Raw genomic sequence first — 531,744 nt, 5'->3', positions numbered from 1 at the left:
GATTACTTAGTTGAAATATGAAAGAACTACGAAGGCTTGGAATGCAACATGTTTTAAAGATGCATTTCCTTGATTCCTATTTACATATACATATTTTGTGCAATGAAATATTTTCAATACTTTTCTTTTTATACTTATGGATGTAAGATATAAGAAACGTGTAATCCAACCAACGGGAAAATCCGTGTTGACCAGTAGGTACTACAAATTCCGTGATCAGGACCCGATTTATGATCAGAACCAATCAGCTGATTTCAAGTTTCGAATTAAATCACGTGGGCCGTGAAACATTGTTTGGAGTCATTTCGTACGGGTAATGAACAGCAAATATTTCTCGACCATCCAGCTTCAAACGGCAGATTCGATACCCTACCTAGTGATCAATCTATCAAAATTTGAACAAGCTGTTTCATCACAATTTTCTACTATCGCAATGGCAAGGCAACTGTGTATTATAGCTTGCGGCGGAGGTAAAGGTATGCACAAAGTAACGTTGCTAAATAACAACAAACATAATACATGTGTTTGCCCACATCTAAGAGAGCTGTAGGTCCGTGGGTGGTAGAGGTCCATGGAAAAACACATGACATCATATTTTTAGCGTTAAATCACTGATCTCTACTGCACACGTGTTGAGTTGAGTCACGGGTGAACTTTGTTCGCAAGTGATTTGTATCGAGAAATCTGATCGACGGAAAAGTGTCGGGCTCGGAGAAATCTTGATTCCCTTGTCACGTGTCTCTTGTCACTCCGTGGCACTCTTTTTATGCGACACACTTCGAGGTATTGGCTCTTCGGACATTCGTATTGTCCTTCATTCTATGAAGTTTTGGTAGCCGAGGTATTATCGAGTCCATTGTGTTCCTTAGCTCGATGAGAAGATGAAAACGCCGTAACCCTCTTGACTGGCGGCTTAGCTTGGAAAAATAGGTAATTTCGACTTTCTTTCGTATCGCCACTTTATATCTTCAGAGAACCAGCTGACGAGCTAATCTTCTTGAAGAATATTAATACCGATCCAAAGGAACCTAGCAACCCCCTCAAACCGCCAACCTCAAAACCCGGTTTTTCACATTTCATCACCGCGACAGAAAAAGGAAAAAAAAATCATTGTGCAGCTTGGTTTCTTGGAGATATTTTGCAGGTGTTACCGTAATGTGTGCAACAAGTGTTCCGCTCATCTGATAAAAGCATTTATGTTGAGTAATTCGGCAGGCGATTTTTTTAACTTGTGTATTTTTCGATATTATTATGCATGTTTTTTGCGTTCAACTTGTGTCAATTTTCAAATATACTACGTGGCTAAATGTTCCAGTTCCGTCGGCAAAACTCTTAAGTCACAGGTCACTTTGAGCATAATTATTGCCCCCCTTATCGAATCTCCTGAGAGTTTGGAATTTGTAAAATTCAACTCGATGCTAGTTTTATCAAGATCCTCTCGTTGTATCAGAAAATCGTTCGTGTCATGAAAGAAAAAAGAACGCAAAGGAATAAGCAGCATATTTTTAATAACATTAAACATTATTACATTAAATCGTATTCTGCATTCATGTAAGCGCCCTCGTGCCCAATGTCAAAAAAACAAAAAACAAGTTCGGCATAAATTTATTAATACATTTTTGCGTTCTCAATTTTTATTTTTCTATACAAGACAAATTTTCTTCCTCATGGTCTTTCTACGTCTTTAACTGTCGGTAATTTGACTCTCCAAATCTCGTCCCGTCGAATTTTTTATCTTTCGCATTTTTGTATCCCACCCACGGTACGTAATGATACCGAAATACCTCCGCCTACTTAGGCTTTCCTATAATGTTTTCGTGGTATTGAGAATACTAACCCACAGCACACGAGCAGTTATAATCACTTCTTTGAAACGTGACAAAACACACACGCGTGCCGAAGATAATAAATCGCCATAAGAACTCGTGCTTTACGGCGATTAATGCTTAAGTTTTGCCCATTAAACGATCGCCTCAGCGGTTGGACTGCGCTTCGCGTTAAAATAACGAAGTACCTGCGTAGAAGAAATTTACTCGAAGGGGTCACTGGATCGTGAATCAGCCACGCCCCCCGCAGATATTGGGGATGAAACCAATCGATACAGAGAGTTTGAACTTTAATCATTCCAGGCAAACAATAACATGCCGTATGTTTGTTCGAAAACAATCACTCGACCATTACTGCTGAATTTATGTACGTTGCAGAGTATTGCAAGACTTTGTTGGCGCCAAACGGAACGCCGATTGACGTCATTCGACGTTTCGCGCGAAGCTTATAGGTCGAAAAAACGTTCAATTGTTGACGGAAGCATCGAAATTAGCAGGTTCGATGCGAAACGAACGACGAAGCTTTTCCTCGTCTCCTCGTACGTCTTTGACAAAAAGGCCGCAATCTGTACGACAATCAGTCTTAGACACGCACATCACAATCCTAAGTGCTAAGTCCAAACTCCAATTTTTTAGTAAACTTAGGTACGTTTCCGAACATAAAGCAATAATTAACACGCGATATGACTCGTTTAGTCAGTGTGGTCGTTTGTGCCAGCCACGATACTATCGATGTCTTAAAACTCATGATTATAAGTCAATTATTAATTAAATACGCGAGCCTCTGTGATCGGGTCGAATACTCCGTACAGGTATCAAAGTTCCTTTGGACTTGACGTTTTTTCAAACTGTGCTGTAGGAAGAATCATTGTACACATCGTCGACGTAGAAGCTGATAAAGGTCATATTCAAAATATGTGATTGATTCTTGTCGAATCTCCTCCAGTCTCCGAGCCGATTTACAACAGTTGACTTTCGTGAACTTTTGCCAATATGTTTCGCAATGTCGCACATGGTGCGGGGAGTCGAAGCGTAGGAGTCTAAGATTTCGTGATATGTAACTAATCACCTTGAACGAACAAGCAACTCGAAGTGGAGTCCACCGCCGGATTTAATAGTAATTTGCAACAGTCTCTGAGTAGGATTTTATAAGGTATGTAAGTGCTAAAGTAAGCTACGTGCGTACGTACCCTCCGTTAGTGTACGCGTTGCTTTCGTTTTTACGAACGCGGTGTTTACAAATAATTTCAATTGTAACAATATCCAGTTATTGTTACAGCGAAATTACTATACACGAAGCAGAACAAGGCCGTGGAGTATCCAAATTCTTACTACGATAGGATTACTCTTCCACCACAGAATCAAGTTGCAAGTTACGTAACGTGCATTTTTATACAAGATCTAATGGGGCACTACCGAAATTATTGCGGAGTGTGGTGGATGCAATTTTGTGTCAAAATGGCAGCCAGTATCGTTAATATTTTCACGGTCGTTAATGGTCGAGTAATTCAGCATCTCTTACCGGTAGGCTAGAACTGCACTAGATTCAGAGAAATCGTTTTATTGCTAGGATTTTGCCTTTGCACGGATCTAAAATTTGCAAGAATCGATGGATTATACGCTGACGCGAATGAGAATGTCCGCGCAGGTATTTCCGATATTCACGCGCTAGGAATTCAAATAAATATAATTGATATACTTTCAATAGACCGGGAAATTTATGTAAGAAACGGGTTATCGGAACGCATATTTATCTCCCAGTTCACAGGTATGTACACATTACTCCATGCCACGTACAAACTCGAGTTACTGGGATCTTGCAACGCACGAAACGCGATGACGAAGGAGTTTAGAAAAAAAAGAGGCACACGGTAAATATATATCGTATTTCATATTCGAGCCTGAAGGAACTGGATGACTTGCCGAAAAGACTATTCTATATAATAAGCATGACAATTAATTCGTATCTGCATGTCAAACAACTTTTTGTCGACGCATGATATTAGGAGGATATACCGCATGGTAATAGTTTCGCGATCCGTTCTTGGGAATGGTTTTTCCCCGCGTGTTTTTTTTTTTTTTTTTTGTTCCACCGTAACTATAATTGCGAGAGATCTCCAGAGTATCGCACGAACCACATGCAAAGTGAACGTTGTCACAGGTGATCGAAAAACAATGATTCGGAAAATCGTATCGGGCATTAAAATCAGTCCGACTGTCGATACGGCATGCAAAGTCACGCTCTAATGAGTCGTAGTCGGTAAACACATCTCACAATCCTCCGGGATGTTCTAATTGGAACAATGTAACTATTGCTTTTCATCCGTTTACCGAATTCATGTAACGGTGCTTTAGAATGACTCATCGTCAACCGAAAATGCAATAAAATTTTCAATCTCGTGACGTGCTTGCGCGTCGCAATGACTAAATTCCAATTACTGCAGTGGCTCAAATCTGTCACAGAGAAAATCTCGCGAGAAATTTTTTACCCCAGATTTTCCTCGAAGTCTCAATTAACCGGCTAGACGGCTGAGGATCAGTGATCTCGGTGAAAAACCAACCTCCACAAATATTACCCAGTATCGGAGCTCGAAGAATTTCTCTTCCTCTGTACCTTGGCGCGGTGTCAAACTATAAATTCACATTCTGTGGCGTATTCCCTAATTTTTTTCGCCGAGCGATCGCGTTTCTATTAGCTTTAATTTACTGATGAAACAATCTTCGGTTTTTGTGTCGAACTTCGTGTTATTAATCTCAAAATTGGTATATACATTTTTATCGTCACAAATTGCAGCGGGTATTCGAATCTTGCTTGCATGAGTATCGTTGAAATAACAAGGTTCTTCATTTCCTCAGTGAAAAAAAATAAATAAAACTCCAAAAAGAAAATAGCTTGTCGTTAGTCATTATTAGTTGTGTACCTTGAAATTTCTATTCGCGTGTCAGCGTCGTTAATGAACACTCGGTATAGCTTCTCTTGAATTTCATGAGAATTTCTATGGAAGTATTCTATGCCAGTTACGACAGTGTTATTACACTGATGATGGAATGAGAGGTCAAAAATACAAGCCCAAAAATGAAGCGGCAGGTTATATTTAGACATCACGTTCCCTAATAAATTTGCACTCGGTCGTTGAAGGTACGCCGAAACCTATTTTGTATCCCCTGACAATCTGAGCACATCCAATAATTAACGTAACAAGCTCAGGATTCTCCAATCGGCAATTATAAAACGAAAATCGTAACCCATTTTTAGCATTTTCGTCGGCGAAAAAATACTGTCTCATTATACTTCAAAATATGATCTAATTTTAACCGCTCTAAATCCGCTCTGCATTATCTGTCGTTGTTCCCAAAACTTTACGGGCCAAATCCCTGGTAAATTCGCAACCCTTATAATCGACGATTTGAACCCGAGATTTCCCTTAATCCGTGTGATGAATTTGATCCAAACATGAACCCCGGTCCCTCGACTCGTTATTCGAGGTCTAATCGTAAATCGCATGTGGGTATAGTGTTCTCGATCGATCGGCTCCGATCGATTCAGCTCCGTGAAAATAACGAGCGCGAATCAACTGCCGGAGCTTTTCCTCCGCACGACGTGTCTCCTCTCCAGTCACGATACGCTGCTTTTGGACATCCGTGTGTGTCGCACAACCCATTTACTACTAGTTTACTTGTCAGAGGTTAAAACAAAAATGGCTAATATTGACGTAATATTTATGCGAGGATGGCTCCTCCGATCGCTTGATTGATACGAGCATGCAAATTCAGACCCGATCAGCGACGAGTATTGAATAGGCATCGACACGTCTGCACGGGAAACGCTTCAATATCCATGGACTGTCAATCGATGCGATTGACGTCAGACACGCCGCTTACAATCACGACATTTTTGCAATTGAAACGACAAGGCCCTGCGCTTATGTTTCGATTTTTCTACCCACACCGGGTCACGTTTCAATTCCCTCGTGTTCGCCGTTTAAAATATCAGTCAATTACCTGTTTAGATCCGCTCGTTAATTCGTAGCAGGCGTGTTTCTTCGAGAAGTTTTCGGTGCGGCATTTCGGTTGGTCCTCAGCCGGGAATTGTGGAATAGACGGTTTCGATCGGCGGATATAAGCATATAATTAGTAAATTGGTACGTAGGTATTTATATAAACGTATAACGTAGTCATCAGACAGGCGCCTTTTCATTTTGTTCCGGGTTGACTTCGAGCCCGCATCTCGTACATGCTTTGCTCGCATTACCTGTGTTTGTAGGCTTTGATTTTTACTGTGGCTTGTATTGTTGTCTCGCTATGTTTTTCTTTTCTTCTTTGTTCTATCGATGATCTGTACGGTCGGTATCGCGGTGGTTTATTTATTCTTCGGAAATAGCCGTGGGCAGCACTTGAAATGCGAGCAATCGTAGGAAAAAAAAAGAAAAACTAAAAGAATCGTATAACCGCGATTCATTAGTCCAGAGAGCCCTTTAATTTCTACTTACGTGTCAGACGGTTCACAATCAAAATACGAGAGAAACCATCCTGTCTAGAAACTTCCGTTTAAATTAATGAAACGGTAAGCGTGAGCAAAACGCATTATGTCGTAAGCGGGTTAAATAAACAATTTTATTATTTGTAAAAACAAACTCCAGCAACTGTTTTCAGGAATTTACATTACTTGAGTCAACGATGTTTTAATTTTAAATTCCCAGAATATGCGGGAAATGCACGATTGTGAAAAAACGTGAAATGAATGTATCAATTTTACATATTTAATTTCACCTCAGAGCTCGCAATCGGCATGCATTGTTAAAAGCAATTCGAAACTTGTGACACGTAATAATATACGCGCATTCTCGTACAGCGTACCTATCGATATTGCGATTGCACCAATTCTCTAAAGCTAGCATGAATTACCCGATTCTAACACAGTTGTTTGAAATATGAGGACCGCAGCATCTGAGTCTATCATATTTTATCCGACTAGGGCGCTGAAAGGCGTTCGGTAAATTTGTATAAATTGTAAAAACAACAAGTTTTCATCATCCTGATGTAACACCTGTGAGTCAATTTTCTAATCCGCCTTCCGACGGCGGAATAATAATAATTCAAGAGACGTAATCCTGAAATATCCTTTGTAGAATGAATTTACAAGCGTGTGCAAGAATCGTGATGTTATACAAGCGTTGACCGAGGTAACTTTGTTTATTTATCGTTTGATATACTTGAATCGGCTGGCGCCATCCGGTGCGTCGCATCTTCAAAATCTCAATACATACATACAAAGAACCTCGTGAAATATTCAAGACACGAACCATCAAATGGTTGAGTTGGTGTGAGAATAGACTCGGGAATCAATATCGATCGATGCCGCTTTTTTATCTCAGTCATCAATCATATTTACACAACTATCGTGTCGGTTATGGGCAAATCCCGATTGATGCTTCATGCATGTTTCAAGATTTCTGCGTACGTACGCAGAGTGACATTTAGGGGTTGGTTGTAGAAATGTGGTATTTTCCTTTTCCCCAGACGCGATTTCGCCATCTACCTGCAATTTCCGGGAGTGACAAATTGCCGGAAATTCTGGTGTGAAGCACTCACGACCCTCATGAGGGTGTTAAAAATTCATTACCACTCGAATCGAAGAATCGTGCCATTTCCCCTGATGCGTTGGCGTGTACCTAATAGGCTAATTCGTAAATATAACGACGAGCAGGGATTTGCGAATTTCGATACTTTTGTAAGTACTGCTGGGAGATCTGTGAAAGAGATAACACGATTCACGTTGTAACACCTCCCCTCAGAACTTACGTTTACTCGAATGCTACAACGAACTTTAATTAAAGCCAGTTTCACCGTTCGTTACCTCTAGTCAATGAACAGAATCCACTCGCGTAAAAGTGCCTGCCACTCACAATCAGCAGAAGTGGAGTTTATACACTCGGCCAATTTCGTTGTCTTCTTTTTCTTTGCGTCGTGTGCAAACCGTGCGTACTTTTACATTCTGCATGCGGGGCATAATTTTTGGAATCGTCAAAGTCGCAGATGTATACATAAAAATGTATAGAAATTCCATTTTTTCACAATCACCAACATGTCAAAAGTTTTTTCAATATCTGATCTCTCTTTCGAGTTATATATTTATTTGAAGAGTCGAAGAATGAAATCATTCGAAAATTTATAACTCAAGAACGATGAGAGCTGAAGCTTCCGCGAAAAAAATTCGAATGGTCTCCACGATAGGTGGGGAAAAAATGAGATTAGTTAAAAAAATGAACATTAAAATATTATCTGATTTCATAAATAATTTCTCATACACGTTTGAATCGGTGGGTGTCGATGACAGCTTTGTTCTCTTTCTTTTTCTTTCTTCCGAATGTTTACGCGTCGTTTTTCGCTTCGGTTTCACCTGCTTCGGCAGTCAGAATCAGTCGACCCTGGTAGCACTTTGTTCCCCGCATTATCGACCGCTTCCTTGACGAAATAATTAATTTGCGATAGATGCCTTGTATAACGGCATCATACAATATCATTTTGGTAAACCTGTGACTCATAATCAGTGTTTAGTTTCTCTGGGAGATTTTCGATACAGGTAACGTCGCTGTCTTATATTTCCGGAAACGCAATCTCAGGGGCGCTGAAATAATATGGATCGAGTGGATTAAAAACGATCGAAACTTGTGAAGTTTATTTGGCTCGATCTCTTCGAAAAGAGTTAAAAAAAAAAAAAAAAAATTCGCTAATTGCCGTCGTTTTGTCAATTTTCGAACTAGTTTAAATATTTATCTTTAATGTTTGTTCAATTGAAAGCCAATCGAGAGCGCAAATATTTGGAGCAAGTAATTAACTGAATATTTTTGCACACTCTTGTCCGTGGCAAAGAACGTCTGCGAAAAGACTTGGATACTTGTTGTGAGCTTGTAACCCGACCAAAGCAAGTTCATGGGCGTTAAAACGTTAGGCTGTATATTTTTTCTCCTTATTATCAATTGACAATCTTGTCCCAAATGGATGCAGTTCGAGGCTTCGGACCTCCCGTTCAAAATTCATCAATTTTCGTCGAATTCGGATCTGCGTAATACGACGTGACAGATATACCAACGACAAGTCGTAAGTATACGAATCGCAGATTTTGATAGGGCGTTGCTTAATCGCTTCGACGAAGCGGAAAAACTGATCTCCGCAATCCCTGCAGAGATACAACGGCTGTTGTTCTAGTTGATGGCCAGCATTGCTGATTGTCAGAGCTGACCCACGCGTGACCTCGGCTTAGATTCTACACTATGCGCTAAACATCGCGGGCGATATTTGCCGTTGATTAAGGCAGGTATGGGTAATTGAATTGATTTCCTCTCGCCTGCAGGACTTCAAGGTAGCGACGTGCGTCCGTATTATCATAATATGCCCGCGTGGCGTTCGTCTGCCGATGCAGAAACGCGTGACGTTATTTATTGATCGTTAGTTACAGCCAAGATGGCAAATGCGTTGGACATCGAATATGCTAATTTCCCAGCCTCCTTTGCAGCCTCGCAAGTTACACATCCGACGGATCCTCGCCGTAGACGTGGTGACGGACGAGGATGACGTTCGACGAGGAAGAAACAAGCTCCGCGACACAGAAGAGGAACAATCGTTATTATTGCATGTCACCGAGGTATAAACGAGCCGCAGTAAAATCACTCTGCTTTTCGACACTTCAGGGTTCACTTTCCAGGAATTGAAGGTATCCGGGTAGTTTACCTTCTTTTTTCAAGGATACATACAGCAGGAACTTGTTCCTTTTGTCCAATTTTCATATTTCCACACACTTACCGCGATAGTCTCACGAAATTGAACACGGCAATGCGCATGCGCATGAGAAAAATTGTGTGCTTGCATTGGTATAGATTCGACTATAATTTGCGCTGATTTTTTCGTCTGCTTGACTCAGGTTTGCCAACTCATTCGCCGTCAGACGTTGTCTATCAAAATTCGCAGGCGTCTCGAGGTTGTGTTGCGTCGACAATTTGACGCAGCCAAAATCAACATAACCTCGAAACGAATACGCGTATCGACGGTTCACGTCGGGGCCCAACAAGACAGAGTTGGCCAGCCTGTTTAAACAAATGAAAAACTTGGCGCATGCACACTCGGGTGTTTAGTTTCTTGAGTAGTCTTCAATGTTCGAACCAAGGAATATTTACGGCTGAGCTGAAGTAGCGAGCGTGAGAGCTTTGGGCTGAAAATTGGTTGGCACTCGTGTGTGTTCGAAATCTCGGGGTCACAACCGATGTCAACGACTCGCGATTGCAACGGATGGCTGCACCAGTCAAATCTCTTCTCAGCGTATGAATTAAGAGGGCGTCAGCCTTCTTACGACAGTTGAGAGGGTGGCTCAATTAAACCGTATTCATGAGAACATTGCCGAGTTCCAAGAGCGCCGTCTACCTCCTTAGAAGCGACGCAAGCTCATTCCATTTTACAACCAGGCGGTGCAGAAGCTCAAATCGTCAGTTATATTATACCGTCGCGTCGGTGTGAAACGCTATCAAAACTGATGTCGGGAACCGACAGCCAGCCAGCAGCGTCGCAAAAGCAAGAGGTATCGAAGATGTATATCGGTGGCAGCAAAAACGGAAATTGTTCTTAGCAGGCTTGCTCGTTTATGTACTTTGTGCAACAAACTTTCCACCGGAGTGTTTCAACGCTCGTTCAATTGGAATCCTCGCTCGTTTCAGGAATCCATTATTCTGCTTCGAGATTGGTTTTAGCCGAGGTCAGTAGATTGTCTGAACGTTGTGTATTATTTTCAGAAAACTATACACCATGCATTCATAGGACATGTAGTATTTATGCTGTAATATACAATTGCGTAAATTACAGTAATTTCATCTATTTTTAAACAGTGTTTGCGAATTTTCATTCTTTGAATAGGTCCGTTCTTTGACGGTGACGCTCTTTGTGACGACATTTGAATCTTTCTGCTCACCAATTATTGAAACACGCTCCTTTTGTGCCGGAAATTGAAGCGACTTCGGGCTTTGCTACGTACAGCGATAATTGCAAGAGTATTTGAATTTTAGTTGTAACGTTGTAACGCTCTAACAACAATTTCCAACTTATGTAGGTACTCGTTATTTCACTGGCAGTGAGTTGTCGATGAATTACTTTGCCGATACAACAACTAACCATCTCATTTCTGCAATTAGCATAAATCGAACGAAGTTACAGACCTTTGTTTAACCGATACAAGGAAGACAATCAGGTTTCCAATTCTCTGCGTTGTTCTTGTCGCGTGGTATCCATAATCAGAGTCAATAAGAATATTGGAAGATGTTAATTCGTTGGTAAATATGTACACGATACACCAATCACGTGCACGTTTGCCAAGTAAATATTAACCGATTTTCTTAGAATCTCGATACTCCGCGGTGCCGCATTGACGTTTGTCCGTTCTTAGCCACGATGGACATTGTTTACTGGCAGTAATAAATCTATACGTAACGATGAGGACAAATTGGCAATTTTGCGATGTACAAAGTTCACCTCTCAGCCTCGTTGAGACCAGTCGATCATTTACCGCCGCAGACAAAAAGTCCCCCAACATATTCACTTACGTCCCTTCTATTGAAGATAATTATGGTCGAATATGTAATTTACTAACTTGTAATTAAAATCATGGACCGAAAGACGCGCGGGTTCTTAATTGCGAGACGAAGGTAATTCTCGGATTAAATTAGCCGAGGGATTCTCGAGCAGCTGCAAAACTTATAATTTAATGCGCCTTTTGCTATTCGATTGAAAAACGGACAATTGTTGTAATTCACGTGCTAATTTCATTACTGTAGCTTCACCCCCCAATACGTCAGGTTTAATTAAATTCCTCTGGTGAAAATATCAGCTCTCGTCAGTCCGAGGTTGCATCCACTTTACAGGGCCATCCGTTTCTCATTCTTAGTTAGCCCAATTTAAAAATACTAGAAACTTTTACGCTGTGATAATGCCGGCTGTCGTCTCATTCTACGCGTTCTAATTTAAATTGTCAAAGTTTTTGAATAAACAATGCCCGTGGAATTGATCGACGAGCGAATTGACCTGCTTGGTCAATGTCGCGTTTTAGATGTTGCTCAATATATTGACAAGAATATTTATTCGAATTTGTCTTCAAGGAACAATGATATTTGACTCTATAAACGTTTATCCTCAAACAGTTTTAACTATGATTTTGTATCGTGACCGATTATGTCTGAAGTCTATACATCTGTATATAAGTGAAAAAAATTGACCAAAGTCATGGTCATAAAAACGAATGAAATTATTTCGACAATTTTAACGTCTACCATCATTATGTTGAGTGAGATAAACATTATACAACTGCAATTAAAAATGACCTCTAAAATAATTTCACCGTCGACAAGAAGAAAAAAAAGAAAAACACGATTTGGGTAATAAAATACGTGAGAATCTAGAATTACATTTTTTTATGATCAGATATTTCTGCTATTTATACGTGTATGAGTTATTGTTACTTTTTTATCCCGTGGCTGGATATTTTTAAGCGCACATCATACATGCGAAAGTAGTATTCGTCACCTCGAAATTGGCCCGTGAAGATGTCTGTTGCGCTCAATCCTCACATTGTGATACGAATTATTCAATGTAATTACGCGCTGATGCAACTGACTCGGCCTTGAGAAACACGAAGATCGAGGCGAACTGAGCTTATCGGTAAGCGAAATGTCGTCATCGTCATCGTCATCATCATTATCATCGACTTTTCTTTACCGTTTCCGGCTCTTTTGTAAAATTATGGATATTCAGCAGTGATCGTAAAAGTCTTGTATACCTGAAACTCTTCCGCGTGTGTGTTCAATACTTGTTTTGTCACATTCCCACATTAAACACTCTGCATTCCTCAAATATAACCTTTCTATGTATGCAGTGTTACTAGCTGCACATGCACAAGTAACACACGCATTATAATTTCCTGATCGGGAAAACTTTTCCTGCTTTGCATGAGTTGAATTTTTCGTAATCGTTTAAAAACATTCTCAGAAGTGATATTAATACGAGGCAAACATACGCATACCAAACGCATGTTCACGCGTAAAAGGACACGAATTTCGAACGCTGTATCAATCCTGTTTTGCATTCAGTTTGTTACAACTACTGGCTTTGAAACACTCATTCCGGTTTAATGTGCATTGCGTCTGTTACGTTTAATCTCATGGCGGCAGGTTCGTAGAATCGAAGCAAGTAGGTATACCTAATGTGATATTGCGAACAGCTTGAAAAGCATTTCACGTTGTCCGAAGCGTGTTACAAAGTAATTGCGCGAAATTACGCTGCTGTTTCAGTATCGCATATCTCGGGTATATCTGTTGAAGACCTCGCTGCCCGATGATAATTTATTTCAACTCTGTTGCGATTGAGGCAGGTATAAAATAAAGCGGAGTCTTTCTCGTGACAAGGCCGTGCGCATGCCATCGCTTTGACATATTTATGATATTTTAATTGATTGATTCTATTCGCACTTGGAGTAATTAATTGCTCTTGCGAAATTGCTCGATCGAGTATCACGGTTATGCAAATGCGTATCGATAACGGAAAGAGACATGGTGGGTATTACAATAAATGTCGATATATCCGTCTCCAATAATGCTCGAGATTTTTAATCTGCGGCTTGGTTGAACACAATTTCTACCACATGCCGGATCGTAACTTTGCTCTCGCTGTTTTACAGCTATTGTGTACAGTTCGGGATGACAAACAGGATCCAAGTAGAGTCAGAATCCATGCAGCTTGAATAACCCGCAAGACTCTGTGACATCAGCCTGCTCACTGACCAAATATGATTACTGGCAAACGACTATTCGTAGATATAAATTATTGGGTCTGCTCTTAGTCGCTGGACTCCGCTTAGCAGCACAGGAGTTGTAGACCTCTGTCTGTTTCAGGGTTCAGTTCATTTTATGTACTGTATATCGGCCAGAAGTAGTTCAATGAGGAGAAAAAAGTCCCGTAGGTTTACTTCAAGTAAAACGAAAAAAGAAGTATCGTAAAAATTTCGCTTACTCTATCGCCGAGTATTGTGAATTTTTACGGAGAATGGAGGCTTCATAATCTGAGTAAATTTCTCTATCAAAGTGAAAATGTTTGCAATTGCAAATCGCATCATTATCATCGCCATTGTCGTTCACCTCCGCATCGACATGATCGGTCGGCTCGAAGAATATATTCCGCAATAAGAGATAATCGTAATTCTGGAATACTTATCCTTTTATCGCTGCTGCAGCTTTGCTCGATCGTGGTTTTATCGCCAGTCATTTTACTTCATTCGAATGCTATTCTTCCCTCTACAGGGGAAAGTTTATTTATGTGACGTAACGTTTATCTGGCCACATCCAGGCAAGATGGGATCAGTAAAAAGATCGTCCCACCTTGGATATTGCCGAATCCAGGTATACAGTTTGATTGGAATTGCGACGAAAATTTATTGGAACGAATTTTTGACAAGCATGGACTATCGGTATTTATACATGGGAAATTAATGTGGAACATGATTATTACCGATTTTCAAAATCGTGTAAATCCAACATCTCAATGCTAGGCTGGAGATTTGTTGGCCAATTGTAAGACGAACGCGAAAATTCATGAGAATCATCTTGACAAATTCGTGTGTCGAGCCAAAAACGGACGGAATGTTTCGGATGTTTCGGAATTCTTGGAATGCGATTGTAATCGAATGGGCGATCAAAAATGCCCGAAGCTTGTCTTATGGAAACGCAACAGCTCGTCAACGTCTCCACCTCTGTTTCCGTTTGCTTCACTCCATTTGAAAGATAGAAATGAAGAAAGAAAAAAACGTCAGCATTGAGCAGACACGGTTTAACAATCTCGTTTTACTGCCTTCTTGTGTGTGATTTGGCATTTACAAAATGGTGATACATTTTTTTTATCAGTTACCAGCGTACAGTTTATTTTGCACTCAGTGTTTCCGTGACGGTATTTTTCAAATTCCTACTGCAACAATACGTACGTTCGCTAATCGGGTAAGTGGAAAGCTACACCAGGCATATAATTAACGACTGTTATATAGCTTTATATCTCACGTCGCGATTCACCCATACACAGGCCGTATTTTCCCAACACCTAGAATCTGGTGGTTTTAGATCGGCTGCCTGGGCCTCGGGGAAGCATAATTATAAGAACTGTGGAACATTTGTGGAACCAATGACCTGAAAAACATTGCTACACAGTAATTCTAGAATTTTTCGTAGTCGTGTAGGTTCGTTCTGAGCAGTGTCGGATCGTAAACCTTTCGGAAACGTATGAATTCGAATCGAGGGCAGATTGTTCGAAAAATTATTAACGCTCTGAATCTCGTCACGTATCTTGAAGCAGAGGAAATTTCTCGAACAACATCGAAAGGTTGAGTGGAATATATGTGTGGAAATGTAATTAAAGAATTGTCAGAATCACTGTAATAAAAAAGGGGCTGTCGATTTACAAATATTTATATACCCACATCTGCCTCTGAAGTATGTGTAACGTGTGATATGTCGTCGGTGTTTTTTTCCTCGTGTAATTAATTTGAACTGATACAACGAGGTCAAGTGCCACAAGATTAATTGTCAGGGCGATAAATATGTGATATTACACTAAGAATCGATTATTCGGTACTAGGAAGCGAGTGAATGGGATGTTGGTAAGGGTTTAGAAACGGGTGTTGTTGAATTGCTTTTATCACTAGCGATCTTCCCGTGAAAACAGATTAACAACGGGTCTTGAATTACTCTCTTGTATCAAATCACGACCGTAGTATCAAAGTGGCACGTGTATATGACACCGGACCAATTGTGTGGCAATTTTATGAATAATTCTGTCTGTGTAGGCCGAAAGGTCTTGCAATTTATAAGGCGGTGCCGTCTGACGATAAGAATCCGACGGGATTGAGATATCGTTCCCCGACTCGAGTCTTTTCTGAATTAGGATCACAAGCCACGTAGTAAATGTAGTTCTCTTTTTCTGAATTATCGACGTCACCGTGCAGAAGAATGGGGGAATTGTATCTGAAGTTCAAGTGATGAATTAGTTTTTTTTCCCTCTACCCAATGAGTTGAAATAATTGATGCAAATTTTGATCGATTGGCCCTGATATCGAAGTATATTTTAGTGTTGAAGTCTATTAGAACGTGGAATGTATACTTTTTGAATTCATGCATATCGCTGAACAATAGATGAACTTATCGTTAGCAGCCAGGATTCCGTGCGTCATTGCAATGCGGAGTCCATTCAAGCTATGCTTCTCGAGTGATTTATATTCAGTTAACACATACGTGAAATGGAATTTGTTTATCGAGCTTGTTTGAAGAACGCACTTTATTGATGTTTTTAGTTAGCGACGTAATTGGGCTGCTTTGAAATTCACACGTACGGTATCGAGTTCTCCGGTTGACCGAAGCAGGTGGGTTGAATGAATGGGCCAATGTCAAACCGATCTGTATTCCTATCCATCAGAATCAAAGATATTCAAATCGACTATTTTCAATACTCAAGTTAATTAAGAATAGACGGTGACGAGTTCTACCAGTTATGCCATTTTTACCAAATTCACATGCTACGTGATTATTCGTTTCCGTAAAATCGTACTCTCGTAGAGTCAGCTTATTTACCACGATTTGTCGCTTGAAACTCACTTGAAATTCCTCGGGATGATGAGCGAGTATATTTATTCTTTGCGCTTTGCTTGTCGGTTATATACAATCGGTTGATGTCATTGACGCCGTTTACGCCCAAGAGACGTTCAGTGTTTCCTCAACAATCAATAAATTAAGTGCTTGAAGATTGATGAATCTCCGTTGAAAAAAAAATAACCCGTCCGTTTCCGTTATGATCCTCGAAATGTAATTGTGCAAATTCTTATAGGACACTTTCGCGCACAATCAGTCAATTAATGTGGACCCCGTTTCTTAGAGGATGTCGTCATCCGTAAGATTTGGGAATCGGTAGGTAGGAAAGGCTTCTTTCTCTGCTAAAACATCTCATTATTATACACTTGAATTTATCCTACGTCTGTCTTGTTTAATTTCATTTCTGCCGATGACTCTGCAGGTGAGAATCACTCTACGCACGATCGCGAAATCGCGAAAGGTGTGCGTGAGTCTGGACACACTTTAGTATTCAGGCAATACGCATAACCTAGTGGCCTAAAAATTTGGACACATATATAGATATGCATAAGCGTTACTCGCACATTCGTTTGGATTAGTTTGGTTCAAGTTCCGCAACAACGTTATGGCAGGGTTGCGAAAATTTGGTGTATTTTACCTTTGAATAAATTTTTAATAATAACGAAGCGCAACAAACGGCTGCCGCATGTAGGACAAGAAAATCTCACGATCGAATGCCAGCACGCGCTGTTTGTACGTAAAACTTTCACGCTATGCCCAAAACGCGTTAAAACCTATTCAAACTAACGCAGTTTATGCGTAATCTGGCCAAGCCGAAACGTGAAACCTGACTTTTTCTATTCATAGTCACGGTTATGTTATAAAATTATCCAAGGCTCGTAAAGTTTAATAGAATTGTAACGTTCGGGACGAGGAAATTTTCGAATGTAATTTTAATTTCAACTCCCGACTAATTATACCAAGATGCAAGGATTCTGTTTGTACTCAAGCGAGCGGTTTTATATTCCTTCTTCACTCTGAATCAAGTTCCCCTGTATAAGGAGTTGTCCGCTTCAGGATTCCGCCTCAAAGACTCGCGCGCGAGATAATCTGAAATTAAGTCGAACTGTTTAATCGAATATTACCATCGCGAGCGTTTCACTCCGGGCGATATCAGCTTCGATCAGTGAATGCATAATTCCGAAGAATCTTTATCTTCGTTTAATTTTCTTTCTCTATACAGCTCTCGACGTTGTGCTTCTGGTCGTCCCGCGTGGGCCGTAATCCGAGAGCTTCGTGTCCTTAGTTAATGAAGGCGATAAAGAAAACAAAAAATTCTCATACAGTAATATCAAGTAATTTTAACGAGTACCCGTCGAGCGATAGCTCGATTAATTCATGCCATAAAGAATAATTAGGTATAAAAGAAAAAGACGTATCGAGTCTGTAATCAACCTTCGTCCCTGCCCCGATGCAACTGATTCAAACGATCTTTAGCAGCTTCGACTTAAACTTCAACTTGATGATAAAACCCTGACCAAATTAGAGCAGTGCGTGCAACCGTGTGAGCGGTTTCGAAAAGGAAAGTGATTAGGAAAGAGAAATCGCAAATGTTCATCCGTTCGTGTTTACGGAGGATGCAGACTCCCCTCAAAGCGCCTCGAGCCTTCCACACTTTCGATCACTTCCAGTTCTCACAGTCTCGCTCCGGGACATCGACCATCCTCGAGTTCTTTGTCTCTGAGCCGGTTTTCGACCCCCAAACGTATAGGATTCTGGACCGCTGTTCAGATTTCCCTCGTCCTGTTCCGTGCATTGTCATTTTCTTTAGGGGCAGGCCAAGTTCAGTCCGCTTGGCTTGACCCTCGTGAGAACCGACACCAACCTTTTCAGTGCAATCGGACAATGATCAGAATTCTCGTGGGACGACAGGCTGCTTTTAGAGCGATCGATCGATGTTTCGACGGTCAAATACTGGGTGATTATTGCTGATTATTGCGCAGTCGCCGTACTTGTTTTCCAAAATCGAAGGACTTGATCGATTTCGTAATCACTGTGTAATGTTCAGACCCAACGTAATGTCGGTCTACGATGACATTGGTGATAAACCGAATAAGGGATCACAACCTTAAAGCTTTGTACGGAACTAGGTTAAATGCATACTGCGGTGATACGAATACACACTGCGGAACGGATCTTGAAATAAAAAAGTGTCCGTTCTACCTGCCCACTGGACTTTCGGAGGGACTGGCTAGATGGAATGTGGGCAAGTCTGCTCTATGGTTACACGCGTGCATGTTCTTTTATTTATTTCAATTTTTATCCAACGGACTGAACTTCAAAACCCAGTGGTAATTGTGAATTGAGAGCAGCGATGCGCTGCGCGAACCTCGGGAGGGATATTTATAGAGCTTGGCTGGTGTAATAAGCGTTGCCTATAGAGTGGAATGAGCTCTATATTCGGTAAAACTAGTCTGACAATACTTAGCCGTTTTATTCGTAGCGTATGGTATGATAATTTACAACGGCTAATTATTTTCTCTTCTTTTCCTCTCCTTCCTTTCCTTCTTTCAAGGCTTTTGTAGTTATACGTATAATATACAGCTTGACTAATTATTCTTTGAACGATTGAAATTTAACAGAGCACGCGATTCTCTATATTTGTACAAATTAATTCAACGCGATGATCATTACATAAATCCTATGTCGTCTTACAGACTTAAGATCGTGAGCTATTTTACATAACTTATTATCAACACCCGCAACGATAGTCGCTTTGCTAAGTAATTACCGGTGCAACTATTTTTATGCAAAATGAATCTATTAATATCTTGAATTCCGTCTGTAAAACTGTAGAAAAAAAAAAAAAGAAACTTTCGTGTTAAAACCAAGATTATGATATTCCAATTTAAGCGATAAAACAAAACAAAGGTAATTGGTAATTGTAATCTTGTCTGAACTTGATTAATTGTCGATGAAATAATCGATCGAGCAGCGTAATCACGGCACTCCTAATCACCGGCGATTTCAGCGAGTCCGATTTTGTGAAATTACAATTTTCGCAATGGAAAGAATATCAATCAGACCCCGAACTCGTGGATTGGCTCGAGGTGTGTTCAATGGCGCGTTATTGATCGCACCTCCAAATAAGGTTTATGTTTATGGCGAGTACAAAGACGTAGGTACGTGGAACTGACTGTATGGAAGAGATACGTTTAATCGAGTGGAACGTATTTAAGTACAGATGGACATGGCACACGGCTCGAGAGGTTTGACAAGCAAGCTTACTTTACACTCACTCGCCAAGAATTTGTCGACCGTTTCGTCGGCGGCGGCTTGATTCCGTTCCTGACAACGACAATTGATGCTTAATCATCTGGACGTATGTTGCCGGAATTAGTTTGTTAAGAGTGATTAACGTCGTTTTTTTCTTCACAGCCGAGATAACGTCAGCGTGGATGTAATTCCTGGAAATCATTCCATTATCTGCCCAAACGTTGATCGCGGTGATTCCGTCATGTCATTGTTCACTCTTATCTCCCGTTTCGGCGTTCCTGGACATCAATCAGGTACTACCAAAGATTCTCAGAATTCATCTTTCACCGTTCCTCCGCACTCACATTAACAATATTTTTTCCGTCTTTGGCGGACGGTGTTTATGGTCAACGATGGTCAGCTACTGGTTCTTTCCTCTCTCCTCGAAACCTCAAGGCTGGACCGTTTGGGGTAGGGACATGGCAGCGCCAAGACGAGGAGTCAAAGTGTGACCGAATGTACACAAGACCGTAAATTTCGTCGCTTCTGGAGCACCGGCGACGTTCGAGCAAACATCGGACTCACCGGAGAAGAAAGACTAGACTGTATATTTAAGGGTCAAAGAAAGGTGACCCAAGGTCTCTCTGCACCTTACACGTCTTTCCACCCGACAGCTCGAGACTAACTAACCAACCGACTAACTAAGTAAATCTAAACTGTCTGCACAGTGTTCACCACTGTTATCTAAGGGGGTAGTTTTTCGACGAGACTGAATTTGCTACACCTGATTTATCAAGCTGAAAATCTATCGAGACGTCTACCATCTCATCCGAGGTAGAGAAAAAATAATAAAAAATTGGGCTGCATAAAAAACACGTCGATATTTCTTGTTACTGTACTGACAATGAATTTCGTCCCGTCCGCGTCGCCGACTTGACGAAGGAATTAACACGCAAAGTCCCAGCCGGTATATCGATAAATATCAACCCGCGGTACCTAAGGGTGTTCATCCTGATGGTGAATCGCGACAAGCATTTTTCCCAATGGTACGAAAAACGAGAGGATGTACTTCATTGGCAGAGACCGTCAAATTAATTGCTGGACAACGTGGTTGGTGCCTATAAAGCAAGCCCAGGGTAACGCCAAGATTCTTCTTTCGTTATTACCAACTGGAATAGAAATTTTTATACGGCTTTGCGGTGCCGCACGTCGTGTCTACTTTATTCCTACTAGGCTTCTGAAGCGCGAGCGATGGATTTACGAACAGATCTTGATTTTTTCTCGCAAATTTGCGGGTGATCGTGATTCAGGAGAATTTTTCCTCGGGTCACAGGCGTATGTAAGAGCGCTTCACTGCAGTGCAGTCCGAACCTCGGACAGTCGAATAATTCATTCTAATCCAGTATTACCGCTTAATCTTCTTCTCGTATCATACCGGATGGGAATTACTCTCACGCGACTCGGCCTATCGGCATGAATACATTTTACTTGGTTGCGGAGAACCGTGTCGAACATCGCCAAATCCGTTTTATAAATATTCAATACGAAGTTTAATCAACGCTCCACCGTCCTGGGAAATACGGACGGAACGTGCAACGTCAATGTACGTGGAAATTGCTTCGAAAGCTCGTGGAATATGTATTAGATAGTTGTTACATGTGGTTTTCTCTGTATTCGTTTACTCAGAGAAAAAAAATAATGAAAATAGGTAAAAATAAGGAACAATAGGAAAATAGAAACGAGCTTTAAGAATAGCATCGACCTGGATTGTTATTTCCAAAAGTTTCGAAACTGTGTTTGCAAACCGGCGTGACATCGGTGGACAATTATCATAAAGGGACTATTTGTAGCCGGCCATTTATAGTGCACGGGATTGTTAACACCTGTACTCTCTAACAGATGTTAATCGTCTATTACAGTTTGAATAACGTCACTGCGAGTCGCCGCTGCAACTTTACTAGCGTAAACAAGCCAGAGGTGAATTTTCTGCGGGAAAACAAATTCGCAAGTCAATTATTTTATCCCCGGTAAAACTGAACCATTCGATAATAACAATGCGTGTAATTAGTCAAACCGGAACGTTCCATTTTTCGTCATTAATCGATTAACGGGACCGAGAAGCAGAAGACTGAAAAACACGAGATCACTGTGATCAGGAACGAATTCGTCCTCGAAAAATAGACGAGAATTATGAGATCCGAACAATGGTGTTGACAATAACGAAGAGAAAACAAAGAACGAAACTGGCCAAGTACGTAAAACGATTAAAGAAGTGTTCGTCGACTGGTTTCACTGTGAATCCCAGGGATACCGTGTCATTTATTGTTCCCAAGATTTTGTCTTGAGGTCAAATCTGTTAGTCGACAAACAATACACGAGGTCCAGCCTGCGGAAATTAAGCCGATCCAGGGCAAATTGAGCGAGAAATAATCACGAACGTGTACGCATGTTACGTACTTACGAAAACGCCGTACGTACGGCCTGTGGATGCAGTAATAAGCTATGTTTAGATCTTCCGTAAGCATAATAGAGAAAGGCTGTTGGAAAGATGTGAGTACAAATTAACCGATCTTAGTATGCGTTATGGTATTTATATACCCATGAATATAAGTTGGGTTCATTTTTCGCGAGGGTTCGTTATCGATCGTCAGAGTAAATGGTTGCAAAAATGGTTTCTTAAGGCGAGAAGCTGACGTTGGCTAGAGAATTTTCATTTATTTATTTTTTATTAAAGCAGATACTACACGATCATGAATAGCTTACGAAAATAGTGACAAGTTTAATTTGTTTCTTTGTTTTTTGTTGATTAACGTATGTACGGGCTCTTGTGGAATAAAAAAAAATCGCAAAACGACGAATGAGACACGAAGGTCAGTTTAATGTTCAAGTTGCGCACGATATCAAGACTGCGTAAATAAGTAATCAAAATGAAGAATAACAATGACAATGGGTAGAAGCGGCTTGATTTTAGTTCGCAGAAAACCTGTTACATGCGTGTTCCTTTTCGCTTCCTGCAACAAATACTTGGTCAGTCTTACCTCGTAACTTGCCGTATTCGCATTCCGGTTTATACATCTTCTCTCACTGCCAGTGCTACGACTTACCGCAATATAATCCAGATTCAAACACGTCGGAGATGCGGAAAATTTTCTATCTGCACGTTTATAGTTTCGTGACGCCAAATTGTCGATAAAAGAAAAAGAAAAAAAAGAAAAGAAAGAAAGAAAATATCCCGATCCATGGCTAAAGTTGATACATATGTTGATCAGGTATCCAACCGTATCACCGAGTCCAGAAAGTTCCTCGAAAGTTATACATATACCCACGGAAACAATACCAGTGAGAACATTGCCCCTCACCTGTGCTGATTTAACTTTAAATTAATCAATGAGAATCAGTGAGTTACACGAGCTATGCATCAGAAATTGTACCATACGTATGTGTAGTTGCATAAGAAATCCTTATGCCGAATGAGGGTCGAAGCTGTTGAATGATTGGAAAGGTTTAATAAATGGGAGCAATGCTTGTAATACGACGCATTAAACATTGCCCAACTTTGGCGACTCGGCGTAGTGAATTTACTTGGAATTTGTATTTATTGTTAACATTGAAGAAAGTTGTCGAACTTTGCTCGCTGAAATGAAAAGCATCGCTCGATCGGGCGTTGATACTTGACAGGATTAGACGGCCACCTTGGGATCTGGCGGATCGCTTCAATTCGTTGCGTTGTTGCAAAACGAGTCAGGTCCTCATTTGTCGTTCGATTATACATATGCATTGAAATTTATCGGGAAGATTCTGACCTATATTGTACACGCGATATCGGTACAAAAAGTGTGGCAAGACATTTTACGATATCGTTGACCCCGTTGCATCAGCGAACGACTTCATGTTCCAAACATATATCTCATGAGAATGAGGGTATCGTATATGTAGTGTACGCGCATGTGTATTTTACATTGTTTACGACTATATCCGTATTTGTATGTCACACGCATACGCAGCCTACAACGTCAAACGGTCAATGTTTGCTCCTATCGTGATTAAATGGGCATTTGTCAATCTCCACTATTGATATCAGAATTTTTCATGACTTGGGTAAACTGTCGATGCGGTTATCTCTGATCTCGGACGCGTTTTTACTTTATCTATCTACCTACGTAAATTCTCCAGGAACGAGTCGCCGAAAGAGAAAGATTTCCGTTTCACCAAGATCGTGATAACTGAACTCGCGATCGGTTTATGGGATCAGTTTTTGAACTGATGTTTTAATATTTGTCTCGATTGTTTTTCGTTTTTTTTTTCGTGTGATTCAAGACCGCGTACAGCGATATTTACGTAAACCAGTGTCAAGTGACGTTAATCCGTTATTTTCTTTCCATAACAGAACGATTATAGACCGATACTGAAAGAAACAGTCTCCATGTAGAAACGTTTGGTACAACTTCAACAAGTAATTGATTTGAATTAAGTATATATGAAGAAAAAAAATTCGATACCACTACGAAATATTTTTAACTGGCCTACATAACTTGCAAGACTTCTCAGCATGTGCTTTCACTGATACATGTATGATTGATCTTCTCTAACAAAGATTTCGCCATTCCAATGACGTATGGTGCCGATCGTGTTGGTTTGATAGAAAAAATGACGAAACATTTAATTCACAGATGTTATTGTTAAATGGAGCAAATCTTATTTATCTGCACTTTGCGAAAACTATATCGGCCCATTCTCGGTAGACGAACATGATGTTTATTGGGTATATGGATAAGCGGTCAATTACGGACAAAATTTTAACCGCGAATTAATAATATTGATACAATGTTGCGGGACGTTGTATTTGTTCGTTATATTTCAATAATAGTATAACAAATATTGGGAGTAGAGGCAGAACCGTATGAAATTCCGGTGAGTTGACACTGCAAATATTCATTTGAAAAACTTCCTCGCTCAGGAAACACGTGATTCGCGTATGATTTTGAATACATTAAATCCTTCCTGCAGCATATTATATATATATATACGAGTCGAGAGTGTCAATTTGCGGAATATTCGATGCATAGAATATTCATTGAAAATTGAAGAATTTCTTTGACTGTGGAACACGTGACGTGATTTCTTTCAGTTTCTACTTTTTCACTTTATTCGGTTACCGAGTGCGATTTGTTGATTTTTTTTTCCTCCCTCTTTTCGCACACGATGGCGTAACTGCTCTGACACGTTAGAGTTCAACGTCCCTGAACCGCGAGACCCTTCCACAGCCGATATTTTTCTTATTTGTAACTTTCGCACGATTTCACACCTAACGAGATGATGAAGAGACGGCGGCCAATTTCCCGAGACGTCTCATACCGAACGATAAATCCTGAGAGATTTTTCCAGGCTTAGTCGCGAGCCGAGGATGCTATCGATCGAACAGAGTCGATGACCTTCGCGGCAGGCTCCCGCAATCACCGAAAACCCACGTTTCGATGGGGTTCAAGGTCCCCTAGGATACCTAACGCGCGGCTTGGAGATATATGAAGTCTGGTTCCGAAACCGGAAATTGTTTTCTACTCGATTACAAGGGTAATGTGAAAAAAAAAAAAAACTCGATTCCTCCGCAGGTTTTGGCCGCCGTGCGAATCACGGAATAGGAAGAATCATTTCGACGTGACGATGCGTGGCCAGTCGAATAACGAGATGTTGATTCCTTGATAGTCCGAATCATCTCTCACAGAAGGTGGTCAAATGTTATGTGTGCGAAATTCATCTTACAAGTCATGATTCCCTTAAACGAACAGTGTTCTGATTGACTTGACACGTGCTGTACATCGTTGTTCGAACATGAATGGATTTTTATGCTTCGTAGCCTCCAATTTTCTGAATTTAATACAACGCCGTGTGAAGATCGTTTTTTTTTTCTTATTCCATCGGTCGTTGGCGGTACAAATTGGAAGACTCGTCCATGTGTAGAAAAGTATAATAATACAATGTAAGGCGTTGCCCTAGGCGCCGTCTCTCCGCAAAATTGAATTACGCCCTTTCACCACTACGGTCCTTAACTATAGCTTTGTACGTTTTAATACCATTACTTGACGTGGTTGAAAAAGCACGAAATCAACAAGTTGACGATGTCTTGAATCAGCCTTGCTAGAGGAAAGAATAAAATCAATTTTTAGGCATCCAGTTGGGATTCTCTTCTGTGCGCTATTCGACGTCGACGGATCAGCTGTTGCGTACAATATCTAATAATAAACCAATCACGAATAAGTTTCACCGAATTGCAGGCCAGAGCGAATTGTACTTACAAACATGGCTATTGTTTGCCAAGATGTCGAAAATAGTTGGTCTTTCTTGGGTCTGTGTACCTTAACACTTACCGAAATGAATGACTGTTTTCAGGGACGTGGCTGACTGACAAAGAGATACAATTTGTGGTATTTGATGAGCTGCGTACACATTTTCTGTACATATATGTGTGCATGTGTACGTTTTCTGCAGGTATATGCTATATAAGGTAATACAGCGGCTTGCGCATGAGAATGAGATTTGCAAAAGAAGATTAAGTCGTTGTTACTTGTCAAGTGATTAGTACGACTTCTGACGCATTGTAAGTAAAGCCTCGTGTTTGTCACAAGACCGTATCGTTGTAACTAGACTCACGTGCCTCGATCTCGGCTCACATGACCAACGGTTTGCTAACATTTGTATTGAGTGGTGTTATTTTCACACAAAACACGGCATCTCGGGTTACGATCCGTTCCTTTTCTCGTACCGGCTCTCCCAGAATCGAGAAATCGATGCCTTCTTTGACACGCAAGTGGCAAATAGCCGATGAATGGAACCGCCTTTACCGAACCTCTATTAGCACCCACCTTCCAATCGGAAGAGTAATTTGCCCCCCAAGGAGCGACGAACGTTTCCTTTCCACACAAGCTTCTCGTTTCTACGCACTTACGCTCAATTTATACGAACGCAGAGCTGATTCTTGGAAATCTTGACTCTGGATAAAATCACCGAGGACTGTCGTGTGCTTTTCCCTGATCGTACCCTGCACGGATCGGAAGGTTCGTTCTGCGCTTCGTTAGCTGCGGTACGCCGACGCCAATTCGAAAAGATTTCCGATAGTTCTCTGTCGAGAGTAAGACTTGATGGTACAAGGTAATATAATCAAAGTGTAGGGAAACCCAGAGAGCTTTCTCCGAAGGAGAACTCACTCTTGAAACTGACCTCTTGCTAATTCTGCAAATTAACCGTTTGCCTCGAGTAGGTATAATATCCGAGACGATCTCGTGGAATAAATTTAATGTTCATGATGAACTCCCATTAATTAAAACTGAAATACCGAGATCTGAAACTGTAACTGATTACTCCGGGTGTAAAACCAATCGGTAACTTTAGTCGTCCGTTAATAAATAAATATGCAACGTTCTCTATGGATATTTTTAAAGAATATTAAACGACCGAATTATGCCGCTTAATCACTGCGTGCATTATTGCACCTTGGACGGTTACGCCGCCGTCCTTAATCGATTTTACCGATAAAATCACAGCAAATATTCCGATTACAGAGCTCGAGGAAAACTACCGCATTCTGTGTGGGATGGGAAAAACCTCGCGGCATGTCAACTGGCACAAAGTCATGGGAACTATGGTCATTTTACCGATGAGTCTCTGCCCGCGGAGTAAATGTTTACTACGATATTAGTATTTAAACGAAATCAAGGTTGTCTGGGTCTAAAAGTGGGGAAGGATCGATGCTGCATAGTTTCTCATAGGAACTTTCAAGTTTCTCTCTACGCATATGTAGACGCATATGCATGTTATTATACGGTTCGCAGGATAGGTCGATGACGTAATCATGTCACTAAACGTTCGCAGCCGATGATTGAATATCGAACGAGCAGAATTCATTCGCACGGAGTGAACTTGCTGAACCCAAACACTGCCGCTTTCGAATTACATATAGAAGCATCTGTGTCACGGGATTCTGACGTTTTCGTCGATCATTCTGGTGATTTTCCATCCCGTGAACAGATTTTACGGATTCATTAGCGCGAAAGTTGCAACAGCTATGAATTAGTAACTTGCCGAATCGAAAAAAAAATAAAAATTATTCTCAACCGAATATGTAGATACTCTTACGTTCGTGACACAAGGGGAACTTTGAAATTTCGAATTCATAGGGTTAGACCAAATGCAAATGAACCGGGTTAGTTGAGGCATTGTTGATTTATTAGTACCCAAGTTTGAATTCAGTATCTTTTTTTACTTTTAAGACCACTTTTGATAATACTGTCAAAGTTGTTAAGCCAAGCAGATGTTTTAAAGGCATTAATTTCATAAAAATATGAATATGCCGGGTTTCATTCGACGATAAAATTAAACTCAAATTTTGTTACATTGTTTCGGCACATTGTTAGTACGAACTTGAATGTAAACATGTAATGTCAAAATGTAGTTAGGTTGTTCTAGGTATGTTATATTCCACGCCAACGCGACAAATGATTTTTCCTCGCCATTTTTGATTGTGCCCATAATTTTTTATACGATTGTCCCAACTCTAATTGAAAATAGCACTCCTGAATTATACCAGATTTTTCTATTTATGAATTGTTTTTCTATAATTAGTCGAATAAATATTTAAAAAAAAGTATTTTCAGTTTCCGATTCAGCCTAAAATAATCCTCTCTGATCGTAGAATTTTTAAGAATTTTTTTCGAAAATTTCACAAATGGCGTTCCGTTACGACTGCAAACAATTATTAAAAAATAAAAGTTTGAGATAAAACTGTGAAATAATTCAGGAGTATTATTTAGAGCTGGGACAATCGTATAAAAAATTATGATCAAAATGAAAAACGGTGAGGGGCAATAATTCGTCGAGTTGCCGTGGAATACTTCAAATGTATATATAGTAAAAGTGTACGTACGTACATAAGATTATCAAAAACGCCAAAATCTATATTACAGTATTCCAAAGTATACAGGATGGTCAATGTTTATCCTTTTTTTGCACGGTATTCTCCTTAACTCCGACTTCCCGTACTTTGAGATTCCATGAAACTGACATACGCGTCTTGAAAATTTCCATTCTCCGGCCTTAGTAGATTTTTTTGCGAACCTCCGTCGGCGAGGGGGGAGGGAGGACGTCGCGTGGACGAGTCCCATTGAGAATATTATCGCCTATGAAAAGACGGCGAAGAGGAGGATGCGAGATAAATGTAATAGGCACACGGCGTGCATCGAGGTCTTCTGCTCTCGGCGGCGGGTTGCGGAGAAGGGGGAATCCCGAGCCGGCTCGCCGAGTCGAGTCTCCCAAGTCGAATTCAGTTCCCAGAGAGACGCGAACCGAGTAGCTCGACGGAGCGTCGATCAGTCGCTGCAGTGTACACGCTTATAGGCAGCAGAGGGTGAGCGAGACGCGGTGACAAAAAGCGCTGGAATATATATCCGCAGGAATAAATTTTAAGCGAATATTGTCACTCGCCGGTGGTTAACGGTCGACGAGATAAGTGTCGTAGAATTTTTATCGCAAGGGCGGAACTATGGGAGAATACATCGTTGCGAGTGCGACGATTCGGACGATAATTGGAGAATATTTATATCCGGGTAATTGAATAATAATCCGTTAGTCTCGTCTTCGGAGCGAGAAACTAAGCCCACGCTTAACGCAAGAGGGAAATAGAGACAGAAAAAGAGAGTTTAGTGATTCCGTGGCTGGCAGCGCCGACGGTCCTCGAAAAGACAAGAGAGCATCGCCTTTCGTTCGTTGGTAGTTTCACAGGATACGCGGAGGCGCGCAATTATTACCATTTTAGGCGAAATGTCGGGTGTACTTGATTCGCCAGTTTCGATATAGTGGGTGCTTGATCGATCCACGCTGTGGTTCAGCGGTTCCTGGGAATACCTGTGACGGTGAGTTGAACAAACTGCATACAAACGTTTCTTTCTTTCAGCTGAGGCTTAGAGCCACCGTCGGCGATCGTATCTTGTTTCCGTGTTGCGCCTGCAAACGCGCAATCCGATCGACGACAGGGACTCGGCACAGCTGATCGCGATACACGGTAATACGGTACATTCGAACTTGCGACTGAAATTGATTTTCAAGTCACCGGAGCAACGTTGGCTCACTTTTTTTTTTTTTTTTAACGACGATCGTTAACGTTGGTACTAATGATATCCACCTCGTTCAGCTTCACGACGGTTTTTTGTTTTTTGCTGTTTACCGTTTGCCGGGTGCATCATGGGAATGAGGAAACAGGTACGCCCTGAAGTTGGGAACGGTACCAGTAAAAGAACCGCGGGCGCTAAGTGGCGCTCACTAATTGCCTTTTAGACTTGGGCGTGAACTGTGATTACATAGTACACGAGTACATATATATGCTTGGGAAATTTAGAGACCTGCGGGAGTCTGGTGCATGGGTGGCTTTATTCAACGCAAATAATACCGAGTGGTGTGTTTACTCGGAGGGAAAATATACACACTGTAATATACGAACGGTATATGCGTGTCTGCATAACAGAGCACCAATGGACGTATATTAATTGCATCTGCCGCGCGTGCCGTGGTGTAAAAACTTTTCGGAGAGAGTAGATGCAATTTATCCTGCTGCACGTGCATGTTGATGCACGAGTAATTTTTATTTGTGTGTGTGATTTTGTAACAGAGAAGGAGGAGGAGGAGGAAGAACCCGGTTACACACGTTAAATACGTTACACGAATATTTACATCTTCGGTACGTCGGTACAGTTGATAGAACACAGCGTAACCAAAGCGACGAAGCGGCGCATCGTCGTAAATATTTTATTCTCTTCCTTCTCTTTATCTCGCTTTCCCTTCCATTACCGCTGCACATGCACGAGTTATTTCGACGACGGTAATTCAGCTCCTTCACGTTGCTGCCCCTGATCTATCCGTCAACGTTAACGCGGTTCCCTCCCACAGCGAGACGGACCTGCAGCTGGGGTTCAAAACTCCGGGATGCACGCCATCCGACGATCTTTCCGCTCCGAGTTGTTTCGAACCAAAACTCGTCGCATAGCTCATTGCCAGTCGCTATGTCATTACAAGAAAGAACACCTGAAATTGAAGTTGTTAGGAAGCCCAATTTTCTTTTTCGAGTCCTTGGGAGGGGATTTTCGATTAGGTTTAGGAAAATATCGAGCGTAGTCAAAAAATTGTCACAATCAAAGTTGCAGAGTGTTAAATTTCCTACAAGTTTAGTAATTCCCGTTCTTAGTCAAATGTTGAAAATACCAGAGTTATTTGACAGAAACAAATTCTCCTATAAATTCAAGATGGCGGCCGAAGCTACTGTGGGATACTGGTTGAAATTCTAAATTTAAATTACCGATGACCCCCCTCCTGGATTACAAAAATTAAATAACTGTATCGAAAAATTGAAATTTCAAGTATACATTTCGGCTGGACTAGGATAATCGCGTCTCATATTCATTCTTGTCTTGGCAGGTCTTTGCTATTTCGTAATATGTACGTACCTACATACGTATAACTTTCCTCGTCGCTCGACGGGCTAACTATGTTATACGGGGTTTACTTTCGGTTTGGGTTCTTGGCTAGGTTGATGAAATGGAAGCCTGGTGGGTGGAAATTTTTCAATAATTTCTCGTTGCGTTTCTTCCCTTCTCTTCTCTTCGCTTCTTTTCCTCGCTTCTCTTTCTTTTCGTTCTGTTTTTCACTCCACTGGTGTTGGATGTAGGTATGTATTCTTTCCGTACATGCACGGGGATTGGGTGAAAGCAGCGGCGTTGCGTGCGTGTGCAGTAACGCTAAACCAAACGTGACACGAATAATTATCAATGATATAATATTATACCGTTGAATCGATATGGACATCCACTGTATACATGTAGCAGTTGATTGCGATTTACGAGACTTTTTTTTTAGCGCGAAATATGCTGAAACAAGCGCTGTTCTTTGTCAAATTTTAGAAAACCTAATCCAGTACATCCCGAAAAACTGATGAGATTTATCGCCTTGGCACAATTTTTTTTTGGGGGAATAAAAGATTCTTTGAAGGAATTTGAAATTGTTATTCATGATAACAATTATCGGTTTGAGGGGGGAAAAAACCCGTTACAGCAACTTGAGGAATTAGAAAATTCATTGTTAGTATAGTATCGTATATAGGTATAAAAGTATAGTATAAAAATATACCTTGACGGTGAGCAAAACAAAGGTGAAATAATCGCTCGATAAATGCATTGTTCTTTACGGTCGAGCGTGCTAAAAAATTCGCAGACATATTTATTATTAGCACTCGTAATCCGCGGCGACTAGGAGTTTGAGTTTGACTGTTAACTTCGTGTCATCTAGACGATAAGACCGGAAAGCGAAGAAGCTGATTTTTATTACTCACGGTGGGTGCGTGTATCGTAAAAACGTGAAAATAGCGGCTATAATAATATCTTGCACTTTTTTATTTTTATTTTTTTAATCCTGTTTATAAGGTAAAATAATAACAATAATAACACACAATCTCGGGTAGATCCACGTAGATATTATCTGATACATAAATGTCTATTTTGTTCGTATCTAATAACTCCACTAGAAATATATCTCAGTTTTATATACTCGAATCTGCCTATTTGAATAACAAATATGTAGATAAGTGGTTGTAAAAAAAACTTTTGGATTCGGCAAGAAGAGAAGCAGCAGCAGCGGTACCAGACATGAAGTAGACGAATGAATGAATGAATGAATGATGAATGAGTGATCCACGCGGGCGCGAAGCGTTCGAATAAGCGCGCAATTCACTGTGAAAAAGATTGTTCGACGTCGTCTGCATGCCGCGCGAAATTGTGTCCAGACCGCTCGAAAATATTTACTTACGAACATTATTTACCTACCAAAACGTGCTTTATTTTTTTTTTTTCTCTCATTTATAATTATTCTCTTTTTCGTCTCGTACACGTTATTTCGGCTCAATAGATTTTTTATTTTTTTTTTTTTGCAATCAAACGAACATGAATTATGCGGTAACGGTCGTTAACTCATTACAGATTACGCACACATCGTAGGGATAATATCAACATCTGTTCTCTTCTTCTCTACATGTATAAAAATCAATGTCCTTCTGCCCGTCTAGACGCGTCTGTCCGTAAGTTCGCTTATAAATCCAAAACTACCGAACCGATTTTTTTTTTTTTTTCTGTGAATACTCCAAGGTCTGGCCAGATCTTAGGTTATATTTCGTTACAACCAGATTAATGGATTTGGCGTCATACCGCACTTCTCCGAACAGATAGAGGAAAGTTACGTCGAAGACTTTTCAAGCTCTCGACGAGTTCTACGAAAAAAGTTCTTTAATGCATACGGCTATGTCTAATACTCTTGCCAGAATCATATCATGCATATTGAGAAACGTGAAACAAATTCCCTTCAGCTGGATGAAAATGAAAAAGCACATGTCTAATTAATTAACGGCCTGGTTTGGCTTTGCGTAATTCAATTCCCGCGACTCATTAACTTAAATATTCTACAGACTACCCTGTGTAATATTACAATTTACAACAGCGAATGCCTTCTGCATACGCGACGAACCGTTTATTCCACTGATGTGAATTACGTAGAGAGAGCTACGCGGTTCGTAGCTATAACAATATAATATATACGGGTTAAGCGGAAAGTCAACTAACCCAGATTATACACCACCATGGCGGTGATGCTGATGCTGCAGCATTACGTCCGTATAATAATAGGAGAGGGGCGTCTCTGGTCGTCGTTCCTGGCACATGCCCTGCGGTGACAGGAAAATTTCGTTTCCTCTATTCGAACGGTGCTCTTTATATCTATACCGGGAAAAGAGATCTCTCCGGTTATCTCATCTTATCGCAAATATTGTTTTGAAGAGTTAATGATGTGTTGCGTACGTACGTTTTTAGTAATAAATATGGTTCTCGGCCGCGACTGTCACGAGCGCGTCAATTTCGTTGGATCATGTATCGCGCCACTCGTGCAGTCAATTTGTTTACTTTTTTAAACATACGTTATCATATGTTTTCGACAAAAGTGTTTTCATCGAATTATACCTGTACGCATGTATGTACGCGTGCCATGTACAAATGAAGTTATTTTATTCAAGATTTTTGCATTGTATTTTTTTTTGTCCGGGATATTTCGTGGATGTTAATAAGTGAGTGTATGTAAGTTTGAAATGATTTGTCTTAGCCCATTTTACCGCGTGGAAAAAATCACTCCTGTATAGTTTTGTACAGGCTACCGTCCGTTAAATTATTTATTGCCGCCACGACGCTCGAGTCGTGACATCGCGGTACAAGCGATGCTTTCTACACCTATGCAGACCAAGAGTGTGAAAAGATAGCTTCTATATTAGGCTCAGACAGGTCAAGTTTTCGCTCAAGAAGCTGATCCTCAGTCGCGTGGGTGGATATCGCGGGTAAAAAAAAACCGAAAAAAGTACGGAGGGAACAGAAACGAAGAGCAAGAAAACAAAAATAACCGGTTTAGAGATCTTGAGCTTGATAGTTTACGTAATTTCTTGGATGAAAATCAGGGTCAATGATTCGTGCGTATATTTATCATACCTGCAAAGCTTAATATCGACCTGTGCACCTCATCGTCAATTACTTTATATATTTTACTCTACAGAGGTTTTTTTTCTCCTCTTGGATCGAAAGGGTTTCTTCACTTTCCAATACACAAAATGCTTTTGTTCGGAATTCATTTTTAAGGGTGAAAGAATTTGGCGATAGTACCGCGTTATTATTACACTCAAGTATACGGATAATACGCGACATTAGTGCGAGACAAAGAATCAACGATGGCTCCCTTTTGCATCCTACTATCAATGTAATAAGAATATACGGTAACGTCTGCCAGGAATGGCGTATAGTCACATCCGGAATACCGAAAAGGGGTCATTTTCTTGACCCCTTGAACGTCGCGGCGCTCTCTGACAATGAACGCAGACACAGTTTTGAAATTCCACGCTCTAAATGTACAGTGTAAGTGCCTGCTCGAAGCGCCGCCGGCAGGAAACGAGATACCCATTCCTTTTAACGTGCGATGCGATAACGGTAAAGGGTATTTTACTCTGGATTTCAGTCTAACCTATCTGAAATATTTTTCTATTTTATCGGAATTGTGTTATGCCCACATGTACAACCTAGTGTTTTACAGGGGAAAGTAGTCGGAGTTGCAAAAAGCGTACAACATACGTTTGCTTGTAATCGAACGGTAAAATCGTGCAACTTGTATCTAGCAAGCAATTTTCAGTTATTCAATCAGGTACCTACGGTAGATTGTAAAAGTGCCGAAGTCGTCTATAATGAATGAGCTACATATAATCGAAACTCGACTTAATTTTCAACGAGTTATATTCTCCGAGAAATGAAACGAGTTTGAAGATGTTTTTCCACTTGACTTCCGCTTTGAAGAAACTCAGTTCCTAGATCGGAGAAACAAAGTGTGATCGACGCCAGAAAAAATATACACCAATTTGTAAAAATAATACGTTTACACACGGTAGAGATTTTGACGGTTCATTTATTCGTACCGGGATATAATTTCATTGCAAGTAGTTTTTAACCGTATTGCAAGTCATTTTCTTCCCGCTTCTTGTGGTTCGCATATCCTCGATTTCATCGGCATATTTTATCTCTACGACGTATACCTACGTACCGCTGTAGTTGAAAGTGAAAGGAGTCGACTTATGAAATGTTTAGAAGTTATACCCGGTACGTATATTGTGGCGGCGTGTAATCGAGGTGGGGTAAATTAAATTGTCGTGTTTGTTTCAGTAAACAATTTTCCAGTAGTGACTACTTCTCGTTCATTTTCTCCGTGTAACTAATTACGAGTCAATTATGTCACATGTGTGAGTAGTTGAAAACAATCGTGAATCAGAAAGTATATCGTGTTGTTCGGAAATGTCCACGAACACCTCCGCGGATCGATTGTATCTGAAAATCTTTGTTACGCTTTGTGGATTTTCTTCCGAGTCATTCATAAACGGAACGGTCAAACAACGAGATAGGAAAATGATCGAGGAACGTTGTTTATCGATGACGAGTTCTCGATTATACTTACCGTGTTTATTTATGCTTTAGAAGGCAAAGGTCGCGATGAATTTTCAACTCGAGTAAATTCCGTAGTCTCGATATCACGTGTGTTGCAGCTGTAGGTATCTAGTGATTTATAACCCCGAGATCGTGTCGATGATTCGAGTTTAGAGTTGAAATAATGATGATTTATTGCGTGGAATATTATCGACGCGTTATATTTGATATCACGCTTGCCTTACTTCCATGATACCGTGTACTTTTTCGTTCTATTAGAGTCGACGAAGTGTATATACGATATACATGTGTATAAAGAAGCTACGAAAAATTTGAATTATAATCGAGAAACTGCAGCGCCTACGAATTGTATTTATAAGTCGCTAACGTGTGCAGCATGCTCGATGCAAGTTGAGCTGAATCACGACACAACTTACTATTTATTGATATAATTATACACACGCAGGTAGAAACAGTATGCAAATATTACGCCACGCGCAGATAAGAATCTCGCACGAATTTGTCGCAAATTAAATGGGTAAACGTGCCGGTTTGAACGCGAATTGAAAATTTGTTGTTGTGATGTTTTATTTGTAATGTAAATGTTGCGGTGTTTGATGATCGCCCGTGGGTTAATAATTCGTACAACAGATTTTTTATGCCTATTTTAAGCCGAGCTTGTGTAATCCCGTACGTCTGGGGAAATTGTTACTCCTTGGTAAATTCCGTTATGTTAACAAGAGAATCGGAAATACAATATAAATATATCTATACACGTATCTTCCACATATGTTCGAGCTTGATGTACGGTTAAGATGACACGAGTAAGTACGAGTGTGTGTCAGATATATCAGTTTTTTTTTCTTGTTTTTTTTTTATAACACAGTTAAGATAACGACGAGAATAGAAAATGGATTGCACATTCAAGGGGGGTCTTGATACGAGTTCAAATAAACAAAAAATTACGGCGATAAGTGGCACAGAGAGCTGGAGGAAGGGGAAGAAGAAGATGAAATAAAAAACATTTTCTCTCGCGCAACATTCGCTCGAATGCCATAATATTATTAACCTCTGACCCGCGGCTGACGGTCATATTATATTTCTGCAATAATTTCTGCCAATTCTCTCTTATCCGTTGTTGTTTTTCCCACTATTTATTTATTCATTTAAATGCATTTATTTGTTGATTCGTTTCGAAGCAACGAGATGATATTTGTCTTTTTCGCAGTCATAATTTTGTATAATAACATTTATTTACTTCTGCGTTTACCTTACAATACTTTTTTAAATATACTCGGCGTGTCACGCCTCTCACTTTATTACATGCTTATTAATTTATACAAAAGGCATGGTACGGTAAAACGCGGTCTGCATATAATGCAAATAACACATGAACGTATGTAAAATAAGTGAAATGTTATCAGAGAAGTGAACTTTTAAACTGGCGCCAGTGTATATTAGTGACTGGCGCGACTTGACATTAGATCTCGCATTATATCTGTCCATACAATACAACATCTGAGTACACAATTATATGATGATACTGTATTGTATTAAAAAAGAAATAAATTGGCCAGGTTAAATAATACAATTCTCGTTTTCGCACCGCTGCGGCGATTAAAGTATGTGTATTTGGCACAAATTCGTGCAGTATTTAAAACGTGACGACGATAAATTTTTATAACCCTAAGGAGGCCGCGACCGTGATGATGATGATGATGATGATCTTGCGTTTATTCTCAGTGTCATCGTTCCTCGATATTATACGAAATGTATCGATTCGCTCGAAAGCATGGCACAGCCGATTAATCACCCTTCACCCACCTTGCTATGATCGATCGCAAATTACAGGCATCAATTTATTATTACATTTAATTATCAACTGTCGATATATGCTGCTATAATCATCATCGCGGTAAACGAACGGTGTTGTAACTGCAGTTATCAATATTTATCGCGAATTATCCTTTACAATTGAACGGGCAGATCGAACGAGGTGAGTAAAAATCGTACCCCGAGAATCACGTATCTTTGTAAATTTTTACAAACCGTTGTTATTACGTAGATAAAAAAAATTGAATCCGATTTTGTCTTAATTCTTCGGTCCAGCAGAAAGTAAATCACCGTGAATAAACTGAATTCTCAATCACTTCCTTCTAAATCCTAATTTTAAATTACTGCTGACGAAGTAGAGGAATTGTTGCAAAAAACAATATGCAACAATCGTTGGGTAGCGATTAAAAAACCTTGTTCTACCGCACCCTGTTATCCAGTGGACATTGACGTTGCTCATTACACATGCGGTATTCTTCCGTCAAAGTTGCTAAATTTGCCAAGTTGACTTGTTTTCCACGTCGATCATCCGCAGGTCGTGTTCCGTGACGTGAATGTAAGTTGGCGCATTAAAAAACGCTGGAAAGTGCATTATAATACATAGTTGACGCATGTGTGTATAAATAAAGCGTATTATATAAACATTCATTCATGCGCATCGGGTTGAAAAACTTCCTGCACAAATTTTCGGCTGTAATATAAACCTTGAAAACTGTTCGGTCGGAAAGTAGAGAGAGATTTATACTCGGACGAAATTTTACAACCTCATTTCATATTACGGTAACAATTTATCACTGAATGAAACTCGGGAAAAATTCATGTAACACGACGTTTATGCCCTCTGTGCATATTTATTTAAACATCAACGTTTGGCGCGCAGCGCGTGCATTTATTTGTAACACATTGCCCAATTTTAGAAGGAACGTAACGTCGTCTATTGGCTCACGTGAACTGAAAATATTTTGTCGTTTAAATCACGTTATTTTCTTTTTTCAATCTACGGAGGAGGAACGGGAGTCTAAATCCTGCAGTAGCTTCGGCCGGAATCCTGAATCTAAGTTGGAATTTATTTCGTCAAATAACTCGGCGACTTTCAAATTTTTACCAAAAATGGTCATACAAATAAACTCCTAGGAAATTCAATTCTCTACGACTTTGGTCACGACAATTTTGGCACGCAACGACTGAGCCGAGCCGCATTGTCCGGATATCCCGCTTTGCAGCAGCTCGAAAAGCTGCAAGGATTAGGCGTGCTTCTCCGGCACCATAGCGCGTTTTCACTCGCTCGTCGTTCGGCCCATCAACCGTCTATTTTTAACGACACCAGTTCTCCGCCCCTCCACCCCACACCGATAACCCCATCAACCAAGTTTACGCGCTTGTGGGGCCCATGGTTACAATTGTCCCCGCTTTTAATACGCTCGTGTTCGTTTCCCGAGGGCGAAATCGAGTCGACTTCACCGCGACGTCGTAAAGCCGCTGATTGCGAGTGTCTTGATCTCTGCACGCCTCGGGACTCGATTGATTCGGGCTGTCTACGGTAGCAGGCAGACCTCGGTTTTCCTCTGCACGTGCGTAATGATCTGAGGTCGCGCCCACTGAGAATAAGGTAAAAATAATCGATGCGTCCGAAAAAACTATCGAACACGACTCGATTGAATCGGTAAAAATTAATCGGTTCTTCGATTATTTCGTATCTATTTTTTATTTTAAAATTTCGTAAATTTCAGTATCTACTTTTAACGGTGGACATTTTTTTTGATCATAGACAGTTTCAGTCAAGATATTTTTCAATTTCAGGTGAAAATATTCATTTATCTTTCGCTTATTATATGAAATAGGTACTTAGCGAGTAAGATACTTTAATCACATAAATTGTTATTGCATTGCGTTGTTCATGGGATTAAAAACAAATAACGATTACGGAGGAAAAATAATCGATTCAATCGAAAATCAATTTTTTCTTGGTCATTCTTAAACGTTAACGTAACATAATTAAAAAAAATAATTATTGCGCAATTTTCGAATGGACTTGAAGGAGTTGGCTTTTCCAAATAAGAGTATGTCTTGTTTAAATCATTGTTTACCAAACTTCAGACATCGCTAAAGGTGCGAAGTAACGACTTTTCCAAATCATGCATCGTTACAGTAACGAATTACCAACTTCATCCTCGTGCGCGATGTGTGTCGTCATATGCCGAGGAAAGTTTTCATCGACTTTATATTTTTACGCTTGTCGCTGAAAATACTGATGTAGCTGTACATGGTTGTACATGTTCGTATCGTAACCCCCCGCTGCTTATCTACATTCTCAACGGGCAATAAACCTGCGCGATCGTATTATCTTTTTTCAATTCCAGTCAAAAGTCCGAGAGATATGACGGTGATGGTATATGTTACATATATTCAAGCTGTCGCGGAAAACATGTATAATGCCATCCACTTCAGTTTACGTTTTACGATATATCTGCAGATTGGAAATTGACACTTCGATCCAGATAACGCGTTATTTTTTTTTACAAATTCTGTCTCGGTTCTTTCATATTTTTTACTTTTCTTCGTTTTCCCTGTTTTTTTTTTTTTTTTTTTTCCAATTGGCGTTTTTACAGCCCGTTCGTCAGCGCAGGTTTTGTGCTGTTTTTTTCTTCTATCCTCCATGTCCATTTTTGGTACTATCATACGGAGCGTGAATTTATTACACCGGTTATTTTATAGTTTAAAGGTCGGAGAAGAAGAGACGTAAATACTGCCGCTACATCTAAGTATATTACCTAACAATCGAAATGTGGATTCTATTACACAACGATCGTACTGTTCTTGGAATTTATCGGTCTATAAAGAATCCCACCAAAACCGACTTTGTTTTGTGCCTTTCGATTAGTGAAAAAACACTGCGCATGTATTGTTTAAAAGTTTACTTTGCTCTGCGGGGGCCTTTTTTTATACACGTACGTTCGACGGCCGTCAGAAGTTTCCGTATTGCGTATCATACGTATAGGCTAACTATATACGTACACAAGTATATTATATATGTATAAATGGAAAAATAGCTCACCAGAATAAGATATTTAAACGGTCATTAACAGACTAGGTGTAGTTTACTGAAAGAGTAATGCCTCGAGGTGGTGTTCACATTAAATTGAATGATCCCAAGTAATGGATGAACAATGGTTCTTTTCACCGTTATTTTTCCTTCAATTCCTTAAATTTCAAAATTTCAAAATCAGTCAAAAAAAAAGCACTCATTCTCGTTTTTATTACAGAGTAAAATCGTTCGCATTCCCGGAAATTTGTAGTCTACGAATGATGGTCGAAAAGGATGTTAAAAACTGGATTTGATCCTTGCGGTTAATTAATTAACATCTTGGAGTTTGCATCCGGAATTATTTTCTTGCTCTTGAACGGCTCGATCAACTATTTCTATTATTTATGCAACATCAAGTTCCTCGTAAGAGACAAGGACGTTGCATAATAATGTATTCCAAATTCCAGATCGAGGATTTAATGGACTCAATCAAGACCGTGAGCTGCTCATTGATTTGTAACAAGAAATTTTCCAAATCACAAGTTCGTAATGATCTTAGTTATCTGTGTTACTAATGTGCGTAATATAGGTGAAAAGGATTTTTCCGATGTATTATTGTCTTTCTTTTTTATCATCGGTTCCGGGTATTCCTCGAACATCGATATTTTGTTACATGATCGAAGAATTACGCGTTTCTGCATTAGAGGAAAATCCGGTTCGGTCAAATTCTTGAAAACCATTTTCCTCGGCTCTCTTAGTTAATATAAAAAAATTGATCCAAACGCATCACTCGATCAATGCGTGTCCGTTAAGCTAGTGATAAATTTTTAATTAATTACCCAACAGTGCGGTATTCAATCCTCGGTATGAATACTTGCTGGTCTAATTACAAGGAAATTACTGCATCAAATGGAGGGCACATCGACGAGTTGTACATACTATACCGTATACAGCTGTATATATCGGCCCGAAAACGTTTTCGGATAAAATTTATAGCCGCGATCGCGTCGTTCGTATAAATTAAACCCAAATGTTTACAGTATTCATGAAACATCGGCGATGTACGAATATTATATAATATACGATATACGAATACCGGCGAACCAGTCTCGACGAATTTTATGCACAAGTCGTACGTGGATTACGAAATTATACGTCTGTTGACGGTACTAAAAATTATGTAATTAGAAATCTGCTGGACTTCCTCGTCTGACGTCTGTCCGCAGAATCGCGTGCTGGTAATCCAGATTCTCACTGTATCTCGAACCAGAAACCGGGATGTCTTCGACTCTGGATAGCGATCGGATAAGATAAGGCAAAGATTAGCCAGGACCCGGGATCAAGATAAAATCTCAATCCGCCTTTCGAAGGTATCGCTTGATCCTGGAGCAAGCAAGCAACCCCGGCAAACGGTCGTTGGTTTTTTCTCTCTCACGATCAGTGGAACGAAATCGCCGTTTCCCCGACGATTTTCCAGGCCTGAAAGGCAGTGTGACTAGTCAGTCAAGGCCACGTGGTCCTGCAAGGGACACTGTATCGATTTTCCCGCTGCACCAGCCCGGATTCCCACAGGACGCAGGGTGCATTCAATAACGCTTGCGTACAGTATGGTTAAAAATCTGCGAAACGGGCTCTGAAAATTAAGTTCGTCTCCGCACCGTCGCACCGTTAACGGCTCTGCAGTGAGTTCTGTCTTCTAAATTTCCAACCATCTTGGATTATACCTGAGCCGTAACGCGTCTACCTGAGATCTTGGGGCTCGAAGATCTTTTCACGAGTCGAGATGCAGTTGCGATCAGGACGAGGTTGAGATCTTACAAGTTATTGTAACTATCCGGTTTTGAAAAGAAAGAAAAAAAAAAAAAACTTCGCAATTCGCAACTTGAAAATTGTACGAAACTTACGAACTGATAAAATTATCTTGTAGAAATTGAGCTCGGTAATAATTACATCGAAGCTTAACGATGCACCGTGTGTGATCAACTTTATAAAACATACCGTGGATCTGTTGATCCGACTTTTAAATCTTCTAAATTAACTCGATTCGCGAATAAAATTCGACGCTGAGCGAGTATCGCAGGCTGGCAGTTTTCTGTGCTTGTTACGCACTTTATCGCTCGAAAAGTAGTCTTCGCACAGGTCAAAGCACCTTTGCACTTACCACTTGTGGCCTTAACCTCAGATTACTCGGAACGAATACGATCTGCACAACTCGTATGTACATTTACACGTGTGCTAAGGTGATCAGAACCGATAAATCTGTCCCACAGTGCAATTTTTGTATCAACTCTTCGACACGACTGAACGCCGCAACTTCGCTTCAATGCACCGACGGTGATCTTTCAGCTTGAATTCGTGCAACGGGTATCGGGAGTTCCCGTATATTGCATCAGGTATACGTAGAGAGCATGCGCCTTTCGGAGCGTGTTCCCAAAGTCCGAGGACATCGCGGAGTGATCCGAATTTGAGAATTGATATCGATCGAGTCGGCGGGTGGCAGGCGAAAATGTACGACGATACAGGCGGTGGATATTTCTGGGCTTCTCTCTGTTCAGGTCGTTGCCTCTCCGTATACTTAATCCCGGCGCTGCTGCAACGGAGAGCCAGACTCAGACTGCATTCCTAACCCGGCACAACAACCTGCTGCACGATCATCATTCGCGCACGCCGACGATCTTTGGAAATCTCTCCGCGGCTATTCGGGGAAATTTTGCGACTTTCGGCGGGCGATGTCTGGATGGATGGAAGGAAGGATCAAACGGACTATCCCCGATTTATCGGATACACATCTCGACGTTCCCTCGGGATTTACGAGCGATGAGAATGGGACTCGTTTTCGAACCCTTGAGGTCTCGTCTCGCCTTCCTGCAATCGATAACGCTATCTGACCTCCCCGCCCCGAGTATCCATTGTCCGGTTATGATTCGAGGGGGTCAAAGACACAGTCGATAATGCAGGGAATTACGTTTCAATATATCTTCTTTTTTCACGCGTACAAGCCGGATCTTCCTCCCACGTTGTTCAACGGTGAGTCACTCGAGGTGCATCGCTGTTTCTACCTATGTGCATGAGTCGTGTTGTTTCTTTGTATTCAAAATATCACACAGTGGCGGTCTGCACATCCTGTTGATGGAAAAATATTTGACGATAGTCCCAGACCAGATACCCGTGACTCACTCTATCTTCGTGGCCTAGGTCTCCGATTTTTTTTTTTTTTTCTTTTTCATCGTCATTTTATATCTCAAGTCGAAAAGCGTGCAATCCTCATTTTTATATGATTACTGCGGTATGTTTTCCGTTATATTATTCCTTACGCGGCAATCAATCTTCAGAAAACGATGTATTGGGTATGCTTGTTCGATCTTGTGCGCTTATTTACACTCTACGGTATATACCGTATAGGTTTGTTCAGTGCTTTTATTTTTACACCGTACTGTACGCGATTGTAACGGTGATATTCACTCGGGAGATTTAGCGAAATATTTTCACGACGATAGAAATTTCGACAAATTATTATTTCAAACTATAACTTGAAGCTGCGCAGTTGTAATTTCAGTAATTTTGCGGCATTGAATACTCTGTAAAATCGATATGTATAACTGTGTGTTATACGTATTCTTTCGCATGTTTTCAAACCACATTTCAGTGGCCAGAAATCCCTCGTGTGTATCTTACCATTGAAATTGATTTGTTTTTACCATTTCAAATAACTTCCAAGATTTTGACGAACTATTTTCTTTCCTCTTCATTTCTTATTTTCAAATCATCACGTTACAAATCGTCGTTTTCTTCTGGAATCAAGGTTTTGAGATGTTTTGTAACAGCCCGAACGAAGCGGCGACGGATGAAGGGTGCGATGCGAAATGAAAAGATAACCAAGACCGATTTCTATATTCAGAACATTCGAGACGAACATACGTATGAATTCTAATATCGATGTATTCCCTGAATAGCAAGGCGCTGACAGAAGCCCGTTACTTTGTACGCCGCAACATACGTAATACAGCAACTTCGGAAGACTTGAGAAGGTTATGATCTCTGGAATCTAGAGAAATAAACTGTGAGAATCGGAATATCAAATTATCGAAGAGAATAGCACGAAGGTTGTTTGGCAAAATCTGTAACAGGGTCGAATGGGGCGAGAGGTCGCGATGAGTCACGATACGAATTTCGGCGAGGCTTCGTTAAAATCGTATGAATCGTAAGACGTAGTACCAACAACTACGAGTAAATGGATCTAATAAATGACGATGATTTTTTTCATCTCTCGAAACATTCGCAAGTGTCTCGTATAATAATGTAATCTGGTCTATGGACCGTTCGCAGCTGCACAAAAGTGTGATCGAGAAGTGCTCGAGTACCGAAGTATTATTTTACGCCACTCGTTCTTCGATGTAACGCGAGACGGAGTTCGAGCACGTGGTCAGGATCTTCGAAGACTTTGGTACCTGCCTATACCGGAAGTAGAAATCTCTGCCTCGAACGGTTGTGTAGTGTTACAGGCTCTTGTAATGCGGCCGTTAGAAGGCGCTGCGGTATATCTTTGACCGTGAACACTTTACGTGTCGACTTCTCCGGTTTCACGATAAGCGTCATGCACCTGCCTTTTGGCTCTGGCTGTTCAAGAGAACGATACAAAAAATAATAATATTAGATTAAAAACAACGGAGAATAAATGGAGAATGACCGATTGATAGAAGGACCCAAATATCGAAATCTCGAAGACGATAAAATCTAATTCGTATAATTATTAAAATGTAGAAAGTTCAAGTATAGAAAGTCGAAATACTGAACGTAGAACGTCAAAATTCGAGGCAAAATCTAAAATCTGTACACGACTTCGTGTTATCGAAACGAATTCTGACGATTTCAAATTTTGAAATGCTGTATTCTGAACTTTCTGTTTTTCTAATTCTCCATACTTCGACTTTTCCCATTTTTAAATTCAATAAGTTAAGTTTTAAAAATTCTTTAAAAATTCGATATTGTGGCCCTTCTGTTTTTTGATTTCTCTACACTTTGATCCTCATTCGAATAAATCAAGTTCATCGGAATGTGTAAAGGAAACTTTGTCAACTGATTTTTATCGTTGATTACAACGTAGGATAGTATTTTAGGTCGAGCTTTGTCATCAAAACAACTAGAAAAAACCGTAAAGAACAATAAGAAAGGAATTGGGTATAATACGCGATACATCGTCACGACAACAATCTATTACTGGTCAATATTTACCCAAGAGTTACGATGATATCCCCATGGAAATAACCAGCCTGGAAAGCAACTTGTACGGGTTTCGATTTTGTTTATTTTATCGTCGTTCATTCTTTCGTTTCTCTCTTTTTCGGAGTGTTTCCAGTACGAAGCATAAAGAGACGTTTGAGTCGAAGAGCCGCTCTCGATACCTAATCTGGTCGGGAATGAGATATCGTTTCAATAAGTTACGAGTACAACGCGTTGGGATACAAACAAAGGTGTTGAATGAAACCAGAAATAGACATCTTGACCGATTAATTTCATGCGATAAAAAAAACCTGTTAATCAGCCGAACTTCAGGCGCACATGAGTATATATCTTTAAAGATATTAAAGATATTAAAGATACGGAAAACAATGCGAGCGTGAAATGCCGCCCACTCTGTATAACATCAGCGGGAATATTGCACCGCACGGCTGCGTGTTAAAAAGGCGTAGGCTTGAATTTTGAAACTTAGCTGCCTACGGGAGTCCTTGAGTTTAAATTCGGTATCCCGCTATAAATAAACGTGGTTTTACAGGCAGGCTCATTAGTATACCGTGATGAAAAATAAATCAGACTCGCGATAAATTTACCATCATTATTAATCTTCGGACCATACTTATTACCGATAATATAATCCATTTTATAATGCTCCGTATACGTGCCGAATAGATATAGACTGCAAACCGGAAATCGAACAGGGTATGGAATCGGCTTGATCGCGTGTCGAAGTAACGTAACTCGGAGAGTACCTGCCTAATTAAAATTTAAAAACACTGTACGGGTTGGAATGTTAAACAAGAAATGGACGCTACCGCGACTCTTGAGATTGTCGATCTAATCAATTCTCTGCGTTCCACTCTCACGATAAAAAAAATTTTAATTCAATTAAATTATTGCGGAGAATATCTTTGATTAAATCTGTTCCTCGGTACTGGTATTGTTTTATCTTTATATTGGTAAAACTAGGTGAAACTTTATCAGCAACGGTGACCAACAATAAGAGTTCGTTTGATTTCCTTTTCTTTTTTCTTTCTTCTCTCTCTCTCTCTCTGTTACTTTCGTCTTCGTTTGCATTATACATAAAGCAAATTATCGCGAGGGCGTTCCGAGCCACCAAGGCTAATCTCATGGCTGAGGTCTATTCCATTCGTACTCTGTATACAGGTATACCTGTGTCAAAATGCGATCTAAGTATGTAGTATTGTACGTACAGCGGCTTTGCCTCGCGCAGAAAATTTATAATCGTATTCCGTATAAAATTTGCGCCGCGCTGAACGACGATAGATCCGAAAATGTGATTAGATTTTCTAAACTCGACCGAGCGGTCGCTTCAAGCAGCGACGCATAGGCTAAGTATCTATCTAGTTTTATATTGTCATTATTTTGGCTCGCACGTCTCGCGAATTCGTTTCGTTTGCCAAAAATAATTTCATAGTTTCTTTTCTGTTATTTTATTTTATTATTATTTTTTTTTCATCCTTTTTTCAAGTAAGCTGCTCGGATTTTCGTAGACGGTTGTGGATATCGTTACTTATTTGTACGCGCTGTGAATGGAAACTAGAATAAAACCTTAGCGAAGCTTTAAATATATGATAAACATACAGATATTCGGTTTGAAACAGGTATATTAGTTGTTCGGTATTTAACCGCATGAAAATTGACACAGGTGTCAAGTGTGAATTTTTCTTCATTTTCGATAATTTACATATACACGTTTTTTGCGAGCGAAAGATCGGGCGTAACATGCCTGTGTGTGCGTGTGTGTGTAAACACCAAAACACCTTGTGGAAGAGAGGCTAACAATAAGCTGCTAAGTTTGGAAAGCCTGAATTTCTAATTCTCACGAAAAGGTGATCCCGCAACGATTGTCTAAAGAACCAAATTAATGAAAAAAAATGAATAAATAAAAAACAGAGAAGAGCGAATTCGCGTTCTTCGCTGACGCGTCTTTCACTCCTCTTCGTTCTGTTCATTCTTATCCGGGATGAGGATTTTTTTTGCACTTGGTACGTATAACTGTGATGAAGAAGAGGAGTGTTTTATGCTCCGATTGATCGATCTTAGATTCGACGCGTAGAATAGAAGGTATAATATCGTTTCTGCTGCAGGCTTTACGACCGGCAGGAATATATACATACATTAAGCAAACATTATAGGTGGACGAATGGCTCTCACTTGAAGGGTATAATGATTGGTATAGATATGTATTGTAAAGTAAAATTTTCCAAGGTGTTCCCCGCGATCAACGAATGGAAAATTTATAACCCCAAGTTCGCGCAGTCAGATCGCAATCAGTTGAAACGATAAATTTACCTCGCGTTTTTATATTCTTCTTACACGAAAGATTATTTTTATTTTTAACAACACTACTTGTCTACGGTTCGAATTGTGTGTGTAGCGCAGAGCAATTCCAAATATAACTATGAGATATCTGGCGGTGATTTTGGTATCAAGGAAAACAAAGTGGCGGTAAAATTGAACAGGAATAAGCAAATAAGCATTATTTGGGGCTGATTGTTTATGCATTATATATTGTGCGGAATATTTTTAGACAAAGTTGGGAATCTAACGCCAGATGAAACTTCTCACGTGATGTTCAGAGAGAATAAACGAAGAAATAAATTCTATAAAACGTAACATTTTCATAATCATTTTATTTTTACCGTAAATGTAACCTTTTTTTTGAAGCTACGACATTAATTACTTATATTATATTTTTGTACAATTCATACGGTATAAATTATGAATGTATGAGCTGATTTATCTGCGTTACGATTGTGAAAAAAATTTATCAAACAAATTGTTAATTACTTATCGATCGCATAAGGAGGAAAAATTTTTTACTTTCGGCCGGGTTCGAATGTAAGTAGGTTTGAAATAAATACTGAAAGACTCGAGATTTCTTGGTAAATAATACACGTGCGTTGAACGTGTTCGATGCGATGCGCAAAACCATTAGAGAAACCACACCATATATAGTACAAATGTATAATCAAGGCGACTTCGTACTTTTGCGTCGTTTTTCAAGCCCTTTTCGTGTGCCAAGCTTTAATCGCGCAGTTCTTGTTTACACGAATTACCTAATTCGTCCAAAAAAAAAAAAAAAAACCGGGAAAAGTTCCCTAGTGTTATTCCGTCTCATTCGGTTTAGTGTTTTGAACGGCTGCAATTATGGAGGAACTTTATTATACCCATTGCAGTAGGGTTTTCAGACATTTAGATCACAGGCGGCAGATTGTTTTCGTCAAATGTCCATATGCTACACGATATTTTTAACGACATGTTTTCAAGCAATCCGGATTTTCCTTTTCCTACTTAAATATGTATAATTATACGTATAATATTATCATAGTTATAGCTATGTATGTATGTATGGGTGTATATATATATATATAAATATACCTATATATATATACCTACGACTTTGACTCGTAGCTTCTCATATATATGCCAAGCGTGGCGGTAACCTTATTGTGTCAGTCTTTCTGTTTCTTCCTCTTTCTCTTTTTAAGATTGTTTTTCGTATGCCTTATACATGGATTATACGTGTGTCTGTTTTTATCGAATATTTTTATCATTCTTTTACGGTATAATATTGCTTTCGCTACAGTCGGTTGATCCTCGATATGCCCGCTTGTAAAAGGTTTCATACGGAGAAAGACGTTCCGAGCACATTTTATCGTAACGCAATTGTCTGATTGATGACTAATTCGTGTTTTTATTCGCATACCTTGCAGCCAACCTTCATCCAGGTATGAAATATGCGGCTTGAATTATACAGTCTGATGAAAAATTTATTCATTCATTTTTTTCTATCTTTTTATTGAAATTTTGTATTGAAATTTGTTATAATTACAACAATGGCTAGACTTCCCTCGTTGCAGAGGTGAAATAGTTCGACGAACGAAACACTTGTTTCAACGACAATTTAATATTCATACACACACCATCTATTCGACTTTTTTTTCTTTCTCATAATTAATTTTATCAATTTGTTAGTGAGAACTTCGATACCTAGTATACGTACATACTCGAGCAAATTTCATTGAGACAGTATTGTGTTGCAATTCGTAACGCGTGATATTGTTCGTTTAAAAAAATCATTTCTGAACAGAGATTGAGCAACTTGAACCCTATCGGAATGTGACAGTGTTCAAGTTTAAGAGACAAAATTCAAGTACAATATATCGTGTATCATACAGAGATTTATTCAGATTTATTGGCACAAGGAAACGTTACACTTTAAACCGAAAAATACACGAATATTGCTGTCGCATTTTTTTTTTTTTGTTTTTTTTTTTTTATTCTCCATTTTCGTCTAAACGAATTTCGAGGCCCACCGAGGAAGGAGGAGGTCTTGGGATATGTGGTCGTGGCATTTTGCCACCAATGCCACCTATTAGAGGTAAATTACGCCACTGTACCGTCAGCGTCGTCCCGACGATATGGCAAAAGCATATTCATTTTTGTTATTTCGAAGCGAACGTTGCGCGGAATATAACCTACGAGCGCTTCTTTGCCCTGATGTAATTAACCGACCATACCTACCCGTTGGAGTTTCGATCTCTTATACTTTTTGTTTTCTCCCTGTCTTTTGTTTCATCTTTTCGCAATAAAAATACGACATCGAAGCCAAAATTGCTTCGGAATTACGTGATCACGTATTCTGAATATACATTATTTTTATTTTTTTTCTGTTCTGTTTTGTATTTACATTTCCATGTTCTGAGAATTAACAACGCGGTTTTGCGCGTGTTGCTTTTGAGCGTTGAATCAATCTCGATGGTGAAAGGGAGAAAATCAAAAAAAAAAAAGGATAAAAAACTGTCCCCCAATTATTATCGTCCAGCGAAGTGTGTTGGCTTCGTCAATGCTTTTGTATAACATGTCGGCACATTGTACACGTGTGTGCGGGGGAGAGAAAATTGTTCAATCAAGTGTATATTGTTATACCTGTATAACGTATACCGGAAAGGGTTGTAAAGCCGTTGCTTTTCTCATGCATTGTAAACAATACAGCATAAACGTGATAATCGAAGGTCAAATATTTCGTTCATCTTTTTGATAAACCATGCGTTAAAAAAGAAAGAAAAAAAAAAAAATTGACATAAAATTCCTTTTGAGCAGTCACTCTTTTTTCATGGGTGGGGGGGGGAGTTTGTTTGCCAATTTTTTTTTTTAGAGAAATCCGGTTCGTATTATAATACTTTTCGTAACGTAGATTTTGTTGTTTATTTTTCGTTTTTTTTTTTTCCACCCACTGGATGACACGCCGAGTTTCCCCGCGACAAATATTATAACCGGTTGTTTCACAATCAATGTTTCGGGGCGTTGGGTATAATCGATGAGCTATAAAAAACGCGATAAATTTGAAAGATAACTAAATACAGCTGAACGTTATGTCGTGTGTCATTTGTTTCGAATTATTTATAATATACGTACGTAGTAGCGTAATTTTACCGTATATAAGTTTTAAATATACAAACCTGTGAAGAAATTTCTGTGAAAGTACAAAAAAAAAGTTGCAGAGTTCAATTACGAACTTTCGTTAATGCTTTTGAAATACAATTAACACCGATGAGAAGTTTACCGATTTCATTAAGGTCGAGCGAAGAATAATCCATTTTGTACAACAAACGGGGCTCGATCATGATCCATTAACTCGGTATCAGATCTACTTTATTTATACGCTTAGGTTAAAATTCGCCTCGCCAAAGTCATGGTTAAGCCGTGAAAGTTCAGCTTATATCTTCCGACGTGTGCGTATAATATAGGCGAGTGGAAAATTTTCTAGTCTACCTATACGATCAGACGGTAATGACCATTTTTACGCCCTATCGATCAGGAAAATTGGACCATTTCTCCACGGCAATTAGCCGTGTAGTTATAAGCTCGCATGCCTTGGAGTGAATCATTGTATTATGTATACCGTATACACTTACCTTGCGTGTGTGTAATATCAAGGTGCGTAGTGTGCCAGGAATCCAACTGCGTGCAGGCATATTGCATACTTGCCAATGGACAGAAACAACTGTTAGAATATCTCCCATTTTCTTCACTTACAATCTCAGACAAAGCTTTTTCTTATATATGTATACTTATTGGGTATGCTTTTACAAAAATCATCCATCTTATACAAGTGTTATGATATCAGATTTATGCAACGAACAGAAAATAGGCGTGCGTATAATTAATCGGTTCATTTTTCGATTTGTATAAAAACTGTTTATGGCTGTATAATAACAGCGATGAAATTGAAGGTTTTATCATTGTATATTTTGTCATGTTGATTTGTTTAGTAATTGCTTCAATTTGGGGTTTTGTTCGATCCTTCGCCACGAAAAATTACTTGACTGTTTTTAGAAAATTTCAATGTAGAAGATTAAAAAGTTGACGCTACGGGACGGAATATATCGTTTACTGTGTCGGAGTCGTTTCGCGGTTCCGCATCATTCGATATCTGGCTCGTTTACAACCCGACTAGTCGGTCATTATATGTATACTTCTAGCTGTAACTACCGGGTCTGCGATAAAATTTATATACGACCTTTACAAAAAAAATTGACACAAAATATTTCACCGTGAAATGTGGATAATCAGGCGAGGTGCCGGTGTACAATCAAGGATTTATCCGGAATGAAAAACTGATTATATATAACGTGTTAAACGAACTAAGACATGTAATTATATAACGAATCGAGGAATTCCCGCATCTTAATTATGCGTAATTTTTTGATTGAGCAGCTATTCGCTCGGAATATCGTCGTGTTTACGAAATTATTGTAGGTACTACGTACGATACGTGGGTAATTTTGTTATTTAGTTTTTAAGCTTAATTAACTCGATGTAGGATTTTACTTGCTGTACTTCCTACATTTATAAATTATTCGATATCAACGAATTTCAAATTTCAAACAAAAATCATCCCTAAATTTGAGTGGTCGATTGGAACAAGCGAAATATTACGCATTTGCCAGACCCTCTTAATCGATACCCGGAAGTTGACTCTGCGGAGTGAGTGCCTTTCGTTTAGGGTTCTGTGTACTTACCTAAGCCTCGAGGCCACCGAGATAACTATTATTGGAATAATATATGGATTTTACGATAATCCGTAATTCGAACGGATCGGGCTCGTTGCGAAAGATTTTTTTGCTCCTAAATTTACGGATTTCTTTTTTTATCGATTCAGGAGAGAGGAAAAATGTAATTGAACGATCGGACATTAAATTTCTATGGACACATGGAAATAAAAAATGATAAAGTGTCGAACGAAGTTGTCACCGAAAATTATTCTAACCGTACAAATGTGTAAGCAGGTGCGCGGATTCTTTGATCAATATTTTGTTAGTAATTAATTCGTTTCATCGTTGATTCGTAGCCACGATCACCGTCGCGCATCTGCAGCGATTTTTTCGCTTCGACTTGGCGATTCCTCACCGATCGTTATATGCATGTGTTGTATTATACGTAGAGTCAAAATTGTGAAAACATGTCGAATAACGAGCACAGAAAAAATAACAAACAGTTCAAAGTGTGATTTTCAAATACACGTCAATCGACCGTTTCTCAAATAAATTCTGCAGGCTGTTTAAAGAACTGAGACAACGAAACGCCTGTTGGCATACCTAATATATACATATATCTGTATATATTTATGTGACTGAATCTTAAAATCGCGTGGTTGTTACAGTAAAACTAGAAACCTGCACAGATGTATTCGATTTGAGAAAGAGGGTTAAGTGAACTATTTTGAAATTCGAAAAGTGATTGACTCCTGACAACGAAATTGAGAAGCTCTAAATTTTGAAATTTATCAAGTCATTTTTTTTCTCTCATTCTACGCACGTTTTATGTACCAATATATCGAGTTCGTTTCATAATTTCAATCACGATTTTTCTTCTATACGATTGTTTTGACTTTCGAACGCACTCGGGTTTTTTTTTTTTTATTTATTTGTTTTTATAAAATAGAGCGAAAAATACAAGAAAGAAACGTCGATCCACCCAGGCTCAAATTTTGAAAATTTTTATACGTGACGTAGGATTTTTCAGAATTATTTCAGTCTTTTCAGTTGCGTCGATCAATATGTTCGTTTTCAGAAATTTTACGTAATTCACATCGATTCAAAAAATTACGTTAAAAAAAAGTCCGGGTGCCTTCGAGAGTGAGAACAATCATATGAAAAATCGCGTGCCAAATCGAAGAGGTCAAGGGTCGGACCCAGGTTGAGTTGGCACGTAATGCCCCATATAAATATGTAAATTATGCACGATAAATTGGCGGCACGCGTGGGTGCAATCCGCACGTGTCGCTAGGTATAAGTATCAATTTGAATGAATTTCGCTCCTATCTCGCATTGCGAGATATTCACGGATTTGCGAGTATTACTCTGTAATAATTTGCTCCTCGCTCCCTGGGAGTGAACAAATTCCACCTTTCTTTTCTCACAATTAGCCACCATTACATTGTATTACATGTTGTGTGTAAGACGTTTATTTTACGTATCTACGGGGCGGGCTTGAAGTTTCGAATTTAAAGTGTTCAGAATTTTTTGGTGACGTAACTTAAAGAAATCAAACTTTGACGAAACATTAAAGTCTCGAAAGTGCGAAAATGGGAAACTTTAAAAATCTGAAATATCGAAATTCCGAATGATCGAAGATCTCGAGTTCCGTGAATTTCTGGCTTGGTGAAATTTCACCACCATGATCTTTCTTTGTTTCGGATTTTCAATGTTCTTACGTTCGGCATTCTGGTCATTCTGATTTTCGGTTTTTTCCTGATTTTTCACGCTCGCTCGTGGAGTAAACTACGCTGTGTGAGTATATTTTAATTTTCGGAATTTTACTCTATCGAAAATTGATTTTTCGGAACTTTGCTCTATCGCAGCTTGAATTTTCCTAATCTTGGATTTCGGCACATCGAGTCGTCGGGCTTTCGACCGTTCGAAACTTTATCGTTTCGTAAGAGTTTGATTTCTTTGCCTCAATTTCTTCGCCGACAATAGTTCGTAATTTGGCGTTTTCGAACTTGTCAAGTTCGGAACTTCAACCCCGCCTCGTACTTACGTACCTACGCCACCTTCGAACGACTCGGTTTACAACGACGTACCTAATCCTTCTCGACGTTATTGTGCAGCGCTCGCCGCAGCCGATCGTAACGTTATCGTACCGACCGGAAATTCTTGGTGATTAAGGTACCAACGAATGGAGATCAGCCACCCCGCGATCTCTGCAGTTAAGTTATAAACGATTTTGACCTCATTCAGTGTGCCAATTTCATAATTTTTATTTCTATTTCTATCCATTTTTATAGCGCGGTTCTCGATATGCGCCGTGCTTTTTTCACACGACTGCAGGGAGTGCAATCGTCACTGTAAACTTTTTTTTTCTATTATTTTCACCGAAAGGTTTTTCCTAAACCACTAAACGATGTTGAAATCATAACGATCTTCTGCATAATATCATTCAAATTGGGTTGTACTTATGAATTCCTCAAGTACAAAGTCCGTAAAGACTTTTCTTAACATAATTCATCCTATCATTCGCAATTCGAAATTGAATAATTTATTTTATTGTTTTGCGATGCCCATTGTGCGAATCGACGGAAAATAAACGTAGCGATTATCTTAAATTTCATTTTGTTATAACATACCTACACACTTCCTTCTTTCACGCGTGACTTATAAGTGGAAACTTTCCTTCGACATTTGGAACATACATCTTGGAGCGACTCTGTAAAACGAAATTTAGTAGCATGTGTAACGAACAGGTTTCTATACACAGCAATGTAAATTATGCACGTGATGTGGATCAGCTGTTGCTTATTAAATGTAAACAATTTACTTACACAAGTTGCGGACAATGATCAGTGAGACGTGTTTAACACCGTATCTGTAGAAAATCTGCAGGTGTTATTTATTCGACAATTGTATGATACGTAGAATATATGAGTAATCAATGAGAGCCGAGAATACGGAACAGAAAAGGAAATACGAAAAAGGAAAAAAAAAAAAACAATCGGAGACGAATACAGAACAAATCGTCGCAGTCTGCAGATTCAGATCAAAGTGTTTTCTTTTACATGTTTCCGCGAAAACTTGTATTATATACATGTACGTACGTAGTTTGAGCTGAAAAAATAAAAGACTTCGGAATCGCGAAGAGACTTATTATGTAAATGTCTGCGAGGGTCTTACAAAAGAAGAAGTAAAAGAAAAAACCGAAGAAAGAAACAAAACAAAGCATCAAGCATCAGAAATGAAAGGAAAATTATTTTTGCGCACAAGGAGCGAGTGTTATTTTCTGATTACGTATTGCAAGCACATGCTTCGTGAGTTGGAAATATTTAACTTTCTATAATCAGTCCCTGGCACAAATTCTTCGGTTGTGAATGGCCATTGAAGGATCTCGTATCTTCATCGATTTTAACCATCGCTATGCGTTGTATACGAATTTAAATTTGGCGCCCATCTGCTCGTCAATGGAATACAGAGGTAGGCTGTTTACACTTGAAGAAATCAAAGCCAATGCCTTTTTACAGTTTCATCTCTCATGCATAGAGCAGTATTTAATCGAAGCGTTTTATTATAGCAATACTTGTATAAAAGTGTTCAGTCTTTTATTTCTGTTTTTCGTTTTATAGACATTATACTATTTGTTTGATCATTTTTGCACAAAGTATATCTTGCATTATACGATCTCTATGCAAACATGTATCGGGTGGTCCGCTATTTTTGTTAAACAAATTGAGAAACCAATATTAATTGAACTAAACTCGGAACAGTTTCACTTATTGAATGTATAATATTATGCGTAACGTAATTTTCACCCACTTCCACTCTCGCCGCATTGCGTCGAAGCTTTTTAGGTCATGTTGTTAAAAATTGTGACGTAGGTATATATATATATATATATATATATATTTTTTTTTAATGTGCGAATATTCAGAATTTGCGAAAGTGTGACACGACACGTAGAAGATTTTTATACTGATTTTTGGATAATGTAATCATTTTTCGGCTACAGTCGGGGATTCTACAGATAAGAAAAGCGATTTCAGTGATTCGACTTTTTTTCCCCCCTCATTATATAGCTGACAGATGAACGAGGTTTCTGACATTCTGCCAATCGCAGGATCGTCCTTTCCGTCTTAAAGAATTTTCTTCAATGCTTACTGACGAGCATTATGCATACGAAGCATATTTAGACGGACGCATTATCTGAACGATACGCGTAACGGGAAACTCAATGTGAATTTTTTATTTTTTTTTTCGAGAAAACATTAGAACGCGGTAGCAAACAAAGCGGTACGTTAGGCGAGGAATGTGAATTAACGATCGTTAGTATAAGCCAGATTGCCACTAATAATTCAAGGTTTTGAACACTGATTATTCAGATTCGAAGAAGGTTCGATATGGAAACAAAACTACGACATATGCCTGTTAAGGATCTTATTCGCGAACCACGCGTCTTAACGAACCGAACCTTGAGTTTTTACTACAGTTCGCATGTTAATTCTAGAATCAGGTTGATTTGTTACAAAACTGGATTCGGTTTCGGAACGGTTACAGTAGATTCTAATCGCGGAGCCCGAAACTTCAGAGTTGAATCGGAGAGATTGGAGGTGTATCATCACACCTATTACGTTTAGTTTGCGTTTCTTTCTAAGTCGTTGCCTTTTTCTTTTTCTCATTTTTGTCCTTCTCGTGTTTCCGCATTTTTCCGATTTCTCGCACTGTTAACGCAAGTACGAGATTCATTTTTGAAAGAATTGTTTCCGTTTTTTTAAGAAACTACTCGTTTATTTTTTCACAAATACCGAATCGTGTCGATTACTTTTCACCAATTCTTCGTTACTTTTCATATTTATTTCCCGTATAATTTTTCAAACCCTTTGGCAATATTCCAGCACTAGAATATATATAGCCTGCGTTGAAGAATTGTCTAGTGCATATGTTAAGTACGGAGAAAGGCTTTTCAAACGGCGTTTATACTTCAATCGATTTTACGATCTAACCTTCTCTCGCTTCACTTCCAGCCTATGCCTTATACTGTATAATATCACGTATAATATATTAGGCCTCGCATGCAAGATTGTCCATTCCGCAAGTGTAATAGACCCGGTAGTAAAATTTTGCCTCTGCAATAAAACGCCGAGTTTAGCAATTTTTTTTCTCTCCTCCACATACACGTGCCTCTGTACGGATCAGATTATTCTACACACATTTACAGGTGTGGCAAAGGTATATTGAAATGTAACGGATACATTTTATCCGATTGCGGAAGACGTTACGTTGCCGAAGAAAACAGCAACTACTAAGAGTCAGCTTATCGCTAACGTAACTTGGATTAAATTTTGATAATACAGAGCCCGGTAAAAATAGGTAAGAAAATTTCGTTTCATTGTTACCTTATATTTTTCCTGGGATAAATCTTTACCCATTTCACCAAACAATATAATTTCTTCATTCTGCAAAAATCCGATCATACCGTGCAGCGTTTTGTGGGAAAGAAACGTCATAAACTCGTGACGTGTTACGATGGGAAAATGGGAAAATGCGAAGACGAATAAGAAGAAGAAGAAGAAGAAGAAGAAGAAGAAGAAGAAGAAGAAGCTGCAGTTGCATAAATCTAACGCGATTAGCACGTGAGAAAGGAAGGAGTGAAGGGGGAGAGGAAGTAAATGGGTCGAGAAGATTTAGGCCAGTGGGATAATTTTCGCGGTCATGCGGCTCTCATCCCATATTTTCCACTAAATTTAGCTCCAATTACTTCCTTTGGTCTTCTCGCCTTCGCGTATGTATGTATGTACCTATAAATATAATTTCTTAGATATACATGCGCGGAGATAAAGAGACGACGATGATGATGATTCTGCCCACCTTTTATGCGCCGCTGGATATTTTCCACGCGATCCATCGAGACACGTGGACGTCTCTAAATCATGCCTAGCTATATATCCGTACATAAAGTATATATATATATAGATAATATATATCTATTATACATGTATTCACATACTTATGCCACGTGGAAGAATTTCAACGCAGTTTCAATGGATATGCAGGCGTAATTCTTGTTGTCATCGTCTCAGTTGAATTCATTTTGAGACTAACTTGCTGCATATACCTATATGTATAATATACTACGTGTATATTTATACAGATACGTCTGTTGCACTTATGGACCGAACAACTTCTGAAAAAAAGGTGATATTATAAATGATAGTTTTCATAGATTTTTTTTTAACCGAGATCACTATCTGTTAATAACGTAGCTGTAACATTCGGGTTTTTTAATCTCGTTTCTTTTTTTATTTTTTTTTTGTTTTTTATTTTCATTACGAATGAGTTTGGCATTGCCAAAACGAGGCCTTGGTGTTAATTTTTGTCGAAAAACTAGATCTAGGGAACGAATTGTCAATTGAAATCATAACGGAGTTCAAATAATGCAGCTTATAGAATTTAGGCAACATTTAGAGTTTTATTCGAAATTTTTTAGCATATTCCGTCATTAAACACGATAGTTATGATTTAGTGCCTTGGAAAATCCAGAAACTCGTCTTTCTTCCTGATTAAAAAAGCGAACGAAAAAACGCCTGGCATGATCAAATTGAATTAAATGAGATTGTGCTAAGGACAATTTTTTTTCCACACGTACACTTTTAGAGCGCGATTTTAGTGATTTTATTCCAACTTTGATATTCACGATGGTCTGTCATTTGGCTATTGGTACCTGGGCGTAACACGTACCGGAATAATTTTTGTTGAAAATAACTTGTTTAAATTCTTCAATTGCCATACTGCACACCGTGCATATAATCAGATTATGCCTACATTGTAATACCGGTGCAGAAATTTAACCTCGGGGCTTAAACCAGAAGCGTGTTAAAAATACTGAGTCACGAAATTTGACACACAATGCGGCATTTATACACAGACACCTGAGCTATTGTCGATTTATAATATTCTTGTGCCCAATAGAATGCACGGTAATACTTGATCAACAATATCCATTGATTTCCGCTAATTGCACGGAATATTTTTGTGCCTACGTCGTTTCCCAGTTTTATTAATCGTGCCTTTAGATCTTATTTTTCCACTTATTTTCTTTCATTCTCATATTCCGCTACGATTATATGTATATTCGAGCCCAAAAAAATTGGACAAAACCCAGCGAAAGAAATCTCGCATTTGATTTTTCGATCTTGAGACGCGGTTTGCGGTCGCAATGGATAATAAACAAATTGGTTTCTTTCGCATTAAAAATGAACGTTGCGTCAGTTGATTTACAGTGAGTAGGATAATAAAATTGTAAAACTGAGAAGAAGAAGAAGAAGAAGAAGAAGAAGAAGAAGGAGAGAAAGAAAAAAGAAACCTACAGAAAGTTTAAAAGTATTTTATAATTATTGCCAAAGTTGTTGTTTGCAAGAAATTGTGAATCGCGCGACTGCGGCAGGCTGACACCCGTTTTGCGCGGTATAAAAATCGTTTAAAAGGTTTTTGACAGACTCATTTTGAATAGAAAAATTTATTTTCAAAAACATGTTTTCCATGCCGAGCGTTCCTGCGTATTGAATATATCATTGTCGAGCTATTTCGTCACATCGTTTGACGGGTGATGCAGATCTGCGCAATAATTTCGAACACGTGATGCATCTGCCCAACATCTTGCGCATAGCGTGAGAATCATCGAAGCGTTTCGAATCAATGCCGGTCACTGACACATCGCGACCTTTATATGATCGTAATAGAACGCAATGCATACGTCGATGTGTATTATTGCATGTTAAACTCAGCAAATAGTTGGGTATTGTCGATTGACAAAGGAAATAATAATAATAATAATAATAATAATAATGATAATGATAATAATAATAACAATAGTTTATTGTTGCGTGCATAATGGTTTTATATTTTAATCCAAAAATCTTGCAATTGCCGTAAAAAATATGTTTTTCACAAAATTTCGTATTGCTACGAAAGTTAAAGTTCATTCGCGTTCGTTACAACGCTCCTCTTCTTTACGCTCTCTCTACAGCAATAATAATGGACGTCTACTATAATTGTACATATATCTTTACATATATTCCATGTCCCTTGTTCGACTCGAGTGGCTTCTTATTCTTATTCTTAACCAATTTTGAACGCTATGACGTAAATCATTCGGCTGTTTTTTGCGATACTCGTTCGTTATGGTTGTTGCAGGTACTCGGATTTTGTATTCAGCTGATATTATAACGAACGAACGTTAAACTTCTTGGCTTTGTTGTGTTAGCGGTTAGCTATCCAAGCGACCCAATTTTTCACCTGTGACCGGATTTACGTGCGCGAAGTGTAGGTATCATAACACGACCTTCTTGTCGAACGAGTGAAGTTGTTACAGTAATTTCAACGTCTCTTAAACTCCCGCGAATAATCGAGCCGCGATTTTCATGATTAACCGGCATGGAAAACAGCCGCGGAAATTTTTCTTGCCTGCCATCGTAGGGAAAAAATTCTTCTTACTTTCGAGTAAGCATTGTAGGTACCTAATTATATCGCAGACGCAGCTTATGCACATAAGTATTTAGTACCGTGCAGATAATAATTCGATATACTCCGACTTACATAAGACACTAATTATAATCGATCCTTGGCTCTCTATTTCTTTGTGCAACTAAAGCGATGCCGCTGCACAATTTAAAGACACGGTTGCGGTGTAATAAACTTTATAGTCGTCGTTCCAGTGTGTAATTTTCCCGGAACTATCGATCGGTTTTTCTCACAGTATCCTCTCTGTTTTCTAATTCTCTCTAATTATTGTTTCCTTCGCGATTTATTCACCGCTGGCATGCAGTGATCCGAATAAGGTCGAAGCTCGGTGTTACGTGACAGAAACGGAATTGGCTCGAGTTGTTATACCTTGACAAAATAGAGAAGAGAAAAAAAAAAAAAAATCCTAACGTACGGCAATTTTCACCGTGCCGGTCTGTTGGCCAGCCGATGAAAGAATAAACGAACAGGTAACAAGAAATCAAATAAACTGTTGAAGCTCACGCTTTGCAGTATAATCGTTTACGTATCTCGTTATACTATATTTAAATTTTACAACTGTCCGTCAATTTTCCCGTGTTTTTATCACCTTAAATCGTACACACAGGTTCGATATGTGACTCTTATAAAAAATGTTCGCCGTTTCATTCCGATGAGACATTTTAGTCTCACAGTTCGCAAAAAAATCATCCATACATTTCGAATTATTGCGCACCAATGTCGGTCAGATGTAACAAAAGGTTTTTCCTTAATGCGGTGAACAAAAACAGTGCAGCCGATTGTTTTCAGGCAGAACAGTCAAGGCTTGTCCCCGCGTGACGACATCCGACTATAGATATTTGTTCTGACCTTCCGGTTGGTTGTACGGTGTGACGGAAGTGAATAGCTCTTGAAATGACTCCGTAGTACCAAAAATACCACGAAAACCTACGATAACAATAACGGTGACTAATAGATCGACTATTTTTCAACGATGAATCGAAACTCTGGTCTTCGCGTGCAGCATTGATAGTATGGTTTTACAGACTTTGGTAGATACGGTGTTTATGGCGCAACTTCACAATCAGCCTAGGTTCGAACGGTTTGGGAAATCATTCGATTTTTGATGCCAAACAAGGAAATCGACGTAAATTGAAATAATAATCGGTATGTTCGTCGATTAGGATACCAATATAACTTCGTCGTTCTTATTTTTCTCCACTCTTATAGACTGTATTTGGAATTATATACTTTTACTTCATTGCGGTTGCTGATACTTAAAATACACCGATTACTGTCTAAAAATATTTGTTGTCTCAGAAATTTCAAAATATATTATAATGGAATGAGGCGATGATTCGTAGGTGGAAAAATACCGCCAACCGGTTCATAAATCGTCACGACGAATTGCCTCTTTAAACCGACATATTCAATATGACAGTATAAAGTTTCCATCTAGTTCTGTTTTTTGCTTCAACTTGTTATTTCTTCGTGGCAAACGAAAAAAAAAAAGAAAAAATCGTCGCTGAATTCTCGAATCCCAAGTTATCGTGCGATATATTTTGGGTGCATGGTATAGGAGATGATTTAAGTTAATTTTTTCAGCAAATTCTATGCGTATAATAGTATCGCTTTAAATTCGTTAGAACACAGAGTACGTGGAATATTTCCGCTGCTGTCTCAGCCTTTCGTCTAAATATTCCATAACGCGGCATCGAGTTAGTTGAATTTAAAAGAAAAAAAAAAACTGTTGAACTTCGATCAGTGCGGAATGACGGAGCGGTTACGATATTCTACAATTTCTCCCATTATGCGGCGGAGTTTGAAGTAATAATTAAAATATCGTATGATCGATTAATCTTATCAATCATTATTCCACCGAGTTCGTTATTTATCGTTTTAAAGGAGTAGATTAACCGGCGCGTTATTGCAAAATGGATTCCTACCCGTGCGTGGTGAATAAAAGTTTAACGTACAACTTTCGCGGCGAGTATTACACATGTTATATAATATTACAGCTTTGAATACCCGTGTAAACAATAAAAATTTCACCCGTGGAAATTTACCTATTAAGTAATATTATTTGGCCAGTGACCTGCGGCCGCGTTTCACAATTCGTCATATTTGTTGCTATACAAATGTCGTATTCCGCAACAACATTTATACATCTATTATACTTATATTCACGTGAACCATACGTATACTCATATATCCCACCACGCATCATCGTACAGCCAACAGCCGCCAACCCGCAGCAGTTGTTTTTATAACCTTGTTCTCCGCTCTTCCGTTGGGTTAAAAATTACCTTTACCACCACGTACTTACGTTGTACGTAAAGTCGTGCATGTGAAATATTACACACATCCCAACTATAACTGATGCCGAACACGTAAAGAGCACGTGAAATGCGAGTGGCTCTTTACAATGGCCCCAAAATATCGGAAGCATAAACCCGTTCACTTTTTGAACGTTGAGAAAAAAAGTGCTCTTTGCGATTGCGCGACGATGCAGCGGTAAGATGCGAATGATTGCCGTACACCGCATTAGGTACGCGTCGGTCATTCGTAACGCGACGATTGTGTAAGAAGAAGAAAAAAAAAATTCTCACACCTACGAGTGAAATATTGGCTGAGGTCGGGTGAACGGCACCGTTGATTTGCTGAGGCGAGTGGGACGACGAGACCATTGGAAGACACTTGAAGTCGTTGGAGGTATTGATGAGAGAGAGATTGCAGACAATCTGGAGCCGCCGGCCGCCGTCGCCGGGATTTAATGAACAACCGGCACACGTACAAGTCGCGACGTCGATCATGGAAAAGGCTTCACCGGATGCGTAGGCGCGCTTTGAATGGTACCCTACCTTCGTGCCTGGGACCATCGTTTGCATCATCGTTTCCACTCGAATCGATTTCAACTTGTTTTGAATAACGGATATATGCCTGTATTTCTCTAAATGTCGGAGCTTCCGCAGTGATTTTTTCTCAACCGCATACTCAAGTTGGAAGTTATCCTCCGCGGACGAGAGGCTGATTTATTATACAGCTGCATTAACCATTCGGTTCAATTATTGTTGCAACGGCGGTGATGAGGAGAATCGTGGTTCATTAAATAAGAAATTCCATTAGGTCCGTGGGATGAAACGTCGAAAAATAAATGATGCGTATCTTTTCTTTTTTCCAATTTAACGTTTTGTTAACAAAGATATATAACGGTTTGAAATTGACGAGTGATGTCACAATCCGCGTAGATATAGTTATACTACGATACGAACGTTATGAAGTCACGCAAATTCAACTCGCTATATCTTTGTTAACAAACATTGAATTGAGAAGGTAAAAAATACGGGTCAATTAATTTTCTTCATACTATCTGACTGATCTAATGAAATTTTTCAGAACATTTCACTCTACGATCTAACGGCCGTCATTGTCAGTACATCGGTTATATTTATTAACTTGCGCGTACCTAGTTTTGTGTAAAACCGTGAATTTGCGAATTTTGCGAAGATTTTCATGTTAATTCTTGTGAACAGTCAAGTTCATTCGAGGAATTTCATCTTTCTGAAACTTGAATAGAAACGCAGGATTCTGACCCACCGGAGCGATTTGTTTAATTACCGAAATTCTAAGTACTAAAATCCGCTTACAAAATTTGCCGCAGTGTCGTCTTGGAAATGGTTGAAATCTAGTTTGTCTTCTCGTTCAACTCCACTCTTACGAAACGAGCCGGCGATTTAATGAATGAGGCAGAATTCGATCAGGGCAGCGGTTTGTTATTACAAATAGGCGAAGAGCGAACCGCTCGAGACATTTCCACTCGTCATCCGGTTCGAAGGAGCGATCGTGATGTGTTACAACACGGAAACCGGACTGACTTGGGTACGGCTCATTCGTAAAAATAAATTGGATGGGAAAATAAGTATTCCGCTAGATGGTCCAGGACTCGTTACGCCTCCAACGGATCAGCGAATAACGAGACGGCGTAGCGACGCCGGGTAAAGACGCCTATACCTACATCGTTATTATATTTGGCTCATTGACAGACGTTTGTTCAACCCGGTGTTCTTCGAACAACCGAAACTGATCAGAAGGCTTCCGCGTGGGCCAGACTTTCGAGCTTTTTCGCGCGTGTAACAACGCCGAGAGTCCTACGGCGCTCCTAGGAGCAGATTTATTTATTGTTAGATCAACTCCTTGCTGTGACAACGTTTAAAAATACGATCCACTGGTCTCTCTGGTATCGCGGTTATTCGGATTTATTAAACTCCCACCGATTCAAAGGACAACTTTACTCCGTAGCGAGGCCTTCTTTGGTGGATTTAAATCGTTTATTTATTTATATTTATTTCTTGGTATAATGTCCGCTGCTGCCCACTGTGGTGTACAATTCGCGTCCCCAGATTTCCTGAACGTAACGGAACCGATATTTGAATATAAAATATCCACTTAGGCGGCAGTTGTAACGCTGGCATGTTTCTTATTTGTTGATGGGATTGAAAATTTGAAGAAAAATTGTTATTTTATTCAAACGAGGACGCACCTTTTTCTCTCTTACTTACAGGCTATATTCTAAATATAATAATTAGGTAAGGTACTCTCGGTTTAACTCAAATCTCAGTCTTCTTTCATACTTCCACTCTAACAGCCGCGAAAAAAAATCGTCGCGAATGACTTTATTTTCAGGATCCCGCCAAACAAAATTTCCCTTCTGTCCCACTGTAGCCCAATCGATGTCTCGACCTTTGAAATCGTCCGAGTCGAAACTTCCGCCTTGCAGCATGTCAGAGGTTCGATAATGCGACAAGTATAAATCGTGACGAGCTAACAGATTTGATTTATTTGCGATTTCAAATAAGGTCGTTTGTATTTTTCAGCTGAAATTCGAGTGTATTCCAACAAGAGTTACTCCAAACTTTATAATTTTTCATTTTTTTTTCTGCACTCACGGGTGTAAGCATGTCATTGATATTTTCATCAATTAGAAACTAACGCGATTAGTGTATTCATCTATCGAGTGAATTCGTCTAGTCATAGACAAAAAAAAAAGTGCGTTTTTTTTCAACCTGGCTTCATGTGTGCAACACTTATCATCTCTCGTGAAGAATCTAGTTTACGCAAACTAGTAAAATTAGTCTCCCAGGTCTAATAACTGCGACCAGCGACCGGTAATAATTTTTAGAACCGAAATGTGACATCGTGCGGAAATATGAATTATAATGAAAAATATCATTGGACAGGTGTCAGAAGCGATAAATCGAATCCACCATGGCTGCGAGTTCGTAAAATTAAAATCTCATTCGCTCGATACATTTTCATTTCTGGAATCGAAGACTACATCCAGTATCGAGTTTATGTTTCGCAGCGACAGTTTGCCAACGCGAACTGTGGTTTTTTGTTTTTCATCACGTGATAGTCACGAAAATGGAAAGTCATTTTTCGTTTGGTTTATCTCACAGAATAGAAAAAAAAGAAAATTTAGAAGTTGGACATTTGCCAGACTTTTGCGTAGGTGCAGAAGTCGCATAAGTAGTATAAGAAATTTTCTTCGTCGATTAGTCGTAGAGGATTAATCGCTCGGTTCATAAATCAATGATCGACTATCCCATATTTAATTGTTTGATTCTTTGTCCCGGTTGCTATTAGATGCTTTACATTTTTCATAACTTTGTCTTACCACATATTTCACTTTTCCTTGGATGTTCTAATCGATGGAAAAACACCGTCATCGATTTCGTCTTATAAAGATTGTTGAAAAACGAAGTCTCGCGTTGTTTCGATTCCAATTGTAACCGTTGAATCTTGACCCGCGTTGCGTTTAATTGTCAAATTCATTCAAGAATTACTAATTCAGATTTACATTTATCAAATTCGAGGACACGTCAAACTGACGCGTACGCGTAATCATGCATGAGTTTCCATATATGCGAAGCCGTGCCAATCGGCACCGGAAATTCGCTGGAATTTGTGCAAAATATTGACGATTGCCACGGCTATATACCGGATGCACTGGAAATTGGTCGGTTATATATATTCGACCTACCGATTCCATCCCGCGATGTTGAAAATGAGTCCGGATTCCGAAACCATATCCCTATAAATTTTGCACCGCCGTTGTAGCACTCGTGCAAATCGAAATTAACCGGGTTCCAACGTAAATTGCGACATGGTTTCCGGTGACGCATAAACGAATCACATTCCAGCCTTTTCTTTTTTCTACTAAAATAAATGCTTTGAAAGAAAAAGCACACGAAATACACTTTTTTATTTTTGCTCCCAGATTGACGTGTTCCTTCCACTTGTCGTAATATCCTTATACATAGTTTCTCTGCCACATCGACTGTAACTACAATCAATGTTATCTTTTTCCAATTTCAGGCTTGGACAATTATTTATGAATGGATGGAGGTGCGCCGGAGAGTTCCGAAGGTGGAGGATGGTGGATCACGATGGTGCTTTGGACGATAGTCCTCTTCGGGTCTTTCCTCCTCAACGGGACCCTCCTCTTCGCCTTCCTCAAGCGACCCGGCCTACGCACGATATCGAACAGGTGAGACCCACTGGTCGTCTACTTAATCATACGAAGAAGCACTTTATCTTTTTCAATTTTTATGCTTTTGTATTATTATTATTATTATTTCCGTCGAGAGGATAAAATGCGCTGGATCGTAAAATCGAAGGTCACGTAATCCCCTCTCCCCCTCCTGCCCTCCCCCCTCGCATATTATATGTCGTAATAAATTCAAGCGATACTATACCTGCTGCACGTTGAAAGGAAACGTATATGCGTGCAAATATTTGCTTATATTCTAATTTTACGAATTACTTCTAGACTCATTTTTTTTCTATCCATAGCTTATTCACATCTTTCTGTTTTTCCGTTTCTCGAGACAACAAATCTTGTGAAGCGGTTTCATCCACCCGTGTGGCAATTCATATCTCGTAAGTAAATTGAGGTGCACTCTGAACATTGTGTCAAAATTTGTTCAACTCCCACGTTGCTTTTCCTTTAATTTTTTTTTTTTTTTCTCCGTATCATTATTTTTCGTCAAGATTTATTTTCTTTCCATTCAATTCATTCGTTTCTGTCGTAAATTTTCGTTGTTGTATCTCATCTGTCGTTGGAGAATAATATCGTATAGTAAGCTGGACAGTGCGTTGTGCACGGGAAAATTTGTGATATTTTCGGATAGGAGAGAAGTTTTGCTTTCGCAGCCAACCACTTCCGGAAAGTTTGTAAGATTGGCGAAGTGTTGCAATTCTTGGCGCGCGGCTGAGGCGGTAAAATTTGTGCTCTCACATTGTCACGCCTATATAATGCACTTTTCTCAGTAAGCTCGCCGTTCAGCGGTTTAAAATTATTACAAACCAAGTGGCCGGCCTCTTTGCTACTTACGATTCGTCGGATAATCAAACGATTTAATAGCCAATTAGGAGAACAGATACTTATGATTTAATAGCCAATCAGGAGCAGATTATGAAAAGCTTCTATTGCTACTTGGGAAATTAAAAATTTCCAAAATTAAATTTTCGCCAAATTAAATTGCAGTTACTCTTGCCGTTATTTTACTTGGCGTGAAATACTGCTTGGTACCTATATACAGAGTGACGCAAATGACTCAGGGCAAAAGAAAATGACAAGTGTCTCAAATCTAGCCATGTTGATTTTGCGCCAGGTTTTAAATTCGTGTACGTCAAATATCTAATTTTTCCTCACTTTCATCTCTAGTCGGAAATTTCCCAGCAATATTTAAGGTTAAATGTTTTTAAATATCAGGGTTAATTCTTATAATAAAAATTCTAAATATATCCAATAATCATTGATTGAAAATTGAGGAGGAAATTTCCATGCGATTAAAATTATTAAAATGTATGAAATAAAATTTCAGGAATCTTGTATTTGTTTTCACGCGGGAATTTAAAAAAAACATTAGGCACATGCAGTTCGGTCATCTTGACACTTGCAAACTTTTTCTTCCGTCTTTCCTCTCCGAAATTTTACCGAATGACGAACGTTATAAGTTTTTCTAACTTTCGTACCGTTTATTTTCACCACCTGTTTTTTTTTTTTTCTACCAATACTGCTTTTCAAACGACGCGGTTACAGGCGTGTATTTTCGAAAATCGATATTTCTCTTCGACTCTCTCGTTATATCATCTAGATAAATGGCCGTTTAAAAATACCGCGAACATTGATGTGGGTAGGTAAATTCTCTCAATATTTCCATTCCAATTCCAATGAAAACTACGCAGAAGCGAACGAATTAAATGGAAAGAAAGTAAAAATATTTGAGATTGGAATCCATAATTTAAACAAATAATTATGCATAACATTGTTAAAAACGCAAATATATACACATGCAGGTCACGTTATAATAAAGTGCACCGAAGAATTTATCAGAGGTTCTCTGCCGTTGGAAAAATATATGTCAATGTATCACGTTTTCGTTAAGATTATAGTTGTTGATACTCGTCAGGAAGAATAAAGACAGCATGGCGTTGAAAAATGTGAATGACGTCAGAGACAAGAATAATTTATTCGATTTCTATGTATCGCCCACGTTAACGAAAAACTAAGAATATGCCTACGTACGTTCGTCAAGTGGTCAAATTCAAGACTGCATGTTTAACTCGACGACTCGGTCGATTATACGCCTGCCACTCCTCCAAAGACCGACACAATATAAAAGCATGTTTTTCACCCGTCATCGCGTCTTAGGCTCAACAATCGATAAACGTGTCTCGTTGAAATGTTTCACAAAGTTAAAAACTTCCATTCGCTGCTATTATTCACTGTCGGAACAACGTATAACTTGGGTATCCACGTGTAATGTAATATTTTTCTTTCTCATTTCCCCGCGTACTTTCAGTAGATGGTAATAGCGAAACAAATTGTAGATTTCAACTAGTCAAAATCATTCATTTCTACCACGGGGGTCGTTACAGTTTGTTATTGATGTTACCAATAGTCGACACGTGAATATAAACTTGTATCGTGCGGTAAAGAGCTGTGGGAATGCACGACAGGTACAAGTAGTTGCATTAATATTCTAGTCCGAAATAAGCAATATGTTACATACTCATGCCGCCTCATCGATTCATTCGTGACAAAATGTCAAAAAACCTCGGTGTTCATTAACGCACATGAAACAACTCGATAATCATTCGACCTACAAACCTTACCGCATCATCATAGTACAAACTGGTTAATGGACTGCGGAGAATGAATTGAAATTCGCGCATAGTGCAAATCCAAGAGTACAATTAGAAATTTCTTTTGTACATGAAATTGTGGATTCTTACCGATGAATCCATCTAACCAATCGATCGTCCGCAAGATTTTTCAGTAATCCCATCACATTTTGGGTCAGACTAAGCATTAGGAATTAAGGTTGAGGTCGTTCGCTTTTACGCAGATTTTGTAGTATACGAAAAAGCAGAAGTTGAGGTGACGAAAATATGGACACATGTTTATTGTAGGGAACGAGTTCGCACCCCTGGCTTACTAAACTCGTTAGCACAGCTGGAATCGGTCAAGAGACTGCCGGCCGGATATTGCGTCGATCCACCATAAATACGCTAGTCGTCCTCGACTGCAAGTAGATGCAGGTACGCTCAGCGTTCGATGTGAGCTTTCGGTTACTCGTCCTCGTACAATATTGCATTATATCGAGTTATACTCGCGTCTCTGGAGTCAGGGTGTACGTAAAATAATAAACTCGACCACCGACTATCTTACGTTATTATTGGGAGAATTAAGCGCAAGCTCATCTGCCGCGCATTGCCAAGCTCAACATTCAACCCTGTCAGAGAGATGCAGGTCACGTGTTACATTCGCTGACATCTCTCGGTACTTTATAACCGATCGTTTTGATCCCTTGGTTAAATACAATTAGATCAGTGTTTATACACAAACTAAGATCGGTATGCCGTTTCAAACATATCGGCCATAACTCTTTCTCCTGGGCAGTTTTATCCCGGGGTTTAATTTTGCAACCGTCGTAAACGCGGCCGTGCAGGTTATACATCTACCATTGCTGTTGTTCCTGCAATGCATTTAAACGGATCTGCAGAAAGGTTGCTATTTATATCTTCATGGAAGAATGGCAGTGTTTATTTGAGTACCGGATTGGGCTAGGTCAGATGAAACCATAAAAAGATTTCGGCTCATAAAACTTGCGGTAGTGATGATCATAATCTATAAACTCACATAAAAATCGAGGAACGAGGCCAAACACACCGTAACAAATCTTCTTTCATCCGTTCTGTTCGAATACAATTATACGACGAAAAACGAAAAGGAAAACTCGCCTCACCTTAATAACGTTGAAAATATCGCTCACACTGAAATAGCAGTGGCAGCCAGACACCATTTTTTTGACCGTATTCTTTTCTTTTTCCCCAGATTCGTGATGAACTTGATCGCGTCGAATCTGTTGACGTGCGTGATCCTGACTCCTCTTCTGATGTTGGACACCCCGCCGACAGACTCGTTTGGATCCAGCCTCTGCTCCGTCTCGGAAGGTGCCGGGGCTTTTGTGACGGCATCGTCGATACTCTCGGTTCTTCTGATCGCGATTGATCAGTACTTTGCGGTCGTCGATCCCCTTCGATATCGTACGCGAATCGACAAGCTGAAGTGCGGCGTGCTCATCGTTTCTGTATGGCTGGTTTCCGTGCTCCTGGCCCTTCTCGCAGCTTTCAATCCCCATCCTCACAGCCTCTGGTTAGCCTGTTTAAGCGATCATCGACTCGTCGTGGAACCCAGACTGGACATGAGCCTTGCTTCGACAATTTCCATCGGCAATGGGACGGAGAAATATGACTTCAAGAGTGAGGTGAAGGTCACGGAAAGTAACGGCAGCTCCGTCATTGAGGAGAACGTGCGGCTCACTGAGAACTCTACAATGTTTCTTGATGAAACGTTTCGAGAGAGTTTCGAGGACACTAATAACACGATGCTGGGAAACGAAACGCTCGATTATGTTACCTACGGCTTGGCTTACGCCACTTTTTACACCCTCTTCGTTTACCTAATGCCGTTCGTTGGTGTTTGTTGGATGTACGTAAGCATTTATTCGGCAGCTCATAAAAATTCGGAACGTGCCAGACGCACCGGATCCGGACCGATGTTGTCCTCGCCAAGTTTCTGCGAGGAATATGGGAACGTCAGGCATGACTTTTCCACCGATGATTTTCGTAGGATCCCAAAGATATCGAGTCTGTCGTCGATCGACGAAAGCATCGAAACGAGCCCTAGTCACATACTGCGGGGAAGATCCGAGATGATGCTTTGCTCGTCGGCAATTGCAGAAGAACCATCGAGTGGCGTTGTCTTCACCGTTGGTTTGCAGAAAGTTGACGTGTCGCCGAAAAAGCCGGCCAAGACAATGGACGCTACCAAAGAAATCTCCAAAGTTCCTATATCCGCGCTAAGGGCGGAATTCCTTACTAAAAAAGAAGACAATCGTCTTGCGGACGACAACATTGTACGGAGCAAGTTCCGCGATCGTCCCGATAACAGACGTAAATCTTCTCACGATATCCTCTGTCAGGAAATTCTGAGAAAGAACCTCGATCGGTTGAAAATACCGGAGGACTCGAGCGGCGAAAGCAGCGCCAATGAGGAGGAGGACCAGGACGAAGAGGAGATGCTGAAGTTTTCGAAAAACCGACGACTCGAGGACATAGAAGTTGCCGAGTGCCACAACACGTTTGAGGATCGATCGGAATCCAATCGAATACCTCTCATCTTGGACACAGAACTCTCAACGGCCAGCAATCGACCAAACAAATTCAAAGAATTTGGCGATTCCGATCGTGTTGAGCCGGACATTTCGGTGTCAACGAGTCAGCAGCAACAGCAGCTGCAGCTATCCGAGGTCCTGGCCAGTCCGGATATTCACTCCAACGTAAATGCTGCATCATCAAAAATGATGGACACAGTACAAAGTAGTAGTAGTAGTGATAGTAAAATGACATGTAGTGGTATCTTGTCGCGTGCAGCCCTCGAAATTCACAACGCCAAGTCAAGATTGCAGAATAGTCTTCACACCAACGGCAAATCGGCAATAAACGCTCGCTACTTAAACGGCGGGTATCATCGGCCGGACGGCGCAATGGACCAGCCGGAAGATATTCTCCACAAAAGCTTGTCTGGTCACAATTTCCTCGAAGCTGAGTCTTCTCTATTGGGCAGTTCAGCTAATGGGGGCGCAGCGCCAACGGTGACGATTACGCCGCCTCATAAAATACCTCTTCATCGTGTTTCCAGCGTGAAAAGTACCTCGAGTTACATAAACTCGTTGAAGTACAGAATCAGCAATGCTTCGGTGTTTAGATATCGCGAAGAAACGCGGGCGGCTAGAATTAGTGCGCTCGTTATAGTGATGGGTCTGATATGCTGGACGCCGTACGTAGTTCTATTAATTGTCAGGAACATCGAGCCGCTGCGTCTTACCGGGGCTGACCAAATTCCGCACAATTACGACGTGATGGCGCTCAGCTTTTTGATACTGGCGGCATACGTTAGCCCTCTGCTTTTCGGGTACAGATCACGCCGCGTCAAGAGGGAGCTGAGAAAAGTTTTCTGCCCCAAACGGGAACTCTCGTACAAGAACAACAGAAGTTTGATGGCAAAAAAGGTACTGAAACGAAGGCCCAGCAGCAATCTTAGCCATGTGGAAATGGACACGAAATATAATATTTTTAGCTGCGTTTACGGAAGGAATCGCTGGCCGAAAGACAAAGTGCAGTTCATGCAAGTGCCAGAAACCGCGTTTGCCGTTGAAACTTGCAGAAGCAGCTTTTCCAGTGGTGCTAGTACTCAAATCTCAACAACATCCACCGAAGAATCCTGAGTGTGCTGTTCTTCTCGGTTCAAAGATGAGAAAGGACAATTTTCACGTCCAGTACTTGATCTTTATTGGAGATAAATAGTTGGGAGGAGGTATACGATAGTCTGAATTCTCGAAATGAAAGCGCCGATATTCCTGGGGCAACTAAATTACCAGACCTTACAGCTGTAAGGAATTGTAAGATGAACCGTGAGTTCAGTTTATCGGTGTAAGATAACTAATAGAGCGTATGTCCAAGTACTACATTTTTATTGATTAAGCGATTACTTCGTGTATAATTGAACAAAAAAGAAAGAAAAAATAAACTACCCGAGTCATTGAATGTATAGGAGTAAGTAAACCTTGGTACTGATTATTGACGTGATATACGAACACGTTTCTATTTCACGAGTAGCTGAATGTGAGTTGAAATGTAAAATTACTGCTGTGTGTGTTTATATATATATAATATATATGTAATTTGTGCGAGTATGAATGTGCTGTCTGTATAAAGTGAAAGAAAAGTAGTATAAATATGAAAATAAAAGTCATTTCCTACTCTGTCTGAGCATATCTACTTCCTAGCAGAGTAATTACAATACAATTAATTAATATCAAATAGGTATACGTACATTACATTGTATATATTGTACAGCATTTCATGACACGTTGTGACCTAAGTAAAAAAAAAAAATACCTTGTATAATTTTCTGATTATTTTGTACATTACAAATGGTTCCGTTTATTTATATTAAATAATTTGTACATAAACTTGACAACTAATACTTATTAAGTAGATCTTCACAGATTTAGGGTATTTAGTATCATAAAACATTGAATATTATATTTTGTACTCATAGCCTTTATGTATGTGCAGCGCGAGGAAGAGTCTAACTTGTGATAACTGAAAATCAACCAACTATCAGTCCTAATCTTAATAAATATTTAACTTATGAAAATTCAATAATAAAAATCACTTTGAACACCAGATAATTGTGTCCTTCCTTTCTGGAACTTTTCAATCCTTTTTTGTTCACATATGTAGACACAAACTGATGCTGTGATCAGAACGTGCAATATACGCAAGATTCGTTTGCCGTTTTTTTTTTTCTTGGGGCTTCGATAACTATATCGTAGATTCGCATTCACACCAGTCACTTCATTCATCGTAAACATGAGCTTTTTGTAATTTGAAATAAACACTCACTTTCGGCGATGATAAGTTTATTCCAACACTGATAAAATTTGTTTTTTAAATAGGTGAACTTATGTAAGTGACAGGAGCAGTACCTTTCTGGTTCCTGGCGACTACAATTTTCCTTCGAAGTGGTTCTACATTTTACTGAACATTTCATTCATTACTGAATGAAAATTATAATTCCAATATTTCTGTTGTGTACCGTATACATCCACCTCAAGGGTGGGCGTATCTTCCAGTTCTACAACTTGAGCCTCACCGTATCACAGGGCGTAGCAAATCAATCATCTTGATTTGATTCACACGAAGACATTGGAATTGAACAGCGTAATATGACGGAATGCTTTCATTTTTCTACGAAGGCTTGAAAATACTCTAATATTTAGAAATTGCGTAGTCATGGACCTGAGAATCATGAGTAGTATACGTATGGGCATTGTCAGGTTGGTAGAAAAGTTTCTCGTCTTCTGCGTACTTGAGCGTGGTAACCTCTGATGCAACCGTAAAAATTATCATTAGGTAAGTAGGTAAAATAGCAGTAAACCATGCAACTTATCGTACTACTGAAAAACGGAGAATAGTAATTGTAAGTAACACTTTGATTTTACTGGAATATTGATCGAACCTTAACGTCTTACGATCTCAATCAGCACAACGATCAGTTGGCCGGAAATTGTACATGAAATTATCGAACGCGATTTCATGAAGCGTCCGATCGTTTTCATGCAGTCGTACGATTTTAATCGATGTACTGAGATAATGCATTATATCTACGTAATTTTGAGAAAGTAATCAATGAAGGGAAGTCGAAATACGCTGCGAGAGAAGGAACAAGACTTGGAGACAAAAAACGGACGACTTCCCATCGTCATTTTTCTGCTGCCGGTGTTTCCTTCATAATTGCTCTACTGTCGGTCTCACGCTCTTTTTGGTGCGTTTTCTCAGTTTCTTGGGGTTCAATCAGTCTGGAAATGGTCATAGAAATCGAATCTGAGATAAAAAGTTTTTTGCCCAAACTAAAAGTAAGGCTAATCCCTTTGAGGTTATTGGTGAAAGTTTTCGCTGTTTGACAAGTGCTGGAATGAATTCTTTGTGGTACTATATCGTTGACGGAAGAATATAAAGACAGTTGCCGTAATGGACTTTGGTGTTACAACCGAACATCGTCGTGCGCTTGCGCCCCCTGAGATGTTACAACGGTAGAGTTGAGAACTTATTGCAGAACATCAGAGAGTTGCAGATTTCGACATAATGCTGGCTGCATTCGCCTTCCGAGTAACATAGTCTTGGCAATGGTAATTCCAAGTCAGTACTCAGCCTGTGTGTACTTACGGACTTGTCGGCGATACAAGAAATTATTAATGAGAATAAATTTCTTCCAATATCGTACCAGAACAGTAATTTAATTAAAGTATAGGTACCCGAGAGAAGAATGTATGCATAGATCATGAAAAATAACAGATCAGATGAGATAATGATGCAGAGACCAAAAAGTATACATGCATATGCGGTCCATGTACGATATCGATATATATATTCCATTTGCGATTAATATGTGATGCATGCTATAAATTTTATAACTTTCTAGGAGACGAGCTAGATCATCTACAAAAATCGGCTATAATATGAAAATAGAAGAATTATTCATTTCGAAATGGGATTTTATTCGACGCGCGCTCGATGTATTCCATAACATTAGTATTCATAATTATTCCAACAACTTTTCATTTGCTCTCTCGATCTTGAATTTTCATAGGCATAGAATCGAAACGTTGTTTTAGCTGGTCGCAAGTGAAGTATCTGCGTTGGGTGGAGGAGCAGAATTGTTTTTCGAAAAGTATTCGGATGGAAAAAAATTCAGAGTAACTGTAACACATCACGGATGCGCTAATTTTGATCGAGATGAAACGGATGCTTCGTATATGAGACGGTATTTAACGCTGCGTAGTGATTTAAAGACCTAGAAAGGTGATAGGGAGAGAAAGAACGACGCTTCTTAACACTTCGAGTGCATTTTAACACACATTTGAAAGATACGAGCGAAATTTTTCATCATCCAACTGTCGCAGAACGGCAGCGTTATTAGCCGACCCGTTCACTGAAGAATATATCTTCAGTCAACGGCTGACCATCGAAGGGCCTGGCCGTTTGAGTCTGGAATCGGCAGGAGAGATAAAGCGTGTATTTCTTGTATGAAATGTGAAACCTAAAATCATTGTACATCATATCATATCATCATGCATCATACATCGTACATCATACATCGTACATCATACATCATCATACATAGTATTAAAGGTCGAAACCAAAGTTTGGATGTCGGATGTTCAGAAAGTGACGTCACCAATTCAAAATCAGCTAGCCGAATTCCTCAGTCTGGAAACAACCGCGCAGTAGAGCGGACGCATGAGAGTCGCGCTCCGCAAATTTCGAGTACCGGGTTCTCAACCTCCCGGATCCCGCGCTTCGGGTCCGCTACGCGGTGAAACTCGACTTCCAGGATAAGCGCTCCGTGGTTCCTGGTTCATGTTTACAATAAATTATTTCAATTCGTTTTTCGCGCAACCCCAAATTCGGTAGCTGTCAGTCCGCTAATAAAATTTCTCGACTTCCAGGATAAGCGCTCCGTGGTTCCTGGTTCATGTTTACAATAAATTATTTCAATTCGTTTTTCGCGCAACCCCAAATTCGGTAGCTGTCGGTCCGCTGATAAAATTTCTCGACTTCCAGGATAAGCGCTCCGTGGTTTCTGGTTCATGTTTACAATAAATTATTTCAATTCGTTTTTCGCGCAACCCCAAATTCGGTAGCTGTCGGTCCGCTGATAAAATTTCTCGACTTCCAGGATAAGCGCTCCGTGGTTTCTGGTTCATGTTTACAATAAATTATTTCAATTCGTTTTTCGCGCAACCCCAAATTCGGTAGCTGTCGGTCCGCTGATAAAATTTCTCGACTTCCAGGATAAGCGCTCCGTGGTTTCTGGTTCATGTTTACAATAAATTATTTCAATTCGTTTTTCGCGCAACCCCAAATTCGGTAGCTGTCGGTCCGCTGATAAAATTTCTCGACTTCCAGGATAAGCGCTCCGTGGTTTCTGGTTCATGTTTACAATAAATTATTTCAATTCGTTTTTCGCGCAACCCCAAATTCGGTAGCTGTCGGTCCGCTGATAAAATTTCTCGACTTCCAGGATAAGCGCTCCGTGGTTTCTGGTTCATGTTTACAATAAATTATTTCAATTCGTTTTTCGCGCAACCCCAAATTCGGTAGCTGTCGGTCCGCTGATAAAATTTCTCGACTTCCAGGATAAGCGCTCCGTGGTTTCTGGTTCATGTTTACAATAAATTATTTCAATTCGTTTTTCGCGCAACCCCAAATTCGGTAGCTGTCGGTCCGCTGATAAAATTTCTCGACTTCCAGGATAAGCGCTCCGTGGTTTCTGGTTCATGTTTACAATAAATTATTTCAATTCGTTTTTCGCGCAACCCCAAATTCGGTAGCTGTCGGTCCGCTGATAAAATTTCTCGACTTCCAGGATAAGCGCTCCGTGGTTTCTGGTTCATGTTTACAATAAATTATTTCAATTCGTTTTTCGCGCAACCCCAAATTCGGTAGCTGTCGGTCCGCTGATAAAATTTCTCGACTTCCAGGATAAGCGCTCCGTGGTTTCTGGTTCATGTTTACAATAAATTATTTCAATTCGTTTTTCGCGCAACCCCAAATTCGGTAGCTGTCGGTCCGCTGATAAAATTTCTCGACTTCCAGGATAAGCGCTCCGTGGTTTCTGGTTCATGTTTACAATAAATTATTTCAATTCGTTTTTCGCGCAACCCCAAATTCGGTAGCTGTCGGTCCGCTGATAAAATTTCTCGACTTCCAGGATAAGCGCTCCGTGGTTCCTGGTTCATGTTTACAATAAATTATTTCAATTCGTTTTTCGCGCAACCCCAAATTCGGTAGCTGTCGGTCCGCTGATAAAATTTCTCGACTTCCAGGATAAGCGCTCCGTGGTTTCTGGTTCATGTTTACAATAAATTATTTCAATTCGTTTTTCGCGCAACCCCAAATTCGGTAGCTGTCGGTCCGCTGATAAAATTTCTCGACTTCCAGGATAAGCGCTCCGTGGTTTCTGGTTCATGTTTACAATAAATTATTTCAATTCGTTTTTCGCGCAAGCACAAATTCAGTAGCTATGAATAAGCTTATACAATTTATTATATTATTAATTAATTAATTACTCAATTACTCAATTATATTGATCGTTACACAATATTTTCGATGTGTTCTTATACTGAAAATATTTATTACTATTCAAGGTATAACCTGAGGTGGTTGAAGGTGGTCGGAGGTGGACGAGGAGGAGGACGAGGAGGACGAGGATTTGTGCTGGGTGAGTAAAACACTTTTATAATATTTGATGGCAATTGTAATTATATTTCATCTGAAATATTACAAACTTGTCACGTTTACAATAAATTATTTCAATTCATTTTTCGTGCAAGCACATATTCAGTAGCTATGAATAATCTTATACAATTTATTATATTATTAATTAATTAATTAATATTCTTATAATATTTGATGGCAATTGTAATTATATTTCATTTGAAATATTACAAACTTAGCACGTTTACAATAAATTATTTCAATTCATTTTTCGTGCAAGCACATATTCAGTAGCTATGAATAATCTTATACAATTTATTACATTATTAATTAATTGATTAATTTAATTAATCCTTACACAATATTTTTGATGTGTTCCTATACTAAAAATATTCATTACTATTCCAGGTATTACCCGAGGTGGTCGGAGGTGGACGAGGAGGAGGACCAGGTGGACGAGGAGGAGGACGAGGTGGACGAGGAGCAGGCGGGGTGGGTCGTGGGAGAGGACCTCTCCTCTCCTCAGAGGAGAGGAGGGGGAGGGGCAGGGAAGGGGGAGGGGTGGGCGGGGAGCGGGAAGGGCAGGGAAGGGAAGGGAAGGGAAGGGGAGGGGCGGGGAGGGGTGGGTGGCGGGGAGGGGAAGGGTGGGAGGGAGGGCGGGAGGGTGGGAGGGAGGGAGGGAGGGAGGGAGGGAGGGAGGGCGGGAGGGAGGGAGGGTGGGAGGGCGGGCGGGCGCGGCGGGGGGGGGGTGTGTTCTGCTCTATTAACTCTAACGGGCTCGCATCGACATCCGTCCTCCACTCTCTCCCCCCCGCCGCGCCCTCCCTCCCGCCCTCCCGCCCTCCCTCCCTCCCTCCCTCCCGCCCTCCCGCCCTCCCGCCCTCCCGCCCTCCCGCCCTTCCCCTTCCCGCCACCCACCCCTCCCCTCCCCGCCCCTCCCCTTCCCTTCCCTTCCCTTCCCTTCCCTACCCTGCCCTTCCCGCTCCCCGCCCGCCCGTCCCCCTTCCCTGCCCCTCCCCCTCCCCTCCTCTGAGGAGAGGAGAGGTCCTCTCCCACGACCCACCCCGCCTGCTCCTCGTCCACCTCGTCCTCCTCCTCGTCCACCTGGTCCTCCTCCTCGTCCACCTCCGACCACCTCGGGTAATACCTGGAATAGTAATGAATATTTTTAGTACAGGAACACATCAAAAATATTGTGTAAGGATTAATTAAATTAATCAATTAATTAATAATGTAATAAATTGTATAAGATTATTCATAGCTACTGAATATGTGCTTGCACGAAAAATGAATTGAAATAATTTATTGTAAACGTGCTAAGTTTGTAATATTTCAAATGAAATATAATTACAATTGCCATCAAATATTATAAGAATATTAATTAATTAATTAATAATATAATAAATTGTATAAGATTATTCATAGCTACTGAATATGTGCTTGCACGAAAAATGAATTGAAATAATTTATTGTAAACGTGACAAGTTTGTAATATTTCAGATGAAATATAATTACAATTGCCATCAAATATTATAAAAGTGTTTTACTCACCCAGCACAAATCCTCGTCCTCCTCGTCCTCCTCCTCGTCCACCTCCGACCACCTTCAACCACCTCAGGTTATACCTTGAATAGTAATAAATATTTTCAGTATAAGAACACATCGAAAATATTGTGTAACGATCAATATAATTGAGTAATTGAGTAATTAATTAATTAATAATATAATAAATTGTATAAGCTTATTCATAGCTACTGAATTTGTGCTTGCGCGAAAAACGAATTGAAATAATTTATTGTAAACATGAACCAGAAACCACGGAGCGCTTATCCTGGAAGTCGAGAAATTTTATCAGCGGACCGACAGCTACCGAATTTGGGGTTGCGCGAAAAACGAATTGAAATAATTTATTGTAAACATGAACCAGAAACCACGGAGCGCTTATCCTGGAAGTCGAGAAATTTTATCAGCGGACCGACAGCTACCGAATTTGGGGTTGCGCGAAAAACGAATTGAAATAATTTATTGTAAACATGAACCAGAAACCACGGAGCGCTTATCCTGGAAGTCGAGAAATTTTATCAGCGGACCGACAGCTACCGAATTTGGGGTTGCGCGAAAAACGAATTGAAATAATTTATTGTAAACATGAACCAGAAACCACGGAGCGCTTATCCTGGAAGTCGAGAAATTTTATCAGCGGACCGACAGCTACCGAATTTGGGGTTGCGCGAAAAACGAATTGAAATAATTTATTGTAAACATGAACCAGGAACCACGGAGCGCTTATCCTGGAAGTCGAGAAATTTTATTAGCGGACTGACAGCTACCGAATTTGGGGTTGCGCGAAAAACGAATTGAAATAATTTATTGTAAACATGAACCAGGAACCACGGAGCGCTTATCCTGGAAGTCGAGTTTCACCGCGTAGCGGACCCGAAGCGCGGGATCCGGGAGGTTGAGAACCCGGTACTCGAAATTTGCGGAGCGCGACTCTCATGCGTCCGCTCTACTGCGCGGTTGTTTCCAGACTGAGGAATTCGGCTAGCTGATTTTGAATTGGTGACGTCACTTTCTGAACATCCGACATCCAAACTTTGGTTTCGACCTTTAATACTATGTATGATGATGTATGATGTACGATGTATGATGTACGATGTATGATGCATGATGATATGATATGATGTACAATGATTTTAGGTTTCACATTTCATACAAGAAATACACGCTTTATCTCTCCTGCCGATTCCAGACTCAAACGGCCAGGCCCTTCGATGGTCAGCCGTTGACTGAAGATATATTCTTCAGTGAACGGGTCGGCTAATAACGCTGCCGTTCTGCGACAGTTGGATGATGAAAAATTTCGCTCGTATCTTTCAAATGTGTGTTAAAATGCACTCGAAGTGTTAAGAAGCGTCGTTCTTTCTCTCCCTATCACCTTTCTAGGTCTTTAAATCACTACGCAGCGTTAAATACCGTCTCATATACGAAGCATCCGTTTCATCTCGATCAAAATTAGCGCATCCGTGATGTGTTACAGTTACTCTGAATTTTTTTCCATCCGAATACTTTTCGAAAAACAATTCTGCTCCTCCACCCAACGCAGATACTTCACTTGCGACCAGCTAAAACAACGTTTCGATTCTATGCCTATGAAAATTTAAGATCGAGAGAGCAAATGAAAAGTTGTTGGAATAATTATGAATACTAATGTTATGGAATACATCGAGCGCGCGTCGAATAAAATCCCATTTCGAAATGAATAATTCTTCTCTTTTCATATCATAGCTAATCTAGTAATATAGGTAAATAGGATGGTTGGAGGTGTTCGGAAATGGTAGGACATTTCAAAAGTTAAAGTCGACGATGATCCGGTGCATCAATTTTACCGTTACAGATTTTCTTTTCCCATGAGGCATAGAGTATTCAACAACGATAATGCAGTCCTTAAAATTCATCATTCATCTCTGTCTGGAAAGCTAATTCGCAAGGCGTGGTATTCTATTCTATTTGCATTATTAGAAAAATACCCGTACTCTACATACACTGTTTCTAATCTTTTGCTACATTTGGTTTAATCCCCATGCTTCCACAGCACGAATAGTCGGAAATGTTTTTGATTATCCATAATAAAATAAAAGATGTAACAAAGCTTAAATTTATTGTTAAAGCTCTAATGAATACATCAAACTGCGGTCGAATCAATTCATTTATTATTTGCACATGACCTCTGTATATTTGATAAATTATTCCTAAATACATTGAAACATACGTATTTATAATGAAATATCATGCAATGGGCTGTGTAAACTATAAAATATAATTTCTATCGAATAGCTGCTTTTATGTCAACAGGGCTTTGAGACTCAGTTCCGTTCGTCCTCCTCCTCGTCCACCTCCGACCACCTCCAACAATCGCCAACCACCTCGAACAACCACCGATAACCACCTCGGGTTGTACCTGGAACAGCAATAAATATTTTCAGTATAAGAACACATCAAAAACATTACGTAAGGATTCATATAATCACAGGTTTTGTTTTTTGGCTGTAACTTTCGATGCGTTGATCGCAGCGTATTGGAACTGCGCTCATTCGATTTCTCTCGCAAAATTACGTCGGAATAGTGCCACAATTAATTTATTCCGGCACTTTTGAAAATCGCCAAAATTTCCGCCAAAAATGCGAAGGGGTTAGCCTTACTTTTTCTTCATTTTTCGACCGAAAATTTCAGGTCTCAGATTCGATTTGTACGACCCTTACCTAACTAATTGGACCCCCAGGAACTCAAAAAACGCAGCAAACGGAGCGTGGGATCAACAGGAGAGAAGATACGAGGGAAAAAGCACCTGCTGAAAAATGTCGAAAACACAGGATCTCGTTTTTTGGCTGTCACTTTTGATGCGTTGATCGCAGCGTATTGGGACTGCGCCCAATCGACTTCTGTCGCAAAATTACGTCGGAATAGTGCATAAAAGAATTTATTCCTGCACTTTTCAAAATCGCGAAAATTTTCGCCAAAAATGCAATGTGGTTAGCCTTACCATTGGACAAATAATATAAAGACAGTTGCCCTTATGAGCTTAGATGTGACAACCGAAAACTGCTTCGTGAGATTTTCCAACGGTAGAGTTGAGAACTTACCGTAGAATATCAGAGAGTTGCAGATTTCGACATGATACTGGCTGCATTCACCTTCTGAGCAACACAGTCTTCGCAATGGTCAGCCCAAATCAGTACTTGGCCTGAGTGTACTTACCGACTTGTCGGCGATACAAGAAATTAATAATTAGAATAAATATCTCTCAAAGTTCGTAGCAAAACAGTGATCCAATTAAAGTACAGGTACCCGAGAGAAGAATGTATACATAGATCATGAATAAGAATAGATCATGTGTAATGATCATGCAGAGACCAAAAAGTATAAATGTTTATGCGGTGCATGTTACGACATTGATATATATGATTCATTTATGATTAATACGTGATGCAAACTATAAAATTTATAATTTTCTAGGAAACATAGTAGATTATCTACCATAATCGGCTATAACATGACGATAAAAGAATTGTTCGTTGCGAAATGGGATTCAATTCGACACGTAGTCTATATATCCCATAACATTAATATTCAGAATTAGGAGTAGGAATAGGAGTGGGATCAGGAGTAGGAGCAGGAATAGAAGTAGGGTCAAGAGTAGGTTCAAGAGTGAGAGTAGGAATAGGAGTAGGGTCAGGAGTAGGAGTAGGAGTATAGGAGGAGGGTAGGGTAGGGTAGCGTAGGGTAGGGGTTAGGGTAAGCCAGGGTAGGGTACGGCATAGGCTAGGGTAGGGTAGGATAGGGTCCTCCTAGTCCTACTCCTTCTCCTACTCCTACTTCTACTCCTACTCGCAGAAACCTTCAACGCAGAAACTACAGAGCGCTTTTCCTGGAAGTCGAGTTTCACTAGGTAGCGTACATGCTCCGCAGAAACTACGGAGCGCTTGTCCAGGACGTCGAGTTTCTGCGGTTAGTCGACCTTCAGCGCAGAAACTACAGAGCGCTTTTTCCGTATGTCAAAATCTACCAGGTGGAGGACCTGGACAGCCAGAACTAAGGAAAATTACACCTGAAGGTCAAAAGTCACCAGGTCAAGGACCTAGAGCGCAGGAACCACGGAGCGCTTGTCGTGGAACTCGAGTTCTTGCAGGTAGTGGATCTTGAGCGCAGAAACTACAAAGCGCTTTTTCCGGATGTCAAAATCCACCAGATGGAGGACCTGGACAGCTAGAACTACAGAAAATTAGTCTGAAGGTCAAAAGTTACTAGGCGGCGTACCTGCTCTGTAGGAATCACGGAGCGCTTGTCCTGGAAGTCGAATTGCACCAGGAAGCGAAACCGGAGCGCAGAATCCAGGAGGTAAAGAACCCGGTACTCGAAATCTGCGGAGCGGGATTCTCATACGTCTTCTCAGCTGCGCGGTTGTTTCCGGACTGAGGAATTCGACTCACTGATTTTCGTCTACATAGATCGGTGACGTGAAGAGAAAAAAAATTTTGGGTGACGTCACTTTCTGAACATTCGAACATCCAACCTTTGGTTTCAAACTTCAGTACTATGTGTGATGTATGGTGTGCGATGTATTCTGTGTGATGTATGATGATATGATATGACGTATAATGATCTTAGTTTTTACATTTCATACAATAAATACGCACCTTATCTCTCCTCCCGAATCCAGACTCAAGCGGCTAGGCCCTTCGGTGGTCAGCCTTCGACCAAAGATATATTCTTCAGTCAACGGGTCAGCTTATATCGCTACCGTTCTGCGACAGTTGGATGATAAAAATTTTTGCTCGTACTTTTCAAACGTGTGTTAAAATACACTCGAAGTTTCAAGAAGCTTCGTTCTTTCTCTCCCTATAAAAAAATAAATCGCCGATAATCACCTTTTTAGGCTTTAAATCAGGACACTGCGTAAATACTGTCTCATATACGGAGCATCCATTCAATCTCGATCAAAATTAGCGCATCCGTGACGTATTACCGTTTCTCTGATACAATATTAAAATTATATAATATATAATACGTCAATTTGCCAAAAACATGTTCGAATTCACATCTCTATAATTATAACAAGAACGGTAACAAATAATCTTCATGTCCGTCACAATCATGCTTGCAATACCGGAAGGTAGAGTAGAGTACAGCGGGGGGTTTGCAGTGGTAGTACATAACGTAAGAAATCCGATTACTATAAGAAGAAAAACCAGTGCAATATGCGCTATCTTACGCAGAATATGAGAAACGTTAAATTAGGTATTCAGTGTCGTAGTTTTTAAGTGTAGATTTAGTTTTGGTCTGCATAAAGGTACCACACACTTTTGCATGATCTATATGTTATGTACGATATCGTAATGTTATTATTTCATGTATCTTGGATGAAAATAAATAAGTATCTAAGTAAATAAGTTTCAATGAATATCCTTATATTTTCTTCGTATTTTCTCAGCTGTTTGTCGTACGATGTTCTCAATGTTTCTTTGCAATTCTCTAGGTCCAATCAGTCTAGAAAGGGTCACTTCAATCGAATCTGAAACCATGAGTTCTTGACTCTCAAAGTCAGAATGAAAAGGAAGGATAACGCCGATGGAATTGTCCGATCAAAATTTGCCAGACTTTGAATAACGCTGGAACTTATTTCTTGATACACTTTAATTTCGTCAATTTGGGAGAGAAATCGATTGCGTGGAGTCTGCAGTTACTGCGAGCAAGAAATCAGGCCTGACTGTCGAAAAACGTAAAAATCTCACCGTGTATTTTCAACCGCTAGTCTTACGCTACTTTAAATACCTTGTCCATATTTTTGAGAGTCCAGCTAGTCTAGGAATAGTCGTACAAATGGAATCTGAGACGAAAAGTTTTCGAGTTCTAAATATTCCATAAAAGAAGTAAGAAGAGCTTTTTGCAATTTTCTTTTAGATTAATTTTGGCTGATTTTAAAAACCACTAGAATTAATCAGTTGGGAAACTATTCCGGCGTATTTATTGCAGAGAAATCGATAGCGCATGATCCAAAGACGGTAGGAGGAATTGATTAAAAGTGACAGCCGAAAAATTACGATGTTGAATTGATCATTTATGGATTCTTGAGGTTCCAATTAGTTCAGGGATAAAGGCCCCACCACTCGAATTCTAAACCAAAAGTCTTGGGCTCCAAAAATCGCTAGAAAAGAAGGCTTTTCTTTCGAAGTTCTTACCCCGAATTGAGGAAGTTTTAAAAAAATGCTATATTTCGTTCTTTCGAACCCTGCATGAAGATAATTTTGTGAAATCACACGATCGTGCGTGGTCCACAGTTGCTATGATCAGTGGATCAAAAGATACTGTCGAAAGACGATAAAAATTCATGTCCTCTTATCTGTGAAACCTATCGTGTTTTTGTTGTATTTTTGATTTGCTTAGCGTCGCGTGAATTAGAACAGAGCTACATTTTCGAAGGTGAATAATCAAATTTTATAAAAATGCAACGTCTGAGGGTTAGCTGGGTTGTACAAACACATCATTCCAATTCTTTTATATTTGTTCAAGACATTAACAGGTCTTATGAAAATTATATAAATCAAGTAATATAATTGCAGAAGTTTTCGCACGTCATAATATAACGATTCCTTAGCTCGTTGGAGCTCGACGGCGGAGGTTATTGAACGTCTTTCTTGTCCAACGTAGGTACAACAATGTTCGGGTATTAGGCATCTTATTTAAAACGTTTTTCAACTGACTTGCCGACTGATTTTTCTCTGCTGCAGTAGCGATACTACAAGCAGTTTGCAGTTCGAGAAGGATGGTAATTTTTTGCTTGAGAGACAGTTGATGACTTGAGTGATTCGTACTGCGTATTTGGTACATTCCTATTACACATATACGCAATATTATGAATAAAAATAATAAACAGAATATTCAGAATACTCGATAAACCAGAGGCCCAGACCCAGTCTAGAAGCCCGATATCGAGTTGGCGCCTTACCAAAGACCCTCCCTGAGAAAAAGAAAAAACAAAACAACTATCCAACGATATACACATACGAACACGTGGCGGTTGACTCGAGTTCTTCTGGCATCGTGCCACATCGGAGAACTTTGCTGCAGTGACTTAAGCGGGCAAAGACTCGAGCGTTCCACATTTTAACGTACGCAGCTAGGGGAGGCCATCAGGCAAAACAACGAAGGAGGGAAATTACCTTTAGGAATAGGTTGATGCTATTTCTAGATGGAATCGGGCCGCTCTTCGTTCGCTGTTGGGTTCTCTTTCTTCCGAATTGTTCGTAATGTAAATTCTTGAAGTAATCCTCTAAGTACCCGTCTTCCTAATCCTTTTCTTTTTAACCAATTTTTTTCATCAACACAGGCACTCATGGTACTGGAATAAAGCCTGGAATTATCTCGACGAAAAACGAAATGCTACAGGCTATTCTTGGCGACGTTTCGACCTGCACTTGTCTTCGATGACCTCGGAAGTGTTGTGAACAATTGCAGGCACGCCGGTTGTGTGGCAATGACAGTGAGAATAAGAGGTGGAGATGTTTGGAGTGCCGGGCGATTTCACCAAGAAGCAGCCCTCGAAGTCTTTCCGCGAGTTGAAAGTAAGAACTCGCTACGAGAAATAGAGAATCATTGATCAGAACAGTTGAAATATGTAAACGGAATAACGACTCGCCGTCATTGAGTAACGGTAGTCGTAAAAAACGGAAAGTACCCAATGTTTCGCGTCTGGATTACACCACTTTCGGTTGGCTGCATATGGCTGCATTTGAGCACGCGTTTCTTCCAACTACTTTTTTTGTCTTAGACAGTCAAAACGGGTCGACTTTTTATATTAGCATGAGTTGCACGGGGTTGAACACCTAGAGAAGGAAGTGTTTCTGGACTATCGTCTTATGGTAGTACCGTAAATAGAGGAACAACTTGAAATACCCCTGCTCTACTTAATTAGGCCAGTATTCACATCATCAGTCTTAAGAAAGACTGTACACCAATCAAGACAAGTCTAAGCAGAGCTATCTCGACACAGTCTTGAAAACGAGAACTGATTCTAAATACTCGCCTGAGACTTGACGTTACAGTAAAATAAATATAATTTATTGGATATTTTCGAGAGCTATTAAAGCTTCTGTGAATGACAGAAAAATATGCGATAACACGCAGAAAAGAAATGGTATTCGCTGGTTGAGGTTTGCGTAACAGCAATCGATGAAAACGGTGCAGCGGTGATGAGTGCTCTGTTTTCTTTTAAATCCCGAGATCGCGAAATTACGCAACGTCCCTCCTTGTCGAGTTTCAAAAAATATCGAGAGGGGCGTTGACGCAGTTTTCTTAGCTGCGGCTAAGCTTTGCTCAAACCTTAGCTTCGCTTTATTTTTCTTCGCTTCGTTTATGGTCACCCTACGCGATCGGGGAAACGTGTGAAAAATAAGCTTTTGATCGCAGCTGTCTCTAGACTTCGGTGGTGTAAAAATACAACGAGTACATTGTATATTATTACGTAACTGGAGGGGGGGGGGGGGGGGGGGGGGGGGGCTGTCAGCGTTTTGTTATGAATATTAACTTTGGCACAATTTCAGGAACCACGAACTTTTCATTGTCGCGATAAGATGTCAACATATAGCCAAGAATGCTATCTGAAAAGTTGCAAAAAAAGATGCGGAAAAACTGTGAGAACCGCCAAAACATTCAGAACCACGGCGACCTTCGCGTATTCAGAAACTTGAGTCTTACATCATATTTTTTTTAAGCACCTTGATCATGTAACGATACAGGAAAATTGTCTTTCCGGCAGTTTACTTTTAGCCTCCTCTTGTCTCCGTCCTCTAAAAATTGTGATACATTCATCAGAATACGCAGGTTCTTACCAAAAGTCTGAAATCAATTCCCTACCGCGATTACCATTATAATATGATCCATGAATCAAAATCCAGCAAAGGTATAACTGTGTAACTCTTCAGAAACGTTGGAATGTCGTAGAAGATAACAGCGTGGTTTTAGCTTGATTTCCAAAGGACAAAAGGTCGTAATATGTTGAAAATAAAAAATAAAAATAAAAAATAGGCAATCTCACATTACGTTATTTTCGTATCACAAATTCGAATAAGAGAGAACACGAGATGGTTACGGGATTGAGTTAAATTATGGTGTAGTCATACTTGTTGTAAATAATCTTCAGTAAAGGTAACGTGATCTGTTCCTTTATCCGAAATTAAACAGTAATGGTGAATCTTGCACACGAGCTGTTCTATTTGGTTTGGGTTCATCGTATTTTTAACGTAGGCAGGTAAGATAGAGAGTCTGGCAAATCTCTTTATTATTTGATTAGTATTTTCATCCGCATAAAATAGTCAGTTGATCGAAAGTTCAAACTGCTTCGAGGATTCGAGGCCCAAACCGAGCTGAGGTTCTGGACATTCAAAAGCATTTCGCTCGTGAGATGAATACTAAGAAGCTAACAGAGCAGGTTGAAATGGGTGTGAGAATATTTTCAGTGTTACCGTAAAGCTGCAGCATAACTTCCGTGCAATATACACTATTTTACATTCATTCAGTAACGGTCAAAAGGATAATATTTGCTTTGGCGCATTTAAGTACCACTATCTTAATTCACTCTGATTTTGATGATCGCTTTCGACGCCGAATATCGCTATCCTTTCAACCGAAGTATCCGCCGTAGTGCAAATAACGTCTCTTTGCCATCTGATACTGCCGAATATGCTTACGCAAAGACCCGAACTTCATTCCGTATGAAAGCAACACGGTGAACTGATCAGTTTACTTTGCCGGGAAAAATGGGTCTGCTTGAGAACCGGACAAGTGTAACTCTGCGAACGGTTTCGTACTGTGGCTACTATGCTCGCTGGTCGTGAACTTTTAAATGGTTTACGTCAAGGATTATTGACACCTGCAAGTGCACGTAATGTGCCCCGAGCATTAGGTAAACAAAAGATTTGCCCAACTTCAAGAATCGGACTATACGCAGTGAAGATACGTATAATTTACAATTTATTGTCATACAGAAACCTAACTTAACGTATAATCTAAGCTTTCAATAATATATAGTATAATAAATTTGAAATAACACGTATTATATGTACAGGTCAGTCACAGTGGGCTTCAATTATCACAAAAACTAATAGGCTCTGCGAGTCTAACATTTTAAAGTGTAACATGTAGAAAGACTATAGAAAGAACTAATACCTCTATCCCGTGCGTCGCGTTACTATACTATAGAAACGTGATTGATCCGCTATGCGCGGATCTGCCGATGCGATAACGGAATTCAACAATACGAGGACAATATCACGAGATTGTAACAACCTGGTGGTAGCGTCCATGTCAAAGGATGTGTTCTACCTGCGAGAAAACCTTGATATCTAGTGCCATTTGCGTCGGTTTGACGAATGCTCGTCTAGACTGTCAGTAACAGAGCCTTGGCCTGTGCTGGATAAATACAATTCATGTTTTTTTTTTTAACGAACTTGCCGCGATCGACGATCGCCGATCTTGATTTTACCCTGCTTCTATTGAAAATATTCAATTCTGTCGTTGGGAAGAACTAGGCTAAAAATAAAACTCAAATATCCCGTTATACTGACGATTTCAAGAAGCAGAAGCAGCTTCAGATACTAAATCTCACCGGCTTGCGCAGCTCATCGCATGCTCAACCGCGCATTTGGGGTACACTAGATATCCACTACAATTATTTCTTAAAGTTTGTACATTAATTCGGTAGCTCGTTATCGCACCGATTTATAATCTAGAGTTCTCGTGGCTATGAGGCCTGGCCGGAAGTCTCGGAAGTTCCAAAGTCGAGAGGCGTCCATCGTCGTTGGTGAAGGTGGTGTTGTCGACGCCGTTTTCGCTTATATCTTTTTCTCCCTTAGCAGTGGGTCCACCCATCACAAGCGTTGTCAAGAGGAACATAATGGAGCCTGTAATTGAAACACATTGCTTCAGGTTCTAGACAGTTTCATTTGGATGTATGCATCTCATATGAAATATGGGTCTGTGATAGCAGCACAGGCAGCCCTGTGGTTGACACTCGAACGTGGTGAACTGATTCTAGAATCACACTCGACGCGACGAATGCTACGGTTTATTTGAATTCCTGCAGAGCAGCTCGGTGTTAGATGAACTCGAAGAATTTAGGTCATTCGTGTTGCCAAGGGATTTTACTTGCGAGATAAGAAATACTGTCATAGATGGAATGTTAATTGTCTAGCACTCGTTTCTGCTCTCTTTCTCAAGTGAATGACACGTCACCTTTCGCTTGTCAGAATGCTGGATAATACTTGGCTCAAACTTTGGCGCTTTTCAAATTACAGTTCCCAGCTCTCCGTGACCAAGTGAAAGGATCGCTATAAGTACACGCAGAGGTGTAATTCGTTTTGACAGTAACTTTGATATACGTCTATTTTATAATCAAACGATTCTGACTCACTCGAGGATTATTCATTATTGTGAACATAATATTTCTGCTGCACGAAATTCCCCGTTGCGCTTTAGTTACTCATACTCGAGCAGTCAATTCTATTCCGGTCTCATTCAAATAAACGAACTCTCAACGTGGTGAAAAAATTCGAGAAATGTGGTTCAAGGTGCATACAAAGCGAGGCGTGAAGCTGAACACGTTGCGTTGGTTTTATCCCAATGAATTCTACTCGGTCATGTACCGTGTCTTGCTTTCAGAGCGTAAACTTAACAAGCTACCCGTCTCGTACCCTCTCGACAACTTGACGCAACAAGAACTGTAATGTATGTAATTATCAAAGGCTCGTCGAGGCAGCTGCCACTTACTTATCCCGTAAAATCCAGCGTACAAAATGTACAGCGATTCTCGGAAGCCGATCATTTTTCGCAGCGGTTCGACCAGTATGGGCAAATTTCCGCCAATGTTGTTCATCACGAAGAGGAATATTCCAACGGTGGTGGACCTCAAGCTCAAGGGTACGATCTCGACGAGGATGGCGAACACGATGCCGAACCACATCTCGGCTGGAAAAATGATGATAGTTTTATGCCACACATCGCGTAACAGCCGAGGTAATAAAGCGAGTCATAACTGTCACGCGGGCTTACCGAAGAAGTAAGATATTCCAAGGGTTATTATAGCCCACAGTGGGTCGAAGTACACCGATCCAAAGGCGAACGGCGTTGCCACGAGTTGACTGATCGCCAGGACGGCCACACGAGATCTGATTCCCATCTTAGCGACGAACTTGTCGCTGACGACACCTCCGACAACGACACCGATACTTCCGACAACGATCGTCACGGCGAACAACCACCAGCCAAGATCGTAGTCCGGGAAGTAGTCCCTGTAGTACAGGTCGCAATTGTAGGCGAAGCACATGCCACCTGAAATTCGAACACGTCGTTTGGTTTTGGGAAATCACGTTCTACAGTGCAGAAAATTTGTTGGTGTGACGGCGGGAGTAAACATCGAATGAATAACTTGACTGGCAATAGTCTCAGGGTCGTTGGTTTTGAAATGCGATATTATTTACCGCAGTGCCGTATACTCGCGGCTAGACACAGGAGAACGATTCTCGGCTGCAGAATGACCTTCCATAAAGACACTTTCTTCCCTGACGCTGCGCTCTCCTCTCCGATCGCCGTTCGCTCCGGCTCCTTGAGGGTGAATCCCGTCAGAATGGCTATTATCACTCCGACGATACCGGCCCCGTAGTAGCACACTCGCCAACCCTAAACAAATTGTGAAGAATTGGGTCGTAGTTGCATGATTATCAAGACGGTTCGCTTGCGTTAGCGGGAAGAAAGAACACCGTCTCAACTGATAATCCGTCTGGTTAACGTGTAACCACAGAATCGGACTCCGAGGACATTCCGTTGTACGTGTCGCGTAACGACGCCAGCAATTCACAAATTTCGAGTGTACGAGACAACGCCGCGAATGTAACGTACGTAAGTATGACGCGGGTGGCTATTCGTACGAAAATAGTACGCTTACTATATTCAGCGACAGAAGCTTTCTTTGTTTATCATTTCGGCTGTGAAAAATTTTCCCCTCTCTGACTATAACTGCAGTTGGATCCTGTTCTAGTGATTATTTTCACAGTAAAAATACCGCCGATATTCGCCTTGTAAATCATTTTGGTATAGAAGAATTCGATGAGTACATTTTTCGCCCCTTTATCCACGTTTTCACTCGTTTTATTACCACCGCAATCTTAACGGCAAAGTAACTTGCGGCGATTTTTCAACTTTGTTGAAATGACCAACGCTGATCAGTGCAAAATGTGACTGTATTAAATAAAAAACTGAAGGAGAAATAAGGAGCAAAAATCTGCTCAAATAAATTGGAGAATCTGTAAGATGACATTGAAAAAGTCGTAAAATTAATCCAGCTGTTTGCTTACCTCCCAAATAAAATTTTTACTCGACATATTTTTTTCGCCCATTTCAAAACAAGGTGTAGGTATTAGAAACGGCGTTTAGTACCCAGCGTTCTGGTTTCAGCTCGCGCCAGGCTATTTTGTGGTGTGAATTTGAGTGATTTGAGGTGGCAATATTCGAGGGAATATTAAGTCGTAAATTGAAATAGATTACGTGCAATAGATCGACGAAATGAGCTCAGATCTGTTGATTTTCAGCCAGCGTATCGCAGATGTCGTGATATTATTTTATTTGAATCGAAGTTTGGCTGAGCGTCAATTTTCTCGTGCCTGAGCCAGACTGAATATCCGTAATTTTTTCGTCCTCTAGACACATACGGGTGTATGATGATAAATGGTGAATCAGCGCAGACAACGGTCGACGTATTACGCTCGATTAAAATATCTACAGAGTATTGTTGAAAGAAATTGATTCAGTCCGAAAACAACGGTGTCCGGCTTAGTTTGAAACCGACATAATTTGGGAAGCAAAGTTTGTTTGCTTGTAAAAACAACTTCGATCGAGAGCGAAAAAAAGAAAAAAGCTAATGTTCTAAATTTATAGCCGAAGTAAATGGACATTACGTGGAAAAAGAAGAGCACCGCAGCTTTAAAGTAAACACAATTTGGCATAAAGTGATTTTAAAGCAAAGCCGTTCAATTCCTGACATCTTTGGTCTGCAAAAAATTGAACACAAATTCAAACAAAGACGACTCTCCAAAAGCCAAGCCTCAGAGTGACGGATGCAAGCCCTTTGACAGATCTTCTGAAATACACTCACATCCCGCCGCAACAAATAAACGTCAGCTGGTTTTTCCTTGCTGAGGAATCCTTCACCTGTGATTTAAGTCGCGTATAGCTATATCGTCCTCGCCCAGTTATAAGTATTAAGCTGTGCTTGTCAGACCTTGGGCGGTATTTGGTCAGGGATGTTTTCACCCTACGCGTATTATCCCAGCGTACAAATTACTTGTCTTGTAATCCAGGAAATCCCCGGACGAGCTTCGTTTCCGGGAGACAAGTGTCAGGGACAAGGGCTGGTAGGGAATCAGGGAGGACAAGGTCGCGGTATCATGGAGAAAAAACATAATAAAAGCGGTGCTCTGCTGGCGAAAGGAAAGGGGGAGAAAGGCTCACCAAGTCCCAGGCATTCATTTCAGGCACATATCGACCAATGGGAAAGGCAATTCCGTAACCTCCGTAGATTCCCCAATTGAAGACCGACATAACCAGACCACGCTGGTCTTCGTCGAACCAATCCGATAGTAATCCCGTTGCCATTGGGTTGCATGCGGCCTCTCTGCAAAATTTAAGCGAATTAAGATCTGTACGATAACCACAACAGCGATAATCAGGTTTAAAAATTTATACAATCCTGTCGGTTCGTTCTATTTCTTATTTTACGACGGTGTATTCGTTCGTTTTTTACAAATTAGCTGCACTTGTCTGTACTCGAAGTTCATATACTATGATGGATACGGATTAACGAAGAACGACTTTGAAGGAATTGCACGTAGAATGTCTTAAACGAATTTTTTAATAACGGCACTTTCTTACGTAAGTTTACCCTCTTTTAAATCTGCTATAATCGGTGTAATTACGCGTCTTCAAGACGTTGGATCCCAAGCTTAGCTGCAATCTCTGAGCTAATTATTTACTGCGAAATACTGATAAGCTATTGTACAAAGAATTTGCGATAAAAAAAGATTCTCTAAGCCCTCAGAAATTTCGTCATCTTTCAAGTTCTTCTGCTCAAGGTGTACAGAGCCCTCGAGCAAACTCACAATCAGTAGTAATCAGCGGGTACTTTTTTCATATTAATAATTTTCACGTGTATTCCGTTTGGTGAACGTTTAATATTCTTTTCTCGAGCTATCTAATGTTATCTGTTTGAGTGCATATTGATGCCGAGCACTGGTTTTATTTTTATCCATAATTTTCTGCAATTTTCCACTGGCATTCAATAAGGGACGATGTTTTGCGTTCGCACTGTAATAGTACTTCGAATTATTGGAGAATCCAAATCTCGATAAATTCTAGTTATACTCTGACGGTGACTCATAGTCAATTTCAGACGTTGTACGTACAACTGGATCCGACTTATCTTCGTAAAGAAAAAAATAATTCAATTATTTGTGCAGTGAATTGAGAGTGACAGAACTCAACTTCAATGGGTATAAATTCCGTCCAAATATATTACGTTTCATTAATTCCGTTCATTGTAATGCTCATACTGACTTCACACCTTTCATTTGCTCGCTTTTTTTTAAACTGGCTTTCGATTGTCAACTTCTCGTCAATGATATCGCGGCTGATAATAAGAAGCAATCTCTTTCGCCGGAACAGAAATATTTCATTGTGTGGGACATTCGATCCGATCAAGGTCGTCGGTCGGACTATCTTTGTAACAAGATAAACACCTTTAAGTTGTTATAAGTATCAAGGGTCATGCTTACCCTGCGGCGAGAACCATTCGCAGAAGTACTAGCTGCCAGTACTCTTTGACTGCTCCCATCAAGATGATCGCTACGCTGAATATCAACGTACATATGGCTAACATCTTGATTCTGAAAAATAAATGTTCCTTAGATTACGAACGTTTCAAACAAGTTCGTAAGTAGCATGTAGTCCTTTGAAAAGTTCTCGTATAAAATAATATAAACTACAGAAGTTTCCTCTTAGATCTTAAAAAATCAAAATATTCCATCGCATTCAACAAATGTTCATTACCACACTTCCTAGCACACTTCTTAAGCGTGCAGAATTATTTTTACTTTGTATAAAACAGAAATTAATCAAAGCGCCTTATAAACTGCAACCGACTGTCCGAAACGCGCTTTGGTTGCCGAGTTTCAGGCGCGCAGTGATAAAAGTTCGTTACGCTAAGACAGACGACAAACACACATTCGGACAATGAATTTGACTACTGCGGATTTCTTTTAATAATACTCGTAGAAAAACATTATGTGAACTAAGTCGAGTTTTAATGAAAAAGATTGTTCGTATTGCGAAGCACTTTCGAATCGTTGCTATACTTGTCGTGCAATCACTTAACGTATCTTAAGTGGACTCGTTTCCAAATGCTTTTATCGGAAAGTAAATATTTTAATATCAACTCTACACACCTTCAATTTAAATTATTATTGTCGATAAGAATTAATCAGATTTCTTGTGGGGAAGGATTCTTTTGTAAGAATAATTCTATTGTCCTCGTAATTACCTGTTGAATCTGTCGGCCGCTACCCCCAGAATTACACCGACAACGGTGAATACAGCGATGAAGCTTGGTCCAGCCAATATTTGGTAATCCAAACCCAATCCATTGTAATTCCACTCGCAGTAATTGGTGCCATTCAGATCGAGTGACAGGCAGCTGTGTAAAGCAAATGATCATCGTTTCGGATTAATTGTACCACCGACATAACGTGTAGGGTTGGAGGAGACGGGTTTTTGATTGTTATTGCTTTGAAATCGCTTCGGTTGAAGTTCGTGTTATTCTATAATTTATGGAAATTTGCTGCTAGGTAATTGAACACGACGCTACATTGTGAGCTTGAATAAATAATGATATAATAATTAACGGTAATTGAAGAACACGTGAACTGCTTGGTTGAATAATTCTTGAGTTGATACGCACACCGTTCTCACAATCCTTGAACCGGCTAATTCTTCAATTCTATCATGTAATTAGTGAGCCGTGCCGAGCAAGTGAAAAAACGCCGTATAATAGTCATTGATAGTGATGAGAAAACTGAGTACTAGTAGCTTGCATAACACTTAGTTAATAGTTGTTCTCCGCCTGTTGCGACTCTCGCTACCTTAGAATTGTCACACTCCACCGGCTCAAGAAAGAAGTCCAATTACGATCCACTGTCCGCTTCGAGTATTCAACTACGCATATGTTTATACGTTTCACTATACGTGAACTACTTCGGAGCCCACCTTTAAATTAGTGCCTCCCGGCGGCAAGTAAAGTCATCCGCTTCCTGGATTTTAATTTTATAAATAGAAATGATACGTATACATTTTTTGGTGGGAATGGAGCACTTGGAAAAATAATACAAACATAATACGTATACATATATATGCATGTACAGCACTTACTATTCAGTATTGTTTGCGGATTCACATTGAACGGGTAAATCGGTCAATGAATATTCAGTGGAGTTTAATTGACACGAGATGTCACCATAGTGTAGATCTATCGCAGTCGCTTTGCTAGTCACACCTGAAATGAATTTAAAAAATCCGAGGTCAGTAGCTTTCAGTGCTGGTATATGTATATTATAACGTAATAAGGCATATCATGCATGCGCACTCGTTATATTATCCTGCAAATAACAGTAGTGGGCATGATATGAAAACTGTTGAAAGAAAAAGCCTCCGTAGACATCCAGCGACTCCTTACCTCTGAATAACTCAGCCAGTATAACAAGTTCATCAACTTTTACCTATCATATAATGTCCCAGCTCCCCAAGAACGTAGCCAAGTGAGACTATCGCAAGAGCGTACGGTTTGTAGAGAAATTTGAATTTCTGGAGAACGGTGCTGAACATCGTGGCCTGAAACAGAGAACGGACATACAAATTAATTATCCGTGAATCCGAAACATTGGAACTCATCTTCGCGGCTTATTTCAGCGTCTTCAAATCTATGAGGGTTAACGCGATCAGCGTACACCAAATTAATGCTCGAATGTATTCACGTTTAACCTATCCTTGCCAAGGTCTCGGCACACCTTGGCAGGATCGAGAGAAGGACCTTGAATATATATATACACTGGTTCTTTCTTCCTGCTTTGCAACGGCTCGTTTAAACGATCGCGAATTCTTGGTTCGTATAGAACCGGTTATTCGATCGGATCAATCGTGTCGTCATCGCGGTGTACATTTTGTGGCCCGAGGAATGATGTATGGATCCGGAAATTGGAGGAGCCCTTGCGATAAGAGGCAGCATAACAGCAGACTCATGGTACTTGAGAAACGACCTTTTATCGCTTGTGTTTATCCGTGTGTCATCAGTTTGAGAGAGTAGAGAAATAAACCGGGCAAGGGTGGCTCTACAGCTATTCACGGATGATTGACCAGATTCCTTCCGTATTTCTGTTTACTTTACAACCAACAGCAGCTCCGAAGCAACGCTGCAGTCGGAGAGGCGTAAAATTAGTAAATTGTATACCGATTTGACTCACAAACGAGGAAGGTAATTTATTGTACATAATTATACACTGCAGCAGTCGTTTAAAACATCCAGTAGTAAGGAACACGGGAATGCCGGATCGTGTGCCGTGCCTCCCTCGATTCGCGCAACGAGTTGACATCAGGATTCGTCTATCTGATTACATGAATTACACATCGATCCCTCAAGGACTTACCAATTTGCATAATGTTGAATGCATTGGATAATCTGCGCATTTCCGTTGATTTGATCATTAGCGAACAAACGTGACGCTACCGTGTTTCTGGTACATATATAACATTTCGAGTCAAGTATGACGTGATAATACCGTATTGAGAATTGAGACGGAACTGCAGGCAACATTCGCAAGTCAAACAGCGGGAATCTAGTGGTTGGTCTGACTTCAGTTACGGCGAAAACCATGCGAATTTTTTCTCCATAAAACGTTACGTTTACTTTCTCCTTGTGTGGCTTAACCCAACTACTTTTCGGGCAAAACACACAATTAACATGGCTCTTTGCAGCTTTACGTGGCTGGTTGTTAAGAGTTCTTTGCACCACGCAAACGTGTAATAATAACACCTGCAAAATGAGATCCGGGGAATGGCGGAAATCAAAGGGCAGTCCAGTCGACAGGGAAGGAAAGATTTGATCAATCTTTTTAGAACGGTATAATAAATCACTGCGAATTTCCAACTGGATTATATGGCAAAACAGGATCTGATTACGAGACCAACTTCATTACCCGCATTACCAGCTGTATATCAACAACACGAATCGCAATCCCAGCTCCAGAGTTGGCGTTCAGATTGACGACTAGGGTCGCCCACCTTGAGCCCAAAGCGCTCAGGCGGAACTGAACGTGTGTGTGTATGTGTGTGATATCAACGATTATAATAACAGCATATGGTAATGACAATTATAATTAATAGCACCAGCCGCGTATCATCGACAATTACCTCACCTTATGCCTCCGAGAAAGCGTTGAGGCAAGTGCCTAAAATCAATACATAGTCTTGCGTATTGTCTGCTTGGAGAAAGAGATTGCGAAATACACACAGGCGTAGATCGTCTAGCAGCAGTTGCGTGATCAACCTACGTTTGCAGAAGACGCCACGCAGTGATGGAAACGAAAGGGACAGTGTGGTCCGCATCACTGCAGAAGAGGGACGGACTTGACCTATTTGCAGACTGGTTTGCCGAGCCATAACCAGGTGCGTGTCGTCTTCTTGACGTTAGATCACACGTTCCTCTTCTTCTTCTTCAAAATATATGTATTTTTTTTTTTTATCGTCCGTACAACCTTGTCGGTTGTTGTAATCACGGGTCCTAAGATTGCATCGAATAATCACAAATGTGTGTGTAAATATTACGCGTGCGACGGTCAGTTTCAGTGTTAATTTCTCGAATCTCATTCATTTTTTAACGCCTACCTCGAGTTACCGGCACAGAAAAGATTCTGTCCAACTTTTACTGTAATAAATTTTCACACAGATATGATCGCTTCGACGCCGCGTGACCTCCGAAATAATTAACGAATTATACCTTCTGACGCATCTAGAACTCCAAACTCGATTATACCGCACGTTCAACACCTTGGCTAAACGTACATTCTTCCGGTGATGCTCATCAAATTTTACGCAACAAATGTTGATAATATTATCAACGATTCGGAGGAATACTGAAAACTGCGGCTGCAAACTTCCCACCAATTAATTGATACGATACCGATTTTTTTCGAAATATAATTTGTCCCGTAAGATGTTTATACGTCTGCGAAAAAATGAAACAAAATTGAGCTTTACATGGCTGAGCTGGCCACTGCATGGAACCGTGACTGTAAAATATTGTACTGTTGTATCCGTGCGTGCACGATTTCATGGTTGATTCGTTCCTTCAACAACGGGCGTCGATCCCGGACGAGGCCAAGTCGGCAAAAAAAAGACAAAGATACAAATCGGCAACTCACTGCAACAGCAGCAGCAGCAGACGTGAACTTGACAGTGAAAAAATTGATGTAAAAAGCGACAATGCGAGTAGCAGGTGTAGGTACCCGTAACCAATACACAAACACGAGTTGCCGTATCACTTGAGAAATATAAAGCAAGTAACTATAATTTAATAGCCGAAACGGTTGCCCGCTAACACTTAGCGGGAATCTGTTCAAACAAAGACTTCGCCTGGTTTTATTTATCGGTACGATAGACAGTTCTCTTTGCGTTGCTATTTCCTCCTGACATGTATCCTCGTTGATTTTCACCCTTCGTCATTCCCGTTCTATGCATATGCGTGCGTGTAAAATCTTTATTTAAATCGGACTAAGGACATGTTTCACAACTGTGAGAGGTACGCGTGTTGCGTGTATTATGCACACAATTTTTAAAAAATTGGAGACACGAACCACTTCCCGGAATCTGCACAAGATATCGCTCGCTGCAAGGCCGAGATAAGGAGCTTTTTTAGCTTCACCGCGGGTGTCGTTGGCCTCGTTCAAAATGGGACGAAAAACACGCTTTTCCGTTGACGCAGATTGTGCATACCGGAAATTGTTAAATCGCCCCCCAAGAAGTTCATATAAGATCTAATTGTGTGTCGGAAGTTGTTAACAGGTGTTTATCCGATACCTTGAAGACCCTGCCGCTATAGCGATACAAGATATATGACGCATTCCTTCGCAAATATAGAGCGTGTATAATAAACCGCGTTGATTAGAATTGTATAATTTTCTCTCGATATGCAGGCGGCACCTTTCCGCCACCCGAGACCGATCGGCTTTATCACCTTGGCAGCCTTCGATTTTTTACACGCACATGTTGGTATCCCGCAGTTATTGTGCCTTTCGCATGCATCGTCTATACCACGGATTGAATCACAACCGCATTGCTTCTCGAAATAACGTGCACTAATGAGACCAATTTATAACGTCACTACACCTTGTACATACGTAGAACCTGGAATATAAGTCCCGAAGCGACGTGATTCCTGATAAAGGAAGCGGCTGCAGTTACTCGGTAAAATAAAAGGCACCAAGGTGATCTTCCTTTATACCTTATACTCAGAAATACGTGAGCTGACAAATTGAGTCGGCAAAAAAATTAAAATTAAAATTAAATAAAAAATGAAGAAGAAAGCAAATAAGCAAAGTAGAAAGAGGCGCGTGCCGTTAACAATTACCCGAGTATTTTTATGTCATCGGAGAAATTGCAGTGGCGTGTTATATCGTATACTATTTATTATTTAAAAATGTCTATGAATAAATTGCTGGTCATTAAGATCTGTTAAATAATGTAGTAACACCGATCTGTATGCCTAGCAGATATCCTTGAGTTTGCTGAAGTACCGGCCGGACATATTTATCCGACCAGAACAGCAGTAGAAGTTTTCACGTTATACGATTGCTGGTGGATTCAATAATCTTCTACGCGTGCAGTGCAAAATCCTTTGCTATTTATGTAAAGTCTCGTTCTTGCCACATCTGAGATTCGAACGCTTCAGTGAGAGTGAATAAGCGTAATTGACTTCTCGAATGTTTGGGTACAATATTGTTTTGACGTTCTAATTTCATTTTAGTGGACATGCCCAAGTGGGTGGTCCGTACTTAATAAAGATTAATTAGTCCGCCAGCCTACTTGTCAGCAGGTTTCTTTTGACCTGTGAAAAAAAGAAGTGGTAAAAAACGCCGCTGTTTCAACCGAATCACATTTGGAGGCCACTACTGTATATTTGAATTTCCAAAGAAATCGACAAGATTTGCATACGTTCGCGCACATTCGATTATAAGACATCAAATGACAACGAATCCCGTAATTTCAGGCTAATTCACCTGGAAAAATTCATATCCAAGGAATTGTTAAGTTCGATCCTTGAGAATCGTTCTCAAATTTTTCAAATGTTGATTCGTAGACGGTACGTACAGACTAGACGGTATCTTTTATCGGATTCCACGAAGTCTCATCCGTTTCAACACCGAAGAATGATTAGTCTTCCCTTGCGCGCGTTACGACAAAATTTATCCATCCGTAACTAAAATAAATCTCGAGTTATTCACACATTCGCGGTGTGCATATTTTTGTCCCGAGGCATTACGTACTCTCATATATCATTTGACGGTGCCGGCAAGCTCTGAAAATGACCTAGACATAATTTTACAGGGTTTTTCATCTACGTATCGAGAAAGCGTTTTGTTCTTAGTAAAAAAGAAATAGGAAAAAAAGAAAAAAAAAACAACACACGCAATATCTTGAGCAAATTTTTCTCACATAGTATTGGAGGTGATAAAAGAAATCGTCTTTTCAAAAAATATCACGACCTTGTAAACAATCGTATACCTACGTGAAACAACTCGACTATAAAGAAATATGTGGTTAGATAAGATTTCACATCGGAATAACTCGGCAAATGTGGTACCAGTTTTTGGGAAAACTTTACTGCAACAGAACAGCACAACATACGTGTCGTGATATATTCTTTTCTGAGATGAATTTAATTTAACTTTTATTTTATTTTCGAAAGCACTCGAAGATGACCGGCGTTATTTCTATACGTTGGACAAGCCTCGCGAGTATACTCACCCTCTCGAGTGATTTTTCTCGTTATTTGGATAGGCCATTTCTTGCGCTGAGAAGAAGCAAAACCGAGCTTTTTGACGTACTCGTACCATAAAACCTACATAAGAGAACGCGGTTATCGAAGATCAAAGATCTGATTTATGCACTTGCGGGATAACATCGGTGGACAATCATAAATAACAATAACAATAATTCTGGTGTATATACAATCTGCCCGAAAGATCGATCGAACTCTCAAGTGTGCCAGAGTCATATACCCGAGACAGTTTTCCCATTGTACCATTGTTATTATGGGATTTAACGATGACCATATCAGGGCGTTTTGCGGATGAGTTATAAGAGAAGGAGAGGCCGGGATTTGGGCATATTTGGGAAGGTGCGTGAACCGAGAAAAAGTCCACATAGCCAGCAACGTGACATTGGTCGTGTATCAGCCGAACATTCATTTATAACACGCATAGGCGTAACGAAGTGGACGCGACGAGCAAAAAATAATCGGTCGGATTGGAAAAAAATGGATGAAGAAAAAAAATTGACATCCTGGTTTTCTGCGTGCAGCATTTACATTGCTTCTGACACAGCCACTGCACAAATAGGCCATACCAGCTATAGCACACGGATCGAGTAAAAGCCAGACCACACCCACGCTGGCCTAGCCTATATACTCCGATATATCAAATGCCATTTGCGTTTATTCTCATTCCATCTTATTATTATATCCTTTATATCCTTTGTTTCTTTGGTACAGATGGCTTCCGTACCGATTTCTTTGCTCCAGTCAAGTTTTGTCTCAAGATGGACTTTCGAACGTCGGTCAAATATGTATAATATATGTAAAACAAAATTCGCAGAGTAATAAAGTAATTTTCGAAGCTTTACTATGTGAAATCATTGTTACCAAAGCAAGAATTTTTTTATGACGAATTTGGATCAGAATTGGACGCAAGTATACAAGTATAAAATATTGTGTAAATATATATATATATATATATATCTGAAATAAAGGTGCACCGATCCGAGCTTTTGGCACTCATGAATATTCATTCGCGATTATTTATTAACTACCAAAAGTGAAAATATATGTACGAAACAAGTCCTGACCGCGAATCTTGAATGAATCTATTATTAACCTGCAAGTCTCGTCGGCATGTGTCGATTCCCACCGACATACCGGTGTTATTCACCTTTACGATATACATGCTACGGTAATATCTTCACGTCCGAACGTTTTATGCGAATTTGTTTTTGTTACGATGGAAGAGGGGGACAAAAAAATGTTGGACAACTTCGCTAGAAGTGTCGCTATTTATACCTTTGATCGTTTTGTTAGGAATCGATCCGATGATCATGAGGTTTACCGCAGAAAATCGCGTGAGAATTCACGTGATAAAAAACAACCGTTTATCCGACTATGTAATCACGCGTATGGTGTGTAGAACTGTAACGACCGTACGTATATAAATAAACACGTTCACCAGTTCCATTGAAATATCGAACTACTTTTTCAATCTTATATCAACGCATGCGAACAATACAGCTGAATCGTACTTACAGATATATGTTGCACGATCCGTGCGAACCGCAACTGTGTCGAAATTGTCGATAACCGATAAACAACTTATTCTTAACCTGGCAGAGGAGTGAGAATAAAAAAAAAAAAACAATAATCAACCCAAAATCGTTACAAGGCACATTTCCCGAGCACACAATCACTACTGAATCCGATACTGCAGAGGCGCGGTTGCAGATGGACAATGTTGAAAAGGCCCCGCCGAGATCGGGGGTGCGAAATTAAATGGGATCTACCGAGTGGCAGCCTCTACTTATAACAAATTTCGAAGCAAGTCCTTCACTGGGAAAAAGAAGGGGGCTCGCCGTATGGTGCTCGAGCCTTAATTAAAGTCCCGGGAACGTGTCTTGTCTCGTGTTTGATCGTGGTGGGGACGATGGACCCAGAGCTGACACCACCTACTCTCGATCTCCGCATTGCCGGCTCTCTTACGGTCCTCCGTTCTCAAGGTCACGTCCTATCCGCCCCCACGCTGGACCACCGAGTCACGACCCCCAAGGTTTTCTCGGCTAATTGACCGACGATCGTTCCTGGACTGGGAGCCAAGTCCCATACACGATTACGAACCCGCTGTACAAGCGGGTAATAAACGGCCGTAAGATTACACTTTACAACCATCGCGCATTCCTTTCTCGCGTCTTCAATTACCGCTTTCAAATTATTGAACAACGTAACGAAACTGTAGAGATGGTACAACATCGAGTGAGCTGGTGATTCAAGTTATCACGGCGAAGGTGATCAGCAATTGTCAGACGATAAGAGTAAGGTCAAAGGCTACAAAAAGTAGGCTTAACGTTGACGTGAAATATTTTTACTCACGCATTTCTGTGCTAAGGTCACCAATTACCGATTACCAATAATCGCAAATGAGTTTCGTAACGCTACAATCTGCATTCGCGTGGCTAAAACTCGTTTTATCAGTTGACAAAATCACGCTCATCTTGAAATAATTTCGTGTTTTCGGTACAAGTCTAGTTTAACCGATAAACCGGTCCCCGTAATCTTTCTGTGCCATCGTTGGTAAGCTTGTAAAAAAGGCATACATCGTCTTTTTCATTGATCGTTGCTGATATTGGCCGTGTATACAGACCTGAAACGCATTGCCGTCGGTTGCAGAAGAGGAGCCGTTAAACCATTTCGTTTCATACTTCACGGTCGAACGAACCTCTTTCACGGCGGCTGTCAGGGCTTGCGTATGATTCGATGCGTGCGGCGAAACGCCAAGTCTGTTAATTCGAGGTCGTCCGTATGTTGAACCCGGGGTCGAAAAGTCTTTTTCTGCGGCGTCGTGAACTCCGATCCCGCGGCAGGGAATAGCTGTCTTTTTCTCAAGAGAGTCCGCCGGTTCCAGATTATTTTCCACGCTTTCAAACCTCGCCGGTACCGACGTTTCTATATTCTGGATCAGAGATTTGAATCCCTTGGCGTGCTGATACCCAACGCTTTTTCTACTCAATCAGCAAAGAGTACTACAAAAATCTCGCAAAGAATAACAATGTTTGTTCGGTAATATAAGGTTTAAGGTTCTTTTTTTTTCACCCAGATGAAGATGCTTCTTTTCACTCGTCATTAAAACCGCTCCTCTTAACTTTCCAGACATTCGTACTATGTACTAAGATTTTGTAAAGTTTACACCAGACACGCTACTGACACTCATTAAATTCCAACTCGAATTGAACGTTAAAATGATAGTCATTGTTATTAGCCAATCAATTTACTCGTCGGAATAGAAATTCACTGCGTTTGGCTAAATAGAAAATCTTGAAATATCGTTAGTGCTCCGTAAGTATGCTTTCTCCTCAAATTTTATGGCTGCACAGAAATCACTTTTACAATGAGAAATTAAAAAAAAAAAAACGAAGAAAAATAAACTTTGTTATTATTATATAATTACCAGCTGCCACTCGGAATCACGTGTATTTAATTTCGGCTGTTAAATTCTTCTCTTCATTAATTATATAAACGTAATAACTGATGTATGCCACTAACTTTCGCACTTCTCCAACTCTGGTTCTGTACCTCTCTCTACAGAAACAAGTTATAATTCATTACGATAAAATATGCATTACAACCCTGAAGTAAGCGAAGGATTCAAATTTCTTAGGTATGTTCTTGGAAATTCAAGTTTCAGCCAGTCCGTATATTAATTGTTGGTTGGATGCTCATTCAAAATAACGTTGCTCCAATTTTTGCACGGCTCGATAACGAAGCTTAACATTAAGAACGCTCATCGAACAAATAGTGATTTTATGGACAAGAAATGCCGTGTAACCGCAAGATTTCTTCATCGCGACGAAAGAAAAATGACCTTCCTCTATATTTTTACATAATTTACCTACGTAAGGTAGTAAAAAAAAATAACAATTTCTTAGATGCAAACCTTCCATAGTGATTCTATGAAAAGTGTTGATGAGAAATAAATTTAGCATAAGCTTTTTTCCGTTGAAACAATTTCGAATTATACATATTGTACTTTCACTGAGGATGAAAGAAAAGAAAGAAAATACACAGGATACAAATGAATACTCTCACATTATTTAAATCGTTCAAATTTTTTGTCATTCTATTGATTCAAAAGTAGTCGGTAGTATTACGTAAATTTCATTACCCAAGTAACTGATTCACGGTAAAAAATTTCATAACTATTGCGTCAGCTTTGGCAAACCTAATGGCCCACATCAATCGGTGTTGGAGTATTTAAAGATTTGTGTAAATCCTCATCTCCATAAGCCGTGCAATTCATACGCATGAACAAGTTAGTGGCAGATCAGGTTTAAATTGGGTCATCCGAAGGTATTACACGTGATATGTACGCATACGCTCAAGTGGCGATATCGATGAAATACTTTTGTGCAAAGAAGCCAGACTCTTAGGTATTCGTAGGTATAATATGCTGTTACGCAGTTCCTAGACTGCGTGGAATGCTTGCCAGATGATGGCATTGATTTCACATCATCATCGTTGTGAATGATAACCCCGATGAGTGCTTCGGCTTGAAAATATAATTTAAATTTTGTTCCACTTTACCTGACTATTCGGCGATGGCTTCGATAAAAATGTCACTAAGCTTGAATCCACGAACGAAGCACATCGATGAAAGGTAAATTCTCGTCTTCAGGATTTTACAGCATCAAATTTTCTGAAATAATCAAAAAATAACATAAGTAATTCTAAAACACAGGTGCAGGACTTCGCCTCATCCAGATCGGTATATATGACTATATCCTTACTAAAGGATGTCAAAAGCACTGTGCCAGTTTTATTATGCTTGTAAATCTTGCGACTACTGCGTATCAAGTCTATATCGATTCACTCGCTGTAGGATTCCGCATTTCAAATTTTGATGACATTGTTATGGGAAATTTGTGAACAGCGATTCGCAGTATAACAAGTGTGCAAATTCTTCTGGGGCATATGACACTAATGGGCTGTGAAGGAATGAATTAACGTGTGTAGATATTCAGCAAGCTGTTGACTCTGGTCAGTGACGTAAATTTGGTACGAAATATATCTCTTCACGGTCCAGCGAACTAACCCCTTTGCTAAGAGACAGCGTGTTACGTAGTGCAAGCTGCCGAGGCGAGCTTTAATGCGCATGAGTAGGAATGCTTAATCCGCCACAGCAGCCTGTAGTCTGCCTGGCCTCGATTGTATTCTCGCTTAGGAGCGATAGTCGATGGAAATCTGATCGGTATAACGGAGTTTCAGACGAAGGTTAAATCGATTTGGTAAATAATTTGAAATTGACATTCATGCTGCCACCTACATCCTATATTCCACCTCTAATTATGTCACGTGCGTATACAAAATACGTAGTAAAGATGTCAAACGCGAAGGACTCCAAAGTGATAGTAGGCAAACGGTCCTAGAGTAAACAATATGTATACATATACATATGTATAGGTGTTGAGAAATTTCTACTCAAGACACACGACTTGCGGAAGACGCGCAACTTGCTGCAATAATTTCGATGTGGGAAGATGACTCGGATAACATATTCAAAGGACTATATTTTCTTTACCGATTATACTGTCAGCGAAACTATAGCTGCACGTCATCTGAACCCCAATTATTGTCAGAGTCCCAATCTGCGTTACAGGTAATCACCAGTCAAGGATCTCGTGTAATACTCGTTCCATTATCCTCCAGAAATTTTCATCAACTGCAATGCAAACTTCATGGCAAAAATCTTCAAGCTGCGTTCCTATTGTAGATATAATGTGGTCAATTTATTGTCGGGGCTGAACAATTTCCGTAATCAAACGACCGCACCATCGGACCATGGAAAAGTATGAGACGTATTCACGTTATATAAATTCAAAGGTAAGGATCAATTATTTACGAAAGATTCTTTGCCAAAGTCCTGCAGAGCGAAGGCATGCGGTTCCGAATCACGCTGACGGCCGGGAATGAGTTTCCTTTGATATTAAAAATGCCTTTTCAACGACACACGCGAATGCGCATCGAGGCACGCAAATCAGATATATGATGAATTCGAAACGGGTTCGGATAAACGTTCTTAGGTCAGGTTTAATCGCAGTGCTAAGCTCCGGGGGTGAGATTGGATTACGTGATTTAATCTCCACCGTGCTCGTTTGACTTTGACGGTAATTCAATTGTTGGGAAATGCTCTAGCCAACTCCGTACCGAGACACCGAAACAACATTAATCCTACAACTCTTGGTTAACATTTTTTCAATAAACTCCCGCGACAATATGCTTACCGAAATAACTCAGCGCTCGTATAAAGTCCATTATTATCGTCATGCGGGCGCAGTTTCTCATACAATACGAGTAATAATCCGTTGATATTTCATTATAAGCTTGAAAAAGTCTTTCACGTCTGCAGAGCTGGCGATAAATTTATAAATAGTACCCTTGGATTAAACCACGATAGAATCTTTCTTACCTTTGGTTCCGAAATGATCATTCGTCCTGGTAACTTAACGCATCTCATACGAGGTCAGGTTTGGCGAAAACTTCGATGGAATCAACATGGCTGCCAGTCACCACCTGCAATTTTATTTCGACTGTAAAACAATTTCCATCACTCATCATTTGGCAAATGATATTTGAGGCCAAGCACATCGATGGCAAGAATAGATTGTTCATCACTTTACCCTCGATAAAATGTTAAAAGCTGAGAATTCACTCCGTGAAATTGATTACGCTCATTGCCTCTTTAATGCTATCGTTTATCTTTCTCCCTCCAGAGACTCTTTTTTACGATTTCGCAACAGACTTTTGAGAAACTCACATCACCGACGCTGTCACGCATACGACGCGATCACGCGTCGCAAGAAGTCAAACCATTTTTTCGGAAAGACTGTTTATTGTATAATATACATATCTATTCCGTACTGTTTCCATGGCAACGTGAAAACGGAAGTCAAGGATCATCGAAAAGTTGGTGCAACGAATACAGGATGGAAGATCCAAGAGCGGCGAGTAAACACACGTACCTATATTTACTATTCATTACTCGAAGTTCGCTGGGCCCGCTTTTAAACGTATAACGATCTGCGACGAGCCGTAGAGCCACAAAGAGCCGATCTCTCGGCCTCAATAAAACAAGAGTCAACCAAGCGAAAGAGGATACTCTGCAAACCCTTCGCTAACGAATCGGCAACTTTGTGCCACTGTTGTGCGGCTCACGAGGGCTCAAACTTTCCGTTAACAAAATCAGCTGTCGCCGAAAAAATTCTGCTCCAAAGTTACCCGTCCGGCACCCGCAACTTCACTTCCCAAGCAGCTTTGTTTCGTTCACTTTGAAATGTCGAAACATGCCAAATGCCAATTACGAAAAGTTACCTTGCGCAGAAAATTCACCTTTCCAGGCGCTTTTTCTTCCGTCGCTTCAATATCGACGACTCTCGACGAAGAGACCACTGCCGCGCTAATTTTCTGATGCTTTTAGGTTCTTGCAGTTTTTTAAATTGATCTATTTGACAAAAAGCGACCCCCGCTCTTGCACCGAAGACAGGGAACAAATGCAGGTGCTTACGACGTTGCAAATTTTTGCCATTTTGTGTACTTTTCACTTTTACGCATAAACCTTGTTGCCGCGGAACAAAAAACCTTACGTGAAAAAATTCATTTCTTTAATTTATTAGTCTCGGCTCTAAACGCGGTGGTGAAAAATGTACAATTTTTTCAAACAAATATTGTCTTCAGGTACACAGCACCTTGAGCGGCTGAATAATTATGGTACTCGTTCTTTTTCGTGCTTTGCGACAAAGTTGCAGATTCTTCAGTTTCTTGGTACTTTATGGTCGAGCTGCGAATTCCGTTAAAGTATTTCGAGAAATTCTTCTAAGGGGGAGAAGATATAATTTATTTAGTGAATCTTGTCGTGGAACATGTCCCTCATGCCTATAATATATCACCGACGTCAAATTTTATCGCTTTCATTGCCAGAAACTAATCAAATATGCAGAAACCAATTCGGCTGCTTGTCCGAATAACTACGATAAACGAACTCAAGATATCCAGGAGACAGTTTCAAAATCCATCAGGCTGTAAGTTTCGCAGCGAGCGGGTACCTATATACGTTTTGAAGTTTTCAATTCATTGGATTTTTTTTTGCAAATATCGTTCAAGCATAGCCGAATGAAAAATTCTGCGATCGATGAAACTTACAAGTTTTTTTCACGATCAAATGTATACCAGCAGTTACAAGTTTGAGAACTTGGAAACACCGAACGAAAAAATTTCGGAGATTATTGCTGTTTGAAAATCGAATAAAACTGAAAACATAAATTTCAAAAGGAGTTTAAAAAATACTCTGTCCTTGCAAATATATTGTAAATTTATAGTATGTGGACAACAACAATTGCATGGCATTGTTTTTTACGTCCCACCAACGTTTACGGTCTATACTATTATGATATCGGTCTAGATTAAGGAGCTTAAGAAGTTCGCGCGACGGAAAATGTAGCTTGCACGGATCATAATTCACACCATTGACGAATAATCTTGCGGGGCATGTTTCTGCGGTGTTTCCTCGGTGATTGATTATCAACGATGTTTGTACACACTACAGTTGCTACGATCTTCGATTTTTATACATGTTCAAATCCATGACGCGACCCACAATTAATATCGTCCAATTAATCGTACGACCACATAGTCGCTGTAAAGGACACCGCAGAATACTTATGGAAATTTGCTCCCCGTTAAATTAGCTGCATTTTCAGTATGTTATAGTCCATATCCTTCCGATCAAAAGTTTTCACTAACATAAGTCCCAAAAATCAGTAGTTTCCGAGATATTGGCTTCGGATGGGGGGGTGTATGGATTTTATAATATCTATGGATTGTGCGATTTTTGTAAATTACAAAGCTTCAAAGGGGACTCGAAGTCCAATATATTACTCAAAAACTGGACAGCTGGTTCACAGAGATTCGGCACACGCGTAAAAAACAGGACAAGTCGAACATTCGTTTGAAATCCGAGGGTCTCGTTCTTCACGCGAAATTTGACGTTGCACTTCCTTCTGATAAACCAGCGAGATCATGGATGGAATAAATGCATCGATGGAATCAATCAGAGCTTCCTGCCCATCTTCGAGAATCAGCCGTGCAGTTTTTCGAGTGACTAGTTTGATTTCAAGTCCCCTTAGAGTTTTATAATCTATGAGAATCACGAAATCCATCGATATCAAAAAATCTGGACTCCTTTCTTTCAAAGCCCGTACCTCGGAAACTACTGATTTTACTGACTACTTTTCTCCATGAGAACTTTCGATCGGAATGTACTATAACATACTGAAAATTCAGCCAATTCGACAGGGAGCCAATTTCCATAAGGATTCTGCGGGGTCGTTTCTTTAAAAAGTTCGGCTTACCCTGTCGTCCTTTGCTAATTTTCCGCACGCACGTTACAAAGCCGACAGGCTTTGCACGCGCGAATATCGGGGCGAAAATATCAAAATGTCGGATTAGCCGCAGCATAGGCGCATCGCAATTCATTGGATCTCACCGTTTCTGGGAAACAGAATATGCTCCTATGTACCCGGACGGCTCGATTTCATTGAGCGCGACAGAGCCTTAAGGATCGGGACGGGAGTACGCACTCTCGTCGATATCGACCCGGGGGAGGGATGCTGGGGGTGGGGGTTGCGGAGGTGGAGGGGGAGGAAGGCAGGCACAGTAGGAGAAGCCGGGAGGCGGCAAAGAGGGGAGGTCGGGGGATGCCGAACGAACCCAACAACCACCCGCAGCCTCCCTTACCCGCCCCCGGGCCAGCTGGCCTTCAGCCCTCTCTTCCTCTTCTGTTTGGAAACTACCCTCACCCGGTTAACACGCGGATTCTCGGTCTGCACTCCGGGCTGTTCGCTCTCGTCGCGGTCGCGGGCAAACTGGTCTTGTTTCGGCACCGCGAGTGCTGGTGAGACCTCCGTTATACGCGGGTAATTCCGAGCACGTCGTCGGTGCGTTGAGATTAATCTCTATCAGAGTCCCAACTTTATTTTATTCGAGTCCGCGGGGGCTCGATGTTTTGGTCCTTACTCTTCGGCGTGCCGAGGTGAAGATTTCGAAATTCGAATACCTTCTTGCGTGACAGGTATTTTTTTTTTTTTTAATTATTTTTTAATCTTTCCGTTTTTCTCGACATAAATTTGCAGAGTTCGAAACATCGACGGTGAACGTGAAACTGTACTGATTTACCTTGAGGCGAACAACAGACTTACGTAAAGCAAGTATTTCCGCAAAAATTGTTCAGAAGAAATTCAGCCTTGTGCCTCGTTGTGATATTTTTCCTACAAACTTTGAACCACCTGCTAAGTCATGTGTCGAATCAATTATTTTATCGTTTCTCTTCAGGATAACCGAAGTTTCTTATAAAACGGTAGCTCGCTTTTCGTAATAATCAAAACGGATATACGCGGGGGGGCCACTTTTTCATCCTCGAAACACGCACTCGAACTGATCGAAACGGATAACGTTTAGTGGACATTTATCGCGGACCGGAAAAAGTTGCAAAAATTTACCTACGTCGAGTTAACGCCACTCTAATCGAGCGTAAATCTGATCGCCGAGGTGTCGAAGAAGGGTTAAAAGACAGCGCCGAGCGGTTTCTGCGATGAAATGTTCATCCCAGTTTTATAACCATAAATCTCGCAACTCTTCCGAAGTTTGACAGAAGCCGAGTGGTTTGAAAGTTTGAAGACAGCGTAGGATCAGAGTGAGTTATAAAAGGCAGCATTATTACACCATGTAAAATTTTCTTTTCACCGTTCCAGCATGCAATTCCATGGCTTTTAACCCGCTTGATTGCACGGCTGCAATTCTATTGCAATTAATATCCTACCGAACATCTACCACAGCATGGTTCGTTCGTTAGTTAATTTTTCCTCCACCTTTTTCCTCTATCAATGTCCGATCTACCTTCAATGGATTTGCATAAGTCAACATGCTTGTTCGCCGAAAAGCCGTATCGATAATGTCTGCAGTTAATTAGGTAATTGGGTTGCCCCGCGTCAGTTGCGTCATCGAACGAACGGACGTTTATGCAGTATTATGCATCCTCTGTCGAATACTCACACCACGTGACTAGTTGTACGTCAGAGACAGTTTTGCATGCAGTTGATTTAAATCGATCCCACCAGTGAAGGATAGTCGGTAAATTGTCTTTAAATTTCTACAACATTGCAGGTAACAACTGCGACAAGAAATTAGCGACATGGTGTATTTGTGATATTATTATAACAAATAATGAAAATAAATACCGCGGCAAAAACGATATCTGAAATATTTCTGGAATAACAAAAGGAACAACAGTCAACTTGAGGCATTTCGTACCGATGAAAAAAATAAAATAAAAACAAAAAGGACACATCGAATCTTTTCGAGAAGCGAAATAGTAAATCATGGAAAATTTGTAGCGCACGTTCGGCACGACGATGATATTTAATCATTCACTTTCAGGGCGTAATCATTAACTACACTCGGAGTCGCCTGGACCACGATAGTCCGTATTTACAAGGACGAGCAAGGAGCAGGACACACCTGTAGACGCAATCGATAGGCAAACCTCGCTTCGATGTACCGTCTATATTTCACCTTTGCTTCTACAGCAGTTGTGTATTGGCGCCAGGACCTTTTTACCGCGTAGTATTGGTGCGACGGTGAGATTGGATTAACGAAATTGCTCGTGAAAATCCTTGACCCAGCCTCTACGAAAGCAGGCGATCCTTCAACTCAGAAACAGATTATTTACAATTACTAGGCTGGACGGAACGAGGCTCGTTGGTAAAATCGACCCATTTCGGTGATCCGATGTTTCTCATTCCTAAAACCTGATCGTTCCATTTCCGGGCTTCGTGAAATTTTACATACTCGTGAATCGCCAAACGACACATCCTGAAGTTCAGCTTTTAAACCGAATCCCAATTAGTGATTCCGCGTGCTGGAATTAGGTATGATCCTAATTGCGCGAAGAGTCCTTCGAAGGTAACCAAATTTCTTTCTTTCTTGAGAATTCAACAGGTCCTTGAGATACTTTCCAATTATAAAGAGATTAACGAGGTTGACAGAAGTCGAGTATGCACTCACTCGAAGTATGCAATGCAAATGCGTGTTCGCTCCATCGGTAACTAGTGTCGTATAGATACGCAAAATTTAATTGGCTTAATTGGCCGAAGTCGCGTAACCTGCAGTGATTGCAGTTGATTCGAAGAATACTTGACGCGCAAAGTGGATCGGTTCGATTCAAATTTCGGGCAAACCGGCTTCGGATTCCAATTAAATGTGGATTTTATAGTCGCGATGTTATACGTGGGCAATAGATTTTTCTTTCATACTCGCTGCTGAGCTTCAGCTGCACGATTTACCCATGCATGGTTTTTTTTTGCACTATAGAGCGAATATAGGATAGTGCTGGCTAATGGAGCGTTCAGCGGACGAACGACGGAGCTTGAATTACGACAATATCTTTACCCCGCATTTATCGTTGTTGACGATCAACAGTTTCGTATTTCGATCCCATGAAGGTTTAAATCAAAATGAAAGCAATCGCATGCCATTAAATATTCTGCCATTCCTCCGGAGTTCGTATCAAAATTCTCAAAAGATTCGGAAATCTAGTTTTATTCGACTTTAAGAATGGTGGGTATAAAAAAATCGATCTTCGACGAAATGCGGAAAGCTCAGAATTCGTTTGAAAATTTATAAATATTCAAATCACAGTATTTCTGACGAAGTGAATCGCCCTCGCGGGTTGAGTTAATTCCAGAACAACAATCCTCGAGGGTTTTTTCTCTGAATTATTTGGCATATTATTATTACAGCTGAATAGAAATTATTATACAGGCTTTAAGATAAAATTCATCCTGAAATACGTTCACTCGATCGTTCAAGTAGCGGCAGGACCAAGGCGAAATATATCCAGCTTTCATTTTAGTTCCCTTTTTCGAGTGAACAATTTCCGGTATCATATTCGCGGCCTCGTCCGCTTCGCCCTCCAGGCAACTACGGACAGCTTTTTAATAAAGAATTGTCATCGTACAACGCGGGCTTACGTTAAGCTGCGCCTCGTCTTCCAGGAATTCATACAACGGAGTGAAAATTTATATAATACCCATCACAACTCGCCTTGCGTATAATGGAAAATAATCTGGGTGTGACAACCGCGGATGTGCGTTTGACGAGGAATTATTATTGTCCTTGCACGCTGCCGGCGATCAATTCGAAATTACTTTTACTCAACAAAGTCGATGAAATCTCAAACGCAGAAACGGTCCATTAATACATCGACGCTTCACACAATTAATCAACATCCTCAAACTGAGATAAATTATGTTTAAGGATTACAAAGACTCTGCCATTTTCTGCACATTCATTACGATTAACAATACTCAATTCTGTTCTTCCTCTTTGAGATTCTCTTTTTTTTTCTTCTACAAGACAGAATTTACAAGAGAAAATATTAAAACTATACGTAGAAGTGCGGTAAACAAAAAATCCCGTTGGGCGGAATTGTATTTTCGTTGGCCTTATTTTCACAAAAAGTTTATTTTATCAAATAAAAAAACGCTGATAAACGAACGATTGAAAATGATTAGTTTGCAAATTCTGCAGAAGTATCGAGAATCGCGAATTGACAAGATTAATTATAACGGAGTCAAACAAATTTCCGTGTTCTAAACTCGACAGTCAAATTTTCCGCCACAATTCACCAGTCAATGTTCAATAATTAACTCTAGCAGCCATTGATCGCCTGAACATTTTTATCACGTATAACTGGGAGAGGTTGAACATTCAAAAAGTTCTATGATCAAATAATCGTACTCCCTACAATGCTTTGATGTACAAACATTTCCTCGTGGTTTTACAGTAGCGCTCTGTAGACTAACAAAACGGTTTTTGGTGTACCTACCACAGTAATTTTTTTTTTTTTTTTGGATTTCATTTTATGTTTCCATAAAAAAGTTTGCAAAGCAGAACGATCATTGGGTGGGAAAGGTGTTTAGTTTAAGGCTGGCAGAACATAACGAGAACATAAGCAGCTAATCCAGTTAAGCCGACAAACTTTGACGCTCCGCACAACAAAGTTTCATCTAAAAAGTTATTAATTAGTTTTGTTTTTTCTCTTAGTTTCGTATAAAAAGCTGCGGATATTAAGGAAGTCCATCATGCGGCACAGAATCCGCGTTATCTCTGGCATTAATTTACCGGTTCTCAATTTTGCTGATTCACTATCGAACTAATATGAAATTTACTTCCTCCCCTTAACTATAGTTATATTACACGCGGAAGGAAATCATTCAACAGTCCAGTTCACGAGCGAGAGACAATGAGCGAAGGTTCGTCGCCTGAATCTACGTTATAATCACTCGTGATTGATCCGTTCGATCGTCGTTTTCCCTTTCCGCAAAACGTCCTATCCGGGATCCCGTCGCGGTGGCTGAACGCAAATATCGCACCTGTAATGCGCGGAAACGGTCACGGACTCTGCTCATTTCTTTCACTATTATGTTATTCCAAGATAGGATTTTTTCCCCCTGACTTGCATTGTTGATGTTTACACGAAAACGGTCAGAAGATTAGGTACAGGTACAGGTATAGTTGTGCATGATAATTAAAAAAAAAAAAAAATCGGAAACTGGTAAACGACGCGACTCGAATTGTCACGTGGTCGCCGGTCCGAGGCCGCGGCTTCGTGACCTTGTTAACCATAAATTAAATCATCCGTGATGTAAGTAATTTTTACTACATATTTCCAGACAGTAGCGATTGGTTACATCGACGCGAAGCACGCGGTGTTGAAAGTTGAGCAATTCGTAGCGAGCCTCGTGAAATCACCGCATTATTTAAATATCAAGGCAGATCCCATCTCAGGTCTTATTTGCATATATCGATGCATCGTGTATAATATGAACCGCGAATTAGGTATGCGATTAACGTCGCTTGTAATTATCCGATTAGAAATGTCTGTAGGCGAGATTTTAATACAGATATTTAGGCTTTCAAGGGTGCGGATGAATTTTTAGAACTGAATTAATAGAATCAGTTTTTTTTTTAAAGGCGTAATAATGCCGCGGTGGAGAGCACACTGTTTCAATTATCACATCGCTTTAAGGTAAAAAAAATTTGGCAACAAGATTAAAAACCAAATGAGGCTCAGTCCATTAATTATGGACTCTGGATATGATGAATTATTACACGCAGCGTGGTTAAAACCGCCAACAAACAAGTAACACCGAATGAAAATATTCGGTGTTTGTGTTTAAGGTCTCTCGTGAAAAGAATCATTAGCATAGATCGACTGATTTGCAAATGTAATATTGCCCACTTGATGAGAGAAAATATTCATTGAAATGGACAGCGATTTTATACGTATAAAATAAGGTGCAGGGATTATTGTCGTAAGATACCGTGAAAATTTTAAGGCCTAATGTATATTATACATATAGCCACTGATCCCGCAGAGGTGCGCGAAAACACGTTTTGGACGAAATTTGTTCCATGTAATTCGAGGAGATTATACCTAATCTTGATGCGTCGAGTGAGCTTATATTGAAGTATAAAAATGTAACCTGAATCTCTGTCAATTTTTACAACGCGAGGACTTAATTTTTAGCCCACGCTTAGAGGGTAGAAAAGTGATATTGTTATTACATTAATTATACTTTTTAGCCGACCCTAGATACATTTAATCTTTATACTATTCGATCCACTGCGTAAGGATAAGAATTTAATGATTGCATGTAGTTGGAAATATTCGGTGATCAACCAATGTTGGCACCGACTTTGTTTGCAATCGTCGTTTTTTTTAAAAATTTTAGCTACCTCTGCCGGTAACTTCAGTTTTTTAAAAATAACGAAATGCTTCTACGATTGCTTGTTATTTTTGTTTCTACCGAAAGTTCACTTCAGAATTGCGGATCTTAATCGAACCGTTTATCTCGAGGAGAATCGTCGCTGGCATTGGAAATAGAATGAAATTGCGATGGCTAGAATCTCGTGAAATATTGAGTATTGGTATTGAAAAAAATTGTTCGTCCTGAATCAAGATCAAGCATGTTGAACGCAGCGTTCAGTTCTGTTTATTCCGAGTGAAGAAATACGGATTGATAAGGATGGGATTCGCCGAAACGTTTGATTAACGCAGAGGTAAATGGATGCGTTTTCATGTCGAATTAAAATTCCGCTCGCGATTGCCGGATGCCGATGCATCTAACAAATACGAAGTTAAACGTATTTCTCACCGGGATAAAAAAAAAACAACCGCTCCGGAATGAATGACTTTTTCAACAAAGTTATTGACCGCGTCACAGCCGACGCAACTTTCGGCTTGTCCTAATAAAATACGCGATCTTGCAGACATCACTCGAGTGTTACGAATACTTGAAACGACAGAACGAGTAAAAGGCGTTGGGTATCCGGTCTGATCGAACCTTCGAGGATATTGAATAATTTCCGATTGGAAGAACAAATTTCCCCTTCAACGCGCGAGGGCTAAAAAAATTTATAAGTATTAATTATTCCTGACGTTGCAATCACAACTGCTTGTACATTGCGAACAAGATATTAAATTCCCTAATGAACTGCAAATAATCTGTCAAATTTGCGAAAGTTGTAATTGCTTTGTTATTGCGCGTGGAAAAATTGGTAAATATTTTACACATTCTCACCCTGTATCCGCAGACTCTTCAATTTTTATTGGATATAACGGTCCTGTTTGTCTTCTGCATACTTCGGCTGACACTGAGCTGCCTGACTCATTCGTAAACTAGCTTTTCGTTAATGGCGAACATCGACGATCTTAGCGATGAGGATTGAGTGGTCAATATAAGGGTAGAAATAAGACTGGGAGAAATGCATTAGCCCAACCACCTCCACCAGTCTCGGCATAATGGCTCCATTGCGGGGCGTGGATATTCAAGTCAGTGCTTAATGACATTGTTTCTTCTCGATCGTTCGCACTTGATGCAAACAAACATTTTCTATCTAATCCTAGACGTTGCTCATCGACGGATAGCCTTCGCCAACACGTATCTGTTGGTACAGTAAACTATACGATTGTCTGATCATGCATGACAATGATTTTACGGCCGCTACGCGATCGTCCAACTCATGAATCAATCAAGATTTACGCACGTTAACACCGCAGCTTTATGATCGTAAACTACTTATACATCGCACGTTACGACGAGGGAGTAAAACGATTAGTCCTTACATATTTATTTTAGTTTTCACGCAACGATCATTACTCACACGACCTCTCGTCGATTACAGAGACGGTGAAATAATCGCGATATTGCGCTACTGGAAATATTGAGATACAAACGGTTTGTAATCACGTTCGTTAATTAATTCGTTGTTTCTTCACATTAGCTTGATTATACAGCAACGGTGAATGTATGTATAATTAATAAGGCGGTACAGCAGGTCTTTCTGCTCGTTACTGAAACTGAAAGCTTCTGTTGGTATTCAGTTTTATCCGTCGGCTGGGAGTTGGGTAAGATGCGGGTAGTCGGAGATAAAATGTGATTCTGTAAAAGCAGGGGAAGTCCTATATCACGGGGTCATCGCGTGTCTTGAATCGTCAGTGAAACATTGCTGTCGTAACAGCAGCTTCCTTTTTCATCTGTGCACCGTGACACCGGTCATCTGAAAGAAAAATTCCTGTAGGTCCGTTAAATTATGATGCTAGACAAAGAAGAATTTTCCAACAGAAATTACACCCAGTAAACCAGGCTCCTCTTGGTCCGTTCAAGTTTCGCCATCTCCAGAAAACTTAGCGACGACTCGACCACCCGACTTCCAGAGCAAAGCTTGGTAAATAATTTTACGCTGTTTCTAGACTCACTTGTAGTTTCTGGAAATTCTACAGACCATGGCGGGTGGTTCCCAATAAATTCCAAGCAACAATTTGCGGAAGACATCTCCAGGATTTAGTGCACCGTCCGCACCTTAAGTGGGCAAATTGAGAACTGACCAGGATTCGTACCAGAGCAACGGCACCTCCTTTATCTCGATATAAAGCTGGGACCCATGGACGAATCGTGCGCAGTATTGTTTAATAGCCCGAGGCTATTCCGGCGGTGGGTTGTTAGCACTTCCGTTACTGCTACGCGTACTACAATCAATGTCCGCCACATTCCATCACGGATAAACCCGTGGTCCACTCAATGTCTCCTTCTGAAAATGAAAACTGGTCCACCTTGGATCCGCTGCACCCACAACAGCGGAGTCCTATCAGTGGGTCGCTGTTTCATTCTCTGTAAATACACCAGCCTCGAATTTCCGGACGTAATATCGGAGGTTTACTACCTGATTAATTGGGATTAGTTTTGTTCTTTTCTCTTGACATTTGAAGCCCGGAACAGCGGTGCAGGCAATCACGTCATTAGCTGGCCCTCCGAAGTTGACGATAAGTCTGCTATTTATTGATTAGCACTCTCAGGATAGCGGCTCGTGATTTGTAAACAAAATTTGAACATTATTACGTCAAATTACTCTATTACATTTTATCGAATGAATTTTTACCTGGGATATGTATTTTATTCGCTTCGCATTGTCACTAAGTCCTCGACAATTACAAGCAGTTGGTACTTTTGCTTATGAAGTAGCGGCTTTATCCTGAGCAAGAAAGAGGGGAAAAATTTATGAAAATGAACAAAATTTGCGCACGAAATTAACGCGTCGTACTTAGAGGCATAGCACAATTTGTATACCACCCACAGCTCGCTCGCTCTGAACCACATTCATTGCGCGAACAACCTCGCAGCCTCCTTTACGAGTAAAATCTCATGGCTGGGTGAGCCTCTCGTTATCACAAGATACCGCTGAGGTGCTTCGCGTAGATATACGAGCGAAGTAACCAGCTGTGAGCCAGAATGTAATAGGGTTACATTGCCTTAGTCTGAGAAGAGAAAAAAAGTGTTACTCTTAATGAACATTTCGACTCTCTGCAAAACAACAGCGTTATAATAAGAGAGAGCATTGTTCGGTCAATAAGCGTATGATAAGAGACGAAGTCATACAGTTAATACGAGACACACTGAGTATCGTGTACTTTCTCTAGACGGGCGAAAAGATGATATCAAAAATTGAATCTTTCCAGAAAAGACGAAGAAAAATCGACTCGGACTGTTTCGTTAGATTTAGTCAGTATTTAAACGGAGTTTTGGGCAAGACTTGGGCGTTGCCGAATCACCTACAATTTATCACGCAATTCACAATGAGATGGCGGAGCTCCAGTCACATGAGAATTGCACGCGAGAAATACCGAGGCGGCCATGAACTGTTGAATTGTGAGATAAAAATGAAATTACAGAGAATGAAAATGGAGCGAGTGAAATTGTCGTGCGACTTCAAAGAGGCTTTGCGACAGGAATGTGAGCTCTTTTCCATCAGTTCGTACATGCAATAAACCTTGAATGTCGTTCAATTTCAGACGGATGCGAGTCACGAAGATATACCTAAAAACGGCCGATGAAAGAAATTGAAGTAAATTGCAGTAAATTGAGACGGGTAACTTTGTTGACTCCTTGAATGAGGTGGCAAAATTGAGTTTAGCATGCTTTGAAAATAGGGCAACCTCAGGGATCATTCAATGATGCATTGTCTTATTTCCTGCGTTTCTTTGCGTTCCACTTTCAAAGTTTGTCGACATATTACGACTGGCACTTATTCTCTTTCGATCTACAGTGACAAAATTTTACGAACTTATCTCTTACAGCCATGGTCATTCTAAGTTATCGTAACAATACATCGACCGGACGATGGCTGCTCAAGGTGTACTTTTCGAAAGCAAGTGATTATAATTAGAATTTAAAATACAGCCGAAGCTCGAACAAACAAGGTTTGATACTTCCCTTGTAAACCGACAAAGTAAATTTTCTCTAGCCGCACGCGAATTTCACGCTTCATTATACTGAGAATTAATTATACAGAGTTCCGTTGCCGCCTTGTTGCGCTATGCGGAAAGATCAAGATTTCTCGAGCAAAAGTATTACGCGGTACATTTATTATATTATGTACTATTGCGGCGACTGTTATACTCAGGCATTGCTCGTTCATATTTCAGCTGTGCGTTAACAGTACGTGGAACAATAGCGGTGTGTACCTGAGGCGAAATGTCAAGCCAGCGTCGATGCTAATCAAAAAGAAAAATCCGTTCGAGGTTGTATCAAATTGTCTGAGACGTCAACACAAGTGAGAACTGCCAATTTGCTCGTGTGACTTTGTCAGCAATCGATTTGCACTTGATTCTTGTTTCTGTCTCGTCGGTAAAATGACGAATAAAAATTCTCGTGCAGATATTTCCTCAGTTATAATGAATCAAGCAGCTACACGAGAGCTTTGCACCATTAATTGTATCGAAGAAGATGTCGCTTCGGTAATCGGATTAAAGTCTGCAAAATAGACGTCGTGTAGTCTACGCGATCACCTAAAAAGTTCCAAGGCAATTATCAAGACGCCGTTTGTCAAACTGTCTACACGGTTCTTGCACCGAGGAATAAAACACGCCTAAAGAATTTTTTTTCAAACCTTACGGTACGTCATACTCTTCATCGTATAGTTTAAAATAAAATTGACAGTGTACCTACGTCTATAATCGTGATTTTTAATGAGCTTATTCTACTCCGAAAAGGGGCGATAAATCCCGCGTCTAAATTCGCATCGTTAGTTTGTTTAAAAGAAATGATATATGAAGTATGTCTGACGTTTCGCGCCAAACCGATCTCAACAAACAATTTTACTGTGGAAGAAAAATCTGGTCATTACCCTGTACAAAAATATATCGTGAAATTCAATAATTTACAATTCAACAGAAAATTGCCCCACGCGTGATGCAATACCATGCGATAATTGTTGCCGATCGAATACTCGTCAATAAATTCGACCCTATCGCATTATCCTACGCAACAGGCAGTATGTTACTAGATTACGTTGTAAAATATCGACAAAGGGGATATCAAGGCAAATTACCACCTTGGTGCGTGTCAGAAAAGATGCTCTACGCTTTCATGAGAGCAAACCGTTTGATTATAGGGAGACGCGTCTGCCCACGCCCTCTTTAAATATTCCGGAGTCACCCTCTCTTATATCTGCTAAGTATAAAGAAAAAGCTAGGCTGATGGCAAAAGTACTTGTATTAGGTTTCCTTTGCCCCCGCGATGAGCGAGGGTAGAACGAAGAACAAATTACCTACCTAGAAACTTGACGCTCGTTTCACCCCCTAATCGATATACATATACCTCGAAGGTCCTCGAAGATTCAGAGGTCTTCGAAACGCTCCCTAAGGGGATGAATCGAGCCCGCCATCCACCTCGAAGTGTATTAAATTGCTCGGGAATCCCGAGAATCTTTACGACGTGCAGGTCATGATTTTCACAGAGGGTGTACAACGACTGGTGGTGGATTCCGTGGCGATATTAATACCGACTTTACGGAATAAGACCAATTACGAATTGCTCGCTCCGCTGCGTAAGTCGCTCGTATCGACTGTTACGTCGATGATGAGAGCGGAACAAAAACGTCGAAAAGGTGTTACGGATTTATAATTATCCCGTATAACACAACGCCGTGTTGTTTCAAGCTACACGTTGTACCGCTTCAATTATCGCGATAACCGGAGTTCACCTTTTGTTTATATTAATTATCGGATGACAATGCAATACTTTTTTTTTTCTAATTACGACCTTGGTATTTGCAGCTACTACGGTCGCTGGATTGAAATAACACAGCGGCTATCGAGCCTCGAACGACGGATCGAACCGTCGCTCCAGTTCGGGATGTGCTTTGTTTGAAAACAACGCAAATTTGATTAATCAACAAGGATTATAACGAACGTCACGGTAGATTCCCACAACCGGTGGCACGATGACGACAAAAGGCTGACTCTCAGGTCCCAAAAGCTGGCCTGGTGATAGTGCGATGAATTGGTTATATCAATTCAGCTGCCGCAGCGGTTCGTAAAGAAACGCCAATCAGCCGGAATTTTTATTGAAAGTTCTGAAAAGCGTCGAACCTATCGCTCTCGGAAGAGCGGCTTCAGACCCTCGGTCGAACGAAACTACAGGCACTCTCGGCCTTCGAACATCCTCGAAAACTGCCGGATCGCTTGATGAGCCGGAAAGGGCGAATAAAGCGCTTCGCCATTCTCATTCACCTAATAAGAGCACTTCAATGAACTCGATTCAAATCGGGGGATCCTGATTGGCCGGGAGCCGAAGCAAAATCCCGAACACGAGGTGTTGCGCAACCACGGCGACGATCAGCTCCAGCTCCTGCACGTGCCTTTGCTCCAAGTCGACGGCGGCTTCGGGCCTTTTATTTCACGCCTGTCACCCGGTAGTCCACGTTCAAGGTCGCTCGATCCGAGTCGTGTTCGTCGTTAGGAGATACGTGTAACAGCCGGAGGCAAGAAACTCATTCGGAACCGGAATCGGCGGAGCAATTTTTAATTGGGAACAAACCGTTTTGCTCTTCATCCGAAAGATCCTACGAGTCGCAAAATACGTGTTTAAATTACGCGGTTCGTTACTCCCTTAATTGGAAGAGGGCTCTATCTTATGAGGGCAGTCCGTCATTCTCGTCTGGCAATGACATCCTTGATCTTTCGTTGGGTATTATGCCTCGCATTGCGCCAATGTGTATAAAAAATTCCAAGTTGATATAGCTTCCGCCAGTTACGCATAAGAGAGTGAAACTCACCCTTACGGAATACACCAGTTTCCTTTTGTGAAGCATATCTTCAAACACTGTCAAAATTGTTCAAGGTTCACTTTTGATCACGATGGGATAATCTTTCGTTAAAGTGATCCGAACACTTGTCACGTACACGGAAAGTGACATTGAAAGGCAATTACACCTGCGAATCGAAATCTTACTGTCAGTCGATCACGAGCTTTTGACAGATATTTTGAAAAAGCTTCTACCTCTGTCCATGGTCCATATTTTTTAGAGGTTCAATCGCAACCTGGAAGCATCACGTACGTCCGTGAGAGGTGAAAAACGAGACAAAAGGAAGCCGACAAGTTTCCTCGCACGCGGATAGCGCTGTACCCGCAGGTCCCTTTAGAGGGTGCTTTTCAAGCGGGACGTGAGGGTGATATTTTCACAGTAAAGGACGTTGCGTGGGCCCTGCGTAATGTTTGCTCGGTTCTAAATCAGAATCAATGTGGGTGCGGCTTGTTCCCGGGAATCGGTCGTACCACGAACAGAGGTACCCGGGAGTTTTCTGTGAAACTCACGGCTCAGCGCCAGCAGACGGACAACCAAAGTTACGTGTCACGTCTGCACTGTACTGCCACTTTCGAAAAGATATTCTCATATTTGACCAACGTGTATATCTTTGTACAACAAGAATCAACATTCAGCTCTATTGCCTTACCGATCCTGGTAGGCAGTGGCTCAAGTAACGTACGTAATAAGTCCAGGGGTAGGGAATTAATATCGAGCTTAAATTTTCCCCGGGCAACGTTGCGTGACTAAAGCGTGGATTGGCACGTTCCCGTGACCAGCTCGGTTGCGAGTCAAGGTCGCGTTGTCACGAGGTGGGATATCGATTGGTGATTTACTGCGGTTATTTTTCGCCAAGGTGTAATCGTTCCTTTTGCACCGCCGTGTATTTTGCGCTCGCATCACCGATGATTTATAATACAAACATGTAATTAACGATCTCGCGATGATCTTTACTGGCGCACGCAGTCACGGAAATTAGTCAATCGAAACTTCGGTAGTCGAACCTATTTTTTATTCACATACTCATGTATTACGAATCAATTTATGAAAAGGTTATAACATTCTCGCCAAACTAATTTCATTGCTGAATATTATTCATCGCGAAATATGGTCCGTTTCGAACAAACAAATGTTTCTTTCCTATCGCATAATATTTGTAAGTTGATCGGACAGTATTTAATGAGATCATAACGTGTCGTCCAGCTGTAACAGATCAGTTATGCATCCTGTTCCTGGCTCAGTGATAGGGTGTACAAGTTTTTGAGGCAAGGCGTTGAAACCATTTCACTTGTCCTCGACGATACGATTTTGATGAGAGATGAGAAATATGACAGACAAGTGGGGGTGTAATATAATGCTTCGCATTGAATGTCATGGTTGTTCTTCGCTCAATTTTGCTTTACCGTAACGAAAGGCTCGAGAAGATATTTTAATATCGCTGTTTTATAACTCCTGTTCACCGGTATTTCAAAATTTAATCAGGATTGGAAGTACGTCGCGGCTCGTACGGATTGAATAAAACCGAGCACAGAGATAGGAATCTGATTTTATTCCGTAGAGAAGAAATGAAAGTCTGTATTGAAATATGTAGGGTGGTTACCGGCATATGTTCTGGATAATAAAGCTTCGCAAATCACTTTCGTCAAAGTGAGTTCAAAAAACGCTGGTATACTATTAATTCTGGCATACATGTACAGCTCTCAATTTGATAACCGAACTTCCATTGTTCGAACAAGACTACAGCATGCCAAATAAAAGCGAATTGCAGATGAAGAAACCCTTTCAAACTCACCGGTCGCTCAAAAACGCCCCTGAATATGGTTGGAATAATAATTAATTAATACATCAAGTTGAAAAAATGTCAGTCTACACGGTAGCTACCTTAACCGGTGCGCGCCCCGAGTTATAAATTTTGCATACCTCACCGCAGTCTGGCTTCAGGCAAAGCAATCGCCTATGAAATTGTTTGATGCTGTCAGCCAGTAGCTCTCCTCATTTCCCACGCGTCCGTATGGTCTGCTAGATGCTTTTTATACCGGCTTACTGTACGCAAAAACTTTTGAAAACGTGCTCGTTGTTCTCTGGTTTGCGTTGTTCTCTGGTTTGCGTTGTTCTGGTCAACAGCCTGTAACAGGTATCAATAATTTGTTGAATCCGACTAATGCGCGTAAGCTGGTTCAGAGAATGGTGAAAAAGGTGAGGCCTGTGCGTCTTTTAATTTTCATTTGCTTTCAATTGTGCGGTGCTATCGTTACCTCGTCACAGACAAGTCGTGCGACTGACCATTTTTATCCCACACCTCGTGAAATCTCGAGAATCGATACATGGGATGTGAAGTTGAATGCGGTTTGATCGCTCCAATCCCTGCGACGATGTACCACCCCTAACGGCCTGGGGATTACGTTTCGTATTAATCGTTGAACAGGCAATTCTTTTGCTACACACACTAAACCGCAATTTATACCGATTGCCGAGCATCGAAACTGTCAACTACCGCAGATTTATATCGCACAGTTGCAAATGATCGAGGCTAGTAGTGCTGCTAATGTTTAAAAGCAAGGCTATCCGCAGTTTTCCATTCGCTGTGAGATGTTTAACAGCTTCTGATAATTGCCCGACATTACGCCTGCAACGATCGGCCCAACAACAAGTTCTCTGTCAAGGTTCTCATCCGCGTGATCTGATTTATCGCTGTAGCAGGTATACTCCGTTGCATTTATTTATTGGGTTCGTGTATTTCCTGCACGTTACGTCGAGAAAACCCGATTCGAACATGTTATATTACGAAGGGTTTCCCGGAGAGTGGCAATTTTTAAGGCATGATGGCACCCACGTTTTAGACCAGAAGTCTGATTGATCAATATTGAATCAACCGTTTGCAGTATAAGGTATCCCGTTTTCTAAGAGCACCAGAACTGCATCGATTGCGTAAAAGGATTGGTGAACTGATAACCTTTGAGTGAGTTTTTATACGTTTTTTCTATCATACAAGAAAGACAAATTTGTGGGTTTTTGTTATGAAAAATATTTTTCTTTGTCTCTTGGGCCAATTAATTCCTCTTCAGCCCTGATTTTCATGTCGGCGTGAAACTGATTTGTATGCCGATCGAACGAGTATCCGCTCAACCACGTTCCACGCCCTTTTCATCAATATGACTGATTGAATTGCTGGAGTTCCCGTGACCCACGCTGGGCACATATATGTATACCTATACAGCGTTTGCTTTGTTACAGACACACATATTTTTCTCCTGCAATAATAAATGCATGACACTAAATTGGCCAGCTGGAATAACATCCGGCGCTTGGAATCGGGCCAATTTTTCGAATCACTCGAGTCAATCAAATACGTTTGTCCGTATTTCTGTACGTTTCAGGTCCGACAATGCCGAGCCGCGATGATGCTCGGATTGGTGAAACTACTTTCCTCGACGATCCAGTCTGATCGCGATGCTTCCGGGACCGTTAGGAAAATAACAATCTAATCGAATCGCGCCATGGGGTCACTGCCGAATCTTCACGAGCTGTCAAGGGAGAAGCTGGAGAGCCCCGTACATCGGCCAGCCCCCATCGGAGGCCTCGGCCCCATAAGGCTTCCCCCGCAACCGCCACCCTTAATGCATACCCACCGACGGGCGAGGAGCAGCGGTCATCATCACAACGCGTTGTGGGACAACGACGCGATGCTAGAGGTGCGATTCTCGCCGCAAGTAATTACAAGGGTTTCTCACCCGCTTTCATCGACCCATTCGCGTTTATTGTTGTATCGCCACGTGTTGTTGCGACAACGCCGAGTAACAAGCAACGTGAAACGAGGGTGTGTTTTTTTTTTTCTTCGTGTCTTTTGCCTCTTCGCGAAGAAATTTCCTTTGGTTTCTACTTAACGTATATTATAATTACCCACTTGGAAATAAATTACTTTCACAAGTATACCCAGAGGTTTTTTCGAAAGGAGATGCTCGACTTTGTGGTTAAAGTTGAATATGCGTGGCACAGAAATTGCTGAAAACCACATTCGTGATGAATGAGAGTTTCGAATAATCGGTTTTAAACGAAGCAAAGCCTTCGTCGTCGATTCGTCATTGGGTAAATATTTTGCCAGAACCCAGGTTAAGCTGCAACGCGTAAAGGGGTTAAATCCTGTACAGAAACAGAAGGTTTGTAATTTGTAGAGTAGAGGCGAGAATCGATTGTTCCCTGAGCTTCTTAGGACGAAAAAATCACGTTCCAGGGATGTTTTTTTTTGCCTGAACGGTGCGCTTCGGGGGCTGAAAGCCAACATTGTTAACGGTTAAAATTGCGTATCCGTTTCCCGAGTGACAAGCCGTGAGAACGTTACTACATCCGTAATCGTACGACGAACAAAATCCCTTTCAGCAGCACATGGCGACGTACTCACCGATCTCTTGCCGCTCGGCAAGGACTTCCGGCCTGGCTTGGCGTCGTCGAGAGTCGATGAGCTCTTCCGCCGGAGCGTCTTCGGTCCGGAGGCTGATAGCCGCTGTCCGCTCGGCCCCCGCTGGTCCACGACCCCCGAGGAAGGCGGTCCTCAGACACTGCGCCGCACTTCTCCTCGGTCACGCAGCCGCGTCAGCGGCGATGCTGCCGATGTTCCCCCTGCAGGCCGGCCTGGGAGCGTTCAACTCTCACCTTGGTCCGGTCCTGCTGGCGCTCCTCTTCGCGACGGCGACCTTGACGTCCTGTTTCGCCCCGATAATCGTCCAGCGAGTGAACACGAACCTGACGCTGTGCGTGGGGCACCTGGTGACGAGCATCTTCGTCGGGGTGCACCTCTACCCCGAGTGGTACCTCCTGGTACCGGGCTACGTGCTGCTCGGCGCCTGGGTGAGCCCCTGTTTCCTGGCGCGAACTTCTCAGGTGAACATATCAGCGGCGAGACTGAGTCTTGTCAGTTCGGACCCCGAGGACCCGGACGAGACGAGGCGCGAATGTCTTCTTCGACGGCTCAGCCGAAGCCTGAGACTTGCCGAGGACATGGGCCTCGCCGTAGGTCGGTGCAGGGGTTTCATCCCCTTCTGCGATCCAATTTCCGTTACGTTCTTTTTACCGCCTTGAACCATATCGTTACTGTTTTCCAACAGGCTGCCTGCTCGCTGCTGTCCTCGTAAAGATCACCGACCCAACGCCTCCCGCGGAGAGCGACGGCAAGATAGAAGACTTCTGCGGGGCGGAATACTGCCCCGAGGAGAATTACTTCTACAACGAGAGCCTGATGCTCGTTCCCACCGTGCCGCATGGCACTTCCACCATAATGCTTAGCGTCTGGCTTGGCCTCAGTGTACTCGCCTTGGCCATCTCTTGCGGGCTGTTAGACTCGCGGATGAAGGAACCACAGACCGTCAGCGAACGCTCGAGTACCGAACACTGGTTCCGGGCGATCAAATCCGCCTTCCAGGACCCCCGGCTCCAGTTGGCCACCCCTCTGGCGCTTTTTATCGGCCTGGAACAAGGCTTCATGTTCGCTGACTTTATGGAAGTGAGTATGCTTGTGTTCTTTATAACCCAGGACCTTGAGTACCACCGATGCTACCACAACTGGGACTGAAAGAAAAATACAGGCCAAATATCACAGGATAAAACGGCGAGAAAATACTTGAAGATTTTTTTTTTACATTCGTTAAATCCGTTTGTTTTTCACCAACAGGCGTACGTCGTTTGCGCCCTGGGAGGAGCTGGGACGGTCACTCTCAGTTTTTTGAGTCTCGCCCTGCTGCAGGCGATTGCTGGGGTCACACTCTCGATGCTGCTCAGACACATCAGAAGATACTTTGTCGTCGGTACGTACGGTGTGCCAATAAGTGTTCATCGCTTTGCTTGAAGTCTAATTGATAATTATGTGGTACGATAACAAAACATGTCTGGCTTATCGAGGATATAATTTACGCTTGTTATTAAACTGATTTTCACGCACCTTCTGAAGCTAGTCACGAATTTGAGTGCAATCGAACAATACGTTGCTCAGTTATTTTCTACCAGTGATATGTAATACTCCTGGTGAAATGGAGTTGCCTTGACCGATTCACAAGTTTCAACTGCAGATATAATATTTATTTCATGCATTTTGAAACAGACTCTTCCTTCGTGGCGGCGCCGAAGCTCTTGAACATTTTTTACAGAGTTAATTTCTGCAGAGCTTGTGGTGTATTGTGCGGAACAATTCAAATACTTACATCTAACAATGAGAGCGATGAAATATTCCGACCAAAAGACAATGACTTGGCGCTTTGTGACAAAATATCTGCGGCTTTCAAACCGTTGGTGTATTGTCTTGAAACTCCGGTATACTTTTAATTCCATCACTGAAAACGAGTTCTCCAGTAAGTAAAATTCGCTGAAATGTGAAAGCAATACGTTAATACCGTGTATTAATTTTTCGTTAAGAAACAAAAAGCTCTTCGGCCTTGTTACTAACCTGCCATCAACGTGAAACCCCTTTTCAATTCTTTCATTGCTTGCCTTTTTCTATTTTTATTTCTTTATATAAACTCAGGTATAATCCAGCCAGAAGATTCTTTCATTGACGTGAAACGCGTAAATCTTCGTTCTTGAAAGATCACTGGTAGGAAAAGTAACCGTGTCGATGATGGAAATATCCTCATTGATTGAATTTGTGAGGCTCCGTAACAGTATTAATTAATGATGTTGATCTGTGGATAATGATAAATCGTAATTATTTGCCATTCTTGCGGCAATTCCTGAAAAGTCTGAGGGATCCAAGAAAAATTAGATTCTGTAATCGTGGTACAAAATTCCCTTCAGGAAAGGTAATTTCCGTTTGGGAAAATGAGCGATTAATAGTATCAGGCTTCATTAAACGGGCTGGGTAAGATCCGGCACAAAAATTTCATCCGCGCAGGTAAATCGCGATAATCATCCTCCACTGATTTGCCTCCGGGTTCCCAGTTTACTTACTTCCATTTCCCATTACAGTGGTCGGATTAGCATTTCATGCTTGCCTGCTTCTCGTCCTCGTGGCTTGGAGACCTGCCGGTGACGATCCGGCTCTTTTTCACGTTATTTCCGCCGCCTGGGGCGTCTGCAATGCGATTTGGGAAACCTTGATTTACAGTAAGTGGCTACACATGCTATAAAGTGCAGCATAATAATCTACAGAGATCGTAAAATCGGGCCAAAATTTCTTCAAGTCGTGGTTACTTTACATTTCACAATTCTACGGGGTAGAAAATGAATATTAGGTTTGCAGCTGTAATGAGAAAATCAAAAAGTATGTGTCACTGACTAATCTTAACTTTTGGATCGTGGCCACTCGTACCACAATATTGTTATAATTTGAAGCTGGCGTTGATTCAACGATTCAGAGATTCAATGCTGTAATAAGCGGAAAATATGTCGCATTTTCGTGTAATTTCAGCAAAAAATTTCATCCGTTATCGCAACGACGTGAATTTTACTGAATTTTTATGATAACTATAAAAAATGAAATTTACCTCAACTTTTGTCGCTTTCAGCTCTACTGCAAGGACTTTATCCCAGCACGTGGCAAGCCCCTCTCTCGACTTCGCTGTTCTGGCGATGGCTGGGTTTGGCTCTGGCGCTTGGGTTGCACGGACTTGTCTGCACGCGGATCCGCATTCTCGGCTTAGCATCGATGCTGGTGTTATCGGTAACCCCGTATACTTGGTTGGAAATCCGACTAGCCAAGAGAGGCAAAAGCTTGGCACCATTGTGACCGCGCAGAATGGGATCCGAATTATTCAGGGGTAAGCATTCGCACAGTGGCTGAGACGGGCTCGGTTCATCCGGCTGTAGAGCGAGAAGACGTTTGACAAACATCAGAGACACGGCGAGAAACGTCAATAACATTTTCATCTGCCATACACGCTCACCTGAGAGTTCCATTCAGCATCCTGGAAATTCGGCAATTTCTCCCAATGCGTAACTCGAAGCTGCACTCCTGGAAATCCACTTCTTTCAGAAGCATCTGAAATCGGAAAGGCGATTACTTGTATCTGTATAGGTGTATGTGTGTGTATGGAGAAACTTGAAATGCCGGATGGACCGAGACCGAAGAAATTTGTATCGTGTAAAAAGTCTTTAGAAAATCGAAGTCACATAACCACCTACGTGAACCGTATAAAAAGTAATGATATTGATGAACTTCTTTCACGTAGAACTCATTTGTACGATTTTTGTAGTACATCACGCCATATATGTTACATGGTATTGCTAATCTTAAGTTCCAATCGTATTTGCATACGCAGTAAAGATGTATCTATAATGTTGTTAATGAGAACTCGGTTAATGGCTGAAAAATTGACATTCGATTCAACCAGCCTTGACTCTCTGTTTCTTTGCAGCCTTGCACAGTGGCTGAAAAGAGGAATTAATAAAAATGATGATAATTAATGTAAATTCGAATTGAGTACAGTTTGCAATTGTATCAAACTCTCTGATTAATTTTCCAAATTCTTGTTCAAATGGTTTATATTCACCCATGTAAGCAGATATATTTCTTGTAAGAAGAGTCGTCCAAAGACGCGAAGCATTTTCGAAGAATACATTTGCAAAGATATAATTCAGATGTACTTACACACAGAGCCGTTGTAGCCAAAGTAGCTACGCCCTCATGAATGTATACTTATTAGGTCGGTCGGTAAATTCCAACATATATTTCTCACCCCCGGAATCGATAGATAATGACAAGAAAACAGTTTGTGAATTATTTAAGTTTTTAGCTTGATTAGAAAGGGTGCCGAAATCGCTTTGAAAATGAAAAAAGTAATCATTATCCGAGTTTAAAAAAACGTGAGCTATTGTTCAATTCGTTTTATTTGATTAAAGATAACCGGAAAATATCGAGAATAACAAAGAAACGAAATAATTTGAGCAAAAACAGCTATTTCATGGTGTTCTTATCACATTACAAAGCTATACAGACTGTATTTGTTTCACATAAAATGCGCGTCTACGGTCTATAAGCGTTAAAATATATGCGTCATTGATACATTAAAAATAGTTGCGGCAAGAAAAAAAATAAAAATCCAGCATGGCGGGCTCTAAAACGCTTTTCACTTGTTAAATTGATTTCGACACACTTTCCAAGGGTGAGAAGTACATATATTGGAAATTAGGGATCACGCTAATACTTGTACACGATCGAAACTCTAGTCAATAAGGAGAAGATGGAATTGAATATAGTATTTTATTAACAGAACCGAACGTCACGAATTGTAAATCAAATATTTAATAGGTATACACATCATGTAATTATATGCTTCTTCTCAATAACGATGAAAGTTTACCGTAGCACGAAATCATGTGGAATAGACTTCGTATTAGAATAGACAAAATACGACAGTGCCTCAATGAAAGATAATTAAAAAAAAAGAGATCAACAATTATTTTTATCTTTTTTCCAATCTATAATATCATTCGAACATGGACTTGAGATGGCAGAGGAACTAATGCATCAATACAGCTGATCCATAAATTATATCCTGTAAATAACCGCTTTAGTTGTAGGATATTGGATGTATAAAGCTGAACCTTGGCGATTGGCAAAACCGCTGAAATATGGACACGTGATTACGTACAATGCATGGTCAAATATCCGTTTCCGTATTGCCCCTAATCCTTTTAATTCATACATCTTCAAGGCTTCGGAATATTTAAATACGTACTACATGTAAACGGTGTTTGGAATATTCAGAAGATTTAAGGTCAGAATGATTTATAATATTAACATTTTCGGATTTTATCTCATTTTTTATGTGTATCATCAACAATCTTACTCGTAATTTTCTTCGATAAATTCGTCCATTTCTCTGAAGTTTTCTGATAAAAAATCGAATTTAGGAACAGACTATTTTTAATTGACTCTTATTTTCTGCAGGTACATAGCAGAGTGTAAATAATCGCTAATTGAAAATGAGAAAATAAAGCACATAAAACTTCTTATAAAATTTAGCAGAGTGTCATTAAAACGTTCTTGAGCTCGGGTACTGCGGTGATTGTAGTTAAATCGTTATCGGATTATCCAGACGCTGTTTCGCTGCTATAATCGAAATACTAACAGAACTGTGATATTATTATTAAATCAAAAAGTCAAAACCCAAGATAAATAAAAAATGAAATCATCGCTTGATTTATAGACTCAGTAGCAATCGTTAACTCTTGAGAAGAGTATCGCTCGGTGTTAGAAAACATTTTGATATACATGACTCTATATTTAATCCGATCAATAATTCTAACGCCTTTATTTGCATTCTGTCATTTACCAATTTTCGGAACGCTGTGTTATTATAGCCTTCGATCTTTCTGCGACATTTCCCAGTAAACCAAAATGAAATGAGACGATTTAAAAATTCTAGATTCCAGGGAATCCCGTTCCTCTATTCGGATACGGGAATTACTACAGGAAGCCAGAGTTTAATAAAAATAAAAGTTAATCAATCATTATTCATAATAATTCCAATAATCCAGTATCCAAATTAGTCCAGTAAAATTTACCTGAACTTATCGTGAATGAAAAATGGCAAGTGTAACATTCGATAAACAATATCCATAGAATCGAAATAAAAAAAAAAAAGTGAGTAGAACTCAGTCATTCGTAGTTCGAGTATCCAGCAGAACGGGATCGGAATATTTCGTGATGAATCATTTTTAATTCGTTTTGGTTTACTGGTTTCACTTCCCCGTTTTCAATTAGTTTTGGTTTACTGGGTTCGCTTCCCCGTTTCCAATTCAATTACTTGCAATCCACGTCCACGATCAACATTACATAATAGAACCAAACAACTCTGACAAACCCTCAAACTAGTACATCGAATTGCTTGTTAGCGTATAAACAAAGAACGGAGAAAAATTTTTGGGACAATCTCTTAGATACGTATACACACATAATATATAATATAGACTGTAGTATACCTTATATATACATATGTACACCTACATTTCGCAAGTTGAAACAAGTTTATTACCAACACTTTAAATACCTTGTGTTTATGTAGCTCTAGAAATTATTACGTAATTATAATAACTAGTGCAAATCACAAACCGGTACCTCAGACATCTGTTGTCATTTGCGTGGGTACAAAGCCTTGGCATTGATGACTTTTTGCGCCGAACGTCATAGTCGCTCGCACATTCTGTTTCTCGGACTTTTTCAGATTGCGGATTGCAACATGATTGTAAAAAACATCATTAACATATATATATATATATATATGCATGTACCGGTAATTATTCTTGTATTAATTGAATGTTTCTGCGTATATATATTATTATACCAATGGACCGTAAATGTATGTGTAATAATTGTCGCTAACTTGTGTCGGATCGGAGAAATATTATACCAGGTATAAAATATTCGTGCAATGATTGTAGGCTGATCAAACGCCCAATACGTAAATTTTTTTTCGAGTTACTTGGTATGTACTTCGGAATACACAAGATGCGTGGAATAAAAATTGAAACTGATTGGATCCTGATCGAGAGAACGCGACGTGGAATATCTCTGTTAAATAACGTGTATAATAGAGGGCTTAGATATATCGAATATATTTTTTGCACGATAAAAAAAATTTTGATCCGTAATAATCGATACATCGGTAATTGTCAACCTGGCCTGCAATTAAAACTGCCATAGTTAAGATTACGATGAAAAATGAAATATCTTCAACAAGACGAAATAATATTTCCATATTATCACCGTGACTATACGTTATAAATCACATATCAGTGATATTGTTGTAAAATATGTATAATGTATCTAAGTGTACCATTGTATCAATAATCAGCGATAAATTGTATGATGTTGAAATTGATAATGGTTGTGTTGAATGAAACGTTATTACAAACAGCCCCAATCCCATATTTAAGAACCTAATCCTAGACCTTCGTCGCTGTTGCAAGGTGAACGTAAATGATTTTTCAGCCGCAGAACGTTAAAAGTTGAAATAACTTTTTTGAAACACCTGTTTCGTTTATTTCGAATTCAAATTCGTTATATCTAATCGAAACAAATAGCGTAATATGTCACAACGTAAATCACGCAGCAGAAATAATCGTATAATATATTTACCTTTCATGTCCGGATCTGCATATGAAAAGCCTCAATTGTATAACACTCATCGAATATTTATGCACTTGCAGCAATCGCGCACTAATGGAGGTGCCGCACACTTTGCTAAGAAATAAAATGTCAAGTTAATTAAATTCATTTTCAAACTCTACCAATTTCAAAGTGCTCAAATCTATTGTAAAATGTGTACTAACTAATAGATTATTTTTACCCAAAAGTGACTTTACTATTATCGATCTCACAACCGAGAAGATTCAACTTCACACTTTGCTCACTGTCATCTTTTTAACATTCATTCATGTTTTAGTATGTACAGTTATCACTTTAGATATGCGGATCTAGTTTAGCGCCAATTTTTCTGAATACTAGGAACCCGATTTCAAGGTAAAAAAATCCACGTCAATTTTCTTCTGATCATCGCAGGTTGATCAATGAAGTGGCGTTCTATTACGTCACAATTGTTCGGTTTTCTCAATCGAAAAGTTTGTGGCATAGAATGGCAACCCAAATCTGAAATAAAATCAGCAAAATAATTATGAACAATCGTAATTTTTTCTTTTCGTTGCGCCTGATTAATACTTCAGATAGAAATAATATGTTTGTGTTCGAGCGACAAGGTAAAGGGTTGTAAGATATCATTGGAAGAGCATATATATATTAACTATATTTTTCTAATAAATAATAACTTATTTTATATCTAAGGACCTTCAATTAGTCGACTTTCATTCGTTTCGTAACTTATATTTTTGTTTCTTTGTTTAATTTGTTAATATTAATTCTAATAGATTTTCTACCTAAACATCAATCCATAGTAAGAAGCATACAATTTTGACGAAGCAAGAAGACTAGAAAAAAAAGGAAATTTCTAAATATCTCGTTAACCTCGGTTTGAAAATCTTTTCAAAGATTTTGTGTGGTGCGTGCAAATAAAAACTGAGTGTACTAATTTTAAGCTCAAACAGCATCATAACTTCGTAAATTTCAAATGAGTATTGGAGATGAAAAATTTTCATACAACAGAATCGTTCAGCAAGAAGAAATGCAGGAGCAAATTGATACTACGCTGAGAACACAAATACAAAGTAAATAAAGTAAATCAAGTCATTGACAAATGATGAAAGATAGAAAAAATATCAGCCTTGAATCTGTGCAACATCGAAGGAAAATTTTAACGCAATCAATTCATCCAAATCTCTTGAAAGTACACGAAATTGATAAAATCATAGGGCGATATTTAATTTACAATGCATTCTTCAAATTCTCCATTTACGAAATATGTTTGCTTCTTTCTAGGTATTTCATTTTATTTTTACGATTTAATTCGGATGATATTACTAACCGCATATTCATCCGTTTATTTGATAATCTTACAACTTGTTGTTAAGGTAAGGATATGGCTTAAATTTGTAATTATATTGAATATAATACACGTCTGTGATTAAACATCTTATTGTCATCATCACCATCGTCACGTAACGAGCTACTAATAAATTATACTGACATGTATGCTTTATGACATATTATAAATGAATAACGTAATCCCTGCGTAGTCCTCAGCATTTACTCAGTCACGTTTATACAGACAGCAGACAGACAAACGGACAAAAACACCGAGCTACAGCCTGCAATAACTTCAACAACGGCCCTTTATTCAACCATCAGGTCATTTTTATGTACCAAAAATTGTTTAATAGCACAGTTTCAACGTTATATATCTATATACACATATATGTATATGTATGTATACATACGTATGTATACTATATATATATATACATATATATTAGCCACTTTCTGTAACAAATTTGAAATTACGTGTACGTATACGTTTGTCAAGAAATCAATTGAGTTACATGTCATAGCTGGTAAGTTTCACAATATGAATATGCGTTTCTACCAACGTTTGTACATATTTGGATGATAAAACTGTTTTACACGAATGTTTTAAAACCAAAGCGGGCTCTAAATATATTTTAAATAACACATAAGTATAGATAATTCGTGTTTTAATTCTCTATAAGAAACTTTCCTTGGAAACTTGAAAATTTGACATGAAACGCTGAAAGGTGACCAAAATCATCTTTCAGCATTTGAAACAGTCGTTGTAAAATAAATAGATCGTAGTCGTTGCAGCGAATGATCTTTACACTTTCTATAAACGATTGGGAAAAAACCTAAATTTCTCTGTAATCTCTATCCGTGTAGTCTGCATTCAGAATATGTGAAAATTACTCGAGCGTTTGACTTCACGAGTTATCCTACTCCGAAAAGATTCAAATTTGAATTCGCATTCTAAAACTTTGATCACAGATCATCGTTTTATGGCGGAACTTTCATTTGCTGTAGATACTGCCCAGGTAAAAATTACAGACAATTCTAATCCGTGGTACTAGATCCTTTGCAAAGAATTGATTGAAATGCCTAGATGCATGGTGTAATCGTTACATGAAATAATTCCGAGTATTAGCACATAATACGAATGCTGAATCAATAATCAACTTTAGCATATGAAATTAAATGTATAAATCAGGGGTGAGTACGTCTTGTTCACTGAATAGCACTTTTCATTAATCGGATTTTAATTTGTTTTATTGTTCCATCGACATGCTAGAATAAACACGGTAAAATAAACGAATATATTGTAAGGGTTTTGACGAAATTTTATGTATCCAATTTCCAAAGATTTTTTTCGATTAAGCTCATGGTTGTTGTCTTTTTCAACTCAAAGTTATTTATGTCTTCCGTTATTTTAGTTTTTGTACCACAAACCGCATGGTCATCTTTCTTTATCATGATACGTTTATAATATTATACGCATTAAAGAGGGATGATTTTTAACCCAAGATAGGTTGCGAGAATTGATATAATTAAACCTAACATTTTAAAATAAATATTACAATATCAATAATTCTAACGACTTTCACAACAAGTCATTAATTACACTTAAAATACAATCAACAACAGCATACATGATCTTGTAACGGCTTGTAATCCATTAACAGTCCGGCACAAACTTAAAATTGGCGACAATATTGAAAAGGTACAACTGAATTTGATACGCATAAAAATGTAGGTAAACAAAGAGCAACCACTTTTGGATTAAAAATCATAATTTACACCATTGACGTACAAAATATATTACACATCTCAATCGAGATTGAAAAATATCATAGTAATGGAAACATATTACAAATAATAATCAAGACTCATCGTTCCTCCAATAATAATCAAATGATGTAAATTGTTTTCTCTACGTAAATAATACCACATGTTATGTCTTCGAAATCTAATTATAAGTGTCAATTTGCAAATTCAATAAATTCGTATTAAATTTTATCTCTCTTTGTATAAGTATATACACATATATATCATATATGTATATTTATGTTCATAATATTCTATATACATGTCGGAATTAATTTCTCACTATGGCACCACTCCAATTTTGTAAATAACTTATTTCTTGTGTTTATTATATTCTTCTATATGCAGCCAATACATGATGCCTAATAGTAGATGTGTCTCAAACACAACTTTCCCAACATCTTACAACGTAACAACTCTCAGTGACCTGGAATCTGTTAGGTACTACATACACTTAGACAAAATTACCATTCGCCAAACTCTGCCGCCACAATTGTCACTGTGACACTATCTGTTACATGAATTTATTTTCACTCAGAATATGAACTTCGTGAAGGAGCTTGTTGTGTAAATATCTATTGCAATCAACTGCTAAAGATGATGTAAAACTTGTCCACCGCCATGAAAAAATAAATTCTAATCAAGTCGTCGATATGCTTTTTTGCAATTGTGATGACAAAGATAGAAACGATTTCACGCAAGAATTGAAAACAATAAATAGTTATACCATTTAGGATTACAGATGTATATAGTACGTAAGATGTTTGTAGTTCGGTAAAAGTAATCATCAAAACAACTGTGTACTCGCGAAATTGGTTAATGGCAAAAACAGTTGAGCCACTCTACATTGTCTTTATATTGGATAATCGTTCCGTCGCAACTGATATTGAATTAATAATTACGATTACACCTCGGAGGGTGAAATAAATCGAGGATAACGTCTGATTAAGGAACATGGAGAAGTCGTGTGCATTTCTCGATGCAGCGATAGTAACGTATAATTTCAAACTGAGGCAGTGTTTGACGATTGGTTTGAATGACTGCACTGTCGGGCAATCGTTTTGTTAATTAGACAAGAAACTCATCATACAGATAACCTACCATACCGATTTTCACACTCACATATTCTCAAACGTCACAAATCCACCAGTTGGTTTTTTATTAATGTAATAGCTGTAGTCTCGTAGCATGTGAGAAGGATCAACAACGTACAATCACTACGTCAAGTTCGTACTTGAAATGAATTTGGGCGATGCTTGAGACGACAGTGACTCAAACAGGGGTGTAGTTTCCTTTGGGTTTGTAAAACAATTGTCCACGTAACAAGCGCCTACGAATCTCGATTGCTAGAAGACGCTTCTCCTTCTTTATTTTAGTCAGCACCCCTTTATTCTCCTGGGCTCGCCGGGACAAGTATGGCAGCACTTCCTTCACAGGTCCGTAAGGGATATATTTGTACACTGAGTAGCCGGATTGACCTGCGCCGACATTCGTTAACATTAGATTTAGGAAAAGAATCGATGTTAAAGAAATACGATCAATTAAAATTTAAGGATCAATCCTACGTTTTGAATGTCAGAAACGGTTGCTCGTAATTCAAATCGGATATTAGTGAATGATAATATTAGTCTTGTACAAGATGTATAATAAATTGTCGTACCAAGAGGGAAAGTTAAGTAATCGCACATTCCAAGTAGCTGTCCAAAGCAAATGACTTTGTCCTCAGGTGATATCCCAATTTCCTTCATTCTACAAAGTGAAAATATTATTGATTTCCCACTGATGCCACAAAGAGTTGGTAAAGATCAATTGAACCAACATTTAAACACTCACTTTTCGATGGCAAATCGCACAGTATTCTCGTTGTGGGAAGCGACCATGATACCGATTTTTTTAGGATCTTCACCTTTGTCTTTATATTGTTTCATTCTCCGTAAGCATTCCATGAACGTCTTGTGGTAAGATTCGGTTGTAGCTTCAAATGATGGATTTGTCGGGTCTGGGTAACCCATCGCAGCTGCTCTGGCTCGTTCCTGAAATTTTTTTAAACAGTTAACCCATGATTTTGAGAAATTACTAAAAATTATTAATATTTTATAATTAATATTGTTCATGTCACTCACCTGCTCAATATAAGCTCCTCGCACGAGCTTAGCGCCGAAATAGAAATTTTGCCGTTCTGCTTGTTCAAGATCAGTCTTGACTTCGTTAAAGGCATCTTGCAGATATGTCTGGTATGTGTTGAACACCACGGCCTAGGAGGTAGACCAGATTGAGATTGAATGCGCATTCATTGAAACCTCTGTAATGACACAAACTTAATACACTCACTCTCTTATAACTAGATTACCTTTTTCGTATTGTACTTGCGCATCATTTCCAGAGTGAGCCGAGATATCGCCGGCTGGAAGTAAGTCTGTTCAGCGTCAATCATTATGCGAACGTCCAGCTTTTCGGCAACCTGTGTCAAATTATAATTCAATGAATGAACGTTTCAACTGTTCCGATTTTTATAAGTAAAGTTGATAGTTACCTCATGCATTGATCGAATATAATACGGTATTGATGATACCTACTGAAACGATATTGTTGAGTCTCCGAACCATGTTCCTGAACATCTCTTCTTCCTTAGGAGTGAGCTGAGTCATTAACTTGACCATTTTTCCAGTCTTTATGTCTGGAACCTGGAAAGTCTCGCTCAGTTCGTAGTTCTCATCTAAAATACCGCTCCATGGGAATAAGTGAATGACACTGTAATAAAAATGATTGATATTATTATTGTCATTTTACTTCAATCAATCCTCACACCGTGCATGTATATTACTTTTAGTGTCAACTCCACTCAAATACCCCAATTCAGTAGTACAAAAGCATCATAATTAGTTTTATCTCATAGTTCAAACGGAAATAATAAGGAGAAAGGGAGGATATCCCAAAGATTTCACAACACCATGATAGAAACCGATTGTAGGTATTATTAGAGTTGATCAATCCTTGACCGTGAGAATTTGATGCAGCGCCTATGTATGTTTATTGCATCAAAATAAATATTTCTTCAAGATTTTGCTCACGTGCCTAATATGTCAGAGTTCCACGTAGTGTATTCTCATTATACAATAATCAGAATAAAGTTCAGAGGTTGTTGAAGAATCATTAAAATCAAATTAACTCAATTCAAGTCAACAAGCATAAATTTGTTAGAGCAATACGAATAGCCCAAATCTTAGTCCCAAATCCGTAAGTTCTAAATTAACACAGTGGAAAAGTTGAACATTTTGATAGAAGCATTATTCACATGCATCCAACTAACACCTAATACGAGTATATTTTTATTCCTTACTTTCTGGATGTCCAAAGCGTGGCCGGAAACAAAAAAAAAATAATGTCAAATTAGACTTGTTACATAACTCTAATCAACCAATTATCTGTAACGTATACTTTGAATCGCTTATGAGGATAAAATCTTGCATAAGTATCAATATGAAAGAAATCTTGTTATGTCACAAGATTTAGCACATTCCAGTGGATATTTGTGGAAAAATATTACAACATCGTTTCCTTGTTTGGCTTTAGACTGATTAAGGAAAATTACAAGCCAATTTGTAGAACCATAACATAATACGAATTTCAACTGATGATATAGCATACCCTTCCTTATCTGCTTGAATTTTTTCAAGAAACTTTTGTACGGGTGCTTCGTCTCTAATATGCGCCTCCTCAAATTTCCTCTTGAAGTCGTCAGGTTTGGCGTGATGTGCCAAGACAGCACCTTCACCTCCGACAACATCAGTCATATATTGACGCGCCCGCATTATCACCTCAGAAAGTTGGAGCTGTGAAAAAACATTAATTAATAATCGACGATGAAAAGATAATCATCATTACTAATGTTATTATTAACATCATTCCAAATAATAGCTTGGTCGTTACATCAGCATACTAACCAGAAGTTGTGGGCGACCAAGAGCCGTCAATTTCACAGCTGTGATGCCAACTCCCATCGAGGCACCTACGAAAATTACAGTATATTACGTTGTGCGTTTTACTTTTCATAGGAAATTGTTTCAGAAGAATTGTACGCAGGCAAATGCAAGGATAGGATTAGGGAGCGTTAAGATTCGGCTTACCAGGATTGGGATTGACTTCAGAGTTGAGGGTGAACTTATTATTGGGATATTTCAACTTCAATGTCTTTACTTCGTCGGCTGGAAAAAATACCGCATGGCTGTGCAATGATCGATACGACATCGTATCTCTCATGAGATATCACTTCTTCAACCCACGCTTGAACTTTGAGATTCTAGTATGGATTAGTGCGAAAATAAACAAACAAAGGAAAAAAAAAAATTCAGCAAATAATGAAACTGTGGCTTCATCGCGCGCTTATATACATTGAATGCCGATGTGGTAAGATACCAGGTGAAAATTTTGCACCGATGACCGTGACTAAAGGAAAACTCAAGTTGGCACCAGTGTGCAGTAAAGGAACAAAAGCTCCGGTTTATAAATAAGCAAATGCAACTAGGTCTCTGGCTCTCTGTCACTCGACCAAAAATGTGACATAACACTCATGAGATAATGATTGAAAATTCATCCTATACAATGTGCAATGTGTTTTTAATCGTACTTATGCACATACGTATAAGAAGCTAAACAGCTACTAGTAAATAGGAGGGCGTTCACCTAAGGCCATTATAATAAAATCATTTTAATGTTATTCAAAGAAATGCTAATGACCGTAACTGATTGTTTTATGAAACTTATTAACCCGCAACTAATAGTGTTATTATTAATTTCAATTTGTTACACAATTTTTTATCCCTATTGCATCATGTCCTTAGTTAAACGATGCGTGTATTCAACTCATGGAAAAACACAGTCATAGTTATACAATTAGAGGCAAATAACAAGCTATCGAAATGAACTTTGAGATTGAAATGGAAAAGGAGTGATGGACGTAATAGATGTATAATAAGATTTGGGGACGAATTGATGATTTATTTTTACGGTAAGAAGTGAATGTAAAAAAGTTCACTTCCTTAATTCGATAAGTATTATACATTTTATATATTAAATTTCGTAATTTAGTGTGAATATAAAATTGATTTAAAAGCAGATATTGTTATTGCAATGGTCGTGAAGAAAAAAAAATACTATCTAAATTTCACGACCATTGAGAGACGGGATTCTTTTTGAAAATCCTATAAATTGATATCACGAAATGTGGCGAATGGTGATGACTGTGCAGTTATTGAATCATCAGAATATGTCTCTCTTCCTGAAATTGCAACACCGATTTTTCACTGCGTCAATTACTCACCAGCAACAGCCTCCAAGCATCTAACAAAGACATCCATGTTCCGTTCGCAAGAGGCTTCATTTAGGTAAAAGTAAGTCCTCGCAGAGGCGACTTTGTAACGCCGATCAGCAAAGGATTTCTCCACATGATACTTCTTGATCGTACCTTCCTGTTTCTCGTCTCCCGCCTCGGATACCGAAGCCCTGAATAAAGACTCTAGAATAAGTATCTATCTTACAAGCTTTATTTATACATCACAAGTTGCACATCCCTTACAACGATCGATGAATTATTTTAAATTCACTCTCGTTACTCCCGGGAAAATTTTATACTTTGGAAAACGAACGCAGAGTTTTGCATCGACTGATTAAATTATTTGAAACAGCTTGTAATTTCTGTAAGTGCATATTGTACGTAATATGAAAGATATCTTACTGAACTTCACGCCGTTCGGCTTCCTCCTGAGAAAGATCCTCTTCTACGGAATAGTCGAGAATTGGTTTGACACCAAACTGTCTCAATCTGTCCAGAACTGGACGGATTTTTTGTTCATCTTCTCCAGCCACAAAGTGACCATAAAAGGTAGCCTTCATCAACGCTGCAAATAACTTGTCACCCAGCACTGCATTGGCAACTTTCATCAACTGAAACAAATAAATAACAAACGTTCTCCCTTCAATAAGTCTGATATTTCATTTCAACATAAATATATATATAACAGTCCTCAAAATTGTCACGTCATGAATTTTTATGGCAATATCTCTATCGTTACATCGTCTCTTTTGATTTCACCTTAATTATACCGCCAACAAAATATTCACAAAGGAACAAGTCGAAGCTTGCATAAGCCTTGATTAATAAATTAATTTACCTCAGGCGAAACGATTGTAAACATATTTCACCTAAAAATTTGCAGCTTCGGTAAAAATGCTCTTTTCTGTCCCAAAAAAAAAAAAAAAAGACCGAGTGAGAAGAAAAAATAAAAGAAGCTCCTCCCCGACTTACTGAAATGAATTTTAAACTGGGTTACACGCAGTATCATACACGCCACTGTAAAAATAGTCTGTTGTATAGATTCGTGCGTGTATAATCCAGCTCATTCCTAGATAAATCGCAGCGCACAGAATGCGTATAATAACAATATGAAACGGCAAATATGATATAGAAAAAATATTTTTACTAAGGAGCTTGAATTTGCATCGTATGTAAGAGTCCTCAGTCTGTACGTATATACGTATATATGTCCATATATATATATAACACAACACGACGAGTGTCTCCTTGTGTTGAAATATTTATTTCACATGCATATACTTTTAATGCATGGCGCTCTCGCAACGAAACGTTGGGTCATAAATCAGAGTTAGGTACGTATGGATGTGTCCGATCTGTGGTATTGCATATAGGTTTTGCAGAAAAGCTCGCCAACCCCGTGTGGTATTTGGGTCTGGTGGATGACGGCTCGCCGCGTGCTTCTCTTGGCCTTCCGGACCGTTAGCGTTCGTCCGTTCCTAGATCATTGGCACATGGATTGGCCTTCTTTAAACGAGAATGGATTTTCCCTCCGCATCGAGAGATCAAGGCGATTGCCATGGGCACACACCGCTTGCCTTGCCTTGCCTTGCCATGACATGCGGCGGGGATTGCGCTCTGTTTATGAATCGAGAACATTTCAACAAAGTGATGCTGTTTCCAGGAAAAAATTAATAGCGCACCGTTCTCGTTGCATACAATTTGAACGTTTGCACAGAGACCCTTTTTACAGGAAGTTGAATCGATCAGACTTGGAACTCACGATCAATTGTAGCAATTCTTCCATCTATAAAATTTGTTTTTTTTATTTTCTGATCGGTTATTCGATTGACGGTCGGTTGTTGTTGCACAAAACTAACGATCAACATACGTTTCATTATCGTTTATCAACTAACTTTCAACATAGCTTGAGATTGTGTGTACCTAACAGCGAGTATAGAGAAAAGAAACACTTTTGAAAACAGCTTCCCATCTTTTATTAGGCATATATTACGTATAGATGTAAAGTGCATCCGTGCAGAAATCTGTATGTAGTCACGAATCTGGCAGGATGAATAAAAATATCGCCAGGAGGCCAACAACTGATCTGTGAGAATCAATATCTAGGCTGCAAGTAAAATTAAATCACCATACCTGTTTCATATATTCGAATCAATGTCACCTCGATACGAAACCTATTTTCAGATTTGACCTGCAGTTATAATATACTTATACAGCTGACGATGAGCTTGCGATTTTGCGTAACTATCTCGATAAAGCAGAGGTTTAATTTTAGATTTCATTGCAGTGTCGGTTATACTGAAGATGAATGAAAGAAGGAGCCTCGAATTCGGCGCCAAAGAAGTATGCTGAATAAAATTTCTAAACTCTGTGTACTGTTGCAATATTAGGATAAAGTTAGTAACGTTACTGTAACGATGTGTGGTTAAGAAGAATCGCCACTTTGCATCTTTAAGAATATCCGAGGTTTCGTAAGTCATTACAAACAAAATATACTTTAATTTTGAAAGGCAACTCCTTGAAGGTCAATTTCAAACTGTCCAATAATGTCCAGCGGGTATTTAGCCTGAGGTTTCCTTACGTTAACATTACCAACTTCAGCCTGATGTTACAATCTCTCTCTGATAGGGGAAAGCAGCAAAGGCGAGCGAACGCCGCAGGCTTTCAGAGTTGCGCAATGACAACAAAAATAGTTGTAAGAAAAAAAAAAACCGACGAATAGAACCGCAACAGCTTATAATCTTGCGCACGCGCTGCTTGCACAGGTACAGCGTTCTACTTTTACTCGACATCATTGTAGTCGAAAGCTGGGAGTAAAAATATTTCACACACATCCAATAAAATCGTTACACGTAATACAGTTGAAAAAAAATAAAAATATATTGAACAGAATAACCTGGGTTGAAGTGTTAAGAGCAATTTATTCGATCTGAATTTAATTGCAAACGTTTCAATTAGTAAAATATTTTATCATAAAATTCATTCGATCCAACAAACGTGTCATCCAAGTGTGTAACAATGAAAGGTAAAAAAAATAGTCGAGTGAAATTTTTCATCAACAGCTGATGACGGATACAAAATAAAAAAAAAAAAAAAAATAAAAAAAAATAAAAAAAGTGGACATCAAAGAAAGAAACCACTGCGGTAGTAGTTTGCTATGTTTACATGTATACATAAGATGTCGTGACACACGCCATCCTCTCGACAAAATACAAAATTGTTCGGTATAAAAGTACCTACATACATTATACATACGGCGACGTAATAAATTTTGCGGGATCAGTACTGTTTGTATGACTGTTGTAGGTATGCGTTATCGGCTATGAGTACGTATGCATGTATCGTACGTGCATTAACGTAATTACAGAGACGTAGCGAGTAATTGAGTAAGAACCGAATTGAATGAAGGTTTACAACACGTTGCGTAAAACCAATTTCGTTACTGTACGTAAAGAACAGGGGCGGCGCGATCGAATCGAAGAGTGGAGAAGACAAAATTTTTCTAACATTATAGGGATGCTGACTGATTGGTTAGCCGACTAATGGAAGCCTGAAATAAGCGGAGGTGTTCGGGAATATAATTGAAACACGAATGGTTCAACGAACTCATTTCAAAGGATTCACTCGACGTCATAGTTCGTCCTTTCCATCGATCGGTCAACTTTCAATTATACGTTATACCAACTGTGTAACAACTGCAGTTACAATTAAAAATTATACGTGAACGGGGGGAGGGGGAATAAGAATGTTCAAACGGAGATAGACGGTTAGCAGAAGACTGAAAAACTAGGGTAGAAGCATGTTGTACGTCGCGAACAATCTTCGACGAACAAAAAACGAACAACAAATAAGAGCGATCAGTCGATCTACTCGATTTCTGTAAAATTCCACGACACTTTTTTCGTCAAACGAAGGTCACATCATACTTGTGAATTAAGAATAAAGCCTTCACCGTCGATTGAACAAGTTTAAAAAGCTCAAGACAAAATTGTCTCGAATAAAATACCAATTTCCTGGCTACTTTCGAATCGATTCCGAAGTCGCGTAATGAGTTTGCGAAGTAATTTGTTACGGGAGACTCAATGAAGTCGATTAAAAAATTGATGAACGTAAAATTAAACCCATTTTCCGTGCGATTCGCTCAGTTTCCAGTGTAATAACTGTCATGTCGAAAGAAGCGTGCCGATCAATAGCAGAGTATTTTTCTACGTTATTGTCTTTACTTTTATTCGGAGTGGAAATGTGAATACTGAATTTTTTATAATACGGTCAAACAAGTTTCGATGAAGTATACAATTTCATGTAAAAAAAAAAGTAGTGCTACGGAAAGTAATATGCGAAATTTCACCGACGCATCGGGAACATGGTTTGATATTTCGAAGTAAGTGAAAAACTTCGTTACAAGGTTGAGTTTCGGGGTGAAATAAATTAACGGGACAGATTTCGTTGTCAAATATACACGTAGCAGATTAGAAATTAGATTATCCTCCTCGTTTACATTTACCACACGTGACGTTTGCCCTTGTAAGTCAATTACAACCACTGTAGTAATATATCTACCAGACATCTAAATTTAATACCATTTGTTAAGTTAGCATAACCATTTACGAATATCTAAGCAAAACCTTTTCGATAATCAATCGTTGGCTAAGTCGCTAATCAACAGTGGAAAAATTTATCTTGATGCGTATCAAATTTTCAAAAATAGTAAAACCACTAATGGAATAAATACGAAGAGTTGGTGATCGGAAATTTTGAAACTGTAATTTACCGATAATTATCAGTCGTATTTTTCATTCAGTTGACCGTACTTGAAAAAAAAAAAAATAACTTGAGGTTATACCTACTTCACATTAAGATGGCATATCTGTACGAAAAATAATAACTGCTAGCGATTGGTTGCAAAGAATTTTGAAAAAACATAATAAATTTCCTAAAATTAGCCGCTTACGATCCATGAAATTTTGAAACTTGCTTCGACGCAATAACAAAAAGCTTCAATTCGATGTTTAAAAGTGGGTATGCTAATGTAACAAACCTAAATTTGCGTTATACTCGATTATAATCTACGGTCAACATTTGATTATTCGAAATATTTACGAACGTACCTCTCGAGTTAAAATTAGGTCAATATGGCAAGTGCCTTGTGTAACCAAAATACAATAATAACTTTGACGACACGTTTAGGTTTTGTCCGACAAAGCTATTTTATATTTGCGAGTTCAGACAGCGCCACGGTTTTGTATCGAAAGTTTCACATCACTTCCAGATTGAAAAAACAATTTCAATTTTTCCGAGGACAGAATTAGTCAGGGAAGACGTAAAAACAGTTGAAAATTAAATTGTAAATCACAGGATCTCATGAATTACTGAAATATTTTTTTCTCGGTGGACCGAGAAAATCAATCGAGACATAACATAATTGAAATCATTGCGATAGATAACGTTTAAGAAACCGCGCAGCAAGCGTCGGAAATCATATAAATCGCGGTGTAAGTCTTGCAATAAACACGAAAATCGGTTTCAATTCATCAACATTCTAGAGAGTTCAATTTTATCCTACACCTTCGTTGATTTCCACTTAACCAAGTTTTAGGTAATTTTTATTGATACGTTCTGATTTCTTGTGATTCCATCCAATCCGGTAATCACTGAAAAATTATTTGATTTGATTATTTGACACCGAACCATAAATATAAGAAAAAAAAACTTGGCCTCACGCGCAATTCTCGAAAAATTATTAATCCCTGGAACCGATCAGAAATATTACTCAAAATCAGAATTCGGGTGGATGGAGATTTTAATCCATCCACTTCGTGCAATGGACAATCGATAAACGCGGTACGGTGATAAATTAATTTATGACAGAGAAAAAACTGACCAGTCATCTTATCCTTTGTACAGCTGTTGGAATCGACAAATGCGTCTGCACAGCTGCTTATCATCGTTTATCGTTGCAAAAACTCGACGCAACGTACTACTCGAGAGATAATTATGACGTAAACAGTTCTTCGCGTGGTACACGTGAATACGATAATATACAGTGTACGTATTATACACGTCACGTATCGCACGTCATCGTTCACAAGCTTTGACCGATAAGAACTTATCTCTGTATGAGCTAACTGACCAAGTGATTCTGACATAACGGTAAACACATCGAGGGATATCGACCCTGCACACGTGGTGCAGTGCATGCTTTTAGATAAATGTAACGTAAACATAATGCCTGCGACGATTAGTTAATATTTGTGAACGAAAGCCAGAGAGAAGCGATTTGTTTGGCGTGAATAAATTATAGTTGTAACGAATAAATAATGACATAGAGATGCAAGAATTTGTATTTCTTTCAAATACAAATTATGTGAGTATGCTCGCTGTCAATTCGATGAGAAATAGATCGGTTACTAATTTATTCGTAAGCAGATCAATCGAGATCAAATTTTAAATTAGGTATTATAATCGCTTATTAATTATGAATGGAAACGATTTTCTTTCTACATTTTGCGTGTTCTCCAAAATACGTGACCTTCGTTTTGCTTTACAATCAAATATCAAACTGTTCGTATCCTTTCGTTTCCCGGAATGTGTTTCAGACGGCAAAAACTTTGGTTGAGCTTTTTTCCTGACCATCAGTTTTTTCACAAGTATGAACATGCGTGAATAATCAAAGAAAATAAAGTATATCTTTCGGAAAAGAATTTTAAAAAAGGTTCACCCACGTGTTTTTTTTTTATACACAATTACAAACGTTAACTAAGATTGTATAATATATGCAATCACGTCAGAGTCAAGGGCAGTCAGGACTTGAACGAAAAGGACGAATACTATTATGTCAAGGTAGTGAAAAGTAGGTAGGTAGCATATCGTTCCAGTTATAAAGCCTCGGGGGGATAAGAATTGCAAAAAGAGAGGCGTCGTTTTTTTTCACCTTTCATTTGCCACATTATACATGATCTAACAAACAATATCGCAACGATGTTCTCTGAGGTATTGAAAATACTTCGAACAGCGATGCAAGGAAAATTCTCCTCACATAGTAACTTTTCTTTCATTGTTATACGTTCGTATCACATACGTACAAGCTTTCATAAAATTGCAGTACTATAAAATCTTCAATGTTCCTGCGTGTCATAATATAACGTGGCAAGGTTGGGGTGGGAGTAAAAAAAAAAAAAAGCAACCATACAACCTACAATTCGTGATAACGCAATGAAGTTTCAAATCTCCGAGTAAATAAGTCGATAGTCGATATATTTACTGCAGTCCTGCGGAATACGTGAAACTTTGAAGAATTACAGCAAAATTTTCACGACATGTGAATCGCAGAACTTGGCGAATGCCACGAAGAGAACGATGATCTTTGTCGGTTATATTTATTTTACGGGTACATTTGACAGTAATTCATTGATTGCAGCAACGTTCATCGTACCTTAAAACCCCAATAATAATATCTAGAGTATCTTTTAACACTGTTCGGCCTTTCCTGTTACAATGCAGCAACTGCCAGCATGTTGCAAGAAGGTTACGATTCATATGATGGATAAAGTAGAACACAGAAAAAAAAGAGCAAAGGCAGGCAAATTTCAAGGACATCACATTTTGTTCGAGCAACGCATTTATACTTCAGCTATGCCTGTACGACGTATGTATGGATCCTCGCACCGGATTACCTAATCGTAAGTCTTGCTCTGGGCGCGCCAGGGTCGAAGCGATTATAAGAGGATGCAAATACTTGCAAGAGATTCGCAAGACTTTGCATTGTAGAGGCGACATATTTCGGCACCTATTTAAGTAACGCGATTGTGAAACGATGATATCCTCAAGGACGATCGGTCCTGATCCGGACCCTGCTTAACACGCTGCATGTCGGAACTGCGAACCGGCTTTTCCTTGGTGCCAAATTCTAACTGACGCGTACAATGCTTACAACACCAACAACGATATCTATGAAGGCTTGAAAATTAGATGATTTACGTATCTTTTAGTGTACACTAGACTGTATCAAAAGATTCGACTATTTTTTTGCAAAATTCAAGTTGAAAATAATGTATCAGATGACGAAAGAAGATGCTGTGCTAGTTTCGGCTCTTAATATTAATATTCAAAGGTGCGTCATCGCGATTTTCTATTTCCCATTTAAATAACATGGGAACATTTTTGTTTTTAAACTTACAATTCTATAACTCGTCAACGCATTAGTGTACTGATAAAACCGGAACGTAGTTTTCTAGGGAATTGAATGCTCTACAATAAAGGTCTCTTATCATTTTATTATAAATCTATTCTTTCAAAAGTTGTTTAAGGTCTTTAAGTAATTTTTGACCTCAAATATGTTTTGAAAGAGTAGATTTATCATAAAATGACAAGAGACCTTTTTTGTAGAGCGTTCAATTACCTAGAAAAATACGTTCAGGTTTTATCGGTACACTAATGCGTTGACGAGTTATAAAATTACAAGGTTTAAAGTAAGAGTTTTCCCATATTATTTAAGGGGTTATATACAGTTAGAAGGCCGAAAAAAAGCGAATTTTCCAGATTTTTTTCTGAGAAAACTTTTAAATTTATTCATCTAAAAATTTGTACACATATTATGGTATCTTTTAACTGTATTGTAAGACTTAGTATTGGTAAAAATATTTATTTGGAAAGGAGCTACAGCTGATCTCCGGGAGCTCCTCTCAAAAAAGACGTTTTGCGGTGACCACTATATCTTTGAACTGGATCCTCAGAAATTAAAAAACCAAACAGATTTCGTTAAAGTAATGTTAAATCTAGTAATTAATCGAAGGAATAAGCAAAATAAATTTTTTTGACAATGTGGCGGTTTTTCAAAAAAAGAAATCGATTTTTGACCAAAATTTCGGCCCTAAATTGTTTATAAAAAGAAAATATTTATCGGTGAGAAAAAATCTTCGATTGATTACTAAAAAAAATATTTATTAAATATTTGAGATCAATCGGTTTAGCCGTTTTCGAGTAATGTTGGTCACCGACTTTGTAAACACCATTTTGAGAAAAACGCGTTTAAAGTTTGGGGAGAGAAAAATAAAAATTTACCTTTCAGGTATAAAAAAAAACAATAACACACTGCTGCTTTACGCATCTAAATATATTAGAAGGGAACATTTACGATAGGCAGGTGCATAAAAGGGACAGCGTTCCAGGTAAGCCCTTCCGCTCCGGCCTTGCACTTTCAAACACTCTGAAACGCCTTTTCAAATTTGTGTGTAACTTCGAAAATATTCTCCGGAACGATAAGAAATTTTCTGTGTGTATTCTTAAATATATGTAGATTAAGAAAATAAAATAAAAAAAAAAAAAAATCGATTTTTTGAAAATTCTAACTGTATATGTATAACCCCTTAAATGGGAGATAGAAAATCGCGATGATGCACCTCTAAATATTAATCTTAAGAGCTGAAACATGGACAGCATCGTTTATTCGTGATTTGAAACAATATTTACAACTTGAATTTTGGAAAAAAAAAGTTTATTATTTTAATACGTTCACACTATAGTACATTAAAATTGTAGCCTAAGCGCAATTCTCACCCTAAAAAGCTATACATAACATCAGTGCTGCGAAAAAGTCTCTGAATGATTATTGCTACAAATTATTCTGGATTTCTCTCGCAGTATGTCGCCACCCTATGATGAATATTGTCGTAAAACCGCAACACGAAAGCTAATCGGAAGAATAAGAAACCATCATCAATCTTTTACATGTAACCACTAATTCATGCGGATAAAGGTACGCGTAGTTTATTCGGAATACCGTCGCAAGAAAACCACGTTTCAGCTGAACTACGATATATGTTAATTATTAATTGTACCTAGCAAGAACGTATTGTATAAAAATAACTCGATTATAATTTTTTTATTCGTGGGAAAATTAGCTTCCAATATTTTGGACATTTTTCAACCAATTCGGAAGTCGAACTGAAACATACGATAAAACAACGCAGCAAAAACCGTCTATACAAGGTGTGAAATGCAAGAGGAAAGATTCCTCAAAAAATCCGCAACTTGAGAACTGTTTGAAATTCTATAAACCTGTTAATATTTTAGTCAAATTTATGGTCCATGAGTTGCTGCAGAGAAATAGCTGTACATGGTGCATTCCATACCAAATCACCCAGTCTGTGGCATTGATCATTTTACCTTGTTTCCGTACAAGTTATTCAAAACGTACGTCAAAAGCAACATTATTTTATATATTTTTTTTTTAAATGTATACATGTTTTATGATAGAAAGCGACGATTCTAAGACGAAAATGAGAGTGAAATTTCGGTTTTTCCATTTCTTGTACAAAGAGTTTTCAATATTTAATCTCAATAACTGCAACATCCATGAAAAAATAACGTTGGGAGAGTTTACGAGAAATCGCTCTGCTCTACAGTTAACGTATCATGATTAACGGTACGGAAAATTTACCGAAAAAATTTACTCTGAAATTATCAAGAAAAAAAAACAAAAATTAGAAACAACCGTAATCCCATTTCCACTTTGGTTTTAATACCATGATTTTCCGTCGTAGAAGGCGTATTGTAAGTTACTTCGAGAACGGAACAAAAATGGCCTTTTTCACATATAATTCGTATAATTTCTTGATGGTTTTTCGAACGACAACTGCGGATAAAAAAAACCAAAGTGTACGGATAAAAGAAATGGTGATAATCAGAGGTTGAGTCACTTGCCACGGAATACACGGTACATATATGTATATAAGTGGTAAAAGAAAAAAATAAATAAATAAATCAATAACAAGGGAAAAAAATAAATGTGTAAAAACGCGTCCGAGTAACGGTAAGACGAGTGGATGGCATATATATGACGTATAAGTGACTAATTGTAAGAATAAAAAGAAATATACGCAGTTATACCTACTTATGTGGGATATGCTAAATCTTCTTCAAAGGCGCACAATTCACGGAGGCATTTCTTATGCGGGGCAAATAACGCGGTAAGACGAAAAAAACCACATGCCAGACGAACGGCTGCTGCTTGTGCGAGAGTAAATTCGAACTCTACGGAGTCCGTGTAGTTATTCTCGTAAGAGACTGCTAGCTGAACAGACGAAGCTGCATGCAGCATACAGTCTATTTTAGATGGTTGCTAGCAGCTTCGGAGTAGATGATACTGACTTTTGGTCGAATAAGGTCCACACCTACGAGAACGATTCTTGACCATGCGCATCTGTGTCTCAATCAGTTTTTAAAACTCCTTATTATTTGTATGTGAAAATGATTTTTTTTTTTTTTAAATTGAATTTACTTTTCTCTTCTTTTTTATATTACTTGAGTTGATTTAAAATTTTTTAAATTAAAAATATTGATCATATCTAGACTGACAGCGAATCGATTGATTGTTTATTAGCTTCATTCGATGTTTTCTATTTGTTTTCGTTTTTCTTTGTTTATATTCTTTGACACACGTGAAATATTTGCAGCAAGTACAAGAATTAGCGAATGGAGAGTTTACAGTTCATTAAGTATAGAGGCTACACTTGTGCAAACATGCGCGTGTGTGTTTGTATTATCGTCTGTGGTTCTGAGCCTCGATTCTTGTAGCTTCGCGAATAATCTGTGAAGAAAATTGATAATTCGTAAGATTCGGGAATATAATTTCACGTTCTAAGATATGCTAATTAACTGTCCTTATATATATGTATTATATTGATTGAATGATTGAAGATTTGTTCTTGGCTTAAGAACTAGAAACAAAAGAGTAAAAGAAGAAAAAAAAATAAAGTTAAATGTACGATTTTTTTTCTCTTTATATTAAACAGTAACACAGAGTTGTTGATAGATAATTTCGATGAAGGATTGGAAACGTTTTTGGTCTAAAATCTGTGGTATTCTTGTACTACACATCAAACTCAGGTCTGTTATATTGCGCATAACTTGAGTATAATATTGCGTTAACTGCGAGCGTTATTCAAAGCTCGTAAAGTTCTACTTGCCTACTCACAGACAATTGAAACTGCGGCTGAAATTTACAGGAGATTTTTAATATTTTATACTTGGTTGCCAATGCCTAAAGTGGTTGTACCTTCCACATTCTATGGCGTTGGAAAATTTTCCCAAGGCGAATCTAATCTGCACTACTTACAGCAAATTGACAGGTAACGAATTCGCGACAGAGCGATAACATGTGTAAATTTGTACGCCTACCTATTAATTTAATACATGTACGAACAGAAAAGATACAGTTTTGAAAATGTGAGAATTAGCCAGAGAAGAAAATCGCGATTGAAAATAAATTACGCAATACGATGAATAATTTAATTTTTAACGTTTATAATTTACCAAGTTGAAAAAAACTGTAGAATACACACGATTTCATACTGTTGGATTTTTTAAAAACTAATGTAACGCGAATTTTCAAATTGCTGTAATAGCAAAGTTTGCATCATTTTTTCCAGACTTGTACACCTTGAAATTACGCGTCTGTGATACCTAAGTTTTTTCCTGTGATATAAATAGCCAAGCATTTTTTGACGCGGACATAATTGGAATCCAAAATCGTTTGTAGACGGCAGAGAACCCGCAACATCGGCGTTCCGTAATCGCAGGATGATATTCGCGAGTCCAAACACGAGTTTCACGCGTATTTTAATTAATTCCGTGACCAGGGGGATAAAAGCATGCAGCGCTGTTCTTCTATCTCTGTTTAGCCATATGCAGATAATTCGACACGCGTAACACGAGACGCGGATTACAATATGGCGACTATATCCGCACCGAGAATCATTGTTATGAATAGTGATGTATACATGTAAAACTTGATTATACCTCCAACCGTGACGGTTGAATGCCGGATTTAAATCAAACCTCGAAATCTCGATTTCACAGGATGGCCAAAAATTCATTATCAGGCTGAAGTAAATAACCGAATAAATAACGTCGAGAAAGTTAATTGGCTGAAATTATCGATACTTTCCATTAATTTTATCACGAGATTATTCTATATTAAGTATTTATAGAATTATTACGTTCTTAACCCACGAAGATTTCTTCAAAAATATAAAAACAGAAAATAATGGATCTAGAAACGGAAGTTTACGGTTAGATATAATACCAATGCTCCGTTTCAAATCGCTTGAAAATGCTTGAAAATCTATAAACTATAGCTTGGGTCGATTTCACTCTGTGACGGCTGATTTTATTCACAAGAATATTACAGCATAGAAAAAAAAAAAAAGAATACACGTAGAAATACGTTACACATGAGGGGAATTATTTTACGTGTAGTGTAAAAAAGTCAAAAATTGTCTTTCTAAAATTCGTATAAAAAATTTTCCCCATTTTGACTTTTCTGTGATATATACATATATACACTATACATTTAAAAATTCTAGAACATTGATTTCCGCGTATTAGAAAATTCGACCCTACGACTCTTCTATCGTCTAACAATCTCTGTAAATTTTTATCCCCAACCAAAGGAGAGAAAACGAAAATATGCCTATATTTTAAAAAGTGTAGCCAGAAATTTTATTGTAAAAAATTCCATGACATTTCCAGGTTTCCCAGGACCAAAAACCTACTTTTCACCGTCGTATTCCCAGTTCCAGTAACTTACTAAAACCTAAATCGCTCATCTTGTTAACTCTGTATTCGGTCGAAAATCAAATCGAATTGAAGAAAAAATGTTATGTAAAAAGAATCAGTTTAAGCCAATTTGTTTTATCGACCAGAAAAAGCAAACTTGTTACGTCAAAAAATTATTTCTAATTCCCACGATAGAAAGCTGGATGATTTTAGTTTTTTCCTTAAGCAAATAAAAAAATCCCCCGTCAATTCCAGGTTTTTCAGGTTTTCCAGATGTGTGGCGACCCTGAATTCGCCGCGTGCGTACTTCGAGCATTTTTTGCGATTCGGTATCGGTTATTACAATCAGAATGGCCCGTTCTACTGGGACTCGGATAATCAATAGGTTTACATCCACGACGGCAGTGCTTATAAGCGTATCCGCTACAGTCAGTCCAATGACCAATAAGTATTGCTCTCCGTCTCCGAGCGGCAGCCGTATAATAATAAGAAAAATCCGGCACTAACAATCAGTCACAATGCACGTGACGCATGCAACCCCGCTCATTAATATCGCGATCGGTGTGTTCGTGGTTTCTGGTATAATCTGCGATGTTTGGCTCGTTTCCCCTCCTTCGCCATAGCAACATCTGATCGATTTTTACAATAATTATTCTGCTACGTAGGTACGAATAATACGTGACCTGACGCGGCAGAAATGAGTGGGTAGAAAAGACAATGTTACTGTCAAACTAAACTGCATGCGTAATTTCGGGCGGCGAAATCAGCTGTTATCGATCAAAGATTGGTTCGAGAGACTTCTGGAATTACTGAAATCGCATACATTACGACACAGATCGATAGGTGTCTAATACTTGCACGGTATTGTATCGTTACGATACAGTAATGTATCAACCGATGACTTATGCTGAGAGAAAAATGCTAGGCAGTACGAAGAACAAGAAAATAGTTCGGCAATGAACTATTTATGTCGGTAAGACTTGTCATTATGCTCGTTGAGAGAAAATGTATAACTGGTAATAACGTTAAATCCGTTAAATGCGCAAAATCTTTTGAGCGAAGAGCAATTTGCTATGCAAGATATTGCAGGGTTCCAAACTGAAACGGTGTTTTTGGAGAACTGGAAAAATGAAAATTAAGTAAGGAATAATTACAATTTGATTCGAATCGAATGAATTGCACAACAAAGCACAAGAAATGGCAGCATGCTGCAATCACAAGGATGAAAATGTTTTTGTGCAGACTACAATTTAGCAACCATGTGATTAAGTTTAACCGATCTAAACTCGATCATTCATTATATTTCCATCGACAATAAATTATTCCCCCTGATTTTAGATGATTTCCCTGCAGCTCATTTTGTTGCAATGAAGTTTTTTTACTCCTCTAGTCATTTTTAAACCCTGTTTTATTATCTTTTCAAATAACCTCTCAAATATTTGAGGAAAAAATTAGGCACAAAAAACTTTGACCCTAACTCGACCTACATCAAAATTTCGATTATAAACTGTTTTTATGCTATCCGATCCAATCCAATAAGTGTGGGTGTACCCATTTTCGAAAGTAAATATCAATTATGCTTAAAACAATATTCGTCAGTGAAATGCGGATATACATTATACATGAAGTATAATTGCCCTGCAGAAGGGTTGAAGCCTGTATTTAACAGCGTGGTGTGATCCGACCAACGGGAATTGACAATTAGGTCCCATGGGATCAATGCTCTGCACGATGAGGTAAAGTTTCAGCCTCCGTTTTCCTTCCGTTACAAGTATTATAAATTTAATAAATTTATGTAAAATTAATAAATCGACGAAGGTAAATTTAGGAAAAAGTATAACTACATATAATTACTGAATTCGTGATGACAAATTCGTGATTAGTCTTTCGACGTTAAAAAAAAATAAAAATATAAAAAAATTAAAAAAAATAAAAAATAAAAGAATCCATTTCCTACAGGTCCTACTGTTAATTCTCCGTCGCGAATAATTTTAATCATATAAAAAACGATAATAGGCGAAGCCGACTACGTATGACGCGTACTTAGCGGAGGAGGCGGGAAGTTGAGATGCAGTTAACAAGAATCGATAAACTGCGGCAGAGGCCGTCCACCGCTACGGAAGTATGTAGAAGCTAGGGTAGGTATACGGTCTATGTGTGACACGCCTCGCTGCATCACTGCAGCCCGACGTACATAGTAAAGTACCAAGTGTACGTCACTGCGCAGCTTAAAGAATGCCAGTGCAGACGGACAGACAGCCTATCGCCAACGGTGATTCAACCCCGATTTCATGACGACGCAATCTGGCCCTTTTCCAATTTCTTTCCATCGCCAGCCCCCCGAATTCTGCATCCTTATACAGAGTGTTTCTTAGTCGAACCATAATCACGGATTATCAAAATATTCCGTAAAACCGTAGCTTGAAACTTGGAACATGGACAATATTTTGCGCACAATTTCGATTGACAACGAGATAAAATATGTTACATCAATTATGGGTTTAGAAAAGTTTATAGTTCGATCAGATATTTAGCATCGTTTGCACAACGAAGAAGCGTACAACTTTTACTGTGCCACCCTTGTTCTTTTTCTACAGTCATAAAATTCTCGCGACTGCATGTGCCGCCCAGACGATCTACCGTAGCGTTTTTCGTCAACCTAGTTGCAAAATGTTGTCCGTAATTCAGTTGTGACAGGCGTAACTTACCGCAAGTACAAGCATTACGTAAGAAGTTGGCACAATGCATCAGCCGAAATTGGTCCGCCTCATCAGCGTGTGGAAAAAGGTTTCTATTTGTGTTTACTATGTAACATATATATACGAAGGACAACGAATCCCTCATGCACGAGGGGTAAATGAATGACGAAATTTTGTCACAACATCTTCATTGACTAAAAATTACCACATGTTTATTTCTAGCATTGCCTCGCGCAATATCTTTGAATTTTCAAATTCTCTTATTATTTTCAAAAGTCTCTATAGAAATCTTGAAAAAAGGTGTAAATTTTTTTGCGATAATTTTCCTGGACTTTCTCCCATCGTCCCCGCAAACATCTCCTAATATTACCTGCTATTGTACACAAAATCTCCCTTGTGATAATCGCAGGAATAAATTGTTTGGTTAACTTGAATGGAGAAGAAGAAAAAGAGAATGTGAAAAGAGGGTGTATCGTCGAATCAGTGTCTAACCGCTGACGAAGCCGGCGTGCAACAGCCGAGTCTGGATTAAATCCTGCACGCAGCATCTACGATGACCGCATACGCATGGTGAGACATTTCCGAAACTTAAGACGGTAGATTCTATATATGTATAAAACAAAACAGCGAGTAGAATAAACTCGATACGTTGCAGCGGTCGAAACGGAATGGAACGGAATGGAACGGAAGTAACGACGAAGGTAAAAGGCTAGAATAGCCGATTCACAGAAAAGAGCAAAATAACGATATTGCAAAGAGGCGAAAATCTAATTTGTAGACTTGAAAAAAAATCTAGTAAATCCGAGTGTGGAAAATTGAAAATATAGTAGGGTCGAAACAGACAATAGCAAAATCTATAACCTGTACACCATTCTACATTATCGAGACGAATTCCGACGATTCTACATCACGCCTTTCCACATTCAGACTTTTCTATTTTTCTACTTGTCCACACTTTGATTTTTTTGATTTTTTGCATTTTTTAGGGGTGCCCTAGTCGATTTCAACGGGGTCGTATATATCTCCAAATATCCAAGTCCACGCATCGCGGAAAAGGGCTTAACGGCTCCGTTGTGTACACAGTTCTGCATAAAAAATAAAAATAAAAAGACTGCAATACATTTTCATTTAAAGCAGAAGTAAGGAAATTGCATGAATTCTATGAATTTACTATTGCGATTTCGGAGAATCCGTGCAATTTCTCTGTTTCTGCGTCAAATGAAAACGTATCGGAGTGATTTTGTTCAAAACTGTGAATGGAACGTGGCCGTTAAGCCCTTTTCCGCGTTTGAGATGCGTGGACTTAAATATTTGGAGATACATACGACCACGCCGAAATCGATCAGGGCGCTCCAAAAATTCGATATTGTGGCCGTTCGATTTTTTCATCTCTCTATATTTTTACCCCAACCCGGAACATAAGAGTCTGCAAACAGTCGGCGGGTAAATTTTCCGGATTAGATTGGAGTTGGAAGTGGAAATAGGCGAAAATTAGTGGTATATTCGCAAACAAGATCTGTATCAAGAGGTATAAATTTATGAAAAACCAATGTAACGGGACGCCTGCGATTCTATACGCGTTGGATGCACGTCGAGTCGTCAAATGCAGGCGAGACTGCATGCAATGCACGGCGGAACTTTAACCCAGCGTTATTGATTTCAGCCGCACAGCGGGATCCAACTTCGTCGTCGTCGACGTCGTCGCCGTGGCTGCTCTGTGCCAAGCAGGAATTCCTCCTCCCCGAAGAATCTGACGCCGCGTGGAACTTTATTCGTGAAATACCCATACCAGCTGAGCTCTATGACTTACGTAACAGTTGCGATTTTTCATTCGCCGTGCAAAATTACCCGAATTATTCGATCGCGAATGCCGATTTGTGGGAATGCAATTGGTACGATTTATGCACTCACGTACATAGCTATATGCGTGATAAAATGCTTGTGTACAATTAATTCGTCGCAACAAAAGACGTTCATAAAAATTTATCAAATTTTTATCCTAAGAACTGGACGCCGGATCGACGCGTTCATTCGTTGTTTCACAAACCGTAAACGAAGTCGGCGAAATTATAAAGAGAAATCTTTAAATTCTCTCGAAACACATCACGCGTCCGCTTGCGAATCAGTTATTTATGTTAGTGCCGCACGATTCGCCTCCAGGCGTGTATGTATAACGTAGGTGATAATGCTGGGGATACCCGTCCGAATTCCCTGACCTTCGTAACTATGCGATCTTCATATTCAAACAGCTACGCAATATCAGATGCCGCGGATAGTGCGAGTATAATCGGTCAAAGGGTAAATTACTTGAAAACAAATGTGAAATTCAAGAAGGCGTTTCAAAAGTACCGTCTGCACGTTACAGCGTACAGGTGCCACAAACTTGTTCTCTGCCAAAAAGAACAGTTTCTCAAACTGTATATAATACGCATAGTAACGCATAAATCGTACATACGTATCCTTTACTCGTTGTAACGAAAATCGTTCATCAAAAGCAAATAGAATCAAGGTTCTAAGATCGTAACTGCAGTTGAGTACAATATAGTCTCACACGAAATTTTTATATGATAATGAATTTAAAATGATCTGCAATCTTATATCTTATCGTACTAGTTAAATAACAGAATACCTAACACTGTTCAAATAACGTGTTGAAATTTTTTTTTGATCGAATTCTGTGTTATTAAATTCGATAAATTTTCGAACGAAACCATGAGGCTAAGAAGCGAAGTGCGGGCATTTATTATTACTAATAAGCAGAGCGAGTTACAAGCACTCAAATTTCGGTAAAATCTTCAACAACGACAAATAAGTTATAACACAATACCTAAGAAAAAATACGGATGAATCATTGTAACGTCATTAATACAAGTAGAGCTTGTTATCGCAGCAATGAAAGAAAAAAAAGGTAAACAAGAATTTCCAGGAAAGTTATGCAATAATTACAGGGGTCTAGCGGTCTGAAACGCGAGCTAGAGGAAAAAAGTAATAAATGAAGAGGAGGGTAATAAACGGTCGGAGAAGTGCTCGATTCTTTGATTCGATGAGAAGGAAAAAATTTTAATTATCCACAACTGTCGAATAAACTATCTCCACCACGCATAAATAATATTTTCGTGATCTCTCTTCAGAGACACCATAGCGGAGAAGAAATAATTGCGTCGGAGAATTTTCCCGAATGTTTCTGCACTGCACGTGCATCGGAAAAATAACCGTGGAGAGGATAAAAAGCGTACGACGCGTGGTCGGTTTTAAGATACGAACAACGTGCGATTTGAAAGGAAGAAGAAAGTGAAAAAAGGGCCGACAGTATTGTATCTATTATGCAGCGCGTGCAGCGAATCATTCGTGCGTGTTCCGAAACGCGTCGAAACGCGTCGAAACCCGCACGGGTGATGAAAGAAAATTCATTTTGACCAAGTTCTTGAACCGCGTGGATCTAAAAGTATTACTACCTCAGGTGATAAAATGCCGTAGCAAAAACATGAGACAAATTAATCGCTGGATGCGTACGCATGTAGTAAATTCCTACATACATAGATACTTATCATCAGGCAGCAATTAGCCGGTTATGAAGAGTGGTGGGACGGGGGAGGGGGTAGGGGGGAGGGCAGACTGGATGCAGGTACTAGCACAAATACAGTCGCGACGACTTTGCTTACCTTCATGTTATTGTCGACGATGAATTCCATTGTACATAGCTGGTAGACGATGTAGGCCCTGACTAATTCGCCGGTGGTTTTGCTCTTGAACGAGGCGATGGGGTCGTTGAATTTTAAATCAAGGGGATCAATTTGCCTCGGAACAGGTTTCGCCGTCGAATCACCGCCTCCGCCGCCACCGCCGCCCGTCGCCGAGGAGCCAGCTCCTGAAGTCCTCGCGGCAGCAGCGCCGTCATAATCGCTCTTTCCGGCTACCTGAGAAAACTGTACAGCTGCAGCGGCAGCGGCAGGACGGGTTACATTTTCTAAAATGGTCACAGGGAGGAGCGGCAGTTTCCTCCCGAACTTTGATTTAGCACAACACCTCGGCACCGATCTCAGAAACGCCATTACTCGATTGATCGATCGATTATTATTACTTCGAAATATGTGTATGGATTTATTTTTATGTACGCGTTGCTTTTACAGGGGGAAAGAAATTCTCTCTCTTTCTCTGGTGTGTGTATGTCTGTCCGTGTGTTGCGGATCCGGTCGACGAGCGGAGAATACGGATCTGTGTTCCCCGGTTTAATAAGATTTATTGCACTCTTTTTTCACGTGGGAATTCTCGCTCCGGCGAGGGTTGCTCCTCTCGTTGATGTTCGACCTCCTCTACCCTTATTTCGACAGTCGCGTTCCGTGTCACGAGTGATTTTAAACCCAGCGTATTCGCTTATCGACGGACGGGGGTGAACCAACCTGTCGCGACCGAGATCGGAGGCCCCAATAGCGGCGAGCCGCAATAACCCAGCAAGATCGTCGCGTCGGATGGGTTGCGTCGCGCACACTGACGCATTAGTCAAGCGCGCTCGGCGCAGATCCCAAATCGAATTGTACGCCGGGCGGCCGGGTCTGGAGTCCGATAATTTTATTATTCTCATTTCCGATTTAGACGGCGTACTATTCATAGTTTTGTGTTATAACGTTCGCGAAATACAGATTTCAATTGTCCCACGTTGCTCCGATTAATCCCTCGAACCGAACCGTTTGCCGAGCGTCTCCCATTGGCTGATACCGGAGGCGTGTCGCCTTCGGCGGCCTCCGATTGGCTCCCCCCCCTTTTTATAGTTCTGTCACGCGCCATTCGGCCGCGTGTCGCCTCGCTTCGCGACTTCGGCTCGTAGATATATGCTCTAAGCTGCTCTAAGCCTGCGGCAAATGCAATGACCATTGGCGATATTAGGTACGGTTTGCCGTGTCATTCATATCTGTCAATTCGCATCGGTATCTCATTAACGAATTATTCATCTGCTCGGACTTTTCTCTACGTTACGATGTGAATGTTTTTCGGGACACTAGTTCCGTACACGAACCCTACATAACCTGTCATTCCATTCTTTACTGTTTGTGGAATATAAATCACGTCCGAAAATCTAACGTAACTAGTGTCGGTTTGGTTTTGTTTGGCATTACCAATAATCGTCACCTTACATCTCAAATCACTATTGAGGCGGTTATTTTTTCTTCACTCTTTACATTCCACTTGGTACTTAACCTGCAAAACTTGCTGCTCAATACATTCGTTCCGAATATAAAAAAAAACTTCAACTCCTGCGTACTTGACGATAAATTATTTCAATCGTACTAATGTTATAGGCCAGTGTTTGAATATGGAAGGTTCGGAAATTCGTATAATTGTTTATGCGAATAATAATATTTTTGACAATTTAATCGTTGCTCCGAGTCATATTAGCAGTTGTAGCAAAGATTATGCAAGGCCAGACAGCGCAAACAACGAACTGAAATATGTATGTTTTAAACTAAATCAACGTGGTTTAAATTCATATCTAGTATCAAAGTATGTTTACACAATGAAAAGATCAAGTTATTATCGTCAATCGTCACTGAATATGTGGCGAGAATACTACAAATTTAAAGTACATGAAAATTCACTCGTTATTTATATTAAACTACGGATGCCTAAAGTACAGTATCTTGACTACAAATGGCAAGTATTTACAAATGCCTCCTAATAAATTTACGAGTTTAACCATAGTGATTGAATTGAATTTAGGAATGAGAGAATTACCCAAATGGCCTTGGAACGAAGAGAACTTGACCATGCTATGTCCTGGTTGTCGACTCTTGGAGGAGGATTTTCTGCACTAGGAGAAACATTTGAACATTGTGTAAGATGAAGTTAGATTTTAATGTATGATGATGGGCGAGGCCTGTGCAAGGATTTACTTTAAATCTACCACAATCCATAAATATTACATCGAAAACTTAAAATTTTGTAAATTTTCAAAGTTTTGTATCAGCAAATTAGATTGTATGTATGTACATATATCCTTGGCATAAGAGAGTCAGACCCAATTTTGTGTATTAATTTGATGTTTCTTATTTACCACCTATATTTGATATTATATACAATTTTCAGGCTGAGATGGCTGGAAAAATATCTGTTAGGCAACTACAGTTGGCGCTGCGTTTAGGAGATGCGCTATTAGTAGCCAGATGCAAATTGTGGGCTGCATTGAGTTTGTTGCAACGTGGATATCTCAGGGTTTCAAAGAACATAGTTCGAGAAACTTATCGATTGAGTATAGATAAAAAAGACATACGTTTACAAAACATGTGCAAAGGAGTCTGGGCGAAACTTCAATATACTTATAAAGTTAAACGACAATTAAGAAAACCTTAGCACACGTTGGTAGATGTTGGACTTTGGTTCCAACCATTAACTTTGTATATTTGTAAATAAACTACTCATGAAAAATAACAGGCAGATTTTAATTATCATTTCAGTCAGTTTTTCAATTATCCTTGTGAGCTCTGATACTGAAAAAGTTGGATGAACCCATAATTTGCAAGTCGGAAATCAAGTCGCATATTTTTTTCATTTCATCATCTTTACCATACAGAGATCTGAAATGAGTAGATATTCAGTCATATTTTTGGGACTACTTAAAATTGTTTCTGTATTTTTCATTCAAGATATTATATGACTGATGGAGAATTTATTGGGGGAAAAAATAATTTTACAAACTGATTCATTATAATTAATAAACACAACACAACACTTATTGTTAGATGATGTATGTACATAAGGTTTGGTAGATATTTTTATTCGTTTTTATTATTAAATTACTAACTTGTGTCTGTCTTTTAGAAATCCTATAATTCCCCAATTGACAATTACTGCTGAAATTCGAATCGTACATTAAATTTCGCAAATCATATTTTGCTGTGTAGTTCTGATTCTAATGTAGGTTAATTTTCTTATACAAGAATAAGATTTATAATGTTCCTTCATCTATTTGAAATATTCTTGTCATAGTGTAAATAATGTTTTATCATAGTACATATTATATTATTTGGTTCGTGCCAATGTATTTGAATTTTTGTTCAGTTTCACCTAATCCCATGTTGCATACACATAAAATATAGTAGCGCAAGAAAGGTTTAATTGATTTGACAAATATCTGTCCACGAATTCATCAACGTAATCCATCAATTGGTCAAACAGAAACAATGTAGTTATGATTAGATGTGATTATTTTTGGTAATTTTGTGTGCAATCGGTCGCGGTTTCAATATTGGGCATACTTTGACAATCTATCTTTGGTCAATGACTAGCAACATGACTTCACTTAACAAGCCTAGCTACTCACCAAAGGTGTACACAAATGGCTACGTATATTTGTTTCATATTTTATACATGTTTTCTTAAATCTCTAAGAATAAACGGTGAGCAATTGTTATAAAAAATTGACTTGCTGAGACATTACTCTTGATGACACCATCACGTGCAGTTCATTTATGCACTTATCAAGGGACATAAAGACTTGGATCAGCAGAAAATTCGATTCATTTTCCACATGAATAGAGCAGAAGGTAGGAGGCAGTAAAATCTGATCTATTAGAAAATTATTTGCACCTTTCATGAAATGTGAGCGTCCAAATTATAAAGTACGTCTAGATTTTTTCAAGTTGATATTTTTGCCACCTATTGTCTAGTACTGTTACGGAATTTAAATATAAAAAGTATTTGCCAGGGTTTATTTACGCTTTTTCATCACTCCAGCTTTGTAATCAAACGTGAAATTTTTTGCTAGTAAAGGAGTGTCTGTCCCTCAGGCAGGGATGGAGTCGATGTTAGATTATACATAAAAATTCTGCCCTATCAAGGAGATTCTGAAAGAGTAATAGGTGTTCAGTGATTTTAATATGCGAGTGATGAGTTGAAAGCACGATGTGAAAACACGAGCTAAGTGCTTACAGCATATGCAAGTTTTTACCAATCTTCTGAAAGAGAAAAAGTATTCTTAGGATTAAAATTAGTTTGAAGCTTTACAATATATGTACTATACTGAGATACTGGGATATTATTTTATGTGTGTGAATGTGTGTTGAAATCGACTCCAGAACAGCCCTAATATTGAACTTTATCTCATCTATAAGAATAAATTGTTTCTGGTACTTATTGAAAAGCGCTTATCATTGTGCAAGAGTCCCCATAGGATCCCATGCCGGTAGAACAGTGGGCTCTTGTTGAAACACAGCCATAACGTCATCGGGCACATATTTTTTATCCACAACTACTTCAAACACAAATTCTGAAAACCAGTCCGCAGATAACACGTGATAACCTTTCTCACCACGTTCATCTCCCCACGAATTTTCAACTCGGAATTTCTTGATCTTTCCGTTTGCCTGAAATAATAATAAACTGATTTACATGACGATCGTGTTTTCAGCAAAGTTGATACAATTATCGACTTTGCAGATATCTTCGAACATAATGACAACGGTGATAGTAACACGTTACAGTTGAAAAATTTTGAACTCATAATAAAAAATAGTATGAGAGTGCAGGTAAAGGGATCGAATTAGTTGAAAGGTTGTTGCAGCACAATGTGATACGAAATGATATAAATCAATTTTCTTAAAATGACACTATGCAAATGATATGCTTCATTATATGCATAGTGCATATACATTGCAGTTATAAATAAAATTAGGTTTAAAAGCCATCTATATGGTAAACGTTGGCTATTCTGCATAACTCGGAATCATGTTACTATTTCATGTCGCAGTGTACCAGAATAAAAATACCCACTGAGATAAGTGACAATTTTTATCTCCTCGTGGCATGTGTTAAATAAACAGTAAGGAATGAACAAATAGGGAGTGCTTTGGCGAGACGCATTTTAACAACTGACTGCAGAAATTGACGAAACGAATCGAGACTTACATCGGTAGAGACTGCAGTAAATGCCATCGCGTGAGTCATCATAGAATCTCCGTATAGTAATCTGTCCGCCTTTGTTAGACCAATTTGAACATCTGTCCCGAATACTAGTTTGAAATCGTGCGCCTCCAGATCTTGAATGCCTTGTTTCATAGCAAACCGTTTGCCGACCTCACAGCCAAACCATACTGGTTCGTTCTGCTTTATGCTTTCGGCGCAGAGATTCATCAGTAACTCGACAGGTTGATTGTTGTATATTGTTGATCGTCCACCGACAACATTTCCCAAGTAATCAACCGTGTAGAGTTTGCCATACGGATTTGTTGGCCGGGGATCAGTTACTAAGCAGACTTTGTCGTCGACATTGAAGCTTGGCTTGACATATTTTTCATAAAACTCAACCGGTGTTATCGGTCCAATGCAATTGTAATTTTTTGTCTTGTCGTAGTATTCCCACGTAAATTTCTCTGAGGGAATACCTAGACAGATACCAATGATTCTATATATCACTGTCATTTGCTCAATGATCTGACTCTCTAAATCGGCATCTGACGCTCCGCTAGCAATCATGTCTCGCAAAGCTTTTCCAAATTCTCTGAGCTTACTTTTCAGTAGGCTGTTCATACGCATGGTAGACTCACAGCTAAATGATTCTGGAAACAGCTTTTTTGGAACAAGACCGTGTCTGTTTATGAGATTCACAATCATGTCCCATTGACCACCGTCGCATGTTGGGTCGTGTAGAAGCCATGACACTAGCCGGCCATTCACTGATTCTCCTGACCTAGCTGCCTTCACCATGTTGTGTAGGAAGTAATTGCATCGTTCGAGCTGAAATTAAGTTATATTCTTGTATGTATCAACCAACAGCTTTCATCCAATGCTTTCACTACTTTGGTACAACGTTTTTAATGGGAAATGTTTGGATTAAAATTGTTGACCCCATTCTTAAAACAAAACTTAAAACTTTCTGCAAACTGTACCTTATCCCAGAAAAATAAGTATCCCTGACTAAATTCAAATTCCTCCAAGTTGTGCTGTTGCATAAACGGAATTCGCATAACATTCAGAGTGGCAAAAATCCAGCAACGTCCAGAGTTCTTCTGATTTGTAATTGGCTTTCCTTCCAACTCGACTTTGTGGTTGAAGACATGTTGAGCCTCTTCGATGTACTTACGAGACATGCATGCCTCGAGAGGATCGATTTTGGTGCATACGTTTTGAGCCAAAACATTTTTCTCATTCTCGTAAAACTTGTTGCGCAGTTCGTTGATTATGTCCGGAGTGAGAGCCCTTGCTGCTTGAAGAAGATGGTACTTGATTACTTGAGCTCAATAAGATTAAACATGAGATCAACATGTATCTGTTCATAGTTCCAAATCCTCTATTATCATCAAACCAAAAGTCACTTGCTTAAATTGAAAGAACGTGATTATACTTGTAGAAAACTGTTTATCCTATTGCTGTGCATTTCACATAGATGGATATAAGCTGCATCATACTAACTGCAAGCTTGTTATTAAATACGATTCAAGTTACGAATAATTGTACAGATTGACCAACTGAGCTCGTTTCCAAGGTGTGGCTGGGGAATTTGATTAGTTTAATTTTTTGGTTCGCGATATGGCTTACCAACTAAATATAATTGGAAACATTGTAAAGGTACTCAATTCAATTATCGTGATACGCAATTAATTTATAAATATATCAATTTAGTTAGTATTAATGCAGGGTGAAATGATACAAGCGTATGTATATTGATATACAAACTGAACAAGTATGTTTAAAGGCGAAGCCACTTTCTCTTATGTATTTTTACTGATCACCACAGCTGCTCTGGCACATTTCTAATAGAAAACCATACTATAAATGTAGGCAGACCTTGATTCATTTCAGTCAATGCATACAAAGAGGTACTGTATTCAGTTACCGATGATTGAGTAGTTTTATAAGGTTAACTTTGCAAAGCATTTTCAATAAAAATCGTTACTATGTGACTTCAGGATTGCCCCAAATTCAGTGAACTGTAATAAAGTAAAAACAAAATTGATATTTCGAAAATTTAACTTCATCGCTGACTCAATAGTTGCAAAACAGTGATTCATGTTTAGTGTTTCGCTGTGTCAGCATTCTATTAATTGACTAATATTATGCCGTTTCTTCATTTCTGCGACAGATGGCAATGTATTGGAGTGTTTATGGTCAGAATTGCATACAAAATCGCGCGTTTAAGCCCTTTTTCACATTTGCGATACGTGGACATAAAAATTTAGAGATATATGCGTCAAAGTTGAGGTCGACCAGGGCACTCCCTTGCGCTTGCCCTGTTGTTGCGAAAAGAAAATTCTCAATAACAGTATCTAAGAAAAGAGTTTTGTCTTTATAAGCAATAGCAGTAGAGAAAACAAAAGATAGCGTACATTTTGATCCATATGTATAAATAAAAAGCGGGCTATATTAGGTGCAACGAAGTAGAAATATTTGGTATAACAGTGTAAACGAATCGTCAAGAGTATCGCGGGTACATCCAACGATAAGTCGAATAATATTATGAATTTGAGGAATGACATCAGCAAGATAGGAGCGTGTCCTCTGCGTCGAAAGTCCGGGCAGCTGTCAAAACACTTTGTTCCCACCCCGCCCCGACCCGTCTACCTCAATTCTTCCCTCATACCGCCCGATTGGTCAAACTGACAGCTCTCCAGCTGAGCCCAGAGTTGACCTATTTAGCTACGTCATATACTAACCTCTATTAAAATTGCATTTACAACGTTTGATGAGATACGAGTCGCAAATAAACGTCTGGGTCTGTTTCAAAGTATTTTATGGTGTTCAATTGACATTTTTTTCACGGGGAATTTCATAGAACATTGCCTGTAAAATGACTCAGCAAAAAAAAAAAAAAAAACCACCCACTCGTGTTGTCGCCTCTTACAGTATAGCGATATGAAATCCCTCGTAACTACAAGTACCGCTATTGTTACAAGAAGTTTGAATACAAATGCAGTTTGTATCAGATTGTTGGCTAAATGAATTTAGTGGAAAAACTGTACGCGTACGCAAGTATCTAGGTTAAATAATATATTTTCGAGTTGAGGTAGAGGTTTACTTACAGGCAACCATCGTTCGGCAATTATGAGTTGATTTCTTCGACGCCCGAGAAACAGTGGCAGCTAAAACGAAACGCGCCGGAGTATCGTATAGTCCAGCTGATTGTTGAAAGGCGATGGCGACGCGGCGCGAGACGAGACTACCGCCTCTGGTGACCGGGCGAGGAACTAGATCGAGATTCTATCGATGGTTTCGCCGAGTTGAGGTAAAGTATCATATCAGTGTAAAGTATGCGTGGCCTTTGACCTCATTCTTTGGTCGGAATAAATTTTAATGATTTCTACTACTGGTATTAACAGAGATTGCAGAGGAAAGCGAAAATTATAAATCTAAATCATTGTAATCGTCTATTCTAGGATATATATACCTATGTAGAGACCTTGGTTTCAGAAGGAACGCGAATGTCACACGATGCGCAAATTTCAAACGCACAGATTTAATGTACTACGAAAATGTGCTAATTACACTCATCATTGACTGATGGTACAGTACAGGTAGCAGGATGTCTCAGGATATTGCTCCATATGCTACCAATGTATTTCTCATGAAAATCTGTGAATTACAACAGTTTGCAATTGGCCAATCCGGTAGTATTTGAGCGCTAGAACCAATTCAGCACAGCTCCCGAGCGTATGACGATCCGCCAGTTGAGTTCTGAGTCATCGGATGCTACCGGATTGGTCAATTTCAAACGGCTGTGATGCGCAGACAACAAATTAGACATAAAAAGTAGAAAAAGTTTCAGTCGAAACTGCGTCACCCTAATATAATCTTTCGTCAACTTCAGTTGACTGATGAGGTTGAAATCCTTTCATAATGAACGATGATAGGTAATTTGTATACATTTAATCTACATCAATGACTCAAGTCTTATTAATTTTATTGAGATACCAGTACTGATGACATGTTACAATTGTTATGCCACTAAAAATGAGATTTAAAAAATTTAGTTTTTACGAATATTGTTGTATTCATACTGAATTGTTAGACAGTGTGTCGTATTGGTGGGTATTGTGGACAAAATTTTGTGATGTATGATTTGAGTTATGAGCTTCATGTTAGTTTTTTCTCAATCTTCAATCACTGGTTAAGAATAAAGAATATTGATTCATTTTCATCTCTTAAATACAATAATATATACAAATAATATTCACAGGGGGGTGTGATTCACAGAACTTCAATTAACTACCCAATATGGGAGCCATTATGCGGAATTTGTCATGCTCTAAGCAGCAAACATCAACATTTATTTTCGAGTTCGATTTTTTTTTTATAGTCATGTACCTAGTATGGGTAACCGTTGTTGCTTACGAGTCAGCATTCGGAGTTGGTGGTTCTTCACTCTTAGATTCTAAAGAGAACGGAGGTATTCGGCAGTCAAACGCGTAACCGTCTTCCCGTTCCATTCTAAACGTACCCCTAAATTGGAATATCGAAAAAATTACGACCTTAGGTTCGAAAAATGTGGAAAATAAAATATCATAGAAAATTTTTCGATAGTATGAAAGTATAGAATATCATTCAGACACACTTGCAACGGTCAGGAATAAGATACATATATTCACACGTGTCGTCGACTTACCACATGTGGCCACTGGGAGCCTGCAGACTAACATGACTGCTGTACTGGAAAGCTGGTAAGGTTTTTGACAAAACCGGTTCTTGACCCACAACTCCTCTCCCTCTCACAGTTTCTAGAGTTCCTGACAAACTGAATATTCTCCAATGTCGTTCTCGAAGTTGCACGCTCATGTCCCCCAAATTTTCCAAGCGAATACAATATCGCCACTGAATCAACCAGAGTAAGCATTTTGTTGCATGATAAATATGATCATTCAATTTTTATTTCAAGAATTTTCTTACTTGGCCTGATTATCAAAGTTCAGTATCTCAGTATATCTGAGATGGAAGTAAAAATGGATCCTATGACTATGAAACCAGACAAAATTCTACTGAGTTTGTCAAACTTTTTTTTGATGCTTTGGGATCTTTTTCTATCTACGGTAATCAACTGCAGCTATCGAACTTTCCAATTTTTACAGTATTAGTTATCACTTACCCAATATACAGCGGTTGTTTGGCTCTCTCTGCATCCCATATAAAAGGGTATTACTGTGACTCTGATATTTTCTGTGGTCTCTTTGTGAACGTCGGATAACTCTAACCAGGGATGATTCTTCTTCTGCCATGCCCTTAGTGTCTCCTGTGCTATAAATGGTGGGTCTCTATCTTGGTGGTAGACTAAAAATTTGTCAAACAACTCGTGCTGCAATGCTGCTTTCTCGTTTGTAGAGTATGGCAATATATCTTCATGTGCAACATAGTCCAACCCAGGAATTGCGTACAGACTACGACTACTTTCGTGATTTCCCAAAAATGTGACCGCCTCTGTTTGTGCTCTCTTGGAGAAATAGATTGTGTCACATGTTAGATTATTCAATTTCAAAAGCAGTTTAAAAGAGAAATAATTTGAGTTAGCAACTTACGATGTAAGGACAATCCCTCTGGTCGATTAGGACTTGATAGAAAGTATGCATTCTCCCTTTAACTTCTTTGCTCACACTGGTAAACTTTCCATCGTCAGATCTGCAATAAAAGTAAGAAATGAGGCTGAAATTGAGAATTAACGAACCTTCAAAATTAAAGTCAATGTTTTGTATCTCCAAAACATTTTTTAAGAAGTTGAATTTGGAAAATAGAACTTCGTTAATGCTGTACTGGTTAATACTGATACTGTAATGGTTTACTAAATTTCAGACGATTCTGAAGTTGTGAAATAACAAGTTGTTCTGAAAATGCATCATTATGGTAATGTTTGAACTGCAATTGCATAATATGATTTTCTTAACAACGGAAACAGGGATTGTCGTTACCCTTCTTTCTTGCTAGGCACATCCCTGTCGTAAACTCGCGCGAGCCAAGGAAACAAAACTACACCACGGTACCCGAATACTCGATGAAAAATGAGTTGTCCCGTTTCATATTTCCCTTGCAATTTAGGTGTTTCTAATTTTCCAACCTCCGAGAGCCTGAAACGAATTGAAAATATTTCAGCACAAGGTTAACTACTGTTCATACATAAACATCGGTGCGTACAGGTCTATTTAAAAAAAATTATAAACGGATCAATGCCGATTTGAGCTGTAAATCATAACGAGCTGCAGCAGATTTTCACGTGGTACGGAATGATTCTGAGTTCAGAGTTTTTGGTAAATCGGTAAAGATAACCACAAAATCTATTTTATAGGTTAGGGGATATTTTCATTTACGTAACTCTATTGCGGACCTGATGTATGAGGCATTTGGAAGGACGATAATTTTTGATGATACTTCTAGTAGTGAATTACGAAAATTTCTGCTCAAAATATTATGTACAAACTTCATACTGGACAAAAAATACTCTGATATCGAAAAAAAGCAGAACGCGACCGGAACACTTTCAATTGTTTAGACGATTTAGCACGCGTGAGTGGAAAGTTGCGGGAAATCAGACGACTATTTTTGACAGTTCAAAAGGCAGTCACCCTTGCCGGTTGTCCGAGAGTGATTATGTGATATCTTTTCAAGGTTTTCCACACTGGTGTTCAAACTATTCTCAATTCGGTCGCTCTATAAATCTGTGCTTTGTGCTTTGCATTTGGGAAATCCTGGGCTTTATTACCCGTAAAGGCATTAACGTTTTACGTCTGTAGGGATCTGATGTTTTATTTGGTGTTGCCAGCCATCAGGCGCAGTGCAACGTACTAAACCAGCGCTCCAAGTAGCGCTATTGGAACAACAAACTTCCTATCAGAGTGTGGTCCACTTTTGTAACGCGGACACATGTCTCCTCCCAAATATTACATCCAGGGCAAAACCTGTAGTTCAGTGGCACGGACTTAAAGACAGGTCTGGCCACTCCGGCTGTAAAACCGTTCTCAAAAATGAAGCTGATGTTGTGAATTTTCGCCGCTAGCGCTAGTGAGGGAGAGGCCTACTTAGTACGCACACACCGCCCTTGGAGATTGCAGCGCTCTGGTCTTTGGTGCACAAATTGAGAAACACAGGCTTCAAGCAGTCACGCTGCGTTATAGGTATAGGAAGGGGCTTGGAGTGCCCAGACTTGTCTATAAGACCGTGTTCAGTGGCGAAACCAGCGAAAGCTTTAAAAATGGCGTCCAGCAAACAGCATTTTTGGATATTCAGCTGATCGATAGCTCGATATAACCATGCGATGATTAACTTCTTCGCAATATCTCCCTGGGCAAGCGGTGCTAATTTATCGGTGAACAATTCGTATTTTTCAACTTCGTCCGTTCGAAGACTTCGGACATCATCGAATACCTTCTTCTTTTCTCAATAACCGGTAAGTTTGGATCAATATTCTATTCGTAGCTTTCTATCCCCGTGACGGTTTAATAATATCTATTTTTAGTGTCGATATTTGCAGCGTTTTGTTGCAATGATATCATTCAAACCGTTTGTTTTTCTTAGAGAAAGCGAACATTTGATAATTACTTACTAGGTTATCTCATTCAACTTTGCTGTCAGCTAAGTAAGGTAGTTTCATTCGGTTTTTGTTCTTCCATTTAACAAACAACAATAATGTTCGAAATATTGTTACAATTCGCTATCCAAACTTTCGTGCAATCTTTCGACGAAAAAATTGAGGAAACAAAGGAAAAAAAACTGATAAACATCGTTTAGCAACCGAAATTTGAGTACTACGTGATAATGTTGACATATCTTGAAATGTGCACTCATAGGTGATTGAGAATGTTCAATTTGATACGTACGTGAGTAACGGTGTAGATAAGCAAAGTGAATAAATAGAAACCTTGGTGCTTTGGAAGATATTTGTAAATTTATTTTCATAGTTAAAATGTATTTCCGCTCAATGACACAATCTCCGAAAATAGTTAAGATTTTCATTTCTACTTATATGTCAATATTTGCCGTATTCCATAATATTAGGTACAGTATTTTGTTTTAAATTTATGACATGGGACAGCGATTAAAATACATTAAGCAGTACTCAAGTGATTTTGATCCCGAGTAATGTTATATAAGCTTGTTAGATTGGCTATCCACTATCAACTGTTAATGAATATGCCATCATGAGCACGTAGTCGAGTGTGTACTTCATAATAAAACTTTAATCTATATCATGCTAGATAACATGATTTATGCAGATCACAGATCCATTCAGAATAAAAGAAAACAATGTGTTACAGATTTTTGCTGTCTCGACACTTTTATAACAACAGTATTTGTTTTATTTTGAAATTTTATCATGAATTTCCTTTCATTGTTTGTGGGAAAAAACTTGTGACTAACAGACCCTGTCTAGATAAAAATTTTGAACAGTTTCGTGACTATTCAATGTTTGATTTCATTTACAGTTTCAATTTATTCAGACTCAGGGAAAATCTTACGGAAAGTTTGCAGCCAGACTTCCCATTTATCAGTTGATTTCGGTTTTGTTGTGCTATGAATTTCAGATCATTTTGCTCCCATTTTCCGTTTCAGTCATTGATTGGTGCTCCAATACCTGAAAAATTGGAATTAATTAATTTCGATAACTAAGGGCTGTTTTAACTTTGCAACAGGAATGACTGAACACTTGGAGCTTCAACATTTGGTAGACGGCGACAGCGACTGCGAGACTACGAATCGTCGGAGAAACTTTTCAGTCTCCAGATGCCGGTCTTGTCCATACCTTGGCTTGATGTTGGCGGCGCTGTCGTCGTTATTCTTCTCACTATGCAGTGTGATAGTAAAGGGCCTTGTGGACGTGAATCCAATGGAACTAGCAGCGTTCAGATTTGTAGGTGTGCTGCTACCAGCAATACCTATTGTAATATATAAAGGGGAGCATCCTTTTCCAAAAGGTCGTAGGATAATGTTGCTGCTGAGAAGTTTTGTCGGGACAACGGGACTTATGCTAAGTTTTTATGCTTTTCGACACATGCCTTTAGCAGATGCTTCCGTCATCGTATTTTCTGTTCCAGTATTTGTAGCTATATCTGCCAGAATTTTTTTGAAAGAGCCTTGCGGCATATTTAATGTTATAACAATTTGCCTAACTTTAATTGGCGTTGTCCTGATAACGCGACCTCCGCTAATTTTTGGACACACTGTCGAATCTCTGACGGATAATCACGTAGAAACTGAAAATGCTGAACTTTGGGGCGCTGTCGCCGCCTTTTCAGCCACATTATTTGGCGCGAATGCCTATGTACTGTTGCGCGCATTGAAGGGGCTTCATTTTTCAGTGATTATGACAAACTTTGGCTCATTCGCACTGATTCAAACGATCGTTGTTACTTGGGCAATAGGCGCGCTATGTTTGCCACGCTGCGGGACAGACAGGCTACTAGTGGTTGCATTAGCCTTATTCAGCTTCGGCGGACAAATCTTATTAACGTTAGCTTTACAAATGGAACAGGCAGGGCCTGTAGCAATTGCAAGATCGGCAGACATAGTATTTGCATTCTTCTGGCAGGTGCTATTTTTTAACGAAATACCGAATAGATATTCAGTCGGAGGAGCTATTTTAGTTACCAGTTCTGTCTTGCTCACGGGGTTGAGAAAGTGGGCTCTCTCGTTGCCTGAAACTTCCAACATGAAAAAATCACTCGGCATTCTAGCCGTTTGAAGTTCTATTCATTTAAAATAATCTATACCAAAGTATCGAGGCGAAATGATTTTTGAAAGTAATACAAGTATTATTATATTTTTTGTTCTTTTTCTTTTGAAACTAAGGAGGTGTACCAATTTATGATATCGATAATTTGAGTTTCCTTTCATATTCAAATCGTACATATATGACTAATATGCTTTGCTTCTTTTATTAAATTCTCAAAAGCTTACTTACAGTACACTGTGATTGGGTCGATATACTTACTATTCTTTAGATTTTCTTGTGCTGTAACTTAATGTAGTATAAAAATAAGTGGTGCATTTTTGACACGTAATTCGAGCAATTTTTTCAAGTACTAATGCTGGGTCGATATATTGACGTAAAAGATTTTTGTCTCAAAAACGTACTACAGCTTCTTTATATGTTACCCAATACGAACTTGGGGAAAAACGAAAAAGAAACAAAAAAAAAAAAGAAAACGAACAAATAAGACACAAAGTGATTAGTACACTGACAATGAGAAAAAAGTTGTCGAAGAAGATTGTTTTCTGTCGTCCTGAGCAAACAATTATTTATAGTGACACCTTATTTATTTTTGCGTCAAACAACTTTGTATTCAAGTTTATGATAGAAAAATTTGAGTAATTTTTTAATACTCGTTTAGTCAGAGTATTGAATACGTTGGTTTATTAGTATGATATCCTCAGCAAAGAGATCTATGCCTCATTGTGAAAACGTAGAAAATTTTTTAGTCAATGCGTATTTAATTCTAGAAACCAAACTTAAATTACAACGACGAACTTGCTATTTAAATTGAATAATCCAATAATATATTACGTTATATGTGGTTACTAAAATCACACGAATCCAAATTTATCAACTGCGAAGGCCGCTGAGGTATAAACATGTTTGAAGTTACTTTGAATGAATTATCATTATGGTTAATTAACACGAAACACATGTATCGAAAAATCAGAAGACTATCAAAACGACCAAGATTTTTTTCCAGAGAAATAATATACATTTTGTAAAGCCAAATACCAGTTTGTTGCGGATATGTGTAACATACAATCGCTAGCTTTCGAAGTTGGCTTCAAGACTTTATTTTCGATTTTTAACGACACAACTTTCCTTCAAAACAATAAAACGCATATTTAATTCTGTTTATCCGTTACTCGAATGAAATGTGCGGTATCGCATAATGTAACCCATTGTTCTTGAGTTGACTGAAATTCATGTTCAGCTGATCAAAGAAGGAATTTTTCTTAGTAGTTATAGTGCAATATCATAGAAAATGAAAAATTGTTTTGATTTTTACTAAAATCAGTATAAATTTCTTCTATTCAAATAATTATTGATTTCGTCTGACGATTATCACATTAAATCGAAGACATAATTTTTTACAGGTGAAACTGAGTTGCTTCATTCAACCAAACTTCACGCATAAAGAGTATTAGCTCAATCCGATGAAAAAATATTCATTTCCTCGAAATGCATATAACTGGAAAATGTACAACATCCGAATTGATGCATAAATACTATTGTTTTAACTGAGGGGTGGTCACTTGAATCGCAAAGTTATCTGATTCTATCGAATCAAGTCAAAGAAATTATTTTTAGGCTTAATAAATTTTTTTTCTCAGTGCAAGAATGCGCTACAGTCACGTTGGCTGATTTTTGTACGTAAAAATGATGATCAATATTTAGAAATTATATTTCGTATGCTTTACTGAATTGATACTATTAGTGATTAACGAATAATAATGCACGAACAATAATGCATATAGATGTGTAATTTCTCTGTTGTAAGAATGGAGCGGATTATAATTACAACTAGTTTACCAAATGATAAAATAGAGATATCAAGCTGCATGTATGTATAACACCGAGTGTGAGCAGATCTATTAAAAGATTGATTATATATTTTTTATTAACAAAGATGTGCAAACAGTAGGTTTTCTATTTATATAATAAATTCACTTACGTGCCCGAATTTGTTTTTCCAGCTTCCGCTTATTATCGCTTCCATAAATCATGAAGATGTAAATACGCGATAAAAAATTATCTACCTTTTTTTCAATGTAGTTTATGTACTTGAAGTGCAATTTCATATATATTCATACTATATTTAAAGTCGAGCATAGATTATTTTACGAAAATGTTCAGTTATGCGATTTCATAACGGCTTAAAAACTCATTTATTCATATTTTTATGGTCACAACTGATCAATCGCATAACTCTTCTTTTTTTTTTGTGTACTGTCGAATAACTTGTATTAAGTCTGTCTAGTCGACATTTTTCCTAAATAATACTAAAGCATAGACATATTGTGAAATGGCGCAACCAAAAAGTGCGATGGAGAAAAATAAGAAAAAATTCTAATAGATAAGATAACACCTACTTAGGCTTCCTAATTTTTCACCAAAGATGCTGATTATTATAGATATGTGTACAAAATTATAAACGAAAGAAAACTTGATTAATGTAATATTAGATAAATTTTTGTATAGACAATGTCGAAATTTTCGACCTTACATTACGAGCAGATCATACAATGTTTGGAATTAATAGTTTTCGAGTGAAGTTGTTGATTAATTTTACTGATCCTTACAATTGCCGTGCAATCTTAAGCATGGCACCACCACGCTGATTATAATGTTAAAGACTCTGTGATTATATGTATAAAATCACGAGGCTACAATGACTTGAACATTTGTAAAGATTCTGTAATTATTCTTTCGATCATGTTGTTCAATTCGATATTCATTCTTTTCTGCTATTTCGAGTGTAATGCAGTTAAACACGGCAAAAATTGCATTATTTTTATTTATTCATTCAATTATCCATCGTACGGAAAAGGTACGTAGCTAGTGATTATTGTACCTACACAATAAATGACATTTCTCGATTCGAAACATACGTGTGTCATTTTTCTCCTCACGCCAATACCCCAATACCTACGTGAAATTGTTACGATTTACGCAAATTGTAGCGAATTTGGTTCCAAACCAAAGATAAATAATGGAATTCAATCTTACTTCATTCATGTATTGATTTATGTCATTGAAATGGCCATATGAAGAATTTGAAAAACGTGACACAAGCAGTTGAACCCGTTGGAATATTCAGTAAATTTTGTTGATCATTTAAAAATCGATGAATAAAAAACACGTTACTGTTTCCTGTGAAAATGGGAAGATCTGTGTTTTGACATTTCGATGTTTTCGATTTTTTATATTTACATGTCTTTCAAAATTCAATAATTTGGTTCTTCTATCAATCGGTCATTTTAGTTGCTTTACCCCCGCCCAAGTATTGTGACGCGTAAAAGTTGCGTTCAATCAATCGTTTTGTGCTCAAAAGCACTCCGATTTTAAGAATAAATGAGTAATGTACGACAGTGTGCGAAGTTATTCTATTCACCTCATGATTTTCTCATTCGTAAATATGAACCCGTGGAGTTCAGATGGTTTCTACTTGCATACCATTATAGCTCAATCTTTTAAGAATATTTTCGCGCAAAGCCGATATCGAATTTCCACAAATTGTGAAAGTTATGCTAGTGCTTCGACGCTATGACCGGATGTAATCCCTTAAGGGGGTGCCCTGGTAGATTTCGACGTTGACGTGTATATATCCAAATATCGAAGTCCACGTATCTCAAACACGAAAAAGGGCTTCATAGCCTCATTGTATATGCAATATTGAACAAAAAAATTTCGCCAATTCTCAAATATAACCACAAAATCATTACCCACCTCTGTTTCACAATCACTTTTAGCTGCTTTATGGACGTAGAATCAGTTATAATAACTCGAAATGAGATTATTTATCAATGGAGTTGACGAAAATACGTAAAATCGAATTACACGAATGCCGTAAATGTTCGGTGGTAAAAAATACTCTTCGAAGTTTCAACGTATATTTCCCATAATAGACCGTTCATTATGATTGAAATTATGAATGAACGACAATAAATTTCGTCAAAAAATACCACAGAACAATCAACCAAGTGCTAACAGATTTGAAACACAACGCATAGCAATTTTAGCTATAGTTGAACGTTATTGTCATTTGTTCCTATGTATACTATGCCAACTATTCACGAATTGCAATTTATTGATCCTGGTCGTTCGGTTTTGTTTTTCAGTTTCCAAATGTTATCTGAAGGATGCATATTGGTTTGATAGTACAAAACGTGACGTTTTCAATAGTCAAACTTGAAAAGTTGAAAATGAGTCCGGAAGGTCAAAAGTCACCAGGTCAATGACCTGGAGCGCAGGAACCACGGATCGCTTGTCCCCGAAGTCGAGTTTCAACAGGTAGTGGACCTGGAGCGTAGGAACCACGCAGCGCTTGTCTAGGAAGTCGAGTTTCACCGGGAAGTGGACCTAGATCGCAGAAACTATGGAGCGCTTGTCCATGAACTCGAGTTTCACCAGGTAGCATACCTGGATCGCAGAAATCACGGAGCGCTTGTCCTTGAAGTCGAGTTTCCCCAGGTCCCGTATTTGGAACGCAGGAACCATGGAGCGCTTGACCTGGAACTCGAGATTCACCAGGAAGCGGACCTGGAGCACAGAAACTACGCAGCGCTTGGTCAATAGTTACCAGGTCACGAACCTGGACAGCCAGAACTAGGGAAAATTAGTCCTGAAGGTCAAAAGTCACCAGGTCAAGGACCTGGACAGCCAGAACTACGGAGCGCTTTTCCTGGATGTCAAAATCCACCAGGTCAAGAACCTGGACAGCCAGAACTACGAAAAATTATTCCTGAAGGTCAAAAGTCACCAGGTCAACCAGAACTACGGAGCGCTTGTCTTGGTAGTCGAGTTTTACCAGGTAGCTTACCTGGAGCATAGAAACTACGGAGCGCTTGTCCTGGAACTCGAATTGTACCAGGAAGCTGACCGGAAACGCAGGATCCAGGAGGTAGAGAACCCGGTATTCGAAATCTGCGGAGCGTGATTCTCATACGTCCGCTCTACCGCGCGGTTGTTTCCAAACTGAGGAACTCAGCTGATTTTCGTCGTCGACGATTACAATAGATCGATGACGTCAAAAGAAAAAAAATTTGGGTGACGTCACTGTCTGAACATCCGCACATCCAAACTTTGGTTTTGAACTTTAATACTATGTATGATGTATGATGTACGATGATTGAAATCAACTGCGTGTAATTGATACTACAAAATAACTACATAACTTGATGATATTTAATCTTTGTGTTGCAGTTTCCCCGACGAGAATCAACTTTTAGTTTATAATCTTGGGATTTATTACGTAATTAAAGTTGATATTACAGAGTGTGAAGATTCTAGTGCCGCGTCACTTTTTCCTGTACATGATTTGATTTTACCGATTTATTGTTAGGGTACGAGGATAGTGCGAGCGTAGGTTCTTCCGTACGGATCTTACGATATACAATATGTGTGGGATGCTACAACGATACATCTAATTGGTCGCATATACATATTATGATTGTTAATGATTACAATGCTTGTCTTCTGTTATTAAACTTACGCGATAACATATACGTCATTTCTTTCTCCAGTGAATCGTAAATAGAAAAATATTCGAAACAATCAAGGGTACAATTTCAGTTTTTTACCTTTTTATCATGTTTCAACTAACAAAGTAAAACGAACCTTAACCATCGACGTAGTTCTTTTTCATCTACTTCTTCATTTTCCCGGCGCCGATTTCTCAGGGAACCAAAGTATGCGATAACCACGTCTTTATTGAATAAATTACAATCGTTACTCAAAATTGTATATCTCATAAGAATCCCAAAAACACAATATACGATTCCATAGGTGGAAAAAGCCAACCCGATCAATCATGTATATATGTATATATATATATATGTGTGTGTGTGTGTATATATATACCTACATATTCATGTATACACGTAAATGTAAATGGTACCATTACGAATACTAATACTATGATATATCGGTTGTTTCGTTAAATGTTATTATAATAATAATAAGTACAATATGGTTGTGCATTGCAGTTTCATCATATAAAACTTGACGTTACCGCGTGTCGATGCAGAGCATAAAACGTGCGAAACGCAACGCGCGACAAAATAACGTCACAAAATCACGCGTCGTTTTGAGTTGGATCATTGATTGATTCGCCATCTCGACAATGATTAATTGTTCCTCTGATGAATAATATTACAAGTTATTCAGTTGTTAAATCGTAACTAATTGTCAGGATGCATCGAGTATCCCGTTTTTGCATTGAGTTACTTTTTTTTTTAGTCCTGAATTCGGTGTTTCTCGTCTCTCCGTCGGAATCTGCCTGTTTCCCCTCAACTTTCCGATTCCGCATTCGCACTTTCTTACAGTTTTTTGTACCAGAAGAGGTAATGGTCGCCCTCGCTGATCTGCAGGTCGTCGACACCTGCGAAATGACGTCGACGATGGTAACTTTAACGTGCTTATAAATATCGCGAAACTCGAGTCGTTAGAAAATTAAAAATACCGGTACCTCCTGGTGCGACCAGCTGATTTCCGGGTGGAGACCCAGCTTCCGGTGGCGTCGGCAGTCTGTACAGCAGCCAATAATGATACGACATCGGCTCCTCCTTGTATCCGGCCAGCGTATGAACGTAATGACCGTTCGGCCATTCGGAGGCCGCAAACTGGAAGTGGGGCGACATTTCAGCGGCGGTGATCATCACCTCGTAGAAGGTTTCGTTCCTCGGGGCTGTTATCGTCAGGTTGTACGTCTCGTTCACGTTACTTCCAACCCAGAGGGTGTAGCTGATGTTAACCATGGTGGGAGCCTGGGTGCCGGCGGGTTCCGTTGGATTGGTCACGTTGGATCCGGTAGGCGAGAGGAGGATCACCTCGCTGTGATTGTCCGCCAACGCGATCTCTGAAATACCCCGTTTCCATAATCAAGGTTACAATACTCACATTTTCGTGGGTCGGCTGCAGGAGCCTGTTTTTACAATCGAATTTCAATTGTTACAAGGAAAGTACTCGTCGAGGTTTTCTTCCGTCTATGATTTTTTATATAATGCATCAAAGAACTTTAGATACGTTATTTTTTTGTATCGCGTACCGATTTCAACGATCGCGGATTAAAACCACCCCTGAAATTTAACACCAAACACATATAATTGAAGATTTCTCGGTAATGACGTAACATATGTTTTTACGAAACCAACTGGACGTTGTCACTATGAACAGCTGGAGAATAATACGAGCAATGATTTTACGGTTAGCTGATGAATCCCTTATTCTTTAAGCGTATATTTCAGAAGTCGTATTGACCCGCTTGAACGGCTGAATCAGGTCGTAAGAAAGGTACGTGCCTAATGTCTCTGATGCGTACTACAACATATCATAAAGTGAAGAAAATCCCTGAGGTATACGCTTCGGGTTTTTTTCCTCGTTCATTTCGAAGCTTCGGTGTTACCCTAATCTTCTATTTCCATTTAAGATGCTGGAAGCAAAGTGAAAAATTACAGGTTTGAATCAAACGAAAGGAAGCATGCATATCTGCTTAACGACGAAATTTCTTTCTCTTCACAAAAGGTTGAAAAGTATCCTAATTCTATTCCACCGCGCATTGGAGTGAAAATCAACGCTTGGCAAGACCGCGACATTGGATAAGCTCATTGTCAACCTTTCGCGCCACGTAAAAGCATTTTATCAGCCGAGGAGTTTTGAAGTTTCAAAATCTCCGGCGTCCCATTCAGCGGAAGCCGAAGGTCGCTCAACCACAGGCGTTAATAGCTGACGACCGCTGCTCCCTTAGCGTCAGTCGTTAGTGGGTCGTCAAGTTTGTATCTGTGAGAATTGCTTCTACACAGCTATTCGCCAACTTCATGATATTGCATGTGCCGCGTTAAATCGGCCATGATGTGGGAACCGCAATTTTCGGGATGCGTGCAACGAACCCGTGAACTCGAACACCCGCGGTGTTCGTTCCGAAAGAACTTCCGCCACCTCAGGCGACCTTTAATACGACCGTCGACGTACCGTTTGGATTGGTCAGCCGAGGTGGGAGGACATCGGCGACGCCTTGGCCGCAATCGAGAGCCCGAATGTTGGCCAGCCCCTTGGCCGAAAGTCCCAAAATTGCCTCGGCGGTCGTTTTAACGTCGTTATCGAAGCTGCCGTCGGATCGTTGTCGAGCTGCTAGCCAAGTGACGGCAGCCGACCGATTCCAATTCTCAGCCGGCTCGTTTTCCGCTTCTTCAAGTGCCTGCATGACCAAAGCGGTCGTGTGCAGGTTACCGAAGCTCCCGTCGTGTTGCTGCTGATGGGCGAGACCCAGCGATGGCTTTCTCACGAAGTGGTGAAGATTCCGGTGTCGATGATCCTGGACTATGCAACGCAGCGCGAGGATCACCATTGCCACCGTGTCTGATGAGGGATCGGATAGTATTAGTCAGGGGTGTACGTGGTATCGTGTCGACAACTCGTCGTTCTTCTTACATGGCCTTGGGTCGAGGTCACGTAAATTAAGAGCCAAAGAGGAGAGACAATTCTGCACGAATGTTAAAGGCTGCTTACCGATGTTGTGATCCTGCGCGGCGTTGGCTATGTCGAGGAGTCTTCGGATTTGCCGCTTCCTCACGTGAGCTTGTGCGCTGCAAGCGGCCAGGGTTGAGAAAGCGAATTCGTAGTCGAGTTGGGGTTCGTGGTGCTGCAGCGTGCCGATCAGGTCGTGACCGTGAAACTGTCTCGGGTCCATGCAGAGGGCGTTCAACGCCAGGGTGTACTGAGCCAAACGCATCGGAGCATACGGAATCTCGTGGTGTCTGAAACGAGATAAACTCTTGAATTATTCAAGTTCCGGTTCCGGTATTGATCCGGTTGTTCGTGTCTAGTTTTACCGGCGAACGTGTCACTGCGAGAAATCGACCCGCTATTCACATTCGGGCAAGCGTTTACCAGATTTACACTCAATCCGAGTTCCATCGGTTTTGCCGTCGCCTCGATACAACGGATTACTTCGGTAAACGGTTTTATATACCTAGTACAACCTATATGTCGAGTTCGTTTTTTATTTTCTATCAGACTTATTAAGATCTATTCACAAATTGTTCTCCACTTCACTTATTGCTCATGAACAACAAATTTTCAGCCTTGAATGGTTCTGAAAATCGAATAATTTTGCAATAAAGTAGGTTAAATCCTTTCAAAGCGACGTGCAACAGTGAATACGCTACTCTAACTAAACCGCATCGTCTTTTTTTTCAATACCTGGTTCATTCGAAAATTACTTTATCTCAGATAGGTTCATGTGCTGTATTTGTGCTCCAACTTATTACAGAATTTATTTTTATGAAAATATAGCTATTTCTCCCCCTCTCGTACCAAATTAACGCAGTGATAATGAATCGTAATTAAACACTTGGGAAATGTTTGGAATAGTCGAATCACTGTCCTCCGAAATTTCGAACGTCCGTGGAGCTCGTCACTTTCTCCGTCACCCGTGAAATTGCGATTTTGCAATTAAACCGTATTCGTACTTTCCATTCGTCCTCGTTGTAAACGAAATACTGTTGGAATTAAAAAACTCACAACACTGTATCTCTGGAACAATTCGCCTATAGTTCACTGTCTAAAGTTCATCAATAAAAAGAAAGTTTACACCGCTGGGAATAAAATGTGAGTGATTTAAGCGTGTTTGTTAGATCGTTAGATCGTATTCTCTTTACAAGAAGCACGAAAAATGAGATCGTTAAACATCGAAGCAGAATTGCCACTTGTGGAATAAACATGGCCGAACAGAGGTCGCGGAATTTGTTAAAAGGACTACAGCGACACTAAAATTCGTTAAAATTCGTTGATGAATTTCCATTTTCAGAGTTCCCTGACCGAATTCCAAACATTCCCCCGTATGAAGTACTCCCACCACCAATGCCCGGCGGAGAATCGAAAATTTAGAGAGACCCGCGGGTCCCCTGAGACTTTACAAAATTCTCAAAGAAATAGGAAATAGCGATGTTGTAAACTATACGAAAGGATGGACCACCTGTCCTGAGTACTGTAATAGTGAGCATTTCTTTCGCGATTGGATATCGCAAGAATTATTTATTCTTATACCTACCGGCATACGATGTGGATCATGGAATGGGACGAGCGATGCTAAAAGAGGATCCGCGGGCGTGGATCGTATATCGAAAGCTATCGTATATCCTACAGGATCTGATCTTTCCATCCCGAAAAAGCCCCGGCACGGCATCGGTTTCACGATGACTTACGGTAAAGAATTGACTATCTAGACGCTTTTTTTGAAAGTATTTTAACAATGTTAAAAGCAAACGATTTCTTTTTTTTGGCGAATGTCGATCAGCGTTGAAATTTTGCGTTTCTTTTTTAGTAACTTGTCAGAGCTGAACACTGCGCGCTTAATGAAAATGCGACGATTTTTTTAAAATTTTTAACTTGAAAAAGAGAACGTCTCTTCGGTGACTTCCATGCTCATGCCGCTGCAGGTAAATGATGTTGCAAGAAGTGTATACAAACTGATTTGAATATTAAACACGACCGCGATGAACACGTGTGTCCAGATATAAGACGTATAGAAATGCTTTTTCCCTTCATTGAGATTCGAGACATGCAGAATCTCGGGACTCTGTATTCTACAGTCAGAGCAGTGATAAAGTCGGCAACGCCCCTTGGACTAGACGTATTGAAGACAATTTAACTTTGGCAGTAGCAATATGAACGCGTATACATTTATACACGCATACATGTATGTATGTGTATGCACACACACAATAATGTATAGGCATGTCGAGTTTTGGTTTACGCGCCATCTACTTTCCGTTTGACCCACGTATGAGCGCCAAGAAAGTTGCCGGTGAACTTCGATACTTCTCTCTTCAAGCCGTCGACAAACGACCGTGTCTGCAGGTATACGTGCATTATATATATATATATATATATATATATATATATATATATATATTCGCTTAGTTTTCTCGTTTCGCAAAACAATCTGACGTGCAATATCTTAAGGCAATCGTGATTTTCGCCGATAAAAAATATCTGCAAAGTTGCATTGCATATATGTATCACCGAAGTAAAAGTAAAACATTTTGGTATTTATATCAACACATAAACAAGATTTTTATTTAACACGAGCTAGATTTTTGTTCCGCGATATAAACCGTAAGTAGAGTACATGTAACTTGAATTGAGATATTGTTGTATTCTATTTATCAACTGAAATAAAGTTCGAAGGGTTCGTGAAAAATTAGGAATGATATATATTTCAAGAAATAGTGGAAGAAAAATGGCGATTGTCGTAACAGGATGACATCTGAACAGAATCGATTACTTGTAAGTCTGGAGGACTTTCATTTCCTTGGGGATTGTGTATTTCAACGAGGAAAAAGGCGAAAAGCTTTTTTTCGTCGGATATAACCATCGATCTGATCTAAAAGGAATGATTTTCCCAAGGTCATAATCGAGCCATCTTTACCTGGTGATAACATTCGAATTGCATTGAGAATTTGCGATTAAAGTAAAAAGCATTTTCATCTTTGATTCCACCCTCCTTCAAGAGGTTCGAAGATCATCGCGGTAGGTATTCAAAATTCCAAATTCAGGGTCGAGCAAATTAACGCAGGAAACAAGGGGCTCGGGGGCTCGATGAATGTAATTGAGGTAGTCGCGGAGCGGTGATCAAATCGACGAAGACTCACCGCCATAGTAGAAGAACGATTTCCAGTTCCATTTGCTTCCCGCTAAGCTGCAGTTCCAGCGATGGTTGCGGCGGGACCTCGTCCTCCTGGGACAAGTTGGCCAACCGAAGGGCAAGAAGGACTCGCTGAGTCTCGTTACCCCAACCGGCATCCTTGTCTCGTTTTCCCCAAAGCCACGCAACGGCCTTGTCGAGGACCGCCTCAGTCTCTGCAGAAACATCCGTCGCACCTAATGAATCGTAAAGTGTAATTACGAATGATTGCCGGACGCATTGTGCGCTAAGAAACTTTGCGGAAATGTTTCTTTCCGCCTTGAGGAGCCATGAACAAGACTGAATTATGCTTACCCAAATGAAAAGATAGCTCACCAAGATAGCAGAGTTATAGGAATTTACTGTATAACCGGTATTATGCTAATTATATCGTTATGTAAACGAGATAAAACAGCAGCGAATCACACTGTATAATTATATAACGTGGGTGAATTTGGTGGGATAAATACCGGTTTTCAGCCATGGAGAGACGTAGGAACGCGCATTGGTCGGTTAAGGTGGCATATGGTTTGTCCAATGAGTTCAGGAAGATAGCGTTCTCCTCATTCCCTAAAAGCTAGCTCGAACTTATGCGGGGGAAACTAGATTACGATCTTAGCAAGGCGGGCGGCATGACGCCTGTTATCAAAGTTGAACGACGTCTCGTGGTCTAGTTATAGATAGCTACGTATTGTATGAGAATTAGTTACGGACTGCCGTGAAATTCTGCTCCATGAACCGCTCTAGGCTGTATTTACAACGGAGAAAGTCACTTCGGCTTTATCGATCGATTTCTGTTTGAAAATTTCGCTTCAAGATCGATCCGACAATCGTTCGGGTGTCGGGATGATTGCGAGGGCGGATTGAAGGGGCAAAAGATTCGCCTGGAACCGGTAGAGGGAGGGATTCTCTCCTTTTTTTCCTCCATTACTTATCCATCCCGCTCACCTCCGGGAGTCTCTGAATCCCGCAGGATTGCCGACTCGGCTGGCATTTCAATGAAAGCCCGATCAAATGAACGCTTTTCTATTCTCCGCTGTCCGCGCGCCGACAACTCGTAGAGAATCCGAGTTCCGAAACTCTGCCGAAAACCTTTTTCACCTTCGGACAACCGATACGCGAGTCAATTTACTAAATTAAACATTCCTAGACGGTATTGTGCTCTGTTCCTCGATGGGAGAAAAAACCTGTACCGGTGTAGAGCCTGCATAATTTTGTTGACGGTATTTCGTTTTTTTCTTACCAATTACTTCGATTTCCTGATTATTACTGCTATTCCAAATTGTATGATAATAATAATAGAATTAAAATCAAATTTCCAATCACTGTCTTGGTTGGACAGGCAAAGTTCATTCGTACAATGGAGGAGTAGGAATGAAATAATTATGAGTATCACGGAGTTATAGTTACTGATCCAATTATATCTAGTTACATGCAGGGTTCAGTATTCCCGGTAAATATTTGACGACGGAGTTGAAGTGAGGCGTAATGCGAACTATAAGATCGATGGTTGGAAAGTGAAAACCCGTAAAATGTTTCGGAAAAAAGTTTTGTTTCACTGCGAAAGTATATCCGAGACGGATTGCTAATATATCCGCACGTAGAATCCTCTGTTGGAAAATCAAATGGCCTCGTCAAATGCTCAACGAAACTTTCATTACGCAGTGTCGGTAATTACCGCAGTGACTTATTCAGGGAATGAATCAGGTGAGAATTTTGATTTTACTCTTGCTAAGCTGGATTGATTGGTCCTCGTGTGCGAATTACACCCAGTAGGCTTGGGTCGTCACCGAATTGACAAAATCGGCGTATCGACTAAGCAGTTGGGGTTTTCATTCCGAGTAAAATGCGATTCCGGGCATCGGAATGAGCACGAGGAAAATTCAAGGCTGCAAATTGCTTCAAGTAATGGTTATTCACATACCAACGGCGGGAGAACATCGCGAGAGTCAGTCAACTCGGAATGCGGAGAACCTGCAAGTAGAGGAAGAATTTACAACATTGCACTGAGACGCCCAGACGTTTAATAACAGTTAGCTGACACTCTGCGGGGGAGTGTGAAAAATTAATTGCTTATATTTCGGGGCTGAAACTTTTCCGAACTCGTTATTCTCATTAACTCGTGTAACTCACACGCTGCCGAAACGCTGTTGAGCTGGCGTAACGACCTGCCTGAACGGAGTCAACCGGGGTGAAAAAGAATTTCAAAACTGCTCGGACTGAGCTAGGAATCGTTGCGAATTGCCGAGTTTTCAAACCCTAGGGTGCAGGGGAAGAGTGATCGCGGAGTTTTGCCTTGGAATTGTACCGAATTCGAAAAAAGCCTCATCTTAGATCACTGTATACGCATATCGCACGCATGCTTTATATAATATTAAGACATGCCCGTTGAAAGTTCGACGTTACATTCAAAGTTTTAGAAAAGATTTGCCTGGAACTTGAACACGTTCGATCGATGTCGCGTACAACTCTTGAATAATTTCACACGACCTTTGAACTTTTGTTTATTCACCCATTACAGACAGTATCCACACGTTTGGTCGTCCCGAGTGAATAGAAACCCGTCGAAATATTACATAGTTACAGTTTGCTCGTGACAATTTTTTTTCTTCCGTTAACCTCGGGAGTTTTGAATTATTTCCCCTCCGGTCAGTGCTTTGAGCTTGAAAAATTCCATTTACCCGGTAGCTCGATTCTCTTTATTATCTACAGGTAATAATAGTACATTGTGTATCAAGAGTGGAAAGGAGGCGATTTTAAAGAGCGCGAAGCTAGCCGCTCGAGCGATTCAGGGCGACGATCACACGAGTCAAGTCGCTTTTCGCCCTTGGTGCACACCATACTTTTTGTCCGACCCTTTTGAAACGCGTCATTTCATGCATGTTCGCCCGCTTCCGAATGGGTCCGAATCGCGTTACTTCGCGCCTGATTTACATGCATGAAATGACGGGTTTTCAAAGGGGTCGGACGAAAATAAATATGTAGGAGCTTTCGCAGAAATGGTTCAAATATGCGACTCGTGGTGTCGGGAAGTATCGCAACGTGCAACGAGGGGAGAATAACGAACTGAAACTTTTTCTAATTTTAACGTGATCTTGATCGTTATCGTCGTCAAACTTTAACCGTGAAGTAATTTCCATGGGAATTTCCAGCGATGATCTGTAAGACGGGAGGATTATTCGTGCCTGCATGAATATTCACATAATCACCGTTCGCGTGGATTACATATAAAAAATGTTTTTCAAAGTTAATGAAAGTACACCCCATAACGTGGTCATTGCTTTGAAAGCCGTGCATCGCGCGGTCGACGCACGGCTACAAATAACGATACTATAATTTAAACACAGCTCAGCCGTGTTGTTTGGGCGTGTTTTCACGTGGAGAGCAAACATTAAAATGCTGTTGTATACAACCGGAACAAATAAAGCAATCAGCGCGATATTCATGCGGAATAATTGTTGTTTTTCTATTCAACGGCCAACCTGCGACTGGGTTATACGATATATACATATATGCGTATAGACTGTACATATATGCATATACCATAATGAAATTGCTATCGAATCACGCAAAATAAAAATAATGAAAAATAATGGAGGAGAAAGAAGATATTTTAAACAAATGAAAACGAGTATTTGAATCGTTACATTCAATTATAAATGCGATCAAATTCCTGCGTTGATTTGTCAACCTGCCCTGCTGTTGGGAACTGATTGGAAAAGGTATTGAATTTATTATTCGTTACTCCGCTACCCACTTTTAATCAAGTTTTTTTACACACGCAGATGCCCAGCGGTCAGCAGCAAAAGAGCAATTTTCACCGTCCCTACATCACTCGATCTTTACATTGGCTTCGTTAAAATTTGAATTGACAATATCACGACGAATCTTTTATGGATAGTTAAAACATCTCGTGTTTCGTTCAAGCGAACGTAAACAAAATGAGGTACAATTTTCCCGCACGAAGTATAAACGACAAGGCGAGATCGAACGAGGCTTTGCAAAATTAGCAGTCATTAATTCGCCAGAGTTTAAATACCGCCTCGCACCAACTGCGTCACTATTGCCTCACAACCGTTTCAGTAGGTGCGAAAAGGGCGAAGTAATTAGGCGCACAGATGTAAGTAGTTTGGACGTTTAACGAGAAGTCAAAAGCCGTCGGGCTATTCACTCTTAACGAGTAATTAATATTTACAGCCCCGGCAGGCTGTCTCGCAAATTCGCAGCCCTCCGTCGTTTTCGCGTTCTCGAAAGCTGCAGATACCGAGTGGCTGAAATCCGCATCGCCAAATTATAACCGTGCGAAATCGCGTTACATCGTTGCACCTACTTCATTTGGCACGGTATCCGGTTAAATGATTAATTTACTTTAATGCCCACCGTCGTTGATTCGGCAAACTTCTGCCCGTTTAACTGCGTACAGTTATACGATCGGAGCTGCTGCTGGCAAAATTCGCGAAGGGAAGTTTATGAGCAGTGGCAGCGCGTAGTCAACATTTAATTCATCCCCGTTAGGCAGTGCTCGGAGATAAATTATTACTGTTAATTTTGGAAACTGTTCAGCTTAGATATTCGAGTCCATGATTCTGGTAACTCGTGATCCACTCGTGGAAGACATGAATCGTTATTAAGAGCTGGGAACCGGATCAAATCTACTATACTCACTATATTTACTCTTCCTGTCCTGAATAAATTTCTACGCTGCTGAGGCTGGTTGCCAAATCCGGTCCGCGGTTTCCGCGCCGCTGTTTGAATACGCAATATATACTCGTGATCGTAATTCGATCAACTCCATACTCTGCGCCCTGATCTTTGATTGTCAACTTTCAGGCAATGAAATTTGCTCGCGGGACTCGGATAAGAAAGAACGCAGCAATTAAAGGTACCATTCGCGATTATTTTAATCGATTCACGACGATATGAATTTTCCTAAATTTCCTCAATTCCGACCCGATATTCGAACGATTCTTGGATATACCGCAGGGTAAACTACACGGTGACCTTCGTGATTCTCCGGAACGAGGGTAAGCGGTATCTGTCTCTTCGGAGCTTAGATATTGCCGGGTAAACAAAGTTCCCGATGGATAAAAGTCCCCGTCGAAATAGCCCAAGTTTCGAAACTCAACTCGCGTCCGAGAGTTTGGACGTCGGAAAAATGAAGCAGAACTTCGTTCCAGCAGAAATTCGGCCATTTTTTTGACGATAAAAACCCAAGGTGAGACCAGAGTGGAGAGGTTCGTCTCTTTCGATCCGCGGATTACACTTACGAAGGAATCGCGAAGCGGCGAGAGTGTCGACGCTTAACCGTTAACCGGATTTCGATTATTTCCGCTGCCGTAGTCTTATCTATTTCGCAAGCTCTCGCCTTCCGGCAGGCTGCAGCCCGCGGCTTCATTGTTCACCGTGAGCTGAGAAGTGTAAAGTGGAAAAGCGGGAAGTGGAAGCCATCATCCGTTGCTGCTCCAATTCGTCGAGAGCCCATTCGCATCGTGGACTTTGCTCCCCGCAACATCCGGTTCCCGCATGAAAGCATCGGAAGTATCTCCCGGATCCCCGCCACGTGTCGGTCTGTCGTTACTCGCCTTTTCCTCACTTCCGCTCCATCTATTTCCGCCCGCGGTTCATCTCTTTCCCCCGACTCTCCTTCCAGCCATCCTCCGTCTTCGATTCCTCGCCTCGCCTCCCGTCGAGACCTCGTAATCTCTTAGTCTCTGATCTTGAGACACGGCGATCGAAATGATCGGAGATAGACTCGACTACCCCGGGCTAACATCTCGCTGCTCCGAACAAGTCGAACGATTTTGTGCCGCGCGATCCGATGGATGGACAGGTAATACTGCGTCTCTCGATACGCTTCGAGCCCATACATCAGGAATCGTTCGCAAGCTCTGTTCGAGGATAAATTCCTCGTCAGTTAAGAGGATCCGAGAGCTTCTCGATACCCGCCGCGTTTTTCGGAACCTCGCAGCATCCTTCCAGCTATGATCGAAGCTCCCTTGGTTTCAAGGATGTCTTGCTATCGGTTGTTTCGCCGTATATAATGCCCCTTGCACCGCGAGTCAGTCTGCAGATCCTTCCACGTGATCCGATTGATTGCCCTATATTTTTTATAAGCACCTCTTATGTTATCTAATCCCGTGCACTTGGCCGGCGGAAGCCGTACCTCGCTTCGAGTATAAAACGTATTCAGGAAACTCGACGAGGAGACAAGCGCTTTGTCCTCGTTTTCACGATAAAGTGTGGCTTTTTTTCTTTTTTTTTTTTTTTTTTTTTTTTCGTATAACAAAGGCGGAGCGGGTACTTATTACACACACGATGAAAATTAATAAGCTGAAATTGAATTCCAGCCGAGGCACTATCCGGCAAAACGTTCGCCAATTAGTACTCTCCTCTGAATGGAAGAAAAAAGTGCGGCAAATTTTCCCGTCACGTGACCAGCTCGATTGGTCCTTAACCGAATTCGATTTTCCGAAAAATCTCACTCCTTTATGCCGGATTCTCTCAACCAGACTCTTAAATTTTTCGACTCCATTCCGACGTCCAGGGTAATAATGCGAACCGTCTTTCAGTTTTGGCGGCTTAATGGCACGCCATCGAAAGAGAAGAAGTGTTATCAGTCTTTTTTCCAGGGTTGATATTACCGCGCAAAGTGCAACCGTCTCAATCTCCCGGGCCTCGCCCACTTCATAAACGCGACGACCGCCTTCTCTCCGCGGTTTCCCCTTTTTCGTCCTTCCCTTCCGGTACTTTGGAAGGAAATGGCTTTTATAGGGGTTACGAAAGCGTCCGGAGGCACAGGCCACACATGAAGCGATAGGCGGGGTACAGATGGCCATTTTCAAAGCTGCCAGGTCGCCTTATTTTCGACGAATGTCCGCTTGACGCTGAAAATTAATTCCTGTAGAAACTCCGCCGCCTGTAATTCGCATTATGGCTCAAATTTTATCGGACGTTAATTGGCGAGCGGAGAAGATCATCGAATTTCTCTGTAAAAATTTTAACACTATTTCTCATCAAACGGGTGATTTTTCTTCTTCGACTTTTGACAGTAAAGCACGCTTCTGAGCGAAAAGTTGTACCTACAGGGTTAATTGCCGCCCGTAATCTGCCTGAGGGATCTCAACCGTCCGAAAGGTCCTCCTCTTGACCGCTGGCCGACTTTTCAACGCAAGTACAACGAAGGGGCTTTACGTGGGACAAAAGCGTAGGTATTAAATTGCTCTTTCCTTCGCGGAAATTAATAGCGTCAGTTCGTTTGGTGAACTGGTAGTTCATTTTGAGACACACCTAGCTTCGCTCTCTTCATCTTTCACTAGGTATACAATATGTACAATTAGAGAAATATAAACAGATGGTTGAATTTACTGTAAAATTAACACTTTGGGTACTTAGTCTGGTTCATTGAAACTTATCCGTTATCGATCAGAAAACGAAGAACATTTTTTAACGGACGCATAGTTATTGAATTTCTTGACTTTCAAGCTCCTGGAATAAAATGTTAATTCTCGGGTCCGAATTTAATGATACTAATTATTTGCCGCAGTCTCCTTGATTCGTCGATCAGTATTCATTCGTTGAAACAACCCCCTTGAAGTGATCAAATTTTTGGTGTGATTCGACGGTAAGAATTACCGTTGGGATTTGACAAAGTGGATTCTTTGATCCTGAATTAAATCTGTTGCACCGGTCGTACAGACTTTGCAGAAAATGCTGGATGATCATCGAAGCGATTCCCGGTTGAAAGGCGACGTCGATCAGCGTCAACGTTCCGAGTTTCAACGCGCCACGGGTGTATAATAAAGTCAACGTCCGTCACGAGTAAAATTTCCCCCGAGGTGAAAGTATAATACGAAGTTAATCGGCTAGAAAGTAAGCAGGGTGGCAGATGGCGGCGAGCTTGTCTAACGGAGTATAAAAACCGAAGTACATACGTTTCGAGGGAAAATTTTAAATTTAAATTCGGATAAGCTAGTGCCGCATCGAGTCCTGCATACGTAGAAAAAAAAGAAACAAGCATCAACATAAACTACCCTTAAGCCCTGACCTGTGTACCTGGGTTGTAATTCACAATAGCCCGCAATGCCTTGTTTATGTATTTTCCAGCACGCTCGCAGAGCTTTTGTCTGTCGTTTTTCACGACTCTCTGCGAGATCGCGGGCGCAGCGTTTGTTTTATCTCTGCATGTGCTTACAACAAGCGTTGGGTTAGTAGGAAGCAGAATCCCGGCCATATTAGCTTCGTGTCGAACAGATCGGCGGACCAAATCAGGCTCAGGTTCTTTATGTCCTTGTCTGGTCATGCTCGTTTTTTACGATTTTTCTTTTCTTTGTATCCGTATGTTGCTGAACTCGTTTCTCTGCGAGCTTTAACGCGAAAGATATCAATTGTGATGTTCTTCTGATTTTCGATCTCTTACGTTTATACTTATAATGATACATGAGATCTGAATCACATTCTGAATCATCAGTCGGGAAAAAAAAAAAACAAGAAAATGTCGATGAACACGACGGAAACAATATTCCTATCATGTAATCAATTCAAAATATGGATCTTATTCGTCTTTAACTGTCTTTGAAAACTACCATCAGCAGCTAAACCTAAAACGTCATTATTTTGGAGTCAAATGGAACCTGTCCGAAATTTATTAAATTCCAATTACGTACAGTACACATAAATTTCCATAACTTCTTCAACCACCGTATCACCATTCGCGTGAAAATTGAAGGGAGAGCACGAACCTTCAGGTCGTAAGTACTTCTTCATATGTTTCGGCGTGGGGTAAAAATTGAAAATAAGAATGTAAAAATAAGAAAAATGCAAAAACCACCCGACAATAGATCATGGCACATCCCTGCAGGGGGCAGGTTAGCCGGAGGTAGTTTGTTCGGCGCAAACAGCAATTCCCACTTTGGCATGGGGCCAGTCAGACCAGGGAGAGCAAGAAACGGTGAATAGCTATATCTACGCAGTATCAACGTTGCTCGAAGCAACTACATACACACACACACACACACACACAGATGTATTATATATATATAGGTATAAATAGTCTGCAAGCTATCCTTAGATTTCTCCCTCTCTCTTTTTCTCATTCGTTGTTTTTTCGCATATATTTTTTTCCCCATTTCTCTTCGGAACAACAGCAGCAGGGAGGCGGGGCGAGTGGATGTTCCATCGTCTGATGGTAATGAATGTTTTTTTAATGTGGCTGCACAGACGGCTTGGATTGTTTTGGGTCGCGGGGGTGGAATCGATCGATGCACCTGCAGCAGGTCTGGGATTTTCAGTTTGTGGCCGCGTCTGGTCTGCTGTGTAGTGTAGTGGATATGCAGCCGGCGACGAATGGGACGAGCCTTTTTTTTTCCCGGCGGGAAATCTAGATATAATCAAAGTGCAGAGAACCGCGTCTGCATGCTATATCGTCGTTTACCTAAGCAGCGGGGAAATCAGCCGATATATATCTCTGTAATTCAACAACTATACCCAAGTTGGGAGAATTATTTTATATTCAGGTGTGCGCAAAATTGTATCCATTTTTATAAATTCTTTGTACTCTATAATTTCTATTGTCCAGTTTTTATTATTCACCTCGCAAAGTTTCCAACAAATTTTCACACTGCTCGTGCAGCAGCTGGCTGGTTACTTTTTTTAAACATTAAATACTTCGCGACGCGTATATATAACAAAGAGAAACTTTTCCGCAGGCTATAGGTACAACTACATTTGTTCCCTTATAAAACTTTGTTCGGCAGTCAGTTTTAATACACTCACGGCTGTAGGATAAGTTGAGATTAGCTTTTCTCCCGACTCAGAATTAGCTTGTCGATGATAAGATTGCTCCAACTTTTAAACGCCTGGTTCAACTTGGCGCGAACACAGTGAATACCAAGTCATGAACGAGATTCTGAATCATCGAATGGAAAACGAAGAAAAATTCAACGTTTGGAACTGAAGATTTTGATGCTTCGCTTTTTCGTCGAAAGCTTGTTGCCGAAATTCTTGATCCGTTGAAATTGTAATGCACAATTTTTGTACCTCAAAAAAAAAAAAAAAAACGTAATAATCAATACGTGATATACGACCTTATAAGGTTCATGCTGGTGTTAATTATATACCCGATATTTTTCAAATACGATTGATTCGGAAAAATAATTTATTCCACCTACCTACCGGCGCTGAGAATTCTACAAATACTCGGCCTTCCTTGTTACATATAATTACGAATCAAGGAGTGAACGCTTCTGGGATTTCATTGCCCAATCAAGAAGACGGATGAAACGGTTATTCGAACCCAAACGAGAAAATCGCCCGGTCGTCGGTCGAATCTCGTTGGCAGTGATTCGTAAGTAGTGGGAATAGGCGTTCGGTCAGACGCATTGTTAGGAACGTGCGTAAGCAGCTCGTGATCATTTCGGGTGAAGGGGGCCGAATTCCCATGTGTTTTGTGGGCAAATATTTTTTTTTTAAAGAGATTCCTCTCGATCAAATAAAATAATCAACGTAAATCTGGTCACGACCGATTTTTTGTGAGGCATATTACGCTTGATTATTTTTAGAAAATAAGCATTTTAATATCGTGAGGACAAAAATAAAGGCAGCTTACGCTAAAGGCGGACGGAATACTGCGACCTGATCGTATCAGGAATTGTGGAAATTGTTTCAGAGTGAAGTTTACCTCGTGTAAAGCGTGATTTTTCTTCAACGAAGCTCTACAAGTTGTTTATTCGGTTGCGATTTATTCAACGTAGAGATAAACGCGAAATTGAGCTTTACTCAAGAGAGAAACAGAGAGAAAATTTATTTTCTAACGATAAATATTTGTCCGCTGAAAGGATATCAAGTTATACCTGATCCACTCCGAGATTCAAACTCCCTAATTATGCAAATCGAAATGAACACGGCGGTTAAAGGGGAAGTTCGTAATCGGGGAAATTCATAGATACTGTATATGGCACCACCATTTTGAATCTGTATTGATTTTACCCGCATTGAAATACCTGTGATTTTCGCATTATCACAAAGAGTTGTTGGCTGTTGAAGGAGACGATTAAACGTAATGTTATAAGACATACAACGGATCAGTGATAGAACTCAATGTTAAATCAGACGAGGCTTAGCCCGGCAAATAAATAATACCGACTGATTGTTTCGTCTCTGCGAAACCTGAAGAAGAAAAGATGAAAATTTACGCCTGATGCGAAGAAATCCTTTTAGATTGAAGTTTACCGAGTGTATTTAGACAAGCGTTATTGTTCGATACGCAGAAGCGAAAAAGGGGAGGATAAAAGTTTCTAATTTTCCTCGAAGGGAAAATAAAACGAGCAAGAATTACAGACGTGTAGCGTTACTTTCTCAACGAGTTCTGTCTCGAACAAATATAGATACAAGTTATCGATTCGATACCGTTGATTTGCTCCGCGGTTCATGTTTTTCTTCAAAAATCTAAACATCTTCGTGATTAATGAATTATTTCGACGGTGCGTGAATTCGTTAATAAACGATCGGAGAAGCTCGACAGCGGAGGAAGAGAAATTACTTTGAAAATGGCTGATCGACGGTAGGTTCCGAGCGAAAAGAGATTGATAAAATAAATTAGATCAGTTTTTCCCTGCGTTCGTTAGAACCTCTATAAATAATTAAGCCTTAAAAGTTTCCTACCGATAATTAAAAATAAGAATAATTAATTTAAAAAGGACAAAGAAAAAACGACCTGAAAGAAAAAAGGAAAGCAGATTATTACTCCGGTGCCTTCGCTGCTGTCCTCGTCCCACCCTTGCAACAACAATAATTTTCATCTATTCATTTTCCACGTCGGGAGATAAAAATTTACGCCCCTTTGCAGGCAGTTCATTGATCGAGGAAAGCCTTTCGAGACAGCAGAGGGTCTTTTGTTTCTATTATAAGTCGTAATGTAATTATCAGCATTAAGCCTGATGAGACACAGAAGTTGAAGAAACAAACCGTCTCCTCGTCACGAAGGAAAAATAAATTCTATCACTTTATCGCAGCGACGCGGATCTCGATATTTTGCCACATTATTTAATGTCCGCCCGAAAGCTGCTTCCCGCGAATTAGCTCCCTGCAGGTCAAAATGACAGTCTTTCACTAATTAAGCTAATTTAGAGATAATCTGGTGCACGGCACCGACCGACTCACTGTACAACTTTTGCTCCGAGCTGAAACCCAGCCGAGACTCACGTTACCTCTAATTGCTTTCGGCTATTTGTCAGTTTAGGGACCCCGCAGACCTAATTACCGCGCACTTAATTAATTGATACCGTCAAGTCAAGTATACCCAACTATCAACTCGGTATGTGGAACCTCTAAACGTGAGTAATTACACGGTCTAGTTTATGTTTTTTAGCTTCGCGTATATTTGTGCGAGCAGTCAAATTGCACCCATATAACGGATTAAAAAAATCGCGTAGTCGTTATTTCCATACTTCAGATGAATGGGCAAAGAAAATAGATACTACTTGAAGAATTATTGGCTTTTTCAGATTATTTTATGCACATGTAACGGTATTTCTATATACTTCGTATACTTACGTGCAAGTATATTAGTATATAAATGTAGCGCAAGTGCATTTATTCCCTCTGTTTCGTACCTGCATGGATGGTTAAATAAAAAAAAAAAAGCGACCGACAAGTTGTTCTGTCGTGCGAATCAATCTTGTCGTTCCTTAGCTTCGTGACTTTAGAAAAAATCTACTATCAACCCAAGAATCTTTCCAGACGAGAGCAGCTGCCATCTTTTGGCAGATCGACCATTAAAACCGAATTCCGAATATTAGAATATGACGCATGAGTTGACGCTAATTAACGTCGGCAAGAAAAACGTGCTTCACTGCAAAAGTTTAACGGTGATTTGAGTACGTATGATTTATCCTCTTTTTCATCACTGCAAATTGACAGAACATCCCTCGGCGTTTAGAAGGGTGGAGAAAAGGCGGTGCGAAAAAAAAACCGTGTGAATTTTCGATTCCATTTTATTCGTACTGCGGAAGTGAAATACCGAGGAATGGATGGATCCCGCTGACACGTGCTGTCGATGCAAGAAAACAGCAGACGTTGTAACACGACGGATAAAAGGGTGACAGTTAAACGCGCTGAATGCGTGAACTCGAAAAGCTCGAGGAGTTTTATTCGGCGTTTAAAATTCGTAGCTTGAATCAAGACTTGGTGAATTAAAAAATTCGGCAATCGTTTAGCGCAGGATAAGAAAATTTATTGCAAGCCGCCGCCGAAAACGGAATAAAATCGTGTGTCAATACGAAATTTACATCTGTTAAACAGAGGTATATAAAATTGGAATTTTCAAACCTTGCGAGAGAATTTCGCTTGAAATATATTCACTCTGCGGAAGTATAAGTCAATATTTTTTCATCGCGTGGTGAATAACGCCGAGTTCTTCTCGAATCTACCCTACGTTCGAAATAAAACCAGAGGAGACAGAGAAAACAGAATGACAAAGGAAATTTTGTTTCAAGACGGGACGGCGATTTATTCGAGGCTTTCACTTCAAAAGTGCAATTCTTCCCTCGAAACTGGGAATATAGGTACGGAGGTGGAAAATCGAACGTCTGCGTGGGCTCGAGTACCTAAAGCGAAACAACGCGGCGCGGTTTCGATTCCAGACATCTCAGCAGCCAACCAATTTCGGTACATTCCACCGCATGTCCTGTTTTTCTTCAGGGATGAGTTTACGCAATTTCAACATCCCAGCGATAGCGCTCGTGACATCCGCGCTTTAGAATCACGCCGGCTTTCCCTTACTCACGGAAATAAAATCCTCCCGAGCGTAACAGCGACTTTAAGGATCGGGCGCAACATATTTCTCTGGAGATCTGGATCGTAGGTTTATCCCATACCCGCCGCCATCGCTCTTTCTGCCTTCTCGAAGTCACACACGGCAAAAAATTTGTCGCGTTTACCGAATACGCCAGAAAAAAAATGATGCATCGATTATAAATGCGATTACGCTCAATAAGCTAATTTATTGTTTTGATAGCTTTTTTTAAATCAATTTTGATACATTTTTCGCGTCACGTTTTTGGTAACATCAAATAATTCTTTCTTTATATGCCAGTTCAATAAAAGTTCTGTTCCGATGTCGTGTGAAAAACAAATCATCGATTCTTATACAGTTATTTAAGAGTCGGTCGAATAACTAACGCAAAATAAACAAGGCGTTTTCTTTTCGTGTTTTAACACCTGTTCTCGACATTGGGAGAGACGTTGGTAGAAAAAGGTGCGGAAATAAAGAGTCTGGCTGTTTTCTTTCGTCCTCTGCTTTTTCGTATTAAGGACCATCTTGACACAGGTCGAAGGCCCTGCATACCCGTAAAATTCCCGAAAGCCTAACGAATAGAGGCGATACATCACTGCTCGAGGAAAAAGGGGGAGAATGAAATGCTGCGTGTTCACACTAATGATAAATTGGGGTACATGAATCCGTGTGTGGAGGCAACACGAGGCGGAGTAAATTGTAATTGAACGACCGAATTGTGCGACCCGATGTTTATCTGCACAGTGTGGTAAAATATACAGGGTATTCCGTGCCAACTTGTAGACCAACGCTTTTCAACCCAGACAAAATTTATGTTGACTAAATTATTTGTATTAGCTATCATTCTAAAGCAACCTTTTCATTGAATTGGCTATCAATTTGTTTTTTTTTCTTTTTTTCTCAAAACCGAGGCTTGGACGAAATTTTGAAATTGAAAGTCTTACCCCGCGTAAAATTTCAACGCCCTCTTCTCTAAGCATGCAAGCAGCTACCTCGGAAACAATTCTCAAACTCGAATCAAGTTCTACTTGAACTTTGTTTGCCCCCCGGGGTTCTACGGGCTGTTCCTCCCCGGGAACTTTTCACAAGAGTTGTGAAATATACTGTATACACTACATACGTATATAACATGTATACTGCAGGCTGTATTCACGTGTACTGCTATTATTCACGGGGTCGAAAGTCGAACGCCTACGGCGAAACCTCCGCTGTATCTCACGGAAACTGATTAATTACCAGCGGATGCGAATATTGACTTTTCTTCAGTGTTTTATAAATCCCCGAATACACGCTCGATACGCGCTGTTCAAATATCAAAAACCACATGCTACGTGATCGATTCGTGAAAGCACATATAGGTCCCTTTATCAGTAAAACCAGTTGGTATTCGTAAAGTTTAAGGTACACTTCATGGTCCAAATTTTCTTCACAAGGCACCGTTCTTCTTCGAAAACAAACAACTTTCACTACAGTGGAGGAAATCGCGATAAAAATTTTTATACAGTTAATATTATCGTCTATATTTGCCATAATAGGAAGAAAATTTTGAAACTCAGCCAAAAATGACAAGCAAAAAAATCATCGTGTCTTCGGATGATGAAGATTTTTGGTCTCTCGTAAGTTTGGAAAGAAAATCGCACACGTATCTCACGAATTCCAATCAAGCAAAAGTACATCGTTGGATTGTTTCAGGAGCAGCAGCCGTACCTTTTAAAGCAGGAAAGTTTAGATTATGCTTGAGAGGTGAAACCGAATCGTGATCCCAGGAAATTAAATCACGACTGCGCTCAGGAAAAAGCTTTTTACACTTTTTACTGCACTTGTTTCGCGATCCAATCAAGAGGTTCGTTGGTATAGATCTACGCATTGCGCCAGTGAGCGAGAGGAAAATTGCGGAGGGTAAATTACCGCTAGAAATAATTAACAAGATTTAAAGTTCTCACACGGCAAGTCCGCACTCTGCATAATATTATGTCAAAAACTTTGCGAGTCGAGACTCGGGCGAATCTTTTGACGCTTATATTTAAGCGATTTCTCCAACGGCGGAACTGACGCTGCTACAAGAAAGCAAAAACTCCTCCGATGACGCGACGTTGGGCTCAATTTCATTTAATATTTATAACCGTTTCGAACATCCGATTTAAACAAATTTACAGTCACAAAAGCCACGGGTGCAGTATTATAAGTTCAAAATAACCAGTTAATGCACAATCTATTCAAAAATATTGCTTTGCTCTCTCTCTCATTGAATATCATAAATATTCGGTAATCGAATTATATGTATATACACGCATTCTGCCGGTTAACGATTTCGCAACCGATATTCTCAGCTGATGATATCTAAGGGAAAACAATAGTTAGCGCACCAATGAAGCAACCGATCGGAAATCACCAGACAGACTTTCAACCAGCTTGTTTTTTCTCGGATAAAAGGGGCTTTTTGTTTTGCAATTCTCATATTCCAAATTAACCTTCCTACGTACCGTGCGAATTTCACGGTCTCGAAAGAGTTTTCCAATTTCAAGAAATTCCTGAGCCTAATCACCGGAGGGAAGAACCGAAAAGGCGAGGAACAGTTGTGGTCGAAAGTTCGAGGACTGAAATTTTTGCGTTAATTAAAGAGAAACCTCACTGAAATTGTGTAAAAGCTGACTAGAAACTTGATAATATTATGAGATGTAAAAATAAAAAAGATCAGTCCCCTACAATTTTCAGGTTCAAGTGCCAGGCTTTGGAGAAAAAAATATTACGCCCAACAAACTTTTCGAAGATTTATCTCTTACACTGAAATAAATTGTAACATTCTTCACGCGTGATTTTTTATCGCAGAACTTTGTTCCTCGGGAAATCTTGTATAGTATCATCCATTGAAAATTTTAGGACTCGTTTCGTAACGCACCAAATTTCACTAATGAATTTTCCTTCACAATGCCTTGAAAGTTTTCCACAACACTTGATACACTTTTGATATTGAATAGAACGAAAAGCTCTTCCCTGATGAGGCTCAAGTTACCAAGATTAATGTGACGAGAAATCAGGGGACAAAAAATAATATTGTCCAATTCTATAATAACTGTCAAGGAGTTTAAAGTACGAGAAAACATCTATGGGCAAGGATTCGACTTATTTCCTCATCACTGCAGGCACTAAATTCTCATTTTCAAGAGGAAAAGGATTTTAAATCTGATTACCGCGCATCGGATTTCCTTGCCTCTCGTCGCGATATTCAATATTGAAATTGAATTTCTCGATAATTTTATACACAGACATATTTGTACCGTACGCGGGATGCCTGTACGTGAAAATGCTAGGTTATACAAGCGAGCAAGTTCTCCAGAGTGTAAACGACGCGGTGCAGAGACGAAGTTCTGATTGCGAGGGCCGCGCTTCGCTTCTTCCTTCTTTTTCTCATTCATCAGACGATGCGATACTCGCTATTTCGCAGAGGAGACTCTGTCTGGCTCGAATGAATACCAGCTGCTCGTTTCTTTTATCTCAAAGGAGAAAGAAATTCGTCGTGTCTGTTCGGCAGAAGAATTCAAGAATTTCAGCGAGAACACCAGAATATTTTCAGAAGATATACCGACACTGAGACTCAAAGACGAAATATCGCCATTATTAAAAAGTAAATTATACCTTTGCAGCGTCTCGTTACAATTATTCTTATTTCCGTTGTTATTTCCAAGAAAAAACTTTGTCCAGGGACAAACATGCCGTATTTCAACCATCGATCGAGGCTCGCTTTCACCATTTCTACCACCTTTTGCACATATCATAAAGAACCAACAGACTCGTATATGCCTTCGACACGCGGAAGTGAAACAATCACCCCGGAACACGTGACGTAATTATCTTGGCGAAATTTCCTCGTCACGTTCTGTAGTGAATTAACATGACACTATATCAGGGGTGAAAATAAAGTGATCCTGGACGCGGTCGGATCATCGGCTCATCCGCTCAGCGGGATTGTTCGTGAAGCTTTTTAATAACGTGGAAAAAGCTTGCGCGAGTACAAGTTGCATTTGGAGTCTCGAAACGTTTGCCCGGAAAATAGGATCTGAGTGGTACATAAGACGCGTTTGTGAATCGCGTCACGTTCGCAAATTTAGCTAGCACATCCTTTCGGCGACATGTTGTGTTCTCTCGTGAGGAAAAGTCTTTCGTGCCCAATTTGGCGAGTATCCGAGTCACAATTCCTGAAAAGGATAACTATCTCTATGATTGACGGTTTGCCGCTTATTTTTCGTATATTTCGCCAATTTCGATGCACACATACATGTGTACAGATATATATATACATATATATATACGTATATAAAACGGGTCAATCAATCTTGCGCGCCGAAATAGACCAGGATATACGAAAGATAATGGTGGCCTTTTCGGAATAGCAGGAAATTCAATTTGCACACGTGAAAATTTGCTCCACGTCAGACTCGGATCAAGGGCTTGTCGATCACTTTTTGGACGGGAAATCAATCCGTTTTAATTGGACAAAAAAAGCCACAATACAAGGAAAAAAATCACCCCATTCTATGATCGTTGTGCCACTTACCTTCCGCATTAGCAATGGCGCAGAGGACGACCAAGAACAGGACGACGACTCCCATGTTTGCTCGGCCCCACATATTCCTGAAAAAGATAAGAAAGATTATACAGAAACAGAAGTTTGATGGAATGGAATAATTTTTTACGCCTGCTGTGACGATGTTAGCAAGCAATACAGGAAGCGAATACATTTTGAAATAAATGTACATTATTTTCACTTGCTTGAGGCAGAGACTAGGTGCCAAAAATTTGAGGCGAGATGCGCGTAAGACGTTGACTCTTGTGGCAAAATAATTCCAGAGGAAAAAAAGTTGGCGAACTTGTGCGAATAGCGCGAGCTGATTAAAGCTTGCATATTTTATATTGCAGCCCGGTGGAAATTCTTTTGGAAATTGATGCAGCTCAGGATTAATTAAGTAGGTTGGTTGGCTGAAAATTGAAACTTTTTATTAATCTTATTACAAGTTGTATTTGTACGTCGAGTATTCGTAAAATTATTATACATTTACATAAGCTGTGAAGATCTCTTTAAAAATTTTGGCTATCGATGGTTCTTTTCAGATTGCGTCAAAATGATTAACAATTTTATAGATTCGTTCGATTTCACTTTACGATGGCTCATTTAATTTAATATACTATATTTTCTACAAGTTCAAACATAATTTTCTTTTTTTTTTATTACGTTGACATTGTTAAATACTCAATTTTTTAACTCGATATTAATTAAGATGAAAAAAAAATCGCAGTATTGAATTGACGGCAGAAGACAAAGAAATTTGCTATGGTCACTTTGTAGAAAATAAATTATATTTTTTACCGTTTTCAACCGATTCGAAACTAAGCTTCGGTATCGAAACTTTAATTTATATTTTCAGTGCTTCCCACTTTCGAATTTTTCAAGAGAAATTTGTGACACAGAAAACATATATCGGATGTGCGAACTGTTGACGAATTTAATAAAAAGGCTCGTTTTTCGGCCGACCAGCCTCCTTTAAATATGAGATTGAGTCGCGTGACTAATTTTTACTCCGGGAAAGTTGGCAAAAGTTTGCTCGGAAGAAACTGAGCAGATTGTCAATATGAATGAGCGCCGCAACGGGTGCAGCGTGATTACGCGTTAACCTAAATATCATTATCATTATCATTATAATCATTATTACCGGCCAAGATATTACGTTGGTAATTGGGTTGAAAATATTCGAATGGAGCAGCGAAGAGGTCTCGTGAAATAGAAAAGAATATAAGAAAAAGTGCCGAAGCCTTCGGCAGTACTTAAAGACATCTGGCGAGGTCGTTTTCCCCGACGCCTGATCTTCCAATTTCAGCCCACATTTTTATTATCAAGAATCAAAGAAGCTGCCGGTGGTTGGTGATAAAACGGTCGGCACTCTGGGAAATTAGACTGGGTAAGGAAAATGGCAGGGTGGCATATAATCGAAGCCATGATAATATCGGCGAAATAAATTACAACGTCAGTTCACCTCAAATTCCTCACTGGCTTCTCTTCCAGGCTCTCGCACAACACCTCGCTCTTCCTCTTTTTCCCTCTTACTACGCTCCGATTCTCGCCGAGTTATAAAAATACACCCCCTCGTGTTATTGCGATCCGATAATTCGGAGAAAGATAATGAAAATTTGAAACATTGTGAGATTATCTCCTTTCTACCAGCCAATAAGTGGCTCGATTTTTATTTTTCTGCCCGGTAATGAAACCTCGAATATGTACAACAGCTGTTCCTTTTCCCTTGGATATGTTAACCGACTGGTTCCCTTTACGCTGTATTATAATTGATTTCCTACACGATACCATTATATATGTTATTCGTTAAATTGATTTTCCGTGGGTATGCGAGATTCGGAATAGGCGTTTAGCTGAACGTCTAATCATCCGCATTATAGAGGCACGTGAATCAACGAAGACCCTGAAATTCCCTCGTTTCTCTTTGACGTCCGTTGTACAAACAAGTTTAGTACGCAAGTTCATCCCTTAGGCTATAAATATTCCCGTTATTTGAAGTCTAATGCCACATTTCGCTACCCATGTAAGCCTTTGAAACTGAGCATGAAGCGGATCGAGATTGTCTGAAGCCCTCAACATTTTTTTGATTACTTTTTATATCACATAAAACAAAAATAAATTATCCTGGTCGATCCTTACTGCACCGGCAATTGCAAGAGATATTTACTGTACCTTCATCAACGTGAGGATTTTTTTTCTTTTTTTTTAGATTTCATTTACGCAGGTTCGGTCAAAACAACGCGTGGTAAAATTAGTAGGAAGTGCAGATTGCATGAGAAAGTTTCCTTCATCGTGCGGAACCGAATGAAAACCCTTTCGGTTCAGGTTTTCATTCATTACTTATACTCCTGTAAAAAAAAACCAATTAGGAGAAGCTGTCGATATTTTCCTATATCAATCTTCGGCTCACACTTAGTATTCTAGCAGAGTATATATTATAGGTATAGCGATGCAGTGTGCAGTCGGAGAAAACTGGAGAGAAAAAGGGTTATAATAGTGACGATAATAGGGTTGTAGTCATTTTCTGACATTCGTTTTATTCATTTTATCTGCGGTTTCATTCGAATCGATTTCCCACCTGTACGGGCATATTCGTATAAACATAAGAAAGAGTGGCTGAAGAACTCCTAGTTCGAATCCTCGTCCTTGAACTTTTGCCAATTTATTGTTCAACCACTTTTCGAACACGACGACACCCTTAAATAGATACAGAACCCCGAATTCCTATGTGGATCTAGGTTTGAAGTGAAATTTCTCGTCTTTCCACGAAAGAAGAAAAATAATTTTTTCGCTGAAGAAAATTTTCAACCCAATCAATATCTTCTTCCGTTTAAAATTAATTACCGAAGAACATTTTTGAACAAAATATTCCCGGACTAAGTAGAAACATTTATAAAAATATTTTGATATGTCGGCAAAAATTTTGCACAGTTTCATCCAAATTCTTCGTTAGTATTGGAATATTTTCAATCTGCAAGCTATTTGCTAATGGATGAAACAACGATGCGTTGGACGGGTAGTAGTAATAAATAATTTTCATAAGTTGCACGTTATTAGAAAACTCATTCAAGATGTTTGCAGGAGTGTTGATGTATTGATCCGAATGATCGAGTAGCTGTGGACGACGATGATGTAAATGCGGTAACAATCAACGTCAAATATTGGCAGGCTTGTTCTTGCGAGGGTTTGTTTGTCTGAGCGGTCTGTTTAGAACGTTGCAAACCTAAGCAAACATCGGCGAGTTGCTGTTTTCCATACACCGGGTAGCCGTGTAGGATTGCATCAACCTGAAGCGAAACATTAATTCGAGGAACGCGAACCTCAGTGCAAACGTTCTGGGATTCAGGACTAGCCCACGGGGATTACCCGTAATGCAACATAAGCTCCGAGCTTAAATTCGCAAAGGGCTTTCTCCCGGCGCATAAGATTACAATAATATAAGGGATGGAAGTGCGGCTAGACTCGAGCTGTATTAACTTACACCCGGAGACGTTTTGTTCATCGTTTCGAAGTTTTACGGTCCGCTTAGTGAACACGCGTAACGTAAATTGTGAATACACGAGGCTGTTTGCCGGAACGATGTCCGAAATCACGCGCCTGCACCTGCTCATGTCAAAAATCCATATCCCGAAATTGTTTTCCCGATTCACCGGCAGTGGGTTGAAAAAAAAGTGTTCCGAAAAAAGCTGCGAGAAAAACGTGGTATTAAAAACGTCAACTCGGTCAGTACGCGCGGTACGTTACATCCGGTTTTATTCCATCCCGTATTCACCGGTATTCGCACAGGAAGTATGAGCTTTATTTCAAAATACTTTTATTATCCGCGATTCTCGCGAACCGTCTGGATTTTCAGATTCTAACTTTCCAAAGCACGCCCCAATATCGCACAACCGCGCACAGAAGAAACGTAAAACATTCTTTTTTCTACCCTCGTTTTTTTTGCCTCCACACATTATTATCGTTATTTTTATTTCCGCGGCCCCTGGTTGTCAGATCAATTTCATGCCTCGAAAGCTCTCGCATTCGCAGGAAAAAGAGTCCTCTTTGAAACCAAGTTCGAAGTACACAAAATTCCGATTTAAAATTCATGCCGTGTCAGCAAACTCCAACAAGCTAAACGCGTTACATATCTGTAGAATAATTTATACGTACGTATAAAGAAACTCCTACTCTCTGCACAGCGATACAGCTAAACCGAAGACGCGAAAATCCTTCACCGCTGCGATATAATATTGCATTCGCGTTCAGGGAATACGTGAAAAACGCTTCATTTTCAGCGAAAGATTTTTATCTTCAACCGAAAACTCGCCACGTTCTGTCGTCGGGGGTGAATTATACCGCTCTGTAAATTGAACTGGTTTTTTTTTCCGCACGGCAGGTGAACTTAATTCGGTTCGGTCTAACAAGCCACGTCGCACACCTGCTCGAGTAAATTACAGCGCGGAGCACCCGATAGAGGCACGTGTGTATGGGCAACACGTGATCCGAATATCAAGCGAAATAGCGCCTCGTACTCACGCATATTACGTTCTAATACCTCGATCAAACCCCATCGCGGCGTTTCCTTTAACCGACACTCAAGATCCGAGTAGTTTTAGAGTTGATCCCCAAATTTCCATACACCGCATTCCGCACGAAGTTCCGAAACTGCGTTCCATGATACGTAATTTAGGGGTGTGTAAAATATAAAATCATCATCGCGCTACCGACCATCGATATAATTGTACAGAATTCGATAAAGAAATCTGATGAAAATTTACCCTTTCGTCCGGACCATGCATCGATCGTTAACTCGCTGCTCACCGTATGACAGAGTTTATTTGTTCACCGGCGTTTAATGGACAGTTTTGTTAGTTTCTCACGATATTATTTAGCGTACCTACTCGTCTAACGTTTGATCACTCGATGTTGCCGGAAAATCGTTAGCAAGGCACCATCGGCAGGTCGAGCGTTTCCCGTCCCCTTCTTTTAGTGCAGTCCGTAGTGCCGCTGATCACGCAAAATCGGGGGAACCCTGCTTTTCCAGGCGAACAGACCCTTCGCGTCTAAAAATAACCCATCCGTATATCACTACCCTTCTATTTCGGGGTTTGACATCGGCGGCGACGTCCCTGCCATAGTCCACCGGAGCAGATGACACTTTACGTACGAACTAGTGGAAATTCACGATTTCCAAGGGGAAGATTCACCGGAATTCACAATTTCGACACTGTTAGTTACGGCGAACCGCGGAATGATCCGCTGTAGGACACGGTAGATTTACATAACAGGATTACAGAACGTGACGAGTTGCATGGACAAGATTCGAAGGAGGACAGCGAGTAGATGATTAACCAAAGTTCCATTACATTTGAAGACGATTCTCCATCTTTAATCGAAACATGTCTCAGATTCGGATTCGTGAATTCCTCGATGATGAAGAACATTTAAAATACCTCGTTCTGGTGTGTCACAGATTTTCTTCTTATCTATAAACAGTATAACGTGTATCGCCTGTACTTAATAATACTTAATTAACTACGCCGATCAGAGAAAGTATCTCTTCAAATAATCTTTCGCTCGATCCACGTATGCAGTTCACCCTTTGATTTTCTCTCAATAGCAAACTCGAAGCAAGAGTGTGTAATACGAAGATCGAGAGAGATTCGCAGCAAATGGTTCACTTCAAATCCCGGGAAGATGAGTTCTCCTACCAATCCTCAAAGGGTACCCACCTACAGTATACTAGGTATGTGAACTTCCTAGACGGTGCTAACTTGTATCGAGTTGACAACTAACTAACTAACTAACTGCTCGCTGAAACGAGAGTTTGGTCGATCAACCGCCACCAAAGGCCATTTATGATAATCATCTTCCCGCGACTACGACCACGGCATAATGCAACGGAATATGGTACGTGCGGAACGGAACGTATCGCATGATTATGCCAAACGGCTTTTAGCGGAAATTCATGCCACAACTTTAAACCGTGTCAACCGATCGTTATGAAGAGTTTGACTAATTTATGACCGAGCTTTTTCATACATGTAACGAACAAAATTACGCAATACATTTTTATGAACTGGAAGAGTACAAGTGTGGGAATTTCAAGCGTTTCCTTCACGCCTTGAAATTCCAACAAGAAAATAGTCCCGAGGCTAGATCGTTGTTCCTGGACGTTGTTCACCATGTTTGCGTCGATTTCTGCACCATTGAGCAACTCCATGAGCAGGGTTCTTTACATGAAACCGGTCATCATGGTCTCAGCGTGTTACGCACTACAAAAACTCGATGTCTGTGTTGGAAAGAAATTGTCTATATGTTGACATCCGCATTGTATGGAACAGACCGAATCCAAGAAACCTGTAAGCCAGCCGTTCGCCAAGGTAAACACAATCTCCAAGCGACGATCGATGGTCCCGAGTTATTGACCTTTGGGACCTTGACCACTCAATGAATCGAACCATTCCAAATAGCTTCGTGGGGTTACACGACGGCCAGGACGAAGTTCTGTCGACGTTCATTCGGGTCCTCGTCCTCGACCTGATCCAGAATGCGTGCCCGATGATCCCGGGGCTGTTAACCTCCTTTCTCAATACAAGGATATCGAGCAAACTCGGCTCGGAGGGGCGTAGCACCCGCCAATTTCATCGCGATATGGCGCTCATTGTACTAACTCGAGGGACTGGCGCGGGCGGCTATTAAGAGCGGATATTGAGGCCGCACCGGATCTCCGACAAATGGCGCAGACCGTGCCTGGCCCACCCCCGAGCCTATGCATACCTCCGCCTATTTCACTGAAACGTAGCCAATTAACCCCGACTATCCTCGCGGTCTTCGTCATCTGGCGAAAACGCGGACCACGCGACATCTGTAAGAGTCCCGGGCTCTTCTACAGCCATCGTACTCGCTCACTCTGCGTCTATGCTTCGACTATCCCATGTATATTCGATGAAGGGACGACATAGCAGCGATTAGTAGCATGCAACGTGCTTCTGGATGTTCCTCTGGCCGTAATGACGCCTAGGCCGTTGCTCAAAATTAACTGTTGGAACTTCGTCGTATGCAGTTCACAGTGTCTTCAACCGACGAGTCTAACTTCTCAGTCGTTTCTTTCGTGTGTTTGACAATTCATTGCGTTCACAGTCACAGCATGGCTGTAACTCGTTAAATCTACAGCAAAACATATGTCGATAAATCGATAAGTTAGTAATTATCCGCTGAAACAAGTTGAATTGTTCGAACGGTTTGTCACGTTTACAAAACGAAAGTTTGGAACATGAACTATTAAAATGGTCTCCAAGGGTTTTTCATTAAAGTTCTTCTTTCCCTGGAATTCATTCCACAAGTATCGGAGTGCGGTAATCAAATGGAAATCCTGGAGGTCAATACCCTACATCATGTGTCATGTTTAGACGGAGTGAAGGCAGTACTGCATGCAAGTTGGAAAACTGTGCCACGTGTATTAGTAGCGAGTTTGTGCAGCGTGAATTGACCCTTGGCTTTTTACCGCATACGTACAGAGCGGCAGCAAAAAGAGGAGTGTTTAAGTGGTCGTGACATTCGGCTGTCGGAAGGTAGCACGCAGATTATAAAGTAGCTCCAGTTCCAGCTCTCAAGTACGCGATGACTGTTTACTTCATGGAAAGAGCAAGCGAACGTGTTATTTTTACGATAGTCACCTACACACCGGTATTTACAGGTTATTCTATGCAAATATGTAATTACATCGATAATGGGAAAATGGTACGGAAGTATCATATATAATATACTTGTGTAGGGAAGTGGTACTCTATTTCAAATTACCGTGATCCTAATGCATAAGGATGTCTAACGAACTTTAAAACCCTCTGAAAAGTAAAACAGCATCATACGTTCATCGACATAAGGATTAGTGGTTTTAAAAATGTCGTACGGTGAAAAAAAATCAGTGATTCAACGATCGAATTGTTGATTCTGATATTTAATATTATTAGGAGTCGTTTGCTGCTTTTAAAAGCTCGGAGAACGCAAGAATAACCACTCAAACATCCCAGTACGAAACCGTTGATCTTTACGTTGTAAACTCTTAGTTGAACGAACTCATCAAGGTTTGCAAAAATTTTTGAAAAGAACCAAATTGTTCCGGTGGTAGGTTACGTATTACCGAAGAACATATATACTTGTAACCGCTGCATCGAGAATAATTTCATAAAACGTAGCTAGTTTTTTTTTTCATTTAACACGACGAAAGTCAATTACTGGATCGTTACTCGCATCAGTGTAGCGGGTGTCTCGCTTCGGCAAGTTTATTATCCAATTACTCCGTAAATAGCCAAATATTTTTATTCCAAGTTACGAGCTGTCGCTATAATTAGTTTCAAGTCTAAAGACGAAAGTACACTTCTAGAAAAATTGAACTAAACGTAATGTCCCAGCAGGTCCACTTCATATTTGAGCTATTTGTTACATTTCTGTTAGTAAATGTGACACAAATTATTGTAATTTTAACATTAAAATTGTCGTATCAACATTTAATTTGTACGTTTTGCTTGGTAATACATCGAAAAATGGTCAAACCAACCCAAAAATTTTAGTGGACTTGCCGGGACATTTTTTTTCTAACCGTGGATGCTCCAAATTTCGTCAATCAAACAAACATGGCTTTTACCACTGACTCCGTTTCACTTTAGACAGTTTCTCGTGACTCCGCATGCCTTCGAGTGACTTCACATGAATTCGCGTAATTCCGACTACGTAAGTTCGAGTAACTTTGCACAACCTCGGGTGAATTTGAATGACTGATTGACGCGGCTCGAAACGAGTAAGACGGACATGTCACCTTCCACGTGAAACGATGCAAATTTCTTTCGAAGCCCCTCGAGTCTCGTCTTCAATGCAGATCGTCGTAACAAGAGTCGGGCCGTAAATTGAGTCTGCAATTTTATGAACCTTATACCTCGAATGCACAGCCACCACCCTTCTCCCAACCGTGGTCGGGATTAAACCGCGTGAAGACCGCGGGCGACGGACTTAAGCATGAAAATTACGTATAGCGCACCTTATAGATTGTACGTGTACCGTTAACGGGATACCTAGAGGCTAGCTGGCGCCATGATATCGATCCCACGCAATATCACGCGCGCCGCCTCGACGCCCGGCGTCCCTAGCGTCCGACTTGTGCTACCAAGGGTTCAAATGATGAACATTATTTTTCGCTTTTTATCCCTTTTCCGCAGGTTGGCCGGCCGGCGACGGACGCGGCTTTGGGCTGATTAAAAAGGGGTCAAATGTATACCTGTAAGCTTCACAGATGTTCATCGCTCGTCGGACTAATACGATCATGATCAGAAACCTAATTGATTCGCGTGATCCGGATGCGGTAATGAACAAGCAATTTAATTTTCATCATCCGTTTTCACCGGAAAATCGTTGAGGAATCAAATATTTGGATAAAGGAATTGCGAGCAAACGTGGCTTATTAAATTATCAGGATTCGAGTTTGCTTGCAATCTCTGGCAGGAAATTAATTCTAATTTTCACCGCATCGTTGCCCGTGTTGGAGAAAAACTTGCCGACAAACGGTCGGGATTATTTGCGAACCTCAGAATATCTACATCGTCACTCGGAGCTTTATCACGATTTATATTTCTGCGGCTAGATTTTTATATACATAAGTACGTAAACACGCTCCTCGGGGCGAATAATTCAATCGCAAATTGGCGTACGTTTTTATGATTTTCAGAACCAGTTCTTTCTCCAAACACTAAGCTGCACTCTGATATTACGGAGATCATCTGGTTTGATTTGTTTTCAATTTTTTCTCCACTTCCAAGATTGGATTACCAAAACCGCAAGTTATCCTAACGCTTATCATCTTAAGTCTGTGGTTTAAAACCAACCAACTTGGTAAAATCAATCACTTGCAGGGCGAGCCTGGGATCCGCAATCGAGGTGAACGTCTTACAAAAAGCTTTAAGCGAGTCAATTGAGGCGCAGTTAAGCTATAAATTTAGGGTTGTTGAGCTCCAGAGGCGTCCTCATTTCGTGGCTTAACCGCGTCATTGCATTACCGGCATCCATCTTAACCACTTAACAGATACGAAAAATTTCACTTGTTTCCCTCGATTCACGGAGCTTTATCGCACAAAATTGCAGAAACGTTGAAAATTTAGCTATCATTCAATATCGACGTTGAACTTATGATAACCTCTGCCTCGTCATGATTCAGGCATTCATCGTCATCGGAGTTTGGTGTCATCCACCGTCGAGTAACTACCGCTTTCAAATCATGAGAATCAGAATTTAATCCGAATACAGTATCGAGGGGTCTGCAACATTTTGGGGATGAATGAGTGATGAGACCGCGCGAAGCTTTCCCATATGTATTCATGCACAACGAAGGAATAAACGCCTAATAGATGGCCGTCCCGATTACCGGGCACATTAAACAGTTCGGTCAGCCAACACCTAACAAAGTGATGGGTCAGCCCTGCCATCCATAATTAACATCAATTTACTCCCGTTACCCGTTCATTAGGAATTAACGTTGCTGCAGAATCAAGCTGCTGAGCAATTCGGTCCGATGAATATGCGTCGACCACTCAAATTGGAATTTCAAGTAGTCCAGTATTTCAAGTCGAAGCGTAGCAGTGAAAATCCTTGGCAATTTCGTAGATGTGTTTTTTTTTTCCTTTCCTGTTTTTTGCATTTTTCAAAATTCAGCGTCTCCAAAATCAAATCACCTCCCGTTATCGAAAAGTATTTTTAAAAAGTCTAGGATTTGAAATTCGAAATCGTCGGCTGGATTTGGATCTTTCGTCCGGATCGAATATTGATATTCATTGCGCGCTTCTCTTCTGACAAATTACAGTCCCCCCGATTAATAGACGCCTGAGCTTCGGTTGCTACGCTGTCCCAGTTTTTGTCGCCAAGTAGATTCGCGATCCACTTAAAGGGTGCTTGGCAATTATACAGCGGAATCCGAGTCGAGTTTAATTGAAATTGCCAACCGGGTGTGGAGAACGTGAGATATCCCACTGTAAATACAAGCTCGGCGGCGTGATTTACGACTATATACGAAAGCAACTCACCAGCGGTTACCGCAAGGGTTCAGAGATACGTTACACGCTTTTCTCCAGCATGATATACAGTAGCTTTGAACGTGTCTGAAAAAATACCGGCCATAATTTTTATCCCGCATCAAAACAAGAATTTTTAGCGCCTCGGTTATTTTTCAAATCCTGTCATTCTCGTAGTTTTCACTCAAGACGTTTCTAATAAATTTCGCGTCTCTTTTGAACACTTATGGTAATTTTCTCACACATTCTCAGCATCTTGCTTTGAAGTATCGAGTAACATTTTGGTCAGGATAGTACGGTATTTTTAAATTTCTCTCCTGTCATTTATATTCCGTCGGGAAAAAAAAATCACTGCAAATTGCAATCATCAGACTTTACAATAAACATCAAAACCAGATCTCGGATTGAGGGAATTCCTCGCAGTGGAACCGTGTACGACCAAAGTAAACCACGAAACCATGAGAATCGCTATAAAGCAAATTACTGGCCTCGTGTCGTCGGAGGGATGCTCGAGGGATTCTGAGGGATTCGAGGAGAGCGTCCGGTAAAGTTGGGAAAACGGGAAGACTGACGAGGGAATTCCCGAGTTTGACTGCGCGGAAAGTGCATCGCGCGTCACGGAATTCTCTGGGATAATCACGGATCCGATTAATTTTCAAGTGGGGAAATTGATCCGATTCCAGGGGCCGCTGGTGACTGTTGTCACAGGTGTAGATAGAAAGCCTCGAACATGGTCGAGACAATTATCGACGTGTCGGTTCTACGCCGCGCGTCTGTCTCCGCATCGTCCCGTCCTCTCGACGGAATTGCACACGCGTATGACTAATTCAACCGGCAGTCGAAGCCCGCGGGGTGACTCGGAGCTTTAATCAATCCGCTAGCGATCATCCTCGAACCGTCGCCAAAACTAATCGAGACGATTCTACTCGGAAAGTTTACGATCCTCTCGCTTCGTAGCGGAACTCGTGTTAACTTTATTTCCGACCCAGGAGATAACGAGAGGTCACGTATATAACGGTTGACTGGGAAATCAACTTTGTCTGCAGCTATCTAACTTCCACTGCTGATGCGTATCGCGTTACGGACAAACTTTTTCACACCGCAAAGGTAAAGAGTCACCAGCCGTGTAATAAATCGGAAATATTCGGGGCTGAACTGGCTTCTTCCATTTTTGATGAAACGTATCTTTTCGTTCGACGGAACGCTGCTTTGAAATTTAGATCTCATACTACGCGCACGGTATTTTTCAAGAATACCATAAAAATAAAAAATTGACAAACCTGAAACGAATGTCGTAAAATTTATTGAAAGAAGGTTTGAGAATAACTTTACGCCAGGTTTACTGGCCAGATGCTGTTTTGAAGTAAACAATTCGAGTCTCGGTATTTCCAAAAAAGAAATAGGTTACACGTCAGAATTGAATCTATGAACTGAAATCGTTAATCGACAGATTTCGTAATTATGTCTGCCGAGTTTTCTTTCTTTTTCATACGTTTATCACAGAGCTTACACAGAGAAATTCAGCAATTTGCGAAAAAAATTTGCATGATTGTTCAACACACGGAAGCCGGGTGACCAGGTACGATATCGATCGAGCCCAAACGGTGATCCTTATCTGGATCGTTGTCCACGACACAGATACCTATGTGTCATATACACGGTATATATACACGTGTAAGCCTCACCGCGTGTAACAAGGGGAAATCGGGATATCCTATCCGCGTGACAAGTCAGTATAATATAAATAATTGCGCGTTTATCAGGGGCATCGGATGTTATATGGTACGATGGAATCGTGCTTGGCCTAATGCCATTTGCAAGTCGATTTCGAACCACCGCAAGTAAACCTTTAGAGTTTGGCATTTTGTACAAGGCATGTACAGTCTGTACATATTTATTGTAGTCGTCATCGTTAGTGTGTAAACTATTTTGCATTTTATTACAACGCTTTTATTCTTCCCCCGAATCGAATGCCGGCTTACCTTCGATCTTTTCTCAAACTACGTCAATCCATCGATTTCGAACCGTTCGTACACGCTTGTGGTACAAGAAAAAAACGCCGCACGTGATGGCTTGACAGATATTCTGATATTGAACGTGAATTGAACACGTTAAAACAGAAAAAAAAGTATTAAAATTGAGTTTGTTGAATTTCTTTCCACACGCCGAATTGCTCACTTTATATTATAAGAAGCGTACTCTATCATTTCTGGAGTACAATTCATATTCGTGCAATTATTTTTCCTCTCACACACTTCTTTTCGGTATTTTTATTGTGAAATTTATCACCCAGCGGGTGAAATGAAAATGTGATAAATGTGATAGTAACAAAGTTAATACCTTTGTATATCGCTGTCAAGGGTGGACAGTTTGCTTTGTAAAGTGCAGAAAAGGATTGTTTCACGTTTCGCCACTTGCGAAATCATAAATTGATATAAATGGCGCTTTTGCGAGCCTTCGCTAGCAGAGGGCCACCTTGACTCAAATCACGTTACACATAGTTACGAAAAGAAATCGGTGACACCGACAGAGAAAACTTTTGCAAATCCGAGTATCATACACTCGCTAATTAGTCGCTAATTCACGTTTGTGTTATAGATTTATGCTTGTCAACATGAAATTTTAATTTTATTTAATTGGTGATAAAAACACGCGCTTACTCTTTTTCTACTCAGAAACACCGAAAGAAATTATCACTGGTAGATCTCATGTCCACGTTTATTGAAGCTTCAGGTGCGAGAAACGCAGTACGTGTCGAAGTTAATGCCTTCGCGTGATCGATATTGCGCCTGTATTTAATAAACAGTTTTTACTGCGCGTGAATGAGCAGTTCTAAAATAGTAAAATGTCTATAAAAGCCGAGTTGAATAACCGCGGTTGAAACTGACACCGCGATCCCGGTAAAACACGCAGGTTTATTAATATTTATAGGAAAGGAAAAGAAGCGTGAGGTAATAAGTTTATGCATTCAACTGCAGATAACCTAATTTTCAAATCCACGTTCATATTATGTACGCGTAGGATCGTAAGTTTCAATTTATGAGTACAAGACATCACACCACGCCGTGAAAATTTGTTACCCGTGCAGCTGCAGTTTACGTCTTGATTTTCCTGCATAAAATAGGTTCACAAAGTGAACGTTAGTCGGTATGCAGTATAGGTAGGTTACTATATACGCATGCAAGCGATAAATGGAAGGTGACCATTTGTTTTCCGCTCGTACATGTCTACGTCCAGTGTTAAGGGTGCGAGGAGGGACAATGGGCCGCATGGCCTATAGAGGGCGATGAGGGGTTGGCCAAGCTGGCAACTTGATGGAGTATAATGGAATTCAATGGAATTAAATTGAATTTAAGGAAAAGTCGTAACAATGGCTTTTTCCTACGTATAGACGGGAGTATAAATCCAAGCAACATTCGGAACACGAAAAGAAAAAAGAAAAGCGAAAGCGGGCGAAAAGGAGGAGAAAGTCGGCAAGAAATGGGACGAGAGAAAAGAAGAAATCGAGGAGAGGATACAACGGAGCGAAGGAAAAAAAGAAAGTATCCGCGTAGCGTCGAGAAACGAAGAGAAAATTGAGGGGTGGGTGTCTTCTGCGCGTAATAGAAATCACTTCTTTAAAAGTGAATCGAAACTCTTAATAATGCGTCGCTCTCAACTCGTCCTCTTGCAATCGGTCGGTCAGCTTCCCTTGGAATAGGCGAAAACCCGTAAGCCACGTGTTATGTTACACGTGTACATACATATATACACGAAAGTAGAAAGATATGAAATTAGATCTTTTGCGCAGTAAATTCTGACAGTCTAACCGTTGAAACCGTCGAAAGAGATTAATGTGTCACGAATCGTCTGCAACCCAATTTAGTTTATCCGTCACGAGCAAGAATCGGGAATATGTTGTATACTGGTGTAAATTTTCAGGGTCCCTGGAAATTATTCGAAAAGAAGCTTTCATCTGTTGTTTGATCAGCGAAAATTACATCGTTCACCGACATCACGGAATAATTTCGTTAATGTAAAAAATGAACTTTCTAGCACACGTGCATCCAATTCGACTGTGTTTTTATTTTACCCATTTGTCCAAATTAACCCACGCCCGATCCCCTTTAATAAGCGATTCAATTCCGTGATGTGAGCTCTAGTATATATTCCATCACTCGTTTAAAGCCTAACTGCGTGTATCGGCTGAATGAATATTTCAAATAGCGAGTGGCACGAAAAATAATTTGGGCTGAGACTGTAATCCGAGGGTGAATCGTGAATGAGCTTTATAGTACAGCCGTTAAACTAGCCTGCGATAAATCGCTGATTTTTATGGCCGCCTCCTTATCCCCGAATCAGTACTTCGCATCGTCTCGTATTACCTTGTACAGTTCACAGTACCGAATGGCGCATATTCTGCTCCCAGCTAATAAACGCACCATCAATTCGGTTCGTCGAAGCTGCAGGACATTCGTGCCTTTTGTTACACGCGCGGTATAAAAGAGTACGCCTTGCGGGTAAGTACTTGCTTTTTTATTTATGCCCTCATTATTGAGACGGATCGCTTCGACGAAGAAACGAAATATCGCAGATAACCAACCGGCCTCGTGATATGGCAAATCCCTGCTCCCATCTCGGAACAATAGCGCATTAGAAGACAGGGCGGACCTTAATTGAACCATTCTCGAGGCTCGGCTGTATCTGGATGTCTGAAAACGCATAATGACGTCGTGATTACAACCGTCGGTTCAACACCGTTCCGTGTTTGGAAAGGCAGAGGGTCTATTCATCATCGTGGAAACCATACGAGCATCATCCGTGCTCAAAGACCTCGCATGTGTCTCTGAAATTTCGTCGCCCATGGCTTTACTCATCTCGCGTCTCCCTATCCGGAAGAAAATCCTTTTTGTGAAAAATTCAAAAACGGTTGCGGTTCACACGCGGCTTAAGTTTAAGCCGGAAAAGATATCCTATAACGCGTTTCCTCAGGCCGTTGTAACGATAAAAAATCTCCTCCTTCAAAACAGGATAGGAAATATGGAAAATTTCGTTAATGCGAACGAAGAAAAATTTCAATCAATTTCAAATTTAACAATTTGGATAAATTTTGTCTGACGTATGGACCAACCAATTTATTAAGTCTTCGATAAGTATATCTATTTATTCCAAGTCTGTGTGTCCGACTATTCCAACTGGAGTAAACTTGTGATGGAAAAATTAACGATTGGGTATAGTTAGATTTTTCCTCGTACACGAATTTGATAAATTTGCAAACGGCTTTTGGACATTATACGAAAGATTGAAATTGGCGGGGCTGGAAAACTCCAACGAGGAATAAATGAACTGCCAGGGAACGTCAGTGGCAAGGATGGAAAATTGGGTGAACACAAGGGGCTTCCGAATTCGTTGATAAATTTTCGATCTCAAATATCAGATGAACCGTAATCGTAACCAAAGGGAAACGCAGGCGACCCAACTGCCGGATCGTTGGATCGAGGTTATATTGCGCACAGGCGGTGAGTCCCGATGAAGCATTACATTTCGCAACCGGGCGAACGCTTGCAGAAAGACGATAACAGAAGCGAGGGGAATTTCTCGAGCCAGGGCCGAGGGGTTATCCCTGAGTAAACCTAACCGCGTCAAATCACCGTAAAATTTGGTCTACCGAGCTTAAAGGCGGAAGCGGTATTAAGAAAACCCATTTTATCCCCAGGGCGTCTTTCGCAAATTGATACTATTACTCCTTACATATTGATACTTATCATCGGCACGTGCGAGACCAGCTGTAATGTCGTAAATTATGCTCTCTCATTGGCCCGTCAAATTCCACCCTCCACCCATGGATTTTAACATATTTTCCCAACTTTGAGAAAAATTGTTGGAACAATCGGTTGGTTCAGAGTTTTTGCGAGAAATAGGGCTCAAGCAAGAGTGTCGAGTAAGTGTTTCGGTATTTTTCGGTTATCCTTTATTTTTATTTTTTTTTCCAGTGTATTGGATTTTATCGTAAACCGCCTGCTTTCACAGACTTTTCGATCAGCTCTGTCTCTCGACTTTTCTCAGGTCTATCACGTTATCCCAAGAGCCAAGTACGTGAATTGACTTCTTCGCCAATATACAGTATACGCGACATAAAAATGTGTCTCACTTTTTTCATTGCTCAGGGATTGCCTCCGGGAAATTATACGAACGAAAGGGTAACAAATTCGCGCCAGATTTTTTTCACCCCAATTCTATTCATCTGTCCGCGATTCGTTTTCGCGTTTCTCTGTCGCGTAATTTAACATTCGGTGAATACCAAATCGCTAATCGAATCGCTTTTGCACACGATTATGAGGCACAATCAGGTCCTCACATGAACGAACGTCGACTCCTCCCTCCCATCCTGATCGCAGATTGGCAATGATTGATCGCGAAAATGTGACAACGGTATCAGCACAAGTACACACTAAGCGAAAACTTTTTTTACAGTTTATCTTATAAGTGAGAATGATTGAAGACCGCCGTAAAAATATAACCGAAAGGTAAATTTTTGTCTGTGAAGTAGTTCGTCGTCAAGTTTTCTAAAATCTCTTTCCAAGTTTTTCATTGTTTGTTGAACTTTGGGAGTATCCCGCTCTCGCCAAATATCTACAAACTGTTTCGTCTCTTTTGAAATCCGTGATTGAAAAACAATTCGCACACGCTGCTGATGGCCGATTTCCAGTCTTGGTAATACGATTCAAAAGATCACTACTTACCAGTTGTTAATTAAAATTCTAATGTTGTCGTTAAGAGATGCCAGTTTTTTCCTCTATTTCTCACCCTGTTATTCCACTCTCTCATTCGAATTCTTTTCGTGTCTTTTGGCATTCCAGACACGGTTGACATTTGCTCGTTTGAAATGACTTGATGAAAATTTGGTTTAAACCTGCACACTTACTGAACGCAATGACTCGGAAGAAAGTCTGCCATGTTTTCGTCTTCCAGTGCGACGGAAACGAAAACAAACGCTCGCACGGCAAAACTGGCGCCTCAGAAAATAGTGCATGTAGGGTTCGAATCATCCTCCAGGGAAATGAAGCAGACGTCTCAAACTAAAATCGGGCTTCGGCATTCAGAAGACTTGAACCATTGACGCGATCCGATTTGGAGGGGTTGAAAAATGGAAATTCGCCATTTTCAATAAAATCATTACAAACTTCCGCAAATATTGTCTGTTCCTTTTCGCAGCGGTGATTTTGTTTAATTTCAAGAGTTCAGTTTTACCACGCACTAAGTAAGTTGCATTAATTTTCAAAAGATTTAGTGGAAAGAAATATTTCGTAGAGAAAATACGGTGATCTCAGTTCAACTGAACTGAAAACTCGTGGCGAACAATCTTTCGCGTTTATAGTTATATTTTCGAAATTGCAATCTCTTAAGAAGAGGAAACGTATAATCAACGTTGATCCAATTTAGTCCAATGGATTTATACATTCAGCGATTTCGATCACAATATTTTCTCCATAAAGAATGACGGAATTTCACGATTACTCGCACACCTGCGACAAAATGTATGAGGGTGAAACTGTGTGTAACGCTCCACGAAATCTTAATATGCCCGTGAAAAATATATCTCGCCTACTTTTGCAATATCGACAGTCAGTATTTCGATACACCAACACCTGCATCATGCTTCACTGGCATACGAATGGCTTTACGTACCATGAAGTATGTATATGTGGGTGTTCGTCGGTGCTTTATATCCGCATCCTGCAGAAACGCTCGCGGCGAAAGACAAATGGGCTTCTTCTCAGACGAACCCGTCAGGGGATTTTCACTTTTACCTATATGCCCTAAAGCTTTCAAGTTGCAATCCTATTACTTTTCCGCGAGTTATGAGAAGCCCGGTTTTTCCTTGATATTTCCGGCATCGAGGACCCTTCGAAATTTCGAAAATTTACAACCGTATATGTCTGGTCCACGAAGTGAAAGAACAATCACGATCTGTGTATAAGATGGGTAAAAATTTTATGAACGTCAGCAGTGCGTACGGATAAAAAAGTGAAAATAAATTAGAAAACGAGTTTGAGATAATTTGTTCAAAAGTAATTTCGACGAAAGTCTTTTGTAAATTAGAGCCTTCAACAGTTTCGATTTTAATCATTCCCGCCAAAGCTTGATCGGGTACGATTATCGGAACAATGAACGAACGCTTTTTGATGAGTATGATTAATGGAGAAACCGAGGTGCGTGAAAAGCTGTAAAACTGACACGTGAAACAACGCGCAAAGTTGAAAAAATTAAATTTTGACGGACAGCTGACGGTTCGCTGGTCCGGCTTGGTTTTCTTCTATACCCAGGACCAAATGTCCCGCGAATATTTGATACGAGTTTTCTTTGCAAGCGGGTACAGCGAGGTGAGGTGAATTTTTTTTCATTTTATTCTCTTCTTTTCTTTATTTTTCAGCAAGTCGATTTAATCCTCGCGAAGTTGACGGAGATAGATGAGGCTTCGTTCACGGCTCGGTTTATAACTTTCTTCTATTATATAAAATATACCTGTATATGTATATGTATACATATACAAGTTATATATAGGTATACGGATACACGGAGGCACGCAGATAGTCAAGTCGAATTGACGCCTAGCGGCGACGCTTGACAACCGAAAACGTTACGACATTTTGCTGGGTGAATTTACTCTGCTGCATCGCACATCAAATATTATAATTGCATGAAGTTGAATTAAAAAATTAGAAGCCTCGCACGGGGTGTTAAAATTCATTTGACATATGAATAAATCATCACCCATCCCTGTATTCCCAAGTGTGTGGTAATTACATTTTTATGGTGGCAAAGCATGCAGCTTTCTTCGGTTTGGGTACAATTCCAGTCAACTACTTTTTTAGTCAAACTGAAAAACTGGATTACGAGGTGCTAACTTTATACATTAACAATCGCGTCAACAGCGTCTGGCTTAAATATACAATCAGTTAGGATTTTGCCTAATTGTCTACCACATAAAGCACCCGATGGTCTGCCGAAAATACCAGTGCAGAATGAACAATTAAAGCAGATCGAAATCCCATTTGACGTATAATCTATACTTTCGGTGAAATGACAATAGAATCGGAGTGTAAATTGACCGGCGGTGTTTATTCACTGCTGATGCATTCGACCCAACGTATATATTATTAAATTCACGACGGAACAACAAGGTCAGAAATTCGGTATGTATAGATAAGTTTAATGAGCATCGTGGAAGTTGTGGTATATTTTCGGTTAGCAATTATCGTATGCAATATTATATTTCATCCGTCGAAAGATTTCTACGATCGTGTACTTGAGATAATGAATACGGCAATGTAAGACATTTTTTGAAGGATAAAAGAGGCGAGGATTCAACGAGCAATGTAACATTTAATTTACTCTATTTTTGGTGACCAAAATCGTGAATCCGAAAATTCTTGTATTGTCACAGTAAGAAGAACGAAACGAATTTTAAGAAGCTGAGTGGAACAAATATCGATACATTGCGAGGTAGCCGTACACTAACCAATTAATCAAATTATTGAGTTAGTAATTTATAAAGATCTGTTTAAATTCAAAAGAATAGTAAGTATCGGAATTAATAACAAAAGTTGACATATCGATGCTTCGTATCAAACGGCTTGAAAACAGTTAAAAATGTCGAAAATAATTTTTTGATCGAGAAAAATATTTTCGACGTCGTTAAATATTCGATCTTACACCATTGCACCGATATTGGTTATCATTAACAATAATGAAAATATCGAATTCACTACTAAAAAAAATGAAAATCCGTTTCCGTGACTTTGCACCGATTCCAACAGTTTTTGTAACGATATTGAAGCGACTTGAAACGAAGCATCGATATCCAAGCTTCTCTTTACAATTTTACTATTTTCTATTTTTCCGTTGTCGCATAAATATTCGTACCTAACGGAAACAATAATTTTATTATTCATTTCAATATTTCTAAAAAAAAAAGGAGTCGAAAAAAAACGAAACAACGGACGGGGAACTGAAAGAAGGCTCTGACTCACATTCGCCTGCACAGGTTGTCGGTCGTTCGACGGTGTTTATCACGCAGCAGCAGCGGCAAGTAGTAACGGACGGCGTTGGTCTGGCGTTAGCGGCGTTTGTGGCAGCGTCGTTCCAGCGACGCGTTCGAGGGGTGAATGCGCAATGCAGACTGAAACCCGAACACGCAAAGCTTTCCTCCGACGTCGCCTCCCCCTCCCCTCGCTCCCCCTCCCTTACAAGCGACCGTCAACGCCGTTTTCACAAATCGCGCCTGCGCCCTCTTCCATAATATTGTCATATTCAAGTTTCATTTCGATCTAACGATGAAATGTTACCCGCGAATTATCCTGGGCTGTATAAGCTCTGCTTAAATCCTCCGCGCGCGAATTTCGCGAGCGCGTAGCTCGATGCTTATTTTGCGCCTTTACGCTTTTGTAGGCGTCAAAAATAATTCGGAATGAATTTTTTTTAATACACGTTGTGCTCATGGATTTTCATTTATTCCTCACTTTCTTTGATGTTTACGCTTTCACAGGGTATGTAGATGTATGTCGATATCGCAAAGGGCTTGGTTCAAATTTTCTGGATATCTAATCTCTGGATCTTAATCTTGAACCGGAATATCGGTTTGTAGCAGAGCTCTTTGACGCGTTAAATGAAACACGTGAAACTTTCTTCGATTTTTGACACGTGAAGCCAGGTTTTGAATCATGCAGCTTCCGATTTCACCTTGTCAATTACAGGGTATTTGTTAATTAACACTTTTGTAACTTGTCTTGAAATTTGGTAGAGTGTACATTTTATTCTCAGCAAATCTACATCGCGAAACTCCTGTTACATTTAATTTTCAAATTACACTGAAATTCGGGAAGACTTGACACAACGAAGTTCCCTCTGGGAGATATTCTAGTTTGCATAAATTCGTTGAATCATCAGACGATGATACCGCCTTACAGATTGAATCAATTCTAAACCTCAGACGAAATTCTCACACCTGTGCGATATATTCGAAACAATTTGATCTCGGTTGGGGCAATTTCATTTGAAAAATCATCGCGCAAATGGTGAAAAATGAACAACATATTTCACACACGAAACACGGTTCTTTTTATTATGAATGTGAAACCTTATTCTTAATTAGACAAAAAGTGGAAAGGCTTTCTCCCCACAGGATTATCACGTAACAAAACCTGCAGAAACTAGAACATTTCTTCATGTTACACAGCAAGCAGTCTGCGGAGTTTGAGTTTAATTTGTGTGATGGGATACGGTACGCTGAAGGTGCGTCAGTTGCCGGGGTGGCGGAACAAGCAGAGTCGAAGTAGACGTAGGGAACGCGATGAATAGTCACGTCACTTGAGACATATCCGACACGCTGACAAGCACACCTCGGCACAAACTCGGGAAGATTGGGCTTTCATCAGTCAATTATAAACAGCGGTACCCCTTTGGATCTGTGGGGCGTTATATGCATACGGTGCACCGTGAAAGCAGGAACGGTACGATCGGTATGATCGATTCCCGTCGAGACAAAGAACAGGCGAAAACGAGGAACTCGAGGTAGACAGATAAATTCAAACTGTGATTGAAATTTCTCCTGATTAGTATAGCGTTAAGAAAAATTTAAACGACAGAGGCAAAAATAACTCACGGGAATAAAAAGAAGGCGGAAAAGATCATGGGATCACAGGCCTAGGGTTAAACGAGACGTAACATTTTTTAATTTTTTCCTCAGAACGACGAGTCATCCCCTCGTTGACACTAGGAAACTCTAAATTTCCAAATAAATATTGTAAGATTCCGTACAGCGGTATTGATTCCGAGTTTAAAGAGCTTTGCTCTCTCTCTCTCTCTCTCTTGTTTTCTATCCTGTTCTGCAGTATTTCCGCAATCTCCCTCGCAGCGGCCTTTTTCTAGGAAGTATCAAACCGGCGAGCTTTCGTATTAGTCACGCGCTTTTAGTGAGCGCCCTTTGCTCGGCGACCGAGAAGCGAGTCATGCCTAGCCGCAGGAGTGAGGAGGAAAAACCCTGCGGTCTATATTAACGGGGAAAATTTTGCTGCAAGGGGAAACGCGAGTCATCGGTCCTCCCGGCGTCGCGGCGTCCCTCGCACTCGCAGACCGAACGAATGAATCACCTGCTGAATTATTACCGGCCAAAGTGGAGGTGCTCGGTTCTTTACAGATACCTACGATCGCTCCCGACTTATACGTACGTGTAAGTTACAAGTGTGTATGTATTTAGGTACCTGATGGCGGAAGTAATGGCTCCGCGTTAAGCAACGTGTGACGTAAATTACCACCCAGTCTTCACTAATTACGCCGGTAACTTCCGTTCATTTCGCAGTTGTATAAAGCCTCTAATATACGTTTCGGGATTCTGTATCCTGCAATTATCAGCAAGTCGTTCCTCACCATGGAATTTACGATTGAACGGTGCGATCGAATAAAGGAAATAACTTGTGTATTTTTGGCGTACGTACTCAACGGAGGAACGCTAATCGACACATTTTTTTATCTCATTGAAAGACGACTTGAGCCCAATAAGTTAGATGAGAAGATTCGTCGAGTGCAGTGCCGATTGAGGTACTTCAGCCGCCTGATAAGCTGACCTTTGCATAAAATGATCTTTGCATTTAATGTATGCGCCGACACTGCGGTCGAAATAGGAATGTCGAAGTAGAACGAAGCGACAGATTTTACGAGGACGAATCATAATTAGAATAACGTGTAGGCTCGCCGTTTTTCAGGTGCCGAAAGAAAGCTACTTGGAACAAATGGCTTTTTTTCCCAGAAACAAAGTGGCGGAACAAGCATATATTTTCCAATACAATACTAAAATAAGATGTATATACATCGGGGCTGTGACCCTCGCTCCAGGTTATAATGAAAATCAATGATCCTCAGCAGTGCTAGAGAGAAGAAGAAGGGACAAAAAAAAAAGTGAAAGAAACGTAACGGATGACTTTATCCTTAAAAATATAGTGTATTTACCGTAAATTTCTTTCGAGCCGGTCGTCTTGAAAAATCTTGTTTACACGCGGAAGTGAATCACGGCCGATGATGTATGTTTGCTTGTCGTTTCTGTCACTGTTCTACCTTTCCCTTCAGCCTTGTCTTCCGGACTGCAAGACAAATCCTGTTGGAGCACAGTTAAGCTCCGCGTACGGTTGTAAATTTTCAACTTGGGCCACCGAGAAATAAAATTGAAGAAAGAGTTATCACGTGGATCAATGGAGTCACGCCATCGTTTCTACGAAAGATGAATAAACCGTTGAACATTGTTTTCCCTGACGTAATTCTTTTGATCAGGATTTTGCAGGATCGATTTTAATTACAGTCAATATATTCGCGTGATATTTAACTTTTCAGCGATAATTTGGCCTCAGATTGCTAATGAAGTGATCAAACGCAGTCGAATTAGCGCAGTTGTGCAAATATCCCGAGACGATAGACACGCGATTAGTTTCAGGCGCGTATAATTTCTTACCGGTGAGGTTTTAAAGGCCCTGCAGGAAGGAAAAAATAGCGGGAGACATCGGACTGATTAATTGCCGTTGGATCACAGTCCGTCGAGGACGTGACTAAATCTGGGGGATTCAATGTCTCAGTTTTCGAAATTTACGGGAAAATAAAGGATGCCTGGAAGCCCGGAGGGCGAGGCGACCCCGCGAGGGTAATAAATCAGATTTCTAGTATATTACGGAGAACGTGACGGGGATACAGTATCTCGAGTATCTACGCTCTCGGACGGCTAGGATATTCGGATTGGCCGCATGTAAGCTCAGCGAGGTTATTAGTGACGAGTTTTCTCCGCTCTGCGAACCGAACAAGAAGCTTTTATCGCCGCGCGTAATTCGTTGCCAATCGAAGCAGTCCCAATCACCGAAAATTCATGAGCACCGATATTTCGCTGCTTTCGGTTCGAACGTTTCACAACGCAGAGTGCAAACTGCTTCGCGATTGAGATAAATTTTCCCCAAATTAGCTCAGCAAGCTTTCACCCATTTATAAATCGCGGAACCTTCCAATTTACCGCTAAATTTTTGCATCGCACGTTACACGATTTGTACTTCCTTCCTTTATGGCGTTTAATTAACATCTGAGCTGAAAAGGTTGTCACTTATTTCCTGAAGATGGTCGACGAGGCCCGGCCGAAACGTTGATTTTACATGTTGTAAATAAATTAAATTGTTTGACCTTCATTCAAAAAATTTTTTTCATTCTACAAAACCACCTGGTCACCAATAATTTCCAAACACGAATTGCTGTGATATTTTCGTAAATTTCCCAACGGAATCAGGGTGGACAAAAGAGAGAAAAAAAGGAATCAAACTTCTCACATGCCACTTTCAGTGGCCTGAGTTTGTAGAATTAACATGCATTTACAGTAGCCACCGTCATGGTCTTGCGATCGGAATTCAAGCCGAAAATTCGCGTTGTGTTATAGAATCTGAGAATTTCTAAATAATATCGGTATATGCGAAACGTGGCGGGTGGTCTGTCAGTATTTTGAGGTCGAGGAATTAGCAGAGAGAAATCTCAGTTCGAGAATTCCTTCAACCATGAAGCGCCGAGTAAAACAACAACGATGCCACACGGCGGTATTTCAAGCTTGAGATCATCCGTTCGAGGTGATATGCACCGTTCAGAGGGCATGGAATACAGAAATGTGCTTTCGCAATGACCGATGTGGCCGATAATCTCAATTGACGTTTGCTAAATTTTCGACCACCAGATATTTTCTAATGGCAGCTAGGATGGAAAAGTCATTATAATGTTAAATAAGTTGATTTCGAATGGAGCTAAGGCTCGATAAATCCATCGTGAGGACTTGAAGAATAAACGACAGGAAAGAAATATAGTATAAAAATAAATTGATCTCCAAAGTTATACAATGACAAATTCAAAGCGACGGATATGTAAGCCTCTTACAATTTCACCAGTCCAAACAATGGGATTTGTTCATAATGTCGGAAATAGGAAGTTTTTTTTCTGTAAAAACGACTGCCATCTGAAGACGCTTCCTCGTCACGATTCGGTGAATCAGTGTCAGACAAATAAACCTATACGGAAAATATTATTGCCAATACCGTATTTACTGTCAAAAATTTTCGTGTAACACAATCCATTATTTCAGGTTGATTCACGTCCAAGTGTAGAGCATTAGAATAAAATAATAAGAAAGTAAACTCATGTGGACTCGAAAACTATACATTTGGATATATTTGATCAATTTAAAAATCCATGCAACTAAGACCTAAGAAATGAGCTTGCGCTGTTTGCAATCACAGGTTTAGCTCCTCGAAGGATTCGCGACACTCTGAGACGTGAAACTGGTGCGAATGAACAGTTCACGGTAGTTTGTCACAGCGGAAATAGCTTTCCAGGCGTGTCTCAAGACAGGACGGGGAGTCGATGGCTGAACAAAACCCAATTCACCGATGAACAGAGCTTTTGACACTCGACTAGAGGCTTCTTTCTAAGAGGCCCTCTTCTCGTAAGAATGGAAGAGCGAAGAGGGTGCGGAGAGCACTGAAATACGTTCATTGAAATACGACGCACGCCGCGATCGAGATGAAAAGGTCCTGCAGGTGGCTGCCGGGCACTTTGTGGCGTCGCGGCGTCGATGTGACTCGACCAAACCACGGAAAGAAATGCGTACATCATTTTTTCCAGCTGCTTGCTGCTCAATCGGAGTCTCTGAAGCGGCTCATCCTGATTAGCGTCGCGACGCCTGGACTGAAATTGGAAGGCGGACAATCAGGGCTGCTGCCAGTAATTACTGGTGCCCGGTGTCGTGGCAGCCGCCGCTCAAACGACGCTTGATTCATCCTCAAAGCTTGGGGCTGATCAGTGAGCTTCTTTAATATTGAGAAACTGCGCGACCTCAACGCCGGTGCAACAGAATTAGTACTTGGGATTTGATTGATCGGATAACAAGATAAGCCAGTGTCGGATCAGTCATTTGTTGGCTGTAAAATAAAAGAGGCTTTTACTTACGGTGGTATTAGATTTTCCATCATAACTGCGACCTGCTTTTTATTCGGATATATTGGTGTTGTATGTGATACGGTAGTTCAATTTCTCTGGATATTCGAAGTTGGCAATTTCGATGACAAGATTTTACCAGTACCAATCGTTAATTCGAGGAATTTCATGTACAGCAGCTAGCGGTAGATCAAAGCTACGATATTAATCGAATTCACATTTTATCCTTGGTGTTTCCCACGGTTCTATTGCAGCGATATTCCAATTTCAAAGTTGTGTCTATTAAGCTTTCAGCGTTTAATATAATCGATGGAATTCAACCAGGTGCAGCATTGTCTGCATTCGGTGAATAGTTTCATAGTTGTCTTTGCCAACTTTGTATATCTCGAAATATTCTTTATTAATCCTGCAACTATCGATATTCAATCAATACATATTATATTTGAAACGTTATTCATACCAACCCTGGTGCATCCGGTATTCAACGAATTCTTGTTACTCTCGTTATAGCGACCATACTTTATAGGGATTTCTAGAAGCTAAAGCAAAAAGCCGCGTGAGAAAAAGTAAATCTCCGAATACATACATTTGTGTAATCTTTCCGCCGAACTCTATAAATCCGGAAAATAAACATAGATATCCATTTTTTTGGGGACTACAAAATAGAGCGAAATAAGAAATGGCACAAACGTTACTCTGCATTACACTGATATTGAAAAAGTTTGTTCGGAAAAATCACTTCGCCCTTCACGGCCATCCGCCATTCTGTCCCTCGTTGTTACTTGCCTTGACGTATCCGGTCCCAATATAGATATTATCCTTTGTCAAGGAGAGTGACATAAGATTCCGAAAAGTGATTCGAAGGCCGCCATACTTTTCACCTTTCCTCGAATCCGGCCAGATTTGTCGCGTTCGTTATTTTTCGTGAATATGAATCTTTTTATCATGAATGCACGTATCTAGTTCATCGCTTTGAAACGTCGAGATATGAGCACTCGCAAATGCGTATACCTGGTTATTGCGAAGGTGGAATTTCGAGGCCCGATTGTCCAAAGACAAGGCAAATCACGGGCTCGAGTTTCATATGCAAGTTTTTATACTCTACGTGCGGATATATTAATATTTCACTTTTTCTCCTCTCTCTCTCTCTCTCTCTCTATCGCAGAAAGTACTAAATGCAGGAAATATTACATTCGAAACACGACTCGAGGTACGCCTGGTTCACAGTCGCATTACGAGAGTCCTCGTCTTCCTGCGAAACCCCCCGTGCCGCAGTGACATGTATTATGTTATATTAAACTTGTACGAAACTCCTAATTACAACCGTGAGGGAATCCGAATTTGAGGGATTAAAGTTGCTTTGCCGTTGCGTTGTGGAGTGTCGTTGCGTTCCTCAACAGCATCGTCGCGTTCTTCAGGATTGTATTCGTCTCTTTGGTGTCATCGTCCTTTTGGAACTGTATCAGAATGACGAGGTAAGTGGTCACCGCTCCTGCGATCTGAAATGTAGAGAAAAACATCGCTCAATGTGTATTTGATAAATTAAAATACCGAAATTTGCCTTATTGCCGAAGCATAGTTATTTGTCGGACATCTGCCGAAAGACTCTCGTGAACATTGAAAACCGAATAAATCCCAGTAAGCACAGATAGATTTTGTCCACGTGTATTATTCTTTATCATTACCATTAATTACAGCGAAACAACAAAATGTAACCTCTCGAGTGATCGGCTTGTGTAAAGCCACACTGAATTGACCGTATTTTATTAATCTCCCAGGGCTTCATTGGAATGATATTTAATCAGGATAATCTTTCGTTGGTTTCTCTTAATTATCGATTATTTTATACTCTTGTACAATCTCAGTTTCTTCGGAATTCAGTGCAAGTCAAGAACTTAATTCAAGAGAATCGACCGAAGATGTCATGCTGTTATCATTGTTTCCCGAGGTTATAGAGATCATCATTGAATTTCATTGTATAATTTTGGGATCCGGATGGATCGTGATCGCTCAAGACACAAACGGGGTGGCACGAAAAAATACCCCAAGTATTGAAAGCGGCTGGTTCACTTGTTCGTTCGTTCATGTATTTGTTTGCCTATCGCGTTGCTGTTCCTCTGTAGTGGCGGACTTTGAAAGACGACAGATGTTGAGGGTCCTGCAGGGACAATAATACGGAAGCTCAGGTCGAGCTTACAAGTAGAGTACAGTTGTTTTTTCCGCAGAGTAATACCTGAAGGAGACTTGGCAGTGTTCTTACAACGAAGCTTACCGAAGTCACGAGCGATCTGTCCAGGGAACAAAGTCCGCAAGCCGAGAACTCCAACGGCCTGTGTAATAGTTGGAGAGAGAATATTTCTAATTGCTTCCGAACGTCTGGCTCCCAATTAACGGACAGCAGCTGACTCACGAGAACCGCCGTTCCCTTCGCCTGTAACCAGACAGAAACCACTTTCTAAAAATGACCAGTATCGCTATTTTGCTGGCCAGGCGTGGACCTCGCGGTATTTCATCGAACGACGTTTCATTCGCGAGGCAATGAAGCTGCGACACAAGTGAAAAACATCTACATTGATGATACGTGAGCAGATCCTTGAGTGGCGAAATTCTCGGGCAACAAAATACGGTTATTGTGATGTGTTGGTGTTGCAAGTACACGGATCCTTACAGCGTCGAAGCTCGAGCTTAGACGCTCGTAAATTCCTGACGCTTAACAATGGCTCAAGCGAAAAGGTTACAACATTCTAATGCCCGGTTGAACGGGGGCATCCGATCGATCTGAAATGGCTTCTTTCCTAGGTAAATCAACGCCGGAAGTTGACAAATTTATGGGTGTAATATCTGCATTGGAGTAAACAGAGGCAATGCATATGTATGGGCTTGGATGATACTTTCAACAAGATTTCGTCGGAATTGTACGTTATACTGTTGTGGAGGTAGGATTCAGCTAATGTCTTTCATGCTACTAGCAGAAAGTAGCGATACTTGAATGTTTGTTGCGAGCCGCTTGGGGATAAGAGAGGCGCTCTTGAAAGTTTAGCAGACGTAGAATGCTTGGGTTCGAACGATGTACCTGAACGGAGGCTGCGTAGCACGGCTGGACTACTATCAATAATCTGCCTACATGCCCGATGCACCACATCAACTGAACGACGAGGAACATTTCGTTATGGTCCCCATTGGCTTCAAGTATCAGAAAGTAGGGGGTGATAATTAGGTGGAGGAGGCAGGTGAGCACCGCGACGAGAGCTGGCAGGCCGAAGACGCTGTTGATCACGAGCACCGTGTCTGACAATGAGGAATGGACTGTTACTAGGTCGTATATCATCTCCGCGGAGTTGTTGCTGCCTGAAAAACAATCAAGTTTTCACTTGCTCGGTTAAAAGTTCGGCGGAAAAAATTCATATCTGCAACTCGGAACACAGATTTGGTTTCGGTTTGACTGTAAACTTTGTCCGAAGGAAAAAAATCGTATTCAGATCGTGTCGAGTTCACATATTATATAAGATAACAAGAAGATTTCATAGAAACTTGGTATTAATTGTAAGAGAGATATGCAAACTTGAAGGGAAGATCTCGTGCCGCACTTACCGCTTCTGATAAGCTCTATGTCAGATATTTTCCGTATTCGAAACAAGGGTTCCCCTCTGAGATCCCCTCTAATAACAGCTCTGAATTGGCCGTGTTCGTTGAAGTCACCTGAGGAGAGTTTGTAACAAATTATTAAACTTGTCACTCATAACCACGTCGAGGATAAAATAATTAGAGGATGAACGAACCCCAACAATCTTGACCCGGGGTTTGAGCTAAATTATCGATTTGATCTAATCAAATTCCTCTGCCATGGACGACAAGAGGCAATTCTCATCATCAAAGACTCGACATTACAAAAGCGAAACGGTAGCTATACCTATAGTCACTGACTTCTTTGATCTCTGGAGAAGGAAACGCTGAAGTAGACTCTCAAGATCGTATCGCGTGACGTGACGCAAACTCTCTAAAGATGGGTAAATTAATAACATTGGATGAAAAAGTTTTGAGGAAATATTCACCTGGGATAAGATCGTTCGAAAAGAAGTTTGCAAAACGCTCGGTCTTCAACATGTTTCCCAAACATTTGTTCAACCGAGCGAATCTTTGGCCCAAATTGTACGCTGCCAGTGCTATTTGGATCTCCATCATCAATACAGGGACGTACAAAAAGTAAAGGGGCACGTAATTAATCGCTCCCTTGTCCTTTATCTTGTTCACTTTCTTCGCTTGCACATCCCAGACGTAATAGTCGATTATGGAAAGCGCGTTGAAGTAGATCAACGTCACGGACATAATGATTATACAGAATCTTCGAGTCTTTTTAGGTGATACGATGGTAAGCTTCTCGTCCACCTGAAATAACGACAAGCAACAGTTGGAGATCGTTAGATTTCAATGTCCTCTCAATTCAAGTCTCGACGTCCGATAAGTCATCTTCACGTTTTTCAATATGTTTCATCAGCAGGCATTAAAGTCTGTCCAAGTTATACTTGTAAAAAACCCATTAGGGTCGGTGATTTATTTTCCCAGCTTCTACAAAACTGTCGAACGTAGAAGATACGGCTGTATTCTACCTCACGCATGAGAATTTCTTAAAACGATAACGCACCCTCGTTCTTATAGTTTTGTACTGAATTTCCGAAATGCATCGAAAGTTTAGAAGCTTTTCAACATTCCGACGTGAAATGGAGTGAAAGTACTGAGTCGTTAAAAAGTGGCAAGCTTTACCTCGACGAGTCGATCCATGATGTTCTGTATCTTGCTCCATCTGAGAGGCATGCCTAAAATGGAAATTGCCGCGAGTCCAGCGATCGCCATAATGTCGCTACAAGTGACCACCACAGCCGTTTTCGATTTCATCCTCGTACTGTTTTCCCAACCGTGATGAAGCTCTCTCCAGAGGCCCCAGAATTCGGCGCATATCAGGAGCAACAGCAGTCCCACGCTACGGTCACAATACCAAATTACAGTCGGCTTGCAGGGATGCGGTAAAAAATTGCGGATTTGATTCAACATTATCCTGAGGAGATCAGCTCTGCATGGCTTTCGTTATTTCCATCGGGATAAAAGGTGAACTCTGCAGATTCACTCGGCGCTCGTGTCACATTATCTTTAACGATCTCAAGAAAACGGATTCAGATCTTGGATTTCTTATTCCAAGTTGGCGATTATATAAACACACCTACACACCTACTAATAAAGTTATCCTTGACTCGATATTGGACATAATCATTACCTGTACGTAACTTCGAGGTAATTCAACCGTCCGCAATATCTTCCGGAGTTTAATTTTGTGAAACTGACAGGAAGGAGACCACATACTTTGCTGAAATGGTAGGCCGGGAAGAGAGCCTGATAGAGGTCAGATTTCACTATATTCTGGACGATTTCCGGCTTGCGTCGGTTCTGGTGTTTTACCGGCTTCGGTTGTTCTGCAATGATAATATTTCTGAGGCATCTGTTCAAATCTATGGCATTTTCTCCTTTCGTTTGTAAGATCTCCTATTTCGAACCGCTGTAAACACCAGTATCAGTGATCCCCTCATTTTGGGAGGGATCACGGTTGACACCCATTTTGGAAATGGAGTGGGGAAGCCGGCGCCCCACTCCAAACTCAAAATCGAGATCCAGTGGTGGAGAAGTTAACCCGATCTCGCTCTCTTAACCCCGGGACGTCAACTCAACCGGTTGAAGGAAAATACTCCAGCGAGGCCCTGGAGGACTGACAACCCGAAACGAGACGATCATCGACTCGGCGGACTCCCGTCATCGCTAGAAACCTCCGGTCCCGGGGAGAGAGCCACCGAGGGACTGACCATACCGACGATTAATACGATAAGTCGAATCCAATCCAAAAATAGCTGAATTTTTAACATATTTTGTGACGTCTCGTCAAAGTTGAGAAAAATCGACCGCCAATTCTTTACAATCTGTTTTGAGATGATACGAATGGATGGGATGTGTGTGTATGTGTGTATGTGTGGTATTTATTGTTAATCCATGAGAAATTTCCAAAAAAGTAAAATTCTACAAATTAGTATAGTCGCTTGTTATATGATACGAATGGATGAATGTGTGTGCGTATGTGTGGCAGTTATTGTTAATAACTGAAATGGAAAGAAAGTAAAATTCTACAAATTGGTATTAATTGTTAATAAATAAAAAGAAAGAAAATAAAGTCCTACAAATGGCGCCCAACAAAGAGGCCTGAATTCCATATTTTTTACAGAATGACGGTTAACAACTATTCAGAAAATTGAATCAATAATTTATATTATCGTATATTGAGAATCGGTAAAGGTTATGTGGTTTGAATGATTTATATTTGACGAGTGACGATAAACTTGCGAAATTTGTTGAAATTGTCACAACTGACTAGTAGAATTCTCTAGGAAATATTTTAGTTAATGGGAGATAAAAACGAGCAAACGTACGTTACGAAATCGGGTCGTCCGGTAAAACAGAAATTTGAAAGTTTAAATTTTACAGTAAATAAAAAGATGGTGCTCACTCGAGAGGACGAACGTGAGAAAGAGAGCAATACGTCGCGAGCGAGTCAAATAGAGGCAGAGTGGCAGAGATTAAACCAAGAGAGAATAAGACTGGAACAGCTAAAAGCGAGTCTCGAAGCCCAGGAAAAACGATTACAACCATCGACACGTGTTGTAAATGAAAATGCAGACCTGGAAAATGCACGGAACATCACGGAGGGCCTCACCGCGATTGTGAGTAACGTAAATGGTATTAAATTTGACATATCAATTCCAAAATTTAGCAATGAGGTTGAAACTCATCCCATTAAATTCGTGGAGGAGGTGGAAAAGTTTTTTAAGATTAAGAATGTCCCGGAAGAGAAAAAATTAATAGTAATCGAACACGCTCTCGAAGGGAAGGCGAATTCATGGTTTAAATTAAGAGGAAATATAGAAAATTTTCAACAATTCAAAAATCAGTTCGTAGAGGAATTTTATTCAATACCCATTCGCGTTCGATATAAAAAGAATTGGTCAGAAAAGCGATGTGAGAGCGGCGTAAAATCACTGCAAGCTTATTTTTATGAGCAACTGGCCGAAGCTCGTTATTTTATACCCACACTCTCGGAATTCGAAATCAATTACAACATTATTCAACAATATTCTCCGTGGGTAAAAGAAACTCTTTCAACGTTAAACTTTGCGGATACAGATCTAATCGTACAAACATTGGGCAACCTTGACGTTATTAGACTAGAGCGCGAGAAACAAAATAAAAAATCAGGCAACAGTTATTATCCCAGAAATAACGGAGTCAAAGTAAATAGCATGAGTTCAAATCATCACGCTAACGGGTTACCAGAGAGGACAACAAAGCAAGAAAGGCTTAATCGTCGAGGCCGTAAACAGACAAGTTATCAGAACAATACGGGGAGATTAGGCCAGCAATATCATAGCGGACACAGGTTCGCGATGCCCGACACTCGCTTTCCCCCACCGTTACAAGATGTCAATAATCAACCTTGGGAAACTGCTAATTCAAATAATTCAAATCATTTAAACTGAACATGGGCGCGTTGTATTCCGGTCCGACATCGTGCCAACAACATTATGATTTTATAGAAGAATTAGATGATGGAATTGAGAAAGGAATAGAACATGCGTGTAGAAAGGGAACTCGTATCGCCAAAAGCCCACATGCCCGTACGAAAATATTAGAAATGGATGTGATTGTTATGTTTGATACAGGGAGCCAAATTTCCGCGATTTCCGAACGGTTGTACAATCGGTTAATAAAAAAACATAAAGTTGAAGAATTGCCCGTTTCAAATATTGTAGTGTCCACGGCGATTCGGAAAAAGGCAACAGTCATAAAGCGACAAATTTTCGTTCCAATAAAAATAGAGAATATAGTAATTGGAACGCTGCTTTTGGTAATCCCCTTTTTAACCTCAGACGTTATACTCGGTCATGATTGGATGTCGCGGAACGAAACCGTTATCAATTACAGAACGATAGCAATCGAGGTTCAAGGAATTTGCCTGTCGGAATCAACTGCGATATTTGACAGGGGGGCGCCAGAGGCCTTAGTGTGTTCGCGAGAAAAGGAAAGAACGCATATTTATATAATTAGCGTCGAAGAATCGAGTTATAATGAAAATTCTTTAACGAATAAAAGTGCCCAAGTAAATAATCCAGAAAAAAGGTACGAACGCAGCGTCGTTCCCGTGAACATCCCCGATGCTTCTGTCACCCCCCTCTCATGCGCGTGTAAACTTTTATCGCTAGGGGATAGTGATAGGCGGAATCTCGCGAATCTTTTACAGAGATATAGCTTATTATTTTCGGACAAACCGGGTTGTGCTCGTGGGTATGAGCATGAAATTCGATTGAACTGCGAGGACCCGAAAATTCGCTTCACGTATCCAATTCCTCATCAATTACGTCCTGCGGTAGCTCAAGAAATCGAACAAATGTTGAAAAATAATGTGATTGAAAGGACCGTTAGTAAATTTTGTAATCCGCTTAGAATAGTAAGAAAAGAAAATGGCTCCGTAAGATTGTGTCTAGACGCGAGACATTTGAACCAAGTCATTGACGATGATCAAGAGTCTCCACCTCTTGTGTCGGATTTACTCCAAAAGTTTCATGGAGCCAAATATTTCTCGAAAATTGATTTGACACACGGGTATTGGCAAGTACCCTTGCGCAAAGAATCTCGCCCGTACACTGCATTTTTATTTGAGTCAAATTTGTACCAATTTCGTCGTATTCCTTTCGGCTTGAAGACCGCGGGTAGCGGCTTTATTAGGTCATTAAGTTTCGCCATAGGGAAGGATTTGGACAAATTTATCTCGTGCTATATAGATGACATATTAATCGGAACAAAAAATACGGAGGAACATATTTATGTATTGGAAGAAATTTTTCGACGTCTCTTGCAATTTAATTTTACCTTAAAAATATCAAAATGTTTGTTCTTTCAAGAGTCGATTCCCTTCTTAGGGTTTATGCTATCTGAGCGTGGAGTTGTGCCTGACCCATCGCGCTTGTCAGTTATTATTCAGTTTTCGGAGCCGAACGATAAGCGTCAATTGCAACAATTCTTAGGCGTATGCAACTATTATCGACAGTTTAATCCTCGCCATAGCGAATCCTTGGCCCCGTTGAGGGAACTGTTGAGAAAGGATGCAGTTTGGGAATGGACTCCCGTACACGCGAGAGCATTCGCGAATTTGAAACAAGATTTCGTAAAATGTATTTCTTTGAAACATATCATTCCTAATGCGCCTTATCGAGTGCAGACCGATGCGAGCGATCGAGGAATAAGCGGTATTCTTTATCAAATGACGGAGACGGGAGACCATAACGTTGTGGGTGTGGTTTCACGTTGCTTAACCAAATGCGAGGTGAACTACACTACAACAGAGAAGGAACTCCTGGCCATCGTCTATTCGGTGAAAAAATTCCGTGTTTATCTCGTAGGAACGCATTTTGAAATAATCACCGATCATAAATGTTTAACTTTTTTGAATTCAATTTCTTTCGGTAATTCTCGCATAGCTCGGTGGTGTCTCTTTCTTCAGCAGTTCTCCTTTTCTGTTTCTCATTGTCGCGGCGCGGATAATTTAGTTGCCGATTTTTTTAGCCGAAACCCGGATAATCGTTTTCACGAGGATGATGAACGGCGGTTAATGGTTGCAACGCTGTCTCAAAATCTATTGCCAGAGAAGAGCAAAGAGCTCCCATCGTTAATTACAGTCGCCATGCTTGATTACGATGCGAGCCTCCTTCGTATCTTTAAGAAAATGGGCGAATGGCAGGTCCAGGACCAAGCCCTTGCAAAGATTATTGAGAATTGTTCTTCAACCAATCCTCCGAATGATTTTTTCATGCATAATCAGGTTCTTTTTCATCGTGAAAAGGCTTCGTTGTCATGGAAAGTCGTGATTCCCAAAGAGGTGCAACGTCTCCTTATCGAAGACATTCATGTTAAATTAGGACATCCTGGAGTTTTTAAGACGGTATCATATCTAAAGCAATTTTACTACTGGAAAAAGATGGGCGTTCAGGTAAAGAAATTTGTTCTTGAATGCGATATTTGTCAGCGTGTAAAATACCTAACTTTTTCCATGGAAGGAGCGCATAAACCCGTAATCTCGAAGGGCGTGCTCGATTTGATTAGCGTGGATCTTTATGGCCCCCTTCCCATTGGACGAGGGGGTTTACAATATGTTTTTGTGGCTCTTGACGTTTTCTCCAAATATGTCCGACTTTACCCCATCCGAAAGGCAACTGCGAGAGCCTGTGTTAACAAGATTCTCAAGGACTTCGTCCCAAGTCTCGGTACTCCAAAACGCATTTTAGCAGATCATGGGACACAATTTACGTCGGAAATTTGGCGGAGAGAACTTGAACAAGCAGGAATTCAAACTTTATACAGTTCGATACGTCATCCCCAGTCTAACCCCACTGAGAGAGTGATGAGGGAGTTAGGCAGGCTATTTCGCACTTGGTGCTCGGACCGGCACACAAAGTGGGTTCAAGTTATCCCGAAAATGGAGGAAATTCTTAATATAACGGTGCATCAAAGTACGGGAGTTTCTCCTCACGAATTGCATTTTGGTAAATCGATTCAGGATAAGATTTTGAAAGTCCTGAATTTTCCGGAACCTCAAGGGCGCTCTCACGATTACCTAATTACGCTCGCCCGTGAGAATATGACGCGGTCGTTTAAGAATAGGCTTAAACAACAGGGCCAAGTTTCGGTCATAAAACTTGACATCGGAGATCTTGTTTTGCTCCGAGTTCGACATCTGTCTAACGCATTGGATAGAGTAACGAAAAAATTTTTCCACCTCTACGAGGGTCCCTATAAAATAGTGCGTAAAATTGGCGACAACGCCTTCATTTTGGCTGATCCAAACAGGAATTATGACGAAGTAGGGACTTATAATCGATGGAATTTACGAAAGTACCATGAACGTTCCTCATAGTTTCCGGTGACGGAAATCAAACTCGCGAATATATGTGCTTGTTATGAAATGTATTAATCTTTATGTATTTTCTTTTGTTACATGTCTTATTCTGCCTTGGTAAATTGTTTATCGAGAAGGGCCTTGGTGTCCATTGTTGAAAATATTGTATATGCATCTAAGTAAGACTGATGATTGTCTGATGCGTGTTCTGAAGGGATAGAAAGAAGAATCACCCTTTGAACTTTGCTGATTCTGTGCACGAATATGTTTTTATATGTCAAGAATGTTTTATATGAATCTACCTTTGATTCGCCATGTTGTGCTTATTATATTGTTCTCCAATATGTCGGAAAATGTCCTTGCGAATGAATTTGAGTGAATGGTATGATAGTGTGTGTAGGGATGTATGAAAGAACCACGAAAGGCAATGGCCGATTTAAAAAGAATTGTGATGTTTGGAGTTTTAATGCATCGAGTTTTTCCCGATCGTTGGTCTCCCTCACTCTCGTGAAAAGGGGGGAAATTGTAAGATCTCCTATTTCGAACCGCTGTAAACACCAGTATCAGTGATCCCCTCATTTTGGGAGGGATCACGGTTGACACCCATTTTGGAAATGGAGTGGGGAAGCCGGCGCCCCACTCCAAACTCAAAATCGAGATCCAGTGGTGGAGAAGTTAACCCGATCTCGCTCTCTTAACCCCGGGACGTCAACTCAACCGGTTGAAGGAAAATACTCCAGCGAGGCCCTGGAGGACTGACAACCCGAAACGAGACGATCATCGACTCGGCGGACTCCCGTCATCGCTAGAAACCTCCGGTCCCGGGGAGAGAGCCACCGAGGGACTGACCATACCGACGATTAATACGATAAGTCGAATCCAATCCAAAAATAGCTGAATTTTTAACATATTTTGTGACGTCTCGTCAAAGTTGAGAAAAATCGACCGCCAATTCTTTACAATCTGTTTTGAGATGATACGAATGGATGGGATGTGTGTGTATGTGTGTATGTGTGGTATTTATTGTTAATCCATGAGAAATTTCCAAAAAAGTAAAATTCTACAAATTAGTATAGTCGCTTGTTATATGATACGAATGGATGAATGTGTGTGCGTATGTGTGGCAGTTATTGTTAATAACTGAAATGGAAAGAAAGTAAAATTCTACAAATTGGTATTAATTGTTAATAAATAAAAAGAAAGAAAATAAAGTCCTACACGTTTTTGGGTATACGTGTGATTTTGAGGAAGGAGATATTTTCCCTTCCATTATATATCAGGTCTGAGCACTACCTTATATATATTATGGTATAAAAAATTGACGGACAGATTGCGGATGCTCAGTTTGGAAAGTGGCTCCTTTGACGGAAGAACCTTCTCGTGTTTCACAGAGTATTCAAGCCTGACGTAAGAACGGGAAGTTGAGATCTGGGAGCCGGCTATGATCACCGATATAGGTATGTATAAACCGCCAATCTTCTAAAAGTATCCAATATCCTGGCGATTCTTCTACTTCAAACTGAACACGAGATTTAACTTCAGCACCGAAACCTCTGTTTGCACTTTCTACATATTGTTGATACCGTGCAACGAGATGTCCGCATCGACTTGTGAGCTTGCGGATTACGTTCAATTATTGTCTTTGGATCTTTTTCCACGTATTTCGGATAATTCAACTTATCAACCATCATTTATACTACATATGAAAAATATGTTATTTCAGGTTTTTTCAGTTTCTTAACCTGGTTCGTAAAAATCAACCAGTCGCACGATTTGAATGGAAATTCAGAAAAGAACGCAAATTCATTTTTAATAAAAATGACTGCCACGTGATGTAGTTTATTCACTTCAGATTACGTTGGATAATAATTGTTATTGAAGTCGATTACTGATGAGATATTTATCTGACGACGTATAGCATAGGTGCTGTTTTGCATACAGTCACGTGTTATTTTTGTTCCGTACCATCACTGGGTTGTTTATTTCGCCGCAGGATTATTGCCGATCTATTATCTATCGGGCTTGAATTGCACGAACCTATATCGACTAACTTGAGTCGAGTTCATCGGTCTTTTTAACTGTGGAAAATAGTTCTCGTCTTCGTTTCGTGTTGAATTTATTGGACATGTGAGATAATTTTTTTTCTATTTCAAAAAAAGATCCGTATGCTGCAGGGGACAAAACGCGGCACATGTTTTATGTCACTTCATTCGAAGCAGAGTAAACTAGCAAACATGTCGTGCTGAACGACATTCATCGTTCAGACTTGTAAACAAGCAAGTGTTCGTCCGTCAAAACGTCCATTCATGCATATCCTGCATTATTATATGCATTCGGAAAACCTGCACACGCTTTTGTCTGTAACGCATGAAATATTCGATTGATAGGTAGACGCAAGCCGATCAGCGATTATACATGATCAACAACAACGGACTCTGACATTATATGGCGTATAATATGCTGTGAACTGCTTAATTGAGTCTACCAGGTTCGTGTCCCTGTGTCACTGTTTGCAGGATTATGATCTTCCGTACATGAATATGACCGTCGCTCAATACAGTACAGAAAAACTCCTTCTGTCGCGAGATCAAGGTATTTATTATGAGGTCATTTTTTGTTAAATAACAGTGACTCGTGAGAATATCATATGTATCGTAGTGATAACAGATAATACTTTGAAATTTGCCAATTCAGTAGTGAATAGAGCAGTGGCAATTTTCCAAACATGCTGCAAAGGCGTCCAGTTGATTTTTTCGTAAACTTGAACGATCGGAGATCTTTCAAAGATTTAACATCTTTCAGTGCTCTTTAATTCTTCATCATTATTATTCTACTTGAATTAAATATGCCGGTGTTTGTACCAAGTATATTGCTAAACGCGCGAATTGAAAAGAATTGATCAGAATTGAAACAAATTTCAAAGATTAAGAAGTTTGGTGGGTTTTGTTTTTCGATAAAGATTAAATTGTAATAGTAACAGTGCCGCAAACTATGTGATAATATTTTTTCTGACGATTCAAAAAGTTTCAATTCCTTTGCAAGGTACTTGCACGGGAGGATTCGTTATAATTAGTATTTGAAAGAACTTTTCGTACGTGCTAAATAAAACTTCATCCCGTTACTTTGGAGGCTTGAAATATTAAAAGCTCTGTGAATTTTCTGCAGCGCTTATAGCGAAGACAGAGCTTAGAAACTTGGTAAACCTCATCTGAAAAAGGCACATAATTTTGAACACTCACGCAGAATGTAATCAGCGTTAAATTCAAAACCATCTGCACTCTTGCGGCCGGTCTTTCGTGCAGCGATATTTACGAATATCCTTTTCACTTGCAAATTGCGTTGAACGCAAGTGCATCTAGACTTCACATACAATTCGTTTTCATCCACGGTATTTCACATCTATTATCGGCAATTATAATATAGATAAAATAATCGCATTTTAAATATCTCGAACCGAGTGTATGAAACGTCAAAACGAAATACAAAGAATAAAAAGTAAAAAGTGATTGTATACATGATGCGCGATAAATAAGTATAAATAAATAAACAAATAAAGCTTGCGTATTGCGACGATGACGACGTCCCGTACGTATTTTGTATGGAAATTGCAACACGCGTGAAATCGTCCAGAAATTGTAGACAAAATTGCATCCAAATAAACCAATCATACTTCCCTAACCACGTATTTAATATTTCCGTAACGATATCGACTTGTGATCATCGACTTACTTCAAATTTCGTGCCATTGTCGTATGATTGAATATTACAAATTTTACATACTGTCAACGTCATCTCTCGCCGTGATTTGCATCAGGATGCCGTTTTTTCATTCACAAATACGTCAGGACAATCGGAATAAATAGTTATGAAGCCCCGAGTGGAGAAGCAGCCAAGCGACGAATCGCGTGGTCTGACCACTCGCTAGTTACTCTACTAGTAAGCTACGCTAACCGAGTGAAAGAAGACACCTTCGATCAGGTAGGGGTGAGCCGCTAAGCCGCATGCCATCAGATAAGTGTAGGCGTTTATTACATCCCACCACCCCTAGCGAAAAGCTCAATCACTCGTGTGTGCTTAGCACTCACAACGTCGCCGAACGTACACTGCGGATTGGAGAAAACCTCTACGTAAGTGCCGAACACGGCAATTGAGGGACTGACAACCTCTCGAAATTTCCGAAGCCTGTGTCACCGAGACCGATGACAAATGAGAAATGAACAGATGTCGAAGTTTGGTGTTAGATACCTTTGACCGTTCTCGAAGGCGATACCGGTAAGACTGCTGGAATTAATGCTCGGCGATTGATTTACGATAAAACTAACAGCGCTGCTTCCGTGTCACTTGTTTGTCTGCGGCTCTGCTGGCTTCGTATTGTTTATTATGAGCGATTCAGTTTACTGGGAAGTTAAAAAAAGATCCGATAATAAAATTTTCTCGCATTTCTGGTTAGAGCTCGTGAGCCGTTCTATGGCGGGCAGTTTAGAGTTTCACATCTTATTGAACAGAATTTTTCAGTCTTCAAAGTAAAAAACTTACATATTCTCAAAGTTTGATACTTTTTGTAGCGGTCAGGTTCACTGGCATGTTCAACTAAACTTTCTGTCTGCGAATCATCCACGAAATATTTGAACTAGTGATATTTCAGCAATCACTAAACGCGAGTTGCAATTGAGCGACTGTTCAATACTTTGGCCTACTCGGTCTGATCATACCGTGTTGTTACTACTGCGGTATATTTCCTGTAATAAACTCTTACCGCAACGAAAGTGCCAGACCGCGCAACTTTAATCATTGCGGAAAAATGACTTAGCTAAAGATCTACATTAGCGCAAGAAATTAATGACCAGTTATATGGCAGTAATAAAAGTACGGTTATTGCTCTAGGCGTGGGAAAATGCATCTTGCGGAAAACAAGCTTTTATCGCATCGAGTGATACCGTCTCAACATTAACTGCATGTTTCACAGGCGCTGCATATAATATAAAAATTCATTCGTCTTGTTAGAAGTGTTAGATATTAACCCCTGAAGAATATCGATAGTTGGATCTCATGTTTTCATCTAAATTATTCACGAGGGAGGGAAATTCTTTTCAGTTGCGATTCAATGAACACAAGTATATGACGTGTCCGTAATACGTATGGAAGACATATACATATCCCGTGAAAAATAAGCTTGGTAACGACTTGCGTGCTGCAAAGTATAATATGCAAGAACCTTCACGTTTGTAAACCTATATTTCTTGGTTCTCTATTGGTCGATCGATTGATCGCTTAAAATTGCCTCTGTTGACGAACTTAGATTAATCCTTGTCAAACGAACGATTAACTTATTTGGCAGATGATCTACCGCTCCGATATATGTTATCTATATGTATACCAGTTACTTCTGGGTTTGACCGCTACATGGATGTACTATATATTCAGTCTTACTTATGCCACCTGATACGTTCAAGGACTATTCTCTCAAATCCGAAATCGCAACGAGGTGTTCTATTAACCTTATCAAGGAACTTCCTAGATTCAACGATAATGACGTTTAAAGCCTATAATCCTTTGAAATTGCAAGTGGATATTCAGTCGATTAATAAATATTTAAAAGATTTGAGGGTGAGAGAAAAAGCATGCACCAAAAACGTAGAAACCAGTAACGTTTATGGAATTGCCCTAATTTTAGTGTCAGTAAAGTCGATGTTATGTGGTTGGTAGCATACTGAAACAGCTGGACGCAAACGTCGGGTAAAACTTTGCCCAGAACGATTTTTTCTTCATTTTTCTGGATGTTTCACCCTTGTGGTTTCCTGTACTCTAGAATGGATAGATTTTGAGGAGAAAAAAGTGGACTTCGTGTCTCTGTTTACGAGCGGTCAAGAAAAGCTACCATAGGCAGTGCCTTGGCTACCCGAAATTACAGGCACTGCCACTTTTTACACCTCTTGTAAATGGAGGCATAAAATCCAGTATTCCTTTCTAGAAATCGATCATTTGTTCGTCGAGTGGCACGGCGCTAATAAACCGGGATGTCAGGCGAAATCGGTTCATTGAAATGCAGCCACCCTTGCAGATATTTTACGTTTTAAAGAAGTTCGAACGAATGTAATCAGATGAAAACACTGTAACTGCTGTACTTGGACGATCGTTAAATGAAATTCACGCTCTAATTGAAACGTTCGACTACACTTCTACGATTATTTACTGACCACAAAACAAAAGATACGATGAATTACCGATTTTACATGAAAACATCAGGGACATCAGGTATAACGATCAAAACAACAGTAAACTTGTTTGTTTGTGGAAAACGATATTCTGGTACGTATTTTTCTGCAACTAATAGCAGGTGACGGAAGTGTTATTGGCAGTCCTGTTCACGTCTCTGGAATTGAAATTGACTCGTCACTAGTGGTTTGTTGGATCATCAACTGTGCAGCGTACGCCTTGAATAACACTGATGATTTCTTATCGCATTGGTTGGTCAAATTTGAGCTTCAGACATCGCGTGTGAAGCATGTACGAGTTCCGAGTCGGTATAAAACAAAAACAACTGTAGCCCATTAATCATGATGCTGTAGCAATCCGCGCAACATCGAAAAATGATGGTGTTTACTCACCGTTTCTTTGGCCGTGATATCTGTCACACTCACGGTAGATGTCTGGTTTTCACTTTCCATCCGACACACTATGGGTGATATGAAGTATTCATTGTAATGGCTTCTGAAAATATGCGCATGTGTCTACCGCAAAGGGTATAATAGGTACGTCTGTGTACTGACACTCAAATTTCCCTGCATTTTTATGTGCCATTTTTACATTAGTTGTATGTCCCGCACAGCCGTCGCAGTGTTCAGCATAAGATGAATTATTCACGTTCGAAACACTCTGCAAAGGGCAGATCTCGTAACATTTGCTTCACGTCGTTGGTACGTAATATACCATCGATGTAAACATACTCGGTTCACGGAAAGAATGAAAAGAGTAGACTTTACTCAAAACTGCAGGAAGAAAGTGCCACATCAAGGTTTTTGGTAATTAATAGCCATGACAACTGCAATTTTTACTACAAATTTAGCAGATTTTAGACGGCACACATTAGTTTTCACTGGTTTTAAAGTCCCTCTTTTCCTACAGTTTTAAGTAAAATCTGCTCTTTCATTCGCTTCGTGTGTGTATTAGAATTTTGAGAGGCGTGACATCGCTATCGTTCTACTCTCTCAATCTCGTAATAACAATACATTAAAATGATACCGCATATACATTGCCATTAGCTAATGTTCGAGAATCGAGGTATGTATAACAGTTCAGACCTTATTTTATAAAAGTATTTTTATATAAATAAAGCATCCATACACTTACACATTCGTAATAAAATTTAACCGTAGTTTGATAGTATATGAAAGATGTAAAAACTAATTGTATAACAAATAATTTTAAACAGCTGTCAGCAAGTGAAATGATGTCGGATAGACGCAGGGATCATTTATGTTGCCCGCATCACGCATGATACTAAATCCCAGAGAATCGGTATAATTTTCGAATAGGTACGGGAAAGTTACGTCTTTTCTTCAGTTCTTCTATTCAATTGTCATCGAGTTGAGGCTGCAGCAACGAGACCAGTCCCTCCGCGATAATGATAGATCTAGTATTCAATGGTGATGGTCTTAGTCTTGAGATATTCATTGAGAGCTTCCTGTCCGAGGTCCTTGCCAAACCCGGACTGTTTGAAGCCGCCGAAGGGCGCAGCGACGTCAGTTTTGTTGTAGGTATTAACGAAGACTGTGCCGGCGTCGATCTTTTCGGCGAACCTGAGCGCCCTGCTGACGTCCTTGGTCAAAACCCCGGAAGCGAGACCGTACTCGGTGCTGTTCGCTCTCTTGATCATGTCGTCCATGTCTTTCGCGTGGAATTTGGAAATGACCATGATGGGTCCGAAGGACTCCTCCTTGGCGATGAACATGTGGTCCTCGACGTTGCTGAATATCGTTGGCTGGAAATACCAGCCAGGAGTGTCGAGACGTTTTCCACCGTACTCGAGTTTGGCACCATCTTCGACACCCTTTTGGACGAATTCGATAAGTTTGTCCATGTGCGCCTTGTGATTTTGGGGCCCGTGAGAGGTCCGCCTGTTCAGCGGATCTCCGATCACGATTTTCTTTGCCTCCTCGACGACCCGACGAACGAACTCGTCGTGGATCGTCGCCTCGACGAAGATCCGTCCAGCCGCTATGCAGTTCTCTCCTTTGTTAAAGAACACGCTGTTCATTCCGGTTCTCACCGCGTGCTGAATATCCGCGTCATCGAATATGACCAAAGGACTCTTGCCGCCCAACTCGAGGGACACCTTCTTCAGGTTGCTCTCGGCGCAGGACCTCATGATCACCTGTCCGATCTCGGTTGATCCGGTGAATCCCAGTTTCCTGACGAGTGGGTGAGTGGCGATCGCGGTTCCGGTGATGGAACCTGATCCCGGAACGATGTTGATCACTCCGGGTGGAATACCGGCCAAAGCTGACAACTCGGCGAACTTCAGAGCGGTGAGAGGAGACACTTGGGCCGGTTTCATCACCACCGTGTTACCGGCGGCCAGACAAGCCGCCATCTTCCAAGACAGCATCATCAGGGGATAGTTCCATGGTGTCACAAGACCGCAAACACCGATCGGCTCTTTTCTCGTTATCGTCAGATTACGGTTAGGCCGCGCGTGCGAAATCGGTATCGTCGATCCTTGAATCTTGTCGCACCAACCGGCGAAGTATCGCCAAGTGTCTATGGACATTCCGACGTGCGTTTTGAGCGCCAGAGTGTAAACCGCGCCTGAATCTATGCTCTCGATCGTCGCCAATTCCTCTTTGTGCTGCTCCATCAAGTCCGCCAATCTGAAATTAAATACAGCACTTTTTACTCAACCCGAACATGACGTGACTTCGTTTGCGTTACACCGATTGAAGCAGAAAACTAAATCGCTCGAAATTCTCCAAGAGGATAATGTTGAAAAAAACACCGAATCAAGCATAGAACAATGTAAACATCGCTGATTTACTTGAAGAGTAGCGTAGCTCGTTCCCTGGCGCTGATCTTGCCCCATTCACCATCGTCGAAGGCAGCTTTAGCGGCCTTAACGGCTCTGTCCACGTCGTTGGCGGATGAACTCTCTACGGTGCAGATAACGGTCTCGTCGTGCGGGTTTACGGTGTTCAGAGGTTTGCCTTCACCGTTGACGAATTCCCCGTTTATGAAGAGTTGTCTCGGGAACTTGACGTCCATGTTGTTAACGTGTAAGGTGACAGCGTCGTACTTGATTTCCTTCGAAGCGGAGGCACCTCGGCCAGCCAAGGCGACAACGACGGCGAAATCTTGAAAAGTAGGCGCCATGAAGACGTCCGTGTTTTGCAGAGTAACGCCAAAGTTGTCTTTGATCTCTTCGACGAGCCTGACGACGTCCATGCTCCCGGCACCGGATGCAAAGAAGTCGGTACTGTCTTCGACGTCGATGTTCAGTATGCTTCGCCACATGGCCCGTATCGCCTCCGTGTTCTTCATCTCCTCCTCCGTGAATTCGATCGACTGAACCTCGTCCGCTGCCTTTCCAAACTTACTCGCAGGCAACATTTTTGTCCCGATCTTCAACCGTTCGATGTTCACGAGCTTTCCGTCCGCCGCCTTCACCAGGAGACCAGCCCCGTGGACGATACCTTCTTGCCCGCCAACATCCACCACGTCACCTTCGGGCTTGGATGCTGTCCATATGGAGGAGCCGAACAAACGAACTTCTTCGCCGTTGATCAATGTCCAGGCACCTGGAGTACTGTCCAAGGCTCTGATAAAGTTGTGCACACCCTCGGCCGACTTTTTCCAGTCCACCTATCGACACGACATGATATTGTAGGATGTAAGTTGGGCTTAGAGTCGTAACGAGGCTATATGGTACAACTGCGACACGGAATCGGAACCTCACCTGCTGCAATTCCTTCTTGTTAAGCATCGGGTCGTACGTGGCACCTTTTTCAGTTTGCTTGATTTTCGGCGCGATTCCTTTGGCAACGAGATTCACAGCCTCGCCCATCGCGGTGACACCTTCCGGATAGAGGAATCTGTTGTATATAGTGTCGAGGGTATCGTCTGGCTCCAATCGGCAAGAACGCTGAAGTAAAATTGGCCCCGTGTCTAGACCATCGTCAGCCCAGAAGATCGAGAATCCAGCTTCTTTGTCACCTTCGATGAGTGTCCTGGAATACCGGAAAAGCTCACATCTTCACCAGTTCATCCCTTACCTCATACATTCCGTATAACTGTAGAATTTCTGATCGCAATCATTTTTCTATTCATATAAACCATTCAAACGGACACTACAAAATGCGGTGGTAAGAAAAATCCTGCATACAAGCTTATTTTTTACTAAACAAAATCCCAATGCGATGACGATTGTAATCGCAGATGTAGGAGCAATTTAGAATAAAAGGATAAAAGAATTATTACTACGAAACGTTTCTGCGAGTTCGTGTACCATAATTGACGCGATACAAAACTAAATAATAATTATACAATTCGTAAACATTCAACGATATCGACTGCGAGGTTAACGTCAAAGCTTTTTAATCGATTGCACAACGTCTGTAAAGATTGCATGCGTAAAAATGAACAAGGTCTTATGCCTTCCGTCTTACGCTTCGTAACCCAACGGATTTTATATCGGACAAATACCTATGTGAGTACTTATTTACGCTCCTGACATATTTTCATATCTTTATTGTGTAAAGTTAACTCAATTGTCAAAAATTAAGAATAAAAAAATTGTACAACATTCGTTCGGAATTGACCGCCCCGCTATCAAATGTTACAAAATCGTCTGGCTTTCAAGAGATTAGCAGATAGAGCAAAACGAATGAAAAGTAAACGGAAAAATGGCGTACCATCACGCTTGAATAGCTACTTACATAATAATCAAATTTAATAATAACAAGATAAGAAGTAGATAATGTATATGATGATGGTAAGTAAAAAAGTCAACCGAGTCACAAAGCTGTGTTGTGAAGTGACACAACGCGACTTGTTACGATTTTTGAACTCTTGATATGATTTTCAAGAACAAATAACGATAACTAGCCTCGTGTGTTTAAATTTTAGAAAAAACGCAAAGAATTAGTTAACCTTGAAGTTGACCGATAATATTGTATCGCAGGTTCGGGAAAACATTTTTATATATTGTTACGTAATGATTAATGTGAATGACGAATGAGTGCGGAAGCATTCGGAAAATTTTCCATTTGGTGTGACTTATAAAAAGCTGTGAATTCTCCTTACACAATATCTACGATCATTGTACGTGGTCGCTAGCATTTTTTATGTCGGAGCATTGTGTCAAAATTAGCTAGAGCAGTACCACAATGCTCATGAAAGCTCTGGGCCAACTTTGTGAAAAATGTACTGCAAATATTGTATACACGATACGAGAAGCATGCCATTGAAGATAAACGGCGATCACTGGATCAGCACATGATCCAAGCGAAAACCGGCTACTGTGATCTTACTGAAAAAGGAAAGATGTAGTGCAACAGCTGTTTAAATTGTGGTGACGTGTCTGCGTGGGCGATTTCGATACCTCTTTCAAGATGCGTACATTTTTTTAACCGTTTCCTCTGCACAAAGTCCAACAACATACAATTCTGAGAGTCTGTTTCTCTTAGCCTACATGTTGGCATAATTCTACGCAAAACCGGTTAGAACCACTTCGACGTCGCCGCACTCGTGCTACGGGTCGGGATCGAGCAATGAACGAGGAAATGCGAATGCACCCGTAATTTTCTACCGCGATTATATTCACAGTTTACCTTTTACAAATGCTGGTTCCCGGGATTCTAACCGACTGCATACCTTTCACTTCTGCAGTGACCACGACCAGACTACCGATATCTGACTATCTGATACGAACCGAGCTTTTGCCAGACGCAAAAATGGTCACTCCATTGGGAAGTTTGTTAGATAAATGGACCATAAAAGTCAAAAATTGGATACAAAGGTTGCGAATAAAGACACTGCATGGTGGGTGAAATACTCGGCCGACGATTTGGGTAAAAAAAAAAACCTACCAGCTGATAGCGCTCGCTCCGCGATGACGAGGCAATATAGATGGATGGTAGCAGATACTCTGGTAGCGTGGATGGTTTATAACTTCCATGGGTATGAATTGACTGCAGAATGGCAGAACGTTCAGGTCGATGTCGAGCCCTTTGTAGATGTCCAGCACCTCGGGAAGGGGGACGCCCTTGCTTCGCCATGCTTTGATCTTGAAGACGGGAGTGTTGTCAGCTTTTGCAATTGCGGCTGAAAATAGGGAATCGAACGATGAGCGACTTTCGACAATGTCATGACGGAGCGGTGAACATTTGCAGCTGATTCAACAGAGACGATGGAAGCTCGTTTCTTCGTCGTGTCTTAAAATGCACTCGAAATTTATGCACGGTAATCGTCAGGCGGTGGCGTTATCGCTGTTCTTCGTGCAGTTAAATGGCAGTTTAATATCATGGAGCCATTTGAATATTGAAGCGTTCGTGAGAGTGATGAATTAAACGCTGATTCACTTGAGTCGAATAAACGAACCACGATTACGAAGTAGGGTCAACCACGTTTCACGACTGCATTCTAATTACGTAAAACGTACATAGACTTTTAAGATTCAAATGACGACTCAATGAAATATGCTTTGTTTTTCTCCAGCTCGATGATCCCGAACACTATTGCAGTAATCATAGATACAGTTCGAACAGGCGCGAGTTCACTCACCTAACGGATCCTCGCGATTTCCCTTGTCAGGTATCGTAAACACGCCGCTGATGTGATGCCCATCTTGTCGGAGGAGTTTGTAGACGTCGGCAGCAAAATTACTCTGGCCAATGATCGCTATTTTCAACTGCGCCATTACCGCCTATATCAATTTATTATTACAGTTATTTTTAGAAAAGAAGACAAGTTCTACCTACCAACTTGCCGGTAAATGAATGCCAATGAGACTATAAAATAGTGACAATAACTAATACGAAAATACGTTTTCAAGAAGGATGAAAATTTCATTCGAAAAAACAGAAAACGATGGGTTCGTTGTCACATGATATCCAGGAATTGTGCAGTATAGAGGAATCGTTCAGAAGAAGGAGACCTGAATGAAGGTAAAGTAGCAATATTGAGTCGGAAATAAACGATGTCATGGTGTATGAACAAGTGAAAATATTGAAAATTTTTAATTAGAATTAAAAAATAGCTGATACTCTAATCCTTCATAAAATGCATCCACGTAGAATTGATAAATAAAATGTAAAAGTGAAATTCTATAAATATGAAGATACTGCAATCGCCAAAGTTGCACATTTGTGTATACTGGAAAAGAATTGAATCAATACCGTCTGTGTGTGCTTAGAAAACCGTCTGGCGTGATGAGAAAGTAAAAATAAAAAAAATATGAGGAAAGTCAATCGTACAACCAAAGGCGTGTAAATACCGCAAAGTTAAAAATATGAAGCAATGGCATGAAAATACCGGTTAGCGCTGGATAAACGTCAACGTATTCACAGTGCTTGCTATTAGTCGGCAGCTATTTACGCAAGTATTATGTGTTTGAGAGAGCCACAGTTACATTCGATTAACAGGAGCGTTTTTCGCTGATTGATTTTTTCAAGTTCTATTTATTTTAACTAAACTATGTTAATTATATGCAGTTTTCTTAACTCATCACATAACCGTTGCGGACGACCGATATAGTCTAATAGAAAGCACTGGTAATCGGTCAATATGTCAATACATACCCAATTAAAATAAAGAAGAAGCAACCAAAAACAACACTAGGACCCTAGAAAGACTGTAAAGAAATAGACAAAACTATTAGTAATTACGACAAATTATAGAAGAAAACACCGTTAATGCAAATTTTGTAATCTAATTTATCATTTCAAGTACGGACGATAAAACAACAACTAAATATAAAGAGGTGCATAATTTATCACTGCAGTGCAGAAGACATAATAAAAAAAAAAAAAAGAACATCACGAAAGTGCTGCTAAGCAAGTCATAGTGTACAGTAATTATAATTGTTACTCCCAACTCCCAATCGAAAGTTAGGTAAATAAGTTCACTTAATTTATCTTCACTGACTCTGTATGTATATATACATACGTCGAACTTAAACTAGACTATTTCGACTTATCGTTTCGTAAATATTGGAAAACTTGTACCATTACATATTGTACCCAGATGACAAAAAGTGTTTACACCGTGTTCACTTAACTGCCAAAACCAAATAAGCGTTTTGCTAGAGAATTAGGTTACCAGTGTAAATACAGATTATTATCCGGTCGTATACCAAAGTAAACCTGATACCGCAAAGCAAATTAATCAAATTGCCTGTTTCGAAGCAATAAGAGAACCATTTTGACCTGTGAAGAGTATTGCAGTACGCAATATATATGCATCAGATGCCGGAACCGAAATATTGAGTATCTAATTACGAATTTCGTTAATTACCGCTAATTTGAAAACTCCATTGCAAATCTACGCAAGAGAAAAACAATTTCCGATCAATTGTTACACCGTTTATAAAATTATCCGTATTAAAATTTACATAGTCCAGAGTCTGGTACGAATTCGTGTAATCACTTACAGCAGCAGCAGTAGCGAACGTACGCCTCGTTGAGTAAAATATTCTTGTGCCCAGCATCAGGTCTATAACACAAACAGTTTAAATCCCCTCGACGTCGTTCCCTCGAAACAATTTTAATTTGCCGTACAAATTGACACGACCGATTGCGAGTGTGGCCGGCGTTCCCTCTGTCGAACTTTAGCTACGCGTAAGGTTGACTGAACTACAACTGTGCAACGACCGCGGCTTATATAACCGTCTACTATCTAGAGGCCAAGACCTTGGTCCCCCATATCCCCGCTACTTTCTCACGAGTAGGTGATGCCAATTTATTTGCGATCGTAATTCGAATTCGCTAATTTTCTCCCCATTGTGTCTGCTATAGTGGAGAGCTAATCGCCAAAGTTGTGTTCAGGTGACTGTCGAGTGTAATGATCGTGAACCGCGGATGCAGTGATTGTCGAAAATAACCGAAAGTATTTGCGAAAATTGACACCCTTTCAGATACAGAATGATCAGATGATTCGATAATTCTGCAAGAGCACTAGAACCGTTATAAAAATAAATAAAAAAATTGCTTTTGTTTTAACCCAGTCGCTTTTTTGTACACTACAGTGTACGATCTTGATTTTCGTTTTTTGCGATGTTTTCGAAATATACTGCAAATTAAATATTGTTAAGCTTATGAAATAGGGGTAAAATTTTAGGACAAATCAATTGCCGCTATTCATTTTGTACAATTATTCTCACATTGCAAGAAAATCACAAATTTTGAGTAATAATTCTGATTTTGAAACATGTTCAAAATATCTCCAAATTATTCAAAAAGTTGTTTTTTTTCTCAAATAAATGCATTTTGAGGCAATAGTTTCATTTTAAAATGAATGCCGTCAACAGTTTTGAGCGTATCAACTCCTCTCTTTATTTATAAAATTCTACTTCATAAAATCTCTAAATGCTTATCAGGATTCCTTTTTCGCGTTAACTCTGCACCGTGTAATCATCTTCTCAATTAATGAAAGTAGTTCAACGATATCTCGAGTGTTTGAGTGCCCAGCTCCACGTGCCACATTTCAATTTGACAACGAGAACGTCACTCGCGATTCGTCAGAAAATGTGCCGCCAGTCCGCAACTAGTCAAATCGGCGGTTTCTGCCAATATTAACTCTCGACGAAAATGATAAGTATCGACAACACACATTCACGCTTACCCCTGTTTATCCTGTATATATCCTGTAAAATAAAACCTCCCAGCAGAAACGAATGCCTTTTAATCACTACACGCTACTTAAGGCACTGATGGGAGTCGTGGTTGTAACGAAAAAGGACGCCGTTTTACGGACATGCACGGTGAAAACCACGCGCAGCCTTTTCCGCGCATTTGATGAATCGATACGGACTCAAGGAGCAGAATCTGCAGGGTGCGAAGGTACCCTAAGGATTCAATCCTGAAGGGGTTCACGATTACCACCGTGAGGAAAATTCAAGAACTTCCGGTAATCTATGGCAATTAAAAAAGTTAAGAACATACTTCAACCACTCCATCGTTAACTGTTTATAACTTTTGATTACAGAATTGGAACATGACAGTGCGAAAGCGACTATGTTTGCGTCATTGAGTAGGTCCCTTTAAATTTTTAATCATTTGGGTAATCTACTCGTAGACAGCTTATCGCAAAAATTATATAATTATATTGTAATATTCCATTCAGTATTCTCGATTTTAAGTGTCAAATCGCAGTGACAAGAAATACGTGCAAAAAATGTTCGCATTTTTCGAGTTATCTGACCTTCCTTGTCTCTTTCTCTCTGAATGCTGGATATATTAATTCGTGGCATTTGATTTGATTTTCACACGATGATGAAACCTTGCACAGTAATATAACTATCTGATATTAAATTGTGAACAAAATAAACAAAATTAAATGAAGTACGAATTGCTATTTTCATTACAAAAAAAAAACAATTTTTCGACTTGTCTACCGAACGGTTTATTAATATGTATATATTCAAATTTAATTAAGTCAAACTTACGATAGCAAAAATAGTACTACGGCATTTAGTTTCGTCGCCAATTTATAATTTATTGATTAGTTAGGAAGCAATTTGAGTTTATTATGAGGTCGTCTAACTATTGCGAGTCGAGAAAACATGTAGAACATCTAGTTATTGACACAAGATGAAGCTGGTGAGATCCAGCTCGTGTTGAATGGTTATCGGTATCAGAGCTCAGAGAGCATTGATAAGGTGTTTATCATTCAACGTATTCCGGTTAAACCAGTTTTAATATTTCCAACAAAATGCAATCGCTGGGACCCCAACCGATCACTAGAACTGGGTGAAATCTTGTGCAATAACGGTGAAGGTGGAGAGGCGGAGGGTGGGGGGGGGGGGGGGGGGAGCTATGAACACGAGTTAAATTAAAGATAGTCCGATAGTCGTTAATGAGAGCGAAAAAAAGAACCTTGGAATAATCCCTAAGTGAACTAGATCTGCGGAACGACGCAAATTCAGTAGCGACGGGCTTGCGAACGTCGCAATGCAAATTTCCAAAAGGATATTGACCGATGGAAAGTGTGTGGACCTTAGGTAAACTACGTTAAAGCTTTTGTAAATTCTTTAAAGTGTCTGCAAACATATTGATTGAATTTTTAGATGACTATGAAACTCTTGTATACACTTTCATAGTTACTTTCAAAGTTAACATAATATCGTTAAGGTTTTACGATATAATTGGTCGTTCAACTTGTCAAATTTAATGAATTTTCTTAGGACGCCTTTAGTTAAAATAGACTCGAACCAAAGCAACAGCAACGGGGTGTTAAAATTCGACAAGATTTTTAGTTACTCCACGACCAGTGAGGAAGCCAGTCAGCAGGTCGATTGATTACAGCCGGTGAAAATTCTTTTGAAAAAAAAAAAATAAAAAATGAATCGTGCGTACAACGTACCGAGACGAAGTCAACTCACAGTTTCTCAAGAATTTGCGCCGATAACTTTAATCAGCCGAGCAATCGGTAGTTTTCCGCTTCAAATCAAAAACGTTTCGGGTGTTCAGGTACTCCTCCTCCAAACTAACATACGAGTACATTTGCAATTTGAATCACATATCGTTGAGGTAGCATTCCGATTGATACAACATGCGTCCCAGATCACTACGAGGCTTCAACTTACAGGTGTTCGTACCGTCGGGTTGTTCGATGATCTACTCGATCGTTTTACTCGGATTAACTTTCGTTAACATGATATACGTACCTCAGATGACATTGACTGTGGGTCAGTTTATGAACCACGGTAAGAACAGCACTCAGAGCAACACGTTCCTGAACAAAGAACTGCGATTGGTGGATCCGCCTCTATTTATCAGGTTAATGAATACCATGGTGATGAATTTGATGGGAATATCGAGCCGGATAAATGCTCTCTTTTACTTAAGACGTCACTTGCCGACGGCGTTTGCTGCGTTGAATGCGATCGACGGTTTTCTGGATCCGGAGCTGAAGCAGCGTCGAAGGAACGTTCGCACAATTTGGGCAATTTTCGCAGCTAGTATTCTCGTTGGAATACCGAGCCAGATTTACTCGGCGATATTTGTTTACGTGGGAGATTCCTGTGTCATTGGAATCTACGTATTTATGAACAATCTGAACAACTTCACTGCTGTTCTGGCGGAAGCTCAATTTTTGGCATTGTGCCACCTGCTTAAATCAAGATTCGAGAGTATAAATCGCAGATTTTTCGAACTTTCTACGCACTTGAATCTTCCACCAAACGATGATTCCCACGGAAATATGGCCGGGAAGATTATCTTGACGCGGGCAAAGGTTCCCTCGAAGATAAAATGCGTGACCGATTTAAAAAAGGAATTTATTGCGAACAAGGAACCTCGTTTCAAACCCGAAGAGAACTTGCCGCTTCACGTACCGACTTATAACACCATTGAAACCTTGCGATTAGGGCATCAACGCCTGTGCGACGTTCTCGACCAAGCTAATCACATGTTTCAGGTAAGCGTGTGTGTCGGCCTCTCCTAATTTCCATCCACGCAAATGCGTTAACTCACTTTATGAAACCTTTCTTCAGATGCAGCTCTTCTTCTCACTTAGTGGTTGCTTTCTCAATCTGCTGTTTAACATGTACTCGTTCTTCTCTGGTGGCGCCTGGCTTCGACGGGATAACTTCACTCCCACCGGCTCGAACGCTGCCGCAAATAAAGCGTTGAATAATCCGCTTATTAACTTGTCGTGGGGGCTTTATTACTTGATTAGATTCACGTCTATGACTGCCATGGCATCGAAGACTACCAAAGCCGCCAAACGCACGCTTGTTCACATCTTGAACGTCAGGAGATGCGGAATAGATTTTGCTACGAAAGAGGAGGTGCGTTATGAGAGAATATTACTAATTATACGGTATATTGGTGAAGGGCATCATAAATTGAGAATTCAAGAGTATTGTTCAAGAAGATATTTTTTGACAAAAAATCATGGGTTCGTTACTGAAGCATTGATTTTTGAGTTAATTTACAGAATTCATAGGCACAATTATTGTATCAAGTTTGTATAGCAAGCCGTCACACGATGAGCATACGGTTTTAACTGCATTTGAGATAAACTTTTTACGCGTGAGGGTAAATATAGTTCCACGCATATGCAGGGACGTGTAATATAATGAGAGAACGTGAAGATCTTGCATCATTTATCAGCCACATTGCATAGATCTATGGCTTGACTGTAATCTGACAATGATTTACATCATGTGACTGTTTGTCGGTAAATAAAATTATTATCTCTGAGATTGTGCTTAAAATTGACTAATACTTGTGTTGAACATTAACAATAATCCGTAGACTGGGCACAAGGGTAAATTGAAACCCAAAAACATTAACATTTGATGACTTTAAATGTCACCTTTGTGAAAATTAGTTTCAAATTTTCAGTTATTGATGCACACGTTCCCCTAAATGTATGTGTGAGAATTCCGATACTATACAGTACAAATGATGAATACCGCTTCATTTTTTAGCTAAGCTTCTTCTACGATCACGTCGTAGGAAGAAAAGTTGAATTTTCTGCAGCAGGTTTCTTCAATTTGGATATTAAACTAATATCTTCGGCAAGTGATCATTTTATCCGACGATGATAAGTTACGTTAGGTCTTTCTCTTAAAAAGCAATATCAGAGGGCCCGAGTGTTGGCAACTAAGGTTACTTCTTGTGATGGAGTTTCATTCACGGAGCATGCTTTTACTCGGTGGTTTAATCGCAGCAGAAACAGCCCAAAACTAAACTACGGTTGTTCAACTAAATCGGCAACCAAAATTGAAAACTGATTTTCGTTCATGCATCGTACGATTTGTGAAATAAGGCGTAAATAGTCGTTGTAAGTTTAGTTCATTTTCGAGAAAAAAGAAATCATTTTTATTAACGATATACGAAAAATTACAGCTTGTCGTGAATTCTCAATTTTGCATTCACGACAGATAAATTTTCATTACTGTATTTTACGGTACATGTTGAATGACGGAGGCTGGCTTTTTCCTTATAAATCCATACAAATTTCTGTAAAACGTAATGTAAGCACCTTTTGTAGCACGAACTATATTTATTTACTTGAAAGCAACAAGTAAATTCTGATGAACTGACGAAGCGCAAAATCGAACGACGGTAAATTCGATTTAATACCGGCATTGGTTAAAAACTTCACTCGTTGGCAGTTTTAAAAAACTGCATTCCGGACAAGTCACTTGAGGACATTATTATCGACTGATGATGATTTTCAACCAGCGCAGTGTAACACAAGTTGTCGACACACAGGCGAACCAACTCTAGTGCGCATTCAATTTTCCCATCCTTATGACGGGTTTCAATTTCGAACGCAATTAAGAACGTTACTGTGAAAGTTTCTAATATTTTTTCCGCATTTCAGGTTATAGCTACAACATCTACTTATCTTGTAATCATGGTACAGTTCCAGTAATCTTATAACGTCGCCTAACATCAGCTTATCTAACATCAATCAGCTCAGAATGGAAACCACGAAATGTTGGCAAAAACCGAGTTCATCAATCGTCGTTTTGAATACCTACACAGAGGCGATTCTCAACTCACAGGGAATATAAAGTAATTGAATTAGGCCAAGATGTCATTAGTCTTAAACATGAAGCACAAAGGTCGAACCAATGAATTATCTATGCTTTGGTTTTACTCCTAACAGATGCTGACGATGTTCCAAATGAAGATGCAGAGCTGCTGTTAATAGGCGAAAGTTGGCTCATTTACCACTATCGACTAATTTACCGTTCAAGTGCAAGATCCAATTCAGTAGTTTCTCCGACGACTGCTTCATGCAACTTACGTTACGTTCAAGTGATACAAGAACTATACGTTTAGGCGTTCAAGGAAATCAAGTTTCGACTATACATGTCGACCGTAAACTGAATTCACCAAGTATTCCATCTTTTATTAAATTTTACTCAATAGTAAGTTGTAACATATAAGTTTTTGGAGATAGAAAATGTTACTGAGTAAAGTGTAATATGATTGACATTGAATTGATTTAATATATTACGTAGAAAAAAAAGAGTTATAAATTATTAGTCAAGTAAAACTTCTACGCCTATAACAGCTGTTCATTACCAACACAACCTCGGACTAGTTACGTACCTATCATACAAAACTTGGTATTTTTAAACGTTTTGAGCAAAATGACTGTCCGTTTGCAACTACTTTTAGCCAGACAACTTCGATCATTGAGAATCTCATTAGCGCCATGTGAAAAAAACGCAAACATGATTGAAAGCGTAATTGTAGGCTCTTTCGATGCTAATTGAGTGTCAACGAGGCGTCATTCGGTATCAGAGCACTGACAAGAAGTACCGAAACAACGAGGATTTCAAGAGTAAATCAAGACAGAAATTGAGCGGTTTTTATATGCTAACCGGTTATCGCATGCCCGTATTGACAATTATCATGCACTAGATCGCTCTCCGCCTCTTCCCTTTGAGTTTTACGATGTCAGCTAGTCTCGATTCGACAAGACGGCACACTTACGATTAAAAGATACAGACAAAAACACAAAGAATCGTCATATTCACTTGGGGCTCACACATCAATTCATGGAAAACGCCAAAAATAAAGAATATCGAAGAATTGGCGTTGAGAAATAATCATATAATCATTACACGCATTGTTATCCCGAAAACCGCTAAATATGTGAGCCTGTTAATTGCAGTGATAAAAATATTTTCATGACGGCGATTTAGGAGTAATTTAGAACGAAGGTAAAACTGCATGTGTGTAACGTAATCTGAAAGATTTGAAATCACGATTAAATAACATAATTGAAATTCCTTTTAAAGTGTAAACAAGTGCAGACAATTAAAACTTGTTAATAACTCCTCATTTACACTAGCTAAAAAGCACCTAATTTTAGCGTTTATTTATTTCTCAAATTATCGCCTTGATCAATCAGTATCTGAGAGTGCTTGCGCCGGCAGAACAAGGTAAAAAATTACTGTACATGTCGGCATCGAAAAATCTAGTGTTTAAAAGTAAAGCTTTATTGAAGATTATTTTGAATGGATGATTGTAATGTAGTATTTCTGGGACCTAATCTTCCCAGAATTGTTCTGCCAAATAAGATTGTAAAAGGATATCTAGGAATAGGCATAGCTTTGAATATTGGTCACCTAATTTAATGGTCATCACAGGAAATGTTTGCTTCCAAACTCGATAGCGAAACTACCTTATCGGATTAGTATAAAAGAATCACAACATGTTTTGTTTCAGCGGATATAATTAAAAAAAAAAAAATATCCAGTAGTATCTAATTTACTGTAGGTATATTTCACATACTGTTATGGATGTGCGTAACTTGGCACGTAATAATCATTCTATATTTCAGTAAGTACGTAACATTCGACCCGAACAAACATTACATATATGACATAAATACATTTGTCAATAAAAATATGAGGAACAACTTAACGGGACATCGAGTATTATAGAATGTTTACCGTATAAGGATAAACAGGATAAACAGAAAATTAATTATAAGGAAAAAATTATTTCAGGAATTGCACAGAGGAAAATAACCATCATTGTTTGATAATACACGATATTTTATCAGTATCACTACCACACGTACCCAATATTTAGAAGGAATTCGGATCACTTGAGTTGCTGAGAGAATGCAATTAGAGAATTAGCTTGAAATTGACCAAGTTCCTGAATTTGAAAATAAATACCAGGATATGTGGTAATCAAAGTCTGAAAATTATGTATCAGAGCTACCAAAACTGATGATTATAGGTTTAGGATTGACCAGATGATTGAATGTTTGAATCTACATTATCCTGTATCGATATATCACGTAAATCTCAAGTTGCGTTATGTTAGAACTACAATATATGCAATTCATGGGGATTTAAATATAATAACTATTCCAAAAAATGAACCCATTCTCAAGCATCATGGTGAAAAGTTACAAATAGTTCGTATGCGTCGTTAAATTATTATAAACTCGTGTTTTTTTCGCATCTTCGATCAACGTTTCCGGCCCAATTGGCGCGATCCGCACGCGTTTTACAGCAAGAATCGATATTTCAACATCTTCTTCGTTTCACTTTTGAAATTCATATTTTATCAAGTATTTGTTTGAAAAAATTTTTATCCTGACTGTACGTGACATGCATTCTCGAGCATTGTCGGGAGCAATTGTGCTGGTGACTGTATTGGCAAGACGCAAGCTTCGTATCGTCACGAATGCGGTGTTACGGTGTTGATGAAATGGCGTGTCGCTTTACCTTTGGTTCAAGTCGTCTTTGTATCAAACGCAAACTAGACTTTGCACAGTGACTGTATCTGTAAATGAGGTAATCCAACTACGATTATAATAATAAAAAGTTAAATCAACGTATGACAATTCAACTGAACTGCTCCAAATTCCAATGATTATTGATTATTCTGCACGGTCCGTAGAACGGCGTGATACATCAAGCAGATAAGTATAATGCTGTTGACCTCATGCTCGCGGTTTATCTCAGCCGGTTGGCGGCCGTAAAACTAGAATAGTGTAGTACGTTCTTTTTTTACAAATGATAAGAAAAACAAATTGAATCTAGTTACTGCATACAAAGGTGTGGTTTTTTTTATCGCGGTTAATATACACCGGTAAGATCACGCGGCAACAATTCATTGTAGGAGTGTCGAAGTCAAGTTTAAAAACCATCAACAACCACAATGGAAACGATACGTTGATTGAGATTACGTGCAGTTTGAAACCCAGAGTTATTTTCAGAGGCGGACAACCAACACTTTTGCATCAGTTGGACTTTGCAAAATGAATAGTTTGCTGTAAGCCGTCTCTGTATTATGTATATAAGTATATAAGCATGTATTATATATGTAGACTTGTTGTTTTTCTACATGCCTCATTTATATTGTTACGCAGATCTTTGGGGTAATTCCCAAGGCATGGGTACTCGTGGAATTCATTGACCAAGGATGAAAATACACCAAGCTAACACACTCGATATACTTTGTTTATTGGCAGTTAATCTTGTAGGTGATTATAATAACCCTAACAAATTATAACATATTTCTTATTTATTGACGCTTGACCTGAGCGTAACCTATGCAATTTGGAAATACCCACAGGGAAAACTATGTATAATCAACATTGAACGAACGTCACTCAAGAATCGTCGATTACAAGTTTAAACAAATTCTGAGGAAATGTCATTTGCAGATTCATCAATCATTCACCGATCGTATTTATCGATTAGTCCGAAAATTGCATGACATATGTGCAATTTAGATATATACCGACGTATGGAGGAAATGATTCATCGCGCAAGCATGTGTGCGTCTTACTAACATGGGTATAGGTATTGCGCATTCGCACAGTCATACGTTATACGTGCAGGTAATTCGTAAATACACATTGTACCATAAAACGTGATGGTAAATGATAAGTCGATAATATAAAACCACTCCTTTCCCGAGTTTTAGCTTCAGTCCACCGTCAACGATCCGTTTCAATTAATTGTAAGTTTAAAATCGTCGAATCCCGTTCGCTCGTAACTATTGGATCGTACCTGTACGTGATTTCTATTACCATCGATTCGTTCCTCCGTAATTGTTCGATAAGTGAGAACCGGCATAAACGCCGCCCCGATAATTATTCGCTAGACTTCAAAGACGTCGGTCTTGACTGCAGTTATCAGATTGGCCGCGGGAGGTATTCATCTTCAGTTACCGAAAACATTTGCCTTTCATCATACTGCAAATACTTGTAAATACAAGTGCTTGCCGACGCCTTGCTAGCCCACCCATCGTTGCAATACCTGTTCGACAACTATCGCATACATTTTTATATCGCCAATTCAAGCCACACGAAAGTGTTGCAGCAATTCAGTAGGCCAACGCTGTTGGGTGCAGATCTGATGCTCAGTCTGCCGTATGATTGCCTCGCAAATAGGACAAGTCATACGCATATCGCTATATGTATATTGCTAAAGTGACACGTCAGTTGAGAAAGTGACTGCGATTGTGGAGAACGATTGTCCAGGGATACGCCTTCAAGACTTTACCGTTCGTACCGAGTAGTCATTTTTAAGTATTCCGCATAGTTCGGGTAAAATTTTAAATCATCATCGAGTGAAATGTTCGAGTCAAAAAATTTCATGTATCAATACGTAAACCATAGATTTATCACATGTAAATCGTTGCAAATACTAATTTTGTAACTCTGACATTGAAGTTACTGGATAGAATCATCGTAATGAAATACATGTTGTTGGTGCAAGAATAATTGCGATGAGTGCATGTCTAAAATCAATGCCGCGCTAGAAGTAATTAATTAAATATTTATGCTCGAAGTCTTTACTCTGTATACCACGCCATCTGATTCTCTCACCTCATTTTACGTCATCAGTCATTGTGACTTGCTTACTTATCGTTAGTCTCTCGTCGCCAAACATGCGACTTCTTTTCAGTGAATTCAGCTTCCGAGAATTAATTTCATGTAATTTTTCGAACGAAATTTTTATCCCCTTGTGTGAGAAAGGACTTTATCCTCAGGTTTAGTCACATGTAATGGAAATCGTCTCGGAATCTCCGCCGTAAACGATGACGCGATCTGCAGAGCAGGAAAAAATTCTCAATCTGGACAGATTCGTAACAATACACGGATTTTTATTTCCAGATAAAGAATCATGCGGTCTCTGAGCTTATCGATTGCCGTTCTGGGGCTGACGGTTTTGGCCCAATTGACATTCGAGGTGCGTATCAATCAGCTGCAGACTGGCTGATTCACAAAGTCGTATCTTTCGGGAATGACGATAACAGATTTTACATTAAAAAAGTCAACAGTTTGATCACGCATAGCTAATTGTTGTTTTCTATATGCTCCGCAGGTCTCCGCTGCAGATACAATTTCTTACATAGGTGCCGTCGCCGAATATTACCCGGTAACAAATGGAACTAACGGAACAACGATCGCGACAGCCAATGCCAACAACTACGTTACAATCATCAAAACCGCCTGGGGTTACGTGAGTATTTTTAAACGGCAACTGTGCAGACCTCGAAAGATTCTGCGAACAATTTTGATGTAGTAACCTTGGCGTGGAATGAATCTGAATTATAACAGATTAAATTTCAGCAGTAAACAATGCAGGGGTATCGTGTTTCAAGTTTATTGATAATCCTCTCGCAGAACTGACCTGCGGTTGTTTGTTTGAGATGCCATTATTAACTGCGGATAAACGAAACCGCCTAGTCATTACCGATGAAAGTAATAAACTCGTTACGTGCCTGATGTCACATACATTTTGCGATGAACACTTTCAGAACGCGGACATCCTTGTATTCCCGGAGGACTCATTAACGACTGGTATGACCTACTCCGACACGAATAGAACTTTGTATCCTTCATTCGGTTCCGTAGTACCAGATGCCGGATTGGATATTCCCTGCGATAACGCTTCGACGGTCGTAATAGAGGTTCGTATCTCAGTTTTGTACACCCACCGTAGTTACAGGCGAGTTACGATGTTCGAATTGCTGGCCATAATTGGGGCGGAATTTTGCAATCGTGCCTAAAAGTAACCTTCGTCAGTACAGACGTAGATATTCGAAATGCTGAATTGATATTTGTCCAGGCTTTGAAGTTGATATCGTGCGCTGCGAAGCAGTACTCGATTTACGTTGTCGTGAACGTGATCGAGAAGGAGAATTGCACCAGCACGGGAACAACGTCTCGGCCTTGTCCCAGCGACGGTTACTTCTTCTACAACACGAACGTGGTGTTCAACCGAACCGGAGGCATTGTCTCGAGGTACAGGAAGTTCAACCTGTTCGCCGAACCTGGCATAAATGTAACGTCGAGTCCGGAAAACGTGACGTTCACCACGGACTTCAACGTCACGTTCGGATTGATAATTTGTAACGACATCCTCTACAAGACCCCGGCTCTATCGCTCGTCGACGACCATAACGTCACCGACATCATTTTCCCCGCACGGTGGTTCTCAGAATTACCTTACCTAACTTCGATTCAGACCCAGTCAGCTTGGTCTTACGCCAACAACGTGAACCTCCTGGCGTCGGGCTACAACAATCCAACAACCAGCAACGGGGGCAGTGGGATTCACGCTGGAACCAGCGGTAAATTGGTCACCCTTTTGTCGGAGAGCGCGAAGAACGCTCTTTTAGTGGCAAGGGTGCCAAAGGTGATCGACGGAGTCCGAAGCAACGTCGTCTCCACGACTTATCCGCTGACCTACGAGTTCAGCAGCACGGAAATTACGACTCTGGCGAACATCACGACCGTTTCCCAGAACGCCTTTTACCAGGATACCTTGGCGCCTTACGCAACGAGCGTTTTGCCGCTGACCAACGGCACGACGACCACTTGGCTCGAACTCTGCGACCGAGAGCTTTGCTGTTCCTTCTATGTGAACAGAACTTTCAGCGCGTCTAGTGTCAATTCAAGCGTCAATTATTACAGGTATAGAACCGCCGTTTTCAACGGAGTTAGATCCTTCGCTGGTACCACCACCGCCGGAATACAGACCTGCAGTGTCATCGCTTGCACTAACGACACCCTGGCCAGTTGCGGGCTGAGGTTCAACGCGACGGAAACCGTCGTGCAGCCAACCGTCTTCAACAGCGTCTTTGTGTCCGGAAACTTTTCCAAAAACTCCACCACCATGCAAATGCCCAACTCGTTGACCACGGATATTCTTCCTCTAAATGCCAGCGACTTCACATATAATAGAGTCAATATTTCAGGATCTTCTTTAACCAATATCACCTACAATCTAACGATACAGTCAAGCAACTTGTACACTTTTGCTATTTACGGTAGAAACTTCTCCGCTGATGAGCTGGCCGTTAGTTCTGCCAACGTTGCTTCGTCTGCGGTCCAACTTTTGCGATTCTCTTTCACGACGAGCGTATTTTTGGCAGTAATTGAAACTTTATTCGTTAGGAGCTATCTGTAAACACCAACAGGAAAGCAAGTTCTTTGGAAAAAAACGACCGAATATCTGCGGTTAGTATACAAGTATATATAGCTGCATAAATCCGTGTTCGGCAAAGTCATGCTAAAGGTTACTTTTTCGTTAAAGCAAATCATTCAAATGTTACGTAACGCGAAGGAGGAAGATTCTGAGAACATTCACAGATATTCGTTATCCAATCAAAGATTTAATTATTTATAAGCACCAATTTCGTAAACACGTATTCACTTGAACAGCTTATAAAAGTTTAGTTTGCAGCACTTACAATTAGTTACTTGCGTGAGACCATGCCAGTATTTAAATCGTCAGTCGGTGCGTCGTATCGTTCGTAGTATTATAGTTAAATGAAAAACGAACCCCGTTCAGAATACGTATTAAAGGTAATAACCGTTCATTCGTATTATGAAAATTATGATATTCTCATAACAGCAGCGTATTTCTAAAATTATTCTGCATTCATACCTCACATAATCAGTGACAGACGTGTCGAACGTTGTTGAAATCGAGTGAGTGGCACCTCTAGATGGGAAAACATTTTGTAACACTTTTCTTTTACATGTTGTTATTCACATAATTTATCTAGTATTTTTTTAAGAGTATGATAATAAACGTGATGTTGATGAGGTTTCCTGTGAACTTTTCAACGTATATATGACTTAAAACCACGAAGGCGGAAAATTTCGACTTCGAATTTAGATGTAAATAATTTTAAGGCCGTCTTCTTGAAAATTTGATCGGATCATTGCAAGATGCGTCTGTTACCAATATTCAAAAGAAGCATGTTAGGAATTTAAAATTACGTTAATAAGGAGCTTTACAGATAACACGTGAGGAGATACCGTCATTCCAGGGTCGTTTTACAAAAAGAGATTGCTACTTTGTTATTAAATAGAATGATTATTTTATTATAAAAGACATATGTCAGGAGGACCTGTGTCTTAAATATTTGAAACTGAAAAACATATCAATTATTGAGTATATTTCAACTCTATAGCAAAGACTAGTCATATCTAACATAAAAATACGGATTTCCAGCAGAACAATTCATTATATATATATATATTCAATAGTTAATTACTCTTATGTGCAACGAAATGACCATATAATTATAATTTTTCAACATGTTTGGTAAGAAAATCTATTATTTTCGATCAATAATTCGTTCCTGGCTGCGTTCCCGTATATGATCGGGCATTTACGAAATATTCATGTTCCCGAAATGACGAAACATATGCAGTCATGGATTTATCGAAGTAATAAACGCGCGTGTATAGATAAAAAAATTTATCAAACTTCAACTTAAATCAACTTCTCGAGTTCTACAGAACAAACCAACGTTTTCACTTATTGAGTAGATACTTACGACAAGTTCTTATATTTTATCTTATAATTATACCGGTAGTACACAGCCATGTACAAATAACGTTTTAATGGTGCGTTTTTACTTCCAATGAAAATGGAACAAAAATGTATAAACAAAACTAAGTAATAAGTTTAATGAATGTACGCCGAACACGTGTCATGTCAGGGAATGTTTCCGAAATGACCGTTCCCGAAATGATGTTTACTCCAAAGTATCTCACATGGTTGCCCACTAGCGCTATTTGTTACGTTTCGTCGAAAACTAATTAAATCGAGTATGGCTGCGTTCACTGAAATGATGCATAAAGTTGCAGCAAAACTATGAAATAAATTAGTAATGGCAACAATACTGTGTTGCCAAGAAAAATTGAAGGTGTCATTTAATATCCTCCGGATTCAGTTTACAAAAGGTTTTTAAAACGTTCAATACTACTTTGCCTTATATTATAGCTATTGTTGTTAATAGATTGAGAACTTAAGGACGATTCTTAGGTTCTCTGTGAAAAAAATATATTACATAACTTAATTTCAACGTACATTGTTGTTGTAATGTTATAACTAAGTAATATAAATAATTCGAACTCAATCATTTTAATACAAGTGAGAAATTCAACAATATAACGACAACGGTGGCAAATCCGTTACTTTCGTGATTTTATGCCATGCAGGATACTTGAAAAGAAACAAAGATGAATTGCGGGCGGGTAAAACTTCAAAATGACGAAGACATAACAAGTAACTTAACCGAGTTTCCTTATTGGGGAATGTATTCGGAGTTTCCACGCGTTTTGACCGATAATTCTACCGACGCAGTGCTACGGTAAAAGTACGTTTCCGCCTGTCAGCCCGCGATAGGAGATGAGTTGCAACACCGAACACGTTTTTCAATGAGGAAACTCTTGCTAGGATCACATATTCCAAAGAGAAATTATAGCTAATTCACGTGTCATAATATGCCTGATTCGGAATGAACTTTGATGGTTACTGCTTTCACTGCAAAAAGTATACCTGTATATAAGACATTCTAGTTTGCGGCCAAAATAACATATTTTCCAATCAATAACTGTTATTCGTTTAGAAAACTTATATCCTTAAACTTTGACTTTTTTCTAGGATTTAGATACTTCACATAAAAATGTGTGACGAGTGAAAAAACAACAATAGCTCAAATATTTCATGCTTAACTTAAGGTAAATCATAGCTAAATAAACTACGACGCGATCCTCGTGTTGAGTCCTAGTTCTTGTACTCGCGGTATAACAGCAGAGTCGGCAACCATTTGCAGTTCGGTACTATTATTATACGTATATATTAGACCTGTCCTTAAGAAGCGCAAAATCGAATTTTAATGGTCTCAACTCCTAAATTGGTTCGTAATAATTCAAAAAAAAATTCAGAATTTTTAAAAAATTTTCCCTCCATATTTACCCATCGCTAGGAAGCCTTACTTTTTCCCATAAGAAAAGCATTGATTTTTCGTGATTTTTCATCTTTTTTTTACCGCTGCCCTAATTATCAGCTAAAAAATCGTAAATTCTCAGAAAATGTTGACAGTTACGTTACCTTTTTGCTGAATTTTTTGGAATTCGATTCAAGCATTTTTGGGCTGGATCAATCACATTTTTACTCTCAGCCGGGTTCTTGAAATTGGTTTTTGTGGGGATACGACGCGCCCGAACAGCAAGTAAAGCAGGAAAAACAGAAAAATTTTAAATCATAGCAGAATCGATTTGGCTGCAGGGGTGGCCTCGAATTTTGTTTACGTGATTAATTATTTTGTACAAAGAATTCCGTATGTTTTAAGACTACTCCGATTGAATTCTTCCGATATTTAACTCTCCAAATCACGTTTTTCGACTTGTTTCCGCGTTTTTCGCAACATATAGAGAATAAAGATGTGATTGATCTAGCCCAAAAATGCTTGTATCGAATTCCAACAAATTCGAATCGAAACGAATTGAAGCGAGTTTCTTGCACGACCGTGAAATTTATTAGTTAAAAATGACTGACCAAATTGTTATACAGACTTCATTCGTGGTTAGGTTTGATTACTTCAACGATTTATTATTTATTTAAGAATTTATTGAAAACGGTTGCATTTGCACCCGCGTTTTCGTTTCGAGTTGACACATAATGTCTCGTAATGTGCTTCGACGTATAAATTAAATCGCTGGTCCAGGAATTTTAGTGTTTTTAGTGAAACAGGTATTTTAACTTGAATACACTTTGGTACATGAAATCAAAATTAAAAACGCTGCTTATCAATAAGAAGCTGGAGTAGGAAAATCGTATCGGTACAATTGTTTTCGGTGTGATTTGTACGGAATATTGGGAATTTCCTTCCTTTATCACAGATGCGAAAACGCTTCTCCCTGATTGGTGAGTAACCGGTTGACCACTGCTGCTGATCCAATCAAATTTCTGGGCCAGTCCGGCAAATCAAAAAAAGCAGAAAAACAGCGAGCCCTGAAGATTAACTTCCTTCTACGATTGGAGGAAATATTATTCCACGCTCCTGTTCGAAATATTATTCCGCGTAGTCGGTTTAGTGTTAGTGAGAAACTTGATAAACTTAATACTTCTCTAGGTGGGGACACTATAAAGGCTACGAAACGAACGTCGAAAATCCACTCAGTCGCGACTAAACCTGTAACTTCGGTAGTGTGCGTAGACTTTCCAGGGTAATTCAAGTTGCGAAGTTACATGGTTGGCTTTTCTCAGCAAGATTTCTGCGACGCGTTCTTCATTTTACGAATAATTTTATTTTTCACTCCGTACACGCGTCAACCGGCGCATCCGAAAAGTAACGCAGGCGATGTGAATTGGCAACAAGCACACATTACCGAGATTTTTCTCTGCTAGTATTTACATATTTTCTTTACAGAAATATTCGTATAACGTCTTTCACCGATAATCTATCGACCGTTAACTTACGATTTATTTTTGCTCGACCCTTGCTCGCGTGTTTTCGATCCTCGAACATTTTTCACGATTCCGTATCGCTGAATCTTGAGGAAATAGAATTCTTAATCAGGTTACACAAATGCATATACTTTCCCGAATCGCGACACTTGCAATGTCCGTACGTAAATCACTGAAAATACTGAACTTGTTGTTATCCGAGTAACTCGTGCTAAAGGTTCTAATTGCCACCTCGATATCATGTCACAGATAATCTGATAAATGGAGCGATCTCCCGCCAATATTCAGCGGCAGCGAACAACTCGTCTTCTTCATCGTCGCACGTGACACGTACAATGCAATCCTGAGATTCTTGTCGAAATGTGCGGCCTCAAAATTATTGTATTCACCCTTTGCATTTGGCACGTTTCTGCCGTGCTAATGAAAGATCAATGTCAGCGGGAATACGTACGTATGAACAACTTGTAAAAATTGAAACACGGCTCACGTCGCACCCACTTAAAACCGCGAAGATGCGCCAATTTCACACAGATTAGCCCCACGCAATATTTTACCCCGCAATCCGGATTTTCTCTTTGCAAGACATGCCATGGGATCAAAATTTTAGACTAACGAATAAGTTCGGGAATAAAAAATTTTGAGCGACTGGTACTTGGCGGATATAATTTCGTGTGAAATGAGGTAGAATTTCAAGTGTTTTTATGTGATTGCGGTCTAACTGAGCCAATGCATGTATTTCATTGTAAGATTAATCGTAGTACTCGTACTTTGCTTTCAATTTGCATTTTTGAAAGCGTTCGTTATATTTGTGAAAGAAACATCACTTGCGGGAGAATTTGCGATGTAGATAAACTCTCGTCCGGAGTCTGAGACCAGCCACAAACTATATGTGTACGAAGCGGAAATGATAACAACCACATTGGCCTGTAAGACGAAAGATTCCATAACGATGAAATTTATGTTGGAAGTTCTTGCTTCGGTACGCACATAGCCTTATACGGTGACTTGTCACCATTTTTTTTCAGTTATCAACAGAGCACATCCCGAACTTATAGATTCGTGTTGTAATTTAACAAGAAAAATTATAAGATCCCATTTCGTATCGAGGATTACATTTTTTCGTCGACATCTGTGTTAATAATTTATTTAAATAAACACAAACGATCCACATTTGATATTGTTTTCCTTATTTTCATAAATGATTGAGTCACCAACATATCGTCAGAGGCCTTTAGTCGTTCAAAGAAAGCATATCTGTATGTTTATTGCCCAGACCTTTATTTACGATGTACACGAAATCATTTCTCGATAGTGATTTGACGTCAAACGCCGGAAAATATTTCGTGGAACTTGCTTCGCGAGGCAAAAGCAGACGAGCGAAATGTATCGTTTTTAATTTTGCAACAACTTTTCAAGGTACTGAGTTCTGCTATCTATTGTGAACCCAGAGCGCAAAGCTCAGCAGGACTATTTTAGATCAGAGTCTAAAATTCCAGACAGTAAGAAGGTATCCATCCGTAACTCGACATAAAACATTAACATACACTAAAACTATTTCTCCGCAGGTTGTTAAACATAACGGAGCTTTCGTTCATTGGTGGAGCAGTTCGCGAATTGAAGAAAAAAATATACACTTTAAATACTCTTTACGATTTCCAGGAGTTCCCTGCACAGTGGAAATCGACAGAAAATGACACTCTAGGACCTGGCAAGATGAAAGTAGTTTATGACAAAGACGCAAACGGTGAGATTCTTAGGAATAAAATTGCTCGAAATTTATCTGGTTGATCTAAGTAAGTCAAGATCAATCGATCTTCATTAAAAACGTTCGGTTCGTTCGGTGATATGACGTGTTCTGGCATACTTTGTTTCAAAGAGGTTCGTGCGACGTTCGTTAATGGACCGAAAGATGTTTGGATAACAGCACTTATCAAACCGACTGACAACCCCAACTGTCCTAAGACCCTCGAAGATGCTGAGAATCTTTTTCTATATAATCAAAATTATAATCACCGATCCAATACTGCACACAAAGCGTCAAAGGTAATTAACTTCCGACCACGTGACAGAGAGTCAAATTTTAGTAAACTTTCGCAGGTTGACTGTAAGACAGAAAGCTTCGTATACACCATATTTCGACAAATGTATGTAAGATCAAGCAATCGTAAACTTAGTAATTCTGTCAAATTCAGGGCTATTTTCAATTCTTCGTTTTATGGGGGTAGTCGGGCGGAATTTTGATCGTACTGAGTTTTTCGTTCTTAAAACGACTAGAAAAGATCAGATGAAAAATTTCTTTCAACCGGGTTAAAATGATGATAGTATGTGTTCTGAAACAAAAATTCAATCTTCTGTGACAAAGTGTATGCGCTAAGAATTTTTTCTAGAGGTACGCAAAAAATTTCCTGCCAATAATTCCTCTATAACTTCCACGATGCAGACTTTCTGAATAAACATCATAGATCAGTTACGTTGTTATGTCTTAAGTCAGCATAAAGTCAAATTATTTACAATTTCAAAAATCGACACATGTGTCATATTCCGACCAAGCATTATACAGATGCGTTGTTGTTTTCAGAATGCCGAAAAGCTAATGACCATCCCAAAACCAATTACTGGTTGTTATTATTTCAATATAACGGATGAAAACGGCACCAATTGGTTATACGGCGGTCAATTTTACAATACGTCCAATCCTCACATCGATCCTCACCCGAAATGCAAACTAGAGTACTATCCCCCTGGTGACACGACGTGAGTTCCTAACGTACAATTTCATTCCATAACTCGACCATATTAAGTATCTGCTGTGAAAATTGGCGCATGGCTGAATCAGCTATAACAAGGCAGTTTTTTCATTACTGTTTTCAGGAAAGAACGTGTAAACATTCGTGTGACAGTACCGACATTGTGCCGCACGCTAGCATTATGCGTGATAAGCCATAACGGAAGCAGAACCGGAAAGGAATGCGACTCGCCTCAAACGGAGGAACAGTTTGAAAGGGTAATACAGCATTAGACTTACTTTATTTGCGAATATTCGATTAATACGATACATTCTATATCTTGTTTTGTTTCAATGGCCCACGGTTATTTCCAATTGGCAACTATACATACATGATTGCACTTCCACGTTATCATTTTCTTGCTCTGTCAATATTGATGCTAAAAACACTTTTTTTAAAGATTCAATTTATGTAGGTATACGTAGGTAGAATATTTTGTATGCGCTACCTCCGTCAACACGCGACTGCCTTAAAGCTTTTACGGAAGATAGAATTTGTGGCATGTGCGCAAATAGGGACTTTTTGACTCGTGTGAGGTACTTTGCACTCGTCAAGAAATCTCTATTTCATGCGCGCGTGCTACGGAAATAACTATATTGCGATCTAACGGGTCTCTGAACTGATGTTTTCTCAATTCTTTTCAGGACACGTGGGACTACTGTGAAGATACAGTTTTGGGAGACGTAAGTGTTGCTTGACATTTAAATTTTCTATATTGATACAATTAATTCTGAACATAAAAATTAAAAGTGACAAAATTACGGCTTCGATACCCTTAAATTCAACTGTACTGTGTACAACACTACAGTCGAACCTTGATCGATGGAAAGGGCTTTGAGGTACCGCCAGCATCGGTTCTGCGGGAACCTCGATTCTGCGGAATCCGGTTCAAAGCTGTCCGGACAATCGAAGTCCGACTGTATAGGGCACTGTTTGTCAGTATGTAATTTGGCCAATTTTACTTAATTTTTTTTTTAATCCGATAAATGATCTTGTACAAGACAATACAAGATATTGAAGCAAAGATTTATTGTGTTTCAGGAATGGAGTAACTGTACGCTTCGTGAGCAGTCCTCGAAACTTCAAGCGGTAAGCTTTGCGTTTTTCTGAAATTCGATCATAGTATCGGAAAACTCAAATTTGAGTCCAAATCCAAACGAACTCATAAGTTCGCTAGGTTTGTTTAATTGTACAAAGGCTATGAAATACGTTTTGGAAGCAGCAAGGAAAACTAATCTCGATTGCTTGTGTGAAATAATAATGATCAAAAATCAAAACTTGATCTTTGTTGTGCTGAAACAATAAGCCCGTTGAATTTTCGACCTTAAGATCAAGAAAATGTTTGCATCAAGTATCTAAGAGAGAGATTAACGGTGAGCCTTGGCCGATTCTGAGCGCAGTTGCCTCTGCTCTCCCTAAAGGTTCACTGTACAATATTTTCTTCTAATCATTCGCGGCGAAACCATGATATTAGGTGTGGAGCACTCCACACCTCGAATTTTAGTAGGTGTGAATTCCTCAACTCACATATTTGCACTTTCGAAAAATTAAATTTGGTTTCGATTACTAGAATATCAACGATGCTGCAAGATTAGTTGGACGATGCAGCTATAATATCCACATCCACCAAAATATAGGTGAAGAATTGAATCTTGACCTTCTGAGATAAACGAATTCATCAATCTTAACAAGTGCGGAAAAGCAACTTCCGGTATATCTAAGTGAAATGAAAGTGTACTTTGTATAAAATAGACCGAAACTCAGTTCCACACCTTGGAAATATACGTACCGCACAACCTGTTTCTAATTACATAAATCTTCTTGTTATAGAAACAAAATATACGTCTGAATCATTCAGAATGGATAGTGGATGTTACACGGGAAGAAGAAAGCGAATGCAATTCTAATCGTAGTTATTACGTGTCGATTTACACGGTCATTGGTCAATGCACATTTCAAAATGAAACAGTGGAGTATTATCGTTGGCAACCTTTTATCTCTGACGAAGTGTTCCGCTTCAGTGCGTAATTCAAATGTGCTAACTTTTTATAATAAAACGAATCAATTAATGAATTTACATGATTTATTTGCAGCTCCTCCACGTGCCTGCAATTACCAGCCCACAGAAGATAGCCCCTATTCCCTCGAACTTGTTGCGACTATTCTTCCCCACGTCGCACTGGGTGCCATTTTAGTAGGAATACTACTTCATTGGATTAGGAAGTACAACTATTTGATAGCTGTAGATAAGCTCAAAAACGAAAAGTCGCAAAGAGCTCCGGAACAGAGTGATGACAGAGCATCGAAGGGAATTTTGTTGGTTTATACCAAGGGTTCGCTGTCATTCATGGATAAAATGGAAAATTTTCGAAATTGTTTGAAGCTTGCTTGTCGCTGCAGGGTAAGATTATTTGTAAACCTAAAGACCAGTCGTCGTACATTCTTCACGTGTTGTCCGAAGTACAGAGAGGATCTCGCGAAGAGGGCTTTTCTCTCACTCGAGAAAGACCCAACGAAAAACGGTCGAAGCAAGGCAAAGAGTCACCTCGGTTACCTTGAATGGTTCCCATTCGGGAAATCCTCTCATTGTCAAGGGAGGATATTAAATTAAAGTCAAGCACTTCGCGTTGTTGGCGACCAAGTATCCGGATGTCGAATGCACAAGTTATGCGGCATCGCGTCAACCTCTTTAAACGCTTTGTCTCTGATTCTAGGTTTACGACTTGCAGTCGCAGGAAGACGAGGATGACGTTGCAACATACGGAGCTACAGAATGGATTGGCAAGTTGTTACTGAATGGCAGCAAAGTAATTTTCGTTGACACCCCGGAGTTCCGTTCTATGGTCAATGGAATCGAATCTGACACAGCGGAAGAACGTGAACCGGTTGTTGACTCGCGTGATCTTGCGTTGCGATACGCTGTTGAGTCAGCTAAGAACGTCCAAGATCCCTCGACTCAATATTGCCAGCACTTTGTTGTTCGGTTAGTGACTGTGGAGAGAAATCGCGTTTCTTTCAATAAGCCGTGGTACAATATTCCAGTTCTCATTTCTAACCATACATTCCTCGATTCGCAGATGGGACGAAATAAAAACTACCGACGACTGGAATGACCCATTATCGTTGATCGCACCTCACATTCGTTTCAATCTTCCGGAGAATTTCGATACTTTGTGCAAGTACATGTGAGTTATATTTCTTTACTTTTCAATCTACGGAGTATGTTGAATGTTAGCGAAATATGGTGCAGCGCCGAACTCGGAAATCGGATTCTCTCTTTGACGTCATAATTATTTTTTTATATCTCGTTCGACGGTTGTAATAGATACTTAGAACGGAGACTTATTAGAATTCGAGTCATTAGAGTGATATTTCGGAAGGACCCAGAATGAGAACCGTCTGACTTGCAAAAACTATCGAGTGACAAGAATATTGTTCACGGTACAAAATATCTATCGTGCACACATCATTTCATTACATGTATACTGATTTCTAATATTTTTGACATCATTTCACCTGATTCGCCATTGGTTCAGTGTCGTAACTCGATTCACTGCACCAAAGACCATAGAACTTCGACCGTCACAAAACCAAGCCGAATTACCTGGTCGATATATTTTAAAGCTTGCGTGAGTTTAAAATTCAGCCGTAATCGATTTGTCTGTTGCAGCCGCAACTCAATGGGTACAAAATTCAACTACCATGTAGTTGACGTCCCAAATGCTGCTGAAGCTTCATACGAGCAAAGTATCTCACAGGATTGTCCACGAGCGCTATTGGTTCCGTTTCGTCAAAAATACTACTAACTGTAATAAGTAAATCGATTATGATTGTGCTCACTGAAATGATGCATAAGGTTGCAGAAAAACTTTGAAATAAATTAGTAATGGCAATGATACTGTGTTGCCAAGAAAATGTGAAGGTATTATTTAATCGGCTATGGATTAGGTTTACAAAAAGTTTTGAAGTGCTCAATATTACTTTGCTTTATGTTATAGCCGTTGTTCTCAGTGGATTAATACTTCAGGACGTTTCTTCGGTTCTTCGTGAAAAAAATGTATCACATATCGTAATTTCAACGTACATTCTTGATGTAATGTTAAAACTAAGTAATATAGATAATTTGTACTCAATCATTTTAATTAAAATGATAATTTCAACAATATAACGGCGACGATAGCAAATTTGTCACCTTCGCGATTTTGTGCCATGTATGATACTTGAAAAGAAACAAAGACGAATTGCGGGTGGGTAAAACTTCAAAATGACGAAGACATAACAAGTAACTTAACCGAGTTTCCGTATTGAGAAATGTATTCGGTGTTTCAATTCGTTTTGACTGATGAACTTACGGACACAGTGCTGAAATAAAAAACCGTTTCCGTCAGCTAGCCCGCGATAAGAGTTGAGTTGCCACACCGAATACATTTCTCAGTAACTAAACTCCTACTAGGATTACATATTCCAAGGTAAATTATGGCTAATTCACGTATCAAAATATGCCTGATTCGGAATGAACTTCGATGTTTACTGCTTTCACTGCAAAAAGTACACCTGTATACAAGGCATTCTAGTTTTGCGGCCAAAATAACATATTTTCCAATCAATAATTGTTATTCGTTTATAAAACTCATATACTTAAGATTCGAATATCCTCTACAATATGTATTGATTTCAAACAAAAATGCCTGACGAGTGAAACTCTACAATAGCTCAATTATTTCACGTCGAACTTGAGGTAAATCATTGTTACATAAGCCACGACGCGATCCTCGTGTTGGGTCGTAGTTGTTGTACCAGTAGTATAAGAGCAGAGTCGGCAATCATTTGGAGTCCGGCTGTAAGCCTTCGTTACTGTAAAGCTGTTCTTATATACCGACCGAGTAACATTCTGTCGAGAAGTGGCTAACAGGCCAAAACATATCGTAGTCAGTCGTTTAGTTATTGTTAGTGATTAACCAGCAGTGGTCGAGTATTGTGTGTTTGCTGGGTCGATACCGTCGATATTTTCATGCGAAAGTGAATCGAAGCGAGTTCCTAGCACGAGCGTGAAATTTATTAGTTAAAAATGGCTGACCAAATTGTTATACAGACTTCATTCGTGGTTAGGTTTGATTACTTCAACAATTTATTATTTATTTAAGAATTTATTGAAAATGGTTCTATTTGCATCCGCGGTTTCGTTTCAAGGTGACGCATAATATCTCGTAATGCTTCGAAGTATAAAATGATTCGCCGGTCCAGGAATTTTAGTGGTTATAGCAAAACAGGTATTTTCACTTCAATACACTTTTGTACATGATATCAAAATTAGAAACGCTGATTGTCAATAAGAGGCTGGAGTAGGAAAATCGTATCGGTAGAATTGTTTTCGTTGTAATTTTTACGGAATACCAATGTAAGCACGGTGGCAGAAAACACGATAATCATAAATATGTATGTAGAAATGACAAAGTCACGTGTTTACGGTCGCTGACGATGATGATGGTGATTGGGTCATGCGTGCACACGCGCAGCAACGCGACCGCATTTATTTGATTCTGAAATCAAGAGTATCCAATTTATCAGGCCTGCAATTTATTATCAGGTGGTTGTAACATTTGGCCGGGAGAGCAAAATTACATGATTGGGTCCGTTACTGTTAGTCCAGTCGGAATGTACAGAAATACTACCGACTTCCATCTAGAAAGAACGCATTTGTGTAACTTTTTGTACAGGTAAATTGGATGACCAGAAGGTATCCTCAAGTTTTCTATAAAAGTTAGGACCGGGTTGAGGCGCTAAAAATCATTAAATATAAAAGAAGCGGTAAGTCAGCGATATTTTTCTTTCTTCAGGGTTCAGAGAATAGTGTTTCCCACAAAAGATGTACGCTGTGTTGTCCTCTACAGCATAAGTCCTTTACAAATATCACGTAGAATTGTTAGTTTAACCGTGAATTGCTAGTGAACAAAAGAAACGATTGTTTTCTTCATTGCAAGTCATTCGGTCATTGAATAACGCAGTGTCCTGAAACTTATTCGGAGCGTAGAACAATCTCTCAACGAAAAACCCATTCACTGTTTAACCAACTACAACATATAGTTCAGCATCTATAATCGATCTGCGAAAATCCGCCCTTCCTCGATCACTACTGATCTGTAAGTCCCACACGCTGCCAAAAAATCACGCTAATAGTTTTTAGAACCCACTTTCAGAATATGTTGAAAAAAATTTTTTCCATCCAAACCCTACGTTTTCAGAGGAAACAAAATTTCGGCTTATAAAGAAATGGAAATATCCTCGTCAATTTTCAAGTTACAGGAACTATTCTTGAAGGAACTGATAGGTCATTTTAAGACGAATTTTGCGGAAAAAAAAATCATCCCTTAATAATCACTAGAATCGAAGATACAAGTGGCTTGACCTTTTATTTATTTATTGTTTTCCTATTCAACATTTTCGGTCAAATCACAATCGCGAACGTTCTGTAAGCCTTCCGGCATCATTCCGATTATGTGTCATATTTCTTGGAACGTTGGTGACACTACCCCTACTCTCTCGCCCCTCACCGACGCACCGCTTAGTTAACAATAAATCTCCGTTGATATTTGTCCTATAGAAGAATTCTTTTTTCTAAACTAGGATATTTTTTTCTCACCAATCCGAATACGCCGGCGAAAAACGGTATTTTAAAATATTTAACTCACCAACTATCGGTTTCAGCTCAACTGAGTACTGAGAGCCGCTACAAGGTAACTCAACAATTAATAATGTGTTGGTATGAAATCCTTTTAATATTGTTGGCGTGAATTCAGTACGAAGTATTAAAATTCCTTACATAAATTTATTACGGACATTCTTGTTGGTGGGTTGATTTTAATCGGTGGGGATCTTGTTGCATCGCGATGCAAGTCATGTACATCTGACTGGACTATGCATCACAGGTGCAAAAACGCTTCTCCTTGATACGTCCGTAACGGGTTGACCGCTTCTGTTGTGGGAGATTCAATCAGGTTTCTAAGTCAGTCTGGGAACCGACGATTAATTAATTAATTAACTGCAGACGCAAATGAACTTCCTACGATTGGAGGAAATACTGTTCGAAATATTATCCCGCATAGTCGGTTTAGTGTTAGTGAGAAACTTGATAAACTTAATACTTCTCTAGGAGGGGGCACTTTCAAGGCTACGAAACGAACGTAAAAAATCTACTCAGTCGCGACTAAACCTATGACTTCGGTAGTGTGCGTAGACTTTCCAGGGTAATTCAAGTTTCAAAGTTACATGGTTGGCTTTTCTCCGCAAGATTTCTGCGACGCGTTCTTCATTTCACGAATAATTTTATTTTTCACTCCGTACACGCGTCAACCGGCGCATCCGAAAAGTAACGCAGGCGATGTGAATTGGCAATAAGCACGCATTACCGAGGTTTTTCTCTGCTAGTATTTACATATTTTCTTTACAGAAATGTTCGTATAACGTCTTTCACCGATAATCTATCGACCGTTAACTTACGATTCATTTTTGCTCGACCCTTGCTCGCGTGTTTTCGATCCTCGTACATTTTTCACGATTCCGTATCGCTGAATCTTGAGGAAATAGAATTCTTAATCACGTTACACAAATGCATATACTTTCCCGAATCGCGACACTTGCAATGTCCGTACGTAAATCACTGAAAATACTGAACTTGTTGTTATCCGAGTAACTCGTGCTAAAGGTTCTAATTGCCACCTCGATATCATGTCACAGATAATCTGATAAATGGAGCGATCTCCCGCCAATATTCAGCGGCAGCGAACAACTCGTCTTCTTCATCGTCGCACGTGACACGTACAATGCAATCCTGAGATTCTTGTCGAAATGTGCGGCCTCAAAATTATTGTATTCACCCTTTGCATTTGGCACGTTTCTGCCGTGCTAATGAAAGATCAATGTCAGCGGGAATACGTACGTATGAACAACTTGTAAAAATTGAAACACGGCTCACGTCGCACCCACTTAAAACCGCGAAGATGCGCCAATTTCACACAGATTAGCCCCACGTAATATTTTACCCCGCAATCCGGATTTTCTCTTTGCAAAACATGCCATGGGATCAAAATTTTAGACTAACGAATAAGTTCGGGAATAAAAAATTTTGAGCGACTGGTACTTGGCGGATATAATTTCGTGTGAAATGAGGTAGAATTTCAAGTGTTTTTATGTGATTGCGGTCTAACTGAGCCAATGCATGTATTTCATTGTAAGATTAATCGTTGTACTCGTACTTTGCTTTTAATTTGCATTTTTGAAAGCGTTCGTTATATTTGTGAAAGCAACATCACTTGCGGGAGAATTTGCGATGTAGATAAACTCTCGTCCGGAGTCTGAGACCAGCCACAAACTATATGTGTACGAAGCGGAAATGATAACAACCACATTGGCCTGTAAGACGAAAGATTCCATAACGATGAAATTTATGTTGGAAGTTCTTGCTTCGGTACGCACATAGCCTTATACGGTGACTTGTCACCATTTTTTTCAGTTATCAACAGAGCACATCCCGAACTTATAGATTCGTGTTGTAATTTAATAATAAAAATTATAAGATCCTATTTCGTATCGAGGATTACATTTTTTCGCCAACATCTGTGTTAATGATTTATTCAAGTAATCACAAACGATCCACATTTGATATTGTTTTCCTTATTTTCATAAATGATTGAGTCACCAACATATCGTCAGAGGCCTTTCGTCGTTCGAAGAAAGCATATCTGTATGTTTATCGTCCAGACCTTTATTTACGATCCATAAAATCCGACGACTCTTGGAGACACGAAATCATTTCTCAATAGTGATTTGACGTCAAACGCCGGAAAGTATTTCATGAAACTTGCTTCGCGAGGTAAAAGCAGACGAGCGAAATGTATCGTTTTTAATTTTGCAACAACTTTTCAAGGTACTGAGTTAAGTATATCCCAATTTCTATGATATCGAGACAGCTCTGATTCTCAATTTGGAAAGAGAATATGGCACAACAATTGCATTTGTTTATAATTGAAAGATCAACTTTACCAAACTGCCGAAACGTGATTCTGGTGGAGAATGAAAATTCAGTCACTAGGGTGACAAGCAAATTTCGAAATCAGCAAAATGTCACCTGCGACTTTAACTGACGATTCAGTCCAAAGCGTTGAAATTATTGTACCATCGCCTTTTCGACAATTAGTTTGAATTTCTGACCTAGATAACGGAAATGCTTTTACAGTTAACAAATAGATTCCAACAATTATCAGGGTTGCTATCAGAGGTGATCTTCTGCTATCTATTGTGAACCCAGAGCGCAAAGCTCAGCAGGACTATTTTAGATCAGAGTCTAAAATTCCAGACAGTAAGAAGGTATCCATCCGTAACTCGACATAAAACATCAACATACACTAAAACTATTTCTCCGCAGGTTGTTAAACATAACGGAGCTTTCATTCATTGGTGGAGCAGTTCGCGAATTAAAGAAAAAAATATACACTTTAAATACTCTTTACGATTTCCAGGAGTTCCCTGCAGAGTGGAAATCGACAGAAAATGACACTCTAGGACCTGGCAAGATGAAAGTAGTTTATGACAAAGACGCAAACGGTGAGATTCTTAGGAATAAAATTGCTCGAAATTTATCTGGTTGATCTAAGTAAGTCAAGATCAATCGATCTTCATTAAAAACGTTCGGTTCGTTCGGTGATATGACGTGTTCTGGCATACTTTGTTTCACAGAGATTCGTGCGACGTTCGTTAATGGACCGAAAGATGTTTGGATAACAGCACTTATCAAACCGACTGACAACGCCAACTGTCCTAAGACCCTCGAAGATGCTGAGAATCTTTTTCTATATAATCAAAATTATACTAAACGATCCAGTACTGCATACAAAGCGTCAAAGGTAATTAACTTCCGACCACGTGTCAGAGAGCCAAATTTTAGTTAACTTCCGTAGGTTGACTGTAAGACAGAAAGCTTCGTATACACCATATTTCGACAAATGTATGCAAGATCAAGCAATCGTAAACTTAGTAATTCTATCAAATTCAGGGCTATTTTCAATTCTTCGTTTTATGGGGGTAGTCGGGCGGAATTTTGATCGTACTGAGTTTTTGTTCTTAAAACGACTAGAAAAGATCAGATGAAAAATGTCTTTCAACCGGATTAAAATGATGATAGTGTGTATTCTGAAACAAAAATTCAATCTTCTGTGACAAAGTGTATGCGCTAAGAATTTTTTGCAGCGGCACGCAAAAAATTTCCTGCCAATAATTCCTCTATATCCTCTACGATGCAGACTTTCTGAATAAACATCATGAAGCGCAGTACATTTTTGGATTGAGATTAGATCAGTTACGTTGTTATGTCTTAAGTCAGCATAAAGTCAAATTATTTACAATTTCGAAAATCGACACATGTGTCATATTCCGACCAAGCATTATACAGATGCGTTGTTGTTTTCAGAATGCCGAAAAGCTAATGACCATCCCAAAACCAATTACTGGTTGTTATTATTTCAATGTAACGGATGAAAACGGCACCAATTGGTTATACGGCGGTCAATTTTACAATACGTCCAATCCTCACATCGATCCTCACCAGAAATGCAAACTAGAGTACTATCCCCCTGGTGACACGACGTGAGTTCCTAACGTACAATTTCATTCCATAACTCGACCATATTAAGTATCTGCTGTGAAAACTTGCGCATGGCTGAATCAGCCGATAACAAGGCAGTTCTTGCATTACTGTTTTCAGGAAAGAAAGTGTAAACATTCGTGTGACAGTACCGACACTGTGCCGCACGCTAGCATTATGCGTGATAAGCCATAACGGAAGCAGAACCGGAAAGGAATGCGTCCCGTCTCACATGGAGGAACAGTTTGAAAGGGTAATACAGCATTAGACTTACTTTATTTGCGAATATTCGATCAACACGATATATTCTAAATCTTATTTTGTTTCAATGGCCCACGGTTATTACCAATTGGCAATTACACATACATGATTGCACTTCCACGTTATAATTTTCTTGCTCCGTCAATATTGATGCTAAAAACACTTTTTTAAAGATTCAATTTATGTAGGTATACGTAGGTAGAATATTTTTCAAGCGCTACCTCCGTCAACACTCGATTACCTTAGAGTTTTTCTACGGGAGGTAGCACGGAAAATAGAATTTACGGCATGTGCGCAAATAGGGACTTTTCGACTCGTGTGAGGTACTTTGCACTGGTCGAGAAATCCCTATTTTATGCGCACTCGCCACGAAAATAACTATTGCGATGGAGGAGGAGATCTCTGAGCTGAAGTTTTCTCAATGCTTTTCAGGACACCGAGCACAGCTGTAAAAATCCAATCCCGCACAATGTGAGTGTTTTCTTGACATTTAAATTTTTTACATTGATGCAATTAATCCTGAACATAAAAATTGAAAATGACAGAATTTCCGTTTCGATGCCCTTAAATCCACCCTTGCATTTACCGGCGCTGTGTGAAACGGTATGGGGCGCTGTTTGTCAGTATGTGATTTGGCTGTTTTTACTTTTTTTTTACTTTGATACATGATTTTGTACAAGACAATACGAGATATTAAGGGTGAAAAAAAGACACTTTTTCTAAACATTTTTTTACAAGATACAGGCAATGCATTTTAAATTAACTGATTACAATATTGTAGAGTATCATTTCAAGAATATTTTCTGAAAATTTCAGTGGAAAATATAAAAAACTAAACCGTTGGCAGCAAATCTCCGGAGACGTCTCGAAAAACAGTTATTTTGCGGTGGCGGTTGTAACTCATCACTGGGTCACCTGAAATCAAAAAATCAAATTCATTTTATTAGTTTATGAGTTTTTCTAGGTAACGCTGTCAATTTTTTTTTTTTTTTTTTTACATTGTTGTTATTTTTCATTTTACAATAACAAATTTGCCGATTTTTGTTTACCGAAAATCGCGTTTTTAACTTTCCAGTGTTACCAAAAGTTGAAAGATCAAAAAAAAAAACTTGACAGCGTTATCTGGAGAAACTCATAAAGTAATAAAATCAATTTGACTTTTTGATTTCAGATGACCCAGTGATGAGTTACAACCGTCATCGTGAAACAACTTTTTTTCGAGACGTCTCCGGAGATTAGCTACCAATGGCTTAGTTTTTAATATTTTCCACTGAAATTTTCAGAAAATATTCTTGAAATGTTACTCTACAATACTGTAACCAGTTAATTTAAAATACATTGGCTGTATATTGTAAACAAATGTTCAAAAAAGTGTCTTTTTTCCACCGAATTAACGATACCCCCCCCCCCTTTAAGCAGAGGTTTATTGTTTTTCAGGAATGGGAAATCTGTACGTTTAGTCGGTTGCGCGCGAATCTTCTAGTGGTAAGTCTTGCGTTTCATTGAAATTCGAACGTAGTGCAGGAAGACTCAAATTTGAGTTCCAATTCATACGAACTCATAAGTTCCTTAGGTTTGTTTAATTATACAAAGTGTGTAGGATACGTTGTGGAAGCAACAGAGAAATCCAATTTGAATTATTTGTGTGAATAATAATGAATAAAAATCAAAACTTGATCTTTGTTGTACTGAAATAATAAGCCCGTTGAATTTTCGACTTCAAGATCAAGAAAATGTTTGCACCAAGTATGTAAGGGAAAGATTAGCAGTGAGCCTTGGCCGATTCCAATCACAGTCGCCTCTGTTTTCCCCTAAGGTTTGCTGCACAATATTTTCTTTTAATTAAATAAATCTCTTTGTTGTAGAAAACAAAAAAAAGTCTAAAGCATTCAAAATGGATAGTGGATGTTACACGGGAAGAAGAACGCGAATGCAATTCTAATCGTAGTTATTACGTGTCGATTTACACGATCGTTGGTACATGCGAATTATTTCAAAATGAAACAGTGGAGTATTATCGTTGGCAACCTTTTATCTCTGACGAAGTGTTCCGCTTCAGTACGTAATTCAAATGTACTAACTTTTTATAATAAAACGAACCAATTAATGAATTTACATGATTTATTTGTAGCTCCTCCACCTGCCAGCAATTACCAGCCCAAAGACGATAGCCCCTATTCCCTCGAACTTGTTGCGACTATTCTTTCCTACGTCGCAGTAGGTGCCATTTCAGCAGGAATACTACTTTATTGGATCAGGCAGTACAACTATTTGATAGCTGTAGATAAGCTCAATAAAGAAAGACACAACGGAAAGTCGCAAAGAGCTCCGGAACAGAGTGATGACGGAGCATCGAAGGGAATTTTGTTGGTTTATACCAAGGGTTCGCTGTCGTTCATGGATAAAATGGAAAATTTTCGAAATTATTTGAGGCTTGCTTGTGGCTGCAGGGTAAGATTATTTGTAAACCTAAAGACCAGTCGTCGTACATACTTCACGTGTTGTCCGAAGTACAGAGAGGATCTCGCGAAGAGGGCGAGAAGGGTCTCACTCGAGAAAGACCCAACCAAAAACGGTCGAAGCAAGGCAAAGAGTCACCTCGGTTACCTTGAATGGTTCCCATTCGGGAAATCCTCTCATTGTCAAGGGAGGATATTAAATTAAAGTCAAGCACTTCGCGTTGTTGGCGACCAAGTATCCGGATGTCGAATGCACAAGTTATGCGGCATCGCGTCAACCTCTTTAAACGCTTTGTCTCTGATTCTAGGTTTACGACTTGCAGTCGCAGGAAGACGAGGATGACGTTGCAACATACGGAGCTACAGAATGGATTGGCAAGTTGTTACTGAATGGCAGCAAAGTAATTTTCGTTGACACCCCGGAGTTCCGTTCTATGGTCAATGGAATCGAATCTGACACAGCGGAAGAACGTGAACCGGTTGTTGACTCGCGTGATCTTGCGTTGCGATACGCTGTTGAGTCAGCTAAGAACGTCCAAGATCCCTCGACTCAATATTGCCAGCACTTTGTTGTTCGGTTAGTAACTGTGGAGAGAAATCGCGTTTCTTTCAATAAGCCGTGGTACAATATTCCAGTTCTCATTTCTAACCATACATTCCTCGATTCGCAGATGGGACGAAATAAAAACTACCGACGACTGGAATGACCCATTATCGTTGATCGCACCTCACATTCGTTTCAATCTTCCGGAGAATTTCGATACTTTGTGCAAGTACATGTGAGTTATATTTCTTTACTTTTCAATCTACGGATTATGTTGAATGTTAGCGAAATATGGTGCAGCGCCGGACTCGGAAATCGGATTCTATCTTTGACGCCATAATTATTTTTTTATATCTCGTTCGACGGTTGTAATAGATACTTAGAACGGAGACTTATTAGAATTCGAGTCATTAGAGTGATATTTCGGAAGGACCCAGAATGAGAACCGTCTGACTTGCAAAAACTATCGAGTGACAAGAATATTGTTCACGGTACAAAATATCTATCGTGCACACATCACTTCATTACATGTATACTGATTTCTAATATTTTTGACATCATTTCACCTGATTCGCCATTGGTTCAGTGTCGTAACTCGATTCACTGCACCAAAGACCATAGAACTTCGACCGTCACAAAACCAAGCCGAATTACCTGGTCGATATATTTTAAAGCTTGCGTGAGTTTAAAATTCAGCCGTAATCGATTTGTCTGTTGCAGCCGCAACTCAATGGGTACAAAATTCAACTACCATGTAGTTGACGTCCCAAATGTCGCTGAAGCTAATACTATATAATAATACAAGCCAAGCATTTAGGATCACAATAACCTGTGAACACCATTATACTGTAAATTATTTTTTAAATCTCACTCCACGATAAGATCAAGTAGAAAATAAGATGTACTATGAACTGCAATTCAAAAAGATCTGTCGGATAGTTTCCAAAATGTGGGGATATAAAGTTCTGAAGGATGAAATCTTTTACGTACATTCAGCGGCTCAGCAAAAAACGTGAGTGTTCTGAAATCAAACTTATTATTTATACGCATTTTTTAATTATTATGATGGAAATAATTGTTATCACCTCAATTCTCCGTATTGTTTAAGGAGTTATATACAGTTAGAATTTTCAAAAAATCGATTTTTTTTTAAATTTTATTTTCTTAATGTACATATATTTAAGAATACACACAGCAAATTTCTTATCGTTCCGGTGAATATTTTTGAAGTTACACGCAAATTCGAAAAGGCGTTTCAGAATGCTTGAAAGTGCAAGGCCGGAGCGGAAGGGCTGACCTGGAACGCTGTCCCTTTTATGCACCTGCCCATCGTAAATGTTCCCTTCTAATATATTTAGATGCTTGAAGCAGCAGTGTGTTATTGTTTTTTTTATCCCTGAAAGGTAAATTTTTACTTTTCTCTCCCCAAACTTTAAACGCGTTTTTCTCAAAATGGTGTTTACAAAGTCGGTGACCAACATTACTCGAAAACGGCTGAACCGATTGATCTCAAATTTTAACACGAGCTTCTTAAATATTTTTTTTAGTAATTAATCGAAGATTTTTGCTCACCGATAAATATTTTTTTTTTATAAGCAATTTAAAACCGAAACTTTGGTCAAAAATCGATTTTTTTTTTGAAAAACCGCCATTTTGTCAAAAAAATTTATTTCGCTTATTCCTTCGATTGATTACTAGATTTAACATTACTTTAACGAAATCTGTTGGGTTTTTCAATTTCTGAGGATCCAGTTCAAAGATATAGTGATCACCGTAAAACGTCTTTTTTGAGCGCACTCTGATAACGATCGACCGCTCATCCGTCGTCTATAGCTTACACTTCTCGATTGATTGATCACACATATATCATATAACCGCTTAGGTGAAGGCCCCCCCCCCCTCCCTCTGCGGAACTACCTATTACTGAGTCCCGTAGTCACTGCTTTGGCAGCTTTTTGAAACTGTTACAACCTTTAAAAGTGAGAACAATCATAGAAAAAATCGCATGCCAAATCTAAGAGGTCAAGGGTAAAAGCCAGGTCGAATTAGCGTGGAATGCCCCATATACACTATTTATTTGTGGGTTAGTGAAATAAAATGATAATGTGATAAGTCGATTTTACATAAGATTTCACTGTTTCAATTTTACGTCTACTCGACCGTCAACAATCGGCTGTGAATGTAAATTGAAATTTACCGTTAGTCAAATTCTTCATGTTCTTAATTTGAGTAATGAAATTGGACGATTCTTTAGTAATCACTTTGCGAAGCAACTGCAGAAATTTATTTCATACGACGATGCAAACAAATTCAAATATTTTTGTCTGTCAAATGCAACGCAACTGCGCAGTTTTCTATCGTCAATAACATTCGCATGTCTCAGACGCAGTTTACAGAACGATTGCGGAGCAGAACTGACGTTGCGTACAACGTAGTGTGTCTACCTACTTATTAAACTCGCCTAGGTATGTAAAAGCGGTTGTGAAAGTTGAAAATTAAAGTACATTCCGTGACTGTGGAGTTGAAAAAATAACAGGTGTGTTGCGCTAGTTACGCGATTTGATTGAAAAAAAAAAACTGACATCGTATTTCGAAAATACCGCGTAAATTTTCATATTGTTATTTTTTATGACAATGCCGGTATAAGTTTTCACGAATAGTCAGTGATATATGAAATTCGGTAAGTACGCCGAATGACTCGACATTATTGTAAGTCAGGTTTATAAGCGCAACACTTCGCCGTCCGGTAAAAATTGAAAATTCTGATTACGCCTATGAAACAATTCATTATGCTTTTTGCTGCACTGAAATAGTGAATAAGTGAAAAACCCATTACTATACAAATATCTAGTCACGATAATTGAATACGCTTAACCCAGGTTGCGATAACAGTTAGCTGTATTGCTGTTATCGAAGAGAATCGCTGTTTATTTTAGATAACAATATCTAAGGGGAACCTGGTTTATATAAGTAAAAATTATATTACAGCTGTCTTCATATTGATAACCATGCGTCTCTCGAAACTATTAATCGTTGCTGTCGCGTTGGCGATTTCTATTCAACTGACCTCCGAGGTATGTATCAACTCACATATTGAAATACGAGCCATCTTTTGGTCGAACACTACGAGACTCTATTGCACTACCGCATGCCGCGTTCACTTCGAATTTACTTATCAATTGAAAAGAATATGATAACGCCAGATGCAATTCGTATATGAGATCGGCGTGACTTCACTTTACCGCGGTGCAATCGGGCCTGTATGTGAATTAAATAATTTATGTAACAAAACCGTTCAAAAACACTATTGAGAAAGAAATTTACTAGCTGGTAACTTAACGAATGTAGCATCCATAAGTAGTAGAATAATCTATCGATAATTCATGTTGAATCTATTATGTCGGTAATTTGAAAAAATACCAACTACATTCAATAATTAGTCATTTATCCATAATTTGATTATCGATCGTTCGCCTAATACCCTTCTATTCGTCATGTACAGGTTTTGGCCGCAGACACAACTTCTTACATAGGTGCAGTTGTCGAATACTACCCGGTTACAAATGGAACAAACGGGACGACAATCGCTAACGCTAATGCTCAAAATTATGTTACAATTATTAAGAGAGCTGCAAATTACGTGAGTAGATTTAAATAAAAGAAAAACTTTTTGTCTCTCATCGAAAAATCAAATAGCAGTGGTAAAATTTCTAACGTTCTTCGAGTTCAGAATTCTTTGTAAAAGAGTATATTTCTATAACGCTTGAAAAATATGTTTACCCAAATGAATTCCTTATATTCATTGAATTCTTTCAGAGCACGGACATCGTCGTATTTCCAGAAAGCTCTTTGACAATGGGACTCAATTCCTCCGACACGGACAGAACTTTATATCCTTCACACAGCTCTTTTGTACCAGACCCAGGAACAGACATACCCTGTGATAATTCGTCGACTGTCGTAATGGAGGTTTGTAAAGAGAACGATTGGATTCATCGGCAATACAAAGAATGTCAGACATCTTTAAACATACTACAATACAGGTGTTAGTCAGTATACCTAATGTCGGAATTTTCTTCCTAGGCTTTACGTTTGATCTCATGCGCTGCCAAGAATAACTCAATTTACGTCGTGGTGAACTTGAGCGAGAAAGAGAACTGCACCACGACAGGAACGTCGTCTCGTCCCTGTCCCAGCGACGGTTACTTCTACTACAACACAAACGTAGCGTTTGACCGAACAGGAGCAATCGTATCAAGATACAGAAAGTACAACCTCTTCGGCGAGCTGGGATTCAACATAACTTCGACCCCAGACATCGCGACATTTACCACGGATTTCAACGTTACATTTGGACAAATAATCTGTTTCGACATCCTCTTCAGAACGCCAACTCTGACTCTGATCAACGACTATAACGTCACCGACATCATTTTCTCGGTACACTGGTTCTCCGAGATGCCGTATCTGACCGCCATTCAGACCCAAACGGCCTGGTCCTACACGAACAACGTCAACCTTCTGGCGTCAGGGTTCAACATGCCAGCTACCGGCAGTGGAGGCAGTGGAATATACGCTGGAACCAACGGAAAATTGGTCGCCCTTTTCTCGGAGAGTGCGAAGAACGCTCTTTTGGTGGCAAGAGTACCAAAGGTGATCGACGGGGCCCGAAACAACGTCACCTCCACGACCTATCCGCTGATCTACGAGTTCAGTAACACCGAAATCACGACTCTGGTCGGTATAACGACGGTCCCTCAGCAAGCGGTGATCCAGGATATTCTGACGGCTTACACGACGAGCGTTTTGTCCTTGAGCAACGGCACGACCGCCAGTTGGCTCGAAATATGCGATCGGCAGCTTTGCTGTTCCTTTTACGTCAACGGGACGTTCGATGCGGAGAGCGTCAATTCGAGTGCAAATTATTACAGATACCGCATCGCAGTATTCAACGGTGTGAGAACACATTCGGGCGTGGCTACCACCGGTGTGCAAATCTGCAGTATTATTTCTTGTAGAAATGATACGGCGAGCAGCTGCGGGCTGAGATTTGCCGCTACGGACACCGTCTTGCAGCCGACTGTCTTTAACGAAATCGTCGTATCCGGTAATTTTTCTACCACCTCAGACACGATGCAGATGCCAGACTCATTGACCACGGATATGCTTCCATTAAACATCAGCGATTTCACCTACAGGAAAACTACCGTATCTGGTTCTACTTTAGCGAATGTCACCCACGTTTTGACCACTAAAACAAGCAGTTTGTTAACTTTTGCTATTTATGGTAGAAATTTCTCGGCCGATGGCCTGGCATTCACCGAAAGCGTTGTATCATCCGCGATTCCATTCTCACGCTTTTCAGTGGTCCTGACTACGGTTTTTGCAGTCTTAATTACCTTGCACATTTTAACTAAGTATTGAGAAGAGTAACTTTTTGTATCCGGAAAGTTGCGACGGGTATTATGTATGTAAATAATTACCTCGCAGAAATATCCAATAATATTAAGTATATATGTATATTTTTAATATGCATAGCGTGTATGATAAGTTCGTGACTTATGATCTAATCAAAATTAAAGATAGTTTGTACTATTTCACTGTTTTTACCTTATGTCTCTATATGCTTCACGTATAAAAAAAAATTCTATCATCGTCTGTCTGCTAGTTAATGATGTCACTAAATGACTCAGTTACTGAAATTACTTGACTACAATAAGATAGATTCTATGCGATAGAAGATTCAATGGAAAATTCGCAACTCGCGAGACAAAGAGCAATTACCGTTGGAGCCGTATATTCCATATTTTATTTTAAGATATTACATAAGCTTACTATGTAACTAGTAATTACGACCTGTATTTGTTAATCATGCAATGAATTTAGTGATTTAAATGTCTATTTCGATAAAAGTCTATGGCTAGCTCAATAGCAAAGTTTCCTTTCAAACACCTCGCCTCGCATTCTGTTACCCCCTTCGAGTCGAGAAATACTGTGAACCAGATAAAATTTCCTTATAACTATATGCAGTTCATATTTAAGTGTTAAATATATCACTTCCAACTGTTCAACTCTGCGTCAATAAATCACACTCTGCGCAAGTACAATATTTTATTTCACCTTGTTAAGATAATTCACTATTTTTTACGAACACTATCTAACATTAATTGTCACTGAACTCATTGCTGAGGTCAGACATCAGATAACGGAGAATAGGCAAGCCTGGCCATTTCGTGTACATATTTGTTTTGCCACATCCAGCAAAGTTATCTTAGATGACGATATAAGAATTCAGTAAAAATCGGAAAAGTATAAAATGATCTGTGGACGAGAACGTGGATAAAGTTGAGCCCTACAGAATCAATCCTGAGAAATCTATTTTTGAACGATTCTTGTCACAATTTATCGTCTTATTGACATTGAACCTAAATTCCAAATTGTAAATCATATTTTGCAAATTTTTTCTTGGTCTTCCAATTCTCTGATAAGCCAGATAAAAATACCTTCAATGATTTTCGTCATGATGAATAGTACGAGTAGCAAGAATGTAAAAATTGAGTTGACTGACCTAGCGGTGGCAATAACTTTCCCCCTCGGTTAAACTTGCGTATCCTGAATCGATATCTCATCTATTCAATATCTTGGGACTTTGAACTCTGGCACTGCTTCCGATCCTCCTGTTGGTTTTCTCTTATTCATGATGTTCTGTATTTTCTGCCATTCTCTGTCCAACTCTGCTTTCTCATTCTTCTCCTTATTATACTTCCTAGTTCTTCTTCCATCTGCCATTTTTACTCCATACTGGAAGGCAGCCTTGGGCAAAGCCTCCTTGTTGTTCATGTACTCGCTGTATTCCTCGGGAGTGTCAAAATCCCACCGTCCAATTGGCCCTTTCTTGTTTCCCAGGTCCATTTTAGTGTAGTCCACTTCGTCGTCGGAATCGTCAATAGCATCCTGCATCTCGTCAAGTCCTGGATAACACTCGGCATAGCCTTCAGGTTCGGCAGCAAGTTTATTCAACAGCATACCCTTCTTAGGTGCATTTTCAATGCTCTGTGCTATTACTGGCGGTAGCTGTGGAGCGTTAGCTGCATCGTCTGTCGACGTCTCAACTGGTTTGTCAAAATATGAACCCTTTTTCTTGTCCTTTGAATGAACAGCCTCCTTTCTGCTTGACGAAGGAACGTAGTCGCCGATATCTCCATAAATGCTGTCGTCTTGAGGCCTCTGTGCTGTATCAATTTCGTTGAGTTCCTCTACACGTGATTTGCCTTCACGGTTCTTCTTTCCTTTCTTATTATGTCGACTGCCCTGACGCAAGTAGGACAAAATCTGGGCTAGTTTATTTATGACAATATCGTTGGTCGTCAAAGTTGGCGTTGTGTCTATCGTCGGGACGTCGGCCTTGCTCCTGATCAGCGTCGTTGGTATGTCACCATCCGCATTTTCATCATCTAGCTCAATGACGTATGCCATTCGACCAGGGCAATACAATTCGTTGCGTTCAACATGTTTGGATCGCATAATAGCCAATGTTTTGTGTATATTACGTCCTATCTTTGTCTTGAATTGCATTTCCTCCTCTTTTTTTTCCACCTCTTTCTTGTCCTTCTCTTTATCTTTCTTTGGCTTCACCAGCTTTTCCATTTCAATTTCCTGCTCTTGTTCCTTGGCCTCTATCTCACTCCTTACCTTCTGCAGCAACGCGTAATCCAACCCTTTCACCAAATGAGTGTGCTCCATATCTCCACCCAAGAACTTCGACTGTTGTATCATCTGCCTCCTTCTTTCTGCTGCATCCATACCAGATTTAACATCTGGCGCTACGGCTCGGTAGGCACTCGCTGTATTCATTGGATCTTCGGACTGATAATCAGCATTAGTTCCATCTCGTCTCTCCCTCGCTCTGTCTCTGTACTTCTCAGCTAGTTCTGCCATTTTATCCTCCTCCTGTTTCTTAAGCTTGGCATAAAAACTCTTCTTTTTTCGCCTCAACTCTGCTCGACTTCCTCCCGCTATTACGGGAGTTTGTGCCGTCTTAGCTGCGGTGTCTCGCATTGTTCCAGGAACCGACGCCGGAGTTGACGACGGCACCGAAGCCCTCGGCGTCATTAAGAGACGCCTAAAATCATCATTGGTCAATCTCACCGAAAGCCCCATATCCTCCTCCATTGTGTCCGGCATTTTTGTCAATAGAAATGCGCAGGAAATAGATTATTCTTGAGTTAGATACTCGCCAGCAGCTCCGCTTGGTAGTCTACTCATCAGCAACTGTAATAAATGATTGAACCCCATTAACGCAGTCAAAAATTTTTAAAACCACTTTTGATAATTTAATTAATGATCATCAGCAAAACAATCTATCTAGTAGTTTGTTGTTGACTTTGAGGTTAATTATATAATTCGATTTTACAAAATTACCTGCATTTGCTAGCAACTGAAAATACAAGAGAGCAAATGTTCGCACAACTGCAAATTGTAAAATTTACTGATGCAAATTGCTATTGATACGTAACAAATATGTAAGTCAATTTATCAGTGCATTTACATACGCCCTTACGTCTCACAAGCAGCCGGAGTAACAAACAATCGACTTATTCCTCTCGTTTTAAGGTTATGTCGGTCGCTGTTCTGACACGTACGCCTCTGTGCAACGTATACGATTTGAAATTAATGAGTAACAGATTTTATAACCTGTAGGATTCACTGGTCCAAATTTTTTCACACCAAAATAATAAACGCTTCGATGATTTCGAATACAGTTCAACGTTTGCGAAGTTCAAGTGCACGGACTCAAACGAAACCGTGTCGCGTAACTGGCGCCATGACACTTTAGCCCAACCTAACTTCACACCCGTCAAACGTCAAACTCGCAATTTTATCATCCCTATTGAGAAGGAATTTGTAGCGTCACTCATTTTAATTATTGAATGAGATATTCTCGTCCATCGCGGACACCTGCAACGCGTTGTGAGTATGAGAGAAGACATTAAACGATATTCAGTAACAGCTTACAAATTCATTCTTCTTATACATACGCTTCCAACCCATTTGTAAAGTCACATGACTGATTGTAAATTTTCTGTATATACTTTACCTAGCGTACTGCCTGTTCATTCTAGGCAGTAAACGGTGCTGAAAACAATTCATTATTGGTTTGCTTGGCTTCAATTGATATATTTATATTTCCTTACAGCTGACATATCGACAACAACATGAACGTCGATTAAAATACATACTGATCAAAAAAGCCAAGATGATTTCAGCTTGCCACAGAGATTCTTACGATTACGAAAGCTTGTCTTCTAATGAATAGATTGAGGATGATTCGAAAGGGAATAGTGTCCACAAATCTGAACAAGATCCTTTTCGTCGTGAATCCATGCGTTACATCACGAGTACAGAGGGAGAACACGTCTGTTCTATGTGCAACAACATGTTCGAGAATGAAAAAGAACTTGCTGATTATGAGTTGCCATCAGATGGTTCAATGTACGGAAATTCAACAGATAACGAAGAACAGACGAAAGTCAATCAACATGGAAAGAGCAAGGTTTTGACTGTCGATTTGATCAGACCGTTCAAATGTGATTTATGTGATTTGGTATTTGACAGAATGTCACAGTTGGACAAACACAAAAGAAATGTGCATAGCCAGGAAAGATCTCAAGTATGTCAGATATGTGGAAAAGGATTTTTCAGGTCAACAGATTTGAAAACCCACTTAAACATTCATTTAGGTACTAATAGATGCATTTGCGAAGTTTGCGGAAGAGAATTCAATCATGTTTCCAATTTAATTAGGCATGGCAGAACTCACTCAGGTAAAAACGGAACTTTATCTCACTTTAGACTTTTTTTCACAACTGGATTGAGAAACTATCGCAGTAAAAGGCTAAGACGTCGTTTTGCTTCTTTTTGGATACTTTTACTATTTTTTATCGCAATGTTGCGTCAAACTGAAAAGACCGTTTTTGGCGCAGTTTATATGAAAAGAAAACATTTTAATTAACATGATACTCCTGCTAAACATGACAGGGTTCTAAAACAATTGACATAAATATATGTAAAATTAAATAATAATTAGAACCAATGGATTATAGGAGTGAAGCCGTACCCGTGCACCATTTGTGGCAAGCGATTTACACAGATCAATACATTAACCAGACACAAAGCTATTCACAAAAGAGGAGATGACAGTATGGACTGTTGTTTTTGTGACAAACAGTATAAAACTAGAAATGGTCTTAAACTACACATGAAGAAATCGCACGGAGTAAGTATCGCCCTGCTTCACAATTTAGAATCATGCACACGCTGCAACTATTTCTTAGATCAATATGCCAAATTATTAATCATACGTCTTATTAAGCGCAAATATGAATGAAAAATTTTTTTATTTACAGTTTACTGGAAGTTGTCAGCAGGATCATGGAAAAATTGTTAAACGCAAACATTACTGTACAATTTGTGGGGACAGTTTTCAATTCGTTGAGCTATTAAAAGTTCACGAGAGTATGCATCAAGGCATAAATATATTGGAGTGCAAAAGTTGTAATCAGGTGAGAGAATTTGCAATTCTACACGGCTTGTTTCTTTGGCCAATTTTGGATACTTAATTCTTTCTGTCATTTGCAATGTGTCTTTGAAATATCGACAAAAATCATTATGTAAACATTTTTTCGTATTAACTACTTCTCAGTCCCAATTCAATATATATATATTTATATTTTAGGTATTTCAAAAGATGGACGAAATCAAAGAACACAGATGTGATAAACCAAAATTATCTGGTGCAAATGAAATGATATCTGAGAAAATTGTGTCTGATAAAGAATTCTCTGAGAAGGCCAGAAACCAAGAAAAAATTATATCAAATTTATCTACAGAGGAACAAAGTTTTGTTACAAAACTTGAGGTTGTTGACCAAGGTTCGAGAGATTCTTGTTCGGAAAGAATTCCTAGAGCCAAGGGTATCTCGAAAATGAATACGATACAGAATTCAAGTAACCATGAACCTGATTACAAATTCAAACCGACTATTCTTACATGTCCCAGCAACCGGGAAGAGGATAAGCGAACTAAAGAAACAATCGTTTATGTTACTACTGAACAGGTATAAACATATACGTAATTACAATTACTTTTGTTACACTATATTTTGCTATCTTACTTACATTAAACCTTAACAAACTCATATCAAATCTAATTGTTTACAGCTGGCAAACATGAATACGGAACAAGTAGTAGATACAGCAAACCATTTTTTGCATGAACACTTGATGCAACTAGCGGCCGAAAGTGCTTTGCAAACTGATAATATAAGATCTCGAGACTGTGACAATGAAGCCGCTGTATCTGAGATGATAAGTAATTGTTGGAAAGAAATTGAGATACCTGATGTGAATGAACCTGAACTAGCCGAAAAGCAAGATGCGTCATCAAAAAATACTACCCAAAATATAATTTATGTACACACGTTAAAAAAGGACGGTCTAGCATTTTTGAATAAAAGTGGAGATCTCGGGAATATTGGTACTGAAATAATGCCAGAAAAATTACAAAATATTAAACATGACTTAGAGGCGATCGAAAATTCTACTTTGCATGCCGAGCTTCAAGAGACACATACTTTGAAGCTTAGAGAAAGTGAATGCGTACAGAAGCATCATCTGGTTGGAAATAAAAATTGTAGTAAAAAAATTTCTGGAGTTAAACGAAATCCAAATAAATTGTTAGATTCTGTGTTATTTGAAAATATAAATTTAAACTGTTCAGAACCAAGTCATAGACAAGAATTAGACACAAGTTCGGTTACAAAAGGAATGAAAGTACTAGAAATTCAAGACTCTGTGCTGTACTTGAATGAAGAAAACTCTGATAAAGGACAACGCGAAGATGGTAATTTACAAACCACTTTACATGCACAGAATATGTTTGAAGACTTATTCAAAAATCATATGGATAACGTTAATACGGTAATCACTAAATCCTCTGACAATCAAGAACCAACTTTGAGATTGGTGAAAACAGACAACGAAGAACAATTCTATGAGCTACTGATCACAAATTGCTCAGAAAATGTGGTAGAATCTTGCGAAATAGGAAAAATTTCAGAGGAGAGTATCCACGAAAATTCAAAAATAACACCAAACGAGCCTATATCAGATTCACTGTTGAAATTAGTCCAATTAGAGAATGGTCAACGTATCTTGGAGTTAACGGAAAACACGCTATCAGAGGGATCTGATATTCCCGAAATGATTGGAAAGCGGACAGGAACGGAGGATATTGAAGAGGAAGTACAAAATTTATCGAAAAATGTTAATCACGATAAAAGTGGCGAAAAAAGTTTTGTGCATAACAGGGGGGAGAAAATCTTTTACCTGGCACAAAGTAACAAAGATAATTTGATTGACTTTTTTGAAATAGAAACACTTGGGACGCAAGACCAGAACTGTGATTTTGTCTCGGACGAAACTATACAGAATCTATCAATACAAACAAATTTTGACGATTTGGGAACTCTGAACAAAAATGAAAATTTGGAAATTGAGAATCCGCCAATGGGTAATGAAAGTTGTGAAGAAATCTTTGGATTAATTCAGAATAATCTTCCGAAATACAATGAGAAAATTAAAAGCGAGTCCAAGAAAACTGTAAGGGAAGATGGACCCATGGTAAGACTTGTACAGAACGAAGATGGGGCGCAATTTTTCGAACTAATTCGAGGAGATTCAGAATTTGATGAAACGCAAGACTTTGAGTTGATTCAAACCTATGATACAGATGAAGGGCAAAGCACCCAATTTGTAAATAATATCAAACACGCTGAAAACGTGCATACAGAAACAAGTTACACGATGAATGGTACCGACGAGAAAAGTAAACTAGAATCTGAAGTATCTCAGAAGAAAAAGCCGAAAAGTAATGTGAAAAAGTATAACTGTGACGTTTGTAAAAAATCATTTTCAAAAGGTTACAATTACAGACAACACATAGGAACACATTTTGCTGATCAACAAAAATTCAAATGCAAGGAATGTGGGACATTATTTGCCTGGAAGTCTACTCTCAATAAACACATGGCTAGTCATAGAGCTGGAGGGCAACAGAAATTCGTCTGTGAAATTTGTCCAAAAGTCTACACAACTTTGTCTCAAGTAAACGTGGGTATTGCACTTTTTTTTACTTATATGCGCTGCTACCGATGTGAGTTGTTGTTTTAATGCAATATTAATATTTTATACAGGAACACGTTAAGAGAGATCACCTCAAGGAGCGTAATCACAAGTGTACACATTGTTCGAAGACATTCTTCAAAAAGTTTGACCTCAAAACACATACCCGTACCCACACAAAAGAACGACCGTACGAGTGTCGCATTTGTTACAAGAGTTTCCATTATCAGAGTCACATTATTCGCCACGAGCGTATTCACTCAGGAGAGCGACCATACGCTTGTAATATTTGTGAAAAAGCATTCACGCAATTGGGGTCATTGAAGAATCACAGGCAGAGGCATCAAGAATTGAAAATAGATATTTTAGATTATCAAATGGATGAAGACGATCCTTTACCGCGATCAACATTGTAGGTTTGGACATATTTTTACATACAATAACTCTCAGATTAATATACTTCTGTAGTCAGAGTTTCACAGAGAATTGGTATAATAGTAATCATGTTTATGTGCAAGGTTGGTTTATAATATACATATATTGAAGTTACATATTTTTCCGTGTACTATGTATATACATATGTTATAGGTATCCACTCAAGTCGTGAAGTTAGTCCATAAAATTTTATTAAAAAGACCCGAAGTTAACTTGTAAAAAACAGTTGTAACCCTGACATTGTTATTCCTAGCATATTCCCAATAAAATTTTTGGCCCCTTGCAATCTCGCTACAATCCATTCTCAACTAAGGAATCATCTCCGATAATGGTATTTTGGCGATACAATGTGTACGAAGTACATTTAAAAGTGTATGAGATCGCCGAAAAGGAAGAAGATTGTTTTAAATATTGGGAAATTGTGTGTAACATGTCGTGTATAGGTATAATATATACCAATAAAAGGGATGCAAAAAAACTGCGGCTTGTGAGAGCGCAACACTCGTTTTACAATGTTAATTTGTTTTTCCTAAAGTTAAAGAGAGAATAAAATATGCGAGGTTGAATATTGAATGAATCAATTCACTACAGAGATAACATTTTATTTTTCAATAATATCGTTAATATTTAAAAAGGTACAGATCTTTAGCTTCGTTTAACGAACGTTAAACGTACATACGTTGAAATGTTGAGCAATTACGTGTCGTAATGTAATGGTGTAAATGAGAGCTATCAGAATTAGGTACTTCAATACTGTTACTTGCTGTTGTTATGAATGAATATTTTATGAAAATAACATATAATACTTCCTTGATGTAGTTGATGATTCAAGCAAACATTACTTTTCAAATTAGGTTCAATTACCAATATGTAATTATATTAAAAATACTGGATTAATCACAATTATTTCCTGTTACAAATTTTAAGGGATTTGATTGTGAATGGCGACGAGATAAATGTGGAAAACACAGTTTTACATATCACCCAAAATTGCTTCCAGAGATAAAAGCATGGTTTTAAGTTTCTTATCCGAACTAATCAGATTCCTAGTATTGTAGGATTTTTTTAGAATTGTATACGAAATTTGATCAAACCCTGTAATTTTCAAGCAAAGTATAGATTGAAATACCTAACCGAAGTTAACAAGTTTCGTGTTTATCATTCAGAGTGAGATTGGAAAGTGAAAGAAATTTAAAAAAACTATATTGTGCAAAAACTCTGCTGTTGTAAATCGCTAATGAGAAGTTCCCATATCGAATTCGTGCTTTGTACTGGATACATATTCATAATATCCATTGAAAAGTAATAAATTATAAAGTATCTATACTGTATAATTATGAAGAAATTGCACAATAAAAATAGAATTAGAATTGTCCAAGTTCATAGTTATTAGTAAAGATGTTGGATACACCAAAGGCTACTATGTGATATGTAGACTAGCCTAACGCAGATTTTTTAAATCTACTTACTGTATACACAAAACATTATTCTAATTGACCAAAATTCTTTGGCACATTCTGAATGTGTTGCAGACCATCCTTTACTTATAATTAGTGTATAATTTCTTTTTCATTTCTCTTTAGTTTTTATTTTATCATTAGCAGGGTAGATGAAAGAGAAATTATTTTGAGTAGTGAATATAGTATACAAATAAATAAATATTACAGAAATGCGTAGATATTGGTTAGGGGACACCTTATCGCGGCTACGGAAAGAATAAGAGTGTGACTCAAACTATACTTATAATCTAGAGATTTTCGTCAAGTTTTAGACAATCGGTGTGAAATCTTGCATCGATATGCATCAATTTGAAAGTCATATAATACAAGAACCTTTCACTCATATCAATTCTGAATTGTGGCAGAATTTAAAAAATACCAAAACAATAGTTTACTTGTACATCAATTGTTGCAACCTGAACTAGTCCATAATAAAACTTAAAACCAATTCTACCCACGATTAACCTTTAGAGGGCCAGTATTTTTCCCTTGAAATTCGATATTTTTTATAGGTATGATTTATGTATATAAATAGTCAACACATGGAGAAATGGAGTTTCCATGTTATCTGCTGACTCCTAAAAAAGCCAAGCTGGTCCTATGAAGGTTAAATGTTTATTTTTTTTTTTTTTTTGTCTCAGAATGTAAATAATGAGCATCGATAGTTTGTATAATGAATTACGAAACACTCAACTATCATTTTTGAATATGGCTTTCTTCTCATCCATTTCCTCAATGGATAATCGTCACCTATGATTATCTAAATTTACGACATCATAAAGTGAAAAACGAAAATCTAACTAAACCTTTGAAACTACCTTCACATTTTCATCTATACTAACAATAATTAAAACTAACAAAATGTAATACTAACTGCCAATTAAGTCTGAGCAGAGGAAAAGCTAATGCTTAATGCCCGTAAATTTTACTCTCGTCAACTATTTCTACTTCCTTCAGGAAGACCTTCATCTATATGGTAATATAAACATGGTAATCAAAAAGTAAGTACTACGAGTATTACGCTCGAAAATAATTTACGTACGCTACATCCTTATCAGAGTAATAGATAACTGGAATTCGGTACATAAGTGTAATAGGTAATTGTAAAACATAGTACGCACAGCCTATTCAATGGGTAACCATGTATTAAGGCAATATTCGTTTCATAATTAATTACTCTTTGTAATCTAACTTCACCATTTCGGCACAAAGGAGCTGTATTTGCTTCTGCAACTTGGCACTGAGATATTTTCAAGAGTAAAAGGAGCTGTATTTGCTTCTGCAACTTGGCACTGAGATATTTTCAAGTTATATGTTTTGAAACAAAGACATACTTCTCTTAGAATCATGTGATCGAGATACATTTCATTGAATTACAGAACCTACAAGAAAATTCGTATTAAAATACTTGATATTCAATAGTTGAAATACTGTGCTGAGAGTAGAGTTGGTGTCTTAAAAGTTGAAATGTTCTATAAATATCTTGATGTTGAATTAAAAACTTTTCATGAGATCAGACCAAAAATCGTGATATTAATAGTTCTGTCTGTACAGATTTTGACCATTCCGTTTAAAACCCATTATCCAATGTCTGACACCACTTTTCGTTATTGTACTTTCGAGACTTACAAATCGCATTCAAATACCAAGAATATGTGGCAATGCCAATTGGTTTATAGATCCAATATTTAAATCTTACTGATTTCGTTCCACCATAATTCATTAAATAAAAACTCATGTTCTCTGATTGGCCCCAACACCATAAATAAAAACATACATACCGAATGAATTATTCATCAAATATTCCACTTGTTCCCAAGCGGGTGAAACCAAACCAGTAAAATTTTTAATAATTTATGATCGATAAAACACGTAAGTGTTGTTGTCAGACAGATCATTTTATCATTTCTGAAAAATTAAGTCTAGTTTGTGAATAAAAATTATCTCACAATGTGTGACTATTAGCACCTGTAAAAATAATGGGTAGAAATCACTTCTATTACATATTAAATAAACTAAAGCAATCAATAATAGCGATCTCGGTTCTCATTTCATTTCATTTCACTTCTACTTTAGCTGCGGAGTTGGTTTTTGTCCAACTATTTTATTGCGTAGAATGTTGAAATGGCCTTGAACCTGAGAAAGCTGAGTTTTTAGAGAGTCGGAAAGTTGCTTCTGGAGTTGTTGAACCTCGAGGATGTCACGGCGTAACGTTTGATATTCTTCTTTCACTTGGGTTACTGAACGCAAGAGTCTGAGCACAGATATCTGCATAAAATATATTTACGAACACATCATCGCAGTTGCAAGAGGGTCACGGATACTGGTTAAAAGTAAAAAAAAATTTCGCCACTGTCTCAACTACATGCACGCACATTTTGTGACATCGTTACGAATTCAGTCGATCTCCAAATCCAACGTAGTATGGAAAATTAATTACATCGATAGAACGCGCAAAACTTCTTCCGAATCTTTTACTCAGACACGATCAAGTGTTCGTGGTTCTCAATAATCTTTTACTTATATTTTTAGATACTGCTAAAAATTAGGGTAGGTACAAGTGGAAGCGAAACATGGAATGGCGTCAATCAATAGAACATTGCAGCCTGTTTCACTTGTTAACGCTATTCCTAGCACCGTGCAATCTTGTGCATCCAAACCAACCCTTGATGCTTCGTACATTCAAAATCGCTTCACATATCCAAGTGTTACAAAAATTGTGGTAAAGTCTTTGTATTTAGTTATGTGTTAACAAAATGCAAAAGAAAAATAACAAGTCGAAATCTTTCTAATAAAATTACGAATCCTGTGTTAAGAGTCCTAAGCCGATTATTATCTAATTTTTGTCTTATGTACTGCATCAATATCTACGTAGTTAAACTTGGTGGCAACAAAGAATTTTACCATCGTACGAGAATTGTTTTGTCAAATAAAATGCCAAACGATATCTTACAGGATACGGGTGTTTTATACCTGAGATAGAAAAAACATCAACAAAACTCTGAAGCCCATCCCACTTTGACCTTATAAAGACTGGCGTTAGCGGAACGTGAAAACTTGTGCATTACCTCGTTGTCCGGGTCCTGAAATTCTTTTTCAAACGCGTCGATTTGCCAGGTGATCATGTCCAGCTTGCCATCGGCTTCGCGTACCTGAAAATTACGATATATTATTCGTCGAGTGTTCCGCGTTGACGTTCTGAGGTTAACCGGTAGTCATATTTCAGAAATAAAAGCTTACGCTCTGCTCCAGATGTACAATTGCGGAATTCATTCTGCCCCTGTACTTTATTCACAACAAGGTATTCAAGGGTTTTGTGTTTACTTGTGTAGTTTCTATTTATCGTATTCGCCGTATGAATGCCTCAGTGACGTTATTTCAAATTATTTATTTCACGTCTGTTCATTGATTGCGAAAGGAGCCGTTGATATGTGCCGCTTTTGAAAAGAAACTGTGGCACGATCTACCAGGTGGCAGTACTGAATAAGTCTTTAGACTGGACTGGAATCGAGTGGACTAGGTGGACTTGCTTATAGAGCTTGCTACGTTTCAAGGTTTTAAGACTCGGGTTCTAAACAACCGCGAAACGATCCATCCGCTTTATTTTCAATTCAAATGTCTTACCCGGCATTCTACTTATGATCTTTAAATACGTATAAGCAACCTATTTGAACGTATTTTACGACGTAAGAGATAGAGGGAAATAGCAACCTGCACTTAATTGCGATGCATGGTATTGAAAAAAAAAATGAGAAAATCGTAAAACTATACCTTGAGAATTTATACGTTTATAGTAGGTAATTACGATGGCTCGACGATGCGTGTGTGTTGAGTTAAACTGCACCCATGAATTAAGTTTGTAATATGTGAGCTGTCACAAACAAGTAATTATATTAACATGTAAGATTGCAGAAAAGGTGAAAAAAAAAATAAATAAATAAATGCGAAACTCTTAATTTTTTTCTCGTCTTATCCTTTATAAAAAATATCGCAAGCTCAGCTGAGCTATAGGATTGCAAATTAACAACCGGTAACTAAATGGTATGACATGGATATTTCAATAGCTGCGTGACGCCTGTCACGACAGGGTTCAGTTTAAAAATTACAAAACGGAACGTTTACACCGACTTTACACAGCCCAAGTCACATTATGCACGTATGAATAGCAAAGGTCGGTCAAGGCTCAAGGCAATTCACATACAGCGTAACTATACCACGGTATTCGAAATACTGCGTCTACTCGTTCCAGTAGGCAATACTGCAGTGAAAAAAATTATACATTGGTGTATCTGCTGACGTATTGTTGTAAAAATCACTGTGATTTTGTCATACGTCATGAGGAATTCGAAAAAGTGACTGTGCACTTTTTATCACATGATTTGAAAATCTTATCCCATATACTTTAAGTAACTCTTTCGTGCGTACATTTTTCCTTACATAGGATTCGCTTGAAACTATGCATACATGAGCTTTTAGGAACGTTGATTACGAATCTGAACTCGAAATTAAAAATTTAAAATGGTGCATCCAATATGGTAAACAAACACAAACGACAAGTTCAAAAATTCGGAAAAATTCTGTAAAATTTTTTGGTGTGTATTGAGTTTGTGTTAAAATTGGCATCTGGATTTTCATCGTAGATTAGCTGAAAATGCTTATGTTCGTGGAAAAGTATGAATTTAGACCATATTTTCGCTATAAATAAATAAATAAATTTTATTTTTTTACACTTAGAAATGTTTCAGGGGCCATGTAAAACGGAAGCAAAAAACGCGGCAGTTATTACCAAAAAAGTAGCTTAAGAAATAAAAAGGTTTGACGCTGAGCGTCCCAGCATGATATAAAAGGCGTGAAAAAAGTTTGATTCGAATTATTTCATCATTATGCAACAACGGCTTGTCTTGTCGACGAAAAAAGCTGCGGTCAAAATTTGTTGCGTCAGTTATGAAAAAATTAAGAAACAAATTTCCAGTATTTTGAGAATAAAGTTTTTCTAGAGCTGAAAAGTTGAGGGGAAAAACTTAAGTATGTATTTATTGAGCGGACCAATAAAACTGTCGTCAATAAGGTCAAGAAATAAAAGAAATTTTCGTTGCATAAGCTTGACGCTTTAGAGATTGAGATAAGTTGCACGGCAAAACTGCCAATGTGTTTTAGAAACTATCATTCGCCACTATATTAATAAGGTATAATCTGTCCGGCAGTAGGTAATTTAAAATCTAAGTACCAGGCGATCACGCATACCTGGAAACAATTACACGCTAATAACAGAACTTGCAAAGCCGTCAGACTTCCTGTCGGAAAGGTGGCAGTATTTTCTGAAATCTCGTGCCTGGCGGCTGTGGAAAAAATCGTTCCTTTGAGCGCATTGATTCAGCTTATAATATCATTGAGTGTTACAAGAGGAAACTGTTTCAACACACAAATTTCGGTGCTTCAGCTCTGCTTATATTCTTTTGTCGCGCTTTCTGGTAAGTACGAAACATTCATTTCTAATCAGTACAAAGCGCACTAACACTTGTTAAACCGTTTTCATACGGTGATACTATAGAAAAGTTGAAAATACCTTCTGTTTTTAATTGATTAATAATTATAACGAGCAGCAACTACCAAGAATAAGTCAAGAATATTGAGAGCTAGAATCAGTTTCAGGACAACATGGCCCTGATCAAGCTTCCCACCGTTGAAGAGCAGATGGCAAAGGATTCGGAATTGAAAGAATCCGATTTACAAACGCTGAGAGATTGGTGCAAAAAGCAGCCTCATCTACCAGAGATATCAGACTATGAACTGATACTGTTCCTACACAGCAACTATTACCGACTCGAGCCAACGAAAACAACGATAGATGCATTTTTCACCGTCAAGACTCACGTGCCCGAATTCTTCAGAAATCGCGATCCATTGGGATGCAAGGAATTGCGTGAAATATCGAAAGTTGTGTAAGTTGTCGCTCTTTACTCATTTCAGAAGTGATCTTGAGACGCACAGAGCATAAAAATTGGAATGGCTCGCTAGATTATTTGCAGCATTACAGTGAATTACACTCTTTTTACCTCGATATTCAGTATGGAAATATCCAATGTAAATTATCATATGAGAAGTGCGAAAGGGGAACTGGCTCCAAGCAATTTGCTACAATTTTTTTGGATCAAGGCTGTTAGTACCGATTCATCTCACGTGTTAATTATTGAAAAAGTACTCAACAATTATTTTTATCAAAGCAAACCTTAATTTGAAGTTCAAAAATGGAAGTATAAAATATAAAATTACTGTGTAGTGATCTAGTGGAAATTTATTGTGACAGATGCTACATACCTCTTCGCGGAACAACCCCAGACGGTTACAAAGTGATTCTAGCAAAAATCCACGATTACGAACCGTCCCATTACGTGTTTGTCGATGCTGTAAAGCTGTTTTGCATGGTCATGGAACTGTGGATATACACTTCAGGTGTTAGCTCGGGGCACATCATCGTCGTTGACATGGAAGGTGCAGTTTTCGGTCACGTTGCTCGCCTGAGTCCCATGACAATGAAAAAGTACTTTTACTATCTGCAAGAAGCTCTGCCGGTTCGACTTAAGGCTTTTCATTTTGTGAACACGGTGCCCTTCATGGACCTTATCTTAAACATGATGAAACCTTTCATGAAGAAAGAGCTCCTTGACATGGTTAGTCGGCGCGAGTCCTGATCGTTGAATGTGGAAATATGAAGTCAGCCAGTGATCGTCGGACAATTAATCGATTTCAAATTTGTTCTATCGTTTTGCAGCTTTTCCTGCACACTAATGTAGAATCACTGAGCAAGAAAATTCCCATTGATCTCCTGACAAACGATCTAGGAGGCAAAATTGGCTCCGAGAAAGATCTGTGGGCTGCCGAGTTGCAAAAACTCGAGGAACACCGTGCCTGGTTCCAGGAGGACGAGACGCGCAGGGTCAACGAATCCCTTCGCCCTGGCAAGGCGAAGAACGTCACCGACATCTTTGGCGTCGAAGGGAGCTTCAAAAAGCTGGACATCGATTAGCGTCAACCGCGAAATATGTTAGCGTTCTATTTTTTATGTACGTAACTTCGATGGAACTTTTGTAGCACAAATCCTGTACGACACGTTGATGAAAGAGAATAACATGCCAATTCCTTTTACTTGCACGTAACTGCACAGCAAATAGTTTTTCCTACTCTTTTGCAAAGCTTTGCAATGTATTCATACTTGTTGGCTTGTTTATTGGATCATTGATCGCGACATACGTGAACATCGAACATTATGATTTACTTAGACCTTTGCAATAAACTGTTGAATAATATACAGCCAACTCACGTCTTTGATTCTACGTTGATTTCGTAACGACGGATAAAGGCGTGTTTAATGATAATGCATCTGCATTTCAACAATAAAGGTCTATAAAAATATGTCTATATGAAAAATGATATTTATAAGAACATCCTAGGGGCAGTTGCTAATGGCTTCTGACACCTCTCCAGCATCCGTGTTTCGGAGAAATGATTCGAACATCATACGCGTATCTGCCTTATGTCGTTCGGATGAGATTGGTTAAATCCGAAGTGATTCCTAGAAAACAGTGCAGTCTTCCAGTAGTTTAATTCCACGTATAACGCCAAAGCATTACAGCTGCTTATCGAGTAGCCCATTATTCTTCGTATTCCGTTGTAGTGAATGAAAAACTTGAAACAGAAGCTTCTCAATTTAAATGTCGAACTATTCGCATACTGAGGTATTTCGGAATAAAAGGTGACGTTACTTCGACAGTGTTTAGTTTTCCCCATTGCACCCTACCGTAAGTATATTATGTATCTACAGCAACATATTTTATTTTATCAGATGCCCACAATTCCTTCAAATTGTTCAATCATTATTTCTTAGTTTCGCTATTTCTCGATTTTATGATATGTAACATACTAGATTTATGAAGCTTCAGGTTAGCAAAGTGAATTCCGACACACTGACAATAATTTCCTAAAGTACGGTAGAAAACGAGTCGTAATTGCCAAATTATACTGAACTTCGGTATCGAGGAAGCTCTCTATACATCATATCCATTAGGGTGGCCGCTACTTCGGCATTTAAAAATTTCTTTTGCACCCCGCTTCAAAATATAATCAAGATGTACGAAAAAAATGTGTGTAATGTTTGAAGACGCTTGAATAATTTTCACTTATGTCACCGAGTGATTGTAATTTTAAACGGAAAATACATATATTTTTTCGGTAGTAATACTTAAATATTTATTATACACATAATATCGATCGAAAGAATGTGAAATTTGACAGGTTCATTTTACATATTGAGAAGTACGAAATACAATTTTCACAGATTTGTTCAATAATAATGAAACTCAAACTCGTAACGTTGTGTAAAGTAGTAGCAAAGTAACGATAGTTAATCGGTGAAACAGTTGAAGTGAGGTGCTTTTATTTTTGTTCGGATTATTTTTTTTTTTTTTTGGAAAATCAGCCACAACGTAAAGAACAAATTGTTTTTGATTGATATTATGTGTGTAATGAATATTCAAGAATTGGTATCGAAAAAAACATGTATTTTCCATTTAAAATTTCAATCGCTCGGTAACACGGGTTAACATTATCCCAGAGTCTTTAAGCTTTACAGGCATTAGTTTTGCAGAATTTGATTATAATTTCCGCGAGGGAATGAAAAAATGTTTCCAAAGCCGATGTAACGGCTACCCTAATACCTATGTTAGTAGAATATCCGTAGTTCATATCACGTAAAACCTTGAACAGCTGAACTTTCTCTATTTCGGTCCCAACGTGCAAATAAACACTCGCCACAAGGATTAAAAAAAAAAAAAATCTAATATAACAGTGAACTCGTTTTCGACTGGAATCAAAGTATTCGAAACTATTGACCGAGTAAGAACTGAGGCTAATCCCCGGACACCATGGCGTTAATAAAAGTGCACACAGTGGAAGAGGAAATGAAGAGAAATTCGGAGCTGAAGAAATCCGATTTGCAAGCGCTGAGAGATTGGTGTAAAAAGCAGCCTCACCTACCAGAGGTGTCTGACTATGAACTGATACTGTTCCTACACAGCAACTATTACCGACTCGAGCCAACGAAAACAACGATAGATGCATTTTTCACCGTTAAGACTCACGTGCCCGAATTCTTCACAAATCGGGATCCATTGGGATCGAGGGGACTGCGTGAAATCTCGAAAGTTGTGTGAGTTGTCACTCTTTGCTTATTTCATAAGCGATCTTGATACACACAGAATTTAAATATTGAAACAGAGCGTTATTTTTCTTCATTATTACAGTCAATTACATATTTTATCCTTGATATTTATTATGTAAATATCCATCGCAAATTATCATATCAAAACTGTGGAACCAAAACTGGTTTATACTTTGATTTAACCAGTTTTTAATGCGATGTAACGTAATACCTGTTTTCCAGGTGATTCATCGTTCAGACCTTATTGCAATACGTACGCGGTGATTACGAAATAGTAAAATCAGAAAATCTGAGAGTATATAAGTTGTATATCGTAAATTCTATTCCTCAAATGATTTGAATCTTGTAATCAGACACACAAAATTATCCAATAATATATTATCATCAATTGCAAACAGAAGAAAACTTAATAAAAACTGTGAAATAGTCTACTGTAAAATGTTATGCGTCATCATCGAATCAATGTCCACGATTTTTCGTTAATTTAACCTTATAACCGTATAGAACCGTGGAAAAAATTAACGGGCGCCTCCGTTTTTGACAGAAAAAAGGCCGAACTTTGAAACGCTGTAATTTCAATTTACATTTTTCAGATTTAGTCAATACGCATATTTGTTCGAATAATCCTATCTTTAAGTTACTCGTCTCATATTTGTAAAGTAAACCTTCAACTTCGCACGGTCGAAAAAAATTTGTAGCTACGAAATCGTTTTGAAATCAATTTTCTGCTTACAATTTACGCAAAGTTACAACGTTTCAAAACTGGACTTCTTTCCGGCCGAAAACGGGGCGGCCCGTTAATTTTTTCCATGAGTGTATATTACCTGTATACTACACATCACACAGTTTTACGCAAGTGTTAATTCAGCCGAAATCGTAGAACAAAATTACTGTGTAGTGATCTAGTGGAAATTTATTGTGACAGATGCTACATACCTTTTCCCGGAACAACACCAGACGGTTTCAAAGTGATTCTAGCAAAACTCCACGATTATGAACCGTCCCATTACGTGTTTGTCGATGGTGTAAAGCTGTTTTGCATGATCATGGAACTGTGGATATACACTTCAGGTGTTAGCTCGGGGCACATCATCGTCGTTGATATGGAAGGTTTAGCTTTCGGTCACGTTGCTCGCCTGAGTCCCATGATATTGAAAAAGTATTTTTACTATCTGCAAGAAGCTCTGCCGGTTCGACTTAAGGCTTTTCATTTTGTGAACACGGTGCCCTTCATGGACCTTATATTAAACATGATAAAACCTTTTATGAAGAAAGAGCTCCTTGACATGGTTAGTCGGCGCGAGTCCTGATCGTTGAATGTGGAAATATGAAGTCAGGCAGTGATCGTCGGACAATTAATCGATTTCAAATTTGTTCTATCGTTTTGCAGATTTTCCTGCACACTAATGTAGAATCACTGAGCAAGAAAATTCCCATTGATCTCCTGACAAACGATCTAGGAGGCAAAATTGGCTCCGAGAAAGATCTGTGGGCTGCCGAGTTGCAAAAACTCGAGGAACACCGTGCCTGGTTCCAGGAGGACGAGACGCGCAGGGTCAACGAATCCCTTCGCCCTGGCAAGGCGAAGAACGTCACCGACATCTTTGGCGTCGAAGGGAGCTTCAAAAAGCTGGATATCGATTAGCGTCAACCGCGAAATATGTTAGCGTTCTATTTTTTATGTACGTTACTGCGATGGAACTCTTGCTGCACAAATCCTGTACGTCACGATAATGGAAGAGAATATGTCAATTCCTTTCACTCGCACGTAACTGCACAGTAAATAGTTTTACCCACTCTTCCGCAAGGCTTCATAGTGGATTGCTGTTTGTTGGCTAGATAATTGGATCATTAATCTCGACGTATCTGAGTATGAAACATTCATTTAAACGTTTGCAATAAACTGTTGAATAATATACAGCGTAACGATGGATTAAGGCAATTTTTGTGATTATACTATATACGTTTTTCGATAATGCAGTTCTATGACAATTAACATGTGTCTAATACATTCACTTAGAACATCCTAAGGGCATTTGCTAATCGCGTCTGACTTGTCTCCAACATCCGTGTTTTGGAAGAATGAATAAAATATCGTACGCGTAAGTAACTTATATCTTTGTGGTGAAATTGATCGAAGTCGAAGTGAGTCCGGTAGCTTCATTCCACGCGTAACGATTGAGTGTAACAGATGCTTATCAAGCAGCGGATTATTCTTCGTATTCAGCTGTAACGGATGACAAACTTGGAGCAGAGAAAGTATTACTCAATTCAAATATCGAGGTACTCCAGAATAGCAGACGTTATTTGAACACCGTTTAGTTTCCTGCGTTGCACCCTCTCGTAAGTATACTATATTTACACATCAATGGCAAATTGTTTAGCAAAGCAAGGAGGCAAAGTAGGTTCTTTTACGCCGACGGATATTGCAAATACGCGTAACGAAAATCACGATTTTTCGTGTAACAAAAGTGTGGTTTACAAGTTTTTTTTATAGCGGAGTAAAGAAAAGAGTATTTTTTAATACCAGGACATAAAAGTGCACTTTTCTGTACTCCGATGTTCTTTTTTCTACTGCTGCAGTAACAATTACTTTACTTGCGAAACGCAGGCAAAAAATAAGACACGTAAACAATACTGCGTTGCATTAAATATTTTATTTCATCGGATGCGTACAATTTCGTCAAATTGTTCACTTGTTATTTCGTAATTTCGCTATTTCTTAATTTGACGACACTTAACGCTCCACGTTTATGAAGGTACAACTTAACAGAATGGATTGTGACACAGTGATATTAATTTTTCAAAATACGGTCGACAACGAGTCGTGATTGCTAAATTACACGCAACTTGGATATTGAGGAAACCTCATATGTATAGTGGAGTAAGCTATAATTCACATCGTGTAAGACCTTGAACAAGCGAACTTTCTCTATTTTGTTCCCAAGGTTCAAATTAATACACGTCGTCAAAATTGTTTTAAAAAATTCGATTATACCAGCGCACTCGGTTGGGACTGGATTCAAAGTGTTCGAAACCATTGACCGACTGAGAACTGAGGCTGATCCCGGGACACCATGGCGTTAATAAAAGTGCAGACAGTGGAAGAGGAGATGAAGAGAAATTCGGAGCTGAAGAAATCCGATTTACAAATGCTGAGAGATTGGTGCAAAAAGCAGCCTCACTTGCCAGCAGTCTCGGACACTGATCTGACATTGTTCTTACACAGCAACTATTACCGACTCGAAAGTACAAAACTAACGATCGACGCATTCTACTCCGTTAGGACCCACATACCGGAATTGTTTTCCAATCGTGATCCACTCGGCGAGAAGGGACTTCGAGAAATAATGAAAGTCGTGTGAGTCGTAATTTTCCACTGAAATATATCAAATCGATACGGGCTCGATATGAAAAGAACTCAAACTCAAATGTAAAATAAAGTTTCACCAAAGTCAATGTATACTATACTACAATTTGTTTTTTCGTAAAATATTGTCCGAAGTGTTTCATTTTCAATCGCAATTTGAACGAAACCGTTTAAAAGATCTCCAACAATATTATTTGCGTCAATGTTATCGAATATGTATGAAACAGCATCTCTTCTGTGTGTGATATAGAAATGAAGTAGAACAAATTCGAATAACACAAGCTAACATATCAACTATTGTCGAAAATGTTTTGTAATTAGAACGTTCAGAATTATGGAATACTCCGGCGTTTTCGTTTGATTCTGTTGTTGCTGGACTGAATTTCCTCGCTGACCAAATATCTGCAAATCGACTAGGAAAATTTTGACAAATCATACAATATATAGGCCATTCCATTCGAAGTGTATGAACTCATGACCCTGACCTTGTCGAATTTTGCTCATTATATTTACTACGATTGCATTTGGTCTAAAAGGCACCCTCCATTTTTTTCACATTTTTTCAAACGGCCCTTGTGTAAAAAAAAGTTTCGTCATAACAAAAACGCAATTTTTTTTCGATATGAAAAATTTCAAAAATTCGTTATTATGTGTAAAATATTTTGAGCTATCATCCATAGTGGACAGATTTTTTCGCCCTGCTTTACACGCTTTTAATACTTAGGCAATTCCTAATCATTCAAGAAAGGCTTACTTTGGGCATATTCTAAACATTGTTAAAAAAATTTATTTTGTTCACCAAAGTGTTTCAGTCATTTCCAAAGCAAGCTCGCGATGTTCTCGAATTTTTCCGAATTTTTTCAACCTTGAAAGCGTATAAATCATAGGGAATAAGAATCTGCCCACCGTAGGTGATAGCTTAAAATGTTCTACACATAATCATAGATGCTTAGGAATTTTTTCATATTTAAGAAAAATGGGGATTTTTTTTCATAAGAAATTTGTTTTTTTTTTCTCAAACAAGAGCTGTTTGAAAAAATCTAAAAAAATTCGAAGGCGTCTTTTAGATTCAATGCAATTATGGGAAAAATAATGAGAAAAATCCGAATCAGTCAAAATCACGTGTTCATATACTTGGAATAGAATGCCCCATATACGATCTATAATTAGAACGAGCAAATTTGATTGTTGACGAATCTGTGTGTAACGTACTTACATGCATACCTATTTTTATCCGCTCCGCACTAGAATTTAATGATTTTTAATTGGATTGTTGAGTATCATTCGTGTTTTCGAACGGTTTCATATCCAAGCACGGCTTAATTTATAGAGATAGATCCTGAATGTCGAGGTATAACAGGTACGATAAATCCCTTGATCACACTTTCCCATAAAAATGTTGTAACGTTGACGTATGAAACATTTCTAGCATAAATAAATCGACGATTACTCATTACAACAGGTGCTGCATATTCCTACCAGGAACTACACCGGAAGGCTACAGAGTGATACTAGCGAAAACCATAGATCCTGATCCTTCCCGTTACGTCTTAGCGGATGTTATAAAGCTCGCTTCCATGGTCATGGAATTACGGCTCTATACTACGGGAACTAGTTCAGGATACGTAATCATTCTCGATATGGACGGTACCGTATTCGGTCACGTGGCTCGCATGAATCCCATGGTCGTTAAGAAGCATCTTTATTACGTGCAGGAAGCACTTCCCATCCGACTGAAGAGTGTTCACATCATAAATACGGCACCATTCGTGGAGATACTCATGAATATAGCAAAGCCTTTTATGAAAAAAGAGCTCATGAACATGGTCAGTACATTCAGTTACTTTCTCGCCTGAGATAAGGTTAATCGAGCAAACAGCGAATGGGCAAACATTACTAATCTGAATTTCATCACCATTGACTACTATATTTTCAGATTTTTCTGCACTCAAGTGTAGATACTTTGAACAAACGGATCCCCGTTGATCTCTTGCCGAACGATCAGGGTGGCAAAGCTGGTCCTTTGAAGGACTTGTGGGCCGCTGAGTTGAAGAACCTGGAGGAACACCGTGCCTGGTTTCTCGAAGAGGACATGCGCAAGGTTGACGAATCCCTTCGTCCTGACAAGGCAAAAAACATCACGGACATTTTCGGGATCGAAGGAAGCTTTAAGAAACTAGACATTGATTAATATTGACTCCGATGGTTAAATTCGAATTACACAATGTTTTCGTTAGCGTTGAAGAATTATTGATGTGAAAGTTAATTATATAATTATAAAATTATTGGCAAGTTAGTTAATTATTAAATCTTCTCTCTACACAGTAATTTATAATTACTTGAAACTTTTTCTTCGGCCATATTATTTATTTCTCTTGCCACAGTAATCGCTCAACATTTTTTATTAATGCATTAATCGTGCATCGGCAGGTCTGCATCACAATATTATTAAAACCCGGGTAGAAAGGACTTCAGTTAAAATATTTAGGCAAATTGTTGTATTGGATGTATGCATGAATCTGACTAAGCTCAATACACATACCTATTATGTATATATACTGCAGTGTACAGCTAGCAATAAAACAATATATTGTTAATTTATCATTACGTCTTGCACTCTTGTAGAGCCTGTTATACAAATACGTATTCGTGATTTTACCTGTAATTTTCATTTCAGTTCTCCTTCTCGTTGCGGAAGATCAATGAAGTACAAATTGTACCGTACCAAGTAAACTTCTATCTATTTTTATTTCAACCATCATGTTAATTTGAAACTTGAAATTTCGAGGCACAAATTGCAAGTCCTAATTGCAATGGGGAAAATTTTACAATTTGCGTGTTCAAATAGCTCATAGGACAAAGTCGCACAAGTTAAGAAAACAGGTGTGAATTTTGGTAAGCGAGGTACAGGTTTGAGCGGTAGGATCTCTGTTCGATGAAGTCAGTAAAAAAAAAAAAAAAAAAAAATTAATAGCCACGAGAACCGGAATCTCCAGGATCACACACGTAAGTCGCAGTTGGGCTATCTGACACAGCAGAATTGCTGCTGCTATACCGTGGCTTGTTTTCATGTTGATTTCTGGTAAGTAGATAATATTTTTATACCAAATAAATCGAATTGTTTTTAGTTTACGAATTCGTTTCATAGTCACCTGGTCAGAAAATTATGTAACAAAAAATCTAAATCTTTACGAAAATATGAAGATGTATCCGATATGATAATACGAAATGTAACGTATACTTAAAGTACCGTATATTGCTCCATGATTGTTCTGACTTATGTAACGAAGTTGTGTAAAAACGGAACTACGATTTGTGGACTAAAAAATGTAAGTCAAATTTTATGGTATCATAGGGAGCTAATCGAGTAGTACGAGCTCAAGCTAATCGATAACATCATGGTGTTGATGAAAATGAAGACCATGGAAGAGGAAATGAAAAAGAATTCAGAATTGAAGGAATCTGATCTGGATATACTGAGAGACTGGTCGAAGAAACAACCTCATCTGCCTCATCCAATATCAGACGGCGAACTGATACTGTTTCTTCACCGTAATTATTACCAAATAGAGCCGACGAAACCAACGATCGACGCATTCCACACAGTCAGAACCCATGCTCCCGATTTCTGCTCGAACCGTGATCCGTTGAACTCAAAGAATCTTCGAGAAATCATGAAAGTCTTGTGAGTTATATTTGGAATCAGTAATTTGGCCGATCCGGTAAAATTCAGTCAAACCAACCTTACTCTTAACGATGATACCGTCAAAATATTTATGATATCTTATTTATTTTCTATGACAGGGGTTGCGTGCCGCTGCCAGGAGCCACGCCTGAAGGCTGGAAAATGATGCTAGTGACACTCTTAGACCACGATCCTTCCCGTTACGCCTATGTTGACGCTATAAAGCTTCTTTGCATGGTCCTGGAACTGTGGCTCTTCACTGAAGGCACTGTTCCAGGCCATGTAGTCATATTTGATATGACCGGCGTCACGATGGGACATTTGGTCCGCATCAGTCTTACGGTAATGAAAAAATTCCTCTACTACATGCAAGAAGCACTTCCCATGCGGCTGAAACACGTACACTTTATAAATACGTCGCCTATCGCTGATGTAGTGCTGAACATGATGAAGCCGTTCACAAAAAGTGAACTCCTCAATCAGGTTAGTACGAATTGGTACTTCCTATGCATCGGGATATCAAGCTTACAGAGTATACAAGATTGAGAGTAAACACGAATCTAATTAGCGATGCATTTCATTACTTTGCAGTTCTCCCTGCACACCGATTTGGAATCTTTTAGCAAAAAGATCCCGACTGATGTCTTACCAAACGAACACGGCGGCAAAGCTGGTCCCCTGAAAAATCTTTGGGCGGATGAACTGAGGAAAGTCGAGGAACATCGTGCCTGGTTTTTGGAAGAAGACAAACGCAAGGTGAACGAAAATCTTCGCCCTGGCAAGGCGAAAAATGCGACAGACCTATTTGGGGTTGAAGGGAGCTTTAAGAAGCTGGACATCGATTAGCTTGTGCATGTGAAATTGTACGCCACGTTTGTCTGTACAAATAAAATAAGTACCCCGTTCTAAAACTTTTCAATGAGTGGAAACCTTTTCAATCACACATGGCTGTATGAACAAAGATAACGAATTGCAACGACGGATACGTTCGAATACTCCACAAGTATAAAACTGTAAAAACAGTGACATACCATGAGCATTGCGAGCATATTTCATTCGCCTGAGGAGAACATCTCGCAGCCTTGAACTTTCAGAAACTCATCAGTATTCAACACTCTCCGGCAGTTATTATAGCACAGTAGACCAATATACGCAATAATGTGATGTAGATATGTATGATAAGTGAAGATCGCATGTTCGAAGGTGAGCACCTTGGGACTTTAGGTGACGAATTTGAGAAAAGTATCACCGTTTACTGATACGACCCAAACAACCAAACTTTATCGGCTGGATCTGGCTCACGTTAAGTCGGAATTAGTTTCGACTGTTCGAAATTGACTGGAGCAAATAAATCCGCCATAGGTATAAGCGCCAGGATCGACCGACAGTGAGCCATCGAATATAAACGAACAGTCCAGCTCTGTATTAGCCGGGCAATTTTACTTTCCGTTCCATTCTTCGGCGTGGTATTTGGTGTGAATGCAGCCAGAGGACTCGGCCATACCTCCACCTTCTCATCGAAGTTTCTCACTTCGCTTTCACTGAGAGAATATACCGCCACGGTGACACAGTGCGCCAGTGATTACGAAAACGTAAAGATCGATCGAGTCTTGAGAAACAATGAGAGGTGTCGTCGTGAGTATTAAATTTCTATTTTAGGTATCTTTAATTTGTCGAGATACGTACTGTGCGTGTAAATAAATTTGAGTATATCCGCGTCTAAAAGTTTTCAAAACCATATCTTGACCGCTGTCAAATTTTATTAGCCTATTAGGACCATAAATCGTTTTTTCAAATTTATTACCTAGGTATTATAAAATCGAAACGAAGTTGACTTTGCTGAAGACATAGATGAGAAACTTGGTTCGATTACAAAATTTCAGACTCGTATTTTAATCATTCAGCACATTTCTTGTGGAGCGTTCCATTCCTTCAAGTATAAACTCATACACTCAGCCATCTTTTTTATTACATTTAACATACGAAGGTACATTCGTAGATAAAATTCGTGTTTCATGCCTAGTTGTTTGGGCTGGTTTTTTATTGTGTCTCTGATTGAGACTTGTACCTGCCATAATTATTGATACCGCGTACACAGATCCAAGGTGACTCTACGAAGAATAATTTAACGGGAACAGTACGTCCGCTTTCTTGCATATTTTAGCAAAATATATGTATGTAACATTCGCACGCTTATACCATCTTCAATCTCGATTAATACCAACAAACCGTCGGTCTCTTTTTTTATTCTTCTCATTTATATGTCATACTAATTTTATACATTACGCAAACTGAGAGAATAGGATGAATCTTGTAGCAAAAAATAGGAATTTCTCAGCGCTGTTTATATTATATTCATCGTTGGATGCATCGTGCATTTCTATCACCACATGTCGCAATGTCAATTACAAAATACAATGATATTAATACCTGATATTACACTCATATTGGAACGAAATTACATCTACCAATTTCAGAAACCTGTATTTATATTACATGCATCAAGTTTTAAGTACGACATAATAACGCCTGGTGATGCTATCCTGATTACCATTACTGCAGTACATACGCGGCGTAGAGCATAAAACCCCCAAATCTTTGTTCGCAATCATAAACTCTATTTATTTATATAATGCTCGCTATAAACGTGGAAATTCTCACCGTATTTTCATGTGTAATTGGTTGAGTGCATGAGATTTTTACAGGAGTAAATAATATCGTCCAAAAAAATTCGGGAAATTAAGAACAGTCCTTCACTCATGAATCATTTAGGTATAGAGTCAGGTCAAGTTGTTTCTACAGTTTTTCCATTTTGTGACACAGTATCACGATTGTTAGTATCTAACGCACAAAAAAACAGAATATTTGTAGAATCGTCACTCTCATTATTCATTAATAATTCACGTACTCTGCAGGCGAATGAAAAAATTAAATTTATTACTTCATGCGTTACCGCAAACTTTCCAATTAATCTCGTAAACTGAAACATTAATTCGTATCATTTTTATCACGTATATGCATTAATCATCGGAAATATTTTTATTGCTGATTCTGATGAAATTATTCTCGCCGGTATAAACATCGCAGACAGTACAAAACTTAAAGCCGTCAAAAAGAAGCGTGAAGGACGCGTCATGCGCCATTTTCTAACGCCTAAAAGATACATATCTGAATTTGGACTTCATGTCCAAAGGATGTCCTCGGGGCCTTACAGACGTTAGAAAATAGCGTATAAAACGTCCTTCACACACCTTTTTGACGACTTTAAGTTTTGTGCTGTCTAGGCATTGATGCCCAGTAATGAAATAAAGGAAATGCTATCTTTTTCCATCTGCAGATCACGCTTGTTGCCCTGTTGGGTGTCAGCCTTGCCGATGTATCTCACATCGTCCCCCACAACAGCGGCATCACTGAAACGACTTCGCCGTCACCTCCGTCACCCTACAGCTTCCAATACGCCGCAGGCAGATATCCGGGTCACATTGACCGCGTTCACCAAGAGGCTGGAGATGACGTTGGCACTATTCACGGTAAAAAAAGAAACGACAAAGTCTTTTCAATATATTATTAGCAATAACGTTCGTATGACCCGCCGTCTGCAACTTGTAAATAACTCTTTATTTTCATGCGAGTGGTAACAATTATGATACGGTATTGATAATGATGGAACTACAGTATATTAACGTTCAATAATTAATTTTCTATAATAAACACCGTATCTTGTGAACGCTTAAAGGTTAAAAGTTAACGTATGCACTCGGAGTCTTTAAAGGAATACGGAGGCAAGGAGGTTTTCGAATATTTTTTTCATTACAGCTAAAATATGTATACTTTGAGTGAAGATAGAAACAAACGTCTGTTATTTCATCTGTTCTGCAAAGTAAGAGCAGAACACTCTTGGCCAGACTTCGTTCTCACTGCTAAAAATGCCAGACTGCGGAATTGATAAATTCATATTAGAATCGTCAAAGATCAGGGTTCAGTACCGTATAGGAAATCCGGTATTTGAATCCACATACCTAATACGAATTTATCAGTCTCTTTACGGAATATTTTACCTCACTCCTTACGGCCTTTATTTTGACGAGGGTTCAAGTCTTACTGCATCTTTTCAGGAATGTACTCCTACGTCGATCCGAAATTCAAAGTACGGACCGTCGAGTACATCGCGGATAAAACCGGCTTTCATCCTCACCTGACGAACTTTGAGGATACTCAGACCGTTCCGGTCGACTCCGAAGCCGTTCAACTTGCCAAGCAAAAACACCAGGCTCTCTACGAGCACATTGCTAATGCACACGCTCAAGGGGTTCCAGCAAATGCACCGGCGGTTAGTTCGGAGCTGATGCATGCCGGGAGTTTTCTGTGAAACTCTCCCCTCGGCGCCAGCAAATAGGCAACCGACGCCACACATTTTAGAGCTGTTACTTACGCTGAAATACTTGAAAAAAAACAAGTCCGCGTCAGATGCGGTCAAATATTTTCAGAAATGACAGTACAGACTTCAGATGTAACTTGGGCTGATAATTTATCTATTTTCTGATAATGAGCAGCGATCAGTTTCACAGGAAAAATCCCGGTACATATATAATATATATCCGTGCTGTCTAATGGATTTTGTAGTGTTTATTCTGACGTAAATCGACGCCTTACGTAACCGAGATCAGGATTTACGTAACAATCGTGTCATTTACTATATGATATACATATATATATGTATGCTTTGTTATGCACCGACAGGAATCAGCCAGCGTTCTGCGAGCGAAGGAACGACATTTACGACTGTATTCCAAGATTGCCGATCAGCATGCCGCCATTGCTGCAGAAAGAGAAGCCGAACGTCTCGCGTTTGAAGCCACGTCTGTGGCTAACGATGTCGAGGAGCGACAAATCTACTAATAATCATCTTTCGTTGCGACGATTCTCGATCTTGACGCCAAGGATGAATAAACAACCCGATTAGCTGTATACACTATTCCAGATTTATATAGCTACTAGCGGTGAAATTAAGCTATAATTAACGGTCAATTTAACTCACTGGATGATGTTGCATCGATTTCTATAATAGTATCACAAGTACGTCGCAACTTCATTGAACTCTTTGAAAAATTGCCCTATATCAGATAATTAATAATGTAATAAATCAAATATGTTATACATTATTCGTACAGATTTAGTAAACGTTTATGTTTTATGCGAATCCAATTTATGTGTATACGAATTATATTACCCAATTTGTTAGTTTCGAACGTCAGGTGATATTCTAAAAAGCACGCGACAGTGATTATAATACTACACCAGTAACAGCATCCGGTGTTGCAAAACTTGTCAATCTTCGCGCATGTATATTTAATTATTCGTCTTTTTTACCGATCGTGATACCTTTCCGGATCGAAATCTTCTTTGAACGCGTGTCAACTGCAGATTATAATTAGTGCATTTATACGGAAACCGGAAGCTTTAGGGAGGTAGCACAATTCGCTGCGCAATAGTAATCATTCGCCGATCAGATAAACTGTACAAAGGTGTCACTCCTTTATAAAAATCCCGAATGACAAAGTGAAGTTCATCAGTACTCGTTCATCATGCTCCAAACGAAGGTCCTTGCTGTTGGGTTTTTCCTTGCGCTATTTCTTAGTGCAGTTACGGTGAGTTCTCGACTGATCTTCCGGCAGTAAATAATTACAACTCCATCGGAGTTTCATATTTAGAACTGTTGTGATTTTAACTGTTGTAGTAAAAAGTCCTAAAGTACTCTACGGTGCTGATTATGCACACGATTCATTCGACAGTTTTGTTTTTTTTTTTTTTTTTTATCATCAAAGCCTTATAACGAGATGGAACAACTTACAGGCTTGCAAGAATTAATTTTTTCTTATAGGCGTTCATAATTTGTTGCAATTTTTAATTCGCATCTATTTCCAACAGTTAGCAATGCCTTCAAACGAACGGAATTCTCACATTGCTGGTTTCAACTCCGAGCAATTCGGCAGTTCATCCTGCCGTGGTTCGCATGGTCGTGGTCGTGGACGCGGTTCACAGACTTCTGAACCAGCACTATCTGAGGATGGAGGTGATACGGTTTCAGGTGCGGTACAGAGTGATATGATTCAATCAAATTAAACTATGTAACAGAGAATTTCATGGTATCTAGCCGAAATTTGAATCTCACGAATGTTCTTTTACAATGTTTGGATCAAGTGTTTGAATAGGATACTCTGCAGTGTATTAATATTTTTTGACCTCAACTCTGAGTTTATATTACTTGATCAGTTGGCAGTCTTTTTGTTAACGATCGCACCTTGGCATTGATACCGTATTTTATGCTAGGCGTAGCGCCGTTTTCGCACAAATTGTAACTGGATTTCGGAGCTCTGGTTTGGCCGACGGTCATTTAATTAATATGAATTTGAAATGTGAAAGGATTTGTATCAGCGTTTAATTTTTGTGTCAAGGCTGCAGTTATAATTTTTATTCTTTGATTTACGTAATTACCGTTTTCGGCGTTCACCACTACATAAACGCTTCAAGTATCAGCACATGTTATTATTATCGGTATGAAGAAGATGAGAGTTGACGTATTTTGACTTTCAGATACAACCGCTGACTCATCTTGAAACAACACCAGCCGTACAAAAGGAACAATAGTGGTTTGTAGATAACTGGGTATAGATTACAATTTTTTGCTTTTAATTGTGTATAACAGAAAGTGCAACTGACGCTTACAGTATGAGTGTTAGAAGAAAATAATTTGCATATCCCGTACACGAAACGTAGGCTTTTATTTTCTTTAAAACAATAGGAAGAAATTTCAGGATAAAAATGTGATTACAAATGATGTATATATGTATCTTAATAATACCGTATCATATTGAGCAGTCACTGTTTGTCGTGGAGTATCGGTAAATGTAACACAATTTCCTGGTACAATTGACAATATAAGTTACACTATAAATTAATATATATTAATATCTTTAATGTTTATAATATAAATTAAGTTATATTTTCTGCCTCACAAAACATATTCATCTATAAATGAATCGCCTGTCATTTTAGATAATATTAATGCCTAATCTTGACACATCTATCAATCAGAGATGATACATGATCGTCATTGTTTCTCATTTCATGTAACGAGTTTCGCAGATTAGCTTCCCTTATTGCTTATTTTATATCGAAATGCATAGACGGTATATTTTTTGGGATAAGCCGCATTTTGATGGAAAAGATTCATAAAACTGAGATGGTATTCCTCGGAAGCATTGCCGTAAAAATATTATATATGCAGGAAATTCACCACCATTTGGGTATATCCAGGAAATGGTTTTACCCCTACTTTTACTCTTGCTAACAGTAACAAAGACAACAACATCTGAAATCATCTCGAATAACCAACAAAGTTATTCGGAACGCCCCGTATAAAATTACATTTACACCAACCTACATGTTTGAGTTTTAAAAAGCTCGAATTTACTCTGGTTCTGTTTACATATACGATCACGTACCCGAAGTGTAACGTTTATTAGAAATCAGAGATGGAACATATACTTTAATTTCAGTGACTTCTGTAAAAAGGGGGTGTATTAATGCTTGTTCGTTATAAAATTCACTATGCAAGTATTTGGTTTGTAATATATAATAATACATAATATTTCGTTATGAATGTGTTATACAATAATCTACTATTATCATAATATTACGACTACCTCAAAACCACCACATTGCTACTCGAGATTATCTGGATCCAGTTTCAGCAATCCACAGTGATTAAGTGTTTCATTGCAATAAATGATAGAACTTCAGCAATAGCGAGAAAAAGGCTCTGTTTTTATTACAGAGACCTGATAAAAAACATCCACTAATTGATCAACACAATTTCGACTGTTGAATCAATTAAGAAGTTACGATTGTTTATTGCACACCGCTGATTTACTTTTTCAGCAAACGTGTAATGTCTTTATTCTGCCTATCAATTGTAATATCTGCCTTTTCCGTTTTATCCATAACACTATCAATCAAATCATTCTGAGAATCAATTTCTTCCGTTAATCCAACAGCCAAGCCCTTTAATCTTGCTAAAGAACCGCTCATTTCATCTAGATTCTTTTCTAAAATAGCACTGACATTGTCGCTGGGACGAGGCAGTTCTTCTTCATCTAAAAGTCCTCGAATGCGCAAAGCTGGATGGTTATTGGAAAGATTGGTCTGCACGCGATCCAGAGGTTCAGATAACGGTGACGGCGATAATGACCTAGGGCTGGCAGACTCAGAAAGTTTCAAAGTATTGCTAGAAGGAGGGGGACCGTCAATCGACTTTCCACTAAGATAATTTTTAAGGCTACCGAAAACACTTTTTATTCCTTGGATGTGTTTCTGACTGAAACGCAACGTACTGTTGATATCGTCTAATCGTTTCTCCGTTTTTTCCAGCTGTTCCCGTTGTCTCATCAGTTCCTAAAATAAACACAATAACATGACAATGAAGCGATGAATAATCACTATTAATTTAGATCGGAAAATCTAGTGATAAATTGTTCGATCAAACGAACTAATCTACGTAAAGGTTAAATACAGTTATATTCAAGTCTTGGTCACTGGAATTATAGAACAACTTCAGGATTTCATTATTCCAGAGAAATGTTTTTAAGGAGAATGCCAGTTACAGCTGGGAAAAATACAAAATCTTCCTTCGCCTGAAGAAATACTTTGTTTCCCATATAAGGAGCAGGACAAAAGTTTCTTTTTTTTTTTTAAATGGAATTGTTGGTCAGATGGATGTAACAAGTGAATGATAAAAATTTTACCTCTGCTGTAGCAGCCCCGATTTGTTCCGAATCCCTCAAAAGAGATATAGATCTTTTGGATGATTGGAGAGTTCGTTGTTCAATGGCATTTTTGCGTTCCATCAGCTGATCCCTTTGTTGTTCAAGATCATTATTGTAATTGGTGTAACTATTGTACGTCGCAAAACTTGAAGACGGTTGCGATCTCGGTGGGGCACTTCGTAAAAACGTTTCATCGTCCACGTCATCTTCCAGTGCGAAGAAAGGATTTTTCGAATCACTCAAATAATTTTGACCAGCCATTTGAGTGTTGTCTACTTTTAACTCACCAAGGCCACTGCCCAGCAGCTCTCTATTCAACAACTTACTGACAGCGATTAGTCTATCACGGATAACCTCAAATACACCTAGCGATACGAATGCTGTCACTGACTGTCACAATGCGTGGTGGGCACACATCACTGATACACGTATGCATGCATGGAAGACACGCACACTGTCGATGCGCAGCGTATTTGTTTGTCGCCTGCCTTCTACGGGCCAATCAGAACGCTTGGAACGTTTACTCCGTGGTTTGTTATGTTATACGATGTTAAGATTGTGGAATTCGCAAGACTGGACTTGCGAACTCTGTTTTGATCAATCACCAGTGAAGTTGTAAAAAGATTAGCTTTGAATCAAAGGTAGCTTACTCTTTGCCGTAATTATTACGTCTCATCAATTCATCGTAGCGATCTAGCGGAAGACAGCGGTTGGTTGGTGAAAAAGTGATGTGAAAAGTTACGGGAAGAAGGCTGAGAAAATTCATTCATTCGGCGGTCTCGGCTTATACGTAGTCATTCTTTCAGTGCGATAGTGAGAATTGAAACTAATTTTTCTCACAATATTTATCCGAAAAGTAAACCTTACTATCGTCGAAATGTGGAATTAAACAAACGGGAGTTTTAAATTTTATAATTGTTTGTAAGATCTTGTGTGACGCAGTGATGAAATGTGGAAATATTTTCGAACGTTGCCGAACGTTCGCGAAGCAGTGGCCATCTTGGCTCACCGGACAAAAATTGGAAGCTGCGGTCGGTAAGTCAGACTCAGTACGCGTTCGTTAGTCCTCGTTAGTGGATCGTGGGTTAGTTTTGTGTAGTTTCGTGGCAACAAAGTTTCAGATTTTAGATCTGTGGAGCCGGATAATATTAATAGTCCTTTTAAGTGATGTACAGTTTTTGTTATGAGTGTGTATAGATATACGATTTTGTCGTTGAATACGGTGCATTCAGAAACGTTTACACGTCGTAAACAGTGAAGAGTGTGACAAAGTAAAATGACTCGCGATTGGTTCGCTCTCTCATCCAATGCCATGTAAAGAATATGGTGAGTGACTTTATTACTATATTAATTTACTTGCTTCAATTGTACTATAAGCGATATGTGGTCTGATAATAGTTACATTTCGAGGTTATCGGAACTTTCATTGAACGTACAATTGATTCACTACCTCAACGTCGGAGTTTTCGCACGCTAAAAAGTTGTTAAAATTCAGAAATATTAAACGTGTTGTCATATACATACTTCTTTTTCCTTCACTACTGGTAAATTTATCGTTACCACCTGTGGAAAAGTGAATTGCAACGCCTGATTTTTCAAGTATTTTATTGCAACAAAATTTACTATAATACTGATTATTGAAAAATTTATCATCGGTATGAAATTACAATTGCGTAACAAATGACAGCTACATTTAATGTTCAACCAACTATGTAGCATAAATGGGTGAATACTCTTTGTTATTTGTTGTGAAAAAATGATACGTACATGACTACGGACATTGAAATTGTCAGACCAAAAGAGTGTAGTGTGAAAAAGTGCAAAGCTCATGATTAGCTGTTGACTAGAGCCTGATTCGGCGGTGACTCCAGTGCAGCGAGGATCAGCTGATAGGTAAGCTGCACGTGCAGTTTTTGACTCAATGCCATGCTCGTTACCGAAGTGGTTTAACGCTGGCACAGTAATGGTCCATTTCTTTTTTCTCTACTGAATGACATGATGGCATTAAAGAAACGATAATGTCATTTGCCAGAATTTTACCATTTCTATTGAAACATAGATGAAATGATAGACTTATGTAACCGTCAACACTTTTCATTCGATTATGCTGTCTATTGAAAATACTGGGGATGTTAAATGTTCTGGCAATTTACTCGTTAACTTCAATTTGTGAATTAGAACAGGTCTGGTACTTGTTGCAATGTAGGATTGCCCCGACCTTTCCCCGCGCCAATACCAACAATAAGTTGGGGCTAAAGCCCTCAAATCAGTGATTAAGGAGAAATAATTATATTGGCAATGGTAATGACTAAAGCAATTGAATGACGGGAAACAGTTTGAAACCCCTAAGTTTCACGTTTCTGTAAAATAGCTGCCATTACACGAATGAGGACCATATACTGTTGACTCTGCAATTTCATGAAGTATTGAGACACTCTGCAGTGTTCTGGAAGATATTGCTCTCAAGAGAACTCAGAAAAGAATACATAAAGTGCATGATACTTACCTATCTTTCTTTCTCACGTAGACTAGAGGCATGTAAGGACCGCTAACCTTTATAGGATCAGGGTATGGCAGCGTTGTACAAAAATTTGACTTAACTTACGTTCCTGAGCTGTCTGTCGATATTTTATACACATTTGGATAGCAAAAATAGAAAACCATACTTGAACGTACAAGATCATATAAATTTTCAGTAAAATGCTGACGCTTAAATAGCGTCTCCTATATATCTTATCGAAGTCTATATGAAATTTTCAGCACTGTTATAATTCCATCGAAATGATTCTGTAAGCGGAGAAATTGTGCATTATGTGTGAACTTTTTGGGTGTTCATAGCTGAATACATTATACAAATTTTTTTTACTGTTGTGGCTATATCATAATTTATGTTGATATAGTTATAAATTCATCAATCGATGGTCATATAGTGTACATACATTTACTCCAAGATATATACAGCTCTCAGATAACTAGCCAGTTAATTACTTGGCAATCCAACATACCGTTTGTGTATTTCATTTTTCGTTTATGGATTGGTTTTTTTATTAGCAATTGTCGTGAATTTTTAAATGATCGAAGACCTTTTTATTTTGAATTTAATAAACATTTAACATGTATTACCAAAATTTTATCGCACTTTTTGCGCGTGGACTTGATGCTTGATTGTTCTTAGTTGAAGACGAGCGTTACAGTTTTGCGCCTCGTATACGTTCTCAAACCCACGCACTCCGCGACCAATTGTCCCGATTTGCGTTCCGAAATCTGCGGTATGCGTGCGCAACTTTCCCGCCAACTTAACGCGTGCGCGTGGCTCTCGAAGCATCAGACCTTGCATCAGACTTCGCATGGCGTCATGAAACCGCTGCGAGTTTGTTGATCTTCGGAGTTACTTTGAGGATCGTATTGTTTATCAAAGTTGGAATAAGTGAGTGCCTAGTCATCAAGAGACGAAAAATATTCGAACATCAAGAATTCGTGTAATATGAATCGCTTGGACGATCTCCCAGGCCTAACTAAGGGAAGGAAAACATCTTACATCGGGATGAACGGTAGGTAGATTGAAAAATATGTAAATAAAAATGACAGACGATACGATTTTGACGTTTATTGAAGATAAAAATATCCCGCGACAAGTGATCGTATTAGCAAGGTATTCATCGGTTCGTGATTAAGCGTAAATTCTCACATAGCTATAGATCAAAAAAATTATTACGAATAACATAAACATAGTACCTTTATCGTCTAACCTCATTCGAGTGTTTTTATTTATCTCAGGTGGGCCAGAAACCGATGACCAACAGCGACTTCGCTTTCAGGTTGAGTTGGAATTTGTCCAATGTCTCGCTAATCCAAACTATCTAAATTGTAAGTTTTTAACTTCGTATCTCCATTGTACTTTTCAGCTGTTGACCTTAGGTCATTGACATTACTCCCCAGTTGTAAATATGTATGTTGATGATGGAAAAATTAATGATATACTAAGAATGTGTTAGAAGGAGTTATCGTTAGGTAAATATTTTATTTTAGATCCTCGTTTTATGTTAAACTTGAAGTCATCGTCGATTCAACGGAACTCCTAGTTACATAAATTCAATCGATACTGACGTCATTCTGGAAATACTTTGAATTATTAAATCAATATTCGTTTCATGTTCTTCAACTATTTGCATCAATACGCACCACATATTTCCAAAATTCAAAGTTCATCTTCCTCGTAACTCAAATTGATCCAAGTCGCAAAAGATTCACAATTTAGAACACAGCCAGATCCTTTAGTAAAGGAAAGTTGCCTAACGTGGGCAGGGTTCTTTATTTAGAATGACTTGTTACCTGGGCAATTAAGTAGGTCATGCTATTGTTGATTAGTGCAACTACGCGACACTCAGTGCTGAATATCAGTGCTATGTCAATGATTGTTAGTAAGCAGAACTTCAATGATAATTTAACGTTTTGTCCTGAAATATCTGTCCCACTTTTGATTAGTGTATACCTGTAATTCATATAATGGGCGGGGTTTGTTTTTCATCATCAAAAGTCCGCACTTAAACACCATCGTTCGTTTTGAAAATCATTTATTAATTTTGACAGAAGATACAAATTGTACTGGTAAAATAGAAATCGCCTAGATATTACCAGTCAGATGTTAATTTCGAAAATAAAATGGTTGGGTAGTGGAAAAGTCTCGTTACACCGAAATGTAAGCGAATTTTTTGATCTGAGGAAACGTGTATCGCAAGTGTAGGATATAATAACTACGTAAAACATTCTATGGCAATTTGACGATTTAATTTAAAATTTATCAATTCTTTTTATAAGCGCATTATACAGAAGAAGAGAGTTGTTTGTGAATTTTCCCAGAAGTTTTAGCAAGTTGAAGAGGTGAAATCGATCTGTAATTTCTTGTGATAGAGAAATGAGAACAAGACTATCTACTGAAGTTCTGCCTAGTACTGGCCGACTCTTCAATGGAACTGCTATACCAGTGCCGAAGTTCTCACCTTTCTTCAGGATCCCATATTCAATTGGGCAACTTCCTACACATCATAAAATTGCTATAGAACGTTTTATTTATTTGTAGTAGTTATTTATCACAGGTCTGCTCCTATCATTCCATCTTCAAAAATGGGTAGCGTAGCTTTTCACTGGATTCTGTCTGTCAGCGCTGTATCATAATTCACGTTATGAATTATTTAGTTCTGAAATTCAATCTCTCTGCAAGATTCAATTAATCTGGCACAAAGATTCCAAGTGATTGAGGAGGAAAATCATCTGATAAACTGAAACAATCAAATTATTTTATTCATATCCGTCGGTTGTATAGTTTTCTGAAATTGATGTGGTGTTTTTTTGTAACACCAAAATTTCTACTCCTATTAGAATACTCTTCTCTAGTATTTAAGAAACTAGATTCAAAACGAACAATTCGTGAAAGATGCAGTTTTTGAGAAATTAGCCTTATCACAGAAAATATCTGGAAACTAGAGACTGAGTAGCTGTTGGAATGTGTTGGATGCGAAATTGGACAGTAACGGAACACTGAAAAATATTCATAAAGGATTAGCGGAGACAACAGACTTGAAGACATCTACTTTCAAGATGTATAAACCCTTCGCTGTATACTTTGATTATAATTCATTACTGTTTTGGCACAGTTCTGGGCCAGCGAGGATATTTCAAAGATTCCACCTTCATCAATTACCTGAAGTATCTACTTTACTGGAAGGAGCCAGAATATGCTAAATACTTGAAGTACCCGATGTGCCTCTATTTTCTGGACTTACTGCAGTATGAGCATTTCCGACGTGAAGTCGTAAACGCTCAGTGCACAAAATTCATCGATGATCAGCAAATATTGCTATGGCAGCATTACACCAGACGCAGAACAAGGTTACTGCAAACAGCAGCAGAGCAAACACAGCCCAATAATGCGCAAAACAACGGTATGGTGCAGCCAAAAGTACCGTAGAGACTGTAAAAAAACTTGTTAATAATCTTAGGTGTTAAAACACATTGTTAATAATATTTAACAACTTCAACTGTACATTTTGTTCCTTTCTTTTCATCCGTATTATTCGTAATGTAATGAATACTTGTTTAAATTTAAATAAAGACTTCTTTTATACTTGTCTCGAGGATTATATCTTCATTCATAATCAGAATTCTACCAATGAACTAGCTAATCAGGCTAGCTTTTGATCAACAGAGAATTTAAGTACTTCCATTGCTCAAGGCTTACATTAAAGAATGCTTAGAAAAAAAAGGTTGCCACACAAATATCAAATTTTATGAGGCTCTTTAGTTCGTCATTTCATAAAACCTTGAATGATTGGCGGTAGCTGAATAGTTTTCCTATGCATTTGTTAAAAAGTGTAATTTCACAAATTTTTCACATCCTTCTAGCTTGACACACGTCCGCTTTATTTCGAACAGTTTTTCAGATGTATATATACACAACAACGTTTTTTCAAAACATGAAACCCTGCTGAATTGTGGAACAGAGTAATAAATTTTGCAAAGTACTTTTGGATTATAAAAAGTACATTTACGCTGAAAATTGTCCACACAAATACTCCACTTCTGCATTAATCTTACACGGTGTAAATATGATGCACTTCGAAAAAAGATACCTATACTACTCGATTACGTGACGATAATTTACCTACAATTATTAAATAGCGCTAAATACTTTGGTATATCTTAGCCTCTATAATTTATTTATCATACGCATATACTGTTGGTATTATTATTATTATTAATATTATTATATTTACAAAACTTATCGTCAACTCAAAATTTATTCCCGCGATCAAAAGTGCGCTTCGTCATTCCGGATTTTCACTCTGTATTCTTTCCGTCAGAAAAATTGACAATAATTCCATTTCCGGCTTCTACCCATGTTTTTCCATCGTTATCGTCGTTAAATAATTTCTCCCGCAGTATGTCACGTTCGTTTTGTTCGTCGAGTACCGTGCGCCGTTTGTTGTTCGTTTTTTTCACCGATCCCTCTTCGGTGCTTCGGACGCGATTTCTCTTAAATAAATCTTCCGATTGCTCAATAGTGTCGGGCAGGCGATTGTTGAGCGTTTCCGGAAGAGCCAGACTCAAGATTCCCGACACAACGCACAGCGTTCCCATTATCGATATCGGTACTGCGGCCCATGTTTTTGTACCCTAAAATAACACGAACCGTACCGTCAACAATTTTCCATTTACTCATCACTATCGATGCAGCGAGACAATTAGCAAAGACTTACCAGTACTGTGAAGTGCGGTGCTATCAAAGTGCCAATCTTGCCAAAAATTTCGCAGTATCCTAAACACGTACCTCGCAAAACTGTCGGAAATAATTCAACCGTGTACAAGTATGTAACTGCAAAGGAACTCACGATTGCTCCTTTTCCTATCAGAATCAGCGTTAATTTTGTCGGTCCTGAAACAGTTTGAACAATTGACTAAATCCCCAGTGAAGTGCAATTTTTTTTGTTCTATCTCTATTTTTCGGTAAAATTTCCGGTTTACAGAACTGATTGATTTACCCGTCCAGGTCGAATTTTCATGCATTGGCATGCTGATAGCAGCGATAACGATGCAAGTAGCTCCGCTCAGTATCAGATAAATACCGAGAGGTATACGCCGTCCACATTTTATCAGCACGAAGTGGGTGAGCGAGTATGCGATCAGGTCCAGACAACCGCCGATTGCAAAGTTTACGTGTCGATCGCCGCTTATGTCTGGCAATTGAAACACGAAACCGCAATGGGACAGAGAAACGCTGAACCTGTAAAATAAGGCACTTCAATTTCTGATTCGTGAAAAAAAAGAAAGTTGTTCTTAGTAAAATGGATGAGAGGGTGATTTATAAGAGAGCAGATATTTTGGCTAACGATTTATTCGGCGTTACGCGTGTAAATTCCGCCAAGTAATCGATCCCTTCTTCTAAACTCAGCTAAACGCAATTCATTCGATGTTGTCACACTCACCATACGAATATCAGAATCATGCAATTCCTCCGAAGCCCTGGCCGTCTTAGTAGTTGTAGGAAGGTCTGGTTATTTGCTACTTCACTTTTGTTTTCAACGTCTTCTTTATTTTTTTCTAACGACTCGTTCGTGTCCTCTTCTTCCTTCTGCGGCACCGCTTCCGCTGTTCTAAGCTCCACTATTTCCTCCGGTATTATTGTCGAGACTTCTTGGTTATCGTCGGAACCATTACTGGATTGAGAGTCCTTGCCATTTGGAGTTAGAGGAGCGGGTGGCGGTGGCGTGGGGTCTCTTTCCTCCATTCCTTCATCCCCAACAGTCATCTCAAACTTCATCTGCATCTCTAAATTTGATGCCCTTCGCTCCAGGCTTTCCGACGGTGTAAGCACATTATTCTCTGTTGAATGAAACAAAGGATTAAAAAATTGTCATTGGTTACCAATACTGATGCGAATGGAAGGGTTTTGTGATTCGAACCTTCTTTGACGTTGACGAATTTACGGCCCACTATTATTCTGCCATCGGAAAGCTCCGGAGTTGTTAAAAGATCTGATGACTCCTCGGTGAGAGAATCGTTCGTTTTAGTTTCGTTCGGGTCAACGTTAGACACCCGAGACTTTCGCTTTGGTTTCACTGGCGTTACGGTCTCGGTGATAGTTGTGGTATTTCCTTCCTCCATTTCGGCCTCCACCTTGACCTCGCGCTTCCTGCAGCAGGTGTTGTATTTTGCGATTTTTTCCAACGCCATGTGAGCCTCCGTCAGGTTTCCTTTGGCCAGCAACCATCGTGGTGACTCTGGTATGATCCTTGAACATATTTTTGAAAAAATTTCCTAATGTAGAACATTTGCTAAAACAACGCACTTAGGGATTTTCTCGATCCTGAATTTGGATCCGAACGTAAGGTCAGAAATAGACGTGTGAATATTCAAGTGACATCACGTCACTTGCAAATTGGGGCTCACAAGTAGGCAAGTAAAAAAAGCAAACCGAGTAACAAAATGAAGACAGCAATAGCACAAGCTGAGACGTATGCACGGCGTTATGGCGATTATCCTACCAGATGTAGAGGACGGTGACCGCCGTGGGAACCGATGTGGCTAACTGAAGGACCCTCCAGTCTGCAACAGCGTAACTGAGCCCTGCCAGAAGCAGGAGCCCTATGGCCCAACCAAATTGCAAGGTCATGCTCACCAAAGTTCTTGATCTGACTGGAAATAGCTCCAAGAGTAATGTGTATGTAGAGATTTGTAGCCCTTGCACAAATACCCCTTGCAGTGCTCGAACAACCAAAAAGGCGCGGTAGTCCTGAAGACAATATAACATTCGAAATTTATTTCGCTATTACTCACTACCATCACTTCCTGTTGCGTACTAAATCATTCAATAGTTACAAAGTGGAAACCTACTATAACAAACGGTTTTATTATAAATGAGTGAATTGTTGATGTCCACATGATTGTGTTGACCATTTTAGCTTGCTTTAGAAAGATATGTAGGCAAAATTTGGACTGGTTCATGGCTTGCATCGTTACGCAATATAATAGTAACTTTGATGAAGCCATTCAAAGCAACATGCGAAACGGGTTGCTAATTCGACTTGGTTTGTTTTACTTGTTCGAAATGTTTTCATCCAACTGTCGTATTCACCTGAATAATGTAAAGGGCAACCGCTAAAGTACCCTGCGTGTAGAGGCACATCGCCAAAACAGGAAGACGCCCAACGCGGTCGGTCAGGACTCCAGCGATCCAGGCGCCGATTACAACTCCGTATAAATAGAGCATCGTGCTAAGAGGGAGAAGATATCTTCTCTCGCATATCAGGCCCCATTCCGTAACTATCGTAGTTTCGCCTCTCACGGAATCGAAACGGTAGCCAGTTTCGCAGGACGAATATTCGGCGTTCTTCTCCGAAATCGAACCCGTCATGTTCACCGTTGATTTTTCTAGGGACGTCACGCACGCGTTGGTCGAATTAACGGAGCCCTTTACCTATGGGAGAATGAAATGAATGGAATAGGCATCTCCTCGTTAGTCTTCCAGCATCATTTGGCCTCCCAAGTTGAAATTAATACGGCTTGAAAAAGTGGAACGAACGAGAAACAGACGAACTCAGTTCCCGCTGGTTACGAACTATTTTAGCCACCTTTAACCACCCACAGATGAGTTTAGTAGTGAGAAATAGTTTTACGCGAGCGGGACTGCGATCAGTTTGGTGACGAGAAAGCCCCAAGCTCTTCGGGCAGAAGTCGTTAGTCTTTCCAAATTTCAGAATTGGATTATTTTCGAAATTGAGAAACATAAATTTACTTTTCCAGAGGTCTGCTTACCTTGCAGTAAAAATTTGGCGTATGACTGTGAAAGTTTGGCAGCGCGTGGTTCATCGATACTATGACGTAATTTATCCCTAAAAGAAATAGTAGAACTACTTGGAACGATCCCACCTTCGCATCTTCGGCTCTCATTCTGTGACCTTTTTTCTTCTCGAAACACTGCAAGCTCATTTGTCTATTTGACAACTATCTTCTTTCAAGCGAGTCTCATTGCTCGAATAGTAATCTTTCGTAGTCACTCTCTTCTTTATTACAAATAACTCTCAGATTTATTGCGAACGTTCTCCGATTAACCTTTTGTGTAAACTTTGAAACTACTTCCACTGTGCTTACTGAAATCTTACTTATATGCTTCGCTGCTGTTCCTCATTCAGGAGATATTTTTCTTCAATCATTAACTAACGAGCTGAAGTCTCGAAGATCAAAATTTGAAAATATTTTTGACCGGAACGCAGGAACACCAAAGTTCAAATCACACAATCTCTGTTTACTTTCCCATTAACTGAGAATCCTTGTCTGCACTTGTTTGAGCTTAAGAACCGCCACGAGGTACCGGTTTACTCACTCAGCGATTCAGAGTGTGTTCACCGCGAGAGCAACCGACGTACTGATCAGAGAAGAGAACTATGGAGAAGGAACTCCGGAGGACGACGCCGGATGACAAACTGGAGAGAGATGGATGCAGTTGCATTGTATTGTTTATACGTTGCCCACGTTATGCACGTACACCTACACCCACGCACAGCTCTTCGTGGTCGTTTACAAAACGTACTGTATCCATTGATTATTCATACCTCGATTGAAGGAACTAATGAATTATCACTACCTAATGAATGACGTTGGTGGTCGTTGCCACTTCCTGTCGAACACTCTTTATAGGAGAAAGGACATTGAACAATAATATCCTACTGTGTCTTTGATTTTTCACTTTGGCCGGGTAAATCGGATTGGTTTTGAACCTGATCGATCGAACGTCACAAGTTCAATATCCTGCTGCTCTGGTGACGTGATCTTAAGTACTGATAACGCATGGAATCCGTACACTTCATACTCGTGAATGATTGCAATGTTGCAGAGTTTTTTTTTATTTCTGCAACACTTTTGGACTTTTGTACAAAGGGTGTAAAAAAATCTCATATTAGAGAAGCTGCGTTTTATCAATTTAGTAAATGACGGCACCCGCGGTAGTTTTTATTCGTCGAATATGTTGGGGAAAAAGTGACTGAAACCGGTTGCGTGAGTGAATAAATGAATAACTTGTATTATGTCAGATTCTAGTGAAAACGGAAGAAGTTATATCCACTGCTTGGATGGTGGAGAGAAACGCGGATAGGCAATGCAGCATGCAGAGCCTATAGAAATCCGATGAAACGTGGAGAGAAATTTAATACAGTTGGATGCTGACAAGTTTTGTTGTTGGATGTTACATCAGTTTGTATAATGGCTAGATAGGAACACGTCTGGGTCTACGAACTCCGGAGGAAGCGTGCAGTATTTGTTCCCTGACACATTTAGAGAAAGTCTACGCGCAGTTGTGCTTCATTGCAATTGATTACACCCGACTCAACCTGCCTACTTCTCTATAACCCAGACTACTCGTCCTACGAACCAAGTTTATTTACTTCGTGTATCCGACGTCGGAGTTTTCGTCATTTGTCGTTTTGACACGAAACTTCACATTCGTATCATCATCTCCTTATTCTTCTTCTCATCGTATTTCAATTTCGTTACTCTAAGTAATTTGACGCAAAACGATTATACCCTTTGACATTTGGAAGTATAAGGAGTGCAGAGATTATACTAGAGTTTTTGATGGCACAGGCTTATGACCCGAGGTAATGCCACCACGGCATCGAGGCTTTCATAAATAATACCGTTGGGTTCTCCCTGACGTATCGATTGAGCCATCTTGCACATAATAAAGCAGGCGAACTACATGGTGGGTACCAATGTCTTATTATATCATTGACGAAAATTCGAGTTTAGTTGTTTGTTGACGAAAGAATATTGTGGAAGTTATAATCTCGTAGTCAACTAATTCAAGCTATTCAATTGTATATTGTCGACGCATAACGCAAGGAATCGTCGCCATGCGGTGAGCAATGACTGGTCATCGGCGGAGGGGTATTTCCTTCGTTTCTAGAACTGATCAAATATGCACGGTGGGTCGTATCCGGTCCTTCCTTCGCATCCTGTCTTTCATGTATTCCTTTAGGCACTGCTATACGGCTGCGGTTAACCGGGTCCCCATGGTGCTGCCGCCTTGACAACCTGAGTATAGGTACGATATCGCATTGTTTATTACACCTAATACCCATACTGCATATTATCGTCAGTTGCCGACATATCAGGAGTCGCTGAAACTTGTCTTATTGTCGAAGACGTCAAGAAACGATGCGCATTGCATCTCCATTGAATCGCGTGACGTCTTTTTTTCTTATCGATGTTATTCTTTTTCGTTTTATAACGCCTCGTTTGTTCTCTCATCGCCCACGACGTCGGTCTTTGACACAATGTGTTCATTACCCGAGAGCGAAGAGAACAGAATAGTCAAAGAGAATGTGCAAGCAGAATATGATAATGCGGCAGGTGTTACGCCGTTTTTGTAACCACTTCGTAGTCATTCTTCTGCCTATTTGTCCACCCATTAGAGTGCGTAAGGAAATTTTTTTTTTTTAATCCAAGTGCTTGATCGACGCTCGTGTAACAAAAAAATGTTAATAGCACTTCCGGCTATATGATATGAATTCGATCAATTTATACTACGCAAATATTAGATCTTAGAGATTGCGTATATGTTATACTGATTTTATAATGCAGGGTAGAAATTCAAAAAAAGAAATGGGGTTGTAATTAATAAAATTATTCGTAGGAGCAAGGAGGCTCTGCTTGAATTCTTCTGCGCAACGAAGAAAGCCAAAGTGGAGTTTAGAGCTAGTAGATACTAGATAGCTAGGAATGAGCTACAAAAATTCTTATAACAAACTGGCTACTAGTCCACAACAATCTAAAAATACTGGAAATGTCAGGCAGGTTGAAAAATCGTTAGGAAAGCCAGGAGAAGGTCAGAAGAAGGAAATTTTGTAGTATGGTTAGGGAAATATATTGGGAGTACGGGACGGGATGAAATAGACATTCACCATTATCAACTAGATTCGAAATAAGTGTTTTAATACCGAGTAATCAGTTATTCGTGTGAGCAATGTTATCTTGAATTTCAGTCAGGATAAAATTTTAAGAGAAATTTAGGAAATTTTTTTCGCTGTTACTGTTTAGTGGTTGATTTTATATTAAACACAGCTAATTTGTGGGTGCTAACGAAGATCTGTTAAAATAGAAATAAAGGGACTCGGAACTACGAGGGTGAATTATGAAAGCAGTCTGAATTGTTATCTGAGAAAAAAAAAATGAAAATATGAGAAAGAAATAAAACATGTTGCAACCGGAAACGTCGAGATTCCTGGCCTGACTGCGACACTCGTGTAGACTCGCAGATGGACAAAGATCCTGCTGCATATATTAAATATATTAAGTCAAGCAGCGCTCTTTTCCACCGAGTCTCGGAAGTTACGCTGAACAATCGGCAACTCCACTGGGAGATAACAACTCTGTGCAAAACTGACTTACCGCCTATCTTATAGATGAATTATATGAGGCATTCCACGTCAAACCGACCTACGTACGACACACATCGTCGGCGATTTAAAAAAAATTTTAAGTATGGTGTAGTGTATAACGAAAACAAAAACATCTATTAATATTATTAATCTATTGACTATTAACTATTATATAAAAAAGTGAGAAAAATCATGTAAAATATAAATTTGTATTTTTGAAATTTATATTCAATTTGATTTTCCCCACTTTTTAATAACTTGTTCTGTCTGTAGCTTCTAAACCAAAATCTTTCCCACTTTCATCTTGCTTTAAAAATTTTCGGGTTTTAACAAAGAATTCACGAGAACAATTTAATGCCAATCGATTACGGCTATTCATTCGAAAATTCGGCTTTCCGTGTTTTTGGGAGCAGTAAAAATACTCACAATCAGTGAAGGATAACTTCTTTGTACACTCTACAACGTATTTAAAATTACACAAAATCGTCTGTGGTGAGGGTCTGACGTAAGTCGGTTTGGGGTGGAATGCCTCATATACACTACATACACGCAGCTAGCTACACGGGAGGAATTGCGAGAGATTTGCACGTTAGTACCACCTGATATAACGCGGTCTGGCTGTATGCACCTGCAGTGATCTTCGTTCGATTTACCCCGCATATATACTACATGTGTATATGTTATATATGTATAGTATGCGGGTGGTTTGTGTGCGCTAATTACCTAGATTTTCTCGCTTAGATCCGCACCATTAATCTGTAATGAGATCGTGCACTACCGAAATGAGCACATTGCCCTCCTAGCACGATTCTTAAAGAATTAATCGTGACTTTGTACAGCGAATGGCCATGCATAAGCGATGTGTTCATTATCTACTTACTTTTACCGTATGCATATTTAAATACTATATTGTAACCCAGCAATGCTGCTGCACTGTCTCATCGTTTATGCAGGAGACAAAACGTTGCCAGATATTACACCGGGTAATGACAGCTATCAAGGTACATCAGCAACCTGCCTGTAACCTTAAGAATCACATGTTTTATGCTCTATGCTTTATGCTTGTTATACTTAATTCCGTTGTAGAAGAAAAAAAAAAGATTACGTTCTCAGAGAAGGAAGGCTTCGCACAGAGAGTATAATAATACAACGTTATACGGTACTTGCAAAATGAGGCGTCTCTTTTTGGCCCTGAGATAAAATGAGAAAATCTCATTTGTTCTACGGCATGGCTCAATGCAGTGGGAACCAACATCTTGTGTCGGTTACTGCGCGTGAAAAATGGAGAAAATTGACAGAATTCAATTGAAACAACTTCGGCGGGTAGTTGAGAAGCAAATTACTGGAGTCAATCATACTCATTGCCAATGAGAATCCACGGTGACCATTGCAAACTGCAATGCTGCATAGATTACACAGTGGGAATGATAATTGGGATGATTCGACGACGTGATACCATCACCGTCGTGATACCGCAACAACAACTTGGTTACCGGGTCTAAAAGTAATATCAAATTACGGAAGCTTTGGTTCACATTTATTACGCTCATAATCTGTGTATGCACGCCTTGGAATAGTCGACAACATCAACACCTTGGCTAGTTACGATAACGTAACTGTCATCTTTAAGCCTTGGTCGAATTGTTATTTCACGTTGAATGCCGGACGATTGATACAGCGAGAAATATTACGTATTCATACTCTCACACTCATACTCTCTTTACGGTATGACCAGCCGTTCATTATGTTTTCAGTTTTTGTTCCTTATTACCTCTCATTTATTTCTTTATTCTGTTCTTCTTTCTTTTTTCACGCCGCTTGCATTTAAAGCGAAGTATACTTGTCGTAACTGGAAATTCCATTGATAAGACGCAATTTAGAAGCTGCTTTCGAATATCCAAGGTAAAATTTTTGTAGATCAAAATCATTCTTTATCTATTGATCTAATTTCAGTATTGGAAATTTATTGTTACTCTCAGGCATACCGTTAAAAAATTATAATTTTCTCATTATGTAAGACGAGCTTTATATATATACGCGACTTTGGGCATTATTGAAGTTTATTATTATATCAAACTTTAGATACAGTTAGATGACATTGAATTTGTTCTGATCGGTGCCAAAGTCAATGTCAAAGTATTTCAACAACTTTATTAAAATTTGTACGCCCCGAGACTGGGGCTTTAAGAACATTTAGACGGATCATGAATCGCATTGTGAATCATTCATATTCATAATTAGTGATTTATTATCAAGCGCACAGGTTGACACTGACTGAATAAGAAAAAAAGAATAAACGATATAAAAGATAGCGTAGTATAATAAATACATTCGTCTCTGCATATTAATCATTTAGCTAATTGTATGCGTGAATGTGACGTGTGCAAACGTATATAAAACCATGAACTCTTTCCGCGTACAATTCTATTCCATTCGCTTATATGTACGAACAATGTATTCCTTGCGCTAAAGAATTGCATGCGTTAAAGATATTACGTGTAAATGGGTCGATTGATTAATTTTTGTAAGTACTCAAGTCCGACTTTGCGTGCATGTCTAACGTGGGTATTAGGGTGATTCAAAAAAAAACAAAATTTTTTTTTTTTCTCGCAAACAGGCTTAAAAGTTTCCTTTTGGCGTAAAAAAGTGCCAGTTAAAATTTGAGCCCTTAATATTAATATTAAAGTTGTCCTCATCGCGCTTTTCTATTTCCCATAAGAATAACATGGGAAAAATTTTTTTTGCACCTTCTGATTTTTGTTGCTAGCCTATCGTGTGTCATAAAAAAAAAACCATCACTTAATCTTGTAGAAAATTGAACGCTCTACAAAAAAGGTCTCTTATGATTTGTTGCGGAAACTAATAGTTCAAAAGTTATTCGAGGTCAAAATCCAAGTTATCGCAAATTTTACCGTTTTTAATGCATTACAGCAATTTTCATGGTTTGATTAAAAAAATTTAACAGAAAATTTGTGTTTATCTTGAACTTAGTCTTAAGGAAAAATAAGTTTGTCAATAGTTTTTTGGTATAGTGAGGCCAGTGATACTCGTTAAGAAAATTTTTAGCGTCAGTGAGCCTTAAAATCATAGTTTGTTTCCTTTTTGTTTAATCTAAGTGCAATAAATTTTCTTTCAGTCATTTAAAATACTTACATGAGGTATAAATTTAGTGACGATTGGTTTTGTTAAGAAAAGAAATTTATTTATTTTACTTGTACTTATAAATTATTGCAAAAAATTGTTGACAAACTTATGTCTTCTAAAGACTAAGTTCAAGATAAACACAAATTTTCTGATAAATTTTTTTAATCAAGCCATGAAATTCGCTGTAATGCATTAAAAACGGTAAAATTTGCGATAACTTGAACTTTGACCTCGAATAACTTTTGAACTATTAGTTTCCGCAACAAATCATAAGAGACCTTTTTTGTAGAGCGTTCAATTTTCTACAAGATTAAGTGATGGTTTTTTTTTTATGACACACGATAGGCTAGCACCAAAAATCAGAAGGTGCAAAAAAAAATTTTCCCATGTTATTCTTATGGGAAATAGAAAAGCGCGATGAGGACAACTTTAATATTAATATTAAGGGCTCAAATTTTAACTGGCACTTTTTTAAGCCAAAAGGAAACTTTTAAGCCTGTTTGCGAGAAAAAAAAAAATTTTTGTTTTTTTTTGAATCACCCTAGTGGGTATACAATTTAATTTGTTGATTCGGAATGTACCGTTGAAAAAAATATTACATCTCGGTCGTAAAGCTCTTTGAAAAGATCTTTCTTGTGGGCTGACTTTTCTTTATTCCAGCAGCAATAACAACTTTTCCGAGTTCTCAATAACGAAAAATCTACTTTCAAGATAACAGATAATTGCACTATAACGAAGCGTCAATACGAAGAATTAAACACAGCTATGAGAAAGTGGTCTAAACGAAATGTGTTTTTATTTACAAAAATTCACAACTGCGAAGAAAAAAGTCTTTCAAATCTAACGTAGGTAGAACAACAGGGTTCGTACGCACAGGGAAAACCTGGAAAACCGAGAAAACTCAGGGAGTTTCTTACAGCAGGGAAAAGTCAGGGTAAAGTCAGGGAATTTCGAAAATAAGACTGGAATTTTAATTTTGTTGAAGAAATAAACTCGTTCTTATACGTACATTACTTGATATCAAACCTCCTTTCGTTTTTATCTTACTGAAAATCGCTGGCTGTTGTTTGTAAATTAGTAGTCGAACAGTAAATTAATTACTGGGTAATATTGAAGGTATTGGTATTAACATGCAAAAAAATTGTCATTAATCAGCGGCATATTTCTTGGAAGGTTACTGGAAAAAAACCCTATTCTCAGGCTGGAGCACCTGGAAAAGTCAGGGAATTTCAGGTTCCAAAAAGCGTAAGAACCCTGAAAAAAATCATTAGAATATCTTGAGACACGATCGGTAGGTTTGCAAATGGCACCCCGAAAGCCCCACGTTGTTGTCACGACGTCGTTCATCACGTGCTTTGGTTCGGCCTGAATGTCTCCTTCGTTCTTTCTTTTTTTTATTAGTGGATCCCGTTAGCGAGCCTCAGCCTTCTCTCGTATACGATCATAGTCAGTCGGTTCATTCTGTACGGAGTGTGCAGCCAATCAGCGTTTTGGTTACTCCTTGCTCAAAGCTTCACACCGCGATATATTCCGTTGACGTTTAAATCTGATCAATTTTACTCGAGCCTCGGTGGTGCGTGAACGAATAGTCGACTTTCCTCGCTTTCCTCGACCAGAACAACCAGCAATAAAAACCGGCGGAAACTGCAGTTCCTGGTCTCATATATTTCGACTGACAATCAATTCTCATCGATACTCGCTCATTGCGGAGCTTTAGATCAGCAAACATGAAGATCAGATCATCGCTTTTGGTTCTTCTGTTCGTTTTACTAACGGTGAGCACGCATACTAATTGTTATTTATTCATCAATGGTTCGATCATATTCTGTAGTTGGGGTTGGAAGTTTCAAGGCAAAAGTTTCAACTCGGTTTAATTTCAACAAACTATTTTTCATATTGACTCTGATATTATTTTCTAGAAACATTTTCACGACACTTTAATAAGTCAGCCGCTTCAATACTTGTAGACCATTTTTATCCATTGATTGTAGCAAACCAGTTTAATTTGCATGTAGAGTGTGAAATTCAATGAAACCTATACTCGTACCTCAATCTTGGAAAATAAGTCGATTCGAACGTGTTCAGGGTATAAAGAAGATAATTTTGCTCGGCAGTAAAAATACGTATAAATTTGTTCGATTTTGAAAGTCAATTATCTGGTTAGATCGAACTTGGGGAGGGAAAAACGAAGAAGAAGACGAAGCAGCTCGCCCTCCAGACCAGGGAGACAAACGTGGTGAACTTTGTTCGACTTGTGGTGATGCGGTTTGTATTCGGAGTGGCCTCAGCGATGGGAATGGGAGAGAATCTTTCCGGGTTCCTGGGAGGAATATTCGTTCCTCCAGGCGCAGACTATTACGACGATTATGGCGGAGACGACGACTACACGGGGGGACTTTTGTAGAATTTGAAATCAGAGAGAAGCCTGAACACCGAGAGCAAAGTGCAAATAACGGTCACCCACGCTTCGGAGTTTCAAATCCATTGATGTCATTTTATTCAAACAGCCGTGTGCACGTCGACGAGTAAATTAGCGACGTTTTTGACCCGTTTATACCGCATTCTAATTGGATAGATACTTGATCGCTGAATATTGGGTGATCGTTTAGCTGTAATTTATACGTGCCAAATATGCCTTTATGCATAATATGTAAGTGATGCTTGTATTTCCTTTAATTTCGCGAAATTTATCGCCATTCGGTTTAGACGCGCGGTTTATCAATTGCAGTATATCATATATTTTGGGAAAATATTGCGAAAGGGTCATTTTGAGGGAGAAAAATCCTTAAGCTATAAATCAAAAGTAGCTAAATAATTTGTAAACAGAATGAGACGCGGCATAGCGATCGATATTTTTATACGGTAAGTGGATCACTTTCCTCGCTCACTACAGTCGTTTCCTGACCCACCCGATCAACTTGGCGTACTAATCACCCACTACAAAAATGACGAGGTGCACTATCTGTGTCAAATGTGGTTTGAGATGCGTAATTTCCTCTTGGATGATGCCTGATAATTGGTATGCGCAACTGCAGTACACCTGAATTATTTACACCTCTACACTCTGGTGTACCTACAATTACAGATATAAAAGAGAACAAGGGTCCTACTTTGAATGTTCAATCCCACGTTGAATGATTAATTACCCTAGTTTTCTCTGTGGGACATTGAAAATGGGTACAGTTACTTACACTTACTCGTTTTATTTGTTCGAAGTGTTAGCATGTTCCGTTTGAGATAATTCGAGGGTCGCGATCGCGGTGTGCTTTACACTTCTGCAAATATGTATAGAAACTTGAGGGGGGGGGGGCAAGGTTCTGTCATTGTAAAGACGACATTCTTGTGTTAGAAAGTATTTCCGAGAACATATATGAAGAACTACAGTTAGAGGAAAAAAAAACGGTTAACGTTAGGTGAACCAAAAAATTGGTCAATGAAATGTACAAATATTTTGTCATATGTACGTATACATGGATGCCAGGCATAGGTGCCTCGGGCGAAATGCCTTTTTCGGGAAAATTCAATTTCAAAATCGATAACACAGGTCGAAATGTGTACAAGCATTGAATTTGTAAATACGACAAGTTAGTTTGGCATTTAGTTTTAAACGCTACTATTTATACGTATCATTTATTTATTTATTCATTTATTTATCTATTTATTTATTCATTTACTCCTATAACTTATTTAAATAATTATTTACAATAAACTGCATTCATCAATCTAGCTTGCTCGCATTTAATTTTTTATTTATCATTCACACTTATTCTAGTTAATATTGCGTGAACATTTTTGTGATCTGGCTAGAATATTTACAAATTACTGATTATGCGGATTTACTAAATCAAATGTAGAGGCTAAGCTTCGTGATAAGTATCTGATTTCAAATTTATAAGGTTTGGCAAAATTTTCTCGATATTTGATACAGAGATCTATTTTCGAAAAATGTTGGCACTTGGAGAGAAATGTCGAGCCTGATTTTACTCCACGCTTTCTTGAAAATCACTTTCTTTCATACTTTGATCTGAATGACTTGCAGAAAAATGCATGAAACCGTCATGAAAGATAATTCAAAATTCAAAAGGTATATTGAAACAATCATTCGCTGATGATGAATTTACCTGAGTGGGACCCCCTCGAAACTTGAAGTTATGTAAGTAAAGTTAGGATTAATCAGTTAGTCGAGAGGATGTCTTATAGTCGATTAAAGATCTGTTCAATGTAAAGTCACGAGTTTGTGTATTTTTTAAGATTAATTAAAACTACGGTTCTACCTATATTACAGTATAATATATACAAATTCCTTATGAAAATATGTGTGAAATTGTATCAGAATAGAAACAATGAAATTTTTCTCACGAATGCACGGGTACTATTTTGATATTAACAATTCTTCAAAATATCATTAATCGGCGACTATTCTCTTCGCACGAAAGTCCTTGGCTCGTTGAACGTATCGAAAGTATAAATAATAAGCGAAATATTTAACGTGCAGGAAATCAACCGAGGGTGAGAAGATTATACTTATGTCTAATTACGTGTCAAAAATCACTGATATCGGAATCACTTTCGGCGTTTGCCGCCTCGGCCAAGTCTTGGTAGCAGCCTTTCATCTTCCTAATCAAATCCCCCCATAGAATATTGATCCGGCAGGCAGGACACGTTCCTTCTACCGGTAAAATCATCCCGTCGTTCCTGAACCTCTTCGCCAGACAAACCAAGTGACTCACCAGCGTGCACGTCGGGTTAACGCAAGTCAGCTTTTCGTTTGGCTCCAACAGGTTCTTGCAGAGCGAACAAAGCAGCCCCCCTGCACTTCCGGAAGCATCCGTGTCCTCAGGGAAAGCATCTTTATTCCTGTTCTTTGTTCCGCCCTCGCCTCGCTGCACCTTCTTCGGGATCACTTTGCCGTATACCAAAGGCATGTGCATCGGGGGGCATCGCTCGGCTGGGAAATCCTTCGCGAAATGGGGCGCCAGCCAACGAACGGTCAGCGGTAGTCGAGACCAAGGTCCGACTCTCAGCATTTCTCCCAGCACCATCAAGTGGTAATCGAAACTATTCTGACCTGACTTTTTACGCGGGACGTGCTTCAATCGTCGACTGATATCCGGATGCTGCCAAGCCCACTCGAACTGCATGAATATCATATTTATTTAAAGGTTCTTGCGACGTTACAGCGGCAATGTGGACTATTTTCAATGCACGTCGTTGTTTGCTTACCCGGAGAGCTGAAATGTCGTTGGGAAATCCGTGGATAATCATCACCATCGTCCTGAATAAAAATTAGAAGATATTAGATTGTCACCGTTGAAGATTAGAGTTGTATTATACAGAGTTAACAATCTTTTACAAAGCTGCAGAAATATCGTGCGATTTTTATTTGTACTAATACTTATAGTTATTCCAGCAACTCCGTACGAGGTACACGCCGATTTGTGTTGAAAAAGAGGAAAATGTCTGGGAGTTCTAGCAAATGTTTGTTATTTTTATTGAAAATTTCTCGAAATACGGTGTTCAACAATGCATTCTTTGCAACTAATTCTAATTATCTGAAATACATGTTATCAATTCGTAGATGATAACGATAATATTGCAATAAGAATGTGAATCCGCTATATGCTATAACTTCGTATCTACAAATACAATTATCTGCTTTCTATATTAAAGAAATTGTTCAATTCTAACGTGTTTAAAATGTTGAAGTTTTGAAAATCTGTTAACTCCAAACAAGCACGTTCGTTTTTCTCCGTTGGTAAGATCGAGCGCGTTTCTCGATTCTTCATTTCTTCAGTTAAATCTCAATTGCGTTGCGTTCGCTTTGCCGCTCACTGTTCAAACCAAACATAAAAACTTTGCATGCATCAGTCTACCGCTCTATATCTCTGGAAAAAGTTGCTACGGATGGGAGATGAGTAAAAGCGTTCAAAGTGAGGTTAGGTTTACCATGGTCCCTTATTGCTGGTCCGCCAAGCTCCGCCGAACTGTTTTCCCGCGTTATGCTGTTTGATCCGGCGGTTCGGATCCACGGTGTAACCGATATAGATTCTGCCCTTGTACTTCGGGTTGGTGCAGTAGAGAAGGTAAACGCCGTAGAAATGCTCGACCACGTCCGGATTTTCCATTTCGGGTTTGCCTCGAGCATCGGAGATGCCTAGATTGACGAAGTAACTAACGCACGCTGTTAATCGTTGTCAGAACGATCCACTTTGGGCCATGGTTTACACGATTCGATTTATTCGCCCGTCCTACACCGTCAATTTTGCTACACATCGCCGCCGGCAACCTTCTTCCATGTATGAATCCAGATTCCCGTTGCTCACGGCAGTTACTGCCATCGTGTTATACCGAGTGTATGTATGCGTCTGCATTGTATGGAAGGAGAGACTGTTTGTGAGATGGAGATGCAGAGAGAGAAGGCTAGGAAGGATGCGGTGTAGTGGGATTCGAACATTTCAAACTGTTGATTCTTTTCTCGGCGAGCCGTAAATACTCAAGACAGAAATCCGAAATTTTTACTGTACCAGCTGTTTAAGAATTGTAAGGGCATAAACTTCCAGATGAAAAAGAGACTGTGTTGGTATGAAACCGGTTTTTTTGGTTTACTCCCCTTTATTAGACGCATCAGCTTCGTATAGCCAGTAAGCGCGTGGGGTCTAATGAGACCCCAATTTCTTAATGCAATATTTTCATCTGGAATATAATTGAATGATGTGTACTAAAAATTGTGTTTGTCTATGCATCTGGCAATATGGATTTACGGGTTGCACGGTTCAAATTCATTACTTGTAAATAAATAATATTTCATCTCAGAAGTCGAAAAGCCTGAAAATTTCTCCACTATGGACGATATTCCAACGGAAAAAACAAACTATTTCTTCGTATGAAAATTTTTCTTTTTGAGCCTAGTTGCTAACAATAACACGAAGATATAAACAAAGAAAATAATCCATGGCGCAAAGTTTTTTTAATAAATGAATACAGTTTTTAATGACTTTAGCGAAAGCATATTTTTCAAATAACGAAAAAGTATATGTAACGAGAAGAACGAGCTGTATTAATATCTATCAGTTCCCACTTTTAGATCATTATTATGATCTTCAATGAGTATTTTTGGTGAACTAAAAGCTTTCGTTGATACAAGCAAATGCGTGTATCAGAATTAATTGACTGAATATTATTATGTATCATTATATTGCCTGAATGGTTAGTTAGCGTTTTCTGGATTTTTATTTCACGTATTCCGATAGAATATTACTATTTCTACCGTCATCCGTTATGTTCCATAATTCAATGCAATGTTTTTTCACAATTCGTATTCAGTACTAATTTTTTAACGATTCGGGCAAAGAGTAAAGAGTAAAATGTGAATCCCTTTTAATGTGCATATGTATGTACATATACGTAACACGTAAATAGTCGAATAATTAAGCTCGTGACTGTGTCGAATGCGAAGGAGCAGAGGAAAGATGAGAAAAAGAAAATTTACCTGTTAAAATGAAGTGTCAGACTATTAGCACTGCGTAAAAATGTTGAATAAATTTCAAGTTCACCGTTCCCTTCGGGAGTTCCCAGAGGCTCCTGACGTCGACGAAATGGGAGGAACCCAAACGAATTACATGTCGTACGGACTAATTAATTATTTATATTTGGGAGCGTCGCGTGTTACGCGGACATCAATTAACGCGAGTATAATGGGTGTAACGAAAACGTATAAAAATAACGAACATGAACGGTTGCCGCGAGGTGTTATGAAAAGAAAGTATACGGGGCAATTTAAACAGCGTTTTTCTGTTGTTTTTTGGTGTTTTTTTTTCAGTTTTTTTAAACCCTCCACAGTGTATTTGGTGACCTAGATTACAATGACAATATCAGATAACATCGATATATGCGAGATACTTTAAATATTATATATTACTTATAATCAGAATATTTATGTAGTGTGACGTAATAGTTAGATTATAATGTATCATGTAATATAATATAATTCGTCGGCTAACAAACAACATTTATAAGTTTTCAGTATTATTGTTATTATTATTTTTTTTACACGTAGAATACAGTAACAACATTGACAATATATACGTTTTGCTTCAAATTTAAATAACTTAACACATCAATGAATTGCTATTGTATGTAATGCATTAATGGGAATTAATATATTGAGATATATCTCGCTGAAGCGGAGCTATTAAAATACGCTTCATAATTTGTTTCAACGAATCCCTTCAGTTTCTTCATTTATTTAAATAATTCTCATTGATTTTGTTGTTGTTACTGTGTTTTTGTTGTTGGTTTTTTTTTTTTTTTTTGTCTCTGTTATCACACGAAACTATTACATTCATTAACACATCGTATCGTGTGCATATAATACGTATATATCATTTTATAACTGCGTCAACGGTAGCGTAGAACTTTGGAATAGTTATTGACGTGCGATCAAGCGCTGCGCATGACGACCAGATGACATTCAAGCTTTATAATAATCATACATGACATACATCGCAACTTTTCCTATTCTTTATATTCTCCTTCAACTCCAAGTACATTTACTTGTTTTATTTTTCTCTTGTTATTATAAACCATCGATGTTTCCGTTTTTTCTCACATTTCGTCGTTTGTTCTCATGCAGATGTTTCTATATTTTTAACGTAATAAATTACTTCCTTTTCCGCGGATGTCGTGGCGATGATTGCGCGAGGTAATATTCATCAACTGTGTTCTTGATAGCGTTTATAAATTAGTACGCATGATTGGCTACGAAAAGACCAGCGTCACCCGCTACTCCAGTTACTCCACCGGCGTATTTTCCTTGAGCTGCGTCGCTGTTGGCCTGTTTGAAAATTATTTTATTATTAAACTTTGATTCGTGATTGTTGTAATATTTGATATATATTACAAATTTTTCAACTGCGGCATATAGAAATAATCTTCTACGGAGTAAAGCTATTCACTACAATTACATCAAATCTACATGTATAATGCTAAAAGCGTGTGAAACTGAAACTACAAACCACACATATGGGGTATCCATAAGCATTTCCAACAATTCGAAATATGTTTTAACAATTTGTGAAATATTTGAAAGAAAACTGGATTTTCCATCGAACGCGAAATATTGTTGAGAAAGTGGATTTTTTTTTTTTTTTTTTTTTATACCAAACTTGACAGACTTTCGGGTTTAACTTATGTTGCGAACTGTTGAAGATGCAAGAAAGATAAAATTTGTATTCTCCGTGGCAGGGTTTCACAATCGATCCTGAAATATTGTTCAAATACAATTTAGCATAGCTATTTACTTGCCTGCTTGTGATATACAGTTACGGTGCGGAACGGAAGGACTTGTCGCAAAAATTAGTAGGCGTGTGATTTGACGAAGAGCGAGGAACCTGCAGCTTTACTCGAAATACTGCCCGCAACGTATTTGCCTTGACAAGCTGCGCCGTTCGCCTATATACAGCGTGTCAGTCACACAGAAAAGTAATAAAACCATGCGACATGCTATTAAGTAAATGCTAGTAAAATATAGTCGTCAATCGTATTACTACGATCATTAATCTGGAGGGTTTCTTTTTTAATATTGAGATAAGCAGAAAAAATCAGTAAATAAGAATTAAAAAAGATCTGAAGAGAAAAAATCACTTGTATACATCGAATTATTTCACACAAGCTTGTTGATTATTTACAAAGCTATTTCTGCTTTCACCGTGTGGGTGATTAAAAAGGCTGCTGGTTATCCAACATACTATGTAAGATACAAATGAACGTACAAATGTTTGATAAATTCATCGTACGAACGTATATTAGTTTCGTTAGTTTTTGTCGTTTAATTTATGGGAGAAAATTTTGACGTTCGGAAATTATCGAAAATCGCAAAACTGAGCTGAGATCTTTTTTTTTTTTTTTTTTTGCCAAATATTTGAATTTCGAACGAGTTTGTTTTAATTGAGAGAACGATTTTCAAAACCGTGCAGTGAAAATTCAGTTCAGAAGTACAGCGAACCAACACGTAAAATTGTGCGACAAGTTGCGAATTGCAATTCTCACTAATATACATCATTATAACGAGTAGAGAGAGAAAGCGTTTTCTGCAAAGCTTCTACAGCATTCAAGCGTATTTACAAAAAATGTTTTCACAGCTTTAAGTAAATTCTGTACGCTATTGTGATATCAGCAAAGTGAATTTTCTGAGCGGGAAAGTAATTGCGTTTGAATGTACAACGTGGCAGATTAGCAACCTGAATTGAAGCTAGACGAAAAGCAATTCCGTACCTTGGCTCTCTTGATCAGTTCCTGTTGTCCGGCCGCGATTTGTTCCGGTTTGCCGGCCCACGCGCGGAGGACGGAAGCCTGAAGGGCACGTCCGTAGCTGAAGGTCAGAGCCCAGGGTTTCTTTCCGGGGAACTTGTTGATCGCGTCAAGATTAACCGAAGCCTCCTCCTCCGACTGTCCACCGCTCAAGAAGGTGACACCAGTGACTGCTGGTGGCACGGTGCGCTGGAGGGCCGTTACAGTCGCGGCCGCGATTTCCTGGGGCGAAGCTTTCTTCGGGCAGCTTTGACCGGGAGTGACCATGTTGGGTTTCAAAAGTGTTCCCTCGAGGTAAACGTGGTGGTCGGAGAGGGCCTGTTGAACGAAAAAAAGGATAAGGATTTGCCGGGAATTCCGCTTATTGTTAGTTGCTCTTCTACGTATCCAGGTACAGGAGATCTTGCAGCTCAGTGTTTTTGAGCTCAGTTTTTGCTACCGTAGGTTCGGAGAATGTGTACTCTATTCGATAAAATCTGATTCAAACTCTGACTGATTGCGAGGCGAACTATTCACGTAGAAGATTGCTAAGGATAGGGTCAAGTAACAGTTTTGACGAGCTGGAAGATTGCTCAAATCGGTAGTTTGTCTCGTATATGCAATAGTGCAGACAGATAGGATCGCCTGTGATGGAAATTCGGAAATCCAACATCGGATAGGGTAAGACCGAGACTTAACAACAATCTATAAAAGACCCCGCCAGATTTTTGTTGCGGTAACAAGATTTCATCGCGGTGTAAAAGGCATCGAGTTTGAAATACCCTTCGAATAGCCCGGCTCGTGTCTCTCTTTTACAACAGCCCATATAACTGACCTTGTATACGGCGGCGAGTACCTCCTCAGTGACCTGTTGGCAACGGGCAAGATCGTGGTCACCGTCGGGAAGGATTTCCGGCTCGACGATGGGAACGATGCGGGCGCTCTGGCAGATGCTGGCGTAGCGTGCGAGGACGTTGGCGTTCTCCAGGATGGCGAGTTTGCTGGGTGTGTCCTTGGTGATCTTGAGGACGCAGCGCCACTTGGCGAAGTCGCATCCGTCCTTTTTGTACTGGATGCAGCGTGCCTGGAGGTCGTCGAGACCCTGGGTGGTGCATTCGTCCTTGGTACCGAATAGGGGAACGACGCCCTTGTCGACCTTGATACCGGGGATGATGTTGCGCTGACGCAGAAGCTCTACGAACGGGGTACCGTCGTCGGCCTTCTGGTAGAGAGTCTCGTGGAAGAGGATCACGCCCGAAACGTGCTGACTGATCACCTCCTGCGTTAAATTCGATAGAATCAGCCTCTGACCTACTTGCCGTTATATCATTCCGCATGCAGTCGCTAAATTGCCACAGGATACTGCCCAATCGATCGAAGAATTTATTTATGACGTCACGTCGCAAGCTCGAGTCACAGGGCCGAGTGAGCAGACTCGTTTTTGGTACCTCTATGTAGGTATAATATAGGTATACACACGTTACGAGGAGTATTATAGAGGCGCATATTTTTAATTCGATTTGTGTACTTTCCTAACATGATTGTATCGATCCAAAGGAGATTCATGGCGAACACGAGAGAGTTGGCGGTGTGCACTCTTGCGAAAATTCAGTCGAGTCGGTAATAATCGTGAAAAGAAAATTGCGGCTTATATTAGGGTTCAAAGGCGCACGACTACGAGCTCATATTTCAAAAAAGATGAATAAAAATGAATAATCCAATCTACTTTATCGCAGACTAAATTGCTGCCTTGCGTCCGCTCCGAGTGGAGTCGGCATTCCGTCACCGTGACCGATTGTCTGGAGTAGTAATAATAATAATAATACAACCATGTAAGATTCTTTCGTAAAGGTCAATTCGACCGACGTCTCGTGCAATGGATATACAACTGTATAAAATGACTTTACGCGAATCATTAAATCCGAACATAGGTACGTAGAAATTAAAGACTCGTTCGATTTCCGGTTTATTATGTATTACGCTAGTCAGCGCGACGTGCTGATATTGTACCGTCCTAGATACGTCAAGTCCGTAAGAAATCACAATCATCGTCCTCAAATTCGCAAGTTCTCGTCAACTTGGCTTTAAATCAGACAATAAGGGCGGATTGTTTATTGCAAATCGAGTAAATTATTTGAGAATTGAGTATTAATCGCTGCAGTATTCATTTTGCAATACCATTTTCCTTACATCGATAATACGCAATTAAATTGATTTTTTACACCTGTGTTTAAATTCTGATTTTTGGCACGTACCTTATCGGTCGTGAAAAGCAACTGGCGGTAAGCCTTGCGATTTGCTTCGTTGTTTTCAACGTTGATGTCCTGAAGACGCTTGCCGATGGTGGCGGTCGACTCATCTGCGGCCAAGATACCCTTGCCGATTGAAACAATTTTCTCGGCGATCCCCTTGAGCTCCTGCTTGAGCTCGGGCTCAGCGCTGGCGTATTTTTCAGCAACCATTCTGTAATTTGAGGAAAGGCAGCAGGTTACATCTGCACGAATTACAATAAGGTGTAGAAATTATCTGTCACTTTTCACAAATTACATTTATGTATAAAGAAATTTTATTTATTTCCTGTCAAGACTCGTCTCTGTTGTTTTGTGTACACAAATGCACCAACTGCAGATCGATATCAAAGACACGCAATTTAAACGTGTACGCATCGTCGTTGTTGAAATAAAAAAAGAGGATTGATAAGCTCGAAGGGATTTTACAGTTTGATAATACTTGGACGTGTGATGGATTTGAAATCAAAGGATTTTTCGCATTTGCCGATTGGCAATGTTCTGGATATATTGATATACTGCACAATTTTTAGTGTAAAACAAATCGGACGAACGTTCAATCACCGTCGTAAAAACGGTTCAATTAAATCGTATATCGAAGCCGATGCAGCGACGATTGCTTTCGCGGTTGACGCGTAATTGTCGCCAAATGAGAATACAATGCACGTGTATTCACTCGGGTTTTCCATTTGTTGGGTGAATTAGCACTGCATCCGATGGCCGGAAAGTCAATTCTATGGTAGCGCACGGGGGTTTGAGTGAAAAAATGAAGCTACGATAAAATGGAATTGAGAATATGTCTTTAAATAAGAAATCAAATTTTGAAAATTTGTTGGTTCTTTGTTTTGCATTATGCAGATAAATTATGAGATCAGGGTACATGCGAGGATGTTTTAAGAATTAGAATTTTCACTTTCATCGTACTCTATGCAGCAACTGATTTTATGATTATCCTAACGACGAGTTACGGAGACAGACTTACGTGAATTTGATTGGAATTATGTCGATCAGCTGATGAAACTGGATTTCAAAGGGCTTCGGTCGTATCTTCGAAGCTGGTTCGATTATTTCAACGGTTTTTAGAACACAGAAACGCGAGCGTGTTACGGACAACGAAGAACGTGAGTGAAAAAAGACGTGCAATTACCTTTTTCTCGTGTCAAAAACTTGGGAATTCGATGAAAAATTTACAACCGCGTAAACTCCTCGGGAAAAATGATGGTGCAGATGTACACGTATAACAAATACATCACGGTCTCAAGTATATTACGAATATACGTATAATATAATTCATCCCATTTCAAGATATTATACCAAAGGCGTGATAGCAATTGATGCAACAATTATACGATCAGACACTTGGGAATATTCATTACACACGATAAAACGAATACAACGATACATTTAAATACATCGATAATACATCGTGACGAGATTCGAGGTGACAACAACGGACAATGGCGAGAGGCGCTGCTCGCTGCTTCGAGCAGAACCCGAGGCGCGTTTCGGCTACATTTTTAAGCCGTTTTTCCCTGCTGCTCCAGAAACTGCTCGCTTCCTCGAGGAGCGCACCCTCTGGACTGGTGCAGTGCCGTGGCAACCGGCGTAGATTTTCCAGAGGGGAGGGAGGGTCGCCGCAATGCAGTACGCGCAGACGTCCTACGACCCCCAGGAAAATAACCCGCCGGCCACCCTCGGGGACTCTAACTCAAGTCACGCCTCCCGCTGGTCTAGACCGTGTAAATTCTACTAGACCACAGGTTCCTGGAACAGACGGAATTCCAGGCGATCCCGCGCTCCCCTTAACGCCGTTTTTGCCGTTTCCCCTTTCTCCATAAGCGGGGGCGAACCTTCGACCGACGGTTCTTATTTCGGGGATTACATACGGGGATTTTTAGTGATTCGGGGATTATAGATTTCTGGATATTATTGTAGTTATGACTCGAAATTATTTTTCAGAATCAACTTGTTTCGAATATCAACTCGATTTGTCATATCAAACGATTAACGTGAATCATTACCTATCGTACTGATTATTTTAAATTGATTCTAGAGAGGGAATATATATCTACATGTGTGTGAAAATCTAATCACGATAATTGCGTGACATCCTCATCTTCATTCACAAGTCTAGCAATCGATTGACGTTAGTGATTATCAGAGACAAAATTAGACTGGTTTATATATCGATATACTTTGCTTTTCAAGAATACACGGGAATAAATGGTATATTTTTTGAATAAGTGATATCTGGTTGAGGGCGCAGAATGAATTTTAATCGGTATTCAGAGCTCTTTGTTGTATACATTTCATTTGTATACCGGACTATTTAATTAGTGGATCTATATTCAAATATGGATAGGTCAAATTCTTAGGAAAATACGCAAAACAAGTTTTTTAAAAAACATTTTTTTTTTTAACGAGTGTTTCAAGTACTATATTAATTGCAAATTGGATAATTCCTGATTGACCAATCAGGAAGGTAGCACCTATGTGGCTGAGACGTGATCAGCGACTCAAGAGAATATGCAATTAGCAATTCCCATGTTTCTCTTCGACTACTCGGTTCTATAATTCTATACATCTCGATAATTATATCGGCTTTCCTGGGTTCTCGTATATACGTATATACGTATAATGCAGGGTAAATCTACCCTCCAACTTTGAACAATTCAATTGAAATTTTATAGGTACCGTATAACGTACACTTCCCACGTTGCAGAAACAGCTGCTCGGCTTTACCCTGTGCCCTGCTTTTAGTGTCGCAGTGACTCAAGCTTTTCTTACAATAGTTGAGTTTTGAGTACAACACGAGTATGCATAGGTATGTATTAGTGCACGGCTCGAGGGATATATTCAGTGCTGTTGCGTCGCAGTGATTGCACAATTCGTAGTCATTAGATAGGTATATGCGAGCGTTGCATCTCGAGACGCAATCCTTCGATCTGATCAAAGTCTTCGCGTGATAATTGTACAGATATACTTATTATAAGCCCTAATGCATCGCGATTACCCCATTTGGGAAATTATCTCAGATCGCGCTGATCAACGCAAGTTCTGAAATACCAGAATAAAGCTCTATTTGTTACCGCGGTAAGTCTCGATTTATATTCGTGTTTTCAAGAAGTCAACTCTTATCTCTCTCACGACTCGTGTTGATGTATTTTATGTGTAAACGTAAATGGAAAGACGCATTTCGATAACGTTTATAATGCGTATATGTAGAAAGTTTCGTAATAAACCGAGTTCAACTTATTTGAAAAACAAGGAGCGCGTGTGTCTTGCAACATCCTTATTAGACCGTCGGAATCTGTTTTCAATGTTACAGAACAGGAGTTAAAAGCTTGAACTATAGTGAGAGGAAACGGGCGACGGTGCCGCGACGGCAACGCGGAATTAATTTAAATTAATAATTTGGTAGCGTAGTACAGGGCAAACTATTCAAACTATACTTGGAGCGTGCTGTATGTATGTAGGAGAAAACTGGTCTACATTGTTTACACACACGTTGCAAGGAACTTTCGTCGTTACGACTCGCTGGAAGCGAGAGCTTTACAGCTTAATTATCGAAGTAATAACGAGAGCTGGACGAATTTCACGCGAGAGGAAATTTGGCGAACCTGTGATCGAACCCCGAGCCGCGTCGTCTGTCTCGAATAATTTTTAGTACCTTCTTCGCTCCAGTCTCTCGTTTCTAAATTTAGCACCCGAGATTTTTTACGTAGCGACAAAATTCGCCGCACGTATATTATAATATATTCACCGCGTTTCCTTCATACCTATACATATAGCATGGAATAAATTTATTCGGGACAAGATACGGAGAACAGGGAATCCGTGTTTGCTACTCCCTGTTTCCAATCGATACACAGCTGCGAACCGAACAGGAGTAGCTAAATTGCTTAGAATCGGTGAAGCTACATTTCAACAAAACGCTGTTACAGGAGATACACGTTTTATCTAATTACCTCTTTCAGACAATTGTATTTACCGATGAACAGTCGGCATTCGAGTGTGTCGAGTGTCTTTATACGCCTCCCTAACAACGAATCCCGAATGCCCTAGAAGATAATGATAATGATAATATAGTTCATGGCGTGAGCTAATCGTAAGAACAAATGTAGGTACCTTAGGAAGGAAACTTAATTTTCTGTCAAAACTAATTAAGTATCAGGTATACGCCGTAATTAAGTTTCGTTCCCGCTTTTCACTCTTTGAGAAGCGAATTGATCCGGAAGGCCGGAAGCCCTGGGCAAACTGGATGATCCCCCGCAGTGGGTTTTATAGCCTTGAAAAAAGATCCCCCCGCACGGTTTGAAGCGTGGGAGTTATTTAATTAGTTTTTACCTTGGACCTCCGTATCTGTCTATAATGTTTATCTACGTAAGGACGATTCTGGACGTCCAGGCGAACGGAAAAACCGAGACAAAAAAAAAAAAGCTTCGCGGTCGTATAACAAAGTGGTGATAAAGCCGGGCTGTTATAAGTATATGTAACGCACCTTACAAAGCGAGACATTTTTTTTATCAGAAACTTATGCCGTAAATCACAAATACTTTTTATCTGTCTCAGTAGACCGCGCGCATGGATACCTTCAACTATTTATGACCACTAAACTTTTTCCTCCTGTATATTTTCCTCTTACGGTACGATTGCTATGCTTACAAGCATTACATATCATTCGGATTTCCTTTCGAAAGCCCCTGATACGCTGAGGTGTGATAATCGGAGTTGCGTCACGTTTCTCAACATGGCACGGACCCAGAATTTTTGACGGTCAATACGGTGCCGAATTCACACAGTTCTGCGCAGCCGGTGAATGCGCTTGCGTGAACTTTGACCAATGGCATTCAAAGGGTCAAACCGCTCTATCGCTCGGTCATATTCCTGATCTGTCCTCGAAGGATGGTCAACGATTTAGCCACCGCATTTTGATCCGTTTAAAAACGTCAGTAATCAACGGGTGCATAAGTATTCGCTATTTCTTTTGGAATCCAAAGAGGGGATGAACAGGGTGCGATATTTACGAGCACCGTCGGTACAGTAGGGACCGAACTTGTCGTTTGCGACTCGGATAAATTCGGGTCACATCGAGTACCTACTTCTTGCCGGTGTGTTTCGAACAGACTTTCACACGTCCATACGTGGACTTGCGCCGTTATTATAGCTTTCGTTGGACGTGAGCTTAGCGTGTCAATGACAGATGTCCCAAGGTCATTCTTGTTAAGCATTATTTCTCTAGCTTTAGACTTTGCTAAGGTACTTGATATGAGAGTTGATCTCACTTATCTTGTTCGACATTTATTTGACGCGTGACGGATAATACATGTTACAAAGTTACCAATCGTACGTCGGATTCGAGTAGCGTTGAGTACTAGGTTATGAACGGAAATTTTGAGGTTATGTAGAAAAGAATTTTCACTGTACGCAGCATCGCTTTATGTAATATTGAATAACAAGAATTGGGAAAAAAACAGACGGATGCGATCTGTGATCTTTATCATGATGCAACCGCATCAATTAATAACGTAAAACTCTGATGAATTTTATGGCTTGTGATTACAACAATATATGACGCAAGTATCAAGCGGGGTGTCGAACTGTCAGACTCATTGTTAGCACAATTAGAGAAATTATCTTCAACGTGGCATAATTTTAATACGTACAATAATCATCGTAACATTGGCTTTTTAAAAAAGAGTAAAATAGAAACATGTCAACATGATTAGCATCTATGTAATCTTGCTATCGAAGAAATTTTGTCGATTTTTTTCGCACAACGATTTGCGAACATATCAATAGTTGCATCGGTGACATTGAAACACGAGCGATGGTTTTATTGCAGAATGAATGTAAAATGAATGGATGCATTACAAAGAGCGCAAGTTTTACACGTCAAGATCGATAGACATAGGTATACCATACATTATGTAACTTCTCTGTCACCAAGTTCCTTTAAAAATGATTTTCGTTACCGAGTTGCATAAACGGATTCGGGATGGAAGCTACGACCGAAAATTAAACTTACAATTAATTCAAGTCAAAGATTGAAATGAAAAAACATCCTTCAAGCCTTGGTGTGATGAATTTTTGAAAAAATGAACATGCACGTGAAAGCAAATCTCTTAACGATGAAAATTCACTGAAATCTAATGCGATTAGTAATCGCGAGGGTCAACGTAACGCAATGCAAGTTCACCATTCCCATCTCGCCGATTCGTATGACACTTAGAAGTCAGTCAAGGTCGTTGCGCGGCTAGGAAGGTCCCCTGCGAGTTTCACCTCTGACTCTAGCACAATTCGATCGCTTTTTCCCCTACAATTTATCACTATATCGAACGATCCCGTCTTTCACTGCATACACCCGATTTATGCTTACGCAATTTTTTCCCAAAATTATCCTTGCAGCCCTAGCGACTCGACCGGTAATGTCTATCGATCATTTTTGCGTGCAGGAATATCACTGTGTAACACTTACTTACTTGTTTGTGGCTTGGATTCGGATCAAGTGCTGTGAAGGAAGCTGCGGAAAGTAGAGTGACGAACCGCTGTGTGCGTAGAGGGTAACAGTGCGACTGGCCGACAGAAAACTCCGGAGTACACATCGGCGTCGGCGCATAGAACGTATCGGCAGTGGCTCTCTATTTCTGTCTTTAACTCGTGATACGCGCTGCGATCGACAGTGAAGTGCTTATAGTTTGAGTCGCCCCTTTCCAGAGGTGACGATATAGCGCGTAATTTAGTTTTAATAAAATTATCTTTAGAGATATGCTGTTGTTTTAATGGTCAAACAACTTGTTTCTTTAAAGTGATATGCGGCGATATTGCTTCGGACTCTGGTACGAATATTTCCCAATAATTCGTTGAATTGAATTTTCAATTCTTGTAAAAAAGTGCGATAGGTATAATTTAGATTTATTTGCATTGATTATCACTTTAGGGACAAAGCTATCATATGTCAATTTTTGTAAAATTGACAAAAAGTCTTGAATAACGAATATTTATGTCTCATGTGGAATGCACTTTGTAATGCACTTTGGCGGAAAGCCGTTGAGAAGCCATTTCATATCACGATGATATTCGGTGCTTGATTGTTCGGTGATACCATTGATTGCTGTCCTCGGAATATCTCGTATTTGTTAGGTATGCTTTTAAAAATTAGTGAAAAGTAGGAAAACCCAACGAGAGGAAGGGGAAGGTGATGCGAAGCGTTAACAGGGTCTAATTAAAGAAAGAGAAAGAGACCAACGGGATTGAGCACTAAACTTACTTGAGAAAATCTTTTTCGAGGATTTCAATAGTATCTCAAATTGTATTTTACTTGAAATTCCTAGGGGTAAGAGAATCGCTAGAGACGTCTCTGCCCGTTTCTGGTTAACGCTTCATTCATTGGAAGGGGGCTGCGAGCAGATGACGAAACATCGACCAGTGAATGTGCAACTTCCAACGGAAAGTCGGTAACGGTTAGAAGGCGTGGTTCCGAGATCCGTTCAATGAGAGTCGTCGGATTGGAGGTCGTCCAAGGGCACCTTCTGTGACATTCGGAAAAATCATTGAGCTGTACCGCATTCAATGTGGCAGAAGAACAACCCGCAGCCGGTCGTTTATCCGAATTCGGAGTGTGGATCACGACTGGAAAAATTATTACCTATTTTTATCAATCCGATTTTTCCAGTTGCAGCGGCGGAGCGTTCGAAAATATTTGAACTCGAGACGGCCAGAATCTCGACGAGTTGATAATATATTTGAGCTATTCTTACGTACATACAACATACGTGCCTACGAACACGCTAAACGTTATGTTACAGGAAAAAAGTTGTTGTACTCGGTTTCATCAGCATCAGCGGACGCCCATTCTAATTTCGCTTTCATTTATCAGCTCTCCGTTACGATGTACATGTGTTTTTACACCGGCGTTTCTCAGCGAAGAGACGTACTCGCTCTTTTAGCCTGTTTTGCAAAATTTCCCGCTGATTTTATCACGTGCCGATTGAATGGCCGTTGCTTGTATTTATTTTATTACGTGAACTAGAACCTGAAACTTCTTTAGGCATCACACGTCGGCTAACTTTAGAATATCACGTTCTGACATGCATCTGTTTTGTTGGGAACTTTCCAAACGTTAAATTCTTCGATCAACATCAATCGTATTATAATATATCTATATAGAAATGTTAGCGACGGTTTCTTGCCCTTAACTAAAAGAATAAAGCGGCCCTCTTTTTTTAGAAGTTAACATGATCCATCAATGCTCACTTGACTTGTGTCATCAATATAGCGATGATATTACTTTTTGTTTCCATCTGCAAAGAATTCCCGCTTTCTATGCATATAATTCGTCATAGGTAATGTGGCAGATTGACATAATTTTTAAATGTAAAACCGAGTATTTAGAAATTAAATTCTCTATACTCAAGCGATCTTCTTTTCTTAACTCCACTACTTTTCAGTACAATGTTTACTGGGCTGCTGTAAACATGTATGGTGTAATCGAAAAAGCGTTAAAGATAACGGAACTCTAAATTATCACAGTTGAGAAAATAGACGATAGCTTGTGTCGTATTGCTTCTTTTTTTTAAAAAAACCATACATTCTGAATCATTATCGTGGTGTTGTTTGAAAAACGCTTGAACATTGACCTGTGAAAGTGATAATCCTACGAACAAAAATAGTTCCTCCACATCGTTATAATGATATCGTCTCCGCAGGAGGACACCAGTTCAGCACTGACAACAGTAATAAAACACATTTCTCATACGAGTAAATATCATCTACACAATTGTTTCATATCTGAATGTACCTAATGTAAATTTGCCAGCGTCTTAGTCAAAGAGTTTTTATTTATTTTACCAAATCTCAAACATCATGGTTTCACGATGAAGTTGCATTTTATGTCTACTTATAAATAGTACGCGTGTCTACACGTGTTCCTTTCGCCTTATCGGTCATAGTTTCGGATTTTCCACGCAGTTAATCATTTTTACTTACCGGGCGGCTTGATCCAGAAATTCTTTTCACTGGCGCGTTGCACATAATAATTATCGCGTCATTGATGTTGCATATATTAGACCAAAGATTGATACGGGATTGTATTCCTACGGTAGAAATTCTTCTCGTATTCTCCTAGAGCAATCATTGAATTTGCCTTCGATCTTCCCGGAAACGTAATTTGAGCTTTCGCAGCTTGCAAGGATTCTGACCATATACCAGATGTAGACTATATACTTCATTCGTGCATCGCTGATATGGCTAGTTTGTACTACGATATACTGTACTTAATTAAATAAACTAGAATTTAATTCTTCGATCAAAACTTATTTATTCAGAGTTATTTACAGTAAAGATTATTCACAAAGCATTGCGTGACGTTCGTGGTTTTCTTCTTTTACTTCTGATTAGTTTGGTTTTTCTTTCTCTTCAATCACCGCGGTTTTCATTGTTGCCACATTTCTGACAATCAGGCACAACACTTCGAAACTTGTTGTTTGGAACGAAGTAGCTACTTACTGTGCTTTTCAGAAGTGGGAGAAGTGCACAATACTTAATACACACGACCTTCGATAAAGTTCGATGCTCTGGCAGCCTCGCTAGAAACACTACCAGCAAGGTACTTGCCTTGACAAGCCGCACCGTTTGCCTGTAAACGCATCAATCGCACAGAATAATACTAATAAATCATCAACAACCCCGTAAGGTCCACTTGTAAAATTATTCAACAAAAGAGGAAACAACAGGAAACAGAAAAGAAACAGAGAAGTTGAGAAAAAAGAAAAGAGGACGAGTATCGTACCTTGACTCTCTTCACGAGTTCCTCCTGTCCAGCCGCGATCTGATTGGGATCGCCACTCCAAGCACTACGGGCGGAAGCTTGAAGAGCACGTCCATAGCTGAAGGTCAGAGTCCAGGGTTTTTTACCAGGGTACTTGTTTATGGCGTCAAGGTTCACCGAAGCATCCTCCTCGGATTGTCCGCCGCTGAGGAATGCGATGCCGGGAACTGCTACCGGTACTGTACGCTGAAAAGCTGTTACAGTCGCCGCAGCGATCTCCTGGGGCGAAGCTTTCTTCGGGCAGCTTTGCCCTGGGGTTACCATGTTAGGTTTTAGAAGTGTTCCCTCAAGGTAAACGTGGTGGTCTGAGAGGGCCTGACAATTAAAACAAAGTATTTGCTAGTCAACAAGAATTGGTTATTGTATATACACCTATAATGGGCAGCGAAAAATTGCTGATGCATGAACAACCCAGTTTCGAAAGCAATTTTTAGGTATCGTAAAGTTTCGGCACGGAACGTTCTGCGACAAATAACATGATCATTGTATGAAAATTAGAGGGTAGCATCAGCATATATAATATGAGCGTTGAATTCCAACTCGTGGCTTCTTTTCCGATAGTCTACTAGACTGACCTTGTACACAGCGGCTAGTACTTCTTCCGTGACCTGTTGACATCGGGTGAGATCGTGGTCGCCGTCGGAAAGGATATCCGGCTCGACAATGGGAACGATACGTGCGCTCTGGCAGATGCTCGCGTAGCGTGCGAGTACGTTCGCGTTCTCCAGAATTGATAGTTTGCTGGGGGTGTCCTTTGTGATCTTGAACGCGCAACGCCACTTGGCAAAGTCGCATCCGTCCTTCTTGTACTGGATGCAGCGTGCCTGGAGGTCGTCAAGGCCTTGGGCCGTGTGTTCGCCTGTGGTGCCGAACAGGGGAACGAGGCCCGTGTCGACCTTGATGCCGGGGATGATGTTGCGCTGACGAAGAAGCTCTACGAACGGGGTACCGTCGTCGGCATTTTGATAGAGTGTCTCGTGGTAGAGAATCACCCCCGAGATGTGCTGGCTAATTACGTCCTGCGTCAAGTTTGGCAGAACCGCATTAAAGTTCGACCTATTTGCCAAATTTTCTACATAGTACAGTATTGTAAAGGTGATAGTCATTTAATCCCAGGAAATATTGCACGAACGGCTAATACGAGAAATTATTTCTGATGTAAGGTCACTGGCAGATGTACCGCGACGCATTTTTTGTATGAGAACTTTGACTCGTGAGACTGACTAAACAAGCGGTCTTAGGCCAAGCCAAAAAGTAGAATTTTGAAAAGTCCGTGCATAACGCGTTATTGATTATTATGGAGAACCTTTTATGTGAAATGGATTTTTTATTTTTTGTGTAAAGCGTTCGACGTGCGTACCTTATTGGCGGTGAAAAGGAGCTGGCGCCAAGCTCTGCGATTTTCTTCGGTGTTTTCAACATTCACATCTCGTAGACGTTCGCCCATATCGTTAGGCGATTCATCCACGGCCAGTATACCCTTGCCGGTGGAAACGATTTTTTCCGCAATCGCCTTCAACTCCTGCTTGAGCTCGGGCTCAGCGTTGGCGTATTTTTCAACAACCATCCTTTAAGAGACAAGAGTTTATTGGTTCATAAAAAATTTGTAAATCACATATTAAGATTTATTTCCGAAACGAAGTTCATTTCAGCGATATGTTCTTTTCAATTCTCAAACATTTGTATCAATTGCCCCATGCGATAAGACAGATCAATATCACAGGCATTCATGATGCAAACAGATCGCAATTAAAAGACATTCAGTGATAAGATAAGTAGAGCGTATGGAAAAAATAGTATCTTTTTTAATAGCATGGTTGTCAAACTATTTGATTTGACACTTTGTTCGTTGAATCTCGAACGAGTTGATTGTACTGCTACTACTTTTTCGGTTAGTTTGACTATTTGAATAATTATAGAGCTGTAAATAAATCTCACTATGCAGGGCATATGGTGCTTTTTCCCATTAAACATAAATTATTCTGTTGAATGGACGGATGATGGTTCGTATAAACCGTTACATCGCAGTATGAAAATTTCCCACTTTGATCAAAGCTTACATGATACTACGTGTTAACGCTCACTGCAGTATAATTATGACACCGGCTTCGAGTTCATCTCAGATAGCTGATAAATACAAGTTCAAATACAGCGTTAAGCTCGATTTATTACTGCGGTAATCCTGGACTTGTATTATCTTTTGCTATAGTTTCATCCGTCGCATGATCCATGTTTATACGTGCCAGTCAATCTTTAGAAGAATAAAAAACTTGTTCTGGAGATCGGTTTCCTTCATCGATTCGAACACAAAAATTTACCAGACTGAAGCACAGATGCAAAATTGAAATTGGAATGTTAATTTAAATCAAACGTGCATTGCAAACGCACAAATTGTATGCTACACACGTGTGATTGTCATGTGACACAATATTCCTGAAAGATTATCTCGATTAATGAGATCATTAATTTTCAAAAAGTATTGATTCATGTTCATGCAAATAGTGTACCCGGTTTAAACGGCAATCAAACACTATGTGATTAAAAAAAACGCATTTCTCAAAGTAAGGCAATTAAATTTGATTCTATGACACTTGGAAGTCATTCAAGGTCATCGAATATGTGAGATACAGTTCTAATTGTACGTCTACGGAATTTCGTTATTCTAATTTCGTATAAACCAAATATCGTCCAGAGCTTGTTTTTCATGCATACTTGACGCATACGCTGATAATTTCTAAAAAAAAAATTGCCAGCTGATCGCTTAGGTTTGATGATTTTTATCAATTAATTGTATCATGTATACTATCACCTTAGCACTTACTTGAATCTTGACTTCGGATTTTATGTCACCCAGGGAGTCGATAAAAGTGGAATGTCGCACCCCTGCGAAATGCGTATGGAGAGCAATGTAGTGACTGTTTCACTCAAAAGCACCGACTTCTATCTACTGATCCAGATCTCCGGCTTGCGGGATCAGAGCTTGGCCAGGGATGACGTATGATGGGCGTTATCACCGAAGATGGTGCCATGTCTCTATAGATATGCGGTGAAGATTTTGAACTTTTTGTACAAAACTGACGCTTCATTTAAATACTTTATCTTTACCAACCCTCGAACTGCACACGGGAAATAACTGCGGAATGGATTCGTTGAAATATAGAAAACCAAGTTCTTTTGATTCCAAATTTGATTTTTTCATGATTATATGATTGGGTTGACATCGTCATCGCGCTTAGTTGGTCAATCAATAGGATATTGACATGCAGCTGTTTCGCCGCAGTCAACGTTCTCTTTGTATTCTCCTAAAGCAGCTTCGGAGCACGCTTTTGCTCTTTCCAAAAATTTAGCTTGAGCTTTCTCAACTAGCCAAGGCTGTCCATTCCACACTTTCATAGCTAACACCTTAGTTTCGGGTGTGAGAAAATAGCACGTATTGAAAACATGAATTTAAAAGTCGATGAAAGCGTGAATAGGAAATCAAAAAGTTTTGTTTTTTAAAATACTAAAAAGCATCGTACCTGAAGAGCGCGCCCGTAACAGAACGTCAAAGTCCATGGTTTATTCGTAGTCTTAAGAGAGTTTATCGCATTCAGGTTAACCGTTGATGCATCGTCGCTTTGGCCACCACTGAGAAACGTGATAGCCGGCACGGCGCTCGGCACAGTTCTGGTTAAGGCTGTCAATGTGGCTTCTGCTATGAGCTGCACGATTGAATCATCGAAACCAGTTAGCAAGAAGCGTGACGGGGTTTACCAAAAAAAAAAAGTTTACGTCACGATAAAACCGGAAAAAAATGTGGAATACATCATTCCGTTTTCAACGTCATTGAACTGTGAGAATATTCGTGATAGTACCGTATGCTTTGTGACTATTACCTCTGGACTACAAATGTCTCCATTGTCGACTCCTGGGGTGACCATTGACGTCTTTAGAATAGTTCCTTCGAGGTAGACTTGGTGCATGATCAATGTGCGGTACAAAAGCGACAAAATATTCTCATGGACTTGCTGACTCCTCGCTAGACTGTGACCCCCGATGATAAGTACTTCCGGTTCGAGCATAGGAACTAGTCTTGCACTTTGACAAATGCTGGCGTATCTGTGGTTAGAATCTTGGATTATTAAGAAACTTACAAAAAACGAAAGCTTTTTCATCATCGAAACCTCTATTGTCATCGACGATTTTTTTTTTTTGTTTCAATTTGACAAAGGCATTCACCTGGCCAAAAGATGAGCGTTCGCCTCGATGGCCTGCTGACTGGGCAGTGTGTCTGTGACCCGATAGGTTGATCTCCATTTCGCAAAGTGACAGCCTTTTTTCTTATAATCAATGCACCTCTCCAGCAAATCGTCCAATCCTTGCGTCGTGGTTTCACCGTCTGATCCGAACATTTCTACGAGACCTTTATCAACCTTGATCCCAGTGATGAGGTTCCGTTGACGTAGAAATTCCGTGAAATCAACACCGTCCGGTGTATCTTGGTGGAGTGTCTCATGGTGGAGAAGAACGCCGCTGATGTACTTGGATATTTGATCCTGTTGAAAAGCAATATGCAATTGAGAGTGCGGAGATGTTCGCCGGATGATACTTTGAATGTCTCAGAAGCAAGTGAAACGGTAATCGGGTGGGATTCGTCAATCACTTTCTCAACATCAAGACAAGATGAATTGACTCTTTTTGCGGGATATCGTTGAAAAGACCTTATCCGCCGAAAACAGCATGAGCCTAAAATCTCTTCTGATTGTTTCCGTATTATCCAAGTTCATTTCTCTGAATGTCTCGGTGAGAGAATCCGGGGACTCATCCGCTGCGAGGATCCCCTTTCCAGGAACCGTCAATGCTTGCGCAATCCTTTTTAATTCGTCACGTAAAGCAGCATCTGGTTTTGTGTAAACCGCAGCTACTGCGATCTGAACATTCAATATATCAATTTTGAATTGTCGATTTTATAGGAACGAAAAATCAGAGAAATGCGATCCCAAAACAACATTACTGATACTTCTATTATCATCGATCATTTTCATTTTGAATATTATGAGCTTACGAATAAGTTCGTCTTTTATATTGCTATCGAAATTTAAATACGAATGTTAATCACTTTTCATTTTTGCCTGTGTAATGTAAATGCGTCAGTTATAGATTGTATAAAGGTACTGATCACTGCCAGTCAGTCAAAACGTGATATACGCAGTTACAATACGTATGAATAGACAACAATTTTGACCCAGAAATCATTATGCGTATCTTTTATCTAAATAAATTTCAAATTATTTAGTAACATGTATATATATGTATGGTATACGCGTGCATTTAGTAATATATTATAAATAATTACTGCACGCATGTACAAATACTGTTAAAAGAATAGTATTTCTTAAATCATTCATACATGCAACCGAATGTATAATTTGCTTCTGATTAATTGCAATGTAAGTTTTTCTTCCAGATTTTATTCGATTTTGATTGACATACGTGTCTCGAATATCTACTTGTTCATTAATCGAAACATAGTGTTCTATGATTTTTGAAACCGCGATAGTTGACGGTTTGACAGATTATACTACACCGCAATATGTGGGGATGCGTACCTTATTTTTACAGCAACACTTTCCCCCCATACGAGCCATTAGCATTAAAATTATTATGGTAATTTCACCTCGAAAAATTAGAAAGTTTGGAAGTACAATACAATGTTGTTCATTTTATCGGTTGAATGCGTAATAAGTTTGGAATTTTGAATCTTTTTCATGCCAAATAAGTCGAAACTGTTAAAACAAAACAGCGTCGCGGCCACATTTTCACTTTTTTAGATCACAAGTTGGGAATCAGCCTCATGTCATGTAGAAAACCGAAGTTATGTTAGGGATTTCAAACTAAGAACATTCAGGTTGAAAATGATAGTCCAATAACTAGAATTTTGAGATCAATAGTTATACATCGCATATTGTACATATAATATTCACAATTTGAAATCACCCATGGTTTCTAGTAATTTCAACAGCCACCGTATTGCTTAAACCAAATAGACCGACTTCAATCTCGTATTTATTATATTATCTATAATTATGCGCATTTGCATAATGCACTTTTGCAACGACGCAATATAATTGAGGTTGGATTAACGTCAAAAAATTACTTTTAAAAATGACCGCGACTGCTCGTCCGATTGTTCCGCATCCGGCGTTCTACAATCGTTTTCAAAATTTTGCCGGTTCCGGTAGCGTTGCATACGTATCGTCGGTATCGTTGTAAACAAAGTATCTATCTCGTTTTCTTTTATTAATTTGATTTTAATAGTTGGAGTACGTCGGTGAGCCTAATAGCCTTGAATTAAAGATTAAAAATAAGCTGTTCGTCATGTGACGTTATGAAAATTACGAATTTTTTTTGCTGAAAGTATATCCTACACCGTTGAATACAAGTCTGTAAAGAACCATAATTTAGGTTAGGTTAGGTTATATCTAGAACGGATACGGAAAAACCAAGGAGTGTCGTCAGTACCTGAAAATTACATTATTTTCGATACTTTACTGAGGACGGGAACGAAAATAAAATATTCAAATCCATCGAATCCGAGTTCACAAAAGATCGACTGATTTGTGATGGCAGGTTCAGCAAAACACAAGTCGCGATCGACAGAACGTTCTAGGTCGGGAACGCGAATTAACAAAAAAAAAAAGTCTGGAAAAAGGAATGCCTCTTCGAGTACCAGCAGCAGCTCTAGCGGTTCTGATGTTTCGGTAAAACGAAAAACTCAATGTTCTAAAGACAAAAGAAAGAAATCCAGGTGCTATAGCAGCAGTTCGTCAAATAGTAGTTCAAGCTCATCAAGCCGCTCAAGTTCTGTACGTCGTAAGGAGAAACGGGTGAAGAATAGTAAGCGGGACGAGAATGAGGATAAGGCCTCGGAAAAGCATGACAGTAAGCATGTTCGGAATCAAGACACTAAGAGCGACAGAAATCGACACAGGAGCCGTAGCTGCAGTGGTAGCAGATTTGCCAAAAAGAATGACAATCGGCGATTCAATAAAGATGTACAGAGTTATAGCGCAGAAAGATTCAATAATCACCAAAGAAATAATTATTATCACAGAGATAAGCGCCATGATCGATTTGGCGGCAATGACCAACGTTGGAACTATAATCGGTCAGGATATCGTTCTAGGTATAATCATGACTCGCGTAACAACACGGGCTTCAATAGAAATGAAAACTTTGCGGAACGCAGCTATAGAGATATGAAACCAGATCACAGAAGATCGAATCGTAGTTCGGGATTTGAAAACCGGAGTGAACGGGAAGACTTGAGGAGCAGCGGAGATCACAAGTTCCCTGTTTCCAATGCTTTGGAAAAAACCAGCGAAGCTGCGACATGTGGGCATCATGAAGATGCAAAACAAGTAGAAAAGGATATCATATTACAAAGCGATAAAGTGGCAAAAAAGAAAGCTCGCAGCCTTTCCTCTAGCAAGAATTCTAAGAAATCAAAAAAACGTAGTTCTTCGAGCAGTAGTAGCAGCAGCAGTAGTGATAGCGACAGCGATAGTAGTAGCAGCAGCAGCAGCAGTTCTGGTAGCAGCAGCGACGAATCGCGTGCTGAAAAGAAACGTAAGAAACGCAAAAAGGCAACTAAAAAGCTCCAGAAAGTAGAAAAAAAACGCAGGAAGAAGGAAAAGAAATTGAAGAAAAAATTGAAGAAAAAGAAGGCAAAGTCTGCGACCAAGGAGAAAACTTCTTCTCAAATAGAAAATTTAACTACTGACAGACTGCTCAAAGATATACCGGTGGAAGTGATCGAGAAGGCAAAAGCAATGGCTCCGATGACCAAAGAGCAATGGGAGAAAAAACAGAGCGTCATCAGAAAGGTCTATGATGAAGAAACGGGACGTCATAGGTTGCTATAATAATGAATTAAATTTATTGCCAGTAGACAGAAATTGCATTCAATTGTCGTTATGAAATCTTTCATGCACCCACTTACATTTTTATTGAGCCGATTCGTCGGTTTCATCCAATGGCACCTTACAGGTAGTTAAACCGAAATATTTTGACGTGCTACACAAAAGTTCAAAAATTATCTTTCTTTAAAGCAAGCATGGGAGACAAGATTGTAAAATCATAATTCGTTCAATTTCAATTTAAAAAACTAGAGAATGACATAAAAATATAATCGCATTTGTTGAGTATCTTTTTACAGACTTTTCGTACGGTTAATAGTCATTGAAATGAATACTAAAATAAACCCATATATCGTTTTCTTGGCTAAACAGGTTGATTAAAGGGGATGGTGAAGTACTAGAAGAGATAGTTAGCCGCAACCGTCATAGAGAGATAAATAAACAAGCAACACGTGGCGATGGGGAATTCTTCCAATCCCAGCTGAGACTGGCTAAGTGACTATGCTCAATAAGTAAATATTTATTTTAATATGTAAATTTTTTCAAAGTTACGAAATAAAAACAGTAATATTAAATACTTGTAACATTCAATGGTTATTGTCTTGTTTGATTTTGGTTTTATTAATTTTTTTTTCTTGATGATCTGTTATAGATGTGAGAATGACAACGCAATATTCAGTGTAACAGACATAATACTATATTTGAAGAACATGGATTGTTGATAGTGTCAGTTTGATGACTGTTGACAGTATAACTATGCATCGGTTTAAAAAATATATAGATAAATATGAATACAATACCCATTGAAAAATCATAATATGGTTACATAATCTATTTAAATTCGTGTTGAATAATCGCATATTATGAGTAAAGATATGGTACCATTTTGCATCGATCGCCTGTATTCAATCAGTAGTAAGTGATTGAGCTTTTTGATAATGAAAAGATGATGTAAACAAATGATTTAGAATCTTAACAACTAATACTATTCCATGAAACGAGCATTAAAATAGTTTAGTTTCTTTTCATTATTAATACGGTTAAAATCTTTCTTTTTATGTATATACAAGATATTTTACAAGATCATAATCCTCCGTGTCAAACCTCAAATTTAATTTAATTTTTAACTTTTTCATTTGAACTCTGAATGCTTTTAATGCACAATAAAGCAAAGCACGAGAGGCATTTAGACACATAGATCAAACTTTTCGGTCATCCCGCCACCAGTGCAAAACACTTGAAGTCAATCTAGCTGCAATTCATACGAACCGCATTTTGTTTTCTGTACAAAGTTGGACCAACACTTGCACTACCTTTTTATTTATCAATCTTACTAACAATTCAAACTCTAATATATTAGCTGGTTATTTCAATTTTCCGACACCTGAAGTTTACTTTCGGTAAAATTGAACATATATTTTTTTTATCTCGAAAACATTCAACATTTTCGACTAAGTGCACCAATCTTGGAATCTTAGGTAGTAGTAGTCCATGACGCAAGAACTCAATGCTATTTAATTTTTGTTCCCGAGTTTGTTACTGCTTGAATAATATCTAGAACACTTCAGTGTTCAGAAAAACTTCATACAAATAACTTTACTTAAATATTAGACAAGAAGTTAATATAACTGAATGAAAGATGTGGTATGGCCGTCGCGGTAAACTGGGTCGTCTGTGATTGGTGCACGACACAATGGACAGGTAGACTCTCGATCCAGCCAAGTTGACACGCATGTTTCACAAAAAATATGCTTGCAACGTAATCTGACAGGTGTTGCGTACTCTTCATGACAAATGGCGCATATCCCCCCAGCTGCAGTTAGCTGTTCCTTCGACGGTGACACACCTATGTTCTGTAGATGGAAAAACTTTCACTTGAAAAGCTGCCTTGCTGATATTTGAGAATGAAAACGCTATTTGGATGTTTGATCTCATTCACTTGATAGAGAAGCACATAAAAAAAATACTATAGGAAAAATTCAATGTAACATTCTTAGAATCGAATATATTTCTATATTGTGGTGCGAATAAACTTTATTTGCTATCACACTTACTACGTTTTGAAGCAACTTCCATGCAGCTGTGCGAAACAGTTTACCTCGCGATACCAGATCACTCCCTTTGCTAACCATATATGCCGCTGATAAAAATACTCCCAAAACCTTTTCCGGGCCTTGGTATGCTTCTAGCAAATAATATAACCAAGGTTGAATGGTCGCAATAGATCGATACAACTGCGAAGTGGCTTCTATCATCAGATAGTATTTACCCTGGAAAATACAAATTATGTGTAACAGGCACTTTCGAGTAGAACTGGATCGATCACTGTTTTCAAATTCGATGCAAAGGTCACGCATTAAATATGATTATAGTAGATTTAACGAACTTTGCAGGCATGTTATAGAGTCAAATATACTCACTCGCTTCTGAAATGCAAGTATCCTGACTGGCAGACAAGTCAAAATAGCTTTGAAGACAATAGTAATCAGTTTCAATATGTAATCTGTAATTGCGAGAGACCATAGTAACTCCCAGAGTGTAATAGGTTGCGTATAAGACGGTATTAAAACTAAGCTCAAATACAATTTATGTTCTTCGGACATATAATCGATAAAAACGATACAACCAAGTATATAAAATAGAACAACTAACAATACCATACGACTTCTATTTTCTTGTTTGGCTATTTCGAGTTTTAGATTATTATTGGTATGAATAAATGTTACTAGTAAAGCTAAAAAATGTAATATCCCAGCTCGGTGATCATAAATGCATTTTGCAAGGAGTATCAACACAAATGGAACATATTGTTGTAAAATTTCTAACAAAGCTCTTGTTTCAGGACTAATATGCCGGGCATCCGTTGCCCCTTCTTCGGCATTATTATTGTTATTCTGACTTTCTGCATTTGCCGCTTCTCTTATGTTGTTCAAAAAATTGTCTGTCGCAGTTCTGTGATGATGATGATGATGATCATGGGTGGATTGGTGGTGTGACGATCCTATGTTGCTAGTCGATGGCTGATCATTTAGGTTTATCACATAACTGTCTGCCGCAGATGGCGGGGTCTCTTGTTGCGTTTGGCCATTCAACCATGACGTTAGGACAATTCCATGTGGCTGTAACAAAAAACATACAATCTTAGGTTCGCCTAACATGGTTTTGAACTTATTGTTACATACTGCAGTAACTAAATGTAGATAAGATTGCAGAATCGTGAAAAACATCAACACCTCAAAGCCTGTGAGATTAATCACAGAGACAGCATCTACCAAGCTTATCTGCCAAAACGATTTGAGAATAATCATTCATCCTCTGAAATGCCATGTTATGCGATTGGAGCACAAAACAACGAAGATTTAAGCGTTAAGCAATTATAGGTAAGCGCAATAAACTCATTTACTCATTCAGGATATTGTCTGATTTGAAATTAAAATTCGAAAGATTTCAAACATCGTAGTTTGAGAGGTTTGTTATTGAAATTTGCCTTGTTTTTTTTTCGAATTTAGCACATAGTACACGCAATTGTTTCGAATGATTTTCAATTTACTAAAGTCATTATCTGAGATGTAAACAATAAGCCGCTATTGCAATCTTTTGGCTTTGCATTCCAGTACATTAATTTATTGGGAAATCATAATATGATCGAAGTAGAAAGTAAGATCAATTTTTGTCATGTTTGAGAGGTGACCCTGAATTTTAGAGAATATTGTTAATCGCATTATACGATAAATTAAAATGAAATCTATTTGGGACGATAATAAGAAATATTGTGCTTCTGCAAATACCTAAAGTGTGAAATTATTCTAGAAAGCAGGTCATTAAAGACCGGTAGAAGCAAGAAATGTCGACAGAAATGAGGATATACCATATTTTGAAATACCGTGAAAGATACGAACAAAATTGGGTAGAGAGTGCTAATGAGGGAAACAATTTACGTAACAGTTGAGTCATTATGTCAAAACTATGAAAGACCTAAATTTATCTACAAGTTTTCTGCATGTTCTCTCTAACAATGATATAAAAGAAATTGTATACCGCTCTGGCTTGTTCTAGGAGTGGTCGAATTTCTTGAAATGCGGTCGAAATGTTGTCTGCAAAAATTCTTGACTGTTCCGCGGTACGCCCGCTAAAATTGAGACCTCCTATGCTCACTGACGGTGTGGGTGATAGTTCAGTGTGCCCGGTAGTGTGAGTCATCAACAAACTGGACGGCTGTCTCACGGTATTGATGCTGATTCTATGCGGCATCGCTGCAGTCGTTTGTGCAGGATTTGCAATCTCGTCATTCAATTGAGCATCTGCCATCGCCAATCTGCGATACATTATTTCATCTAGTCCATCGCTACTGTACATTTGCGGCGTTAGTGAGTACGCAAGAATTATGCTTGTGAAACTTGTCCAGCCAAACTTAACAGACTTTATATAAAGGAAAGCGAATAGTGACAGCATAAATGAGCAGCTAACAGTAAGTGCGATGCTCAAAAATTTGAAAAATATCCAGAAATTTACTTTCACTTGATTCAAATTTAACAACCAAGATTCACGATTCGAGGCTACTAGTAATGATTGATTCTGAACCACTTTGGCTTGTTTGTTGTTGTTTGTTTACTGACAACGTAGGTAAACCGTACTTTGTGATACTTTTTTCTACGACAGGATAGCTTCGTCATAGAACGTGCGATAGATTTGTAAACTGACAAGGGGAGTGTCAAACTTGGGAATCACAGATTTCCATCACTTTTATATATATTGTAGGGCAGGGTCCCCTCAATAAATATATAAAGCGGCAAGACGCCATTCGTTTTTGTTATTGAGAAATTTCAACTCAAAGTTCTATATGTAACTTAAGTAGAAAGAACCTTTTTACCGGTTGCAGCAATAGTTCCGTGGCGTAGCGGTAACGCTCTTGCTTACTGAGGGACCGAACGGCTGTTCAAGTTCCGTTAGAGTTACTTTTTTTTTTTTTTTTATAAATTATTTAATACAAAAATAAATAATTAATAATTAATATTTCTATAAATTATTTTTTTATTTTTAAGTTAGGAAAAAATACAAAAAATGATAAAAATAGGATTTGTAATAATTATAATAACAAAGTAATCAATATTATCAAAAATAAAGTCGCTCAGTAAGCAAGAGCGTTACCGCTACGCCACGGAACTATTGCTGCAACCGGTAAAAAGGTTCCTTCTACTTAATTTACATATAGAACTTTGAGTTGAAATTTCTCAATAACAAAAACGAATGGCGTCTTGCCGCTTTATATATTTATTGAGGGGACCCTGCCCTACAATATATATAAAAGTGATGGAAATCTGTGATTCCCAAGTTTGACACTCCCCTTGTGAGATCGAGGAGATTTGAGCTCGGAGTCGAGTTGGTGCGAAGCATGTTGAATACGCGTTAAGTAAATGAATTTTCCTTACGTGGTCCAATTAGATCTAACCTGTCCGACAACCACCCTACATTCCTTTGCGAAATGAGGCTTGCGTATTCTGTTTACGCGTCGAATATTACCTCGATGTCTTTCCGTACTGTCAGTTGGCACGTATTCTCACTAGTGCTAGGACACTTGCGATTATCGTATAACATTGACAGGTTATCTTTGAGCGAATTTTTATCACAATTTAGACGTACGACTCTTGCGTACGACGTGTGTAAGTGTATGCACGAGATCGATGGACTCGTCGGTAGTTGAGAATGTCACGCCATTCACAACGGCGATGACAAACTTCTCCCATTGGTCATCCTCTTCTCGTTAACGTTGCGCATGCGTACCACACATTTTTCTGCGATATTTGAAGGCAGTTTTCCCGAGTTGAGAAATTTTTTCGGAATGAAATTCAATCGTCGTATCGTGCGAAGCCTTTTCTCATTCATGAGTATTTCGCTTTCTTGGGAGAAAGCAAATACATTGTACCTTAATATTATAAATATGCAGCTACCGTTGACTTAAAAGAATTCAATTATTTTTACCTAAACTTTTGAAAATCTGTCATAATATGATATAATAATTATATACTTATATAATGTGATGTATGTTGCATTGGCTACTTTGTATACTTTCCCTACTCGGTCTTCCGCACTTGTGGAACTAATTATTTGCATCGTAACGCAATAATATTTATCAAGTTATCAATTATTACCGTGTAGGCTATATGCAATATTGCAACATACGTTCATTTTACAACGGAAATGAAAAGAAATCTAGTTTCTGCAACGCTGCGCGATACCAACCGGCTTCCATCCTGATGCGCGATAACATGTTATACAAGTACAATAAACGATTCTTAGTACATACGAAATTACGATCGAGTTATCTAAAAGCGATTTTTATTTTTATATGATTCGGCAGATGAACAGTATACAATATATAATTGATTTATATACACCAATGTGAATCGATTATTTATATATATACTATTGATTTGTAAATTGCTGTTAAAGTCTGCCTAATTATTTCTTATTATTACGTATCGACAATTTACTTTGGGACTTGCTTGATGTAGCTCACAGAGTATTTTTTCGACTTTTTCCGAACTTTGCTAACGGCATTCATGTAGGTGTAAGAGCAACTGGACCTCGGGCGTTCCACGGGCGCGTTGATAGCTCTGGCCCAAATCATGGAAGCGACAGCTCCGAGAGCACGGGACATGCACAACAATACCTGGTTGAACGCCATGTCCCGGAGGCCATAATACTGGTCAAAAATATACATATATTTGCGTGTAGTCGGAATAAAATGATGAAAAGGTATACAACTTATGCAATTCTGGGGAAAAGCACAATTTTTATTGTTTAACGAAACTACTACGGTATTTGATGTACTACGTGCACTCAGGTGAGTGTGCTGGCAATTTTTTATTGGCTGTATAGGTAAACCTCGTAATGCCAGCTGCAAGAATGCTGATCAAAGCCGTTATTTGATACCGTATTCCAAAACCGACACGGTAGAATGTACATACATAATATGATGTATGAAACCGTTTTTATAATTTTAACGCTATTGAAGTTACTCGTTTTATTTATTTTCCGTCAAGTCGGGGTTATACGTTTTAACGGGAATGGTTTCTCTTGAATTTGCGAGCAGTGAAATATAATTTGGAAGTGATTCGGAGTAATGCAATTAATTATGAATTTGTTGCATAACTATTATAAATAACAGCATAAGAGAAATAATGAATTGCATTTTGGACTGTACCAAACAATAAATAAACTAACGATATACATCCGGATACTCTTTAAGGGTATTCTTTCACATATCATCGAATTGATCGGTTTTGAATCTACTCGTTAGAAAACTCAACGTAATAATCTCATATATTTTACGCTGTAATATGTTTAGCGTCGAGAACATTTTCCGACTACATCTCTGTTTTAGGACCAATGCTTCAGTTAAGAAATGTTATTTCCATCGAATTGCATGTGTAAACGTCGTTTACGTAATGTTTTATCAGAGTGTCGTTAACCCTTACGCTGCATACCGAAGTCAAAATGACCCCACGTTATCTTCACCATGAATTCCATATGAAAAAAATCCAAAATAATCTGATTTGAGCCAGGATAAATGATGAAATATCGTAAAAATCGTTAATTGATTCGTTTTCCAAAATATTCAACTTCACTCACTGAAATAAATACCTTTTTTTCATCGCGCAGTTTCTCCATATATTTTTTTCCTCATTATCTGTGTCTTGAGAGTTATTCAGTCAATATTCAGCTCAAAATATTGAAAATTCAGTGAGTTATGATTTTTTGAGTAGATTGATCCGTTTTCCGGCACTTCGTTGTTTTATGAATTTTATTTCCATATTTAAAGTTTCATTTTGCTACGGATAACCAATTCGCCTTGAAATATATTAGTTAAAGAGTATCCCAGATATGTCGGTTTCTACGCAATGATCTTTGATGCGAGATCTCCAGCGACCCTGGTGTGATACCAGTGTCATACACAGGAGGTGTTCATGATTTTATTGACGTAACGCGCCTCTCTTATTATTCCTCTTGTTAAAGTTACATTTCGAAGTTATTACAGTTTCGTGCTTTCTACTCATTATTATTTATGGCGGATTTCAAAACTGTTGCACCAACTTACCATCTCATTTGCAGTAAAATATCACAATACATTTTGCTCTTCGCAGTAGCTGCGCATGCGATTTAATTCTACATGGCACCCGAGTCTTCGCAACCATTCAACAAATGTTCTCGTTCCCCGTTGTTCTTTTAGTATACTTATAATTGTGTGAATATCTTACTTGTAAAATGGGAGCGGCAATCGCGTTGTGTTCGGGCCAAGATTTCTTCGCTTTCGCCTGGTTCAAGATAGGAATCAAAACTTTTGAAATAGTCCGCGAGAGCTGCAACCGTAAAGGGGTTCTTGTCAGAAACTTAAATATCGCTTTCGAGTAGCAGCGCGTCGTTCGGCGTTTAATTACGAGTGTTAAACTTGGAACCTAAGTTAGAAAATCGTCAAACTCGTGATACCTATCGCTTGCTAATGCTCGACTTTAAAGACAAATCGGTGGCTTCAACGCTCCTACGGTAAGGTAAAAACAGCTTGCAAATAACTTTTCCAATAAAAAAAAACCATACAGATCGTACTATCTCCGGAACATCGCAGTTGCGGCTGCTTCATCCAACACCTGATACCCCCAAATGGATATAGAAAATTCTCACGTCTGTAATCTGCGAGCCCGTTGTTATGGAATAGGCTTGAAACGATTTTGGAGTGGCTGCTGGCCGCCGAGCCAATAACCGTAAGTCAACAGGTGTCGTGCCTTCGACTTCCCGATGTGTCATACGGTGTACAGGCATTCCGCTTTCCCACGGGAGTTACCTTGACCTCCGCTGCCTCCGGTAGACGTTCCCTCCCGTAGTTCCTGAGTACGACGTACCTAGGATCGCAGAATTCAGACTCTTTGTATCCGGCCACTTCACCCTGCCGCTTCACCAGGTGCCAAAGGTAGTTCCTTATCGCCGTTTCCGTGGGATTCGCGCCCAGAGCGTGTTGCAGGTTTTTTTGAAACAGCATGTACTGCGGGATGGTTACATCGTTCGTTTCTATCTTTATCCTCGTTTTTTTTTTTTCTGCGTTTCAGACGATATTGGAGACTCGATGAACTCTCTCGGTATATGTTTATTGCAACTATTCATACCTGCAGCATTGATCCGCCTCTGGGCTCGTCTCCGTAAGCCAATGCACCCGCTGCCAACGCCTGACTTGGGTCTAATATCGCATCTCCGAGTATTTGCGTCGTGTGTGCACCCGGGGAACCGCCGTCCTCGTCGCTTAACGAAATTGGTTAACTTGGGTAATTCGAACTTCAGTTGATTGCGAGCTTATATGGAGGGTGAAATAAAGACTGGCTCTGTAGTGTAACTTGTCGAGAAATGTCAACACCGAGAGATAACGGGTGAAGCTATTACTGACGGAGGGTGTGGACGACTATAATTAACTGACACGTATATGCGAATACTCCGCGAATACTCTGCGTTTCTGGGTCGCGAAATTTTCGAAATCTCGCGGACCTGCACTGGATTTAAAAAGATCTTACAAAACTCAACGATCTCTTTGATCTCTTTACTCGTTGTCAGCCAATCATAGGATTATAACACGATTTCTCAACTCACTATTCTTATCACACTTGCCATTAATGTTTATCAGGGTATCCTAATTTCCTTAATTATAATCATTATTGATTTTAGTTTTCCGGTGGGAAACTTACGCGTTTACTGTGATATAGAGTCGCAGGAATTCGCCCAGCGACGATTTCTTTCCCTTGTCGTCCGCAGCTATGTTCCCTAGACATTGAAGCAGAAAATCCACCCAATCACCCTCTTCGCTAGCGTTATCCAACTTCTGAGTCTTACTCACGAGACCAACAATCGCCGGCAATGCGGCCAGCAGTTCCATGCAGTCTTCGTAAGCGTACTTTTTGTCGGCAGGAGACGAAAAATGGGTTTCGTATCGAACGGAACAGATACGGTCAATATTACAAGGGTTGATCTTACAGTAAATATTACAAAGGTCAGACGGCAGATGGAGATTTATGCTTACTTCCCAATGCGTGTGCGACATCGCTCGGGTTTTCATGGCTCTTTGTGCGTGTTCGTCCGCTTCAAGGGTGGTTAAAGCTACGCACAGTCTTCCAAGAGGCGACACGGTCTTCGGAAGAGCCTGGAGAACGGCACCAACAATCCCTCCGCCTCTTTCGGACCACCATTCTCTTCGCCTTAGGCGTCGCGAAGCCCAGTCCGCCGTTAAGGATGCGGTTTGCTCGAGTGTGGGAACGTCACCGGTTAACAGGAGCCAGAATACCGCCTCAGGAGAGGGTGAATTTCCACGGCGTGGGAGTAGCGCGACGACCTCGGGGATGGCGAGCCCTCGATACTTAACCTGCTTGTTATTTTGATGAAAAAACAGTAAATTCAGCCCCGTACCCGGCGAGAAAATTCCAGAAATTTAACGAGGCTTCAACGTTGGCTCATTCTCATCAAAAAGCACTCTCCACTTCGAAAGCGATCCTCTTTACACACTCCAGATACTCCTAGCATCAATTCAGAGCGTTTGAAAATTTCTCATTCCACCTAAACTTTTTACCCTTCAGGCAATTTTTCAATTGGTTCAACTCAATTATTTACTCTCATATTTACCAACGATTGATGGACTCGTACTCTTTACAAGGTATGATCACGATTTGATACCGTTGGATTATAACTAATCGTAAGCTGATTCTAATACTCTGATGCTATCGAGGTAACGAACAAATCTTCGAGTTGTTATACGAGCTTTCAGTAGCAAGAGAAAGAGGAGATATTCTTTATATAGACATTTTTTAAAACTTTCTCATCACGATTTTCCGCTGCTGAACAATCCGTGACTAAGAAACGTTAATGTAGGTGGGGTAATAGTCTGTGCGGTTTGATCTGAAATTACTCGTATAACCGTATTAGACAAGCCGTGTACCGTAACGAGGTTACGGTAATTATACCCAAGGGTACGTCTCCGACTTGTCGTTACATAATTACAGCCGCCGAAGTGTTTTGTTCATGGTGGTAACGATTTATTTTCTCAGACCTGTCAGGACGAAAGGGCTCCTGGAGCAGCTCTACGTTCTGAGCGGTGTGCTCGGTGAAATTCATTTTATTAGTAAGCCGTATAACGAATTGAAATATTTCCCCCGTCTCCCCCTTTTCCTCTCCATATCCCTCGCTCTTTCTTTTTCTATTCCAACCCGCGAGCTAATGTGTATTAATTAGTAGTCATGCGGCCAAGAACCGAGCAAAACTCCTGTAGGAACTTTGAAGGTTAAAGGAAGGAACAATGGTCTTTGCGAAATCGCAGGTTCATGTGAGTTATTTTGACACCCTGTCTGGCGGGCGACCTTCGCCTTCCACTTCGACATTATTTATACTGTTTGCCATTCTGCTTTGGGGAACTCTGCAGCCCCAGAGCAGTGAATGATAAACTCCGTTTTCCACTCGCGCCCTGTTTTTTTTTTTTCTTTTTATTTATTTTCTCTTACAGTTTCACTCTCTACATTAAAGTAGCACACGCAAGTTGATTTTTCGGGTCTCGGAACTTTGAACATTACTGAAACCATTTATCATGCCTCGAGTAAAATACCGCGAAACTCCACCAAGTCTAATAACGCAGTTTATCCATCTATGCTCAGCACTGAATAATTTACTTTCCAATCACCGATCAAAGATTGTTTCCAACGGGATACTTACAATCTCGAAATCTCCAAAGGCTCGGTCGATAAGTTAAGGGTTATTGAGAGGAAATGAGAATGAACCGGTTAACCTTTTTATTGTATTTACGAAACACTTCACTTGCCGTGTTGACGAAGAAAAAGAAAACGATCATTATTGCCAATAGATCAAATTTCGGTACAAAAATCACCTGCTGTCTCTCGGCAATAGTTCAAAATTCTTTATACTCAATTAGCTCGCTTTTTCTTTAAAGCCGCCGTAACAAAGGTTCGGAAAATCATACCCCAAGTTTTTGATCGATTTCCGAAGTTTCTCTGACCATTGTGCTGACATCTGACAATCCCTGATAAAGGTCGTCGACGGTAAGATGACTAACGACACATGCACCGTGACGGAGGCGGAAGTTCCTCAGAAGATCGTGATAAAGCGGTATTTTCTCGCAGAGGGCTTCTTTCAGGTCGGTGCTGGTGCTCGGCGTCCCTCGAGTCGTGCTCACCTTTACGGTTTGCATACTTTAATCAGATTCGAACATTGGAGAACGGTATTCTGTTTGTACTCTGAGCGGATTGCTAAGAAGATTTCGTCACAGTGAGACTCGTCAGAGAGATCGTGCTTAGTCCTTTGATGAATATGTCAAAGTTCGTAGAGAAAAAACCTGTCCGTTTTTACTTCTATCTGTGAGGGTTTGCTGTGAATTCTTTATAACATTTAGGAAGCTTGTTTGCAAGTAAATCAGTTCAAAGACTCTCGAGTTTACTTCATGCGAGATTTTTAGACTTTTGTAACCTGAGTAGGAGCTTTTTAGATTTCTCGAAATTTTCACGGTTAATCGGTAATGTCGCTATTATTTGACGTAAATCTCATTCCTTTCTTTATTAGGTTGGTTATAATTACTTTACGATTTAATTCAACTTTATACTGATTTATGAATGTTCATCTCTTTGTTATGAGATAGTTGGTGTATATCTTTTCATGTTCTCAAGTTTAAGCTTTGTTCTAAATTCGCCGATTGATCTATTTCATTTCTCACACTTCAAGGAAGTAAATTTGACTTAGTATCGTTACTGAGGTTTGTAGAAAATGTTCGAAACCTGCAGCGTCTCAGATTGACCAAGTCCGATGTTTCCTGTCCCAGCTGTAGCATAATTTCGATATTTTGAGGTTACACGGTGTAACTGACGTTGCGTTCCGATGAGGAATTTCAGCATTCTCGTTCCAATTCCGTTAACACCGCGACGGTAAGAGACGCGCAAAGTCCGCTGTTGCGAAAGATGGTGTGCACAATGTCTGGCATCACAGAGATTTGGAATTTAGTGACTGAAAGAAAACGGTGTCAGGATTGAAGGTTTTATTTGGCGGAAAGGCAAGGATTACGGGCAAAAAAGGTGGTGCTTGTTGTTTTATCTCATCGATTGTTTTCTCGATTAGCAAATTTTTATTAGTCAACAACAGAGTATACAGCCTTTCCATTTACAGTTAAACTCCGCAACAGTCTGTTCGCTGCCCATCGGAACTTTGAAACGGAACAATCGAATAAGAATAAAAGTACCTACGTCTTGCAGTGAGATAAGTTCGACTTTCCAAATACCGTGAATATTTCATATGATACAGGGAAATTGATTATTGCGGAGTTTGACTGCAGTACACATTAGTCGCCACTGTGCAGTGAGAAATTCACAAATTTTCATATTTCCTCGTCTTCAAGTTTCACGTAAAACGATGATTTTCTATAGACGGCGACTACAAGCTACAATTCTATAAACAACAGTGGAAGCATCGTGTACGATGCCAGGCTTAATTAATTAAATCAATTAAAATTGATCCGTATTTTCAAAACTTGTGCATAAATATATCATTGTATACGAATTTTGGATTTCTTCATTTCCTGCATCGTGGCGAGCTCTAATAGGTATATCGTAATATATGTATATACATATATAATGATATAAAGTTGCATAAACATTATTTATGTAAACAACAATAACACATATTATTAATATTATTATTATTATTATTATTATTATTTAATGTTTTCACCGTCTAGTAATCACTTACAGGCTAATGATTATTAACTTTTCAACAATTAATAAAATATATATAGGTACTATTGCTTGAGCGGATCTACCCCTATAATGGCGTACAATGATTTAATATCTTGTGTTGTATATGTTAGAGTGTTTCAAAAAAACCGACTATTTTTTTTTTTCGAAGAACATTGAAAAATCTTCCGAGTGTCCCTCAAAAATGACCTCGGTAAAATACGAGCTCTTAATATTGATATTTAGAGGTGGCGATTCTCAATTTTCTATTTCGCATTTAAATAACATGGGAAAAAATTTTTTAAAAATTTAGAATTTTATTGCTCGAAAACGAATCAGTGTGAAGATATAAACAAAACAAGTTCTTGTAGGAAATTTTACGCTCTACAAAAAAGATCTGAATAAAGATTTGCGTAAGGTAAGTCGTTTCGGAGTTATCAGGCCTCAAACATCGAACCGTTTGAAATAATGATGTTATTAATTTATAAATGCTACAAAACTGACTCATATCACTTAAATACACAATATTATTGATTTTAAAATTAAAACCATAGACTTCCAATGAAATGTTAATTAACAAATTTCATTAATCAACGATATGAGTCAGTTTTGTAGCATTTATAAATTAATAACATCATTAATTCAAACGGTTCGATGTTTGAGGCCTAATAACTCCGAAACGACTTACCTTACGCAAACCTTTATTCAGATCTTTTTTGTAGAGCGTAAAATTTCCTACAAGAACATGTTTTATTTATATCTTCACACTGATTCGTTTTCGAGCAGTAAGATTCTAAATTTAAAAAAAAATTTTTCCCATGTTATTTAAATGGGAAATAGAAAATTGAGAATCGCCGCCTCTAAATATCAATATTAAGAGCTCATATTTTACCGAGGTCATTTTTGAGGGACGCTCGGAAGATTTGTCAATGTTGTTCGAAAAAAAAAGTCGGTTTGTTTGAAACACTCTAGTATATGTGTACGGGTAACGACGCGGTATAACTTATATTTTTATATTACATGTATGTTGTATTGTTTTTTATCCGTTGATGAGTATAATACGTATTCAACATGCGATACGCCATTTCACCTAGTCGCTCTCATCCCTACTTTCCTCAGCCTACCTGCAGGGTGAAGTCTCGGGTTTCCGGGAGTTGTTATAAGCCGCTGGAGAGTTTGGCAAGGGTTGCCTGGATATTGAACGGTAATACGCACCCGAAATCGGACTCCTAATTGTGTGTGCTCACAGCTCATATATCAGAACTTGAGACGCGATACTGATGATCCAGGTCTGATCGATCTGTATAAGTTGAGGATGGGCTAGATCCTGGGGTAAAACGCGATTGAACGGTATTATGCCTAATCGTGTGGCAACTTGGCGAATATAATGAGATATGGAGCTTACTTCTCTCCGACTTTTTCCAAAAAATATACATGTATATATATATAGATATATATGTATGGATGTATATGTATATATAATATACGACACGCATAACGGGGATCTTGCGTAAGTTTTGAGCTGCGTATTTGGGGCCGAAATTTAATACTGCTTTTCAAACTGAGCCTCTGACAATAAAGGGGAATACATCGTGATTGTTCGCGTCTTTGAATACCTTAGAAAATTTCCTCTAATGTCAAAGAAAAATACATTTCTCGCTCGAGTTATGGGGATGAGCTCTCAGCGGCTGCGAAGGCGTCGGCGACGGTGAGGGTGGTCTTCCTTCCACCGCCTGGATACCCTTCATTAATTCCCTGAACACCTGGAATTAATTCGGTACACTGAATCCATGTATAATGCAAGAGCCCACATATGTCGCACTGCAGCTGTAGGGTCGTTATTAATTGTGCTGATTCTAACGCCTCTACCGGTGACCCAAGCCCATATTAATTGTTGTTTTGCGTCTCTTGCGTCACAGAAAGTATTCTGCTACTTGAACGAGATATTTGGATAACTTAAGCTTCGACGTATCGTCCCATTGCGATAGCCGATTTGAATGTACCGGAAATTGAGCTTCGGTGTTTTGATATTATCGGAGAACAGCTGGTATATCATTTCATCGAGTCTACCAAATCGATATCCCGATTTTGTTTGTGTAACTGTATTTTATTGATCTTAATTTTGACTCTGAGACACCTTTTTTTCCTGTTTTAATTAATGGTAAGAACTTATCCAACGCCATCGACTGCCGAAAATTTTGAACAATGATACGAGTCGCGCGTGTTTGAGATTTCGAGAAAATGTCTTTCGTACTTACTCACTTGACTTGCTGAGCAAGTTTCTCTGCCGAGGGAGTCAAGGGTAAACTTTGGTTCGAGTGTGAAGCTGAATAGATATTTCCTCGTATTGAAAATTACTTTCGTATACCGTTTCGCTGCCTCATTTCTAGATTTTCGATACCTTTTCTTTCTTACATTATGGTATTCCGAAAATCTAGTGAAAGCAAAAATCTTTTCCCATCATTCACCAACGGCTTCCGTCTCCGGTCCACCCCAATATTACGACACACTATTTTCCACCACCTTAGACCGTCCTTCCTCACCCTTATCACATTCTGTCCTATAGAGTTTCACCCCTTTTCTAATATTATGTGATAAATTTAGCCGCCCCTCCCTCAACTCTTATATCCCTGGCATTCCTACGGTGACGTGAATGCAAAAGGGTCGGAAGGTGCTTGCAAAGTGACACTGATACTCCAGGTTTACCATGAAATGTCATCTAGCAACGAAAACTTTTCACCGACGTGTTCAAATTTTATAAACAATATATTTGTTTTCGCCGTCGTTATTTTTCAACATGATATATTTTACTCCCAGTTTCGAAAACACGCTGTCAAAATACTTGTAAGAACAAAGACAAGTAGCATGAAAAATGGAAGAGAAATAGCGTTCTGGAAATATGCGCCCAACCGTGATTGATTTAAAAATCGATTTATACACGCAACCTTTCGACTGAGTTGTTGAACCCGGGCTAATATATATTCAAAGTTTACGTTTGACCTTTTTGAAGACGGTCTTATCGCGTCCAAGACAGATCGTTCTATCACTCATTCTTTATACGTGACGTCAACATCACCCTTACTTTTCACCCCGGTCTCTGTTCGTTTCTTTACAGCTGATACGACGACCATTGTTTCACTAAAAGTCAACGATTTACGATGATTTGTCATTATTTTCCACAGCTTCGTTCGACTTACTCAGATTTTACCTCGAGATGTGCATTCAAATTAAAAAGGATTGTAGCAAAGTGCAAATTCCTAAAAAAATGCGCTGCTTTACGATTACATCTTATAATATTGGTATGACTTCGTATGCAGTTACCTGAACGACCCGACAGTTGAATTTGGCACTGCACTCGACGTAACCGCACCTCCAGTGCTTCCGTACCAAATTGACGATGTCTCTGTACCTCGTGCCGGAAGCTACGCTGGCAGAAAGTTTGTCCTGCTTATTCCCAACGACGAGGAGAGGAACTCCTCTCATATCTCGTGCTTCGTAAATTTGTTCGCGGAGGGTTCTGATGTACTGTAACACACGAACCAGTTCGTCATCTGAAATAATTTTCTTTCGATAAAAAAGAGCGTTTCGAGTTCGCGGGACATGAAATGATTCGTTTCCTTTATTTCCGGTTTTTATATATCATTTTTACTTATTTGTCTACTACGATTCCGGTATGAAAACAGGGAGTTGCCAAACGTTTGCAAGAAGATCTCTTCAGTCTCTTTTACCCCGGTATTTTTGCTACATTTCATCCTTTGCTCAAAGCGTTTTTGTCTCGTAACGCGTTGTTACATGAGATATTATTCAACGTCTACTGCACGAAAGTCGGAAAATTAATTGTAGTGAATTCGTAATAAAAGTCCGGATTGCAGTCACCTCCATTTGTCGTGGCTGTAATAAAAGCCAGTAATTGGATTCTGGGAAATTTTTATTAGGTCTTCCCTTCTACAGATAGACAGTCAACCCGAATTGGTGTAGAAAATAGCGTGTCCCGAAGGACTCAACTACTAGTCCGGAATTATACGTTTGGTTCGAAATACGTAAATTGTTTGCCGCCCCGGTTGTGAGTCTTTTGACTTTTTTCAGCCCTTGAGACGAACCTACATCCTTGACTTACAGGATGTCCGATCTGTCGAGGATTTATGAGGAACTTGACATTGGCTGCACGCGCGTCTCGGATTTCTAAGCTGAGCCACGAACACGCGGGAACCGAATACTTTTGCGAGGGGTTAATTTTTGAAAGGTACAAGAGAAAGCTCTAGCAGAGGTTGGTTCAAAGAACTTAAAGGATCACAGGAACGTTTATGGGCCCTACGGTTTCTCGCACACAACGGAAAGAGTCACGTTCCACAGGTATTTGCAATATGGCAGCGCGACAAGCCTGGAGAAAGGGCTCGGCCTACTAGGAACTTTGCGGAAAAGCGAATTGTTCACTTCGCCGAAAAGGATAATACAGTCTTGAATCCAGAAGCAGTACATAATTCGATTTTTATAAGGTAATAAGTTTCCTCGACGATTTTGAAATAAGCCTGTCATTTTTTCTTGATATTCTATCGATGTTCACTTTGGGGATTCATCTCACTTTTTTATTATCTGTAGAGAAGCGTATACATTTGTATTTGCGTATAATATTAGATTTTTGAAATATCGCTCGAGTAGAAGAGAAAATAAGCAATGTCGGGAAAAAGAAAACAGGAATATTCAAAGTACAGAGTCTGCAATCTTCAAGCCCTCGGGCAATACGCGAAAATGAAGTTTGTACAAACATTTTATGATTGCCGGCTGGATAGACTTCTGAATTATAAATATTTTATATCAGATGAAAGTAGCGAACCATCAGAAGTTTTATATGTAAACTAGACGAGTAAGGTAAAAAAGTTATCAAACGTCAACATCCTATAACAAGAATCCCGGAGAAGTTTGTCGCTACGGTAATTACTTGATATCAGTGTAGCATAAAAAAATTGAATAAGCAACGTCGTAAGTTTATGCAGCATCGAGATTTTTGTGAAACTGTTTACGAGGAATCCCACCTGTTTGTTCCTTCAAATCCACCGTTTTCTGTAAAATGGTAAATCAATTTATCTTTTCTGTTTCCGACCTTCATTTTGTATTTGGGTATATTTAACGGAGCGTTCGTCATTATTATTCTCATATACGTAAATCATGGAATCCGGGTACACGATCAATGCATAAGTATTGAACATTCGAACGATTCGACGTATTGGCGACGACACAACGTGAGTAGGGAAGAAGATATCGACGTCAGATTTGATCGATTAATATATTTGGCTACCCTAACTCAGATTGGGCATTCACAACGTCGTTCATTCCGATAGACAAAACGTACTGTACCATCCCTTTACCATCCGTCGGATACGGTTATTAACAGACCACTGCATCAATGCACAACGATAGAATCATCAATACACCAACCGGATCTACGCATTAGCTTGTACTTTTCATTCCAAGCAGTAACTAATAATAGCAACGGCAATTAGTATTTGCAGTCAGCTTCTAGCGTTGTCGGACAAATAAATAAGTATCCAATATATCTGACGGTAAAAAATGAATGACGCTATATTCACGTACGCTCACCTGAAAAGTGTCCTGATTACTCAGGTCGAAGACGAGGACATAGGCAGTAGCGCTCCTCAATCCATAGTAACGGAAGTCGGTCCATTCGAGGTGTGAACTGACGGGGAAATATGGAATGGCGGGTAGATCTGAGATCTTGAGTTCGTAAAGTCGATCCGCCAGCACAACGCTCGGGTAGAATGTCTCTCTTCGTTCCGTCGGCTTGTATTCCTCGGAGAATTCGCTCCAGACGAATTGCTGAAAGGAATAAATGACGCGTGAAAATATATCAGCGGTAGATAATGTATTCTTTCCTGATCCGCCGAACCGAGACAGGTGTCAATCGAAACTTGGTAACTAAGGAACGCGACGCGTTTCACCTGAGATTTTAACGTTGAAAATACACAGGTCTGTATGTAATACCGTATAGCTATTCGATTCACGAATACACAACGCATTCGCATTTTAAAGAAGATCCTGGAGGCTGGATGCCTATGTGAGAAATCAGACTAGAAACGACGTTAATGCAGCTCGAACAATTTTCTCAGGTGAAAAAGTGTTATACTTATAAAGTAAAGTGACGAACCGTGTTGAAGGTGGAGACTATTTTATATGGAGATTGAAGGGATGAATTCAGAAAACTTACTGTGCCCTGATATATACACTTCTTTTAAAAAAGTTTTTTTTCCCCTGAATTACTCAGAGAAAAAAATATGATAAAACACGAACGAAGAAGGGAAACGAGCAGAGGATTCTAGTGGCTCGGAGAAGACAGCTGTGCGAAGCAATTTTTATATTTATAAGTCTTGGCGAAGGGTTTAGGGTGCGGGCTAAAGACGACGGTTGAAATAAATACGGGCGGATTTGGTTTCCTTTCGCTGTAAAGAAACTGCGAGAAGGTGCGTTGATGTAGATTAGCCATTTTCAGACTAACGATCAACGAGTCGATACCAATCACGGATAACGTAGTTGAACATGAATGGATATCTAATCCGGTGACAGCTCGGAATGGAATATAAATCTCCAGACTGAAAGGTTTTTCCTCCGATCGCCAACAGAATTGGTCATTTGGATCAAGAGCCAGGCTCATTTCAATCCTATAACTTAAATCCCTTGCTCACCGATTTTAAGAATTTGTGCTGATATGAGTTAATTACCGGCTATACTTTGTCGATGTGGTAAAAAGTTCGCAGGAATTCCGCCGAGCCTTTACGTCACAGTCGTGAACAATTCAATCGAAGCTTTTTCCGAAGGTACAAGGATCGACGCTTATGATTCGTATAAATTAACTCCTCATACATAGAGATGCGAAACTTATTCATCTCTAACTATACAGTTGCCAGATATCGAACGGTCGTATCATATATTATACTATAACTTCGAAATTACATTCGTATGTAAAATCATGAAAACATAGTCAGGATTGCATGTAACACGCGGCCCTGATTCATTCGTTCAACGATGTCGCGTACGTTACAAATGAAGAATAACCGAACCACTGTATAATCACTGACGCAAAGCACACGATTATCCTGAGACAGCAGGATTATCCGACAAGCAGCATCGGTTAAAAAGACACATAAATCATAGCCAGCAGTTATTTTCTCCGCTATCTTGGAAGTGACCGTGGATTTACTTTTTCCCCCTTTTATGTTTGTCCTATACCCTTACATAAACCTCTAAACTACATCGTGTAAGCACCATTTGATAAATGAAATATTTTTAGCATGTATTCCGAACGCCAAGTCAGGTTTTGTATCCACTTTGAGGTTGGCGAGGTAAAGCGCGTTACACAATGGCAAGAATAAGAAACTTGAATAAGAGATGTAAGACTGGGTCCTGAAAAGAAGCTTTAAAAGATCCTAAAAGTCAAGGCCACTTCAGTCCAAGTACTACATATTCCTATTCAAAAAGTCCTTTCACCGTGCAATGATCGAGACTTCCTCTTCCAACTTTCAGAGCATGACTACACCGTTCGTTCCTTTCCCTTCTAGCAACGATTTCCAATACGTGTGGTAATTATATTTTGGAAATCGAATACATCTTTCACTTATCTGTGATATTTCATGGTCTTAAAGCTTCAAAAGACTTAGACATTATACGACCTCAGTAGGTGATGCAAAAAGCCGCCAACGTAACAAATTCTTGCCATTGAAATCTGGCACAGAGCGTAAGAACTGGATATTCTTTTTCCATGACCAAGATGCTTTTTCCTGTAAAGAACGCGATGTTTTTCGGCGCAGGAAATTTCACTTCCGCAAACCGGCGGGAGTAGCTTAATAGGACAGATTTCCGTAAGTCTTAAACAACTCTTGCTGTCACTGTAACAAATTTTTGATGTAACCACCGACGACTTGCATCTCTGAAAGGAAATGAAAAGAAGCTTTTCGAGCTTATCTCTCTGGCAAGGATCGGTCGAAATGCACGTCCCACTCAGTCCGTATGTACCCGTTATCCATGCGTATTATATCATACATGTATCACTTTTGTGCAACCTGTACGCGAATACGATGGTATCAGCCTTATACCGCGGAATCTCCGCCGCGCTACTCGCCTATATCTGTGCACCTCTATTCCGCGCATCTTTTCCATCGTCTTCTTAGTTCTTCTTCTCATTGCAGTTGCAGAAACGCGAAATCTACCGACACGCCAGTTTCTGGCCCCATGCGCGGCACGCAGGATTAATTGGACTTGCGTTGAGGCCAAGAGCATCCTAATATCACATCGCGTACCATGATTTGTACCCGATCTCATCTCGTGCATCGCATGACTTTGCGCAAACGTTCACACGTGTACGACAAGGAATTTGTAGAAAGATTTAATTGATATTCAAAACAGAATCAAGGGAGAAGCAACATGTCGAGGGAGACGGAAATTAGAAAATCTGTAGAGAACACCTGGAATAATGGTCCTTCAACCGTTCCAACTTGATGATGCAATCTTCAGCCCTGTTCTGCATTCAGCGACGCAGCACGTGACCGGATTCGGTAGTTTCGATTCAGTTTCACAGCCGAAATTGCTTCAGGGAATTGTTTTACCGGTGTTTAATCAGCCGGGGATTCTTTGTCGGTAGCTTTGTTAACTTGTTGTCATAGCACTCGGTTCGTTTTATCGAGGTGACCGTTCACCTAATTGGTGGGTGATCTGGTGCAATCCGAATTTCGAAGTGAATGTGCGATAATGAACATCGATGCGTTTTTACGCATATCGACTTCTCTTTGCAATATAAATTTTCATCGGCCATATCAGCAGATCTGACTTTCGATGTAGTTCCTTCAAAATCCGTGCCATTTTTTTCTCATTTGCAATCGTTCCGCGAGCCAGTCTCTTTATTTTGTCAATGTGGGTTCGAACAAGTTTTTTTCGGTATCGATGTTGGGCCAACTCAAACAACTCGAAATGATCTCTGAGATTTCGATCAACAAGATGTAATTCCGGGAACGGAACCGCGTTAGGAAATTAACGGAAGTCAATCACGTACAGGAAATGAGTTCCTTTGCGTCGGGGATATAAAGAGACGATGGAAGGCGGTGATTTGTAAGGTATGATTTATAAGTCGAATATTTTTCTGATCGCCAATACATGGATAGGTGGGTTATTTACAAAAAGTAAATAAGAATGAAGTTCTTTTTCAACAAGTTCAAGGGACAAGTAATTATTATGTTATACGCTTTCAAATTAATCTACCATTCACCATACTTCCTGTCAGCGATTGCTCCATGTTGAGGGTAAAATCCTGACACGAAATATTAATAAATTGCTGTGGAACAATTTCTCATAATTGAATTTAATTTCTTTCACACGTTGATCAATTATATTCCTAACCAACATACAAGTTACTTGTTTTTTTCAGAGACATTCTTCCTCTGTTTTGACAATATCTAATGCTAAGAGAAGCGATACCGTAACATTTTATGATACGTGCAAAAAAGCTCGGGGGACTTTCAGAGGTTGCGGAAATACCCACACTTGCGAAACCGTGAAGAAATTGTACGCCAAACCGTAAATTCGAAATGAGAGGTGTCTTTGAGGATTTGTGAATGTATATAAAATGGGATTTTCGAAGCGATTCTGGATGAATCCTAAACTCTCATGCGGAAGCCCGAAAACACAAGAAGATTCTCAAAGTGGCGGTAATTCATGCAACGGGTAATCCAGGGCTGTTTTTTTTTTATACCGTCAACTGACACTTTGAAAATAATTTTTAAGTCCGTGAAAGAAAATTAAACTCGTTCATTTCTAAAGGCTCTTTGAAGAGTGGGCTGTGCAATTTCCACCGCGCAAATTTATATACTAGCACGTCAAAAGTGCCTCATTCTAGAAAAAAGCACTCTCGAGTGATCATGCTTAACACGCATCCGCACTGCATAGAGTATAATAACATTCGGATGATCCTCCGAAAGTTTTTCCTTTTTTTTTCTTTCGCTGCGGAAATCTAGCGTGATATGTCAACGGACGATGACGTGGAGTCGTTCGCAAAAAATGCATAACCCTTACAAATGAGCGTGTATAGGTATAATATTATAATTTATGAAAGGCTGTAAATATAATCATAGTCAAAGTGCGTGAAAGCTACAAAAATAATCCGCAATATCGTGTATTTTTCTCAGCAACTTCCCACCTTCCACTTTACAAGTCCCGTCGTGTTTTAAAATAATTCTAATATATTCGACCTCCTAAACTCGGATTCAGGGGTTACCTCTGTATCCATATATAAAGGGAAAAAGCACATCTCGGTAAGCCGCAGCGGCAATTTTTATGTAATCGCTAGTCTCTTGATGGTGATTTCCAAAATGGTGATTTTCTAACGTGTTTTCCCTTTTCCTTTTTCTCTCGTCCCCAATACACACATAGCAAATTTGACACGGAGCGGACACACTGACGCAGTATAAGCGAACCCAGCATCGGCTTCGAAACTCGGGACATCCATAGATAAGAGGAGACGGGGTGGCTTTTGGGTGACAAGATAGAGTAGCCGAAAGGTCGGCTGGAAGGGTCATTTCGCACCATCTCTGTAGCTCCTGGCCAAAAGTAGGTACACAGAGACGAAGCTTTACGGGCGGCGGACTCGAAGACATTCGATATACCTTCCACCTACCCTCCGAACTCCATCGAACCTCGTCCAATAGGGTTGAGCCCACGTGACCCCCCTCGAAAAAGTTGACAATCAGCAGCATCGCTCAAGCATCGTGGTTCAATCTAACTTTACCCGCAGGAGAAGTCCTGCACAGCGGTCGATAAAAGTTGCTCGAAAGGATGAAATTTCTTTGGGTATATAGGTATGTATGTACCCACAATGAAGTTCATCCCCGGTTGTTTTTTCACCTCAAAAAAAAAAAAAAGATCCTCCACCCCGTCCGTGCTTTTACACCAACGGAATCAGCCGATGGATTTCTACCGTCAAACCAAGGGGGGGAAAAGTAAGTTTCACCCTAAAAAGCGCGAACTGTACGACTGTGTTCGTTAAACTTTCCCACTCTTCGGAGCACTCCTTTGTGCGCGGTTTTTAACCGTTTGTTCATTCGTTAATTTCAGTTCATAAGCGATTACTTCGGAGGCGAAATCCCGTAAGCCCACGCTTAATTTCTTGAGATCGGTGCTTCAGAATATTGGAGTTGGTGCTTGCGAGTTGAGCCTTTGAATGATATGCGTAGACACGTTACAGCGCGGAAGATTGAGCTTAATTATAACACCGGATGAATATGACATGCTCAATTGTATCATCAATCATTCACAGTTACGAAAGCTACGTTCTTTTCTTCTCTTTTTGTTGTATATTGTGTTTTTCTCATTTTATATTCCAGAAAAAGTTGACTCGTTGTTTACTTTTCCCGTTTATCAGCTCCGGCAATTCCAAGCGGAAATCTACGCTTATTAGTGATTTAGATACACTTCCTTAACTTGAAATGAGGTTGCTCGCAAGGGGTATCATAAGTCTGCCATTGTTTTCTCAGGATAAGCTTGGGTGACATCTCTTGGCTCCTCAGACATTGGAAAACCGTTCGAAGAATACGCGTTGGATGTCTCTTTCGTATATACCCTCAAGATAAATCACCCCAGGAAAATTGGGCCAAATGGTGTTAGATGAAGTTTTGCGTGCGGGATTGCAGATGAGAAAAGTATCAAACAACATTCATTATTTCCCTATTCCTCCGGGGCTATTGCCAGAAGGTTTGATTTATCGTCGCTCCGTCGCTCCGCAATTCTTTAACACAAGGTGAAAAGATTTCGGTATTCTCGCAACATTATTCGTCTTTTCGTGCTTCGTAATTTTCAATTCACATCACAGTCTCCCCCCAGGTCTTTCTTCCACGACGCAGGATGTTTCACACCGTCTTTTGGTAGGGTTTAGTTTATTTTTTTTTTTTTTTTACAAGAAAAACCTCCGGTCTATACCCTACGTGACGCTACAGTGCCAAATCTCGTATCGGAAGTGGGGAAAAAATGAGGTGAAATTATAACTAGCTTCAAGTCGCCTCACGTATAAAAACCATTGTTACCGCATAGTCCTGTCAGATACGGGAACGCAGAATCGAATTCTCAAAGTTTTTCCCAGAAGTGAAGACTCTCAGCACTGAGGGCCGAAGCAGCTAGCCGCTTCGAACTGACGGCTAGTCTAGATCCAACAATACACATAAACTCTCCCGAGCAGCCCTGCAGAGCTCGATAAATGCAAAAAAAAAAAAAAATAAAAACCCCAATCCTCTTCCGACAAGACAGGAGCTGGCCATTTTCTCTCAGTTTTCCAAGTTAACTGGGACGACGGATAATAGCGATGGATTATAAGTCGAGAGTTTTCCTCTCTCGGATTTTGTTTCGTCGTGTAATTTTCAAACTTCTGGAAATCGTAGGTGACTCGTCACTCTTCCATCGCAACTGGGTTACCCCGGCATTTCTCGAGGATATTTTGTCAAATCGATAACTTCCTTCGGGGAATAAAGCGGCGCGGGCTACCGATGTAAACAATTTCTATCTCACAAATTGCATGCTTTAATTAAATGCTGCGGTGGCCAGCAAGAATGGCAACGTCCTTGTTTGATACCGAGTCCTCTCAACCTCGTATCTGCGCAGTTAAAATACAAGCTCCTGCCAGAGTTCTCCCAACCTTTGTCGTTAAGTGCAAATGGTCGAACTACTATTTTATCCTATAGCATACAGTAATCAGTATTTTGGCTTTGTTTACATCTTTTATGAGAAAAAACGTCTATTAAACGAAAATTTGTCGATTGATATCTTTAACGATCATTCTACCGATAGCTTCAGTAAAAATAAAACAGCGATAAAAGAGAAGCATACACGAAGAGACGTTTGAGCTCAAATGAAGAAAAAAAAAAATAAATAAAAATAAACAATTTCAATATAATTATTCGAGTCGTCAAATTACTGTCATAACGAACTGTCGAAATGCGAGAGAAAAGATTGTCTCTCATCACCTTCCGGGCATAATATGATTTTTAAAGTACAGTACAAAACACTTAGGGCCTTTTTACTCCGTTCTTTCTATTAAAAATATTTCCAGCCAGCTTTTACATCAGCGGCTGTTCTCATGTTTGATTATTCTCCTAAAACAGACGCTGCGATACATGCAACGAGTATTAGTATTGTTTAATAGATATTGGAACTAGAGCTTAAGACCTCGAATTTTATTTCTACAGTTATCCTCGTTATAATACAATGTCGAATGTCTACCAACAAGACCGAATCAAACTTGTCATTTATTCGGTTATTTTTCTTTTTTTTGCACAAGCGAAAGAAGTACGCCAAAGCAGAGTAATGAAAACAATTGTTTCAATCAAAATACTAAAGAATAAACAGCGAACGCTGAAGGGACCGACCGGAGGATTCCATCTCTCGAAAAATTGACTGGTCAACCGATAACTTTCTCATCTCTCCGTTCATCTCCTCCAGTAATTCGTTTTATTTTTTCTGTTCTCTTTCTTTCCACCTTCCAACAACAACTTTAGGAATGATTTCGAACAATCTATTGATCTCTAAAATAACGAACCTTTTTTATGCTTGCTATCCAGCATCGTTCTCGTCTTACTCGTAAGATCATAGAAGCATCGATTTTAAATTTTGAATTTGTAACGTAACAGAGGGTAGATACGGTACTTGACTCACTTTCGTCAATAATTACATGAAACTTATCTTTGCGGCGTCGAGACCAAGTAGAGCCAGTCTGGCCTGGGATTTTGTCGAGTTCGGAACGCCTCGAAATCGCTTATTACAATAGTTTCTGCCTGCTGCTTAGAAGATCGCTAGAATTTGTCTTGTATACCAAAAGCAATACGAGTGCGTCTCAGCGAGACAGCCTGTATCATTTTCACATTTCCGAAACATATTATATATTGTTGGAACCCTTTTACTGTTCTGTTAAAGTTTTATAATTCGTTTGGAAAATATTTATCATGTGGTAGAAAATTCTACGAAGCTTGCACAAATGCTGAAATTTATTTGGCAGTATACAAGTTTGAGGAAGTACATATTTTCGAAAGCAACCTGTTTCTACGTATTCTATTGCGGTCGACCTTGTGGAAAATCCAATCATTGTTGATAGCTTAAGCCAGTGCACAAACGCAGGTCAGGCATCGCTCGAGTCTGTGAATTTTGAAGTTTAAACAAGGTAAGCGAATCACAAAACTCAAAACTAAATGTGAAGCAATATTACGTAGAAATAAATTTGACGTTGATTATCTGCTTAAGGAGTTGGCTGGAAATTAATTTACACAATCTACCATTTTTTCCCGTCTCAATTAGCATTATACGTCACTTAAGTAGACCCGCAATTCGTTGTCTTATAGTTCATTAAAATCGTCCACAGTGGAAACGCGATTGATTTTACTATTTATCATATTCGAAGGGCATGGAATACCGGTTTAATTTGATTCTCAAATCCTTGCACAACGTTTCGATGAATATTGTTGTACAGAATCACTTGCTTGTTTCAGTTTGTAACACCAGTTAGTAGTTAGCAGAATACGAATAGTAGACGTAAATTACATCGGGAACTGAAACGATTCCCGAATAACATCTAATTAACAGTGACATCGCCGTCATATCTGCATTGCGGTGATAAATTCTATAAAAATGTTTACTGCAGTTACACGAGCGAAAATTTACATTGGATTTGAAATTCGCGTCTACGAATGTATAACCGCGTGTATTCTGTTTGAGTATGAAAATTGCGGATATGGCTGAACAAACTTGCGAATCATGGTGCAAATATACACTTGCAACAGACTCTGAACGATTGAAATATTCGCGGGAAATGGATTCGTATTAAATTTGGTCGGAGAATACGGACGGTTTTCGTAAGACTCTGCGCGATGTTTCACATGGTATTTCAGTCCTCAATTTTCGCGAGTCTGCAGCTCCTCAAGTTCACAAGCTCCCAAGTCCCACTTTCATGGATGTTACACAATTATCCACTTACCCTGACGATGCTGGATTTCCCAACTCCCGGTGCCCCGAGGAAGACGACCTTTACTCGGTCGAGACTGTCCGCCGGGCTTTCCTCCTCCTTCGAACCACTGTCTGCATTTTCGCACGGGATTACCTCGCCGCCTCTCCTCTCCAAATAGTCGAGGTCCAGCTCTGAAGGTTTAAAATTCAATATATAAAAGCAGCAGAGATCATTATATTCGCGGCGCGGCGTTCGAATCTCGGGATGGTTTACAGGGATGCCAAGCTTTGCCACTTTCAACTTAGTTGGAAACTTTTATCGTGAGTAAGGTTCATCGAAGAACGTGTATAACATAAGCCGCTGAAAATTGAGTGGTTTTATTTTCGACTAAAAATTGGGAACGAAATCCGTAAGGATATAAAACATACGAGTAACGTTTTAACCAGCATAATTGAAGTGTCGTGCTGTTTTGTTCATTCCGTGAGTAAGTTTTGTAAAAAAAAAAAAATAAAAAATTGTACACAGCAGTAATAATGTTTGATAATTTTTCAACTCATTCCCCGTCGCTCACCGTGGGGACGTTTCCCCTATTGAATTCAGTACGCGAAACAACAAAATTTTCACGAAATTAAAACAATTTCACTTTGTAAATTAATCTCAATTTAACGGAGCGTGTCACGCGGTCAGGCAGTTTCACGGGGCACCTGAATTTAGTTTAATCGCCGTGAAAGCGAAGAAGCCTGTATACGGCGATCACGTTCTAGATTGAAACCGGCTAAATACCCAAATTCAATTCCAAACTTTTTCAGGCGTTCTTTAGAATAACCACCGTAGGTATTAAACCGTATTGTTATCATCCATGAAAATTAAACATTAATGAAATTACGTCTGGATAATTTATAATTGTTTTTTGCAGTTTGGTCTTTTGCATTTTAATGATGTACAAACATACGAATAGTTTATAAAAAATTGATTGACGTTAGAATGTCACGCACAGATTTTTTTTTTCAGTTTGCATATATTTATTCCGTTTGAAGGTTATTCTTAAAGGAGGTTTATTCTTTTTCGCTAATAAACTGATATTGTTTTTTCTTTCTTTTTTTTTGCTCTCTTTCAATTACCCAGAAGGTTCTTGTTGATGAACGACGCGGATGTCGGTAACACCGCGTTTCCTGCTGCAGACGCCCCCGTGGCGTCCATCCAAAAATGAAATTAAGTAGAACAAAAGTTACAAGAAAATGAATGAAAAAGTGAAAAATAATTCGTTGATCAACAAAAACGAATCCTCTTATCGTTATCAGTCGGCCAGCATTCGTTCGCAAACATAATCCTCAGGTTAAGGCTTCGTTCTAATCCACTAAGATTTCCCCGCCGAAAACTCGCGAATTCCGCGTGGTCGAATGCGCCCTTCTCGGTGGAGGGTTGCGCGCCGACTGCCTCTGAATACGAGATTCCGTTGTCTTTGGCTTGGCCGATGAGGGCCAGAAGGCGGGGGGCCACCGGCCTACCCCTTCCTCCCACCGCCCTTCGCACTCTAACCAACCCCCGTGGTCGTCCTATTCCTCCTTTTCCCCAAAAACATCCTACGCAACGAATCCGCCCGCACCTCACATGTACGTAATAAGGTGACACGGAGTGTTGCAACGATCGTTGTCCATCAGTCCGGGTGGCCAATTAGGGGCGTTGAGGGAACCCGGGTGCACGGTGCGAAAAGGTTGTCACGTATGTTATCCAAACAGCGACATTCACCCCGGACTCGAGAAATGAGGCGTGAAGCAGTGTTACATTGTTCGCTTCGTACTACCAAACCGAAACTTTTTCCTAATCCTTGGTACGTATAACAAGAGAATTGACTAATTTCTCATGTTCTGGAGCTTGAAATTGGAATCGATATACCGAGAGTTTTCGGAGGACTTCGCCGTTCAACGCCAGCGGATAGGCAACCGCAGCTACATCTTGTACTCCTGCATATTTAAACGCTGTCATCGGTTGCCTATCTGCCGGCGTTGAGTGGCGAAATTCACCGAAAACTTTCCGCGGAATACGCAATTTCGAAGGATTCCTCGATTTCTTCATTCGAGTCTCGTGCATGGAACGAAGTCGAACGAAGCCTAAATGGATCGGTCGGAGATGGGTTGAAGCGCGGAGCTCGGTGCCATATTTTTTTCAGTGTAACGAGCGCGCGGGAAAGCTTCAGAGCTTAGTTGCCGAGTTACGGTTTTCGGAATGATTAAGTATACGACCCGAATGCGTATACCCGGTTAGAATTTGCTCTGTGTTAATGAACGCTTTGAAATCCTCTAAACGGTTTATCATTAGCACCCCGCTAGGCCGCGGGAGAGATTACCGGGACAAAGCTCCGCTCGTTGTTGCTCAAGGCGAGTTTTTAATTGGGTAACTTTTTTCAATTCTCTTCCGTGCTCGGAAATAAAACAAAATCTGATTTACTAATTACTCGATAAGTTTTTGCCCCCGCGCGATCAACGATGAATCGCCGCATGTTCATACTTGTACGGTCTGCGAATCGATCTTATTGTTAGAAATGACGTTTAATTTCGAGACAATGGCCCACGTGCTTTGTCTCGATTTTTCCGACTCAGTCAAGCATGCGGGGTGACAATTCTTTGTCACCAAATATAACGCGTTTTTATCCACCCGCCTGAAGCGCACAATTTATATGCGCACATGACGCACACAACGTGATACTTCCGTCCTGCACACCCTAAGACACGGTCTAGCCACATATCGCGCCATTGATTTCCCTGCAAATATTAGTGCAACCCTCTCGAGAAAAGGCGAGATTAGAATTTCTATGAAAATCGCGAGGTATCGGTTTATCTACAAGCGTTGTTACGTATGTACCTTGATAATACCTTGAAAGTCTCACAATTTGATGGCACGGTGCGATGTCGTGTCTCTTACGATTAGCCACTTTTTTGACACGATATTTTTGAATACTGTAGGTTGAACAGAATTTAGGCTAGCTGTTTGACGCGAGCTCCATTGGAAAGTAAAGCCTTACATCATGTTCTTGGAAGAAACTAATTTGATAGATTCGTCGTATGATGCCCAATTTCGTAGATACCGTTCGAGGCAATATAGTACGATGCACAGTTCAAAAGCACGTTATACATACTTCACTGCATCACTACGGATAGACGCATGTCCAAGCCTTTTGTATTTCATATCGTTATTTTTTATACGTATGCCTCACGATTTGCTCAGTTAGAGTTTAACGCATGAATCCAGCGTTTTTTTTCGGGGCACCTACCAGCCGATTTCCCTGTATTGATATCGTCGATCCATGCGATAGTAACGGTGTAAAATCTTTTTGACCGCAGAAGAAAAATTCCCTCGAACGGCTCGGGCGACAGTTTTTACCGTGTTTATATTGACTTGACAATTTATACCAGGATCTGCTGCGTATAAACGAGCTCCGTCCCACGGCGAATTGTCACATATTGATCAGACTCACAAATCATCGGGAGAAAATTCTCACCTCACCTTTAGTGAGACTAAAAGTACCCTCGTCAATGAAATAATGTCGGAATACGTGTGAAGAACTGGGAAAGGATATTATTTTCTGTAATTAACCAGATAATGCTCGTATAAGATTTAAGTTCGGTTGGAGAATTAAGTTGAAATAGATGGTTATAGCCAATATCCTCTCCCCTGGAGTTTCTAGTGGAGTAAAAAACTACGTACGTGTCTCGGGTTTAAGTTACTGCACATACCCTTTTCGTTTACTTTTCACGTTTACTGTGTACGCTGAAGGGCGCAAAAATTAAACGTGGGTTTTAATTGCAAGGCACGAAACGAGGGAAACAAAAAACCGAAATCTGGAGGCTGACTTGAAGCATTGTCCATTCGGCGTAAAAAAATGTTTGAAGCAAGCGTCAGCGCGTAACGTTGGCTTCAAAATAAATTCGGAATTACAAGCTGCAGTAAAATCCACGCCTACTGTGAAACTATTTTACTTACGGCATTGTTTTTGTGGCGGAAGGCTGCGCCGCCTTCGGCCACTCGCAGTTTTTGTTCCAATGATGAGAAATTGATATTGATTAATTTAGAACTATCGTATCTTACGGGCGTTGAGGGTGTTTTTATCCCGAGTTATAACCGGCCCTTTTGCCGTTCAGAGATATTGGTTATCGATTAAAAGTGCATCGTTCGGTGCTGAACAAAGTCATTCCCATATAATGTGTCTTATTTACTACCGTCGAGCGGGCAATTTTCTTGTTGATATTTCTAATGTAGTTTTGTTTCGTCTCTCTTTCTCTCTCTTACTTCTTCGCTTGCTTCTGTTTTGCTTAATTTTTCTCGCAATACTTTACCGCTGACTCAGTCTGTTTACTGCTTTATTTAAGGTCATAACTGCTTGAATTTATCACCACCTTGTTGCCGTAACAGGTTGAAACGGAGGTGTTTCGTCCAGATATCTGCCTCGTTATTTTAAATTGTCAATTTATAATTATTACCAATTATTGTCGAACAGTAATTCCAGATATCGATTGGATTCCGGTTTCAATCGCGACACCAATGTTAATTAGACCGGTCACTTTGACGATAGTCTCAAATTAATCAACACTTGTAATTTCACGCGCCGTTCTATTATGTGGCTTAGAATTTTCTTTTACCTCTTCTTCTTTTTCCCTCTTCTAATATTTTTCACACATTTGACCATTAATCACCAGCGTGTTATTGCTATGTATCGTACATAAGAAATTTTAGTTTTCTGGCTTTCAATTTCTGTCCGTATTGCTTGCGTGATTGCTTGTGAAAATAGCGAAAGCTTAGACTTATATTACATAACCATACACGAAAAACATACATGTGCGATATTTCTTCCATTCACTATATCGCTCAACTAATTATATCCCGCTAATTGACTGCCGGATCATGGTTTCATCACTTGGCTATTATTTGGCACTGGAGTTAGCACATCCGGTCACGACCTTTCGTCGTTATATTTTAGTTCCTAATCATCGTGTCGTATTCTCCTCCAGAGATCCAATTGCAAAGTCTTCATCTCTCTCCCTTCTCCTCCTTATCTTTCCATCTACCCTTCTCTTTCTCTCTTTCTCTCTCTCTCTCTCTCTCTCTTTCTCTCTCTTTCTCTTTTCTCTACCTTCGCCTCCTCTCTCCTCCTCTCCTCTGCTTCGTCTTTCGGAAAAAAGTCTTACTCGCGCACCGCTCACTACCCCAGCGTACCGAACGACACCTCCGAGACCGCGTTTTCAGTCATAAACTGGAAATATTTTTTGGAAAAAGCTCGTTGCGTAGCATCCAGCATCGCCTGGCACGAGGAGTCAGAGCCCTGCTGACTGCCTCCCTCGGTCCGATCGAAGCGACCCTCTCTGGGAAAGGGGCGAGAAGGAACGAGGGGAGCTGGGGTGGCGGCTGCGCATTTATCCGGGCGCCAAAATTCGCTTCCAAACGCATATCGTACGTTTGGCAAACAGCCCGAAAGGCTTGCCTCTGAATATCGGCCCCACGAACCCGTCTGCGTGAAAATTCTATCGCTCCTTGGCTGTACAGCTATAACCAAAAATAACAACGATCGACGAGGCGCGCTGTTACACCCTCAACATTCCGTTCCGCAAAGCGGCCGAAGTACAATCTAAGCTTTCAGCGACCAGATAAAGCAGTCATTGCCGTTATTGGTGCGCGGTATCATGGCTACCAGAGAATCGAGCTTTTTCAATTTCGACGGTCTTGCTCCTTCACCTGTTACAGATTCAACGGCAGACGTTGCAGATGCGATACTACATGCATGCTCGGATGCGATTCTTGCTGGTTGTAAACCGAACTTTATTGCGATGCTTCAGCCGATACGCATACACGTCTACTCTATGCCTGCACCAACGGTTCATACCAAATGAAAAATCTCTCGGTACCCAACGATTGGAACCATCTGTATGGGTATGAAGAATATATTCTTGAAACTGTCTTTCGCACCCGTAAAATTGACCGTAAAATTTGATATTCGATATAGCATGCATGAGAGATCTCGGTGGATCCCGTAACATCGTTGTATCCTCCGTGTATTAACCTGCAGACTCGAGGTTATATATCCATCGTACATTATACACCTCGGTTACCGTACAAGTTATCGGTTTGTACAAACTTCCCATCGTTAATACCGAATTTTTTTTAAAACTCTGCGACAATTTACCAGTTCGCGGTGTTCCGCAAATTTTCGACTTTCATGTTTCCACCAAATGCTTCTTTGGTACAGGGGGGATGTTGCCGAAGAAATGTGCAGACCCAACTGTTTCTGACACCTGCACCTTGCTTCGACATTTATTCCCATGGCCGTTTCTATTTCACAGCAACCTCAATTTTATAGCAACCCCGGCAGGAATTTTCCCCGCTGGCTTGAACATATTTCATTCCAGTCACGTACCCCTGTACGCGTTTATTTTGTATATTCATAAATTCCATGAGGAAGCCGATATCGGCGTGGTCGGCGTATACTATTTCACAAAGGCAAACCTGCGGTGAAATATCGTTGTACAATTTGTACGTGAAAAATTCAAATATAAATGCACACCCCGGTGTAACGTTCCGGTATAGCGATCTGTGACGTATCCTCGACATATTTCAAAGGCTTACGAATATTGATCGAACGAATCGGAAGCCCCCGTTCCGAGGTAAAATAAATCCGACTTGTTATCGGAACTTTTTGAACACGCGACTGCAGCTCTGAGAGAGAAAATCTGGGAGGACGAACAAGGGTCGTGCAACTCTGGTTGAAATTTTGTGTAAATGTATGTGACCACAGTCGTCCCCGTTTACCCTCGGGTCCTTGCGAAATCCCACCTGATGTTTCAAGGGTTCCCATAAAGAGGGACGACCTCGTATATTTACAAATCCCACCGATCGACTGTTCCAGACTTAGAAATTGTTTTAGAGTGTTCCTCGACGGTCTCGTTCTACTGGCTGATTGTCGCTATTGCTTTGCAGTTACGACCTTCCCCTCATTTCGAGTACATTCGGTTCATACATAGGCCGGAAACAAGATTCATAAAAATGCACCGGATGTTGACCAGGGAACGATCTACGCGTACGCACGTTCACTTGGGATGTTGGGAATCGATATTTGGCATTGATTCAATGTGTAGGATAATTTTCATGCCTATGCGGCGGAAAAGCGGCTTGCTGGGAGCGTGATGAAACATTTGTTTTGGAAAAGTTCCCGACACACGCAAAGAGAACAGGAAACTCGTACTCCTTAATGTCTGAATGTTTTATTAGATAAATATATATAGTGTAGATTTACATAGAAAGAACAGCTGGGACTGTGGGAAATTGAACAATTAAATCAACACTTTTGAACTCCGTTGCACGTTAATGCCGAATATAAGAATTCAGAGCGCGTGGATTACCAAACAGCTCTGCTCCGCCTGCCGATACAACATGCCAGCACGTAGCACCCTCGCTCAACACGATCGTTGTAACTATTATTAAGGTTTATATGTTACTTGGTAAATTATCATTATTTTATATCCTAATGCTTAGATTTACGTTACATACCGTTACGGTATTATCTTTAATCGAATCCTGCTGCACTTGCAAAGAATTAACATTTTTCCCGACATATAGTCGTGAGTGTAAGAATATGGTGCCCAGTGGTAATATTTTGAAGGATAAATACGCGTACTCAACTTTTTGGATCAGAGAAAAAAGAAATCCTGTCTTAGAATATATGTAGAAACATTTGTATGTAGAAACGTGTCAAAATTCAGAAGCACGTCTTCGGCGTGGAATTGGGTCACAAATGCACGTACGCGTATCGTACAGTTATTTTAAATACTTATAGTAATAACTTGAGATGGGTTCGATATATGTTATGGGTTTTATGTGATAACGGAATGGAGAGCGGATTTAGTTACATGACTGAATGAATTTATTAAATGCGCAAAATATCATAAACAAACAAAGAACATAACCTATGTCGCTTCTCGGCCAACGATCGCCGAAAGACTGCTGGGCCCGCTGCCCCCTCTCACGCTCGAAACGCGTACATCGTCGCTGCGAGCGCTCGCACACACACGCCGTTCACACGCGCACACTCATCTTTTTGCGTTCCTACAAATGTTACCATTTACTTTCACGCCATAATAATTCACTTATAAATCACTTGATAGTAGGTCACACAGTACCTAACTATTTGGTCAGTTATCTTAGGGTGCGACAAAATTTTAAACACTATTTACTACTAATTTTGATTTCTCTAATTGAATTTCAACGTTATTCTGATAACCTTTCAGGAATATACTTATTCTTGTAGTCATTTGCATGGTTCCGTAACGCAAGTATCATCGTTACTATCTTCAAATTCTCTATTAATTATTATGTTATTTCGTTAAGGCATTTCGTCACACATTCACATGTGTACGATTCGGTTAAAGTCTACCGATAAATTCTAATCGTAACGTAATAGAATTCGAAAAATATTTTACTTAAGTATAAGCCTATAAGACAAGAGCAAAATGGACAGTAGTAAGACGCCTTTCGCCTTTGAAAAAAATTATATAGATTTAAAGAAAAAGCTCAATACCCCGTAGAAATTGTCAGAATAGCACTCGGTAAAAGATTCGCGTATTTACATACGCAGTTAAAAGTTTTTTCAGACCAACTGTATTTTTTCCTATTCTTAGCAACGTGAAATAAACTGCTGGACTGTATTGCTGGTCAGGAGAATAAAATTTTTATAACTACGATAACATTAATTCTCACGTATAAATATAAGCTTAGCGTAAGGTTTCCCCATTGAGTCCTAAAATACAGACCTTCCTTTCATGCCCGAAACCTTGCAATTACAAACGATCAGAACTTTCGTTCATTTTTCTTCTTTGGCTCACAACTTTCGAGTAAAATTTATCAATTTTCGAACCGTTCGTCCAAAATCTCAACACTGTTTTGTGCATCGACACAGACGGTTCGAAAATTGAAATGCGAACAGTTCATTCAAGTATTGCATATCGGTTGACATTCACCAACGTATGTGATAAGTCGAAAATTAATCATTTTATCTGCCCAACGTTTAGTGTAGGTTTCATACGTATCATGAGATTCCGTTGAAGTAATAGTTTAATACTGGTATTTTCTTCAATTACCAAACTTCGTAAGGCACCACAAAGCCAGAGTGAAATGGGCGATTCGGCTCAGCCGGCTGCCTAAGAGAATATTCCTTCTTCGTACCGTAAGTAAGAACTTAAAAAAAAAAAGATGAAAAAAACCACACTTGGATCTCCCCGCGAATCAGACGAGCAAGAGAACTCACTTTAGCTCTATGGCGGATGATGATTGCGGATTTAACCGAGCTGCATCAGCACCATGAAGTAGGTAACCATCGCTCCAACAACCTGCGAATAATTAATTTCATTAATGAAACATCACCGCCGCGGTTGTAATTATACTAGGCTAAGCATTGACACCCGTGGATTTTGCGTGTTTCTTAGCCACCGGTGGTTAATTGCAATAATGCCCTGCGTGTTCCTAGATTTTCACTGTGCAGAAGCTATAACGCGAGGTAAAGCTGAACGCATGTTACATCAGATATCAGAATAATATCTCTGAAAATGTCGGAATACCATCGACTCGGTCGTATTCGAACTCCTACTACTATGTCAGCATAAATATCGTACTTTCTACACAATGCTGTTTACGTATTTCTGATCTAAGAACTGGACAGAAATTGAAAATAGTGGCCGCGTCTCATTCAACTGTAGATACCTACCAAGTTCAGTGAGTCATTTTTACGATGTACGATGTACATAATATGGATCTGTGGTGACGCTTAATAATAGTTTAGAAAAAAGTGATACTACAGTTTATGATGGACGAGTACTATATACGGTAAATCTAACTTCTGGTAAGAAAGAAAACTGGACGAAACTTATTCCCGCCAGATTATATCAGTCTTGTGTTGTAGAATCACTGCCATGTGACAGAGTACTATCTGCGTAAAAAGACGTCCCAAAGTTCTATGATTTCCCTTCAGACCATCACCCGCAAAACGTGACTCTCCACCCGTCGAGTACACTCAACCATACGCTATATACGCTGTACGCGTTACATCTTATACATTATTTTACCCATCCTCGAGAAATATTTTTTCGCGAAACTCCCGACACTCCTTCCCGCGTTTGGAAATGTGATCAGTGATGTGTCTTTTACGCTGTATTGCGATCATTGTTTCCATGAAGTTTGAATTTTTTCACGGCCATCAAGTTTGAATCCCACCAAGTTTCGGAACAACGAATTCATCGGCAATAATACTCGCCGTATTGCGTAGAAAATAGTCACATTGTCGGTGTACATTTGTATCGTCACTTACCGACGCGAACAAGTCCAAAGAAACCGTGAAGAACTTGGCACCGGAAACCGACATGGCCTTTTGACACTGCTGACAAACAATTTGAACGAACGTCTTCGCCTCCTCAGATCCATCGTACCACTGGCAGGAGTAGGCGGCATCCATAACCGATGAACTCTGCAATGAGCAAAATATTCCTCTAGAGTAAAACCTGGTGGACCGTAATTAGTTTGTCTCAGTTCAATTAGGAGTCTAACGAGGCCTACCTCTTCGATCAGTCGATTTCCAAATATACAGAAGAGAAAGACTTGCCCCAGACTGTAGAGGATGTAACCTATGACGCCCATTGAGTATACGTCAAAGCCAGAAATCTGTTTTGGGCAAAGTAACGCTCTTGTACTTTTTTTGCGATTTTTATATTCGTAAGTAACGGAGTAATATTACAGATTGTGTGAGAATACCTTTGTTGCTTGATAAGCGAGCAGAGTTAAGGTAATTGTGGCTATCAACATGTGGATAAGTAAGGCAAACCCGTAAGTATCCCCGACGGCTGTTACGAGTCTGAAAAACAATAGTGCAACATGTGTAATACCAGACCGTGATCCACCTTCGATCTATAAATTATTCGATTTCACTCCATAAGTACGTCAGGTCTATTCGCAAATAACCATTGAGAAGAACCATTGAATGGTACTTTTTCTTTTAGTCGTTGACGGGTAAAAATTTGTTAAATCCGTCCCATCGTTGGAAAGTGTATACGGATTGATGAACGTGCCTTTGCGTTATAGCTTGCCGGATCAACGTTACTGTAATTTCTGAGAAAGATCAGACCATGAGACAATGTCGATAATGTAGGCGAAGAAGCTACCAGAGTCCCGGTACCACCCACTTGGACGACGACTTCACGGCCTAACCGCCCCGAAGATAACTTGGTTGCCATTGTCGTTTTGCTTGAATATTTCAAGCATAGCTCTTCTTCCAGCGTGCTATTGCCAGCTTGTACAGCGAGGAGGGCGTGTCTCTGCCATTCTACATACACCATGTGCCAGTTCACCGTGCCGCGAAGCCCTTTAAGCATTTTCCCCGATACGTAAAAGTAAAACTTCCCGCGACTTCTTTGAGGTAAAAAAATAACAGAACAAAGGGATGGCTCGATTAAATAAACGTGTGCCATTGATTTACGCACGAGTGGTTTAAATTCATGTGGAGTGAACGTCTGGGTGGATACCAAGACGATTTTCCAGTCCCGCCTTAAAGAAATTTATTGCCTTTTCTTTCGTTGCCGCGGGGTTGACTTCGATATTGTTATCTCGGTCACGAAACCCGTTCACGTCAAAAAGATGATGATCAAATTCGTCGGTTTTTTTCAGAGGGGGGGGGGTCTCATTTCGGGGGAGGCGAAAATTTGGCATGTCAAGACGAGGAAACGAAAGACACGGCGTCAAACTCCAGTTTTCGATGCGTTTAATCGAATTGTACGAAGACTGCCGCATCGTTGTCACAGACACCAGACTCCGTGTAGTGTCGACAATAATTCGCTTTGCTTGGCTTCGGAAAAGTCTCGATCGAACACTTTACGCGCGATATTTCTTTTTTACTGTGTAAATACACCAGATTCGGAGGGTCTGGTATAAAATAAGGCACATGTTTTCCTTTCGCAATCCGGAAATGGAAAGCAAAGCCCTTTGAAGTCTGTAAACGAAGATTAGGCTGTCAAAATAGCATTTGCTTTGCTTCTCTGACCCACGTACGGTCGGATGAGAGGAAAAGGAATTTCTGTACACGCTCCGAAGTGAATATATGATCGTCCCGGGATCGACCGTTTCGCCCTTGCTCCCGACGTTCCTTCTTCATATTATACGTGGGTTCTTTCATCGACTGCTGTCATCCCTTCCTACCCTATTCCTCTATGTCCACCGTGTGGTCGCGTTACGTTCTCCAAACCCCGTAAATTGAACGCCACACACCGACTCGCGACACTAGCGGTCAATATCTCGCTCACATTCGCTCTTGCGATTAATACTTGACCACTGTGGGATTTCCAACAGACGTCTGGTTGTTTCTCTTTCGTATATACAGGTATGTATATGCATGGAATGAAGTGGAATGGGGTGACGAAGCTGGACGGGGATGAGGTGCAATAAGGGTGCAGGAAAAATGGGCGAATAATGGAAAGAGGATACAGTTGTGCCCCATATTACGAACGCCTTTGCGGCTTCGGTGTATCGCACGAGCAGCAGATGGGTATACAAATGCATACCATAAATTTTCTCCAGAATTTTTCCAGAAGACGTATGACTTTGTCGGACCTAAACCCGTTGTATAATATTTACCAGACTGGATTTACCCAGCATCTGAGAGAAGCCTTTATTTAATCATTACCGATAGAGTTTCAAACCCTTACTGAAAATTTTAAGACTCCAGACGAAATGTTTCCGAGCAGGTTCAAAGTGTTTTATTAAATATGCAGTCGAGTCGAGTGGCGATCAAATATGAATTTCGCCGCTCAGCTATTCAGGGTATTTGCATCTCACATATTGGGAAGACTCTGACCTACTTTGACCAGGGTGAGTGATTACTGCTTTCTGTCTTTCATGAATTAATTGACGACACGTTTGCAAAGTTTTTCTTCGATATCTTTCTTTTTCCTAACTCTTTTTCATCGCTTCGTCCAAAGGTGACGCGAAATGGATGTCAAACGGTTCGTGCTTGGATCGTATCATGCTATTCTAAAATCAGTCTGGAAGTAAAAAATTCAAAATTTGTTTGCTCAAGTGATCACGTCGAGTACATGTATTTCTCTTTTGTTTTCAGAGTCAACGCAACTGAGCGTAGGAGCAGTTAACAACAGTCACTGAGAAAGTCTCGCATCATGTTGTAGCGTGAGTTTCAACATCGAACAGTGAGATTTCTTTTAAACAAAGTCTAAGAAATTTTCTATCCACTCTCTTGTGTACACACGAAAGCAGCGGCCCCTCTTTTACGGATTACTATCCATATTGGCGGACTATGGGCATAATACCGGGCACAACATCTACAGCGGTGTTACTTTCAAAGACCGTGACTTGCAATAATTGCACATGACATAGTCATGTGACGTCACACTGTCGCCGAATCGTGCACTGACTTTTACGAGCCTACGAGCCTCTGACCTACGTTCACGAGGCTACTAGTCACGCATTTCAGTAAACATTACAAAAACAGAGAAAACTAAGCGTACGTTATTCGTACTGCCCCAAGTCAACTGATCTTTCGCCTGTCTAAAATGAAAGATTCAACTAATTTTTAGGAATACTTCTGTCGCAGAATCTCGTTGGTAGAGCTGTGAACGGTCGGGTAGCATTCGTTGGAAGTAATGAACCACAGCTTACGGTTTTTACTGCGAGCAGTTATCATGTGTAAGTGGTTACAAGTACCGACTAGAAAATTAAAGTTACTTCTCCTTGGCTATCGACGTGTTTGTCATGAATGATGCACGGGCAAATCTCCCCTCCATAATATACCTGCGTATGGATTTCCTACCCTCTTTCAACTACTATTCAGCGCTTGGGTATCTGGAATCTATTGCTCGGTCTCCCCAAGTTTTTCTCATTGAAAAATTTCGACTGCCAATTGGCTAATCCTTACCTCGACCCATTTGACAATTGCCGGTGGACTTTTTTCCCAATTCGTATGATTTATCGCCAAAAATTGAATTCAGAATAGCCACGGCTCACCTCACTACATGCTTGTGCCTTTCGACCCAGTACTTGATGGCACTTCTGACCAATATTTCCTGCTTCTTGGTCAGCCCGTTCGGACCGACTCCACCACTGAAGCCGAGGCCTGTCGTGGATCTGAACGTGGCCGTAAAGTCTTGTCTGTTGCTGTAAATCCCTCTCAAATCCATATCCAGCATGTCGTTTTCGGGTGGCGGCGGGGGTTGATTGTCTCTCAAGTGGTCGGTACTTCCAGCCTGCGCAGTGATGGGAAAAAGTTAACCACTTCAAAGGGTGTCGAGTATACGAACTTGAGCGAGGTCGTACGTACGAATAGATTCTGCTTACTTTGAACAATTCGTTGCTGTGCGGAACAACCGTGTCCAACGTTGCACTCAGCTCGATCAGCGGCTTCATTATTTGCTTCAGATGTTGAATCTGCTCGCAGGCAAAAAGTAGCCAAGAGCAAAAGAGCACATCCAGCATGCTGGCGCTCATCAGACAGACCAGGACCCAATAGAATTGAAATATCAATGTGGCGACGTGAGCTACGCCATGTCCGGCGTCATAAGGGTACCAGGACCGCAGCATCAGCCTTGGTATCTACAAAGTTTTCCAAGTTCATACGCTACCTGTTTCTTAAAACTATCAAACGACAGCTTCTCTTCCTTATTTATCTCTCCCTTTCAATTTGTCGATCGAAATTAAGGCGAAGGTTATTAGCGAGGGTGCGTTACCTCGATGGTCGTTGTCTCGTTCGTTTCCTTGTCGACGATATTCTTCACGGAGTCACCCATGAAGGTTAGACCGGTCCACGCGAGAACCGAAAACACGGTTGCGGCCGTTACGCTAGTTAAAAGACGTCTATTTTTCGATAGCGCGATGGCATGGTATCGAGCGTTACTCTCGGCAAACAAGGGATGGCTGTTCGGATTGTTCCAAATTCCCAATGTCCGATAAAACATTTTACTCCTCGCGCCGGCGTACGTCAGCTTTGATAAGCTATGCGTGAAAAAGAGGAGGGTGATGGTGTTTGCGGTCATGTCTTCAACGTTATCCCTCTCAAAGAAGAGGTTCAAGCCGCAGAGAGAAAACTGTAGAAGGATCAAGATTAGGTGAACCTGCAAAAGGTCGTTAAGTTAGCTCAAGAAATCCGTAAAATACGGTAGTAGCTGCATAAAGAGCATATTTTTTCACATATCGACACGTTTTCTACGATGGCTTAGCTCGTAATATTAAACAAGACATGCATAATTGCATTATCGCATCGGCGGTCTTGACTGACCCCGTATTTATCTATAGTTATATCTTTTGCGATGCTGATAACCAGTCTGAGAATAAAACTGAGTACAGTGGCTTACGACGCAGTAGATTTTATGAAACAGCTTTATATTGCTTCCTCCCGCGTCGTTGTAATATTGAAAGAAGAAATGGCCGGTGAACTGCATGAGCCGAATATTCGGCATCAGGTCTGCCACGAGACCTTGCTGCTTATATTTCATCATCTGCATAAAAAATCAGTCAGCTAAAAGTTATTTAATAACTGCTGCATGCGGTCTGGCTTCTGCTAAATGATGTGGCATAACTTGCCACGTGTGCAAACTGACCGCGAAATGAACAGTATAATTACACCCGCATATAGTCGGACCTTGATTGAATTATTTCTAGAGTTGTCAACTTGACGTTTCGATTTTTGTTATGCTGAGGATCGAACGCGGATCAGGTTACTGGGCTGCCAGAAAAATTTGCAAGACTGAAATTAAATCCAATTTTCATCACAGACGTGATCGACTTTCAAAAAGTTCAAAAACTATGAATTTTACTATCAAGGGTTCTGAAGCACCACAGAATATAAATAACACATGCAATTCTATCAGCCAGGAAAATTATAACCCAAATTCATGATCTAGTGAAATTAGGTTTATAAAATTTACTCGTGTGGAAAATAATGCCCGATCGATACAGGAAGCCGTAATTAAACACACGTATAACCGTAGCAAGCGATAAATATTTCAGACGAATTTGAATTCACAATGTAATACAAAATGTCAGATGACACGTGATCGTATAATTCGCTAGAATAGCAAATAACGAACGCTGTCTTCGTTATGAATTCTGAATCCTAGCGATAAATATTGGCAAGCGAATTAAATAACCGAGTGCTCGTTTCGCTTTGTTTCACATTTATTCAGTGCATTAATTGAGACGGTATACTTTGAGCGTGATGAGATTGTTCACTAAATTCCCTTTGCATGAAATACAACTCTAAATTCTGCTTCATTCTGAGTTGCAAATTCTGCATTCTTCCTTTTATTCCATATGCGATGGGCAAGTAACAGCGTGCTAATTTTCTGCCGATTCTTACCGGGCAGTGATTGTGTTAAATTCCTGTGAGTGCGAATTGGCGTATTCCACAGTTACCCTGTGGGGGGGGGGGGTTATGCGTTAACCAAGTTCATTTTTCAATTCGATAAATTCAAAGTGCAGCTCGAACTTGAACTTGGGGGGTTGGTGCTCTGGTTTCATCCGCGTCGTGGTGCTGGTGAGTAAATTGAAACGATTCAAATTCCAACGGAAATGCGAAGGAATCCGACGAACCCTGTTCTGTAAGAAAAAGTCTTACCTTGAGTTTTGTGTGTACTAATCCAAAACCGCGCGAGGGAAATGAAAAGCGATAAACCGTGCGAACCGTGCAGGTACTCTATAATTCCTCGACGAGGCGGCCGGCGAACAAGGAGGTCGTAAGATGACAAGAAGGTGACCGCGAGGTGGACTCGGAGAATCGCGCGCAAACGCTTGCCCTCCTCTGTTGCAACGCTCTGCCTGAAAAGGGTCGCGGACATCCGCCGTTCCTCGGAGACGCCCAACGTGGTCCAATGATAGCTTTACTTTTGCGCGCAACCGCTTCTGCGTTCTTGATGTACTGCTCGCTGCTTTGCCGCCAGACTCTTTTCTTATTTACCAAACATCGGGTTATCACTGTCCTTTTGTAAGGCGCTAATTGTTTATGCTCGTACCTACTCCTGCCATTATCATTTAGAGTACCTAACGATGACTTTTCCTCACCACGCACTCTTTGTAGACCTAAAAGTTATTTTAACAGGACGGCGACAGACCGGAAAACCGGGTATAGTCAGGGAAAAGTCATGAAATTATGATCGAACGTAGGAAAAAATCTAATTTTTTTATAAATCGTTTCCAAACATTAAGCTATGCTTCGTCAATTCGGTTAAGCTAACTTTCGGAAATGGTTATTGTTCGATTTTTAATTATTTCTGTGAAACGAAGCAATACTGTGTGTATTTTAAATCCAAATTTACATATTCAAGATGCACAACTTCTGGAGCTTTTTAGCTTTTTATCATAAAAGCTACGCAAGATTACCTAATTTTCAAGGGAAAACCTCAGGGAGTTCTGAATTTTTTGACGAGAAAAGTCAGGGAAAAGTCGAGGAATTTTGTTTACGTAAAATTGTCGGCAACCTGTTTAACGTTTTGCTTGAAGTTGAACACGGAGATTTCTTCTTTCATTAAAAAAATTTGACTTTCAAACTCAATTTTTTGAAACCTAATTCCACGCGAACTGCCGCAGATGCCGCACAAAGTTTTATATTGGTTGATAAAATATATCTAAAATTACAAGTAATTTTTTTTCGATATTCCGTACCCATTTTTAACTGATAATTCTGCGTATGAATGTTTCATTTTGATCTGTATGTATATGCTGAATTAATAAACAGATCGTTACGGCTATCACGCTACTCGGCAAGTCCCGCAAGTCAAAGAATATTAAATTCTTCCCAATTTAGTGTTGAGTTCGGGATCGGCGAGGGTAGCCTGACATATGTAAGTCAAATTAACTGTACCCTACATCTGAACTACTAACAGAATTTATAACTACTCGCCATTTATACTAATGGTTAGTTCTATTACCGGGTCACCCACTGGAGTTATTACCCCGGGACCACTAATGTAAATAGATACCTCTGTGTACTCGAATGACGTGAAATTCAAATCACCTTATAGCCCTAAAGTTGAAAAGGTCCCATTCAATTTGCCAGAATCACAGTTCAAAACCCGCCTTATCCATGTCTGCTGAACGTCGATCGTGACTATTAGTACAAAAAACTATTTACGGATATCCTCCTCCGCTTCTCCTTTCGTGTAACTAGTACTCAAAACTTGTATTTCTACGACAAAACAAGATTTGTGACTATTAGTACCAGAAGCCATTTGCGAATCTCCGCCGTTAGGAATTATCATAACATCCAAAACTCGTTTTCCAGCGTCAAAACGAGACTTGTGACGCCATTATTATATGGGAATGTTAGCCCGTCTTAGATTAAGGCAAATATCTCTATACTGATGTGCAACTCCTTGAACTGGGCGAATGAAATTCGGCTTTATGTGGCTGCGTAACTGATGTAGAAGGTGTGTCTACATCATTGGGAGCCGATCTGTTGAGACCCTACCTGCGATGATCTATAAATCGTGAAGATGTGATCCACGCAGTGTGCTAAGAAAGAAAATTTTTAGTATCACCTTCAGTTTTTTGCACTCTGATACCCTAAAGAGGATTTTAACGAGTACTCGGCTCATTAATTTGAACCGAATGACTCGATGTCAATGTTGGTGCCACTGATTTTTACATATCCGTTTGAACCGTCTGCGTCTACACTGACGCGTTGTACAGCCCCTCGACTTACAACGATTTAGGTAGTGTGTAACGCAAAGTAGTACAGCTTGCCCTCCAAGCATTCCCAGACAAGATTGTTTCATTATTTACAGGCATCAAATCTTACGCTATCATACGTATTAAGGACTACGTCAACGGTGTTGTTTTGGGTACTGAGAATGGTGCTTGTGCCGGTGTCGTCATGTGCCACTTATGTGGAGGTAACCAGCACCTTGGAATTTCTTTGTAATCGATCTATCACTTGATATAAGCGGCACACTATAGTCTTGGCCACGTGGAAATTACATAACTAATAGAAACTGTTTAACGTTAGATACGTAAAAACGTATTTTCGATATTCCAGGAAACCTGATGTGGCGAATCGCAGAGTCGAAAATGTCGATTTTGAATGATCCCGATGACAGGTTGACTCGAATATCGAACCGTTTCGAGAGATTCCAACTCAGAGGTGGCTCTAAGCCTCTTGAATTATGCAGGGTTGATCCGGGGTTTGATCATGACTCTGAGAAGGCAATGAAAACGTTGGGAGACAAACATCGACTTGTATATTGTTGCATTTGTTCGTCGTCCAGGAAACTCGAGGTGTTTGATTTTGGGCGATTGTTTAGTAGCGTTTCGTAGGTGCCATTATACGGACGTGCAAATTGATTTAGCGTGCGATTGAATTTTCTGGTCTACGAGAAGAGGACGGAAAGAAAGTTTGGAAAGAAACTTAGATAAAACAGCTGCAGAAGTCTGTAGAAGTTCGGTAAATACTCCACATCCATTACATTACTCACCAGCAAACAAATATTCCCACATATATAACGAAATGGCTAACTTATTATTAACCTGTTATTCTTCAATGCAAATAACTATCCGTATAATTCAGTGGACGTTTGTTATTCCACGCTGAAAGGTGATTACGTGAAATTCCACTCCAAATTATGTACGGGCATACTCTTCCCACTAGTCATAATTGTTTACAAATAATTTTGTGTGATCCATTGTCCGTAAATTTTCCATCCAGATAAATTTTATTATTATTTTAATTTTTAATTCGACCAAATAATTTGAATAAAAATTTGTTTAAAAATTAAAAAAAAAATCGAAACACTGTACCTACGAGCAAAATTTAGTTCTCAGTTACGAGTTATCTGAGAAATACAGAGCGTCATAGGTGTCGTTGCATTGAAAAAAAAATCATATTCGCGGCATACAATTTACCCATTAATAGACACTCTGTACGTAATATTAAACCGATAAAGCGTGGTGGAGTGCGCAATTGTTTTTTTTTTTTCAACAAAAGAATAGCGGTTAGTTGCTATTTGAAACACGACTCTGTTGTCTTAACAAATTTTTCATCGGTTGAAAAGATTTGGCGACACGTATCTCGAAGTAACGCGCATTTATTCTCTCTCTCTCCAGCTTTACAATGTTCAAATCATTGCTCGTGGTTGGATTGATGGTGGCGATTGCTACCAACTCTGGTTACGCCTTCGTCGTAGACCGATCAGGTATGAATAATTTTTCAAAACATAAGACATAAACAAGTAAAATAAATTGATCAAAACAGAGATTGGAAAAGAATTCAACCGGCCGTAGAGGCTTCAATAAAAAAAGCTGTTTCTGGGTGAAATGTCAGCGACATTGTTTTCTCCGCTTTCTTCAGCTGCAGCAGCATGGGATACGGCGCCGAGCTTGGACACCGAGCAAAGGACATCAGTGGACCAGATGTTGAATGGCAAGATGCAAGTAACCGGGATGAACAAGATCCTGCAGGCTTCGGACGCGAAGAAGTCGGCAAAACACGTTGACGAGTCGACCGCTGAGGATCCGTCCAGGGAGAAGCGGTCTGAGGTTGTAATAATTTCATCGGACAGCGCCAGCCGCGGTACCGAATCTCTGAAGGAACCGAAGGACGCTCTGAACGGCCTTTTCGAGGAAAACGCCGGAAAGGATGCAGATTTTCCGCGCAACGTTGTGTTCCTACTGATAGACGAAACCAGCCAGGACAAAGAGGAACTGTGGAACACTTTCAGGAGCAAGCATGATTTCCCCGTTCAAGGACTGCTGCAGGTAATGTTACGAATCGTCCGCTCGGCTTATGGATGTCTGATCAAAAATTCAAAATTAATCATTTCTCTTCAGTTCTTTTTTATCCGTAACGCTGCCGGTCACTTTTATAAGGAAAATGGCAAATCACCTGCTTTACAGAGCTGCCGCAACAACAACACACCCTTGAAGTACAACGGTCAAGACGATCCGATGGCACTGCTTAGGAAAGACAAGGACTGCGAGTGCGAACACTTCCTGCGAGCCAACGTTGGTGCTCTGCTTTCATGGGCTCGGCATGCCAAGGTGATGACAACCGGAGCAGTCTCAACGACAAACTTTTCCATCCCCGCAGCCATCGGCTATGACGGTCCCGCAGGCATTGCCAAGGAAATGAACGAGGCCGATGAGAACAACGTGAAACGAGAAGCCCGTCATTCAAGACCCGAGTTCCACGATGTATGGCGTCTCATCGATTTGGACAGGCAGCCTGGAGCACTTCCGACATCAGCTTCGTCCAAGCCCGAGGGTAAGCCCACAGCTTTCACCCCAGAGGACAGAAGGCAAAGGATGATACGAGCCAGTAACTCGCATCTCGCTAATTTCAGGAGCTGCGAACACCGATGGAATGTGGGACGTCTTCGACATGTTCTCCAGGATTCGCGTGGCCTTCTTCAGGAGCCTCCTTGACTCACTCGGCGGAAACCTTGGCGCCCAAGAAGACGAGTTCCCTCCGCGTCGACCATCTCCTCTGCAGTCGAACCTGGTAGATCTAGTCAGTGACACGATCAAGGAACTGAAGTCTGCTTCAAACGAAAAGGGTTACATGCTGGTCGCCGCTGCTCCCGGAAACGATCTCTCTTCAACCGTCGAGCTGCTCACTCGCGAGGTAATACTGCCGGCCACTGAATCTTCGACTATGAATAACTCTTCTACACATTGGCATTCCAATGGTTTCAGACCTCGCCGAAGGACACATTGCTGGTCGTAGCAGGAATCTGCTCCGCCGACAAGAAGCCTGTTCCATTCTACGCCAGCGGACCGGGTGCAAAATCGCTTCTCGAGGCCCGTTCGGTATGGGATCTTCCCGGTGCCATCAAGAGCGCTGTAACCGGAGGTTGCCGAGGTGCCGGATGCAGAGTTCGCCGCCATGACCAGACCTTGCCTGCTCTACCACGAGTTCCCGCTCTGATGCCAACCGCCGAGGAGGGCGACGCTCCTAGCCTTCGAAGAGTCGGACGGCAGGACGAAGCCGCGGTACGTCTGCTTCTATCACGCCGAAGTCACAAGTTGGGACAAAGAATATCGATGAATCGAATAAGAGACGCTTATCTCCATGACTGGTCCGGGATAACGGGTCACATTTAATCCCTACAGTCATTTCGACTTACCGTGCATATCTTTTTATCCTTACAGGCGGGCGCTACGGATATTTCGGCCGATGCCGTGACAATGATGCTAAGCCTCGCGACTTCCATCGTGGCGACGCTCGCCGTCAAGTTTTAGAATTGATCCATTTTAAGCCTCGCCTGTCCTCTACCCGCCTCGAAGATCCCTAAACCCTCCTTCGTACTTGGCTGACTGGTTTTGAATATGAACTTGAAATTCCTGTCGTCATTTCGCTACCATTGATCACCACTCGTGGAGCCGACTACAGTCGCAGCCTGCCTTCGGATCGCTCGGGTATAAAAGTTGAGACGGGCTTACGGCGATCTCGATCAAGTTCTACATCGACTGTGTTCACAAATTTTTCGGTGACTTTTGTCAACGAAACCTTGAACGATTCCTCGAAATCGTGGATCATGTTTATTTTTCGTTTCGGAATAGCCCTGCAGACCATGTTCTTTTGACAACTTGTTTTCCCGTCATTGATTTTGTGTGTATCGTTGAAAATCGTCAAATAAAAACGTTTGCGTTACAATTTCTCGTTATTTTTATTCTTGAATTTATTATCACTCCATCGTCTATTTGTGGTAAATTTACGGAGAATTATCTTTTAAAATTAAGGAGAAGCATACCGTTGGTAAATTATATCATATATACGTATACGTAGTTTTTAATTAGCGAGGAAATCAGAAAGCGTGAAGGTGTTGCGAATCGTGAGTATGACGTCATTTTCCCCGGATTCCATTTTGTGCAGGAAATTAAACAAAAAAAAAATAAATAAATAAAATGAACAACGAAGACTCAAACCGCGTCCGACTTCAGAACTATCATGCGATAACGATGTTAATTTTTATTCGATACATTATTCTATCCATGAGTTGTCCACCTTGACTGGAATCGAATGAATTGCCTTGTCACCTGAGTGCACTTGAAACTAGCTATCGCCGGACATTGTGCATTCAACTACTCGCAGGACAACATTTTGTTCACATCCCGCAGTATTACCTTTTCAATCAATTATACCTGTCAACGGGATTCGTACTAATACCTAAATCAAAATTTGTCAAAGATACTTAGTAAAGTTAATTTTAACCCAAATGAACGATAGACGTGCAAAATCTAAATTGTCGTAGGCTTTTCCGCTGGTAGGACAGTGAAGTTGAGGGGATCACAAGAGAAATGAAAGACAGTAGGAAAAAAGGAAAGAAAGAAACGGTTCGTTGAATATTGGTCAGCGACTTTTTTTCTTCATTCAATTGTATCAGGGAAAGCTATGAACTTCGGCAACGTGGCATACTTGCTACGTACGTTTGCTTATGCTTAAAAAAATCTCTTCTGGTATCATTTACACCGGTAAGATATATTGGAATTGTAAAGCTAGGCATTTGTTGCAATTCTCCTTGTTGCAATACGTCGTGAATATTTGAGTAATTATAGTATGTATATCACTTGTATTGGAAAAACGGTAGCGGCATAAAGACAAACTGCATGCTCGAACACGACTCTTCATTGATAACAGCTTTTGATGAAGCTAAAGACAAGGTTCGACATTTTTCTAGATGTATCCAAGATTCTGTACCATATCTTTATTCGAATCCGATTTTATGTTTCAACTGACGCTACAGATGTATGATACTTTTGGTAGACCTCAGTCTGACAAATACTCGTATGGTGCGTATCAAAGACAGTGCACGACGAATTTACTTGAACAAGAATGAACGATAAATCCAATTAGATTGTCCCACTCTTAAATTCTCAGGTATATGTATAAATTGTGAATTGGTTTGTTATTTGTTCTGTTTTTGTTCTCATTCTAGATCGTTTTACCGCCTACGCTGAGTGTTTAGTTCCTGGCTCGACACCCGACTTTTTATCAACTACTTTTGCTTATTACCTGAACGAACGCATCATCATTCTAAGAACATCAAAGAATGGTAATTACTGGGGTTACAATATTGCAAAAAATTCCAATGCATTATCGCGAATCAGAACATCTCCACATCTTCAACAAGAAGCAGGGAGCCAACTGCGAATGAGAATTTTTGTTCCGTTCCGTACTTAAAAAAAATTACTAGTTTCTTCTTAGCGGAAAATTGCATAATCGTTCGCTTTTTTCAACTCCACGGCAGCCGCAAACAGAAACGATAATACGAGGCATGGAGTTCCCGGGAGTAAGGGATACATTACCAGTGGTGGGGTTTAGTCTGATATAAGGAGAACCGGTCCCAGATACCAGAGTCCCACTCTCTGGACATTGCACAGACCGCACCATCATCTTCCCGCGTTTCTCCACGCGATTTCAACGGTCCGTTCATTTGTCGGTAACAAAACTCGTTTCAGCGAGCTGAGTTGTGTCTAGTTCACTGACTGTTCTCTCACTATACGGTCGGAAAGGGCAGTCGTCGCATTCAAGGTAAGAAAAACCGCTGTTTCGATTCGACGTGAGTGTCAGTTGAAAAACCTTGTCTCTTTTGCGGTGGTATGGTGCGTGAGTGAATCCAGTTCCGAGTTGCGATATTGGAACAAATTCAACATCTTTATCAAAACTTTCTTTCGTGCATACTTGAACGTAAATGTTAACTTGAGAACCCGTAAATACGTATTTCATAATACACCCGCTTATTCAGTTCACCTTCATGAGGCCGAACAAACGTCTTTTCCATGCTGGATGTACACCGTTCGGTTAATAGTTGGCGTAATTTAGTTAAATTTATAACGTTTAATATAACTCTCTGAACTCCGCTTAATAAGCCGTGTGGGATGAAGATAAAAATCTGAATGTAACAGAAGTTCATTTCTCTTGGTTGCCAAATCTCACGTCCTTAACTGTATACCTTTTCTCTTGGTTACGTTGAGTCCCGAGTTGAAATTTCATTGCAGTGCCTATTGAAAGTTTCCCTTTTTTTCTGTCATCAATAATTCACCATGATAGTTCAGTCGCGTTTAGCGTCTTCCGTGACGTAGACAACGTAAACAGGTACAAGAGCATTTAAAAATCTTGGCAAAATATTATTGCAATGTGGATTTCAACGATGAGTCTCTTGGCTCTGCTTTTAGCGCAATGCAGCAGAGTGAAAGTCGTAACGACGAAGCTGAACGACGTTCAACATTCGTTTCTTATTAAATGAATTTTATGTGGTTTCACCGCATTGTGTTATGTACGTTGTAGGTATATTTGTAGGAAAAAAATTCCAAATCGAGAAAGTGAATGGCTCAAGAAAACGATTGAACGCAAAAATAATCTTACGTTTATTTCTCGACTCCAAAAAGTACGATATTTCTTACATCTTCGTTACGTGTTACGTTAGAATAGCTTTCACTCTGGCTGTATCGCGTCAGACTGTATCGGGCTCTCACTACGAATAGAAAGGATAATAATGTTCTCTTGCAGAGAAAAAAAAAACCTGAATTGTCGAGTTATGAATTGATAAATCATCAGGTACAAGGTTTCTTGTTGATTCATCACCATCTATAATACAGAATAGCTGAATTTCATGCTGATAAAGATCGTGCCGTTGACTGCAAGAGTTTTCTCTGAGTATCAAAACTACGGTATGATGAATAAAATGTTAAGCATTCACCTCTCAATTCGCACGTAGGCGCGACAAAACCGGTTGGTTCCTTGGTAATCGTGGAATTTAGTGACTTGTTGATGGCGGTGGAGTGATCGCACGATTTTAGCAGGGTCAAAAAGATATCAAATTGCGTCGAAAACAACTACCAAGGCTAATTTTGCCTACGTGTTGAGTAAACCTGCTAGCCGAGGTATCTAATAAAAAGCAACAGTGACATAGATATACTTTTCGTAGTCAGACAATTCCTACCGTCGGGCATTAATGTTATGTGCCTGAGTGTTACGTAAATGTTGAGTACACAACACAGGCATCGTATTATCTGTTCAAGAATCGTCGCAACATTTTATGAATTTTAATGGTACCTAAGCACATATAAAATTTCATCAGAAGTGAAAAAAGTAGAAAGACAAGACTTCTTAGCGAGCGAGTGGATATCGTGCTGCGAGTATTATCCTCGCGTGGAAACGTGACGTAACAAACTGCGGCACCTGTGGCTCCTCGCGAAACGTAAATCGAGTTACCTGAGTAGCAGTAATGCCAGTAATGCAATATCCCCCGGGGCTTTCACCACACTTGACGGAGGGCCAAGAATCCATGCTTTCATTCGAGACAGCCAGAGCTGAATTTTGGCTACGCCTAAAGGCTAACGAAAAACAGGGAACAGGCAACATATGGCGGTATGCGATTGTCACTATCAATTATTGCATCAAATTACCAATTCCACTGCGTTGTCACATCTCAATGACACCGCAGTGCTCCACGTGTGGACGTTTTTTCCCAGGGAAATACACTTTTTGCTCAATAAGCTATATAAACACTGAAAAACCGGTACGCCTGGCACAACTGTAAATTATGCAACAACGGTGCATTTTTTTGACAGACAGAGAGGGGGAAAATTCCGTAACACATATATAAGCGCAAAACGGAGAAGTCGCGTGATCAAAAAGACATGTATTGGTAGTCTTGCCACACTTTCAACCGATGCGGAAGAACTGCACGGTCACAGTCGAATTAATTCATTGCCCAGCATGAGTGAATTGTAACATTATGCCATTCTCTTCGAAATATCGCGGTCTGCCATTGCTATCTCGCATCTGCGTAGATTGCGGTGTTGAATACTCGGCACGTAATCTATATTGAATGTTGCGTGATCGCATTGTCTCGTCGGAAGATGGTAAGGTAACCTGGGATACACGTGACGCGGTAACTTGACAATTCAAATATCCAGATCTCTGTTACCGCCGTGCGTTCATTCGTCTGAATCGTTACAAAATATTCCATTCTCATTTATGCTTACGCTTATCGGTTAGTACTTGAGAGTGCTCAGCGCTTGAATTTCAAATTACACCTAAGGATATAATTGCACGAATCCTAACATACCTACTCACATGACCATTCAATTATAGAGACTCGGGATATGAAAAACTGTTTCGATAAATTTTGTCCAACATATTGTGCGAAGATACGTTACTTCCCACTGTTCTTTATTTTCAAATTGACCATCGTTGAAACGTAAAAATTTTATCTTCAGACAGCACATGCAGTCAAATCTTGTAATCAGTTGGTCTATTTTGCCTACTTCTTAGGAACATGTCATTGTTGCTTACTAGCTTATTCACCTTGGACCCTCGTTCAAACCTGAATAAAACTGTAATAATTATATGGCACCACTCGTAAACGTTGCATGAATAAGAATCAGAATATCTTGTTTCAGATGTTGTTGATACAGCCGACAGAAGAGATGTCGAAGCAGATCCGGGTCGAATTGAACGAAGACCCGACGACGCGCCAAAGGGATTTAAAGCTGATTAAAGAGTGGCTGGCTAAGCAGCCTCACTTACCTGTTTTCGATGGTAACAATTTATTTCTTATTATGCCAGAAATCGTATAAGTATTTTTCATCAAGGGCCAATTATCTCGTCTCTGAACAATTCAGCCACTGATAATTATAATCCGAAGCTATCTTTCGCGAAGATTTGTTATTAACATTCTTATTCCTAAGACCGAAGGGAAATAACGAACGCGTAATTACATTTTATTGATTTATTTTACACAGATGACTTGAGGCTAATGACATTTTTGCGTGGCTGCAAATTCTCACTTGAGAAGTGTAAAAGAAAGCTGGACATGTACTTCACCATGCGTTCAATTGTACCTGAGTTTTTTTCCCAAAGAGATATCACCAGGGCGGAAATGAGGGAGATCACGAGTGTTGTGTAAGCTATAATTCACGTACCGTCATGCGGTATGATGACTAATTTCTAATCCTTGATTAGCCAATGTCTATGATGAATATGAAAGCTTACATAACGACAAGCCAGACCCAAAAGTCGCGTAAGGCCAGCGCACGCATCATTTCTATGCGAATGTAATTTATGGGTGCTAATCTCCAGACATAACACTTTCGCTCTAAAGTAACTTGAGGTTAGATATATTGAGTTGATAACCGGAGGCTACCACTTAACAATCGTACTTTCGACTACTGTAACTTATTTAAAGACACTTACAATCCCCAATGTCATTAAAAACTGACTGAAGTCGCCATTGGTATGTTAAAATCCGGAGAAAATACCGTACAGGTATCACCTGAGAACCCTTGAAGGTCAATGTCAACTGGCTTAGATCGCTGAAAGTCATTTGTACACCATGGTCACATGGAAAGTTACTATCAACACCCTACAGTTAATCACGTATATCAATTTTCAAATGTATAACATATTGAGTATAGAATAGTCTACTAAATTCATCAAAGGTCAGAGAACTTGATTAAAGATATTTGCAGTTATTTGAACAGTAATCTGCAGCTCCAAGAGTCGCTCTTAGGCATCAACTTGGCACGAATAGCTAAGCTCCCCCCCCCCCTTCCTTGTTCAGGAAGCACTATCAAATCTTGGAAATCCCAAACGAGTTTGGGTAACAGGCCATTAGACATTGATTCTGGTTTGCGCAGCAATTAGTTTTATTTGCAAATGTCTTAAACCGTACTCCTCAAGTAAAGTTCAGCTGAATAAAGATATGTTATTTTTTCACAGTCAAATTCCCCCGCTACCAGGATTGACCAAAAATGGCCGTCGCGTTATCCTGATGAGAGGAATCGACAAGGACATCCCAACGCCCAACGTAGCCGAGGCGATGAAAATGGTACTCATGATCGGCGACGTTCGTCTCGCGGAAGAACTCTACGGGGTTGCCGGTGACGTCTACATTTTGGACGCTTCCGTCGCGACGCCTACGCACTTTGCAAAATTCACACCTACAATTGTGAAAAAATTCCTTATATGCGTGCAGGAAGCTTATCCTGTAAAGCTGAAGGAAGTTCACGTGGTTAACGTTAGTCCATTGGTAGACACGATAATAAATTTTGTCAAACCATTCCTAAAGGAGAAAATCCGGAACAGGATATTCGTTCACAGCACTTTTGAAACCCTCTACGAACACGTGCCCAAAGAAATTCTACCCTCAGAGTACGGAGGCGACGCAGGACCCATTCAGGCCATCCACGGTATTTCGAATTCATCTCTAAAGCGTAAATTTTCTTGCCAGAAGCTCGATTTATAACCAAAAAATGGGAGTCAAAAGCCCGACAGAAATCGATCGGGTCACCAGACTCGTGGTCAAAGTTCAACGAATACCGCTTTGAATATTACGGAAGCTTTTTCGTTAGCAATTGATAAGCTATCAATGGTACTTTAGATGGCCCAAAGTTGAAACGCTATTGTAACGAAACTTTCTCAATGCCAACTTTTTTCTCAATTACTTAAAACCGCAGCAAACCGTTAATTGGCCCCAATTTCTTATTACTGTTATTGGTTTTTTCAGATGCTTGGATCAAGAAGCTGGAAGATTATGGACCATGGTTCGCTGCCCAGGAAGCCATCAAGACAAACGAGGCTCTTCGCCCCGGTAAACCAAAAACACAGGATGACCTCTTCGGGTTGGACGGCTCATTCCGCCAACTCGTCATCGACTAGTGTCTCTCCTAACTTCTCTTTTAACTCCCACTAATCTATCCATTTCACGAATCCTCGCCACTTCTCTGTTCTTTTTTTTTTTTTTTGCAAATAAAACTTTTAAGAAGCTAATTTTTGATATGCGTCGCTGAGCAAGTGATCGAAGCACCTTCGCCTGTATCTTCCTTGTCGCACTTACACATCACATGATATTGGAGTCTGGTGTAACTATTTCTACAACTTTGTACAAACACATATTTTCCATAAAAATATATATTTATACACATGTGTATATATATCCTATGTGAATTTCGTTTCTCGATATACCTATAAACAACCAAAAACGATCATAAGCTAGATTAACGGGATTTTATTCAACGCCGTTCTTCTTGGCCACAGTTCCAACTCGTGAGTGCTCAATCGATCAGCTCTCACCATAATTACCCATCATTATACTATTCTGCGATTGGAGAAAACTTGAGAAAAATCAAGGTCAACCGATTCTTTGGTTTCTTCACGCTTGTGGTATTTAAGGAATTGATTTGAACCGTTGGTAAAACCTGGTTGTACAGATTGCTGCAGATGTAATGCCGCCTCGAGAGAAAGTTGCATTCTAAAGGGTAAAGAGCTATAATGGCTAGCCGCTTGAGCCAGGCTCGATCCCCTTCAAATCGGACTATGTACTAGCTTTTTAACTCTAATTATCGCGTTACGTAAATACATTTTTTTTTCTTATAATTAGCTGGAAGCTACGCATTTCTTGCTACTTATTGCGAACCATTACACGCTGCAGAAAGTTCTCCACACTTATTACCTTCAATGGTTTAACTACCAGTCGTTTTATCTCGAAACAAGAATAAAAACTTTTCTAATTTACTTATAATTCAGGTTGAAATATTTCAGCCAGTAAGTCCCGGTCACTCATATTCAGACCAACTTAAACATGAGGAACAAATTTTTATCGAAACGGTCAGATTGATGTTGCAAAAAGGTTCGAAGTTGCGAAGTGTTTGAAAAACGGGAATAACTGAACATTAGTGAGTGAATACTAAACGTTGACTGCATATTTGTCAGCTGGTAATAGTTATTCGTGAACAAAAGACTACTTTTTTGCATCTCTATAAATTATACTCTCTGACAATCGTTTTACGCACGAACCACCGTGTAACGAAACAAATTAATCATACCAAGTCATTATCGCCACACGCTGAGGGCTCAAATTCTCTGATAATGAGGCAAAGAGTGAGTTGCGAGCTATTCACAGCAGCGGCGCTCTTTCTTTCACTTACACTAGCCGAACAGAGTTGGTCAGTCAGTCAGTCAGTCAGTCAGTCTTCAGTCGTCTTTGGTGTCAGACAGTGCGTGAACAGAAGTCTGGTAGTTGGGAGTATTCGTGGTGGACATGCTGATGGACGTGCGAACGTGATACCAAACCTCGGAGTAATAAAAACTTTGGAATTTTTTGAAACTGTAAACAAGTAATTCAAATTAGTAAAGGAAATACGTAGATAAGAAGTGTACCTAAGTATTCACGTGCACACATACACGTTCATTTAGTGAAATTGTTGGACGAAAAATGTCAGGTACTCGTGATCAATCGGCTTAACAGATCACCTTTCAAATTAAACGAGTGTCGCATGATTATTTTAACAAGTTCGATGCAATTGCATTGATGACGTTTGAGTCTGTTTTTTTATCTTATACAAGGAATGACCGGTGAGTCGAGTTTCAGCACCGGAGAATTAATATATATTATCATCAACAGCTGTGGCACGGGTGAAACTTGAAGTAAAACAAATCATAACTGTGTTAACCTTGGACTTGTTTGCTGTGAATTACTTGATTTTGAGCATCGCGAGTATATTCCTGCGAGGAGTGTGAATGTTGTGTTGTGTACTCAAAACGGGGTGGTGAACCAGTTGAATGTGTCTAATGGAGATTTAGCTAAAAGCACTCCGGAAAGTTAGACAAAAGTGTCAAAAAAATACTCCGAAATACTAGGAAAAACTACAAGAGGATGACTGCTTCGTACACAATCTGTAATCGCCTCACGGTGAGTCCTCGGCCTTATATACATCCTCATTACCGCTTATGTACGCGTCGTATTCTCTGTTCACAACATGAACATCGCACATTTATAATCCACTCTTGTAAATAAGTATTTCGAGTCTTGACGTTTCCATTAGTCTTCCAATTGCGTCAATGTCACCAAGAATTTTTACCGATCCTCTAAGAATCGGTTACCTTTTTTTTCATGCTGAAAGCGTGCAAAGCGAATGCAATATTCTCGCAATTTATGGTAATGAAAAAACTCATCGAGTAGCTCGCTTCAGGCTTACACAGATTATATAATTACAGATTTTTCATTCATGTAAAAATAGACTCATCGTTTAAACGCTGGTTAAATGTTAAATTTCCCAGCTTTATTGGACCAATTCACCAATTTTCCTCCTACGCCAAAACTTCAAGTACCGAAATTTTCTTGTTATCCTTTAGTGCATATATAGTGTACTAGTGATAACAATAAGCGACTGTCAATAAGCAAATTTTAGCGGTTGAGTTTAATAATTTAGTTGTATATTGTGGAATTCTTAAATCAACTAACAAGTCGGGTCCTGGTGTGTGTGTGTATGTGTGTGAGTATGTGATACTTGAAAAGGTTTCAATATTTTCGACACAGATCTTTTTTCATTTCGCGATCGATGGCATCCCCGAGGGTGGTCTAGTGGCCGGAAGCCGCGCAGAGTCGGCTCAGGTATTCACTTCCGGTATGTCTAAAGCAAGTCCATCTAGCATGGAATCTAGCTATTCGGCGACCAAAAATCAGTCTCACATTTGCTGAAGATCTCTTACCATCGCGGTCCATGAAATTTTCATCAATAATTGTTTCCAAAATTTCTTGTTAACACAGACGTGTAAACAACAAAATGGTGTGAAACTTTCCGAAGCCAAGAATCATTTCAATTGAAAGATCAGTCATGACTTGCGCGTCAACATTTTGACTCATTGTATGCGGTTTAACGACGCAATATCCATTCATCTCAGGTCATGTACTATTCCTGGTAAAATTTACGAATCGGCAACATAAATTTACATGCTAAATACTTATGCGGCGAACGGAGGTAAAGTTGCTTTGATCAGTCGACAAAAAAGGGGATACACGTACGTTTTTGAAAGCGTTGACTAAATGACAAGATTATTTCTGAAGTACGACGAGATGTTTTATGCGAGCGGCGCAAGAATCGCGATATAATTGCATCGGATTATCAGTGTTACACAAACTCCAGGAAGCCCACGTAATTTCATTCTCATTCGTCGGTGCACCGACTCGCGAGCCACACCTCATTCCAAAGTGTGTAAAGATTGCACTTAGGCTGGGGTGGCCTTTCCCACCTTATTCAAACCTTGCTCGTACATGCACCAGGGACACAAACCTCGGTAATTACATGCATACCAACACAACGCACACACAGACGCAAGTTTTCTGCGAACTCCAGGAGTCGATGGCCCCAGCTGCAGTCGAGTCCCATCTTGGTCCTTCGGTCGCTGCAGCGGCGGCAACTCAAATGCTCACGTGTTTACTCCTGGCAAACATTCGGCCATCGGTGTTCACCTCAAGTACTGCAATTACTCGGCCCGTTTCTCGATCGCGTTCCACATCAGGAGCCGCAAATCTCACTGGTCATCGAATACTTCGGACTAATGGGGTTCACGCTTGGTATTAATTCCGCGTAATGCTCGGTGAAATACATTGCATCGGATGAGCCACGATTGCAGCCCGTTTTTTCGGAGGGTAGATTTTCATCGGGTACCGAATCGCGGTATTCAGATGCTATTATAAAAGTAGGCTGATCGCGAACCTTGTCACGTTTCAATCAGTCATAAATTTATAGATTGCGGGAAAATGTTTATGGCGTTAGGAAATTTTTCGATTCATCTAAGGATCACTTTTGCTTAAGTTCTGGTGGATATATTCTGTTCGCACCTTTCTCAGAGATGGCAATATAGAGTATTACCCTAAAAATGTGATCGAAGAAATTTCCTCTTCACAATTCCAACGTAGAAATAGGCGGTCGGACTTGGCCGTCTGCTGAAAATGAGCAAAACAGGCTATTTTTCAGCGAATGAGTGCTAGTTGGAAAATGGCGAACCATTTCTCCACTAGAGGAACAAAGGTTTCGCCATTTTTCAACGTGCTCTAATTAATTGAGAATTTGCTCCTTTAGAGCAGGCGGCCAATAGCATAATTTTACATTTTCATTCGGAAAAAAACATTGTGTGCAACTCGTGGGCAATGACGATTCTGAGTTCGTATAATATCCGTTAACTTCATACTCACTCAGAATCGTCACTTTTACCCACACGTTGCACAATCTGTATAGTATTAAAATAAGCCAATCATTAAAACAAATTATCGTCGTTGCTGCCGTTCAGGGTCGTTACCTTCACCTCGAGCACTGCTCCGGATGTATTAGTTTCACTACCAAGTATTGAACTGATAACGCGCGTCTTGGAATTAGAAAGACATTAAATCTCCATCACCTCAGAATCTGAATAATTGATCGATTCGCGTTTCGCCAACTCATCAAATGCGCACAGTGTTCAATCATTCGCAACAATGTCTGCAACGTGATTTCATGTCGAGAATCCATCGGATGTACAGTCTGGTCACAAAACGCTGAAACAAACAATCATTCGGTAATGGATCGCAAGAAAAGTCAACAGAGATAAATATTTTTGATTTAAATGTGGCCTTGAATGGCTTTAACAAACAAATCTCGGCTATTGAAAAATTTATAAGGAACACGTTATTTTTCGGGGTTTTAAGGTTAAAATGAAATTTCCAAATAACAAAAGGCTTATTTTAGTCGTCCATGACTCGATAAAAAGTGTAATAAGTATACTGTATAAATTTTTCAATTACGTATTGAGCTTTATATATTTTAACTAATTACATTTGTGGAAATCGTACAACATTGATTCCGGTAACTGACGAAATCTATCTGTAACGATATACGGAGAATTCATTATCGGAGACGCGTAACTGATCCCAATTAAAATTAAATTATAGAATTATTTAATATATTCTGCCATCGAGGCATTCAAACAAGCTGTTACGATAATGCGATTTCTATAGCGTTTTTGACGATTAGAGATTTTCAGTGATTTTAGTGGAATTAGTACGACTGATTCGAGTTACATTTATGCGAACCTCGTGTTTCTGTTCAATGTTATACTTTGATGTTCCTCGAAATCATTTATTGTTAGTGTTATATTGATATTATCTCGGTACAAGTTTCAACCCTACAGTAAAACCTCCGAATCACAACATTACCATCCCTCAAGAAAATTCGATTCTACGATTTCACGAAAATCTTTCCTCGCAGGACCTCTGAAGTTACCCAAATATTGCGGTTAGTCAGCAAGGAAAATGTTTCGGCAAATTAGGAAACAAGAAGCTGTAACTGCTCAGACCGTCGATGAGATTCGATGTTTTCGCCAACTTTTCGATGTTGATTGCTTCAGGTTTTCCAAGAACGTTGAAGATAAGAGTATAAAGCGGTAAAATAAAAATCCTGGGCTTCTCGACAAACAGAGTTTCTACGATGAAATATTCGCGGTAAAACGTGATGCTCAACTTTTCCTTAAAACTCGGGAAATTTCGAATCCCACGGGTCCTTACGGCCACCCTGCAGCTTGTACGAAGATCTTAGACCTCACAGGTAGGTGAGCCTGACGTGAGAAGTGGTCACGGAACAGTAATATTTTCTCGTCCTTCTCATTCCTCGGGTTTAGTTAGGTACGGCACGTCCGCTTTGGTCGGTACTCGCCACAGGCGCTTACGACTGCAGGATTTATCGCTCACGCCTGCGGAGACGGCCTTTCGATACCTAAACAAGTGTGCGCAGATCCGCGTGTGCCAGGCACTGTTCGGCATGCGTGTGCTTATACCGTCCAGAAACGACCGAAATATTAATTACGTTAATAACAATGGCTGGCCAATCCCAAGGCGACGACGTGCGAAGCGAGTCGTACCCTCGATCCCAGGATCTGCTCGACGCCTCCCGCCTTTTCCTTCTCTTTTTCAATCCCTTGCCTGCTCACGTTTGCCAAGATCTATCGATCTGTCGTCTATTTTAGTAATCGAATCGTACATGCGGAGTGAACTGATCGGCAAACTACCTGCCGATTTTACTTTGTTGTCCCTATTCAAAATTACACGTATACCTACTCGGATCGACGATGCGGAAAACGCTGCTGACGCGTAAAAATTTAATGTCGAAATTTGTTTGCGCTTTTATACGTGTTACATTTTTTTGTTTCTTGTTTATACGATTAGAATATGCAGGCAATTTTAACCACACTGGGTAAGTAGCAGTTGCGTAGCTTCGCAGCTGAAAGATCTTATCACATGTGTGTAATAAAATGAGGAAAATTTTTGAGCCGTGTGACCAATGCGTTGGTTGATTCTGTTTTTCTGTTGTTTTTTTCATCAGACAGCTATAATTGCCTTTGAATATTTTTCTTGGGTTTATATGTCAGTTTACCACAACGCAAAATATTATTGTCAGTTATCATAAACTGCGCAGAGCCGACCAACGTTTTGCGAAACGTTTGCAAATTTACATCTCTTACGTAATTTCAAACTGATGCGATTGTTAGCAACTAACCATTCTTCCAATTTGATCGATTCAAAACTCATTGTCACTCAGATCTGCGGAACTACAGTTCCGTAACTCACTGCACGGGGATTGAATGTATAATTCCAGATTGCATGAGTGTCGTCATTGTTGAAAAGAGAAAGAACAGTGTGTTACACGTTGTTTGTGCAACTAATCTTGCACAATTGTTCTTCCCCGTTCAATTTTAGATCGTGGTCGGGTTCCTGTGGTTCGCACTTCTCGGAATAAGCTTGGCGACGCCACCGTCGAACGAAGAAATCGTCGAGGACGAACGCGACTACTTCGAAGTTCTGGAGCGATCGTTGCTTTTCTACGAAGCTCAGCGGTCGGGACGCCTTCCAAAGAACAATCGAATACCCTGGAGAGGGGATTCCGGATTGGAAGATCGTGGTCAGAACGGCGAGGACCTCACCGGAGGCTATTATGACGGTAAATTGTTAAAACTGATAAACAAATGCTTTGTCACACAATACTTGTTACGAAAACCACTTGCGTGAAAACGCGGAAAATAAGTTCTAATTTCTGATAATTAGGCCAACACATATGCGGATGAAAAATTTGTCGTCACCACAAAATATGGCCTAAAGGATGTTTCTTCCATTTATTAAATCGTAATCGGAACAACGGTTTCTACCACGAAGTGAAAACACTTTTATTTGAATTATTTGAATAGAGTAGAAATAAAAAAATTAAATTCCTTGTGTGTATAAAAGCAATATTTTTGCTCCATCGTTAATTGTTAGTTCGCGGTAAGATCCGAAGCTCGGAAGGAGGGGCAGCGAAAAATGTTATAAATGGAGTAGCAAATACCGGGTACTTAAAATAAGTTCCTGAAATCGCATAGCAAATCTACCATACTCAGATGTCCGTTCAACAATTATTCATATAATTTACCCTGTCAAGATGTACGAAAAAAGTACGTTTGCGGAAACTTTTCTGTTCCGCATGCATCTACCATTCTTTCATTTAGTTGAGAGTAAATATAGTATAGTCATACCAGTTGGTCGATTCGTACCTTTGGTTTCACTCCGCCACCGACTGTGCGAGAAATTTTCAATAGAAATACGCACCCTTGCAGGCTTTCGGAATGACAAAGAAGCTCTCAGATCAGGCATTTCTCACAATTTCAAACAAAGCGGCTAACCGACGCCGCGTCTTGGTAACTGAAGTGATTTTTAACGAAGATACAACCTGCTTTTTCTATTTCTAAACAGCTGGAGACTTTGTTAAGTTTGGGTTCACAATGGCCTCTATGACGACCCTCCTGGCCTGGGGTGCGGTAAGCTGGCCCCAAGCCTACGAGGCCGCAGGTCAACTCGACGAACTACGCGAGGCGGTCAAGTGGGCGACGGATTACTTCATCAAATGTCACGTGAGCGAAGACGTACTTTATGGTCAAGTCGGGGACTTCGCCCTGGATCATAGATTCTGGGGAAGACCAGAGGAGTTGAACACCTCGAGGCCGGCTTTCAAGATCGATTCGGATCATCCAGGTATACAATGGCGCCGTGGAAGGCACGTTAAGACTTTGTACGGATTTGATTTTCGTCCTTCGAGATTTCGAATCTAGATAAGGATTTCTACAAGTTTTTATGGAACGTACAAACCGTTACGATAAAATTCAGAGCTTATAATTAGGGATACGACGTAAGCGATCCACACGGTGAGTTGCACGATATTATGAAAGGGAGCGGCCAAAGCGACTACTTATACAACCTCGTAAAATCCCCAGCCCGGTTACAGACCTGATGACTTAGAGCCAATGATGACTTAACAATGATTACTTAAATATATTCAAAAGGAGACCGAAAATTAGATAGTGGAACACGTCTATTGAAACCAGAGGTCTACACTAATCGAACGTTCGATTTTCTACCGCGAACCATTCGGCATTCATTTCATTTACACAAAAGCTAAAGAAAGCTGGGTGTATCGGAGGAATCAGTTTCTTTGTTACCAGTACGAGTATCCTTCCTTCTTTTTCTTTCGTTTTTTTTGACTGTTAATTTTAATCGATATTAGACTTTGCCATGCCCGTGACTAACGACCGTCACGCACTACATTCCAATTCCAATCGACAGGCTCGGATCTTGCCGGTGAAACGGCCGCTGCCTTGGCGGTTACCAGCATCCTCTTCCGCGACTCGAACGCCTCGTACAGTGCCGAGTGTCTCCGACACGCCAAAGAACTTTACCACTTCGCCAATACTCGAAGAGGACTTTATCACGAGGTGATCAAAGGTGCAGCCCAATATTACGAGAGCATCGACTACGGCGACGAGCTGGCTTGGGCTGCGGCCTGGCTTTTCCGAGCCACCAATGAGTCGAAATATCTGGAGGACGCCGAGCACCACTATCAGCACTTCCATCTGAAAGAACGACCAAATGAATTCTACTACAATAAAAAGGTGGCCGGTGTACAGGTGAGTTCCAGTTAAAGATTATACTTTATTTTCACATCTCGATCGATTTTGGAACGGACGTCAAGATGCGCTGAATGATCGTTGTTAACGGAGACTAGTAGACGAATCAGAGCGTATCTTGAGAAATTCTGCGCCGTTTCAGCACGACGATTTGCCGATTTGCGATTTAAGGAAGTAAGGACGTTTCACTTTGTCGTGTGCGCATCATTAAACCAATTATTTATTGGACTGTTTCGCAGGTTATCATGGCTCAGCTTACCGAGCAGCAAGAATATCAAAATGCCGCCCGAGCCTTCTGCGATTTTTCGGTTCGAGATCAAAAGCAAACTGCAAAAGGCCTCCTCTACATAGATAAATTCGGCACTCTTTGCCACGCAGCTAACGTAGCATTCATCTGTCTTCAGGCCGCCGATTACCCGGCTATCGGCAACTCCGAGGAGTACAGAAATTTCGCACGTGATCAGATACACTATATCCTCGGCGGTACAGGTACGAGCCATTTGTTCATAATTATATTAGCTGGTTAAACTCAAGGGCGTGTGACAACGTCCTTAATCATAGCAACGATTATAGTCACGGTTGTTACTGCGTGAACGTCGATGCCCAGAACGCTTAAGGTTCCATAGCCCAATGCGTCCATTACCTGCCCAGCACAAAACAATCATATTTTCGCTCTAGAGTATTCTTTGCTGTACCAACTTAGCGCGAGCCTCGAGCTAAATTCTTGATGTCAAAATTCTTCTTTAACAGTATTCGAATTCAATTTCAGGGCGAAGTTATGTAGTCGGATGGGGATTGAATCCACCAAAACAGGCACATCACGCCGCAGCTTCTTGTCCCGATAGGCCAGCACCTTGCGGATGGGCAGAATTTAATCGGACAACACCGAACCCACAGATTCTCCACGGAGCCTTGGTTTCAGGACCGGACGAAGCTGACAGGTTTCTCGATTTCAGAGAAGACTATATCTACACGGAAGTAACACTTGATTACAACGCCGGCTTCACCAGTGCTGTTGCCGGATTGGCGCAGCTACTGATCAATCCTCCTGAGTGATTTCACTAGCGGCGCATTTGGAAGCACGTCGTGTATTTACCAATCTACGAAGTTCGGCCTTAAATCCAAAATACTGCTTATTTATTATGCCAATATGTCAATGTTAAATCATGAACAATCATCCGTTGAGAATTAGTACAGAACTGCCGATTCAATTGATACTTGGACTTCCTTCAGTTAATATCTTATCAAACGCAACGAAATGATTCCAACATTCTCTACCACTCTTGGTATCATATAATTGTAAAATACGTTATTCTCAAAGCTGGGACTTACCGAAATTTTTGATGGTTGAAAATATATCAAAACTTTAAAAGCGATGAGCTCCGGCGTTTTGGTACAAATCGTCAAGAAATAACTGAACTGATATTCAGTTTTTCTGATAAATTTCTTCATCCAGATCTTGGCCAACGCACAGAAAATCGAATGCTTTGTTAAAAGTTTACTTTTTAATAACCTGAAGTGAAGCACGTATCGTCGTTCGACATAAGCCATCATATTTTTAAATTTAAAAATCCGGTATTATATTTATTTTCCGTAACCATCAATTATTTTATTTTTAACACGTCAAAAAAATGCTCCATTTTTTTCCGTGTATAAGTGTAACACAGAAGTGTGTTCAATTTAATCAACCGGTTATTCACGGTTGGGATTTGTACAGTATTTGCAGGAGCAGAAACTTTTGCTTTTACCGTAATTAAACACTTTAAAACAATTGTAAATTAATCGAGTAAAGGTTAAGGTGCCGAAGGATCGATTCGACTGGCTGTGTTTTCGATATTCTATACGTAGATCTAGATATTATGTAATCTGTACGTCACGCGTGATAATTACACGTTTCTAGAGGCATCTACATCTTTTTTATAAATTCTTCAACGAATATCATCTACACTTGACACACGTATACCTAGATACGAGGTTTACAATATACGCTATATAGAATAAAATAATTCATGAATAAACTAACCGTCTAATGATTGGCTGTATCGAATACATCTATACAACTTATTAACTTTGCACGTGAATCACCTGTTGCGTCAATGCGATACCGTTCTTCAAATTGTAAACTGAAAACACAACAGTCACAGACTGTGTCAACGACTGCTTGTCGACAATGAGTTTGTATAAACGCTGTCGTTTGAGGAATTGCATAGTTTACATCCAACTATCGATTTGCTGCCCGTCACAGTGACGGCGTGGAAATATGTCGTCTACCTGTTGACATTGCAAGCTTCCTGTGTGGCAGCTCTGATTTCACCCTGCGCACGTCTGCGGAGACCCGTGTTCTCTCTAACCGTTAGTTGAAAGCTGACGGTTCACCCCGCGAGTTCACGATGTACCGAGATGTCCTCGTACTCGGACTCTCGATATTTCTCTTCGCGATTACCGCCGATATCGTTCGATCATCCAACAACGATCGACTCAAGGGAGGTAAGAGAGTGATAAATTGATTGGGTTATTGGCCTCTGTGAACGTTCAGTGGTTTTGCGATATCGCGATATCCATTGAAATTGCAAAGGCGCTTGTTTTATCCAAGTGCAAAATTTTTCACACGACAACTCGAACAAAGTGCAATTTTTTTGTAACAGGAGAGGGGAATTCTAACTTCTCAAAACCTTGTGCGTTCGTGCGATGCGACCAGGGTGAGAATTGCGTGAGTCGGAAATTTTGGTGCAAAAATCCACCGTGTCCCATTATGCACTACTGTTCTAAAACGCCGAGAGGTAATTTAAGAGGAAAGAAAGAAAAATTGAAAGAATGCATTGTTTACCAGAGTTATTCAGAGCTTCTTTTCAGAATCACTGAAAGGGCCGATTACTTGTGAATCCGTTCGCTGCAGCAAGGGTTACATTTGCCTCGTCAAAGTTCGCCGATGCCATTGGGATCGGAGTAATTATTTTCCGCTCTTCATGAACTGATTAAATACACAACTAAATTAATACAAGCCAATTATGAATCTGTACAGGATGTACACAGCAAGCAGCACGCTGCGTTTCTGACCACGAATATTACGACGGTCCAACTTCCTGCGCCGATTTTCATTGCCCACCCGATCATCGGTGTATCTTGCGAGAATCCAAGTGCCCACATTCGCCTTGCAGGTTGCTCAGAAGTTGCGCTAAGAACAAAGGTACATAGTGCATAACAACTTCGTGAAAAATCGTCTTTCATTCATTTTCATCGCACAGATGTTCAAGCCTGGCATGCTAGATGCAGAAATCTGGGATGTCCTTCGGAATATGAATGCTTCCTGCGAAGACCACCGGACAACTGCTCCTCCTCTGATCCCTGCAAACATACGCCTGACTGCACAAGTACAAATGGTTAGTTTCGACTTTGAATTTGAATCTCTAGAAAATTACCCAACGCTCAATGAAATTGTGGAAATTATTCCCTTCACGTTTTCTTGCCAGTGAATGAGGTCCCATTTAGCCCAGGCTGTCGAGGCTGGATTTGCCCCAGAAATCAGGAGTGCTCAGTTATCGTCCAGGACTCCTGCAAGCTTGAGCACGGTACCGAAAACTGCGAAACAACCCGTGTCTGTCGGGAACCACATGCATCCTCCGAGACGATACCATCACCTTCTACGCGACTTGTTCCTCGAGCACCTACTGCTGTGAACAATGTCTGGCAGTTGAAAACCCCTGAGGTATGCCTCAAGGTTGATAAACTTGACAAGAGCAGTGAATCTATTCTAAAAATTTTAGCCGCTGACTCGTTCAACTGTGGATGAAGGCCTGTCGTTGATCGTAAGGGATACAACTCTGCAAGATGAAGATGGAGACGAAAAAGTACAGATGACGCGGCAGAAGATCGGCGGAACAACCACGACTATGTACCCAACTGTGGTGAACGGCTTTTCTACCTTCAAAATGCTCAGTTTTTAATCAAGACACAGTCAAAACATTCATCCAGAACACTATTTGCAAATACGATTTGAATTTCAAGGTACCTCCGATGGAGACTGCAGCTTTTCCCAGTTATCCTACAACTGTGTCAAAGGTTGACTCTAGACTAGCTTCCATTCCGAGTCAGACGAAGTAAGATAAGTCCGCTTATTGATACTAATCATGGTACTTTGAATTCAGGGTTTATTTCAGTGAAAATGTTATTGTTTTTCCATCCGTGTTAGGTGTCACTGCAGCAAAAACACGTATTCGCTACCCAGTGGACCAATTTATCAAGTTCCGGTCTACGTTAAATCGCCTGTGATCAAAAATGATGCTGATGTAGAAAAAGTCGTGCATCCACAGCAACCGATCGCTCCTTCAATGACAGAGTGGCTTGACTATCTCCGTTTAAAAACGGGTTTAGACGCCATCAAAATATGGGCCAAACATGCTGAGGAAAACGTTAAATATGAGGTAAATACCGCGATACAGATTCGAAGCAGCATAAAGCTGCTCCGACAGCAATACTTATGCATAGGAATACTTAACGCAATATTACAGTACTTCAAGGAATGGCTGGAATCTGTGAAAAACAGTCTGGGAAGATTGAAATTTCAAATCTGGTTGAGGGAAGTTCGAAAATTAACCTCCGATAATCCAGCCTTTCAGAAATGGCTCCTAAAAAACGATGCGATTCCTGAATCCACCAAACCCTACAATGAGGACGATAGCTCTATCCGAAAACCTTTAGTGGAATTTCCAGTGAATACGGAAGAAGTACAGGTTAATATACCGGAAGCTTATGAAACTATGGAAAGCCCTGCAAATAGTCATAGAGATTTTTTTTTTCTTCACATTGGTTTTTTGAGAACGTCATTGTGCATTAATCGACTCTGGCGTTATATGAAGTGATGTATTTTTTCGAAATTTGTTTATGTCGATCACAGGTACCAGTTCTCGATAAAACTCAAACTTCACAACATTCGAAAGATACAGATAATGGAAATGATCCTGCGGATAAAAAATCTGAACCTGGAATTACTCAAAATATTCATGACGATCAAGAGCTCGGGCAAATTCAAGATCAAAATCAGCTAACTCCAGTCGAGAAACAGTCCAGAAATTCATCCATTTCTCAAGTTGAAACTGAGAGCAACGATACAAGTTTGGTAATGCCAAGAACGGATGTAGAAACGACAACGAGTAGGCCAATACCCAAACCACGTCCTAAGGTGGAAGAAATCGATTCCTTTGACTCAAAAATCCACACGCTTGTTGATAAATATTAAGGATATTTTAGACTGACTCGAATTTGTTGAAAACATGTACTCTCAATTACGTAGCATGAATCAACTGGAATTTTGAAACTAACGCACTATAATTTTCAGAATAACTTCGATCCTAACGTGAGTACAAATGTTCCACAACTGTTTTCCGTGGATCAACAGAAACCAAATCATCTCTCGAAAAAAAATACCGGCCACCCGAGAATCAATTACGGAGAAGGTCCTTGGACCGCGTACCATCAGGATTACTATAACCTAGGACCAGATTCAGATATTCACTCAATAAAGTTAAAGAACGATTCCCTAACGGAGTCCAGGCCACCCAATTCCACGTACCGTCATCAACCACAGTCATATAAGACCGATAACAATAGATCGGATTCCGGTTATTCGACTGATTTGTCAGAATCGCAGCTGAATATCAAGAACGACTCAACTCAGGACAACTCAGTTGACTTTGCAGCACGAGACAAGAACTTCGGGAAAGATCCCAGGGAGGATCATCCGATAAATCATTTTGTGCAGCTTAATAAGAGTAACGAGATCCTTCCAAGTAAAAATTACCGTCCAGGTGAAATGTTAATACAAGAAATTTACAGTGCCGAGAATGATTCGACGGTTGGTTCTGGATTGAACTCATCAGTGCTACTGCAAAATTCCACCAACAATATCAAAACAAGGGAAAACACGAAAGCACCGGGTGTGAAAATAAACGATGTCGTTCCCTTTCAGAATATACCTGGTAACCTATCGTTGGTAAAAAGCAATCAATCCAGCAATCACAGTGAACTTGATGTTGATTCGCCACGTAATGGGGCGAAAAATGTCGCACGGAATTTCACGGCACAAGAACCCTCCACGGCAATGCTACTCGAACATTTTCCCCCAGAGAATCAAACAGAATCACCGGAATTTCCGGCGCCACGCCAGGACTACAAAACGGTTCATCAGTCGGACCACAAGGTTCCAATAGCCCACACGTATTCTCAGAATTCGTCAGCGGACGTTGGGGTGCAAACGAAAGAGGAAAACCTCACGAAGACATTCGACTTGTTTGCCCCTGTAGCAGATCAACTCCATATAACGTCGCCGTGGGACGCGGTGCAAGTCCTCGGCCCTAAAAAAAGAACTTACTATGCTCTCATGAGGTTTCCGCTGGAACGAGTCAACGACCAGCTACAAATAGTCGGCTATCCTCTAATCGTGTCGACGACCTCATCTATCGATCAATCTGATATTTTTCACTACAATGCGGGGAACCTTAACTCACAGCCTCAGCCTATATACCTCACGCAAAATTCTGAACCCCATGTGCCTCCAATCCCTTGGAACCTAGTTTTGAAATATCATAAAATACCCCATCGTTCACCTACGAGACAAAATTTAGATGAGGTGGAGGTTGGGAACCAGGAAGAACGGATTGATTTGAAAAATCAACCGGTCTCGGCCCAACAGGTACATAAGAAAAATGCACATACCGAGCTACACATTCCTCTAGTAAATTCTCCGCATCTCAATGCACCCATTGAGCTACAAGTACAAGATCTTGGAAGATGGCATCGGTTAGGTACTGTTCAGCCTACGCAATATCTACGAAACAAGGTGAAGAATATTGAAAGAGAATACGGTGGTGGTCCCAGCATCCCTTACAATGTAGAAGCCACTCAATCCATGGTCGATATGCTGACTAGTGGACCACGGACCATGACAACTCCCAACCCAATGCCATCGATCTCCAATCCGAAACCCTCGGAGGTAGCAGAAATTGAGTATGATCAGTATGAGTGCGAAGAGCAAGGACTCACTCCATCTCCCACCTTGGAAACCAACCAGGTAATAGTTTGGCTCGTGATATATCGATGTGAAAGGTCAACATGTACATATAGTCTCATTATAGTTTCTCTTTTCTAGAAAGCTTTTGCAGCAGGAGATCCTTACAGTCCGAATTCGGCAAACTACGATGCCGCGAAGTATTACTACGAAAATGGTGATAAATATGGATATGACGACGGACCCTTAGGATATGACGACGGATACTCCGAGCAGCTAGAAATCAATGTAGCGGATTACGGTCCTGAGTATTACGATGGGGAAATCACACAGGGAATTATAATACACAGAACTGCCGATGAGGATAAATCGTTCTCTAAGAACTGATGTCACTTTCGATGTTTCTCTTGAAATTGTTATGCAATTCAATAATAATATTATTGCTAATGTATGCTAAATATACGTGATGAAAAAGGTGGTGCATGTGATCGAGGTAGCGATACGTAACTCTTTCAAATATGCACAAAAGTTCGCAACGATCGACTTTGAAGCAATGAAACCGAGGAAAATAGCTATAATAAACCATATGCGTGACAAACTTATTCCTAATGTATTTTGCGTCACAATTCATTGGCGATGAGTTCTGATTTCTTGAAAACAGTTTGATCACTCAAAGTAATCGCAGTACCTAAACCGCCGAGTCACGGCTGAAGCGTTCGTTTCTTTGACAAGTTTTTACACTGAACAGCGGTAAATTTTAGTCAAAAAAAAAGTAACCTTAAAGTTGGAGCAAAAGTCCCAACCAGAGTAAATTTGTACGGATCAGTTGGCGATTAATACTGGCGAGAATGAAAATTTTTCCGTTGATTCAAGTCTCGTTCTTTTTGAGAGAACGGTCGATTGACTGATGAAGTTTATGTCGAAACTCCGACTTGTTTTACCTTTTCTTACGTATTACTCGTCCTGAGTGGCCGGCTTAAAAATCAGTATGCGAAACAGCGTATTATGAGTTTCAGGTAAAATCCCGCAATTATTTCAGTTATTGTCACTTGAATTTTACTAACTATCACAGTCCATCATAATTGCAAGAAATGTTCCTTCAAGTCTGTAGCAATCAATTACTTTCCAGGAGATATTCAATGGCTACTGCAAAATTTGCACATAACAATGGAAGAGTGAATTGCGGTGAAATTTGAAAGCCAGCTGTCTGCCATATGAATATTAATTTTACTGCTTACAGTGTTGAAGCACAAGTCAAAGAAATACGGAAGCATAACAATTGGCCGCGGTACACCCGTTATTGCCAGGAATGTGAAGAAATTCATACATACAGAGTTCTCGAGATATATCCGCATCAAACAAACATCAGCGAAGTTATGAGTGATCGAAAAAGAGATTTTGCCTGGCATCTTCGTACGCAGTATGCAAAACAATTTTTCCAGTAAAGGTTCACCCGTCTTTTCTGTGGAAAAAATAAAAATCGGACCGCATATCCGCGATATTTGTCGACCAATTTAGAAGCGATTCCGGATTCCTAAACGGTAGTTTTTACGATTACACAAAAATATAATTGAGCCATCCAACTGCGGTTAATTATTGACGCTAGTTTTACGCTGTATTTCTTGATTCTTGTGAAAATTGTATTATAAGTATGCAAACTGGTTTGTACATCCTGTGCCAATACGCTTGCACAGCAATACGAAATTCTTTCTATTGTATGCAAACGACAAAGCAGGAAAGTCCAATGCGCATATTATTCTTAAAGGCTGATAATCCAAACTGAGGATGTACATTCAGCGATTAGTGCTGGGCAATCCCACTTATTCATCGATCATGTTGAACGGACCTCACGGAGCAGCAAAAGATAAGTATGGATGTCTTCACACAGAGATTCTTAAAGATAATTTTGTCCAGCAACGTGTATAACCAGGCACTCGTAAAATAACTATGACTCGAATTGCGTAATATGATCAGACTAACGAATGTTCACAATCGTATACAGTCAACGATGAAGAATATCAATAATTGAATAAAGTAAGTTTCTGCTTTGTTGTATCCAATAGAAATATATATTTGCACTTCGTCTTGTTCAGCACTGTTAAGCAACACTGAAACACGACGAATAGCGGTAAGCAACCTGGAACAATATTCGGCAGTGGTCAACCAGAGATTTAACGTCGCCAAAAGTGAAGCGAAATTTAACCAAGGAAACTGTTTACTTTTTCTTACAGTGTGATCAGTGGCCCGTGGTCGGCGGTCACGCCATACTAACTTTCGACATAAGTAAGATGATAAGTGTTTCTTTAACGGTAGCAAAGCTTGCGCACGTCTTTCTTACACTGTGTTTCATACATCGACTTGGGGCTCTAATCGAACAATAATTCATAATATTCAGTTGAAGCGATTAATAATGACGAAAGGTGCGTCAAAGTTTGTAACAAGTACAATACGCGGATCGAAAGGTCATGTGCGCAGACTATAACTAGTTTCCTTAGTCACTGTCACGTTCGGTTCTACGTTGATCGTAACGTGAATGAAAAAAATTATTCCAACACTTTGTCTATTCATTTCTCGATTTCCAATAATTCTGTACAAAATTTTTCTGAATTGCAAAAACGTGGCAATGTCCAATATCCAGGCAGGAAACTTGAATTACTTGATTCAAGTTATGAAAGTTACACGTTCCTTGTACAAATTTTCAACATACTAACTGCAGGAGAATGAGAAAAAATTCATATCCACCCAAAATCGCAAAATAATCACTTTCGTTTACACTGAGGTTGATAAGCCTACGCACGAGAATAAGTGCATAATAAGTTGAACTCGTGCAGTTTTGATTAACGGACACTGATTTCTTTCGATTAGGAGAAGTTAAGGGTTCTATTATGTACGTACAGAAAGACAAGTAAAGTCCTTCGGAGAACGATGTCGCAGGGAAATCAGTCACACGTCTTTTAGTTCTTTACTGTAACGCCACGTATAATTTTATGCTTATTATTCCACGCAGCTTATAGTTTCCGATAACATTTTTGTCCCCCATTCAAAGATTCTAACTTCTCTTTACATCCTATTATATTCGGCATTTTTTCTCCTTTTTTTAAGATCCATCCCGAATGTTAGATAAAACTTTTTCACGAATGCCAGAGCTCTAGTTACGCTGAAGAAAAACAGTCGATATTACGATGTTTGATGTATGCTTAAAAACTATCAAAACGGTAATTCATAGGTATAAGTTTATTGTGACACTGTGTTTGTTTAAAATAAATTCTTCGACCATGATACGTAAGTCGAAGTTAGTAACCCTCGGAAGTTTCAAACGGTCGACTGTCATAGAACCTATCGTTAAAATTCGTATCAAATATATTATTACTGCACTCACACGAATCATATTCGTCCGTACAACAGTACCATAATATTATATTCACGAGTAAAATTTGACAGGCTTTTATAATTGAATACTGTGATTGAATTTATATCCTTTGAACAAAACATATTCGCGCAAAGTGTACTAAAAGCATTCTAAAAATGTGGGTGATGATAAAAGTTGACGACAACAACTTCACTCATTTTTGCAGGCTTATTGTGTAAGGCCGTCTGGGATGGGAAAGGTAGATCAATTTTTATTACTTCGGTGATTCAAGGTCAGTTTGTTATTAATCCGGGCAAAATTCCCGATTACGTTGCATGGCTCAAGTTTACAAAATAAATTATCAATACGTGCGGGCACTTGAATAGTTAGTTACGTAAAGCTATAGCTGATATCCGATAAAAAAAAGCCCGTTTGAAAACCAGTTTGCCAGATTGCGATTATTCATTTTGTCTCTGGTTAATTGATCGGGCTTTAATTTATGCAGTAAAATGAAAAAGACCATCATGGATAATCGTCGACTCTCACGTACCGCTGCAGAAGCTGCGAATAAATCTGGTGATCTTCTTCGATTCCAGGAAAGCCGTTATTTTGAAAGATCCTTAAAATGTATGTATAGTGTCTGTGAAAGACCGTTACGTAATAAAAATCCAATCGAATGACACAAGAAACTCGAATTAATTTATTCCACTATCTAACTGCGGCTTGTGTCCAGATTCAAATCTATACGATCGTAGAAATCCGCTACACACGTCATGCATGTCAGAAATTTTGACACGGGCACGTGAAGCATTAAAGTCGTGCCCACTTCTCTGGTAAATGAAAAGTGAGATTCAGAAAATGCTCGATCAAAGCTTCATTTGCAAGCACTGATCCACTGAAATCTCAGGATCAAGGTGAACTTATTGGCGGGTGGAAAAGCCTTGTGCTTGCTCTAAATGCTCCTCATTGTGAGCTGGTTCCGCAGGATAGAACGAGTACATCGCTGCTCATGTCTTTTCGCAAATTGAAAGAGTTATCATAATGGTCATGTCTTGGTTCTCCGGTTGGTGACAACGAGGCCAAGGCACGTTCCGTGTGTACATTGCTATAATTACGATTTCGAATTGAACTGCTAGTAATTAGCATGCGGATATCGTGTCATATAAAACTTACTGTCAGGAGTTGAAGTCTTACAGTTGACATCGGTACATTATAGTCCCAACTAACACTGTAATTGAAAAAATCTTGCGGATATAACGCCAGGTAGTATGTAGATATAATAGAACGTAGCCTACCATTATAATAGAAATATCCTGCCATTTAAGATTGCAAAAACGTTGAAGAGGAAGAGGCGTTACACGACTGGAAATACTCGACACTTCCACAAGATCTCCGGCAGATTGGAACGGCATCAGACGGTGGATTCTGAAAATTGGAAAATCCAACTCCTGTTCGCACCATTTGAATTTCTCAAAGCGCACCGACTCCAGCATCGATTACTGTCAGCCTGCAAAAAGATAGACGATACGGGCCGATTATATTTTCCACAGAGTTCTGAGGTCATGACCCCACTACATTTCTTTGTGATCCAGTTCCCTTGAGAATTTCCACCCCTGATATTAGGGGGTATGGATTGCCAGACTACCACGCATCCTCTGCAATCCCCAAGGCATGGATATAGATGTACAGATGTCTCTCCCGAGATCCCCACTCTTGGAATGATTACCAATGTGAATCGTACAAGCGCAGAAAGAACTCTTGAGAATTCTGGGTAACCCTGATAAATCCTAAATCTTATCTCCACTGTGAGTAACGACGAAGATGGTTAAAAAGAAGAAAAGCCCGTTCGCCAAAAGCTCAATATGGATTTGACGGTGAGTATAATAGGCGAGTAAATAATCTTTTTATTTATAATACTTTGAGTGGATGTTAATGGGTATGGTCTTACTAAGTCAATGCAATCGATTAATACTCAGAAGAATTATCTACATGGTTAAAAGGTCACAGCCATTAGCTGGTACTGATGAAAAATCTTCGGATTAGCGGAATGATTTCTCCAATGTGCTTCTGTCGTTCAAGTCATCAGAAATCCCGCATCCGCAAACAGTCTGAATATCAAGCATAAGACGTAACAATGAAACGGACAATCGTGTGTTATAAGAAAGCAAATAATGATCACAAAGCGATCCACAGAATGACGAAATAGTGAGGGATTGATCCGTCCCCGGGTTCGGCTTGTTTTCGGCCCAGCTGGAACAATAACTAATATTCGAAACGCGTCCTGCAGCCCCGTGAATTCGTGGCGATGCAAACTTGAAATTCACGATACGTAACGTGATCAGGTGAAATACCCGAATCTATGTGTTCATCGATTTCTTCGTAAATCAGCTAACTTGATCGGCGTGTCTTTTGAAAGTACCCGGATAAAATCGGGTGGAGGTCAAAATTCCAGGAAACTAGAAAGTCGACTGGTTGAAAGCCCGAAATTTTTTAGGTACGAATTTTGAAATTACGAATGATCAGTGTACCAAAAAAAAAAAAACAAGAAATTTTCATTGTCAAAAATCAAAGTTCAGAAAGCGCAAAATTTCAATCCGCAAAATGCAGAAGGACCAGAATCCCGAAAGGCCGAAATACCGAATCTCCTGTGAATTCGGAATCCATGAATTTTTTTAACCGTATGCTGGTTTTATCAAGATTATCTCATTGTATTCGACAATCGTCTGTGTTATCAAAGAAAAAAAGAACGGATAGGAATAGCCACCATGTTTTTAATAACATTTAAACGGTACATCTTTTTCCTCGTACGTTTAAATTATTCAGGACATTATTAAATCGTGTCCGACATTCACGTACGCGGCCTTCCGTTACTTCACAAGCGTAACGCCAACTATTAACTGCAACTGGTGACGTAGGAAATAATAAATTTGTTTCCGACGTTTTGCAACCGTTCGAGTCTTTGGTCAGTCGTTATTGATAAATTCGGATTTGTAAATTTTCGACGAAGACACAAATCTGACATTCAAAAAGTCGACTTTTTGACTCCTCGGTATTTTTGCAATTCAACATTTTGCCCATCCTCAACGAAAAATATCGGTATAAATTTATTTATACAATTTCGCGTTTACAATGTTTATTTTTCTACAAAAGAACTTTTCGTATTTATGGTCTTTGTGTGTTTTCAACTGTCGGTAATTTGACTTACGTGATTTCGTCACGCGAACAAATGCTTATGCTTATGTTGGGATACGAATGTTGGGGTATATTGGGAATCCCGGTGTTCGTGCTCACTTGAAATTTATGTCGGTCTGACTTTTGACTTTAATTATGCGAAGAGTAAACACTTTACCATCGACTATCGGGCCAGCTTGCATCTCGTAATCCAGAATGCACATATCCCAAAGATTCGTACCGCATTCTATAGCATTTAAAGCGTGAATGGATAAAAAAAATCATGCGAAAGCGTAGCGCGAACATTTATCTACCGTAATGTGAACTATACGTGAATGGAAATTGTCTGTAAAGGCTCATAAAAATTTAAAAAAGAACTCTCCGGAATAAGATACAAGAATAGCGCAAGTAATCTCTGAAACGACTTGCCTGCACATAACGTCAGGTAGATTACCGCACGGTTCTTTTTAAAAGAAAGTAAACTATTAGGTTGAATATGGCGGGTAATTACGAAGCTATGCAATGTGTAGTGATTCCCGAACGGCACTTTCAGCAATTAGGCGAAAAGCTTACATAGAACCGTCCGTCTATGGCCGAGTATAATTACACGCGTATTCAATCTTATCCTTTGATTATCAAACCTAGTACTGGTAGTCGCGGCAGCTGGTGTTGGAATAATCTTTCATAAAGATTTCCTTTCTGTAAAAGAAAAAGAATGCTCGCTTCTTAGTCTTACATTTAAATGAACAAAGAAATGTGGATAATCTAAGTAGTAATTATTCGTGCGGGATAATTATGCGACAAAGTAAAAAACTATAATTTTTATAAGAAAAAAAAAAAAAAAAAAAACATAGAGAAAAAACGAAAGAAATTACTAAGGTCAGTCTCGTTAAATACCTCCGGCACTTTCGTAACCGCGTATTTATACCTGTACACATACTTCAGAACACCGGGCAAACGCGGCGAACCATGATTCCGATAATGCTGGTATACATCCAAAAATTGATTGCTTTAACTGGCTATTCAATCGCTTACGGCTCACGCCCTGTCACGCCGATGCATTGGCTGTAATTATTTTTAATAAGGTCGGTAACTGGCCTTCGTCGTTTCCGTGCCAAAAAACATACAAAAAAAAAAAAAACAAATGCAAAAAGATTTAAAGTAAATACTGTGAATTAGAGCAAATACGCAATAATTTGCAGCATAAAAACGAAGCGAATGACCGAATTCTTTTTCTTTGTATTCGAGGGAAAATACAATGTACAAATCAATAAGTTGTCAATGTGTGAAAACATATTTCGACAATTTGTAACACTTATGCGCTGTAAGACAACCCCATTTCGTGGAAACCGGTTCATAAGGTGTGAATCGGAGTAAGACAAGACGTTAAGCCGTAACGCAACTATCATATTATAGCTGTGATTTTGCAGGTCAGTAAGTTGCGGTGAAGGTAGTGGTGATTTCTTAAAAATACAGAAACACCCCGGCGCTCATGACCGTGGAACCCGTTCACCGGCTAAGGTGTAAGCATCTGTGTCACTGTCGTCGAATAACGTGCATTATGTACCTGGTATCGAGGCATGGCGGGTATTTCGAGATCGGTTGCAAGGAGTTGGTCCGTGTACGGCAAACTGCGGCGCAACGCTTTTCTTTCAATAGCCATTCGTTCATACCTAATAATCATCCATAGTATTAAAGTTCGAAACCAAAATTTACATGTTCCGATGTTCAGAAAGTGACGTCACCCAAAATTTTATTTCTCTTGACGTCATCGATCTATTGTAATCGTCGACGACGAAAATCAGACGAATTCCTCAGTCTAGAAACAACCGCGCGGTAGAGCGGACGGATGAGAATCGCGCTCCGCAGAATTCGAGTGGTGCAACTCGAGTTCCAAGACAAGCGCTCCGTAGTTTCTATGCTCCAGGTCCGCTACCTGCTGAAACTCGACTTCCAGGACAAGCGCTTCGTAGTTCCTGCGCTCCAGGTTCGTTACCTGGTGAAAATCGACTTCAGGGACAAGCGCTCCATAGTTTCTGCGCTCCAGGTCCGCTACCTGGTGCAACTTGAGTTCCAGGACAAGCGCTCCGTAGTTTCTATGCTCCAGGTCCGCTACCTGCTGAAACTCGACTTCCAGGACAAGCGCTTCGTAGTTCCTGCGCTCCAGGTTCGTTACCTGGTGAAACTCGACTTCAGGGACAAGCGCTCCGTAGTTTCTACGCTCCAGGTCCGCTACCTGGTGCAACTTGAGTTCCAGGACAAGCGCTTCGTAGATCCTGCGCTCCAGGTTCGTTACCTGGTGAAACTCGACTTCAGGGACAAGCGCTCCGTAGTTTCTACGCTCCAGGTCCGCTACCTGGTGCAACTTGAGTTCCAGGACAAACGCTCCGTAGTTTCTATGCTCCAGGTCCGCTACCTGGTGAAACTCGACTTCAGGGACAAGCGCTCCGTAGTTCTGGCTGTCCAGGTCCTTGATCTGGTGACTTTTGACCTTCAGAACTAATTTGCCGTAGTTTTGGCTGTCCAGGTTCTTGACCCGGTGACTTTTGACCAAGCGCTGCGTAGTTTCTGCGCTCCAGGTCCGCTTCGTGGTGAAAATGGACTTCCCGAACAAGCGCTCCGTAGTTCTGGCTGTCCAGGTCCTTGACCCAGTGACTTTTTGCTTTCAGGACCAAGTTTCAAGTGTACAAGTTTGATTATTGAAAACGTCATGTCTTGTACTATCAAACCAATATGCATGCTTCAGATAACATTTTGAATCGGAAAAAAAACCGAACGACCAGGATCAACAAATTGCAACTGGTGAGTAGTTGGCATAGTATACATAGGAATACATGACAATAACGTCGTTCAATTAGAGCTAAAATTGCTGTGCGTCGTGTTTCAAATCTGTTAGCACTTAGCTGATTGTTCCGTGGTATTTTTTGACGAAATTTACTGTCATAAAATGACAATACGTTATACTTACATGCATGTGTAAACGTGGTTTGTAAAATTATATAGGAAAAATCTTACGGGCAGATTCGGTTTGCGTCACATGTACAAAGGCAGTGTTCATTCTGTATACTGTGAAGCAAGTACCAGACTCTTTTGGGGAGTCCATCGTGCCCCAGTCTCCCCTACAACTATGTCATATGGTAAAACACGACAACGAGTAAGCGAGCTCACAGGCACAAAAACCAGTTATACTAGGCATCCGACTCCGAGCGAGCTTTAGCGAGCGAGGGTTGTAAAGCTAGTTGGTTACGAAATTTCGCCAAACAGCGAACAGCCCAGACTTCCGTGAAGTTTTCTCCGTCTCTTGACCCACGCCGCGTGCACCAAATCGTTTGATATCGCTCGGAACACGCTTTTTACACGCCTCAAGTACCGGCACCTTGGTCACTCGCCGTTACGCATCGCTAACTTTCAACACGTGCTGAAATAGGTGATAGACGAAGCTCTAAGAAGCAACAAAGTTACGCAGGAGTCGCCACTTAACGGTACGTACAGAACTACGTACTCGAAGTTCACGCAAGTTCAAATCGTGAATCAAACGCCAGACGACTGACGACACTTGAAATACGTTCGTTTATTTGAGCGAGAATTGGACATCCATTGGAAATACAAAATAACGTACCGTAAGACATTGCAGGATAGGAGATGGAACCATCTTAACGAAACGTTACAGTGGGTTGAATTGCGCGTGCGTAATTGTATGGTGGATTTGTTGTACGGAAATTCAATTCTCCTCTTCGTATAAAGGTATGTTATTTATGCATGTACATGTGTGTTCAGCGAGTGAAAATATCGTGGCAATTAGTGTATAACGCACACGTTGTGTACCTACCACCTTGCATAATTTTCATATTCAGAATGAATTAAAATCCTTTCTCTGTTTAAAATTAAAAATTATATCCCACGTCTCAAGAAGTTACGATAACAGTACGTGAAACGTATTATACGTACATCCTGTATTATACCCAACGAGCCACAGAAATAGGCCAAAATTAAACCGCGCTCTTCATATTATTTCACAGTAGTTTTAAAATTCTATACTCCCGAAGAATCCGTGCCCAACAGATGTGGACGTCGTCGGATCTTGATCTGATTATTTAAAAAATCAGATTTTGGTATAAAAGAATGGAGAAAAAATACTATTTTGTAATCATTCGACGTTGGCTCTGCCGCACTTCTTTTATAGACGGCATTGTCTACGGTGTGAATTAAGCAGACAAGTTATAAAAAAATAGCGAAACAAACTTAACAAGAATGAGAATCTCAAACTCTGGCTACTCGATTATTGTACTTGTCGATTGATTCGAACTCTATGATAACAAAACCACTGACCTGAGAAATACGAAATCTCGTTCACGCGACTTGGACTCGCTATAGTCACAAAAACCAACACATTTAATTATTTTTATTTTTTATGTAATTTATTTTAATTACGATAAAAAATTCTTTACCGCCTATTGAGAAACCGGATTTTCCGCACCGTCCTGGAAGCTTGGAGGTGATCCCCCGAAGCAATGACTTCTAAAAGGTCAAGTCGCGAAGCAGTCACGGTTTCATCAGACCGACTGCTTTAATACGTCGATCAGATTATTGTAAAAACTGAAAAGTAACATTGATTATCAAAACAAACGGGTCTAAACTATTCGCCTCGACACCGTATCCCACATACCTGGTTCTGGATTTACATCCGCATGCAGAAATTCGAGGGCCAAATTTTGCAGCTCGATGGTCCGTAAAGACCAGCGTGTGGCGAATCCGAGATGAAAACTAACCAGGTGAAGTCGTAGTGGTGGAAGCGGTGACGGGACGCTCCTGGATATTACATAGCCGATGGAGAGTGGTTGCGGTGCAGTTCGTTGTTGATCGTCGGTTGCGACGCCGGCTGGTTCTGCTCCCCCGCATTTGGGAAATCATTCGAAGGGGTCTCCGATCTTCTTCGATAATCTTCTCTCACGAGTTTATTCCAACGTCGGCCGTTCATCTCCGCGGGCGAAAACTTTTCGAATCAACGTACACGGTAAGTGGCGTCATTCTTTGGGTCATTTTTCACAGTCGGTTGACGGTTGTTTGTCTGACATTTGTCCATTTGAGAATCCATTCACCTGCATGACAATCAATCACTTTGAACGGTTACGCTGTTACCGATTCTCTCTCTCCTGTAGTAATTTTTTAACTTTATTATTCAGTGTAACTGATTCATACGTCGCACGCTGACTACGGTTATAATTTTTCATGCATCGTCACATTCGCGGGTTCAATGTCTTCATCCTCCACGCGGCATGTCGAGATCGAGATTATTGCCTGAGTTGCGACTCGACTTCTGTGGATCACAACCGGAGATTCTTAAATGGGTTTTTGCGTCTCTCGTCGTTCAAGTGGCTGCTAAAACTTTCGTTACAAATGTCATACTCGTTAAAGCATCGTTTTTAAGTGTGTTTTTAACATTTTCGAACATTACATATTCGGTCAAACATCGATAGAAGAATTCGTTTCGTAATTCGATTTCAAACTCGTCTTCGAACTTACTCGGTATATGCCTATAACGTACGAATTTGATCGATGCAAGGATAACGTCGAGATAGAAGAAAAGTGAAAGGACGCCGCAACTGTAATATCTGTCCACCGGCAAACCAAAATAATTAGGGCCCAAAAGTATTTGACTATCTGTACATAGACGTGGATCGTACGAGAGGATAATTTGCATGGCTGCGCCAAAACTAGATTATACGATACTTAGAGTCAGTTCTGGTGACATTGTCATTATCTTATACAGCGACAGCGAATTGCTGACCCTGGAATCATGTTTGATATATTTCCCATGACAAATGCCCCATCATAATTTTTGACGGGATTATTTAAAGTCAAACGGATCTCATTTCGGAATACTCATTTCTCTCGTATGAAATATTTGTGAAATGAAGAGTATTAATTTCGTAGCATACATATACGGCTAAAGATTGCGGACATCTCGTAGTCTTTTTAATCCAAATCATCTTAGGTAGAGGCGGACTAACAAACGCGATTCATCTCGTCCATTCCAAAGTCAATTAGTGGTCGATTAGCATATTAGATGGATCTATTTTATGGGTCACGGTGTGCTATCGAGGCAGTAGATCAGCAAGCGGTAATGCCGACTCAAAAAATAAATTAATGCAATTTGTTAACCGAGGCCCGAGCGGAGCGATGTTTGCAAACTTTAGAAGCGTATAGTTGTTTCACAGGACCAGTGCACCTTATTGAGGTATATAACCGGTCCAGTCAGTATCTTCGAGAAGTGGCCTGCCATTCGAAGTCTCTTCGTTCTCTTTACAATCGTCATGAATTCTTTATTGCCAAAGTCACCGGAAAAAAACAAAGTTGTGATGGGGAGTAGATATCTTCGAGTCACCGCAAGTCGTAACGCCATGTCAAAAGGTGTGAGGCAACGTGTAATTGGAAACCATATTAACGCCTGCCAATCCGTGTCACTTTGCTTGTTTCCGTTCCGAGCTCAGGTTGCCAATGTTACCGCCAGACCCGGAATCGTGATCGCTAACTACAGGTTAACACGAGACCCGGAATTCTGCAATTTTCGAATTCATGCTCCGAGGTAGGGACTCGAATCGCCAAGGAGCAAAAAGTACTCGCGACCTTGCGGAAGAGCTTGGTGTAGGTGTAGCAATTCAAAAGCTGATTCGTGACCGCGATTTATTCAGCTCTGTAATGAATCCCTAGATGTAAACTGGCCACGCAGAGTGACTAGCCATATTGTCTAGAATCTTGTACCGGGGGATCTGCCTCCATAATCATGGGGCATCCTTTCCTTGACATATACGAATAGGTAACGTGATTGTGCCAATCCTTTTACATTCACTCCTTGGATCACACTCGAGATTCCAATTTAAACTCTCACTCCGCGTATGCATCTACGCACGTTGGTGCGTCTATAAATGGTGTAATACTGCAATGTTTTCGCTAGTACACACGTGGAACGGATCATATCGTAAAGGGGATGTGTTAGGATCTTCTCACTGCATAGAATTAAATTAAGCAGCACGAGTGGATCGAATTAATGGTGAAAGTATAATACAGGAGACTAAAAATTGAAAAGATTTTTACTCCCGTCACATTAGTGTAAACATTAACGACTCATTCGCAATAGTATTCTGACTTAACTCTGGCGCACTTGACAATAGACTGGCTACCGTTTGGAAACGTGGGAACGCGAACCTCCACAGCAATCTACTGTCGGAGTTTAATGTCTACGCACGTATACCGTCCCTGCAATGATAATCACATGATGAATGAGATAGTAAGGCTGCGTGTGATGTGCTCATAATTAACTTTTGATGTTATAACCGCTTTATACGAATAATTTGCACACCTCCGTAAGAATTAGACGCTGCATGACAAGAATGTCCCACACGTCCCTATTCAAAGTTTGCTAAACCTCGAGATGTTAGTGTGTTACTTGCACGAGAGGCCAAAATCGTGGCCATGACAGAAATTCGCCGTGAGCAGAAGATATACCTATAAACGCAGAGACTATTCGCACTGTACCGAGCTCTTCAGAATCACTAGTCCAGGCCATGGAATGGAAATTAAATGCTGAAATCCATCTTATTCCGATGAATTTTGCATCGTATATCTAGGTTTGAGCCTCTGTGCGACTTCTGATTGTTATAGCTTATCTGCAGACTGAGCATCCAGACTGCAAGTAAGCGGCTCATTGCCTCTATAATCATCTCTCTCTGAACCATAGGTCGAAACTCAATTCAACCCAAGCGCTCCAGCAGATGTAGCTTCCTGACAATAATTTGATAATCCCCGAACAACGGCGACGAGCAAGTAGTCCCTCACTGGTAGATATTTGGAGACCAACTACCTGATCTCTATCGTATACTGCTGACACGAGTCCAGACGAACTCGTAACAACGCTGTAATTCCTACAGCTTGGAATGACAGTGCAAATGAAATTTTGAACTTTGACTTTTGTGATCTACCGAAAGATCGGGCCGATTATTCGAGCTCTCGTGATTAAAGACAGCCACATTAGAGTTACGGAGTAATAAAGGAAGACGAAATAAGCACCAAATTAATTAGAGAGGTCACACACTTGACGGGAAAAAAATAACGCACACAGACATGCTACTCTACCACGAACTCGTGTCTGATACCTGAGACTTTTAATCGAGAAAGTTGTTTCAAAGTGCCCCAGTATCCTAGTTCTTGTACAAAATCGTCCGAGCACCGTACGCGATTGGTCCAGGATCACTTACACGTTCACATGCCAAAGACTTCTCGGTACCAAAGTTAGCCACTCGTTCGCCAATCCATGCCATAGGTACCAGATCTGCCTGCTATGTTTATTGCGAAATTATTACGTGATACCCACACAGTCATGGAGGCTGAACAGTTGATCGATTGCTCGAGGCTGCATGCCCGACCTGTTCCACGGGTCTATCGGTAAAATCCATTTGCGTACTCCAGACCTGCGAGTAGCGGATCCGAAGTCAAGGTTACGCCACACTTTCGAGTAATTGAAGCGACGATACCCGGTAAAGAAATCGCTGCGAATTAATCATCGACGGTCGTCAGCGTTTCGTATCAATTCTATGCCAATATTGCGGAAACTCGAACTGTTTGAAGAATTTATCATGAGTCGAGAGTGTGTGATGCATTGCGCAACTTTTCGATTTAAATCATTGATCGATCCACGATATTGCCAATATTTGTACGCCAAGACCGTGAAGCGTGATAACTGACCCTGCTTCTTCCTCTTACGAGAGTCGTATGAATTTATAACGTTTTCTCTCGTAAGCAGAATCGCATGACAGTGTTTATTTATGAAAAGAAATAGTACCTGTCAACCACCGTGGTTAATGGTTCTTGACCCGTCCCGTTTAGAATATAGTCAGGTTAGGTTGGATATCAGACTCAAAAGTCGCGCCTCGATTCAAGCTAGAGATAATTAACCACTCTACGTCAACGAAATTCGCTTTCGAAACAATTCAGCCCCTAAGTTGAGGTACAAGTCGGTGAACCAATAAGATTTAACACGTCACTAGCAGGTGACGGTTATTGGGTATTATAGTGGCCTAAGAGCATAGCCACAATTTTATTGCACGCTTAAAAGAGACAAAATATTCAGGGAACCGGTGAAAGTAAACGCCTATTAATTTCATACATCATATGTGAAATAAAATTTCCTGTCTCTATAATCTTGAGCAATAACCATGTCACCGTTACACACGGAGGTGATAATTTTACCTCGGAATAGCAGAAATTTACCTGTAGAAGATAATCTCTTTCACTTTTGGAAAAGTGTGATCCACAGCCAAATTTGATTCAGCGATTTTGTCCGGATAACTCGATTTTTCATCGATGCAGAAATCTGATCGAACGTGTTAGCGAACGCGGAATAATAACGGATTCATCGAATACAGACGCTGTTGCCAATCGAAGTAGAAACATACAGTGAGAATCGGATTATTATAGGTACCGGTGCACGTTTCACCGAACGAGTTTTCTTACGCTCCAAATAATTTCTCGTTCTGCATTACCTGGATTCACCAGCCGTTGTTTCGGTGATTCGTGGAAATCGCAGCTTTTCACGCATTGCGATTCTTTCCTTTCTATTGTTAAGTAAAATAAAGAAATCAGTGTTTTTCGACAAATTTTTCGAGGTTTCCTCGCATTTTTACGCGAATCGAATGCTACTAGATGACTTGCCGTTGATAAATTCGACCGATTAATTCACAACCTGATCTAGACGTTTGGCAATCATATATATCATTTGTATAACAGTCACTGGATTCGGACGGTGAACCGGCGTAGAAGTAAATGCAATAAATAATAAATGAATTAAACATAAGCTCACATGTTGGGCTGTGCAATACAGTTCCTTATATGCACGTGTATATTTATTTAACATATTGGTATCATGGATTACGCACGTGGACTAGATGGATGCCCGCGATATAATATAAATGTACACGGAAACGTAAAGATACTTCGCACACATCCATAAACTCCCTGACAAAGCACAATCCATCGACTTGCAGGGTGTAGGAAAGTAGCCGTTGAGAATCGTAACAGATTTCGTAACTGGGCTGAATCGTGTTTCCAACGGTTATTGTGCGTGCGGGTGAACAATTTAAAAAATTAACAATGTACATCATCAGCGATCACGTGATATTCGGTTCTTCAGAGCTTTCGCGCACAATATAATACACGCATATTTCTCTTTATCAATTCGCGACAGGCAATCCAATCCAGTCTCGCTCCTTTTGCCTTCTGCAGGCAGACGCCATGAATAATCCATGCATGCTACTGCGGATGTGCGTTATTTCAGAGGCACTCAACAACAACTTTACAGCCCTGGGAAAATTTTCATACGATACGGAGTCGAAGAGGGAAAAGTGCAAGTGGTAAAAGCCAGAATATGAAGTCAGTCACGAACATGCCCAGCGTTTTTTATTCAGCATATACCTAGAATGGTGCCAAGTCTTTGATTAGTTAGATCTGACGTCGACGTTAGTTGAATCGGTCGTAACGAACTAATTGCGAATTTGCTTCTTTACGCTCGATGACAGATAACTGTGATCTTGATACACAGTGCCACATGAATCAGTGGCTCATTTTAAGAGGGAACCTCCGCTCGGTATCCGCGTCCTCATTTCCTACCGCGGTGTAATAATTATAATACGCGTAGACTAACACTTTTATAATTGCCATGATTCTCCGCACAATAATACCGCGATCTCGTTGCGTGTGCCGATACCCATTCGGTTATATTTTTCATCATTCTTTCTTTTCGTATCGCGGATGGAGTGACGAAGTCCACCGGGAGGGAGACTGGAATCGGGACAATTCATATGGTTACAAAAGCTGCAACAACAATGACTGCAGTCCGGGACCTGAGTTTCGACACCGTATCCGGTAGATCACCGCAATTCGTGACAACCTTAGGCATTTCCAATATTCTGCAACTTCCGATCCCTGTCCCGCTTAGACGCGTCGGGTTGCGTCAGGAGCGGAAAAGCTTGACCCGCCGTGCAACGTCGGCTATTATACAATTCGAATACTCGAGAATTCGCCTATAGAAGGCTGTTGCCTCGATGAGATCGGTCACGAGATGCGCGTGATCGGAATTTCCGCACAGTCGAACGAACCCTGGGGTTCTTGCGACGAACGGTGAAACAGCCGAGCCGAAGCTTCGTCGTGTCGTTACACCTGGTGCGATGGGCGTAATCTGAAGGAATTACAAGAGGCAATACCGTAATACCGTTACGTTCACTGACCGCCAAGACGGGGCCTCAGCGAAACGTTGCGAAAGTCACGCATTTTTATGGTTTTTAATTACATGCACGTTTCACCGGGTGTGTATAATATGCCGGAGTTCCAATCCTTCGGCTAGGATGAACGAGGCTCAAGCCGATCAACGGACCTCCGGCTTCGGGCCAAAAGTCAATCTTAACAAGATAAACACAGCGCGAAGAGTCTCCTAGTGTGTAACGGATAGCGGTATAATATTACCCAGGCGAAAGCGGTATTTACGACTACTGGGGAACAAACGAGGTTGACTTTGATCATCCTTCGCATCTGACGGATATCAAACACTCGTGTTTGCACTTCCATGAAACACACCTGTCAAAACCAATTTTGAGTCTGGGTTATGGATGTCAATTTTTGATTTCTTCTGTCTAACTGACCGATGAAAAAATATTTTTATTAGAAAAAGTTTGCTTTTGTGGAAACGAGAACGATATTTTAGATTTTAAGAAAAATTACCTATTTTCTCAAATATTTATTGTAAATAACAATTAAATAAAATTAGTTTCGCATTCAAATCACTTTTATTCAAAAACAACGAGCCATAATAAACCACAAGTGTAAAAGAATCGATAGACAAAGTTTAAAAATGAATATTTTGCGTGCTTCTTCGATTTTCGTATGGACACGCTTTCGTTATACTAACCCTGATAACGTTAATCACGGTGAAGTCTATCACATGTTGGTGAAAACTTTTTTCTTATTCTTCCGAATGAGCACCTCAACCAAAAACTTCAAGACTTATTTATCAAGGTAAAAACGACAAAAACAAACTTTACAAGCAATAAATAAAGGTTTTGGTTAATATTAGATGTATAGAATCGAAACTTATTCATCCCAGTAGAAACTCGAAATTTTTTTTCTATTTCTGTGTTGACCTGTGTTATTAGCTACCGACGCGACGTTGGGTTCAGCGTTTGGAACTTGAGAACGCTTCGCAATATTTTTACAGGCTTTGAAGTAGTGAAAAATTATTCGACATTAATACTGTACCGGCTCATTTCTCTCGGGATTTCGATCCTTCGTCTACCGCATAAAATTCCTCTGATATCGCAATTAATCTAGAATATTTTAAACGTTTTACAGCTTTTTGTAATGACATGTGAAAGTTTTACGGTTCAAACCAACAGATGCTCGATCTTTTTTAGAATAATAAATAGGCACAATTTGTTGACGGCACGTTTAACATCAGCCTAAAGCTATAAAACTGTTAATACTGCCAGTGAACATTTCTGAAAAATTCGGTAGGATTCGGACCTTGGATACATTCTTTACTTTCATTCAAATCGGTTCGTTATTTCGTACGTACGTAATCTTTCTTATAAAATAAAACCTAGTCTGCTTCAAGATATCGTAAGAACTTATCTCAAATAATAGCGTTACATTATGTTATGTCTTAAATCGATTTTTGTCGGTGCCAATCATTGTTTCCGTATTACAGCAAAGCTGATTTTTAACAACGGTAGTGAGTGCGTCTAATTGAATTATACAAAGAAAAAAAAATCTCTCCAGGAGTTGAAAAAAAATATATGTTTTCCAACGTAGGTGCTGATGACTTGTGAAAATCGAAAGTTTGTACAAGTGAAATTAGCCACAACTATTGCAATTCTTGTTATTTAAGTGCCCCGTGTAGCCGTTATACCCTACGACTCGATTTTCCCCTTCGCTGACTACCAAACTATCCTTACTTGAAAAACAGCGCTACATCTACACGTCATGAAAAACCCGATTCATGGAACCAATCTCTTGAATTTCAGCTCTCGATACCTGACAAACAAAATTCTCCCGAATATACGCGTTCAAATCTGACAGAGAAGAATTTAATGCCCTGCCCAAGCAGAGGTGAAACACAAAAATAAAAATCATCTTGCAACAGAGAACTAGTAACCTCTCGAATAATATACGAAATCATAGCCCATTGTGTTCCTTACATATTGCGCCGTGAAAGTGGAACTTCAAGTATAATCACTGCCGTAAATTTCGAACAATACTTGGTGACCTTGTCGTCCAAGTTCCGCTATTAAACTATCTGGTGGCATAATTCTTCGCAAATTCCGTGTTTCAGATGAGCTGCAATTGCCCTTTGACGGCGTCATCGGGGCCAACGTTGGCTTCGACCTGCGGTGGCCCGTCCTTCATGCTCTTCATGGGTCTCCTCGAGGTTTTTCTGCGGAGCCAGTGCGACCTCGAGGATCCTTGCAACCGGCCGCAATCTCGAGATTACGTCGACACAAGGTGAGGGAAGGTCGCCAGCTGCGTAACGTTACGCGTTGTCTTATCGAGGATCGAAGATGGGGACCAATCGGAGCACGGGAATCGATCATGAATGGAAAACCGTTGCGCGAGCATTCGTAACTTGACGTATCAGATCTATCGTGCTCGGTCAAATGAGGCTTGGCGAAAATATTAAAACTTCAAGTCAATTGGAGGGATTGAATCTTGCCTCTGCAAAAATATAACTGTTTCAATTCCTCCGATATTTTTGTCGATTATCCCAACCTCTCCTGCACCGACGGATAAATCAGGCTTCAGACGCCAATTTCAAGCTATTCGTAATTAGATTTTGGTGACAAAGCAAGATTCTTTCGATAAATACGACTTCAGCCGTTTGTTTTATCGTCCACATTAACCAGACATGGAATAGAAGAAAAAATGGAAACGTGCCAAATTCTATGTAATGAATTAAATGGAAGTTACAACTTGAGTATCAAAAAGTGCCAAATTCTATGTGATGAATTGAATGAAAGTTATAACTTCAGTATGAAAAATTCGCGAATACTGAATTTAACATACGCGTTGCGTCGTGTCATTGACCGTTTTGTACACTGCCTCGATACAACGTGAAAACTCAGATCATGCATCACGTTACGGAGTTTATTGATTAGAAATAGTTCTATATCCACTCGCGATGATTATCGCGTCTCGTGTCGCTAAAAAGGTACTGATCATAACAATTATCAAAGTATCTGGATACCTAACGTTCAACATAACTTTTTTTTTTTCTTCTTCTCCGTTGAACGGAGTCAAATTGATCGCGACCGGACTTTTGTGCCCGTAACCCAGATTTCCTAGTGCTACATAAGGCGTATACATGTAATAATCGCTCATCTGTCAAAGTGACAAATGACAATAATCGACGAAATAGGGATCATTCCGCGTCGTGCAAGTTGCGAAACAATTTAGCAACCGCTTTGCAGTTGTACTTTTTTCATTCGTGCCTCGCCTTCCGCAGTCAGTGAGGCGCTCGGCATTAGGTATGAAAATTTTTCTCACACTCTCATTCTCTATTTCAGATACGATTTCATCGTTATAGGAGGTGGCAGTGCGGGGGCGACAATCGCCGCCCGATTGTCAGAGGAAAATAGGTTTTCGGTGTTGCTGTTGGAGGCGGGTTTGGACGAACCGACGGGCACTCAGATTCCATCGTTTTTCTTCAATTTCATAGGAAGCGATATAGACTGGAGATACACGACGGAGAGCGAGGACGAAGCTTGTCTAAATAAAGATGACAAAAAGTGCTACTGGCCCAGAGGAAAGGTGGGTTACTTGCACGGACAGTCGACACGCCGAAAGCGAAAGCGATGAATAAACACAAAGGTCCTCGTCTATTCATTCACCCACTCACATGTTTCATCTCCGAAAGTCAACTCGGAACGTGAGGGGACTACGCGTGCATACCTATATTCGTATACCTCTGTATATTTATACAAGTAAAACGGACGTGCATGGAGCTGGAGTCTACATGGATATATATTTCACGCCGTGACCCTTCGCCTCCATGACCGTCCTTCAAATCGGTACATTTCTACTTTTACAAATGCGATAGTCACCACGTGCTTACTTATCGCCGATGACATTGGCACCCACGAACCGCCGAATTACACCTCGATGGAATATCGTTATTTTTCAATAATACTTGTGTTTTTTTTTTCTTACGTCCGTCAACACCTGAGGTGGCAAAAGCATTTTCAGTTGTTCGATTTTTCATACTTTATAGAATGCAGTGATAGACGATTTGGTACGTCAAAACGGATCGATCAGATTCAATTCATGTACCTTTACCGAAAGTCGATCGTGTTTTTTTTTTTTTTGTCCAATCAATTGAGTTTTTAAATAAAAACTTGCCACGGTCAAATAACTTGTACATTATGTACAAACTAGTAGTCTAACTCCGGGATATGCCAGTTTATAGTATAGTTTAGGTAATGTGTCAATTGCGAAGAACGCATTCACGGTATCGCGTCGCAAGTTTGGGGTTTATGACCGCTCAATATAAACGCAACCGGAGGTACTATCGCGCTGTGGAAAAAGTGAGAAGTAAAAATTTCCGTAATTTCAAGACTTCGTGCACGATCTCGAACTACTGTTAATAGTAAAAAATATCAACGCTATAATATTTTTATTTACCCCTTCTTCTTTTGTAATGTAAAGTACAAGCACGGACAGTATAAATATTTTTCGATTCTTGACGTGATATCCGATTTTAAATTATTCAACCTGAGGCGTACTTGGTTAACACTTTCACGCATGTCTCATATGTTAGTGTTCGTTTCTGAATAATAAAAATGAGAAGTTCATAACGGGTGGAATGAATTTTTGGTTTTAAGCCAGATTTATTGATGAAAACAATTGAAGTAAAAAATTTTAGCGTGGTATAAAATTCGAAGCACTTGTAACGACTCGTTTTAAAAACAAATTTGACAATGTAATGCACAAACTTTTGCTGCAATCCTCGTACAAAGTAATAATCACGAGTACTGGAAAATCGTTTGTTTCCGAATGAATCACAATAACTTGGAACCTTGGTTCTCGTACGAATTGCCTCATACTTTGCGAAATATGTAATGGGGTAAGGTTTATGACCAGCGAACGAGCCCTTGAATCTCACAATCGGTGTAATGATCAGCGATAGCTGAAACAAGAAAACGTAAAAGTTACAATGCAAGGTATACATAGTATCCACGAGCCGTGATTGGTACGGTATTTCCAAGTACGTAACAAGCGATGAAACGTCCATCAAACACTTTGCGACTCGTTCAAAGACTCCAACTGAGAATTGGGATTGACCTTTTCGTTTGAGATCCGTTATTCGTGGATATGTCAAGAGAGATGAATGCATGTAATGATAATTCACCGACATGCGTTGACGTCTAGGTAAACCTGTGACGCACATAAATATTCAAAAATTATTAAACCCTGGTTTATATCTGGGAGTTGTACAATATCGCTTATAATTGAAAAGATAAGTCGCCTTAGAACACAATAAGCTCTATAAGGGCGTTGCATTTGTGCTTGTTCTATTTTTATCACTTCTCTTCCCTTTTCCCTGCATTATTTAAATGAGTCACGCAATTAAATTAAATTAAAATAACAATTAATAATAAAATAACAAAAAAACAATTAAAATAAGTGAAATCGTGGCAAATCGCAAATTTTTAGGCTCAAACTGGTATTCATCTGGAGATACGTATCACGTCCGTGTGAAAAAAAAAGAACCGTAAACTGCGCAAAAATTTTCTTACATAAACTGGTAAAGGAAACATTAATTTAAAATTTATCTTGTGAATATCCGACTCTTGGGCTATTATTATATCGATTACAATCTTTCTGTCTCGTTATATCACATCACTGTGAAAAATGAAAAGAACCAACTAAATATTATAATTAATGGTTAGCTTATACCATCTTCAGAATGAAGAATATAATCGGTGGAAGATGAAATTTATCAGCCGAATTACATGTATAATTACGCTATCCCAATTTTAAGACACATTAACCGCAAAGAAACGAAATGGATTCCAAGATATATTTATAGTCGGCATAGGATGTTAGACGAATTTTCTCTTTAACGAGAAAAAGAGAAGGTACCGCACCTGCTTATCTTATCTTTATTTATTGTTAGTTATCTTCGGGGAAGGTGCTCTGATCTCAACCCTGCAGCTTCGGTAATACGTGGACGTTAACTTTTCAGGTCCTAGGAGGCACCAGCGTGATGAACGGTATGATGTACATGCGGGGATCCCGTAAGGACTTCGACGACTGGGCCAGCCTTGGCAATCCTGGATGGTCCTACCAGGAAGTCCTTCCATATTTCATGCGGAGTGAGGATAATCAACAGATCGACGTGATGGACTCCGGCTACCACGCTACTGGAGGACCTTTGACTATCACCCAATTCCCCTACCATCCACCCCTCAGCAAGGCCATCATGGAGGCCGGAAAGGAACTTGGTACTTTGTGCCTACTCATTTGCGTTAATCGAAGCGTTTAAAATCGGAACGTGAACCTGAGTCTTAAACATCCGCAATTTTGGAAGCGCACTTTTCGTGATTGACTCATCGCCTCACTAAATTTCTTTGGAGTGAAAACTGTGCAACTCGCATGATCGAGTGAATATTCACCATTTAAGAGTGAACTTCTCCGCTTCAAACGTTTTGAATGTGAATAAAATCACTCCAAACTTTACACGATTGGAGTTGCGTAGTGTTCACTTTCGCTGAGTAACTTTTCGCTACATCGGAGTGAATTCTCATTCCAAGACATTAACCGAGCGATTGTCCACCTCTTTTCTCGTAGCCAAATTCAATTCGCATATCCTTTACATTTTTGTGCAACAACCACGACGGTAATTACATTCCCTTAACCTACTTCGTAGATTTAAACATTTCATTGGCGACCTTCTACTATTCCCTTTCGTTTCTTATCCGTAACGGAAACGCGCACTCTGGTTAAAAATTATACGTTATTGTAACCAGTTCAAAACTCGCTCGAATCGTTACTTGGTCTGAACGCTGCCAACTCGCATTTTTTCTTGCTATACCAATAATTGCTTCACTTAAATGTTTACGCTGAATTTTTTCCTACCAGGGTACCCGGTGCTCGATCTGAACGGACGCTCCCACACCGGGTTCACAATTGCTCAAACCACTTCGCGTAATGGCTCGAGGCTGTCAACGGCACGCGCCTTCCTGAGGCCGGCACGGAACCGCCGCAACCTCCACATAATGCTCAACTCAACGGCGACGAGGGTTCTCCTGGACAGCAACAAGCGGGCCATCGGCGTGGAATTTTTCTTCGATGGAAAACTCCACCAGGTTATGGCCAACAAAGAGGTCATCGTCAGCGGAGGTGCGTATTCGATTTTGCCAAAAACACGTCGGTGTAATTGATTTTTTCTCAGTCAAATCGCCACAGAACTAATTATCGGTTATCCATTAGTTGTACATTTATTACCATTCCCCAATTACTGCCAACAAGTTTTTGCTACTTTTAGTATCATAGTAACAGTATCGTGATACGACTACTCGTAGAGATCGTACGTAACGCGCCCATGCAGTGCTGCGGAGTTGAGAATTACTTCAGCGAAAAGTATGAGAGTGAACCTATATGTCTGTATCAATAACGTTGAAAGCAGTTTCATATTTCCGTTTGATGGGCACTCCGAAGAGCGTTGGTTAAAATAAAATTTAACGGCTGTAGTTTGAAATTCCAAGACATACATTGCAGCATCGTAGGTTCATGGTATACCGACCGTGTAAGAAATGGTCACACAGATTACGAATACTCTTCTTCGTCGAAGGGAAGAACCTGCAGAAATGCTAATTTCATCGCTTCGACTACCGTTTCACTAACGCAGACTCGTTTCTTTAAAATCCATTCGCTTACACAGCTGTAAACATGAAACAGCCCTTACGTTAAACCCGGTGGCGTTGAAATCTGCGCGTGGCAATTCGTCGTTTCATTTATGGCTGATCATGTAATTCCAAATGGCTCATTTCAGGCGCCGTAAACTCACCCCAAATCTTGCTGAACAGTGGAATCGGTCCCAGTGAAGAATTGCAGGCGGTCGATGTCCCCGTTCTTCATAACTTACCAGGCGTGGGGAAAAACCTTCACAATCACGTCGCTTTTGGAGTGGGATTCACCATCAATGACACGGACACGACGCCGTTGAACTGGGCCACTGCAATGGAGTATCTCCTCTTCAGGGATGGCCTCATGTCAGGCACCGGTAAGTTCTAGCCTCGTGAAATTTTTTACGGTAGGGTCGCGATGAAGCAAAGTGGAAAAGTTAGTTATCCTTCCCTGAAAACCGAATTTCTGCGACTTCGAAAACACAGTTATATTTATCTTCCTATAAACCGAAAATGACAATTAACCGATTGTCACAGAATCCGATTCGGTAAGCCAATATTTCAGTAGACTTTAACGTGCAATAATATTTCAATCGAATTCGATTCCATAAATACCACACCAAAACCTCTCGAGTCCATTTCACTCGTGTCGTCAGAAGCGCAAGCAAATTGATTGTGAAAGTCTTTCCTTAAATTTATTTGCAAATATCAAAAGGCATCATATTCAACGTTCACCTTGAGTCGATGCACAAATCCCGGATGTTTATTATGCTGAATGTGATATTCTATACTTTCGATCAACCTCAATAGTAATAACCAGAGTTATAAACAAACGTGCACATGTATATGGTTCTTCTCCCCCGTAGAACTTTTGATCAGATTATGAGTACATTGCGCGATCTTTACGATTCATCCGTTATAACGTCTCAAGCAATTTTCCACGATCGTGTAACCGAGTCGTGAGCCGTTCCCCTATCCTTTCGATCCAGCCTTTGTTTGTAGGCCTAGTCGTTCCAGCATCGAGATGAAATTCCGCCACCAGTGAAAGCGAATTGCACAATGATCTGGTTCACGGCCCGAGCTGTATACTCGGTGATGTAATTTTTTTCTAATGCAATATTCCCCACGGAACTTCCAACTCTGCTGGCATTAATCTCCGCGCCAAAAGGAACCAGCAGGAATCCCCTGAGTCAGACTCGACGCGCCCCTGAATTAGGACTGGAACCTCATGACGTATTTTCCCACGGGGCAACACTAGGCGTGTGCTTATTGCTCAAGCCTGCGATACGACAGATGTAAATTTGTAATTAACGTACTACTACGCCGCCTGCGGGTTACATGCTCAGGATTATCTTGATTCGATGTTTGTATTCTCTGCAGCCTGTAGCCTAAGACCCTTCAGAGCTGTCGACTTCGTATTTACTCCCTTCTGCAAACGATTTCATTTCGCGTGATAGAGATTAACTCCATTCGCCTTCATCTACCATGCAGACTTCCATGATACTGCAAATTTGATCACCAATATTTTTCTGTTTCAATGATTCATTGCGAGTAATTTTTCTTTCGGTCGGTATGTCTTTGCTGTATTTCTTTCATTATCCTGCTCGTGAAGAAGTCTCGCAATTGTTTATCCGACATCCAGAATAATATATTCATACGTTGGGCGAACGCCAACAGTTATCGTAAGAGGTTTCAGATACTCTTGCCGATACTTCAAAACCACTCAATCGAGTGATTTATCGATGCAAATATTCACAGGCAGACGGTTCGAACAAAAAATTGATATTTTTGTAACTTATCCATTTCGCAAATCTGCATATAAGTATGTGATAGAATCTCTAAGTGGTATGTATCCGGCTTGACTTATCGTTTTCTTATTCAAATCACACCCGAAACGTAACGCCTTTTCGATTTTGCATAATTTTGCCATAAAGAATTGTGCAACGAGATTCAAAAAACGAAGCACATAACTTATGATCCCGAGATTTCTTTCCCGATATGCCTTTTAGGAAATCGTCGAAGAACTTCCGAAACAATTCGCGAATATCAATACAAGTATGAATAAATAAAGATATTCCCAGTCTACTTTACAGTTACATCTCGTCGTCGGTGATAAATCAACAAGTTAGTCACATATATTTAATGGCAAATATACAGTTTCGCCTATAACGACTTGATTGGAATCCACGCGATTCTCTGTCGCAACTGATTCTCATGCCATGAACTTTCAGGCACTAATCCATTATCCTCGCGGTATAATATCTACTCTGTTTGCCAGACGAGCTTTCGCTCGAATCGACTCAGAGCACAAACAGACCGACATCGCTCATCCAATCGCACAATATGCCGAAGATACGGTTCGCCTCAAAGACCAGGACCAATGCCGTACTTCGACAACAATAAAGTAGTACAAAACAAGACACAGTTTAATTTAAAATTTCCAATTTCAGGCATATCGGAAGCGACTGCAATGATCAACACGAAGTATGCAAATCCTCGAGACGATCATCCTGACATCCAGCTGATATTCGGAGGATACCTCGCGGATTGCGCGGAGACAGGAATGGTCGGAGAAAAGAAGGGAGCCAATCGTAGCATCTACATAATCCCCACGCTGTTGCACCCGAAGAGCCGTGGGTACCTTCGACTGAGGAGCAGCGACCCTCTCGACAAGCCGATGATCTATCCGAAGTACCTTACAGTCCCAGAGGACGTAGCGCGCCTCGTCGAAGGCATCAAGTTCGCCGTGAGACTGGCGGAAACCGATGCCCTGAAAAGGTACGGCTTTCAGCTCGACAAAACGCCGGTGAAGAACTGCGAGCACTTGAAGTTCGGGTGTGACGCCTACTGGGAATGCGCTGTTAAGCATGACACTGCGCCGGAAAATCATCAGGCTGGATCGTGCAAGATGGGACCAGCCAACGATCCGATGGCAGTCGTCGACAACGAGCTCAGGGTGCGAGGCATCAGGAATCTGAGGGTGGCCGACACGAGCATCATGCCAAGAGTGACGTCAGGAAATACCAACGCCCCGGCTATCATGATCGCCGAGAAAGCTGCCGACATGATAAAGAGGACGTGGATCGGGTGAATCCAAAGAGAGTAACGAACGCCAAGGAAGAGTAAAATAAAAGTAAATTATTCGAAAATACGGGGATGAGACGAAGCGTCGTTTTTGCTGGTACCGAATCCCCCGACATAATCGTGACTTGTCGCTGTAGGAAAAACTTCGGTGCAAATCACTCTCTTATCTCCTAGAGTACGTCCTTCTACCTCCTCTCGACAGCGTGTCTGTTTCCCTCGTGTTTTCCGCAATGGGCGCAATGTTGAAAGAATTTACTTTAGAACGCAAGGAGGTAATTCCTTATTCCTTAGAAGAAACTCAGTGACAATGAACGATTTTCAGGACCGTGCCTACATGTGTACTTCGTTCAGCATTTAGAAGGTACAGGCGACCTTCTAAACGCTGGAACATTATCCTCGTTGTTAACCAAAAGACGAAAAAATCAGTAGCTTCGGAAGAGTTTTATTTTTACCAGTAATGTACCGTACACCCTAATCGCATACCTGTAGCATTCTTAATACTAACTTAATTCTTGTACAAATCTACGCAGGAAATGATGAAGAAAAAACAGATGTCAATCAAACTTAGCATAATACCAGTTACTATACTATATTAATAATAACATTATCCCTTTACGCATTATTGTTATACTTTAGTATGATACAGTATTTACATTTAGCCGTAAGATTTATAACGGTCGTATCGTATCGAGCGTCTAGTTGAAATAAAGTAAAGCAAAGTACAGTGAATATCACGACACCGTAATAATTATTTCTCTGTTTCAAATTTCGTCGCTGCATTTTCATCCAGTGGCCAAATACTGAGAACGCTTAGTACAATCTACCACTACGCACCGAACCTGTTATCAACGGTTGCGTGGGCACAGGAAGTCTCAGATATGTACAATCCAATATAAGAGGCAAAGTTCCCACTAACATTTCTCTTGTCGAGCGTCAGATAGAGTCCGTTTTTTGTGATATCCGCTTGTTATTACTCCTCAAAAGCACAAAGCTTACCAGTCGCACATAGTAGTTCCGTACGTGATATAGTGAAACATGTTGCAGAAAGCGGTTATTGCGCTTGTGCTTTCCAGCTGCATGATTGGTTTATGCGTCTGTATTCCTACGGTAAGTCTCGAGGATTGATAACGTAGAACGACGGATGATATATTTGAAAACATTTTCACATATAAAGTCGAAATTTATCACTCAGAGAATCGCCGGCGACTTGGCTATTCTTCGTCTCTGTAATGCCTCGAGTACAGTCAGTTTGGACACGGTTAATTCGGTCCTGATCCATCGCGACATGCATCATTCGCATGCGAAAACGGACGCGCTCAAGGTAATTAGAAAGTATATTTTTAAACTCACTATACGACTTTCCATACGTAAGTATGTAATGAAAAGCGTTATTGTATTCCCAGTGTTTCCTGCTCTGCATTTACGTCGAATACGGTTGGGTGAGTACATATGTTAATGAATTATTCACAGCTCTGCTAGTCAATGAATAAATTTTTTCGCCCGTCTATCATTCGAATAGTCACAACCAACTGGCAAGAACGTTAATCAATCTTTATACTGACATATCAGAATGAATAATAAGTCTGACGCAACTGGTCTTGAGATATCATGTCTACACGTATATTGATACTCCAAAAATTGTCACCGATCCCATGAGCATGACACGTCGTAATTTTATACGCTTTCAATGCCAGGCACCTTTTTATAGCTTTTTAAAAATATCCCGAACTGGGTGTAACGATGGTTCAATTTGTTCAGATGGATCGTGATGGAGGCTTCGAATTGCACAGCATTAGATCAGCTTTGCAGGCAGCTCAGGTTCCTCAAGATCGGATCGAGATGCTGTCATACGGATGTACGGCAATTGGTACGGTGAAAAAATCACATTCCGTACATCACTTTTCTCAGGTTTTTCTTTAACAAACAACCATGTATAAAATTTTTTTCGCTCGTCTTCAGAATCGTCAAGTCCTTGTAATCGAGCGTCTATCTTCACCGAATGTTTCTGGTTGCATACCGCAAATGGATTACAAGAAGCGACAGCAGGACCTGCCATGAAATAATCAATCGAAAAAGAATCCTTGGATCACGGGAGGTCGAATTCGAAAGTGCAGAAAAAACCAGTTTCCTGGTAAAAGTGATTTGATAAAAAAATGTGTCGAAGTTGATCGAAGGCTGCTGCTTCCGTCATGAGTTACACGTAAAAGTGAATTCTTCAGACTTCTGAATTAAACTGAAGGTATTTTAGAGTCACGGTGATTATGGCTTGTGTAATATTAAAGTTTAACACGCAAACTAACAATTTTTCGTACAAATAATCGCTGGCTAAATATAACTTAGAATGATTTCAGTCACTTTTGATTTATCGACCGTACGCGATTCAAAAAGGTGACTACGAAATACATGTCAATGAAAAGCTAAATCTAATAAAACGAAAAATTTAAATTCAATCGCAATTATTGATTAGGTGTGAAAGTTTTGTTCAAAATATCCCGCTGGGTATAATGTGCCTATCTGCTTCAAAGCCTCTTTGATCGGCTTTTGCTCAATGAAATTACATCGGAAAAAACGTAACCTTAGTGTTTTGAGATATGAATATTTATTGATTATTCGATCACACATTGGTTAATATATATAAATTAAACTACGTCTTACGTAGCTAACATTGTACTTTGGTGTGTTTTGTTGATGGAGCTTGAGCTTCGAAAATGGCAGACCAGAGTCATCTCGCTCATATTCGCACACTGCGCCTTGATTGTTGTTATGTAAAATTGAAATGTTTCGAATTTTCAAGATATGAAACTAGGTTCGTTTCGGCTAATTCCAGATGTCTTGTTTAAAATTAAGACAAGTTATCCCCGATTTCACTCATACCCAAAGCTGCCATCAAATATACGTGATAGGGCTGTGCAAATCATACGTATACCTATATTTTCTCCCCACTTGAATAACGCATGAAAAATTATAACATTTCAAATATTTGCACACCCCTGTCACATGCGTAATCCTAAATACTTAATAATTAAATATAATATTTTGTAGACTAGTCTTACACCATAGAGGAAGGTTGATCCTTTCGCGAAATAAGCTGACCACAACGAGTGCCTGCAACCCGATTAAGAATCAAAATTTGACACGGATAACAGATATAATTTGAAGTCGAACCTCAGAGAGGAAACTAGGGCTGCAAGCTTGTAGGAAAATCGCTTGACGAGCTCAAATCGTGAAAAGTTAATTAAAAACGACTTTCTATAAGTTAATTAGTTGTAGCTCCTCCTTCGCTTGGCACACTTGTACATGCGTCGGATCTTTTGGATGTCTTTCGTACTGAACCCTTCGCGCTGTCCAAGAACTGCCTTGGTTTTACCGAAGAAATACTCACCGACCATCGAGAGAAGACCGCCGGGCTCCTATACATACGGAAGGATAAATTAGGTAAACATTTATACTTAAACTTGGAGAGTTTAGAGAGTTTTCATTCGGATAGTCTGAGAATTTGCCACTCGTGAAAATCGTAAGCGAAGTTTCGCATCCATGCAAATCGCTTGAGATCTCGAATTACGTGAACTTTTTAACTCGGGATAAAACAAAATATGCATACTATTATGGAAATCGACGTGGTTCGGAAAACCGATTCTCACCTACTCTGCAACAGTTCGAGAAGAACTTTAAGCGTCAAGACCATAAGCCGCGACGAGCGTGGCTGCAATGTTTAATGGCAGTTTTCAACGTACCTTGGGCTCAATAGTCGGCTTCCCATTAGTGGAAAAAGCGTTCGACGAATAATGCATTACGCTGCCATAGTCATACCCGACACCAAATGCGTCGGTGGTTTCCTTCGTTGCCCTCTCGAAGTTGTTCCTGCGCCCTGAAACCAAGTAGAACAAAAAAAACGCAAAAATCAAATAAAATTTCTTCATATTGGGTCGGCCGAAGCGACTGCTGGAGTCTTACTGTTAAACGAGCGCCTCTTCGCCTCTGGCGTTGTAACGAAATGGACGGTATAAACATAGGTTTAATAACATTTAATCACCGGCAAACGACGCGTTTATTGCTACGCTAGCAACCGATTGTATACGAGTACCCAAATCGGATGGTTAAACAACAGGCGTTACCGTGCAGCTAGTAAATTATTACAACATGTAAGTGTGATAATTAGCGTACCTGATTGGATGTTGCCCCAGTTGATGAGGACGTGATCGTCGCGTTCCCATCTGTTCTGTTCGTGCAAAAACCCAACCGCGTGCATCAGTTCGTGAATTATTGTTCCCTTTTTGGTGACACATCCCGGTACCTGGAGGTTCACATCCTGCCTACCTCCGGTACGACCTACGCTGCTCCAGCACCCGGTGTTCCCGGCTGCAATTCTTATGTAATCGGTCTCTTCTCCGGCGTAGGGTTTGAACTTGATGCACGTATTTTTGTGGAAGTCATCCATGGCTTCGTGGATCAGGTTCAAAGCCACTCCGGCTGAAAATTCGTTTATTATTTACGTTGTACGGGTTAGTAAAGTCAACGACCTCTGTAACGTGGCCTGCGCTAAATTCAATTCCGAAAATTCCATTAGCTAATAATTGCGGAGTAGTAAGAACACACGGCCCTGGGGGGATCGAGACCGAATCATTTTACGACCTTAGGTTAATCCAATTCTTCGAATTCGTCAATTTCGTTGGCAATATTGCGCAGTGATTGATCCTCGGGCAATGCAGCGCACGACACAGATCGATTTCCAACTCAATGTTATACTACCGCGAATTATACTGGTTCAATTTTTACTCAGAGGTTAAAAAATTATGAATCATAAATCGGACACATCTTTATACCTTAAAACGTAAAAAAAAACTTGCAGTAATCCGAGACTTTCCAGCGCCCTGGACTGTTACACATGAAAATAGCGCCATGTAAGTTTCTAATAATGCGAGTGCGAGTGTGCAAATCTAAAAGTATATTCTCGAAGCGACCAGACCCCTTATCAAAAGCTCGAACGCAATATGTTTTTTTTTTTTTTTTCTTTCTCCTTCACTGTTACACATTCAAAACTTGGCATTTTTTCTCGAAAGTGAAAAAAAGTGGTCGCAATCCGATAAGACGAAGTTGAGGAGAAGCTTACTGAAATATGGGCTGATCATGTAAGGGACTACACCCCCGGGCCACCGCATTGTCTCCGACTTGAGACCGTTGCGACCCATTCCTTCCGGGAAGAGGATGTCACCCTCGGCGTATTCCCCTAGCTCCTCTGGATTAATCTCCATCTGCTCGTGCCATTCGGCGACCTTTCTTCCGGTGTCATTATTCGGCAGAGCGTGAAGAACCTCCTCGAAATTTCGCATGTAGCCCATCGGCCCGTTGGGACTGTCCACCGCGTTGTCAAATATGTCGCGACGTCGGAAATACGGCCAGGCTGAAGATGTGGCCAGCAAAATTGTCAGGAGTAAAGCTGATCGTTCTATTGCCATCGTGCAACGTTTACTGAGGACCTGCTGAAAGAATACAGAAATTAAAATATCAGGTACGAATCGATATCAGGCGACGAATACTACTGTAGTAAATAATCAGTTGAAAAAAGATTTTGGGAAATTGGAGGTACTAGAGATTTTGCTTTGAATTACGTTTTCGTCAATTGCAGGGAATATTTAAAAATTTGAATCGACCGGTTTGATCGAATTCACTGGACAGTGCTGTCAAATCAAATGTTCAGTTACAACGAGTCGAAGAGTAATCGAGGATCTTCTCGCTTCGAAAACCTACTTTTTGCGATGTACGAAAGGGTGGTGTTACTGCACCGCTGAAGTAGCTTTTCAATTACAACTTTCTGGCGCAGACCTGTTCGATTTGGGACTGACGAAATTCTCGTCCTGCTTAGCTTCTTTATATTGTACAGGGCGGCCGCAGCCCCACTCCGAATACGGAAGTAATGAGACCGGAAAGATAAAGCGCAAGCGCTCCGCCGGAAGCCAGGAATTTTTACTCAAGACTCGAGTCAAACAACAATAACGTCGCGATGCCCCTATGATTATGTCGTCTTGGTGGGTAGGGGAGGTCCGGTGGGGATTCGCACTCGCTTAAGGAAGTTGGCATTGCGGCAAAAGGCAGATTATTGACGATTAACAAGGTGCAACATGACGCGGGTTTTTTTTTCTCAATTCTTGTTATTCAAACATTACGGGAAGGTGTGGGCAGGGCCAGCTTCCTGATACTCATTCAAATGCAAATCAAGGCGAGCAAATATTTCTTGATAATCGCGTGAGACATCATCTTGCAAAATTTGTCAAAGAATAAGCTCAGCCGGCGCGTATCGTCCCAAGGTTGCGGTCGCCTCTTACGTGCGATTCTGCAGATACATTCGAGCAGCATATACAAAGTCGAAGGTAATTATGACGAGGTTCACGACCTCGGCTTGCGTTTATTGTTGGTACAGTCATTTTTCTCCTGCATATGACTTCTCGGTATCGGGATTTTCAAGGTCCGACATCTCGAGCCGATACGTACCCTACACAGTACAGAAAAGCAGACCTTTGTTTTCACGCAGTCTCGGGAGTGGGATGATGGCACATACATAAAGCCTTCCTCAACGCCCGAACGAATGATCGCGGAGATTTCCGACCGAGGACATCCGATGGCTGAAAAAGAATTACTCCGGACATCGAGTTTCTTTTCCGTATTCACACTTTGAAATTTAAATATCCGGGAGAAGATTTATTTACAAGATATCACTGTGTGGATGCTCGCGTGGTTCGACGGAAGATTTAATGTAATAAAACATGAGTCCTTAAAGTGCCTTTTTATGTTTGGCAAACATATGCAATATGCACCAATCGCGACCTCGTGCGTACATGCGAATCGCAAAGGAGCCAATGCTGCGCTTGGAGATTACATTATGTATTCATTCATTAGACGCTAAGGCAAATTGAATTTTCGCCACGTCACGTTGTGCCAACAGGATCTATTTCCTACGTGATTATTCAGGCGTGCACCTGTTTTCGCATTGTGTTTATCTTATTCAAATTTATGACGACAAGGAGACGACGGCCAGGTTCATGTTCAAAGGAAAACAGGTATCACAGCCCCCCTCCCCCATAGCAGAACCGGTTACGAAATCTGTAATTCACTCGATGTAATAATTTAGTGTTCTAGGAATATATTACCATCGGATATCCTTACTTCCATCCGAATATACGCGCTAATCTAGTTCCCAAACGTTAAAATTATTCCAAAATCCTATAACGAGCGATAAGTCGCCTAGTTCATGTTTAAGTCGTTCAAACCAGACATCACAAGCTAAAACAAACGATTTCCGACCGGATGGTGTGCAAAACACGTGCCGAAAACAAGACTAAACATTAGATTTACATACACCCGGATAATATGCGATTTGTATTTATTTAGAACCGGATAGCTAATGCTAGCTTTTATCAACGCTCATATATCTTGGACTTTTCTACCTGTAAATAGAATTGAAAAAAATGATGACATAAGTAAGCAAAGAATAAGGTCAGAGATAATCCGATCGAGAACTGTTTAATTGTACGTACAGGCCAATATTTGATATTATATTATATACGAACACTTGACCTAGTTTTCTGAAGCTTTGCCATGCTTGCTCAACAGTTAATCTAGCAAATCTTTTAGAAAAAAATCGAATATCATATTTAACATTTGTGTTAGTAATTCTTACAGAGACATGCGAACGAAGGTAATTTTCGAAACAAAAAATCAGGGAGAACCACAAGGTAAGCAGATTTCTAATTGGCCATTATTTCAAAAGCGGACAGTCGAACATTTTAGATAAAACTGACTCAGAAGTTTGCGGGCGAAACATCCTCTGCTTTTCAAGAGATGGGAAATATCAGTTGAATAAAAATTCGTGATCAACGTTAATCACAACGATCCCTGTAATGTGAGGCCAACTCTAGCAGTGTGCCGAACGTTTTTAAATTCAGAAATGGTTTTCGCGACTCGATTCTCGCCTGGGATTTAAGATGGCGTCAAGTTTGAGAATCGATTATCGAGATGCCGGTAGCAGAACGAAGCAGAACCAGAACCAGGCAACCGGCACATAACCTAAAGTGTCAGCTGCACGGTGACGTTATAGTGACAGGAAATATAGGAATAGAAGTGAAAATTTGTAAGGAATCGATCCAAAATGACATCGGGTGAATCCTGGCCGGAGGTGAGCCAAGCGCGAAAAGAAAACAGGCATGAATTGGTCCTTTCCGGGGCCTCCGTGTCGCAGCGGTTAGAAAAGTCGGGGTTGGACAAGGCGATATTTAACCTGCAAGGGTTAAACTACTTGAACATAAACGACACGTGCCTCGATGCGATACCTGACGAAATTGGAAAGTTAGAAAACCTCACTAGTCTTGTTCTGCATTCGAATAAAATCGCCAAACTACCGTCGGCCATCGGAAAATTGACCAAATTAAAAGTACTAGACGTGTCCAGAAATAACCTCGATTTCGTTCCCGACGATCTCGGTAACCTGCCTCAGCTAATGACCCTCAACCTCGGCTTAAATGCTCTCAAAGAATTACCATCTCAGGCCGCTAACATCAAGTTGAGTATATTGGACTTATCTAACAACGAGTTTGGCACGTTTCCTGACGTGTGTTACGCCGAGTTGGTTCACCTCGCTGAAGTCAGAGTGAACGGTAATAAAATTAAAGAAATTCCGTCGACCATCAGCGCCTTGCAGTCGTTGAAACTTTTGGATCTCTCAGATAACTCGATAGTAATTGTACCCAAGGAACTCTCCGACTGCGGTAAATTGAAGGAATTGAATCTGAAGGGAAATCCCCTCTCGGACAAACGGCTTTATAAACTTGTAGATCAGTGTAGGACCAAGCAGGTATTAGACTATGTTAGGCAACATTGTCCCAAGGTTGGCGACGGCTCGGGAGCCCCTGGAAAATCAAAGAAAGGGAAAAAAGGAAGGAAATCTTCCGAGTCAAATGACAGCAACATCAATTCTGTTGAAAAATTGACTCATAAGCTCAGGGTCTTGAAGGTGATGGATGAAACACCTGTTGTACAAATTACAGAACATGTTAAAACTGTCAGACCGCACATAGTTGCTTGCGTTGTGAGAAATTTGAGCTTCACAGAAGAAAGCTTCAAAAAGTTCATTCAACTACAAACCAAACTTCATGAAGGGATATGCGAAAAAAGGAATGCTGCTACGATAGCAACGCATGATTTGGACTTAATTAAACCTGGTGAAATTTATTTGTCTTTTTCTTCAATTCTTTATGCTCTCATGACTACTAATCATTCATCAATTTTACATCCATAGGACTTGTACTTATGATGAATTCTAATCAGTTTTATTTATTTGTCTCTTGTCAAGGAAATCTGATGTATACGGCGAAACCTCCAAAAGAAATTGAAATCAAGCCACTGATGCGTCAAAAGTCGTATACAGGTGCAGCACTGTTTCAACATTTACAAACAGAAGCCGATAACTTGCGAAGAGAAAAGAAGCGCAATGTTTACTCTGGTATTCACAGATATCTATACCTTTTGGAAGGTAAGGCACTTTACCCATGCCTACTGGACAGTTTGAACCAAGTTATATCGTTTCCGCCAATAACAAACAGTGACATTACCAAAATGTCTCCCAGCACCAAAGCTATGTTTATCGAAGTTACCAGCGCATCTTCTCAGCAAGTTTGCAGGTAATATCCAAAATAATTGTTGTAATTTATATTTTATAACGTGATATGTGCAGTTTTATAGTTGTCAATTATCATTGCCTGATTGCTATTCAGTATTTGTTACATGATTATTACCAACTGGGAGAAATCAGAACATTGAATTATATCGCTAGAGCTGCACATTGATCCCTGAAAGATTTATTGATACCAGCTCAACTGTAACAAAAAATAATTTTTTCAATTCCGTACTTGACTAGTAACTTTGTTTGCGTTATGATTTACAAAGCAACTCCATACTTCCCTTGAATAAAGAAATCTTGATCATGCAAAAAGTATATTTGACGAAATTAATTTTCCTTCTTTCTTGGCCGCTTAATATTTAAAACGAAACATCTGCGTGGTTTCCTTGAAATGAATCTTTGTCATTTACTGAAAATCATGTCTTAATACAACGTTCGCAATCATATAGAATTTTTATTGCCAAAGCAGGCTGATTCTTGAACTGTAATCAAATGTAAGATTGTTGAATAACAGAAAAGTTGCTGACCAATTTCTTAATGAACTTGTGATGCTGGGACTTGGCTGCTCCACGGAAACTGACAGCAGTGAAGATTACCACAATTTATTAGTTGAACAAATAAAAGTGGTTGATGTGGAAGGAAATATGAAACTAGTATATCCATCAAGATCAGATTTGATTTTTGAAAATAGTAACATAACAATAATCCGCGAATGATGATACCTACCCGAGACAAACTAGGTACGTACAAATCTTCAAATGCACAACCAGTTACTACTAAGATTTCTAACATTAAACATGAATCGTCTTACATTGATATAATGGTTACACGAATTTGTCTATCTAAAAATATAATGATTATTTTATTAATTGATGTTTATGTTAATCTAGGCATGATTTTTTTTCTCCACAAAAATTAGAAAAAAGTAATTATTACTACAATATCTGGTATAAAGGTGACACGTAGAAACTTCTCATAAATTTTATTTTATTCCGTAGTCATGAGAAATTTCTCACTATGATCAGATTAAACTTAGTAGGTAAGCAATGTAGTTTATCTCAAGCTGTGGGTGTCATTCTCTTTTGAAAATTTTTTCACCTAAAACGAAGCCTTTTTTTTCTCATGTCGAAACTTTATTTTATCCTATTAGCAAAACGGTTTATTTTCTTACACTGATTGCTCGATCCGAAATATGGAAGAAATGATGTTTATGATTCTGATTGGTCGTAACATTCCGAGTAACCAATCTATTTGCAAATTTCACTATTTTTACTTTCAATACCACTGTCAAATACACTGTAACGACTGGTTTGCGATACGAAGATATTAAGATTTTTTATTTTTTTAAATGAATATATTCCTAATTCGTAGAGTAAATGCATGTTTGACGGAAGAACGGACAAGCACAGTTGAACAAAAACATTAAATCAGGTGAACAAAATTCAGAAATTGGAATTCACACTTTTACACGATATGTGTTTATTTTTTATTGAAATATTTTTTTACAATTTAACCAAGCAAAATGTAGGTTTCTTCTGCTGTTTGAGTATGCGAGACTACTCAAAAAGAACAATAGTGATATTAACTTTTGATATGTATACGTATATACAACATGTGATTTAAATTATATATTTATTTTCCAGTTTCCTAACGCCATTATACATCCTTATAATTAATAATAGTTCATTTCTTCCGAAATAAATAAAATTATGTTTGAAATTGTCTATTCATTTACTTATTCTTTAATACGGTAACTTCAAATTCCCACCTAAACTGTGTCGTTAAAGACATTTGAGAAACCATGCGATGTATTTATTTTCAGGCAATTCAATCGTAAATAAGAATTTCTCGTATAGTTGCAATTCAAATCAATCGCTAATCGTTACGTCGCGCCACCATTTTAAATCGCAGCTGGCGCTCGTAGCACGTCGCGATGTCTGTTTGGGACTCTTGATCCCCGAATAGCCGGCTGTGTTTTTCTGTTTTCTTTCCTCCTACCACAACTTCCGATTCGCTTTTTTTTCAGCTGGTCAAATATTTTTCTTAGTACAGTACGGTGATCGAAGTTCCTAGCAAGTGGTTGACTCTTGTCTAAAATGCTCGATAGTTATATTAAGAGTCGGTTTACTTCCTATATTCTACAGTTTAAGTTAGTTTATTGTTTGGCGTGAAAAGTTTGCAGTGATTCTGCGTATGTTTGAAGTCGTAAAATGGCGCCCAAACATGACTGGCCGTGATGAGGAAAATCAAGGATAAAATTTTAAGGTTAGCTCTCGACATTTATTCTTGCTATTGTAAATCGTACATATACATACATTTTTTCACCATTTAGATTCACTTTTTCTCGTATTATATTAAGTTCACACCACATTTAATCTAACGTTTATAAACTAATTTCGGTCATGTATATTTGTGTTGTTACAAAAAATTTTCAGACTGCAAGCTAATAATATGCTGTATTTACTCCGATGAACGCATAGCTATGTAAATCACATTCTTATTAGAATTAAAATTTAATATTACCACTTTTGAAACAATTTTGAACTTGATGTTACGTCATTTTGATGGGTACAGCATTGGCAATACAAAAAATATGCAAATGGTTAGACGTGACTCTTCTTTTACCTTTTATGTTCACGAACTTCAGACAGCCATTGAAATCGGACTTGTTTGTATAACTACTCGATAGCTGTGCTGCACAACTGTTTAAAAGTCCAAACAATCTCTTCTTAGCATCAAGCGACATATACCAGGAGCATTCTGCGCACTCTGTCGCATGTGCTTGCATACGGTTTAGTACAGCTATAAGCTCAGCTTCACGGACATTTTCTTAATATAAAATAAAAATTCCGATGGAATCAAATTCGACTTTCAATATATTCAGCTGCCATGTTAAATTTTTACTTCGGTCAGTGAAAAATGTAGTCAATGACATTTTATTTCTAAATATATGTATATGGATAAATATTTTTTGTAGAGCGTCGCTACAAACACCCTTGCTATAAAATCAATTGCAAAGTATATATTTTTTGAAGCAGAATGCAATAATCATTGTTTTGATACTTTATTCTTGTAATGTTTGTAATTTTGCACGAAGGTGACAAACAGTATCGCTATTTCATCTAATAGAGTTGTAACTAAATTTCTGAATACTGCGTGTACATTCTGTGCACAAGTATAAATGATATACCAATAATAAAGGGAAAGAAATTGACTAGGCTTATGCATATATTAAGATGCTATGAAACAATAACAATAGACACTCTTGTTTGAATTAACATGCTAACATATAGTAGGATAGGTAAATTGATGATCGTCCATTCATGCATGATACCAGCATCTTCTTAATCTTAGAGTAAAAACAATATTAACAGAAGAAAATACAGCCACATATACAGTATTTGAAACTGTAAAATTTGATTTGTAACACGCGTAAAAATAAGTCATACATCAAAGTTAATGCCAGTCAATTATAATTGATAACATTTATTAATATGTATTTTAACCATATCGATTGAATTCAGTTTGTTAACTTTATCATGTGTAGTCAATTTTGAGTTCAAAGTTTGAACACAACACTGCCACCTATCACTCTATTTTGTTCATATTGGTTAACAAGTACTTATCCATTGAACTTTAGTCAGTTAACATAAATAGGCATATTTGTATAATGTATTTACTGTTGAACCACATAGTAATTATAACGAGGAAGATAATGAAAAATGAGTAGATATTCATTCTTTGTTTTGACAGAGAGGTCGTTAAAGCTAAATTCCTTGACTGACTAGTATCAGGGTAAGGATGGAAGCAAAGTTAATGCGCTTTGCGCAGCGCCTCTCGCTCTTTCACATCGATAATACTCAGATTAATGCATGCCACATACCCATGCAAAACAGAGATCAGAGACTTCACTATTGCAATTGGAGCTGAGACGTAGAGAACCGCTCTGAATATATTCATACCAGCCACTGTAACACAAATTTATTCAATTATACGTAGATTTATTTTCAATCTATAAGAAAATTTAAGCTGTCATTTTGTAAACAGAAACATTCCAATATTTGTCCCTATCAAATCCTTTCTCGTAATTAACATGTTCTGATATTTTCCAGACTAATTAATCTAAAAAACCAGTCTCTGTTAGAAAGTAAATATGTAGATTATTAGCGAATGATTAAAAATTAAAATATACTTACATATGGGTCCTTCTGTGAAATGCAGAAGGTACAGAGCGGCATAAAATGCCTCGTTTCCAGCGCACATAAAGAAAAGAACCTGACGATTTGTATAGTAAACACGCATTATGGGATTTTCAGACATATCAACAAATTTGTGGCTCGTTTTTCCTTGCAAAAGTGTTCTGAAAAATCGAAATGAGAATCTAATGAGTACTGAGATTAAATATATCACCTACTACATTATTGTATGTTGAAACTTGACACAAATCAACTTCTTCTAAAATTCTTATTATTTTCATGAAAGATTTGTTTTATTACGTGTGCAAGTAAATCCAGTGGCAAGCAATGTCAATGGCCATGCTTAGTTGAAACCAGAATGTATAAGCTGGATAAAATTGGCTGAGAGTTACACAGAGGCACATAGTGCCAACACGGTCTGTCAGTTGGTCTAAAATCGCGCCGAACTTTGTGCTCTGATTGAAATATCTTGCCGCATGACCGTCCACTGCGTCTAATAATCCGCTAATTATATAGCACCATGATGCAATTATGTGGTTTGTTGGCATAAAATAGAATGATATCAAGGCCAGAATCACCCTCCCGTAACCTGTAGATAGAATTTCATTCAAAGTAGAATATGTTAGTAAAAGACATTCATATTATGTTTTTTATAAATCTCTCAAATGATTTTAATGTTCTTCAAACATGCAAACCTTTCGTTGTGTTCTTACTTAAATCTAAGGCGATTCTAACTTCCTTGAAATATTACTAACTGAATTGCATTTAGTATTCAATTTTGAACGTCAAATCTTAGGCATATTATAAGAACTTTCATTACACTTTTCACAGTATCCAAGGAAATCTCTTATTACCTGAAATTTTTTCACAGCTCTATAGTATGCCTTGTCAATCTGACTGGATGAAATTTTTACATTTCAAATAAAATCACTTCAACTGCCAAATTAGTTTTGTAAAGTTTCATTTTCTTTTTACTTATCATGTGAAAATTTTCTGGCTGAATACCCTCCAGTTTCAATCAATAAATGAAACCTCTGAAATGCTCCAACATTATGCCTGGCTTTGCTAATACCAATGCGGGGATAGAGGACTGTGAAATATATCTAGATGCCACAGTGCTCCAAATTGTGCTAATCTTATGAGCGAATTGATTTAAAATTCGGTATTCGGAGGGATTTGCGACACTTTGTCTGCGGTTTGAGTTTGTCGATCGCAGCGATAGTTCCTATACCGCATTTATTGAAACAATTACACCTATTTAATGATCTAATTATACTAGCTTAAATCCACATGTTGCAAACAACTGTAAAAAAAAAAAAAAATGACAACCACCACATTCGAACCAGCATTATACACCAAATGAATAAACGCTTTACCAATAATGTTTGGCACAAACATAAAGATGTTTTCGGTTTCCGTCATTGTAACGTATTTTATCGACGCGTTGGTCCCAAGATCGTACCTCAAAGCGGGGTAAAAATTATCGTCTGGAAAACAGTAATCTATGCATCAATAACCGCTGTTCTCTGGTATGAACTTTAACCTCGTTTATCAGAACTTACGGTATTAATTAACGTATGGCAACAACACTGACCCAACCAGCCTCCTCCACCCGGCTTTGACGAGACTGGACGTCTCACGTCACTTCGCGGCGTAGATGCGTTTCCTTATATTTGCCGTAGAATACGTCAATGGATCGAGAGAAAAGTCAGAATCGATTAGGGGCTGCTTCGAGAGCCGTTCGAGGTTTCCTATCGATTTCAGTGACGCACGCAGCCAACAGTAACGTATAATTCAAGAGGCTAATGCGTAAGTGTGGTAAATCTTTTCGCGAACGTTTAATATTCTCCTCGAAGGTAATCGGCTCTCAGTAATGAACTTGAGTGAATTTTGCGCAGTTCCTTGCCGCGCGGGACCGTATAGAGATGAAAAAGTATTGAAAATTTCTAAAGCTCGGGCCCCACGACAGCTTGATTCGGCACTGATACCAGACGACGTATGTATGTACATGCGAACTGCGAGGCCATTGCAATTTAACTGTTTCTCCGTATGCGCAAAAGCGAAGCAACAGCAGCCGTGTTGCTATTGTGTTGGGAAAATGGTGAAAGACGATAATTCTACGTAAAAATGCTGTCCCGTCGATGTTCTAACATTAATGTGTAAATAATATTAGTTGTCATATAATCGTTAGAATAAGTACTCTGTGAACTTGAGTGGGTACATAAGTATTGTCGATGGGAACAATGTGAATTAAATACGCATAGATGTGTCTTTTTTTCTTCTTATTTTCATTAAACAAAATTGAAAACTGACCAAATGGTGAAAGATTTAATTGTTCTTTTAACTAACGCAACTCAGTGAACATTGTCGACGCGTGAAACTGGTCAGGGAATCTCGAATTGATCCGCCTCAACGAACCGGAGATTTTAGTTTCACAGGAATAATCGCCAAGTGACAACCTCTTGTTTTTGTGGTTAGGATATGCGTTGTTTCGAGCGATCGATAACGGAGTAGTGACGAATCAAGTTGATTCGTTGAAATCGCATTCTGCAGGGGTAAACGTATGATTACCCGAACGTGTCATGTTAAGACAAACGTTTTCAAGGTTAATTAAACATTTGTTACGAAGTGGTGAGTGAGGTAAAAGTGTAACAGTAGCGGCATACGAATAAAACGGCGTTTACGCGTTCGTAACTTCGACCAATCGACGGCGGCGTCTTGTGTTTCGATTTTTTTTGGCGGACGATACCATTTTCGTGCTAGAATAGGCCTCGGGTTTTCTCATGGGGAAACTGTGCGGTCCAAAATTCCCGTTAACAAGGGGAGAAATCCGAGAAACGCATTCGTTCCCTCCCCTTGGTTGAATTTCAAGCTGAACATTGTGCGGGAGTTGGGTCTTCGACTAATCGATGCTCGCCTTCTCGATATGTCTACCCCGAGCGATTAAACTAGCCCACAACGTCCAGCATGTCGGGCGAGGGACCCCCAGAGCCTCGGTATAATGCCGTATTTCCATGTAATTCGATTGATTTGTAAATAAAATTTGTGTTGTGGCTCCGGTTTCGTGCGCTGGACGTATTACCCGACCTAAATGGTGACGGTATACCGTGAATTATCGGCCGTACGGCCCTAAAACACGTCGGAGATATGAGGCAATGAACACACAAGATATATCTCTGTCAAGCTCCAGCAAGATGGCCCCATGGCCGGAGCATCATCAAGAACCTGTAGCCCCCGACAAAACCGATGAAAACCGCGTAGGGACAGCCGACACGAGCACAGAGGCTGCCACGATAAATGAAGCTAATACCGTCGTGACTGTGACCACCGAAACTAGTGAAATAAATTCTAATTCGACGGTCCAAAGTGTGCCTGGTAATTCAGGCTCGGAAAACAAGCAGGTAAGCTGCGTCCGCATTTCGCCCTCACCTGTTTTTATCAATTCCCTGATACCTTGACGATTCTTTCGTAATGTAGGTATGTAATCAAGTATGCATGCCGATCACGTGACAAGGATTTATATCGTTTGTAACCCTGGCATTTTCGATATTTTATTGAACAACCGTTTAAACGTCGGGTGTACTCTCTCTCGCTCGCTCTTCTCTCTCTCTCTCCTCCCTCCCTCCCTCTCCCTCTCCGGCTCTCTCTCTCTCTAATCTTTGTCATTCCGCTCCGTACGTTGTCTAGGTTTTTATTAGACACTTACACCCTCCTGCGTTGTATAACTCGCAACAGTCGGATAACCTAGAAGTGAAAACAACCTCTGATCAACCGTGATAGCTTGACGAAATTTGTCCGCGTAAAGTTGCTTGAAAATCTGCTATTTTCAACCCTCTCCAATGAGTTCACCATCGGATGCGCAGTAATAATACTTACAGGGAGGTCTTTTCAAGCCATGCGTAGTTATCCTGACGACGACCACGACGACGGCGGTGGTTGTGGTGGTAGTGGTGGCGAGGACGTTTGAAATTCGAGACCATCTATCTCGGGTTTCAATATTTTAAATCAACGCTTTAAGCTGTTCGCTGGAAGTGTAAAAGATTTTCTAAAATCTCTTTTTCTCGTTTGGATGAGTATTATTGTCGCGCACATATATTCACGCTAAACGTGTACGTACATTTATCAGATACTTCTACGTGGCGAAAAATGCAAGGTAATGGTTATCGCGATTCTGCACCACTTTGCGGGAATTGATCGACGTTCTTAATCTCGCGGTTGTTCGTTTTTGGTATAATTTGTTTATGACCTTAGATGATTACGGGCAAACCTGAGACCTAAAAAAATGTTCAAAAATCCTTTGTCCGCCGGAGGGTGAATTGAATTTCAAAGATTCCTATGTGGCGCTACTGGCGCAGAGACATCAAAGTGGTGTGTGTAGGGAGCATTGCGACTTGCGAATAGCTTGCTTGCTCGCTGCTTCTTGGCAAGTTGCCTTGTTGTGCAGAACCAGGGCCGTAGGTGACTAACTGTACACCTACATTCGCAAATGCAACTCACCGTACGCCGTCGAAGAAACATTGATTGCCGTTCCAGTTCCAGGCTGCGTATTTACAACACGCCTATTTATCTACCCCCCGACGAAAAGCCTGCGCCCTATTTTCCTATTGCCGTAGAAAATGGCAGTGACCATTACGATCCGCAACGATACGTCAATTCGGTAATTAATCGCTGAAATCTCCTGCAATTTGATCAAATCAATCCGTTCGCGTTAAATCCCTCTTGTTTAAAAATTCAAACTTCAAACGAAATGCGGCTCTTTGAAATCTTTCGAACTCTCCGTCGCTCTTCACCGTCCTTTACACGATAGCCCAGATTTTCAATTCTCACAAGAGTCTCTTTTCCTCGATCGAAAATTTCAAAACACGTGAAATATTGCAAATATATTACACCTACTCTCCATACGTTCTTAGGGCCACGTAGTAACTCGGCCCTGATCTGGTCGCGCTCCGGGTTTAATGGCGGCGGCCAGAGTTAACAGCGCGCCGCGCCCGCTCGTCGAAATGACCGATAAATTAGTCGCAAATTTGTTATCTCTTTAATTATTTTCGTCGCGGTTCATTTACTGCCTTCGTTTCTCGCGTTCGGTGGGTTTAACGTTTACCGTTTTTCGGGGTGTCCGTGTCCGGGAATGGTGCAAGGAATGAACGAATGTTTTACTGTACACCGACCCAGGTGCCCTCTAAAAATATAAATTCCGTAGCCGGTACTGCCCAGCACTGCATATCATTTCGCTTGTAACTTGTAAGTAAATCTTCAATTGTTTCAACGACTCTTTTGCAAGGAAAAACTTTTCACTCCGATACCTTGTTTTGTAACAGTTGTCTCGATTTCTCAACAACCGAATGATTTCACTGTATTTTCAAACACCCTGAACACAATTTTCCACCAGTCACACTTCACGCCGCAGTGGGTCACGTTTTATCAATCGTTCGACTAGATAATTGATTCTTGAATTGGATTGACTAGATTTCTTACACTTGTTAAGGTGCATCTTGCCAGAGTCGCTACTCCGTGCTCTTGCTCCATATTTTTTTAAAGAGTTGGGAAAATTCACTAAAATTTCACCTTTTCTATTGTAATATTTATATTTTATCGAATAGCAGCCCAGTTCCAATGACCTAAACTTGGTTTACAGGCAGTTTTTCATGCCAGATTCTATACAAGTCATTAATTGAACATTATTTTGCTGTATTACTGATCGCAGCCTTCGACAGATAAATGTATGATTATTCACGGGTATTATTTGAGGTATCATATTTTTATTTTTCATAACATGTATAAGCGCTTTGACAATCATGCAAGCAAAATCATATTTCAGAATAAAGTAAGAGAGTTTTGGAAACAGTAGTTTGTAATAACCTGTGTGGAATATGCACACTCCATCACTTTCGACCACGCATAAAGATATAAATATCTTTATTCTGCACAACATGTACAAAAATCCTGAAGTTAAATGTTGAATTGCACGAATCGTCAATTTCCGTGCACGAGTACCTACATGCCTCGAAAGTCTGATATGAAATTAGAGATACCCATGCAAGAATGCGTTGCATATATCGGACATAGCTTCGCGTTATTCACTTCAAAAATATGTCTTCAAAGTAACTTTTAGAATTACACTAATCGTAAAAGTATCTGTTGATGTGGGTGTGGAATACCATGTAGAGAATATTTTGTATCCGACCAGACCGTAATGGTATCATTGTTACACGTAGATAAATGATATGTTAGTTAAATGTAGGCAGTGCCAGTGGCAGTGCAATATGATATGCTTATAATATACTGCTTCTAATATTAATTATACAAATTTGTTTCAAGTCAATACCACAGTTTAGTTATTTACACTAACCTTGTATGGTTGCATAAAAATTCACTGTTTCTAGACAGTTGAATGAATTTTAATAAGCAGAAGATAGCCCTCGTAAAATATTGAATTGTTACATATGTTTTCCGTGATGCTATTTCTGTCTTTCTTGTCAAATATTCGTTGACTTGATTAATAAAAAAAATCCAATTGTCCGTCAATTTTCAATCGATTGTTTTTCGATTATGCAATAGTATATTACAAAGAAATAAATTATTTGAAGAAATAGTCCTGTAAAAAATTTTTTCTCCAAGATCAAATACAAACCACACTTTGAATTTTAGTGAAGATTATAAATAACAATTATATCCAATGTTTCTGGCAGTTCTAGAAAACGATACCAGTCACTTTACCTGTATCCTATACATACACATAAGCAGCTTATAGTGTTCGATTTATTAATCGTTATTTTTTCATTGAAAGTAGATATTGAAAACTTGCTTGAAATATTTGCACGACCTTGGACTCCAAATTTTAAGCTAGGAAGAAGATTATTTAAGTATAATATCTATGTGATGAAAGCTGTTTCAAAATGGTTTCCAAAAACCAACAATAGGAAAGAGCAAGTCATCCAGCTTTGATCATTTTTCCGTTGCATAAATAGTCACTTGTAACTTTACTTTTCATGTTTAACCTTGATCGATAAGTAAGGTGATGTTCTACAGTTTTGTGGAAAGAAATTTCATTAGTGGACATTGTAAATTCCATTAAATCACCAATATTGTGAAGTTTGTAGAGTTGCACAAAAATTAATTTAATTTTCCAATAGTTATTCACAATTAATGAAAATTAATTGATTCAGGTGATATCAAGTAGGCTTGTAATAATGCTGTACACAAAGCGTGTTAGACCAGACAGTTTCAATATATCAGCCCAGCACAGAATCCAATAAGTGAAACCTTAAATTTACTTTACAAATCTGCGTATATCCGTACTTATCTAGTCATGAACTATTTCTATGCTAGTCACAAACACAATTGGATTATAACATGTTTGGTAATTTTGTCGATTTATTTATTAAAATGAATATTTACCAGCTATCCAATTCTAACGAACTAACTATTCATACAATTAACAAAATGTGTGCAGTTAGTTGAAGGTCATTGAAAAGAAATTTTGCTCAATGTTACCTATTAAGGCCGAGGAGGCCCTAAACTTAGCAATATTGAGTTGACATACTTTCCTTATTTGTTATCCCACACCAGAACGTGTTCTTGCGACCATATTCAGAAATTGCACTGACAAATATTGCGACAATGGATCTCGTTGTCCAAATGCGATAGCTATCAGTACAATTCACATGGTGTTGAGTTTATTGACGTTATTTGGCCTTAGTTACGTCAGATTAAAATGCATCTGAACTGATAATTCCGTGATGAATAATCAACAAATGTGCATTCAAAACATCGAGTCAGCTTGTGATGTAAGTTTGGAAAGCATGACGGCTGACAGGTAGTGCAAATATTTTAAAAATTCAGTGTGTATTCTGCGGTATATAAGTTTAGTCTCTGCTTGAACAAAGAAAATGTATTTTCATCTCCACAAAGGAATTTCTGAATTTTGTTCTCATTCCAAATATCATAAACAGTACACGTGTCTGATGTCGTTGGCTGTACAAATTATTTTTAAAACATCCACATGTCGAAGTTGAGCATAAAAAAGGTTTATTTCATGTTATATTTTCTTTTCTAAATTTTAGCGAATGTGACTATCGGAAATAGTATCACCTAGTTTAATCACATTTGGTTGAATGTCTGACATTCGTCATCTTGCTAAGTTTGTTTTTCTTCTATCTGCCTTTTTATTTTGTCACCTAATCACCTAACATTGTTGAAATTTTAAGTATAGGAATTTTGAAATTTATTATTTAAAAAAAAAAAAAACTTGTACATGTTTGTATTCATCTGTAACAAGAACGTAGAAATAGATACACAAAGCAATGATCATGCAACCTTGAGACTCGTCACATCCACAGAAACGAACGTGACTTTACCTGCTGCATATACCTATAATCAATTTTGCTGTTACACAGCAAATTCCAGTAATGAGTTTTCCCACTTATAATCATAAATCAATTAAAAATATCTGAAAATACTTTGAGGTCCTCATTATCAACTTCCACGGACATAATTTTATTATACTGTCTGGCCTTTGGATTTCACATCAATTATAATGTCACACGTTGTATTGCTTTATTTCCAATTACAAACTGTCATTGCATTATCGGGAATAATTATATATGCAGCTATCTTATGTTTAAATTTAAATTTCGCTGCTTGCATTTTTAAAGTTTGTCAACAAATGTTACCAAAATTTAGAGATTTATTCTTGATTTGTTGAACCAAATAGTTCAACACAAATTTTGCCTGAAACACTGCAACAATGCATGTATGTCAAGAAATAGTTAACCATTTAATATATTTCTGACCTTTGGACTTGGATGTTTCCATTTGCAAACTTGCACATCAGTCATTGTTAGGGCCGTTGCTAATTTTAGGTATTACCAGTTAGTGTAGGTAACATAAATCTCATTGTTGACACCATCACGATGAAGCATTCAAGAAGCGATTGTCTTGGATCACGAAGTATAGCAAGCTGCATTATTTATATAATTTATCGAATTTATCAGTAGCCATGTATAGTTTGCATTGATACTATAGTTTTTTCACATTCCTGCTTTCACTTTCAGGAGGAACCTGCAACATTATCGACTCTCAATGAAGGTGAACTGCGAGCTTTGTTGGATGAAGCCATAACTTACAAGTGTCCTAAAGATCGTGAAGGAAAATCAAACCTTTTCAAGGTAACAATAATTTTTAATTCTCTTTGCAATTATTTTATCTTCCACACAGTTCCACAAAGTCCTTTTTGTATCCACCACATACAACATGATTCGGAACTTTCTCTTCATGGCGTTGGATTGTCACATTTTCATTAGAATAACATGTTGAATTTTTTAAGACTTTTGGAATTATGATACGTAGCTGAACGCATACAAACTGACTTGCTAGACATCAGTTGAATGCAGAATCATTATTTTCTATTATATATCTAGTATGATATAGTATAGTAGCGATGCAAACAACTTATTTTTTTCATAAGCATAACATTAGTCAACCCAATTCTACATTAATCGGTTTTTGTCTTTAGATGATAAATTTTTTTTATAATATAAGAAACCAATGTGTTGCTGATTTATCCAATACTCTTAAATTACCTCGCAGCTCAACTGTACCACCCCTTCAATTCGTGACAAATGTTAACGCACTATCATCAATTTTGGACTACATCAGTTAAATCTCATACATTCATATTGGTTTTAATAAATTATCGTTATCGAATTTTGGGACCAACACCAAACTACCCCCACCGTTCAGGCAATACATCAAATAATCAATTTACACAATTTTAGGGAATTCCACTATTAGTTTACTCCCAGCTGAGATGAGAAATCATTTCTCCCTAATATTTTTTGTCATAAGTAATATAACCTCTAAATAAAAGCTGATTCTAACTGAGGGTATATTTCTTTCAGTAGTCCTAGATTGATGCTTAAGTAAAGATGGTCATGACATTAATATAGTGAAATTATCTGCATTAGAATGGCTTGGTTTAAGAAATAACTTTTGAAGTATGCACTACTGCACCATTATATTTTTTTCTCACGTTTCTTCACTATTATCTATTGTCATTCAATTAACTTGAATTTTTATCAGATTCGCGGAATCAAGTTTTAAGTGAAAATAGAAATGTTTTGGTTCGACACCACATATTAAAAAATACGTCCTAGCACCGCAGTCCTAATGTAACCATAGAATTTTTTTTGCCACTCATGCACTTTAACGAATTTGAAACTAATGAGAAATTAAAGCAATTCTTTTATCACAGTTACATGGCAAATGGTAAATTTTTGTCCTTTATTATCAGGAACTTCTTCAAGAGGCAGAAGCCGATGAAACAGAAGAAGGTCATCGAGCGGTAGCCAATTCCCGCTGCCTCCCTGGCTCTAACCGACGAAGAAACAAACGTGATTCAGTGTCTGAGCGCCTTACCCACGGAGGGTCATTACAAAATTTGGCCCAGCCAATCAGCTCTGAATTTGACAGTAGTTTCACATATTTAACTTCTGGTTGCAGCCACATATACGGTGGGGGTAGAAGAAAGGGTAAAAAACATACAGGTCCTAGCGTTTCTGCTAGGCAAAGAGAAGGTGGATCCCTACCGTCAAATGTCAATGCATCCCATAGTTTAGCTTCGCTAGCTAATTTGGATATACTGTTTGACAAAAAGGTAGCTAAGGTTTGCCGTAACAATCGTTAATTTTTTTTATTTTTTTATTTGTCCTTTTTTTTTTACATCATTCATTTAATATTAAATCACTATTTCTACTATTATAAGTTGTTTTGTATTCTATGTTGGTGATTCATGTCTGCATGAAAGTAAATACTCAATCGTACTTTCGTATTCGAGATAAGTTTATTCAGACCTACAAATACAAACAAATCCACACAAGAAATTATCTTAATCACATTGATGTGTTGTTTTGTTGATTGAGGAAACATATATGGCCCAATCTGTACAAAATTTTTCGAATTTTTTTAATATCGAACAAAATTGATGCGATGACATATGTACAATTATTATAGCCTCTTGTATGTTTATTGAAAAGGGTTTCGCAGACAAGAGGACATCGTACGATTGGGCTAATAAAGAGAAATCCAAATCCCTGGACAAACCTTCATACAGTGGTTTGAAACGAGAGGACAAAGATAAAGAAAGAAAAGAAAACAAGCGAGAAATTGACATTGGACAGGCTGCTGACGGAGACAGAGAGTCAAAAGACAATAAGAGAGGAGGCAGAGGGAAGCAAATTACAAATGAAATGGTCGAATCGGATCCTCCGCCTCCAGAACCCAAACCAGATTATATGGTGATTGACCTTAGTGATGTCGAGGTTAGCATTGATCAGTATCATTAAATCGTTGCTTCAAGTAAAGAGGATCAATCCCTATAATAGGACACAATTACTTTGGTATTGCTATTAAATCGCTCACATTTAATTTCCAAAATACTGAGTTTCTAGATATATCCATCAGGGTGGTTTGTAAAATGTTTATTTTTAATTTCGACCTGGCCACCCCCCAAATCGATTCCAAATAAATAAAAAATGATTTGTGTAAAATCTGAGCGTTGTAACTCAACTAGAAGGGGCGCCGCTAAGCATAAATCCGTTTTTAGGTTCGAATTTGGACAGAAACCACTGGTTGTCACTGACGATGAAATATCGCTTTGAAAAATGAAATATGACATCAGGCATCTGAACAATACTTCTATTGTAGTAGGGAAATGGAGAAAAAATCATAGCTTTATACGTTGTTACTCCTGACACAATTCATAACTTGGCAGAAAAACTCTTCAAATATTGGAAATAGAACAAGTGACGAATAATTTTGAATTACAAATAGAAGTTGGTGGTTGATCACTCTCGCGGATAGTGATTTTTGTTTATCTCCAAAGTATGAGCATGGAGGGGGTAATGCAAGGAGTGCTGGTGCTACGGCCACGGTGTGTCACTCCACTGCGCTGGCGATTATATGATTTATAAACTGCGAAACAGTTTCCTGCTGTGAAGGTATACCGAGATGAATAATCCTGTACTCCATCGTATCATCAGGATCTTCATGACAACATGATAAATTGGTCACTTTTTTTACCTCCAATATTCGAGGATTTTTTTTGCCCAGTTTTGAATTGTTTCAGGAGTATCAATATCCGAAGTTACGATTTTTTCTTCATTTCCTTACTCCAGTGGAAGTACTGTTCAAATAGCTGATGTAATATTTCATTTCTCACACTGATTTTCCATTGTCAATAATAACTAGTGGTTTTTGCTCAAATTCGAAACTAAAAATGGATTTATGTTCACCAACATCCATCCTGGTTGAGTTAGTTATTACATTCAGATTTTACACAAATTATGTTTTATTCATTTGGAACCGATTTGGGGGTGGCCTGGTCAAAATTCTAAAATAACCTCTTTAAGGACCATCCTAATATCCATACGGTTTTATTTTATCTGCCTAAACTACTTTGCAAATTTAAACACTTATCATTGTACAGGTAGGTGGTATTGGAGAGCATAATGCAGCAGGGGCAGGGGGTGGCACACAGCGCCCTCATGCTATCGAAGCGGAAGATGACGAGGGAACAGAAATGAAAGTTATTGAACCACGTCTACCGGTGCAATTTATTACTCACGCCACATTCGACATTGGACAGACACCAGTTGACAGCAGTATAGAGTTTCCAATACGTGAAAATAATAGCAAACAAGACAAATCAAAAGTAACTGTCAATGGCACGGAGGCAACGAGTGCTCGACAATTTCAAACATACAATACTGTGAAATGTATTGTTGGCGGTACTTCGGGCGGCACTAATTCTCAGCAGGGCAAAGTTCCAGTGTCCAATGTTTACTCTATGATGCCTGTTAATTGGTCAACGACAAGTCCAAATCTTGCCATGGGTGAGTGTTTTTTTTTTTTTTTTTTACTTCCTTTCTTGTCATTATGCGAGTATTTATAACTGACTTTGAGCATGAGTAAATATCTGTATTTATGTGTCGCGAAATATTTGAATATGAATATTGAAAAGTAATAATTAGACTCTGAACTGGTATTATTAAATATAACACAATTACCTGTGTTATTTTCTTATTGCGAAAACAAATTGTCGATTTTCCGTTTTTCGTACATATGAAAAAAAAGGAACTTAACCAAATCATTTGCACAAAAAAATTGTCTAACCCTCTAATTTGAAATTGACTGAGAATTATGATATTTTAAATTTTTATTCTTGAAGTTGTAAATTTATGTTGACAAAACTATTTGATAATCAAATTTCTGCATACTAACATTGTCTATTAGCATGTAAAAGTCAGACACGACCGTTATAACGTTGGAGAGATTCTAATATGTTATATGAACATAATATGAGTAACACGTACTTCGTTAAGCAAAACAAAGCGTTGTACAATAAGCTGATATTTTCAAAGTAGTCTCTAACATTTAAAATCAATAAACTGACAAGAAATAGTTGCATTGAATGAACATTGCGTGCTGTATGCACAGAAACAGTGTCCAGGCTTGCGACTCATCACATTCCAGTGAAGGAATCATCTGGCTCTGGTGAAAAGAAGGCCTTCGACGAAAACGGAAATGCTGTACAGGGATATACCAACGAACGCAAAAAGTCACGCAGAAAGCATGCACAAGAACCAAATGTCATCGTCTACAAAGCTGAAACCATAGAAGGTCACCGCAACATGGATATTGATAGCTTGATTAATTTTATTGAAAGCAAAGAGTCAAAAGGCAAGAAAGGTAAAACGACCAATACAGTCAGAGTTAAAGCAAGTTCAGGACCGAAACCACGACCCAGAGAAAAGGATGCAAAGAGAGAGCAGCTGCCAGCCAAGCTACAAAAATCTAATTCACTGGAGGAAATATCTAAAACAAAGCTGGAAGATCTCACTGCAGAGAAGAGTATAAGTTCCAGTGGTGCTAGCAGTATTTCAAGTCAGCACGGTAAGCTACTGCTCTTTCATTTATCATTATGTCATGTTTTATTGTTAGCAATACTCCAATTGTCTTCAGACCTTTGGAAAGTTATTTTTGCCTGACTAGGTTTTTTCTCAGTCGCATATCTTGATACTCAGTTAAAATGTTATATTGTTTATATATATGTAAACAATCCGTGCAGGTACTACAAACGTGGCACTCCGTCGCGCCAAGCAGCGCAGTATTGGGGATACACCAGTCGATTGTCGTGGTGATCGACGATCTTGGGGTACGGAAGAAGGGCAATCCATATATTGTAATGATACTGGTGACGATTATACAACTCGTCGAAACTCAATAAAAAAGATTAACCCAGAACCAGAGCCTGAACCGGATTTTTTGGTGGTAACAAAGAAGAAAAAAAGTAAGAAACAGCGACGAAGAAGTTCCAGTGGTGGTCGAGCACAAAATTTGACTACTACGGCATCCTATCTGCAAAGATCTAGAGGATTCAATAACGAGTATAGAACGCCATTGTCTCCAGAACTTAGGAGAAAATCTGCCAGCAGTATGCCACCTAGGTAATTCGTTTGTGTAACATTATATGTTGGAACCCGGTCGCAAATTTTTAGCAGTACTAACAATTTTATTTTATAAAGACCTAAATAAAGGACAAAGTAAATTACAGTTTTCATTTTTATATTGAGTCATGATTAATGAGAGCTTGTCTGCTGACTTTGCAACGATGCGCAATGCCGAAAAAGTACCTGTAGTTTTATTGAAAATCGCCAGTTAGTAAAGTTATTCTATGTACTTGCCAATCTAATAGCTTGTTTCAAAGTTTCACTTTAAAAAATTACATTTTATTCAATGTAAATGAGAATATTTTTATTTGATATTTCAGTGACAAATCAGATAGCAGCGACCTAGACTCCGTTCATTCGCTCCCTGTAACTTCGAATACAACTAAGCATAATCTTACTAAAAATACCAACTCCTCCGGTGGCACCCCTCAGGCTAGCTACGCTGATATTGCACGCACGGCCACAATAAACATTTCTACCAGCTCTGTCTTAAAAATGACAGAAATTGGGCCAATGATGTTGAATGCTGCTTGCTGGCCTAGCGTCCCTTCCAAGACACCGTCCGAATCAGATAAAATACCTCAAGACTATTATCCAAGTTTGGACGAATTGCAACACTCTGACAGAAAAATAAGGCAGCATAATTTTGCAAACTCGAACCATGTACATAGTTTAAGTTTAAGTTTCGATAAACCGCCATCGCCTGTATTATCAAAAGTGAAGTCTTCGCCGGATAATAAAAAGGCTGAGGCCCACGAGGAAGCAATTAATAAAAACATTCAAGTATTCAAGTACGTTCGGGACATTGAAAAAATGCACCAACGATTAGCTCAGGAAACGAAAATCATGAACTTGAATAATTCTAACCCAAATTCGACTGAGACTACAACGCAAACGAATCAGACCCCACCGAAATTGAACAACTCAATTATCAATTACTATTCTCCGGACTCGGACAACTTTACTTCTCCAGAAAACACAAATCTCAAGGATGCGAATTTGAATTCAAGAATTAATATCCCGAGACCAAGAAGGGCATATCAACCAAATATTCAAAATGCCTCCAGCCAGCCGCAATTAGAGAATTCTAAAGAGTTGAAAAAATCTGTTACCCAGCAACAGGAAGAAATAAGCCGGAAATCAGGAAATGGACCAAATCAAACGCACTCTGAAGATAAGGAGTCAAAGCGACTGGGATATCCTCAGACTGTAACTAGTGGTCAACAAGAAGAATCTGACACTCCAAAGTTGAAATCGTATAATAACGCTAAAATACCAACACAGAATATGTTGGATGGTGAAACGACGAAAAGTGGTACCGAATCCGACAAGAATTCAAAATTGACGAAAGAACAGCAAACTATTTTGAAACATGATTCTGTAAAAGTGGCGAGTAATCAAAATCAGAATGTGATAACAGACCATCGTGAAGATAATGGGGTGAAAAAGACTAAACAGTTGACAAAGAGTAACAAAGAACAATCGCAAAAATCTACGGAAAATCAATCATCGAATAAAAAGATTTCTTCGTCAAGACCAGCTGTGATACTGTTAGATGAAGCTACCCCTGACTTATTAAGGAATAGTGAATCCCCTAGTGAATTGATTTTTGGGTTTGAAATAAATGAACAACTTTTACTGTCTGATGATTGTGAAGAAACACAGGAAGCTAGCTCGGTATTTTCAACAACTCCTCCGCTATTTGATAAACCTCCCCCAAATTTTGACAGACCACCACCTATGTTTGAGAAACATTTGAGATATGATAAACCGCCACCAAACTTTCAAATGCACCCTGCACACGCTCAACTTCATCATCATCCTATACCTCATGTAGTGGTACCACAGCTGCCATACTTGAGTTACGGTCCTCCAAGGTTCATTCCACCACCTACTTATTTACCTCCTCCACCGCCTCCAGGTATAATGGAAAAGTATCAACAGCAACCAATGGAGGATTTTTTGGCGCGATACGTTGCACCAGAAGAATCTGTAAACATTCTAACGTACAATCACGATAAAATTGTTACATTTGTTGGATTGGGTAAGTCACATTTCCCTATTTTTCATAATAGATTTATCGTGAAAATTTCCAATGATATTCAAGATAATCTGCATCGAGAGTGTGCCCTTGGAAAATGCCATCATTTCTTATTTCATTTCACCTATCAGAATTGAAACATTCCTATGAAAAGAATTATAGACAAATATGTAGAATTAATTAAAAATGATAGAGTATGTAATTAAAAATTCTTACATCCTAATAGTAATTTGAAGTCGATTCCATGTGTTGAAAACTATCGAATAAGGGAAATTTATTAAATAATGATGTCGTGTAGCAATATAAAAGATAATAATTAAATTGAAGTCGATATTTCAAAGTGAAACATCTATTTATCAATTTATAGTGAATCTATACTATATTTATTTTAACACGGGATCCTCATAATACAGAAATTTAATGATTTGTTGTTAACTATTTCTGATTTCTCCACACAGCATGGGAAGATGTCATGCGAGAAATGCCTGTAACTTCATCAACTGGTCGAGTACAGTACTACAGTGGACAGTGAGATAAATAGCGATGAAGAGAAATCAATATTTATTCAAATATGGTAATCCTTGGTGGTACAAGAAGCTGTATGAGGCAGAATGCAAGAAAATATGATTGACACTACTGATTGCTAATGCAAGTTCCACTTCCTAAACATAAAGTACTGTGAACGAATGAGACATATTATCGTACTTGTACAGCTTAAAATAACTTAAAAATCTACATAATATGCTTTGCCGCTGAAGTGGGGTTAATGAACAATTAAGTACTGATTTGAATAAAAAATCAGTAAAGCCGGGAGGCGCAATTTGTGCCTAAGGAGATAGTCAAAAGTGTATATAGTCGTTTAAAATTAAAAATTAACAAACATATGGAAAATGAAAATCGGAAACAGAAGAAGAAACAAACTTTTCAGATGTCTGTCGCACTACTGCGCATAGAGATTATGATAGCAGTAGTAATTTGATAACCACATAGAGCAGCAGTTACATAAGAAAAATGATACTACTGTATCCGCTGTTGCAGAAAAAAATGCAGTGAAAATTCCAAAAGACCGTTAGAAAATAAAGTAACAATACTTTGAAATTAGATTGGCGTGTATATAGTTTGAAAATTATTCAAAATTTTTTCAATAAAAAGGAATAAGTTTTTTTTTTTAAATTGAACATGGTAAATTTAAATATCTACTCTATGTTTCGAACTAAACACGAATGGAAATACAGCGAGTGAATAAGACTTTCATACTGTATTGTTACATTCATAACATTGTATTCTATTGAAAAAAACGTCGTTGGATAATAATAAGGCAATATGGATTCTTAAAAGTTGAAAATACTTCTTGAAAAAAAAAAAAAAAAAAACAAAAACAAAAAAAAACTAATACGTGTATGTGTGAAATGAAAGTGAGATCCCAATTGATGACACTTAAATATTGTGAAACTAATGAAAACGTGAAAATGATCCTAATCACATTCTCTATTACTCCGGGACAATCGGGTGACACAATGTGGACAGCAAACAATTGTTACAATAAAATAAGGCAGTGCGATGTTAATGCTTCATTAAAACAAAGTGTTTGCAATACCAGTAACGCTTTGATTCACGATTAATCAGAACTCAAAACACGAATGATACTATAGTGTGATAGAAAACAGCCGCCATATATTCGCTGGTTCCCGAAGAAACGTGAGAACGATGTATCGATAACGAGTGCCAGGCAGAATTTGTATAAATTATGAATTATAGTAATAATAATTAGTGTGATGAACCTCGTGGTGTTAAAGAAGTGGTAGAGAGCTTGTGAATCGAGCGAAAGAAAAATTTGCTGACAACCAACAGTTTCTTCCATTGGAGAACATGACGAATAATAATAATAATAAGCAAGTTGTTTTTGGACGTATAAACTAAAATTAGATGAGGGAAATGTTGAACCAAGTGTTCAAGAGCACTAAATTTTTACACAGACCCGCTTATTTAATAAATATTAAATAACTAGTTATTGGTTATTGGTAAAAGAAAAAACAAAAAAAAAATCATAAATAATAATTGATTTAAAAGTACTTGCTTGTAATGTGTGAAAGATGGGATGTCTCTGTAGTCATCACATTTAGTAATGTTTAATTCGATTTAGAGGTTGCTGTTTGAATAGAAAGCATTAAAGAATCGATACAGTAAAAATCATGAAGAAAAGTTTATTGTAATACCCAAAATTACAGGCATTGTGAGTTGTTTACTTTATCAAGAAAAACAATGAAAATAATCCAAGCAATTACAAAATGAGAACAAGGTGAAGAAGCAGCTTGAAAAAGAAACTGCTATTTATTTTTCCTGATATCACAATTTCATGAACAGCTTTTACACTACCCTCTAGTATAAGCGTTCATACTTTGCATTATTCTGTATAGTCTAAAGCTCTATACCATTGCATTCAAAGTCGAAAGAGATATATTTTTCTCTCTATCATGGCATGTTCACCTTTTTATAGTTTACAATTTGTATTATTCTATTTAAGGAGTAGGATTCAATTCGTCAAAATAACTTTATCACTAGTACATGGAAATTTAAATTGCTAAATTTCTATTTACGATTGTTGCAATCAATAATGTCCCTGCAAGAAAATATTGTAATATAACCTTTACTATATTATTTTTTTGACGTGATTAATTATTATTCTATCACAACTTGGTCTTTATTGAAAGATAAAATGTCTGGTAAATCCTGAAATTCCGTAGCACCAATTTATTTTAAATATATGTGTGTATGTATGTATATATATATATGTATATATGTATATGCATGTATGTCTATATATACGTATACGTACCTATATCAAAGTTCTGGATATACTTATCATTGCCAAAATAAATCTGTTGAGTAAAAGTTGCAGCATGTATCCTGGTTCGTATGAGTATTTCCAAAATTTTTTCGTGTTACTTCTCTATGCGAAGCAAGACGATTTCAAAGAAAACAGACAAACACTTATTCGGTATTCAAATTTTTATTTGGACACTTAACTTCGCCTATGAGAATGTTAACAAGTCAATACTAAAACAATACATAATTGACATGTGGGGAATTTCAGTATGCTATTAAATATATGTTACATTTTTCAAACACATTATTATTTTAATCGAAATTAGTGTTCTGCAACGCTTAAGAAGACATAACAGTGTTTATAACATTAAATGTAAAAATGTAAATAATTATTCTTTTATATCTGTGATTTTAATTAAGAACTTTTGGTTACTATATTACTTGCTTAATGCGATCTGCCGATCTTCAACTAGAACGGATAAAAACATTTAGTATTTTCTCGAAAGTCGGACAAATAATTTATTACACACTACTAATTACCGTCCGATTAACTTCTGTTACATAATAAAATTCATCGTGCTTGTAATAATATTCCAATTTAACAACAGTCTCTAACTAAGAACACAACACATATCAGGATAGCGAAGTTCAAGGCTCTCATTATCTCATCAAGATTGCTTCAGCACACTTTATATTACAAAATTGTATAATGCGATTGAAAATCTCAAAAATGCCGGTATATTTTGTGATACAAACACTTCATTGAGAACGGATTGCCTCCAGCTACTAATAGAGATCTGACGCATCTAACGTTTGTCGTACGGTTTTGTTCTTCAAAACCAAACATGTCCGAAAGAAAAAAATCCCGTAATATCATCACTTGAAAAACATACAGGTCATGTTCTTCGAAAAAGAGTTTAAGTATAACATACTGTTATATAATTGCTATGTATCTGCTAATCGCTGGTTCGTTTTATTTTGAATTCAATCAATTTAAACTTGATCCTTACATCTTTACTAAGTATTGGATTACGTCAGACATATTATAAATTATGGCATAGTTTATGCATCGAAATTTATCATTTAATTAAAATTGACAAATTACATGATACATCTCAAATTTACATTACCGTCTGTAACGTATATCTAGGCAGTGATTACATGGCTCACAGAATTATTAGATTTTTTTTTCTCTTTTCGAATGTTTAATATCACTGTAAATTTTGGGATAAAGAGCTTAAAAGCAATGAAAATTGTGCAACTCCATCGCGGTATTATCGAGCAACCGGTAGCCTTTATACATTATAGCACTTTGAAAAAATATTTTGCTAACGGTTAATTATTGCATATAGCGTGCTTTGTATTAGATTTTCTTATATTGTGTCACAGTTATTAGAATATTCGATCTGTAGTATAATATTGCCGTTCATCCTATAGGTCGCATGCTGCAGAAATAACTACATGTGCGAAAGTTTTCAACTAGCTGAATTAATTCTGTGAATTACGCCATGTTTATCATTCCACAGCTTGGTGATCATAATTTAATTGTGTTGACTGGTTGTGATGTTTTGAAACAGATTTCGTATAATTTATTCAAACAGCAACCTTGTAAGACAAAGTAAAATATAAGAGAAAAAATCAACAAAAAAAAAATGAATAATAAAAATGACATAATTTTGAGAGTGATGTGAATGTCTTCATAAAAAAGTGAAGTGGAAGAAAATATAGACTACTTTAGATGGGTTTACCTGGGCGCATGATGATGTATTGTCTGTTTAGTATTAATAATAATTATTCATTATTAATTATTTGAAATAGATAACGTTTTGTTGTACTTCGTTTTTAATTTTTTTTTTTTTTTTTTTTTTTCCGGTTTCTCGCTTTTGAAATCTCAAAATCAAGTACGAGGAGAAACAAATTCTTTGTTATTTTTTTTCGTTCCTGGCTTTTCCGCGACAGCACAAGAGCGGTACAAAGCTGGCGGTGTAGCCTTAGTCAAGCAAATATATTTAAAAGAAATATATTGTATATATATACGAATTAAAGTTTCATTGATATTTTGCAGTTGTCACATATCAGACTCACATCCGTAAAAAAGATGTAATTTAAAATTTTTCGTACTTCATTATAAGTCACAATCCACTTTACTTCTTTGAGTGGTACACGTTTTGAAAAATTTAGGTGGTATGTGATTCTATAAATTGAATAATGATATAATTTTATGATTCTTGGCGCAACGAACAGCATGTCCCTTAATGATTTCGGATTATTGTTAGTATAATATGTCGAGTGTAACCAGTTTATACAATCAAAGCCAACACCTATGTGTACAGAGTAAACAATTTGAAGTAAAGGGGGTGAAAGTTTAAGTCATAATTTGCGGTATTCTAATCCAATTGTTTGATATCAGAAAACATCATTGGGGTCTAACAATGCAGGTAATCAAGATGTGAAAAAAAATTCGTTTCTTTTATTATATCACTTCATGCAAAGTTCAAATTCATTGAACTTTTCTAATACCTACGATATTATTAATCATTCGTGTATTCTACATTGAAGTAATACCCTAATTTGCACAGTATTTGATAATCCCGTCACCAAAGTTCATCTTTATAATGGTATTCTTCAAGTTTCCATAATCTGATTCGTAACAACTGTTGTAAAAATTCCTGTCCTTTGTCGCACCGCGAGCTATTAGACTCATTTAATAAGGTGCCGTCAGTTGATGACTATACACACATACACAAATATTATACAAAAGGTTTGTAAAATATAGTGCATAAATACTTGAAAAATATCTTGGGCCGTATATTTTGTATCGTGGCTGGCACAGTTAAGGTATAACATGGTAATACTTTGGTAAATCATGCCCAGAACGTACTTACAATATTGTAACCATAAATTTGTTTTAAAAATTTTACTGCGGTTAACTGTTTTTTTTTTTCGTCAATTTTTTTTTTTTTTTTTTTTAATTTTTTTGTTTTCATATACATTTAATTTTTCTACGGTTTCATTGCATGTATTAAATATAATCAAAGTTGTCAAAATTGATAGAATATTTGCTTATTTGAAATAAATGCGATACAAGGATATAGTTGTATATAATAATAATAATAGTAATAACAAACGTCAATACATAATACACACGTCTTATAAAACAGAGTGATACTATAACTTTAACTTCTTAACAAGAAACACCTTCCAGTATACATGCATATGTGGATATAATTGCGATATATACCATTTTTAAATAAAATATCCTTATATTTAGCTGAAATATATAACAGTATTTTGAAATTTGTTTGGGATTATTTTGAAGCAGCATTACCACGTCGTGTACTTTGTTTAGAACAAACTATAACTAACTTTCTTCTGTGTTTATTTCGTTAGAATTCCATCAATTTCAAGTTATGGTTAACAAGTTTGCTCGAACTCGGAGATATATACTTTTCGTTTCACGTGTATAAATAATGTAAATAAGATTTACCACTCATCATTTCTGGATGTACAGGGATTTTCCAAACATGCTAGAACATAATCGGACTTGCAATCGACATCTCAGGTGTAATGTTAATATGATATACGTCACAGGTTTTTTTTTCTTTCCTTCTCTAATATTGATTATTTATTTGACTTATTTTTCGTCTAATTCAACTTCGAGATGTCTCTCTTCAAAAGTACGAAAAAAAAAACAAGTTGAAAGAGAACAAAAACAAACGACCCTGTATATGCCAAAGCGTGCCAGCATTGGTTGTGTTAAAACGGTCTGACGATCTCAGTGTAGCCTTGTATTATTGTACAATTTGTTACTGAGTATACAAAATTTCTGTAATGTATATATAAAATAGCTACTATTAATTATTATTCATGGGATTGTCATGTGTCAGCAATATGTCAGTCTTTTTAATTATTATTTTATTATTAAACTGAACGAAAAAGAAAATATGAATAAATACGAAAAATACGAATTGTGAGAGTGAGTGTGTGAGAATGTATGACAGGAGGCTGCGCCGCCTAGCTATAAAAAAAAAAAAAGAAAAAAAGAAAAAAGTTTTAAAAAAAGATACAAATGAAACGATTTTGTTGCCAAAGTCCCTTAACAGGTGTCATACATATATACATATATGTCTATGTATATATACGTAAAGTAATACCTATATATGTATTAGGGTGTGTCATTTTAGGGCGATATTTTTTTTTTTTGGCTTATCACCTGAAAAGTCTTTAGTTCGCATCTAAAAACAAATCCTCGCGCAAGGAGAGCGCTGTCAAAAAATATTTAGAGGTAGGCTCAACGGCATTGAAGTTTTCCCATTTGATTAACATGGGAAACATTTTTTTTTTCACTATTATTGGTTCTCCCAAGTGTGATTAAATTGTATGGTATTTTCCCTATAGGGTTTTACAGGAAATCTAATTTTCTACAAAAAACGTCTCTTGACTTTTATCTGTAAAATCAACGGCTTACGAGTAATTGCTGTGCAAATCGCATGATGACGCCGAATAAATAATAATCTAACAGCCGAAGTTTGTTATTCATCAAACCTACGACAACATTTATTCTTATCGACGTTTCTTCATAAAAAGTTATCGAAAAATTAGTTATATTTATAAAATCATTATTTGACAACAACTCTAATATACATATTTTCGTAGAAAATTAGGTTTGCACATCAATTACTCGTAAGCCGTTGATTTTACAGACAAAAATCAAGAGACGTTTTTTGTAGAGAATTCGATTTCCTATGAAACCCTATAGGGAAAATACCGTATGATTTAATCAGACTCGGGAGAACCAATAATAGTGAAAAAAAAAATTTTCCCATGTTAATCAAATGGGAGAACTTCAATGCCGTTGAGCTACCTCTAAATATTTTTGACAGCGCTCCCCTTGCGCGAGGATTTGTTTTTAGATGCGAACTAAAGACTTTTCGGGTGATAAGCCAAAAAAAAAAAAATATATCGCCCTAAAATGACACACCCTTATATGTATATATCTATGTACGTATGTATGATGAAAAGTAATACGTGACATAGACGCGGATGAAAATTTATATCGCAGCTTATTTTAAAATTAACATACTCCGAAGGATTCTTCATATATTATCAATTTATATAATCAATGGTACTACATTAACTGTACTCCACATTTAACATAATAATAGGAAAACTGTCACGTATTACTTTTCTACTTTAATATATTTATGTTTACTAAAAATATCAAGTAAACCTAACAGCCATTTCAAGTCAATTTTTTTTTTCTCAATGTTCTGAAAAGAGAACATCTGTTTTCTTGGTACAATATCTACATGGGTCAACAATTTATTTCACACATATTAAACTAAACGAAATGTTAGCTTATGTGCCTCGAGAGTTTCGGAGCGGGCATTCAGTTGATTAGCGGAAGAGCAGGCTCCATGCTACCCACACACTAAATTGACTAATTGTTAAGATTGCTTGTCAACCCCTTTAAATATATCAGTACCAAACAGAGGATAGTCTCAATCTTATGATACAAATTTTATTTATAATGTTGGCTACTTAATAAGGAACCGAAGCTGCCAAAGCTTACGCCACGTGATATAAATCATTCTCTATGCGATATTGGTTCGTATAAAAGATTTTGTCAATACAAGGCAAGCGAGGATGATCATTAAATCTGACAACAAAAAATAGGACAAATTGAACCATGTCATCGAACCTGCATAAAATATTTATCGCTAATCACATGGCACGCACTAAAGCATCATCTTGAAGGTTGAAGTTTCGTTCATAAATATATAGTCCAAGATGTTAATTTTTGTTCAATTAATAGTTGTAAAGTTTTTCACCTATTTGCAACAAACATTGGCCCGTACGGCAATGTTTTCTAATACGATTATTTACACACCATCTAGTTGTTTCCTTTTACAATATTGGTGACATCAATAAACCCCAAAGGAAAATGAATTAAATGAAAAAAAAAAACATCTCTACGTGGATAGAGGGAATGCAGAATTGGTTTGAAGTACACTGTTTAAGACGAAACGTGATTATTCAAATGATAGTTTGCGGATGCTTCTGCTAAATAAATTGGAAAATTTCTTTTTTGTTATTTATCTACCTGTCTTAAAGAATTTTATCACGTTCAAACCTTCCCATTCTCTTTGTTTAGTTCGAAATTTTTCGTGGGGGTTGTAAGACCTTTATAAAATCTAATTTTAGTTTTTAACAATTTTCTGTAAAATTCCCTACAAGCCACGTTCCTGCATATACAATGACTGTCGAAAATCGTGAAAAGGGCAGCATTTTTGGTATTTTTGTCAGATATTCCCGACTTTCTACATTCTCAGAAAAATGTAAAAAAAAATAATTCACATGTTACTCATGTCCTACTACACCCAGAAAAATTTCGGAATAACACAAAAATATGAGGTCAGAACCTGGTCGAGTTGATACAGCATATGCATATATACATGTATATTCTATCTTACGTATGTCCCGCATACCTGTTCACTTAAGCTTTCGCCGTCCTTGCACTTATCCATATTTTCTCAACCAGCAGCATCAATTCCTTGTATTATTTATGATTAAATTTTTCCTCGAAACTAAAACCATTATGTTAGTCGATAGTGAACCATGACTGTTGCTTAACTGATTAATCACTGCGCAAAAAAGTGAAAGCCTCTCTTTGGTAACGTGTATGAATTAAAACGTTTCACGTACAGATATTTATTAAGAATTTGTAAAATTGACAACCAAATGGCTGATATGTGTACAAAATATATGATGCCTTCACCGTCATTACTTTGTTATTAATATATCGTAACCTCAGATTCAAAATAAGCTTATATGAATACAAGAAACTGGAAAATAATAATAATAAATTATGACCAAGAAATGAAAAATGTAATACTGCAAGAAAATATGTCCTCCTGTATGCGAACACACTATGAAAAGAAGACAAAACTGAACTAAGTCGCCGTTTTACCTTTATGCTATTCTATCGCAATACATACAAGTTTTATTTAAGGTAATATGGGATACTGTGATATATTGTTGTTCTTTATTTTTTTTTTCTCTCTTTTGGCACGCGTTTTGTTTTAATCTACTTGCACCTAAAACTATAGTATAATTGTCATAATACTAAAACAGCATATCACAAGTGGAAATATGTTAATGTAATGCATAATTCGTAAATCGTTATATACATGAAAATAAAACTGAAGGTATGTTTTCGATGTTGACAGTAATGGAACCTAGGGGGGAAACTTTTTTTTCTTGTTTTTTTTTAGCATTGTCTCAAATAATAGCACCCAAGTATTTTTAATATTCGTAACTCCAACCTGTAACATCGTTCATGACTTGAGATGTTACGAAATAATCTACATTCCTTTTCTTTTTCTTTTGTATGCATAATTTTATTTCTTTACATATTCAGTAAATGATATTTCTTAAATAATCTTTGTCATTTTTAATTCACTTTAAGTTGTTATGACATTTGAGATCAACATCATTGTGTGGTAATGATAAAGTAGCAAAAAGGTAAAAATTGTGATGATTTGGAATAAATATAATGTATTGCGATAAGAACTGCGTTTATACTGTTCTAGTTTATATCTGCTGGAAAGTATATCGATGTGCAACGGAAAGGAAATTATCGAATACCAAAGAATATAATATGTATGAAAACAAGACAAAAGAAGGACAACCGAGAAGAAAACGTAGATCACCGGTTCACTGCTCAAAGAACAGTCTTCATTTGCAAATTTAATTCATCCTTTCATCTGGATTCAGAACTTTTGTTAAAAGCTATGTGATATTAAGCCTGGATGCGCAAAAAATATATTTAACTCTAATAATATTGCTGTTCACAATCTAAATCTTTTCAATTTTAGAATACGAAAATAATAATTTATTATCAAAATGGTGATAGGTGGCACGGTATAATATCGTATAATATTAACAGATGCCACTAAGTAGCTTGTAGAAGGCTTAATTTGCTCAAGTTATTAATTTGCTATTCATTATTTTTTATGCGT

The 531,744-nt window shown here is 39.5% G+C and overlaps 43 protein-coding genes and 4 long non-coding RNA genes across 108 annotated transcripts; 25 read left to right on the top strand and 22 right to left on the bottom strand.

Moving 5' to 3' along the window:
* The first annotated feature begins 29,000 nt into the window (after nt 1-29,000).
* Nucleotides 29,001-75,183, top strand: LOC107223176. The gene is made up of 3 exons (XM_015662785.2): nt 29,001-29,625; nt 67,738-67,909; nt 71,765-75,183. The coding sequence occupies exons 2-3, from the start codon at nt 67,758-67,760 to the stop codon at nt 74,217-74,219; spliced, it is 2,607 nt and encodes an 868-aa protein (XP_015518271.2). The 5' UTR covers nt 29,001-29,625; nt 67,738-67,757; the 3' UTR covers nt 74,220-75,183.
* A 16,513-nt stretch (nt 75,184-91,696) lies between these two features.
* LOC107221080 (putative metabolite transport protein HI_1104) lies at nt 91,697-111,023 on the bottom strand. 3 transcript variants are annotated; one of them, XM_046735189.1, is made up of 12 exons: nt 110,928-111,023; nt 110,040-110,222; nt 109,046-109,157; nt 99,153-99,264; nt 98,806-98,929; nt 97,922-98,074; nt 97,158-97,268; nt 95,839-96,001; nt 93,813-94,011; nt 93,385-93,663; nt 93,103-93,300; nt 91,697-92,237 (listed from the first exon to the last, which is right to left on the bottom strand). In XM_046735189.1, the coding sequence occupies exons 4-12, from the start codon at nt 99,256-99,258 to the stop codon at nt 92,056-92,058; spliced, it is 1,515 nt and encodes a 504-aa protein (XP_046591145.1). In that variant the 5' UTR covers nt 99,259-99,264; nt 109,046-109,157; nt 110,040-110,222; nt 110,928-111,023; the 3' UTR covers nt 91,697-92,055. The 3 variants fall into 3 exon arrangements, with proteins under 3 accessions (XP_046591145.1, XP_046591144.1, XP_015515440.1); XM_046735188.1 differs by lacking the exons at nt 109,046-109,157; nt 110,040-110,222 and having other exon boundaries at nt 110,928-111,013; XM_015659954.2 differs by lacking the exons at nt 109,046-109,157; nt 110,040-110,222; nt 110,928-111,023 and adding an exon at nt 106,001-106,242.
* A 3,289-nt stretch (nt 111,024-114,312) lies between these two features.
* Nucleotides 114,313-139,029, top strand: LOC107221081 (UNC93-like protein). Of its 6 annotated transcripts, none has more exons than XM_046735184.1 (8): nt 114,313-114,545; nt 114,646-115,205; nt 130,597-130,911; nt 131,597-132,230; nt 132,322-132,716; nt 132,885-133,017; nt 134,171-134,308; nt 134,710-139,029. In XM_046735184.1, exons 3-8 carry the CDS (start codon nt 130,717-130,719, stop codon nt 134,928-134,930), a joined length of 1,716 nt encoding a protein of 571 aa, XP_046591140.1. In that variant the 5' UTR covers nt 114,313-114,545; nt 114,646-115,205; nt 130,597-130,716; the 3' UTR covers nt 134,931-139,029. The 6 variants fall into 6 exon arrangements, with proteins under 6 accessions (XP_046591140.1, XP_046591143.1, XP_015515442.2 ...); XM_046735187.1 differs by having other exon boundaries at nt 114,313-115,205; nt 134,710-134,961; nt 135,559-139,029; XM_046735185.1 differs by lacking the exons at nt 114,313-114,545; nt 114,646-115,205 and adding exons at nt 129,352-129,919; nt 130,009-130,178.
* Nucleotides 132,692-133,567, bottom strand: LOC124293637. The gene is made up of 4 exons (XR_006903508.1): nt 133,411-133,567; nt 133,152-133,338; nt 132,853-133,061; nt 132,692-132,781 (listed from the first exon to the last, which is right to left on the bottom strand). It is a non-coding gene; the product is annotated as an uncharacterized LOC124293637 (long non-coding RNA).
* LOC124293638 lies at nt 133,659-134,772 on the bottom strand. Its single transcript, XR_006903509.1, has 3 exons — nt 134,689-134,772; nt 134,153-134,276; nt 133,659-133,887 (listed from the first exon to the last, which is right to left on the bottom strand). It is a non-coding gene; the product is annotated as an uncharacterized LOC124293638 (long non-coding RNA).
* Nucleotides 139,030-140,716: 1,687 nt separating the features above from the next.
* LOC107221074 (proline dehydrogenase 1, mitochondrial) lies at nt 140,717-168,508 on the bottom strand. 3 transcript variants are annotated; one of them, XM_015659942.2, is made up of 12 exons: nt 167,678-168,508; nt 148,162-148,370; nt 147,748-147,929; nt 146,372-146,436; nt 146,076-146,260; nt 145,768-145,770; nt 145,004-145,178; nt 144,778-144,888; nt 144,551-144,682; nt 144,261-144,460; nt 144,088-144,176; nt 140,717-143,905 (listed from the first exon to the last, which is right to left on the bottom strand). In XM_015659942.2, the coding sequence occupies exons 1-12, from the start codon at nt 168,065-168,067 to the stop codon at nt 143,700-143,702; spliced, it is 1,947 nt and encodes a 648-aa protein (XP_015515428.1). In that variant the 5' UTR covers nt 168,068-168,508; the 3' UTR covers nt 140,717-143,699. The 3 variants fall into 3 exon arrangements, with proteins under 3 accessions (XP_015515428.1, XP_046591139.1, XP_015515429.1); XM_046735183.1 differs by lacking the exon at nt 167,678-168,508 and adding an exon at nt 150,256-150,363; XM_015659943.2 differs by lacking the exon at nt 145,768-145,770.
* A 120-nt stretch (nt 168,509-168,628) lies between these two features.
* On the top strand, nt 168,629-171,963 carry LOC107221073 (uncharacterized protein F58A4.6). Of its 3 annotated transcripts, none has more exons than XM_046735194.1 (3): nt 168,629-168,899; nt 169,731-169,845; nt 170,097-171,963. In XM_046735194.1, the coding sequence occupies exons 1-3, from the start codon at nt 168,880-168,882 to the stop codon at nt 170,358-170,360; spliced, it is 399 nt and encodes a 132-aa protein (XP_046591150.1). In that variant the 5' UTR covers nt 168,629-168,879; the 3' UTR covers nt 170,361-171,963. The 3 variants fall into 3 exon arrangements, with proteins under 3 accessions (XP_046591150.1, XP_015515427.2, XP_046591151.1); XM_015659941.2 differs by lacking the exon at nt 168,629-168,899 and adding an exon at nt 168,906-169,664; XM_046735195.1 differs by lacking the exon at nt 168,629-168,899 and adding an exon at nt 169,328-169,464.
* Nucleotides 170,657-176,171, bottom strand: LOC107221075 (bleomycin hydrolase). Of its 3 annotated transcripts, none has more exons than XM_015659945.2 (4): nt 176,024-176,171; nt 173,894-174,207; nt 172,914-173,741; nt 170,657-172,372 (listed from the first exon to the last, which is right to left on the bottom strand). In XM_015659945.2, the coding sequence occupies exons 1-4, from the start codon at nt 176,031-176,033 to the stop codon at nt 172,157-172,159; spliced, it is 1,368 nt and encodes a 455-aa protein (XP_015515431.1). In that variant the 5' UTR covers nt 176,034-176,171; the 3' UTR covers nt 170,657-172,156. The 3 variants fall into 3 exon arrangements, with proteins under 3 accessions (XP_015515431.1, XP_015515430.1, XP_046591146.1); XM_015659944.2 differs by having other exon boundaries at nt 173,894-174,210; nt 176,024-176,146; XM_046735190.1 differs by lacking the exon at nt 176,024-176,171 and adding an exon at nt 175,331-175,526.
* Nucleotides 176,172-176,884: 713 nt separating this feature from the next.
* LOC107221071 (polymerase delta-interacting protein 2) lies at nt 176,885-179,537 on the bottom strand. Of its 4 annotated transcripts, none has more exons than XM_015659939.2 (6): nt 179,296-179,536; nt 178,895-179,050; nt 178,508-178,607; nt 178,081-178,422; nt 177,604-177,809; nt 176,885-177,440 (listed from the first exon to the last, which is right to left on the bottom strand). In XM_015659939.2, exons 1-6 carry the CDS (start codon nt 179,403-179,405, stop codon nt 177,329-177,331), a joined length of 1,026 nt encoding a protein of 341 aa, XP_015515425.1. In that variant the 5' UTR covers nt 179,406-179,536; the 3' UTR covers nt 176,885-177,328. The 4 variants fall into 4 exon arrangements, with proteins under 4 accessions (XP_015515425.1, XP_015515426.1, XP_046591147.1 ...); XM_015659940.2 differs by having other exon boundaries at nt 179,308-179,536; XM_046735191.1 differs by lacking the exon at nt 178,895-179,050 and having other exon boundaries at nt 179,296-179,537.
* Nucleotides 179,538-180,131: 594 nt separating this feature from the next.
* Nucleotides 180,132-185,559, top strand: LOC107221079 (solute carrier family 35 member G1). Its single transcript, XM_015659953.2, has 2 exons — nt 180,132-180,366; nt 181,610-185,559. Exon 2 carries the CDS (start codon nt 181,612-181,614, stop codon nt 182,656-182,658), a length of 1,047 nt encoding a protein of 348 aa, XP_015515439.1. The 5' UTR covers nt 180,132-180,366; nt 181,610-181,611; the 3' UTR covers nt 182,659-185,559.
* A 2,793-nt stretch (nt 185,560-188,352) lies between these two features.
* On the bottom strand, nt 188,353-236,760 carry LOC107221082 (uncharacterized protein CG3556). Its single transcript, XM_046733751.1, has 7 exons — nt 236,742-236,760; nt 212,704-212,780; nt 194,328-194,556; nt 191,182-191,429; nt 190,645-191,031; nt 189,143-189,532; nt 188,353-189,055 (listed from the first exon to the last, which is right to left on the bottom strand). The coding sequence occupies exons 2-7, from the start codon at nt 212,774-212,776 to the stop codon at nt 188,994-188,996; spliced, it is 1,389 nt and encodes a 462-aa protein (XP_046589707.1). The 5' UTR covers nt 212,777-212,780; nt 236,742-236,760; the 3' UTR covers nt 188,353-188,993.
* Nucleotides 236,761-238,903: 2,143 nt separating this feature from the next.
* LOC107221070 (gustatory receptor for sugar taste 43a-like) lies at nt 238,904-254,661 on the bottom strand. 2 transcript variants are annotated; one of them, XM_046733749.1, is made up of 9 exons: nt 254,503-254,661; nt 245,008-245,203; nt 244,500-244,716; nt 243,791-244,124; nt 243,649-243,735; nt 243,330-243,437; nt 242,812-243,086; nt 242,011-242,169; nt 238,904-241,237 (listed from the first exon to the last, which is right to left on the bottom strand). In XM_046733749.1, exons 1-9 carry the CDS (start codon nt 254,531-254,533, stop codon nt 241,088-241,090), a joined length of 1,557 nt encoding a protein of 518 aa, XP_046589705.1. In that variant the 5' UTR covers nt 254,534-254,661; the 3' UTR covers nt 238,904-241,087. The 2 variants fall into 2 exon arrangements, with proteins under 2 accessions (XP_046589705.1, XP_046589706.1); XM_046733750.1 differs by lacking the exon at nt 243,649-243,735.
* A 3,363-nt stretch (nt 254,662-258,024) lies between these two features.
* LOC107221077 (cytosolic 10-formyltetrahydrofolate dehydrogenase) lies at nt 258,025-266,671 on the bottom strand. 3 transcript variants are annotated; one of them, XM_046734025.1, is made up of 7 exons: nt 266,554-266,671; nt 265,364-265,425; nt 263,497-263,638; nt 262,803-263,037; nt 260,672-260,942; nt 259,757-260,577; nt 258,025-259,592 (listed from the first exon to the last, which is right to left on the bottom strand). In XM_046734025.1, exons 2-7 carry the CDS (start codon nt 265,418-265,420, stop codon nt 258,356-258,358), a joined length of 2,763 nt encoding a protein of 920 aa, XP_046589981.1. In that variant the 5' UTR covers nt 265,421-265,425; nt 266,554-266,671; the 3' UTR covers nt 258,025-258,355. The 3 variants fall into 3 exon arrangements, with proteins under 3 accessions (XP_046589981.1, XP_015515432.1, XP_015515433.2); XM_015659946.2 differs by lacking the exon at nt 266,554-266,671 and adding an exon at nt 264,513-264,565 and having other exon boundaries at nt 265,364-265,544; XM_015659947.2 differs by lacking the exon at nt 266,554-266,671 and having other exon boundaries at nt 265,364-265,550.
* Nucleotides 266,672-266,704: 33 nt separating this feature from the next.
* Nucleotides 266,705-267,275, top strand: LOC124293365. Its single transcript, XR_006903305.1, has 2 exons — nt 266,705-266,838; nt 266,917-267,275. It is a non-coding gene; the product is annotated as an uncharacterized LOC124293365 (long non-coding RNA).
* Nucleotides 267,276-268,297: 1,022 nt separating this feature from the next.
* On the top strand, nt 268,298-271,833 carry LOC124293364. 2 transcript variants are annotated; one of them, XM_046734027.1, is made up of 4 exons: nt 268,298-269,349; nt 269,426-269,722; nt 271,270-271,463; nt 271,558-271,833. In XM_046734027.1, exons 1-3 carry the CDS (start codon nt 268,483-268,485, stop codon nt 271,318-271,320), a joined length of 1,215 nt encoding a protein of 404 aa, XP_046589983.1. In that variant the 5' UTR covers nt 268,298-268,482; the 3' UTR covers nt 271,321-271,463; nt 271,558-271,833. The 2 variants fall into 2 exon arrangements, with proteins under 2 accessions (XP_046589983.1, XP_046589982.1); XM_046734026.1 differs by lacking the exons at nt 271,270-271,463; nt 271,558-271,833 and adding an exon at nt 270,368-270,566.
* A 2,290-nt stretch (nt 271,834-274,123) lies between these two features.
* LOC107221078 (vanin-like protein 1) lies at nt 274,124-279,492 on the top strand. 7 transcript variants are annotated; one of them, XM_046734778.1, is made up of 7 exons: nt 274,143-274,216; nt 274,642-274,697; nt 274,795-274,904; nt 276,550-276,625; nt 276,761-276,898; nt 277,197-277,349; nt 277,508-279,492. In XM_046734778.1, the coding sequence occupies exons 4-7, from the start codon at nt 276,560-276,562 to the stop codon at nt 278,849-278,851; spliced, it is 1,701 nt and encodes a 566-aa protein (XP_046590734.1). In that variant the 5' UTR covers nt 274,143-274,216; nt 274,642-274,697; nt 274,795-274,904; nt 276,550-276,559; the 3' UTR covers nt 278,852-279,492. The 7 variants fall into 7 exon arrangements, with proteins under 7 accessions (XP_046590738.1, XP_046590735.1, XP_046590734.1 ...); XM_046734779.1 differs by lacking the exon at nt 274,642-274,697 and having other exon boundaries at nt 274,142-274,216; XM_046734782.1 differs by lacking the exons at nt 274,642-274,697; nt 274,795-274,904 and having other exon boundaries at nt 274,124-274,216.
* A 2,894-nt stretch (nt 279,493-282,386) lies between these two features.
* On the top strand, nt 282,387-290,008 carry LOC107221072. The gene is made up of 14 exons (XM_046734777.1): nt 282,387-282,912; nt 283,403-283,600; nt 284,813-284,897; nt 285,030-285,196; nt 285,732-285,907; nt 286,025-286,157; nt 286,584-286,622; nt 286,981-287,028; nt 287,770-287,959; nt 288,033-288,340; nt 288,654-288,922; nt 289,017-289,124; nt 289,610-289,747; nt 289,938-290,008. Exons 2-13 carry the CDS (start codon nt 283,514-283,516, stop codon nt 289,743-289,745), a joined length of 1,746 nt encoding a protein of 581 aa, XP_046590733.1. The 5' UTR covers nt 282,387-282,912; nt 283,403-283,513; the 3' UTR covers nt 289,746-289,747; nt 289,938-290,008.
* A 4,320-nt stretch (nt 290,009-294,328) lies between these two features.
* Nucleotides 294,329-303,797, top strand: LOC107219612. Its single transcript, XM_046734336.1, has 16 exons — nt 294,329-294,403; nt 295,183-295,302; nt 295,455-295,539; nt 295,672-295,838; nt 296,402-296,577; nt 296,696-296,828; nt 297,025-297,030; nt 297,269-297,307; nt 298,274-298,321; nt 298,702-298,894; nt 298,968-299,287; nt 299,604-299,872; nt 299,967-300,074; nt 302,828-302,913; nt 303,342-303,479; nt 303,656-303,797. The coding sequence occupies exons 1-15, from the start codon at nt 294,329-294,331 to the stop codon at nt 303,428-303,430; spliced, it is 1,914 nt and encodes a 637-aa protein (XP_046590292.1). The 3' UTR covers nt 303,431-303,479; nt 303,656-303,797.
* LOC107219616 (protein Red) lies at nt 297,148-308,681 on the bottom strand. 4 transcript variants are annotated; one of them, XR_006903419.1, is made up of 3 exons: nt 308,400-308,681; nt 306,408-308,110; nt 297,148-297,751 (listed from the first exon to the last, which is right to left on the bottom strand). XR_006903419.1 is itself a non-coding variant. In XM_046734797.1 (3 exons), exon 3 carries the CDS (start codon nt 308,021-308,023, stop codon nt 306,473-306,475), a length of 1,551 nt encoding a protein of 516 aa, XP_046590753.1. In that variant the 5' UTR covers nt 308,024-308,110; nt 308,261-308,308; nt 308,400-308,681; the 3' UTR covers nt 305,235-306,472. The 4 variants fall into 4 exon arrangements, 3 of the variants coding, with proteins under 3 accessions (XP_046590753.1, XP_015513368.1, XP_015513369.1); XM_046734797.1 differs by lacking the exon at nt 297,148-297,751 and adding an exon at nt 308,261-308,308 and having other exon boundaries at nt 305,235-308,110; XM_015657882.2 differs by lacking the exon at nt 297,148-297,751 and having other exon boundaries at nt 305,235-308,110; nt 308,392-308,681.
* Nucleotides 303,695-305,263, top strand: LOC107219614 (vanin-like protein 1). Its single transcript, XM_015657881.2, has 2 exons — nt 303,695-303,808; nt 303,923-305,263. Exons 1-2 carry the CDS (start codon nt 303,695-303,697, stop codon nt 305,261-305,263), a joined length of 1,455 nt encoding a protein of 484 aa, XP_015513367.2.
* Nucleotides 308,657-314,676, top strand: LOC107219618. 3 transcript variants are annotated; one of them, XM_046734776.1, is made up of 7 exons: nt 308,657-308,809; nt 309,036-309,579; nt 309,943-310,115; nt 310,246-310,401; nt 310,575-310,955; nt 311,059-313,008; nt 313,092-314,676. In XM_046734776.1, exons 2-7 carry the CDS (start codon nt 309,222-309,224, stop codon nt 313,434-313,436), a joined length of 3,363 nt encoding a protein of 1,120 aa, XP_046590732.1. In that variant the 5' UTR covers nt 308,657-308,809; nt 309,036-309,221; the 3' UTR covers nt 313,437-314,676. The 3 variants fall into 3 exon arrangements, with proteins under 3 accessions (XP_046590732.1, XP_015513373.2, XP_046590731.1); XM_015657887.2 differs by having other exon boundaries at nt 309,036-309,663; XM_046734775.1 differs by lacking the exon at nt 308,657-308,809 and adding an exon at nt 308,894-308,912 and having other exon boundaries at nt 309,036-309,663.
* An 879-nt stretch (nt 314,677-315,555) lies between these two features.
* LOC107219617 lies at nt 315,556-318,637 on the bottom strand. Its single transcript, XM_015657886.2, has 3 exons — nt 318,195-318,637; nt 318,023-318,106; nt 315,556-317,222 (listed from the first exon to the last, which is right to left on the bottom strand). The coding sequence occupies exons 1-3, from the start codon at nt 318,225-318,227 to the stop codon at nt 317,022-317,024; spliced, it is 318 nt and encodes a 105-aa protein (XP_015513372.1). The 5' UTR covers nt 318,228-318,637; the 3' UTR covers nt 315,556-317,021.
* A 1,615-nt stretch (nt 318,638-320,252) lies between these two features.
* On the top strand, nt 320,253-322,270 carry LOC107219635 (alpha-tocopherol transfer protein-like). Its single transcript, XM_015657916.2, has 4 exons — nt 320,253-320,425; nt 320,601-320,896; nt 321,262-321,625; nt 321,727-322,270. The coding sequence occupies exons 2-4, from the start codon at nt 320,613-320,615 to the stop codon at nt 321,979-321,981; spliced, it is 903 nt and encodes a 300-aa protein (XP_015513402.2). The 5' UTR covers nt 320,253-320,425; nt 320,601-320,612; the 3' UTR covers nt 321,982-322,270.
* Nucleotides 322,271-323,694: 1,424 nt separating this feature from the next.
* Nucleotides 323,695-326,104, top strand: LOC107219620 (alpha-tocopherol transfer protein-like). The gene is made up of 3 exons (XM_015657892.2): nt 323,695-324,159; nt 325,097-325,460; nt 325,562-326,104. The coding sequence occupies exons 1-3, from the start codon at nt 323,876-323,878 to the stop codon at nt 325,814-325,816; spliced, it is 903 nt and encodes a 300-aa protein (XP_015513378.2). The 5' UTR covers nt 323,695-323,875; the 3' UTR covers nt 325,817-326,104.
* Nucleotides 326,105-326,348: 244 nt separating this feature from the next.
* Nucleotides 326,349-332,137, top strand: LOC107219599. Its single transcript, XM_015657864.2, has 7 exons — nt 326,349-326,514; nt 327,173-327,532; nt 329,004-329,367; nt 329,478-329,729; nt 330,913-331,226; nt 331,346-331,709; nt 331,818-332,137. Exons 2-7 carry the CDS (start codon nt 327,249-327,251, stop codon nt 332,070-332,072), a joined length of 1,833 nt encoding a protein of 610 aa, XP_015513350.1. The 5' UTR covers nt 326,349-326,514; nt 327,173-327,248; the 3' UTR covers nt 332,073-332,137.
* A 386-nt stretch (nt 332,138-332,523) lies between these two features.
* Nucleotides 332,524-338,185, top strand: LOC107219627 (cuticle protein 16.8). Its single transcript, XM_015657902.2, has 6 exons — nt 332,524-332,861; nt 334,564-334,756; nt 335,342-335,556; nt 335,967-336,874; nt 337,155-337,314; nt 337,821-338,185. Exons 1-4 carry the CDS (start codon nt 332,847-332,849, stop codon nt 336,123-336,125), a joined length of 582 nt encoding a protein of 193 aa, XP_015513388.2. The 5' UTR covers nt 332,524-332,846; the 3' UTR covers nt 336,126-336,874; nt 337,155-337,314; nt 337,821-338,185.
* A 251-nt stretch (nt 338,186-338,436) lies between these two features.
* LOC107219636 (synaptosomal-associated protein 29) lies at nt 338,437-340,457 on the bottom strand. The gene is made up of 2 exons (XM_015657918.2): nt 340,031-340,457; nt 338,437-339,680 (listed from the first exon to the last, which is right to left on the bottom strand). Exons 1-2 carry the CDS (start codon nt 340,310-340,312, stop codon nt 339,156-339,158), a joined length of 807 nt encoding a protein of 268 aa, XP_015513404.1. The 5' UTR covers nt 340,313-340,457; the 3' UTR covers nt 338,437-339,155.
* A 133-nt stretch (nt 340,458-340,590) lies between these two features.
* On the top strand, nt 340,591-438,837 carry LOC107219610. 13 transcript variants are annotated; one of them, XM_046734785.1, is made up of 10 exons: nt 340,591-341,377; nt 429,304-429,371; nt 434,975-435,082; nt 435,226-435,630; nt 436,290-436,378; nt 436,534-436,940; nt 437,079-437,445; nt 437,525-437,805; nt 437,877-438,173; nt 438,333-438,837. In XM_046734785.1, exons 5-10 carry the CDS (start codon nt 436,297-436,299, stop codon nt 438,420-438,422), a joined length of 1,524 nt encoding a protein of 507 aa, XP_046590741.1. In that variant the 5' UTR covers nt 340,591-341,377; nt 429,304-429,371; nt 434,975-435,082; nt 435,226-435,630; nt 436,290-436,296; the 3' UTR covers nt 438,423-438,837. The 13 variants fall into 13 exon arrangements, with proteins under 13 accessions (XP_046590741.1, XP_046590740.1, XP_046590744.1 ...); XM_046734784.1 differs by having other exon boundaries at nt 340,591-341,944; XM_046734788.1 differs by lacking the exon at nt 429,304-429,371.
* Nucleotides 343,373-346,179, top strand: LOC107219608 (mediator of RNA polymerase II transcription subunit 31). Its single transcript, XM_015657872.2, has 3 exons — nt 343,373-343,602; nt 343,829-343,918; nt 345,706-346,179. Exons 1-3 carry the CDS (start codon nt 343,536-343,538, stop codon nt 346,017-346,019), a joined length of 471 nt encoding a protein of 156 aa, XP_015513358.1. The 5' UTR covers nt 343,373-343,535; the 3' UTR covers nt 346,020-346,179.
* On the bottom strand, nt 346,451-350,609 carry LOC107219600 (organic cation transporter protein-like). The gene is made up of 8 exons (XM_015657865.2): nt 350,363-350,609; nt 349,683-350,024; nt 349,093-349,340; nt 348,511-348,839; nt 348,034-348,430; nt 347,590-347,831; nt 347,308-347,483; nt 346,451-347,224 (listed from the first exon to the last, which is right to left on the bottom strand). Exons 1-8 carry the CDS (start codon nt 350,534-350,536, stop codon nt 346,889-346,891), a joined length of 2,244 nt encoding a protein of 747 aa, XP_015513351.2. The 5' UTR covers nt 350,537-350,609; the 3' UTR covers nt 346,451-346,888.
* Nucleotides 360,751-363,641, bottom strand: LOC107219607 (structure-specific endonuclease subunit slx1). Its single transcript, XM_015657871.2, has 3 exons — nt 363,073-363,641; nt 362,350-362,401; nt 360,751-362,261 (listed from the first exon to the last, which is right to left on the bottom strand). The coding sequence occupies exons 1-3, from the start codon at nt 363,249-363,251 to the stop codon at nt 361,668-361,670; spliced, it is 825 nt and encodes a 274-aa protein (XP_015513357.2). The 5' UTR covers nt 363,252-363,641; the 3' UTR covers nt 360,751-361,667.
* Nucleotides 365,659-376,338, bottom strand: LOC107219619 (fructose-bisphosphate aldolase). 6 transcript variants are annotated; one of them, XR_006903423.1, is made up of 7 exons: nt 370,849-371,290; nt 370,684-370,756; nt 369,669-369,876; nt 368,249-368,692; nt 367,399-367,752; nt 366,430-366,576; nt 365,659-365,959 (listed from the first exon to the last, which is right to left on the bottom strand). XR_006903423.1 is itself a non-coding variant. In XM_015657891.2 (5 exons), the coding sequence occupies exons 1-5, from the start codon at nt 376,318-376,320 to the stop codon at nt 365,867-365,869; spliced, it is 1,236 nt and encodes a 411-aa protein (XP_015513377.2). In that variant the 5' UTR covers nt 376,321-376,338; the 3' UTR covers nt 365,659-365,866. The 6 variants fall into 6 exon arrangements, 1 of the variants encoding a protein (XP_015513377.2); XR_006903421.1 differs by lacking the exons at nt 370,684-370,756; nt 370,849-371,290 and adding an exon at nt 376,184-376,338 and having other exon boundaries at nt 366,426-366,576; XR_006903420.1 differs by lacking the exons at nt 370,684-370,756; nt 370,849-371,290 and adding an exon at nt 376,184-376,338.
* LOC107219604 (fructose-bisphosphate aldolase) lies at nt 379,004-382,728 on the bottom strand. The gene is made up of 6 exons (XM_015657869.2): nt 382,640-382,728; nt 382,352-382,563; nt 380,891-381,098; nt 380,106-380,549; nt 379,492-379,845; nt 379,004-379,338 (listed from the first exon to the last, which is right to left on the bottom strand). Exons 3-6 carry the CDS (start codon nt 381,095-381,097, stop codon nt 379,243-379,245), a joined length of 1,101 nt encoding a protein of 366 aa, XP_015513355.1. The 5' UTR covers nt 381,098; nt 382,352-382,563; nt 382,640-382,728; the 3' UTR covers nt 379,004-379,242.
* Nucleotides 385,764-388,992, top strand: LOC107219624 (uncharacterized protein DDB_G0271670). Its single transcript, XM_015657897.2, has 3 exons — nt 385,764-387,424; nt 387,801-387,940; nt 388,081-388,992. The coding sequence occupies exons 1-2, from the start codon at nt 386,133-386,135 to the stop codon at nt 387,925-387,927; spliced, it is 1,419 nt and encodes a 472-aa protein (XP_015513383.1). The 5' UTR covers nt 385,764-386,132; the 3' UTR covers nt 387,928-387,940; nt 388,081-388,992.
* On the bottom strand, nt 388,064-393,108 carry LOC107219625 (RING finger and transmembrane domain-containing protein 2). Of its 3 annotated transcripts, none has more exons than XM_015657899.2 (5): nt 392,858-393,095; nt 391,467-391,743; nt 389,849-390,547; nt 389,483-389,698; nt 388,064-389,281 (listed from the first exon to the last, which is right to left on the bottom strand). In XM_015657899.2, the coding sequence occupies exons 2-5, from the start codon at nt 391,734-391,736 to the stop codon at nt 389,048-389,050; spliced, it is 1,419 nt and encodes a 472-aa protein (XP_015513385.1). In that variant the 5' UTR covers nt 391,737-391,743; nt 392,858-393,095; the 3' UTR covers nt 388,064-389,047. The 3 variants fall into 3 exon arrangements, with proteins under 3 accessions (XP_015513385.1, XP_015513386.1, XP_046590756.1); XM_015657900.2 differs by having other exon boundaries at nt 392,949-393,085; XM_046734800.1 differs by lacking the exon at nt 391,467-391,743 and having other exon boundaries at nt 392,949-393,108.
* Nucleotides 402,030-417,596, bottom strand: LOC107219603 (ras-like protein family member 10B). 2 transcript variants are annotated; one of them, XM_046734804.1, is made up of 6 exons: nt 417,287-417,596; nt 416,196-416,356; nt 406,784-407,020; nt 404,507-404,710; nt 402,802-402,948; nt 402,030-402,512 (listed from the first exon to the last, which is right to left on the bottom strand). In XM_046734804.1, the coding sequence occupies exons 1-5, from the start codon at nt 417,363-417,365 to the stop codon at nt 402,823-402,825; spliced, it is 807 nt and encodes a 268-aa protein (XP_046590760.1). In that variant the 5' UTR covers nt 417,366-417,596; the 3' UTR covers nt 402,030-402,512; nt 402,802-402,822. The 2 variants fall into 2 exon arrangements, with proteins under 2 accessions (XP_046590760.1, XP_046590759.1); XM_046734803.1 differs by having other exon boundaries at nt 402,030-402,948.
* On the bottom strand, nt 423,400-432,993 carry LOC107219628 (odorant receptor coreceptor). 3 transcript variants are annotated; one of them, XM_046734799.1, is made up of 9 exons: nt 432,811-432,993; nt 431,549-431,692; nt 430,925-431,308; nt 430,536-430,790; nt 430,206-430,444; nt 426,951-427,050; nt 426,756-426,860; nt 426,511-426,666; nt 423,400-425,536 (listed from the first exon to the last, which is right to left on the bottom strand). In XM_046734799.1, exons 2-9 carry the CDS (start codon nt 431,690-431,692, stop codon nt 425,486-425,488), a joined length of 1,434 nt encoding a protein of 477 aa, XP_046590755.1. In that variant the 5' UTR covers nt 432,811-432,993; the 3' UTR covers nt 423,400-425,485. The 3 variants fall into 3 exon arrangements, with proteins under 3 accessions (XP_046590755.1, XP_046590754.1, XP_015513389.1); XM_046734798.1 differs by lacking the exon at nt 432,811-432,993 and having other exon boundaries at nt 423,400-425,384; nt 425,455-425,536; nt 431,549-431,712; XM_015657903.2 differs by lacking the exon at nt 432,811-432,993 and having other exon boundaries at nt 431,549-431,712.
* A 1,695-nt stretch (nt 438,838-440,532) lies between the features above and the next one.
* On the top strand, nt 440,533-446,130 carry LOC107219632 (alpha-tocopherol transfer protein-like). 2 transcript variants are annotated; one of them, XM_015657908.2, is made up of 5 exons: nt 440,533-440,715; nt 443,592-443,730; nt 443,934-444,093; nt 444,910-445,379; nt 445,697-446,130. In XM_015657908.2, exons 2-5 carry the CDS (start codon nt 443,592-443,594, stop codon nt 445,846-445,848), a joined length of 921 nt encoding a protein of 306 aa, XP_015513394.1. In that variant the 5' UTR covers nt 440,533-440,715; the 3' UTR covers nt 445,849-446,130. The 2 variants fall into 2 exon arrangements, with proteins under 2 accessions (XP_015513394.1, XP_015513392.1); XM_015657906.2 differs by lacking the exon at nt 440,533-440,715 and adding an exon at nt 442,367-442,554.
* Nucleotides 446,131-447,107: 977 nt separating this feature from the next.
* On the top strand, nt 447,108-456,950 carry LOC107219623 (endoglucanase E-4). Its single transcript, XM_015657896.2, has 6 exons — nt 447,108-447,880; nt 452,699-452,939; nt 453,725-454,003; nt 454,592-454,932; nt 455,172-455,421; nt 455,702-456,950. Exons 1-6 carry the CDS (start codon nt 447,845-447,847, stop codon nt 455,986-455,988), a joined length of 1,434 nt encoding a protein of 477 aa, XP_015513382.2. The 5' UTR covers nt 447,108-447,844; the 3' UTR covers nt 455,989-456,950.
* Nucleotides 456,951-457,282: 332 nt separating this feature from the next.
* On the top strand, nt 457,283-462,550 carry LOC124293562. 3 transcript variants are annotated; one of them, XM_046734772.1, is made up of 13 exons: nt 457,283-457,419; nt 457,578-457,712; nt 457,786-457,878; nt 457,955-458,119; nt 458,178-458,312; nt 458,403-458,638; nt 458,697-458,837; nt 458,938-459,029; nt 459,122-459,353; nt 459,441-459,662; nt 459,827-460,111; nt 460,268-461,998; nt 462,077-462,550. In XM_046734772.1, exons 1-13 carry the CDS (start codon nt 457,323-457,325, stop codon nt 462,320-462,322), a joined length of 3,810 nt encoding a protein of 1,269 aa, XP_046590728.1. In that variant the 5' UTR covers nt 457,283-457,322; the 3' UTR covers nt 462,323-462,550. The 3 variants fall into 3 exon arrangements, with proteins under 3 accessions (XP_046590728.1, XP_046590729.1, XP_046590730.1); XM_046734773.1 differs by having other exon boundaries at nt 459,827-460,048; nt 462,077-462,549; XM_046734774.1 differs by lacking the exons at nt 457,578-457,712; nt 457,786-457,878 and having other exon boundaries at nt 457,284-457,419; nt 462,077-462,549.
* Nucleotides 462,551-473,287: 10,737 nt separating this feature from the next.
* LOC107219631 (glucose dehydrogenase [FAD, quinone]) lies at nt 473,288-491,212 on the top strand. Its single transcript, XM_015657905.2, has 7 exons — nt 473,288-473,469; nt 481,831-482,000; nt 483,059-483,302; nt 485,737-485,995; nt 486,633-486,893; nt 487,546-487,776; nt 489,850-491,212. Exons 2-7 carry the CDS (start codon nt 481,831-481,833, stop codon nt 490,488-490,490), a joined length of 1,806 nt encoding a protein of 601 aa, XP_015513391.1. The 5' UTR covers nt 473,288-473,469; the 3' UTR covers nt 490,491-491,212.
* Nucleotides 491,213-491,406: 194 nt separating this feature from the next.
* Nucleotides 491,407-493,314, top strand: LOC107219611. 2 transcript variants are annotated; one of them, XM_015657875.2, is made up of 5 exons: nt 491,407-491,590; nt 491,676-491,804; nt 491,887-491,922; nt 492,242-492,350; nt 492,443-493,314. In XM_015657875.2, exons 1-5 carry the CDS (start codon nt 491,519-491,521, stop codon nt 492,544-492,546), a joined length of 450 nt encoding a protein of 149 aa, XP_015513361.1. In that variant the 5' UTR covers nt 491,407-491,518; the 3' UTR covers nt 492,547-493,314. The 2 variants fall into 2 exon arrangements, with proteins under 2 accessions (XP_015513361.1, XP_046591215.1); XM_046735259.1 differs by lacking the exon at nt 491,887-491,922.
* LOC107219634 (zinc metalloproteinase nas-13) lies at nt 493,066-496,331 on the bottom strand. 2 transcript variants are annotated; one of them, XM_015657912.2, is made up of 5 exons: nt 496,232-496,331; nt 495,594-495,963; nt 494,648-494,953; nt 494,218-494,351; nt 493,066-493,893 (listed from the first exon to the last, which is right to left on the bottom strand). In XM_015657912.2, exons 2-5 carry the CDS (start codon nt 495,937-495,939, stop codon nt 493,744-493,746), a joined length of 936 nt encoding a protein of 311 aa, XP_015513398.1. In that variant the 5' UTR covers nt 495,940-495,963; nt 496,232-496,331; the 3' UTR covers nt 493,066-493,743. The 2 variants fall into 2 exon arrangements, with proteins under 2 accessions (XP_015513398.1, XP_015513401.1); XM_015657915.2 differs by having other exon boundaries at nt 495,594-495,960; nt 496,232-496,317.
* A 2,068-nt stretch (nt 496,332-498,399) lies between these two features.
* On the top strand, nt 498,400-501,799 carry LOC107219633 (leucine-rich repeat-containing protein 47). Its single transcript, XM_015657911.2, has 3 exons — nt 498,400-499,695; nt 499,827-500,154; nt 500,668-501,799. Exons 1-3 carry the CDS (start codon nt 498,627-498,629, stop codon nt 500,867-500,869), a joined length of 1,599 nt encoding a protein of 532 aa, XP_015513397.2. The 5' UTR covers nt 498,400-498,626; the 3' UTR covers nt 500,870-501,799.
* A 1,824-nt stretch (nt 501,800-503,623) lies between these two features.
* LOC107219626 (CDP-diacylglycerol--inositol 3-phosphatidyltransferase) lies at nt 503,624-506,060 on the bottom strand. Of its 2 annotated transcripts, none has more exons than XM_015657901.2 (5): nt 505,912-506,060; nt 505,726-505,836; nt 504,650-504,938; nt 504,350-504,513; nt 503,624-504,121 (listed from the first exon to the last, which is right to left on the bottom strand). In XM_015657901.2, exons 2-5 carry the CDS (start codon nt 505,769-505,771, stop codon nt 503,967-503,969), a joined length of 654 nt encoding a protein of 217 aa, XP_015513387.1. In that variant the 5' UTR covers nt 505,772-505,836; nt 505,912-506,060; the 3' UTR covers nt 503,624-503,966. The 2 variants fall into 2 exon arrangements, with proteins under 2 accessions (XP_015513387.1, XP_046591214.1); XM_046735258.1 differs by having other exon boundaries at nt 505,944-506,057.
* Nucleotides 506,061-506,213: 153 nt separating this feature from the next.
* LOC107219621 lies at nt 506,214-525,782 on the top strand. 3 transcript variants are annotated; one of them, XM_015657894.2, is made up of 9 exons: nt 506,214-507,750; nt 513,403-513,516; nt 514,641-515,003; nt 515,383-515,667; nt 516,834-517,239; nt 517,850-518,299; nt 518,475-518,853; nt 519,177-520,900; nt 521,356-525,782. In XM_015657894.2, exons 1-9 carry the CDS (start codon nt 507,505-507,507, stop codon nt 521,427-521,429), a joined length of 4,041 nt encoding a protein of 1,346 aa, XP_015513380.2. In that variant the 5' UTR covers nt 506,214-507,504; the 3' UTR covers nt 521,430-525,782. The 3 variants fall into 3 exon arrangements, with proteins under 3 accessions (XP_015513380.2, XP_015513379.2, XP_015513381.2); XM_015657893.2 differs by having other exon boundaries at nt 517,844-518,299; XM_015657895.2 differs by lacking the exon at nt 514,641-515,003 and having other exon boundaries at nt 517,844-518,299.
* On the bottom strand, nt 507,766-508,698 carry LOC124293640. Its single transcript, XR_006903515.1, has 3 exons — nt 508,467-508,698; nt 508,226-508,374; nt 507,766-508,093 (listed from the first exon to the last, which is right to left on the bottom strand). It is a non-coding gene; the product is annotated as an uncharacterized LOC124293640 (long non-coding RNA).
* Nucleotides 525,783-531,744: the final 5,962 nt, after the last annotated feature.

Source organism: Neodiprion lecontei, chromosome 3 (assembly GCF_021901455.1).
Source record: "Neodiprion lecontei isolate iyNeoLeco1 chromosome 3, iyNeoLeco1.1, whole genome shotgun sequence".
NCBI lineage: Eukaryota > Metazoa > Arthropoda > Insecta > Hymenoptera > Diprionidae > Neodiprion > Neodiprion lecontei.
This window is presented reverse-complemented; position numbering and strand designations above follow the sequence as displayed.

Excerpts from the sequence above, each read along its gene's own strand:
- LOC107219599 (XM_015657864.2), top strand. The coding sequence starts at position 327,249 with ATGGCGTTAATAAAAGTGCAGACAGTGGAAGAGGAGATGAAGAGAAAT. Across the intron at positions 327,533-329,003 it reads CGAGAAATAATGAAAGTCGT|GTGCTGCATATTCCTACCAG; the intron begins GTGAGTCGTAAT and ends TCATTACAACAG. Across the intron at positions 331,227-331,345 it reads CGAGAAATCATGAAAGTCTT|GGGTTGCGTGCCGCTGCCAG; the intron begins GTGAGTTATATT and ends TTTCTATGACAG.
- LOC107219623 (XM_015657896.2), top strand. The coding sequence starts at position 447,845 with ATGACTGCTTCGTACACAATCTGTAATCGCCTCACG. Across the intron at positions 454,004-454,591 it reads GATCGATTCGGATCATCCAG|GCTCGGATCTTGCCGGTGAA; the intron begins GTATACAATGGC and ends TCCAATCGACAG. Across the intron at positions 454,933-455,171 it reads AAAAGGTGGCCGGTGTACAG|GTTATCATGGCTCAGCTTAC; the intron begins GTGAGTTCCAGT and ends ACTGTTTCGCAG.
- LOC107219625 (XM_015657899.2), bottom strand. The coding sequence starts at position 391,736 with ATGGCAGATGCTCAATTGAATGACGAGATTGCAAATCCTGCACAAACG. Across the intron at positions 389,699-389,848 it reads TACTTGCATTTCAGAAGCGA|GGTAAATACTATCTGATGAT; the intron begins GTGAGTATATTT and ends TGTATTTTCCAG. Across the intron at positions 389,282-389,482 it reads GGAAGTTGCTTCAAAACGTA|AACATAGGTGTGTCACCGTC; the intron begins GTAAGTGTGATA and ends TTCCATCTACAG.
- LOC107219631 (XM_015657905.2), top strand. The coding sequence starts at position 481,831 with ATGAGCTGCAATTGCCCTTTGACGGCGTCATCGGGGCCAACGTTGGCT. Across the intron at positions 482,001-483,058 it reads CGAGATTACGTCGACACAAG|ATACGATTTCATCGTTATAG; the intron begins GTGAGGGAAGGT and ends TCTCTATTTCAG. Across the intron at positions 486,894-487,545 it reads AGAGGTCATCGTCAGCGGAG|GCGCCGTAAACTCACCCCAA; the intron begins GTGCGTATTCGA and ends GGCTCATTTCAG.
- LOC107219616 (XM_015657882.2), bottom strand. The coding sequence starts at position 308,023 with ATGCCGGACACAATGGAGGAGGATATGGGGCTTTCGGTGAGATTGACC.
- LOC107221079 (XM_015659953.2), top strand. The coding sequence starts at position 181,612 with ATGACTGAACACTTGGAGCTTCAACATTTGGTAGACGGCGACAGCGAC.
- LOC107219624 (XM_015657897.2), top strand. The coding sequence starts at position 386,133 with ATGGCAGGTTCAGCAAAACACAAGTCGCGATCGACAGAACGTTCTAGG. Across the intron at positions 387,425-387,800 it reads GAAGAAACGGGACGTCATAG|GTTGATTAAAGGGGATGGTG; the intron begins GTTGCTATAATA and ends TTGGCTAAACAG.
- LOC107221080 (XM_046735188.1), bottom strand. The coding sequence starts at position 110,975 with ATGAGATGCGTTAAGTTACCAGGACGAATGATCATTTCGGAACCAAAG. Across the intron at positions 97,269-97,921 it reads GCGGCCGACAGATTCAACAG|AATCAAGATGTTAGCCATAT; the intron begins GTAATTACGAGG and ends TTTATTTTTCAG. Across the intron at positions 92,238-93,102 it reads CGCTGGATTTTACGGGATAA|GCTCCATTATGTTCCTCTTG; the intron begins GTAAGTGGCAGC and ends TTTCAATTACAG.
- LOC107219620 (XM_015657892.2), top strand. The coding sequence starts at position 323,876 with ATGGCGTTAATAAAAGTGCACACAGTGGAAGAGGAAATGAAGAGAAAT. Across the intron at positions 324,160-325,096 it reads CGTGAAATCTCGAAAGTTGT|ATGCTACATACCTTTTCCCG; the intron begins GTGAGTTGTCAC and ends TTATTGTGACAG. Across the intron at positions 325,461-325,561 it reads AGAAAGAGCTCCTTGACATG|ATTTTCCTGCACACTAATGT; the intron begins GTTAGTCGGCGC and ends ATCGTTTTGCAG.
- LOC107221072 (XM_046734777.1), top strand. The coding sequence starts at position 283,514 with ATGTGCGGCCTCAAAATTATTGTATTCACCCTTTGCATTTGGCACGTT. Across the intron at positions 285,908-286,024 it reads TATCCCCCTGGTGACACGAC|GAAAGAACGTGTAAACATTC; the intron begins GTGAGTTCCTAA and ends TACTGTTTTCAG. Across the intron at positions 289,125-289,609 it reads GATACTTTGTGCAAGTACAT|CCGCAACTCAATGGGTACAA; the intron begins GTGAGTTATATT and ends TGTCTGTTGCAG.
- LOC107219614 (XM_015657881.2), top strand. The coding sequence starts at position 303,695 with ATGGGACTCAATTCCTCCGACACGGACAGAACTTTATATCCTTCACAC. Across the intron at positions 303,809-303,922 it reads CGTCGACTGTCGTAATGGAG|GCTTTACGTTTGATCTCATG; the intron begins GTTTGTAAAGAG and ends TTTTCTTCCTAG.
- LOC107221071 (XM_015659939.2), bottom strand. The coding sequence starts at position 179,405 with ATGAAGTTTGTACATAATATTTTGAGCAGAAATTTTCGTAATTCACTA. Across the intron at positions 177,810-178,080 it reads AAACAACCGCTGTATATTGG|TGGCGATATTGTATTCGCTT; the intron begins GTAAGTGATAAC and ends TGGTTGATTCAG. Across the intron at positions 177,441-177,603 it reads GCTCCCAGTGGCCACATGTG|GGGTACGTTTAGAATGGAAC; the intron begins GTAAGTCGACGA and ends ATTCCAATTTAG.
- LOC107219617 (XM_015657886.2), bottom strand. The coding sequence starts at position 318,227 with ATGAATTCCGCAATTGTACATCTGGAGCAGAGC. Across the intron at positions 318,107-318,194 it reads TTGTACATCTGGAGCAGAGC|GTACGCGAAGCCGATGGCAA; the intron begins GTAAGCTTTTAT and ends CGTAATTTTCAG. Across the intron at positions 317,223-318,022 it reads TTCAGGACCCGGACAACGAG|ATATCTGTGCTCAGACTCTT; the intron begins GTAATGCACAAG and ends TATTTTATGCAG.
- LOC107219618 (XM_015657887.2), top strand. The coding sequence starts at position 309,222 with ATGCGTTACATCACGAGTACAGAGGGAGAACACGTCTGTTCTATGTGC. Across the intron at positions 310,402-310,574 it reads AGTGCAAAAGTTGTAATCAG|GTATTTCAAAAGATGGACGA; the intron begins GTGAGAGAATTT and ends TTTATATTTTAG. Across the intron at positions 313,009-313,091 it reads CAACTTTGTCTCAAGTAAAC|GAACACGTTAAGAGAGATCA; the intron begins GTGGGTATTGCA and ends TATTTTATACAG.
- LOC107219626 (XM_015657901.2), bottom strand. The coding sequence starts at position 505,771 with ATGACGGAAACCGAAAACATCTTTATGTTTGTGCCAAACATTATTG. Across the intron at positions 504,939-505,725 it reads GTTTGTGCCAAACATTATTG|GTTACGGGAGGGTGATTCTG; the intron begins GTAAAGCGTTTA and ends TTCTATCTACAG. Across the intron at positions 504,514-504,649 it reads CACTGGATTTACTTGCACAC|AACACTTTTGCAAGGAAAAA; the intron begins GTAATAAAACAA and ends TCGATTTTTCAG.
- LOC107219632 (XM_015657906.2), top strand. Across the intron at positions 444,094-444,909 it reads AGGGAGATCACGAGTGTTGT|TCAAATTCCCCCGCTACCAG; the intron begins GTAAGCTATAAT and ends ATTTTTTCACAG. Across the intron at positions 445,380-445,696 it reads ACCCATTCAGGCCATCCACG|ATGCTTGGATCAAGAAGCTG; the intron begins GTATTTCGAATT and ends TGGTTTTTTCAG.
- LOC107221075 (XM_015659944.2), bottom strand. Across the intron at positions 173,742-173,893 it reads ACTTATTTTTCTGGGATAAG|CTCGAACGATGCAATTACTT; the intron begins GTACAGTTTGCA and ends ACTTAATTTCAG. Across the intron at positions 172,373-172,913 it reads TTACTGCAGTCTCTACCGAT|GCAAACGGAAAGATCAAGAA; the intron begins GTAAGTCTCGAT and ends TTATTATTTCAG.
- LOC107219633 (XM_015657911.2), top strand. The coding sequence starts at position 498,627 with ATGACATCGGGTGAATCCTGGCCGGAGGTGAGCCAAGCGCGAAAAGAA. Across the intron at positions 499,696-499,826 it reads TTTGGACTTAATTAAACCTG|GAAATCTGATGTATACGGCG; the intron begins GTGAAATTTATT and ends TCTCTTGTCAAG. Across the intron at positions 500,155-500,667 it reads TCTTCTCAGCAAGTTTGCAG|AAAAGTTGCTGACCAATTTC; the intron begins GTAATATCCAAA and ends GTTGAATAACAG.
- LOC107221070 (XM_046733749.1), bottom strand. The coding sequence starts at position 254,533 with ATGCAAATCACGGCGAGAGATGACGTTGACA. Across the intron at positions 244,125-244,499 it reads TCATGGATCGACTCGTCGAG|GTGGACGAGAAGCTTACCAT; the intron begins GTAAAGCTTGCC and ends TCGTTATTTCAG. Across the intron at positions 242,170-242,811 it reads GCTACGCAGCCTCCGTTCAG|GCGAAGGGAACGGCGGTTCT; the intron begins GTACATCGTTCG and ends GTCTGGTTACAG.
- LOC107219610 (XM_046734783.1), top strand. The coding sequence starts at position 341,001 with ATGTGGAAATATTTTCGAACGTTGCCGAACGTTCGCGAAGCAGTGGCC. Across the intron at positions 436,941-437,078 it reads CCGTTCAAGGACTGCTGCAG|AGCTGCCGCAACAACAACAC; the intron begins GTAATGTTACGA and ends CCTGCTTTACAG. Across the intron at positions 437,806-437,876 it reads TCGAGCTGCTCACTCGCGAG|ACCTCGCCGAAGGACACATT; the intron begins GTAATACTGCCG and ends CAATGGTTTCAG.
- LOC107219621 (XM_015657893.2), top strand. The coding sequence starts at position 507,505 with ATGAACACACAAGATATATCTCTGTCAAGCTCCAGCAAGATGGCCCCA. Across the intron at positions 513,517-514,640 it reads GAAAATCAAACCTTTTCAAG|GAACTTCTTCAAGAGGCAGA; the intron begins GTAACAATAATT and ends CTTTATTATCAG. Across the intron at positions 518,854-519,176 it reads GCCAGCAGTATGCCACCTAG|TGACAAATCAGATAGCAGCG; the intron begins GTAATTCGTTTG and ends TTGATATTTCAG.
- LOC107219607 (XM_015657871.2), bottom strand. The coding sequence starts at position 363,251 with ATGGAAAATCCGGACGTGGTCGAGCATTTCTACGGCGTTTACCTTCTC. Across the intron at positions 362,402-363,072 it reads ACCAGCAATAAGGGACCATG|GACGATGGTGATGATTATCC; the intron begins GTAAACCTAACC and ends ATTTTTATTCAG. Across the intron at positions 362,262-362,349 it reads ACGACATTTCAGCTCTCCGG|TTCGAGTGGGCTTGGCAGCA; the intron begins GTAAGCAAACAA and ends ATATTCATGCAG.
- LOC107219619 (XM_015657891.2), bottom strand. The coding sequence starts at position 376,320 with ATGCGCCGACGCCGATGTGTACTCCGGAGTTTTCTGTCGGCCAGTCGC. Across the intron at positions 369,877-376,183 it reads CGAATCCAAGCCACAAACAA|AATGGTTGCTGAAAAATACG; the intron begins GTAAGTAAGTGT and ends CTCAAATTACAG. Across the intron at positions 367,753-368,248 it reads TACTCGCCGCCGTATACAAG|GCCCTCTCCGACCACCACGT; the intron begins GTCAGTTATATG and ends TTCGTTCAACAG.
- LOC107219636 (XM_015657918.2), bottom strand. The coding sequence starts at position 340,312 with ATGGCTGGTCAAAATTATTTGAGTGATTCGAAAAATCCTTTCTTCGCA. Across the intron at positions 339,681-340,030 it reads TCGGGGCTGCTACAGCAGAG|GAACTGATGAGACAACGGGA; the intron begins GTAAAATTTTTA and ends TGTTTATTTTAG.
- LOC107219604 (XM_015657869.2), bottom strand. The coding sequence starts at position 381,097 with ATGGTTGTTGAAAAATACGCCAACGCTGAGCCCGAGCTCAAGCAGGAG. Across the intron at positions 380,550-380,890 it reads TCCTTTTCACCGCCAATAAG|GACGTAATTAGCCAGCACAT; the intron begins GTACGCACGTCG and ends AACTTGACGCAG. Across the intron at positions 379,846-380,105 it reads TACTAGCCGCTGTGTACAAG|GCCCTCTCAGACCACCACGT; the intron begins GTCAGTCTAGTA and ends TTTAATTGTCAG.
- LOC107219634 (XM_015657912.2), bottom strand. The coding sequence starts at position 495,939 with ATGGCAATAGAACGATCAGCTTTACTCCTGACAATTTTGCTGGCCACA. Across the intron at positions 494,352-494,647 it reads CTGGGGCAACATCCAATCAG|GGCGCAGGAACAACTTCGAG; the intron begins GTACGCTAATTA and ends ACTTGGTTTCAG. Across the intron at positions 493,894-494,217 it reads AGCCGACTATTGAGCCCAAG|GAGCCCGGCGGTCTTCTCTC; the intron begins GTACGTTGAAAA and ends CCGTATGTATAG.
- LOC124293364 (XM_046734026.1), top strand. The coding sequence starts at position 268,483 with ATGCGTCCCAGATCACTACGAGGCTTCAACTTACAGGTGTTCGTACCG. Across the intron at positions 269,350-269,425 it reads AAGCTAATCACATGTTTCAG|ATGCAGCTCTTCTTCTCACT; the intron begins GTAAGCGTGTGT and ends ACCTTTCTTCAG. Across the intron at positions 269,723-270,367 it reads ATTTTGCTACGAAAGAGGAG|CTAAGCTTCTTCTACGATCA; the intron begins GTGCGTTATGAG and ends TTCATTTTTTAG.
- LOC107219635 (XM_015657916.2), top strand. The coding sequence starts at position 320,613 with ATGGCCCTGATCAAGCTTCCCACCGTTGAAGAGCAGATGGCAAAGGAT. Across the intron at positions 320,897-321,261 it reads CGTGAAATATCGAAAGTTGT|ATGCTACATACCTCTTCGCG; the intron begins GTAAGTTGTCGC and ends TTATTGTGACAG. Across the intron at positions 321,626-321,726 it reads AGAAAGAGCTCCTTGACATG|CTTTTCCTGCACACTAATGT; the intron begins GTTAGTCGGCGC and ends ATCGTTTTGCAG.
- LOC107219611 (XM_015657875.2), top strand. The coding sequence starts at position 491,519 with ATGTTGCAGAAAGCGGTTATTGCGCTTGTGCTTTCCAGCTGCATGATT. Across the intron at positions 491,805-491,886 it reads CGAAAACGGACGCGCTCAAG|TGTTTCCTGCTCTGCATTTA; the intron begins GTAATTAGAAAG and ends TTGTATTCCCAG. Across the intron at positions 491,923-492,241 it reads TTTACGTCGAATACGGTTGG|ATGGATCGTGATGGAGGCTT; the intron begins GTGAGTACATAT and ends CAATTTGTTCAG.
- LOC124293562 (XM_046734772.1), top strand. The coding sequence starts at position 457,323 with ATGTACCGAGATGTCCTCGTACTCGGACTCTCGATATTTCTCTTCGCG. Across the intron at positions 458,639-458,696 it reads GGCAGTTGAAAACCCCTGAG|CCGCTGACTCGTTCAACTGT; the intron begins GTATGCCTCAAG and ends TAAAAATTTTAG. Across the intron at positions 459,030-459,121 it reads TCCATTCCGAGTCAGACGAA|GTGTCACTGCAGCAAAAACA; the intron begins GTAAGATAAGTC and ends CATCCGTGTTAG.
- LOC107219608 (XM_015657872.2), top strand. The coding sequence starts at position 343,536 with ATGAATCGCTTGGACGATCTCCCAGGCCTAACTAAGGGAAGGAAAACA. Across the intron at positions 343,603-343,828 it reads ATCTTACATCGGGATGAACG|GTGGGCCAGAAACCGATGAC; the intron begins GTAGGTAGATTG and ends TATTTATCTCAG. Across the intron at positions 343,919-345,705 it reads TAATCCAAACTATCTAAATT|TTCTGGGCCAGCGAGGATAT; the intron begins GTAAGTTTTTAA and ends GTTTTGGCACAG.
- LOC107221077 (XM_046734025.1), bottom strand. The coding sequence starts at position 265,420 with ATGCTGGGCACAAGAATATTTTACTCAACGAGGCGTACGTTCGCTACT. Across the intron at positions 263,038-263,496 it reads AAATCGCGAGGATCCGTTAG|CCGCAATTGCAAAAGCTGAC; the intron begins GTGAGTGAACTC and ends CCCTATTTTCAG. Across the intron at positions 260,578-260,671 it reads ACAAGAAGGAATTGCAGCAG|GTGGACTGGAAAAAGTCGGC; the intron begins GTGAGGTTCCGA and ends TCGTGTCGATAG.
- LOC107221078 (XM_046734782.1), top strand. The coding sequence starts at position 276,560 with ATGCGGTCTCTGAGCTTATCGATTGCCGTTCTGGGGCTGACGGTTTTG. Across the intron at positions 276,626-276,760 it reads TGGCCCAATTGACATTCGAG|GTCTCCGCTGCAGATACAAT; the intron begins GTGCGTATCAAT and ends TATGCTCCGCAG. Across the intron at positions 277,350-277,507 it reads CTTCGACGGTCGTAATAGAG|GCTTTGAAGTTGATATCGTG; the intron begins GTTCGTATCTCA and ends ATATTTGTCCAG.
- LOC107219603 (XM_046734803.1), bottom strand. The coding sequence starts at position 417,365 with ATGGACGCCACGGGGGCGTCTGCAGCAGGAAACGCGGTGTTACCGACA. Across the intron at positions 416,357-417,286 it reads CATCAACAAGAACCTTCTGG|AGCTGGACCTCGACTATTTG; the intron begins GTAATTGAAAGA and ends TTAAACCTTCAG. Across the intron at positions 404,711-406,783 it reads GTAATCAGGACACTTTTCAG|TACATCAGAACCCTCCGCGA; the intron begins GTGAGCGTACGT and ends CGTGTGTTACAG.
- LOC107221082 (XM_046733751.1), bottom strand. The coding sequence starts at position 212,776 with ATGTGGGGCCGAGCAAACATGGGAGTCGTCGTCCTGTTCTTGGTCGTC. Across the intron at positions 189,533-190,644 it reads TCGGCTGACCAATCCAAACG|AGATCGCGTTGGCGGACAAT; the intron begins GTACGTCGACGG and ends GGGGTATTTCAG. Across the intron at positions 189,056-189,142 it reads TCAGCTGGTCGCACCAGGAG|GTGTCGACGACCTGCAGATC; the intron begins GTACCGGTATTT and ends GTCATTTCGCAG.
- LOC107221074 (XM_015659942.2), bottom strand. The coding sequence starts at position 168,067 with ATGGCGTTTCTGAGATCGGTGCCGAGGTGTTGTGCTAAATCAAAGTTC. Across the intron at positions 148,371-167,677 it reads TCGTCGACAATAACATGAAG|TTGATGAAAGTTGCCAATGC; the intron begins GTAAGCAAAGTC and ends TATTTGTTTCAG. Across the intron at positions 146,261-146,371 it reads TTGGTCGCCCACAACTTCTG|CTCCAACTTTCTGAGGTGAT; the intron begins GTTAGTATGCTG and ends GTTTTTTCACAG.
- LOC107221073 (XM_015659941.2), top strand. The coding sequence starts at position 169,327 with ATGGAAGGTTCGGAAATTCGTATAATTGTTTATGCGAATAATAATATT. Across the intron at positions 169,665-169,730 it reads CAGTATCTTGACTACAAATG|GAATGAGAGAATTACCCAAA; the intron begins GCAAGTATTTAC and ends AATTGAATTTAG. Across the intron at positions 169,846-170,096 it reads GAGAAACATTTGAACATTGT|GCTGAGATGGCTGGAAAAAT; the intron begins GTAAGATGAAGT and ends TACAATTTTCAG.
- LOC107219600 (XM_015657865.2), bottom strand. The coding sequence starts at position 350,536 with ATGAGCTTGCAGTGTTTCGAGAAGAAAAAAGGTCACAGAATGAGAGCC. Across the intron at positions 348,840-349,092 it reads GTCACCGTCCTCTACATCTG|GATCATACCAGAGTCACCAC; the intron begins GTAGGATAATCG and ends AATATGTTCAAG. Across the intron at positions 348,431-348,510 it reads ATTCGTCAACGTCAAAGAAG|AGAATAATGTGCTTACACCG; the intron begins GTTCGAATCACA and ends TTCATTCAACAG.
- LOC107219612 (XM_046734336.1), top strand. The coding sequence starts at position 294,329 with ATGATAACAACCACATTGGCCTGTAAGACGAAAGATTCCATAACGATG. Across the intron at positions 298,322-298,701 it reads TGCGCGCGAATCTTCTAGTG|AAAACAAAAAAAAGTCTAAA; the intron begins GTAAGTCTTGCG and ends TCTTTGTTGTAG. Across the intron at positions 300,075-302,827 it reads GATACTTTGTGCAAGTACAT|CTGTCTTCATATTGATAACC; the intron begins GTGAGTTATATT and ends ATTATATTACAG.
- LOC107221081 (XM_046735184.1), top strand. The coding sequence starts at position 130,717 with ATGGGGTCACTGCCGAATCTTCACGAGCTGTCAAGGGAGAAGCTGGAG. Across the intron at positions 133,018-134,170 it reads CAGAAGATACTTTGTCGTCG|TGGTCGGATTAGCATTTCAT; the intron begins GTACGTACGGTG and ends TTCCCATTACAG. Across the intron at positions 134,309-134,709 it reads TTGGGAAACCTTGATTTACA|CTCTACTGCAAGGACTTTAT; the intron begins GTAAGTGGCTAC and ends TGTCGCTTTCAG.
- LOC107223176 (XM_015662785.2), top strand. The coding sequence starts at position 67,758 with ATGGATGGAGGTGCGCCGGAGAGTTCCGAAGGTGGAGGATGGTGGATC. Across the intron at positions 67,910-71,764 it reads CTACGCACGATATCGAACAG|ATTCGTGATGAACTTGATCG; the intron begins GTGAGACCCACT and ends CTTTTTCCCCAG.
- LOC107219628 (XM_015657903.2), bottom strand. The coding sequence starts at position 431,698 with ATGCAGATGATGAAATATAAGCAGCAAGGTCTCGTGGCAGACCTGATG. Across the intron at positions 430,445-430,535 it reads ACAGCAACGAATTGTTCAAA|GCTGGAAGTACCGACCACTT; the intron begins GTAAGCAGAATC and ends ATCACTGCGCAG. Across the intron at positions 426,667-426,755 it reads GAAATCGACTGATCGAAGAG|AGTTCATCGGTTATGGATGC; the intron begins GTAGGCCTCGTT and ends TGCTCATTGCAG.
- LOC107219627 (XM_015657902.2), top strand. Across the intron at positions 334,757-335,341 it reads TGACGTTGGCACTATTCACG|GAATGTACTCCTACGTCGAT; the intron begins GTAAAAAAAGAA and ends GCATCTTTTCAG. Across the intron at positions 335,557-335,966 it reads TTCCAGCAAATGCACCGGCG|GAATCAGCCAGCGTTCTGCG; the intron begins GTTAGTTCGGAG and ends ATGCACCGACAG.